Source organism: Micromys minutus, assembly GCF_963924665.1.
Source record: "Micromys minutus genome assembly, chromosome: 1".
In the NCBI taxonomy this organism is placed as follows: domain Eukaryota; kingdom Metazoa; phylum Chordata; class Mammalia; order Rodentia; family Muridae; genus Micromys; species Micromys minutus.
In genome coordinates, this window is record NC_137969.1 from 170,242,097 (window position 1) to 170,818,812 (window position 576,716).

A 576,716-nucleotide genomic window follows, 5' to 3' on the forward strand; every position below is an offset into this window, starting at 1 on the left:
CCATCTGAGTCTTGCTCTGGTTTGCTCTGCTCCATGTGTGTCCTCATGGCAAATGCTCCTGGTGTCTGCACATGGTCTGTCCATACCTTTCTTCCCTTTCTGTTCACTCTCTCTATGTGGGACCCTCTCACTGGAATCCAATGTCCTGCCTCTACTGTCCTCTTCTGCCCCATCATAGGCTGATTAGCTCTTCATTAACCAGTCAGAAATGATAGAGAACAATTTTTACATAACATTAAGACCAGAGATGCTTGACCATTTTATTGTTCGTACTGTAACCAGACAGGTGGGCACAAAATCAGCATCAGAATATACAGTACACAAGACCGAACCCCAACAACTGGATATAAGCCTGGGAGCCTACTAGGTGGGGGTGTAGGAGGAACATGTTTAGGAAGGCTCTTTAAGAACCCCAAAGGCTGATTCTGCACTGTTGGGGCTGAGGTGGGAAGCCCAGCACTTAGGAAAACAAGCAGCTCAGCAGGTTGGACTGGGTCCCCAGCTCACCCTCCACCTCCACCACAGAAGTTGCCAGAGCCAACTGTTATTCATCCCAGGGTTGGGCAGCTTCTGAGCACAAAGGCCTTCGATGCTGTCTTGCCGTCTCCCCTCTGGCCAGGTGCCGGAGAGTGGATGTGATTGGAGATGAATTAATTAACAATGATCGCGGTGGAAACAAAAGCCACAGTCGAGGCCAGATGCCCATGGCTCTGCTTCTGTGCCTTCCCAGTGACTGCTGCATGACCTTGCAGTTGGTGGGTAGGGTAGGGTTCCCATTCCTGAGCCCAGGCTGAGTCCCAAGTGGAGCTGCAAACTGGACTCTCCTATGAGTAACCTATGGTCCTAAATGCATTTACATGTTAGAATCTCCTAGATAGAAAAAAAAAAAAAGGTAGTTGGACCTGGAAATGAGACCTGGATTCAGACTTAATGAACAGACCCTGCATACAATACACGTGTGAGTGGACAGTGTGCATACATAGTATGTAGTATGTATGCAGCACACCACAGGCAGGTAAAACATTTATAAGATACATGTAGGTACTGTGCACACGGATGCATGTGGTATATGTGTGGGTGCTACAGTGCACATACACTTTTACTGATATCTGTCACAGGGCTGTGGCTGCCCTTGGTTCTGGAAGCTGTGTAAACAGCCTCTGTGAGGCTGCTATCTTCTTTTAGAATACAAAGATAAATAAATAACATTTATTTAGTGTGTAAGTGGGATGCACGAACATGCCAAACTCGAGTGTAGGGGTCAGAGTACAGTTTGCAGACATCAGTGTTTTCCTTATACCATGTGCGCTCTGGGATTGTTCAGATAGTCAAGTTTGGTTCTACGTGGCTTTACCCATTGAACCACCTGCCTGGCCCAAGTGTCCTCTTCTTTCTGTCTGGTGATGTCATTAGGATAGGTTGGGGGTAAATCTAATGCCAGGTAGGATTAGTAAGAATGATTTGGACCCCCATTGGCTGCTCTGAAAAGCCATCTTTACACCGTTCCCGGGTCGTGCTCCGTGCTCACCGCAGCCACTTTTGCCGCCCACCACCTCCTCCAACACGGACTCGGCAGCTTTCTCACCAGAGTCCTTGAACTCGACTAATCCCTTACTCCTGCATCGGACCACCAGCGTGCCCCACCATGTCAGACTCGGCAGTGGACACCAGCTCCTAGATCACCAAGGACTAGAAGAAGGAAGTTGTAGAAGAGGCAGAGAATGGAAGAGATGCATCTGCCGGTGGGAACGCTCAGAATGAGGAAAATGGCGAGCAGGAGACTGACAATGAGGCAGATGAAGAGGAAGAAGGTGGGGAAGAAGAGGATGGGACGATGATGAGGAAGCTGAGGCTGCTACGGGCGAGCGGTTAGCTGAGGATGATGAGGATGAGGATGTTGGCACCAAGAGGCAGAAGACTGATGAGGAAAAGCTGACCTTACTCACCGTGACCTATTCACCCTCCACTTCCCAGCTCAGAATTTAAATGTGGTCATCTCCCAGTAGAGAAGCAGGCCCCTCCCACCTACGGGGGGGGGCAGTGCCACCCACAGATGACGTGCTCTCCACCACCCCATCAAAACCACAAGATGAATTGGCAACATGGGAGGAAAAAAGAACTTCCCAGGCCCTACTTTTTTTCTTAAAAGTACTTTAAAAGGAAATTTGTTTGTATTTTTTATTCACATTTTATATCTTTGTACATATTGTTAGGGCCCAGCCATTTTTAATGATAAACAGGTGACCAAACCAGCCTTCAGGGCATTTTCTGTCCTACTTCAGACTTTAGTTGTGGTGTGACCGTGTTCATTATAATCTCAAAGGAGAAAACAACAACAACAAAAACAATCTTCTGTGTATGTACCTAGCTGTGCTATAAGTAGTTAGTTTGTATGAAATGGTTAAAAAGGCCAAAGATAAAAAGGGTTTTCTCTTTTCTTTTTGTCTATGAAATTGCTGTTTATTGTATTTTATTGGCCTGTTCGAAGTGTGAGACAATGTCCAACAATAAACCAGAATTTTATATTGCCAAGTTGTCCTAAACAGACAAACAAACAAAAAGAAAGATTTGGAGCCCTCAAGCAAGAGCCAGTTGATGGAAGTGAACTGGGAATGTGCCCTTAATCTTATGGCCCTGACCTTGGGGTGTGAGCTTCCTACAGAATCCTTGTTAAGCAGCATGCTTGATTCAGGATCCAGGAGAGGGGAATAGCTGATTACTGATCACCGACCCTCACATGAATCCCTCTCGGGAACACTGGGAAAAGTTTAGGCTGTCAACTTCAATAGCCAAAGCAGCTTTCTTAACTGAGGTGTAGGATAAGATATGGCTGAGCATTCACTGGCCTCCGTGGCTCTGGATGGTCCACAAGGCTAAAGGCATCAGTGAATTTCAGTATTCACTTTAGCCTCCTGACATGCTTTGTCTTGATGCAGAATATTTGCTCTCGGTGTGAACCCTGAGATTGTGTTATTTACTGGAAAACCCTGTTTCTAGTTGTGGTGTGGCTCAGCCTTAGCACACACCTCTAATCCCTCTGGCTAGAATACAGACATCCCTTGGTGCACACCTTTAATCCCAGTGAAGTTAAAGTTAGTTTGTAGAAGGAAGCACCCATGTTTGAAGGTGATGTTTAAGTGAGTGGAAGACAAAGTGACCAATCAGAGAAAGATTTTACAGAATAGGATATGCCCAACTCTCATGAGAAAAGAGAAGATAGGGAAGCTACTTGTGGGGCAGTGACGGGGAGGGAGGAAGAGAGAGAGAGAGAGAGAGAGAGAGAGAGAGAGAGAGAGAGAGAGACAGAGAGACAGAGAGACAGAGAGACAGAGACAGAGACAGAGACACAGAGAGACAGAGAGACAGAGAGAGACAGAGAGAGAGAGAGAAAGAGAGAGAGAGAGAGAAAGAGAGAGAGAGAGAGAGAGAGAGAGAGAAAGAGAGAGAGAGAGAGAGAGTTTTACTGGAACAATTATGCGGAGACAGGTTGCCAAGAAAGAACAAACTAGACACAGGTGAAGACAGAATGAGCCAGAGAACCAAAAGGAGCCAGGAGATTAGAACAGATCACCAAAGTTAGTATAAGGCTAAGCAGAGCAACTCGGGAAAACCTGAGAGAGAAGCCAGACTGAATCAGTCAGCTTGAAGAAGAGTTTGAGCCGAAACAACTGAGTTGACAATCCGGCCAGACTTCAGTTTATTCAGCAGCAATCTCAGAGGCTGAAAACATTCTAGACCTAGATACGATTGTATGGAGGCTAGAAGCTTCCAGGACTAGGCTTTGGTTAGCAGACAGAGGCAATAAGCCTCAGAGACTACAATTACATCACCCAAATGAGACTTGCCCTCCTACCCCTTGCTCTGCATACCTGGGTTTTTCCTGCTGTGCAAGTCCTCACTATTGCTTTTGAGTTGAGTGCCTTTTACTCTATGATGAGATGCTCTCATACCACGGTGTGCTCCCTTCACCTTCTGTCTCCTGTCCCAGAGCATTGGTTGCTAATCAGATCTCAGGTGTAGAGTGTAGGCTTTGTGGCCTTTTGTTTTGACAGCCTGGAAACTTCTTGCTGTGTTCCACTGAAGAGAGGTTGTGCGAGTGCCCTGTGGGAATGAGGCCACGTGGCAAGAGCAGACTCCGCAGGTTCCCGGGGGTCTGGTGATCAGCTCAGAGGCTGTGTGAACTGGAGTTTTAGAACGGGGCTAAGAGTATTCACTCTGCTGTAAAGGAAAAGTATGACCCTTTAGGTGTCCAACCCCAGTTGATATCATCTGTTCCTGTCCTGGCTTCTGCAGGTGCCAACAGAGGGCATGTAAGTCAACAAGCTGGGCCCCTCCACAAACCAATTAAACCAGTCTTTTAAAGTATGGTGGGCATGCCAGCAATCTTAATCTTTCCCCCCATCCCCCACCCCATAACTCCAATGCATGCCACTGGTTGGTGCCAAGGTTGCAGACACACTTCTGACGAAAAAGACAGGGAAGGTATGTCAGTCATTGAGAAACTGGTTTGGGCCTCCCACCAGCCTCTCTGTCTAGGTTTGATTATTTACTCAAGATTTAACTGAGTCTTTATCTCCCAGTTAATAAAAACACCACGGAAAATCTGACATCAGGGACAGGTGGCGGATCACACCTTCCCTGGCAAGCACAGATACACTGTGTCTATCAGGTGCTGGGCTACCTTGGGCAAGTCGCAACCTTGCCTGGGCATGTCAGGGGGGCTTTCGACTGAGGTATGATGATACCCTTCCAGCTTTGCCACTTCAGCTTGCTAGGCCAGAGACGGGAGGGGATAAGCAGAAAACCTCAGGCAGGGAGCAGGGTTGGCCCTGGATAAGCCTTGTCTGGCACTGTGTGTCTCTGAGCTGTGGACTCTGCCTCCCCATCTCAGACTGTTGGCCAAGGAAGCTCTGAGACTTGGGTGTTGGGGACCATCTGTCAACAGGAGGGAGGAGTAGGGCCTTGGGGTGCTCTGAGCAGCTGGACGGCTGGGGTGGGGCAATCCAGGAACCTCCAGCAATGCTAGAATATCCGAGTTATTCTTGTTTTTTTTTTTTCTTTTAAGATTTTTTTTTTTTTTTGTAAATGCACTGTCACTGTCTTCAGACACACCAGAAGAGGGCACTGGATCCCATTACAGATGGTTGTGGAAATTGAAGTCAGGTCCTCTGGAACAGCAGTCTATGCTCTTAACCACGGAGCCATCTTTCCAGCCCCCGAGTTATTCTTAAATAACTTGAAGTGGCCTGAATTGTGGTAGAGAAGCACGGTACTCCTTGAGCTTGGGTCTCCATTCAGCCCCAGAGACGGCTGCATCTGTTCAAAAATAATTCCCTAAAGGCCCATGTAGTCAAGGCTTGGTCACCAGCTTGTGTTGTTAAGAAGTGTTACAACTCTGAACTTTTCAAGTTTCGGACCTGACAGGATTTGGCATAACCTTTAAGGAGGCAGGGCCTGGTGGAAGGAAGTCTCCTGGTGTGTGTCCTTTGAGAGAATGTTAGAACTGCAGCCCCTTCTTTCTCTTTGCTTCCTGGCCACCATGAGTAAGTTTCTCCTAACACATACTTACTCCATGAAGTACCCCCTCACCACGGGCCCAAAGCAATAGGACCAAGTGACTATGGGTTGAAACCTATAAGCCGAGATAGACCTTTCTTCCTTGTGGGGTGATTCTCTCGGCCATTTTCTTACAGTCAGTGAAAGCTGACCAGCACAGTCTGTAACTCAAAGCCCAGGCCCTCCAGCATATGCTTCTCAGAGATTATTTCCCTCCACCCCATGCTGGCGTTTTAAGACTTCTAAATTCTGAATACACACCGCACATTTGGCTGTGACTTTTGTTTTCTACATCCCACACTAGAAATTCTACTGATTCAAGGCCAGCCATATGGATAGTAGAGCCTGGTTTGGGGACTTCTTTACTCACCCTCTTCCTTACATTAATTCACACACAGACCTCAGGACCCCAACTTACTTAACTAGGTGTCACTAGGTACCCTCTTCCTCCTCCCCTTCAGCTACACCCAACTAACTCACAGTCCCCACTTAGATCTAGGTGTAAGGAGAGAAGAAAGAAACTCTTGACCTTTAGATGGAGTGATGGAACATGGTACATGTTCAGATTGATCCTCCTGAGCCCAAAGAGAACAATGTCCGCAAACAATAGAAGTGTCTTTCAAGATGGAAGCAGTGTGGTTGAGCTCAGATGATCAGTTGCTTTGGGTGTGGGGAGTCAGAACACTGCTCTGTAATGATCCAATGGGGTCCGCCCGTTTCTGGAATTCTCCAGAAAAGCGCAAGGCTGTTGTTTTCAAAGCAGCATGAAACTGGCTCTCTTTAACATTGTTAAATGCTACTGCCATACACACTAAAAATATCTCTGGTCGGTGACATTGATCTGGTTGAATGCTTTCTAGTCCCCAAGTACATAATTAATTTTTTTATGTGAGTAGTGTTGCCAGCATCCCTAGTGTATGCAGTGGTGGTTCTGATTGGATAAGATGAGGTGTAGTATGTGTGTGTGTGTGTGTGTGTGTGTGTGTGTGTGTGTGTGTGTGTGGTGGGGACTCTTAGAAACTCTCAAAAAGTGAAAGCAAGCCTGTCTATTCCATGCAATCTTCTTGGCTTCTTGAGGTAGCCCAGAAAGTGATGATAAGTAAGAAAGAGAATCCTGGCTTCCTGGCTCTGGTGTCTTTTGCAAAGGTCCTATGGATACCTAGGCTATTTTTTTCTATAGTCTATTCCTGAGCCCTGGGCTCAGGCCCAGCCTTGTCCCTTGAATCAGACCTTATGGCTATGCAGCTGCCTCAATATGCAATGCTGTCCAGCCTTCTCAGCTGACAGGGTGTGTACCAGAACCAGCCTGTCCAAAGCAACAAGTGGAGTGATCAGCTCTGTGACATCACCCTGAATGTCCCTTCCCTCTTCTCCCTGTATTAATTTTTGTATTACTGTGACTAAGCACCTGATATGAACAACTTATGGAGTAAAGACTTATTCTAGCTCATGTTTCTGAGCCAAAACAGCTGCTTGGGCTATGTGGTTGGCCAGAGTGCCATGGGGAAGGAGCATCCACGGGGAGGGAGGCTGTTCGAATCCCAGCAGGCTGGAAGCAGAGAGAACGGCAGGCTAGCATTCTTTCTGCAGGTTTTCTCCTTTCCCTCCCTTCACTCGGCTTGCACTCCAGTCTGTGGTGGGTCTCACACCCTCAGTTAATCATCTCTGGAAACACTCCTGCAGACACACCCAGAGATGCGCCTGGCCAGTCCAGGCGGTTCTAAATCCAGTCATGGTGACAATCAAGATGAAGATTCCTGTCACCCATTTGAGAAAGAGTTGACAACAAGGAAAAATATAAAAGATGTGTGCCTGAGCCAGCCTGCTGCCCTCCCAGATGGAGGCTCAGGGACTGATGCTCTAGTTTCCACAGGGCTCTGTGGTAGGGCAGCTTCCTCCGAATCTGGAATGTTCCTTTCAAATGGGAGGGGGAGGCTCCTGAGACTCAGGAGGCAAACAACAGGTCACAGGTCTGAGAAGGTGGGATGTGCAAGATTCTCCAAGTTCCGTCCCCAGCTTTCTAGAAGCAGCAGCTGACTACAGGTGGAAGACACCAACTGGCCAAGCTATTGAGGTCTGTCTGACCTGTCCAGCTGCCTGCAAGCTGAGCTCCTGAAGCAAACTCAAGGGTTGCAGCTTTTGAGTGATCAGCTATGTTGGGTGGGCTGTGACTCATCCCTGCTCATTGTCCCTCACACATATTGCTCTTGTAAGCCCAATGAAAATTCAATGGTTTGTCAAACTGTACTTTGGTACAGCCGTTAACTTGGTCTATTGTGGATCCCCTTTTGGAGTGAGTAAACATGTGTGTGTGTGTGTGTGTGTGTGTGTCCCCAGGAAGAGTCTCTCTCACATGGCAGGTCTGATGGGGACACTACAGGAATTGAGCAGAGGTTACCACCCAGGTTTTAAGGGTGAAACTTCCCATAGCCACAAGTAGGAGACAGCTTGTAGGGACTGGCTGATGACTCTTGGTTCTCCACTTGAACTTTGCCTTTGGTCAGTTCCCACAAACAAACCTTAACATACCCTTGTTTCCAAAGGTCTTTCTCTGCAGGGTCTTCAAGCAGCTCAGGAAACAATGGGCTTGGTCTCTCCAGAGTCCTGTGATACTGGATTGGGGGCAGGTGAGCCTGACCCTATGGACTTTTGCCCATCCCCCACTCCACCACCTGCCCCTCCCTCAGATAGCACTTTCCATACCTATTAATTCTCTTTCAGATTGAAGGGGAAAAAATAACAAAAAGAATCCCAGAGGCTCTGAAAGGCTTTTATGGGCTCCTAGCAATTAGGAAGGCTGAGCTGAGGGAAGTGGAGGGAGCTCTGGGTTACTACTCCAGGAAGCAAAGTTGCAGGTGGAATTTTCCATGACACTCAACTCAGCTCATAGTGGGATGTGCCATGGGAGACAAGATCTCCGAAGACGTCCCAGGGGTATGGAGGTGATATCCCACAGAAGGGAGAAAGACTGGTGCCTAGCCAATACAGCTAACTTCCACTGTCTCACAATAATTTCAAAGCTACTCACATATGTCAGGCCCCCTTGGGGGAGCCCCCAACATAACAAGGACCTATCTGCAAGCCCCACTCACTTCCTGGTCAGGTGGAGATGATTAACCACACACCCAACGCTGCAGAGCCATGAAGAGGTCACTGTGTGCACTGTGCCAAATAGTCACATGCCTTGGAGGGTCTCCATCTTCCAGGGGCAATAGTCCCAAGGAGGTAATGACTTCACCCCCGGAGCCCTCAACCTCTTTCCCCAATGATGTCAGAGCACTGGTTATCACAATCCGACCACTGGTTATAGGGACCCAGCATAGAAACCTACAATCACACCAATGTACACTTACATCCACTCTGGGTACCCAACACAGTGGACAAGAGGAGGCAGAGAGAACTGAGGCCTTCAGAAAGTGCCTAAGGCTCGGAAGTACAGCAGGGATGGTCCCAAAGACTTTCTTAGGAAGTCTCATGAAGCTAGACTCAGAAGGCCTCATACATGTAGTATCCTTGTGTAAACACACACACACACACACACACACACACACACACACACCAGGGAAGCAGAGGGTGAGGCAGAGTCAGGATTTTCCAGGGAGGTTCAGGGAAAAAGGCAACTGAAAACCTGGGGTACCTTGGTCAGCATCTCCAGGGAGGGAACAGGACTAACACAGATGGGAGAGGAGGGTTCCAAAGAATACTGTTTGTTTCTTGTCCCTATTCCCTAGAAAGGAGCTGTGTGGAAGTCATGAAGCTGGAGGCCCCCTTAACAGGCCAATTTCTGCTAACCCCTGTTCTCTCACTTAACCTGGAGCACCCAATATGTCCAAGTTCAAGCTACTCGCATCAAGTCAGGAGAGAGAACATCACTGTGAGGCAATGCTGAGACGACCTCGGTGCTGAAGAACACCAGCCCCCTGCCTATGACCTGGGCCTTTAGCTCCTTGGGTCCCTCATCCTGGGAGCAGCGGTCTCCCTCCAAGATAGCACCAATACCTCAGAATAGCTGCTTCCCACAGGGCTGAGAGCCCAGTGCTCCCTCCATACTGTGAGATGCAAACCCCTCCAGATCCTGAGGCACATTCCTTTCCCAGTCTCTAGAGTGGCAAATGGTTCTCACCTGTGGGTTGTGACCCCTCTGTGATCGCATATCGGATAGCTACATTATAATCCACAAGAGTAGCAAAGTTACAGATACGAAGTAGCAATGAAATGGCTGGGGGAGTCATCACACCATGAGGAACTGCATTAAAGGGCTGCAGCATTGCGAAGGTTGAAAACCACTGCTCTAGAGCTACAGCCAAGATATGTCAGGGCAATGGCTTACAGATTAACTAGCACCAGCTAGCATAGCTTCTCTCTCAGTGCTCAGCAGCAAAGACCCTGCTACCTATAGTCAGGAGGGAAGGAGGTCCTGCCCACAGTGGTGGACAGGGGCTGGCAGATGCAGGGGCTGTCCACTCTGCTCGGTGGGGGTGGCGCAGGGCCATGGGGTACACTGATCTGCTGGGTCTAGCAGGCTGCTCACGGCCACAAAAGGTGCTGTGGAACAGGGTTGGAGTTTGGATGAGGTCAGCTAGTACACCAGTGTGGCTGGAAATGACACACAGCATTGAGTTTTCCTCATAGCAGCTAGAAAGCTGGGTGGGTCGCTTTGTAAAGCTAGAGCTCTTGGGGCTGGAGAGATGGCTCAGTGGTTAGAGCACTGACTGCTCTTCCAGAGGTTCTGAGTTCAAACCCCAGCAACCACATGGTGGCTCACAACCATTCTGTAATGAGACCTGACACCCTCTTCTGGTGTATCTGAAGATAGCTACAGTGCATATAAATAAATAAATCTTAAAAAGAAAAAAAAAGAAAAAAAAAAAACTAGAGCTCTTAATTCAGCCTTCCTCAGTCAGACCCCTAACCCTAACACCCAACCTGCCCCTTCCCTGTTTCTTTGCTTCTTGTCAAAGATTTCTTTTTGGTACAAAAAGTTCTTTGATTTTTCTTTCATTTAAAAAATTTCTTCTATCAGTATGGGTAGTTTGCCTTCATATATGTCTACACACCTTATGCATGCCTGGTGCTCACAGAGGCCATAAGAGGGCATCAGACCCCTCGGAATTGGAGTTACAGATGTTTGTGAGCCACCATGTGGGTGCTAGGAATCAAACCTGGATCCTGTGTAAAAGAGCAAATCTTCTTAACCTTCACAACTGGGCTTTCTTTCCATACATGACCCTCACCCCTGCCAAGTTGCTTTTGTTCAGTGTGTCTTACCACAGCAACAGAGTGAAACTGAAACAGGTAAGCTCAGCTTTTATCTGAGTCATGGCCTGCTCTCAGTGCCTCAGTATCCCCAAACTGAGAAAGTTCCAGCAGAGACAACTAAGGCTTCTGTTAGCTCTGGTTTCTCCCCAGTGCACTTGATTCCTCCCTGATGGATAGTCAGACAGACAGCAAGAAAGAAGACAGGCCCCCAGTGAGGATCCCACGTGGCAGGTCGTCCTTTTCCCCACTAGGGGTTCCCACTCTCAGCCCCCACCCTAAACCAGGCATGCCCCTTTCAGAAATAACATCCGATGCCCCTGTTCTCAGGAGGTGTATTAGCAAACGCCAACTGCCCCCTGAGAATCTGCGTTTGACCTTCGCTAAGATTAGTTCCAAGTCCCAAAGGGCAAAAGCGAAATGAGGAGGAAAATGAGAAAACAAATTGAGGGCGTTGAAGGATGTTAAAAATGTGTCTGTAGTAATGTAGGCGAGGAGGAAATGAGGGCGCCATAAGCCAGTGGAACCATTGTGTGACCGCCAACGTGTGAACGTGGGATCAGACCCACACAGCTCTGGACTCTCGGGAAACTGAGGCCCATGAAGAATCACAAAGCTCCAAGGCCTCCCACAGCGCAAACTGAAAGCCGGTCATGTGCATGGGCCAGCCACCCCAAGCATGAGCACAAAGTCCCCGTGGTCAAGCCTCTTATCATAGAGGAAACCCAACCTCAGGGACGCTCGGCTTCTTCCTGGCTGCCGTGAGCCCCTGGGAAGTAATCGTTGTCTTTATCTCAGGACCCGACGTATTATAGCTGGGTAATAAGCCTCGGTTATTGTTTTCATTATTAATATTGATCACTGGTGTGGAGTGACATGAGGACGGGGCATGTAGAAAATGATGTTTGCCTTTCTCCCCGAGTGACAGAGTCGGGAGAGAAGCATGAGGCAGACAAGTGTCTATGTTGTGATGGCTGAGCAGTACACGCCTTTCTCGAGCACTGCGAGGGGCTGGCCCTGGGCAGTCTGCCACCCTCCACAAGCCAGCCACCAGCCATGGCTTCTCAGAGGACTTACATTTTATAAATAGGACCCAGATCAAAATTTGCCTCCGCCTCTGATGGCCCGCCCCCGTGTGACCCTCCTAATGAGTGTGTGGCACAGGCAGGGCAGAGGTGAGTTACAGATTACAGTCACAGGTCACCCAGGCTGTGAGGAGGAAACAGAATCATAGCTGAAGCCACACCCTGGATCCAGCTCCTTTCACTGCCCACAGCCCATCGCCGGGTGAGCTGCATGATTCTCGAGAGCTTGTGAGGAGGTTTCATCAGGGAGCCGCATCTGCATGTCCTTGATTAAAGAAGGGCCTCAGGTGAGGGTACACTAAGCTTGCAGACTTGGGAAAAACACTTGTGGAGCACTGACAGAGAGAGGGACTTCATAACACTGGCAGGGTCAGCTAATTAACCCTGGCAACCAGTGGAGTGGCAGATGTCATGGCCAGGTTGCCCTTACATCCTGTAATATTTTTTTAATATAATCTATATACAAGCCCTTTATTAGATGCAAGACCGAGGGCCTTCCCCCCCCCCATTATATGAACTATCTTTGCTTTCTCTTTTCTTTCTTTCCTTCCTTCCTCTTTCTTTCTTTCTCTCGTTCTTCCTTCCTTCCTTCCTTCCTTTCTCTCTTTTTCTTTTCTTTTTCTATTTCTTTCTCTTTTTATTGGCAGGATCTCTATAATAGCCCTGGCTGACTTTGAACTTACTATGTAGTCCAGGATGGCCTGGAACTCACAGAGATCCCCCTGCCTCTGCCTCCTAAGTGCTAGGACTAAAGGAGCGAACTACTGTGCCCACTGGTCTTCACTTTCTCAATGGTACCCTCTGAAGCACAGATGACAGGAATTCTGCTTAATCCTAACTTATTAGTTCTTTCCTGTCACATGTGATTTGATAAACTATTGCCTAGTTTATGGCCATTATCAGTATCATCATCTCCTCCTCCTCCTCCTCCTCCTCCTCTTCCTCCTCCTCTTCCTCCTCTTCCTCCTCCTCCTCCTCTTCCTCCTCCTCCTCCTCCTCCTCCTCCTCCTCCTCCTCCTCCTCCTCCTCCTCCTCCTCTTCTTCTTCTTCTTCTTCTTCTTCTTCTTCTTCTTCTTCTTCTTCTTCTTCTTCTTCTTCTTCTCTCTCTCTCTCTTTCCTCGTCAACCATGATGTGAACACTTTCTGCTGCTATGAACAGAATGTTATGGCCTTTAAGGTCATGATGATTAAAAGACCCCCCCCCCACCCCAATGCCTGAGCTTTCTATCCTCGCTTCCATCTGGTATTGTGGTCACCAAGAGGTGAAGGGAATCAAATTCACTTGGAGGTTTTAATGCAAATGTTTATGTCAGTCCCTGAGGACAACACCCTCCCCCTCCTGACCCCTGTCAGGAATAATTCTGACCAGAAGGCTTCCTGTGTCACTAGGAGATTGTGGGAGTGGGTAGTCCCTAACATGTGGTTCTGACCTGATGATTAGTGTGTGGTTGGTGGTGGAAGGCTGGCTACATAGGCATGCTGGTCTAGAGCAACAGTGGGAGGTGAGTTCCCAAGCATGGTGTGACTCTGAGAGCCAGAGGCCTCAAAGAGCTAGAGGAGGTCTGGCTGCTGATGTTTTGAAGACAGATCATCTCTCCCTTGGTGAGCTGAAAACCAGTGTGTGATGAGGAGAAAGGGATGCTGGGAATATGCACTGGGAAGGCCTTGTCCCCAGCATAGCCAGCCCTGCCTAAGCAACCTCCAAGAGGAGATGCCACGGCTTCAGGCCAGCTTCTGGATTCTAAAGCCTTTCTATCAGAATGAATTCCTATCACAGCCTTCAGTCCAGCACACCTTAGGCTCTCACTCCAAACAGGGACATCACACTGGGGATAAGCTTCAGGGTTTGCTGTAGGATCTGTGTTTTTGCTGGACAATTGGAGTAAAATGCCGTGTGCCCCTCAGACAGCACTGGCTCACAGACATCCTCTAGGGACACAGCTTTTCTTGATAGGTCACTTGGGCCAGGCAGGGTGAAAGCATTCCTGTCTTCTCAGCTAAGTCACCTACACACCAGACCACTGGGGACAGAGAGGAAAATCAGTGAGGCAAATAGATGGCCCAGATTCTAGGACACTTGATGAAATCTGAGGTCCAGGGAAACACCAAATGGCAGTTCAGTGGGGATCCCCAAATGGAAGGGACTTCTCGTCTTTAATTTTCCAACTCTGACAGCTCTGTATGCAGGAGTCTGGCCAGAACATCAATTTTTTTGTGGTTTTTGTGTGCCAAGTGCTCTGCTGAGTCGACCTCTTTCAACTCTACTCTTTGATTTGTTAATAAGCCTGGCCAGGACACCTGCTCCATGCCAGGACCATTGCAGGAAGAGATGAAAATCCAGCAGGAAGCAAACCAGACACCACCCTGTCCTCTCCACACTCATGCTCCAGTGGAGGGGGATGGGGTGGGGGTGGAGGGGAGAGCTCAAGAATAAACAGACATCTGTGGTGTGCCCCTTTAATCCCTTTCTTAACAGCGATGGGGTAGGCTTGGAAGGCGTGCTCTAGGCAAAGGCTTGGGAGGAGCTGGCCATGAGCACAACTTGTGAAAGGCAAATGTGTTGAAGGCACAGTATGTGCAGAAGCCCTGAGGGTTTGTGGCACAGCAAGGTGAGGTCCTATGGGAAGGGTCTCTGTGGTGAATGGAGTCAGAGCAGGGACCACATGGTGTTGGACCTCTATGGCCACCGTAGAGAGTTTGAGTGAGGGATCCGAGGAAAATTCATGGCACAGGAACAACACTCTTGTTTATGTGAGGAGGTTCACAATAGGTCCTTTGGTACTTAAGCCCTTGGTTCTCACTACACTCTTTTCTGTACATCATAGGGAGCAAATATACTATACAGATGGCTCACCTGTCCTCCTGTCTTGCTGAGCTCCAGAGTCTGGTGAAGGGTAGGAAATGTAGGAGCTGGCTGCACCATTGGTTTTGTGTGTGTGTGTGTGTGTGTGTGTGTGTGTGTATTTGTGTATGTGTGTGTGTGTGTGTGTGTGTGTGTGCTCACATGAGTGCTTATCTGGAACTTTTTCTTTTGAGTGATAAAAATGCCATTGTCTACTGTCCTAAACACAAGGTGTCCACCCAGACAAGGAAGGACAGTCACTAAGTCAGGATCTAGACTCTGCATCTATCCAGTTCCCTCTCAGAGAGTATCACTCACTCTTCCTGCCTGTCTCCCCAGCCCTGAGCACCATCAGAAGTGAATGACTGAATTGATGTTTGATCTGCAAGGGCTTCAGGAAACAAAGGCTTAACACAAAGGCAATCATTGCTCATCGCCAACATTTCCAATATGCAGAGTGAAGTAAAACCTCAGACAAACATGACGGTCCCTCAGAACGACCCAACTCCCAAAACCATATTACTTCAGAATCAGACAAGAAGCCCTAAAGAGGAAGCCCCTGAGCCACACTTGGGAGTCCCTCTTCATATCTACCCTTCCTGCAGTTTTCCTGTCACCAATGGGCAAGAGCAGGAAAACAAGAGGGAAGGAATTCCTGCAGGGTGGCTTTGGAGACAGTGCAGGTCATGGGGTATGACTTAGTGACTCCTGTCACTGTGGCTGTGATGAGATATGGATCATGATCAAAGGAAGGACTAGGGGTACAGGCTCCAGAGGGAGGCCCTGGCTACTACCACACTGCACATTCCCTACCCGGGCTGTATAGACAGTTGCCTGGCAGGGACTAGCATTCATTCTGGTCTAAGATGGCAGAGTCCATACTAGCAGGCATGCACACACACACACACACACACACACATGCACATACATGCATACATATATGTACATACTGTATGCATATATAGAACATGAAAATCAGACCATATATATACATATCACATGTGTACAAACAAAACTACCCACATACAAACTACATATTCTCTATATCACACACACACACACACACAGGTACATATACACATAAACCTCATACATACATACCATACCCTCACCCACATGTGCATTTATATCGAGTATGCTAATCTACCTTGCAAAGCCCAGAAATTTCTTATGGAGAGCAAGGGATGTGGCGGCTGCTCACATCTTTGCTATGTCGCCCCCCCCCCCAGCTCATCCTATTCTAATACCTATTTCTGATACCCTTGGATCAGGCAAGGCTGCAAATGGAGGGGCTCAGCCAAGATGCAGCACTGTCTTCTATCTAGGAAAATCAGTGGGGGCCTGGGCTCAGCTGCTACAAGAGAATGTCTCCTACAGTTCCAGCCCAGTGTGGATACCCAGAAAGCTCTGAGACCTAATGACTGCTGAACCTCAGGACCTGGAAGTGACCTGGTGCTTAATGACTGCACCATTCATACATTCCCTTCTCAGCCCTACCAACCCCTGCACGCTTATGTCCCTATCTGCTTCCTGTTTTTTGCCTCTCTGCTACTGGCAATATACGATTATCTTTTTCATATGTCTGTGTCCTCCTGCAGAGTGCTCCAAATGTCACAGATTCTCAGAAAAACATCTGTGAGAAAAAGCCAAGCTGTGAGAAGCCTCTGGCCACCTGCCTACTGGGAAGGAGAAGTAGGAGGGCCTGTCTGCTCCCCATCCTTACTACTAGGGGTCTTTCCTGATAAGGAAAAAACCCCAGAGTCACAAGATGATGGGGCTGAAGACAGACTTGCAACAAGAATTGTCCTGTCCTAATGTTAGAAGCTAAAATTTGTCTAGATTCCTAAGAAGTGTCACTCTGTGGTGTGAGACTCCAGGACCTCAGGCTCTAGAGGGTGGGGTTGAGGTGAGTTCCCAAGTAGACAGAGATGTAGGTGACTCCAAAGTGCAGATAAATGTGCTAGCACCTGCTGTAGCCTCGGTAGGGGAGTTGGGCTAGCCTAGGATTGAGGAAGCTGGGAGACTGGACAGCATTAATGACCATGGCCCTAATGCCTGCCTCGTTTTCCCTTACCTCCTCAAAGCAGAGTCTGTTATTTAGTGACCCTTTGGGGTTTGCCCAAGCTAGCCACACCATCTCTGAGACCAAAAACTCTCTGGTATGTGGCCACACACTCTGAGAGCTGTATTCAGAGCCATTCAGATTTGACTCTGAAGATGGGTCCTTAGAGCCTTACCATGGAAATATACATCCAGCCAGCTCACCCAAGCATCCTCTTCCAGATGGACTGATAAACCTCTTGCCAAGAAAGGCATCCCAGAGCCCAGAACAACCACTGCCAGAGGGCGGCCACAGAAAATGAATGTTATAGGGTTTCTTTCCTATAAATGCAGGGAAAGCTTTGCAATGTTGGAGGGGGGAGCATCGGGGCTGCCAGGGTCCCTGAAAGAATGACTTCGGGGCTTGCTTTCCTGCAGGCCTGTACCTCCTCCTACACCCTGCACCCCCACAGCCATGAACACCAGGCTCAACAGCATCTGAAGCTATTTGCTCCCCATAGCAGTTGCTCTTCCTGGGGCTTTCTTTGTAACCATCAGCAACAACAGACAATGAGTGTAGTTTTTTTCATCGTTGTGTCGACTGAAGAGTACTCTATAAAAGCAACTTAAGGTGGGGAGGAGAGAGGGGAGGATAAATCTGGCTCACAGTCTGAGGGTACAATCTGTCACCGAGGGGAAGGTGTGGCAGCAGGATTGAGAGGCAGCTGGAGGCAGCTAGTAACATTGTATCTATTGTTCAGACATTGTATCTATTGTTCAGACATTGTATCTATTGTTCAGAAACAGAGTGATGGGTGCCTCTCACCTCTTTTGTTCTTATTCAGTCTGCCTGCCTCAGCCTATGGAATGGTGCCAATAGTACCATTTAGAGTGGTTCTTCCCACCTCAGTGACCCCAATCTAGATAATCCCCTACAGACATGCCCAGAGGTTTGTCTCTTAGATGATTCTTCAAGGTGACAGTCAACATTAGCCCTCGGAGAGAAGGACCTAGGAGTGCTGGAGGCGTCAGAGTGACAGAACCTCTGTAGTTGGGTGCAAAGAGTCATTAAAACTGTAGTAGACTTGTCACAGTGGGTGACACCTGCAATGCCAAGAGCAGCTCCAGGTATGACTCTAAGCCCTGTGAGCGCCTCCCCACTTTGGCACAGCCAACTCCCTCCTATGTAATATTTGCACTGTCCTTAGGTCAGCTGCTTAGGATGTCTTGCTTGAACCTCTTTCATAGTATGTATCAAATCTTGAGAGTATAGCCCCAACCAAAACCACCCAGGTCAGAACAGAAATACAACATCTAGTGACTTACCACATACCTGAAGCCTAAATGTCACTCACTCCCATGAAGACACCACAGGATGGCTGGCAGAGACAGGAAGTACAGAATAAGCCTGTCAACCTGTGGTATGATGTCAGGGAGGTGGTGGCATGTTCCCTGATGTCACCCCTGCCACGTGTAACTTCTTACTTTCACCTAGCCAGACCCTGGCACCAGCTTCCCCGTGGCTGCTAGTGGACACAGCCCACCAGTGGTAACAGACTCACTGACCCTCCTCCACAGTCCACTAAAGATTCTGAATATTCACTGGAGGATAGATTCCAACTATTTTTGGCCTCCTGCTGGCTAGACCTGACTTCTCACGATGCTGATTGGGGAGGGTAAGACCATCACTTGCCTGAGAGCCAGCGTGGGTGATGCTAGCAGTCATTACCCTGCTAGTTCACTGATTGCGTGACCCTTACAGTTCGCAGTGGGAAACAGTCTATGCAGAGAGTAGGGCTAGCTGTTCTGGGACTTCTTTTAGTTCCTAAACTGGGAGCAGCTGCTGGGTTTTAGATTCTGGGAGTCTCACAGTCAGTAAAGTGTTTGGGCTTCGCATTTGCAAGACCTAGGTTCTCCCATCTGATACCTCTGGAGTTCCAAGGAGCTTCTATGCTACAGAAGATAGCCTTTCCTCTGAGCTCATTTTTCACTCACCAACCCTCTGACAAAATGCTCCTGAGAATGTTTGAAGGATGTGTTCTTGCTTTTTTAAAGGGTATCTATAGCTCCAGGGCATGTAATACCCTCTTCTGGCTTTTGGCACATTTATAATTATACACATTACATCTAAACACACACAAACGCACATGCTCACACATGCACACACACACACTAAAATAAATCTTTAAAATATAAAATAAGTGTTTGTGGTGAATAGGGCCTTCCATGCCCCTGGAGCTAAACTGAGGAATGGGGCATAGTAAGGTCCTTTATGGCACACTCCTTTTTGGATGCTGGTTTTTAGCATCCCTGATGGACAAGGCAGAGACTCGGCAAGCCAGAGACTTTTGCCCGAGGTGACAGTCAGTAATGTAGGAGGCAGGATTCAAATAGGTTGTTCTTATCTGAGGCTGACCCAAAATCTTGGAGGGAGCTGGAAATGCTGGGGAAATCCCAAAAGGCTAGTGGGAGAGATGGAGGTCTCTCAGAACCACCCCTTCTACCTAAGCACAGTGGCCTTCAGTCCACCCATCCCAGGGATACCTGGGAACAATGGAAGTGAACCCTGATAGCTGCAGGGCATAACCGCTCCTGGAAAGGATGGTTAATGGCCAGGTTTTTTTTTTCTTGAGAACATTTTGACAGTTTGACACCCAGGGTTGGGGAGGCAGTGTGGGGAGGGGTGTCATTAAAGCTGTTATTGCTCTATTAAATTTCTCTAGGAGCATAAAGAGCTTTCATCTGCCTCAAGCCCTGTGATCACAGTGGAACAAATTATCACCTTTTAAACTGGATCTGTTTCCGTAAAGACCCGCATAATGTGTCCCTGTTGGTGAGGCACACCCACCTCTCTTCCATCACAAGGATTTCCTGTCCCCTCTTCCTATGGTCCTTTTTGACATTTTCTTTTCACAGCCCTCCAATTGCCTGGAGACGTTCTTGTTGATTTTGTAGTAAAATCTCCATGGCCTGCACTGGGCTGAGAATGCAGACTTGGGGTTTATTGATCAAAACCTGGAGTGCCTCAAAACGCAAGTGTGACGAAAGGGAGACAGGCCACTCCGGTCTGAGGCCACCACCCTCTTATTTCATTTTAGATTTTCCAAATAGAAATGTACTTCGGTGGTAGGATCCTGAAATTTCTCTGGTAAAATCAGACAACACTGGACATTTCTTTGTAATTGAACTCATTATGGAAAAACTGTATTTACGAAGCATTTACAGCCATAGTGAAAAAGTCAAGACAGCAGGAGAGGTCTCTCAACTTGCCTGCAGGACTCCTCAGGCAGAAAGAAAAGAGCAGTGAATGCATACCAGCTAGCTCGCTTCTTTTTATGCAGTCTAGATAGAACCCTAGCCCAGGGAATGGTGATACCCACAGTGGATGGGTCACACCTAATTAATCTAATCAAGATAATATCCCATAGGTATGCCCAGAAACCATCTCCCAGGTGATTCTACATCTCATGAAGTTGACAGTTGAGATTAACAATTAAAGATTACTCTTAAATTTCATTTTATTGTTTCCTTAAAGTATTAAGGATTGAACCCAGAGCTTTGTACATGATAGGCAAGCACTCTACCACTGAGCCTCATTCCCCTGCCTTTGTTTCTTGCATCTTGTGAGACTGTTTATTTAACAGGCATCCCAAATCGACCCATCAGAAAGAAGGGACCAGAAGGGATGGAGGAATAGAGGATGGTGTTTATGGTATACAGTCATTAAAGAACAATGAATCACTTCTGCCAAAGTTCCCTAAGCTCCTTTGGTCTCAGGTCCACACTGAACTGCAAGGAAGCCTGGAAAATGTAGTCCAGAGAGAAAAGTTAATATTAATGACTTTAGTAGTCAGCATCCAGTTTGGGCCATGCCAGGTCTTTGCTTCAAGAGAACCAAAATGGGGAAGAAACATGAAATTTGCAGAGGTAATGGGTGAGTGTGGAGGTGGTGGGTGAGTGTGGAGGTGATGGTGAATCTGTGGAGGTGATGGTGAGTGTGGAGGTGATGGTGAATCTGTGGAGGTGATGGGTGAGTGTGGAGGTGATGGTGAATCTGTGGAGGTGATGGGTGAGTGTGGAGGTGATGGGTGAGTGTGGAGGTGATGAATGAGTGTGGAGGTGATGGTGAGTCTGTGGAGGTGATGGGTGAGTGTGGAGGTGATGAGTGAGAGTGGAGATGATGGTGAGTCTGTGGAGGTGATGGTGAGTCTGTGGAGGTGATGGGTGAGTGTGGAGATGATGAGTGAGTGTGGAGGTGATGGATGAGTGTGGAGGTGATGGATGAGTGTGGAGGTGATGGGTGAGTGTGGAGATGATGGGTGAGTGTGGAGGTGATGGATGAGTGTAGAGGTGATGGTGAATCTGTGGAGGTGATGGGTGAGTGTGGAGGTGATGAGTGAGAGTGGAGATGATGGTGAATCTGTGGAGGTGATGGGTGAGTGTGGAGGTGATGAGTGAGAGTGGAGATGATGGTGAGTGTGGAGGTGATGGGTGAGTGTGGAGGTGATGAGTAAGAGTGGAGATGATGGTGAGTGTGGAGGTGATGGGTGAGTGTGGAGGTGATGGTGAGTGTGGAGGTGATGGTGAGTGTGGAGGTGATGGTGAATCTGTTGAGGTGATGGTGAGTCTGTGGAGGTGATGGATGAGTGTGGAGGTGATGGTGAGTCTATGGAGGTGTTAGGCAAGATTGTGGAGGTGATGTCTTCATGAATCTGAAGCCAGAGAGATTTGAGAACAGTGTTAAAAGCCTATGGGAAGAAGCCTTCTTTGGAGCCTTGAACAGAGAATGACAACCTCATTTGGAGCCTGAAAGTTCATGCCCAAGGCTTCAGGGAGTCATTAAAGGCTCTGAGCAAAGGAGTGAAGGAATAAAGCTTCTTTACAGATCCCTCTCTGGGCCACTGAAGCCATAAAACAGAAGTGTTTGGAAGTCCAGGTCAGTTTAAAGCCATGTCCCCGAGTCTAGGACATAGGAGGTGGGCATTTGACATTTTGTCATGAATGAAGATTATTCTTTCACTGAATCTATTTTTTCTTTGTGTTTGAATATGTGTTGCCTATATACATGTTCACATGTATGCACATGCACTTGTATGAGTGTGAGAGGAATTTGAGTTCAGGATTAGCTTTAACTGTAACTTCGCTATCATTTAAATTAGCTTTCATTGTAAATTTAGCACAGTGACTGACAGGAAAGCCTTAGTTGAGAAATTGCCTAGACCAGATTGACTTGTGGGGATTCACTTGATTACTAAATGATATAGAAGCCAGTCCACTGCGGGCAGTACCATCCCTAGGCAGGTAATGTTGGGTTGTATAAGAAAGCTACTTAAGCATGAATCCGAGTGAGCCAGCAAGTAGTGTTCCTCCACAGTTTCTGCAACAGATTCCTGGCCTGACTTCCCTCAGTTGTAGCCTGTGACCTGGAAGTCTAAAATGAGATGAGGGGCTGGGAAGATGGCTTAGAGGTTAAGAGCACTGGCTGCTCTTCCAGAGGTCCCGAGTTCAATTCCAAGCAATCACATGGTGGCTCATAACCATCTATAGTGAGATCTGGTGCCCCCTTCTGGCCTGGAGGCATAAATGCAGGCAGAATGCTGTATAAATAAATCTTAGAAAAGAAGAAAGAAAAAGAAAATGAGATGAACTCTTTCATCCCCAGTGGGAAGGAAACTAGGACAGGTACTTTCTTCTATGGTCTCTCCATCCTAATTTTTTGAGATAAGTTCTATCGTTGAACCTGGGTTTCTCTAATTTGGCTACAATGACTGGCCAGTGAACCCCAAGGGTCTGCCTGCCGCTGCCTCCCCAAAGCTGAGCTCACAGGCATGTACTCCCACACCAGGCCTTTCACTTCCTTGCTGGGATCCAGACTTAGGTGCTCATGATTTTGCAGCAAGAGCTTTACCCACTGAGCCCTTTAGGTCTCGCTGTATACACCTCTGAATGGCCTAGAATCTGCTATGTCAAGCAGGCTGGTCTTGAATTCACAGAGAACCGCCTTCCTCTGCCTCCCAAGTGCTGGGATTACACGCCCTATGTTTACTTCCTGATTACACACAAAGCTGCTGGCAGAATTCACGTGAGGTGTGAGCTCCTCACATTAGAACTGGGGAGGGCAGGGTTGGTCTGGACTCCAGTTCATCCATGTTTTCTGTTTCCTGTTTCCTCACCCATTCTAAGAAGCATGTGACTGCTGGTATTCAGCCCTTAGTAGGAAGGCTGAAAGCATCAAGAAGTTACTTGTCTAAGTGAGATTATCTAAGCCGCTCTGCCTTTTCTTCACACTGCCATTTGTTCTGCACGTCCTTCTATCTGCAGATTCTCTTGGTTCACAAACCCCGTCAGAAACCAGGTTCCTTCTCCCTAAATTTGGGTTTCATATATCCTCTCATGATTCTGTTTGGCCTTGTTTAGACCTCTGTCTGGTTACTGAAGGGCCACAAGACTAGGAAAAAGGTTGGAATGGAGGGGCTCTAACCCCAAGCCAGCTGAAGGAGGGTCAGTTGCAGATGGGTCTAATGTGACTCTACTCAGGTTCCAGGATCAGGCTAACCAGTGGCCTGAGGCTACCTTCAAAGTGCTTTGTGATCATGGGCCCTGGGGTTTGGGGGCGGGGGCATCAAGACACTGCTGGCCTTGAGTTCTGAGGAAGCCTAGGGAGATACTCTTGTTTCCCAAAGGTTTGAGCTTTCTGTGGTCAGCAGGAAGGGAGGGGTGCGAGGGGATGTCACCACTTGTGTTCTGCAGTTTGGGGGGGGTGTCTCTAGGGTTAGGACCTTCTCAGAAGGCTGACTGCTGTCATAGAACTTCAGAAGAATCAGGATGTCATACTCTCCAAATGAAGAAGATGCCCTCTCAGGCTCTGACATCATGAACTCTGGTCGCAGGGGTCAACGGGCTTGCCTTTCATGGATCTTCAACAGTCTCCTGCCTCCCGCTTGTCACCCATTTGTCCACTTTGCTGCTATGTTGCTGGGCTTGACAAAGGGGCCTGCACAGGAACTTTGGGGATGCAGTTAATCACTGTAGGGGGCACAAGTAGTGCATTTGTTTCTGTGGCTCTTGGAGCAAATCAGCATAAATATATTGGCTTAAAGCAACACATGTTTATTCTCTCATTCCTTGGAGATCAGAAGTCCAAATTTGGTTTCCTGGGGTGAAAACCAAGGCCATGCAAGATGCTCAGAGAAAGTGGTCCCCAGCCCTTTCTGTTCCCTAGCACCGCACCCCCTGATATCCTTGGCTCACAAGCTTCCACTGACCCCAAAGCCCATGTGAGCGTCTTCAAGTCTGTCCTTAATTCTTCACAGGGCCTTCTCTTTGGTACAGTCTTGTTCTCCCTCCTGAAGGTGCACACTTGTGATGGTGTTTGGGGCCGACCCCATAATCTCTCCATCACAGCATCCTTGATTTGGTCACATGGTTCACAGGCCCCAAGAATCTAGATGCAGATACTTTTGGTGGCTGCAACTCTTCTGCCAGAGGGAGGGAGGGAGCTGGGGTGCACAAAATACTTACAGAGGGTCAGGAACCCAGATCCCCTTCTGAGGACAAAAACATCCTGCCCTGCCCTTACCTCTAGTCCCATTCAAGTGCCTCAGACCTCTGAGCTCTGGCAGTTGACTTTGGAGCCAGAGCTAAAGGCGGGAGGAATTCAGGACAGTATAGTTTTTGGCAGGTAGGCTGCCTCTTAGAATTTTGAGAGCTTACAGGATGGGGCCAGTTCTTCACATTAGATATGGTCTGTTCTTGCCCAGGTCCTGGGGGATTCTCTGCCAAAGAAGTCTAGGTGGAGCAAGTAGGCGTAGGGCTAGCTGTGTTTCTTGAGATGGCTTTAACATATGCTGCGAGGCTGGGCTCTTTATCACTACCAGGCACAGCCAGTCCATCCACCTGGGTGTAACTGGACGGGCTCCAGCTTGATGGTGCACTTGGCGCTGATCTTGAATGGCTTACTAAAGTGTTTCTCTCATTTTCTCTCAGCAGCCCTGGTGGCAGAGAGTCCTGAGAGAATGGTGGTGGGTGGGAAGGGCTAGGGGGTTCCCTGTGGTCTGCCTGCCACCCACAAGTGTCCTTGATTCCTGCTTCAGTCGAACATACTACACTACTTTTTTGCGTCCATTTGCATGAGCCATCCATGTATGTTTGAACACAGAAATTGTGCTTGTTCTTCATTATCTGTTAGCAAAGGATGCTGGGGAAAAAGATGTCTATCTGGTGGCTTTACGTATTCCCTGTAGCCTGGGGCCCCTCTGCCTTGTTTCTCCAGATGCAATGTCTTTTGTAAAATAGATCTTCATAGAAAATCATAGATACAGGACTTTCAGAAACATGGCAGCTCACAGCTGTCTGTAACTCCAGTTCAGGGGATCCAGCCTCTTACAGACTACATACAAGCAAAACACCAATGCACAATAAATGAATCTTATTTTTTTAATTGCAGACAATACTAGTGGGAGGCTAGTGTACTCTGTCTGTATTCAAACCTTGCAGCGTCTCCTAACCCCGTTTCCCTCCACATAAGACAGTGCACACCTGTTGTCCCTGGTATTCAGGAGCCCAGGGCAGAAGGACCTTGTAAGTTCAGGACCTTGAAGTCAGCTGGTCAGTATGGGACAAAGTCTCAGCAAAAAAATTAACAGAAACACAATAGGCATATGCAGTTGTCGACAGGTGGTTGTAGTGATAGATTAGAAAAAATGTAAAACAATGAAGTCAATACGACACAATGGCATATACGGTATCTTTGTGCATTCGGAATATTCAGTTCTGGGGGCTGGTGAGATGGCTCAGGGAGAAAACCTGCAATCCCTGGGGCCCACGTGATAGGTGAGAACTGACCACCACAAGCTGTCCTCTGACCGACACACATGCACCATGGCACATGTATGCACACTCAAGCTCACACGCACACTCATGCTAACACACATGCACACACTGTCCAGGTGTGGTGGGATATGTGCTTAAGAGATAGAGGCAGAAGGATCTGGAGTTGAAGGTGAAGGTCTTTTTTTCTCTTTCTTTCTTTCTTTTTTTTTTTTTTTTTTTTTGCTACCTTGTGAGTTCGAGGCCAACCTAAGCTATCTGAGAGCCTGGGGTTTTGTTGTTGTTGTTTATTTTGTGTGTTTGTTTTAATCACTCATAAAACCCTTATCTTGCACTGAGTACTGTGCTGGGCTCTGGGCCAAGTGTCCCAGAGACAAGAACACCTCCCCCTCAATTTAACTACAACCCAGCAGGGAGTATGTCCCAGACCTGGACAACAATGGGCTTCCTCTCCTGGAGGCCTGGCTTTCCAGAAGCCCCTCCTACAGGACCGCCTCTTGTCTTCTAAGGCCGAGAAGCTGCCAAGGTTCTCTGTGTGTCAGGTTACACCCATGGCTGTGCCAAACAACAGCTGTCCTTCGAGAGGCTCTCCTGGTGCAGCCCTCCACCTGCTGTGAGGTAACCTTCTGAAACTCAAGTTTCCTTAGCTGTCCCCAGATCCCCGCCTGCCTTTCCTGTGTATCTGAGGCCTGGAGTGTTGCCAGGCTTATAAGGTTGGGCCTAAACCCTCTCTCCCTGGAGAGTCCTACAGCCAGGTGGAGAGACAGAGCTGCAAACAGTGCAACAGCTTGTTCTCGAGAGCTCACGGGTCCTGGAAGGGGAAATGGAACCTGCTAAGCAGAGGAGGAGGAGAGGGGGGAGGGGACAGGGCAGGCTGAAGAGGAGCCACAAGTGTAACTGGGATTGTGGGGAAGCCCTGCTCCTTGCAGGATGACACTTGCCTCTGTTTGGGTTCTGGCTCAAAGTCCCAAGGACCCTTGGAAGGAATGTAGCAGAGAAGCTCCAAGAGGCTCCTGTCTGGAGGACAAACCTGATACAGATGTCTGCTGTGATTATTGTAATAGTGTCTGACTTTAAGATACTATGTATCAAAAGATGGGCCAATCAGTGAGAACACAGGGGAGGAGCAATTTCAAATTACATTTAAAACGGGGCTGGAGAGATGGCTTAGCATTTAGAGCACACACTGCTCTTGTGGAAGACCTGCCTTCCGTTCCCAGCACCCACATCAGATGGTTCACAGCTGCCTGTAACTTCAGCTCTAGGTGACCCAACGTCCTGTTCTTACTTCTTGTGGCACCCCTGCATACATGCATGCAGACAGGCACATGTACATATGAACTAAAAAGATGCATGGAGATTTCACAAATACTGTGCTGGGTTTCGGGCAGGAATGTGAAGGATGTATCTTAGAGCCAGGGAGTCAGGGACTCACTCTGTAGGCAACACAAATGTATCACACAGTTCCATAAACTGGTCTCTCCAAGTACAGCCCCATAGCACCTCTGGGGAGATCCCTCTAAGACTATTTCAGGAAGTCTGCAAGCAAAAGCCATGACCAGGAATGAAAGTTGGTTTGGTAGGGTGTTTGCTAGACACACCGGAAGCCCTGAGTTCCATCTCCTCCACGTAGTTAGTTAGAAGTCAGGCTAGGGTACATGAGACCCTATCTAAAAACAAAATCTTTTTTCCTTTTTTCAAAAAAAAAATTCATTTATTTTAATTTTATGTTCATTGGTGGTTTGCATGCTACTGGGCCTGAGTGGAGGTGTTGGGTGCCCTGGAATTGGAGTTATAAACAGTTGTGAGCTGCCAGTGGGTGCTGGGAATTGAACTCTCTGCTCTTAACTGCTGAGCCGTCTCTCCATCTCCCCAAACCATTTCTGTAATGCTGCCTTACCAGTGTGAAATTCTCTTCTCACGGGTGCAGAAAGGTTTCCTAGGCCTGGGCTGTAATCAAATGCAGAAGCAACAGAGAGGTCCTCTCTCAAGCCAGCTTTTATAACTGTAGAACAGTGATGTGCGGTTCAGTGAACATGTTGGTTTGAGGAAAAATACAGCTGTTCTTTTTCCATCAAAACTGCGATTACAGTAATGTGTGGTGGATTTCTTCTTAACTGAACGAAGAGCTGTCTAATATCAATTAAGAGCAGTAATACAATAGCGGGACAGTGGGGGTGCACATTTTAATGCTAGCAATTGGAAGGCAGAGGCAGGTGAACTTCTATGATTTTGAGGTCAGCTTGGTCTACAGCATGAGTTCCAGGATAGCCAGGGCTATCCAGAGAAACCCTGTCTCAAAAAACCAAAAAAAAAAAGAGAAGAAGAAGAAGAAGAAGAAGAAGAAGAAGAAGAAGAAGAAGAAGAAGAAGAAGAAGAAGAAGAAGAAGAAGAAGAAACAAAAGAAAAGGAAGGAAGGAAAAATAAAATAAAATAAATACACTTCTGGGGAGGGGCAATAAATGGAGACATACGAAGGAGTCCTGGGAAAAGTCTTAAAAGTTGGTCTGCAGCAGCATCTCAACCCCCCCTTCCCCCCTCCCCCCCATGGAGCAGAGGGCTGTTGAAAATTCTTGTAGGAATGAACGAACCAGCCTTGATTTTGGAGCATGACAGGGGTTAGAATGGCTTCAGGCCTCCATAGTGTCTTCTGCACAAGGGACAGCAGCATACACTTTAGGGACACCCAGAGGACAGGCAGAGAATCATGACTTCTGAGCCATTGGTTTTGTGGCAAATAGAATGAAGTTCACTGCTTTCTGTCGGTACCAGGAACCCAAAGGAAGCCACGGTTAATAGTAGTGTTTTCTCCTACTTCCTACTGCCTGGACTTTGCCCCACCCCCAACACTGTATCTATCTCCCAACCCAGACCTGAGCAGGTCAGGGGCTTTCTGACTTGCCTTGGAACACAACACATGGTGTTATTCTGGAAACAGTCCCATGTACTCTGGACTCCCAATGAGCCTGGGCACACATAGGCGCAGAGGAGCACCAGGCTTGGAGCATGAACCTGGTACAAGGAGCTGGCAGGAGCCGTGGGCAGCTGGTGAACAGTAAACATGGGCATTCCTTTCCTTCCTCCTGAGCCTCCATCTGCCCAGATCCAGGATTCAGACTTCCTGAGAAACCTCACCTGGGTTTCCATGACTTCTTTCAGGAAGGTGTGCATAAACTGAACCCAGGATAGTTACTTGGCTCCACCTGGAAAATGGGACAAGGGTGTTAGCCAAAGCATTGAGCTCTGCCAGTTGGCACCATGTAGCCCTACCCTTCCTCCGCAGGCCAACACAGAAACCTAATCTGGCAGTCCTACCTGAATCTTCCAAACCTGGCAAGTTAGACTGTACGTGTGAGTGTGCAGCGCACACATGGACAATTGTATACCCTGCCTGTATTTATACAGAACTCCTCACAGATGTCAGAATGAGCCAAAGGCCTGCAGGCAGCTGGTTAGCTCCTGCCTCTGCGGCTCCTGTCTCTAAGAACCCTTGGGAAAAGGGCAGAAGGGAGAGACTTCCAGAGCTCAGGGATAGGAATGTTGTCTGGAGTTCCAAGTGCCAGCCCTGCATGGAGGAAGCTTGTGTTCTGAGGCCTGTGGCTGCCAAGGGCTGTGGTTGGGCTCCTGGATGAGAGGCCTGGACTCTTCACCTCAGTGGGTGCATGCTATTCATGTACATACCCTATGCAGGCATGTCTGTAGTATCTGATAAGTTATTCTCCAGCTTATTTTCCATAACGGTGAGATCAAGTTATAAAACATAGCCAGGACATTTGTTGCCAATAATGGATCATGCCTCATCCCCCACTTCCACTCCTGCCTGTATTTGCCTCCCACTACCTGGATATAAATACCACTCAGTAGAAAGAGGACCCTGGAACCTACTGATCACCATTGACTCATGCTTAGCTCTTACCCTGGGTGTCCTCTAAGGCCTTCATTCTGTCCAGCGGCTCTCCAGGTAAAAGATCCTTGGAGTTAGGCTTAGAGGGTAACCAGGGCTCAGGCTGGTGACCATATGGTGACCCTAATTCAGAAACAGGAGACTGAGACTTGGCAACTATATGGCCAGAGAGGCCTGACCAGCTTCTTCAGGTGACCACTTTTTGTTTGTTACTTGTACCTCAGTGTCCTATGTCCACTGTGAGGGTGCTCCTATCATGGCCTGTTAGTATCTCTAGGGACAGGGGCAGCTCAGACAGGAATAGGATGATGATGAAGGCTTTGCTCCTTCATCACGATGAATGGCAAAGCACTTTTAAATGTCTTACGTGAGGCAGGGCAGACAATTCCCAGTGAAGCGCTTGCCACACAAACAAGAAGCTCCAACTCCAATCCCAGAACCTCTATAAAAAGCTGATTGTAGTGGGCCATGGTTATAATCTCAGTGCTAGGGAGGTGGAGACATTGGGTCTTATGAGCTCACTGCAGCCAGCCTAACTTGGGCTCCCTCTGGTCCCTATGAGAAGCCCTGTCTCACAACAAAACAAGATGGTTCAGTGGGTGAGGGCACTCACTTGGGACCAAGCCCAGTGACATGAGTTTAATCCCTGGGACTCACACAGTGAAAAAAGAGAACTAACTCCCACAAGTTGTCCTCTGATCTTTACATGTGCTGGAGAACATCTGTGTGGGCTCTCTGTCTCTGTCTGTCTGTTTGTCTGTCTCTCTTTCTCTCTCTCTCTCACACACACACAGGAGGTGGGAGAGAAGAGAGAAATAGAGAAAGGATAAACAAACAAATAAGTGTAAATGGAACAATTTTTTTTCTAAAAATGGACAGCTCCTGAGGAGTAATGTCTTAGGCTGACCTTTAGCTCCAAATGCACCCAAATATAGGTGTACATAACCCTGCCCCCCACACACATACCTTCCCCCCACACCCTTCCCTGCTGGTGCACAGCAGACAACACAACACACCCTGCCTTGTTCTCCTTCCTTCAGACTTTCCTCTATCACTCCCGAGCTTGTGGTTGGGTTAGATTTTCTTTTTTTCTAACTTCCTTCTACTCTTTCCAGTTGATTTAACTTTCCATGCTCCAGGCCAAATTACCCACAAGCCACTCCTTCTCAGGCTTCTGCTTCGATTCTTCTTTATAGAGGTGGCACCTGCAGGAGACCCTGGAAAGGAGAGGCAGGCTGGGGGCAGGGACTTGGAACACCATCTAGCCAGGCAGGGTTTCTTCTTCCTGTCCCCCTGAACTGAGGGCTGTTACTGTCCCTCCTACACACAGAGAGCCCATTTGCTCCACCCCCTTGCTTTCCCAAGAATCCCATAGTTGGAGTGGGTGCCACCCCACTGGAACAAGTAAATTATGCCCCCTCAAATTCACAGGCTGAAGTCTAGCCCTTAGAACCTCAGGGTGTGACTGAATTGGAGACAGTGTCTGAAGGTCATGTGGGTAGGTCCCAGTCCAATAGGACCCGAGTCTTCATCAGTAGATCAGGACTCAGACACACCACCTGTGGGCTGTGAAGATGCAGAGATGAGGGGGCCATCTGCAAGCCAAGGAGAGAGAGGCCTCAGCAGAGAGCAATACTGATGTCACCTGGATCTCACACTTCATGCCTCCAGAGCTCAGAGATAATAAACTTATATCATTTAAGTAAGTCACCTCATCTGGGGCTTTTGCTCAGCAGCCAACACAGATCCAGCTACTCTCTTGGGCTCAGCACCCTACCTGTGCTGACATGTCAACCCCCCTAGAGGGCTCCAGAGCTACATGAGGTTACACTGGGCCCCATGAAGCTGAGGTCCCACAGTCTCCGATGAGGCCCCTGTGTTTGCTGTTTTCATCGGCTGGGCTTTCCCATCATGCCTGTATGCTTGGGCTGCCATGATCAACTGTGTCTTTGCTCTTGCCAGTGGATTTCGCTCCCAAATTACCCTTGTGAACTGTGCACAAAATGGTCTATCCGCCCCATAAACACGAGTGCAGTCATCTCTATGAACGCTTAACCAAATGATTCAAAAGTAATGTCTGAATGGTGGGTTGTTCCTCATCTGCTCTGTTGAGTTTCCACATGGTATGAAGCCCATCTCCAAGATAGTTCCGAGTTACTCTCCTCCTCTTGGAAATCATGCTGTTTCATAGTTCTCCGTGAGTGGGCAAGACTGTCAGGATAGTGTCTGGGGGTAGAGTGCTTGTGGTACAAGCATAGGACCTGAGTTCAGGTCCCCAGCACCCATACAAAGGGCCAATGTAGCAGTCGGCACCTGTAATCTTAGCTCTAGGGAGGCAGAAACAGGAGGATTCCCTGGGACTTGCTGGCAAACCTGCCCAGTTGAGTCAGTGGTTTCCCTGCTCCCTGAGAGACCCTGCCTTGAAACATATGATTAATGAAGACATATGACATTGACCTCTGACCTACACACACGCACACACATCTGTGTATACACTCATGTATACAAGCATACACATACATACATGCACACACAAACTATTGATAGAATATGGTGTGGTTCTGGGTCATCAGTACTAGGACATAGTGGGTTGAGAGCTGCAGCTTGGTTCTTTTGGGCCATTTGCTCTGGAGGACAGCTCTTTGTAGAGGCCTTACCAAAAAAGATCTGGGGCTGGGCAGTGGTGGCATACACCTTTAATTCCGGTACTCTAGAGGCAGAGAGACAGAAGGATCTCATCAAGTTTGGGGCCAATGTGGTCTACAAAGGGAGATCCAGGATGACCAAGGCTACACGGAGAAACCTTGTCTTGAAAAACAAAAGAAGAGGAAAGGGAGGAGAAGAGGGAGGAGGAAGAAGAGGGGGAAAGAGGAGGGGGAAAGAGGAGGGGGAGAGGGAGGGTGAAGGGGAAGAAGAGAAGAGGAGAGGGGGAAGAGGGAGGGGGAGAGGAGCAAGAGGAGGAGAAGGAGGAGCTAGGTGCTCTGGTGGCATCAGCCATGTGATCCCTCCAATGCAGCCCCTCCCACCCCCTACTCTGGTAGGCTTGAACATCATCTGAGCAGGCTCATTAGAAAACCTGAGTAGACTGGTGTGGTCCCATTGCTTCCAAGTTCCAGACTCTGCGAGAGAATTTAAGATGACTGCTGTGGGAGGAGCTACACGTGATGTGATTTGTTGTGAAGTGGTTTACAACAGGTGTGCATGGGAGAGTCACGGGGAAAGGGATTCTCAGAGGAGGCCATATCCTCTCTTTCTTCAGTGTTTGTTAGCTCTCACTGCCCCCTGAAGAAGTGGAAACTAAGGTGTGGTAGCACATGTCCTTAATCCCAGCACTCGGGAGGCAGAGGCAGGCAGATCTCATTCGAGGCCAGCCTGGTCCACAGAGTGGACAGGACAGGACAGTATAGCCAGGGCTACACCGAGAAACCCTGTCTCAAGAAAGAAACGTGACTACTGTCCTAGCTAGTGCACATTCCCACCAGCACCTGGACCCAGAAACTTTGTTACACCTAAATAAAAACCAGACTGATAAATGGACTTAATGTGTGTATTATGTTAGAAATGGGACTCTGGCTGGGCGTGGTGTGGTTGTGGGCACAGAGCTGGGTAGAGAGCTATGAGTGTAAGACCAGGTTGGTGTATATGAGTTCTAGTCTAGTTAGACTCCATCTCAAAAAAAGTTAATTGTTTATTTGAGCCATTTTTTTCTTAAACAAAACTAACGTCAGCTCAAAAATTGTGGCAAAAGACTGGGATTTTAGAACTACAAAAGGGTGATCCTTTGTCCAGGAATCCGGAAAGGTTATAGCAATCAAACTTTGTAACACGTGAGTTATGTCCCATTAAGTGGCCTTACTCAGAAAGACCATCACAAAGGCCTAATTTAGGAATGAGACATAAGGCATTGTCCATTGTCCAAGTGTTTGTCATAGTAGACAGACCCAAGTGAGACAGTTCCTGTCTAGAGGGGTTTTCTGCCTTGCCAATGTCTCTACATGCCTCTTGGGTGCTGCTCAGGGCTCAAAAAGAATCCTGGATTTCATTTTTTTTTTGTGTTTGCATGACTCGAGAAGGTAGAAAATGGCCAGTACCTCCTCTCCCAAGTCCACTTCCTTTCTGCTCTCCTGAGAGGCTAGAGGCTGACACAGATATCTGCTATGCCAGGCTTTGTCCTGGCATTGTCCTCACCTGAAGAAGCTCACACATGGTGGGTGAGCAAACACCACACCGAGGTTGTCCAGCGGATGAAGTTCTCAAACAACCATTTGACCAAGGAATCTTTACATTGGAACCTGAAGAAGAAGCAGGGGCAGGATAGGAGGAGAGCTGGGACCAGGGCCTTTTCAAAGGAATTGTGAGCCTCTGGGGATTCTTGGAGGCTAGTCCAGTTCACATGGGCACTTCCTTGTCAGAGCACAGGCGGGAAGAATAGGGTGGCTGGTGGTGATAGACTCCAAGAAAAGGCACATAATCTATTAAGTCGTAGGTGGGAGCAGGTGGCTCAACAGGACACTGAGGTCGACTGCTGAGGACTAAAGAGTTTAGCAGAAGAATTAATAACACATGGGCAGAAAGACAGGCAACAACATGGCAGAGTCTCTAAGGATGGTTCTAAAGAGAATGGGAGCCCGGGTGGCAGAAGAGTCTTCTCATGGGCCTTGGGGAACAAGGGAGGTCTCACAGCAGGAACCTGTAGCTAGGTTCTCTGACCCCCAGACAGGAAGCACAGAAGAGAATGAGGAGCAGGATGTGTGTTGTCCATACTCACTTTGATGTGGACTGACTTCCCCGGAAGAAGCTGTCTGTGTTAGTTAGGGACTCACAGACAACGTCCCCGCAGAGTGACTGTCTATCTCTGAGAGAGGAGACCTGAGCAGAGGCTGGATTCGAACACTGAGTTCTTAAACAGGTTATACACATCTCCAAGAACAGAAGGCTGGAGGGCTTTCAGTAGCAGGCAGCATGATGTCCAGTGACCTTAGATTTGGCCTGAATGGTTTCCAGAGCCAGGGAGAGGCTCTCACTCTGCTGAGTGAGAGAGGTTGGCAGTAACTATGCGAGTGGGCTGAATGTGGGGAGGTGACAGCGTTCGGATGGAAAGAGACAGCGTGAGCCAGGAACCATCGGAGTCCAGACACCAGGCATGCTGCCTCGGGTGTACTGTGGTGCTTGCTGTCAACCCAAGGATGACAGGGAAGTAATCTAGACGGGACAGCTGGGGCTGTAGTGATGTGAATGAAAAATGTTCCCCCATAGACTCATGCATTTGAAATTTTGGTCCTTGGTTGCTGTTTGGGGTGCTATGGAATGTTTCAGAACATGGAACCTTGCTGGAGGATCAGATCACCGGGGTCAGGCTTAGAGAGGTTATAGCCAACTCACTCTCCCTCTCTCTCCCTCTCACTGTCTTCCTCCCCCTCCCCTTTGTCTCCCCTTCTCCTTTTCCTCCCCTCCCCTTCCCCTCCCTTCCCCTCCCACTCCCTTAGTCCCCCTTCCCAAAACACATTCTGCATGTGTTGAAGGCATGCTCTCTCAGTTTCCTGTTCTGGCTTCTCCAGCAGTTATAGACTCTCCCTTTGGAACCATAAGCCCTAATAAACTCTTTATTCTGTAAGTTGTTTTTGGTCAAACTGAAAGTGACTGGGGACCTGAGAGGTGATTTATCAGAGCAACAGAAAAGCAAACGACACAGAAGAATATGTTGCTAGGGATGCCTGCTGGGTCTTGAGATGAAGGCTTTGAGTCCTTCATGAGAAGCTGGGTGGATATGGCTATACCAAGGAAACTGCTGGCCTATAACAGGTTACTGCAGCCAGCATTTCTGCAGAGCTGGGCAGGAGAACCTCTCCTGCAGGACCCAAGCTCTGGAGGAAGGCCAGATACTCCTAATGAACAGGCTTTCGTGACACCATCACTGGTTCTGAGGCTGCTGGATCTTGAATGGCAGTAACCCATTGAAAGGTTAAGGGATCTCATCCCAAGAACCAAACAGAGCAAGAGCCTCTGGGTTTCGAGAGGCAGGGAAAGGCTCTGTACCTCCCAGGCTCAAGGAAGAGATCACTTCAAGACAGAGCAGTGGACCAGAAGTCCTGGGGTGGCTTGCTGGACTAAGCCCTGTAGAATTCTGAGTTGGCTCTGAGCAGGGTGATTCTCCAAACGTGATGGGAATTATCACCAGGGAGTGATGCATAAAGACTACATCTCTTAAAGGTGTTCGGAAGATGGAAAGAATCCTCCTTGTCATTAGGTGTCCACTCCCTCCTTCTACCTTGCTCTCTTAGCAACCACTGCCTGCTTCCCACTGACCAGACCTTCTTCATCAGTCATCAGCCACTGCCCCGAATTTGCTGCTGGATATGAACAGACATGCGTGGACCCCCGGATACCTCTGCTGTGTCACACTGAAACATTCATGAGCAAGGCTAGCACTGCAGAGAAAGGAAAATGATTTTGGTATTAGATTTCTGGGGATCAGGAAGGGAGTGAGGAGACTTCCCAAGGCTGAGGCTCTAGCAGAAATACACTCCACTAACTCTTGTGGAGGTTGGGTTTGGGGCTGGGAGGGGGAGAAGGACATTTGGCTTTAGAGACAAGACAGAAGGAAGTAAAATTAGTTTTCACCTATTGTGTTCTATATCACAAAGAGACTCGGGAGCTCATCTGACCAGAATGAGGTGTACAAAAGAGACCGGAGGATTTCAGAGTCTGGAAGATATCAAATTCAAATTAAAAACAACGGGGAAGTGGGTAGAAGAGAGGAGGCTGTGGAGACAGAGTCTGAATATTCATGTGTGCAGTCTGACATGCTAGAAAGTGAGCTGTGTGGTGAGATCATGGGACGGTCCTCAGAGAAGGGTTCCAGAGAGGCCAGTGTATGGACTGGTAGGAGTGACAGCTGAGCAGCCGCCGAGAGAAGAGCAGGAGAGGGGTTGGCAAGATGGCTCAGTGGGTTAAGGCGCTGGCACCTAGGTTGACAACCCGAGTTTAATCCCCAGGACCCACGTGGTGGAAGAAGAGAACTGACTTCCACAAGTTGTCATGTGAGTCTCAGATGTGCACTGTGGCACACGTGCATGCGCACACAAATATATGTGCATGAACCCACAAAATAAATAAATGTTTTTAAAAAACCCAAATTTTGTTTAAAAGATGATGAGAGCTTGAGCTTGGGCAGGGAGTTCTGACATAGGGGGAGGGGAGCTGGTGACCAGGTCTGTACTGACCTTGGGGGGAGCTGGTGGCTGATGGATGAAGGTCACATGGCCGAGAGGAGCTGGGAAGCTGGAGAAGACAGCCCTGAATGGGCCATCCATGTACATACTTACTGCAGGACAGCGCAGGATGTCCTGGGAGAAGAGACTAAGAAAGGAAACAAACCACATCTTCCCAGATGTGCTCATCTGGGGGTCTCCTAAGGTTGACATGATAGCACAGTCGTCAATTAGCTGCTTAGCAACGCCGTCCTCTCTAAGCTGTCTCAGCTTTCCTTCCCTGATCCAGTTAGCCAGAGCCCGGAAGGCCACCTGCTTCTATCCCTGCGGCAGCTCAGAAACTCCCCAGTCCTTCATCTGTTGCATGAAGATGAACACCTACTCCTAGGCTGGCATTTGCCGTGTCTGGGACAGCAGGTTATACACTTGAGAGCATCGGAGACCAGTTCTAGAGCCTAACCTTACTAAATATTTGGCTTTACGTCACAGTCTCCTTCTCTGCGTGGTGGTGATGACCGAAGGACTCTCTGCAGGGAAGGTGGACTGCAAAAGTTTGCCTGGACAAGGCACTCATTTTTTTTCCTATTAGAATTAGTGCAGTCCCTCTGACCTCCCCTTACTCCGGCTCTCCCCTTCCCTCCCAAGTGCCCTTGCCTTTCTCTCAGAAAGCCCCACCCATCTTTACCTCTTCTCCTCCCGGTACCCACTGCCAATGCTTAACTCTCTCCGTTCGGTTGGCAGCAGGAGGACTGACTCCCGTTTAGGTCAGCTGTGCCTTGCTCTTGGACTCACACTGGATAATCCCTGCCCCTCCATCATGCCCTCTAAAAAGAATGGCATGACCTCTGACCCTTGAGGAGGGGCCTTTCCATTTCCTTCCGGAAGACTGGTGTCCTTCTGCACAAGCGTCCTGAGCTTTCCACAGTTGTCCAATCCCCTTCACAATGGTTTAGGGATTTTTTTGAGATAGGGTTTCACTATGGTAGCCTTAGCTTCTGTTGCGATCAGTACTCCTGACTTCCTGGTACAGTGCCTGGGCCCTTGGAGAAGAGATCCCCTCTGAAGCTTCCAAGAGGGCAGTTAGTGCCTGTGGGACACAGAGAAGCAGCGGCAGCCAGCGCTGGAGAGGGTCAAACAGATGCCTCCCAAGCCCTCTCAGCCCCAGCCCCTCCCTGCACATCTACAGTGAGAGGGTGAGGGAGGGGCTCTCCTAACTGCAGAGCATGCTCACACTCCCCCTCCCTAGCAACACCGATTTCCTCCTGAGAGACAGCGATGAGGTCAGCTTCTGTCCCACAAGGCTTGGTGTCAGTGACGGGGGCCAGAAGGCGTTTCTCTATTCTCAACCAGAGTTCCCTCTCTTTTACCCTTGCTTGGGAACCGTCTTTCCTGCCCAGATGCCATCTTCAAATTCCAGTGTCCTGAAGCCTCCGACAATGCTCCAGAGTGGTGGTTTCAAACTTCCTAACGCTGGAACCCTTCAATACAGTTTCTTATGTTGTGGTGACCCCCAACCATAAAATTATTTTTGTTGCTACTTCATAACTGTAATATGGCTACTGTTATGAATTGTAATGTATCTGTGCTTTCCAATGGTCTTAGATGATCCCCATGAAAGGGTTGTTCAACCCCCACAGGGACCCCATAGTTTGAGAACTGCTGCTCTGGACTAGGCCATGGCACCTTAAGGCTTAGGAACATGTTGGTGGTTGGTCTGAATAAATTCTCAGACCCAAGTCCGGATGGAATGCTTTGTAGATCATGGTTAGTTGAAGATGTAGCTAGGCCTGAGAGCTTTGCCTAGTTGTATTTCTTTTTGTTGTCCACCCTGAGACAGGGCAGGAAGCCTGGGCTCTATTCTTTAGTGGAGAAAGGAGAGAAGACTAATAATCATGGTGAGAGCAGTTGGTTAATCCACGGAGTATTTGTGGGGATGCTCTGCACAGAGATGACAAGTCTCTGATCCCAGAACTCACATTCTGGTGATAGAGACAGGTAAACACTGAAGTTTATAACAAAGCAATGGCACTTGGGAGTTCCCAGAAGCAGATGTGAGTCCTGGAGGGGAAGGGAAGGCTTTGCCAAACCCAACCATCAAGAGAAATTCTGCCTTAACATTCCTCAACTCTAAAGCAGTGTAAAAGTCCCCGTTGCAAAGTCTTACCATGTAAGCAGAGGCAAGCAGTTTATTCTGTGACCCTGTGACTTGTGCACAGTGACTGCCCCAGGAGGCTGGGGTGTGGTGTGGATGGCCAGGGCCAAAAGGCCATCCTCCATCTTAACCAGGGTTACCTCTCTTTCACCCCAACCTGGGAACCATCTCTCCTCCCTCCACCTCCCCTGCCTCAGATTTCATCTTCAGAATCCAGTGACCTGAAGCCTCCAAAAATGCAAGTCTTCCTATAAGAAAGGATGGAAAATGAATGAGCTTTTAGCTAGACTCTTTGTGGCTCTACATAAACTCAGGATCCTGTCCCAAGGCACTGGAGCTAGGTAGCTTAAAAATAGTCCAATGTGAATGTGGTTGAAATAAAATACAGGGTAAAAGGCCGGAGAGATGTTCAGCACTTAAGAACGCTTGTTGCTCTTGCAGAGGGCTGGAGTTTCATTCCCAGCACCCATAGTGGGCAGCTCACAATAGTCTATAACTCCATCTCCAGGAGATCTGACATCCTCTTTTGGCTTCTGAAGGCATCTGCACTCTTGCACATATACCCACACATAGTCACCACCATCGGGCCATTTGGATATGAAGCCCCTAGACAGGTTTACGGTAAGCCTGGATTGACAATGGCTCATATACAGAGTAGAAGATTTCCGGCTTTCTACGGCATCATGGATTTTGGCAGTAGGGCTTCTGTTTCCTGGTTGCCCCAAGAGATGTTTTGGAAGTCTATACCAAGCACATGATTTCTTACAGCCTTAGTCTCTGTCCAATGGATCTGGGCATAATGCTGGCTGCAGAAGAAGGGAAGGGGTTTCAGGAGAGGAGGGAAAGAGGACTCCTCGGTGAGGATGCACCCAGTGTGTAAAACATAGCACACAGCTGACCTGAGGGAAGATGTGGGAGAATGAAAGACAGCGTTTCATAATACCTTGTCTGAAAGCAATCACTCGGCTTGTTCACTAAAAGCATGTTTCCATGGTTTTCAATATCTTTCCAGTTACTCAGTTATCACCTCAACAAATTTTAGAACAGTTCATCAGCCCTAAAAGAAACACTATTCACACTAGAGCCACTCCAATTCCCTCTAAACCTAGCCGCTGCTGCCCTGCGGATTTAGGAAACCATGATCTATTATGATGTGGGTAGACACTGGATCTTTACGGATTCTAGACCTATGTTAACAAGATCAGCACCGAAAGTTCCGAGGCTTGGACCTCATTGGTCCATTTTTTTTCTTTTCCCTTCCTTCTTTCCTTCCTTCCTCCCCACCTCCACTCCTTTCTTGAAGATGGGGTCCCCGCCCTAGGACCTCAGATTGTTTGTAGTTTCTCTTCCTCTGCCTCCTGAGTGCTAGGGTTACAGGTGGGAGTCACCAGACCTGTCACTGAGACCATCTCCTAACACCTTCTCTTTTAGGCACAGACTGCCCAAGTTGGACATTCTGATCCAAAATGTTTTGCATCAGAAGTGTTCTGGAATTTGGAAATTTTTTTAGATTTGAGGAAAATCTGAACAATCTGCATATTCATTAATAACATTAGTCTGGATCAGGAGCACACCTTTAGTCTTTACTTTTGGGGTGTAGAGGCAGGCAGATCTCTGAGTTCAAGGCCAGCCTGGTCTACAGAGTGAGTTCCAAGACAGCCAGCTAGACAGAGAAACCCTGTCTTGAAAACAAACAAACAAACAAACCAACAACAACAATACCAACTATATATATCACTTGGATTTAGAAACCAAGTCTAAACCGAAGGCATTCACTTGTTTTTTTATATACCTAATGCATGTATCCTGAAGGTAATTTTACCCAGTATTGTTAGTAGGCTGTGTTTTGACTTAGCCTGTCCTGCCTGTTGCAGGCTTCGGTGTGGAGTTTTCTACTGTAGCATCATGTTGGTACACCAAGTTTTTGAGTTCTGGAGCATTTGGAGTTTTTTTACTTTTGAGTTATGGATAGACAACCTATATTTATTTTACTTTTCATATACTTTATTTGTTTTTTAGAGTAGTTTTTGTTATTTTGTATTTTATGTGCATGGGTGTTTTGCCTGTATGTCTGTGTACCATATGCATGCAATATCTTCAGAGGCCAGAAGAGGGCGTTGGGTCCCCTGGAACTGGGGATACAGATAGAGATGGCTGTGAATGATTCTCCATGAAGTTTGGGAATTAAACCCAGGTTTTCTAAAGAGCAGCTGGTGCTCTTAACCTCTAATCTGTCTCTCCAGCCCCTTATTTTATTAGTACTTGTTTATTTGTTTTTATATTTATTTTTTATTTATTTATTTAATTTGTATTCCTGTCCACCTGAGTGTCTGGGAGCTAAAAGTAATTATAAGCCACCACATGGGTGCTAGAAGCTAAACCCAAGCCCTCTGCAAGAACAAGTATTATTATCCATTGAGCCATCTCTCCAGCCCTGTCCTTTACCCCTATTTTACTTTTAAATGTGTGTGCACATGCATGTATCTGTGTGTCTGTATATGGTTATGTGCGTGTTGAGTGCACATGTCTTCAGAGGCCTGCAGATGGTGCCAGATCTCCTGGAGGTGGCATTATAGGCTGTCCTGACCTGCCTACTATGGGTGCTGGGGACAGAACTCTAGCCCTCGCAAGAACTCTTAAGAGCAAGCACTCTTAAGTGCTGAACATGTCTCCGGCCTTTCACCCTGCATTTTATTTCAACCACACTCACATTGGACTATTTCTAAGCTGCCTAGCTCCAATGCCCTGGGACAGGATCCTGAGTTTATGTAAACCCACAGAGTCTAGTTAAAAGTTCATTCATTTTCCATCCTTTCTTATAGAAAGACATAGCCATTCTTTCCCTGTCCCCCACCCAACTCCTCCTCCCTATGCTCTGGCTGACCTGGCTGTGTAGACCGTGCTTATAGAGATCTACCTGCTTTGGCCTGGGATTAAAGTGTGTGCTGCATGCTTTGCACTTACTATCTTTAGAAGGTAGATTAATCAGTTTTTACTTTTTCTTCTTTTTTTCTTATTCCAATGAGGATATAATGCCAGAGGTTTTGTAGCCATTCTGAGTCACGGCATAGCTTTGGAAATAAAAAAAAATATACCATTCAGAGAAACAAGGCACAAAAGACTGGGTCCTTGTCACCTAGAGATGACATTTTAATCCTAGGTTTTCTATCTTTGTAGGAAACGCAAGCTACTGTTGTTTTGTTTGCTTCTTTCTTTTTTACTTAAATTATAACAGAAAATGAAAATCGCCCATTAGCATATGTCTTTCTGCATGTATGTGTGTGTACACATACATGTAAAAGCTCAAGGTCAACTACATTGTCTTTGTTCCTCAAGAGCCTTACACCTTGTTGAGACCTGATCTCTTACTCACTGGAGCTCACCGATTATGTGACGGCCCAGCCAGCCCTAGGCATCTACTCCCTAGCACTGGGATAATAGACATACCACCATGCCTTGCTGCTTATGTGGGTTCTAGAGACCAAACTCAAGTCTTTACATGGGTGCTGTGTGCTCGCTGGATTTATGTCATCTTGACACAAGCTAGAGTCATTTGGGAAGAGGGAACTTCAATTGAGAATGCCCACAGCAGACTTGCCTTGATTCTTTTGATTGACTGATTTATGATTGATTGATTGATTGATTGATTGGTTGATTGATTGGATGATTGGTGTGGGAAGGCCAAGCCACTGCTAAGCATGATGTCACCCCTAGGCTGGTGATCCTGGAAGCTATAAGAAAGCAGACTGAGCAAGCCATGAAGAGCCACCCAATAAGAAACACTCTTCCGGTCCTCTTCTTCAGTTTCTGTTTAAAGCTTCCTGCCCTATTTGAGTTCCTGTACTGATGGGCTGTGATGTGGAAGTAAAGCCCAAACTAACCCTTTCCTCCTTGAGTTGCTGTTGGTCATGGCGTTTCACCACAGCAATAGAAACCCTAACTAAGATATACTACAAGCAACTTACCCATGGAGCCATCTTTCCAACTCTGAAAAGCACCTGTTCTAAGTGTATAGTTTAATAAAGTTTGATAGATGCTCATGCCCATATAACCAGTGTCTCAAGATACAGAATGTCGCTAGCATTCCCCAAATTTCCTAACATCCTTTGCAGTCATTTGATACTCCCAGTATACTTACCAACCCTAGATAACAACCATCAACCCACTTCCTGTCTTACAGATTCATTTCAACCTGAGCTGCCTTTAAAATATTTTATATTATTTTTATTATTCATGTACACATGTATGTACACACATGTATATGCACATATACACATGTACATATACACAGCATGCATGCATATACATTATACATATATGTATTATATATACATATGTATGTATGTATGTATGTATGTATGTATGCATAGGTGTGTACACATTTGAGTACAGAAGCCTGCAGAGTCCGGAAGAGATGATCAGATCCCTGGAAGCTGGAGTTTTGGGGATTGTGAACTGCCCAGTGTGGGTACTGGGAGCTGAACTCAGGTCCTCTACAAGAACTATCTGTACTTTTAGCTTCTGAGTCATCTTCACAGCCCCCTCCCCCAGCTACTTTTACATGAGGAAGAATTAGATGGCTACCTTGCTGAGGTCAACATTTTTCAGATCTCTTTTATTTATAGCCTACTGTTACCAGTCTGAATATAGATGTAGTCCACATAAGCATGCATGGTATTTTCTTAAATCCCCATGTTTTCTTGGAGACTCTTTAATTCTCCAGCCCCCATGCCCCATGCTTTAGGTTAGTTCCCTGAGGGGCAGATCTGGAGTAAAATTCACAGACAAGAAGGCTTGCTAGAGAGTTATCAATGTGTTAGGGGTTACAGGCTGGGACAGCTATGACAGAGGGTCTGCCCACTCACCCAGGGGGCTCTGGCTATTGGAGTGACCTTCATTGTTGTTCTGGGCAGGAATCTGGACCTTAATATCCCCAGATTGACCTGTCTCCAGATACAGGCTATCCTTAGGCTAAGTAGCCTTTTCCACTAGAGGATAGTTCCTAGGCTAGAGCCATAAGTCACCAAAGCTCAGAGTCGCTGAGAAAGTGAGTGTTGTGGCTATGGTGGGCATCCGGAGGATGGGGGTTCATTACAGCCACTGTGACGCAGGGTGTGTTGGAGTGCATCCTTGGGGATCGCTTGGATGTGTGGGAGCTGCGCACACCCATCAGCCATCGCTCCCCACTGTGCTCTACCCCAGCCTCTGGCAACCAAGCATCTGCTGAGCCTTCATGGACTTGTGAGTCATAACTCTGCTGTGTGCACCAAAGCCTGATGGGAGATGCCTGACACTCCGTAGGTCAGAGATCTGGGGACTGGGTCATCTGTCAATCAAAGCGGCTCTCCTTGGCTTATCTATGCCTTCTGTGTGCTCTTCCCTAACCCCTTCCCACATCACCCACACCTGAGATGCTAAGGGTTCTGATTTTTGTTTTCCTCTTCCTTTGTCTACTATGTTAGCCTCAGTCAAGCCTGAATGTCTTCAGTTATCATTTTTTACATCTTTACCATAAACGACTATCCTTGCCTCCTTACCTTGGTCCTTTCTTATTTAAAACATCATTCACAGAGTCTTCCCTGGTCCTAATTAAATGTCCTGTGACATTTTCCTTTCTTCTGAGTCACATTTCTCCAGCCACTGTGTCTAAGATTCTGCCTTACTTTCCCCGCTCTGCCTGAGGTTCAGCATTACTCAGAGTGTGGCCTTACAGGGATGCCAGCAGTGTCACCTCTGCCTGGGAGTAGGATGTCTCCCCAATGATTGCTCTCCCTTGACATTCAGATGACCTGGGTGTGGCCACATACCCAAATCCAGGCTTAATAATAAAGGAAAGCACATAGGAAAGTATTCGTGTTACTTTAAGAATTATTTTATTGTTTTATGTATATGTAGGTGTGCCTGCATGTATATATGTGTATGGCATGCATGCAGGATCCCCCAGAAGTGCAGATAAGGGATAGTGGCAGGCAGGCATGGTGGTAGAAACAGGAAGTTCGATGATCACATTTTCATCCACAGACAGAAAGTGGGGGAAGGGGGAAGAACAGGAAGTAGGGTGAAGCTATCTACCTTCAAATCTGTCCCTACTGGCATAACTCCTCCAGCAAAACTCCACCTCCTCCACAGCCTCCCCAAACATTGCCAGCAACTGGGGAGTAACAGTTACCTAAAGGGGACATTTCTCACTCAGACAAGCACAGGAACCTTTAATACAGTTGTAACAAAATGAATATACTCCGTATCATGATGTGCAAAGATAACTAGCAACACATTTCAGACTTGAGGCTGTCTTCCTCCATATTGTCTTTGAGATCTTCCCATAGGCGGTCACATTCATCGACTGATCTGAACTGCAGGCTCTAGAAGTCTGTGGTTTCAATGTAACCAGCTTCATTGCAACATAAGTTCCTTCAGGGGTGGAGCGACAGAGCAATGGGCTGTGGGGCTTTTGCAATTTTCCCCCTCAGATTCTCCAACTCGAAGTACAAATGAGGGACTGGCCTTTAAATCTCTCCTAGATGTGGCCAAGTGACTCTTGAATTCTTTTTACAACATGGAGTGTATCCTTGTACAGGTCCAACCCAGACTGTGTTGAGGGTGGAAATTCTACCTTATTATTACTTGCTTTGCTCTTTCCAGCCACAAATGAAGCTAAGAATCTCTTTTGTGGGAGAGGGGGGTTTTGTTGTTATTGTTGATGACAATATGTTGTTGCTTTTTGTTTGGGGTCTTTTGTTTGTTTTTGAGACAGGGCTTCACTGTGTAGTTCTGGTTGTCCTGGAACTCACCCTCAAAATCATAGAGATCCACCTGCCTCTACCTCTGGATTGCTAGGATTAAAGGCATGCACTATCACCATGCCAAGCTGAGCACCTCGAATATGTTTAGTAGCCATTTGAACTTTTGTTTTCTTCTGTGAAATTCCTTTTTTGTTTCATAAGAGGCTTTTCAAGTTGTATCCTGTGATACTTATGACAGTGGCTCCCCATAGGCCAAGCCAGGCAGGGGGAAATTTACTTAGATGTCTGCATTCCAGGGCCTACCTCCCACTTAACATTTATTATTTATGATTTGAGGTAAATGCCTTCCTCTCTGATGTTTCCAGCTTTATTCATTCCTGTAGCCCACAGTTCAGTAGGCTTTAGTGGATATACAATGTATGAACACCACCTGATTTGAGGAAGACACCGGTGCTCAATAGCACTTCCTCTCTCCTCTCCCATTGACCCCTGCAGACAGGAACCCTGTCAGTCTCTGTAGATTGTCTGTTTTTGAGCATTATGTAGAGATGGATTATATAGTACATGGGGGTTTTGTTTGTTTGTTTTTTGCCGTGTGTGTGTGTGTGTGTGTGTGTGGTTTTTGGAGACGGGGTTTCTCTGTGTAACCCTGGTTATCCTGGAACTCACTCTGTAGACCAGGCTGGCCTCAAAGATAGAGATTATTGTTATGGTAAAACTAAAATGGATTCCTGTGTGTTCTCACTTTGCTCATCCCAGCTGCTTCTCTGCCAGCCGCTTTCACACTGTCTGTCTCCTTGGAGGGTTGTTACCCTGACTGACACACATGGAGTTCCACAGGCCGCTCCAGCATGGTACCAGACCTCGCTAGCCCCAGGCATCCTCTAGCTGCCCTCTCCCGGCCATCTCTCTGCGCCGCTGCCGCCCCCCCCCCTTGAACTTTGCTCACATTCCCCACAGCCTGGTTAAAAAAAAAAAAAAAAAATCAAAGCTCTAGAAACTTATAATTTATCAATCAGACTTATATGTTAAATTCTCAGTCCACACAATAGACTCACAGCCAATTATTAAAGATATAGACCGCCCACCTAGATAAGATGAAATTGACCTAGACCACCTGGATCTGAATCACCCTGCTCTGTCTCCATCTTGATTCTCTCTCCTCTTCCTCCTCTCTTCCCCCTTACAAAAACATTGTCCCCGCCCCACTCTCTACCGTCCAATCATGTATCACCTTGACATCTTCAACCTACTGATTGTCCTGCCTCTGCCTCCTGAGTGCTGGGATTAAAGGCCTGTGCCCTCACGGCCTGGCTACATGGTCCTTTGTATCTGGCTGCTTTCACTTGTCTTAATGGTTTCAGGTCCAACATCTCAAAGCACGTAGCAGTACCTCATCTTTTTCTTTCTTGGTCACTTGATGGGCCTTTCTTTGTAGACAACACTCTGTTAACATGTTTGCTAGAGGATAGACTTGCCAATTTTTAGTGAGCCCTCTTCTGGATTTTATACATGTTCTGTTATTTCTGAATCCTGCCCCATACACAATGGACCTGCCCAGTAGTTTATGTTGTGACCTGTACACTTAATTTTTTGAACTGTCAGACTCTTCTGCACTACCAACCAATACTGTGTTGTATTGTCGTTGGCGATAGTTTCCAGTCTTCGTCTTCTTAGCCACCTAGGTCCTAGCTATCAGGATAGGCACAAAAAAATTTACCTTTATATTTTTTAAAGTTTTAAATTTTAAACTATTACTACTACTACTATTACTACTACTCCTACTACTACTTGTGTTTTGGCTTTCTTTTGTTTATTTTGAGACAAAGTCTTCTGTAGCTCAGGCTAGCCTCAAAATCCTTGTGTAGCCAAGGATGACCCAAAACTCCTAATTGTTCCTGCCTCAACCTCCTGGAGGTGGAGTCTCTGATTCATGTTTTCCGGATGTGCCAGGGTGTTGAAGTTTCTTTTCATTACTTATTGGTCATTTATATAATAAGAAATTATTGTTCAATCTAAAGTCATGAACACTTCACTTATATCTACTTCTAGGAGTTTTACAGGAGTTGATCCAGTTTGAGTTACTTTTGCATAGGGTATGAGGTAGGGGCCTAACTTTATTCTTTGTTTGTTTGCTTGCTTGCTAGATATACTTTTGAGACAGTTCTCATGTAGCTCAGGCTTGCCTACAATTTTCTGTGTAGCTGAGGATGACCTTGAACTTCTTCTGATTCACCTGCTTCTCCTCCTGAGTGCTGGGATCACAGGGGTGTGCCACCAAGCCCAGCTTCCAGCTTTATATATTTCTCTGGTCTTCCAGGTGTCCCAGCAGCATTTGTTGAAAACACTATTCTTCCTCCAGTCGAATTATCTTCATAGTCTTGACAAGAGTCACTTGACAATGTGTGAGGATTTGTTTCTGGACTTTCAGTTGTATTCCGTCCATCCAGATGGTGATTTTGATGCCAGGACCACACTGCCTTGATTATTGTAGCACCATTGTGATGACATTGCTCTTCCACATGGAAACTAGAAAGCACGTTTACCCATTGCCCTGGAGGAACAGTGACAAGAGGTTCTTAAAGTGTTGTCTCTACCTACAGCATCAGCATCATCTAGACTGGTGGTTCTCAACATGTGGGTCACGACCCCAAATGGGGGGTTATATATCAGATATCCTGTATATCAGATATGCAACATTACAATTCATAGTAGTAGCAAAATTATATCTATGAAATAGCTAGCAATGGAATAATTTTATATGAGGAACTGTAATAAAAGGTTGAGAATCCCTGATCTAGACACTTATCAGAAATGCAGTGCCTGAGACTCGCTTCACTAAAATCCCTGGGCCTGTGGCTCAGCGGTCAGCATTCTAACAGGCCCCTTTGGGATTCCGCTGGGAGCTGAAGCCTGGGTTTCATTGCACTGAATCTCCACTGTCTTGCTGTCCACTGTGACAACCACAAACACATGGTTATTGATTGACCACTGGGGTTGTGGTCAATGCAAATACACTTAATTTCAAAGTTAATATGGAAAGGGAATACAAAATACCCCGTTCGTGATTTTCACATTGATTTTCACATACACATAGGATTAAGTAAAATACAGCATTAACATTGATCTCAGGAGCTGGGGAGGTGGCTCAGTGCATAAAACAGTTACCAGACAAGCATGAAGACCTGAATTCAGATCCATAGAACTATGTGTCTTAATCTCTGTTCTCTGCTGCTGTGGTCAAATATTCTGACCAAAAGCACCTTAGGGAAGAGCCAAGCCAGCCAGGACTGCATAGTGAAATATTCTCTAAGAAAAACAAACAAACAAAAAAAAACCAACAAACAAACAAAAACAGGGAATGGAGGTACTTGCTGGAAATATGACTCTGGTTAGGAACACTGGCTACTCTTGCAGAAGGCCAAGGTTTGGTTCCCAATACCTACATAGTGGCTCATAATTGTCTATAATTTTAATCCCTAGGGACCCAACACCCTCTTCTGGCCTCCAAGGAGCACTTAGCATGCACATGGTGCACAGATATACATGTAGTCAAAACACCCATACACATAAAATAATAAAATAAGTTTTAAAACTGGAAGAAAAAAAAACTAATCCCTGTGCAAGGCGTGTACTGTAGAGTTAGTTTTTGGGACACCAGTAGAGAGCAAAGCTGGAAAGGTAAGCAGTCTTTCCCAGTTTACACTGATTTAAAACAGTGGTCAGGGCCATTGTTTGTATTTGGCTTTGGAATTTACCTTCTCCGTGAGGGATCTGCAATCACACAGAACCTAGGCAAACTCTCTCATTCTTCACAGACAAGAAAAATACATCCATGTGCTGTGCAGAGCCTCAGGCTGTGCTTCTGACTTGTGTGTATAGAACCCAACAGGCTGTGGTCTGTTCCTCCATCCAGCTGAGCCGATCTTCAGTAGCACAGACCTGTAACCCAGTTTGGTTGACTGTGGAGCGGGTCCTCCAAGAATGTCATTTGCAGTGGCTCAAGTACACTTCACAGTTTATTAAGCCACTTCCCACAACCTAGTGTGTTTGAACCTACCAGCCTCTGGTCACCTGATGTCAGCGTACCCTGAGAGACACACAGAGCGGTCAGAGTTTTGTTCTGTAACATTGACCAAACATGACACAGCTGTGACCAGCACCCAGGCTTTCTGACGTGGTGCTTTTTTATATATATGCTGCTTGTCCAACTCTGACAGAGAAGGGGAGAAAAAGAGGAGGAGGAAGAGGGCAATAAATGAGAGAAATGTGCTTATAATTTCCTGGGCTGTGGGTCTTTCGTATATATCAACTGTTTAAAATAATTAATATCAGGGCTGGAGAGATGGCTCAGAGGTTAAGAGCACTGGCTGCTCTTCCAAAGGTTCTGAGTTCAAGTCCCAGCAACCACATGGTGGCTCACAACCATCTATAATGAGATCTGATGCCCTCTTCTGGTGTGTCTGAAGACAGCGACAGTGTACTCATATACATGGAATGAATAAATAAATCTTTAAAAAAATTAATATCCACATCTTAGACAGTAAGAGCTAGAGAGCTGGAATGATATCACAGTGGGTAAAGGAGCTTTACTCAAACCTGATGATTCTGAGTTCAAACCCTAGAACCCACATGGTAAAATGAAAGAACAGATCCTGAAGCTGTCTTCTGACCTCCATACATGACCACCACGGCACATGTATGCCCTTACACACAAACAAATAAATTTTTAAAAGGAAGCTGGAAACCTGAATTATGCACCAGGGCTCAGTGACTATAGAGAATGCTCCAGACCTGCCAAAGGTAAAAAGTGGCTAAGAAGATATGAGATACGGTCTTTTTGGAGTCCTAAAAGACCCACGTCTTCATTCCTGGTGCCTCAGCATTCAAGGTAGGTTAGAAGGCCTCAGAAGATGCAGGATGAGGCCTCCTTAAAGCCACAGGCAGGGTTCTGGGACCCTAGCCTTGCAATCAAGGAGAGGTTAGGGGAAAAGCACCAGGAACGTGTCTCGTGTCTTCTGCTTACGTTGCTGAGACAAAATACCATAGACTAGTGCTGAAGAGATTGCTCAGGGATTAACAGCGCTGGCTGCTCTTGTGGAGGACCAGGGTTCACTTCCCAGCAGCCGTGTGGCAGCTCACAACCAGCTATATCTCCAGTTCTGGGGATCCAGCGCCCTTTTCTAGCTCACCTGTGTGAATACATGATGTACACCAACTTACATCCAGACAAATCACCTATACACATAAAATAGAAGTGATATTTGTTTAAAAGCCACATCCTAGATGACTCAAACAAATATTGCTCACAGCTCCAGAGTTAGGGTGCCCAAGATCAAGGTCCTGGCAGGTTCAGTGTTAAGCTTCCTTCCTAGCTTTTTGTCTTCTTGCTGGGTCTCCACAAAGCATTTTCTTGGTGCCTGTGCATGCAGAGAGAGATAGATTTCTCTCTTTTCAAAGGCCACCAATCCCGTTGGTTAGGGCCTAGCCTTCTGACACATTTGGCTTTAATCTAAAGACGATTTAGATCTAGAATGATCCCCAGAGATGTATGTGTTAAATTCTTGGTCCCCCAGACTGGTGTTATTGCGAAGGGGTAGAGACTTTAAGGCCTAGAACCTACTAGAAGTCTTTAAGTCACACTAGGGGTACCCCTTAAGGGGACTGTGGGACGCTGGCCTCCCCTTCACTTTCCTTAATAAGATGGTTTATTGCATCATCTCAGCTTCTGTCATGATGAGCTACTTGTCACTCATCCAGAGCGACTGGGCCCACCAGTTACAGAGCAGAACCTCTGAGATACATCTAACAAGCTTTTCTGTGTGTAGGTTCTAAAATCTTTGTCTCCAAATTCATAACACTAGGGGCTAGTGCCCTAATGTCCGAGGCAGGGACATATACACAAGCCAGCCTACAGCAGGTAGCAGCCCTAGGTCACTCTAGTTTATCTTAATCTCTTAGAACTTGCAAGGTTCTGTCTCTAAATCACAGTGCCTGCATGAGCCACATACATATTTCAAGAGAAGCCACGTACGTACATAGTGTGTTTCAGGGTTTAAAAAAAAAAAGGCGGGTGGGGGGGGAGGACTCTGTGATCTAAGATCTGTGATCTCTTTAGACCTGAGCCATCTAAGAATACGAGGGGGGAGACCTAGTAACTTTTCCATCTATCAGAACACAATCACCCCCAAAGTCTCCCCTTCTCAGCACCTCCTTGGGTGTCACCCCTGGTGCTGATAGAAAGTGCTCTGGCCATTTTCTCTGCCAGCTTCTGGAGACAACAGAACGGAGCCTCACCAACTCCTATCCTGGTGGTCGGTCTCTACTCTGGAACTGCAGATAAAAACACAATACAAACTGAAAAGGCTGTGGAGGCAAGTTGGCTTCCACATCCTTGAATAGCGAGAGACTATGCCCAGGAACTGTGTTGGTTTGAAAGTCTCCCAGGTAAGATCAGGTAAGATGCCGACCAAACTCACTCCCACCCCCTCCCCTTCTTTTTTTCAAGACAGGGTCTCATTATGTAGCTCTGGCCGACATAGAACTCACTACGATGACCAGTGCTGGGATTAAAAGTATGTGCTTCTACACCCACCTACCCTCAGAGTTCTTAAAGTACTAATAAGTAAGCTTTTATTTAATTAAAAAATTATATTTATTTGCTTAGTGTGTGTGTGTGTGTGTGTCCAAGCATCCAATAAAGCCATAATTTCCAAAGCTCCTTACAACCAAGTAGGTTCCTATGACTAATTCTGGACCATGAATGTGGGCAGAGATGACTCAGACTTCTTCCAGGCCGGGCTCCTAAAAGACCTCCCTGAGGTGCCACTTCTGCTATCTCAGGTTTATTTATTTATTTATTTATTTTATTTTAATGGATGCTAAGAACCAGTGGTGGCCTCCAAAGACCTAAGGTTCTGCTGAGGTCACTAGATAGAAGGCAGTGGGTTTCCGGGTATCTGAGTGAGGCCTCACTCTTTCAAGCTGAATGAGAATGAATAAGGAACCACAGTACTGACAGGATGTCTGGAGGCTTCTGCCTCAGCCATCCACTTTCTGGGAGCTTCCTACCTGTCACCCCAGATACCTGTGTGGCGGCGTGCTACAGAAAGGAGCAGACTAGCCTTTGAGAGGATCTTTACTAAGAAGGAAGCCATCATGGCTAGAGAGACCGCAAGGCTAGCCCTCTAAATCAGTAACTCTCACAGCTGTCCTTCCCTTGAGTCCTCTGGGTTCAGTTTTGCCTTTCTGTACCAGAGGCTGGGAGGAAGGGGGAAGGCCCCAGGGCTGCCCTCCACCTCCAAGTTGCTCCACTCCTGGTTCCCCTGGCAGCCTCCTGAGTAGTAGGAGTTCACTCACATGTTTTTGTGGAGGAGGATTTGAAGGAGAGATTTGAGTTTTTCCCTAGAGACGCCAGAGAGACAGTTTCATCTCCGCACAACAGGCTCGCCCAGCTCCTCATATAAGCGGTTTCTGTGGTTACCTGTCTTCTGGGATATTTGCAGTGGGTGGGCATGGCAGGTGCGATCTGCCAGAGTGTGCTGGGAGTCTGAAGGAAGCACCACTGGGACCCAGAAGGCCACATGTCCCCAATTATGGGAGATGTCAACCAAGCCCCCCTCCTCACCAGGAAACCGAAACCACACTGAATGTCAGAGAGGCTAAGACCCCCATGAAGGATCCTTCTCGTTGTCCAGTTTATATAGGTGGGGAAACTGAGGCTGAGGGAATCTAAGGGTTTTCTTGGCAAGATGGCTGGATGAGTTAGCAGAAGTTACTACAGCTGGAACGCAGGTCTTTCCGCCTCCAGGCCAAGCTCTTTCCTTAAACCAGACGCGGGAAAGTGGGTGATAGGTGCACACGGGACTGGTGTGGAGAGGGAGGAGAGCCTTGCAGGCATCCCAGAAGGTTCTGGGCTGCCTAGGGCTACTCAAGACTCTTTTCCACTTCCCTGGCCACTAGAACTGCACTTCCTTCAAAGTACGGCGGAGGGGGGTGGGGTGTGTGCTAGAGTAAGGCCGCCCCTCTGGACACCGCCTCTCGGCCCCTCCCGACTCGCAAGCCAGAGGCCAAGGGTTAGGGAGGTGGGACCAGTGCTCGGCCCCTCCCCTGCTCTCCTTCCCCCTCCCCCCATCCAGTCCCAGTGGCCTTAACACCCAGCCCGGCCTCCGCTGCGCTGAGAATCTGAAAGTGGCCAGGGTGATTTATGGACCAGAATTGGCGCACCGAGGGTCCAGCAGTGGGTGTGGCACAGGGCAGGGGCGTGACCAGGCTGCGGCCGAGGCGGGGCTAAGTGTGGGGGCGTGGTCGCAGTAGGGGGCGGGTCCGTTTGAAACTTGAGTGCCCGCCCTTGCGATGCGCCCCGCCCCGGCCTCCGCCTCCGGGTCCCGCCTTCTCTTCCCTTCCTTCCCGGGCTGGCGGCGGCTGCGGGTGGTGGACCTGCAGAGAGGCGGTCGCCCACACCTCGCTCTCTCCTGGGCCAGAGGATCCTTTTGTCTCTCCGAGCGGCGAAGGTCGCAGAGCAGGCGCGGCGGCTGCGGGCGCCCAGACGCCCGCGCTCTTGGTCACCTCCCCAGCCTCGGCCACCGCCGAACTTGGGCTTGAGAAGCCAACGGACTGCGTCCAGCTCCGGAGCCGGTAGGGAAGGGGAGGCTGCGGGACTGCGGGGCTGCGTGGAGGGAGCGTGTGTGACCTGCTCGCTGCGACCCGGCTGTGTGAGTGCGCGGCTGTGTGTGCGCCGGTACTGATGGTGCCTGTTTCTCTGCGTAGTGGGCTTGCAGCTGACCGCGGACGGTGGCGTGGCTCTAGAATGGCGTGTCCTCGTGGGGATCGTTGTGCTCGATGGGATGTGCACTTTTCAGACTACGTTTGTGGAATTGTGTGTCGGGGCACAGTTGCCGGTGGGGACTAGTGCTGGCGAGGGTCGAGGAGGAGCCGTTGTGCGCAGAGTGGGGGTGGCGTGGTGGGCGTGGGCGTTCTACCCTGGCAAGCTGAGCCCCGGTCTCTGTCGCTCTGTACAGTGCGTAGCTCAGGAACCTGAGGCTACGACTAAGACCCGATGGGCAAAGTGTCTGCCTAGTGGGCAGAGGGCGTTGACACCCCCCACGGGGGGGCAAGTCCACGTGGATAATTGTGATCTTCGAAGAGGGATGGGGACCCGCTTGGCAGTGATCAGCTCTGGAGCAATGGGAAAGACCAACCCAGCCCTGGCCTCGTCGTGACCCGCCCTGAGACCTGAGCCTGAGATAGGCCACCTTCTTGGGTCGCAGTTTGTGCCTGTATCAAATGAGGGCAGCCCCTCTGGGACTGTCTTGACAGTGTGAGTTCTTGACCCAGAGTCATGCACACAGTAGGTGCTGTCCATTGGATTTTCATCACACTTAAAAGAAATCTGTTTCGCCTTTATTGTGGATGACGCTCTCATTTCCTCTTGTACGGTGGTTTGTGCCTCCTTCCTGGATCTAACTTCACAGCGAACGCTTGGAGATTGAGAAAGTTTAGGCGGCTGGGTGCGATGCCTCCTCTCCGCACCTTCCTGGCTGCGTTACGCGGCCTTTGGGTGTGCGGGAGCCCGCAGCGCAGGGCGCTAGCCCGGAAGGCTCCTGCGCCCGGGCAGCGTTCCGGAAGGCTGCGACTACAGACTCGCGAGCCCTTTTGTTCAACAAGTGCCTGCAGGGTGTCGATATGGAATTAGAGTTGCGGTGAGAAAGTGGCGGTCTCTGTAGACATGCAGTCTGGGGTTACTGGAGCCTTTCTCCCGGCCTGGTCATCCAGGAAGCCACCCTCAGTTCTAACCACTAACAAGTCCACCCAGAAGAGGGTGTTCGCCAGGACTTAAATCCTGCTAGACACCCTCCACCCCCACCCCCAAGCCCCGCCTGCCTTGGCTCCTATGCAGTCAGCCTGATGCGGGAGGCTGAGGTCCGAGTGGCACCTTCCACACCTTCCAATTCCACTCCTTGATTAAAAAACAAACAAGCAAAAAAAAAAAAAAAAAAAAAAAAAAAAAAACAAAAAAAACAAAAAAAACCCAAAAAATATTTAGTATTGAAACCTGGTAAAACTGCACTGCCCTGAATATGCACACTGATCTTGGCAGATCAGCCTACCGCACGTGAGTATTTGCACTGCGCCAGCCAGAGGGGCGGCATGGAGCTGCTGCGGGGACCTGTGAGGTCCCTTGATTACTTCCCTTCCCCACCTTGTTGTTCTCAGGGTCCTTCCTAGTTTAAAAGCAGCCTTTAAGCAAGGTTCTCAAAATGGAGTAGTGGCGGGGATGCCTGCCACCTGCCTTTGCGTGGGATATGTTTCAGAGTCCTGCAAGCTCTGTGGTGCTCCCTGCTTGTGCTCTGTAAGAAGCTGGAAGGTCTAGCAGGTGTGACATTGAACAGAAGCCTCCAGTTTGGGTCCTTTGATTTGTCTCCCTGGGGTCTTTGAGATGATGGCCATCCAGGGATGTCATGAGCTGACTTTAATCCTGATGTCAGGGACTCACTTAAAAAGCCACCTGTTCTCAGTCTAATCAAATGATTTATATCCCAAAGAGAAAGGGGTTTTGATTGGAATTTTATCTTTCCCAAATCAGATTCAATAATCTTTTTTTTTTTTAATCAGTCTGGCTTTCTCAGCTCAGAAGACCGACCAAAAAGCTGTCTTTTTTTGTTTTGTTTTCCTAGTTAAAGCCAGCCCTTTGTCTCAAGCAAACCAGTATTTTGGCCTTCGATCTATTTTTGTTTCACTTTTGAAAGCGCCTGTAATTACCACGCTCTTGAGGTTTTATTGGATAATGTGCCAATGGTAAGGCGCCTGGGCTGTGCCTCTCCCTGTAGTGGGATGTAGTGCCACAGACTAGCCTCACCTGCTCCTTTGAGCCCTACTTTGATACTGTTCCTTAGGTAGAACATAGCTGTAAATGTGTCATAATGGGCCAGGAGCCATGAATTTGAGTGGATGTCTGGAAGGCTGTTGGCTTGTGGAGAGACTAGAGCAGGTGGACAACCCAGATGAACAGGGTTTGCCCAAACTCTGGCCAGATACTCACAACCAACAGTGTGCTGATAGGGGAGGAAGAGAGGGAGGGAAGCAGGAAGAAGGGAGGGAGGGAGAGAGACAGACAGACAGACAGAGACAGAGAGGGAGGGAGGGAGGGAGAGAGAGAGACAGACAGACAGACAGAGAAAGAGAGAGAGAATTGTTTTAGACTTTGGCTTAGCCACTCTTTCTGACCACAAGCCTCTGCAGGATTAGAAATCTCCACACAGGGAAAAGGAATAACTTCAGGGTCTCTTGCTGGGCCAGCTCCATTTTTTTAATAGAGGGTTGTGTTCTTCTGCTAGGTGGAACTCAGAATCCCAAGGGTTGCCTTCACATCCAGTTCCGAACTGACCAGACAGCAGGATACTTTCATATGCCTTCCTTTCAAACTCATTCTAAGATGCTAGATTGCCCCTAATAAATAGAGAATTTTGGGTTTACCCACAAGCCAGCGACAATCCCAGACCCTCACGGGGAGTCTAGCTTTTATTTGGGATTGAAGGTTAAACTATTTGGCAACTCTGTTCTTTATCTAGGTTGGGATCCAGTTTGTATTAGACCAGATGCATTCCAGCAAATCCCAAGCCATGCTTGTTTGATGTGTGAGAATGCTGGCCCAGGCTTGTTGGAGGATTATGCATGCTTTTTGAGTGTTTGTCAGGCCTGATGTTATTGTGCTTGGGAATGGAGGGCCCAAATGGAGTTAGGATGAGCTGACACTTTAAGATTTTAACTGTACTCTGCTTTGAGGCTCCCCGAGCTAACCTACAGTCTTTGGGGCTTCTTCGGGATAGCTGTGTATCTGCAAATCCCACAGAGTTCCTGTAGCTAGCTCTTTTTGGTTAGGTTCTTAATCTGTGGAGGATGTAATATATGGAGATATCAGGATGAGCTCCTTTAGTGCCCCTTGCTCTATGCAGGTGAAGAACAATATTCACTTCAAATCCCTTTTTACCAGAGAACAAAAATTGGTAGGCCGGGCTCTAGGTAATCAATATAGTTTGACAGGTGGGACATTTCTTAGGTGCTGTTGAGCAAATGTGAATCTAAAGAAATCTCCCTCCCTCTCTCTCTCTCTCTCTCTCTCTCTCTCTCTCTCTCTCTCACACACACACACACACACACACACACACACACACACACACACGAGAGCCCTGCCTTGACCACGAAGGTTCAAGTAAAAATAAATTTCCAACGCAAAGCTCTATACCGTACACCTCTGTATTTATGAGCCATGACTAACTGAAGCCTCCCTTCTCCCAGGCTCCCCAGTTCTTGCCACCCTGAGGGCAGGAGATAGGGCTTCTTAAAGCTCTTTTCCTTTACCCTAACAAACCCAACATGCCCTCACACTTGCTAACCTCATATGCTTTCCTGGTACTGTATCTGTTTCTTTGTGGTGTTTTAGGTACAGCCTAAGTTGGCAAGCAGCCAGGAGCCTGGGGGTGGAGGTGCCACTCAGCACCTCAGGTGGAGGACCTGTCCTCAGTCCACAGTGTTCTCCAGGAGCTGGCAATGGTTCTGTGACCACACCATGGTGAAGATCCTATGATCCCAAAGAAAGGAAGAAAAGGGTGGGGCTGTAGCTCTGTGTTAGCTCATTTGCCTGGCATTCATGAAGCTCTAGGCCCAACCCCCTAGGACTGCTGGTTAAATTTAAAATGGAAGCAGGTGGGGGAGGGGGCTCAACTTGCACAGCTTTCATGGATTTTGCCTCAGTATCTTTGGGTCTCCATTGAAATCATCCATTGCTCTAGGTCTGCTTCAGTCAACGATGAGTCCCTCAGTAGTAGTAGTCTGGGCAGTCTACGTGCCAGGTCCCCCATACTGTTGGTGACACACACCTGTCCTTGACTGCAGCCCTGGCCCCATGTTCTGGGATAAGATACAGGGTTCATGATACCCGTCCCAGCAGGTCCAAAACCATGTGTTGGCCACATCTTCTACCTGTCACGTCTAGACAACATCCTCCTCATGTGTGAAAACTCTGGGTCTCATTTTCTGCCCCTTATTGCACCTGGTGAATGTTCAAAGTGAGTCCGAAGCGCTGGCCTGTTCTCCTCAGTCAGAACCTCTTCTGCCCATGTAGCTTGGCTTCTAGTTCCTTCACTGCAGTGTGGCCACCAGTAACTCAGTGTAGAAGACGCTTGCTCCTCCTGACCCGGGTTTGGCCTCTCCCAGTGAGTGTTATTTCCCACTCCTCCTGTGAATATTTCCCAGTCGGGCTCTGGGCAAACTGGACCTGGGCTTTACTACTGCTGGTGCAAAATTTAAGGGCTTGAGCTGAGGATGGGGCAGGGAAATCATTAGAAAGACTTTGGAGCTCAAGGGACCTCTGTAGGGAAGCCCCTGTCCAGGATAGGAGCAAGGGGTCCTGGGGGACTCGCCCCCTTAGTGGATACTTGGGAGAGGGATGAAGAGTGGAAGGCTGGGTGGTTCCTACCTCTCTGTATCCTCTTCCTCCAGAACTTTGTAATTAACAAGATTCCTACCTCCGAAATGATATACTGTAACTCAGATAAAGTTATGCCTGCTTTAAGTGTACAAACAGTTCGATGGTTTTTGTTTCTGTCTTGTTAGTTCACAGTTACATAACCATGGCCATCATCTGGTGAGGGCTCCTTGAATCTTTCTGAATGATGCTTCACTTTATGCACAGTCACCCGCTGTCCCAAGCTCCATCCCACACAGCCACCTGTGGTCAACTTATATGACTTAACCTTTTCTCTCTCCTTCCCCTTCCTAGGTTTGAGTCAAGGGATACCTTCCTTGGATTCATCCTGGAGTCTACCAGGTAGAATTAACTTTTCACCTCCATGATGGTGGAAAGAACTGGGTACTTGATAATGTCACTTCCACATGGTGAGCTCTCCTACCGATTTCCCTGGCCTGTACCTGGCGTAGCGTTGGTACCCATGGTTTTGCTAGGCTAACCACAGTTGCTTTTGTCATGAATCTTTATATCTAACTATCCAGTACCTAGCAGAGTATTGGGATTGTATTTGTTTCTGGTGATGTTGGGGGCGGGGGGCTTGTTACGTGTGCCATCTTATTTCATGAAGAACTTGGGTACAGGATGTGTGTGCTTCAGGTAATGTGGGGGCCTTGTTACTTGTGCCATCTTACTTCCTGAAGAACTTGGGAAGCCACTGCTATCAAACCTGTCTTTTAGATGTACAAGCTGAGGAGGCCCGCGGCAAAATAAATAGCCTAAGACTATCTGCACTGGAAACCGAACCGCCAATAGCTGAACCAGGCCTTCCGACCAGCTTTGGTTGTCACTGGGTGCTTAGTATTGCCTGGCCCAGGCAGATGCTCGGTTTTTCCTCTACAAGACCCGTCATCATTTCCTAAACTAAGGTAGCACCTTTTAGGGCAAGAATGGTAGACGGCGTGTCTTCGTTTGCCTCCATGTCTGGTGCAGCTGGCAGAAGCAGCCGGTTTACCCACATGTAGAGAGTTCTCTTGGGAAGTCAGTGGTGAGGGTGGCTATCCTTGGGCAGAAGGGGTGGTTGAGAGTCAAGGTGTGCTTTGATGCTTTATGCATTGCACTTGTGGCTACTAAGGTGGCTAGCGGAGGCACAAAGTGGCCCACATACCCCATGCAGACAGTGCTCAGACTTCAGGTCTCCAGAACACAGGTTACAGGTTACTGTTCTCCCTGTGGTATAGGCAGCTCTCGTGGTAGACATGAGGATGTCTTGTTTCCTTCCATTTGCAAAGGAGCTTGGGAGAAGGTGAGGATGGGGGTTGTCATAGTCCATGCTCTCTGATGTATTATCTGAGAGGGTTCTGGGCCCACCTGGACCTTCAGAGGAAAGGTGACAAGTCTGTGATCACAGTCACTGGTTAAACCTCCTTGAATGGTAGCACCTCTTTGCCATTAGGTAATCCTTTTCAAACCTGGCTGAAGGGCCTGGCAGATATATGTATGAAGGCGCGGGAAGGGTCTGGGGTTGGAGTTCAGGAGACTATCATTTTGGGTCTTCCTGATCTCATGACTTCTGAGAGACACTTCTCAGGTTTCCTTATCACCCAGAAGGAACCCTAATATTGGGGGCTGCCAGATTGCTCTGCCTGGTGCTTCTCAGACTTGGTGAGACCAGACTTCCTGCCCCAGTATTTGGATGCTGGTGTGTTCTCAGGCTGAGGAGGACTACGGGGAATGTTCCCAGCCCCAGAGCACTCACGAACTGTGCACCATTCCTCCTCCAGCAAGGGAGCGCTCAGCTCTCCACTTTCTCTCTGCATCTAAAGGATGCTTCCTGGAGCAGAGCCGATGGCAAGCCTTTCCCCTCCCCGTTACTTCCACACTTTCCATTTGCTTCCCTGTGATTCTTTTTTTTTTTTTTTTTTTTTTTTTTTTCTTTTGAGGGAGCCGAGAACCTCTTAAAAACCAATCATTTCCAGGATGATGCAGGCTTGTTGTTGTTTTCTATTTACCATGGGGGATTGTTAGTAGATGCTCCTGGCCAACTAAGCGCTGTCCAGCCTGGGGTCCAAGCAGAACTTCCCCACACAACCCCTGCCCAAATGTAGCTGGGCAGAGATAACACTTTGTTAAGAACCCTTCCACAGTGTCCACATGGGTCCCATGTCTGGTGGCACAGTCTGGACAGTGGCCCTTTAGGCTTGGTATCTGACCTGTGGCTGCTGCCTGGGTTTCAGTGAAGTTAGAAACAAGCCTTTCTGGGACACGCCCACGTCAGAACTCTGGCCTGCCGGTGAGGATGCCACTGCCTTCCTCCTGAAGGGATGGATGAGGGGTTACTCCTCTTACCCCACCTGTGCCTGATGCCATTCTGTTGCTGAGTCTAAGGTAGTGTGGCCTGATGGTGGCTGAGGACTTGTGGTTTGGGAATGTTACTGAGACTGGGCCAGGGGCAGTGAAGCATGGGTGAGCAGTGCCAGGGAACCCCCAAGGCAATATAATGGGTTTCCTGTAGCCTGTAGCTCCTTCCCATAGCTTGTTTTGGGGAATTTACTGGGTCCCTGGGAAAACCATGTCACCAGGGTCACCGTCAATGTCAGTCATCAGCATAGCTTTCAGTCATCACTCGTCACCATCATCACCGCTGAGCATCATCTCCTGCTTGACCCTCCCTTACTGGCCTGGAGCCGGGGGTACAGTGGATACCCAGGTGTGTGCTGGAACACAGTGGATACCCAGGTGTGTGCTGGAACACAGTGAATACCCAGGTGTGAGCTGGAACACAATGGATACCCAGGTGTGTTCTGGAACACAATGGATACCCAGGTGTGTGCTGGAACACAGTGGATACCCAGGTGTGTGCTGGAACACAATGGATACCCAGGTGTGTGCTGGAACACAATGGATACCCAGGTGTGTGCTGGAACACAGTGGATACCCAGGTGTGTGCTGGGACACAGTGGATACCCAGGTGTGTGCTGGAACACAGTGAATACCCAGGTGTGAGCTGGAACACAATGGATACCCAGGTGTGTTCTGGAACACAGTGGATACCCAGGTGTGTGCTGGAACACAATGGATACCCAGGTATGTGCTGGAACACAGTGGATACCCAGGTGTGTGCTGGGACACAGTGGATACCCAGGTGTGTGCTGGAACACAGTGGATACCCAGGTGTGTGCTGGAACACAGTGGATACCCAGGTGTGTGCTGGGACACAGTGGATACCCAGGTGTGTGCTGGGACACAGTGGATACCCAGGTGTGTGCTGGAACAGTCCTCACTTGTTCAACTACGGGATGACGGTTGCATTGAATTATTTAAAATCTCTACAGCTTGCCTGAGGGCTTGCTCTGCAGGCTTTCGTAGTCAAGCCGATGTACTAGTGACATCTCCTTTGCATGTTGCTGATTGGTGTGCGCTTGTTTTGGGCATTTGTTAAAATAGTCACACAGTGGTTTGGGAGTCTTCAGGACATTACGGGCTGTTGGAATGACCTCTATCCTGCTAATGTCTGGCTTTGACTTGGCCTAGGGAAGGCTCTCTTTCTCGATTTCAGTCTCCTCATTTGTCAAATGGGACTTAGGGCTGGCTGACTTCCAAATTCTCTGTCAGTACCACAGATCAGGAAAAAAACGGTTAAAAAATGTAGACTTGTGTGGTATAACATATCCAGTGATTATCATACTGAGAAAATTCATATAGCTAGACTGACTGTAGGAGAAAAAAAGAGAAAAGAAAGAAAAAGAAATTCAAAAAGACCCTCTCTCAGAAAATACAGACACCTTGGCAACTGCTGTATTGAGAGGTGGCACTCAGAATTTCATACTAGGTGGGGACCCAAACCTGGAGTGCAGACAAGACAGAAGCAGAGGCAGGAGGGGTGAAACCCGGGCCACCATTCAGTCTTTGCTTTCAGCTCCTTGTTGTATGGAAGGTGGAGCTCCTGGGAAGGAAAGACCCTCACTCACACTGGGGGTCTTGCAGAGGTTGGTAGGTAAGCCCAGCCCTTGGTCTCTGGACTCGGTGCCTTATTTAGAAGCTGTTCTCACAGGGTGCTCTAGTGAGGAAAGCCAGAGGTGAGGATGCAGGCCTCGTTCCAGTGATGGGTTTGTGTTCTTGGGAGGTCTATGCTGATGACCTAGGAGACCAGGAGATGGTGCTTCTCAACTTCACAAATTGTAAACTAGGGAGGTGTCAGCTCTATGAAGTATTTCATAGGACAAGCAATCATATTTTTTTTTTCAGACCAGAGTCTATTTAGTGATGTAAAATACTGACCAAATTCTGTTTCAGATTGGCCTTGTGAGAGGATTCCTATGAGTTCTTTTAAAATTAGCACAGAGTTGGACGGTAGGAGTTAGTTCTTGGGGTTGGACACTGGAAGCTTCCTAAGTATGCGGTTGGGAACAAAAATATACAATGATACAGACAGCTTCATTTTACTTCATTTTGAGAGGGGAAAGTTAGAGGACAGCGAGAAGGAAGAGACTAAACTGCACAGGCCTGAACATGGTTGGGCACTGACGTCTCTTCCCTGCACCTTTGTGTTTCTGTGAGTTCTAAATTTTCCAATGGGCGTGTATGATTTTTGTAATTTGAAAGAAAAACAGGCTGGAGAGATGACTCGGCTGTGCAGAGTACCGATCTGAGTTCCGTTCTCAGCACCCACATGGGGGCTCACAACCATCTTTGACTTCAGTTCCAGGGCATCTCTTGCTCTCTTCTGACTCCAGGGGCACAGACACGCATGAAGGCAAACACAAAAGGAAAAGGAAGGAAGGTTGGTTGGCTTGTAGAGGAAGCCTGACCCGAGCGGTCCCTGCTAACCGTCTCTAGCGGACTCCCTTTAATTTCGTTAGCAGCTTCCCTTCTATCTCCAGACTGTCTGGAACCCACAGCTTCCATACTCGTGACTGTGTGAATTAGTGGCAATGTATCCTAAACACACCATTAGAACTTGTTAACCCAATCTAAACTCAATATTGAGAAAAATGCATTAGGCTGTATATAAGGGAAAAACGTCCAGAGTCCTCCAAGAAATCCGCTTGTCACTGTGGCGGAGGGCAGTTTGTCCCTCACCCACAGCACATTTCTGCTTGGTTTGTTTGAGTTTGGACAATCACTTGTCTCTTGATCTGAAGAAAGCTTCCTGGCTCCCGCTGCTTTCACTTGGAGTATTATTTTAAAACAAACCAAATCATTTAGTGTGTGCTGTGTATGCCCATGTGCACGTGTGCATTTGGGGGCCAGAGGACAACTCGCCAGGGTCGGTTCTTTCCTTCCACCATGTGAGTTCAAGGCACCAAACTCAGGTTGTTCAGCTTGGCAGCAGGTACCTTTATCTGCTGAGCCATTTTACCAGCATCACTTGGGGCCTTTTGAAGCCCAGGGGCCAGTGGTCTCTATTCTTATTGTCCTTCTTCAGGTACGATCTTCTGTCTGTCTGTCCATCTGGCTGGCTGATGTGTCCAGTTTCCCTTTGGAGAGTAACCTTTTATGTCCCTGTCCAGCCATTCCCTTATGACTTGGAGGTAGGACTTGTTAGCATTCCTCCTTGGGAACCAGAGAATTCCTGAGGAGAAGCCTTCATCTTCTCCTTTGAGTCAGATGCTGCGAGCTGATGTTGGCTGGACTGTATTTATCTGCTGGCTGGGAACGGGGCCATCTCAACCCTCGTTAGGGTCAGACCAGACTTTCGGTGGCGTTCCTCCAGAGGCTATTATTCCCTGTAGTTTTTCTGCTGGAGTCCAGGCTATTGAGTCAGCAATGGAGAGTTAGGAAGATGAGGCAGCCATCAGAGAAATGGGCTAACATCAAAGCTTAATCTTAGGGTGAATAAGGAGAGAGGCTCCGCGAGCTGGTCTACCTCCAGGCAAGTAGCATTGATGGGCCATGCGGGAAGCCCGTGGTTGCCTTTCCTACCAGTGGCTCAGTAGCTGCTTATTGTTCCTGGGATTAGATGTGTGTCGAAGCACAGCTTTATGCCACATTCTCTGTATTTATGATATGGAGAAAGAAACTTGCAGTTGTCAGCAAAATGCCATTGAGTCTGGTTTATAACTTTAAGGCTTTCACTGTAAGTGTAAGAACACCAAATTAAAAAGAAATAGAAAAAGAACAGGGCTCTGATGTTCAGACGTCATTCTTCCTGATGCTGGGTTCTCTGGCAATTCCAGGATCCAGCACCAAGGCAGGAAGCCTGCTTGCCTGTCACTGAGGACAGGTATGTTGCTATGGAGACCAGGTATATAATTGTGGTTTCCTGGGTACCCCAGTCATTCTGGAAGTGGAATAAGCCCCATCTTATGTGGTGTTTCTGAGGAATGCATTGTGAATTAACTTTCTCTAAGCAGAGGCCAGCTGTTTTATTTCACTCCTAGCAGGATTTCTGACGTCATTTGCCTTTAACCCTCTTCTGATTAATTATTGATATCCCCCTTCCCTGCCAGAAACACTTCAATGTATTGAGACCATCTATTAAAACAACAATGAACCTTTTTAACCTCTTATCAAAGCTAGGAAGTTCGTTTAGCAGGACTGATGAGTTCCCTGTAGAACTCAGCAAGTGAATTCAACCATTATGAGCTGTGGACCCAGCCTTGACCCAGGGTCCAGGACATGGTTAGAGTTGGACTGCTGAGTTTGTGTAATGGCCACAGTCATTACGTTCTCAGTGTTCAGTCACTAAATACCTGAGAGAAATAACTTAAAACCCAGGAGTGGTGGCACATACCTTTAAACCCAGCAAGTGGGAGGCAGAAACCAGTGGGTCTTTATTTAGTTCAAAGCTACCCTTGTCTACACAGTGAGTTTTAGGATGGTCAGGGCTACATCGTTTTAACCTGTCTCCAAACAAACAAGCGTGTGTGCGCACGTGTGCACACACACACACACACACACACACACACACACAGATAGAGATAAAACATTGGAAGGTTGAGAGAGGCCAGCCCATAAGAGAGATGGTTTAGCCCGTAAAGACAATTGCTACCAAGCCCAATAGCCTGAGTTTTATCCCTAGGCTCTGCTTGGTAGAAGGGGAGAGCCCATTCCCCAAAACTGCCTTCTGGCTACCCACAGGCAATAAAAATAAATAGATAAATGTAATATTAAAAATTAGAGGTAGCGAGGTTTATTTGGGTTCTCTTTCAGAGGCTTGTGTGACTGGTCACTTGGTCCCATGGTGTGTGACACAGGAATTGTTGCAATTGATGGGAAACAATTCGAGAGGAAGATGTCAGGGTCCCATTGTTCCATTCTGGACAGGCCCTTGATGACCCGATTCCCTTCCACTAGGTCCCACCTCTTGAGGGTTCACCAAAGCCTTCAGTCCTTATTGAATTTTGTCAATCCCACAGAAACCTAAGCAAGGCTGGGAAGAGGGAATCTTAACTGAGGAAACGCCTCCATCAGATGAGTCAGTCAGCATGTCTGTGGCTGCATTTCCTTGATTAATGATTGACACACAAGGGCCAATCCCACAGTGGGGTGTTCCACCTCTGGGCAGGTGGTCCTGGATTGCGTAAGAAAGCAAACTGAGCAAACCATGGAGAGCAAGTAAGGAAGCAGCACTCCTCTATGGTCTCTGCTTCAGTTCCTGCCTCTAGGTTCCTGCCCTGACTTCCCTCAGTGATGGAGTGTGATCTTAGCGTTCTAAAACGAGAGACACCCTTTCCTCCCCAAGTTGCTTTATGTCCTGGTGTTTTATCACAGCAATAGAAACCATAGTTATGATAGAAACTGGTACCAAGATAATGGGGTATTGCTACAATCAAACTGACCATGTGTTTAAGGACGGACTATGGAGATGTTTACAAGTTTGGGTTGGAAATGCCATTGAGTCCTCAGATTGTAATGGGGATTTGGAAGATAAAAATACCGAGAGTAGTGTAGATACTGGTACTGGAGACCTAGCTTGGGTACTTCCAGAGGAAATAAATAATATTAGAGCTGTATTTAGTCATATTTTGAATTAAGAGTTTGTGGTTCTGCTCAGGTGAGGCTGAAGGATTGGCTGTGAATTAACAAGAGACCAAGACCATTAAAGTGAAACCTTTGCTTCCTTGAGACAGTCACTGCTGGTCATCTGGAGCTGAAGAATCAGCCATAGTTGACCACTGAGGAGAAATCTTCTGAGAAGTGTTTCCTCAGAGTCAGCATGTAGAAGCTGTAGTTAAGATGAACCAAGGCTGTGCCTTGTGCTTGTAGCTGAACTTGGTAATATTTAAGTCTCTCACTGGTTTTGAAGGCATGAAGGGGTCATGATGAGCAGCTGAGGCTTGGCGCTGTGAGAGGCCATGGAAGGCCATTGGTACAGGTGCAGCCTCAGCTGCTGTAGAAGCTCCAGGATTGAGGAGATCATGGAGAAAAGTTGCTGCTTGGCACCATGTGGCAGGGTCAGAGTTCCTGAAGAGAGCCTATTGGGAAGACGCAGCCCAGTTGCAGTGGAAATACCAGTGTTGTGAAGTTGCCAGTACCGTGGGATGATCACCAAGGACAGCAGCAGCTAAGAGTGGAACCAGCTAAGCCTATGACATGAGATGTGTGTGCTATGGGTGGCAAAGCCAAAGAGGTGGAACAGCACAGGGCTACAAGATGGTGACTGAACCCCAGGTGTCCGACAGTCGACATTGTTTGAACTTCAGTTTTGCTTTGACTTGAATGTAACTGTTCTCTGGTTCTTCCTTGGGCTAAGAAATCATTTAACTTGTTTTGATTTTTACCAGAGAGACTTTGAACTTTTGAAAGAGACTTTGGGTGTTTTGAGGAAACTGAACTTTTGAAGTATTGGAATTTTAAAGACTCGTGGGACTTTTTAAAGTTACATTGTTTTTTGTATTGCTATATTAACATGATCTTGGGGACAAATGGGAAAGGAAAGGTTGTAGTTATAGTGAAGTATTTGTGTCGAGTTGACAAGGGGTCAATTGCCCTGGTTGATTTTTTTCAACTTGGTGCAAACCTAGACAGAGCTGAGAAGAAGGGCTTTTAATTGAGAAGATGCCTAAGAGTGTCCTGGAGGCCAGGATGTAGCACTTGGGAGTCAGAGACAGGCAGATCTCTGTGAGCCGGGGCCTAGCCTGATCTACAAAGTACCAGGAGTGAACAATGAGATCCTGTTTTAAAAAAGAAAATAAAATAAGAAGATGTGCCTATAGGCAAGTCTGTGGGTAGGGCATTTTCTTAATGATTGATATGAGAGGACCCAGGCTATTGTAGTCCTGGACTGTCTAATAAAGCAGGCTGAGCAAGCCCCGAAGACTAAGCCATTAAAGGGCATGTTCTCTGTGGCCTCTGCTTGAGTTCCTGACTTGGATCCCCCTGTTGATAGACTGTGTAACCTGTGAACTCTGCAAGTTGTCCTGGTGTTTAACCACAGCAATAGAAACCTAACTGAGACAATGGAAAACTAACTAAGCAGATGGGCCTTCAGGGGATACTTAATCCAAGCCATAGGCTTTATGAAGCCGGAAGGCTCTTGGCTCCCTGCTGACTTGAATGAGTGCATGCCCTGCCAGGATGGTCCAGCAGCTGTGTGGTGGGGTGGTTGTGAGTCACAGGCATCTCTTGTGTATTTTGTCTGCTTGCTTATGATTATTTTGCATACCTGGCAGTTTATGCCCACCCTGGGCCCCCCCTTCTCAATTTCTCCATAATCTTTTTTATTATAGTTTTTTTTTCTCTTTGTGTATGTGCGTGCATGTGTGCTATAGTGTGTGCAGGAAGTTCTCTCCTTCCACGATACGGGCTCTTGGGGTTGAACTCGATATGTTAGGTTTTTATTCGTGGGACCGTCTAGTCTCAACCCCCCCCCCCCCAACCCAGATTTCTAAATGCAAATACAAGCGATCAGCTGTAGACAGACTGCTCTTGGGGTGTCTAGGTCTCTTCAGACTGTGGTGTGTCCCTCCTTCCTTTCTTTTATCTAGCTGGGGCTCTGGCCTCCTCCAGTGCTCGGGGTCAATCCTTAGTCTGTGTGCTGGAACCTGAGGTGGGCGCCTCCTTCTGTTCACCCACTGCTCTCGGGCTTCTTGTGATTTGGGAACCACAGGCTACTATGGCCTCTTGCAGGTGGTCTTGTGGCTCATGCCTGGTTCTGGGCAGTGATCTTGAGGGTCTATGTCCATGACAATTATGAAGAGCAAGAAATGACCTTTTTTTTTTTTGTCCTCCTTCCCCTTGTCTTGTTAAGATAAAGACCACTTATGGTACCTGCTCGGTGTCCTTATATTCTGGAGGTGAAAGAGGAGAGGATTGAAAGTCTAAATAAAAAGAAAGAAAGAAAGAAAGAAAGAAAGAAAGAAAGAAAGGAAGAAAGAAAGAAAGAAATAGAGAGAGAAAGAAAGAAGGAAACAAAGAAAATAATTAAGGCATAATATACCACCAAAGTCATTGTTAATTTTTTTCTTGTCTTTTTCTTTTTTTGTAATTCTGTGGGGCTGGAGAGATGGCTCAACTGATAAGAGCACTTGTTGCTCTTACAGAGGACCTAGCTTTGATTCCCAGCACCCACATGGTGTCTCAGAACCATCAGCAACTCCCAGGACTCATTCAATAGTGCCTATTCAAACCCAGAGTCGTAATTTTAAAAAAAATGCACGATTCTGTCATTTTTAGTGTTCACACAAAGTTGAACACAAATGGCTACCATCAGATTTTACAACGACTCCATCATCCCAAGAAAGAACTCTCATAGGCACTACCACTCACTTCCCAGCCTCTCTAGCCCTAGGCCTGCAAACCGATTACATGTGTTTTGTTTCTATGGATTTGCCAACTTTGGACATTGCAGGTAAACCAAACCATCAAACGAGTCACCTTTTGTGTCTGGCTTCTTTTATTGAATATACTTTAGTGCAGTGTCACATACAGCTTCACACTGTGCCTTTACATGACACTGTAACATCTCACCTCAGGGGTTTGCTTCTCCCTCCCTCTCTCTTCCCCTCCCTTTTAGTTCCTTTGCCTAGTTATGAACATTTGGGTTGTTTTCACTTTGGGTTACTATGAATAACATTTGCTTACAAGTCTCTGCATGGACATAGGTTTCATTTCTCCCAGGCATGTACTGAAATTCTGTTTCATAGCGTGTGGTCCGGGAAGGCAGGCAGAAGGTGATCTTTGAGGGCGCTGGCTGCCTGGAAGTCTCAGTATGTGGGATTGCAAGTGTAGAAAGTCCTTCTACACAAGGCTAGGAAGCAAAGCCTGACCTCAGAGGTCCCCCCTCCCCCCAGCCAGGGAAGCCCATCCAGTTTAGCCAGGAGATGTTCAAGGTCAGTTAAATGGGCTCCTTGATTCAAAAGAAAGCACCCAAATCCCAAAGCTTTCAGAGCATCTTATCTTGCCTGGAAAGCTGATATAATTTCTGGAAGTAGGGCAGCTTTTTTGTGACCATGAGGCTGAAGTTCCTGGACCCAGGCCAGCAAAACAGATAAACAAACTAGGTCTTTGATGGCTTCTTAAACGCTGAGCCCTGGAGCCTTGGCCAGGTGTAACATAAAGAAAACCCTCTTTTGTCTAAGCCACTGTTTGTAACCAAATGTGTTCTTCATGGTCAAATGCCCAACACAGGATGAAGCTTTTCAAAGTCCCCCAGATAGATCACCTCGGGCTTGAGAGACTTTCTGGTCCCTTCACCCTGTTATTGTTCTTCACCCAGCAGGCACCAGGATGGGGGCTTCTCCCATAGACCTAAAGGATGTTGGAAATTACCATTTTGCTGTTCTGTGCCTTCATGCGTGCTGCTCTTTCTGCTAGGAACTTCATCCCTCACATGTGCTGAGAAATGGCTCAGAGGGCGAGAGTATTTGCTAAACCACAAGGACCTGAGTTTGAATTCCCAGAACCGCCACAAAAAGTCAGGCATGGTTGGGTGGTGGCACATGCCTTCAATCCCAGCACTTGGGAGGCAGAGGCAGGGGGATCTCTGCGAGTTTGAGGCCAGCCTGGTCTATAGGACTTCCAGGCCAGCTCAGTCTATTACACAGAGAAACCCTGTCTGCAAAAACAAACAACTAAAAATAAATAAATATGGGCAGACAGGAGGATCTCAGGAGCTAGGAGGCTGCCAGGTTCAGTGAGACCCTGACCCAAGAGACTAAGGCAGCGTGTAATAACAGAGCAGGACACTAGACCTCCGGCCTCTGTGTACACGGGTGCGTGCATCTGAACACACACATTAATATACACCGCACATACAGAGATGCACATGCACACAGATATAAATTTAATAAAAGCAAAGCAAACAGCACAGGAGGGGACACTTCCACTTCTTGCTGGGATGCCCTGTGCAGCTTGTAATCAACATGGCGGAGTGGCATTTTCAAAAGAAACTCGTTCTCCACAGTAGATGGAGTCCCCAGAGAGCAGGGCCCACACAGGCCCTATTCTTCTCTCTGTCTGGCATCTGGCCTGGCCCAAGCCTTCGATCCGTCCCTGGGATGGTGGATGGTAGCTGAGACTATTGCAGATGTTGGTGACAAGTGCTCTCCCCTCCGTGTGCCTCGTTCTGAAGTGCCTTGCTTATATCAGGCATGAGCTACAGCAGCGGTGATGGAGCCACTGTCTGAGCTTCATGCGCACTAGCCCAGGCAATAAATGATACTGTTCATTATACAAATAGGAGTATCCAGTGCATGCCTAGGTTCTTGCTAGGCCCTTGGGACACACCAGTGGGTAAGTGTCCCTCTCCTCACTGAGCTCCACTGTGGCTCCTTCAGAGGCACCATGGATGTTTGCCCCTTCCTTTTTTTTTTTTTTTTGTCTTTCATTTTACAGTAGGATCCAAGAACACGGTCTAAAGGATGGGGCTTCAAGGGCCAGTGGGATGGCTCTATGGGTAAAGAGGCCTGCTACCAAGCCTGGTGGTCTGAGTTCAAAACACAGGACCCACATGGTGAGAGGAGAGAGCTGACTCTTGCAAGTCATCCTTGAAGCACCACACATGTGCCATGGCCTGCATACAAGCAACATACATGCAATAGATAATTTAAAAAGAAAGAGGTGGACTTCAAACCAATGGCCTGTCATCTCAGGGAAAGGAAAGAATATTGAGCAAAATGAAGTTGAGGAAAGCCAGGGGAGAAATCCCATTGTGCATCATGGCCTTTGAGAAGGACCAGCTACATCTTGCTAGTTTGGGGGGGTCTGTGCTGAGAACTCACTGGCCAGGGGTTAAACCTAAAGATGTGGTTATGTAAAGGCCAATTAAAATAAATTAAATGCAAATACTGGTTCATTGTAATGTTAATTTTGAGCCCTGGATCAATCAGAGGCTGTGGAAATGCCAAAGTTGTTAAGGCTGTGGTTGTCATGGTGACCGTGCTGCCCGAAGAGGGGCCCTGTGCAAAGTCCTTCTGCGGGGTGGGGTGGGGGGGGTTGCTCGGTGCTGACCTCTACAGGGCAGGAGAGGGTTCTGTGATTCAGCCTGGGGGTCAGGAGACCTTAGGAACATTATCTCAAGCCTCTATTTAGAGCTACCTGTTGGTTCCTTGGGAGAGAAAGTCACTTCTCTTCTGCCTCAGTTTCTACCAAGGGGCCTACTGGCTTTTGGCTCCCAGTGCCCCTCACCGAGCATGAGTCCGATACCCAGAATCCATGCAATAAAGCTGGACATGGTAGCATGTGTATATAACCCCAGTACTGGGAGGCTGAGATGGGTGCATCCTCTGGGCTAGAAAGCAAGCCAGCTTAGCCACTTGTTGAGTTCCAGGCAGGCAAGAGACCCCGTCTCACAGAACAGAGAACCCACGCGCATACGGCACAAAACTGTTGAGATGCAAAAGGTGATGTATCTGTACTCCCTAGGCTTCATGGTGGCAATGCCAGGGTAGGCATGGGGGGGGGGGTCCCAGGCTTTATGGTCCCCTGTACTTGGGGCCTTTCCCAACACTCACTCCTGTATTGGCTGTTTAGAGTGGGTCTTCAAGGACTTTCAGCTTATTGTCACGTTGGTTGGCTTTGCATGGAACATGGCTGGGCCCAGAACTGTCTTGCTTTATTTGTTGGGGGGCAGGGTTGCTGCGGCCTCCTGCCATAGCCTGTAACTTTAAGACATGCTGCATGCTGAGGTGGACAGCTGCATGCTCATATTAAACACCTGCCTGAGGTGCACTTGGCTCCCAGCCCTTTATCAGAGCCCCGCTTTCTCCGCTTTCTCCGGCTCAACTGGGGCTAATTAGTGCCACTGCTGGCTAGCTTTGGGTCCACTTACTGGTTGTGTGGAACCAGCCTGGCCTTTCCCCGTGCTCTGTGAGGGTGGCTGGGAAATGAAGCAGCTGTTCGGGACTTTTAAATTATGTGGGAAGTAGACTGTTGTTCTGGTGTGTAGCCTGTTAAGTGCGGCTGACTTTCAGGCCCCCCCACCCTCGATACTAAAGGAGGGTGGTCACCAGAGGCCTGAGCTGTGTCCCCCACACACTGGACTGAATAAAACTGGGAGGCGGCAGGTTCCACGGCGAGTCTGGCTTGGGACTGCCAAAGTTGGTTAACATGCTGTAGCTGTATTTCTTTGAGTTTTCTCCTCCTCATAGGTGTATGTGTGGGGGGTCTTCCTACCCACTGGCGCTGGCCAAGAAGCTATAAATGGATGCCTACCAGCTTGCATGGTGAGGTGGGAGGCCGTTTCTGTGTATGTTGAAGAAGGCTGGCATGTTAACCTTGGGTTGTGACAGTAGATGGCAGAACCCTGTGAGTTTTGTTTTGATCTTGATGGCCCTTCTTTCGAGGATGGGTTAGGAACAAGACTGGGAATTAACCCCCAGGGTGTTATGCCTGCCTTTCTTCCATATCGGTGCCCTGAGTCTCTCCCCTTACCTGTGAAGGTAGGTGTGCTGGATAGTTTTATATCAACTTGACACAAGTTAACAGTCCTCTCAGAGAAGGGAACCTCAATTAAGAAAATGCCTCCAGAAGACAGGTTGTGGGCAAGCCTGTAGGACATTTTCTTAATTAGTGATTGATGGGGAAGGGCCCAGCCCATTGTGTGGAGCCATCCCTGGGCTGGTGGTCCTGGTTCTATGAGAAAGCAGACTAAGCAAGCCGGGAGAACCAAGCCAGAAAGCAGCATCCCTCCACAGTCTCTGCATCAGCTTCTGCCTCCAGGTTCCAGCCCTGTTTGAGTTCCTTTGCTGACTTCCTTTGATGATGAACTGTGAGGTGAAAGTGTGAGCTGAATAAACTCTTCTCAAGTTGCTTTGGTCATGGTGTTTCATCACAGCAAGGGTAACCCTGACTAAGACTGTCGGTGAATCCATCCTGGCCAGTGCTCCAGGATAGGGTAACAGAAAGCTTTTTTTTTCCCCTCTCTCTACAGCCTTAGTAAGGAATAATACTCCTGTGGTTTCTCCCGTCAGGCAGACTATAGACAGCATGCCACACCAAGCCTGCGCAGTAGAGTTGGCCAGCACTAGCTAACAGATGCCTGAGGTTCTTAGCATGGGCGGCTGGCCATCACAGCCTCTCCTCCATGTCCACCGTGTATCTCAAGAATTTGGGCTACTGCCATTTACCAGATATACACCCCTCCTTTCCAGCCCTCAGCTTTTGGTCATGCTCAATTCATGCTCTTCCTCACACAGAGAGAGGGCTTCTGCCTGCATGCTTCCTCCATTAACCTGTGGCTCCTACACTGGATGGACGGATGGAGGGAGGACAAGGACCTCTGTATCGTCTGTGATCTTCTTGTGACCTCACACTCTGTTCAATGTACAGCGCACTTGGAATCGAGCCTTGCCTGCCGTTCCTATGATTTACAGCCACAGCTGAGCTGGAGGAATTCTTTACCTTGTTCAGCTCGGCTAAATGATTCCAAACTCACATTCCACAGAGCATAGTCCTGCTAGGGCAGAATGGGTACTGTCAATCCTGGGGTCACGTGCTCGCACGGGTGACCTGTGGGAGACCAGGCACTCCTCTCTGTTCCTGCAGAGCATGCTGGATGGAGTTAGACCCTTTGCTTCCTGAGAGTTTCCAATCAACACACTTCTTTGAGCCTCAGTTTCCCCACATGTGAGTCGTACTGACTTGCTCAGACTGTTGTGGGGGATTCTATGAGCTTTTTCTTTTCTTGCTCATGTGAGTTCCTTATTTCAGTAACACTGGAGAGTGGTTGTTTTGTTTTTTTTTTTTTTAATTTTTATTTTTAAGCCCAGTTTGCCAGAGTCATCTGTGGGTGTTGGTAGCCTTACCTTCAGCAAGACTTGAATTTGGCCAAGAGCCCTGGCTTATTCCAGTGGAGAATGGAGTTATTTAGAGCCAAACTGTGGGGGGGGCTTAATTCTCTGGGAAGCATTCACTGCAGATGGTGCTAACGTTAATGACTTACTATATATGTCTTCATAAGTGGGTGATTTATGGCTAACACCAGACCCATAACTTCTCATTTCCAGAAGCTTCATTTGTAATGGCCTGCTAGATTTAGGAAGTGTGAAGGACTTGAGCTGAGGTCATTTATGTTCATGAGCTGTAGGTGGGAGGAACTGGGCCTGTGGGACACTGAGGGGCAGCCACAAGGGATACCACCATCTCTTCAGGAATGGTCCACAGTGGGCAGGTGATGGCCAGAACCCTATTTTATGGAGTAAGACACAGAGGCCCAGGGAGGTTAAGTGATTTGTCTGGGTTAGCAGCTCCCAGCAGACAGAACTGAGATGCCTCGGACCCTCAATCTGGAAGAGTGCTTCATGTAGGGTAGCTATGACATTTATTCACCAGCATGATGTGCCAGCCTGACTGGGCTAAGGGATGTCTAGGCAGCTAGTGAAATGTCACTTCTGCATGCTGCTGGAAGAGATTAACATGGGAGCCAGGAGAGAGAGAGCACAGGCTAGCTTTCAGATCAATAGGTTCTCCAGTGTGGGAGGATAGAGTATTGTATATACCCTGGGGGTCTGAGGAGATGTGCTAACCAAATGTATTGGTTATTTTTCTTCTTGCTGTAACAAAGCAAGTTTGAATGTACAAGTTCTCATGGTGGGAAGTTCAGGAATGTGAATTGGCTGGTCACATTGCATCCAGTCAGGAAGGAGAAAGAGAGACTGGGTGGTGGTGGGGTCTGTTGGTTTGTTTTGTGCTCAGCTTTGTCTTTAGATCTGCACTGTAGCCAGTGGGATGATGATGCTCGCAGTCAGGGTGGGGCTTCCTGTTTCAGTTAAACTTCTCTGGAAGTACCCTCAGAGATACACCCAGAGCATACAACCAGTCTCCATAGTGATTCTAAGCCAAGTCAACCTGACATGAAAACTAGTCATCACCCAGGAGGCAGAGTGGACATCATCTCTCCTCTTCAGTCACCAAGCTTCTGGTTCTTGAACCTTTGAACTTGGCCTTAGAACCACCCACCAACTGGTTTCCCTGAGCTCCATCTTACAGACAGCAGGTTGTGGGACATCTCAGCCTCCATAACACAGAGGACCAGTCCCTCATCATCTCTCTATAGGTCTCTTTGTATTTTTGCAGGTTGCCATTCCCTGGAGAACACTCAACACTATAGCAAGATTTGGGTTACCTTCCTACCCGAACATTCTATGGTGGGTCACAGGGGCAGTAAAGTGATTTTGGAGACCTGATTATGCAAATCCCCTTGATCCGTGCGTTTGGAGGAGCTCAGTTTAGCCTATGACACATGGAAGCATCATTCAGCATTAACTCTGAAGAAGGAAAGCCTTCTTGGGCTTCCTTTGGATACCTGTCTTGTTTTCTCTAAGACTTAGCTTCCTGCCTACCTTGTTGCCTCCTAAGCTACTGTTCTCCAAACACAGGACTGCCTGTCTGTGTGGAAATGCAGAGTCTTTAGCCTATGCCTGGCTTGGCCAGCCAGTGGCTGCCCATGGCTGATCTGTTTGCATGTTAAGTGTAGACTCTCAGCCCATCGCCTATTCTCGTGGGACAAGGACTGTCCCGTTTCCCTCCTGTCACCTCCAATGTGTTGTTTTCTAGCCCTGTGTGTGGCGAACAGTCTTTGGAGACTTGCCTGCCAAGTGCACTCACTACTCTGGGACCGGCTGGTATCCCTGTGCAGGACTTGGGCTTCTGGACACTTTCCCAGGAGTCCCTGATGGCATGCTCTTAGTGGAACATGCAGGCTCTCTGCCTCTGCAACCTTGCATCTGCTCTCTGATAATGGAGACACTTTTTCTTTTCCTCTTCTAATTTCATGCCCCATTCCTTCCTTCAGAGGAAAGGGTGTCAACTCCAAGCACAGGGTTGGATTGCTTCTTTAGCGTTTCTTTTTGACTTTCCAAACCTGGGGACCCTGAGAATTCTTGCTGGTAGGATAGAAGAGGGCAGTGGGGTTTTGGGGGTCGGAGATGCACTCTTGGTGGGGGGATGGGCAGTCACAGTCAGGCCCTAGTATGGCTCAGATGGTAATGGTCCTCTTTCCATGTGTGTATTAGCATGGGTACCCCACCTGTGTTCAGGGTGGTTTATTTGCCTCTTAGGGTTCCAGGGCATCTCTCAGCTCCCTCCTCCTAAAAAATTCTTTTTAGTTTTCTATGGACCAGGAAATGTGACCATGGGCAGGGTTATCACACTGACTCTCAGCCCCAGGTGAGCTGACTGTCCCTGTTGTGCTTTGGTAGGGAAGCCCCATGTCCCCAGTGTCATTTCACACTGTGGGATCTGCTTTGCACATCCCTGGGGCTCTGCTTTTACTCAGGCTTGCAGAGGCCTTCTAGAAGGAACTGCTGTTTCTCAGCTCTGAAGACGGGCTGCTAAGGCCACAGAGGACCAGAGTGGGCTCATTGGCTCTGTCCATCCTGCAAGCCTTAGTGCGCATTTTATTAACATTCTAGGAAGGTTTAATTATGCAGTCCTTAGCCCAGACTGGGGGTGTAAGCTGCTAGAAGGCTTGCCTGGCATGCATGAAGCCCTGCAGGTAATCTAAAGTGCCATATAAATGTAGCTGTGGTGGAGCATGTCTGTAGTCGCAGCCCAGCATTTAGAGGTGGAGGTGCAATGATCAGAAGTTCAAGGTCACCCCTGGTGCCATACAGAGTGCAAGGCTAACCTGAACTATATGAGCCCCGGTCACAAACAAGTAAAACTTTAGCTTAAGGGCGGAGAACACTAAGCCGGACAGCCTCTAGATCCTTCTACGTCTAACCCATTGTTCTTGAAACCTGAACCATTCTTTATAACTTTGGATGTGTTCAAGAATTCATAGGTCAGTCTGGGTGGCCTTGGGTCTGTGGCCTTGAAAGCCATTGGAGATATGATTGGCAAGCAAAGCACCTGGTATGTGGGAGGGACCAGGACCCATGACAGGGAGATGTCCCTAGTGTTGGCTTCCCCATGTCCCAGACACTCTGCTTTGAGGCACTGGCCAGGCTTTGGACTGACTTCTCACTGCAGTCTCATGGATAAGGGCTACACTAAGAGGGAACAGACAAGGCTTTGGGGAAGAGTAACACATGGGTTTACTTCAGGTTACATGGAGATAGCAGATCCTGGGAACAAGATGCTGCCATATTCCCTGGCATCAGGAAGGATACCAATAAGAAGCCTGCAATGCCTTCATCCTGCCCACAGGCCTGAAGGAAACTGAGCCTGATGCCAAGCAAGGAGCTTCCCCAACAGGGGGATTCTATTGAATCCCCTGGGAAAGGCTGGATTCAGCAGAGATGTAAGGGGTCTTACCTTGTGCTGCATTTGTCAGTACAAAGAACTGTCCTACTCTAAGAACAGGCGCAGGGTTCCTCAGCCAAAGATACTGAAGCAGAACTTACATTCCATGAACCTCATGCTGCGCCTGCTTATCAAACCCTGCCCTTCCTGCCTCATAGAAGATGACACAGTGGTTCCCAGAGGGGAAGTGGCTCTGCCGAGGTCACACTGAGTTAGGGTGGGGCCTCCAGTATCTGCCTGCTGTTCCTTACCCAGACTTTTTTTTCTTTTTCCTACCTCTCAGGAATGGACTGTTTCCTTCCATTTAAATTAGAAGTGGCCTCAGCCAGTGTCTACCCAAGAGGTGTCCTATGTTCCTGGGGCCTCTCTCAATTCTAGCTGTCACCCCATGCCTTGCCCTCGGTGTTTCTCAGCTGTGTTCCCCCACCCCAACTTTTCTTCACTAAGCTTCTGTCTAAAGGAGGTGGGAATTAAGGGTAAGGCTGGCCCTTGAACTCCTTTAAATCAGGGTGTTAGGATTTAAAAGAAAATATTCCTCATAGGTTCATAGGGAGTGTCACTCTTAGGAGGTGTGGCCTTGTTGGAGAAAGTGTGTCAGTGGGGATGAACTTTGAGGTCTCAGATATTAAAGCCCCACCCAGAGTGTCATTGTCACTTCCTGCTACCTGCTGATCTGTATGTGAAACTCTCAGTCACCTCTCCAACACTGTCTGCTTGCACACTGTCATCCTTCCCACCGTGGTGGCAATGGATTGAAGCTCTGAAACTGTAAGAAGCCCCAATTAAATGCTCTCCTTTAGAAGAGTTGCCGTAGTCATGGTATCTCTCCACAGCAGCAGAAACCCTAAGACACCAGGCTTTTGTGTAAAGGAAAAACAGTCTGATACTTGTTAACTAACACCTCAAGAGAGACAACTGCAGTAGTAGGGGTCATCTTCATTGTTCCAGAAAGGTGGGGGGGAGAGGGAAAGGGGAGGAAGAGGTATTAGTGTAACTCCTAATACAAGGAAGGTATGGTAGGGAAGGTGAAGGAGAGAGGGAATGAGAGACAGGGAAGAGAGATAAAGAAGTTATGTGGCAGTCTGTCTGTCTGTCTGTCTGTCTGTCTGTGTGTGTGTGTGTGTGTGTGTGTGTGTGTGTGTGTGTAGATACAAGTTGACTGAGGGAAGACATCAGGGTTAGAAGATTCAAACTCTCTACCCCTGGGGTGAGGGGTGAGAAACTTGAGTAAATGTCAACAGTAGGTCATCAGACTGAGTGGAGACTTGTTCAACTAATTCAGCAGGTTTCTTGCTAGCCCTAGGCTAGCAGGCCAGAGTGGGTGGAGTCGGACAGGTATGGCCCAGCCAATGAAGGCTCAGTGAAGCCTGGCATGGCCAAGGAAGGCATCTTGACTAGGCCTATGAGGAAGGTTGTAGAGTTACAGGCTGTGGGGTTCCTGGGACACTGGGTTAGCCTGAGCTCTGTTGCAAGATGTCCAGCCTGCTCTTGGCGTCTGTCCTTTGTCTTCCTCCAGCCTCTGAACACAGTGAATAACAGACATAATTTTCTCATTTTAAAACTGGCTGATTCCTCTGTGATGGAAATCATCAGGATAGAGGTTGAACCATAAGTCAGATGGTAGTACTGTGTCTCTCTGACCCCTGTTTCTAAGAGCTTTCTAGGGAGGGATAGTTAGCCTAGGTTGTGCGTAAAGGGAGCCAGCACTGGGGTCATAGCTTCTCACATCTGCCCGGGGTCTAGGTCAGGGACTTCCTGTTCATCACCTGGCCATAAGTCCAAAATGGGAGCTTCCTATGTTCAGTGTCTTTGCTACTCAAGGCCAAGGTTTTCACCTCTGCCCCAGCCCTCCTGTTGAGTTGGAGTCTCTTAGCACACACTCTCAAAGCCCATGTGTTCTGGTGGTCAACCTTGGCCATTTTGGTTTAGATTTGATTTGATTATTTTGACACTGAGTCTTACTGTTTAGCGCTCGCCAGCGGAATTTGCTATAGACCAGGCTAGCCTTGAGCTCACAGAGCTCTGTTCTGGAATTGACCCCCACCATGCATAGTCTTGGTTTTGATTTTTGAAGAAAAAATTTAATTCAGTTTTTACACAAACTGGCATCTTTTGGTAAGACTAGAAAATACAGAAAAGCAGTGCCACCCAAAGGGTACTTCTTCTCCATGGCCAACAAGATGGGTTAGCAAGTAAAGACACTTCCCTATGAGTATGACAACCTGAATTTGGTTTCTGGGCTGCACATGGTAGAAAGAAAGAACTAACTCTGACTCCCACACATGTCCTTCGGTGTGTACTCAAACACACATATATACATCTATACACAGACAAATACAGTTTTTCCAAATCCTCATCATCGTCCAACTCAACCCTATTAGCACGCCGAGGTGTCTCTCCCCATTTGTGTCCATCCATTTAAGGAGTTCTGCTATCTGGACACAGAGCACATAGACCAGTGTCCTCAAACTGCTCCTGGTAAAACCGTCCCATTGCTACCCAGCCTGTGTGGACACCTGAACATTATATAAATGTGTGTGCGTGTGCTTCAGCCCAAACCAGTGCCTCCTCCTCGGTTTATTCTTGTTGAGTGTACTGTGGAGACCAGTACTATCCAGCAGAGCAGGCTCCCTGCCTTACTCTCTCCTTCCCCAGCAAGCCTTGTGCCCAGGGAGGAGGGACATGTTAGTTTTTGTCTCCTTACCACACATGCAGAACCTCAAGGGAAACATAGTATCTGTATGTTCAATATACTTGTGTGCCACCATTCCATTTGTCTTTTTCCCCCATCAGTGCATTCAGTGTTTCTGTGTCTTGTCAGTGTTGATACTGTAGTGGAGGGTTCTGGGGGTGGTGAGGTGGTGAGGAGGGGCTGGGGTGGTGGATGGGAGTGGGGTGGTGGGGAGGGGCTGGGGGTGGGGATGGTAAGATAGGGTCGTGGAGAGATGGGGTGGGAGTGGGGGCTGGTAGGGTGGGGTTGTGGGGAGGTGAGGTGGGAGTGTGGGCTGGTAGGGTGCAATGGGGGTGGGGTGGTGACAGTGTGAGGTGGTGGTACATGCTGCTTTGCAAGCGTAATTCCCCCTTCTCCTTTTGTCATATGCAGCTGGGTCTGTTCTGTCACAGTGATGGACATCTGATTCTCATGCACGCAGAGGGGGCCTCCCTTTGCTTCCCTATGTCTGCAAGCCTTGTACAGTCCTCATCCTTGATGTGGCCTGGCCTCAGTGGTTTGAGTCCAGAAAATAAAATACAAGGGATAACAGGGTATCACTGACACCAGGGTCTAAGGCTGGGGCTTCCATGCTGGGTCTTTGCATTTTTCCCCCCCTCTCATCACCTTGCAACCCTTGGGTGGAGCCCAGGACTTCATGCAGGCTGGGCAAGGCCTCCCTAATGAAGTATGCCCCCAGCTCCTCTCATTCTTTTTGGGGTGACTTGCCCTGCTGTCAAATGACATGTAGAAGACAACTCATGAAGAGGCTATGCCTGTGGAAGGACTGAGCCTGCCCGGAAGCTTGGAGGCACATTGCTACCTAACAGAGGATAAAGACCTCAAAAGGCCTTAAAGATGCTATGATTTCAGGGTCTCCTAAAAGGCCCAAGTCAGGCAGATCCTAGCTGTGTCCTCATGGCACCTTGGGGTCTGCCCTCTGAGGACCAGTGGCTTGTAGCTGAGCAGCTTAATCTGTATTAAGGTATTGCTGATCATCACTGGGCCTGGGGAACAGATTTACTATTTTTAGCAAAAGTCAGGGAGTGTGATAAATCCTGTTAGTCCACACAACTGAAGAGTGGGTTGTTTATTATGAAGAGTGGCTTTTAAAAAAAATTAGTCATGACTGTTCTATAGGGCCATACCGTGTCACCCCGCTTATATGAGATATCCTGGGTAGACAGAAGTATACCAGTTGGGATGGTTTCTGTCTAAATGCTGAAATTCAACCCACTGAGTTAACTCATGTTCCCTGCCTGGACCCTGTGGAACTTCAAGTCTCTGGTTTCAGGACCAGCAGAGAAACTGAGGCAGGAATAACGTAGCTTGCACTTTCCTATGTAGGCTCATCTTTGTGATTCTCATCTCTAATGGACTATTCCTCCTACTTGCCTTACATGGTTGCTATGGCGAACTTTAGGGACATCATAGCAACACAGCATCAGCTTTAAACACTCTATGTGCCACCTCCAGGGTGGCTAGAACACAAACCAGACAATAACACGTGTCAGTGGAGACATGGGGATATTTGTGCCTTGCTGATAGGAGAAATGGTGCAGCTGCACCAGGAAATAGTTTGGTGGTTCCTCAAACAATTACATAAAGAACTGACAAGTGACCCCATGATTCCTCTTCCAGATATGTACCCCCAAACAGCAGAGAAGCTCCACACACAAGCCATGGATGCTCATGGCAGCATTATTCCTAATAGTCCCCAGAGTAGAAGCAGCTCAGAAGCTGTTCATTTGTTAAATGGGTAAACAAAATATAGATTCATACTGTAGAATATTACACAGCCATAAAAAAGGAATAGACATAATGCTGCCACATAAAGGAAACTTGACAATATTACCCTCAGTGAAAGAAGCGGGACACAGAAGATGGCATATTGTGTTACGTAGGTGAAGTTTCTAGAATAGGCAAATAAATCTAAGGAAACCCAAAATAAATTATATTAGGGATTTTCTGGGGGCAGGGAGGAAGGAACCAGAAATGTCTGCTGATCTTCTTTTTCAGGAGATTAAAAAAATGTTCTTAGAATTTAGATATTTGTGATAGCATGCCACCCTATGGAGGAGGACTCTGGATTTCAACTTTGAGCCTCCAGATATACATCACATATATATATATATATATATATATATATATATATATATATATATATATATATATATATACATACACACACACACACACACACACACACACACACACACACGGGGAGGGGGGAACAGACCACACAGACTACGCCACCACAACCATGTAAATATGAGCAGACAATATTTTGACAGGCTGTGGGGAGACACACAAGGGAACGAAGCGATTTTGAGAATATTATCCTGGCCGTGTTGAGTTAGCTTTAGGTTCCAGCACTCACATCTGTAAAGTGGGGTTTTATTTCATCCCACTTGGTAGGGATGAAGACTTGATGGGGTGACGTTTGTGTGTCTTCCTGCACTGGTAGGTCCCACAGAGTGGTGCCTGTGATGATCGTCCCCAGCACTAGATTGGGCACCAGGGCGTGCCTAGGAGGGTGAAGCAGTGCTCAGAGCCCACCTGTACCCAGAGTGCTTGGAGATGCGGTCACAGAACTTGTCTCATACTCCTGTGTCCCACCAGAAGCAGCGTTGTCAGTCAATGTTGTCTCTACTTGATAAAGAACCAGAAAGTGGCTCCACGGCAGAGGCAGCAGGGCAGGCGCCCTGTCAACAGGGAGGAGGTATTAGCTCATGTAATCGTCCAGGCAACTGTGGGACTTGCTGAAGCAGCAACCAGTGGAGTAATGGGATGCATGCGGGGGCACAAAGGAATTGAGGTTCACTGTGACCTGCATATAGGATTCTGGGTGCTAAAACCCATCTTCGTGCCTTTCTGTTTTATATCTTGAAATTTTTACAGGGAAAAATGTTTGTTTTGAGATAGAGTCTCACTGTGTACCCTGGCTGGCCTGCTCACTGTGTTAAAGCAGGCTACCCTCAGACTTACAGAGATTTGCTTCTGTCTCCCTAGTGGTGGGATTAAAGGTGTGCACCATAATGCCTGGTCAGAGCAAAGTTTTAGCATCCTCAACCAAATGAAGTGAGTGTGCTTCAAGGGAAGTGGAGGCCTAGAGGATTAGTCCTCAACCTTACTAATGCTGTGACCTTTTATACAGTTCTTCATGTCGTGATGACCCTCAACCATAAAGTTATTTTCATTGCTTATTTCATAACTGTAATGTTGCTACTGTTATGAATTATAATGTAAGTATCTGTGTTTTCCAGTGGTCTTAGGTGACCCCTGTGAGAGGGTTATTTGACCCTCAGGTTCAGAACTGCTGGCCTAGAGGAAGCCAGGTTACACAGCAGGCCTCAGAGTTGACTTGCTCACTCTGAACCTGTTTGGAGCTAGCTTAGCAACAGGCCCAGTGGAGTAGTCTCTAGGGCTCACAAGCCTCCCGAGGTGACTAAGTGTTGGTCCTCCTGCTGTTGAAGCATCTGAGGCCCTGAGACTTCTGCCAGGTTTTAGGATGGGGACAGTGTCCTCTGCCTCATGATGTGGCGTGTTCTTGGTTAGCCCAGATCCAAGACACTTGGATGATGTTCTTTTAAAGAGAAAAATTGTGTGTGTGTGTGTGTGTGTGTGTGTGTGTGTGTGTGTGTGTGTGTGTGTGTTAGGGGTGCTATTGCTGTGATGAAATGCCGTGACCTACAACAAGTTGGGGAGGAAAGGGTTTATTTAGCTTACATTTCCATATCACAGTTCATCACTGAAGGAAGTCATGGAAGGGACCCAGAGCTGGAACCTGGGGGCAGGAGCTGATGCAGAGACCATGGAGGGATGCTGCTTACTTGCATGCTGCTTACTTACTCCCCATGGCTTGCTCAGCCGGCTTTCTTATAGAACCCAGGACCACCAGCCCAGGGATGGTTCCATCCACAAACAGATGAGCACTCCCACATCAATCATTAAGAAACTACCCTGCAGAGTTGCCTAAGGCTAGGTCTTATGGAAACATTTTCTCAATTGAGGCTTCTTCCTTCACTCTGATGACTTTAGCTTGTGCCAAGTAGACATAAAACTAGCCAGCACTGTAGCACTGTGTGTGTGTGTGTGTGTGTGTGTGTGTGTGTTTTCCCAAGATAACATCCACCATCTTCCCTATGTGTCATATGTCTATGTGTCATAGACTTAGGAATAGTGTTTCTGGACTCTCTAGAAAATGCTCCAGTTGTTGATGTGCTTTCCATACTGAGTGACTCAGAACGTCCTTTACCATAGTAGAGGGTGAACTCAGAGGTCACTAGCAGCAGACACTGGCATACTCCAACCCCCTCCCAGAGGTAGTACCCCATGGGTATAGGTGGATAAGGCATGGAGGGGCCTGAAGTAAGTGCCCATTCTGGAGAGGACAGGGCAGGTCTAACACAGGCCTGAGCTCTGCTCCCACATGCTAACTTCCTATAGTCCTGGCCTCTCAGACTCTGGCTCACTTCTCAGGCCTGAGGAGGGGCCTGCAGTTTGCTGAAGCACCAGGACCCTGTCTCCGCACTCTGTGCCGGCCCCGTTCCCGGAAAAACCAGAGCTCTCCTGGTCACACCACCCATGTCGTCATATGAGCCTTGAACTCCTTCCCTCTGGGTTAAAACATTCCACTTCTTTCCCACCTCGTAGAACATCTGTTCTAAATTCTAGATTTTGCATTGATGTGTAATAGATTTGGAATAAATCACACAGCATGGTCCACCAAGCCAAACTCCACGTCATGCACCAGGGACTGGTTCTCTTAAAAGAACACACAGACACACACACACACACACACACACACACACATGCACGCACATGCTCACACACACACATGCATGCATACACACATACTTCAGACCAGCTGTTCTTCGTAGTGTCTCCAACAACTCCCAAGTCCGTATTTGTCACAGAAGTCACAGCACAGACTTACCACTGGGTTCCCTGGGGTCAGACTTGGCTATGATGAAAGTTGGGAGCTTTGGGAAGGGAGGGTTGTTATCTTCAGATAGAGACCCTCCCAAAGCCCCCAAGAGTGGAGTTCGAGGGTCCTTTATTGTAAAGAACCCCTGCCTATTGCAACTGTAAGGGGGTGTGTAGGATTGGAGACAGTTTATTAGTTGGTGAGAAACACTGGGAACTTGGCATTGATTGAGTCAGTGCTGGGTGGGGTGGAGTCCCATTTGGAGCCTCTGCATGGTCAGGGCAGGTCCAACCTGACATCAGTCAAGACTGGCCAGCCCTAGCTCCTGGACACAGCCCAAACAAGACTTAACCCATGACCTTCTTTGGTCAGCCAATGGGAGAATGTATGTGTAGATGACAAGGCCCTAGAACAAGAGTCACCAGCCTGGAGCATGGGAGAAGCCTTTCCCAGGGAAGCCTGAGTCTTGCTCTAGACCTCTCAAAATGTCTCGCTGCTGACGTGGGAGGGGCTCAGCTGAGTGTGTTCCAGGCACAAGGAACAGCATGTGCTAAGGTGCTTGGGCCTTGGGGTTGGATCAAGGCATGCCGTAAGTGCCTTTCTGGGAGCCCCATCAATCTCTACTTGGGTTTTGTTTGTCTCCCTCCCCAGTTTTCTGTGTGAAGGGAGGTACAGTCCGTTCCCAGCCTAGCATGTTCCCGTGGCCACGCAAAAGTCTCTCTGTCCTAAGGCTGGAATCCAAGGCTGTGGCCTGGACATGGCATTTATACCTCTTCTCTGGGGTCTTTTCCACCCCTTCTTAGGTGGAAGCGGGATGATGTGGGAGCGGGAACTTTAGAGATCGGCTGTCTTGCCTTTGAGCTGCCTTGGGGCTCGGTGTGGAAGTCGGTACCCTCCTACTGTGTAAAGAACTGCCCTCCAAGTAGCCATGAGTGTGGGAGTTTTTCCTGCCCCTGGCTCCTCGGGACTCTGGAGGCTGCTGAGACCACAGGTCTGTGTGGAGCCAGCCATACAGAAGCTGGTAGGATCAGCAAGGGCTCTGCTGTCTTGGTGTCAAAATGACTGTGGTAGTGGTTGCTAAACATCCCTGTGCATCTTTACTGGGGGCAGACTTCCCTGTGACCCACGTGATACACTGGACCGTGTGGGCTGTTAAGTTTCACTACTAGCCTCCTTACGGTAAATCTGCACACACAAGACTCTGCATGTGCACTTCCCCCATGCCTGCTGGGTGTGCTGTTCTGCTTAGCTCACCTCTGCTTTGCCCTCTGCAGTTTAGAAGTCTTGCTATCTTCAAAGGCAAGGGGCCCCAAGCATACAGAGGGCTGGGTTCTATAACTTGAGAACACTTCAAACTGACTTCAACTAAAGTCAGTTTAAAACCAGGTCTCTGATCTCCCTAGAATGTTACCCCCGGGATGGGAAACCCCACTAGGCAGGAGGACTGTGGTCCTGTGGAGATCAGAACAGGTGCCATCTTCAGTCAAGATGAGTTTTGGACAGGAGGAAGGAAGAAGTGAAATGGAAAAAGGAGGGGGTGGAGAGGAAGGGAGGAAGGAAAGAAAGGGGGAGAAAAAGGAGATAAGAAAGTGGGAGAGAGGGGAAGAGAAGAAGGGAAGGGGAGAAGAACCAGAGGAGAGCAGCAGGAGGAGGATGGAGAGGAGGAAGAGTAACCAGAGAGGGAGGAGGAACAGGAGGGAGAGAGAGTAGAGGGGGAGGGAGAAAGAGGGGGACATTTTCTTTCCTAAAAGAAGAACTGGAGTTTGAGCATTTTAAGATTTATTTTATTATTTTAATTTTGTGCCTGTCTGTGTGTGGGTATGCATCTGTGAGCGTAGGTGCCTGCAGAGGGGGCAGAGTCCTCCAGAATGGGCAGTTGTGAGCTGCCAGCTGAAGGAGTCAGGAATCAAACCAGGGTCCCCAGCAAGTGCAATGAGTGCTTCTAACTGCTGAGCCATCCCCCCGGCCCTATTTTGTTTCTAAATTATGTATGCATACATATGGGTATGAGTGTATGAGTGCAGTGCCCTCAGAGGCCAGAGCGGGACATAAGACCCTTGGAACCAGACTTACAGGCAGCTGCCCCGTGTGGGTTCTGAGAACCTGAATGGGGGCCTCTGCAGGAACAGCCAGTGCTCATAACTAGTAAGCTATTCTCTAGCTTATTGGGTCAACAACTTTAAAAAGGAGGAAATGTTGCTCCCTTGCAATATTCTTTGTCCCTCCCCTCCCTTTTGTGCCTTCCCTGCCAGAGACTCCCTTTCCCCTAAAGCACCCACTTTATGGGAAGAACCAAAAGCACCACTCATTACCTGCCCCAGGATGAACAGTGGGTTTAGTAGCTTTCCCTGCCGTTGGCCACAGACAGTGGGTTGCATGTGTCCAGTGCTGGGTTTGCAGGGTCCACCTGGGGCTGCATTGATCTAAAGTTGAAGGACAGAGGTAAACTCAGTTCTTGCAAGGGGACTTTTAGATGGTTATCTAGTGCCATCTAAAAGCCTCCTGCTATTCCTTGGTGGGCTGGGCTGAGAGAGGGGAGGGAGAACAGGAGGAAGAGGGGTCTTTGTGAAGGCAGGCTAAGCATATGGTTGGCTATGCTTTTCCTCAGTCATGGCTCCTTTGCACAACCCCCAACCCCCAGTCCTCTTGGAGACCTGCACTGCTCTGCTGATGGGGACACTGAGCTGGTTCTCCATAGGCATTCTACAGGGAGTGTCTGCATGGAGCATCCTACCGGGCATGTCTTCCTTGGAGAATCCTACATGGAGCTCAGAACCTGTTGTTTTCTAACCAGTTGAGCTGTATGGAAGCCAGGGCGGAAGCTTCCCCTGTTGAAAGCTAAACCAAACACAAACCAGGCAGCAAACCACGTGAACTCACCACCCTGAAGCTTTGATCTCTCAGGCTCCTGTTCCTGCACACAGCACCAGGGGACATCGCCTTTGATGTTGACTCTAGCACAGCCATCTTGGGACCAGCTAAGCTGTCTATCAGGGAGCGTTGGTGGTAGGTCTGAGCCAGAGCTAATTATATAATAGATCCTGGATCTCAGGCCCCACCTGGTCAGGCCATTTGACAGTAAGGGAACCTAAATGTCTTGGATTGGCACAGAGCCTGTTTGTTCAGGAAGTGAGAAAGGGCACACATCTGCTCAGTGGTGCAAAAGCAAGCCAAGTTCCTAAAGTCGCCCAGCCATTGTCTTGGTTGAATTGTGGAATAGCTTCTTGGATGTCACTCTTTCAGTCCCTGAAATGGAGCCCCATGCAAAGAAATGAGAATAATGACCCAGGCCTCCCAGCCCCCACAGTACCATCTGGTGGCTCAGAAATCTTTTATAATCAAATGAGTAAGGCGACTTCTCACACTTCACACCGTCTGTGTGTGAGTTTTTGCTCTGTCTCTCTCTCTCTCTCTCTTTCTCTCTCACATGCATGCGTGTTGCATGCACGCAGACTCTGAAGCAACAGCCACTGGGAACGTTGTGCTGTGTTTTGGAGGCTTTTCTGTGTAGCCTGGGTGGGTACACAGATGGTATGTTTAGCCAAAGCATGAGAGATGATTTGGAAATAAATGAAAGTTTGAGTCTGTGGACACATCTGATGGGTTTGTGTGCTCTGTGCGTGTATGTGTGTATTTCTGGGTTCATGTGACAGACAACCGAAGCTTGTATGTCTTGGGTTCCTTAGGCCTCTGGGTTGGAACATGGCTGACACTCACCTGGCTGTCTTTGACCCTCTTGGGGGGGGGGGAGGTAGGCCAGAAGGGTAGTGGTCGGTAATGAGGACACAATGGCCAACTTTAGATTACATGGGACATGGCAAAAGAAACTTTAACCCCAAGAAGAGATGGAAGGGGTCAGACCCAGCTCGCTTTAGGCTTTTTGAAGCCCACAAGCCTATTCAGGGCTGGCCTGGATCCCTGGGGAGGCAATCCTTCATCTCCAAATTTGAACATGTCTGCCTACTTCCACCTCCACCCCTAATTGGTGCCAATTCTGACCGCTTGGACATTTAAACAAAACAAACCTCCAAGCAGCTTGGAGCCGACCCTAATCAGGAGCCAGTCTGGGTGTGAACGGACTGTACCACTGGGCAGCCGGCTAGCCAGGTTATCAGCCTCAGACTGGGACTGGTAGTGTGTCTGTCCTTGTGCTAGCAAATGCTAGCGTGGCATACCCGGGACCTCACAGACTGGGTTTCTACCATGAGAAGGGATGAAAGCATCACTCAGTCTGTCTTCTCTCTCCCCCTCTTCCCTCCTGCTTCTCTGCATCTCATTCAGCTCCCCAGACAGCCTCTCCTTCCTTCCTCCTCTTTCTGGTGGGGCTCAGGACCTCTCAGAGATGGGAGAGTTTAAACACGTGTCCTCTCCCTCTCTGCACCCCACCCACCTTTGGCTCGCAGACTGCTGCAAGCTGTTTTCCTCCCCAGAAGAACACTGCAGCAGTAAGCAGTAAACACTCAGGAGTCTCCCAAACACTCCTCACCCGCTCATTCTGCTAGAGTGTCGCCGCTGCCGGTAGGCTGCTCAGGTGAGTTCAGCTTCTCGGGTGGTGCAGGTGCTACTGAGGGAACAGGAAGGTCTTTGAGTCTGGATGCTGGACGGATGCTCTTCTGGATCTGAGTATCTTCTGGTTCTTGCCTTGTCACATTGCTATGTGAGGGCCTGGTAAAACTTCCATAGGAATCCCATGGCGGTAATGGAATGGGGAAGGGTTTTTCCTGCACTGGTGAGTCACAAGAATTTCCTGGGTGAAGTATCTCTCCCTTTGCTTCACAGTGGTCCCTATAACATTATCCCCCAACACTGGGTCCCAAGTGTGAACCAAAGTGCTGTGCAAACGGGGGTGGGGAGAGGGAGGAGGAGACACAGTTTAAAAACTATGTCAAGGCTAGAGAGATGGCTCGGCAGTTAAAGGCTGGGCTCACAACCAAAACTACAAAGCCTCAGTGTCCACTGATCTTCCAACCCTTCTTTTGAAGTGCCTCCCATCACCCTGGGCTTCCAGGTCCTGATTTGGAAGAGTGGGGGATTGTCATCCCCAGTGAATACCTGCTCTTCTTTCAGGCTCCCCCAGACTTTCTGGAACCTTCTTCAAGCCCCTATCTTCTCAGATAGAGGTGCATCTCTGTCTCCTCCATGTATTCTGACTTCTTATTCTACCCTGGAGGCAGGGGCTCGTCTGGGAGCCCCCCAGGTCTCCTCTGTGGCATTGGACACCACTAGGTACCTGGCAGAGGACATTGGCACATCAGCTAGTCTCTAAGTTCTTCATCTTTGCCTCTCGGTTGGTTCACACAAGGCTCAGTGTAGCAGTCTGCTTCAAACATTAAAAATGTGATTATGGGGACAGAGGGGGAGGCGCAGTGTCAGGGCCACCTCAGAGTCCAGCTTAGGGGTGTCCTGACCAGTTCCCAAGTATATGTTCATTCATGTTTTCATCCACTTTTGAGGTGTCTGCTGTAAATCTAGCTTGTGCAGGGGATGGAAAGGGTAAGGCTAAGGATTAAGCGCCCGCGAGGCAGACGAGTATCCAGCAATTTTGTACACTCTAAGCAGCAGCACTGGGTTTCTTTTTAAAGCAGTCTGGATTCTGGCTGCCTCCCAGGAAATCCGGATGTGTGTGGCGTGATGTGGCTCATGCCTGTTTGGTCTAGTAGCCCAACTTCTTTGCCAAAAGCTCTCTGCGAAGCTCCCAGCAGCTGGGCCACAGAGGTACATGGAGGCCTATTCAAATTTCAGGCAAATGGAAGGATCTGTTTTATCACTGATATACTGATGACAGCAGTTACACCCTGGATGCCCAGTCGCTCTCTGATGTTGCTGTTTGCATCTTTCCTGTGTATTTTGCTATTACTGCACCCAGGAATTTTCTTGGCTCCTATGACGCAGCTGGCCACGGGCAGTGGATGTTTCTGAATTTCTTCCCATTATTACTGTGTCAGAATGGAATGCAAATCTTAAAAAAGAAATTCTATCATGGTTTTCCACTATTATAAAAGTAATAACAAGCCAGGCATGGTGACTCATGTCTATAATTCTGCTGCTCTAGAGGCTGAGACAGGAGGATTGCTATGCGTTCTAGGCCAGCCTGGCCTACAGTGTCTGACCTGTTTCCTTCAAAAGAGAAAAGCAGTACTTTGGGATACGGCTTAGTTGGTAGAGTGCTTGCCTAACATGCACAAGGCTCTGGATTCAAACCTCAGCCCCCCACGTTCCAGTCTTGGTGGCGTATCCCTGTAATCCCAGTGCTTGGGAGGTAGAGGCAGGAGAATCAGGAGTTCAAAGTCTGCATGAAAAAAGAATAAGGTCAGATTCCCATTCATCCTGTATAAAAGAATGAACTCAGAACATACCAAAACCCTACTTATAGTAGCTAAAACTAGAGTAGTCTTTGGAGCTAACTGAACAAAAGTCATGGCCTTGAACTAGGCCATCGCTTCTTAGATACGACTCAGAAAGAACAGACATGGTTGTCCTTCAAAGGACACCAGCAAGGACTTGAAAAGAAGCTGGAGAAGAGAAGAGCCGGACTGCAAGGCACATGCGTTCTAGACCCGTATCTGGAGTGTGTAAAGAGCTCTTACAACTCTGTAGCAAAAGCCCCTCACAGAAAACATCAGGCAAGGTTCTCTGGTTGGTGCTTTTCTCATTGCTCTGATATTCACCAGCGGAGAGAAGGAAGGACCGGGGCGGGAGCTTGAGGCATCTGGTCACACTGCTAAGGGTCAGGAAGGGGTGGGGCTGTCCTACTGCTCAGCTCTCTCTCTCTCTCTCTCTCTCTCTCTTTTATTTATGACAAAACCCTAGCCTACCGGATGGTGTTCCTCACAGTCAGGGTGGGTCTTCCCACCCTAGCTAACTCAATCTAGGGGTCTGTTTTCTAGGTGATTCTAGAACCCATCAAGTCGACAGTCAGTGTTAGCCATTTGTTAAACAGTTCATGCAGGGAGCTTGAGCACATGAGTGGCCAGAAGCATGTTGTGAGAGCCGCGCAATCCGAGACTGCCACAAAGGGCCCACCGTACCCACTAAGACTCTCAGGGCGACAGTGGATGTGGGGACATCGGAACCCTTGTCCACTGCTAAAAAAGATGCTAAGAGAAGGAAGCAATCACAGGAGATGGCATGCTGTCTGTACCATGCCACTTCCGTGAAATCTTCAGAGCAAGGAACTCCGTAGAGAGAGTGTGAGCATGCGTGGTTACCTGGGATAGAGGTCGGGGAAAATGGTAGTGTGTGTGTGTGTGTGTGTGTGTGTGTGTGTGTGTGTGTGTGTGTGTGTGTGTGTGTGAGACAAACGTATTCTAAAGTGGATTGTGGTGGTGACCACACACACCTCCGGAACAGCTGGGTTCCATGTGAAGTGCGTGCTGAGCGTGTTACTCCTCTGTGGAGGTGTGTGTTAGTCACACATTGCTGTGACGAGATACCTGACAAGAGGAGTTTCTAGAAGGAAGAGTTTATTCTGGCTCACAGTTTGAGGGCATCCAGTCCCATAGCCGTGGGGAAGCAGGAGGCAGCTGATCATGTTACATCCACAGTCAGGAAGCATGAAGATGAAAATTGCTACTCGGCTTCTCATTTGCTCTGGGGCTCCATCCAGGCCAGCGGTTCTCAGTCTGGGGGTCCAACAACTCTTTCACAGGGGTCACCTAAGACCATCAGGAATATATAGATATTCGCATTAGAATTTGTAACGCTAGCAACGAAAATAATTGTATGGTTGGGGGTCACCACACCATGAGAAGCTGCAGCGTTGGGGAGGATGAGAACCACTATCTGGACCATGGGATGGTGCAGCCCACATTCAGGGTGGGTCTTCCCTCCTTAGTAAATCTCTCTGGAAGCACCCTCATAGACACGCACCCAGGGCTGCTTGGCAGTGAGGATTGACCGACACAGGCTATTATTTTAAAACCCCAAGGACTTAACACAGGAGCTCTGCTTTGTGTCTCTCCCTTCTCGGCTGACATTTCAGTGGGAAGAGCCTTCCCTCGGTGTCCTCTCCTCAGCTTGTCTTGGACCTTCTTTTCTCCCCCTCGCCCAGTCCCAAGATACCCACTCAGAAGAAACCTTGCACCCCTACCAACCTGTCACTAAATCTGTTGGACTGCAGTCTTAGACCTCTTTGGCTTTCCTCGGGGGATGGTTTTCCAACAGAGCTTCTGTCTAGAGATGAACTGATTGTCCCAGAACCAGGTGACTGTGTCACCATTAGCTGTCACACATCAGAGGCTTTGCAAGCTGGGGCAGGATCCAGGCCCATCAATTCCCCCGTGGCCACAGCCATCCCAGAAGTTTGCCCTTTGTTTTCTGAGCACCAGGTGGGCAGGAAAACCCCAGAAAAGAGCCCAGAGTAGGAGTTGAAGGATGGAAGCCCAGATCCTGCTGCTTTTCTCATTGCAGGAGGAGGGGCCTCTGGAGTCTCAGGGTTGCTGTGGTCCTCTATCCAGACGTCATTCCTTACAGCCTTCTGTATATTGGAGCAAAGTAAAAGTAATCTCCTGTCCTTCTGGCTCACTAGATCTCTCTTTAATAGTGAATTCTGTTCCTCATCTGTGGAGTGGGTTGGATTCTTTAGTGATTTTTTTGATCTGCACTGCCCAACAAGAAAGCAAGCTTTGAAAGGGTATGCTGACTCTCTGAGAAAGCAAGTTGAGCTTTGGGCTAGGTTAAGAGGACAGCCCTCATCTGAGTTCCTACCGCAGGGTGACACTGACGACTCAATTTTAGCCCTGCTGTCCTAACGGGGACTTCGGAAGGGCCACCTCTGCCTTCTATACCCATCCCCTGATCTCTCAAATGGGAAGGATTTCTGTCCTGCCCATCTTGCGGCCAGAGAGCCCACAAGTGTTTCTGCGAGTTTATGTGAGCACAAGTCTTCTGACACTTGCTCCAGATGCCAAGGACTCTCTGAGATAGAAAGGCTGGCTTGCACTGGACTCCACAGAGATAGCCATGTTAACTAAATCAAGAATAGTCTCCGGGCATGCCAGGTGGGTGCTTCATCAGTGAGGTTGCCCCCCATCCCCTCAACAATTTTCTAGAGTTTGAGTGAGAGCCAAAATACAATTAGAGGAAAAGAAACAGAACAACATGAGTTTATAGGGCCGGAACAAACTCCAAAGGATGGCTTCATTGTAAATTCTTAAGGCCCCACAAGGCATCCTCAGGAGAGTCTTGGAAACCGGTCTTCCTTGTTCTTCTTTGGGGATGGGAGCCCCTGGCTAAGGTGGCACTGGGCCCCTCTTGGAGAATGTGTGTTCTTCCCATGAGTCACAACACAGTGATTTACCCCTAGACTGCACAGAGAGTGAGACGGTATTAATTCATGGGCCTTTAGGCAAAACTTTCTCCTAGCCAGTGAGAGAACTGGTGCAGATATTCTGGGCACAACTGAACCGAGAGGCCACAGATCAGGGCCTGCTCCTCCACTCTCTGAGTGTGTGGGAGAGTGAGCCAGGGACAGAGATGGGGAGGTGTGGGAGAGACACTGAAGAAGGAAGGAGAGGAGGGGAAGAAAGAGAGAGAAAGAGGATGGCAGAAGAGAAGGAGGTGGGGAGGAAAGAGGGGGAAGGGGAGGGGGAGGAGGACAGTCCCAGCTGCAGGGACACTAGCAGCAGCTCCCACTCTGGAAGTGGGTACTTGGCCTTTCTTTGCCCTTTGATAGGCAGTTTTGGTCTGGGTAGGCATTCTGAGTGTCTGAGGGTTTTCCTTTTTTTCTTTTTCTTTCTTTCTTTCTTTCTTTCTTTCTTTCTTTCTTTCTTTCTTTTTTTCTTTCTTTCTTTCTTTCTTTTTAGTCTTTCCCAGCCCCTAGCCCTTGTTATCCTGCATGGGCCTGTCCTCAAGCATTGTGAAATTGCACCAATGCAGTGCACTTGCTTTAGGCACACAGTCCTCTGGGCCATCCAGTACTAAAATATCTCAGGCCATCTGCAGCTCTGCCAGCCTTGGTGCTGTGAGACTCGTAGCATAGTCTCTGCTCTCTGGCAGAGCTTGTTAAGATCCTGGCTCCTTTCTTTCTTTCTTTCTTTCCTTTCTTTCTTTCTTTCTTTCTTTCATCTATCTATCTATCTATCTATCTATTTAATTGAACAACTTTATTTTAAAAAACAAAGATAAATAAATGTACAGATTTTAAGCATTTTTGCATAAAACTATACAAATACATTCTTGTCAGTACTTGATTTTTTTTAAGGTTTGGTAGTGTTCATTAAGATCTTACTAGTTACGATGAGCATAAAGTACATGTAAAACAAGATGTAACCTGAAGTTAGTCAAAGTTTTCTTGGTATGTAAGGATTAAGCATAATGATTTTTCTTTTTCTTTTTTTTTTCTTTTTTCTTTTCTTGAACTTCATATAGTCTGTGAGTTGTTTTGGGGTGTTCAGAGCTTTCTGGGGTTAGTATCCAATTATCAGTGACTGCATATTATACCTGTTCTTTTGTGACTGGGTTATCTCACTCAGGATGATATTCTCTAGATGCATCCATTTTCTTAAGAATTTCATAAAGTCATTGTTTCTGATAGCCGAGTAGTACTCCATTGTGCAAATATACCACAATTTTTGTATCCACTCATCTACTGAAGGACATCTGGGTTCTTTCCAACTTCTAGCTATTATAAATAGGGTTGCTGGCTCCTTTCTTTCTTAATTCCTTCCTCTGTAGAAGAAGTGGGCATTGCTCTCCGACTATGTGGACATTCCCTAAATGTATCACCCAACTGGCAATGGGCTCAAAGCTAACTAGTCACCAGCCTCTAAGTGATCACTACCATCTACAAGACTCATTCATTCATTCATTCATTCACTCACTCACTCACTCACTCACTCACTCACTCATTTGTTCTTTAGAGTCCAGGAACAACCCTCTGAGGCAGGTGTATCTTTCTTGTTTAATAAACAGATGGCCAGCAAGGTTAAGCAACTTGCTTATGGACACACAGCTCCTGAACTACTAAACCTCACACTTACCCAGAAGAGAAGTCAGGATCCATGTGTAGGGCTCTTGAGTCTAGCACAGAAATGTTAGAGGCCCCCAAGAAAGCCAGTCCCATAAGTAAAGGACCCACAGAGAAAGTCCTTGTGCTTAAAGGACCAGGGGCAATGACTGTGAAATAAGCCTTGAAGGCTAGGCAAGGCACAGTGAGAAGAAGATCTTGACGAAGGCTAGAACAGGCCACGATGATAGAGCACAAGTGTCCAGGAGGACCGCTGTGAGCTGGGCACCAGTGGGGTGTCACACACACTGCCCTCTCAGTCCTGCATCTCCTCTATAACGTGTGGCTTCCCTAATTTACTACTAAGGGTCCCCTAGGTCGAGGAATAGGAAGTATCTATCCAAGTATGAAAGCAGGATTTGCACCTCCCTGGTTTCATCAGGGCACTCTGTCTCCCCACCCCCATCTCACCAGTCTGGAGACTGGAAATAGCATTCCTCAGCATCGGTCTAGGAAGCACTTCCCTATAAGGGGTCCAGGCCCACCCACTCTTGTCCTGGGATTTCTCACACCTTACCTTGCAAACTTCATCCCATCTGACAGCATTGAAACCTGTACCCTCTCACCCTGGCCACCATCCCCCAAAGCCTGACTGCATGTCTTCAAAGGAGAATTAAAACAGTGGTGTCCCCCAGGAATGGCGATGTACTCCACCTGTGTAGAAGGCTGAGGCAGGAGGATTGTTTGAGGCCAGCTGGAGCACCTGTCTCAACCAATTATGGCAGAGAAGAGCCTACACTCCCAGCCCAGGAGTGACGTCCTTGTATTCAAGGTGGAATGAGGGGGAAACCAAACTAGGCCAGGATTTGCAGGTGACGGCCACCTGGCCAATTTCCCAAGCCCCTGGTTTTGTTTTTCCCCATGTGCATATTTCTCAATGTTTCCTTATCTTGCACCGTTTTCTGCCTTGGGAACTGTGTGACATGAAACCTGTGTGTCATATGGCCAGAAGGCTGCGGCAGATACCACTGAGCAGACCAGAGAGGATGCCAAGGGGAAGAACCCCTGAGGTTCAGCACCCTTGGAACCCTCTCTGGCTGATACATCTGTGATGATGTGTCTTTGAAAGCATGCTAGAAAGAGCACAAAAGCCTCTGTATCTTTATTAGATCACCCTGCATCGATTCGCAAGAAGCCAGCGTTCTTTTAAACATCACGATGCTTCCTCCATACCCCCCCCCCCGCCCTGCTTCCTCCTCACTCCCTCTGAGGTATCTGCAGAACAGTGTTATTTACCCCCATTTGTTTTCTCTACCTGCTGTTTAGAGAAAAAGAAATCAGGAGATAGTGTTTTCCCTCCCTTATCTCGTTCCCAACATCTCTAACAATGAGACTATCTTCCTATGAAACAGCAGCCTTCTCTGAGTGGAAAAGGGTGTCTTGGCAGGAGAGGGAGATTATGAAGGAACAGCTGGGAGGGATGGAGAGGCATAGGGGAAGGCTGTTCACCATTCAGGACCCTGGTTGTGACCTAGCCCTCTTTACCTCCTGAACTGACTCTGAAAGGTGCTAAAGCTTCACCCTGCCTGGGAGTTCCTTTCAGGTATATACTTGACCCACCTTGAATGCCCATCTTGAATGCCTACCTTGTGTACCTTGTGGCATAGCACCCCTGGAAAGGGCCTTTTTCCTATAGGAGGAGTAGATGCTGGAGATGAGGAGAGTGTGCAAGGCCCCGTTTCTAGCCAAAACTATGGCCACCATTGCTGAATGCCTCTGGCTCCACCTTGGCCAGCGAAGGGTGGGTGCAGAGTAGGGTGTTGAGACAGCCCTGCTTCTTAATGGAGAACAGGGGTAAATTGACAGTGATTCAGACTGTTCTTGGTGGGCTTGTGGTAGACAGCTGTGTGCAGGTGCTTGGGAAGTGGGTGGAGGCGTCAGGGCCCCCTGGATTCCTGTCGGGTAGTACTTGGTGGGGTCCAACAGGCGGCCAGTTCTTCCATAGAGACGGAGAAGGTGAAAGGCTCATGGGCTCTCTCTGCCTGTTTTCTCTCCGTCTATCTATGGACAGTCTTGACTGTCCTTGGCTTGCTCACCAGCAGTATAGGGCATCGGACACCTCGAGGATGCCAGGCTTTGTCTTTCATTGGTAGGCTCTCCACTGCAGCCTCATGCCACAGGCAGATGTGGGTTCTGCCACCGTGGAGCCTACCTAGCCTCTCAGCTTGGTAGCCTCCACTTCAGGCTACTACTTGGGACCAGAAAGATGACAGTGTGTGGGGGACTACCCCAGCATGGCACACTAACAATATGCTGGCTCCTGGCTTTCCATCAGTCCTTAAGGAGTAGCCAGCTCATAGGGGGGCCTTGGTTAGTATCTGTACAGAGGCTGGTCAGGAGATAGTGGGTCTAACATGGAAATCAAATGACTTTCACTCAGAGTCTACCACCTAGTGAGAAAGCCACCAAGGAGTGGAACCCACTCACTCCTCCTCTCCTTCCCTACCTTTGGCTTTGTTTTGTTTGTTTCTTGACAGGGTCTCATGTGGCCTTGAACCTCTGATCCACCTCCCTCTGCCTCTCTAGTGCTGGGAAGCGTACGCATGTATCGGCACACCTGGTTTATGCAACAGTGGTGGGCGGGAGGTTGAGCCACGAACACTCTACCTACTGAGGTACACGCCTAACCTTTTCCCAAAATTTCAATCTGTGATCCTAATGGTCTTCAAATAATTGGAAGGGAGGAATCCCAGAGAAGAGTCTAGAATATTCCATCATCTGAACCCATTCTGCCTTCAGTCTTGAATGAATGATTCTTCTGGTCAGTGCTAGGATCCTGACATTGGGAAGATCCATGACAAGTGTGGAACCAGTGTTCCAGGCCATCAACGGGGAAATCTGAGGATAAGGATAAATGCTGGGGTCCTGACTCCCCCAGGCCAAACTTCAAGTTTCTTACTGTTCTTTCCTATGGATACGCTCAGGATGGGCGAAGGGCTGGAGAAGGGGGAGGCATGGTGTTCAGTTGTCCCATGACTCCGGGACTTACCAGTCTTCCAGCTTTCATTGCTGGGAAAGTGGTGTGATGGGGGAGCCTGCTCTGGGTTCTGCCTGAACTTTGGCCACTCCACAGCCTGAGCAAAACCACCAGTCCCTGCACTTTTCAGCAGGGGCTAGCAGCTGTTGTCTGCATAATGGTTTGTTTACAGAGGGCTTCCAGCCCCCTCCCCAGCCCAGACTCTGAAGCCACTGCCTGCCGGACCTCTGGTGGCCAGAAGTACCAAGGGGTAAGGTCTTTGAGCCTTCAGTTGGTCATACAGTGGTCTGTATGAGTCAAGGACTCCTGAGCAGGGAAGGGTTTCAGGGCTGTGTGTGTGTGTGTGTGTGTGTGTGTGTGTGTGTGTGTGTGTGTGTGTGTCCATCTGTCCTTATTCTAAAGCACAGTATTTCTGAAGTGTGCTGTGGCATGTTGAGATTTTTATTTTTCCAACTGGAAGGCGGAGAGTGTTGGAGGTATGGACCCCTCTGTGGTCATGTGACATCCTGGCAAGGAAAGTATCTATGACTTGGAGAGATGTATGGATAGATGGACAGGGAAGAGTCTTGGGGTTGCCCTCTAAGCAGCCCTATCTCAGCTGCCCTGATGACTTTGGGAGCATATAGAATGGGTTCCTGAGGAACTGTCTGAAAGCTTTTCCACCTATGCCTTCTAAACACAGTTTTCTAGTGCAAAGCAAGCAGGGTACTGGGGGGAGGCAGGGTGCTGAGGAGCTGGGTGTGAAGTCCATCCTCCGAGACCTGCCTATGAAGTGTCCTGGTTAGAGCCAGAATCTTTATTTCAAAAAAATATTTTATTTTCGCTGACTTTAATCCCAGTACTCCAGAGGCCAGCCTGGTCTAAGAAAAAGAGAAAGAAAGAAAGAAAGAAAGAAAGAAAGAAAGAAAGAAAGAAAGAAAGAAAGAAAGAAAAAAAGAAAGAAAGAAAGAAAAGAGAAAAGAAAAGAAAAAGAAGTCCAGAAAAGCCAGGGCTACAGAGAGCAACCCTGTCTCAAAAAAAAAGAACGAAAGAATCACTTTGTTATTATTTTTTAAATTATGTGTATATGGGGGGGCATTGCACATACATATAGCACCCCCGTAGACTGGATCCCCTGGAGCTGGACTTACTAGGAATTGAACTTGGGTTCTCTTGAAGAGCAGAACCCATTCTCTTAACACTAAGCCATTGCTTCATCCCTAAGCATCTTCAGTTGGAAGGAACTCAGGTCAGCCCTGAGGTCAACGCAGCTTGAACAGCCTTGGCAAGGTCAAAGGTCTTGTTTACTCCCTCACTGACCCCCCAAGGCTGTGCAGAATGAATTGTTTCCTACCGCTGGACCTTGATCCTCTTGTCTGTTAAACAGGGTGTCACCCTTTCCTGTTTGCTGGCTGTGGGGGTCACCTAGAGTGTACGGAACATATAGTGCCCTGAGGCTGGCTCCCTGTGTGTGCGGTGTGAGAAGTGCCTATACTGGGCTTGTGGAGTGATGTGCAGAGCAGGGCAGGGTGATTCAGGGTGCCAGCGTGTGGGAAAATTTGCTGGGAGGATGCCAGGCCAGGACCACAGGGCGGGCCCTCTGGGGGACTGATGTGTTTGAGTAGGAAGGAAGAGATTGCATTAGAGCTCCAAGCCAGTCCAGGGATGGATCCTCCTACCCTTCCTGGGCACCGTGAAAAGTTCTCCTCCAAAGTCCTCTCCCCCTGATGCCACCTCATCTAAGTGTCTCCTCTTCCATTCACACCCCTTTCTCCTCTGAGAGGGACCAAGCCCCACCCCCCAACACCAGTTGTCTCCATTCCTGGGACCACAACTTGAAAAAGACCCAGGGATTTATCTGTCCTACCACCCTGATGTTCTGGAACTGGATCAGCCAGTTTGTCTACACAGGGACGAGTGAGGTCTCCAGGAGTGTGGGTCTGGTATGGGACCCTCAGACGTTAGAGCTCCTGGTCATCTCATTAAGTTCTGGGGTGGGGTCTGCTTGTAGCGATAGGGCTTGGCAGAGTCCAGGCGAGGGACAGACAGCAGAGCCCTCATAGGAGACTGGGATGGAGCCAACCCCATAGGCTCTTTCTGGAGGCTGAATTCAGGGTTGTTGACCCTTTACTGTCTTGGGATGCTTGCCTTTTGCTCTTAGCTGCTGATAGACCTGGGTTCTAACAGTAGTTACCCTTCCGTCCTCACTCGGACTCACCACCCTGGGCTGAGGTGGCCCTTCTGTGCTCTATTTATAAGCAAGGCTCAAGAACGTGTCTCATAGCGGGTGTACAGTTGCTCCACCCACCAGTTGAGGATCTCTACATTCTAAATTCATTTTTTTCCTTCACTGTCTCTGTGTATGTCTTCACTTGCTGGACATGTCTTGTATCCAGAGAGTATTTCATCAAGCTTAGGCTAGACTATATGTAGATCAGGATAGACATCATGTGACAGAGGCACCATTGCCTGTTTCTAGAACAAGTCTCACGATGGCTCGAAGATCTGCTTTCAAAGCCCTGGCTCACTAATAGCCGTGCCTAGTGGTCTCCACCTGATCTGACCATGCCTGGCCCTTGGTGATCTGACTGTTTCTCCCCACTGCCCGTCATTTGTCTTTGCCCCTTCCTGCCTCAGGAGCTCACTGTTCACTTTCAAACCATAGAAACTCCAGGTGCTCTACACCTCATACTCCAACAGCCCTGAGCACCTGCACCCTATGCTGTGACAACCCTGGCATCCCATATCCTGGATCTCACAATTCTGGGCACCCTGTATCCCAGCATCCCTGGGTATCCATAGTCTCAAACATCCTGCAACCAGGGTGCCCACAGCTCTGGGCTCTCACAGACCCAAACATTCTTACCCAGGGTACACATAGCCTGGATTCCCACAGCCCCATGTGTCAACAGCCCAGTTGTCCCAGGCCCCAGATATCTTGAACCTCATGTCTGAATAGCTTATGGCATCCTACTCCTTGATGCCCACAGCCCAGGATCCCACAATCCTAAGCACGTGGCAACAGGTATTCCAACATCACCAAGCATCTATAGCCACGAACATCCTGTTCCTACCCATAGCACCCACAACGCTAGTCTCCCACAGTTCCATGCCCTGGAAACTCAAGGTGTCCTCTGTCCCAGGCACCAACAGCCTTCACCTCCTAACAGCCCTTACACCCAGGGCCTTGGGCATCCTGCACCTCGTGTCCTGACAATCCTGGGTAACCTGACCTCAAGTGCCTACATCTCTAGGTTCCAAGAGCCCTGGACATCCTATCCCTATATCCCCACAGCCCTGGGCTCCTACACCCCCAGACTTGGCTCCCTGTGCCACATGATACCCTGACTTCTTGCTTCTTCACCACCCAGGTTGATGTGATTTTCTTCTATATTTTAGAGGAGAAGAAAAACACTCATAATTGGGGTGCCTGATTCAAAGTCAAGGCAGCCTCGATTTTATCTACATGGGCCCAGAGATTTCCTAGCAGAGGAGCAACGAGTGCTAGGTTGATGCTGAGTCCCTCAGTGAGGAAGGGTAAGGATGTTTGGTGGTGCTAAGAGAGGGTATAGGAACCACATAGTGATTGACAGAGCAGAGGAACCCAAGAGATGGATTGGATGATGCCCCTGGGGCACAGTAAGGAGGCATTTCTGAAGGAGAGTTCTAATTGCTTTTGTGGCGTGCTATCATCTAAGGGTAACTGTGGAAGCGCGCTGAGCTCCTGACGGTTAGATATGGAATTAGAGGATGTGAACCACTGGTGTGGGGTTCTGCAAAAGGCATTTTATTAGCATTTTTAGACTAAAATTTAAATATTCTTATTGTGGAAAGGCTCATAAATATCCAAAAGGAACCTGAAGAGTAAAATATTAATAACCACCACAAGCTCACGTGCATATTTAGATGTAGATGTTCAATTTTTTTTTTCCGGTCAAAATTGTCCTAAGTTCTAGACAAGTCCTTGAGCCTCCCGGTGCCCTGTCTGGTTCCCACTGAAAACCTTGGAACTGATATCAGAGTGAATTCTGTGGGGCAGGAGGGGCTGGCGAAAGCAGAGAAGTTATCACTGTGAACCAACAGTCCGATAAGCTGAGGTTTAACATTTATCTATGCCCCCCTTGGGAGACCTAGGCCCCCAAGCATGCCAAGTTCCTTTCCTGGAACTTGGGGAAGTTGGCTGGCATTCTTCTTTGGCACACCTCCTAAGCTGTGGCCAATATTTAGCCACCCTCCTTGAAGTCTCCGTCCTGTGCCAAGGGTTCCGTAGACCTCGTGGCCTTGGCCATCCATTCATAGCGTTCTGTGTAGCACAGGCTGGGGCTGAAGGTCAATGTGTGCAGAGGCCTCTCGACAGAAGCATGTTTACTGAGCTGCTGTGTTCCCTGCACCCGCGGCTCCCAAATGACATTTCAGGAATCGAATTACCTACATTTCAGTACTTGCAGAATCCAGGAATAGATTATTTGATTATATCTGTTGGAAGTCATCCCCGCAACCAGCTTTGCTTTCTCAGCCAACAGCTAAACCTACTGAGGAGCAGGAGACAGCAGGGGAAGGCCGTAATTACGTGGTTTTCCCAAAAGCACATCCCTCAAACTGGCAGCAGCTGGTGGCTTGTCCCTGGTCTGGGAAAGCCCTGGACTCTGGCACTGAGTCCCAACAGACACAATATCACCTGCTAGTGTGGGTCACACTTATGGACCTATGCAGACTAAAAATGTCATTTTTGTGGCTCCTGCTACAGCAGGAGGCACCTCCCTCCCTCCCACTCTGTAGGGACAGGAAGAAGTGGGCCATTTAGGTCTGCTGGGTAAAATCAGGTATCCATGGTCTGATTTCTGTAACAAGTCCTCTAGGGGTCGTTGGTATTGGGGTTCCAATTTTTAGGACTCAACAGCGGTTGAGGGAATCAGATTTTCCTTGGCCTCAAGTTATCTACAGAAGAGGTGAAGGTGTTTCCAGGTGTTTCCCAGCTCAGCAACAATGTCTCAAGGCTCAGCCACAATGTCTCCCTTTGGAACTTGCAACCTGCCTGGCCCAAGATGGGGAAGCATAGACACTTGGTGCTGCTGAGTTCAGGGACTGGCTTCTTCGTTGCTTCATAGCTGGAACCCATTGAGAGCCACTCCTAAGCACTTACCCGTGGGTCAAGAGCAAGTTTGTGCCGATCAGAAGAATGTGCCTCTCTTCCCAGGGTTCTCAGCACCCAGGCTGAGCTCCGACAGGAGCCAATGGCAGTCTAAGCACAGTGAGGAAAACTCTGTCTCTTTAAAAAACTGTCACCGTTTGCCTCTTAATCAAATAATAATTAATAGGTTGTGTTTAGCTCCACCAGGGAAAGCCAAAGTGAGCTCTAAGGAGACACAGGCTCAACCAGGCAAGAACTACTTAATTCAAAGGGAAAGGAAGGGCCTGGCCTCATTAGGCCACCCCAGTGTGTCCTTGAAATGTACTTCTCGGCGTCCTGGAAAAAACAACTCTCTTGTGCAGGCGCCTACCTGGACTACTTATCTCTAAGAAGGACAGGGTTAGGCCTCTGGTGTGGTTGGACTCAAATATAATGCTGGCATTCTGCCCACAAATATTTTTTTGTAGAGCCTGGAAGTCCAGGCCCCCTTTTCTATTTGTACCCCTTAACATCCTTTTCCTTTCATTCCTGAGGAACTGACTTCCTGGTTACCCAGCACCCCTGGTTTTAGCATCTTCATTTCTGGAGCGAGCAGGGCATCTTCATGGTGGAGGTAGGAACAGAGAGGCAGTGTGTCACAGGCGGGTGCCTAAGGGCAGGTGCGGAATGTGGCTGAGTGAGATTTGGGGATTTAGGTGTCTAGTTTGCCTTGACCCTGGGATGTTTAGTGACTTTGTCCTCACTCTGAAAGACCCCTGGCTCCTCAGAGTTTATCAGAAGAAATGCCAACCAACAGAGACAAGCATAGGCCAAGTTCCATTTTGTCTCAGGTTCCAGGGCTTGGCACCTCAGGACTGAATGGGACCTGTGGGCCAGCTTTTGTTCAAGGCTGCTCTGTGAAGTCTGGATACTCAGGACAGGCTCTAGACATTGAGGTGAATACAAGCTGTGACCTGAGGAACATGACTAGGGGCCATGATCCAAGGGATCACTGAAGCCTAGCACTGTTAAAAACTCCCAGCATGCTTTTCTGAGTTATGTGATGCCCTGCCCCTGGGAACCAGGTAGCAATGATGTTAGGCAAAACATGTGCTCTGTGCCTTCATCTCCTGCCTCAGTTTCTTCACCTATAAAGGGAAAGTGGTTGTCTATCTTAAGTCGTACAGAATGGAACCAGTCACTGGGCTGTCACTTTGCTGTGGATCCAAGGTAGACTATGCATTTCAGACTGCAGAGCCCAGGCAGAAGCTGGCATACAGGAGACTCCAGGAGGTCAGTGTATGGGCAGGAGAGTAAGTGATAAAAGCAAAGCCAGAGCAGTGGGAAGGGCCTGGTGGCTGACATGCACTTAGCGGATGGTGAGGTCCTGTGCTTGTGCTGGTGTGAGATGGTCATGTGAGTCTGGCGGGCTCTTCACTTGGAGGGAAGCTGGTCCGAGTGTACTTGGGAGTAGCCATAGCCCTTGAACCACACGGATAGTCCACCTGGTGTCTGCATCTGTCTTGCAATCTTAACCCAGTTTACAGTGCTTTTCTACCAAGTCATTTACCCTCTGCACTCAGCTTCAGGGCTCACAGGCCTGGGTAGCAGCTCACTTGGTTCTTGTACAAGAGGGAGACTTTCTGAGCTGCATAGCCCCATGTTGGGTGGATAACTTAAGGCGTGGTCTCACCTAAGGGCCCCAGCTGGAGTTTCCATGAAGTTAAGTCTAACTGCATTAAAGGATCAGTGGGCAGGGTGTGGGACTTCCACGTTCTCTCTGGGGCCGGGCAACATTGAAGGTTTGACCTAAGCACCCTTCCCCCAGACTTTTGTGTAATCTAATGCACACAGAGGACTTCTCTTCACAGTTTCTTCTCCCTCATCTCCTAGAGGGCTCACCTGAACAGATATGAGAACAAGCCCAGTGTGTCCTCGGCAGGCTCTCCCCTGGATGGCAGTGGTAAGGAGACAGGGCATGCACAGGCCCTTGTGGGCCAGAGTTTCTCCGCTGCTGGGCTGGCTCTGGTTTATAACCATTCAGATGATGTATGGCAGCAAGCCCACCTGCCTCTTCCAGAAGACATCTTCTTCAAGGATCAAAGAATGCACATGGGTGTTTCCTTGGCTCACAGTCACTCCTGGGAAACTTGTTGTCACTGTTACAGAGTGAGGGTCTAGTTGTTGTTTTGCTTTATATCTGATCAGTCTTCCGACGACGAGAGAAATCAAAACCATCCACTCCCTGTAGGCTGAGGCACAAGAGGGGAGCTGTGTAGTGCTTTGACTGTGTAGAGCTGACGTGGAGAAAAATCTACAAAAGACAGTCTACCAGCATGCGTTCACCACACACTGCATGCAGCCCTCCGGGAACTCAGCACATAGTCTGTCTCCATATTGTATCCGGGGTGCTGGGTGCTGGGAAGCAGATGATTGAGCAAATTTGTATGATCCAGGGGACCAAGCGCTGTCATGAAGGCAGGGCTCAGTAGTAAGTGCCGCGTGCTGTTCAGGACGCCTGCGCCTGGCAGCCTTCCTTCCCACATGTCTGGATCTCAGCATGGCTTCCATGCTCCTGAGCATCTGTGTTGCCCCTCAGGTGGCACCCACTTACAGTGGACACAAAGACAGCTCCCATTCCCCACCTAAGGACTGAAGTACAGGTGCATTCAGAGCCACTTGTCACAAGCTGTGTGACCCATCAGCTGTGGGTTCCTGTTCTTTCCTGGCTCAATCACACCAGTGACCCTAAGAGGGAGCAATCCGGTGCTGGAGAGCCTCCTTCCACAGGCCTCTGCCTGGTCTCCCCAGCTGGCCTGCTCTCAAACAGACAGGCTCTAAGGGACATGGTCAGTGACAGGTGAGATCATCAAGCCCCAGAAACAATAGGATGATCAGAAGCTATCCGTAGGTGCCTGGAAGGAGGATGGGGTGGGGTGGGGTGGGAAACTGAATCCAGGCATGCAGAGGGTGGAGCCAGACCCCTGGACTGGGATGAGGAGCTGATGGGGAAACTGAGGCATGAGGAAGGTGTGACACAAGGTTAGGCTCCAGCAGGCTTCTGCTTCTGACACCCATGCCTCCTCTCCATGAATAAAACATGGTGGGGGGGTGCTGTCATCATTATCTTCTGACTCCATAATAGAAAAATTAAAATTTAAAGTGATGGAAAGTGACGAGTGACAGAAATGTTCCTCGAAACTGGAGATTGTGCACTGAGTGGCTCTCGGTGAAGATGACATCAGACACCCGAGTCCCCAGGAGTGGGTTTTTAATGTTTCAGTATTTGAAGCTGAGGACACAGGAACCTTTGTTCTCTGGGCCCCTGGGGGCCCTCAGCTCTCACGCCAGCCCCAAGAAGCAACTGCATCTCACCGTGGTCCTATGCTTTGTGATACAGGCCTCCTCAGGGCCCCTGGCCAAACCTACCATGCCACGTATGGGTACTCATGTCATACTCATGCCAGAGGAAGCCCAGGCCATTTAAAAGCCAGGCCACTGCAAATTGTCTCTGAAGTTCTTAACCTGAATCCTCAGGGTCCTTAGACATTTTGACTACAGACTCACTTCCTTCCTGAGGTGGCGAGGGGTTGGCACTGTGATGGTTTTTGGCTACCAGCTCTGGTTGATACTAATTGTTTTTATGTCTTAAAACCAGGTCTCGCTACAAAGCCAAAGCGGCTTTAACTCTTGTTTTCCGGCCTCAGCCCAATCAGCATTGGGAGTGCAGGTGTGTGCCACTGTGTCCAGAATGAGGTCTGTTTTCCTACCCGGGCTCTAGGAAAATCTAAAATGTAGCCAAGTCCTTAGTCCCCACCTACTCCCAGGAGCTCAGAGCAACCTGGCTGGGCCTGCCCAGTTCCCCAGGGCAACCACTTGTCTTCCGCTGGCCCGCTGGGCTCCAAATGCTACTGGGTTCCTTCCTGAAGTGTGTTCCAAATCCTCCCCCCTGAGTCAAGCTGAGTCCTCAGGTCAGTGGGGCAGAATGCCAGAGCCCTAGGGACAACGGGCTGCACAAAACACTTACTTTAATTAGAAGAATTATGTAAAACAGATCATAAAGTTGGCAAAAAAAATAGGACGAAAAAGTCACTGAAGGCCACCTCCTGACCCAACCACTCATTTGCCCCACCCCCTGGTCCTTTCCTCACAGTATTGGCATGCACTGGAGAGGCCACATGTGGTCAGCCTTCTCAAGAAGTCTGAGGCTTACTGGGGACACCCTTTTTTCTCCAGGATGAGACACAGCTTGTCCGCCTAGACGGAGGCAGTAAGTGACCTCCCATCTGCAGACACGAATATCCTGAGTGCAGACTCAAAACATAACAAATACTAAAAGTCACAGTTGCAGAGGGGGTGGGAGCGAGTGGGACCGTGGAGGTGGCTTCTTGTGAGAAACAGGTTTGAGGTCCAGGGAGGAATTAGGAGAGAGGAGTTAGGCAGACATCTGGACCTGACGCACAGAATCTGTGCCTATCCACCTCCTTCCTGGCAACCATCCCCCTCCCCAAATTTGGACTCTTCTTGATGATTGGTCTGTAATCTGTACCACCCCCACCCCCACCCCTGCCCTCACACCCTCACCAGGAGAGCTGAAGTTCTGTGATTTCTGGGACTTCATGTGAAGATTAAACTATGGAGAGGAAAACAGCGGGAGTCATGTGGTGGATGGTTCCACAGGCCACAGGTCTGCCAGAGTTCTGGGATGGAGAGCTGCTAAGCCATCCCTCCCAATGAGCTGTTTATGGTGAACAAAGAATACTGGAAAATAGAGTGGGAATAGAGGGGAGGGAGAAAGAAGAAACCTCCTTGTCCCAGCAGAAGCTGGGGTCTGCCCTGTCCAAGGTCTCTCCAGTGTGGGTGCTTACTCCTGGAGACCTGTGACCTTATCCGTTATCTTTTGTTTAAAGCCTGCCTTTTCATCTAGTAACATTGTATCCCTCCACAGAGTTCACTAAGCAAGAGGTACTGGCTACAATCTGTACTGTCTCTACGCCTACACTCAGTTGGGAGGTTAAAGTAGATTCGAGGGTCCTTAGGGGGCTTTGCTCAGAGGCCAGAGCGGAGGAGTAGCAGTTGTCTGTGTGTGAGAAAGACAGAGGGCATGGGTCCAGCATTCACTCCCATCTCTTGCCCTTTGAGACACTCAAGGAAAAGCGGTTAAGAAAGAACATGAATTGTATAATGGCTTTTCTTTTCTTTTCTTTTTTTGGGTGGTGTGGTTGTTGGAACAGATACAGATACGAAAGTGGAAATCATACCTGGATGTCAGCCCCAGATCTTCCTCTTAGCAGCTGTCTGACCTTGGACAGTTATCCAATCTCCAGACTTTACGTTCTTCATAGTACTGGACAGGGTCACCCCCTCCCACTGAGTCAAAGGAACAGCAAGCTGCAATCACTCTGTACAATGCTATGAAGCACAAAGTCACCAAACCAGTTGTCTTCTGGTCTGCCATGTTTTATATCTTGGAGGGAAAAAGAGAGAGAGAGAGATAGAAACGGATGGAAAACCAGCAATTAATAAAATAAGTCAGGAGAGTAATTGGCAAGGTGATAAATATTCATATTTGCTAAACCACTTATTAGCATAAATTTAAAAGATTCCTTTCTCCTGCTAAAATTGTTTTGGGTAGTTAGAAAGCTGGTTAAATTTGTCAAAACTAAATGGATTATACAACCAGAAAGGATGAAATTTATTGTAAGTAAATTTAACTTTTGTTCTTAGCTGGGTATAGTAAAAAGGTGTGTGTGTGTGTGTGTGTGTGTGTGTGTGTGTGTGTGTGTGTGTGTACCTACCTATACCTTTTTAATGCAAGCAAAACATGTGAAATTGGCAAGGTCTAATTTAAGAGAATATATCTGATACTGATGAAGAAAAAAACATCTACTGTTTTTTTAATTGAGCGGCTGTGTATGAGAACAGGTGTGCCACACATGAGAATAGGTGTCCTTGGAAGCCAGAGGTGTCCGATCCTTTAGAACTGGAGTTCTAGGCAATTGTGGGCAACTCAGCATGGGTCCTAGAAGCAGAACTAGAACCTCTGCCATAGCAGTGTGTGTTCGTACCCACCGAGCCAACTGTCTAGCCCTGACATCTAAATAGTTTGCTCTGTTGACCAGGCTGTCCCTGACCTCACAGAGATCCACCTGCCTTTGCTTCCCAAGCACCGGAATCAAAGGCAAGAGCCACCATGCCCAGCTTTGCAAACAGAACTTCTGATGGCAAGTTTTTAAAATGTTTGGACTTGGACATGACTTAGTCCTTCCTAGTCCGTGAAAGGCCACCCTTTATACCTATCCCCAGAGCTACTGGTGCAGTGGTCACCACCCTGATTCTCCTTATGGGACCTTCACGGAGGCTGCAGTGTACAGACAGAAACAAACCCCGCCATTTCCCAGAGCTAACTGCGTCCTCCTCCTTCCTGTTCCTAAAGCAACTCATCTCATCACTGTGAAGACAAACAAAACGTGCTTCATGATAAAAGGGGCTCATAACGTTATGCACTGTCCTTGACCCCATAAAGTGAGGGACTTGTGGCGAGACCCTAGAGGGGTTGACAGACTCAAGGGACACACACTAAACTTCCCTCTGAGTTGTAGATGAAATACTTCAAATTCCACAAGGCAGCTGCTGCTCTTTGCTCAATGGCAGTTGAGCAGGGCTCAGTTAATGGCCTCGTAGTGAGTACTGCAACCCCACCTATCTCAGCTTCCTGTGCTAAATGCTAAGTGGACTGGATGTCCATTCACGGTGCCGGGTGGTTTTGCAATTTCAGCCTCTACCTCTATGGCATGGCGTACTACTTATCAGATTGGCTGGGAATAGGAGGAGGCTGGGGAGCTATTAAAATTCCAGAAGCATTGGTGGGTTGAGGAGATAAGACAGGAAGGAGAGGACTGCAGCCTTGAGCAGGAAGCCAAAGGCCCTGAAGCCGGGCCTCCCCAGAATAGCATGCCCTCCTCATTGTAAGGATGGACCTGTTGGCCCTGTCTACCTGGAGGACTAGACAGGAAGGATGCTCAGCTCAACCAACCCCTGTGTATTTTTCTCATTGCATAGTGCCACTGCCCCCAAAGAGCTGTTTATAAAGGCTGGCTGTGAGTCTACCTGTTCTGCCCCTTTTGCCACTGTAACTGTACTTTAAAAACCCCAGCTGTCACTCAGCAAGTGGCTTTGCTGGCTTTGGAGACACCCCAGCCCATACTCTGGAGGTGGGGGGAAGATGTGTAGGCAGACTGGTGAGAAAGCCACGTGGCTGTCCTGAGAACTCTCTGGCTTGTGGTCTGGCGTGAACAGGGAGATCCTGGTGGGACCAGGCAGGAAGCAAGTTTTGCTCTTTGAGTGTGTGAAGTGAGGAGTACCTGGGCTTTTCATCTAGCTAGTCCTGCTGAGAAAAGCCAGTAGGCACTGGGCCAGAGGCTACTACCAGCTGAGGTCTGTTTTAGCCCTGGAAGCTGAGTGCTGACCGCAGCCGCCCACTGTCTGCTGTGTATCACGAGCGCCAGCCTCCCCAGAGGATGAGCAGCCTCCTGGTTGACTGAAGTACTTCCTGGAAAGTTCCTGCCAGGATTGCACCCCACACCCAGCCCTCCCATGCTCATAGTCACTTGCTGATCTTACTAGAGGCTCTGTTCTATGTCACCTGCTCTGGAAAGCTCTCTTGGACTCTAGGCAAAGTTGGGGTTTCCTTTGTGGCTTCTTTTAGCTTCTATCACCTACCCAGGGCTCATACCATTTGTCCCAGAAACTCCTGTGGCCTTTTTGCTACATGCACCATGAACTCTTTGGAAGCAAGAATCACCCCTGTTCTGTGTTATATTACGGACACTTAGGACAGGGCCTGACACATGGTGGGAGCCCCCTTAAACGTGATGCATATGACTGAAATCACAAATGAGACTTCACCTCCTGCTCACAGACCATAACCCTGATGAAAGTTCAAATATGGTGGCGCCTTTGATTGGGTACACTGGGTTACTGCTTATGTGGAGCAGAAGCAGTCCCTATGGCCTTGAAGGAGCAGAAAAGATCCTCTGTGTTGGTTCTGGGTGAGCTTCCCCACCCTAATGCGTGGTGGTGCTTCCAGGATATATATGGAGCTGACACACCTGCCAGGTGCCATCTGAGGCTGAACACTGCCAGCCTGTCTGGGTCTCGTGCTTCTTTCCCATCGGAAGACTTGTGCAAGCAAGTCTCCTTCTTTACTGACTTTCCCACCAGTCTGCCCACACATCTTCCCCTCACCCCCAGAGCATAGGCTGGGGTGTCTCCAAAGATCTAACTCTGTGGAGACGTCAGGTGACACCTGAATGTTCATGTGGAGACGATGGCTCATTTTGCTTCGTGACCAGCCTGGTTGAGACTTAGGAGACTAGATAGTTGGTCTTGGGGTGTCCCACTTTGTCTGTGGCACCTCCTACACTGGTACCTTGTCACTGCAGTCCCAAGATAGTCTGGTCTACAGTAAAGATTGGTCTTAGGGTCGAATGTGATCAAAGCACAGTGTGTGAATGTGCAGTCCACAGTGGGGCCATCATGTGCAGTTAGCAGGCACCGAGGAAAGGGTGACACTGTCACACTATTACAGTGCGTCTTTGGTTTGGTTTTGCTTTGTTTTTAAAGACTAGTCCTGTATGAGCTAAAGGATGATATAACAGCGAGTGTCATTAAAGAACCGTAGATTAAAATGTGACCACTGGGAAGCCACTAGAATGGCCAGGGTCCAGAGCTTTCTGGAAAGCAGCTAAACACACTCACTCTAAGATCCAGTAGTCACCCTCCCTAACACTACCAAAGAGGTCCAAACATATGCCCACAAAAACTTACACACGAGGACCCCGTGCTCAACTGCTGTGACCCAAGTTGGCCTTTCCAACCACATGATCCCACTAGAACCCACCAAGTTGCCACAGGTCCTAAGTTGCAGGGCCAAGCGACTATAGGCGAAACTTCTGAATCTGTGGACTGAGCAAACCTTTTCTGCATTTAAGATGATTATCTTGGGTGTCTTTAGATGGGAAGTTGACTCAGACACAACTTTGCTGCTGGAATCTGCAGTCTGTCAGAAGGAAGAGGAGAGCAGCGGCAATTTACGGGGTCTAATTAGTGTGCCCCAGCATCTCAGCCGCAACACTGTGGATGTTTGGGGCTTCCTAGTTCTTAGGTGGGTGTAGACCGTTGTATATATGTACCCCATTCTCTTCACCCATTGCCACATGTTTCCCTCTGAGAGGAACAATGTTACTTTTACTGAGAGCTGCTAGAATTTAAAAATATATATTAAATATATGCATACTTATCCAAATGTGCATACATTTCCACCCACGCGTGTGTGTACTCACACAGACATAACACATGCCTTTTTAATGGATTGACATGTCTGTTTTATATCCAGAACCAGTTTCCTGAGATTTGCCCCAACCTGTAAAACACATTTCTTACTCACATGTGAGCCACAGACAACTGTGGACCTCCACTCTTGAGGGTGGGGCTGGCTGGAAGATCATTCCTTCAGTTACCCCTTTACACCGTGTCTCACACAAGGGGTGGGCATGAGGCTGGATGCCAACCAGTGTGACTGCTGCAAAAGATGCCTTGTGGGAGCTTAGGGACAGGGAGGCGGGATCTTCCTCCATGTGGATCAAGATGGGTACAGGCTCCTAACCCTGGGAGGTGCCCAGTTTCCTGTGGGGTGTCCTCTCATGCACCACCACCACAAGGCAGGAGTCTGATCTGTTCTGGGCAGGTGAAAAGTGCAGCCTTCAGATTTATAATCTCATTTGCTCTCTCTGTGCCCGGAGGTGTGCTGGGTGCCAGGCAGGCCCTGTCTTCCGCCTGCACTAGTACCTTGCTGCAGGGCTACAGTAGCTAGTCCTAGACAGTTAAGAGATGCCTCCGGTGCCACCAGCAGTAGAGTAACATGAGGGGAAAGTGAACCTCGTGCCACACTAGGAATGGGGTGGGGCAGCGGCTCTCAACCTGCAGGTCTTGACATGCTGGAAATACATGTTTTCTGATGGTTGCAACCTGCAGGTTGAGAACCACGAGAGTGGTGGGGATGGGTGCTTGGGACCTCCCTGGAGGGACCTGAAGGCTAATCTGAAGGAGAATAAAAAAGTTGGGAGGTGTTCTGGGCAGAGGAAATAGTCCCACAGCATGCCAGAGCTTAAAGATGGTCAGTCGTGGCTAAGGCATGAGAATTGTTTTGTGAATGAACTTCACTTCTTCCCACTACCCCTGGGGTCTTCCCAGGTCCCCCTGGAGTCCTGACCTAGGGCTGCCAGTGGTCTGTGGCTACTGCTGTGATTGCCAGGGGTGACCCCAAAACCCTTGCACCTCTGACAATGGCCTCAGCTCATGGGGTTGGGGATATGCTTGGGAACAAGCAGGGGGTTCTAGACTTCTTTCCTGGGGGGCAATTGTACATTCTCAGTAGGCTCTGGATGCAGCTGATTCCAGGGAGGTGTCACCTTCCACCGGGAAGCTACCCTGTGGCTTGAAGCTGACCTGAGTCTGGACTATATTAGCTAAGTCAGGCTGGTTTAATCTGTGATGCCGAACATACAGTGTGGACAGATCCTGGGGAGCTGTCAAGATGGCGATGTCCAAATCCTATGTCTACCCACGCCTGAATGGCTGAGCAGTGTCACTAACAGGATTCCTGTGTCTTTGGGGTGCCTGTGGTGAGGTGGTTGTTGTGGGAATATGAAGACTGCTCATTTGAGGGGAATGAATAATTTATTTCTGTTTTCGCATGGCTTATCCCTTCATCGAAGCTGAGCTCCCGTGCATCCTGCAGGCTCCTGATTAAGGGACTTCCGCAGCCTTAATCCCAGTCTTTGTGGTTTGTTTCCACATGGTTGTCTGACAGGCTACATTTCAAGAGTGCCTTTGCTTTGGTGCCCCCCCCCCCTTTTCTCTCTCTCTCTTCCTCCCTCTCCTTCCCTCTCTCTTTCTCTCTTTCTCCCTCCTTCCCTCTCTCTCCCTCCCTCCCTCTCTCTTTCTCTCTCTCTCCCTCCCTCCCTCTCTCTCTTTCTCTCTCTCCCTCCCCCTCTCTCTTTTCTCTCTGGAATATAGTCCCTCTTTCCTCTTTCACCTGTCCAGAGACTTTAATCCCAATAATTCTGCCTCACTGGTTGACTGTTTCTAGCGTTTGTGGCCAACTGAAAGCTACCTATGGCCACACTCACCCCAGATTATCTGATTGTTACAAGGACCAGCCTCAGCCTCTGCCTAGACTGCTCACCTGTCTCCTCTGAACTCCCTCTGGCAAAGGCCCTGTCATACTCCCGACATTCATCCTGCCCAGGTTACCATCCTGACTCTCCTCTGTCATTTGAGAATCCATGATGGCTCCCAACTGCCAAACAGTCTGAATTCTAATATTCAAAACTGCTCATGAAGTGCCCTGGTTCCTCCTTTGAGTTGCCTGCTGATTCTTCTTTCAAAGTTTAAGAAGGATCTTCTTTATCCAGGAGCTATTTGGGGCTTATAGACCCAGGACCAAGATCCCACCCTCTGACTACTCGACTCCAGGACAAGGTCATCAGCACAGAGATGATAGGCAGGCCTGTCGGATGGTCTAGCCCTGGGTAAGAACTGAGGTAGACCGCATGGAGTATGTCAGACTTTGGGCATAGCGTGTGCATGTGAATGTGCCCGACACATGGTCCTGTGCACAGCAGGGTGGTACTGCCAGCCTTTGTATAAATGCCCATGGGTTGAGAGGGTGTTTCTGTTTGAGTTCATCGCCCCATGTGGTGGTCTCATGGCTACCAAAGGACAGGGAGAAGAGATGGAGAAGGAAGCAGTTCCAGAAGGTGAGGTGACTGTCCAGTACCACCAAATGACAAACCAGAGTCCAGAATTAGCATACTTTAGATTCCTTCCATGTTGAAGAGTTCACCCTCAACTCACCCTTCACATTTCTGGTCCTCTGGGAACCTGCCGTCCTTCAGCCACCTGGGGTGGACTCAGGACAGCCACTTTTAGGGACACTGTGGCCATTGTGTTCTCTCTCAGGCCATAATGATGATTTGTTCCAAACTGAATACCTAATCTCTCTGTCCTCCAGTTTCATTACTAATAAAACTGTTGGAATGTGTATAACAGTGGCACTCACAGAGGCCTGTGGTTCTAGCTCATGTGACAAGTGATCACTGCATGACCACAGACGGTATCACAAGAACACTTGGAATCTTTTTGCCACTATCCAACAAATAAAAGAAAGCATCTGCCTCTCCCAGGAGTTTTGCTGCCACACCTGGCCACACTGGCCTCCCCTACCCACTTCTGGGTATATGACCTGGCCACACCTGGCCATACCTGCCTTACAGGGCCACTCCTAGCCATACACCTGATCACACCTAGTTCTGTGATTTAGCACCAAGACTCTTCCCTCTTGGGATCCTTTGCACAACTGTTAAATGGCAGGGCTGGACCAGTCGGGTGTTTTTTCTTCTCCTTTGCTTTACCCAGGGAAGCCTCAGCTAAATGTCTGTGCTCACAGATGTGGTCCCACAGTGGAAGGAACAACAGGCTACTTCTTCCTATCCTCATGGGACCTTAGGTCCCTTGAGCTGCAGAAGTCTGGTTCACCTCCTGGCTGAGACAGGAGGGTATCCCTTCCTACAGAAAGTGCCATTAGGTTAGGACACACACACACACACACACACACACACACACCTAGGCCCATCACTTTCTCTCACAGCACTGTTCTTGTGTTGGCAAAGGTTTTTCACCATCTCCTTCTGAAGCAGGAGACCCCTTGGCCACTTCCTGGGAAGAATGCCAGAATAGGTGTCTTATGGCCCCTGGTCCAGGGTCAGCAGCAGCAGGTAGTCATGGTGGGAGGAGACAGTGGTCCTAGCTAGGGAGGTCCCAGGGAGTCTGTTAGGAGAAATGGGCTGCCTTTATGCATACTCCGTGGTACCTAGTGAGACAAAGCTGGAAGATCGAGTCACTGCTGCTGTGGTGTCCACACCCCCTTTACTCTTTTTCTCTGGTGCCTGGTATTTTTGCAGTTTCTGGTTTTCAGAGTTTTTCTGCAACAGCATTGCTTAATATCTGAGTTCTTGGGCTGGTGAGATGGCTCAACAGGAAAGGGTTCCCACCACCAACCCCCAAGCCGAGCTCCATCCTCATGATTCACATGGTGGAAGGAGAGAACTGGCTCTTGAAAACTGCTGCTTTCCACATGCAGCCATAGCATGAGTGCTCTCTCGCCAAATACACACACACACACACACACACACACACACACACACACACACAGACACTATACACACACACACACTGACAGACACTATACACACACTAGACACATGATGCATAAACACATACACCACACATACCACACACAAACATACCCATACACACTACACACATGCATAAACACATACACACCACACACAAACACACCTAAATGAATAAACAATGACTTATTTTATTTTTTTAAATTAAAAGGAATGCCCATAGTGTTTAAGTCATTCTTGGTGTTCCTCAGACTTGATACATCAAGATGCTAAGTCACAATGGATGAGATTGGGAGGTGGGGGGGCTTTAGGAGGCAAATTACATCAGGAAAGTGGACCTCTCAAGATGGGATCAATTCCCTTATAAAAAGAGGAAGAGGACCTTCTTCCTACCACACAAGAAGGTGATGAACCAGAAGAAAGGCCTCACCAGAATCCACTCATACTGGCACCTTGACCTCAGATTTGCCCCAGAACTAGGAACTGAGTGTGTGTTAAGATGCTCACTTCGTGGGCAGTTTATTATAGCGGGCCCCAAGGCATGGAAGCTCTTGTGTCTGGCTTCTTCATTCACCATTGTGTGGTTAGGCATCTCCAAGGGGCATTCTGATGGCATTTTAGAATTCCTTTGTGTGAAGACACAAAACTTTCCTACTTGTGAAGTATAGGTGGACGTTTGGGTAGCTTATATAAACTGGTGCCAGCACATGCCCCCAGGTGCATGCATACCCCCCCCCCATCTCAGCACATCGAGGAGCTAGATCCCTGCTTCATAGAGGGTGTGAGTAGCAGATAACTCAGGCTTTCAAAGTGGGCACAGATGGCAGGCTTTGTTGTCTGTTTGCTTGTTTGTTCTTTAAGACAAGGTCTCATGTATCCCACGGTGGCCTCAAACATGCTGCGTAACTGAAGACAGCCTTAAATTTCTGATCCTCCTGCCTCGACCCAGTGAGTACTGGAATTACAGGTGTGCACACAGATCTATTCAACAAAAGGATTAAACCCAGTGCTTCATGAATAGCTCAGCCACCTTGCTTGTGGAAGCTGTAGTTAGGCACTGCATAGGCTTTGGAGTTAGGACTCTTTATGTGCCAAATTCTTGTGCTTCCAGACCAAGGCTGGTAGCACTGGGCACTGGCCATGACTGTGCCTGGCTCAGGGTTGGGTTCAGTTTCCTGTTAAGGCCAGCTGTCCCTCCACCTCCTCCGTGTTTTGTGAGGTGGGCAGCCTGAGTGGTCTCATCTAGATTTGGCTGCCATTGTGTGCTGTGGAATATGAGCCGGTAACATCTGCGGGACCCGTGGTTCTCTTTATGACTCCATTGCTTTATTGTTTATTATTAATATTACTATTGCTTTTTTTTTGTTTTTTGAGACAAGTCTTCCAACGGCGCTCAGACTGAGCCAGGAATTATAGAGCCTGAGTTATACGGTATAGCCTAAGCTGGCAGGAACTGACAACCCTCTCACCTTAGCTCTCCTACTCTGGGGTGACAGGTGTATGCCATCATACACAGCTCTAACTCGGTTTCCTGAGCTGTGCAGTGAAAGAAATGCCTCTGCAGAGAGAGGTCATTGTCTGGATTGTATTTGAGGATATTCTGTGGGCCTCTGTGCTTATTACCTGGGGACAGTGGTTGGATGAGTCATTTTTAAACCACAATCACTCAGGAGTAGTCATAATCCCAAACCATACATCTTGGGCTTCAGAGCCCACAATATTTTTTTTTTCTCCCTCAGGGACTCTGCTTCCTAATTAAGTTGAGCTTCAGAATATATTAAGACAATTTGTCATCTCTGGAGCACACATCCGGTCTGTGGGAGCGGACTGGAGAGGCCATTTCCGGGTTCTCTGCAGGTCTTGGGGATATAGTACCTGGACAGGAGCTGCGACTGGGGGTTGGAGGGAGATTTCTCAGGCTGAAGGCAGGTACCACAGACCCTCCAGGTCTAGGCCGTCAAGTGGCTCCTGCCACAGAAACAGCCAAGGACTCCAAAAAGTCTTAGGCTACAACTGCAGTGCTGTGTGTGCTGCCGGGCTGTTCATGTGAAGAGTGCCCAACAGCATGCCTGGCATCAGGCATGTATCCGAGTGAAACTACTGGGCTGTACACTTCCCACAAATGCACATGCTGGCCCTCAGCCTGGGTACCCAGCAGCTGGGGGACCAGCGGTACTGTACTGGCTCAGCCGATGGTTTGTCTTTGAGGCTCCGGCCTGGGTGTGAAGCTGCATCTTCCCTCTGGCAGTTAAATAACACCTGCTCTCGTTTTCCGGTCTGAGAAGGATAATGGTCCAGCACTAGGAAATCACATGGTTTACCTCATTCTTCCCATGACTCTGTTCTTTGTCCTTCTGCTCTCTAATGGAGAAATGCAGGAAGACGTTGGCTTTAATCCCTTTTTGGCTTTTGGTGGGTGTCTTAGTTAGGGATATTGTTGCTGTGATAGAACACCATGGCCAAAAGCAAAGTTGGGGAGGAAAGGCTTTATTATCTTCCATATCACAGTTCATCATCAAAGGAAGTCAAGGCAGGAACTCATCCAGGGAAGAAACATGGAGGCAGGAGCTGATGCAGAAGCCATGGAGGGGTGCTGCTTACTGGTTTGCATCTCATGGCTTGCTCAGCCTCCTTTCTTATAGAACCCAGGACCACCAGCCCAGGAATGGCCCCACCCACAAAGGGCTAATTTATTTAATTTATTAAGAAAATGCCCTACAGCTGGATGTTGTGGAGATGGTTTCTCAGTTGAGGTTCCCTTCTTCTAGATAACTCCAGCTTGTGTCAAGTTGACCTAAAACTAGCCAGCATGGTGGGTTTTAAAGATACACTTCATATACCCTAAAATGTACCATGTCATATACATAATGCAAAGTAAGTGTAACACATATAATTCAGTTGTCGGTGGACTTTTCACAAGTATTAGTTTTAGTTTCATCAGCCTAGGGTAGCTATTCTCAACCTGCATTCCCTTTGGGGGTCAATGACCCTTTCATAGGGGTCACCTAAGACCGTCAGGAAACACAGATGTTTATGATTCATAACAATAGCAAAATTACAGTTATGAAGTACCAGTGAAAATAATTTTATGGTTGGGGCTTCGCCACAACGTGAGGAACTGTATTTATGGATTGCAGCGTCAGGACGATCGAGAACCACTGCTCTAGAAGAAACCTCACGCTCCTAACTACACCCTTGTTTCCTCAGCTCCAAGAACCACTACCATGGGCAGGTAAGACAGCGTGGTGAGCAAAGGCTCTCTTCATCACACCTGAGCTTAATCCCTGGAACCTCCTCCTCCACCAGAACCAACTCCCAAAAAGTTGTCCTCTTGACTTACACACACACACACACACACACACACACACACACACACACACACAGCCCCAAATGTATGTGTTTATTTCTGGACTCTTAGCTCCATTTCATTGGTCTGTGTCTCTCCATGTGTGGGCACCATGCCTCCGTACTTTTAATGCCTTTTAAGTAAGCTTTACACATCGGAGGTGTGGTAGGTAGATGGCTATTTGCTGCACAAGTGTAAGGACCAGAGTTCCAATCCCAGAACCCACAAATGTCAGTTGTGTATGGTGGCCAAGACTCCAGTGCTCCGAAGGTCCAGATGGGATCCTGAGACAAGCTGGCTACCCAGAGCAGCAGCACCAGTGAGCTCTGTGTCCAGCTGAAAGCCCTATCAGTGAAGGAAGGTTCCTGATGTCAACCTCGGGCCTCACACCCATGTGCCTTTGCACATGCATGTGTGTGTCTGTATCTACAAACACTCTACACAGACAAAACACAAGGAAGATGGGGAGGTGTGAGTCCTACTCTTTTTCTGCTCTTTTATAACTATTTTTGGCTACTTCAGGTCCTTCGCCATCCCGTAGGAATTTTAAAATCAATTTTTCTACAGAGAAATAAAGCAGGGATTCGGACAGGAGTTGTGTTAAGTCTGTGGATCTGTTTGGGGAGCGTCCAGCTTAACGTTAAGTCTCATGGTTTGTAAATAGACAATGTTTCCCGAGTTATTTAGATCTTCCTTGACGCCTTTCAACAATATTTTTGCTTCCTCCAGGCAAGGTAATGAATGCCTATAATCCCAGAATGGTGGAGACTGAAGCCAGAGGACAGCTCCAAGTTTGAGGCCAGGCTGTACTACATAGCAGGTCCTAGGCTAGTGTGGCCTATATAGTGGACCTAGGTTTTTGTTTGTTTTAGTAATAGATAGTTAATTAATTAATTAATTAATAAAGCCACAACAATGTCTTCTTATTTCCAGAGCAGGAATTTTGCACTTCTTATTGAGTGTTATTTTCCCCTAGAGTTTATCCTTTTTTGATGCCATTTGTTTGGAATCATTTATTCTAATTGCTATTGTCATTGTCATCCTAACTTGATTTTTTTGAATTGCAAATTTCTACACGAAGTCATTTTTATCTATTGATCTTGCCTCAAGCAGCCTTGTTGAAAAATGTTATGAGCGCTAATTATCAAATTATAACAGCGGAAAGTAGAAGTGGTGTGCTCCTTCCATTCTCATAATAAATATATTTTCGTTTTTGCATTTTTTTTCTTGCTGTATCTCCCTGCTTAGAACCATATGATTTGGATAGACATGTCTGGGAGGTGTCTCGGTGGCTAAAGCACAAGGACCGGAGTTTGGATCCTCAGGACCCAAGTAAATGCCAAGTGGGCATCCTGGGCCCCTTGTAATGACAGCAAACAGAAAACAGAGACAGAGCAAGTTGGCTAGCAAGGCCAGCTAGACAGGTGTGGTGGTTTGAATATGCTTGGCCCAGGGAGTGGCACTGTTAGGAGGTGTGGCCTTGTTGGAAGAAGTGTGTTACTGTGGGTGTGGGCAATGAGACCCTCCTCTTAACCATGTGGGAGTCAGTCTTCTGACAGCAGCCTTCAAATGAAGATGTAGAGCTCTCAGCTTCTCCTGGACCACGCCTGCCTGGATGCTGCTGTGTTCTCACCATGGTACTAGACTGAACCACTGAACCTGTGAGCCAGCCCTAATTAAATGTTCTTTATAAGAGTTGCCTTGGTCATGGTGTCTGTTCACAGTAGCAAAACCCTAAGTAAGAAAAATGGTGAGTTCTGGGTTCAGTGAGAGATCCTGCCTCAATGAGTAAGGTGGAGAGTGAGAGAAGAAGACTCGGGGCATCACACACGTGTAAACGAGCACATGCATGCATGCATGCATGCACCACAACTGCATGACGAGAAAGAGAGAAATGGCAAAAATGAACAGGCATCCTTATCTGATCCATGCAAGGAGGCGTGCCACTGTTAAGTGCAGTGTTAGCTGTGACCTTTTGTTGTTCATAGATGCCCTTCATCCAGTGCTGAGGTTCTCTTTTGTCCCATTATCCACATGTAATGGTTTTCATTACGTAAGGGATCGGATATCGTCAAGTGCTTCTTCTAGAACTGTCTGGGTGAGCAGGTGACTTTGGCTTGTTATTAATATGATATACTACATCAGAATGTGTAGAGGTGCTTCAGACAGCCTTTGTCCCACGGTGCATGTATTGGGTGGGCACTGGGAAGTCTCAGGGCGCAACACATATGAGCCCGCCAGGAATACCTCAGATGGTATATGTTTGATTCTGGTTTAGTTTTTGGTCATTGCATTTGGTTGTTGAAATCTTCTGTTGCTAATTTTTTTTTCAACCTTATGGGGTTGTGGCATTCGGTTTAAGGAGCTGGTATTATAAGATGAGTTTACAAGATGGTTCTGTGGGTAAAAAGACACTTGCCACCAAGCCTGATAACCTGAGTTTGATCCCTGGGATCCACATGGTTGAACCAACTCCTCAGAGTTGTTTTCTGATCTCCACACATATATCTTGGCACACACATGCTTATATACATAGACACACAGAGACACAAATTTAATAACAACAGAAAAGAAACTGATCATTAGGTCAGTTGATTTTCAGATGGTAAATAAACTAAGCTTGCATTCCTGCGATAAACTTTACCTGGTGGTGGTGAAAGATCCTTTTATATGATGCCGTCTTTAACATGCTGTTTTCTGATGGATTTTTGATCAATATTCATAATAAGAATGGCTCAGGGCTTTTATTCTCCTATGGAGTATTCTCTGGTTCTGTGTCTCTGTGGTATCTCTTTGAATGTGTTGGGAGGCACACCCTTCTTTTCTGCCTCCTGGGGAATCAGTAAAGGACTTCACATCTTTACAGAGTTCTGCCGTGAAGCCACTTGGGTGTGGAGTTTTCATTGTGGGTAATTGTCTCTTTGCCTGTTCATCCTCTTCATTACTTGAGTCTTGTTTATACCTTTTCTTCTTAACAAATTATATTAGCTACTGTTCTCATTGCCCTGACCAAATAAATACCTGACCAGAAGCTACTGAGAGGAAAGATTTATTTGTGCTCACTGTTTGAAGGGATACAGTGTATCCTAGCAGTCGAGGCGCGGCAGCAAGAGTTCAGGAGCTTGCTCATCTGGAAAGATCAGGAAGTAGAGAGTGGGAGAGGCTCCAGGCTATAACCTCAAGGCCTGCGGGCAGCAAGAAAGACCTCACTCCTAAAACTCTGCGACCTCCCCAAATAGTTCAAACATGAGAGTGGGAGGGGAGAGAGCGTCCTGTCAGGATACTCCACCATCAAACCATGCTACAGTTCCTGTTTTGTAGCCTGAGCTGGCCATACTCAGTCTTGCCCCGAGTGCTGGGATGACAGGCCACCACACTTAGCTAAGAGTGTGCCTTTTCAGCTGGCTTAGAGTCTCCCTTGCCCTTCCAGAGTTGGCATCATTGAGTTCTTCCTATGTGCAGAGTTGGTTTGTTTGTTTGGTCAGTTGGTTTTGTTTTGTCTTTGTTTTATTTTTGGTGCACTAACTCATAATTTTAACAAAGTAGGAAGTGCTATTAGTTTTGTTCGTTTTACAAATATGTAAAGGGAAAAGGAGAAGTTGAATAAGAGGTTGGGGTCACCCACCAAGAACAGGACTTTGGCTGGCCAGAGGGCCATGCTGCCCTCTCTGCCTGTCCCCTTCCCTTCCGGCTGTCCTCACAGATAAATGGGTCAGGTGTGGCCACATCCTACCTTAGGTCTGACAGACAAAAAAAGCCCAGGCTCCAACAAAGAAGCAGCAGTTCCAGAAGCACCCTGCAGGAACCTGGGGCTCTGGTGCAGAGGCCCTGCCTAGGTCTGCCTTTTGTACCAGCCCAAAGGTTCTACACAAAGCAGTCCCCATCCCCACCCCCACCCCACGCCAGGATGCCTATGCATCCTTGGAGCAGCAAGACCTTCCTCTCCGGCTCTGTATGACTCACCCATCTCTCCTCCAGAGGAAGAGACAATCTGTAAGACAATCGCAGACAGAAATCAGGATCCACCAGACATAGCTCAACATAATTATTCCCGCCTAATGACTTCTGCTCCTCGACTCTGTCTCCAGCAATGACTGCAATCTTTATCTGCCTTTGGAAAGCTGGTAGCCAGGGAGCCCCTGCGGCAGGATGATAGGGCCGGGGAGAAATTTGCAATTCGTGCTAATGGAGTGTTCACAAGCAGCCTTGAGGGTCTCTGGAATGGAGGGCTCTCCTGCTAGGAAACCCAGGATCAGAGATGGCCGCTGGGGACGGGTGCATGCCTTCTTCAGGGGTTCATCTCGCTTCCTTGGGCATTTAATTATTCTGTAACCAAGATGCAGCCAGCCAAGCCCTGTGTCTTGAAATTTTCCCCTATCCTGTAGGGACCTCTGTTCAGGTACAGCCAGGTCTTTGATGTCCCCCCAGAAAAGAATTTCAGGACAGGGCAGTGTAGAAACAGACTTTGAGTTTATTAAAAGGAGTTTTCATCTTGTTTGTTTTCTTTTTGAGACAGGATCTACATCCCACACTGGCCCTGAATTTCTGATCTTCCTGCCTCCACTTGCCAAATGATGAGATTATGGGGGTGGGGCCGCCATGCCTGGTTTCATGCTGAAAAGCTAAGACCCAACCGTGCATGTTATATTAGGGAAGCCTGACAAGAGATTTTAAGCATAGATTTAACAACAAGAGTTAATAAAAGGAGAAGCAGGGCTGTGGGGTTAGCCCAGTGGGTAGAGGACCTGCTGGTAATCATGAAGGCTGAGTTTGAATTCCCAGCATCCGTATGAAAAGCTAGATGCAATCGTGAGCATGCGTGATTTTAGCGTTCCAACAAGGAGACAGGAGAGTCCCCAACACTCATTAGTCTGTGAGCCTGACCTAATGTGAAGATTCCACCTCAAATAAGATGGAAGGCAAGGACCACCACCTAAGGTTGTCCTCTGACCTCCACATGAACGCCATGGCACACACGTGTCCATAGTCACACATATGAATATGTACACATATGTAATGTGCTAAATATGCAAATTAGAAGGAGAAAGGCTCAGGGAAGAACAAAATACACCCTACAAGAATGTCCATTCCCTTAGCTTTGAAGAGTCTCCTCTATCATTTTAGTGGCCCTGAAATTAGGTCTTTAAGGGGATATTTAGGATCCTGAGGTATAGTAGACTAACTTACAGTCTGATCAGGTGACTAAGTTTACAGAGGTTACCTGAGCACTTAGGTTGTTCTCATTGTGTGTTAGTAATCGTTCAAGACAGGCTTTCTCTGTGTAGCTCTGGGTGTCCTGGTAATCACTTTGTAGACCAGGCTGGCTTTGAATTGATAGAAATCTGCCTGCCTCTGCCTCCAGAGTGCTAGGATTAAAGGTGCACGCCACCACGCCCAGCCTGGGAGTTAGTAATTTTGTTGGTGAGATTCCCAGAAGCTACCCAGAGAGGAGCCTGAGCCGTGCTCAGGGCCTTCGCCATGGTGCATGGCTGTTAGCGTTCTTACGGGAAACATCTCTATAGAAAAGAAATAGCCTCTCTCTGTCGGCACCCTCCACAGCAAGTGATCATCACCCTGGGATTCTTGATTCCCAGCAGGGCAGAGGCTTCATCTGGACTCAGGGAAGAAGTCCATTCCCTTCCCACAGCTCCATAGCCTTCTCTTCTTTCCATCCTCTGTGTTGCACATGGAGAACCTGACCATGGCTGAGGTCACAGGGCATGCCCAGGGTGTGCCCAAGGTCACTCAGCTGCTAGGCAAGCTTGAAACAAGAACTCACCCTAGGTCCTCCCCAGACCCAGCAGGTCCCCTTTAAACCTGGGAACCTTTCTAGGGGACAGGGATGGCTGATACTAAGTGCTTTCTTGGATTGGATGTACTCCCCTGGTGGTCATTAGAGCTGTCCCCAGAAGGCTACCATTGGGCTTTTGTAGCTGAAGACAAGGCACTTCCAGCTGGTTGAGGCAAGGCTCTGTGGAGAGCAGCAGTTCTCAAGCTTCCTAACGCTGCAGCCCTTTAAGACAGTTCTCATGCTGTGGTGCCCCTCCACCGTAAGATTCTTCTTGTTGCTACTTCATAATTATAACTTTGCTACTGTTATGAATTGTGATGTAAATTTCTGTGTTTTCCGGTGGTCTTAGGCAACCCTATGAAAGGGTCATTCAATCCCCAAAGGGTTTGCAACCCACAGGCTGAGAACCGCTGCTCTGGAGGGACAGAACAGTGGGATGAATGCATGTTACAAAGAGGATTTATTAGACTGTCTTACACAGTGTAGTCCAACGCTGCAGAGGCTGAGAACCCTGTTTGTTCAGTACACAAAGCTACATACCTCAGCAGTCTCTGTCTGGTGCCGAAGGTGTTGGAGGGTTCCTAGACAGTTACTGGTCTTGTGCCTGGGCTTTGACGAACCAGGCAACAAGCACTCACCAGCAAGGAGGGAAGGCAGGCAGCCATAAGCAGCCCTTGTATCTGCGCTGCCCACCCTCAGAGAGGGTCTTACTTCTTCAGCTAATCTTCCAGAAAATAACGCTTACAGACTCACCCAGCCCAAAGTGTGGTCCAGATCCAATCAATTTGACAACCAAGATTAGCATCACAGGCACCGATGGTGCATTGTCTTAGGCGCTGAGAGATGGCCGGCTGGTGCTTACCTGCTCAACTCAGGGATGGGTAGACACCCTGCTTCTCCTCCTCATCACCCCCCCCCGTGCATATTCACACCCCTAAAAAAAGGTGGGATGCTTGTTCACTGAACCCTTGGTAATTTTTTTCATTAAATCAGTGTTTTAAGATTAATTGTGTGTGTGTGTGTGTTAGTGTATGTTTGTATGTGTGATATGTGTGTGTGTGGTGTGTATGTATGTATGTATGTTTGTATGTGGTGTGTATATGTATTTATGGTGTATGTGTGGTGTGTATGTATGTGTGTGTATGTATTTATGGTGGGTGGGTGGTGTGTGTGTGTGTGTGTGTGTATGTTTGTATGAGGGGGTGATGGGCTAAGGGATTTACATTTTGGGTGTTCCACTTAGTTCAGAGTGACTTGGTATGTCCCCGAGCCTCTCACCCCTCAGTAAGCCCCTTGGAGTATGGCTCCTGGACAAGGTTGTGAGAAAGACAGGATGAGGAAGTCAGTGGCTGACATTTTATACCTACTTGCCTGGTGATTTCTGCTGCAACCACCATGTTGTGTGTTCTGATGACCTCCACCGGCTTCTATTCCTTTCCACCATCTGCCTGCACTTTGACCCCCTGAGTGTCAAATCAGAACTCCTGGAACCTATTGAGTCTGGGGGCTTTGAAATACCTTGAGAAAATCTGGACAAGGTGGAGTGTGAGATATCCCAGGTCAGTGAAGCTGGTCTGTATACAACGTTGTAGAAGACATGTGTCTGTGAACCCAGAATACACGGCTGTGTAGGCTGTGGGCCGGATGACAGATGTTCCATTCTGGTGTGGGGTGTTGGCCAGAGGGGCCCAGGGGATGTTTCTGTGCTTCTCTCTCAGTTTTTCTCTGGATCTAAAACTGCCCTAAAATAAAGTCCATTAAAAATACCTAGGAGGACTGTAGAGGTGGCTCGGTGCTTAAGAGTTCTTACTGTTCTTTGAGAGGACCCCAGTTCTTCCAGGCTGAGAGGCTCACAACCACTGGTGACTCCAGCTCGGGGGATCTGGTGCCCTCTTCTGGCCTCCACAGGTACCTGCACTAAGGTACATATTCCCTCACTAATGTGCACATGTCTGACGGTAGGACATGTTCTAGTCCAGATCTTGAATTTCTGGTCAGAGTCTAAATTCATGGGGATTCCTTTGTAAAGCACTGGGTGTTGTGTGCCTGCTTTGCATATGGCTCCTGGCTAGGCACTGGCTCAAGGTAATGAAATAATGTGTTCTTGACATTGTCTAATCAACTGAGCTGGGTGGGGGAAGGCAGACACACAGTCCCCACCGTTACCCCCATGGAGGGACTCTGCACTAGAAGGGGAAACTGAGGCAGTGCCGTAGCCTAGAAAGAGAAGTTGTGCTCAGGGGACATGACTTGCCTGTCATATCCCGACTGTCCCTTAGCTCTTGAGTCAGTCACCAAGCCTCCCTATAGGCCCCGTTTTCCCTGCCAAGGAAATGGAAGTAACACAAGGCCTCCCTCTTTGGTCTGTCCTGAGGGTCTCAGGGAACAATAACGTCTTTTAGTGAGGTGCAAGACTATTTAGGAACAGTCCCATAATACTATTCACTTGGAAGGGGCTACCAGTCCCCATGTGGAGAGCAGACAGGGAAGAAAGAGATGGTCTTCAGAGCTGGCTCTACAGGGGAGCTAAGGTACAGGGATTCAGGATGCTGACTGTTTCCTTGCCCAGACTGCTGAGGGCTTGTGTGCTATATGAGTTCGGGTGCATTGTTACTCAATGTGTATGTGCCACGCCCTGAGCCAGGGAGGCCTGGCTGGACAATATGGGCTTTGAGAAGGTCTGGGGTTAGCTCCAGTAAGGTCCAGAGCAGGACCTTAGGTGCTCCTTTGAGCCTTTCTATGCCAAGCCTGCTCCCCCAAGCTTCCTAATGACTAGAAGGGATAAAGAACAAGGAATCACACATAGCTGAGTTATAATTAATATTTTAGGCCTAGGGGCTGGAGAGATGGCTCAGTGGTTAAGAACACTGACTGTTCTTTCAGAGGTCTAAAGAGATCTCTCTCAAGAGTCTAAAGAGTCATGGCCATAACCAGCGCCCATCTTGGCTTTGTGATAGTGTAATCCCAGCTGAGGATGGCCAGTATCTTACCAGGCTTCTGTTAATAGGAGATCATAGGAATTATTTGCATATGCACACATACACACATGTGCACTTACACACACACACGGTACACACCCACTCAGCTTTGCTTGGGTGTTTGGGGCAAGTGAAGGGATGTTGTGAGCTCATCCACATGCCAGTGCCCCCCACATGACCTGTGGTCTTCTTTTCCAGGGGCATGGTCTAGCAGCTCAGTTAAACCTGTGCATCACCCCCAGCAATTCTGATCCCTGCTCCGCCTTGACCTCCACTTGGCCCTAGGTAAGTCACCCTGAGACCAGTGGGACTGCAGAGCATTAGGGCTGTGGATGGCAGGGATGGCTTTTGTAGGGACTATGGGGACAGTCACCTCAGTGATCTCAGGGGACAGACAGTTCAGGAAACTGAAGCTGAGAGGTAAGAACCCTGTAGGTTCCAAGTCTCTCTGAGAACAAATGTGCCTCTGTTTGTGCCTGTGGGCTTGTTCAGGGCGCAGAGTCAGGAGCTCAGTATCAAATCATGGTCATCTCTCTCCTGAGTTCCTTTTATCTTCCATGCCCTTTGCACCCCATGTTCCCTTCTCCCTTCTCATGCACCCCCTTTCTCCCTTGCCTTCCCCAAGGTCATACCTTGAAAGAGGGAACAGCATCCAGAGTGGAGGCATCAATGTGCCTTAAAGTTATCCCTAGGATGAGCCAGGCCTACTTAACCATACGGCCAGCATCACCACCATTATTTCAAACGTTGTGTGTGTGTCGTGGTTCTTGCTAATCCCGGTGGCTGATATACCTCAAGGGGTCTGCAAGATGCAGATCAAGTGTCAAGTGGTACTTCCATCTGTGACTTTGGTAAATGTCGCTAGCACCCTAGAGACTTAGACCAGCAGCTCCCAGCATACCTCGGTGTGGCTGGGTCCCCCACACACACCATACACCCATGCTCCTACAGCATTCAGAGAGGGATTTCCAGGGCACAAGGTGTCCTCGGAACTTCCTGTGGGTGGAGTACCTTTTCCTGCCTTCATCTTCAGGAGAGAGAGAGGATGTCTCCTACTGCCTTGCTCTTCACTTCCCAACACTCCCTGGACACTGTCCAGGTTGCCTGTGAATCCGACGGAAATGCCTGGAAAGGGGCCCTTGTTTTGGAAAACAGGATCTTTGGGTCCCCTCAAATGGCATATGGAGAGCATTGCTGGGACTAAAGAGAGAGCACCTCCTGAATCTACATGACTGAAAGTCACCTGCAAACATGCGTTCCAGCTTCAGGGTCCTCCACTCCAGCTGCCACAAATTCCCAAGTGCATGGTAGGGTCCAGCCACACCTGGAAACTGATGTCTGGAAGCTGGAACAGACAAAGAGGTCAAGGGAGTTGAAATTCAAGCCTATGGGGTATCTTCTCATCCTGAGGCCCTTGGATGCTTTGGTGTACACCCAGTGAAGCCTAGGTAGTCTCACACACACACACACACACACACACACACACACACACACACACACACACACACCCCTCGGCACTGAATGAGTAGAGTCTTGGTCAGATAGTTCTTTCTAATTTGGTGTCAGAATTTTGCCATGGGGTCAGAGGTCAGAGGTCAGGGGATGCTCAATAGAAAGACCCTTCTGATAATGGGACACCTCCTCCATTCCCATCCACCTGCCTGTGGATGAAAAGCATGTACAAGTGTGGGGCCCCCAGCTTTGCCACTAGCTGTCCACCCTGGCAGGCAGTATGGCTGTGCTCCACATATATTGAAGACATGCTCTGTCCCCAGTGAGCCTGAGGGCTCTGGCTTCTAATGGCAAAGAAAAGCTAAGTCCAGGTTGGGCCCCTGAACTCATTATAATATGGAGAAAAGGTAAAGGTAGAAAGAGGTTAGGCTGAGAAGGTTGCCTGTAGAGGCTGCCCTTTTGGATAAAGAATCCAGAAAGGCTAAGAGGTGTGAGTGAGGAAAGAGAACCTGAAGAAGGTGTGGGAGCAAAGGCCCAGGGACAGCCATAGGAATGGAGACAGAAGCAGTGAAGATCTGCATGGCTGGAGAAGATGGGAAGATGGGTCAGACTCATGGGGGTGGAGTCACAGACTCAGCAAGGAAAGCAGGCACAGCCCGCAGCTCCGAGCTCACTGTGGACTGCACGGTGGCTCTGGGTCTGTAGATTATGACCTCTGCTTGCAGGTCTCAAAGATCATCATTGCACAGACAGCATCTTCTAGAACAGTGGCTCTTAACCTGTGGATCACGACCCCCCATAAGGGTCACATGTCAGCTATCCTGCATATCAGATATCTACATGATGATTCATAACAGTAGCAAAATTGCGGTATGAAGCAGCAACGAAAATAATGTTATGGTTGGGGTCACCACAGCATGAGGAACTGGAGTAAATGGTCACAGCATTAGGAAGGGTGAGAGGCGCTGCTCTAGAAAATTTCACGTCGTAAAGCTAAGCTGACCCACTCTGTAACGATCCCTACCTAGAGATGAGCAGCTGGAAAAACCTACATCTCAAGCAACAGACCACCCTGGCTTTCCTGGAGTAGATTCCCACAGGGAACATCAGAGGGTAGGGTATGGGGCGGGAAATCTTTCCTGTGTTGAAAGTCGGGGCTTATTTTTAGGATAACAATGACTTGGCAGTATCAATGTCCTCTCTAACTTTATCTGGGGAAGTTGTGCCTGCCGAGCAGTGCTGACAGTTGTGAGAACACACACAATGATGGTGCACTTGGCTTTCTGGCCCACAGTGGAATTCTCAGAGGGATGGGAACCACTGTCTTCACCTGCTGCTGGGGGAACCTACCCCATCAGGTTTAGTGTGAGCTGATGCCCTGGGCCACTGGTAAGCAGAGCCAGCCTGGCTCTTGGCTAGTTGGGGAATAATTTAACTGCCAGTCACCTGGGTTCAGTGACCCTAACAGAACAGAGCAAGGGACTCCTTTGAGAGCTGGTCCATACCTGTGGGAAAGAGGGCTGGATTCTCTCAACCAGAGCTGAGCCAGTTCAGACACCTCATCGATCCCTTTCTTCCCTATCACCAAGCTCACCCTTGGTACAAGTTCCTGAGTTCCCGAGACATCCCAGGTTTCATATGTCTCTCTAGTTGACCTTTTGAACGGTTTTGGACTTCCCCGACCCAATGTGTCAACTTTCAGGCTAGAACACAGGAGACCCTTAACAAATGTTTGACTGTTGGCCATTGCTAGGGTCTCCAGGTCTCCAGAAAGCCTGCGCTTTGGCTGGAGTTAAGATGGCTTAGAAAGGATGGGCTAGAGGAGTGGGGGGGGGGGGGGGCACAGCTAAGTTGGTAGAGTGTTTGCCTTGCATTCATGAAGTTCTGGGTTCTATTCCTAGCATGAACTGGTGTACACACACACACACACACACACACACACACACACACACACACACACACACCTGTAATTCTAGCACTCAGGAGATGAAATTAGGAGGATCAAAAAGTCAAGATCAGCCTCAGCAGCATTGCAAGTTGGAGGCCTGTCTAGGAAAAGTGAGGCCCTGTTTTAAAAGGAGGAGGGGCAAGGGATGGAGAGCAGGCTGGACCAGATCCTACAGAGAGGTGCAGATGCATGGGCAAGGACCGTGCCTGTGGGCCGCAGAGTCACTGTCAATGCCTGGTCCTCAGGGATCTAAAGGAGTGCCCAGGCAGCCTGTTCCCTCCCTCCCTAACTTCCTTCCTCCCCGGGGGAAACAATCACTGTGGCCTTCCTGTGTATGTTAATTAGTCATGAGATCAGTCCCAGCTGTGCCCTGGGGAACTGGAATCCAGCCCTGTGTCCTGGGGCGGGGCAGTTGGCTCATCTTGAAAATCAACCTCTGTACACTCACCCTCTGCCCTCCACCTGCCTGGACACTGTGTTTGGCAGAATGGGAACAAGCACGTGCAGAAGGAAAGAGCCCAGGCCTCTCTTGTGCAGCCAACAGTGAGCATCTCACACAGATGTGTATGCCCCTTGCTTCGCTCTGGGGATTCATATAGTAGGTATTCCAGGTATTGCCTGTCACTGGGGCTTCACACAGTAGGTATTCAGGTATTGCCTGTCACTGGGGCTTCACATAGTAGGTATTCAGGTATTGCCTGTCACTGGAGCTTCACTCAGTAGGTATTCAGGTATTGCCTGTCACTAGGGCTTCACACAGTAGGTATTCGGGTATTGCCTGTCACTGGGGCTTCACATAGTAGGTATTCAGTTAATGCCTATCACGGGGACTTCATAGTAGGTTCCTGCATGGTTCCCGAGGCTTCATGCAGAACCTGTGGCTTCTGGCCCTGTGATAGCAAGATTCAAAGGTGGCTTTTCCGAGCTAGCCCACACCATTCCTCATAAATATGTTCCCGCCCAGACTCAAGACCAGACTATGGCCACCGAGGGGCCGTAGGCACATCTCATTCCCCTGCCTAGCATTCTCTGCAAGGATGGGAGGGAGCGACGATGGGTTAAGGAGCATGACTTACTGTTTTTATTTCTTCCTGAAGACATTAGCCATGAGTCAAATAGCTCGTGAGCAATTCTCTGGAGATTTTCTTCTGAGCTTTAAAAAAAAAAAAAAAACTAATTTGTGGAGTGGGTAGGGGAGCTATGCTTGCAGCCCACAAATCCACAAGCTTCACTGGGGACCACCTATCACAGGGATCCCTTGTCCCCTTGTCCTGGGGACAGAACCCTGTGTTAACACATAGCTACCTCATCAAACATTTAGGGTGACGTTTCTCTTGGTTGGCTTCTGCCCAAGGCGGATTATTAGATTGTGGCTGAGGCTCATTCATTGGGGGACACATGGATTCAGTTCCCTGAGGAGCCATTAGGTGGGAATCTAGACACCATTCAGTCAGGGACCTGGGAGAAATGTAGCTTTCTGCTGTCGATTGGGAGGGTGGGAAGAGAACAGTCAAGTCTAGGAAGGGAAAGAGCCTTCTTGTGAATCACAGAAGCCTGCCCAGTGGAGGACTCGCATCTTAGAGCTGGGGTCTGTCTGTGCAGGGTTGCACTGATCTGAAGGCTTTGGAGAAAGTGTGTGTGTGTCGGGAAGTATCCTTCCAGACAATTCCGAGACTGGCAATGATAGGAAACTCATGGGCTTGTGCAAGTGTTTCAATCCATCATTACAAATGGGTATAGGACCCAGGCCTTTAACTCTGTTGCTTCAGGTTTTTATTCTGGCTTTCACCCCAACTTGAACCAATCTCCTGGAAATGAATCTGAATTCCTTGGGTTTGATGGTCTTTATTTCCTATTCCCTCCTCGCCACACCCTGCATTCATCCGTTTATCCGTTCCTCTCATACTGTTCCTTACCATCCCAGACTCTTCCGAGTTGGTCTACTCCAGTCTACACTGTTCTGTAACATTATGGATTATGAGTCATTTACCGTCCCCCTCAGTGTGCCTGGAGAGGCAACAAACCCAAAGCTGGTAGCAGAAACAGACTTGCTGATGGTGGTCTCCCCTGAGCCTAGGAGCTCAGGAAACTTAGCAGCTGTGAGGGGCCCCTGAGTCTGGCCCCATGAACTGCCACCCCCGCCCCGCTCCGCCACCAGGTAGATGTACCCCGGGTAACACATGTTAGCGCCTCTCCTCTGAGCACACTGAGGCTCCCTCTGAGCATTCCTCTTCTGTGTTCACCGGTCAGCATCTTCTCTGTCTGCCCAAGTCTAGGGTCATTGGCCCAGCACATCTTCAGGCCAAATCCACACACACCAGGTAGAGGTTAAAACAGTGGTTGGGGGTTGGGGGGGGGCTGGGTAAATGAACAAATGACTTGTATTCTTATGTGTAAGGATAGCAAGCTCGTGTGTGTGTGTGTGTGTGTGTGTGTGTGTGTGTGTGTGTGTGTGTGTGTGTGTGTGTACAGCTATGCAACAAGTACGGCATGAAGGTCCCTATCCCTCACACTGCTATTCCCAAGCAGTAAGTATGGACTTCCCAGTATACATGCTTCCATGAGAGAAGGGGCCTCCCTCCTCCTGAAGCCCCACCCCTGTGTCAGCAAACCCTTGGTGCTTGAGCCCCTGTACTAGACCTGCCCCTCAGCCACATGAGCCTCTGCAGTCTCTGCCCTGATGTTTCCTTCCTTCCCTCCCCTCTTTTCCTCTTTGAAGTACAGGAGTTAGAACATCACTGGCCCCACCCCAGGGATGTGTCCAGATCACTGTGACCCCAGGCTCTCTGCCAGCACAGGACACGGTTTTTTCATGTCACTGCACTAGACATGACCTGCAAGACAAGCTTTCCAGGTCTGTGGCTTCCCGCCTCACCGGGTCAGTACTCTGATGAAGCTCATTGAGCAAGCCTGGGGTCTTCCATAGTAAAAGTCCCCCAATTTCACCACCAAGCATCTGCCTGGTGTTTCGGTTTGTCTCTGACTCCTCATAGCTTCTGCTTCCCTTCCTTTGATAGAAAGAATTATGTTGTAAACTCAACACACCAGGACCTTCACTCTCGGTTTACAGTGGGGGAGACAAGACTCAGAGAAGTTGAGCTAGCCAAAAGCTTATGACTAGAAAGGAAGGCTGTAGACAGGGATTAACCCAGGGACCACCAAATCTGCATGCCCCACTGCAGCCTGACACAATCAACTGCAGTTCCTTTTAGAGAGGGACCCACAGAAGCTCAGTCAGGAGCAATGAGAAATATTCTACCCTGCTTGATGCTAGGCCTGGCTCAGTACCCTGGGGTGACTGCTGGGCTCTCCCAGGAGTGTTGGGTGCTGGCTGCTAGTCAGGGCAGCTTGAGTCATTGACCATGTGGAGCCAGTCTTAGGGGGCCCATGCCATTCCCTTGTCTACTGGGGAATGGCTGTTACTGGCCTCTTAGCCTACAACATCAGAGCATAGTTGATATGAACCGTCATCCCACCCAGTCAGGAGCCCATGTGTGAGTCATTCCATAGCCCCGGGAGCCCCAGGGAACCTGCTGCATCAAGCCTGGAGCCAACGTGCCAGCTTGAGCCTGGTTACTGGGGAAGCAAGGCAGAGAAACTCCATCCCACCGGGACTGTAGGGGGGCCAGAGAAACACAATGGAGGTCTCTGCCCCTCTCCTGCTTATAGTAATGTCTTCCATACCCTTCAAAAGAGCCCATAAGGCATGCTGTGCTCCAGTAGTCTCAGCAGACTGAGGAGTGATTTGAGTTAAAGGCTGGCCTGGGCTGTATACAAAGACTGTCACAGGCAGGTGGTGGTGGGGCACACCTTTAATTCCAGTACTCAGGAGGCAGAGGTAGACAGAGCTCTGTGAGTTCAAGGCCACCCTGGTCTACAGAGCAAGTTCCAGGACAGCCAGGGCTACACAGAGAAATCTTGTTTCAAAAAAATAAAATAAAACACTTTGCCAGAAGAAAACGGGAGGGAGAGGAGGGAGGACAGGCTGGAGCCGGCCACGGCTATTGGTAGAATGCTTGCCTAAAGTTCACGAACTCTAAAGTCTGCCCCGAGTACTGCACAAAATGCATATAATGGTGCGTGGCTCTAATCCCAGTCCTTGGGAAATAGAGGCAGGAGGATCAGGAGTTCAAGATCATCATCCTTTACATAATGAGTTCAGTGTCCAGCCTGGGATACATGAGAGCCTGTCTCAGAAACGCAGAGTGCATACTCAGTCCACAGGAATAAGACTGTGTTTGTGTTACACTGGCTGTTTGTTCCTCTGGCTCAGCCTTGAGCTCCTACTGGGCATCTGAGCATCGACTGTGTCCTGGGATTTCTGACTAGCTGGTTCTCCAAGGTTTCCATAAAGCTGGAATGCCCTGCCTTTCATGTCTTTGTAGCTATCCTTGCCAGTTCCTAGTATGCTTGGGTTGGTCATCTTGGTCATGCTCCATGTTAGCTGGCCAGCCCTCTGTCCCTGTGGGATGCTCTCACTTCCTCATTGGGCCGCTGTTAATGTGCTGCAGGGCACTATGTTCTCACTGGCCCTGGCCCTGGCACTCACACACTGTTTTTGCCTTCCCCTCCTCCACTGCACGGAACTAACTGTCCAGATGTCCCACTGGTCCCATAGAGAAGCAGAGGTCTGTAAAAGGTCTGGTGATGCTTTACTGTGGCAGCCCAGCCATCACCCGGAGCATCTTTGATGATAACGACTTCTTGGGAAGGAACAGGAAGCCTTACTTGGGACCCCATAGCTGGGTTGCTATCCAAAAGGAAGGACATTAGCATCTGGCTAGCAGGCAGCCCCTAGTGTGACACGTTCCTGAGTGTCTACTCTGCTGTCACCGTTGTGCCAAAGTAGAGCTTTCTGGACGACTAAGCTGCCATCATCTCTCACATTCTTTCCTGAAGCCCTGACCCTGGAGGTCACAGAGCGTTAGAGCCCTCAGGAGTGTAGGAAGAGTCTCCTGGGCCTCACGCTGGACCTTTAAAATGTCATGCTGACCTAACTTGAAGTTATCAAACAGTACAAGTGCCCTGCCCTGTTTGGGGGCACTGAGGGGGTTCACGGTGGCAAACTAATGGGAGGTGGTTGTTAAATACAGAAAGAGTGCCTGAGAGTCAGAGGTGGAGTGTGTGTAAGCATAAGAACCTGGGTTCAGATCCCCAGCGCCCGTGTAAGGAGCCATCCATGTATGACCTGTAACCCCGGCACTGTGGGATAAAGACAGCAGGAATTGATCCCAGTGTCTGATGCCAGCTGGTCTAGACAAAAAGTTGAGTGGTACTCTCCAGGTTCAGAGACAGGCCCTGACTCAAACATATAAGGTGGAGCAGGAGAGAGGAAAAGACAAAACAGGAGGTAGAGAGTGGTTGGGGGCCATATCCTGAGGCCTGGAGAGCTTACTCTGGGCTTAAGAACCAGTCCTGCTCTTCCAGAGGAACTGAGTTCAGTTCCCAGCACCCACATCTGGCTCTGTGCGCCACCGGTAACTTCAGCTCCAGGTCTCAGACTCCTTCCCACCTCTCTAAGCATAATGGCCTACGTACACACAGACGTGCATGTGAAGAGAAATTTCAAAAGCAGATTCTTTTTAAAAAGAAAAAGACAGCTGGGCAGTGGTGGCACACACCTTCAATCCCAGCACCCGGGAAGCAGAGGCAGGTGGATCTCTGTGACACTGAAGCCAGCCTGGTCTACGGAGTTCCAGGATAGCCAGGGCTGCACAGAGAAACCCTGACTTGGGGGAAGGGCAGAGTAAAGAAAAGAAAAAAAAAAAGAAGAAAAAGACATTCTCTTGTCAACCTAAATATCCTGCACACACACACACACACACACACACAGGAAAAGAAAAGAAAAGAAAAGAAAAGGAAAGAAAAGAAAAGAAAAGGAAAGGAAAGGAAAGAAAAGGGAGTTCAGTGCCTGATCTGAGGAAGTGTTCTGAAAAAAACAGGATGAGAGTTTGAAGGTGGTTGTGACTTGATGCTAATCATAGAGGTCTCTCCTAAGAGGAAGTACAATACTGAAGGAATGACCCTCTCTGACACAGACAGGAAGAAGGGCAGAGAGGTGGAGGAGGATCTGCAGATGCAAAGGCCCTGGGGCTGAAACATGCTTACCAGAGTCCAATGAGGGGAAAACGAAAGTAATGACACTCTAAAAGTCTGTCTTAATAGATCAGAAGTGCCATCGAGATGCTGGAGACAGTGGCCATGGTGTCTGAGAAATTTGTCCTCCAGTGGGTGGCGGGATGTTTGTGTCTGAACAGGCTTGGGGGTGTGAGTGGGAGCTTCCCGGGTGACTGGAGTGGGTGTGACCCAGATGAGTTCAGCTTAAAGAAGAGCCACCCACGTGGCCCCCTTCCTGTTACAGTAGCAGTTTCCAGTAAGAAAGAAAGTTCTTGGGGATTTCCTGTCCTTTTCCTCCCGCCTCCTCTGGTTCCCCAACTCATGTGGGGCCTTTCAGCCTTGGGAGAGAGCAAAGGGAGAAGGGTCAGACGGCGCAGGGCAGGCTCTCCATACAGCCTTGCTAGCTGCCCTTCGGTCCTTTTTCCGTTACACTCTTACCTTGGTGCTTAAGTTTTACATGTATGGATTAGTTTGTGTGTGATGGGCAGGTGTCACAGTGTATGTATGGAGGACAAAACTGATGGGATTCTGTTCTCTCCTGGTGGTAAAGTGAGTTCCCAGGCTCTGGGGAGTTGGGAGTGTGAGCTCCTTGGGAGTGGCTTTGCCATGACATGGAATCTGTGGCTCAGATGGCAGGCTGACTTTGCATGTGGGTCCCCAGTAACTCCTGAGCCTTCCCCCCACCCCGACCCGTGGATCTCACTGGGGGCTGGCTGTTGTCCCACTCAGAAGAGGACCATCCATCTCTTCCTGTGGCCTTCTGCTACCCTTGCTGGGGTCAGGCTTCTCCAGAGAGGCCCAAGGTCGCCCTGCAGGTCTGTGGAACTGAGGACTTCAGGAACACGGCATTCTTCACTCATGGTGTCCGTGACTGAAGTGCACAGGGTACCACAGGGTGCTAACTGTGTTGAGTAGGATCCCCATTTGGTGGCCTGAGCTCCGGAGTCCTTGGTACTGCCCACCAGAAATATGATGACAGCTACGTGCATATATTATATGAGATTTTCCTACAACCACATGGAAAGATGAAAGAGAAACAGGGGTGAGCAATGCCCACGGCCTGTTGGATTTAACCCGTTGTATTCCAAAGGGGGACCCAAATCCTCTGTATTTTACACTAAGGACTTACTTAAGTTTAGGCCAGTGATTCTCAATCTTCCCAATGCTGTGACCCTTTAATACAGTTCTTCATATTGTGGTGACCTCCAATCATAAAATAATTTTCATTGCTACTTTATAACTGTAATTTTGTTGCTGTTACAAATTATAATGTAAACATATGTGTTTTCCCATAGTCTTAGACGATCCCCAAGGCATTGGGACCCATCCATTGTGAAGCTCTCTCTGGTTTAGACCTACTGTACTTTCTTGCCTAGTTTAGACATTGAAACAGGTGTCAGCAGAGGGTTAGGGAATCTGCTGGTCTGCGCCCTCTAGTGTCCATCCAGCCTCAGTGCAGCCCGTGTGATTCCAGATGCATCTCCTGCTACACTTCCCAAGGCCTTCCCTTCTGCAGGGGCTGCACTGAAGCTGAGCCTGAGGCTGCTTGAGTCTCACTTACACATTTGACGAAAAGCAGGACTCAGGTCCAAGTTGTTTTGGAAAATGCAGACACACGAACACACACACACACACACACACACACACACACCTCCAAGACAGGGTCTCAGCAGCAAAATGAACAATCTTTTGCTGGTCACCATAAGGAGAAACATAGTAGAGGCTGTTCAACCTGTCACCGTCTATTCTACCTGACATGGAACAGGCTCTCCTTAGACCAGGACTTCGTCAGGATTTGGTACCCATGTTCCCATCATCTTCCCTCCAGTATCTATGTCTAGCATCCCTGGAGGCTTGGCAGTCTGACTGATGGGACTGCTGAGTGGTGGGGTGAACTGTGTCGCTCATGTTCCTAGCCAGCGGTAAGCTGTGTGTTAATGGGACACTGGAGCGCTGGGCCTCTCTGAGCGACAACAGAACTGTGCTGTTCAAAGCTTTTTACTCGCTGTACCAAGCCTGGGTTAAATATTTTCACAGAGCTCCCCAGATACTTGTTTGCTTTTTGCTTTACAATTCTGCGTGTTAAGGACAATAAGAGCAGAACAGAGACCCAGGGAGAAGGCATAGGAGCTGTTAGCTCCCTCCCCCAATTCCCATTACCGTGAAGTCACATGTCCTCCATGCTCCAAGGCTGTTGTCTGTCTGATCTAAGCCCTGCTAGAATATGAAGCGTTTTAAGCCAAGTAGGAGGTGGCTGTGTTGTCCCTGGGGACCCTCGTTCCTCACCCCTTAAAAGATGAGAGTATGTCTGTCGGATCAATGAAGCCTGAGTTAGTCTGATGGCCAGAGGTCGGCTGGTGTTTCTTTTGGGGAACATGTGATTTTTTTTCTGTCCCTGCAAAAGCATTTGTGTTTTTTCAGGTGTTTTCCCAGACAGCTAAACATCAATAAGCCTGGCTCAGTTGCTTAATGAATAACAGGGGGGTCACGGGGTGCGCAGCACTGAGCCTATTTTGAATCCTTGCTGCTGTCTCGGTGCCTCCGGGAGAGCTAAAATGAGGTCTTTTATATTAAATATTTTATCTAGGTCTCTGTTAGGCGTCTACGGGAGAGTGCCGGAAAGCACGTGTGAGACCGCCAGCGTTTTCGGGCTCCACTTAGCAGTTCCATGAAAGTAAGCATTAAGAGGTCATCTTCTGACATGGCTTTGACAGCCACTTTACTGGCCAGGAGCTTCTTCTGTGGCTACAGCTAAGTACACTTTGCAAACTCATTGCCTCTCGGGATGTTCACAGGGAAGTGGCCCAGGACAGAGCACAACCCAAGAGACAGAGCCTAGCTCTAACCTGGATCTTCTCTTTCTCCATGGGACTATTCTACTAACTCCTCGCTGAGTCCAGTTCTCCCTGGAGGCTGTGTAACCTTCCATCATCCCCTCTTGGCCTTCAGTCTTGACTCTGAATGCCATCTTCCACATAGTAGAGCAAGGCCCTCAAGAATAGAGATCACAACCCAGTATGACTCAGCGTCTATATTCAAGAACCCAAGAGACTAGAAAACACTGGAACAGGTCCTGACCTCCAAGTGTCAGCCACCCTCCTAAGTTGTGGGGTGTGTCTGTAAGCCCAAGCTTCCATATGCTGAGAAGGAAGCTAAGGTGGGGAGCTCTCTGCTGTAGGAGCCGGCTTCCTTGCCCTCCCTGGTGGGCTAGCTTGCCCTAGGACTACTAATCCTCTGTCCCAAACCTTTGTACTGAATTCTTGTCGCCTTTGGAGATGAGTCACTGACTGTATTGAGCTGAGCGTTCCTATGGCTCAGAACAGGACATTGGACATGCGTGAACCTCAGCAGCACTTCGCATTATCCAGGTGTGTCCCTCATCCCGGTGTAGTGGGATGTGGCAGGGCGGAAGGACTACACCAGAGTCCCTCCAGGGCTTGGGCTTCTTTACATAGAAGCCTTCCTTACTGGAGTTTCAGAAAAGGACCAACCCTACTCTCTCTTCCTCCTTACCTCATACTGCTTCTGCCATCCATCCCAGGTTCTTAGGGTGACCAGACTCATTCCCATTGGCACCGCCCTTTTTATTTTATTTTATTCCAGACACACCAGAAGAGGACATGGTTGTGAGCCACCATGTGGTTGTTGGGATTTGAACTCAGGACCTCTGGGAGAACAGTCAGTGCTCCTAACCACTGAGCCATCTCTCCAGCCCAAGGCGCCACCCTTCCTTTGAATGCATTTGCATGCAGGAGCAGATCTTCAAGCCATTGCTCTTCTCAGAGCCAGGTCCCGAGGCCTAGACCCTTCCGTTTCCCTTTTCTGCATCTCATGAACCCTCAACGCCTCAGGGATAGCCCTGAACATGGTTTAAAGGCTCCCGGGCAGTCTTGATCCTCCTTTTGATGTGCTGGCTATGTTAAAGTTCTTTCTGCCTCCAAATTAGTGGATCCTGGGAGCAAGGGTGTGTGTGTGTGTGTGTGTGTGTGTGTGTGTGTGTGTGTGTGTGTGTGTGTACTGTAACCACACAGCAAGACTGTCCTAAACTAACAGAAAGCATGCATTCCATCTAGCCGCCTGACACCAGGGAGGAGGCAAAGGCCAGGCATAGGCACAGCTCTGCATTCTAGAGCTCCTGCCTCTGAGATACTTGGTAAGGAGCTGGGAAATCAAACATCTCCTCCCGCGACACCAAGGCTCTCTGCCCTGCAGCCTCCTCCCCGCAGATATCTGCAGAGCAGGCACTAGGAGTTTGGCATTTTGGTAGCATCTGTTAGACGATAAATCACAGACGCGGCAGCAATGTGTGTTCAGTGAGGTGAGTGGATGCTGCGCGCGTGAGCTGGGAACCAAGGGTCCGTGGCAAGGCTGTGGGCGCGGGGCTGTTGATCATGAAGAGGAGCCACAAGCACAGGGCTGGCTCTGGTGGCAATGGAGCTGTCACTGCCTTTCCCTCTCTGGGGCTATCCTACCCACACAGTCCCATAGCCAGGCAACCTGGAGTCATTAGGAGAGGTTCTGCAGCTCTCTGAGGAACAGTTTTCTAGTTAGCAAGGTATATCTGATATGGGAAGTTTCTAAAGGGACCCCAGTCGAGAGATTTATTGTGAACAGTTCAGTGGTGAGGCCTTGGACCTACTACCCAGCTCCACCGGTTCTAGGCCCTTCTTTCCCCAATACTAGTATTTGAGTAGGGGGACCCCACCCCCAGCTTGATCCAACCTGGCTTCTCTACCTCTCACCTCCTACCACCCAACCTCCGCCCTGTTTTCTAGGGTCCCCTGCCCACCTTGTTTCACACAGTTGTACCTCCAGCCTGAGGGCTTCCTGAAGGCCCACCACTGACAGTGACATCCTAGCAACCACCTTCCTAGTCCTCAGTGTCCCTTCCTCTAGGTACTCCAGTTCCCAACTCCCTCCCCCTCCCTCCTTTCCCCTCTCTTTCCTTCCTCTCTTCCTCCCTCCCTCCTTCCTTCTTTCCTCCCACCCCTTCCTTCCTTTCTTCCCTCCTTCCCCACCCATATTCCTAGAGTTCCCCCAGACATCTTTCTTTGCACCTCTTGTCCTGCTCAGCTTAGGGATTCTTTGGACCAACCATCACCAGGGGTTCCACCCTCCCACTGTTGGCTGCCCTGTTCTTACCTCCACTTCCATGTTCCCAGTGTGGCTTTGATTTTACATGTGTCTTGTTAATTGAGTTTCTAAACTGAATTGCCTACAGTAAATCAAGGGCATTTCTACCTCTTCCCAAGGAGTGCATGCTGGAGCGTGGACCAGAGCACCAGGTGGTAGGTCCCCGGAGAGCAGCTAGCTCTTCATCTATGTGCTTATCCTAGGCCTGTGGTGACCCCTCAACCACCAGCAGTCACTTTTGTCCTGTTAGAGTGGAGAAGTTGGCCTCATGGGCTCCTGTTCACAGCTGGATGTGGCTAGTTTTTGGAGGTACTTCCAGCCAGGGAGGGGTTGTCTGACTCATGGTTTAAGCCCAGGCTGTAGGTGAAGCAGAAAAAGGACTTGGTCGAAGCAAGGCTGTGAGTATAGCAAGAAAAAAGAGGCTCTGGCAGTCAGCCATCACGGGGGACTCAGGAGGGCCCACACCTCCCTATGCCAGTCCTCCAGTGCCTTTGCTTTGCCTTTTTTGGTTTTGTTTTTTGTTTTTCGAGACAGGGTTCTCTCTGTGTGTAGACCAAGCTGGCCTGGAACTCAGTTATCTATCTGCCTCTGCCTCTGCCTCTGAATGCTGGGTTAAAGCTGTGTACCACCACTGAGGCTCTGTCTCTACTTCCTGTTCCTGGAGCTCCTCCCAGACAGGGCTTAGCCTACATTGTCCTGTTCTATCAACTCGGAGGTTCTGAGACATGCCACCAGTCAAGAAATAGAGGCTGGGCCTCTATTTGGATATACTTATTCTTTGAGCAGAAGATAGAAACACGGGGACTGGGATCCTGAAGAGATGGCTCTTGCTGTTCTTGAAGAGGACTCCAGTTCAGTTCTGTTCCCTACACCCACACGGTGGCTCACAACTTCTGTAACTCGACTCCTAGGGGATCCGACGTCCTATCCCAGCCTCTGCAGGCATGGGGCACACACACAGTGCATTATATAACAAGTAAAACTCTGGTAACACACCATATAAGTAAATATCCTTAAAGCACTGAAGAAAAAGAAAAGAAAAGAACACGTGGACACATTTCAACAACTTAAAACTGCAAATGAAGCCAGGCATGGTGGCTTACACTTGTGACTGCTAGACAGTGGAGGCAGAAAGGTAAAGGATGCAGGATATCCTCAGCTACATAGTGATTAAAGCTAGCCTGGGCTACATGAGACCCTAGCTTTAAAAAAAATTAATAAACAAACAAATAAAATTACAGAGGGAGACACATCAAAGGGTCCTACAAGGTCCCTGTTCATCTAGCCATTTCTCCTCTTCAGCCAACTTTACTGTTTCCAGTAAGTTCTTCCAGAAGAGGCCTCTGCACAAAAACCCATCTGACGTGTTCTCACAAGCAATCACCTTGTGCATAACCTCCTTCCATTTGTAGATCTCTCTCTCTCTCTCTCTCTCTCTCTCTCTCTGTGTGTGTGTGTGTGTGTGTGTGTGTGTGTGTGTGTGTGTGTGTGTGTGTGTTTGAGATAGGGTTTCTCTATGTAGTCCTGGCTGTCCTAGAACTTTCTCTGTAGCCCAGGCTAGCCTTCTTTGAACTCCTATCTGTCTTCTCCTGCTACTGACTGAGTGCTGGGGTTAAAGGAATGCACCACTACTGGCCTGCTTGTTTTCTCTCTCTTTTAATATAATTTTTATTGAGGCAGGGTCTCATATAGCCCAGGCTGACCCTGAGCTTGCTGTGTAGTCAAGGGTGACCTTGAACCCCTGATCCTCCTGACTCCACCCTCCAGTTCCGGAATTACAGATGTGTGGTACCAGGGTAGCTGAGATGATGATTATTTCTGATCAGGATACTATGGGCATTTGAGTTGGTGGTTTGTGGGGCATGTGTGTATGTGTGGGGTGTTGATAAGTAAATGTGTGCTTTGAAGTGTGTATGTGGGGGGTATTGATAAGTAAATGTGTGCTTTGAAAGGCAATATCAAGCTTGCCATATGTCTGTGTTGGACAAGGAACTTAGAGTATCTCCCAGTCATGTGGATAAGTAAATAAAACCCATACATAGAAAGCTTACAGCCTGGGAAGGTGGTGAAGAAGATGGGGGGGGGGGTAACAAGTAATACTTAGCGCATATCTCGTCTTCCTTAACAGGATCCAACACCTAACACCTGGAATTCATAAGCTTCCAAGCAGTGAGTTCAGAGTGGTTTCCTTTGGGACTTGGGTAGAGAATAACCACCCACACTCATCCTCCAACAGTAGCTGAGCTATGCACTTGTGTTACTGTGAAAGAAAGAAAACAAAGCGAGGTAGTGACGTGACCGAGGATTAACATCCAGTGGCAGTCACTGCAGGGTCTCAGACATGGGCCTTGTGGGAGACTCCAGTGGGGTGTGCTTTCCAGTGGAGCACGGTATTGGATTTCCATGGCTGCCTGTGTCAGCTGTTAACACTCAGATTGACATTCACTGACAGATCCATGCTAATTCTCGGGACTCCCTTACAGGGCAGTGTCTCAGAGGTGTAAAAGAGCAGGGACTCCCTAAAGGAGGGAGGAAAGGGAGGTCTGGGGAGGCCGAAAGCCCCCTGCTTCAAAGCTTTGCTCATACCTGGGTCCCCATTAAACCCTCCTCTAGCCAGGTTGACCTAGAAATCTGGGTAGAAATGGGGCTGATGAACGTCATTTATAAAATTAGGCTTGCTGATGAATGAAGTTAAACTTTGAAAGGCTGAAGCCATGTTCCTGTTCTCCGTCATCATCCCTGAGTTCGCTCGGGATGGGTGTCAGTCTGCTTGTAAGTCTCACCAAGCTGTGTTAGGTAGGAAGGCGAACCACCAGCATCCGCCTGCCCAAGCATGGTTCATTCACTGTGCAGCATCAGCAAGTGCGTCTGTGACAGGAAAACAAGCAAGCAAACAAACAAACAAACACACCTGGTTCCCCAGGAGGAAAAAAAAAGAACTAGCCATTGAAAGCCAAGAGTCTGAATCAGGTCCATGAGACCCCTTTTCCCCAAGCTGATAAGCTGAGAGGTTTGTCTCAATCTTGTCTCTGGTCTAACTCTTACTGGACTTCTGACAATACTTCTTTCCTCTGATTGTAGCTTGCCTCTCCCCGTTCCCTTATTTCCATGGTTCTGCATGCATCCTCCAAGTAGACCATGTCTAGCTATAAAAAGATATTCTTTCTGTCTTTCTTCGAGTGTTCTGGGTTTTGCCACATTGTGTAGAACCATTTTGGGCCTCCTGACAAGAACGAAACAGGGACACGCTAGAAGTCAGAGTTTGCACTGGTCTTGAGTTCCTCTAGCCCAGCAGTTCTCAGCCTGTGTCACAACCCCTTCATGGGGGGGGGGGGGTCACCTAAGACCATCCTGCATATCGGATATTCACATTATGATCCATAACTGTAGCAAAATTACAATTGTGACGTAGCAACAGTAATAATGTTATGGTTGGGGTCACCACAGCAGGAGGGACTATATTAAAGGGTCACAGCATTAGGAAGGTTGAGGGCCACCGCTGTAGCAGATGGCACTGGACATACAGGGGACGTTGCTTAGCCATCTTGGTGGTAGGGTGGGATAGGAAGGCAGACCTTGGGTCCCGGGCACCTGCAGCTCACCTTGTGTCTTTGTCTTACAGGTTTAGTCTCCACTACCAGTTGCCATGGGCAAGCAGAACAGCAAGCTGCGGCCTGAGGTGCTGCAGGACCTGCGGGAACACACGGAGTTCACCGACCATGAGCTGCAGGAATGGTATAAAGGCTTCCTCAAGGACTGTCCCACCGGCCATTTGACAGTGGACGAATTCAAGAAGATCTACGCCAACTTCTTCCCCTATGGCGACGCCTCTAAGTTTGCCGAACACGTCTTCCGCACCTTTGACACCAACAGCGATGGCACCATCGACTTCCGGGAGTTCATCATCGCACTGAGCGTGACCTCTCGGGGCAAGCTGGAACAGAAGCTCAAGTGGGCCTTCAGCATGTACGACCTGGACGGCAATGGCTACATCAGCCGCAGTGAGATGCTGGAGATTGTGCAGGTACTGGCACTCAGCAGGGCCAGGAGCACAGGGAGCCAGGGAGCCAGAGGCATCAGGAACCCCGTGCCCAGCCCTGTACACCAGGTCATTCCTCGGCCCACTTGCTACCTGGTGTCCTAAAAGACTGCGGGTCTTTGCAAAGAATGATGGTAAAAGCCAAGCGTTTGTCGATTGCTTGGTAGACATCAGGCCCCAGCTAAGCTCATCCTTCAGGTTCATTCCCACAGTTCTATAAAATGGATCATTTTTTACTTTTAATGAGATCTGAGGCTCAGATAGGTGATTAAAGAATTACCAGAGCAAGAACCGGGGAAATGGCTCAGGGGGTAAGAGCACTTGAAGCACAAGCATGAGGACCCGAGTTCAGATCCCAACACTAACAGAAAAGCCAGGAGTGGCTGAGCATGCCTGAAACCCTAGAACTAGGGGACAAGCGAGTCCCAGAAGCTTGCTGGCCAGGCAGCCCAACTAAAATGGTGAGAAACAAAAGGAAGTGCTGTGGATACTGCATTCCTGTCTGGCCTCTGGACAGGTGTTCATCTGCACATATGTGCATAACATATACACACGTTAGCTGTCTATAGGGCCTCCTATAGAAATCAGACTGACTCGGTACAGGATGAGGCAGCAGCCAGTCCTTCATGGGAGTGATGCTTATATGCACCCTGCATTCCACCCCTCCATACTGTATTTGGGCCAGGGAGATGACTCTGTGGGTAAAGGTGCTTACTACCAAGCCTGGGAGCCTGAGTTTGATCGCTGAGACCCACATAGTAGGAAAAGAGAGCCAACTTCCACAAGTTGTCCTCTGAACGCCACATGAGATTGCCACCCCCAAAAATTAGATAGATAGGTAGATACATACATGCATGCAGGCATACATACATACATACATACATACATACATACATACATACATACATACATACATACAATTAGTAAAGTAGCTATATACAATGCCTAATGCAGTGGCTATTGGTGTTACTGATGCTTTGTATCATCTGGGAAAGGTCTGTGTACCTCCACTTTATTTTTTTAGATTTCCCAACTGAAGTTTGTTGAATCTGCAGATTCAGGACCCACAGGTGTATTTCTCCTTTGACCTCCCCGACCCCAGGCATTTCCAGCCCCCCACCAAAGATTCTTTGTATCTTTTGGACAAACACTATACCTGCTGGCCCCCACACTCCCAGCTCAGGATCCTCTGTTCTTCCTCTGCCCCAGCTGTATCCTGTGCACTTGAACGTCATTTAACCTTTCCTGGCTCCCTTCACCCAACATGGCAGGTTTGTTCTGATGAGAGAAGGGTCCTGGCACAGGCAGGGAGCACTCTCCTGTCCGTGCTCCTTGGTGGGCTAAGCGAGAGCCATCACCCATCCTCCCAAGCACACTCACAGATGCCCCTTTGCAGGCCATCTACAAGATGGTGTCCTCCGTGATGAAGATGCCTGAAGACGAGTCCACGCCAGAGAAGCGAACAGACAAGATCTTCAGGCAGATGGACACAAACAATGACGGTAGGAAGGAAGCTTTGTGGGGGTTCATGGCGGAGCAGGTGGGGGGCACAGATGCGTCTGTGAAACTGTCTGTGGCAAAGATGTGTTTGGGATACACCCTCTGTACTATGCAGTCCTGCCCCTTCCCACCCCCTTTGATTGAGCTCTGTTAAAGGAAGGGAGACTATAGAATTCAGGGTCAGGGACACCTAGCCTGCATTCTGCACCCTTCCTATGGCTTTACCATGGGTATGTCAATAGACCCTCTGAGCTGTATGCTTCAGACATGTTGTCTTAGTTAGGGTTACCATTGCTGTCATACATGTTGTCTTAGTTAGGGTTACCATTGCTGTCATACATGTTGTCTTAGTTAGGGTTACCATTACTGTCATACATGTTGTCTTAGTTAGGGTTACCATTACTGTCATACATGTTGTCTTAGTTAGGGTTACCATTGCTGTCATACATGTTGTCTTAGTTAGGATTACCATTGCTGTCATACATGTTGTCTTAGTTAGGATTACCATTGCTGTCATACATGTTGTCTTAGTTAGGGTTACCATTGCTGTCATACATGTTGTCTTAGTTAGGGTTACCATTGCTGTCATACATGTTATCTTAGTTAGGGTTACCATTGCTGTCATACATGTTGTCTTAGGGTTACCATTGCTGTCATACATATTGTCTTAGGGTTACCATTGCTGTCATACATGTTGTCTTAGTTAGGGTTACCATTGCTGTCATACATGTTGTCTTAGTTAGGGTTACCATTGCTGTCATACATGTTGTCTTAGGGTTACCATTGCTGTCATACATGTTGTCTTAGTTAGGGTTACCATTGCTGTCATACATGTTGTCTTAGTTAGGGTTACCATTGCTGTCATACATGTTGTCTTAGTTAGGATTACCATTGCTGTCATACATGTTGTCTTAGTTAGGGTTACCATTGCTGTCATACATGTTGTCTTAGTTAGGGTTATCATTACTGTGAAGAAATGCCATGACCACAAACAACTTGGGAAAAAAGGGTTTATTTACTCATAGTTTCCACATAACAGTTTATTATCAAAAACAGTGAGGGCAGGAACCTGGAGGCAGGAGCTGATGCAGAGACCGTGAAAGAGGTGCTGCTCACTGGCTTTCTTCCCCTGGCTTGCTCAGCCTGCTTTTGTATAGAACTCAGGACCACCAGCCCAGGGTTGTACCACCCAAAATCATTAATTACTCAATTAATCAATAATTTTAAAAATGCCCTTCTGGTCAGGCATGGTGGCACATGCTTTTAATCCCAGCACTTAGAAGACAGGAGGCTCTCTTTGAGTTCAAGACCAACCTGGTCTACAAAGTGAGTTCCAGGGCAGCCAGGGCTGTACACAGAGAAACCCTGTTTTGAAAAACAAAACAAAGGAAAAAGAGGAGGGAGAGAGGGAGTAAGGGAGGGAGGAAAGCAAAGGGAGGAAGGAATAAGAAAATGCCCTACAGGTTTTCATACAGGCATTTTATAGAGGCATTTTCTCAATGGAGGCTCCCTCCTCTCTGATAACTATAGCTTGTGTCAAGCTGACATAAAATTAGCCAGCACACATGTTGGTGGAGGGAGTGGTCTTACTATTTCCCCAAATCTATGGGGGGGGTGTACTGGTGGCCTGAGAGATGAGACTGTAAATCAAAGGGCTTTGAGTCTTGGGATTCTGCGAGGCTGGCCAGGCCATCATCCTGGGATGTGAGGATATGATCTCATGGGGCTCACCAAGCATAGAAGCCTCATCTGGTTATGGCCATCATAGCTGGACTCCAAGGTCCTACCACAGCTGCAAAAAGGCAGGTCTCAGGAGGAGGCGAGGTGGGGAGAAGTCACAAGGACATGCCTAGTGTCCTCCTGTGCCTTGGCTGAGTTTCTCAGAACCTCAGCAAGGGTGAGGTAGCTGCACCGTGAGTTGATTCGGCCTGTCTGTGGCTTTGTAGAGCCAAGACTGATTGGCTTTTGTTCCAACGAGAAATGCAGCATTAAGGAAAGAAAAGGCTCCCTGGGTTGCGCTGAGATTAAATGTACGCTAATGCACAAGAAAGTGCCGTGTGGAGCCTTGAGTGTTCCACGCAGGTGAGCTGAGGACGGAGCTCAGCAGGACTCAAGGTTCCTGTGGAACTGTAGACAGCAAAAAGCTTTCCAGACAGCAAGGAAATGCCGTTCAAAACATGTTCACACACAAAGCAAGACAACCTCTTGCCTAGCACTGCCTTTCAACCAATTTTGAAAGTGTTCTTTACTCTCTTGTGTATTGTGACATCGAGGCTCGGGTTCTGACAGACTGTACTGAGGCTTGGCCACTTCCTGGGCTTGGCTTTATTCTCCATGAAACGGGGATAAACCCACTTGCACGGGTGTGAGGCTAAAGTAGTACCATGCTGACGGCACACTTAACATGGAGGGCCATTGTTTCGGATTGTCAAGGCCAGAAGCCTCACCAGCTTCAGAGTAGAGTCTGCATCCCCACTGTGGGCTTACTGAGCACATAATCTGCCTTGTAAGCCAGTGGCCATTTACTAGCACTCAAGAAAGGAGAAGGTAGGGCACTCAGAGAGGCTGGAACAGACAGGATCGAGAATCAGAGGACAGCAATCATCCCCGGGAGCTGGCAAGCATCTGCACTAGGAGGCTCTGTGATCGGTTTAACTGTCAGCTTGACTCAGTTTAGAATTGCCTCAGAAGTCTCTTTTTCTTAAGATTTAGTATTTTATTTTGCATATGAGTGCTTGCCTGAATGTATATTTGTGTAATGTGTAAGAGGCCAGAGAAGGGCATTGGGTCCCCCTGGAACTGGAGTTACAAATGGTTGGGAACTGCCCGGTGGATGCTGGGAACTAAATCCAGGACCCAAGGACCCTCTGCAAAAGCAGCAACTGTCCTTAACTGCTGAACCATCTCTCCAGCCCTAGAAGAGAGGTTGGTTGGTTGGTTGGTTGGTTGGTTGGTTGGTTGGTTGGTTTTTGCTGTTGGTTTTTTAGAGACAGGGTTTCTCTGTGTGGCCCTGGCTGTCCTGGAACTTGCTGTTTAGGCCGTGTTGGCCTCAAACTCAGAGATCCACCTGCCTCTGCCTCCTGGGTACTGGGATGAAAGATGTGCACTACCACTGCTCAGCTCAGAAGAGTCTTAATGAAGAACCATCTGGATCAGTGGTTTTCAAACTATGGCTCCTGACCCCTTTGGGGAATCAAACAAGCTTTATCCAGGGGTTGCTTAAGACCACCTGAAAACACAGATACTTACATTCCAGTTCGTAACAGCAACATAATTACAGTTATGAAGCGGCAACAAAAATAGCCTTACATTTGGGGACCAGCACAAGCGAGGGGCTGTATCAAAGGGCCACAGCATTCGGAAGGCTGAGAACCATTAATCTAGATCATGGCAGCTTATGAGCATGCCTGTTGGGGGTTTTCTTGGTGGTTAATTGGTATGGGAATGCCTATTGCCGCTCTCTAGGCTGGGGGTGGGGTGCTGAACAGTATAATAAAGGAAAAAGCAGAATATCAGCAAACAGCCAAGCACCCATACATTTATCCCGTCTGCCCTGTGACCTTGACTCCCTGTAGTGATGGATTGAAACCCAGACCTAAACCAAAGACAACTTCCCCCTTTAAGTTGTTATTCGGAGGATTTTTATCACGGTAACAGAAATAGAAGTTGAACAGCGCCTCATAGTTTGTCCTATCTCCACAGCTGCCTCAGATCATGGTGACTCTCCAAGTCTCCAGGTGGGGCTGGCAGCTTGCTTCTAGCCACAGAATTCATTACCAAACCTCATGACTTGTGCTCAGTCCCTACAGCCTACACCAGCTCTTACAGGTTGTCCTCTGACCAAATACGTGCCCACGTACATACACACAGTAAATAAATGTGTGTACACTCATGTGTAAAAAGAATTGCAAATACCCTAGAAGGGAGTGGAGACTGGACATTGTCCACTTCCCAGAGGGTTCCAGACTTTAACCATGGCACTGGCTAAACCTCCTTCTACTGCTTTCATCCCTCAGGTAAACTGTCCCTGGAAGAATTCATCAAAGGTGCCAAGAGCGACCCGTCCATTGTCCGGTTGCTGCAGTGTGACCCCAGCAGTGCTAGTCAGTTCTGAGAGGAACGGGCTTTGGGACAGTTGTGAGAAACACAGGCTTGACCTGCCATCTTCAGCTTTGCTTGCGACAGTGGATTCCTCCGTGATCTCTCCTGCTCTCCCGGGACCTGGATCAGGCACACATCACGCCCACCTGGCCTGGCTGGCTGCGGCCCCCTCCTCTATCTGATCCGTTCCATATCCCTCCCCCTCCAGTACAGGCTGGTTCCTTCCAGGGGTTCAAGTGTTCTCAGCTGTAGGGCCCCTCTTTGCCCACAGAGAGCCCAGAAGCCTTTGAGGACAGCAGACAGGACTTTTCAGTGTCTTACCGAGACCAGCTGATTCATTCTATGATCCCAGGTGACTTTGTGGGGATGAAGAAGATGGAGAGTAGACAGGCAAGCCCTTCTTCCTGTGCATGGCTCCACCTCCCTCGTTCATTTTCTCTGACCAAAGCCGCTTGCACGTATATACTGTGGTTTCCTTACTTTTAATCCATGAGTCGTGTGTACGGTGAGGTGGACTGTAACGTTTAGTCCCTGTATTTAATGCCTCTGAAGCATGGTCCCCTGTGGCCTGTGATTCCTCCCACCCCCCCAAGTCTGGCTGTGCTGTGGTATTTATGCATTCGTGATTTGCCTGATTCCACGGGAGATACATGCATGCCCAGGGCTGTGGACATCCGCCCTCCGTGCTGCAAATACAGGTGTTTCTGTGTGCCCCGTCCTTCCTGTTGATTGGTCTGGCATATTAAAATGATCAAATAAACAAAGGTCTGTTGAGTTTCCTGTTTTGCTGTAAGCACCCCATTTATGGTTCAGCCTCTCCCCAATCCTTAGCACAAGCGGGTCCCTAGCACCCAGCTACTGTTGGTAAACACAGTCCCTGGGGTTCCCTTCTAACTGCCACTGTGTCTACACATATTCTTTGCCTGTTCTGCAATATCTGCCTAATGCCAAGAGAGACTTAAATAAAGGGTGACTGTTCTTGGCAGGTCTGACTGTGACATGCCGCCTCCCCACCTCTGTCCTGTCCCTCGGTGGTTTAATCAGCAAGGTAGCAGGAAAGCCACCTTCAAGAGAACAGGTGCAGAGTCGTCAGTGGTGAGGAGGCAGACCTGGGTTCTCATTGTCCTCTTCTGGTACCATCCCTATGTCAAGTCCCTAAAAGCGCCTCCGTCATGAAGTTGTTTGCCTCTTGTGCCCAGAAGTCATCAGGAACCAATCCGTTTCTCCTGCCTTCCACATCCCCCACTGTCTTAGCTACGCTTTCTATTGCCGGGACGAGACACCACGAGTAAAAGCGACTTGGGGAGGAAAGTATTTCCCTCACAGTTGAGGTAACAGTTCATCACCAGCGAGGGCAGGAGCTCTCAAGCAAGAGTAGTATGTTCTCTTAATTGCTGAGCCATCTCGCCATCCTGACTTGCTTTCTCACACGGCCCACGACCACTTGCCAAGGGGCGGCACCACCCACACAACTTGTCTACATGCCAATCTGATGAAGGCGTTTTCTCTGGCGTTTGTGTAGTTGGTTTTGAATTCTATTTTATTTTTTTCAAATAGGCCTTTACGGCTTGGATGGTTCAAAGGTCAATATGTAGATGAAGCTGCTTCAGATTCACAGAGATCTACCTATGGAGACTTTTCTCAACTGGGGTTCCCTCTTCCCAGATGACTCCAGGCTGTGTCAAACTGACAAAAAAAAAAAAAAAAAACAGTAGAGAGTTGACTCTTTGTCAACTTGACACAAATCATCACTATTAGACCATAAACTTCCCTTTTTTATTCCCAAGATCGTGTGTTGATATTAACATCACAATATAAAACACATCCCAACATTTAAAAGTTCCAATAATCTTTAAAACTTTAAACACTTAACTTTTTAATTACTTTATTTATTTTCTGTATTTGAGTACATTGTTGATCTCTTCAGACACACCAGAAGAGGACATCGGATCCCATTACATATGAGCCACCATGTGGTTGCTGGGATTTGAACTCAGGACCTCTGGAAGAGCAGTCAGTGCTCTTAACCACTGAGCCATCTCTCCAGCCCCTTTAAACACTTTAAATGTCCATGTTCGCTTTTTAAATCCCAAATTTGTAACCTGTAGGTTCTGATAAGTAAAAAACAAGTTAAATACTTTCTTACTCCAAGAGGGAAGGATCAGGCACCATCACAGTCCAAGCAAGGCAAAGCACAAGTCCTGCAGTGTAAACACCTCAATATCTAACATCTGGAACTCACAATTTTCTGGGCTCTTAAGGGCTTAGGCAGTGCCAGTCCTAGTTTTTCCCTCCACAGGATGCAAACAACTTCTCTCATGGGCTCAGGCTAGGTCCAGTCCATGTCTGCCTATCCTTGGCAGACATCCTACGGTCCAGTGTGTATCTCGATATGCTGCGATCGCCACTGCCACGAGGCTGCACCTTTTCCAATGGCCTCTCTTCAGACACTCTGATCCTGCTACTTGGTGCCAAGCCTCAGTTTCTCTTTATGACACCCCTGACTCTGCAGCTTCCATGCTGCCAAAACTACTTCATATGGGAAATACAAAACCGAGTTCCGCTGCCAGCAGGAGACGCAATCTTGCCCTGTCTGGACCCCAGCTGCTGCATGCTTGACCCTAGAGAAGTGTTTCTCAGAGGTCACCTCAACCAATGATGCTGCTCTCCTAAGTCACAGCTGACTTTTCTACCAGCATTGTCCCAGCAAAGCAAAAGTTTACTTCAGTGGTACTGGTCTCTTGTTAATCACAGCTGGTTCCTCAGTCCCCGCTGACCAGAACCAGAGGTTCTGAATACAAAGACGTGTCACACAAATGGCCTGATAGTTGTCGCTTCCCTCTAAAACTTCATAATCTGGGCCTCTATTGTTTACATTTCTCTCCACACACATGAACACAGCCCTACACATATATATATATATATGCATACAAGTGCACACACACTCAATGCACACAGCTAACTGATCAGTTTTTAAAAAGAAAATGTTGACCAGGCTGTGGTGCCATACTTTTAATCCCAGCACTCAGGAGACAAAGGCAGATGGATCTCTGTGAGTTCAAGGCCAACCTGATCTACAGAGAGTTCCAGGACAGCCAGGGCTACACAGAGAAACCTTTTCAAGAAAGAAGGGGTGTGGGGGGAGTCTGCACTGGGCTAGACCAGTAAGCAGTCATAGGTTGCACAGACAGTCCTGAGACAGAGACTTGAAGAACCCTGAACCTCTCCAGTGAGTGTAGAGATGAAGTGTAGAGGGAAGGGGTGGGCATGGAGTGAGGCCTTGGATGTATGGATGGCTAAGAATTCAGAGAAGAATCAGTGCCCGCCTTTCCCCACTCAGTGGGCTCCACACACAGCAGATGCCTTTGGTTCACTTGCTTTAAGTCACAGAGCTCCAGACGGAACAGTCTGATGTAGTTTGGGGAGCACCCACTGAACACCTGTTCTGGGTGAGCCCTGGAGACTCTGAGATTGGCCAGACACTGGCTTTTTGCTTCCATCTCACCTCAAGGAGAAAGGTGCTGCAGGCCCAGAAGGTGTTTTAGATATTGGACAGAAACAGTCCATCCGGACCAAACAGTGTGCCTTGGCTAAGGTCACACAGCAAGTTCAGGTTCACTTATCCAAATAATGAGGAATAAGATGGATGGATGGGTGGGTGGGTGGATGGATGGATGGATGGATGGGTGGGTGGGTGGGTGGGTGGCTGGGTGGGTGGATGGATGGATGGATGGATGGGTGGGTGGGTGGGTGGGTGGCTGGGTGGATGGATGGCTGGGTGGATGGATGGATGGATGGATGGATGGATGGATGGATGGGTGGGTGGGTGGATGAATGGGTAGGTGGGTGGGTGGGTGGGTGGGTGGGTGGGTGGGTGGATGGATGGATGAATGGACAGATGTGTCAGCACATTTAGGGAGACTTTCCAAATGGAAAACCCAAAGGAGAGTGCAGTGAGACACGGAAATGAGGAGGCTGAGGCAGGGAAGTCACGAGTTCTAGGACAACCTGGGCTCCATAGTGAGACCCTACCTCAGAATCCAAAAGCAGAGACCAAGTCTGACCTCATGGTGACAGGGAAGAACGGACTCCATAGTTGTCCTGTGACCTCCACCTGCACTTCCAGTCCCAGCTCTCAGGGGACCTGACAAGAAATTCAGGAGTTCACGGCCATTGCTAGCTACATATTGAGTTTGAGGCCAGCCAGGGATCCATAGCAAGACCCTGTCTCAAAAACAAAACCTGGCAATTGTCATAGGAAGGAATTGGGCTTGGCAGTTAAGGACAGTGGTGGCTCTTCCAGAGGTCCTGAGTTCAATTCCCAAGCACCCACATGACAGCTCACGACTGTCTGTAACTCCAGTTCCAGGGGGTCTGGTACCCTCACACACACACATATACATACAAGCAAAACACCAATGTCCATAAAATAAAATTAGATAAATCTTTAAAAAGAAAAGGAAGAATTAATTAAGGAAGAGGCTGTCTCATGGCCAAGCCCTTAGTTAACCTTCTCCATGGGACCCCAGAATATGCACACGATGGCTAGTTGGAAGTGAGGGTGCTAATCAGCTTTAGGTTTGGAGTGCTGTAGGGTTTGAATATGCTTGGCCTATGGGAAATGGCACTACTAGGAGGTGTGGCCTTGTTGGAGTAGGTGTGGCCTTGTTGGGGTGGGTGTGGCCTTGTTGGAGTGGGTGTGGCCTTGTTGGAGTGGGTGTGGCCTTGTCGAAGGAAGTGAGTCACTGTGGGAGTGGGCTTTGAGGTCCTGTGCTCAAACTTTGCCCAGTGCAGAAGAGAGCCTCCTCCTAGCTGCCTGCAGAAGACAGTCTCCTTCTGCTGCCTTCAGATCAAGATGTAGAACTCTCAGCTCTTCCAGCATCATGTCTGCCTGCATGCCACCATGCTTCCCACCATGACGATAATGAACTGAACCTCTAAAACTGTAAGCCAGCCCTAGTTAAATGTTTTCCTTGGTCATGGTATCTCTTCACAGCAATAAAAACCCTGCCTACAACAGGTGTCAAGGTTAGAGTCAGCCTATTTAGTCCCAGCTGGGCCCTGACCCATCTCAAGCTTAAGGGGAGACAGCCACACTGAGCCCGGAGCTACCAGGCTTGCCTAGAGATCAGCTCAGGGCCATAGGCCAGGCTGCTGCTTGTTACTTGAATTTAAATTAACACAATGAGTTCAAGAGGCCCAATTACTCCAGACACGGAAAATGAGATTAGTGAGCACAGGCCACTACAACTGCTTTCTAATCTGTCCCATCCCTCTCCCCCACAAAGCAGGTTAGAAGAGGGGGCTCTCGTTCCTCCCGTGGAAGAGAAGACAATATGTGGAGGGGCAGGGCTTGGCAAGATCTGACTGCCGTCTGCCAGGCCTTCGGAAGGTAGGCGGCAAGGGGCAGTCAGTGCAAGCTGGGGTGATGATCAGGACATGAGTTCAAATCCTAGCCAAACCACTTACAACCTTCACAAATACTAACCGTATGAAGGGGACAGAGCCAGTGGCGGTGTCTTGAAAGCCTTGAATCCCAGCACTCAGGAGGCAGAGGCAGAAGGACCTCTGTAAGTTCAGGGCTACTCTGGTCTTCAGAGTGAACTCCAACAGCCAGGGCTACATAGGGAACCCTGTCCTTAAAAAAAAGGAAGAGAAAGGAGAAGGGGGAAGAGGAGGTGGTTTTCCAATGCTGGCCCTCCAAAGAGGGCCAATGCTGACTGCTCTGTCTGTGTGGATTTCTGAGGCTTTCTCTCCACAACCTGCTGAGCTCTGTCCCTACCTAGTTATCATGGTGGGTGGGGGGAGAGATGAGTGCTTGGTGTGTCATTTGAGCCTGGGGTAGGCTGCTGTTACACAGATCTGTGCCTGCCTGCATCTGCTTCCTGAGTGCTTGGACCAAAGGTTGTGCCCAGCTTGATGTGTAGCCCAGGCTGGCCTTGAACTCACAGTCCTCCTGTTTCCACCTTCTGAGTTCTGGGATTGCACGTAGGACCCTGCCAGCGCTAGGGTTTCTCTTTTTCTAATATTGTATGTGGAGATGGGGTACACGTGTCAGTCTTCAGGTCCGATCTGCTTTCTGGCTAGAAAACCCCAAGGATCCCCCATTTCTGCTTCCTCAGTACTGGGATTCCAAGTGTGTGCCAACAAACCTGATTCTCACATAGCTTTTGAAGGATCTAACTCAGGTCCTTATACTTGCACAGTAAGTACCTCATGGACTAAACCCTATCTCCAGGTCCTAGGACTTGCTTCAGTAATGCTTCTATTTTAAAAAGGAAAAGAGAGAGAGAGAGAGAGAGAGAGAGAGAGAGAGAGAGAGAGAGAGAGAGAAGAAGAAGAAGAAGAAGAAGAAGAAGAAGAAGAAGAAGAAGAAGAAGAAGAAGACAAAGAAGAAGAAGAAGAAGAAGAAGAAGACGAAGAAGAAGAAGAAGAAGAAGAAGAAGAAGAAGAAGAAGAAGAAGAAGAAGAAGAAGAAGAAGAAGAAGAAGAAGAAGAAAAGAAAGAGAAAAGCAGCTGTCCCAGGTAAAACAGTGCTCTTCCCAGAATGCACTGCTCTTCCACTCGCTTGTCCAGTCAGCCCTTTCTGAACTCACTTCCTCTTCTATGAAAATAAACGAGTCAGCTGTAATGCTGAGATCCCAGCAAAGGCACTGAAAGTCCCATGAGTTCCATTAAAATTATCTACTGGAAGATAGAGGTCAGTGAAGGGAGTGCTTGCCCACCATACACAAAACCCCATAAACCAGATGTGGGTGTTATAATTCCAGCACTAGGAAGGTGAAAGTAAGAAGATCAAAAATTCAAGGTTCTTCTCAGTTATATAGAGAGTCTGAAGTCAGTCTAGGCTAAACACTCCCATCATCATCTTCAAGATAGATTGGATAGATGGATGAATGGATGGGTGGATGGATGGGTGAATGGATGAGTGGATGGCTGGATGGATAGATGGATGGGTGGATGGATGGGTGGATGGATGAGTGGATGGGTGGATGGATGGGTGGATGGGTAGATGGATGGGTGAATGGATGGGTGGATGGGTAGATGGGTGGGTGAATGGATAGATACATAGATAATAAATAGATGATAGGTAAGTAGATAGATACATAGATGATACATACATACATTTATACATATATACATGATAGATACATAGTTGATAGATTGATACATAGATGATAGTTCCATAGATACACAAATTATAGATAGGCACATAGTTACATAAATACAGAAATTATAGATAGATGATAGATATATACATATACATATGATAGGTACATAGGTGATAGAGTCATAGATGATAAATAAATGATACATAGATACATAATAAATAGATAGAAGAGAGATAGCAATAGATAGATGATAGTTACCTAAATATATAGATTATAGATAATATATAGATACATAGATGATAAATGCATATATATGTGATAAATATATAGATGATAAATAGATAAATCATAGATAGCAGATAGACAATAGATAGATGATAGACAATAAATAGGTGATAAATAGATAGATAGATAGACAGACAGACAGACAGATATGTCTGCAGTGCCTTTGCCTTCTACAAACTGAGTAGCTACAAGTCAGCATTGTCCCTGAGAATAAGACTGAGCCATCCTCTCCCTTTAAGAGGATTATTCATGAGTCTAAAAATAGAAATGCCACCGAAGTGGAGGGAGAGTAGGCAAAGCAACTGTGACCTATGCATGCAATGGAGCACTCTCAGCCTAAACAAAGACGCTCATTTCCGGCAACACTCAGCTCTTCACTGAGCCTCGCCTCTCGGGGATGAGTCCAAGAGCCCCAGCATGAAGTGCTGTGATGCCACTGTCTGAAGTTTAGGGACAAGTGAGGTTCATCTCTGCGGATGGGCATCTGAAGAGAGCGGGGTTACAGGTAGGAAGCGATGGCACAGGTTACCCTCTTGCGGTAGGGAACTGGCTTCCCAAGTGCACTTCCTGTGAGAAAAGAGTTGCACTATTAACACTCTCACGGTGCGTGTGCTTGTCTGACTTAGGATGCCTGTTTAAATCCTGTAATCCCAGCTGAGGAGAGAGCAAGTTCAAGGGTGACTGAGCTGCAGAAAACGTTCAAGACCAGCCCAGTGAGACCTTGTCTCTGCAAAAAAAAAAATAAAAGGATGGTTAGGAATGTACAGCTCAGGGGTAAAATGTTTGCTTAGTGTGCATGAGACTCTGGGCTCCAGTCCTCAGTACCGCACCCCCCCCCCAAAATAACAGCAACAAGGAAGAGGAGGGTTGAGGAAGGCCATGAAGAATCACCATGTAGGTACTGGGAATCAAACCCAGGTCTTCAGCAAAAGCAACAAGTGACCTTAACTGCTGAGCCATCTCCCTAGTCCCCTTATAGATCTTGACTCTCCCCTCTCTCTTCTCAGCATCCAGAAGGAATTCTAAGAAGGTCCCCAAACGCTTTCCCTGTGGTAAACCATTCTTCCCAAGCAGCCTTTCCAGCTTACTGGCTTGCTCCCCATGGCTTGCTCAGAACCCAGGATCACCAGTCCAGGGATGGCCCCACCCACAATGGGCTGGGCCCTCCCCCATCAATCGCTAATTAAGAAAATTCTCCACAGCCCAATCTTATGGAAATATTTTCTCAATTGAGGCTCCCTCCTCTCAGATGTCTCTAGTTTGTGTCGAGTTGACATAAGGCTAGCCAGGGCAGGGCCGGAGAGATGGCTCAGTGTCTGAGAGCTCTGACTGCTCTTCCAGAGGTATTGACTTCAATTCCCGGCAACCACATGGTGGCTCATGGTCTTCTGCAATGGGATCCGATGCCCTCTTCTGGTGTGTCTGAAGACAGTTACAGTGTACTCACATATATTAAATAAATAAATATTTTTTTTAAAAACCAGTCAGGGCAATAGTAATAACAATTTTGAAGGAAACCACATATGATCGGGACACATAAAAATGTGGAGTCTGACTCTGAAGCTACATGACTTTATTTCAGGGACCTGTATGTTAACACACACCTAGATACATTGCAACTGGTGCTGAAACTATCACAGAGCAAAAAGCAGTACAACAGAGACAGTCAGGTAAGACCACTGCTCCCACCCTGTTACCCATGGGGCTGGGTCTCTGGTCAGCCTTGTCCTTCTAGATGCTGAAGGCCCCAAGGGCAAGAACCAGGTTGACTTATCCCTGCTCCACACAGAACTCCAGCCAACATCCTGTAGCCGTCATATAGCATAGGCCTTAGGAAATGACTAGACACACAGACATTTAGGCTAACATCCTGCACCCTGCAGATAGCCTTAGGACATGGCTAGAGATATACACACATGTGTGAGCACATATACACACACACTCGCACACATGCATAGGACTGGCCCAGTTCCTTTAAAGATGCCTCCTTATCTCACACAGAGGAGAGCCCTGGAGGTGTGAATTCTCCTCACCAACTCCCTGGCTATATCATGACCCCAGTCAGAGTCACCATTAGCAAAAATCCAGGTCGGGGAGCATGTTGGAATAACTGGGATTCTTCAGGCTCTTCACAGTGGAAACCTCATCACCTTTGCGCCAGAACCGAACATGACCTGTCCCTTGCTGAGCTGATGATGACTGAAATTCCAGGGGCCCAAAGCAGCATCCACCCCTCGGCTGACCCCTCAGAAACCTCACTGCCGTGTCGGAACTAGCTATACTGAGTCAGCTTGCAGGGAAGACACACATTAGACAAAGCTTAGCACGGAGATGTAGAAACCAGAAACCACTTTCTCATTGCTATTGAGTAACTAAATAGAGATCAATACTGGCTGACTTTCTCCTTAACACTCGTCACCCTTTCTGGATAGTGTCCCAAGGCACCAGGTCCAGTGCCTCTGCATGGGACATGAGACTCCTCCTTGGTTCCTTGCAATGATGTGGGCTGTCTCAGTCCCATGGGTGAGACTCAGGGCACATCATCTGTCCCTGCTGCCCAGACACATCCTCTTGTCTCTTCCCTTCTGCTGTAGCCCCTTGTCCTGGGACTTTGGGAAAATCCAAAGCCAGATGAGCTAGTGAGCCCAGAGGCTGCTCCCTTTGACATGATCTATGTCCCAGCACGTGAAGCAGCCCTGCCCGCAAGGTCCAGGCTGAGAAAGAAGCAGATAAACCAGAAGCGCCTTGGTTCTCTTCTTGTGTGTGAACAGCAGGCCCTGGGGTGTCTTCCCCAGCCCCCCAGAAGACTCGCAGAGAACGCTGAAGTCCCTTCTCCCTTGCTCACAGAACCAATTCAGCACCTGCTGGCTCACCCAGGCCTAGAAATTGTTCTCTGTTTACAAAGACTGTTGGAATGGGGAACGGGGTCGGGGAGAATGTGGCTCAGCCTGTAGAGTGTGTGTGTATAATGCCGAAGCCCTGGGTCTAATTCCCACTGAATAAACGGGGTGTAATGGTGCAGGCTTGGAATCCCATCAGAAGTTCAAGGTCTTCCTTGGCTACACAGTGAGTTTGAAACTAGCCTGGGCTATATCAAAACCCCATCTCAGAAACAACAGGTAGACACAACCCCTCACAGACGACCACGGTGTCATGAAGCACATGACTGCTTAACTATTGACTTAGTTAGGAAACACCATGACCAAAAGCAAGTTGAGGAGGAAGCAGTTTATTCAGCTTACACCTCCACAGTAGAGTCTGTCACTGAAGGGAGTCGGGGCAGAAAAATGACAAGGCAGGAACCTGGAGGCCGGAGCTGATGTGGAGACCATAGGAGTGACTGGCTTGCTCATAGCTTGCTCAGCCTGCTTTCTTATAGAACCCAGAACCACCAACCTGGGGATGACACCGCCCACTATGGACTGGGCTCTCTCCCATAAATCACTAATTTAGAAAATACCCTACGGGCTATCCTACAGCCTGATCTTCAGGGGGTACTTTTTCAATTGAGGCTCCGTCCTCTGCTGACTCTAGCCTGTGTCAAGTTGACATAAAACTACCCAGTACACTTTAATACATATATTCATACAGTACTTTAGGCCTATACTAACTTTTCTGCACCTACATCTGTGTGTGTGTACTGCCATGCATGTACACATAGATAAATGCACTTACAGGAATGTAGGTATGCATGTGTGCACATCCATTTTACTAGTAGGTATGACATGTGTACGAACAAACTTGTGTGCATATATTTGGTGCTACATCCCTACTTGGGAGTAGGCATCCAAGCAGAATGGGTCTAGATGGACCCCACACCCTTCTAGTTCCAGTCCCTATTCTGCCTCATGCTGTCCTGAGTTTTTTAATCTGGTACAGGTAATGGCCCCACAGCGCCACCTGTTGACCACTTTGTTTCTAGAGGTGGAGACCGATACATGATAGATACATTGATAGACTGATACATAGATGATAGATACATACATACATACATACATACATACATACATACATACATACATACATAGATGATGGATACATACATACATACCACTATGCATCAGAGAGGAACATGCATCAGAGAAGCCAGGAGATAGGGACACTACCAACACAGCCCCTAAGATAGAAGTGTCCCCAGATGGTCCCACAGTCCATTTTCAAATCTACAGATGAACTTCCTGTCAGGAAGCCAGGGCCATCTAAGCACGTGGAGGAATCACCACCCAAAAGGTACAAAGCTTTGGTGAGCCTTACAGAATGTGGCTTTTGCACTTCTGTGGCTTGTGGGAGAAGCAGGTCCCAATCTACACCTCACCCTATACCAAACCTTGTAGCTAGCCAGTGTCAGAGACAGTGTAGTGGCCCTGGTAGCAGAGGTAGGGGATGCTCCAGGGACCCGGAGAGGGAGTGTCAGGCTGAGGGCTGGGAGGATGGAGGAGTTCTGAAAGCAAGATGGACTCTTGAGTCCTCCTGGAGGTTCCAGCCAAATTCCCATGATCTACTTCACTCAGCGGCTTTTAAAGATTTATTTTATTACTTCAATTGTGGGCGCGTGTGTGAGTAAGAGAGACTGCGTGCACGGGCATATATGCATGCAGGGGTCTGTGGAGGCCAGAGCAGGGCATTGGATCTCCGGAAGCTGGAGTTACAGGCAGTTGTAAGCCCTGGTACATGGATGCGGGGAACCAAACTCCAGTCCCAGGAGAAGTGGTAAGTGCTCTAACCACTGAGATATCGTCCCAGCCTCACTCACTTTAAGTTTAGACCAGACCAAAGCCAACGAAATGTCCTAAGTGCCATGTGACACTTCTTACTAAAATGTCTTTGTACACATGGTTCCTGCATCTGAACTGCCCTTCCCCCTTTGAATGGGAATCTCCTAAAAAACCTCATCTCTGCACAAATGGGCACAAATGTCCCATCTTTGCAGCCTTCCCTGTCTTCACACCTTCTATGTCTTACTAGCTATTAGTCAGTAATAACCATATTTACCTTCCTCTTGGTGGATCTATTGTGTTCCTCGTGGTTCACGTATTTTTAACGGCCATACTGGCCTAATTAGGGTCAGATCACTAGTCCTGTCTCCCACGATGTGTGAAAACGTGAGCTTCCAAAAGTTTAAGTAATCCAGTCATGATTATAAGTTCACCCTTATCATCCCAGCACTAGAGAAGCTAAGGCAGGAGAATCTCATATGTGAGGCCATCTTTGGCTCCCCAGGAAAACCCTGTCTCATAGAACAAATGAACATGCCTAAACAGCTTGTTCTAGGTCCAGTAACTGAGAAGGGACAGGCTCAGAACTCAAACTCTGTGCTGCCTAACCCAGAGTCCCTAGATACTGTTACCATTACTTGACTCTGTCCGCTTCCAAGGGGTGTGGAAGGCCTTGTCACCTTCATCTCAGGGACCTCTTGACCACTAGCTTCTGTACACTAAACTTCCTTAAGTCTGGGAGCCATTGAAGTTGATTAAATTGCTCCCATCGGACAAATTAACAAAGCTCAATTCCGAGATATTCAAGAGCCATCTTAGGGTGAACACTACAAGTGGCCAGTAGATGGCGCTGTTGCAGTGCTCCAGTTGCTGCTTCCGCAGGCTGCAGGACTTTTTTTCCACTGGGTGTGTCTGGGGCTTCGATTTTCAGCCTTCCAACGTCAGAGTTAATGGATGGAAGAATTCTTGTGCTAGTGAGTGAACCAAAATATGTGGGGCATAAAATTGATATCAAGGAGATAGGGCATTTCCCTCCCCCTTGCTTTCACCGGAGTTCACTTGCTAGGTTTCTCAGTAAAGAAAGACGCCTCAAAGTGTAGAATTTAGCCAAAAACCAGAAGCACCCCAATGGTGTCACCTGTGCACGAAGCTGTGCTTTAACCTCATGACACAGACTTCACGGTCACTCCAGGTTACTGTAGCTGTTAAGTGTTATCGACAAATCGTACCAGTATATTCTCTTTTACTCACACCACAGTTAACACAAGGTCCTGTAGCCTTTTCTGGTAAATGCAGCTTGGCCACTACTCAGTCGTCATTTCTAAGCTGGTTGTTTACGGATGGACCACGGGGGGAGGGGTACTCCAAAGTGAGCCTGAGGGGCTGGAGAGATGGCTCACTGCTTAAGAGCACTGACTGCTCTTCCAGAGGTTCTGAGTTCAAATCCCAGCAACCACGTGGTGGCTCACAACCATCTGTAATGGGATCTAATGCCCTCTTTTGGTGTCTGAAGACAGCCACGGTGTACTCAAATAAATAAATCTTTTTTTTTTAAAGGAAAGAAGGAAGGAAGGAAGGAAGGAAGGAAGGAAGGAAGGAAGTGAACCTGAGCGGAAAGCAGGGACAAAGGGTACAGAGCCAATAATGAGCAGGGAGGCTCATTATTAGGAGAACCTGGAGTCACCTCCCCACAGAAGCTTCTCTACCATTTTCTAACCACATTGACACAGGAAGAGCCATCAGTGATCTATCTACACATGGCCTGAAATGGCATCGAATACAGTGCACACAGTTCACGCACATGTGTGAGTGCGCATGGGGACACACGTGTGTGCACACACACACACACACACACACACACACACACACGCAGATACCCCTGACTTCTACAGGACAGAATCAGGGACTGAAACTGAAGGGCAGATTTGTGGACCCAGCTGTAGCTTCCCTTGGGTCTGTCATTACTCAAACACCAAAACTTATTTTTTTTAAAGGGGCTGTGGGGAGACCATGGCTTAGTGCACAAAACACTTGGTGTGTAGGCATGAAGACTGGAATTAAGATCCCTAGAACCACGCAAAAGTTGAGCAGCTATGGCAGTTACCTGTAAACATCCCAGCATCTGAGAGACCAGGCATCCTCAGGGCAAGCCTAGCTGGAATCAGCGAGCTCGGAGTTCAGAAGGAGGCCTGGCCTCAATAAATAAAGCGAAGACGCGCAGTGTCTACCTTAAGCTGCCCACACATGCACAGTGCATATGCATACACATGCAAAAACATTAAAATAAGAAACATAAGAAAGTCTGTAAGCCTGTGTGTCTGTGACCAGTTCGTTCTTCTGACCTCAAGCCGAGGCTTGTAAATCCAGCCCTGCCCTCTCTCAAACTAGTTGGCCTAAAGGAAACCCATCACTGCCCTTGGCCCTGAATCCCAGAGGAACTCCATGCTAAAAACTGGGGTCCTCCTTAACGTCTCCCTCTATATCCACCGAAACCAACCGGTCTCACCCTTCCTAATGCCACAACCTTTACTATAGTTCCTCATGGTGTGATGACCCCAACTATAAAATTATTTTCCTTGCTACTTCATAACTGTAATTTTGCTATTATGAATTCTAATGTATATATTTTTGGAGATAAAGAGGTCATGACCCTCAGGTTGAGAATTACTGATAAATCCATCTTGCTCCAGTTGGGGCTTGTTTCTCCATCTTGGCTCTCCATCTTGAGCAATTGTCACTGAGAATAGATCCAAAGTCCAGACAGCATCACCCTGGCCAGGAGCCTTTCTAGGCACAGAAGTCACCTGGTTTTTTGCCCTGTGGGCTGGGCACCTGCTTTCCAGAGTAACCCTACAGTGAACGCAGGGTTTGTCTCAGTAGGCAATGTCTTTTTCTTTTGTGGAAATTTTAGATAAACTTGGTGTCTGAAGCCAAAGACATGAAGGTTTTAGGAGAGTTTCAGGCTGAAAGACAAGCAGTCTCTAGATAGACCGGGTTCTAACCAGTCGGAACCAACTAGCCAAACCTGATCTTCTGGTTTCAGAGCCAGGGCTGGCTCCAAAAGTTTACTCAGCAATGCTAGGCACCAGACATGAGGCCTGGAGCAAGCTTCCAAGGGAGTTAGTGGCCGTATGATAGGGGAATTTGGAGTTTAAGGACATTTTGTATCTTAGCTGGTCCCCTATCCCCAACTAGGACCCATGAGACACATGTGAGAGCCTACAAGACACACAACTTCCCAAACCTCTGCTTCTTCCTTTGTAAAGTGAGAACAACACACGTGGTACTAAAATCCCTCCTCTTGGGGAGACAAAAAACAGTACTGTTCCCCCTTAAGTCCCAAGGTCAAACAGGAGCAAGATTTGCCAAAGTTTATTCTGTAAAACCATTGAGATCACTGAGCTCCCTTACAGGACATAGGTAAGGGGGTTGCTTGCAGAAGTATGGGTGCCCCTCCCCCAACAGGCTGTGCCAAGAAAGCCTTTACCCTGCAGGGACCAGTTCTTACCCATAGCCACATAGACAGAGCCCCACCCCTAGTCTTCCCAGCTGTCCTGGTTCATTTTATTTGACCAAGCTAGAGCCCTCTGAAGAGAGGAAACCTCAGTTGGGAAAAATGCCTTCATAAGAACCAGCTGTAAGCTATTTTCCTAATGAGCTATCAATGGAATAGGGCTCAGCCCATGGTAGGTGCTGCCATCCCTGGCCTGGGCTCAGTAAGAAAGCAGACTGAGCAAGCCAGGAGGAACAAGCCAGTAAGCAGCGCCCCTCTGTGGCCTCTGCATCAGCTTTTGCCTCCAGGTTCTTGCCCTGACTTTGTTCTACGATGACCAGTGATATTGAAGTATAAGCCAAATAAACCTTTTCCTCCACGAGTTGCTTTGGTCATGGTGTTTCATTACAGTACTAGGAACTCTGACTAGGGCACCAGCCTAGACACTCTTGCTTTCCCCAAGGCCAGCATCTTTTCATAGGACAGGTGGTAATGGAGTGGTTGGATACTCAGGTGGAAGTCTTGTTAACCTCCTCAATAAGCCCAAACAGGATGATCTGTTTGCAGGCAGACACAGCCAAACTGCCCAGGATGACGGAGAATGTCATTCACACTACGAGACTCAGGGATGGGAATGTAGGAGATTACATAGATAAAGTCGGTATGTGTTAGTGTAAAGGGTAATGTGGTTCAAGATGGCTGTATGACTTTGAGCAGGTCACCTGACCTCCTATGTCCCCCTTTTTCTCCCACTAATAAGATGCACACAATAAACCCACTTGTTCCTCAGGTGACAACTGTCAACTAAATTCTCTGTAGAGCCCTTAACCCTGTCCCTAGCCCACAGTGTCAGCTGTTGGTAAGTGCCACCAGCAGGTACCATGTTCATTGTAAAGTCTGAGAATGGCTGCAGGAGGAAAGCTGGGGGTTAGCTGCCTGGAGACAAGGAGCACAGAGCAATCAGGAGGTAGCCATCATGTGGGAGGAGCAGGAGGCGGAGACTGCAGAGATGAATGGCAGCCTAGCATAGGCTCTGAGCAGCTTGCTTGCTCTCTCGCTGACCTCAGCTGCTTCCAAGGAAGCACACTGACACTCTTCCGACCAAGAAGTGGGTTCTGGAATGAGGTGACTCACTCAGGACAAATGTGCATTTCTGATCTCCTCTTCGCTAGGAGAAAGGCCAAGTAAGCCTAGAGGACTGATGTGACCCTAAGACGGCAGGCCTAGGGAGTTGGGCAGGGTAAGAGGTTGGGATGGGATAGAGATAGGCTCACCTGAAACTGGAACTTATCCATGGCCTCCCATGACCCTCAGCACAAGCTCTATTGCCCTCAAAGTCTGACTTATCAACTCAAAGATGCGGGAAGGAAACCCATCCCTGCCCTTGGCCCTGAATCCTCAAGAAACTCCATGCTAGAAACTAGAGTCCCATTAGGCTGGCAGGGCAAGGCTACATGCTAGCCCACAGATGTGTACTTCTGTCAGAGTTTCATGGCCAGCTTCTATCCCTATTCTTTTCTCTCCATTACCTGTATCAATTCCTTCTGCTGGGCCTACAAAAAACAACAAAGAAACAAATAAACCCCACCATTCCATACTGTCCTTACTCTAGTCCAAGACTCCCGTGGCTTGTTTCCTGGTCCATACCTTAGTCACATATCCTCCCATACGCCCTGACTGTTGCGATGTAAAACCTGAGGTGTCTTCCTGTCACATAAGCCAACTTCATGTGGTTCCCAGTAGAAGGAAGAAATGCTAAGGTGGAGTCCTCACAGTCACTATTACTAAGTCTCTTGGGCCATCATTTAAGGAGGGGGCCATCTTGGAGGGTGGTTTTGAAGCCAGGATGGGGCAGTCTTCCTCAAACCCACAGATGTGCAGGCTGGGATGCAGGCGATGGAGAGCAAGCAGAGACCAACCATACCTTACTCTCTCTCTCATCTGTTTGCAGCTGTATATTCTGCAGTGTGCAGACATACCCGACAAGTGTGGGTTTCACTTGATTAGAGATGTAGTCAAGATGACTGACCAAGATCGGTCATCACGAGTAAGAGAGTCTGGGCAGCGCTTCCTTCACCGGGGCCAGTTGGATACTACCTAGGATGAATTGTGTTAAGCCTGGAACATTGCTAGCAGGGAAGAGGAGCACAGCAAGGGTTAACTGTGGCGAGGTCCCCAGGGAATAGACAATCGGTCTATTCAACAGACACTGTGCTCAGGGACCAGCCATGGCCAAAGCAGTGCCACAATGGCCGCTCTTGTCAGGAGTTTAGGCTCCACTGTGGACATGGACATTGGAGGTCCGCTGTGATGTGAAACTGTAGCCTGCAGGAATGTGGTCTCTGCTGGGGTCGAGCAAAGTCTTGAACAGTGTGCTTCGGGCTGGGCTCCTCGTTCTCATCCACACTCCAAAGCAATTCCACACACAGTCCTTCATTAAGCCATTTCCCATGTCCCCTAGGGCAGGTCTCTTTGAAGCCAGTTCTTCAGCTCAGGGTGGCTGAGCAACGCAGCCAGAGCTGGAAGGGTGTGCTGGTTTCTTCTCTGGTGTCTGTGACCAAATACCTCCAAAAAGCAACTTATGGGAGGAAGGATTTCTGGGGCGGCTTAGAAGGATGCAGCCTACCATGGCAGCAGGAAGTACAGACACATAAATCCTGGCACTCGGCCGGCTTTCTCCTGTTTCTGCTCTCTGGAACCCACTGGAGAACACTGTGCCCATATTTAAGGTAGGTGGCTCTTCCCGCTTCAATTAACCTAACAGGTAATCCCTTGAAGACATACCCTGAGTCCCAACTCTGCTGATTCTCAACCTATGGGTCTCATCCCCTTTGGGGAGGTCACATATCAGATATACCACATATCGGATATTCACATTACAATTCCTAACAGTAGGAACATGAAGTTGTGAAGTAGCAACAAATAACTTTATGGTTGGGGTCACCACAGCATGAGGAACTGTATTAAAGAGCCCCAGCATTAGGAAGGCTAAGAAACGCTGCTCTAGAGCCTCTCAAATGAACAATTATTAACCAACCAGAGAGGGCCAACCTCCAGTCTCTTCCAAAGGAACTCCATCCTCATCTGGCCCACTGAACCTCACTACGCTGATTCTTAGAATTGGGATAGAAGAAAGGTCGCCACCGACGTGTCTCCCCAGTGGGTACAGACTAATAAGAGGGAGATAGCTTTCCTGGTCCCCAGCAGCCACCGTGAGCATGCTTGTCAGGGCCCTTGGAGTGGGGAAGATCAGCAGCAGTCACTGTCACGCAGAGGACCAAAGGAGGAAGGACAATCCTACCGTGCCCAGGGCTACATGGAAAAGAAATGGAGCCACAGTCCAGAGATGCGATTACACCACATGAATACTTAGAACAGACTGTTCCCTATGCTTGTCTCCAGCCGTGAAAGGCAACTCTGTTAACAACAGAGCTCGTGCTCAAGGTGTGGTTAATCCATTATTCCTGCACGAGCTGTCGGAGCATGGCAGCTGAGGCCAGGACTGTGCAAGGCTTCCATTTAGAGTCTCAGCTGATACTGCCAACTGACAGCTCCCAGGCCCAGAAAGACAGGCACACTAGATAGCTATTAGGTGGCGTCCACGTTCCGGATGGTGGGACCTGGATAAGAGATGCCCAGTCTGACCTGGAATGTGCTTAGCCTGCAAGCAAGGGCAGCCTGGGGAAGAACAGGAAGCATAGAGAGAGGGCGAGTTGCTCCATGGGAGAGGGGAGGGGAAGGGAGGGGAGGAGAGGAGAGGGGAGGGGAGAAGGGCAAGGGAGAGGTGAGAAGAGGAGGGGAGAGGAGGGAAGGAGAGGGGGAGGGGAGAGGAGAGGAGGAGGAGAGAGGGGATAGGGGGAGGGGAGGGAGAGGAGGGGGAGGCGAGGCGAGGAGAGGAGAGGAGAGGAGAGGGGAGGGGAGAAGGGCAAGGGAGAGGTGAGAAGAGGAGGGGAGAGGAGGAAAGGAGAGGGGGAGGGGAGAGGAGAGGAGGAGAGAGGGGAGAGGGGGAGGGGAGGAGAGGAGGGGAGGAGAGGAGAGGGGGGAGGGGAGGAGAGGAGAGAGGGGGAGGGGAGGAGAGGAGAGAGGGGGAGGGGAGGAGAGGAGAGAGGGAGAGGGGAGGGAGAGAGGAGAGAGGGGAAGGGGAGGAGAGGAGAGAGGGAGAGGGGAGGGAAAGAGGAGAGGGGAGGGAAAGAAGAGAGGGAGAGGGAAAGAAGAGAGGGAGAGGGAGAGGGAAAGAGGAGAGGAGAGGAGAGGAGAGGAGAGGAGAGAAAACTACCTGGGCCTTGCTGGTGCTTGTTAAGCTGTGGGATGGGCCAGTGTGCAGGTTAGTTAGAGGTGAGAGAGAGGAAGGAAGGAGACTAGATTGACATCAAGACTTTCTCCCAGAGCCACTCAGACATGACTGACAAATGCTCACTAGAGCGTTCTATGTCATAAGAACCAAAGATCAATCCGGGGGGATGGAATGCAGTATGAAGAATGTGTGGCACGCATACATATTATACACAGTCATATGTCTAAATAGCCACATGAAAAACCTCCGCCTGCTCCTGTACAGGCACCAGGCAGTAGTACAGCATAGTGTTAATCCCAGCAGGAGGCAGCGGTTGCTGAATCTCTGAGTTTGAGGCTAGCCTGGTCTACAGAGTGAGTTCCAGAACAGCTCAGGCTACCCAGAGAAACCCTGTCTCAGAGAAGAAAAAAAAAAAAAAAAAAAAAAAAAAAGGAGAGAGATGGGAGGCAACCTCCTTAGGGGTCCCCAAGGGTCCTGACCTCAAGCCTCAGGCGACTTCTAAGATTTGGTATAAGACCGGCCCCTGAGTTGGCCTCTATCAGCCCAGTCCCCATGTGGAGGGGACCACCTGCCAGTGTAAGTTGCCTTAAAGAGAGGCACAGGTAGCAACAGCCATGGGAACCTGGGCCTGCCATCTGAAAACATGCAGAGAGAAAGCTGCCCTGGCTACAGCCCAGATCCTGGTCCTGCTGAGCCGCAGGAATGCTGGGAGATCAACGCTAAGAGTTGAAGGGGTAAGCATGGGAGGAATTCCACTGTCTGAAGGCACGCCTGGGATGGTGGGGAATATAACTGCTCCCTGAAAAGTCCTGGGCTGCTGACAGTCACTAAGAGCTGCTCAGCAGTCACAGATATCATTTAAAACAGAAAAAAAAAAAAAAAACCCAAAAAACAAAAAAAAAAAAAAAAAAAAAAAAAAAAACAGGCTGAGGAGATGGCTCAGAGACTCAGAGCACGGTCTACTTTTACAGACAACACCATTTGGTTCCCAGCACCCACACAGCAGCTCACAACTGTCAGTTATCCCAGTGACCCCCTCTTCTGGCCTTCAGAGGTACTGTACTCACATGGTGCACATACATACATACATACATACATACATACATACATACATACATGCATACACACATACATGCATGCAGACCAATGCTTACACACATAAAATAAAATGAATAGACCTTAAAAAAAACAAAGGCTATGCATAGTGGCATATACCTTTAATCCCAGCACTCAAAGACACAAGTGGATCTCTTTGGGTTCAAGGCCAGCCTGGTCTACATAGTAAGATCTAGGATGGCCAAAGCTACATTATGTAGAGACTCTGTCTCTGTTAAGAAAGGAAGGGAGGGAGGGAGGAAGGGAAGGAGAGAGGGAGGGAAGGAGTGAGGGAGGGAGGGAAGGAGAGAGGGAGGGAGGGAGGGAGGGAGGGAGGGAGGGAAGGAGAGAGGGAGGGAGGGAGGGAGGGAGGGAAGGAGTGAGGAAGGGAGGAAGGGAGGCAGGCAGGCAGGCAGGCGTTGGGCCTTTCTCTATATTGATTGGCTGAAGTAAGGAAATGACCCACTCCATCCCATCCCATCTGCTCCCCACAATGCCCAACGCTGCTCTCCAATACAGACTGGCCGGCAAGTAAGAGGGAGAATTAGTCCCAAGAGTTTCTCAAAACACAATGAGATAGGTGCTCGGTGCTCTCAGCATGCTCTCTCTCTCTCTCTCTCTCTCTCTCTCTCTCTCTCTCTCACACACACACACACACACACACACACACACCTCACTGCCTCCTCTGCCCACTTGCCTGTTCCACAGCTTTTAGTAAGGTGGACCTGCCTGTCTGAGAGTGGGGATCCGTAGAGGAAGCACAGCGATTGCCTGTTTGTGGGTTTTGTATGAGAATAGAGAAACTTTTGGTCTCCGAAAGGATGGCATTGCTGGGAGTACTGGAGGGTTTCCATCCTGGCAGGGACTATGAGGAAGTCACCTCCCCTGGGCTGGGAGAGGACCTTTAGGGAACTCACCTGGGACTGCAGTTGTCCCTCTGCTGTGTGCTCTGAGGTCCATTTGGAACCTAGAAGAGTCTAGCCCATAGTTTACCTGCTTTAAAAGATCTTCGGATTTGTCTGGAATATCTTTTCTCATGGCAAAATATAGTCCTAATTCATCCATATGAGTTAAACCATCTCTTTAGCAAGGGAGGGATGCTTAGAGGCCTCACAGAGGGGCCACACTGGTCCTGCTCTTCTCCATCCCAGACACCCTTGCCCCGCCTTGGTCCTCAGAGGCAGACCTTTAAGGAGTCCCATGTAGAAGGCTCTGTAGCAGTGACATTACATAAGACCATCCTATGGGACAATTGTTATCTCTTTGTGTAGACTCTCCCTGCCACCAAGACTGCTGTGCCCTGTCTCCAGAAGACAGCCTGGTAAGTCATACAGAAATATGAAGATTGTCCCCTGGGGGCAGCATCTCCATGCCTCCTTCTGGCCCCTGCAGCTTTACAGTTTCATCAGTACCAAGAGTGTGTTTTAATGAATGGACTTCCCACGGCAGTTCATCAGTTAGTTTAAGATTGCACCAGATGAACCCCACTCACACCTCGTGAGCTCAGCTGAGGTCACTTCTCCGGAAAGAGCGTTGGCTGTCCTCCCCCAGACTGTCCCCTCTGCTGGCAGTGGCTTGTCAGTGTGTAGAGGGAAACACAGCATCTAAAGTTAGGAAGAAGAAATGTCTTTCATGTCACAGACCTGCATTCTTTCCGTGTATTTGTTTTCATAGCACCAAATCAAATGCTTTAAAATGGAAACTAGAATTAACATGAAGCAGTTCCATCATCTGTTTCCCACGGTGCAATTGGCACCTCTGTATCAAGTCCTGAGCGTCCAGTCCTTTCTCCTTTGCCAGCTTCTGTTAGACATAGTTCTCTCTTTTGAGCTACTCTGTTGTCCATTGAAAAAGAACCTTTCTTCCATAGTAACGACCCAGAAGAGAATAATCCAAGACAGCAACATGTCCTTGTTGCAAACAAGACAAACAAACAAGAAAGAGCCAGGCTCCCTTCCACTGAACAAAGTGACACAGACCTAGGAAATTCCCAGTTCCCCATTTCCCCACAAAGCAAGCTCAGTGACATTTCCCAAGTGAGGAGGCAGGAGAGAAGCCACTGTCAGTATAGACTAGACTAGAGTAGGCTTTCTCAGCACACCCACAGCAGCATGTGGGAACACTGACTTGACTTGTGTTTGTTGACTTTACCCCAGAAGATACAAGTCCAACTAGGGCTCTTTCAACAGCCTAAGTACAACTAAGTACAAAGTAACTCTCCTTTTTGCTCACAGATAAAGCTCAGTTCTGGGAAGAACAAACATGCTCATGGGAATTAAGAAGGGAAGACTATTAGCAATGAGGTGGGTCCCATCCTTCCTGAGGGAGCTGGTGACAATATTTAGACAGGGCAACCTCTGAAGAACAAACATGTCATGCTTATGCAGCAAGGAGAGGCCTGGCCCTGATGGAGCAAAAGAGGAGTTTTTGGATTAGGATTTTGTTTGGGATTAGGAGAGGGGACAGAGAAGATCATCAAAAGACCTGAAGGTGGGAAATAACAGGAATACCAGCAGTTGATAGCAGTGGATACATCTTCCAGCAGTGGATATATCTTCCAGCAGTGGATACATCTTCCAGCAGTGGATACATCTTCCAGCAGTGGATACATCTTCCAGCAGTGGATACATCTTCCAGCAGTGGATACATCTTCCAGCAGTGGATACATCTTCCAGCAGTGGATACATCTTCCAGCAGTGGATACATCTTCCAGCAGTGGATAAGCAGCCAGGGCTTTCAGAGAAAGATGAGAGCAAAGAACAAGGACACAAGCCTACAAGCCTACGGTTCATGAACTACAGGCATCCTTGGGGTCTTTGAGGCTTCAGGTGACTCTGAGAAACCATGGGGCACCAACCCAGGTGGAGATGGAAAGCTGATAGGTAGAAATTTAGAAGTCCTTATTTGCAATAGAAGTTTCTGCCATCTCCCTACTCCTCAGCAGTCAGAAAACGGAGTTCTTCAGGCTCCAGCTTAGCAAGGATTAAGCAACTGTTACAAAGATGAAGAGGTTTATTTTTAAAGCAAAATCTCCCAAGTAGTTACAAAAATAAATTATATTTGGGCTGTGGATGTAGCAATGTTGGTCTAGGACTTATATAACTTTAATTTTTTTAAAAGAAGATTATTTATTTATGTATTTATTTATTTGTATAAATACACTCACTGTAGCTGTCTTCAGCCACACCAGAAGAGGGCATCGGATCCTATTACAGATGGTTGTGAGCTACCATGTGGTTGCTGGGAATTGAACTCAGGACCTCTGGAAGAGCAGTCAGTGCTCTTAACGGCTGAGCCATCTCTCCAGCTCCTTGTCTAACTTTTATAACACCCTGGGTGGGGTCATCGGTGCTACATAAAAGAGCATGGTTGCACACATTTATAATTCCAGCATTCAGAGGTTGAGGCAGGAGAATTATAAATTTAAGGTCATCGTTATCTATATAATAAATGTGAAGCCAGTTTGGGCTATATGAGACCCTGTCCTGAAAATAAATGAATGATACTTGCAAAAATTCAAATAAATGACTATAAAAATGAGAATTTAACCTTAGATTGAACACATCAAAAGTGACTAGCAGGATAGCAAGGAGGCTCAGGGTAAATGTCCTTGCCAAGGAAGACTTATGACCTGAATTTGGTCCCCCAAACCCACACAATGGAAGAACAGGTTCCTGAAAGCTGTCCTCTTGCCTCCACTTGCACACTTGTGGGTGAGGGTGTAGCTGTGTCTGTGGGTGAGGAGTGGGTATGGGCATGGCTGTGGGGGTGGCTGTGGGGGTGTGTTGCATTCTATACCTTTCTCTTCTTTTCACATATCTGCAGATGGATTCAGGACTCCACATGGTTCCAGCACCCACAGGAGGTGTCCATTTCCCTTTAAAAATCAAATATACCCCTCTTCCCCTGCCCCCTTCCTTCTCAGGATATTTTTTTTCACTCTGTAGGATTCCCTAGAGAGTCACTGAGGGAGCAGGGTGTTTGAGGCTTTGTCCCTCTGTGTGGCTAAGCTGCATTCCACAGCACTCATGCATGGCAGCTGATTTAGCAAGTCACCATTGAAGGATATCCTGATGGTTGCTTCTGGCCATCACACAATCATTGTGAACATTTACAAAAGAAGCGAACACAAGTTTCCATGTCTCCGGGATAACTGCCCGGGAGTGCAATGAATGGTTGGACCTCACCACAACTGTGTGCTCAGTGTTTTGTCTGTTTTAAACTTTTATCCATTTACTTATTTCCTGTGTGGGGTGCATGCGTGTGGAGGTCAAAGGACAACTTGCAGGAGTCTTTTCTCTTTTGCTATATTGGTCCCAGGTTTGGGCCCCAGGTTATCGAGTGTCTTTACCCGCTTAGCCATCTTACCAGCAGCCTGTGTGCTATGTTTTGTTTCGTACAGAACAGCTGCACTGTTTTCTAGGATGGTGTATTACGAGGCCAGAGCAGAGAGAGTGAATCTATAGAGACACAAAAGAGGCTTACAGGCTGTAGCCCAGTTAGTCCAACAATGGCTGTCTACTGGTCCAAGGATCCGGTAGGTTTTCAGCTCATGAAGATGGGCATCTCGGCTGGTCTTCAGTAGACGCTGGGATCGGGAAGTAGACTCCAGTGCCAGTGGAGGAATGGACTTGCCAGTGAGGGCAATGACAAGCAGGCAGAGAGCAAAAGCTTCCTTTCTGAATGTTCTTTAGGCTGCCACGAGAAGGCGTAGCCCAGATTAAAGGTAGGTCTTCCCACCTCAAATGATCTAGATTACTGGTCGGTCTTTCCAATTCGAAAAACCTGGTTTAAAAGTGGGTCTTCCGACTTCAAAAGAAAAAAAAAAAGATTCTCACAGATGTATCCAGCAGCTTGGGTTTTACTTAATTCCAGATGTAGTCGAGTTGACAACCAAAAGTAGCCATCACAGGTGGCTGGGGAATCTCACATTCCCACCCACAAATTATGAGAAACTCAGCCCTTGTGAACCTTTGCCCATGTTTGGTGTGGCCACTGTTTTTATTTTAACCATTTTGACAGATAAGTGAGATATTTCACTTTTATTTGATTTAAAAACAGAGAGAGAGGCTGGAGAGGTGGCTCAGTGGTTAAGAGCATTTAATGCTCTTCCAGAGGTCATGAGTTCGATTCCCAACACCCCCATCAGGCAGCTCCCAACCAATAGTAACCCCAGTTCCAGGGAACCAACCCTCTCTTTAGCTTCCATAGGCACTGTACTTATGCACACACACACACACACACACACACACACACACACACCTACATAATTAGAATATTTGGGAAATTTTAAATGAAACATTCACTAATATAAAAGGTACAGGGAAACAATCTTTATGCATTCATGCTACAGATGTGCAGCGCATGTATGTCTGGTGCCTGTGGAGGTCAGAAGAGAGCATAGGTCCCAACCTAGAGTTACCATGGTTGCAAACCACCATGCGGGTGCTGGGAATCAACCCTGGGTCCTCTACAAGAATAACAGGTACTTTGTTTGAGCCATCTCTCTTGCCCTGGAAATTTTCTTGGGTTTTGTTATGTTTGTATTTGTTGTTGTTGCTTTGTTTGTTTTGTTGTTGTTGTTGTCTGTTTGTTTAGTTGGTTGGGTTTTGTTTCTTCAAGACAGCATTTCGCCGTGTAGCCCTGGCTGTCTTGGAACTTGCCCCGTAGACCAGGCTGGCTGGGAGCTCAAAGATCTGCCTGCCTCTCCGCCCACTCCCCAAGTTCTGGGATTAAAGTGGAGAGCCACCACTATCACCACAGCCTGACTTTAATCTGCATGCTCAGATGCTAAGAACACCTTTCTTTAGTTCCTTTCATTTTCAGGTTAGATCTAACTTTCTGTCCTTAGGGCCTGCCAATTCAGGACATCTCTCAGTTGACTCATTATAAAACTGGACAATCTCTGTTTCTCCAAGAGTTGTGGCTGATCTCCCTGGAGACACTTTTAGCTTTAAGAGGTGAGGGAGGCATCTAGTTGCCTTGAGCTGGCATACTTGGGACACCCACATGGCCATGTGTGGATCTATGGAGGATAACCCCCCCCTCCAGTATTAACTGAACATGGTTCTTCATGGTTCCCAAATGCCAACAAAAGCAACTTTCTAACTCACTGACCCACTTTGCTTCATATTGCTGTGTTAAGCATTATGATCAGAAGCAACTTGGGGAGGAATGATTTTATTTCATTTGGCAGCTCACAGTCCATTATGAAGGAAAAGAAAGCAGAAACTCAAACAAGGAAGGAACCCAGAGGCAGGAACTGAAGCAGAGACTGAAGGAGGTGCAGCTTATAGTCTTGATCCTCAGGGCTTGCTTTTTTTTTTTTTTTTAAGATTTTTTTTTTAACATATTGATGTTCTGTTTGTGTCTAAGATGTGCATGCTATGTCCAACATCGCCACAAGAGGGCTCCAGATCCCCTGGAAGTGAACCGACGGAAGGTCCCAAGGCATCATGTGGATTGTGGAAGAGCAGAAGTTCTTACACTGTGTCGTCTCTCCATCTCCTCAGACAGCTTTTTTTATACAACCCAGGACCACTAGTCACAGTGGGCTGGGCCCTCCCACATCAATCATTAATCAGAATGTCTCATAGACTTGCCTACAGGTCTGATACAGGCGTTTTCTCAACTGAAGTTCTCTCTTCTCAGATGACTCTAACTTATGTTAAGTTGACAAGACCACTAACCAGCACACTCCCTTTCAAACATTAAGAGACTCCATCTTGTTTTACAGGTGAGCATGCTGGAATCATTACAGGGTGTTGCAACTCACACAGCATCTCACCACAACCAGAAGCCAATGGAAGTGGGAATCCTCAAATGTGTGTCTGTGGTGTGACTGACACATTCCGTCTGTCTAGTCTATCTGGTCACCACTTCTAAACTCCAGGTCACAGGTTTCTTCCAGGCTACAAGGACGCTCCGTGATCACTGATTTGAGTATCCAGACTGAACCTGTCTTCAGTCAAACAAGGAAAAACCTTTGGCTGTTCCCTGTGCCCGGGGATGTAGTAAACTCTGTATGCCCGGTCAGATCCAGTTACCTGCAGGGAATCTAAGTAGCTCTCCCTGGCTCCTGGTTGGACTTGGGGCTCAGGCAGAGGAAAGCAAGGATGGGCCCTGCCCGTTCCCCTTCTCAGGTGCCCTCCCTGGCTGTCTAACTCGGAAGCACTGCTCCCCGGTCCCTCACTACTCTGTGAACACCACCATCCTAGATTTTCACACTAAGACACGATGGTTCCCAGCCCCGATGCATGGTAAGATCAGTTGGGTAGAATGTTGGAAAACATTCATGTAGGCCTGACAAGAACATTCATGTTGCCTTAGTAGGCAACGGAGCTGGTTGACAAGCTTCAGTGACCAAAGTTTGGTCCTGTGGACAAATGTGGTAGAAAGAGAGATCCGACCTTAGCAAGGTGTCCTTTGACCATGCACACCACCCACGTATACAGATACATAATCAAAATGTTTAAAAAAAAGACATATTCATGGGCAGGGCCCAGCTCGCTGTCAAGGGAGGCAGCAGGGTTATTGATAGGCTTTCTTTTGGCCCTATAAAGTGGAAGTTTCTGTATCTATCTGCCCACCCGACTCTTCCTTTTGCTCTTAGAACTAAACATCCAGAGCTACTGTCCCAGCGTCCTTGCACAGCCCTGGGTCCTGGCCCTGGCCCTGAACTGGGATTTTATTTTGAAAAGGAAATATGAATCCTCTCTGGGGTGGCAGACATCAGCAGAAAGATCGGACAACCTCTCCCTACCATCATAGCATGTCTAGAAGCCACAGCTGGGCAGCAGGCTGAGAGGACAAATGCCACTGTACAGTTGACATGTGGGTCTGGTTGTATATTGCCTGACCTAGTCTATGCCCCTCCGGAGACCCTGGGGGTCACCCAGAGCTCACAAATGAACTCCCCTACTACTTCCATTAGCCAAATTAGGATCCTGCTTCCTTGGAATAAAGAGCCTGTTGGCTGTGAAGTCAGAGAAAGAAGCAAGAAAACAAAGCAAGACAAAAAAACAAAACAAAACAAAACAAAACAAAACAAAAAAACCATGTCCTTCTTGGGACCATCCAGTCTGAATAGTATGCTCAGATAGGTAGGGTTCTGGGTCTTCTTCAAGCTATCATCTGGCCTCTGAGGCTGGTCAGTCTTCAGCAGCAAGAGGGGCAACAATGTACCTGATGTTGGGTCTCCTGGAATGCAGGTCCTTGGGCCTGGCTCCAGACCAGTGGCATCACAGTACTGGGGTGTGGCACCTGGGTTCCTGCACCTCTCCTGAGGCAATGTCTTTGGGAGCTAAAGCTTGAGGGCCCTGGTTTTAGCCTTCAATGCAAGCCTGGAGCAGGTCCTTGAAAAGGTGGGGCTCTCCTGATGGAAGAGACTGAAGGTATCCCAACATAAAAAACTTAATTTTTCCATGAGAAAACTGAATCAGAGGAACCAAGTGATTTACTCAAGAGCCATCACTCATGAGGGTTGGGGTGGAGAATAGAGGGTTCTAGAAGACATGGAGCATTGTTCTGAAAAGGAGGAACTCATGGCCATTACTCTAGATTGTACCCCACTAGAAAAGCACACAGTTCATTGTGTAGATAAAACAGGCTAGAGATGCAAACTCCTGTGAGGCCATCAGCAGGAAGAAACTGTGACCATCCTGACAAGACTGAAGTTATTCTAAAGACACACTTGTGCCCTTCCCTTCAGCTATCTGAGGATTGTGACAATGGACCCCAAGAAACTGGAATTTCTAACAGAAATCTCACTCTAGAAAAAGGAAAGGGCTGGGACCCTGATACTAGCCAGAGCAGGAATCTATCTGCAATGCTGACAGCCTGCAGGACAGGCATGGGGAGCGGTTGTGTGTTGAGCAGAGACTAGGATGGGTCACCCATGTGCTGAACCTTGACCAAGACCTAAGCACATCTGTAGAGAGAGATGGATGCTGGTGCTTAGCCTGATTTCTTCTTTTTATTCAGACCAGAACCCCAACCTATGGACGGGTGCTACCGACACTCATGGTGAGTCTTTCCGTTTTGTATTGGTGCTCTCTAGAAACTCTCCTGCAGATGTGTCCATAGGTTTATCATCTAGGTGATTCTAGATTCCATCAGGTTGACAATCTGTATTCGCCATCACAGAGCCGTCAGTGAGTAGGTGTTGATCCACATTAGTGCTGAGCACTGGACTGAGAGTCAAGAGGCCTTGTTCTTACAATGGCCTCGCTGCTGATCATGCTTGTGGGAAACGGTGTTTTTACTGCTTAGCCTTGAGTTTCAGCACCATATAAAAATGGGTGTGGTGGTACATGCTAGTGATGCTAGTACTTGGAAGCAGTTTGTTATTGTTTGTTTTTTGAGATGGGGTTTTTCTGTGTAGCCCTGGCTGTCCTGGAACTCACTCTGTAGACCAAGCTGGCCTCAAATTCAGAGATCTGCCTGCCTCTGTCTCCTGAGTGCTGGGATTAAGTGCATCACCACCCGACACAGGATTATCTTTATCCTCAGGGTAGCCTGGGTTGCATGAGACTCTGTCCCCAAAGACAACAACAACAAACAAACAAATCCAAAACAGTGTATCCCATAACAGCAGTTAGTTTAAGATGACTGTATCATTCATCACTGTCTTCTTCACTTCCTGGGCTATTGTAGAAAAGGTTAACACTTAGGGTGACTCACCTGGAAAGTGACCGTCTTGGCATTCTAGATGCTAATGGCTGAGATCAAGGTGTTGAATTGGCTGGTTCCATGTGAGGTGGGAGGCCAAACTTTACCCAAGCCTCTCTTTGCTTGAGTGTAGCCATCTTCCATGTCTTCCTCCTTCGATCCATACTTGCCTGTGCCCAAATTTCCTTTCCTATGAAACAAACCAAGCAAACATCCTTGCAGGCTGGAGTGATGACACAGTGTATATGAGTTCTTGTGTGATCTTGAGAACCGGGATTCTTTTTCCAGTACCAGCATAAGAACTCAGGAGTAGCTGGCTACACGCCCTGAAAACTCAGCTCTGTGGTGGCTGTCTAAGACTCAACTAGAGCCCTAACTACCTGGGGACTTCCATGAACAAAATGAGAGATCGATGCAAAAGCAAGAGGTTTATTAGTCCAGTGCACTGGGGTGGCCTACATCCAGAGGAGAGGCAACCCCAGCTATCCATTAGTACAGTTTTTTATACACTTTGTAACAGGTGGGCTAGAGTGATGGTGACTAGGTATGCAAGCATTGGTGGGTTTAGATGACTTTTAAGTCAATTGGCTGTTGTCAACATGGGTTGATCTCAGAACCTATGCCCTACATTCCGGGGCTGCTCAGATTAGACACTTCTCCCAGTGAAGAAGTGCTGCTTGGCACCTGGGCCATATATCAAGGACCTTCCCTTACACTCTGGGCTAAGCACTCCTTCCTGGAGGGTGTGGAACCACACAGCCCTCAGGGGGAAAAGAGAACTGTAAGGAGAGTGTGGGACTGTAAAAGACCTTAGTGTCCCTAAGGTGGAGACAGGAGGATCACTGGGAGCACTGGCCACCTGCCTAGCAGCAAGTTTAGTGAGATATTTCCCTCAACACACACACACTAATTATTAGAAGTCCTGGATTGTAATCACTTTTAAACCAAACTAAAACTGAAAAAAGAAGAAAGGCAAACTTCTCTCTTCTTAGAAGGACACAGGTGCTATTGGAGCAGACGAACCATGCTCACTTCAGCTAAGATCTTTTTTCTAGATAAGGCCACACACTGCGGTACTAGGGCCTACTCCCACGTAGCTCTTCTCTGGGGAATACAGGATGTTAGATGACTTCCAGGTATAAGCATGGAGCCCAGTGTTACAGTGACAAGCCTAGGTTCTAAGTTTCAGCTCTGCACCATTTGAACAAACTGCTGACAACAGGGCTAGGACCTGCACTCACTAGTTGTTGGTCACTGTCCTCTCAGTTGAAGGTTTCCTAGAGTTTGGGCAGGAGGAGCAGGTAGCAGGCATAAGATGGCATGGGTTTGCTATCCCTAATTTATATATTTCTCAGTTTCTCTTCATTGAACTAAAGCTGTGCAAGAGGTACTTGGCAATTTTATTTGTCTGTCTGTTTACCTGTCTGTTATCTACCTTTATCTATGTCTGTCTATTTATCTCAATGTTTGCCTATTTCTCTCACTCATCTATCTATCTATCTATCTATCTATCTATCTATCTATCTATCTATCTATCTACTATCTATCTACCTATCTATCTATCTATGTCTGTCTGTCTGTCTATTTATCATCTATCTATCATCTATCTATCTATTTATCATCTATTTATCATCTATCTATCTACCTATCTATCTACCTATCAATCATCTGTTTGTCATCTATCTAGAGACAGGTGGATGTAACTCAGTCTGGCCTTAAAATCCCAGTGTACTCAAAGATGATCTTGACCTCCTGATCCTCCTATCTCTACCTTCTGAGTTTTAAGTTACGGTTATGTTCCACTATGCCCCGTTGCTGCAATGCTGAGGGTAGAGGTCAGGGCTTCGGGTACGCTTAGCATATTCTACATGAGCTACAACCTGACTTCCTAGCAATAATTGATTTTTTTCTCTTTCTGAGATAGGTTCTCTCTGTATAACTTTGACTAGCCTGGAACTTACTATGTAGGCTAGGCTGGCTCACAGAACTCTGTCTGCCTCTATTTCTCAAGTGCTGGGATCAAAAGCATGTACCACAAGAATTGAATTTAAAATATGTGGATGTTTTTATTATTATCAATAAGAAATAGCAAATGAGCATCCTCTTCCTACCTCTGAGTTTTCAAAGCCATTTAAAAATGTGTTTTACCACCATTAGTACATGTGTTTTCTTTGTACATGTGTGTGCACACATATGTGCACACGCATGTACTATGCACACTGAAGTTAAGAGGACAAATTTCAGGAACAGGTTCCCTTCTTCTACCATGTGAGTTATGAAGATGGGACTCAGGGTGTCAGGTTTGTGCAGCAAGTACCTTTATATCTGAGCCATCTCACGGGCTCTACAGGGCCACTTTTTTCCCTTAAGGCAAAACACAGAAACATCAAACAGGAAGAGACAACCCAGCTCCAGAGTTCTAGTGGGACAGCCATTTGAAACAGCAATGCCATATTATCCAAGCTCAATCTGTGAATGGTCCCAGCCCAAGGCTTCTCTGTCTTAGCACCAAGGATGTTCAAATACAACATACACACTGCCCTGACTAGTCTTTACGTGACTCTCAAACTTCCTCTAAAACTTCACAAGTCAAGCCAACATGGTCTGCTTTCAACATTCTCTCCCAAAATCCCGCAGAACAGCTCACTAAACCCCATAAAGTAGTACCCAGTGACTTTTCTAGTCTAGCGTTCCAAACTCCTTCCATAATCCCGGTGCCAGCTCTTAACTATACCCCGCTCCTGGTACCAATTTCTGTCTTAATTAATAAGACTAATAAAGTCTAATAAAACACTGACCAAAACCAATGTGAAGACAGTTTGTTTCAGCTTACAGTTTGTGGGCCATCTGAAAGGGAAGTCAGGCCACCAGCCCAAGTCAGGAACCTGGGGGTTTATTGGGGAAACACTGCTTCCTGCCTTACCCACCTCCCCTGGGTTGCTCAGCTTGCTTTTTTATATCCCCCAGAATCACATCAATTGTCAATCAAGAAAATGCTGGACACTCTTAACTAAAGGCAGTGCAACAGAGGCATATTTTCAATTGAGGTTCCCTATTCTCAGATGGCTCTAGCTTGTAGACCAAAAAAAAAAAAAAAAAAAAAAAAAAAAAAAAAAAAAAAAAACTCAAACCAAAAGAACAGCCAACCAAACAAACACAGCAGACAGGGATTCTGTCACACATCTGTATAAAAGTGTATTTTTAAAAAGCCATCGAGTAGTAGGGGACTTAGTGAGCTGTTCTGTGGGAGCTTGGAGAAGAGTATTGAGAGTAATGCAGATGATGGAGGCCTGGCTTGTGGAGTTTCAGAAAGAAGTTTGAGAATCCCTTAAAGACTTTACCAGGGCAGTTTGTATAATATATCAGAATTAAGAGTCTGCGGTTCAAGTCAATTGGAGTTAAAGAATCCACTGTGATTAATAAGAAACCACTACCACTAAACTGCTACCTTTGCTTTACTGGGAAAATAGAGAAGTGACCAAAACCAGCTGGAGCTGAGAAATCAGAAGAGACCAGCATCACTGAGATGAAGTCTGGGAGTGCTCCCTGAGAGTAAGCGCATCACTGAGGTGAAGTCTGGGAGTGCTCCCTGAGAGTAAGCGCATCACTGAGGTGAAGTCTGGGAGTGCTCCCTGAGAGTAAGTGCATCACTGAGGTGAAGTCTGGGAGTGCTCCCTGAGAGTAAGCGCATCACTGAGGTGAAGTCTGGGAGTGCTCCCTGAGAGTAAGCGCATCACTGAGGTGAAGTCTGGGAGTGCTCCCTGAGAGTAAGCGCATCACTGTGGTGAAGTCTGGGAGTGCTCCCTGAGAGTAAGCGCATCACTGAGGTGAAGTCTGGGAGTGCTCCCTGAGAGTAAGTGCATCACTGAGGTGAAGTCTGGGAGTGCTCCCTGAGAGTAAGTGCATCACTGAGGTGAAGTCTGGGAGTGCTCCCTGAGAGTAAGTGCATCACTGAGGTGAAGTCTGGGAGTGCTCCCTGAGAGTAAGTGCATCATTGAGGTGAAGTCTGGTCACTGAGGTGAAGTCTGGGAGTGCTCCCTGAGAGTAAGCGCATCACTGAGGTGAAGTCTGGGAGTGCTCCCTGAGAGTAAGTGCATCATTGAGGTGAAGTCTGGTCACTGAGGTGAAGTCTGGGAGTGCTCCCTGAGAGTAAGCACATCATTGAGATGAAGTCTGGGAGTGCTCCCTGAGAGTAAGCGCATCACTGAGGTGCAGTCTGGGAGTGCTCCCTGAGAGTAAGCGCATCACTGAGGTGCAGTCTGGGAGTGCTCCCTGAGAGTAAGCGCATCACTGAGGTGAAGTCTGGGAGTGCTCCCTGAGAGTAAGCGCATCACTGAGGTGAAGTCTGGGAGTGCTCCCTGAGAGTAAGCACATCACTGAGGTGAAGTCTGGGAGTGCTCCCTGAGAGTAAGCGCATCACTGAGGTGAAGTCTGGGAGTGCTCCCTGAGAGTAAGCGCATCACTGTGGTGAAGTCTGGGAGTGCTCCCTGAGAGTAAGCGCATCACTGAGGTGAAGTCTGGGAGTGCTCCCTGAGAGTAAGCGCATCACTGAGGTAAAGTCTGGGAGTGCTCCCTGAGAGTAAGCGCATCACTGAGGTGAAGTCTGGGAGTGCTCCCTGACAGTAAACGCATCACTGAGGTGAAGTCTGGGAGTGCTCCCTGAGAGTAAGCGCATCACTGAGGTGCAGTCTGGGAGTGCTCCCTGAGAGTAAGCGCACTAAAGCCGAGCCTACAGCTCGTGCTGGTACCAAATTTAGTAACTGAGAGTCTCTCACTTCTAACTGGTTTTGAAGACACAACGAGGTCACAGAGAACAACTGGAGCCTGATGCTCTGAGAGACCAGAAGAGATCATCAGTGGAAGTGTAACCCTAGCTGTGGAGGGAACCCCACTATTGAAGAGAGACAGGGAGGCTACATGAAGGTGCAGCCTGTGGAGTCCCCGGCATACTGGAGATGGCAGGATGGTAGGACCATTGCCAATGATAGCAGAGGTGTAGACTGGAGCTGGCCTGAGCCTCCGAGTCCAGGTGAACCGTGTGTTAGAAATGGCAGAGCCTGAGAAGAGCTGCGCAGGACCCCTGGAGCCCAGAAGATCACGAGTCCCAGGCACCGGGGACTGAGTTATTTGCATAGTTGGAGTTTGGTTTTGCTTTGTTCCGACTGTGACTATGCGCTGGCTCTTCCCTCGTGAAATGAGAAAATATTAACTTCTTTTTGTTTCGCAGGCATCCACAGTTTAGAGGCATTGAACTTTTTTAAAAGGCGTCGGATTTTTTAAAGAGACTTTGGACTAAAAGTCTTGCAAAATTTAAAGATGGTGGGACTTTTTAAGTTATTTACACTGTGATATCGATAATATTAATATGAAATATTGAGGATAAACAAGAAAGAAGTTCTGGCTTAATAGTAGCTCATTGTGTGTCAAGTTGACAAGGGCCAAATGTTCTCATTGACATAAGCTAGAGTTCCCTGGGAAGGGGGACCTCAGGCGAGACCATGCCCCCAACAGATTGCCTGTGGCAAGTGTGTATGGTGTTTTCTTGATCAGTGATTGATTGGAAGGCTCCACACAATGCCATCCCTAGACAGATGGCCATGGAGTACATAAGAAGTCAGAGTGCCACCAAAGGAAGAAAGCCAGTAAGCAGCATTCCTCCATGGTCTCCACTTCATTTTCTCCCCCAGGTTCCTGCCTTGAGTTTCTGCCCTGACCAACCTTCAAGATGGAGTATAAACTGTAGACTGAAAGAACCCTTTCCTCCCTAAGTTGATTTTGGTCCGCATTATCACAGCAATAGAAAAGTAACTGAGACATTGTCTTCTGAGATCATGACACCGTTTCCCCATTTGACATTCCAGTTGAAGACCACTTCCATTTCATCCCTGCAAAGGACTCTCCTATGCTGATGTCATCCAGACCCATCTCCGCAGATGCTTTCCTTTGACAAGTCTTCCTTTTAAAAAGGAAGAACTCTGAAGAATCATGTCACGATAATGACCCAAGCGGATATGACCATTTTTCAAAAATGGAAACTAATTAAAAACCTGTCATGGATAAATGGGACCTAGATCCATCTTGGGGCTCTTAATTCAGCATTGGGCAGGGTGGTCTTTAGAGCTGCAGCCATGCAGGTGCCCCAAGAGACATATGACTCATCAGTAGCCAAGTACTTCTCATCTTCTCTTGGCTAGGCCAGGCATGGCAGCTAGTTTGTATTTGGATACTGGTGGAGTCATGCTTTATTTCCTAGTCTGTTTCCTTTCTGCAAGACAGGGACACAAATATGAGCCAAACCTGCTAATTGTCTCTGCTTCTTTTCTTCTTCTTCTTCTTCTTCTTCTTCTTCTTCTTCTTCTTCTTCTTCTTCTTCTTCTTCTTCTTCTTCTTCTTCTTCTTCCTCCTCCTCCTCCTCCTCCTCCTCCTCCTTCTCCTCCTCCTCCTCATCTTCCTCTTTCTCCTCTTCTCCTCCTCCTCATTCTTCTTCTTCTTCTTGTCTTCTTCTTCCTCCTCCTCCTCTTCCTCTTTTCTTCCTCCTCCTCTTCTTCTTCTTTCTTCTTCTTTTTCCTCTTCCTCCTCTTCCTCTTCCTCCTCTCTTCCTCCTCCTTCCTCTTCTTTTTCTTCTTCTTCTACTTCTTCTTCTCCTCTCTCAAAAAAAGAAAGGAAGAGAGAGAGAGAGAGAGAGAGAGAGAGAGAGAGAGAGAGAGAGAGAGAAACCTTTAGGTGTCTGTGTGTTTTGCCTGCTGTGTGTGTGCCCCATGTGTGTGCCTGATACCTGTGGAGGCCATAAGAGCACATCTGATCCTCGGGGCTGGAATGGCAAACAGCTGAGAGCTGCCATGTGGATGTGAGAACTGAACTTGCCTCCTCCACAAGAGCAAAAAAAAAAATCTCACTGCTGAGCTATTTCTCCAGCCCTCTCTGCCTGTTCTTAAACATTAACTTTCACTTCAAATGTCTCCTCTCATTTGAGTCATCTGAAGTTGTCAGCATAGGAGAATCCCTTGTAGGGACGAAAAGGAAGTGTTTCTAGCTGTGAGCAATCTGGAGTGTCAAATGAGGAACCGGGACCGTGACCGCACGTGGGAAGAAGACAGTGCCTTAGTTACTTTGCTATTGCCATGATAATACACTGAGCAGATGAGTAAGTGTACATTTGGCGTTAAAATAAATGTCTAAGAACAGGCAGAGGTGGCTGGAGAGGGGGCTGGAGGGATGGCTGGGATGATCAGTGCTCAAAGGCAGCTGTCCACCTTCTTTCATTTACCGCAGTGGTTCTCAAACTGTGGGTCATGGCCTCCAATCAGATAACTTGCATATCAGACATTTACATCAAGATTCATAACGTAGCAGAATAACAATTATGAAGCAGCAACAAGGTAACTTTATGGCCGGGGGTCACCACAACGCGAGGAGCTGTGTTAATTTGCAGCACTGAGAACCACTGCTCTAAGGGGAAGTTGCTGCTTCTGCATAGCCCTGTTTACACCTCGGAGTTGACCGCATGCAGATGCATAATAAAGCTGTGAACTTAGAGTCACAAGCACGAGGATGTAAAGAGGATCAGAGTGAGCAGTGGCCCTTGGTGAGCACCATGCTTGGCTCTCAGGAGCTGAGTGACAGCAGCCTGGGGGACAGGACAGTTGCCAGAGGAAGAAGAAACCTTCTGCCACAGCACCCAAGGGGGAACAGCAAGCAGTTGCTATGTAAGCACTCACTTCACAGGACCCTTGATCCATGCTACAGAACAGGAAATTGAAATTCAAGCCCTTTTTGTCTTTTTGTGGTATCAGGGAATGAACGCATGGCCTCATGTGCACTAGGCAAATACACTGCCCCCAAGCTATACCTTCGTGCTTACTTATGTATCTTGAGACAAGCGCTCACTGCATTGCCTGGACTTAAACTTGCAATCCTCCTGCATCAGCTCCCCGCGTAGCTGGCAAGCATGCACTGGACTGGGGAAATGCCAGAATCTTAAGTATTTTGCTCCAAAGCACAGAGGAATGTGGTGGGCAGGGCTTCCAGGGCTCTTCTGTTAACTTTAGAGCCTATCCTCTTCTCTGGGCACTCCTGCTCTGCAGAGATGAAGGTAGACGAGCCACAGAGTTTGTGCAGTGTCTTGTCAATGCCAATAGATTCTCCAGGTTTCATCTTGTTCTTTTTGCTTGAGACAGAGTCTCACTCTCTAGCCCAGGCTAGGCTGGTGTGGACTTCCCCTTGTAGCCTAGGCTGACCTTGAACTTGTGACAATGCTCCTGCTTCAGGTTCCCAAGTGTTGAGACCGCAGGCGCAAGTCACTGCATCTAGCAGCAGCACTTTCCACTGCAGGCTGTTAAAGTGACCAGGGTCTTAGTTACGTTTCCACAACTGTGCCAAATATCATGACCAAGACAACAGAGGGTTAGAATCTATGCCAGTAGAGTGAAGGAATGGTAACCAGCCGTTGAGGCATCTCCTGAGAGATCACATCTCAGATTTGCAAGCAGGAGGCAGAGAAGAAACACTGGGAGTGGCAGGAGTCTTCTGAAACTCAGAGCCCACCCCCATAACACACCTCCTCCAACAAAGACCACATCTCCTAATCCTTCCCAAGCAATTCCACCAACTGGAGCCCCAGTATTCAAATACACGAGACCACATGAGCCATTCTTATTCAAACCACCACACTAGGGTTAACTGCAGATATGGAGAATCTTATCTCCAAAAATAGGTGATTCCAGAAGTCTCTTTCTCATCAGGACTTGTTCATTAAGACATCTGTGCCTAGGCTGCCTCACTACTGGATAGTTTGAATATCACACTGGTTTGCCTAACAACAAATTCCTAACAAACTGCATTTCTCAAGAGGAATCCAGAGAAATTAGCAAGAACTGAGTCCAAGGCTGGATTTAATTGCTCTTTAAAATTAGATTTAGCCAGAACAAACTGGATACCTGGCAGTGAACAAGCTTGGTGCCCCAGACCACTTAGCCACTGGGCCAGTAATTCCTGAGAACAGAACTATCCTTACAATGGCTTGTACAGCTCCCAGGATCAATCCAGACACCAGTGAGACAGTCCCTTCCCCCCAGGGATTTCACAGTCTGGTGGAGACAGACAAGGGACCGAGGAAAGCACGAGGAAGCAAGCAATGAAAGATTCTATAGTAGGCTGGGTGAGCTTCAGAGGACATGGACCATAGTGTGGATGAGGAAGCAAAGGCCAGTGAGGCTGGAGGGGCCAGCAAAAGTCAATAGGGGAGATGCTTGTGCCAAATAGAGAACACAGATGATAGTTCTTTAGCCCTTGAATGAGATATGGAAGACTAGGAAGTCAATAGGCATTCCAAGAACTGCAGACACTCTTTACGAGGTCCCTGGAATCCTGGCTCAGCCTCCATCCAGTTTGCTGGATTACCATCCTGGTCCCTCCATATCCCATCCTATTAAGAACAGGATATGCCACCTCAGCTCTAAGAGGCATACATAGGGACTTTCCATAGCTTTGTTTCCTTGGACTAACTTAGTGCCTGGAATACAGCAGTCTTGCTGCTGTGTTCTGTAGTGTTGTGAACAAATGCAGAAGTAAATGAAAGAATGAGCCAGTGGGCCAGAGAATAGACGGTATGGTAAGCTATGCACAGATGCTTGCGCTATTGTCCTGAGGGCTTTAGGGAGATAAGACCACAGATTGTCCTGGTTAGGGTCACGACCGCTATGATGAGACACCATGACCAAAAGCAACGTGAAAAGGAAAGGGTTTATGTGGCTTACACGTCCACATCACAGGACAGGAACTCAAACAGAGCTGGACCCTGAAGGCAGAGGCTGATGCAGAGGCCATGGAAGGATGCTGCTTACTGGCTTGCTCAGCCTGCTTTCTTATGGAGCCCCTGGAGATGCCACCACCCACAATGGACTGGGCCCTCCTTCATCAATCACTAATTAAGAAAATGGCTTTATGGAAGTGCTTTCTCAATGGAGGTGTTCCCCGGGCCCATAGATGACTCTAACTTGTGTCAAGTTGTCATAAGGTAACTAGCATACACATGAGTTTTGGGAGCAGAGAATGGGTTTGAATTGCTGAGAACAGGAGGAAGAAATTGGGTGCTGCTGGTGCTGGTGCTGCTGCTGGTGCTGCTGGTGCTGGTGGTGGTGGAGGCGGTGGTGGTGCTGCTGGGCTGGTGGCAGAGACAGCTAGGACAAAGCTTGCTCTCTTGAGAACAGCATGTAGCCTCTGTTCTGGGCTTATTCCGTATCGGATAAAGATCTGTACTTTCCATGAAACTGTGAAACAGGGTCTGATCACAAGGTCAGTGACGAAAACCGGGTCCCAGTTTGTGTTCTTGACATCTGGTCTCTCCCAGCTGATGCAGGATTGAAGGGGGTGTACAGGGGACCCACAACTGGAAGCCTGCTTGAGATACAGAGGGTAAAGGTATCAGAGACCCGGGGGACAGGCTGGAAGTTACTCTAACTCTCTTCTCAGTCCATTTGCCTTAGTGTCTTTGTTAATCTCTTGGGGATGGGGGGGGGGGGAAGAGTGGAGACCAGCCTGAGAGCCTGATTCTCTGGCAGCAAGCTTGCCTGGGGAAATGCATTGTGCCCACGACTGCTTCCCTGCCAGACAACATCTGTGAGTAAAGGATGCTGAGGGTTCTGTTGTCACCTGTGTGATGCTGTCAGGACAGCCACTGCTCTCAGGTGCTTCTGGGAATCTCCAGGGCATGTTTTCAAATCTTAAAAGATTCTGTGCACCCACACTGTTGAAGCTGAGTCCCCATGGAAGTCGCAGACTGAGACGTCTTTGTTCCTATTAAATGACTCATGGATGCCCTTTCAAAGAGAAGGAGACAGACGTGTTTTGAGGGGGGAAATACATGAAGAATGCAGTTGTTTTTTTTTTTTTCCCAAATAGCCATCAGCCCATCTAATTTAGGCCAATGAGGGGAAACGCACCAAAAGCTTCCAGCTGACCTTCCCCATGAGGATCTTGTGTCCTGGTCCTGGGCCCAGGGTGGGGGTGGAAGGGTAAAGAGCCTGGCCTGGGTGGGAAGGGAAACAACTTTCCCAGGGCTGTTTAGAAAAGATGCTGTGTCTACAGTCTGTTGTGTTTCTAGGCCAATCACTTTCTGTAGCGGTATAATGGATAAATCACGAGTCCTTTTATGGAACATGTACTGTATGTTCAACACAGTTCTGTTGTGTTGTACATTCAAGTTTCCTAGCCTCCAAAAGGAAGAACCAGGACTCAGAAAGTTAGTGACTTGCCAGAGTCGCATAGAGGATGTCTCTGTGGGGACAACCAGGCAGCTCGACGGAGTGTTTATCTGGAGTGTTGGGTCTCAACCTATGGGTCATAAACCCTTCGGCAAACCTCTATCTCCAAAAATATTTACATTCCGATTTGCAACAGTAGAAAAATCAGTAATGAAATAACAACAAACATAGCTGGGAGACACCAACACATAAAGAACTGTGTTTAAGGAAAGAACTGTATTTAAGGATCACAGCATTAGGAAGGCTGTGACCCCCCCTCCTGTAGACTATACCCAATCAACAAACATTTTCTTGAATTGTATTTATATTGTGTGGATGGGTGTTTTGTTTGCATGCACGGCTTTGCTCCACATGAATTCCTGCAGACCACTGGGGACAGAAGAAGGCATAGGATCCCCCTGGACCTGGAGTTACAGCTGGTTGTGAGGTGCTGTGCGGGTGCAGGGAATCAAACCTGCGTCCTTTCCACTGAGCCATCCCTCCAGCCCTCTGAGAGAGCATTTCTATGGAGTCAGAAAACCTGGGTTAGAACCTATGCTCCGATTTTTTTATAATCTGTATAACCTTTAAATAAAAGACTTGTTTGTTTTTTACGTATGTGTAGGAGTGTTTTGCCTGTATGTATGTATGTACATGTATCATGTGCATGTCTGCAGAAGTCACATAAGGACGTTGGATCCCCTGGAGCTGGAGTTACAGGGCAGTTATGAGCTGCCACACAGGTGCTAGGAATTGAACCCAGGTCCTCTGAACGAACAGCTAGTGTTCCTGACTGCTGAGCCTTCTTTCCAGCCCTTTGCTTAACCTTCCTAAGCCTTGGCTTCCTACTCGGCAGTAGGAGGTGGACAACGCTGTTATTGGAGGAGACAGTAAACTTGAGCTGATCTGGATCCTGGTGAGTCCTACATGTCTGCCCCAGGCCTTAATCCGACTCAGGCTTCCAGCCCTCCGTGTGCAATGGCTGGGTGGAGAAGCAGAGGAAGCAGCTAAGGTTTCTATGGGCCTCCAGCACATCCTGTTCTGTTGTTCTGAAAGTGGCCTGAATGAACAGTGATGGTAAACGTGTCCCTCCGTACACACACAGCCAACAGGAACCGCTCAGCTGTGAACTGCAGTACTCCCTGCCAGGCACAGACAATGCCAGCAGTAGCTCCTGTGGCTGTCAACCTTGGTTTCATCAACTTGTCCTGGGTTTTCAGGGGGTTTCCAGGAAGTGCAGCTGGTTTACATCAGCCTCTTTGAATGGGGGAAATCCCATGTTGGCAAAGGGGGAAACAGCAACAAATCACGGTGAAGGCCCAGGAAGTAGCTCTCTGGGTTTTGTGTTATGTTATCCAAGGCAGCTCTGGTCTTGGAGCTCGCTCCCTGGCTCCTTAACCGGAAGGAAATGATATCCACGTGGAGGACGGTGTCCTTGTAAATGACTTGCTCTAGGTGGGCATTCTTGACCACTTTACCTCCTCTCCTTGTTAGCAGTGTTTCCCTCTTTCCTCACCCTAACTAGGGATGTCCTAGAGAAAGCACTTAACACCGGCTAGGGGGTCACCCAAAAGGCATGTGTGACCAGATGCCATCAAAGCCAGAGCTCAGGACAGTCAGTGCCACCCCTCCCACCATTCTGCCTCTCCGACACTCTGGTGACAATGTACAACTTCCAGGTCTTGCCTCAGGAAGCCAGGCATGTGGTGGCCCCTCCGTGACTCTCCTGTCAACATTCCTTATGTTAGCTGGTAGGCATGAAAGCCAGTCGACGTTTGTTTCTTGATTAAGTCCCTTAGAATCGGGCTTTGATCTCTCGGAACAGAAAGAGCCCTGACTAATGCAGAGGGATCTTGTACAATATGAGGAATGCCAAGCTGAGCAGTGTGAACACTGATTTTGGTAGGAAGGGGAGAATCCTGGGAATGTCGGAGCATAAAGGGACACCTCCGATGTAGTCTGTCAGTCAGCACGTCTCCTGGACACTCCTATTACTGTGTCCCTGTATTGTGTTCCTGTTCCAAGTGTGGACCTTTCTAGGAATGTCCTCTAATCCTCAGTTATTGACTGCTGATTATGTGTAAGGCACTGTGTGAAGCCCTTATCCACATAAGGTGCTTACAGCAACACAGAGGCAAGACCTCTATTGTTAGAATAATCAAGCTGGTTGAACCAGCTTCACGAGTTCCAGAAGTCTGAACAGAGATATAAATGCCCCTCTGGGTGGCTCAGAGAGCCCAGCTGTGAGGCTGGAAGGTGACAGGAAGGACAGGCAGGGTGGCCTGGTGCCTCACTAAGCTCAGGAGAAAACCAGGGAGACCTACTAAGCATAAAGGAAGACGGGGGTCTGCTTAGGGACAACTTGATTGGCCAACCTGTCAACAGCAGTGTCATTGCAAGAGAGGCCCAGGACAAACGTTGAGGATAATGGGCAGGTAGCTTTGTCACATGACCTTGGAGCATTAGGGGAAATGCCTCCCTATGTGCTGAATTGAGCTGATGTGGTACACAGTGCCTAGGCAGTGCTTGAGAACCAGAAGATGAAGTCAAGTCCAGCTTTGCTCTAGGACAATGAATGAGTCGCTTCACCATTCTGAACTTCAGAGGGGTTATTAGTGCCACCTATTTTTGTCTACCTACAGGTGGCCCAGATTTTATATAAGTAATAGAAACCTGTAGACTGGAATGTTGGGGTCATTAAATTTTCTGGGAACGACTATAAAGACAGGTGGAATTTGGGGACTAAATGATAGAAATAACCTTGCAGGTCTAAGTTAGACCCCGGCCAGAGGACGGAAAGAGAGCTTGGGTGTGCTTTCCCTCCTGCATGCTGCTGTGGTCCCAAGACAAAGCCTGTCACTCAGGAAGTGTGGCACTGTAAAACTTCATCTGTCACGTATAAAAGTCAATTATCTCTTCCCAGACATTGCCTTCCCTGGGTGATAGATAGGAGCTATTAGTGTGCCCTTGGCAAAGACCTTCCATGTTTTAACACTGTCTTCCTGGTTGGACTGTCCCCGGCCTGAACCCTTCTGGGGACCCAAGTCTGGGATCTGCCAACTCTGTGGAAACTCCCCAAACTCACTCAGCCCCCCCCAAAGCCTCTGCTGTGGGCCGCGGAGAAACCTCAGTGCTCTCCACTCCTGTTACTCTCATACGTGGCGTTTGTTAAATCATCTGTGATTTAACAGTTTATACTGAGAACTTTTAACAGCAGGAGATGAGTCAGACACCTCCCTGATGTGGGCAGAACTCTGTGCTGGTCCCTTTTTTTTGCAGAGCAACCCTGGACATTTTCACCTTGTGACCATGAAGATGGAGCATGCCGGTGGCTGAGATGGATTTGAGATCACACTCTATTTTTGTTGGTTCAGGCAGGCAGCTGTGGATAGTCTCAGTGGGACTGACTGACCATCAGCTTCCACAGAGAAATCCTTAATGCTGACGCTAGGAAGAGGGGGATGGTCAGGCTGCAGGGCCATGCCCACACCTGACTTTTTCCCTGGAAGAAGTAACACTTTGGTAACAGTACCCTCCTGCTTGGTCAAATGATCAGGGTAGTAAGGAGGACTCTAAAGTACTATCTCTAAAGAGTAGGTAGGCTTCTGGAATGTTCCTCCCATGGACAAACCCAATACAGTCCGTCTCTTCTCCCATCAGATTTAGGAGGCTTGTTTTATTCCTTTGTTGAGGAAGGTGCAATGTGCAGCTAGCTAGGTCTTAAACCTAAAGGGACCTATTCCTTTAGCTTAGGCTATGCCACCTTCATATGGACCCTGATCCTTAGAGTCTGACCTATCTAGAACATTCACAGAAGGATGACTAGACAGCGGGGATGCTCGTGGGCTTTATGGATGGGCAAGCATCACTTTGAAGTGATGTTAGCTCAGAGCCAGCTGACTTGTTTGTGAGATGTGCATGGAGAGCCTACTTCACGGTTAGAATGGTGAAATACAACAGAATGCATGCCATGTCTCTCCTTTCTGTGGTGGTTAAAAACATGAGTATTCCCTACTGCAGTGGTTCTCAACCACCCTGATGTAGTTTTGCTACTGTAATGAATCATAGCGTAAACATCTCACATGCGACCCCTGGGAAAAGGTCTTTGGCTCCCCTTCCCCTGCAGGGGGTCGCGACCCACGGGTTGAGAACCACTGCCCGGTAGGCTCAAGGAATCCTCAGCTGATGGTGCTGTCAGAATTAGGGCAGGATTGAATGAAATGCCTGCAAGGAGACGCTAAGGATCCAGGGACTCCTTTTCTGAGGGAATGTCAGCGTTCTACAGGCTGCTTCTGATGGGTGCTTGAGAGCTCGCACCCCAGGCCGATCTGATAACGATCTGTCTGTTTTGGTCAGAGGACCTTGTTCTACAACAGCCACCAGCTAACAGGCCCTCGGGGCCAGCATTCCAGGATCGTAAATCCTGTTATTCAGTTTAGTCACTGGGACCCAGCCCTCTGGGTTAGGTCTAGAGATTAGCCCCATACCCAGTGGAGTAGCAACAACAGGTCTGGGACTGAATGACCCAGGTCTATCTTCTGCAGTGTCCTTTCTTCCATGTTTGAGTCTGGCACTTGGGCATCCTGAAGACAGAGGCTTGGACACCAGTGTTTTAGCACCAAAATATGTTCTCACCCAGCAATCCTGTCTTTTTTGTTGTTTTTTTCTGAGTATTTGTGTTCCAGACCTGGAAAACTTAGCATTACTCTACACGAGAACTGTTCCTTGTAAGAGGCTATTTATCATAAAGAAATAATCATCAGGCTACATACTATAATTATTGTATATATGCTAAACTCTATTCAAAAGATGACTATGAAATTATAAGCTTGAAAGCAATCCCATCTGCCAAGTTTTTTTTTTTTTTTTTTTTTTTTTTGAAAGCGTAATAAATTTGAATGGCAGCAAATCCCATAGACATGAGCATCATAGACTACACTAAAGCAACCCTAACAGTAGAGACCCTAGGGTAACAGGTTTCCTATAAAACTATAAGGATTAGGGTGTTTCCCAGGGGAGTTCTGGAATGTATGTAGATACGTACATTATTTGTTTTTTTTTATAATAATAGGATCTCAACGTAACTATGGATGACTTCCAATTTGCTACGCGGAGAAAAATGGCCTTGAACTTTGACCTTGCGCCCACCCTCGGAGGGCTGGCATGACAGAATGTACCACCACACCCATTTCATGCCTTGCTGGGACTTGAAGCCAGGGGCTGAGCAAGCACTCTACCCACTGAGCTATCACTACAGTCAGTCAGACATGCATTTGTTCGCTGAACAGATCTCGAAACAGTTTAAAAAAAAAAAAAAAAAAAAAAAAAAAAAAGGCCTGGATAACAAGCGCTCCCTCTACCATGAGCCTCACTGTTCTAACCACATTTCCTTTCACACCTACAGCCTGCTCCAGCTCCAGGGCCACAGTCTCTGTGGTAAGCAGAGCTATAATAACTGACATGCTATAAAACCCCAAAGAATTAGGGAAAGCCCACAGTCTGCCTTTCTCTTCGATGCCAAAGAATGTGCTTCACTTTTTATTGCCTAGGAAGATAAAATCGAACATGGCGTCTGATCTGGAGGTTACTCTGCTAATTTGAAGCCCTCCTACCTTGTGTGTGCTTGGGTGGCAAGCCTCTTAAACTGTGGATCACTGAGGCAAAGGCTGTGTTTCAAAGACAAGTGCCAAAGGTGGGGGGCGGGGCTTGCATAACTCAATTCCTCCACCCTTCTGTTTTCAACACCTCCTGGTGCTTGTCTCCTCCCAGGATGATGGAGCTGGAGAACAACCAGGGCTGCATGAGCTCACTTGCTTTGTGATCTCATCCTCTTCTCTGCATCTCCAAATTCTATCAATGCCAAGAAGCCGTCTCACATGCTGGCAGTCAGGAAGGCCCTTCCCGGAGCCAGGGAGATGATTCAATGATCAATGACAGATGACTCAGCAATTAAGATCTACTGCCCTTTCAGAAGATCTGGGTTCAGTTCCCAGCATTCCCATTTGGGGATCACAACCAGGGGATCGCACTCTCTCTTCTAGCTTCTATGGGAAAGTGTGCTCATGTGAACACACACACACACACACACACATACATAATAAAAAAGGTCATAGTGCATAGTGGCAAACACCTTTAATCCCAGCACTTTGGGAGGCAGAGGTAGGCAGAGTCTTGTGAGTTCAAGACCAGCCTCGTCTGTTTAGTGAGTTCTAGGACAGGACCTTCTGTACTAGGTTATTGGTATTTCTCCACATGCTTCAGTTCTTAAAGGGAGAATGTCCAGACTGAAGCCCTAAACTGAGCACACAGACTTAGCTTTGTAAGGAGCACAGTAGCAATTATAATAGATGCACTAAAAACACCTTGTGAAAATAAAATGGGCAGAGTCATTGCTAGGCACAAAAGTGATGTTTTTGGATCATGGCTCTGTAGGTAACAGTGTCTGCATGAAAGTCTGACATCTTGAGTTCAAATCCTGGAACCCAGAGTAGAAGGAGAAAACTGACTCTTGAAAGTGGTCCCCTGGGGGCTCAGTGGTTAAGAGCACTGTCTGCTCTTCCAGAGGTCCTGAGTTCAAATTCCAGCAACCACATGGTGGCTCACAACCACCTGTAATGGGATCCGATGCCTTCTTCAGGTGTGCAAGTGTACATGCAGGCAGAACTCTATACACAATAAATAAATCTTATAAAAAAAAAGTGATCCCCTGACCTTTGCATGCATACATATGTGCTCCATAAAAAGAATACTAATGATAAAAGTAATAATAAAATAATTTTTAAAATGTAAAATAAGGGCTGGAGAGATGGCTCAGCAGTTAAGAGCACTGGTTGCTCTTCCAGAGGTCCTGAGTTCAATTCCCAGCAGCCATCTGATGGCTCATAACCATCTGTGATAAGATCTAGTGACGTCTTCTGGCCTGCAGGCAGAACGCAGTATACATAAGCCATAAATAAATATTTTAAAAGTTAAGTAAAATAAAAATATTAGAAAAGTGGTCCTTCATGAACATGTGGAGTGGATAAATGAATGAATGAGTCTCAGTTTTCACACATAGAAATCAGTCTACCGTCTCAGCAAAGATGTTCGGTGTACTTCAAGTTTCAGAGTTCCAACATGCTTCTTCCTAAACTGGTTAATCCCAGCTGAAGACAGATAGAATGTACTCACAAATAACAAAACAGCCAACCTTCTCACCCCAATATTCCTTCTGTTTTCCAACCTCATAAGCTTTACTGCTTCTAGTCCATGTGGACTTGTTTGCATCATGGGAGAAAGTTCCTCTCATTTCCAATGTCACCCATAGGCCATGGAGCCCAGGAAATCTGTAGGCTGATCCTGCCAGAATGACAAGAAGACCCCACCCCTACCCCATAGCTCCCTGTCACACAGTCTGCATGGCCTTCTGCCCTGCTTTACTGAAGCCTATTGTGAGTTTACACCTCCTAGGCAAACCTGTGTCCAAGAGACTTCTATTCTAAATCATAGAATATTGGGAGAAAGCTCAAAAACCCACCTCCTTGGGCTGAGGAACAGCTCAACAGCAGAGTACTAGTCTTGCAAGCTTAAGACCCTGGGTTTGACTTTCCAGGACAACAACAACAAAAGCCAAAACAAAACAGAATAAACCCTCTTCCCTTTTCCTCTAGAAGCCTGTTTGTGGAAATGTGATGCATGAACAACAAACACACAGGGCCCATCCATTGCTTACAAGATGCCTGGGGTTTTGGATGGACAGGGTCCTCCAGTAGAAAAGACCGTGAATGAAGGCATTATCTATTATTCAAAGAAGGATCTTTCTGTACTCTGGGCACACACACACACACACACACACACACAGTATAAATGTATCCATTCAAAGGATACAATTAGAGCAAGTGCTGGGTTTTAGGGACATAAGGCTGAAAGGGTTATATACCTGATCTCTTGCAAACTCATCATCGAGTGACAAAGATAGACTTGTGAGTGGAAAGTGTTATATGACACTTTTACATCACTATGACAAAAATGAAAGAATCAACTTAGGAGTAAAGGGTTAGATTTTGGCTCATGGTTTCAGTTCCCTGGTTGCTTGGCCCTGTAGCTATGGGAATGTAGCAACTTAGTGCATCATGGTAGCAGTATGTAGCAGGTGTGCCTCATGGCAGAGAAGAGGGGGGAGGGGAAGGAGAGCAAGGTCCCAGCAGTCCCTCAAAGGCATGCTCCCAATGACCGTTCTTTCACAGGCAACACCTAGGGAGCAAGCCTTCAAAACATTTAGCAGACATTTCACATCAAACTACTGCATGTTATAACAGAACAAGATGCAATGGGAAGGTTAAGAGCACTGACTGCTCTTCCAGAGGTCCTGAGTTCAAGTCTCAGAAACCACATGATGGTTTATAGCTACCTGTATTGGGATCCAATGCCCTCTTCTGGTGTATCTGAAGAGAGCAACAGTGTACTCACATATATTTAATAAATAAATCTTTAATTAAAAAAAGAAAGATACTCTCAACTCAGCCAGGGAAGAAGGGGAGGAGTGCTCTTGAATTTTAAAGCTTGCAAGCTGCGTTTTGGAATGTGGGAATGAATTCACCAGGTAGATTGAGGTGAAAGGCAGCCCCACTGGATGAAAGGTTTATTGGCTTATGCTACGCACAGAAGACCATGTGGTAATTTGGGAAGCTATATGTGGTTCAAGGCATTCTTTTTTGTTTTTTGTTTTCCTGAGACAGAGTCTCACTGTGTAGCCGCGGCTGACCTGGAACTCACTATGGGGACCAGGGTGGCCTCAGACTCACAGAGATCTGCCTGCCTCTGCCTCCCAAGTGCTGGGATTAAAGGCATGTGCTACTATGCTCGGCTTTCAAAATGTCTTTTCATTTTCAACCAGGGAGATTCTTTGAAAGTGCAAATCTTCTTGAAGTGGTTTGGTGACTTTATGTGAGCAGACAACCTGAGTTTTGATCCCGTGACCCACATCGTGGAAAGAGAGAACCACCAATTTCTTTAAGTTGCCCTCTGACCTCATGCCAGGGCACATGCACACCCCCTTGCCTGTGTGCACACCCACCCCACCCTCAGTGTGCACTAATTGTGTAACGATAAATATAGCAGGAACCAAATGAGTGAATGCCTGAGTCAATAGACTGTGGTTCAATCTCTGGGTACAAGCAAGGTTAGAGAAGGAATTAGGGGGTACAGGCAGTCTGGGCTATGAAGGATCTCTGAGAGCATATTAAAGAATTTGGGGTTTGTTCCTAGTCTGTAGGGAGTCACTGAAAGACTCTGAGCCACTTAAAACTACATTTGCATTTTAGAAAGACCACTGTGGGAAAGATCCTGGTACCCAGTAAACAGGATGATTGGTGAGTTAACTAACACAGGGATGGGAAGATTTGTCATAAAGTAACATTTGCAGAAGAAGAGAGACCTAAATGGATAAGGGGCATGGTGGGAAATGAGGACTCAGGACCATAGTGCCTGTAAATAATAAATAAAAATGTCCAATCCAATGACAACTGGATTAGTGGGATGAGAAGAAGTCCCCAAAGTAGTGCTGAAACTTCTGCTTAGACAATTAGAGGAGAAAGAACAAAGACAATGAACAATGGACAAGAGAATCATCCATTCCCTGTGGGTTGGCATCCACTGGGACCTCCATGAAACCAAGCTGTGTTTCTACTACCCCAGGTGGTTAATCTGAGCATGGGACCTGTTGTAGTCAGGGTTACCATTGCTGTGATGAAGTACCATGACCAAAGCAACTCGGGGAGAAAAGGGTTTATTTGGCTTACACTTCTACCTCACAGTTCATCATCAAAGGAAGTCAGAACAGAAACTCAAACAGGGCAGGAACCTGAAAGCAGGAACCGATGCAAAGGCGATAGAGGAATGCTGCTTACTGGTCTGCTCCTCATGGCTTGTTCAGCCTGCTTTCTTATAGAACCCAGGACCACCATCCAGTGATGATCGCCAACAATTGCCTAAGGCCTCCCCCATCAATCACTAATTAAGAAATGCCTTACAGTTATGGAAGCATTTTCTCAATCTAGGTTTCCCCTCTCAGAGACTCTAGCTTGTGTCAAGTTGACATAAAACTAGCCAGGACAGGATCTGTAGGGTCTTTTGCTCTGTTATGACCAGACTGCAGAAAAGTGAGAACCCTGCTTTTGTGGGCCTTGAGTCCCCTGAGACTTGAAGGATGAAGGTTATTCCTGGCTTTATATCACTACACTGCCTTGGTTCATGGTGGTGAGCAATGTCTGGGGTTGCTGCTTGCTCCTAAAAGCTTCAGGCTGGATTGCTGTGTCATCTTTACTGGAGCAAGGCACAAAGGCTGCATTGATCAGATGGCAACCCTGCTGTCAAATCCCTTGGTCAAATCCCTTGCTGGGCTCCCTTCTCCAATTAATTACTCAGAGGGACTCAGCGTGCCTGCCCAACCAGCCATTTCTACAGGTCTGGCTCAGGCAGGGACCTCTTTGCCACACTCAGGGGTTCTGCCCAGGGGAGGAGTCAGGGCACGACCCTGGGGAGTCTGGGAGCTCCTAGGAAACTTGGACCAGGACAGGAGCTAGCTGCTGCCCCTGTTCACTTTTTGGCACTAGTAAGTGGGACTCACCAAAATGCAATGCAGAGTCAGCCAGTGAGGTCAGCATTGGCTGCGAACCCCAAACTGAGTGGGTGAGGCCAGGAGAGAGAGGAGAGGAGTGTTGGAACAAACAGAACCAGAATGTAACCCTGTTTTTTAAGCACTGACAGAAAAAGGGAACATTTTGGGGCAAAGTGCCTGGCTCCCCACTGCTGTCTGGTGGCCTGATGCCCTATCCTCAGGCTCCCAGAGGTGGTTTTCCAAGCAAATCAAAAAGCCTCAGGAAAACAACCTGTAAGCCCTTTGCAAAGAAAGACCCGCACACAGGATCAGATACTAGGAATTCCTCAGCACTGAGAAAAGTCTGTAGGGACTAGATCTGCTCTGTGATTTGGGCATTGCTTCCACTTACAGGCAATTCGGAATCCTAAAAGCCAATCCCTCTGTCCCAGACACGTACCAGGAGGGTGAAGGAGTGATCTAAGCACAGGTATGAGACACTTTCAGATCTACTGGGAACACTGTTGGTCTTAGAAACATGTCTTTACATTTGTGTGAGCATGCACTTAGGTGGAAACCAGAGGACTCTGCAGGAGTTGGTTCTCTCTTCTACCATGTTGAACTTGGGTCAATAGGCTTGGTAAAAAGTATTTTTTCTCACTTGTTGGCCTGTGTTGATTTTTGAATTATTATTTTGTAGAGGGATCCCCAGAGGTGGTTTGTGAGCTCTAAAATGGGCTTACTAATCACTTACCTCCAGGAATGACTTATAAAGAAATTCCCAACATTTTGGCTTTGAGTTTCTCCATCTAAATGCCACATGAAGCTGCAGAAATGTGTTTGATAGAAAATCGGGGAAGCACTATTCAGCATACAAGATACATGAGCCCATATCCTGAAGACTAACTTTATAGGTCTGAGTAAGGCCTCCCCAAATCTAAATTTTGAAAATAGGGCCTGGGGAGATGACTCAACACACAAGTGTACTTACCGTGCAAACATAAATTGAGTTCAAAACCTAGCACACATATGTAGAGGAATTTTAATCCAGCAATGTGGCAGCTCTGGCAAGGGATCAGATCCAAAAATATGATTGAGCCAGAATGCAGATATGCCCTGAATTACAGAATGATTTAACTGGAATACAGACACACCCTTAGTACACACCTTTAATCACTAACAATGATGGTAAAGGTAGTTTAGAGAAGGAAGCAGCCTTTTCTGGACTCTGGAGTACCTGCATGCTCATGTCTATATACTCATACACAGATTCACACATATACAGATAATTAAAAGTAAAATAAATCTAGAAAGTAAGACAGCAAAAGGGTCTCTGGAAGCTTGTGATTAGGGGAGAGCCACAGTACTTCTGAAATAATGGCTACCACAGGCCCAGTAGGTGAGACGAGATGCTGAGGACTGAGCCTTTAGGGATCAGGGAGTGGAGAGGCCTAGGCTGGCCACAGCATTCTGATCAGGTGGGGAGGTGAGGTTTTGCTTGACTCTTCTGTGTGTTGGAGTTTATAGCCCATCCCTGGATAATACTTTTAAAATAACATAGGGCTGCTGTCGATGGGATGATAAATCCTGAGGTGAGCACCCACGTGGCAGTTCACAGCTGTCTGTAACTCTAGCTCAAGGAGATCAAACATCCTAACACAGGCATCCATGCAGGTGAAACACCAGTACACTAAAATGAAAATAAATACTTTACTAAAAGAAAAAGAAGAAAAGTATTGTGGGGAAAAAAAAAAAGATGTGAGCTCTTAGCCATTTTCTTTTCTTCTTAGCAACAGGAAGTAACTAGTATATGGGTACATGTTACCATCAGAAGACATACCAGAAGAGGGCATCAGATCCCATTACAGGTGGTTGTGAGCCACCGTGTGGCTGCTGGGAATTGAACTCAGGACCTTTGAAAGAGCAGCCAGTGCTCTTAACTGTTGAGCCATCTTTCCAGCCCCTAGTCTTAGTGTTTCAAGACAAGCTTTCTCTGAATAGCCCTGCTGGTCCTAGAACTATTTAGATCAGGCTGGCCTTGAACTCACAGACATCTTACTGATTCTGCCCACTGAGTGCTGCAATTAAAGTCTCATGCTACTGTGCCTGGCTATATTTTATTTGTCTACTCTGTTGTCTATTTTATTATCTGTTCATCTACTTGTCATCTACCTTATTATCTATAGATATTATTTTATCTGTCATCCATCTCTTTTCTATTATCTCTTTATCACCTATATCATTATTTTCTATCATCTCTATCTATTCTCTTATTTATCATCTATTTATCGATCTAGTTATCTGTCTTCCATTATCTACCACTAACGTCTATAATTGATATCTGTCAACCATTATCTACCTACCTATTTTGTGACATTGAGGATAAATTTACTTACTTACTTACTTACTTACTTACTTATTTATCTCTTTTTGTGTGTGAACTTGACACAAGCTGGAATTGCCTAAGAAGAGGGAACAACAATTTTTAAGAAATGCCTCCATAAAATTGACCTGTAGGCAGTTTTGTAGGACATTTTCTTAATTAGTGTTTACTAGGGGCGGGCCCAACCCATTTGGACACCTCTGGGCGGGTGGTCCTGGAATGTATAAGCAGGCTGAGCAACTCATGAGGAACAAGCTGGTAAGCATCCCATCTCAATAGCCTCTGCTTTGGTACCTGCCTTGAGTTCCTGTCCCTACTTTCTTTGATGATGAACAGTGATAAGGAAGCAGAAGATAAAATCAACCCTTTCCTTCCCAAGTTGCTTTTGTTCTTTGGTGGTTTTGTTTTTGTTTTTTTTTTTTTTTTGTTTTGTTTTTTGGGGGGGTTTGTTTTTTGGTTGTTTTGTGTGTTTGTATTGAGACAGAAACCGATTTCTTCATGTAGTCCTGGCTGTCCCCAGAATTCCCTCTGTAGACAAGGCTGGCCTCAACCTCAGAGATCTGCTTGCCTCTGCCTCCCAAGTGCTAGATTAAAGGTATGCACCACCGCTGGCTTTGATCATGGTGTTTTATCTCAGCAACAGGAACCCTAAGACACAGGGCTTGTTGTATGCTAAATAGTCTACTGTTCCCACTGAACTCTGCTCTGAATTTTTAGTCATTCTTAATTTTTTAAGCTGTATCCCAACCCAGTTGATTTGTGATAATACTTGTAGATACATATACACACATACTCATATATATGTATATCTCCAGACATATATTTTCTAGGTCTCCAAATCATATACTTTATATGACCTGTAGGCAAGTTTATAGGGCATTTTCTTAATTAGTGAGTAATTAGTGATTAATAAATTAATTGGTGATTGACTGTGCCGGCTATTTTTCAGCAAAGTTTTTAGGAAGTCACAGATTGTTTTTGGAGGAGGCATATGATGAGAATTAAGAATCCAATGAAAAGTTAGTGCATGGTCAGTGGGGACTCTTCCAGAGCTCTGATGGGCTCTTAGAGTTCAGCATCCAACAAAAGCTCCTAATTCTCACATTCTTCCTGAACGGCCTTCTGGATGGGCCCTGTAGCCAATCACAATGCCCATCTCCATCTCTTGCTTAGCAGCAGGCAGTGAAGTCAGCACTGTCTAGACACCCCTTCATCTGGAGCCCACTGTGGCTCTCACCTTCACTTTCTTGATGTGTCCTGACGAAACACACAAGTGCTTAATTTGATAACCCTGTTATTTTGTACACATAGCATAAGCTAATTTCTTTAAAAGGTGGAAGTAATCCAACTTTCTATTACTAATTAGTGCCTTATCCATCTGTTCTGGCTCCACCCTTACCCCATGTAATTATTTCTCCACAAACAGCCAAAGGAGTGTGTGTGTGTGTGTGTGTGTGTGTGTGTGTGTGTAGTGTATGTGTGTGTGTTCATGGATGTATGAGTATCTGGAGACCAGAGTTGACATTGGATTATTGGATTCCCCTTCATGGCTCCCCCACCCTTTTGTTTTGTTCTGTCTAGACAGGGTCTCTTGCTCAGCCTGACGCTCACCAATTGGCTATAATGCTGGGCAGTGAGCCCTGGCCCCCTCCTGCCTCTGCTTACCAGCAGAGAGATGAAAAGCCCCAATAGCCAGCTTTGTGCCTAAGTGTAAGGGGTCCCCATGCTGGAGCTGTGATCACTTTACCTGCTGAGCCACCTCCCCTGAGTCCAGCTTTCTTTGTTTTTTAAAGTGAAGGGCCAGTTGTGTTAGCTGTGTACATAAAAAAAAGAACCACACTCTAAAAGATTCTAGGGCCCTGTGCAATCAATGCCAGCCCATGTCTGCAGAACCGGCTTTCTTTTCCTTTGGGCACAAGGCTCTAACCCATGTAAGGCCTTCTTTCTTACAGCTACCAAGTTCCCACCTCAGGGCCTTGGCTCTCATTCCTCAGTAGGACTTTCCCAGTCACGTAGGCTCAGTGATAGTGCTCCCCAAGCATGCACAAAACCCCGGGTTGCAACTCCCCACAACCCCAAACTCCACCCCCCACCTCACCCCCAAGTAAAAGAAAAAAACAGTGCATGGACTGAAATCTCACATTTAAGAGGAAGACAACCTGAGTGATATATGAGCCTACTAAACACACACACACACACACACACACACACACACACACACACACACACAGGCAAACCTGATTTTTTTTTTTAGATGAACTCACAGCAGTACAATAGAGTTCACATAGTTTGAAATAGCCTTCTGACAGGATAAGAAAACAAAGTTCTTGTTTTTGGTGTATCCTTTGTGAAAGCTAGAAGAAACATCTCCTGAAGGTGAAGTACGAACAAGTTTTAGCTAAGGCCTCCTTCGGTCTTGGCAGGAGTGAGTTCTGCATTTCTGCCAAGCTCCCAGGCCACTGCTGCTCTCCAGACCACAGTTTGAACACCACAGGAGTTCCTTTATTCATACGAAATTGGTTAATTGGTTCGTGGCTGCCATCTTTAGTCTTAGGTTCCCAACATGGAGGAGGAGGCTTGAAAGTTACTCTATCTAGGTGGGGGTGGGGTGGGGGAGGTGCAAGGTGGCTCGGTCCAATCACCACCCTCCCAGCCAGCAAGTTCAATCCCCTGTAAGTGTGTTTCCATACTACTTGAGCAGGTCACCTAACCTAACATGGGTGAAGACTCCATTCTGTCTTGGCAAATGGGAGACCAATGACGTTTCCAGTATGGACTTCACGCCACATCTAATTCTGCCTTCCGAAAGCTAAGGTGCCACGCACCTAGTTTTCTAGTAACATTTAGGGAGTAAGTGCATAGAAAGACCTAGTCTCAAAAAACAAACCAAATTTATGGAGGTCCTACTGTGTGTCTGCCCCGTTTTAGAGCTTCCCAGAAGCTGAGTGAAAGAGGTGAGCTGAAGACACAGACACTCTAGTGATAGATGCAAATTGTTCTATGATGGAAGCTTCTAGAACAGAGTGGCATTGGGATGTACCATAAACCTCCAAAAACAAAAAAACAGTCACTTCACGTGAGGATGAAGACAGGGAGAGAGAAAGGGCAACAGGTGTCTCACTGTGCACCAAGATCTTAGTGCTGTGCTCGGCTCTGTTTCTTTTCAGCAGCCTCACAAATTCTCTGTCTAATGCTTTGAGGAAGGAGAGTGGGCAAAACCACCAATTTTGCCCAGATGGGCCCAGAAATAATTGAAAAAGACCTTGGGGTTTGGGGTTGATTCTGAAAGATGACCAAGATGGTTCCCGAGCTGTCACGGAAAAGAAAGTGTTCCTGGCCAAGGATTTGGTGGGACAGTTTGAAGGTGTGTGAGGAAGCTCACAGAATGTTCCAGGATCAATGGCTAGCGCATCCTGCAGGAAGCCAATGGGGAGCAGAGGTGCACTCAGCGGAGGAACACAGAGCTGGGGGAAAGGGCAGGTTGAAGTCCCAAGGGTGTTGGCTGGAACTCTACTGAGGAGGTCTAGTATACTGCAAATGCTTTACCTGGGGCCCTTGGGTGAGTGTTACTTCTCAACTCTCTACAGGAGAGTGAATGGTGTGGTCATCAAAGTTTCTCAGTCAGTCACGGTCAAGTTACACAGAACCTGTCAAATCCTTCTTAGTGGAAGGCGGCTACAAACATAGGCGGGGTTTCGAGGTACTTAGAGGTCACTGTTCGCTGCTAACAGGCGTGGGGGGGGGTAGCTGGGAAAAGGCCGGTGGAAAGGGCTAGAATAGAACCAAGGAGCTTCACTTTCATTTCATAAGCAATAGGAAACCACTAGAGAAATTGCTACCCCATCTAAAGAAGTGGGAGAAGGAAATCCATGAATGTGCCCATACGCTGGAGGAACAGGGATTTGTTTTGTTTGTTTGTTTTGATTTCTAGAAATAGGATCTCACTATGTGTGCCTTCCAATTGGCTCTGACGCCCAGAATCTGTAGCTTCAAATTCCTAAGCTGCCCACTCCAGCCTCCCCAGTGCTGGGGTTATAGGCATGCACCCCGACACCCTGCCGTGAAGAGAGGAATGTGATCTAAGAAAAAAGAAAGTGTTCCAAGCACCCTTGAAACACTTTAGCAAACGCTATCTGCATATGGAGTGCTAATTAAACTCTCTCTCTCTCTCTCTCTCTCTCTCTCTCTCTCTCTCTTTTTTTTTTTTTTTTTTTTGGTTTGTTTTGCTTTCCCATGAAAACAAACCCCGCCCTCTGCTGGCACGTGTTTGAATTTTTCTAAGCTCTTGAAAACAACAAATGGCCTTTCCTTTAATTGCTGTAAGACAAGTAATATTTATTAACAAGAGTCGCCTTTGCTTGCATAATGCAATGTATCAGGGCTCTAATCCTATATGTATTTAATTCCAGGAGCGTGACTCAATGTTGGGAGGGCTACTGCTCTGCCTGTTGGCAGGGAGGGTAGAATTATATTCAAAGTGGGCTGGTAAATACTGCAAGCCTAATCTCTGAAAATAGATGCGTGTGTGTATATTCATAAATACACTTACTTACTTTATGTTTGCTGACTTAAAGGCTGGACAGCACACAGCCTGCAAAACATTCTCCACTATCTGCTCCTCTGTAATGAATCCTGTGTGGCTAATTGATTCTCATAGACGCTTCCATTGATTTTGGCCAAGTGCTTGCATCAATACCCAGTCTGTAGTTTAACCATGCCCGGGCAAAATAAGACATGGAAGAAATGCTTATCATCCAACTCAGTCAGCAAAGAAGTTGCTGCTGTCATTGACAGATGAGTCTAGTTCCAACGTCAATGCCAGTTGGCATTTGTTTATGTTAATGGACAAGCAAGGCTGGTAAAGATGTATGTTGTAACTTCATCTGCCCAGGACACTCGTGGTCTCCTTGCTACAACATAAAATATTGGCAGCATTTTTCCTCAGAGGTCTTTGCTACTCACAATGCAGTGGCTGCCGATGTGCCCACTCTGAGTATAAGCCTCAGCACATTCACAATGCTCCACTCCTTTGTTTGGCTTAGACAACCAACTAAGCAATAATTTCAATCATGACTAGCAGTTGCCCATTTCTCTGGTGTAAATTCTCCTATGAGGCAATTTCAAGCTGCCAGACTATAGCATTGGGAAGACGTGCACAGTAACACACCACCGTATAGTATTTCTACCAGATACAGAAATTTCCAAACCCATCATTCCTGACTGTGTGGCAGAAGCTCACCCGATTCACCCCCACAGACTCCAGTTTAAAGCTCCTTTACCTAGGACTGTCTCTTGTGTATCAACATGAAGAGTCTATAGACTTTATCAAGATGACGAAATGAACAGTCCTTGTGAGCCCTTCCATAAAATAAGCCGAGAATGAGTTTGCTTGTGATCCAGTCTCTAAAGCCAGTTGTAAAGGTGATCCAGAATATACCCAGTTTCAAATGTTTAGGCCTAAGCTGGGCATGGTTGCACATACTTTTAATCCCAGAACTCAGGAACGCAGAGGCAGGCAAATCTCTGTGAATTTGAGGCCAGCCTGGTCTACAAAAAAATTCCAGGCTGGCCAGGCTACAGAGTAGACTCTGTCTCAAAAAATAAAAACAAAGGCAAGTGTCTAGGCCCAAGGATGAACTTTCAAGCATTAACGTATCTCTTAGGGTATTTTTTTTTCTTTGTCGAAACAAACATGAAACATGGGTCATACCAGAGCAGACACGTGATGTAGAGATGGGCACATCTAGGGCATAGCTTAGTGGGAGAACACCTTCTAAAGGGGGGATAGTTCAGAGGTTAAGAGCAGGTTCAAGTCCCAGCACAGCAGTTTACAACCATCTGTAATTCCAGTTCAGGGGATGTGATGCCCTCTCTGGTCTCTGAGAGCACTACATGCATGTGGTGCACAGACATACAGGAAAGCAAGACAGGCACATACAATAATGACAAAAACTTAAAAAGTGCATGTGTGTATGTGTGCATGTGTGCACGTGTGCACATGTGTGTGTGCATGTGAGTGTGTTTTAAAGCTGGGGGTGGGGTGGAGGCTGAATAAATGATGACTCAGCAGTTAAAGCACTTGTCGCTCCTCCAGAGGAATGGGGTTCAGTTCCCAGAGCCCACATGGTGGCTTACAACTATCTATAACTCCAGTTCAAGGGGATTTGACACATATATATGGATTAATTGAAGCTCAAGGAAGCTGATTTACTCAGCAAAAAATTGACCCCAGATATAAATTTCCATTTGTGTTATAATTGTGCACTGCCAAATCCTCCCTTCCTCTGACCAAAAGCATAAACCACGAGGTGAGTGAACCATATCTGTGGCCATCTTTCCCCTTGCAGGGTGAACGGGTTACTCATGCCCGAGGTCATCTTTCCCCTTCGCCACAACATAACTTTGGGAACATGCTCTATGAGGTGGAAGAGAAAGTCCTAGTGACATTTCCCTGATCACAGCATGGGTCTCTGTGAATGTTCCTATTTCATTACGTCATTTACCACATAGTTCCTTCAAGGCTCAGATCTGTCCAGTCCAAGAGTAATCATTTACAAGTAAACTGAGAGTGTCTGTGTTAAACCAGCCAAGCCTCCAGAAAAATCCGGAGCTAAGAGCATTACTTTTTCCCTTGGCTGGACAGTGAAAAATCCCAGGTTCTTGAGAATTACTAGAGGCAGAACATTTCCTCTGGAAAATGGGCTGTTAGCCAATCTTAGTGGGTGCCAGGCAGGCATGTGCTTTTCTCTCCTTCTTCCTTTTGGTTTCCTGAGACGAATCAAGTTAAAGGATGAAGGCTTATGTTAGCTCACAGGATCAGAGGTTTCTGTGCTGTCCCTTGGCCCTGCTGGTTTGGGGCCTGTAGGTGAGGCAAGACATCCTGGTGGAAGAATGGAGGGGAGGGGAGATGCTTACAGCATGGCAGGGGAATCAGAGAGAGGATGGAAGACTCCTAATACTCTTTTCAAAAGCAAGCCTGCAGGGACCTAGAAATACTTCTGCTGACAAAGGCCTGTCTGCTGACTTCCATTACCTCCCAGAAGCACTGTCAAGAGGATGCTGGTGATGTCATCAGAGGCCTACATGTCTTTATCCAGAACTTTTTAACTCTTCAAAGTCTCAAAAAAGAATCGACTTGTTTCTGAGAGAGGGTCTCACTGTGTAGCCTGGGTTAGCCACAGCCTAAGAGAGATCTACCCGTTTCTTCCTTCAGAGTGCTAGGATTAAAGGGATGGCCACCACTCCTGGCAAGGATCTAGTTTTTAAAAATAACTCTCAGTGGTAGAACTGATCTGAAATGAACTCATATGAATTTTCACATATCCCAATTTCAGTGATAAGAAACCCTTTCTCCCTCTGCTACTGTTCTGATGTGGTTTGTCCTCTAATGATTCACATGTTGGAGCCTTGGCCTGGTGTTGTGAAGGGGCTGAGGTGGGGCCTAGGAGGAGTTAGGGTGCTGAGGTACTATCCTTGGAAACAACTAAGGTAGTTTTCTTGGGACCTTCATTAGTTCTCATTAAAGAAAGTTCTAAATAGAGTTTGATGTCTGTCTCTCTGGCTTCCAGCCTGTGACCCATCTTACACATAAACAATTTCAACATTATGTTACTACCTACCATGAAACCACATGGAAGGGGCTGCTTGTTCCTAGATAACACATCTCTGTCCTAGTTTGTTTTCCTTTGCTGTGATAAAACACTGATTAAAGATAACTTGAAGAAAAGGGTTTATCTGGGCTACAGGTTATAGACCATCATTTAGGAAACCCAAGGCAGGAACTGGAGGCAGGAGCTGAAGCAGAGACCATGGAGGAGTGATGCTTACTGGCTCACCTTCCTTGGTATGCTCAGCCCCTTTCTTACACAGCCTAGGCTCACCTGCCTGGGGATGGTGCCACCCACAGTGGACGGGGCCCACCTACATCAATTAATAGTCATGAAAATGTCTATAGACATGTCTGCATCCCAATCTGATGGAAACAATTCCTTGATTGAGATTCCCCTTCCAGTTATAACCAGGTTAGTGTTAACAAAACTATCCAGGGCAGACTCCAAAGCCACTAACTAAATCTCTCTCCCCTTCCCTCCTCCTCCTTGTTGTTCTTATTTCCTCCCAGTGTGAGAGCCGAACCCACAGATCTATAACTCCAGATAAGCACTAGTAATCTACTACTGGGCAACATCCCAGCCAACCTCCTGTTTTTCACAAAATTTCTTTTTTTGTAACCAACCTCAGGTATGTTATAGCAACAAAATAGACCAATACACCCAAGGTAAACAAATAGGATTCTAATCTTTCATATGAAAAATATAGGCTCAAATAATATGGATTCATAATTTCTCAGATTTTAAAATGTAACATAGTTTTACATGGTATACATTTTGAATCAACCGCTAGTAGGGTCTCGAACAATGCTGTATGATCAAATGTGTTTATATTTTACAATAAAACATAAATGTTTGTGTGGTATGCGATAAATAAGATTATATATTGCCTCAATTTAGTTTCAGGACAATTTTCTTATTAAGAATTATTACATATTTTTGAAACAGGGTTTCTCTGTGTAGAGCCCTGGCTTTCCTGGAACTCACTTTGTAGACCTGGCTGTCCTTGAACTCACAGAGATCCACCTGCCTCTGACTTCTGAGTGCTGAGGTTAAAGGTGTATGACACCATGCCCAGCAAGAATTATTTTTAAAAATAGATATTTTTAGGTATTTAAAAAAATAAACAGTGGCGTTCAGGCCTCTAAGGGTAATATCAGCATCTTCTTTTCTTGATGCATTACAAACACACAAATGAGAGCTGGTCAGTAGTTCACTGGTAGAGCACTTGATTCCAGGCCTTGGATTCAATCCTCAGTACCACACACAAAGGAGTGGGTAGTGTTTTCTTGGCTCATGTTCAACATTTAAATTTTAAATTATATTTGTGTGTGTGTGTGTGTGTGTGTGTGTGTGAAAGAGAGAGAGAGAGAGAGAGAGAGAGAGAGACAGACAGACAGACAGACACATAGACACATTGATTAGTCTGAACTAGTACCATATTAGATGCCAAAGAAAGACACTACTTTCTCTTAACGTCCCAAGGCATCACAGAGACCAGGCCTCCAAAAATAAAACCTTGAAAAGTTACAGGGAATATTCTCCAACATTCAGAGATGAACAAAAGGACTTCCAAATGGGAAGAGAGGCAGAGGGATCAGAAAATTGCCTCGTTCAGGACAGTGTCCACAACACTCCTGCGTTATACACACCGAGATAGGTGTGTTCCTCAGACACCAAATAGATGGAAGTTCACAACGGTAGAAGGTGGCAGAGAGATGTAGAGTGTTGGGATCGCAATTTATTGCCTAGCGCAGGAATAAAAGCTACCCACTGGCACAGCTATTTTTGAAGGCTGAACTTATTCACATGCAGTGCTAGTAAAATACCAGAAGCCATACATAATGTCTGACCCCAGCTGCCACCTCATACAGCAAATTTGTCCATGGGAGCCTTAAAAAGATTGACTGGTCTACTGTCCTATGGCAGCAGGAGACCACTTTTATCTCCCATGTTGGGTTTACAATGGCTCTCACACTCCCTCCTTTCCAGACACACAAAAGGTTTTTGTAAAGTTTCTCTAGGCTGTATTGTTGGCTGCAGCAGTAATCATGCCTCATGCCTCGAGGAGTTATAGGGTGTGATTTTTGACTAGTGTCTTCAGAACCTCTGGATTTTAAAATACAGCTGAGAATTTCTGTGTGAGATGTAGACGAAAATGTACTAATTCAGATGATTTACTGGCCCAGTCTTGTCTGCGATCGGCCAGCTGTGGGTTGGAGTTCTCTCTCTCTCTCTCTCTCTCTCTCTCTCTCTCTCTCTCCCTCCCTCCCTCCCTCCCCCCCAGAACCATCAGGTACAATAACACCCTTCTTCTCATGCTCTACCTCTGGTTCCTTTGGGTACCCCTCCCCCACGTCTGATAGCAATATCAGTGTGTTCTACGATTTTCTCAGGGTGAAGCCTGGCCTAGCACCCTAAAACTGTTTACAATAACTGGGGGTATCCCTACTTGTACAAGCTTAAGGAATATGATGTTTACTAGGGGGCTGGAAGTATTCTTCTAAATCGAAGGTCATGAGTTTGAGTTCCCATTCCACCTATACCATGTGATCTCTGATCAACCCCTTATGCAAAATACCCATATTTACCCCTGACTTCTTAAGGCTGTGAGGAGGTGGACAGAACCTGGTCCCTGTCATTGCATTCCAAACTGTCCCAGCGACTAGTCCCGCTAGGGTGCCCCGGATGATTTCACCGTCCTGTAGGGGGCGAGCTACCCACACTGTCTTCACTAGCCCTTCCCTGATGTTCTGGTGGGGAATCCAGGGGGTTGTTAGCCCAGGGGTGGAACTAGGAAGCAAAAGGGTGGGCTCCCGTCCATCCGGGAAGCCGGTGTCCCGGGTTCCAGTCCACGCCCACTGGGTAATGTGGCTAAGGCTCTTGGCGGGTGCGGGGTGGGGGCCGGGCACCGCAGCCGGGGATAGGGCGCGCCCTCGAACCCCTGCACGCCCCGAAGGCAGACACAATGCGGCGGCCCGCAGCGGCAGACCGGCCCGGAGCTCACACCGCCCTCCTTCCTGCGGCCTCGGCTTCCCGGCGGCGCGGTGGCGGCGAGCGCGCCGATTGGCGGCCCGGTCTGCGCCCCGCCCCGCCCCGCCGGCCACCGCCCCCTCCCGGGCCCGGACCCGCCCCTCTCCGCGGGAGGCGTCGGGGCCAGAGGCTGGGTGGCGGGCAGTTCCCGCCGGCTGTGCGCGCCCGCGTCTGGGCTCGCTCGGAGAGGACGCGGCGGCGGCTCCCGGAGCCCAGCGGGCAGAGCTGCGGGCTGTGCGTGCCCCTGCTCCCACCGGGCGTCCCGCAGTGGCTCCCGCGCCCTGCGGCGGCTCCCGCGCCCCGCGCTCCCCTTTGTCCGCGGCCCGGAGCGGCGGCGGCGGTGGGGTCGGAGCCCGCGCCCTGGGCGACTGAGGCGGCGGCGGTCCGCGCCCCGGCGCCGCGGCGATGCCGGACCAGATCTCCGTGTCGGAATTCGTGGCCGAGACCCATGAAGACTACAAGGCGCCCACGGCCTCTAGCTTCACCACGCGCACGGCCCAGTGCCGGAACACCGTGGCGGCCATCGAGGAGGTGAGCCGTAGCCTCGGCGGCGCGGGGCGGGAGGCTAGGGCCGTGGGGATCGCGCTGCGCTCTGGGGACCTGCTAGTCTTCCGCGCCTGGTGCCCGATGTCTAGTGCCCGCCGCCTACGTCCACACCCGGGAAAAGTTTCTGGTCCCCTAGAGCCGGACGCGGCTGGGCCAGCAGTGCCCGACACAGAAGCCCTTTGTTCCCTGAGAGGTGGCTCTGGGAAGAGGCTGCTTGGCCACCTTGGGCCTTTTTTTGGGAGCCCTCCTGTCTGCTCCCATTTCCCTCGTAGGGTTTCAGGTCCTTTGCTCCTATCCTCGGAGAGGTCAACTTCGGCTGCAGAGTCTGTGGCGGCTGCAAACCGGGGACCCCTGCGAGCTCTGCGGCCCCGGAGTGATGGGTCCCCCTTCGCGGACCTATCCAACTTGTTTTAGAAGTGGCCCGGCGGAGGCAGCTGTGCGTTCTGAGCCAACAAGCAGAGCAAATCCAGGGACCCCCCCCCCCCAAGCTGCTTAGGCAGGGGTGCCCATCCCAGCTTGGGAGGCCTGGCAGTTCCCACTGCGTGCCGCAGAGCAGCGCTGCCGAGGGATGTGGAGAACCAGCGCTTTGAGGTCCAAAAGGCCCTTGGTGGCCTCTCCTGGGCTACCTGTGTGGTGCCTGTTGACAGTTTGGTCAGCTCCTTTGCCCTTAACCTGGGAAAGGCCTGATTTTAGCAAGGGCTTTTTCAAGGTGCATAGTCATCGTATTGAGAGGCTAAGCAGCGAGCTCTCCAGATCCCGGGGAAGAGGGACTGCAAGAATGAAGCAGCTTGCGTTGAAAATTGAAGCAGGCTTGGAAGAGGCTGTGTGAGTCTAGGGGCCACGGCTGGCTGTGATTTGGGACAGCCTCACTTTCGTCATTTTCTTTACCTCCCAAACAGAATCTTGAGTTGCATGTTTTCAGCTCTGTAGGCTTTGTGTGTCCAGCTGCACTCACAATTGGTAGCTGGAGTCCTAGACACACACGTGTAGCAGTAGCGAACCAAGGAGTACATTTCCTTTGGCCAGAGTCTTAAGATCAAGGTAGATATTTTAAAATACCTGTGTCAGAGGGTGGGGGTGGGTTGGTCTTCAGAGAGCTTTTAAATTAAGCTATGTCATTACATCGGTTCCCTCTTGCTTGAACAAAGCACTCGCTAGTAAGCTTCGTTTGAAAAAACGAATCCGGACTATTTTTCTTTCTTGAAGAATCTGTTTCTTTGTAGACATACACAGTCAAGACCAGACTCAATGGAAAATACTAGGTTCAGTATCCTGCTATTGGAAGTCTAGCTAGCGTGCCCGCTCTTCTTCGGCCCCCACCCTTTCTTTTCACTCACCCCTCTTCCAAAAGCTCTGCTTGTAAATCTCTTGTGGTGAGTTCAGTGTGTACAGACTGCTTTAGTCTACTTTTGTCCGAGTGGCCTTTAGATGTCCGTGAGGCCTTTAGATGAGGCAGGTGGGGGGGGATGAGGTATGGAGAGCCCCTCCCCCACTGGTGCCAGTTGAAAAGCACTCCGGGAAATAGTCACAGTGTTTTGAAACTACACCATCCACGTTTATGAAAATGATTGCAGTTGAAAAGGCAGGGATCCTTCTGTGGGAAGGGCATTTCGTGTGTGATGTCCTTAGAAGAAAGCTTGTGTTTATAAAGTTGTGATGCCTCTCTCACGGGATTGAATCCGCTAAGTGTCATTAATACAGGCAGATGTTGGAAAGCCAGGCAAGTAGGAGTTGCAATTAAAGTTGGTGTAGCCTCGCTCTGATTAATGTTAGTTTATCGTGGATGAGCTCAAAGCTGCTTTAGCATGCCGTGCAGGAGTTTACCCAGGAGCTCAGTTACTGAGTAGATCCAAGGGAGACTGCATTTGGTCATTTTGTTAAATTGCAGGCTTGCTTTACTCGGCCTAAGCAGAAAATGGATTCGAGTTGGAAACGGGAAAATTGAAATCATTTCAGGCTTATCTCATTTTAAGTAAACCCAGCATCCACTCTGGGATAATAGTGTGTCTGACCTTAGAGTTGGAACTAATTTGGTTGAAAGGACTCACCGTGGATCACTTAAAATGATGCTTTCTTTTCCCCCTAGATTATCTAATGTTCACTTCCATCACAAGAAGTTGGTCTCTGTCTAATGTAATAACACACCATATTCAAAATACTTGGATTTTAAGCAAACATCTTTTTTTTTTTTTAATGGTGAGATGAGACATTAAAGTGGTTTTTTGTGACATACAAAAAGGTATACGTTTCATAGAAATATGACAAAAAATATAAGTCCCTGGCCTTCTACTTAAACGAGTTATGGGATTAGTAAACTTGTCTGATTAACTTTGGCAAACCTGTTTGCTTCCAATGGAGGAAGTGTCCGGCCATAGTCATTTTCTGATTGAAATAGGCTCTCATGGTTTTCGGACCGGTATCTGGAATGTCAGTAGCTAGCTAGGACCTGGTCTGTGCTACAGGTATCAGATCTTTGTGTTTAATCTCTGTCCCTGATTTGTAGATGAGGAATTGGAGACTAGATTAGTTCAGGTTGTAGATCCAGCAAGCAGAGTTTGAACTTGACTTGATGCTGCTTTTACCCACGGCATGGCTTTATCTGATGCTTTGCGATGGTGTGTTCTTGAAACTGCCCCTTGCTGGATCAGCCACCCCCAAGTCAGACTCCCTCACTTTCTAGTTGTATGAATTGGGATGAGATCCTCCTCCTACCCCCTTTTCCATTTTCAGTCCAGTTCACAGTCTAGATAATCATGTCTGTTGCTGGAGGTTCTGGTACAGTACCCAACAGACATCTGACTGATTAAATGCTAGCTGCTTTGCCAGATTTTACTGTAGTTAATATGTAGACTCTGGAAAGGGACTGGATCATGGGAGAAGGAAATGGATGAAGGCTTGTATATAAAAGGACACTGTTGTTCTTTCCCCTAGGCATTCATGTGTGTATGGGGGGGTGGTGGGAGTGGTGGTGGTGGTGGTGGTGTGTGTGTGTGATATGTGTGGTGTGTGTGATGTGTGTGTGTGTTGATGTGTGTGTGGTGTGATGTGTGTGGTGTGATGCGTGTGGTGTGATGTGTGTGGTGTGATGCGTGTGGTGTGTTGTGTGTGGTGCGTGTGCGTGTGTGTGTGTGTGTGTGTGTGTGTGTGTAATGACTCCTGTGCTAGAGGTTGATGTTGTGATTCGTTCCTGAATCAATTCTCCACCACCTTTCTTTCTCTGAGTAGGTTCACAAGCTTGTGTAGCAAGCACCATCTCCCCCCTAAGCTGTACTCCCAGACCCCACGAGTTCTCTCTAACGAGTTTATTGTCTTGGTAACAGGTGAGAGCGTAGATGGTTTGGAACTTTTCACTCTGTGATGACTTTTTCTCTGGGTGACGTAATCATTTTGCACAGTTTTAGCAGACCTTGCAAAGTGCGGAGCGCAACGGGTGTCAGTGTTGTGCTTTTGGAAATAAGGGGGGAAATAAGAAGCTGCGGCATAAATCTGAAAACTGAGCTGCCCCTCCAGCTTTGTTTTTGTATCTTAGTTTATTTGAGCCTCTGGTTACTTTAAAATACTCCGGAAATAGAGAAAAATTGTGTACATTCTTGGGATATGCGTGTTGTTAGTTAGGGCTTCTTCGTCGCTCCATTCATTATGCTTTGCTTATTTGCCATTGATGTAGTTTTAAAAATAAACTTGATATTGACTCTTATGTATTAAAATTTAATCTTCTTCCTTCCGGGGCCACGAGTCTCTTGTTCTGTTGTCCTTGGTTACCTTGGAAATCGCTTTGCTGTTCTAACTGCAGAAGGAGAATGAACATCTGGCCTGCACTGAGTCCCTGGGGGCTGCTGTTCATGGGGCTAGGCTCCGCCCTGCAGTTCCAGTGGGAACTGGCCTTGCATTTGATTCTGAGTTGTGGTCCTTTGTGACTTGTTTGTAAACCAGCGCCTTCAGAATACCAGACTTACAGAGTTTGGATCTATGGTCAGAAGGACGCCATCTCTTTCTCAGTGTATTTCTACCCTTGGAAGGGAACAGGTTAGCAGGTCATCATTTTATGCTGCCCTGAGATCTGAATTGGTGTGTCTGGAACGTTTTGAATCAGTTAGGGTGGAATTGGTTTTCCTCCAGTTGAATTCAGTTTCTCATTTAGGATGGGTATTGTAAGATGCCACCCCAGCTCTCGCTGGGATCTGTTCCTTGGGATCTGTTGCTGTGTGTTAGGTGGAGGGGTTAGAAGTCCCTTCTCTTTGAAAGAACCTGTGGTTCTCTGGGAAAAACGGATTCTCCAGGCAGATCAGTGCCCTTAGGTCTGTGAGAGCATCTATGGTGAAGATAGAGAAGAAAGACCAGGACAGCTTACATGTGGTCAGGGCCGTGGATGGAAGGGCCTTGAATGGAAACCTATCACACGAGGCTCCAAGGTAGCTTAATCTAGTCTTCCATATCTGTGCCCCTACCTTAGGGAAATATTTATTCACTCTTGAGCTGGTGACCAACTAGGCCTTTGGTGAGATTTTCATATCCATCCAGGCTATAAGAGGCTGCTTAGGCCAAGAATTTATAGAGGCTTTTCATGGCGGGGCACATACATTGCTGCGCTTTTGGCCAGTGTAGGAGTAGCCCAAGAATGACGTCAGCTTCTTACTAATATTACTCTGTCTCAGATGCTTGGTGGCCACATGGGTTGGTGGCCACTCTGTTGAATGATACAGATTCAGGGCTTCGTTCTACGTACTTGGAGGAAGTCCTGTTGCTGAGCACAGTTTTAGACCCTTGCAACTCCAAAATGCTTCACCAGCCAGCACCAGCCAGCATGCTGTGGAACTTGTGGAGCCCGATCCCATGGTAGAGCTGTGGGGCCAGAGTCTGCATTTTAACAGCACTCTCAGGAGCAGTGTGTGCACCCGGGTTTGAAAGTACCTTGTTGCCTGCACTGAGTCCTGGCTGCGTTTCAGAGTAGCTTGGTGGGGGAGGGAGTTTTTGTGGACTGGAAGAACCTGGTCTCACTCTGCTGAATTCTGATCTCATATGATTTGGGTGAAGCCTGAAGCGTCCACATTTTAAAAAGGCCTCTCCCTAGTTGATAATCACTGATAGGCAGGTGATTATGTAATGTGTGCAAGGTAGTGATAAGTCAAGGTTATGTATAATTTTGGGGATAGGATGTTGTTTTGGAGGGGAGGTGACCTTTGAGCAGTCAGGAATGTAGAGACTGACTACCTGCTTGCAAAGACGTGAGCATAGAGGAGTCCTGGAAAAGGCCAGAGATGTGTTAGGGCAGACAGAAGACCTGTGATCAGAAGTGAGGGAGAGAGGGCAGGGGCCTATGTGAAGGGGCCAGTTAGGGCCAGATCACATTGGGCCAGATCCCTTGGGGAGGGAATTTGCTCTTTTGCAGTGGAGGGGAACGGAGCTGTTAGAGGGCTTGGGCCCAGACTATCATGGTCTGATTTCCCCTTTAGGATTTACTTTGCTATTGATTTGTATCTGTATGTGACATGCATGTGCAGATGTCCTCAGAGACTAGAGCTTATGGAGCTGGAGTTACAGGCAGCTGCAAACTGCCTGGTTGTGGGTGCTGGGAATGAAACGTGCGTGGAACCCCTGGAAGAAGCAGGAAGTTCTCCTAGGCTAGGCCATTTCTCCAGACACCAGTTCGCATTTTAAAGATGGTTGTCTTAGGCCTGGGAGAAAAGTGGGAAGATCAGCAAAGGGGTAGGGGTTCGTTGCTGTCATTTGGGTGCTGAGGTGGTGGCAGTGCAGAAGGCCAAGTGTCCTTTGAACTGGGTGTGGGGCAAACGGCACAGCTCTTGCCCTGACACTTGAAGCATGGGCGCCATCAGCACCAGGGCAAAGCTGACCCTGTCCAGCACGCCTCAGTGGCAGAGACCAGGCCCACTGTGAAGATTGGCTGGCTAGAGGACTTACTGCAGATTCTGAGGTGTGGAGGGGGCTGAGGGGGCCTTAGCTGCTGCCGTGTTTTGGGGCAGATGCTAATGGGTGATGCTTGTTACTTTGCACACTCTCTCCTTTCCAGCCCCTCAAACTCTTTGTACTGAAATGAGATCAGCTCATTTAGACACGGTTCCCTAACTCGACTCCGTGACTGGGCCTTCAGAGTAGACCGCTTGCTGCTTTTCTGCCCGTGTGGGTTTGGCGTGTCTGTGACGCTGCAGGATCAAGGGGCCGCCGCTGGGAGCTGGAATGCTGAGCCTGTGTTTCTATGTGATACCTGTTCTTCCAAAGGGATTTGGTTGAGTTTTTCTCTTCATGTATATATTTAGGTTCCTGTCCTATAGTGTCACTATAGTGAAAGAGGATAGGCCTGTTGAGGACTGACCCTCGGGTTTTAGGTTTTTCCCCTTCTGTACCGTGTATCTCTCTGATGGCATACCTCTTTTTAGATGGACCATGTACTCTTTTTGTTCTTTCCTTGGGCTTACCATGTAGCCCAGGCTGGCCTGGGAGTATTACAGGTACCCTACAGAAAGAGGTTAACACGTAGAATAAAAATGTAAGATTTCAAATGGAACCAATTATACTAAATTCAGCTTGTAAAACATTAAAAAAGAAATATGCATACAGATATGTCATTTTTTAAAATGATGTCAGAATTTATTATTGGGCTAAATAAGTACTTCAGTTGTGGAGTACTATGAGTGTAAATAATGCTGTGTGACATTGCTAATAATTACAATGTGGAGTTGTGGCACCTTTTATCTGAGGCTCAGGTAACAGTAACACTAAATGGGATGTGTTGCTTTCATTCACAGTTGAAGAAAGGCTGGATTTCAGTTAGATGCCAATGATGTGTACACACATACATTTCTTTTCTCTCATCCAAGTAGTATATGGACCCCTTAAATTCAGACGAAGGATTCCAGGTTTGATGGGATGATGTCTCGAATTTGACTTTGGATGGCTGGTTCTTTGCAGACCGTGTAGCTATCATCAGTGTCATGAACTAGTTCTAGGAATCTTGCTGAGAACAGTCACACACTGAGCTACTGTTAGCTAGTGAGGTGGTAGGGGTGTATAGAAGAGCCCTGGGGGGTATGAGCTGCCTTACTTTGATGTCAACAGGGTAACCCTCGCAGCTCCATGGTGAGGTCTTGGGTGGTTTCTCTTGCTCTGAAGTATGCTTCTGAGTTTAGCAGGCCTACAGTTATACCCCAGAGTCTAGTAGTTAGGATCTGAACCTGGTGGCCTCTGCAGGCCAGCTCTACTGTTTGTCTAACATGTTATTATGTGCTGGCCTTGATGTAGTTCGAGCTTCACTGGGAAATGACAGTAGCTTCCTAGCCACCTTCCACCCAAGGGATCAAGGGAGCCTTGACGGACATTGTTCTTCCAGCAAGGTGTGTATGAGCTCACTGCGGCAGCAGAGCATGGATGTTGGGTTTTCCTTCCTGTCTTCCTGTATTTGTTGGGCATTATTAAGTACATCCCTCAGTATAACCTGGTCATTACTGAAGCCATAGAGAAGATTGGTCACCTTATCGACTTCACAGAGCTGGACTGAGATGGAGCCAGGATTTGGACCAAGATTTTTTCCCTCCATGTACATACGTATCCTATGTGTTCACTTGTGTGTGTAGAGGCCTGAGGTTGACATCAGGAGTCTTCTTTGATCATGTTCTACCATATTAATTGAGGAACAAATCACAATTGAATTTAGAGCTCACAGGTACAGGCTAGACTACTTACCCTGGGGTCTTCCATTTCTACCTCCCGAGCGCTGGATTACTGTCTGGCTGCCATGTCCACCCAACAGTTATATGGATTCTGAGATCTGGACTCTGTCCTCAGCTTTGCATGACAAGTGCTTTATCCACTGGGTCATCTACCCGGAACTCAGATCAAGCATTTGGCATCAGCATCTGCTGTTTCTGCAGACACCTGTTCTGTAGAGCTGGTGTCTAAGGAAACCTTTACTGCATTTGATGCCTTTGGTTCAAGGCCGTCTCTCTTGCTGCTGTTTTTAGTGAGCAGGCTCTGGTACTTTTCTTGAGTGGGGACTCCAGTAGATCCCTAGGGCTGCTCTGTTTCCTCCCTTCCTTTTCCTGTCCTGCCTAGTCCAGCTCTGCAGAGATGGGGGCCAACCATTGCTCACACTCTGGCAAAAGGCTGCTCTACCAAGGGTGTTATTAATGATGTCATCCTTCTACAGGATGCTGGTGATGGCTTTGCCGATAACATCAGGTAGTTGATGAAGACAGTGTCTTCACATGATGGGTTTCCTTGACATAGAATTTTAACAAACCAAGCAGACTTTTTAGGGCCCCTCTCCCTAATTTCTCAGGAGAAATTTTGTGGTTTTATTTTTAAAGACAATGACAATAACCGGTATTTTTATTTTGTGTTAAGAAATGTGCTTATGACAGTTGGTTACCTAAATCCAAATGGTCAGCACTGAAGCCATACCTATAAATAATAAACAGATTGAACAGGCTGTGTTTATGTATTTTGGAGTATACATATATGTATAGAATAACATCAAAAGAGGTTATGCATTTGAAAGAGAGCATGTGGGGATATGTGGGATGGTTTGGGGGTAGAAATGGGAGGTAGAATTTCAAAGAATAAAGAAAAATAATTGGAAGGCAAGAAAACACTAAATGGGCTTATTTAAGGTTATTCCTTTTTTTTTAAAAAAAGATTTATTTTATGTATGTGAGCACACTGTCACCATCTTCAGACATACCAGAAGAAGGCATCAGATCTCATTACAGATGGTTGTGAACCACCACGTGGTTGCTGGGATTTGAACTCAGGACCTCTGGAAGAGCTGCCAGTGCTCTTAACCACTGAGCCATCTCTCCAGCCCCAAAGTTATTATTTTTTTTTTTGAGAGAGGTCATATTTCTTTTTCATAGTTAAAGAAATTGAGGCACAGTGGAGCTTGTGACAGAACAGGAATCCCGACCACTTGAGAATTAGAGCCTTGTTGGTTCTTCAGTGTCCTTTCACTGTACAGAGGTGGGTTTCCTCACTGCAAGTCGGTGTTCACTGAGTCTCTGAGGGCCAGACTCCATTGTTGTCAACTTAGAGGAGACAGGATCGACACCTCCAGAGCCATGAAGTGCTAACTCCTGGGGATTAGCATCAGAGACCTTTTTTCTTGTTTATTTCTGAGGTAGGGTCTCTTGTATCTCAGGGTGGCCTTGAACTCTATATACCAAAAATGACCTTGGATTTCTGGTCCTCCTGCCTCAGTCTCTGAAGGCTGCAATTACAGCATGTGTCATCATGCCTGGTTTATATGGTGCCAGGGATCAAACCCTGGGCCTCTCGAATGCCAGGCAAGCATTCTACCAACTGAGCTGCCTCTGTAGCCTCTAGAGGCGTTAAACGAGAGGCCTTCGCTGCCGCACAGTGAGTTGTCAAATAATACACCTGCTCTCTATGGCTGTGAGTTCCAGAAAACAATCTGGGTTGGCCTCCTAGTGAACAGACTCAGAATGTGCCTTCCAGGCCAGCAGATCTGTGCGTGGTGAGGTGACCCTGAAGGATGTCTCAGGCATGTACAGGTCCAGGCAGAACCTGACATCCTGCTGTCTGTTAGGGGACTTTGGACAGATGTGTGCTATATTCCCCTTAAAGCTCCCCATCTGTTACTAAGAAGCTTTTGGGTTTGAACTGGTGACCACTGGCTCTGCCTGGAATGACGGAGGGCTGGGTGAAAATACACATTACTTTCGGTGACCCTCTTTTCTCCTACTTTTATCTATCAGTCGACTGTTTTGTAGTTGTACTTTTCGAGAGGTTGTTCCCCACTGTAAAGTCCCTCCCCAAATATCCACATACCTCTGCAGTCACCATGACAGTTGTCACATGATCTAGAGTTCTGTTGGGCTCAGTACTGGCTGACATTTGGGACAAGCAGGGCTGTGTTGCCTGTGGTCTTTTGCAGCCATGAACCACATGCATTGGTCTCTTGATTCTGCTTTGTTCTGTCTTTCTGGCAAAAGGCAGGCTGTATTGATGGTCACAAGGCTTTGTGCTCACTAGTGTGGGCGACTGGATGTTGCATGAATGTTGGCCTTTTCCCCTAAAGTTATTGATCGACTTACTTGCTTACTTATTGTATATATGTGTGAACCTGAGTGGGTGGAGGAGGCCAAAATAGGAATCAGATCTGGAACTGGGGTTTATCAGTGATTAGGAGGCCCCCGTGTGGGTCCTGGGAACTCCACATGGTTTCTTTGCAAGATCTGCCACTGCTCTTAACCCCTAGCCATCGGTCCAGCCCTCTGACTTTTGTATATTGAGGTTTTAAATGGAGGAGAGTGGTGTTCTACTCACGTAGCATCGATAAGCATGGTTCCTGGTTGTTTGTGTTTGACGGGATGATATTAGTAGCCAGAGAGTTAGGAGGGCTGAGGTCCAGTTTTGACTGGGCTTCTGTTCTACTGTGTGACTTTGAATTCCTCCCAGGAAGTCTCTCCTCTAACATTAGGGCTTTAGCTGATCTTTGGCCACCCTCTCCAGCCTGAAATGCCCATAGCTGTCTGTGTCATAGTATTGAATTTAGACGGGAATAAATACCAGTAAGAAATAGCTACTCTGGAGAGGTATTTAATCATCTATCTTCAAGTTTAATTATTTACACTGAGATCATTGCTTTGTCTTGTTATGGTACTCTTTATTTTTGCTTTAAGAAAAATCAAACTACAACACATGTATCATAAAATTGTTCAGGCATGGTAACACAGAATCCTGTTATTGAGGCTGGGTGGACGGGTCAAGTTTGAGGTCAGCATAGACTCTTAGTGAGTTCCAGGCCAGCTATGTCTACAGAGAAAGACTGTCTCCCTCTCATTACCCGCCATCCTTGTAAAGTACTGGTTCTCCACCTTCCTAATGCTGTGACCCTTTAATACAGCGCTTCATGTTGTGCCAATCCCCAACCATAACATTATTTTCATTGTAATTTTGCTACTGTTATGGATTGTAATACAAAAATTTTGGAGATAGAGGTTTACCAAAGGGGTTGAGACCCACGAGTTGAGAAGCATTGCTTTAAAATAGCCAACTCTGTGAGTTTAGTGTATTCCCAGAGTCTAGGCACCTCCACTATTCAATCCTAGACCTTTTTTTTCCCCCTTAAATAGGAAATGTCACGCCTGCTAGCAGTCTCTCTGTCCTCCCTTTTCCCCCTCATCCTGGGCCTGGATCTGCTTTTAGCCTCTGGATTTCCTTACTGTGGGCATCTCATATATGGGATCAGGTATTTTATGGCTTTTTGTGTTGACTTCTTTTGTGTAACTGACCTTTGCAAGGTTCATTCACATTGTAGCAAGAAACTGCACTTTGCCCCTTTTAATGGCTGAATAGTATTTCATTGTGTGTTGCAGTACATTTTGTTTGTCCACCACTTGATGGATATTTGAATTATTTCTTCTCTATTATGAATGATGCACTGAATTATTTTTTGTTTTCGTTTTTGGCAAGCTTTTGTGCAGACATACACTCTCACTTCTCTTGGAGCCGAATTCCCAAGTCATAGGGTGACTCTGTATTGAAGTTTTTGAGGAACGAGAAACTGTCAGACTTTAAAATGGATATATCATTTTGTATTCCCTCCAGCCATGTGTAAGTGTTCCAATTTCCCCACATTCTTGTCAACACTAATTATTGTCTGTCTTTTTTGATTATGTCCTTTCTCACGGGTGTGAAGTTGTATCTCACTCTGAGTTTATTTGATTTGCGTTTCCTTGATAGCTAGCTAGCTAATGAAGTCAAGCCATGTTTAATGTGCCTGTGGTGCTGTTCGTATGTGTTATTTTTGGAGGTCTAACTTTTCAAATTCTTTGCCCTTTTTTTTTATATTGGCTTGTATTTTTATTATAAATTGTATACACACATCATAATTCTGGATACTAGACAGTAATCTCTCCCCTTAAATGCTTTCATTTTTTGATTGTCATTTCATTCACATCATGGTATCCTTTGAAACAAAACATTTACATTTTTTATTTAAAATATTTAATTATGTGTGTATGTAAGTGTGACTGTGCATGTCTGAATGCAGTGCCCAGAATTCAGAAGAGAGCATCAGATCCCCTGGATTTGTAAACTGCCTGATTTGGGCACTGAGTTCTCTGTAAGAGCCACACACGCTCTGTGTACAGTTAGTTTCTTGTGAACTTGACACAGCCTAGAGTTGTCTGCGAAGAGGGAACCTCAGCTGAGGAATCACCTGTATCGGAATGGCCTGTAAGAAAGTCTGTGGGGCATATCCCTCATTAGTGGTTGATGCGGGAGGGCGCAGCTCACTGCAGCAGGGCTGGCCTTAGGTGGTCCTGGTTTAGATAAGAAAGCCACAGAGAGCAAGCCCGTAAGCTGGGTTCTTCCAGAGTCTCTGTTTCAGTTCCAGAGTCCAGTTCCTGCCTTGTTTTCCCTTGGAGATGGACCATGAGCTAGAAGACGAAGTCGCTTTTGGTCCTTGTGCAAGTCACAGTAATAAAAAGCAACGAGGGCCTGCTCTTAACTGCTGAGTCACCTCTGCAGTCCCGAGACATACATTTAAAAATGTCGATGAACATCTGTGGACTCTCCCTCTGTTCCATTGCCCTCTCTGTTTATCACACAGGCTAGTGTTCAAATGAGGAAGTACGAGTCTTAACTGTTCCTTTCTAAAGATCGCTTCAGCTCTTCTGGATCCCGGGGAGTTCCGTGGGATCATGTTCATCATCTGCAAATAAGCCAGCTAAGACTCATGGGGAGCTATATGGAATCCATAGATCAGTATAGACACCAGTAAACCGTCTTTGTATCTCTTTATCTCTGTACTTGGGTTGCTTTCCCATTGAAGTTTTTAAATTAATTTAGCAATGTTATGGTTTTTGCTATATTATATTTCTTTGCATTATTTTGTTTAAATTTGTTCTTAAATATTTTATTCTTCTGGATGTTATTGTGAATGGAATTTTTTTTAACCATCATTTCTAGGTTATCTTTAGTGTATAGAAATACAGTTGATATTTGTATACTAAATATAACCTGAACCTTGATTGATTTATTTACTGGTTCTTACTGTGTTGTGTATATTCTTAAGATTACCTGTAGCATGACATCATAGATAGAGATAGTTGTAAGGTGAGCTGCCTGCTGTCTTCCTTCCTTCCTTCCTTCCTTCCTTCCTTCCTTCCTTTCTTTCTTTCTTTCTTTCTTTCTTTCTTTCTTTCTTTCTTTCCCTAATTGCTGGACAAGTCTTAATCATTTAAAAATATCATTTGGTTTCCAGAATAATAATTTTCTGAATGACTGGCTTAAATATACTTTTTAAAGCTTATTTATTCATTGTATGTGTGTATGCACGCACACACACACACACACATGCATTGTGGTGTGCATCTCATACGTGTGTGTAGAGGTTATAGGACAATTCTGAGAAGTCTGTTTTTGTACTGGATGTGGTGGCACACACCTTTGGTTTTTAAATTAATCATTCTGTTCATTTACATCTCAAATGAGATCCAACTTTTCAGTTACCCCTCTACAAGCCCCCATTCCACAATCTCCCTCTACTCCCCTTTGCCTCTATGAGGGTGCTCTCTTACCCACCCACCCTCTCCCACCCCACCCTTCCAACATCCCCCTACACTGGGGCATCAAACTTCCACAAGACCAAGGGCCTCCCCTCCCACTGATGTCAAGCAATACATATCTGCTACCTGTGTATCTGGAGCCATGGATCCTTCCCTCTACACTCCTTGGTTGATGGTCTAGTTCCTGGGAGCACTGGGTGGTCTGGCCAGCTGATGTTGTTCTTCCTATGGGATTGCAATTCCCCTCTGCTCTTCCAGTCCTTCCGCCAGCTCCCCCTCTAGGGTCTCTGAGCTCAGTCTGATGGTTGGCTCCAAGTATCCACATCTGTATTGGTCAGTTGCTGACTGAGCTTCCCAAGGAGCTGTCAGTGGCACATACTTTTAATGCCAGCACTTGGGAGGCAGAAGGAGGTATATTTTTATGAGTTTGAGACCAGGTTGGTCTACACAGTGAGTTCTAGAACAGCCAAAGCTATGTAGAGAAACCCTTTTCCAAAACAAGTCGGTTCTCACCGTCATTATGTGAGGACTGAGCTGAGGTGGTCAGGCATGGCTGCAGGCACCTCTACTGACTGAGGCATCTTTCTAGCTCTGCCTTTAATATTAAAATAACTATTTTTTAATATGTGGCTGAAATTGCTTCTATATAATTGGATTCATCTTCCTTCTCATTTGTTTTTTTTTTTTTTTTTTTTTTTTTGGTGTGTGTGTGTGTGTATGTGTGTGTATGCTGAGAAACGGGGAAGGTTCAGAAACCTGGAGTTTGGTTGCAAAGGAAAATAGCAGGGAGGGCTCCGTCTGATTCCTAGGAGATGCCTGGTTTGGGCGTGGTGTTTGCCAGTCACCCAGGTCCTGGTTGAGTGGGAACAAGGGCCATACGCTTTCTGCAACATCCAATTCCATATCCCCCGTCCCCTTGTTAACGGGTCTGTCCTGCCGGGTCATCTTTCCAGGAGCATTTCCTTGACTTGTTCTTTCAGGGCAGCCACCCTTCTTCACTGAGGTCAAGGTTGCTGGTCCTTGTCACACCGTACGCTCTCCCATTTGTTCCTTTTGGGAACAAGTGATGCCGGTTTACGACTGCTGCAGTCTGGTTGTCGGAACCTGTGGCATTTGTTTGCCTCAGACACTGGCTGTGAACTGATTTTCCCTTCAGGATGCTCAGGATCCCTTTCCTGGTGTATTTGTAGATTCCCTGGACCATATGGGAGTCTGGGGTCAAACTGTAGCAGTAGCAGGGAACATGGCTTCCTTTCCTACTGCTCCTCCTCCTTACTACTGTCCAGAGCTGAAGCATATTCCTCTATCTTTTCAAATGATTTATTATTTTTGATAGCCATATTGGAGCTTAATTTTCAGAGTGCACAATTTCTTTATGGTCAAAGTAAGAGAGGGCTTGATTGATCCTAGGAACAAGATGGCTTTAGCCGTCGCTAATATAAAATCCCTCAAGGGCCCCTGTTTCATTTGCTCTTTTAATTTATGAGCCGTCTCAGATCCTTCATGCATCTATATACTAAGCAGTAAGGCCCCAGCCTGTCTCGTTCTGCACTTCATTTCTGCCTCAGACACAGCAAGGACTGCTGTACTCAGTGTGTAGCTGACAGTCTGTTAGATTTGGGGCTGAATTAAGTAGCAGTGCTAGCAGATGAATGAATATTTCAGACATTTGTTCACTGTTTTTCCAAAGGAAAATGCACTGTAAGCTGTCAGCCACAGAACATGCATGCGTGAGAGTTTGGGGGATGGACAGAGAGGAGACACAGTGATCTGGGAACAGCAGATCCCTCCATCCCCGTGTTCCCTTAGCAGAGGCCAGTGGGAAGGAGAAATGAGGGTTAGATGGGAACAGAAGGCAGGACTACTCCCCGCTCCACAGGTCCCAACGCAGTTCTCACTCTGAAAACTAAAACAACAGAAAAGCCAGGAGAGTCGGTCTCGGCGGGCTGAGAACCGTGTGATCCCTCAAGGAAAGTTGACATGAAAATAGTTTATAAAGTTTTGTTGTGAAGTCTGTGAGCTCATGTTCACTGAGAAAATTCATCTGTGTGAACAGCTTCTTCCTGCGGTGCTGACCCAAAGGCGTTTTCGGTGTCTCTTTGAGGGTGGCATTTGGTCAGTGGTGGGATGATACAGACATGGGTTTCTGTGGTATGGGAACAGGCTTTGACCCGTGGGGGCCCGTGTCAAGTATGAGGAGAGGAAGGCGTCCTGTGAGGGAGTGAGCCAGTGTGTGCCTCTGTCTCTGTTCTCACACCCAGGGTAAAGAGTGAGTTTTAGTGGTGTCCAGCCTGTGGCTCAGGGTGTTAGTGTTGGGTGCCCAGGCAGTCCCCCTTAAAAGGCTTGGTGTAGTTGTCATAGTCAAGGTTGGCATGGCACATTTTGAAACAATTAGAGAAACAGGGAAGTATTTCAAGACTTACGGAAGTCTCTGCTCCCGATAGTATTTCAATTAACGACTAATTTCTTCACTGAAAAATATTGATCTTCTCCCCTGTAACTATTCCTTAATCCGACCATCTATAAGAACCTTTTCTTCTCTTTTCTTCTTCCTTCCTTCCTTCCTTCCTTCTTTCCTGTTTGGTTTTTTGAGATAGGGTTTCTCTGTGTAGCCCTGGCTCTCTCTAGGTAGACCATTCTGGCCTCAGGCTCAGAGATCCTTCTGCCTCTGGGACTAAGGCGTGTGCCTCCACCCGGCTCTTCTCTGAACTCTGAAGGTGGTTATTCTTTGTATTTTTTTTTTTTTTTTTTGTCTCTTTTTGTCCATCCACCCATCTTGTCTCTTTGCTGTCATCCATGCAAGGTTCGATCATGGAGACCAACCTAAGATGTGTGTACTTAGAATCACGAAGTTTTGGGAGATGTGTGTGATACCCACACAGCTCCAGGAGTGTGTCCTGGCTTCTCTCCCTTGTAGCATGGGACTCTCAGAGGAGGAGATAGAGACAGCTTGAGTTGAGGTCTCACGCAGGCTGGTTTGGGACACCCAGACTACATCCTGAAGCTGTTTCCTATACGTGCCTGCAGTGTTCCAGGTCTCTCACCTCCCTTTCAGTATTTGCCTGCCGCAGTGACCAGGTGTCTAACTGATAGAAGCAGCCATGTCTACCCTTGGAAATTTACAGCTAATGAAAACAAGGGCTTTTGCCTGCCGCCTCTTAGATCATACATAAGCCTGGGGACAAGTGGACCAGAGCTGGGCTATGCAGGGCGGAGCGTGACCATTGGAAATGAATTCAGGAGGTTGTGGGGAGGAGATGAAGCAAGCTTCAGGGTCCTTGAAGCAGGACTCGCTTTGCTTCCGTTCACCCAAACGTGTCTTTCTGATCCCCTTGCATCAGAGAGGAGCTGAGAAGCTAGAGCAGGCTCGGCTGGCTGTATATGTAGAGATGAAGGCTGTATACTAGAAATCTGTGATGGTAGTAAGACTATTAAAATACCATCTTGTCCTCACACTTAAGGGACCTGTTTAAAAATCATTTATCAATACATCATTTATTTATATGAAGCTTGTTGTACCCTGGGGAGCAGGGTTTTCCCCTGAGGCTATAGTAGGGACCAGTCTGCATTTTTTTTTTTCCTTTTTTAAGTTCTTTTTTTCCCCAAATACCATGTTTCTGTTTCTTGATCTGAGACTCTTGGGCAGTGACTTTAAATGCACCTTCCAGCCTAGGGAATCTGTGTCTTGGCAAGTCCAGCTTCCCTGCTACTGATGCAGGCTCTGTAGAAAAGATAAGAGAGTGGAGTTGCTGGGCTGCATGCTGGCCCCTGCCCAAAGCTTATCCCTTGCTGCCACACATGGCCACTCCTTGTCACTTCTTCCTGTCTGGGCACAGGGATGTTTATGAATAGAAGACTCAGGGAGTTGGCCATAGGGTGCTTGGGAAGATAAACCATCCAGGGAAAGTGCCAGCAGGCCTTATGATTGACTCAGACCATCTTTAGCATCACTGGTACATGTAGGCTCTCACCAGGGAAAAGCAGTCCTTGGATACTGAGGAGTGGAAGCAGAGGTGTTCTAAGCCAGCCCCACCTTCCTGCTGTGTGGGAATTAGGGCTCCCCATGTGCTCTTGTGGGGGGGGGGCTGAGAGAGGACTATGAAAGGGGAGAGGGATGTGTATCAGCTAGGGTAGGGAGTGAGTCTGGATCTCCTCATTTTTCTCCCAGCATCCCCAGTCTTCCTGTATCTGAGATGTCTGTACTGTTTGTGAGCAGCTGTCATGTCCAGTAGCCTGCATTTTTAGGGTGTGTGACCCCGCTGTACCCGTCAGCCCCCAGCTGTAAGGGTAGATAGATGTTTTAAGTGGAAATACCACCATGTTCAGTAGTTCTGCCCAAGGGAACATTGTGGGCCCTCCCTGGGCATCCCTGAGTGGCTGTCTTCTTACAGAACGGCACCCACACCACTCACACTGCAGCCCGGCTTCCTGCATTTGTTCTAAGTTCCTGAAAGCAGCCACAGATTCCTGACACTGCATGCTCATTTTTCTTTTCTATGTAAAATAAGCTCTTGCTTTGACTTTGACTCTGCTATTTTCAAAGCACTGTTTGGTTAGAATAAACCCTTTGCAAGCTTTGCAGACAAGTGGATGCCCCTGATGGTCTTTCATGATTCATAAAGTAAGACACGGAGTCAGAGTTGTGTCAGAGTCTGGAGCTCGGACCTTATAGTGGGTCTTGTCCAGTGAATGACCACATTGTTTTCCAGAACCAACTGAGTGTCTGAGAGTCCTCAATAATGACTTTGTAGAGTTAGTGAGTGCACATGTACACACACACACACACACACACACACACACACACACACACACACACACACGTTACAGGCTCACACTCCTGGAATTACAAAGTTCTCTGAGAGGTAATACAGGAGGCTGATGAGGATCGCCATGAATTTCAGGTCAGTTAATTCTACAGAACAGAACAACAAAGCAAAAAGCCCCGGAAGCATAAAAAACAACAATAACAGAAATCACAACAGTGTTACTACCAAGTCAGTGTGTGGGCGTCCAGATGCTCCTCCTGTGCACGTCTCTGTCCAGGCTCTGAGAAGGGATTTCATGTGCAGTGTGTGCACTGATTGTTAGTGTTGGTTACTATTAATACCGGCCATATTAGCTGTTCCAGGAAGAGGTGCTGCTTATTCATAATACTCAGATAATTGCCGTAGACTGGGGAGAGCAGACCGTGCAGCGTTACTGAGCAGAAGAGTAATTACAACTTAAAGGCAATGGGGTGAATCTTTCAATGCGAGGTGTTAGGAACGCTAACAACTACGTGTAAGGGGCAGTGCGTGGCATGCATTTGATAAGAAGGCATGTTTAGCCACACAACCCCAAGGACGTCCTAATCTCGAGTTGTTTATCACTTGAGAGCGTCCCGAGAGCCCCTCATCCTGCCTCAGCATTAACAATATGCTCATGTCATCTGTCGTAGTGGATACTCATTCCCGTTCGATGTGTATTTCTGTCTTTGCTTCCTGCCCACTCACTCAGTGTTATTCTTGAGAAGAGAAAGGGATCCAAGATGAGAGCTAAGTGGTACCCAGTGTTTGAGGCTTTTGTGATGCCCTCCACCACTTTCACGTTCTCGCCTGTTTGCTCTGTTCTCATATTTGATCCCTGCCCTGTCTGAGGAGAGGGGTGAGTTGGGTGATTGATGAGGGAGTGCGTCTACTTGGGGCTGGTAGCAGGAATATCTGCATTCTTTGAAGAGGGTGACCGCACCCTGTGTGAGGTAGACAGAGTGGTCTCTGACTGTCACAGAGGTCAGAACTGGACTGCCCTTGGGACACTGAAGTTTTCAAATGCAGGCAACAGCATTTGTGTGTGTGTGTGTGTGTGTGTGTATTTGTGTGTGTATTTGTGTGTGTGTGTGTGTGTGTGTATGCCCTGGGCCACGCCAATGCAAATTCTTTCTGTTGCTACTGAATATATGCAAATTTATGCTGCTTAGTTGACAAATGACATTATGCAACATAAATGAAATTTCAGCCTTCTCCACCTTGGTGTTCAGGTGTGTTGGGAGTCCTGATTCTTGTGGAATTTTTTTGTGAAATTCCTGCAGCTCGGAGGCTGCTGACAGAGACACTGTGGCTGTGGAGGAGTCAGGTCAGCATCTGGATTGAGTGGTAATGCTTGGCTCCCCTTGGAAGGCTGTGATGGTCTTCACAGGACATAGGAGCCCTGCAAAAAGAGTAGGGGTGTGGTGCAGAGAGGGGAAGGCAACACCGTGGGAGGAAGGCAGTGTGCCCCGCCCACCCTCACCAGTTCATATCAGAGACAGAAACCAGCAGATTTGGAGACACAATAGGCTGTGGGCGAGGCTGTGTGTGCTGGAGGGTTCCATTCTGTCTATGTGGCTTCTAGTATGTGCTTCATTCTTGCTCTGGGAACTGGCCACTGGGTCGAGACAAGACTCAGTGTCTTCCATAGGGCAAGTATTGTTCTCACTTCTACGGCTCACACTCCCTGAGAGCTTTATTGTCGGAGCATGTATACCCAACAAACCCGTAATAATCTGGGCAGAAGGGGAGTCTTGAGGTATTTAGGAGATGTGCACCTAGCCCAGCGAGGCCCCGTGAGTCTAGAGCAAGATGGACTAGCATTGGGAAATGTGTCCAGGAGGAGCCTGCAGCTGTGTTACAGGGCCAGCAAAGATGATAAGATTGATAGGTAGTCCTGAGTCACCTGCACATAAAACCACTGGGGGCCACATGTGGAGTATACCGATTTCTAGGAAGGAACACGTTACATAGCTCAAGGCTGTGTGTTAGAGAAGAGATGGATTTTGTAGCAGTAGCAGCAAGGAAGGTGAGAAAGACACTGGTTGAGAACAGCTTCATAATTCTTGCAAAAGGGATTGTCATGTTGGTCTCCTAGTCCTTCATTGACAGCCTGTCTGTCCTTTCCAGGAACGAGACCGTTTACTAATGTGAATAGAGGCCAGGATTTCTGGGAGGTCACTTTCAGAATAAACAGACACATAAACCGATGATGACGGACCACAGGGGCAGTTGCTATGACAACAAGACATTCATCATAACAACCTATGGGAATGGACAGGGTCTGGTAGGAGATCTAGAGGACCAGTGATGGGGACGTGTGCAGACTGCCGTAGACCAGCACCAACACAGCTGGCATGTTTACCGAATAGAAGCGTGTCAGGAACTCTGAGCTGAGTGCAGGACCTGGGGTGGAGTTGGAACCTGCAGAACTCTTAAGCTCTCCCCCTAGAAGGCAAGCCCACAGCTATTCTTAGGTGGTGACTGGGAGGCAGGCCTCCTAAGGGAGCGCTGGAGGGAGAGAACTGTGTCCACACATGTATCAGGGCTCTGCTGCTGCTGGGAGTGGAGATGCTAAATATAGTGTTTGCATCTTCTGAGCTACCTGCATACATCAGTAAGGAAGGGAAGGCTGTCAGGAAGATGCCTGCCTTTCTAATCGGGAGGGTTCTGGCAAGGGCATTGAGGACAGCAGCAGTGGCAGCAAAGCCAGGTGCAGTGTCCACTCTGTCACCAAACATATGGGGGTGAGGCCTGTGACAGGAGGGCTGTCCTTGGCTTATTCCTTGGTGGATGTTGGGCCAGTTTGCTTCCTGGCAGCATGGTCTCTCCCTCCCCATAGCTCCCGCCCGGCATGGAGATGGCTGGTTTGTGGTTCTGTCGGTGACTTTCCTTGAGCCACTTCCTGAATGTGCAGAAGGAATTTCCTCTTCCCGCCAGCAGAATGGAAAGGAAGGGAAGGCAGCATTGCTCTTTTCTGTCTGCAGCTGAGAATCCTCTGCCAAACAAGGATTGCTTCTCTTCCAGGGCACAGGTGACATTTTCCTTCAGCTTCTCAGTGGGGCTTCTGGCTCTGCCTTCTCTGACCTTGGCCAAGAGGAGTCTGGTGTAGGACTTAATGTCAGGCCACTTTTCAATGTGCACCTGGTGTGGCGGGCCTGGGCTTGGTCCCGGTGTGGTTTTCTTAGCAAGATGCCAGAGAACACCTGTCACTGTGATGCACAGCCCTTCTCTACAGCTCCAGGTCAGGTCCTGGCTATTTCCCAGCCAGGCCTCACCGCCTTGATCCCAGCTTCTCCCTGGGCCTGCCTGGAGTTTGGGTGTCTCTGGCCTCCCCACTCTGTCTCCACACTCATGCTGTTGTTTGGAACATCTCTGCCCCCTCTTCTCCTGGAGGTGTGCCTTCCTTGGGGCTTTCCCTTGCTTCCTTTGGGGGACAGATGCCCTTCCTCCAGTAGGTAAGGGTTTCTTCCTTCCCTCAGTCCTAGCCGTTACTGCCCTTTCTGGAAGTGACATCTGTAGCCAGCACCTCTGGCCTGGTGTATCTCCTAGTCTGTGAATTACCTGCTGCTTTACTTTTCCTCGACCTGGTCCCCCGTTCTCTTCTGCAGCCCAGCTCACAGCCCTGCCATTATCAGCCAGACTATTCAATAGCCTCTGTCTCCACTGAAGTTCAAGACTTGACCTTTTTAATTGGAACCCGAGTCTGACCCCATCGCTCCTAAAACCCATCTGCTTTCTTTTCTCCTGCTCCTCTGAGATATTCAGCCCTTTCACCAGAAGGAAGTCACTGACTTCAGCCAGATTTTTTTTTTTCTGTCTCCCTTTACCTTATTAACTCATAAACTCTGTGGGGACAAGAATCTGCAATCATGTCCTCAGCACCCTGATTGTGCCCCGGGACATCACACATGCCTAAGAAATATTTGTGATTTGGTGTGGTAGCTCACCCTTGTGATTCCTGCACCCCAGGAACTGATGGGTGCTCGACAGAAACCAACAAGAGACAAGAGAGTATTTGTAAATACATAAAACTGACCAGCAAATCCAGCTTAGGTAGCCGGGTGGAGGACCCTGCCTGGGAGTTGTGGTGTTACTGTTTCTAGGAAAGAAGCTTGCAGTTTAAAAGTTGAATTTGGAGCTGGGTGTGGTGACACACGCCTTTAAACCTGGTGCTCGGGAGAAAGAGGTAGTCTATCTCTGGTAGTTTGAGGCCAGCCTGGTCTACAAAGAGAGTTCCAGGATAAAAATTTAAAAAATAAAATAAAATAAAAATTTAAAAAAGTTGAATTTGTTGAGTATGTATTCCTCAAAAAGCAAGGCACTGTTTGAGCCAGTTTTACCCTGTGCAGGAGGAAGAAATTCCAGGTTAAACACTCCCACCTGCAGTTTATTCCAGATCCACAGCTAGCAGAGCTCCAAATTGCTGCTCGAGAGGGCGGGAAAATGCCCGCCAGTCTGTGCTCTGGGTTTTTTTTTACTCAGTGGGACCAAGGCTGCTCTGTGTTAGGAGATTGAGAGATAGGGCTTTGAAAGGGTCTGATTCATCCAGTCATTGTTCGGGAGGACTGGGAGGTTAACTCTGGCGGTAGCTTCTGATAGGGATCAGCAGCTATGATGGAGACCTGTATTACGCTAGGGCTTTGAAGAGTCTGAGAGATGAGATGAGCCGGGGCACCGCCTGCACTCTCCCCTGCTCTTCTATCTTTTCTGTTGTCTTGCGCCAGTGAAGACCGCGGTACGGGTTACATCGACAGAGGCTTTTTACTAAACGATCCTTGTTTCTTTGTAGGTCTAGTAGCTGTTTAGTGTTCGAGGCTCCCCCCACCCCACCCAAAGAAGGGGCTTTTTAGTAAATTCTTCAGATTTTGCTCTGTAGAGATCCTTAGGAGTTTGGTGGGTTGGGATTACTGCGTTTTAAAGGAAAATCCAGAGAAGGGATACAGTTGGCCTGTCCTCTACAGAGTTCGTGTTCTGCCTTATCCTGAACAAGGATCACACATCTGTCATCTGCCCTGAGGCCCGCTGGACCTGAACTCAAGTCGCTGGCTTCACCTGCTGACACTTGTGGCCCCGGGAAAATGCCTCATTTACATGTTTAAGAAGCACTTATGTTGCACTTACTGCATACCTGGCATGGCGATGGTGCTCAGTGAGTGTTAAACACAGTCTGAGTGTGTTGTCATCCTGCCCGTGTTTAGAGGAGAAAGGATGAATCAGACCCCCAAGGGATGTTGAAAAGCCAGAGTTCCAGGCCAGCTCAGTCTTGGGTTCCCACTTTGTCCTGACCCTGTCTGCCCCATCTCTCAGGGTTTGAACTTGGAGTCTGTAAGAGAGACATTGGTAGCTTGGCTGCCCTGAACCAGGGCTGTTGTGGGGCCATGAGCAGCTCAGAATTACACGAGGAGCCGGAAGCTGTTGGGACATACTTGGGAAGCCATGTGGGGCTGGACCGGACACTCAGATCCTGACCAAAGTCTCCAAAGCAGGCTCTGCCCACGGTGTGAATCTAGGAGCTGGATCTCTCATTTCAAGGCCCCAGGGCAGGTAGAACTAAGGAGCTGGAAGGGAGACCTGCCTGGCACCAGATGACGGTGTTGTTGAGTTGGACACGTCTGGGGTAGTCTAGCATACAGGCTGATCAGCCAGCGGCTGTGGGGCTCTTTGCAAAGGCCCATCCGGCGTCCACTTCCGGCCCTGCAAATTCCTGATTAGCTTTCCATATTGTTTTTTTTTTTTTTTTTTGTTCATTCTCTTTTGAAATTCGCTCCCACACCTTCCTTCCATTGCATTTCTAGAAATACCCCGCTTTTCATGACTCACTGATTGAACATATCCTGTTTGGGGAAGTGTTCAGAGGAATTCAGAGTGGGCATGTTGACTGCCAGTGAGAAGTGGTGCAGACTGGAGCCCGAGAGGCTCTCCCAACCTCCCCCAAGGCCCCAGACAAGGAGTGTAGCTCCTGCTTTCACCTGACACACCCTTCAGGCTGTGAGTAGGGATCTGAGCGTGACTGATGGTCAGCTCAATCAAATCAGAATCAGAGATGGTGCCTGGAGTTTGAACCTGGCTGGGTGGGATGACCTTTAGAACCACACAGATGCCCTGTCTTCCTGGTCCCAGGATTATATCACGGAGCAGGGAGGGGCTGGGTCCCTGGAGGTACAGTCGCTCTCAGAGCCTCACGTATGAGGAGAGGCCAGGAAGCCTTGCGGGATGGCAGTATTGTGCTCGGAGCACGGAATGCCAGCCTTGTCTTTGGATGTTCTGGTTTTGCCCATAGCCTTGCTGTTATTTCACAAGCTAGAATGTTGCTCCCGGACTCCAAGGCTGGGTGTGTAACTCATGCCAAAGCCATTCTCTTTTGTATAGCCAAAGGCCCTTGGCAGTCTTACACTGTGGCAGGGAACAGGCAGTGAAGTAAGAGGAAGAAAAAGCCGGGGCAGTCTCAGGCACAGCGGAGGCCCTGATGTGCTGGAGGCATAGGTTGAGAAGAAGCTGGATGCTGAGATGTTGGTCCCGCTGAGTGGCAGTGTAGGCAGATAGACTGGGAGGATGGTGTTGAGGAAAAAGTCAGCCATTTTTGTAAGGTGCTTTGAATCCAAAGGTGCCTCAAGATGCAGAAAATGGCTGAAAGACAAGCTGTGGAGGTCTCCCCTCGAATGTTGAAGGTGGTGGGATGAGAGTGTGCAGCCGTGTCTGGTAGCAAGGTCTGGAGACATGTGTGAGGACTCAGGGCAAGGGGTGCTTCTGGCATCTAATGAGTAAAGCAGAAGGTAAACCAGATGTCCCAAAGTGCATGAGAATGCCTGGGACACAGAGGACACTACTGAGCTAAGTCCAAAGACCCTGAGCTGGGTGGTCCTAGATCCCTGGAGAAGAGAGGAGGGTCTTAGCAGATCTGAGTATATGTGTGTGTATGTGTCCATGTGTATTTGAGTGTGTGGTGTACACATGTCTATATGTTTGGTGTGTACATGTATGGAGGCCAGAGGCCTTCAAGGTGTCTTCCTCGATTGCATCCATATATATTATACATATATGATTATTATATATTATAAATTATATACTATAAATTGTGTATATAAAATAACGCCCATCTCTGCCTTCCCAGCATTTGCCACCAAACCTGGCATTTTATGTGGATGCTGGGGACCGAAACTCAGGTCCTGTGCTTTAGTGGTGAGCACTTCACCAACTGAGCATCTGTCCAGATCTGTATGAGCTGAAGTTTACAGGTAACTAAGCACCACGAGGAAAGACCATGTTTTCAGGACACTCGGTGACATTAAGTCTGCAGAGACCTTCAAAGAGATGGATTAAAATGATGATTCTCCTAGACTCTGACATAGCTCCATCTTATTTATGATTACATTTTATTTACTTGTGTGTGAACATGAACCTGTATCCACCGAGCTACCCTGCTCACTTCTATAGTCTCATCTTTATACTATTAATATCATTATTTTATCTTTTAAACTTAAAATGTGCCCAATACCAAATGTATTTTGGAGAGTGTGTTAAGAAGATTCATAAAACTAAGATGGTATAGACATTCTTAATTCAGTGTTTATTAACTAGGAGGACTTTATCAAAGAGCCAAGGAGAACTTAAAGATTGGTGGAATTGATTTAAAACATTAAAAGCCAGTACATGGTTGTATATGCCTGCCCCCCCCCTCTAAGATACAGTGCATTCTTCTGACTCCTCCTCCATTTCCTCTTCTTTGAGACAGGGTCTCTATAACCTATGTAGGTTTCAGATTCTCAACCTTCCTCCCCCAGCTAGAATCACAGACAGGCATCACCACACCTGGCCACATTTTATCATTATTTGCTTTCTTTTCTTAAAATTAAAGAGGGTTTTGCCTGCTTGTGTGTATGTGTACTGCTTTCTTTCTTGGAGCCCTCACAGGTCAAAAGAGGGTATCAGGAGCTCGGATGGTTGAGAACCAAACCAGGGTCCTCTGCAAGAGCAAGCAGCACCCCTAACCACCGGGCTATCTCTCCATCCCCCAAATTATTGTTTTTCTTTAGTCTCCTTTGCCTTTGCCAGGGAGCGGGTTTATTTGCTTCTAATTACATGCTGACTGCTACTGGTCTGCTTCTTCGTTAATGCTGTGTTAAACTGACAGAGTTTGGGCTGTGTCCTCTTCTGAAAGATGGGGAGGGCTTTTGAGTGTCAACAAGATCCCTCTGAGCCAGTGTGGGTGCAGATGGGGCTGGAGTGGGAGACGGGTTAGGTCTGGCCAGCGGGGAGGAAGGGAGGGACCTTGTGGACGGGAGGAACAGACTGACCTCAGGCTGTGGGGGCTGAGGAAGGGAAGGACTCCAGGAAAAACCCCTTTCTGGTTTGAGTGGGTGGACAATTTAGAATTAAGAAAGAGGAAAAAGTCTGTTTTCAGCATGCCTTGATAGTTAATGCTGCCCCGGGACTTTTGCTTTTCAAACAGTCAGTGAAAATGAGAAGTCTGAACAGGCTAGATTAGGACATTTCCCATTGATGTCAAATTTAAATGAAAACACACTTGATCCTTTTGGCCAATTGTGCTGGTTTCTAGACTCTAGGAAGCCTCAGCTTGGTCTCAGCTGTAGCTAGGTTCTACGATGAGTCCCTAGGAGTGAGGCCACTCTTGTTGCTGGCCTGGTATATATAATGCACCGCAGCCCACTCCGGCCTCTGTCTTTCTTCCTTTGATTGGCAGAGTAGCCATTTAAAGGTGCTCTATGTGTTCACTCACAGTGTGTGTCCATTCCAGAGCAGGAGTAGTGGGTATGGTAATGATGTTGAAGGTGAAGCACAGGGTCTAGCCTGCGGTTCCATGTGTGCATTTCTCCAAGCAGGCATGTGCTCCGGGTGCAGGATTCCTCCTTCCGCAGGAGTCACGCAGCTCTGCTGGGATCACGTGTGGGTCAGTTTGTTAGTTATGCATGTATATAAATTACAAATTCAAATTCTGTGCGGTTCTGTATTTGTTCCATCTCAACAGCCTCTCTCCGATCTTTGGCAGAAATTTATATGCTATGTTGGGCAAGAAGTTTTCTCTGCTGGAGCCTCAGTTTCCTTATCATGGCATCGCAGAGTAGACTTGGGGAAGCCCCTCAGTGTGTCCGTTCGGCTTCTGGCACTGCGTTTCTGTGTTTTTATTAGTGTTTATCCATACGGTTTTGCTTTTCACACTGGGTCTCACTCTTGACAGTCATGCGGCCTCAGCCTACATTGGTGCGTTGAGATTAGAGGCTTGAGAGACACTTGGAGACTCACGGCCGCAGTGCGCTGCTGCCATTCATTTCCTATGGCCTGTGTGGAGCCCCGGGAAGCTGGAAGCCTTACATCCCTTGTATTACTTCTAATGCCTTCCCCAGGACCTCTTCTGACTCACAGGTCCCCAATCAGGAAGCTGGCCTGCGTTGGGGGGAACTCCACTGCCTCCGGCTGCATTGCAGGAGTAAGGTCATGCTTCATTGCCTGAGGAAGACATCGGGGCTGCAGCCTGTGGGCTGTGGAGTAGTAAGACATTTGTTTCCTTCCTTACAACCCTTTATTTTGTGGTATAATTTATATGCATTAAAAGTCACCAGTTTTTGATCTGAGAGTGCTCTTTGGGAATCACTACCACAATTATGCTATAGACGTGTTCTTTAAGAGCCTTTAAGAGCCCTCTTGTTGGTTTGGTGGTTTCCATAGCGATTCGTAGACTGCTGGGTGTTTTCCATGTATATGATCAATGTCTTCCTTAGACATCATGTTTGACTCCTTCCTTTCCTATATGTTTGCTCTTTTTCTTTCCCTCTTTCTGCCCTGAATTTCTGGAGGACCTGGTATGGGGGAGGGGAGTGTTGCTACTGCTTTGGTTCTGTCTTTCACTGCTCCCCTGCCTGAACTTCAGGGATCCCTTGGCTGTGCCTCATCAGGTTCCTTTTCCTTGCTGGAGGACTGGGATTTTGTCATGAATGGGTGTTTCATTTTGTCAGATGCTACTTTTGCACCAGCTGAGCTGACCATATGGTTTTCCCTTTTTAGCTTGTTAGTGTGGTGAGCTGTATTTCTAGAAGCTACTGACTCTGTTTCACGGTGAAAGCCTTATGCGTAGGGTAAGCATGGAGTCCGGTGTCCTGTTGGTACCTGGGGATTTTTCAGCTCTGTAGCACGCAGAGTTACTGACGTCGGCTGAGCCACGGGAATATTCACCCGGGGGATCTGAGCTTTTGAATTATGACTGTTGCTGCTTTGCCTCTTCAGTGAATTTTAAGTAAAGTGATAGGTAGGTGTGTGTGTGTGTGTGTGTGTGTGTGTGTGTGTGTGTGTACAAATGAAGAAACTGAGGCCCTGTTCCTTGGAAGATTAGAGAATCCCATCTCCTCTACGGTAATTATGTACCATTCAACCACCAACCATTTTGACTTGTGTGAGTGGCACCCAAACCACCATTGACCGTGTCTTTATATTAGCAGAGTGAACTAACCAGAGGCTAACCTTCCCAGGCGTCAGAGCTGTGGACACACTCGGGTCTCCTGTTGCTGAGTTGTGTTCTTTGGTGGTCCTACTGCCACTGGTAGGGCTGTGGAAAAGAACCGAGTCAGGATAAGAAACAAACCAGATGGTCTCCTAGCATGATTCAGACAAGGTTTTCATAGTTAGTCCCTGTAGACTTATCTATCTATATTTATCATAAAAAAAGTGCAAAATTACATTCTAGAGTGAACTATTATGAGCTCACTTATTTATCTTTTAGGACAACAGTCTTAATTCAGTCATGTTCCAGAGGGACTGCCTCCATATCAGATAATGATATTGCAGAATTTTGGCTGGACGGCGTTGATCCTGTGGTTGCTTTGAGTGACGGGTTTTTTGCAGAGTGGTTCTCCAGGTGCTGCTTTGTGTGCCAGACAATGGGTAATTTCGAGATGCTTGTATGGAGTTAGAGTATATGCATCTATACCTGGAAGCAAAGTTGATTTGTTTAAGTTAATGTTTGTGCATAAAAACACTGTAAGTATCATGTTGTGGACACATGTATTTTCAACTCAGCCCACAGACAGTAGTAAGCACATAGGCTGGTCACTGCAGAATCTAGGCAGGAGGGGAGGCAGACAGAAAGGAATGGCATTTTGATGTAGACCACAGAGGACAGTCCTATGGGCAGAAAACAGGTGGAGGTACATCTCACTGGATGGATGTTTATGAATTTCAAATATATTTCTGCTGTTGGGTAGCTCTGTGCTCCTGGGCCAGGTGCCTCTTTTAGCTTGAATTTTCTCATAGGCACAGAGCTGAAGGTCTGTGTGTCCTTCAAAGGCATCTGGTGAGAATGTATTCCTGTTTCGGAAATGAGGCTGAAGGTCTGGGCTCTGTGCTGGAATGACACTTTCGTCCTGGCCAGATAGCAAGGTGGGTGGGTAGTGTTTGGACCGTGGCCTTCTGGGAACATAATTGGTGGTTCACAGATGGAGATCTGGCCTGAGCCCCAGGAGGCACAGGCTTGGGGCCTTCTGACTGTCAGCTCCCCTCTCTGTGCTTCACCCTTTGCTCACACGGTAGTAGTGTTTGGTCACAGTTTGTAGAACCCATGACAATCTTCTAGGGTCACACACTGGGGAACTGGGTGCTTGGGACCTTGAATAGAACCGGAATCCTGCAGCAGGGTGTCCAGTTGGATGGTGAAGCACCTGTGTGGTATTGGGACAGTGTGGTTCTCTGAGTCCTTACAGAAGCTGTAAGGGACGAGAGCTGGTGACCAGATGGCTCGTGTTAGACCCAAACTCAACACCTGTGGCCCCACTGAGTGCCAGATGAGGCCCTGGAGAGAATCTGTGGATGATAACCATTTTAATCACCTTTTCTGTTTCTTCTGCTCCAACTGTTTGTTTTCTCTCTCTCTTCGTTTATGGTGGGAATTTACACCCCTTGGGCAGCATGATGCTAAGAAGGTAGACTTTGGTTGCGTGAGTGCTCACAGAAGCTGTTAAATTGGTGTGGGACCATTGAGAGTATTAGCTCCTGCCTGAATACGTCAGACTCATAACAAGTATCGAAGAACATAATGTTGTTCTAAAAATAAAACAGGCCTCGAAACACAACTGTATGCATGTATAGAAATGTTTCCGCCGAAACCCACTAATTTGCACAATTAATATGATTGAATAATTGTAGTTTAGAAAGCAGGGAAGAAAAGGAGGCATATGTGGCCCGTGCGCCTGTTTCATCAGGGGCTGTCCTCCATGATGGCTGTAATATTGCTGAGAGAATACGTCTGCGGGTTGGTCCCATTACGTAATGATTAGTGCTCTGGACACACACACACACACACACACACACACACACACACTTAAGCACACACATCCATGGATAGGAATGCTTTGCCCTTAGTGAACTTTGGAGTTTGGGGGTAAGGCACAGATTACAATTGCTGTTGGTGTAGGGAACTCTGTTGGAAAGTGTGACTCAATCAGAGATGTAGCTGTTAAAAGCCATATTTTATTTAAAAAGTAGCTTCTTGCTGTATGTCATGATGCAGATGAACTTAATTAAAATATTTCCCAGCTCTAGGTTGGTAGAAGACCAAAGATGTAAATATGTCTTTGCAGGAGATGTGGGGAGTGAAGTTGACGCTTGTTTTGGCATTTTATAAGTAGGTCATTGGGGCTTGTATTCCTCATTCCCTCCCTTCCTTGTATGTTTGTTTATTCATGAGGCAGTCTATGACCCCAGCCACTCAAGATTCTGAATCTGTGTCCCCTAGTGCTCACATTCTAGTGCTGAGAGAGAAGCTGAAATAGCAAATAATTTGGAGAGCTTATTGGGAAGTTTGGCCTCCCCTACTCCTCCTCAGTGAGAAGCAAGGATGTGTGCTTTTATGAAGTAACTGTATGTAAACTTTTCTTTGGTGAATTGGTGGAAAATTACTTTTATAATATAAATTCCTTGTTGTAAAAATTGTAATACATTGAAATTTTACATACTGAGGACCATAATGACCCGTGAAGACAGGGATCCAGTTAAAAAGCTTGCCTTTGCAAGGCTAATAGTAATCTACACAGGGATAATAGGTTCTGTAAAATCCATGAATGAAATTCTAGGCTTTCCTGATGAATAGAAGACAGATAATTGGAGAAGGAAACACATGAACACACACACACACACACACACACACACACACACACACACGCTTAAGCACAGACATGCAGCCTGCAGAGCAGTTTGTAACAGTCAGTGCTCACAAGTGCCTAACATGACATAACACATTGAGTCAAGAATGTTCACAGGAGGAGGTGAGGTTCTGTGCAGGCCATGGTCATGGAACTCAGTGCCAAGTACCTCTTCAAGAAACTGCAACAGGACCTGGAGGCGGAGGACACTCTGAACCGTTGTCCAACCAGCTTCTGAGTCCTGGTAGTGTTGGCTGAGTTTAGGGGAAAGCCACTGCTTCAGAGACACTGGCTGGTGAACAAGTGCTTGGCTGAAGAGCTCCCAGACATCCATGCCTTGGAGCAGAAAACTCTGACCCCAGAGCAGTGGACCCGACAGTGGTGGGAGTGAGGGACCCAGGCCTGAACAGCCATACATCTTTTTTTCTCTCTTACAACTTTATTTAAAAAAAAGAGGGACACATATACAGATTTTTAAAGGCATTTTGGCATAACATTATATGAATATTTTTTGTCAGTACTTAATTCTTTTAGAGGTTTGATAGCATGCATTGAAATCCCACTAGTTACCATAAGCATAAAATACATGTAGGACAGAACGTAACATGCAAACAGTTTTTTTTGGTGAGTATAGATTAAGCATAATGATCTGTGAATACCAAAAATTGCCACAAGGCTATATTCTTAGCTCTTGGATTATTAATGATTTAAGGTCCAGGTGTACCACACTCTGAGAGGGTGCTATACATTTATGTTTTTCCTAAGAAGGACTGAGGCTTTCATTTTTTGGCCTTTGTTTTTCTTGAGCTTCATATGGCCTGTGAGTTGTTTCTGGGGTGTTCAGAGCTTTCTGGGGTTAGGATCCAATTATCAGTGACTGCATATTTTATCTGTTCTTTTGTGATTGGGTTACCTCACTCAGGATGATGTTTTATAGATGCATCCATTTTCCTAGGAATTTCATAAAGTCATTGTTTCTAATAGCTGAGTAGTACTCCATTGTGTAAATATACCACAATTTTTGTATCCATTCATCTACTGAAGGACATCTGGGTTCTTTCTAGCTTCTGGCTATTATAAATAGGGCTGCTATGAACATTGTGGTGCAGCCATTACATTTTAAACCTGGGGGAAAAAAAGAATGTTCACATGAAGCCCTTCTACAAGAACCAGGGTTTCTTGGTGTTTGGTATATCTGGGGACAGAATTGCTCACTTGAGTTGTCACTACAGTGAAAGCACAGTGCCAACAGTGCTTGTGACTGCCAGTTATTAGTAGGCAGAGTAGTCTGTGGGTTCATAGTGTAAAAATATGACATTAGGCTGGGTATGGGGCACACATCTTTAATCCTTTAATTCTCGATCTTGGGGGCAGAGGCAGGTGGGTCTCTGTGAGTTTGAGGCCAGTCTGGTCTACACAGTGTTCTAGAAGAAAACCTTTCCCCTAGGTTCTTCTAGGAGGCGTCATATAAAAAGCACGCTTGTATGCAATTCTTGTTTTACAGAGTACTTTATGTTACGTTTTACCAGTACAAATTGGACCCATACCAGGTTAGGAATGGTTCATGCTTCATGCAGCCCTCGGCCAGAGTGAGCTATCTGTGTCCTGATAGGGCAAGTCTCTTGACCACTCTGTTGGATTGAGAGGGAGTGGAATCTATGTAGTGGCATGTATGCAGCACCCAGTAGGCATTCGTGGAGGGTGTTAATGATGGCATTTCTAACAGGAGCTCAGCACACTGGGATCTGAGTTTCTCCTGGGCTTCTGGTCTGAGGAAGACTGGTCCTCGAGTTGCTGAGTACTGTGCTTTTCCGGGTCTGTGGGGTGATGGCGTGGAACTGTCATCACTGGGCTCTGGAGACTCTTGGGGTGAATTTGGACTCCCTGAAACAAGTCCAGCCTGCATAGCTTCATTCTTATCTGTGCTTCCTCAGGCTATTTACTGTGCTGGGTGTGGAGCTCTGCAAACAAACCCTAAACCCATTAGTCATATATTTATTTCTGGTTGTTAGTCAAAGTGATGACGATCCCCTCTGTAACCTAAACATACTTTCCAGGTCTTTTTTATTTCTTCTCCCGTGTGTCTGACTTAAATGTCACTTTCCTTCCACAGTAACATTTTCATTCATTCCTTGAGTCACCAAATGCCTTCTGGGTGCTGCTGTTAGCCCAGTGAACGGAGCCCCCAGAGCCTTCCTGGCAGGGTGGCCATCATCTGCCTTTGTCTCTCCCACCAGCCACTGTCCACCCTGTGGTTGTGGGTCCATGTCTCTCCACTGGAATGACACTTGTTGCACCCCGTGGGGCAGAGCTTTTGCTTTTTGTGCCTCAGATGCTGGCACCCCGAATAGTGCCTGCAGTGGAACTTTGTCACAGTGAATGTTTTGCTGTGGTGATGTTTGAGAGCTATGTGCAAGAAAACAGACCCCCCCCCCCCACCATGCTTGATTGTGTGATCACCAAATATGAAGTCTAAGGCTGGGGAAGGCTGGGCATCAAAAGGATAGAGAGGGGTGCGGCCTGAGATGAGGGGGGAGTCTGGGCAGAAGGTAACAGAGACCTGGTTTGGCTTTGTCCCTAGTAAAGCTGATTGATTTGGGGCAGGTTTTTACATTCACCCCTCTCCTCCAAGGTAGGATTAGTAAAGATCTCTTCAAAAAAGTCTGAGTTGACCTTTTAAAAAAAGATTTATTACTTTTATTATATGTGTAATGAGTGTTTTGTCTGCATGTATGTATGTGCACCACATGCATGTCTGGTGCTGGCGGAGCCCAGGAGAGAATGCTGTAACCCCTGAACTGGAAGTATGGGTGGTTGTAAGCTGCCGTGTGTGGTGATGGGAACCAAATCAAGGTCCTCTGCAGGATCAACAAGTGCTCTTATCTGAGCCATCTCTCCAGCCCCCATACTTGACTTTTAAAAAACCATCTTGTTTTCTGCTGTTGTTTCTAATGAGGTGCTGGGTCTAGAGCTTCCTGCCTGCTAGGACTAGAGTTGGTGTGCAATGTCAAAACAGTTTTTCTCCATGTTATTGTTTTTTTTTTTTTTTTTTTTTTTTTTTTTTGAGACATAGCCTCTCTCTTACCTATTGAATCAGCCTGGTTGTCTGGCAAGCCCTGGATATCTTCCTGTCTCTGCCTCCCCAGCACTGAGCTTACAGATGCGCATCACTGTGGCCATGTTTTAACATCAGCAGGGGGATGAAAATCAAGTCCTTATACTTGTGTGGAAAGCATTTTACTGGACCACATCTCCTGCTCCAAATAGGTATGCTGTACTACGCAGAGCTGGTGAACATACGTGCAGTTTTATTCATTCTGTTGCATGTAAGGTTTCATCCTGTCTCCAGAATAAAAAGAACGGTGGGAAGTCTTCAGCACCGCAGCCTTCCACACAACATAGCTTTCTTGTGTTTCTCTCCGAGATGCTCTTGATCCTGCTTGCATCCAGATTGCTCAGCCCGTTCTTGCTCCTCATGAGATGATTTCCACTCAAGGCTGCTTACCCTGGGTCTGTCAGCTCCAGATTTCAGAGGCACAGGCTGTACAGATCTGGTGCTGGGGTGGCAGCATGAACTCTGCACTTCAATTAAGGGGGCCGACTTGTCCTTCCCCAGAATGGCCGCCATCTTGGACTGATTTCAAGCCACCAGATGCTTTGGGAGTTTCAGATGGCGTGCACTCCTCATTTGCACAGGGCGGATCAGTTTAGCAATTTGCTTGCCTAATAGGATATTGGCCTTGAGACCCCATCGCCTCATGAGCTGTTTCCTGCCATAGCTTATAGCCTTTTGATTTGGAGGTTTTGTGGATATGCTGGCAGCTTCTGTTAGAATGGTCAGTGTTCTAACAGAAGGAACACGGATGCTCAGCACATCAGCCCCTGTGTCTGCACTTTACAGTTCCTCTGGTCCCCACATTCCTCATCTTGAGTTTGAGGATGCTACTAACTCCCAGGGTACTCAGTGCTCGGAGCAGTTTTCCCTTTTAGCTCCTCTGCACTTGCTAGCAGGTCTCTTAGATTTAAAATCCGGAATTCAGCTTGTTGGAACCAGGAAGCCGTCACTCTCTGGCCCTCATCCTCTCTTCTGCCCTCACCCCACTCTGATAACGTCTCTATAATGTGTGTCCTCCAAGCTCTTAGTCATAATTATGCTCCACTTATCCAGAGGTCAGACTTTTAGCAACCTCTGCCATCTGGAACGTGTCCATGAACCAGACAGAAAAGGCCTGTGAGCTCAGCTGCCCTGGAGTCGCACCCTGGCTGATGAGACGATATCCAGTTGGCATCAGTGAGAGGTGGCGGGGGTGAAGAAGGTGAACACCAGAATGGGCTGTTTGTGCACCCACAATCAGTGAGACCAAACCAATAGCCTTCCAAGTGAGAATCCTTGGTGCATTCAACTGTCCTGAGTGTTGAGATAGCATTAAAGTCTTCTATGGACACCAGACATCCATACAGCACACAGATATGCTTGCAGGCAAAATACCCATCCAAATACAATAGACAAATCTAAAAGAAGAAAGAAAGAAAACAGGGCTATAAATTTGACTTCTCTTGGATTTCCAATTATGTTTGTTTGTTTGTTTGTTTTTTTTAAAAAAACAAATCCATTAGTGGGGTTTAGAGATGGTCAGTGGGTAAAAGGATTTGTTGTGCAAGTCTGATAAATTGAGTTCGGATCCCCAGACCCCTCTTAACAAGCTGGATGCAGCAGCTTGCATCTTTGATCTCAGTCTCCGTTGATATGGGAAGTGGACACAAGAGGATTGCTCTGGAGTTCATGGGCTAGCCTGGAGCATACGTGATGCTGACGTGGCCAAAATGGTAAGAGAGACCCTGTCTCCAAAAGGTGGAGGAGGAGAATCAACTCCCCAGAGTTTACCTCTCACCTCCACGTGTGTGCCGTGCCCCCCCCCCCACCTCCACCGAAAAAGCCTTTGGCATTTTGCTATCACTTCATCTGGATAGTTAATGTCTGCGAAACTTCATTTTTCTAAGTTTGGGCAAAGATTGTAGGATGGAGGACAGGCGGGTGTGACAGACGCTTGACCTGCCGCTGCTGGTTAGCAGCCTGCTGAATGCTAGCCGTTTGGGCGTTGACTTTCCCATTTGGGTGCCCATTTCTGTGCTTCCTCCAGGACTGCTGGGTGGAAACTTTTAGGGGTGCAAGCCTCTCTGGCTCGGGAATCCCTTCTACTTCCCCCTCTTGCTCTGCTCATCACTTCCACTCATGTGTCCGGGTCAGATCCTTGAGAACTGTCTCAGTGCGGGCTTATAAATTAAACACAATGTTGAGTGACAGTAGGAAAGGCCTTTTCTGTACTTCCGTCACAGAGACTTCTCATGGCCCTGAGCCCGAAGGGACATGGTGTATGCTTGAGAGTACAATTCCACCTGTCCGCTGTGTCTCGAATGCCTAGAATTTTAGGTTTCTGGGTGATTCCGTTTTGTAGTCTTGTGGACAGATTGCGTGTTTCTGGCCCCTGTCAGGGCTGAGAGGTTGTCACTGAGAGGTATGCCGAGGTCATACAGGTGAACCCAGGCTGGTCCTTAGGGTTGGGGTCGGTTTTGCTAGAGTGCTTTTCTTTGCTCTGTGGACTAATGCAGTCTTTCTTTCTCTGCTGCAAAGCTTCAGTGTCGCCTGCTGAGGTCTTCTAAGTATAGAGTGAATTTAGAGTGGAGTTGATCTCATACTATAGCCTAGGCTTCAGCCCCGTCCTTAGCCTCCCTCCTCCCTCCTCCCTCTTCCTTCTGCCCTCACATCACCAAGAGAACAGCACTGCCATCCTTATATGGCAACTTTTATTTCTGTGATGGTGCTGTGTCTAATGGTTTCGTACTTACAAACGTGAATCACGCATCAGGGTTGAATCTTGTGTTCAGGTGGAGCGTGAGGCTGAGTCTGCCATAGACACTCCCGGAGAGCCAGGCAAACTGATTCTAGAGCAGTGGCTCTCTACCTGTGGGTCTAGACCCTCTCGGGGGTCAACGAAGACCATTAGAAAACACAGACATTTACATTATGATTCTCGACGGTAACAAAATCAGAGTTATGAAGTAGCAATGAAAAGAGGGTCAGCACATAAGGAACTCATTAAAGTAGAAAGGTTGAGAACCACTGCTCTAGAGGAAAGGCCTTGCAGGGGTCACAGATGGCTCCCTCAGGGGAAATGGCAGGTGGGCTCCCTGTCTGGATTGTCCAGGGTTGGGCAGTATAGGTAGCCTGCAAAGGAGAGGTCACAGGAATCGCCAGTGCCTAGCAGAGGCTTGTTTGTCCCTGCAGGCTTGTGATCTGGAACTAGCTGAGTAGCCCAGCTTGCACTGGCCCTTCCAACAGAGGGAAAGTGCAGTAGGCATTGTGCATGGGGTATGGCCAGGCAGGGGTCTATCCTGCAAACAGTGCTGTGTTCCTAGGTTTTGTAGGTTGGTCCTGCTTAGGACCAGTGAGGACTCAGGAATATTAGGCTGTTACCTGTGCCATCAAAAGACCGTGGGTCATGGCAGAGGACAGATGTCAAGATTTGACACCCAATATGTATTGACACCTATTAATAGGAAAGTTTACTAATATTTATTAGTATGTGTCTGTGTGTCTGTGTATGGGTGTGTGCACATGAGTGCAGGTGTCTGTGGAGGCTTGTGTTGTAAGGTAGTTGTGAGCTGCTCAGCCTGGGTGCTGGGAGCCTAGGTGTGGTCTTCTGCAAGAGCAGTCTGTGCCCTTAGCTGCTGAGCCATCTATCCAGACCTGCAAGCTTACTTATCTTGAGCCCCACTTTACCTCAAAAGTGAGAATCCTGATACAACTGCCTTTGTTACCATTTAACACCCAGCCCGACACACAAAGGGCACTTAATATTTTGTCTTTCTAAACTTTTTTTATTTTTACATATATGTTGTGTGTTCTTGAATTAGTTTTTGTGTGCAGAAGCCTGTGTAGGCCAAAACAGGGCACCCAACCCCTTAGAGCTGGAGTTACAGATAGCTGTGGACTGCCTTGTGTGTGCTGAGCGTTAAGCCTGTATCCTCTGTATAGAAGTCAGAGGACAATCTGGAGTTGGTTCCTTCCTTCTACCATCCAGGGCTTGGAGCTCAGGTAGTCAGGCTTGGAGGAGTGAATTTACTCACCGAGTCATCTTGCTGGCCCGTCCATCATTATCCTTTTGTAAGAAATTAGGTACCTTTTGGGAAGTTCTGCTAATGGGAAGGAGTCAGGGTGCAGCAGGAAGAACTACACAGGAGATTCAGGCTCCCTTAATGTTGAGAAACATGCCACATGTGTGCTGACAGATGTCCTGTGGAGAGACATCAGAAGGGCCAAACCAGGCCGCAGGTGTTGAGGGTCTCTGATATTGGAGCCACTTGACTGACCGAGGAGAGGTCCACTGAAGGAACTGTCATATCCGTGTATTCGGGGAACATTTTAAGAAGTCTTAGTAAGACGCCAAGAATTCAGGAACACATGTGGCTGGTGTATGCCGATCTTCGGCTCTGTGCCAAGTGCCTTGATTTTTACTAGTTCGTTTCTTCCTACCCTTCACCCCAGTTTGTCCCGAGGTGCCAAAGAAATCAAAGTGGTTTTTGAGAGTTAAAATAGAACGGCGTAACGGGGATGTGTTCTACGCACAATATAGCTTGTCTGCTTTTAAGTGTGCATTCACTGAACTTGCCTAAGTGTCTCGTGTAGCACCTCTACAGTGTATGTCATGCACACGTAAGCTACACTCATCCTGTGCATGACACACGTGCGGTTATCTCTGAACTTCCCCTCCTTATTTTGGAGTTTTATACAAGGAAACCATGGTATATAGTCTCTTCGGTGAGCTGGTTGCATTGTAGTCATGAACATCCGTTCATGCTGCCTGCCTTCTCCAGTCGCTCTGCCCGATTGCTGAGCGCGGTTACATGGGCACGCCATAATTTTAAAATCAGTTTTATTAGGTCACGAACTGTTGAGCTTTTTCCAGATTTTAGTTGTAATGAATAAGAGCACCTAGGAACACCCCAGCTCAAATCTTTGCACAAACAGATGTTTGTTCTTTTTTTGAGATAGGAGCTGGCCTTGAACTTGTGGTTGTCCTACCTTTTACTCCTGAGTTCTGGCCCACACGTGTCCACCGCCATGTCCAGAAGATGTTTTCTTGTTGACTTGGGTAAACATTTGGAGCAAGATTGGCATTAGTTGGTTTTGTGTCTGTGAGACTCTGCTGTTCTCTTTCTGGTACAGTTCAAGAGTCCCAATCACTCCATCTGTGCCTCAGCGGTTGGCATTGTCAGTCCGTTTTGTCATTTTAAGGGTATGCTGTGGAATCATGATTTAACTTACGTATCCCTGTAACCATGCTACCCAGCATGCCCTGTTTGTGGTGGCCTCTGGGCATTCTGTCTGATGTAGCTGTCTGAACTTACACCGTGCATATGGTTTCTTATGAAATGTGTCACAGGAGTGGAGCTGATAAGGTGCTGGATGTCTTTCACTGGATCGGACCCTCAAGAGAAAGTGGTTCACAACCTTCCTAATGCTGCGACCCTTTAACACGGTCCCTCATGGTGTGGTGACTCCCATAAAATCATTTGGTTGCTACTTCATAACTGAAAATTTGCTACTGTTATAAATCGTTATATAATTATCTGATATGCAGGATATCTGATGTGCAACCTCCACTGGGGTTGCAATCCATAGGTTGAGAACTACTGGTTTAAGTACTGATAGTCCATCCAAGACAAGCTTGTGAAAGATGAACTCTGCAAAAACAGTGCTGTGGGTGTTCTGTGAACTGGATTAAATCACCCTTACGAGAAAAATTTAGATGATTCATGAACTGTGATTTATTTGAAAAATATTTGGGGGGTTTGCAGAGATGGCTCAACAGTTAAAAAGCACTTGTTGTTCTTCCAGAGGGTTCAACTCCTAGCACCCACATAATCTCTCACAACTGTCTGTAACTCCACTTGCAGGGCACCTGACATTCTGCTCTGGTCTCTGCAGGCACTATGCATGTGTACAGACATGTATGCAGGCAGAACACCCACACACACAAACAATAAACATAAGGGAAAGAAGTTAAATCTCTCTGGCATTTTAAAAGAAACTCTGGGCCTGGAGAGGTAGCTCTCTTGTCTGTGAGCATTGCTGTGGGTTTGGCAGCTGGTTAGAGAACAGAGTCAGTGTGCAAGGGCTTGCCCGAGATTATGAAGGTAATTTAGTTATGACTAATGAGGCCTGAGATTCCCCAGAGGTTCCTGGGAGAAACTCTATAATTTTTAAAAACCTATAATATCTCTAATAGTTGCTTAAAACTCTTTAAATTTACATGTTAGAACTGGAGAGATGGCTCAGTGGTTAAGAGCAAGTGCTGCTCTTGCAGAGGACTTGAGTTCTGTGTCCAGCACCCACATTAGGTGGCTTACAACCTCCTGTAACTTAAGCTGCAGGGTGATCTGATGCCTCTGGCCTCCAAAGACACCTGCAGTCTCACATGCACATACACATCGATGCATACTCATAATGTAATTAGTAGCAATAATACATTTATAAGAGGGGGGCTGGAGAGATGACTCAGTGGTTAAGATCACCGACTGCTCTTCCAGAGGTCCTGAGTTCAATACCCAGCAACCACATGGTGGCTCACAACCATCTGTTATGGGATCTGATGCCCTCTTCTGGTGTGTCTGAAGACAGCTACAATGTACTCATTAAAACAAACAAACAAAAATACATTTATAAGAGAGATTTGCATGCCAAGGCATGCTTCCCCAGGCATTAGGGGCCACCACCTAAGCATTCTATCCTCCCCATAACCCATAGATGGAGGGGTGCAAGGACATCGGATTTATTTGTATGCCTGTTGGCACACAGCAGGTGTTGGGGACTTAGGAACCAGAGTTCATAGGTTGGAATTGCTCCAGTTTACACAGCTCTGCTGACTTAATGAAGGCGCGTGTGTAGACACGAAGTTGGAGAACATTCAACTGTAGTCATCCTAATCAATGACACATTCACAGATGCCGACCCTTCATAGAAGTTTGGGAGTAAAGCCATCCTAGAGACCCTTGCGAAGACAAATTATCCCACCAGCCCAATTAATTCATTGTTTATTGAGGACCAACTGCATGTATGATCCCTAGGATGGTGAAGACAAAACATTGGCACCGTGATGATTCTCTCTCTCTCTCTCTCTCTCTCTCTCTCTCTCTCTCTCTCTCTCTCTGTGTGTGTGTGTGTTGTGCACACACATGTTAAGGTCAGGGGTAATGTAGCACAGATAGCAGTAAACAGAGAAGTTAATAATTGTTATAATATATATAATATATTATATAATGTAACATTACATATATTACACACACACACATACTTGTTATATATGGCCCATAGCTCTGCCCAGCAGGGGTTTCTTGTCTAGTACATTTACCATAAGGATTCAGGGACATGCTACATTGCCACTCACTGACAAAGTTGCAAACAATTTTGTACCACTTCAGAACATCTCTTCTTCTTTTTAACAAAGGTTGTCTATGCCCATCTGTTTCTGTTTATTTGTGCAAACCTGTCTCGTATCTATCTTACGTAACTCGGAGTCTGCCGAAAGCGTCAGAGCCGCAGCAACGACTCTGTGTTCTCGCCGAGGCATCTTGGAAGGCAGGATGCCATACATTTGAACGATCTGTATTCTCGCAAGGCTGCCTCAGTCCACTGTAGAAAGAGGAAGTGGTCCTCTTTATCCCTCCATCCATCTCCAGCAGTGCTGGGAGGGGCTGGCACAGCCTCCCTGGTTCCATTCACAGAAACCATCCTGCCTGTTAACCACGTGTCACTTTTCCAGGATCTCTGCGTCATCGCTCTCCTTAGAGTCACTCACAGCAGTGTTAGGTACTAAGTACCGTACCGTCTGCCAAGGGACCCGACTCCCTGCCCTGGAAGACGCGCCTTGTCTTCCATGGCTCCGTGAAAAGATTCGATGGCCCCAGGAAGTCTTCCGGTTTCTGAAAGTAAGGTCTCTTTCAGGGCAACCTCAGGCCGTGATAGGAGCCCCTTGTCTGCCCAGTGAGCGTTGTAGAGTAATCTCACAGCCTTCAGAGGTTCCCACACCCCCTGAATTAAACACCTTTTCTCATGATTCGTTGTTCCCCGACATTTTCACAGTGGTTCACTGTGAGCAGACTAAGGGGATGGCATTGTATAAGAACAGGCAGGGTGGATACGGCTGAGTATTGGGACAAGAAGGGAGAATCCCAAGGGCTACTGTAGCTTATTTTTACCTCGGACAGACGGACAGACAGACAGATGACAGAACCTCAGCGTTACTGCCTGGGCTACCCACCGCCCCAGCTGTCCTGTCAAAGCCCTTTGTATTGTCATGCAGGTGTCATGTAGACAAAAGATGAGTTGCTGCCACTCACCTTGTGCTGTGTGGCTGATGCCGGGGCCCTGACTTTCAGGCAAGTGGGACTCCCATAGGTATTCTCTCTGTCCAAGCCAGAAAAATACAGCAGATGTTTTAGTTTAAAAAGTGCTTTCTGCTATTAATGGGCTTTAGTTTTACAGCCCCTTGCTCGTTGTAGTAATAACTAATCGCTGATATTTTTTTAAAAGGTCTCCCCCCACCCCAGGATAAACAACTCATTCCACCAACGATTTGAATGTAATTTTAATATTTTCTCCACGTGCACGTCACCGTGCGTATGTGGGGGTCAAAGGAGAACTTAGGGAATCAGTTCTCTTTGTCTACCGTGTGGGTCCTGGGCGTTGACTTCTGACTGGTTGTCTGTCTTGGAGGCATCAACGCTCTCTCTCTCTCTCTCTCTCTCTCTCTCTCTCTCTCTCTCTCTCTCTCTCTCTCATGTTGCCTGAGGTAGTGTGAGTTCTGTGCATGTTGGTTTTTACAACAGACCATATACTGGTTTGAGGAATACTTTAAACTGTGTCTGTCCGCCCATTCTTCCGTGTTGGTTCCCCACCCACCCTCCTGTGGCCCATCAAAGCAGACACAGCATCACTGTGTTTGGCCCCTGGAGCTGGTACATCGTTGTTCATTGTGCTTCTAACTGTGAGCTGGGGTTTGCCTGTCCTTGGGTACTGTCCATGGGGCCTGTGCTTTGGAATGGTGTTTGCAGTTTGCGTGAGGTGGGCAGGCCTTGTGTCCTGTAGTGTGTCAGGGGCCCTGGGCCTTTTTCCCTCTGTTATCAGTTTTCACAGATGCTCCTGGAGGCACGAAGGAGTCTGTTTGTGCCATTTGCGTGTAGAAGGCTCAGCCAGTGCTTCTCACTTTCCCTTTTCCAGGTTCCGCCCAACCCCCCAGAACTGAAAACAAAGTCAGGATAACTAATGGCCAGAGCCCTTCCTTGGGGAGGGACTTCATCCTCCAGTGGGGAAAATAAACTTCCTTGCTGCTGACCCTTGAAACACAGCCAGGAGCTGCCTCTGTCCTGCTGCTCTTCCTGTTTCTTTCTCAGTGACAGGGACCTAACCCAGCCTTACCTTTGCCTCATCCTGAGCTTGCTTGCCTGCCTTCCCGCTGCATCAGGCTCCTACTCGCCTAGCCCTGGCCACATTTCTCTTCTGTGTATGACCTCCACTCATTCTCTGTGCTGCAACCTTAGGGGTGGGGTGGGAGCTGCTATCTGAAGGCCTACTGGCTTTTGACCAAAAACTTCAGTAAATACATACATACATACATACATACATACATACATACATACATACATACATACGTGAACAGGTGACTGGAGAGATGGCTCAGCAATTTTAAACACGTGTTGCTCTTGCAGAGGTCAAGGGTTTGGTTCCCAGCCTGGCTACTCACAACAGTCTTAACTACACGTACAGGTGATCTAACTCCTTCTTCTGTTCTCTACAGACGGTCATACATGTGGTGCATAGAAACACATGCAGGCAAAATGCCATATACATAAGCAGAAAGTACATCTGGTTTGTTTGTTTTGTTTTTCAGGACAGGGTTTGTCTTTGTAGCCTTTTTAGGCTGTCCTGGAATTCACCTCAAACTCACAAAGATCCACCTGCCTCTGCCTCCCAAGTGCTGGAATTAAAGGCATGTATTCCCACTGCCTGGAAATACATCTTAAAAAAAAAAAAAGCAATTAGCAGGAGTTTCCACATCTCTTGGGGACCCCTAAACTCTGTCCACACCTTGTTTCTTATGGCTTTTAGGCCCCTGTACTTGTGACCAGGCCAAGGTTGGAAGTATGCCACCAGTATATGGCTCTCTTATGGTCTAGGATGGAGGAATGTGGTCCTGAGAGTGTTTTAGTAGCACCATCTCATCACCTGAAAACATTTGAGGCCCAACAGTGAAGCAGGCTCTGTTTTGAGTAACTAGAAAGTTCCATTCTCTCTTTACTCTATAATTTCTTATGGGGACCATGGAGGGACTAAACTGTCCTGGAGCTAAGTGGAGCAGAATTTGAGTCCTCTGTTTATATCTAGGAATAGCCCCTCAGTGTCCACCTTCTCCAGGGGATCCTAATCATAAAACAAGGGCCCAGGCAGGCGCACCTCCCTTTTAAGCAGCCACAGTCAAGTATCTTTGCTGCTTTGCTGTATTTTCAGGGTGGGGTGGTCCTTCTCTTAATCAGGACTCTGTCGCTCTCCAGCAATTCTATTTCAAGCGGATGCTGCTGTCCTGTTTTAGGAATATGGTGAGTGTGATCAGCAGATTAAATGATTGTTGTGTAGAGGTGTGGGGCCGGAAGTGTCGGTGGCTCTCGCAGGAAGTTTGGGTGTGAAGATGAAGAGAACAAGTTGATTGGAGCGGGAAGGGTACCCTGGTGGTTCTCGTGCATCCTCAGCCCTCCCTCAGTCTGTAGTTCCCCTACAGTAATAGCTGTACCGCATGGGTTACCGAGCAGCACAAGATTAGTGCTTGGATATGGCAGATGTGGTGTGGAAGCTGTGGAGGGAGGCTAGGCCAGTGCTCACCATCAGTCACTGTAAGGGCCCCAAGCACATCCTCCACCCTACCCAAGCACCTGAGGACTCATGTTCTGCTCCATTTAGATCTAGGCAGGTCCCTCCAGGGGCCCCAGAAGAAGGCACAGGGGAAGGACAGACCATCCCCAGTGTGGGAGAAATGGGAGAGGGCACAGGACCCTCAGTACCAAGGGCATTTTTGAAAAAATGATTCCTGTGGCAGACAGCTTGGGGGTGGAGGCAGCAGCTAGCCTGTGACATTCTCCTTAGCTTTCTTTACCCTTCACATTCCGGCTGTCCCTGGGTCTTCCACCACAGGGCCAAAGGGCCAGGTCCTTGGGGGTGGAAACAGAACCTTAGGAACCAAAGTCCAAGAAACCGACCAGAGGTAGCAGTGATCTATGATCTTCTCCCTTGAGAAGTCCAGTAGTAGATGTTGCCTTTTAGATACAGGCAAGTCTTGGCTCCTCCTAGTGCTGGGATCAAAGGCTTGCGCCACCACTACCTGGCGAGTGGAGAAGGTTTAAAGGAGGCGTGGGGGGCCCAGAAAAGGGTGCAACAGTGTTATTTCCCACAAGCACAGCAGCAAAAGTGAGGCAGTGGGGCTGCCTGTGGTCTCCCGGCTCTACAGTGTAGGGACACAGCTCTGGGAACTAGCCTTTGCCTTTCCCAAATTGGCAGTTGCTCTCCAAACCCTTTGATCGGTTCAAAGCCAAATAAACAGCCTGGGGCGAGTCTCTTAAAGTATCCGAGTCATTTTCTTCTGCTTTGAGTTGGGAAAATGAATGAGGATTTTGCAGGCTGACCTAAGAATTGTCTAAGATGATGGAGTTCAAGCTCTCAGTATCAGTTGCTCTATGGTACTTGAAGTTAAGCCCCTAACTGCCTTGTTAGAGTATAGTGGTAGTTACATTTAGTGTGTTTCCCTGATGCTTACAGAGTACCTGGGCGGTGTTGTAGCCGTGTGGTTCCCTCAGAAGGCTTTGGTGAGGCTAGGGCTTAGAGGACAGGGTAGGAGGGAACAGAGCATCATCGTTTCGGACTCTGACTTTGACCCTGGCTTTGACTGTACAGGGAGAGCTGGTGGGGAGCCCAGACTTGGCTGCATCCCCTTGCACTGGGAAGAGCTTGCTAGGAGTCTTATATCATAGTCAGTACTCCAACATAGAGACTCTGACTTGGGGGAGGGGGCTTCCTAGTGACCATCCTCCTCATCCCTGCACTTTATATGTTACTCATTTAACCCCAACTATTAAAGCTCAGAGGACAAGGGGCCTCCCTTCTACCAAGCTGGTTCAGGGCTCCCCTTGTTGCCTTTATGGGGATCCTGCAGAAAATGCCAGGAAATGTTCTGAAAACCTAAAATATGAATGAGAAAACAAAACAAAACAAAAAAAAACCCAAACATCTTACTGTTGGTTCTTAGAGGCAAGGCAATGGTCAGGAAGGTAGTGTGAGCAGGTCAGTAAGCTTTGTTGTTACTTATTTGTTATTAATTTATTCTTTGACAATTTCTTAATTGCACACAGTATATCATGATCATTTCCATTTCCCGTTCCTCCATCCCACCCCATCCCTTCTGAAACTTCAACTGTCATGTCTTCATTGTGTCTTCTTTTCCCCCTAATTTCCCCATTTCCCTCCCCTCTTCTCCTTTCCCTCCCCTCCTCTTCCCTCCTCTTCCCTCCCCTTCCCCTCCTCTTCCCCTTTTCTTCCCCTTCTTTTCCCCTCCTTTCCACACCACCATCACCACAGTCTACTAAGCCCACTTGGTGCTGTCTGATAGGATACTGACTGATCTGTTAGGCTTGATCTTGTGCACATAAATGGAACTGCACTGCACAGGGTGCAATGGCCGCATCATATCCAGAAGATGGTGTTTCACCAAATTTGTCTCTTCCTTCCTCTTCTTGATGCTCTTTGCACCCCATCTCCTGCCATGTTCCTGTGGGTGTTAGTTTTGGAGACTTCTTTCTCTGATCTGAGAAGAATGTGTCCTGATGATAAGGACAGTCCTAGGTGGAAGGTATGTCTCTTAACAGGTACCTTAATTGGCACGGTTTAGCTTGTGCCCCTCTGAGAAGCAGCAGACACCAGACTGGTGTGTCTGCTACTGTACCAGCTGCATGTGGAACACTAGCTGGTGACCCTCGCTGAGGATGCAGGCCTTGTCATTCTCAGTCTAGGAAGACCGTGAGTGCTCTTCAGAGGCCACAGATTTCTAGAGAATTCCCATTTCCCTGGAGCCCATTGTCTCTATAGTTTTGATAGTCAAGATGGAGAGACAAGTGTCTCTTTAGCACATCTTCAGTGCTGTTTGGTATGCTCTCTTCTCCAAAGACACCCAATACTGCTTTGCCCCACCGTTAGTATGTGTGTATTGCTTTAACCTTCTGGTCACGGTTACATGGTGTTCCCCCGAAGGAACACATAAAACACAAATATGACAGCTTGTGGACAACAGGAAGGCTCCATCCTGGCACGCCGGACAAGATGACAGAGTAGTGGTTAGAGCCATGGTGTATGCTATGTGTGAAGGTGTCCCCAGTCAGATCCCGTCACCACAGGAAGCAAAGCCCTCCTTAGTTTTGAAGGCTCGGCAGAGGGGAGGTGTGAGATCACCTGTTTATGTTGCCAAAGTGAAGTTTATGTGTCTTGCTTGAGCCTAGTTTCCTCAGGAAATCAGTCTGGTCTAGGATCCCATTGTCTTCTGGGCCTGGGAAGATACAGAGGCTGACCTCGACCACGAGCTAACGGTCACCTTCCCAGCCTCGGTGTCAGTCTCTGCAACAGCACAGCCAGCCTGCCTGCTGTGCCGTTCTCTCTTGACTTTATCCTCTGTGCGTTCAGTAATGGCTGGGCATATTCTGGGATATCCTCTGCTCTGTGCATGGTTCTTCTTCTGCAATGGCTCGTCCCTGACTCAGCTCTGTACTCCGCTTGCAGTCGGAGGGGCACCAAGTAGGATTGTCAATGACATAGGCATCAGGACTTTGGACCCTCTAGGGTCTCTTGTGGCTTGCTGGCGCCTTCCTGGGAAGGGCACCATGCAGGCCCTGCCAGCAGCCTCTGCATGCCACCTGTGCGTTGCCGCCATTGCTGCCGAGAGCGTGCTTTCCTCTCCTAGTCTCCTCAGGCGCCGTGTAGGCTTTTTGACAGTTTCAGTAATCAGTTGTGAAGTACCACAAAGCTCGGGTTTATGGGCCTCTGTTTCCTTTTCTCTAAATAGTGACTCGCATAGTCTAATTAGCAGCTGGGTGTGTCCCCATGGGTGTCTGCAGGGGACAGTATCCTGGGTAGTTGTTTTTGAAAGTTGATGAAGCTGAAGCTGCTCCTGGTGGAGCCACCACTTCTACCTGGGATGTGTGGGACCTCTGGGGACAGGTGTGTTCTCTCCCTTTACCTGTCCATGCCACATGGTTCCATTACCTTCGGTCACGGCAGACTGCTGCCTGGCGCCTAACGATTTCCGCATGGTTGATTCTGTTGGGTGATGACAGCTTTGGGTTCTCCTCTTTTTCTAAGAATGCCTTTGCAGAACCAGTTTGTGGGACAAGAGGGAAGTGGATTTCAGCCCTGGAATGGCAGGATAAACGTGAGACACTTTGCCCCCTTTTCCCCGTTATGGACCAAAGCCTTCTGCTGGGGTTTTCCTACCTTTTGCCTGACTTCTTCCATTGGTCAGTGTTTCCTGGCTGCCCTGGGCCTCCTGTGGTTTCATACTTCATAAGCCCCCAGCCCTGGTGGCCTCTGTGTCCACATCCAGAGAGCTTTGGGGTGAGGCTTCTACCCACAGGCTGGGTCAGCTCCCCCTCCTCTCCAGCCCACAGAACCGCTTTCACGTTAATCATGTATTTATCCTTAAATAAACGAATGCATAAGCACACCCTGGTAAATCGTTTATAAAGAGTGCCAAAAATTTAGTCTCTTGGCACCATTTTCTACCTCTCTCCGGAGCCACGTGATGGCTTCTAGTACCGCCCAAGCAAGGGTTCTCCGTGTTTATTTTTACATGTGGGAATATGTAGCTTTGCGTATTGCTGCTCCCTTCGTTTAATGTGTTTGTGGTCAAAGGGAAACAAACACGCAGTGGAAGGATAGAAAAGGAGACAGTGTTGGCCGTTGAATCCTTTTCATTTGTCTTTGTCTGAACCTCAAACCTAGCGAACGCGTCCAGGTTTTCTTCTTGCTTTCAGCTGTTCTCACACTCTAGCCCGTGCAAAAATGACAGCAATCCTTCTGCCTCAGCCTCCTGGGTGCTGGGATTTCAAGAGTGAGTTACCAAACCTGGCATGCTTTCAGTGTGCATGTGCGATTGTGTGGGCTTTGTTTTTTGGGGTGTGTGTGTGTGTGTGTGTGTGTGTGTGTGTGTGTAATTGGTTTGTGGTGAAGCTGGTCCATTCTCTGCTTTCCTGCGATGAGATTTTTTTTTTTTTAAATGTTATAATCTCATCTCCTGCACCACACAGTGGTTTGCTTCTTGGGTACGTTACTGTATGTACAGGGGAGAACCGTGCTGCTGGGTGAGCTGAGTCAGGGCACAGCCTGCCTTCCTACCCGTGCACAATGGTCAGTAAATTGGTATGGTGGTGTCCTGTGGTGGTGGCACCTTCCTCTGAAGGTGCGCTCACTGGCCGGGCTGCGGTAGGAACAGAGTCCTGCCTGTAGAAACCATGACTGGGACAAACATGGAGCCAGGGCTTGTTTTTCGTTGCCTGCACTGCAGTGTCGTGTGCCTGACTATCAGATTAAGTCCTTCAGTACAGTGTGTAGCGTGCCAGCCATGGCGCAGTGGCACGTGGAGCTTTGCCTTTTATTTGGGGTTTTTACCGGATAATATTGCGTGTGTTCTGTTTTTAGCATTTTTGTCAAAATCACGTGTATCTGAGTACACAAAGGCAGCTCTGTCCTTGCTCTGGAGCCCTCGTTGGTACAGATTCATGGAGATTTGTCTGGGCTGACCTCCGACACTTGAGGGTCTGTTCAGTTTGGGGCTGCTTTGAAGAGTGTTCTGTATATCCTTGTGTTTGACTCCTGTCATTAGAGAATAACCATGTGTCCCCCTTCTGGCTTGTCCGGAGGTGCACACATTTTACGCAGCTGCCATTTGGCGTGGGTATGAGTTTGATCTTAATTTTGAACGACACCTGCTCTTCTCCTGGACTTGCTTAATTCCCAGAGGGAGAGTAGGCCCATCATCGCCCTGCTTCATAGCGAGCTCGCAGCTGCCACATGGTCCTGAGCTTTCCCAGTGGCTTTCTGCAAATGTTTGCCATTGTCCTTTACATACCGTACTTTGCTCAAAGTCAAGTGTGTGATGAAACCAGGCTGCCATTAATGTTTGCATGACTGTCCTGGCAGAGCCACCCTGGGGTGTGCTTGGGTTTATTAGACAGGGTGGGCCAAGACTAGAGGACATAGGTGGTGTCAGCTCCAACAGAGATGCCTGTGGTCTGTAGGCCTCCTGTCCTTCAGACATTATCTTTGTGTTCTGGAAAGGTAGGTGCCCCCTTCCCTCTCATGTTGGCTCCATTTGAGATCCCAGAGTGTTGGACCAGCATGGTCCTGGACTGGTATGATCTAGTCCTTCTAGGCCAGGGCCGGAGGGACAGGCCTAGCTGATGCCATGGAAGGGATGAAGTGATGGTTTGTATATGGTTGGCCCAGGGAGTGGCACTATTAGGAGGTGTGGCCTTGTTAGAGTAGGTGTGTCACTGTGGGCGGGGCTTAATACCCTCACCCTAGCTACCTGGAAGTCACTAGAAGCCTTCAGATGAAGATGTAGAACTCTCAGCTCCTCCTGCACTATGCCTGCCTGGATGCTGCCCTGTTCCCAACTTTATGATAACGGTCTGACCCTCTGAACCTGTAAAGCCAGCCCCAATTAAATGTTGACCTTATAAGAGTTGCCTTGGCCATGGTGTCTGTTCACAGCAGTAAACCCTAAGACAGGATGCTTTGCATGGATCATCTAAGTCAGAGGCAGCAAACTTCTCCTGTATAGGGCCAGATGGTAATTAAATAAATCCCCACAAATATCTATTGTGAAATTCAAAACATACCTAATAGTCAAGGCCTGTGATTGAGGAAGGTGGGATTGTTCTGAGGACTGGGGTAATGTTTCCCTCAGCAGGGTGAGTCAGAGTAGGCCTTCCTTCATCCATTACCTCATTCACCTGACATGTCTACCCATCAAAACCGATAGGTTGTGCACAAACAAGGGTTTCCCACCCCTGAGCCAGGCCAGCTCCTTTGGCAGACTGTGGAGGCCACCCCTCCACTTAATCCACCATCAGGATGAAGGTACCTGCCTGCCAATGTTGTGGGGCCCAGAGGTGGACTGACCTACCCTGCACAGAGAAGGTGGTGCTTCTCTATGACTGGGGATGCTGGTACTAAGCTTTGGAACAAGGAGCACTAGGCTGCCTGGTAGTTTCCCTGGCCCTGGGACAGGCCCTCAGGTGCACAGAGGGACCTTCAGAGGCAGAGGAAGAAGAGCCTAGTGACATTCGGGAACCGTCAGGATGTCTATGTGGCTGAAGCTCTCTGTTGTGTGCAGGAGTGAACTGTCAGTGTTTTTCACTTAAATTCATTCTGCAGTTTGCAGCTATTGTGTGGGACAACCAGGTGTGAAAATGCAGTGAGCATGTGTGTGTGTGTGTGTGTGTGTGTGTGTGTGTGTGTGTGTGTAGTGGTGGGTTTGCTATGACCCATTTCCCACAGTCTCCACTCCTGCTCTTGGTTCACCAACTCCAATTACCACTCCAACAGTTGTTTGTTTTCCTTGGAAATATTTGAGACACATCCCTACAGTCTTATTTATGCAATAAATTAAATCTGTTAAGCTTGTTTTACAAACTAGAGGTCAGCTTGAGTCTAGTCTCTCCAAGTTTATAGGCTTTGGCTAGACATCAGCTGCGGCCAGGCCAGACATCTTTTATGTCCGTATTGACGTTTACAGTTCTGTATGCTTGGAGTTTGCCCACACGTCTTGGTGTAGGGTTGTCAGCTTTTTCCTTCCCAGTTTGAGTAGTTGTGGAAGAAGGTGTGGTGGGAGGTCACTGTTGAAAGTCTCAGCCACATTGCAGGTACCTTTGATTTCTGGAGACAACCAAAAGCCTTATTATTGTTCTTGGTTTAAGGTTTTGGCAAAGCTTTTTATAGCTCATAGATACAAGGCTTTTTGTCTTAATCATACTCGTTTCTCCTGCCTGGTTTAATCTGGATGGTCTATAAATACACGCCGTGATGGGGGTACATTTTTAGACGGGAGGAACCGCTTTTCCCTTGTGGGTTTTAATTATAATTACCTCTGCCACCAAGTGCCAGGCTCACCTTCACTTCACTCTCTGCAGAACAGACAGGGGAAAGCAGCAGCTAGTGTTTATCTTCACTCTTGAGGCCGGAAATAGCTTCCCTTCAACAAGAGGGGCAGGACTCAGATGGAGGCATGGTTTTATAAGACTTCTGTGCTGTTCTCGATGCGAGAGAGCTATGGTTTCCAAATCACGGTGTGGGCTGTCATCTGAGTTCCAGCTAGTTGCAGAGTGCCAGCCACTGGTACCTCAGTAACTCACCACCTCCAGCCCTTACTTTTGAGCAGGACTGAACGACACTCTACAGACACAGGTGTGCGCTGTGACCTGGGGTTACCAGTGGGCAAAGCAATTAAGTCTACTGGAGAGAAGCAGGAGCTTGCTAACTGATTACCCAGGAGTCCAACACACAGATGGAGCCTGATTGGTTTCCGAGCCAGCGTGGCAACAGCCAGTTCTTCCGTCTTTGGCCACTCCTGGAATCATTTCCTGCTTGCCTCTAGTGACCCTGAGTTACTACAGTGCACTCTCAGGGAGGCTTCATGGCTTGATAGAGTCCCATTCCTTGGCAGGCTCTCTGGTGCAAAAAGGGATGTATATGCTGCATGCACAGTAGCCCCTGGCCTTAGGGGAGGTCACTGGCGAAGGTCACAAGCAATAAAGGTGGTCTTATTAGTATTTCACAGGGCTCAGTGTGTTCAAGTGTTACTAGGTGCTCATAGAAGCCACAGCAGTGGTCAGCCCTGGTCACTGTACAAGGCAAGCCTTGGCTTTCTGCCCTTATCAGGTGTTGGACTTTTGCTGGATCCCTGTCTTGCTTTGCTCACCATTGCATCTCCACTAGCAGCTTTAGCGTCAGGCATGTACCGGGTGCTCAGTAAATCTCAACAAGCACTGACACCGTGGGCCACCCCCAGAGTGGTTAGCCCTTGCCGTGGAAGGACATCGGGTAGCTGGGTGTCAAGAGGTAGGAAGATACTCCAGGGAATTATCAGTGTTGGGAGGTGGAAGAAAACAGTAAGCTGGGCTAGTGTCAACCAGTTTACGGGGACAAGAGCTTCACCAGAAGGGAAGACAGTCCAGGGGCATGGATGGATGGGCAAGGAAAGCCCAGAGCGCAGGGAAAGTATACCGCTTACTTGAGTTGGGTATTACGAGTGCCGGAAGGAGTGTGATGTTTTCTCCCTTTATGCCTTGCACTCAAGCCTTTTCGGCAAGGGTTGCTGAGTGACTTCCAGAGAGCTCAGCCCAGCTACCGTGGGTATCCTCTGCTGTCTGTGAGGAGGATGGGAAGAGGGTGGCCCTTCCTGTTTAAATATAAGTCAGATAAGCTCTGGTCGATTGCAGAGACTAGCCAAGACTGATTCTTCCGCAGGAGTCGTGAACTGCATGTTTATCAGATGTGTTTCATAGCGAGGACCTGTCACATGGGAAGGGAACTGCCAGCTGTGACAGCACACTGACTCATGTCTGTATGTCAGGCTCTACCTCCCTGTCACACGGGCGGTGGCTCTTCAGGGACCAGTGTTTCTGATAGAGCCTGAACAAACACTGCTTGGAGGCTGGAGGACTGGGGAGGTTGTGAGGGACAGTTTAGTGCAGTGCTTTGTGGGTTAGCTACTGTTTCCCCTTGAGACAGAAAATGCCCTTTTCTATCTCAAGGTCCAGAGTGGGTTAGAGATGACTACCTAGGAATGTAAAGAGTTTACTTGGGGGATAGGGAGAGGACTCAATAGGTAAGTGAGTTTGCTATACAAGTGTGACACCCTCAGTTTAAAAAAAACAAGAAAACAACCCAGACCCCACACCATAAAAAAGCCAGGCATAGCCATAACCCCAGAGCTGGAAGGTGGGGGCAGGTGGATCTCCCAAAGACATAGTGTGAAAAGGGAAGAAGGAGGACATTAAGTGTCTCTTTCTGATTTCCACAAGTGTGCACACACACACACCCAGCACACACCATGGTCCCACATAAAAAGCCAGATATGGTAGCAGGTGTCTGTAACCCAGCATCGAGGTTGAGGCAAGAGGGTATCTCTGGGACACGTATACTACACTTAAAATCGTTCCCTGTACACGAAAAGCTAACTCATAAGAAATTTTGATGCAAGGCCAGCCTGAGTTATATAATATGGCAAGGCTGTCTTTAAAACCAAACCTGGGATATTTAAGCTCTATATTTGCCTAGGGCCAGGGTTTGATCTTGACATAACTAAGGGGTCACTCAGAGTACATCCTATTCGTTCAGACACATAGTAGTATAATAAGAAGGCGCCTCCCCCATTTTTTACTACATCTAGTGCCTTTTGATCCCTGTTCCATTTTAAATGGTCAATTTCAATCTCACTGGTCCTTTACCCCCCAGAAAATTGCCATTTTGGAATCAGACTGAGGACTTACAGAGGCCAGTGCTGGAAGCCCATTCAGCACTTTTAGATGACAGGTCACTTTAGTGTTTTGAATGGTCACCACTCTCACGGTCCCCAGTTGTATTCAGCCCCCGTCACAGCCACTTGGCGTCCTTTAATCTACTGAGCTGTTTAACTGAGTTGTGGCAGAGTGTTCGAGCTGTGTCTTTGGTGGAAGCTTGGCTGAAAATAAATCCCCAAGTTTTTATGAGTTGCTGGACCCATCGTTGAACACCTACTATGTGCAGATGTTGCAAGAGCCACTTACTGCTTCTCTATGAAGGGTGGCTCTGTAAATATTTGCTGAATATTAATCATGTGAGTGTTTAATCGTTCAGCCTTGCAAAGCTGGATTCTGGGAGAGAAATCTGAGGCTTGGGAGGATTAGGAACAAGCTTCCTAAACACTGCTGATAGCTTCACAAATGCAAAGCACCAGGCTGAGTTTGTGTGGGGCAGGTCTGGTTCTGTGACTTGCCTGCCTGTTCTTTAGAGCCTGCAGGGCAGGGCAGGGGAGGGGCACTTGGTATCCATAAGACTGCTCTTCCTATGTAGGTGAGAGGGGCAGACAGGGCTTAGGGACAACCCCGATGTGGTAGAGCCATCTGTCCAGATTCGATGTAAAGTGCTGTGTCCAGCAGATGATGTGGACAGAGGCAGCTTTTACGCTTCAGGTGCCTGAAACACATGAGTTGGCTTTTCTGTAAACCAACTGAACTGCTACTCTGTGCACTTAGAAAGACCAAACTGTGCAAAGACTCAGGCCATAGAAGCAGCCCCAGGGCCTTGCAGTAGGAACCCTAGAAACTGCTGCTGCCCGTAGTTACGGTCTGTATGTAAACGTGTTATTCATTCATGTATTCTCTGATATTACAGGCTTTGGACGTAGACCGGATGGTTCTCTACAAAATGAAGAAATCTGTGAAGGCAATCAATATCTCCGGGCTGGGTGAGTCCTCGCTCTTCCCTGGAGGCGGGTAGGGGGTGAAATCCTGACTTAAATCACCATTTGCCAATGAGTGTTGAGCCTCCTGCACTGAGCTTGCAGACCAGAGACACTGGGATACCTACTCCAGCAACTGGCTTTATTTCCCCGTAGTCTGGTTCAGGGGCAGTCCCCTGTCCTCTTGTCAGTCCTTGCATGGGCTCACTCCATCACACTGGATGGCAGACGCGCTGCTTGTGTTGGGATTTCTCTCTGTATTTCCCATCTCTCCTATTATTTCTTAATTTGGAATGAAAATGAGTAAACACACAAGCATAATCCACTACCTACCCAGTAATCTCTGATTGACTTATAAATGCACTGAAGAAAAACAATCACCTCAGAACTGGGGGAGCCCAGTTGCTCGTATTTGCTGAGCGCCCGTGGCATGTGTGTGATTCTAGCACAGGAAGTGGAAACAGAAGGACCAAAAGTTCAAGGGTATCCTCAGCTACATAGTAAGTTAGAGGCTAGCCCGGACTGCGTGAGATCCTGCCTCAAAACAAGAGTCCCTGGGAGCTTTTGGCTTTAAGTCAGCAAGCTGTGCAGATGGTAGGAAGGCTGCCCCACACAAATACTATTAATGATGGAAAATATTTCTGAAAAGTCACCAAATGTCTGTGTGGCCTCATTCAGAAGGAAGGTGTCAGTCTTCCGGAAGCAGAAATAGTGATGGTGGTAGAGGTTTGAGAGAGGCTGGTAGGAGTGGGGCAAGTGGGTGCTGCTCAGTGCAAACACCCTTGGTGGAGACGGTCTTTCAGATGCCCAACACTGAGGCTTGTGCAGTTAGTGCTGAGCATGAGCCAAGGGCACCTCCCATAGTGATGCTCACACTGAGTAGGGTTAGGGAGGATAAGAACTTCTAGACTGTGCCTTAGCCTGTGTCATCATCTTGTCCTCCTGTCCTATTACTACTCCGATTAAAAGGAGACACCTCAAGGTAAGGGGGTCACAGTACAGACACTCGGTGTCCTGAAGGCCCCTCTAGATCCACACACAGGCACCCAGACTCTTACACTTATCAGGGCTGCTCTCCCACAGGCTAGCTAGCCTTTTGCTCCTGGATCTACCTGTTGGGCCGTACGCCGGAAGAGTAAAAGTAGAACCAGGATGAGTAGGTTCCACAGGACTTGGGTCCAGGAAGAATGAACATATCTGACATAGGGCATTTGTAAGATTGAGTCACACATTACGGTCTGGGTGGACCAACGATGGCTGTCAGCACACCAGGGAGGTTGACGCTCAGTCCACCGCAGTCTGAAGTAGGAGGCTCAAGAAGCTGGGTTCTGGTGTTGGAAGGCGCAGAGTAGGTGTACTCACAGAGGGCAGGGTGGGAAAGCTAGCACCAGTCAGCTTGTCCCTCAGATCTCCTTTTGTGCAGACCCCTGCCAGAAGGTGCTGCCCACTCTTTGGGAGTCCTCCCTCTGTTTCTCTAGGAGCACTCTTCCAGATTTGCCCAGAGGTGCATCTCTGGGTTGATGTTGACTCCAGGACCAGTTGAGGCAGTAATCAGGGTTAACCTCCACCGTGTTCTCTTGAAGACGTAGAATTTACAGAAGTTATACAAGACCTCCACAGCGAGGCCCTCCGAGTGCAGCTGCAGAAACTTAGACACAACCCAAATAAGACATGAGGGACGGGAGGCTCAGTACGGCAAAGAGCCCAAGTTTCACCCTGGTCCCAGGCAGAACTAGCAGGAACAGCGAACAAGCGGATTTTTACACCTGTGTGGAGGGCTGGAAGGTGGTCCTCTGCCTTGGGCTCTGTCCTGCAGAAGGCAAGGGGACAATGATATCCTCTGAACACTCACTGTGGACCCTCAGTGGATTACTCTAATCAGACAGCAGGAGGGACCTGCGGATCAGAGCGGTTCCCAGCTGTGCTCTTTTTCTGCTGGCACAGGGCAGGGGCTGTTCAGTCACAAAGCCATTGCCCGGCTGCCTTCGGTCTGTCTCGAGTGAGTCTAGAACCTTGTTGCTTCTCAGGAGGCCAAGAACTCACTAAGGGACAGGATGTTCAGCTGTTGACAAACCCCAGGTTTCACAAAGCATCTCAGGAGAGTTTATTTTCATTTTTAAAATTTGGATTCACTTGTTTTTTTTTTTTTTTTTTGAGTTTATGATTTGGAGTATTGTATGCATTGGATAAAAGGGATACTGTATTTTGGTCATCAGATTGTTAAAAAAAGAGAGAGATTTTGTTATCAGAGATCAAAAGGAGATTATCTTTTTAAATGAGGTCAGTGTGGCTCCTATGCAGGCTGATACACATGTCCATCAGCCTTGATGCACCCACGTGTCCGTCATTCATTTGCCTTTCTGACCCATATTGCTGTGCGTGAACCATAAACCTCATTTCATTACATGTCTTCCTGGAAGCATTTTAGAAATAAAGACCGGAGGCACAGCTGTGTCTGCCTAAAGTCCAGCAGATTCCTCTTGCTCATACAAGTCAGTGAGCTCCGTTCAGAACATGGGAAAGAGGAGGGAGGCCTGTAGGAACAGTAGAAATGGGGGTGGAACATCAGTAGAAATAGGGGCAGAGCACCAGTGGACAGAATTCTTCCCGGAACTACCTGACAGTTTCAGTGTTCAGTTGTTAGGGGATGTTGCCTTGGTCTCTTCCATGTTCAAGCAGTCTTGAAGCCACAGCTGCCATATTTAGTGGACTCTGCAGGAACCAGATGAGGCGGCCTACCATCTGTCCCCTGGGCACAGGCCACACGGCAGACAGGTCCAGTCCCCATGTGCGGCGCGCTCCTTGACCAGCGAGGAAACACGACTACCACCAGAGGATTCTTCTCAGATCACGCTTTATTGTGGGAGCCTCTTGATTGAAGGGGAGAGCAGGAAGCGAGGGGCCCCGAACTACCCTAGCTGTCCGCTTATATAGGGAGAAGCGCATACAGGCTCGCCATGATTGGTTGTCACCAGTCTGCTGACACCAGAGGCCTCGGGATTGGCTGGAGATAGGTTATGTACTGCGCATGAGCAGGGTGCAGCGCCTTAGCTGACAAGAGCATTACTATATATGGAGTTGTTTACCTCAAACCGTGAGGGAGCCAGCGCCATCTTGTAATGGCGTCCGCATTCGGCTCCCCACACCCATGCCCACACACACATGTTCTATTACCTCACCGTTTCCTGACCTTCCCATGGTTTGGCCTCCCTCCCTCCCTGCACACTGTGTCGATCAAAATGCTGCTTCTCCTTGAGACCCCAGGAAGGAGCTTTGCTTACTGTCGAAAGCTCTTAACTGATAGGGCTCCACAGTTCTTGGGGACTGTGTCTAGGTTTGTATTGTTCCTGAGGTACCAGGCATGCAGCAAGCCGGCTTTGCACCTGATCTTGTAAGGGGACGCTTTCATTTTGTTATCTTGTATCCATCCATCAGTTCTGTTATGCCAAGTTTGAATTGTCATAAGGCTGTGAGTCTGATTTTTTTTTTTTTAAGTCCGAGTGCTATCTTGGAATCCTTATTTGAGAGTAAGTGTCCTATTTTGTGACTCGTTCTTTAGAATATATTTATTAAAATGAGTCTAAGGATAGTTTGAGTTGTTTTATACTAGTGATAAAATAAGTCAGAACACTGAGTGAGCACAGAACACTAATGCAACGGTCGGCTAGTGGCTTAGAGCCCGGACAGCTTTCACTCCAAAGGCTGTTCCCAAAGAGGACTCCCAGCGATTGATTCTAGTGTTCAGTGTCCCAGGATGGCTACTTATCCAGAAAGAGCAGACCTTTTGCTTATGTTTGAAACAACAGTGAGAACAGTTGAGCATTTATGCCTGGCCTGTGCTGTCTTTTCTGGTCTTAGCCTCCTAAGTCTATCCTGATTTGTCATGGACTGGCCCCATCTGACCTCTTGCCTGGCCCCAGTTTGTCTACTTCAACTTGGCTCTTTCCATTGCTTCCCGAGCATGTGGAGACTGTCTATGTCTTTCTCCACACTCCCTGGCTCTCATCGGGGTGTGACCTTCCCACCCCTCCTGTGTTTCAGGCTGAGACTTGAGGCTGGGTAAGCCTTCCCTGACTCCCATTTCCCTTTGTTTCTGTGGCATGTGTCTGTCTGCCCATTGGCTTCAGGGAGCACACGTTCTTCATTCAGATTTGCAGGTGGGAAGTGAAACATGGGTCTCACTGTGCTAAGATCAAAGCATCTTCAAGGTTCCGTCCCTTCCCCGATTCTTCTAGAGGCCAGCTGCACTCCTTGGCTCTCAGCCCTTGTGTCTTCAGAGCCAGCAAATGGCTACTGGAGTCTTCCCACGGGTCATGTCTGAGTCTCTGTGTTGTTAAAAGTCACAGGGCACCAATGTTGTTAGAAGATGATGTCCCGGCTTTCGGTTACCAATGTTAGGAAAAGGATGAAGAGAGTGTGTGTTGGGGGATATAGCCCATGGAGGTGTGGCGAGGTCTGGTGGTGAGGGGGATGCCTCTGGAAGGCCCATGTTGGGAATCCCTTCCCCCTGAGGGACCAGCCACATGACAGTATAGTACAGAATAATTTATTCAGGTCATGGGAGAGTTAAGAGGGTTTTAAAGGCAGAGAGAGAGAGAAGAGAGGAATAGAGAAATAGACAAGTAGAGGCCAGCTGTGAGCACGTGGAGGGAGAGGGGGGAACGGGAAGGAGAGGGGTAAAGGGGTGGAGAGCAAGGCTGCAAGAGACAAGAGAGAGAGGAGGGGGCAAGTAGCCCCTTTTATAGTATCAGGTCACTGGGGCGGAGCATACCTGGCTATTGCCAGGTAACTGAGGGGTGGAGTTTACAGAATCCCAACATTCCCCCATTTTTGTTTAATTAAAAAAAGAAAAATTAGAGGGGATGGTGGACCAGGAATAGGGTCATTGTGATCTCTGACTGCCTCACACTTGTTTTGGAGTGACATTTCTAGAGAGTCTAGAAAAGTGGGGGTAGGGATGTTTGTCTAGTCTTAAAAGTTGGCTGTTCCCTTGTTGTCTAGGGTCTGTGGAACCATCTGAGGATAGATCAGAAGTAACAGGTCCAGTGGAAGCGTCTGTGTCTTTGAGAGAAAGCTGAAGCATCTGTAGGTTGCTTCTCTGGAGCTGTTCTAGATGTAATAAGCACCTGGACTTGACAAGATGCTGGAACACACACATGTATGCATTATAGGTAGAGATTAAGTACATTTGGAAGAAAAATTTTGTAGGAGCGGTCCTAGTGCTGCCATTCCTCCCCTTTTCTTATCGTAAAAAGGAGAAAAAGGGGAGGGGGAGGCCGATGGTGAAAGAAGAATAGGGGCGCTGAGGATCTCATTGGATACTTCCTGCTGTCTTGGGGTGTTGTAGGGGTGCAGCTGGCTTTTACCATCGGGGTCTGCCTGGCAAATGTTCACATCAGGTTCCTCTATGGACAGTGGGTAGTAGTCCTGTAACAGGAACTAATTAATAGTTTGGTTAGAAATCTTTTGTATCTATCGTTGAAGGAATATAGAAATGAGATTGATAAGGCAGAAAGCAAATACAGAACATGTCCTGGATGTCTTAAAACAGTTTGTCATGCCATGAAGAGGGATGGAGGAAAGGTAAGGAGTCATGGCAACATTAGAGTCAGGGCAGCTGATAAAGGGTAAGGTTTAGGTTATTAGGCAACATCACTAGGGAAGCTGTAAGTGGCAATTGTGTGTTTGCTCCAGGGAGTACACATAGCCAGCAGTCTTTAAAGCAGCCAGGTTGGGTGACATCAATTGAGACATATTTTTTCTGAATGTTGAGAGTACTTAATGGGGACCCTGGTTGGTTTTTTTACGGTAGAGCTTACCAACAACTTCTATCTCCCACCTGGGATCTCATGGAGCTGTAGTCGTCTCAAGAATCACCTTAAAAGGGTCCTGGTAGGGTCTAGTAATTGGATGACAACAGAAGAATGATGTTTAGCAACAAACTTGGGGGTCTACCTGAGTAGCTGGTAAAGGAAACAGCATGTTTGTGTTAGTAGGTTGACTGGCTAGGAGGAGGAGCAGAGGGGTTGCTGACGAGCTTGGGTTTAGGCGAATGGGGGGAGCAAAGGAAATAGAGGCTCCCAACTTTGCTAGAAGGCCTTTTCCCAATAAAGGGATAAGACATGTTGGCACTACTAAAAAAGAATGGGTGAGAGGTACACCCCTAAAAATGCAACTAGGTGGTGGGGTCAGGTGAGGAAGGTAAGGTTGTCCTCCTACCCAACAATAGGAAAATGGGAAGGAGAAGTGGGTTCCCTAAACTCTGTCAGGACCGAGTAAGTGGCCCCAGTGTCCAAGAGGAAGGAGATGGGCTGCCCACATACCGTGATAGCTACCCATGGCTACCTGTTAGTGATGGCAGTGGTCAGGTCAAGGGAGCCTGGTCCTCTTCAATTGTCCATAGCCAAGCCTAGAAGGCTGGAGGGCTATTTGGGCGTGATGTCCCAATGTCTTGCGTGACACAGGGCAATCGACAGATGATGTCTCTCTGGATTGTACCTAGGACATGGCCCCTTTGGCTTGTGGGGGCTAGGGCTAGCTTTCGCCCAATGACCTATTGACCACATCCGTAGCAGGGGCCCGGCAGTGTAGCAGTAGCTGGGGCTGGTCGGGAAGCCTTTGCCAGCATATGGTATTTGTTTGTGAGCCTTTTTACCTTTTCCATGATACACTTGAAAGGCCAGCACCAAGACTTTTGCCTGTGGAGTTAGGGGTCCCCTCTCTAGGTTTTTAAGCTTGTCTCTTACATAGCTCTGCGAAAAGAAATAGGTCATTAGAAGTTGTTTACCTTCTGGGTTTTCAGGGTCTAAGTTAGTGTCTATCTGTTTAATGGAACTCGTCTGCATGCATTTTTTTTCTGCTCCTAAACTCGCAGGCTTTCCCCAGGAAGTAAATTATTAGTAAGAATCATATGTAAAGCATGGAATGCCAAACTATAAGATGTGGCACAGAAGAGGACAATAGAGGGAGGGAAGGGGCATCGGCAGCGGTGCTTGAGGCTCGCTAGAGGTTCCAGCCATGGGGTGGCACCACCCTGCCCCTTGCCCCTTGGTGGGCTGGGGAAGTACCTGTGCTGCCGCCATGGCGGGGACGGGGGGGGGGGGTTGGGGGGGTAGGGGGAGGAGGGCTTAGCTGCCTCCAGGAAGCCTGCCTACCTACAGGCTCTATTAACTCCAGACAGTTAGTTCTGGATTCCTGTAGCTGGCAAGGCACTGCTTCGCCCCTCAGTGAATGGGAATAGTGGTGGGGCCCAAACAACCAAAGCTCCTGCCCACCAGCTCCCAGCGGACAGAAAGTGTCTGGGACAGAGTTCGGGAAGGAGATAGCACATGTGGGATGGGAACCACTAGGTCTAGCAAACAGAGTCCCAAGCAAAGGCTAGGGAAGGGGCCAGACCTGCTCTTCACATAGCAAACTAGGCAACAGTCATCGGACCAGGGAATCTATACTCTGGATCGCTAAGCAAGGGAGTGCAGTTTATTGTTTTCTGTTTACTGAAATTAAACCAAAGCATCCCAGGAAACAGAGACAAAGAGCAACGAAGACAGGCCCATGGGCGAAGATACATATAGGCTGTATCAGCAATGGGGCTAAACTCGGAGGCTGTTGCTCCACAGAGGCAGTGCTCCTGAATGAGAGCGGCTCAGCCAGGCCCAACCTGGCATCAGTAAACAGTGCGCAGGGGTTTGGGGGGGGTCTTACCTAGGGCAAAAGTCCTAGAATGAGAGGCAGTAAAACATCCATCCTCAGGGGTAGCTAAAAGCTCAGGAACTCTTCCCTGGGACCTCATGGATGCTTACTCTGACCAATGAGGGGAGGGAGCTTACCAGGTCTCTGAAGCTTGGGCTAGTGAGTGTTGGGATGTGAACCTGCGTTTCTCAATCCAAGTCACTGCAGCAATGAAAGGAAAAAGAGATATCCAGTTGTGAGGAAATCTAATCTCCTCACACGGGGCATCAATATTGTTAAAAGTCACAGGGCACCAATGTTGTTAGAAGATGACGTCCCGGGTTTCCAAGGGAGATGCTTCTGGGAGGCCCATGTTGGGAATCCCTTCCCCCTGAGGGACCAGCCACACGACAACAGTATAGTACAGAATAGAGTTTATTCAGGTCATGGGAGAGTTAAGAGGGTAGTAGAGGCAGAGAGAGAGAGAGAGAGAGAGAGAGAGAGAGAGAGAGAGAGAGAGAGAGAGAGAGAGAGAGAGAGAAGTAGACAAGTAGAGGCTGGCCATGAGCATGCAGAGGGAGAGGGGGGAAGGGAAGGGGAAGAGGAAAGGTGGGGGGGGGAGCAAGGCTGCAAGAGACAAGAGAGAGAAGAGGGGGCAAGCAGCCCCTTTTATAGTGTCAGGTCACTGGGGCGGAGCTTACCTGGCTACTGCTGGGTAAATGAGGGGTGGAGCATACCTGGCTGTTGCCAAGTAACTGAGGGGTGGGGTTTACAGAATCCCAACAGTCTGTACTGAAGTTTGTCACAAAGTAATGCTATATAGTCATGCCTTGAACAACAGGAGCTTATTGTAGTTCTCGAAACAGGACCTTCCCATTAGGCTACCAAGGTCTTGGTTTATAGACAGTTTGCTTGTTCTGAGACCATAGCCCTGTAGCCCTGCCTGGCCTGGAACTTGCTATGTAGACCAAACTGACTGAAAATTCACAGACCTACCTCTACCTCCTATGTTCCACCACACATGGCCAACAGTTATTTTCTTGGGATACAGGAAGCAAGTCCTCTGGGGTCTCTGCTCAGAGGGGCATCAATGCCATGAGGACCTTGCCTTCCGAATTCATTTAAAGCTAATGGTTTCCTAGTAGCTCCATCTCTTGATATTAACACATTGAAGGTTTGAACTTCAGTATTAAACTTAGGGATACAGTGTTCAGTCCCACTACAGACACTGAATCTCCTGTCTCCCTCTTTCACATTTAAGCACCTTACATTTTAAAAGTTACGTGTATTAATTATTATTTAATGTGGGGTGAGGCAGGGGCTATGCGTAATAGAGTAACCTTCACAGCTTGATTTTCTCTTCCTTCCATGTTGGCCTCAGCAACGGAATTCAGGCTGCCAGGTTTGGTGGCAAGTGCTTTCACCTGCTGAGCACCCCATCGCCTAGAACAATCGAATCTCAAATTGGTTAGCAAGTTTAATTCATCTACTCTTATTTCTACAGTGTCAGGCAGCGCATTATACTCATGGGGTCCAGGGAAAACGGAGTGAGGGATGGGTCTCCTATATCGAGCCTCTGAACAGTTTTGAGGTTCACTTCAGACTCTTCTGGTGAGCCCCACATTAATGAGTTCCTAATATCCAGGTACTGTTAACAGCTGCATATAGGTGCCCAATAAATCCCCAGCTGACTTAGGTTTCCATTGCATGATCTTTAGACACCGCCTCCTCAGCGCAGAAGAAAAAGACAGGCTGAGAACTGTAGATCCAAGCAGTGTCTGTTAGGACAGACACCGTCTGTGAGGTTTGCTCTGTGAGGGCTTCTGTGGGTTTGTGTGGAAGGAACATGCCTGAGATGCTTTGGAGCAGGGTCAGGAGACCATGTCCAGCCACCATGTTTTAAGCTGGTGAGCTAATGGTGGTTTTTATTCTTTCATCTGATATGTACACAACAGCCTTGCCTCTCACCCTGTGGGCCGAAACCCCTTAGACAAACCTAGGTCTCCAAAAATATTTGCCTTACGATTCATAACGGTAGCAAAATGGCAGTTATGAAGTAACCGTGAGAACAATTTTTGGTTGGGGTCACCACAACTTGGGGAACTGTGTTAAAAGGTCTCAGCATTAGGAAGGTTGAGAACCACTGCTCCAGAGAGATCTGGTTAAAACCTCAGATGGAACCCCTATCTGTAGAGTCCCTGGTTCCACTGGTCTGGTTATAGCATCAGTGTTTGCTAATTAAACAGTGCCCTGAGGGTAGAGCTGGTCTTTGAGAAGTTCACCTTTGAAGTTGTCCTGGGTTAAGGTATCAGCACACCCCTCCCCTCTTTATCTCCTAAGCATTGATTTTCTTTTGTGACAGCAAGAGATTGTGCCCTCTGTTGGGGATGCCTTTTGTGGAATGTCTTGTGAACAGGTTTTTATGCTGTTAAACTGTTTCAGTAATTTTCTCCCAGTAGACTGCTACCTGAACTCTTACAAAACAAACAAAACCCCAAACCCTACTTTATATCTATTTTAAAACTCTTCTTAAAGTTTCTAAGCTCAGGGCTGGAGAGATGGCCTAGTGGTTAAGAGCACTGACTGCCCTTCTAGGGGTCCTGAATTCAGTTCCCAGAAACCACAAGGTGGCTCACAACCCTCTGTAAAGAGATCCAATGCCCCCTTCTGGTGTGTCAGACACACTAGCTTTAGTGTGTATAAAAATAAAATAAATAAATGCATCCTTCAAAAGAAAATGTCTAAGCTCTGTCTCAGCTGGGAAGTGGAAGGTAACGTTTTCATCTGTGTTTGGCATGTCAGCGGGTTGGAAATTCGTCTCCAATAAGGAGGAAGCAACGTGAGACTTTTGTTTCCATTTCTAGACATATTTCAGTGGATAGAGTGTTCTTAGGGAGAGCTACAGCCCCTCTCACTTGGAATCTGGAGGCCCCGGGGGAAACTGTCACATCCCCAAACCAAGACACAGAAGAAGAAATGCTAATTTTAGCTGCAACTTCTACTGTCTTATATCTACTGGGAAAAAAAAAATGAGTCTTCACAGCCTCTTCACCAGGTGTGTGTGTGTGTGTGTGTGTGTGTGTGTGTGTGTGTGTGTGTGTGTGTGAAAGAGAGAGAGAGAGTGCACACATACATGCACATATGTGTGCATACTTTTGCCCACATGAGCAGGAGGTTAGAGGACAACTTGTGGGAGTTTTCTTTTTTCCACTACTTGGCTTATAACAGGCATTTCAGCCTTCTGAGACACCTCGATGGCCCTATTTTTATTAATGAGAAGCCCATATTAGCTTAGGGATTGAAGTTTTAGTGCATATTAAGAAGACACCACATGTGGGCATGGTTTTCTAACTCGTACATGGAAAAATAAATCATAGCTGTTCTCAGAGTTGGGCAGGGATACTGGAAAGCTGGGATTCCACTCCATGGTTGAGGCATTAAAAATGGGCACGCAAAGTTTTCAGAAATGCCTAGGCGGGACGCATTACTAGTGTCCTACACACTAAAATCAAAATCTCTACGTGGAAGGATATTCTTGGACAAATACAGTCGCTGTTTTGTTGCCTTGCTTCTCATGCCGAAAAATCAACAGGATCTCCTGTGACAAAACCAGGATCGGCCGCTTGTGATGATGGGACTGTACATCAGGAAGGAGAACACTTATGAAATTCGGGCTACAGAATCTGTGCACACATTTCTGTTATTAAAAAGAAATAGTGCATCGTAACATCATGAAACGGCATATATACCATCAAGAACTTCATAAGCCTGATTGTTGAAGAGTCATAATGGCAAAAGTAGGACGTTTGAGTGTTTGCTGTAGGCCAGGCAGTCCGCTTACATAAATGCCATCCCTACAGCAATGCTGTGAGTTAGGTGCTGACCTTTGGCAGGCATGTGGCATGGTGAGGATGCACAGCAGAGGAAAACATCCTACAGGCAGCTCCTCCTGAGCCCTGCGGTCCTGCTGAGCAATCTGCAGGTTGTTTTGGCTGGCTGCCAGTTTATTGTGGAGCTGTACATGCCATTTGTGCTAGAGGTGACTCTCAGATGACCTCAGGGGAGTGTGAAGGTCATTGTCTTGTTGAGTTATAAAATCCTTGGAGCCTTAGAGTGGAGGATGCTCATCGTACAAGAATGCAGGGTGACGTGGGACTTGCTGTTTTAGAGGGGAGAGGAAACCTGTGAGACAGGGCTTCTCTGTGTTGTCCTGGAACTTGCTATGTAGATGAGACTAGCTCTAAACTCAGATATCCACCTGCCTATGCCTCCTGAGTGCTGGATTAAAGGTGTGCGGGTGCCACCCCCACCCAGTGGCTTGTTCTTGTCTAAGATGGTTTTCCAAGAGAAGGTTTTACTCAAGCTGGATGGAGAAGGTGACTGTGAGCTACTCCTTGGAAGGTTCTAGCAGCAGGTTGGAGAAAGGTGATGACAGGGGTTGAAGTCTGACAGTGTTCCAGGTCTAGGCTCTGGCTGCCAGCTCACTCTCTGGTGCTTAAGTACAATGACTGGAATGCAATCTGGCGGCTTCCAGAGGGAATCTTGTCAGCAGTGATTGGCATGTTAATCACGGGAACACCCAGCCTGTAAGCACTGGCCTGAGTCAGACTGGTGGGTATTGTTCTGACTGGTGGGACATTGAGACTCATCTGTGCATCCCCGGATAACGCAGCAGTTCTTAATCTGAGGGTCCCAAGCCCCCTGGGAAGTCGAACAACCCTTTCATAGGGGTAGCAGCAAAAATAATTCTATGGTTGGGGGTCACCACAGCATGAGGAACTCTTATCAAGGGGTCACATCCTTCGAAAGGTTGAGAACCATCGATGTAGAGTGTGAGGAATAATCTTGTGAACCTTCTTGGTGCCTCTGAGAGCTAGAAGATGAAGAATGGTTGGCGAACTGTCAGCCTCCCAGGTGGACACTGTCTTAATAAGTCGAGCACCACTGGACTTAATGTAATGCAGGATCACCTGGCAGAATCCGGACCTGTTTCCTCAGAGCTATCCCAAGATGACTGTTACTGTCCCTCATCAAACCCTAGAAGTCATCCTGGATCCTTGGCTCAAGGACTCAGGGTGGAATGGGAGGGCATCTTACCAAGTCTGTATGCCCAGGGTGATGAAATAAAATCAAAAGGAAAAGGCCAAAAGCAGCTTGGTTAGAGAACACATGTTACGTGCGCTATGCTGTGTGCGCTGTGGCTGATCGCATCATTTGGCCAACGTGAGGGCTTCCTCTGGCAAAGAATGCAATTGGATGTAACATTGGATGTGTTTCTAATTGCCTGGAGTTACTTCCTTTTGAGGGGCACCTGGGAATTAAATCCTGGAGAGAGTTGTCTACCGCACCCTTACCTGGGCTTAGAGCAGAGTGAGACACAGGCAGCTCTAACCAGGGAGAGGCCCTACCAGTGCCGGAGATTTTCCTCCTTCCTAGTGCTATGTGTGCCCCGTACGTTCGCTGTCACGGCGGGCTGTCTTAACACGTTTGTACTGGCTGCTTCAAGCTCAACTCATTGTGTTGTATCTAAGTCTACCTCACCTCCCATTTCTCCTCCTCAGCCTTCCATTTTTAAATTGATATGTGGGTCTCATTTCATAGCCCAGGTTTGCCTGGTATTCACTATGTTGCTCAGGTTGGCCCTCCTACCCACAGTGATCCTCTGTTAGAAGCCTTTCAGTGCTGGAGTTATAGGTATACACCGTGTGTGTGTGTGTGTGTGTGTGTGTGTGTGTGTGTGTGTGTGTGTGTGTGTGTATCTGTGTGTGTGTCTGTGTGTGTGTCTGTGTTGTGTGTTGTGTGTGTCATCAGTGTGCGTGTGGAGGCCAGCATGGTATCAGGTGTCTTCCTTTATTGCCTAGAGACAAGGTCTCTCACTAAACCTGAGGCTTGCCCTTTTTGGCTAGGTTGTCCAGCCAGCAAGTTTTTAGGGTCTTGGATCTACCTGCCTCTTCCTCCCAGTTGTGGGGCTGCATTGCTTACATGGCTATGCCTGGCTTTTTACAGGTGCTGGGCTTAACTCTTAACACACTGAGCCATCTCTCTAGACCCTACACACACACACACACACACACACACACACACACACACACATTCTGACCCCTCATCCATCTTCTTAATACAGATTTTATGATCCTTTAAATTACCTTCCAGTTTTTTCTATCACTTAGGGGAAGCACTTCATTATCTGGTCCCAGGGGCCCCTCCATCAGCTGCTGCCTCTGCCGAGGGTGTGCGTGTCCTAAGCCCATGACTTTCTGAGAGCCTTTCTGTCTGACAGAGGCTTGCTCCTTGAGGCCAAGGCCTGTTATAGGAATTCATTAGCATCATAGGCTGCCCACATGACTGGATTTTGTTCTCTTAGATGATAAGTGCTTAGGGAATACAGAATGAAAATACACAAGAGAGCTGATGTTTTCAGTACCCAGAGTAAAGAAACTAGCAACATGAAGGACAAGCATCTTTATCGGCACTGCATCCCCCGCTTGGCTTCCAGTGCATGGCGAGCAGCGCACGTTTGGGAAAAGTCGTTGTGGGTTGTGTTGAATGATTCACACTGCCTCTGAGCTGTCCCTGATAGTACAGGACCACTAAAGGCAGGATCAGAGGGTATTTAGATTATGCCTTGACCTGTGTTGACCACAGCCTGACTTGGTATGTGACATACCAGGGTGGAGTCTGTTGGGACCAGTGCCATTCATGGGAGTCTTGAAGTGGAAAGAACTATAGGTGTTAGAGAAAGCACAGGGTTGGGAAGGAGTGTCCCCCTGAAGCCAGCCTTGCCAGAGATGATACGCTACCTGCTTGCTCGTACTCTCTCTCTCTCTCTCTCTCTCTCTCTCTCTCTCTCTCTCTCTCTCTCTCTCTCAAGAATAACAGACTACAGTGATTTTATTCTTTTTCTTCCTCCTTCTCTCCCTCCCTTCCTCCCTTCCTCATTCCCTTCCTTCCTCCCTTCTTCCCTCCCTCTCTTCATGCATTCCTCCCTCCCTCTTTCTTTTTGTTTGTTTGTTTGTTTGTTTTTTGAGACAGGGTTTCTTTCAGTAGCCCTGGCTGATTTGGAACTCACTATGTAGACTAGGCTGGCCTTGAACTCACAGAGATCCTCCTGCCTCTGCCTCCTGAGTGTGGATTAAAGGCATATGCCACTGAAAAGACTAGTGATTTTTAAAAATTATTTTATGTTTATGGGCGTTTGCCTGAATGTATGTCTGCGCGCCATGTGTGTACAATGCCCACTAAAACCAGAAGAGGGCAACAGATTGCCCAAAATTGGAGTCAATGGACCTTTGTGAGCCTCCAGCATGGATGCTTGATGCTTGGGCAGGAACCCAGATCCTCTGGACGAATACCCTGTGCTCTTAACCACTAAGCCATCTCTCCAGCAGCAACTACAGTCACACAGGCATGGAGGGCTAAAATGGTGGAGCTCTTGCAGCCCATGGTGGCTTCTTTGTGCTGTTTTCTTACTATGAGGAGGCCTAAGTTTGGTTTAGGAAATTCAGTGTGAGCGCAACCAGCTTTCCTGGTATGCAGGAACAGAAGGAGCTTGGTGGACTGTCACTGTGGTTGGTTTATTTCCTCAGCTATAAGATAGCGTAAAGGAATATTCCAGAAAGTGTGGGGTCTGCTGCCTGGTTTGCAAAGACAATGGTTTGTTGAGTGCTTGTTATTTTTAACCATTATGCATTCTGATACATTTTCCTTCAGCCTCTGTTCTGTATCTTATATTTTATTAAATCAGGACTGAATGTCTAATTTTATATTCTGCCTTTTTCAAGTTGGGCCTCCTGTCCTCCATTCCATGAGATGACTTAACAAGCTGACTTTAGTGTTAGAGAAATGACCACAGCGGTTAAGAGTGCATACTGTTCTTGCAAAGGACTTGAGTTGGTTTCTAGTATCCACAACTAGGCCAGCTGCAAATACCTGCCCTCTTCTTGCCTCCATGTGAACACACACACACACACACACACACACACACACACACACACACAATCACACAGTTAAAATAAATCTTTAAAAGCCAACTTGTTGGCACTGTGTGCATTTCCTACTTCCAGTCTGCTAATCATCTTGCATACAAAGCTCTGCTAGCCTTGGCTTCTCTTCACACCAGCAGTTCAGAACCTCGGAAAACACACATTTCTGATGGTCTTAGGAAACCCCAGCCATCTCATTGCTGTTTCACAAATGTAATTTTACTACTGAGTGGTATCTCCGTTCTTAAGACCATCGGAAATATGTGTTTTTCCGATGATCAAGACCCACAGGTTAAGAACTGTTGCTTTGGATAGATTCCTGGAAGTGGAGTTCTCAGATGGCATGAGCATTTTAAAGACTTTATTACAGACCACTAAGTTGTCCGCTGGAAGGTTACTTTCAGTTTTTCATCTGGGCCTGACCCTAGAAATGAATTCTAAAACCAGCTTTCTCCTGGGACAGGAAATGACCCTGTGAAGTGGTGAGATCATCCCAGAGTTTACCTTATTCCTTTAGAAATTGTGTGCTTCAGGTTAAATCTGAAGGGCTATGATCACCTTTGGAGTATCTTTATGTGAACGTTTGAATGTCCATCATTTCATCTGGGGGAGTCTCACAGTGCTGCTCTCAAGGGGAATGAATGTCTCCTTAACTTGTTCCCTTCACTAGCTGTCCAGTAGCTCAAATGTGCCACCTCGGTGGATGCTTCTCGGCCAGAATCCAGGTGGCTATGATCTTGTTGGAGCAGGGGTTTGCAGCAGCCCTGGGGTGATGCAGAAGTTTGTGCCAGGCTGGTGCAGGAACTGCCCGCCTGGCTCTCTTCCTCATCGATGATGGCATTTTGAGCTGTCGGCTTGACTGGAAGGGTGTGACTTTTGTTTTAGCCTAGAGCAGAAGGGAGGGTTGTGAGTAAAGCAAATGTACCAGCAGTTCCTGCTGTAGAGGAAGAACACTGAGCCGAGAGTCAGGACGCCTTGATGCAGTTGCTGTCTTCCCCATGCCTGGGTTGCTGTCTGTGAAGAGAGGGCCAGGGCAGGTCTTCTCTCAGTACCGTTAGAACAGGACAGGGCAATGGATATGGATGGACAAGATGTATATACTGGCCGGATTTGGTTTCAGAGTTGAGAGCTGGATGCAGGCAGGAACTTTGAAAGAGATGTTGACAGCCATCGAATGCACAAGACTCTCTGGGGCTCACAGAGCTTTACGTCTTCTTGTTTCCCCTCGGTGGGTCATATCCACCCTTGGAACGTTTGTCCAAATGTTTCCTTGGTGCCTGGTATGGAGCAGTGATCAGTGAGGACATTGATATCTCTTTCCCTAGGCATGTATACCTGCTCCTGTGAACATACTTGTCCTTGGTCTCAGTCTAATGCACTGCCGTGCTCTTGCCGGGCTGAAAGTAATGAATGACACATCTGAATTGAAGATGGAGGAAGTTAAGACTGTGTCCCTGTGTTCTCCCCCCACCTTGCCCATCTTTTGTTGCTCTGTGCTGGTGGCTTGCACCCTTAGTGTAGTGTGCCACTTTGACTCACTAGCTTTATGTGTATGTGTCTCATTAAAGAGGAGCAAGGAGGGCTGGAGAGATGGCTCAGTGGTTAAGAGCACTCACTGGCTGTTCTTCCAGAGGTCCTGAGTTCAATTCCCAGCAACCATCTGTAATGGAACCTAGTGCCCTCTTCTGGTGTGTCTGAAGAGAGCAACTGTGTACTCACGTATATAAAATAAATCGAGGGAGGGAGAGAGAGAGAGAGAGAGAGCGAGAGCGGGGCGGGTGGGGCGCTGCCTTTTGCCATTTTAGATACAATAATTTTTTCCCTTAAATCACATTCTTTTGGGTCTGCTCCATGATACACATATTTAAAATGACAAAATCAGGTAAGCCAAAAAGCGCAAGATGGAACCTAACCCTTGGACTCTAACCTTCATGTCTGCTGCTGCTGCTTAAAGGATAAGTTCTTGGGTGGGGGTACCCTAGTTCATTCATCTCTTGAATAGATTGGATTTTGTGTGCTGAAGTGTGGGAGACGGGAACATATGCAGAGAAAACTCCAAAGGAATGGGGTCTCATCCTGGAGTGGGTCCTGCAGGTTCCTACTCCCCGAGTCTCCCAGAGGAGACAGTCTTGGCCTGGGATCCCCCAGATTAGAGCAGAAGATGCATTTGAAGCAGGGGAGGTGAGAGAGCGAGTGTCCCGTAAAACAGCTTTCAGTTCTGTAAATAAAAGCTGAGAGATTCATTTTGAGATCTTTCCAGAAACTTTATTCCCAGGCTATTTATTTTAGACTCCTATTTTAAGGTTTGTTTTTTTGGCAAAAGAATGATAAAGGCTCTCAGATTGCTCTCAGATCTTGGTAGGAAAATTTCCAACTCGGGGATGATCCGGAGCTATCAGTTACCGTGCTTATAGGCAAGTAGGTTGGCTGTTCTCACAGTGGGAACCCTGGGCATCCCAGGAAGACATAGAAATGTAGAGCATACAGGCTGGAGTGAGATGCTTCTACTCATTTGAGCTTTGAAGGAAGTTCCCTTACACAGACACACACTGCATACACACACACTGCACACACTGCACATCGCCATAACCAGGAAGTTTTCTTACACACACACACACACACACACACACACACACACACACACACACACACACACACACACACACGGCCAGTACCAGCTATGTGCTGTAGCCATCAGCTCTGGGCTAAAACCTCACTGGACCTTGCCTATGTTTTAACTTGGAAATAATTGTTTGTTTTTTTAATAGTATTTGGTGCAGAAGGCCTATTCTTTATAGTTCACCACATGTGCTAGACTTATACATGGAAATGGGCATTATTGATCTAACTGAAATGGAATTTAAGAATCTAAAAATTGAGTGCTTTCCGTTTTAGCAAGGTACACTAGTTTTGATTTTTAAAATGGGATTTATGATTATATGTGAGCACATGCACGCTACAGCACACACATATATATCAGAACATGACTTTGTGGATCCATTTTATCTTTCCACCTTTATGTGGGATCTGGGAATTGAACCCCATCTGTCTGGTTTGCATAGGAGGTACTTACCCCGCTGAGCTGTCTTGCTGGACCGAGGTAGGCTATTTTTAGATGTGAAACACCAGTATGCCAGAGAAGGGAGGAGCAGGCTGGAGAGTCACACATTCATGGCTGAAGCCCAGCTGTACCACTCTGGCTTGCCCGGGACTCCATATAGACATCTGATGTCGCTTCTACTGCTGTTTGTAGTGTCCTTACCCTACATTGACTCTTACTATATTCTGACACCAGAGGCCAGCAAGCCTCTGTCATTCACAAAACTGATAGAGTCAGTTTAGTGAAGGTTACCCTTACCTACCGGTCACACAAATGCCCCCTGGCAGCCACAGAAATGAAGCCCAGATCTCCTGAGGGCTTCTCTTGTGATACTAATGTGTGTGTGTGTGTGTGTGTGTGTGTGTGTGTGTGTGTGTGTGTGTGTTTTCATCTAGAATTCCTGAGCCTCTCTGGACGCCGCCCGCCCCCACCAGTGCTGAGAAATGACCCTCAGGGCTTTGTCCAGGCTAAATAAGCAATGCCACTGAGGACATCCCCAGCCCTGGGATATGCTTCTCAAAATAAAAAGACTGAGGCATTGAAATTTCACTTTCTCCAGTGTTTGCTAAGTCCACATTAGCGGCCCCACAAATACCAGGTGCCAATCGAGGTCAAGGACATGGTGCCTCCTGGCAGCGGGTGAGCAGGCCATTCATAGATCATAGGATTGGCTCAGGGTTTGGGACTGCCCTCAAAAGGGCTCAGTCCCTTTGTTACCAGGCCTTGGCGCTAATGAGCAATGGCTCTGTGTTTCTGAGAAAGGCGACTGCAGAGACGCCTTCAGGATCATTCCCTGAAGAGAAGCCAGAGTGTGTGGACCATTTCTGCCTGGCGATGTCTACACAAATTGTGCAGTGCACTTGCCTTGCCTGGCCTGGAAACTGGTTGTGTTTAGTTTCTAATTGAGACAAAAGTCTAGGAAGCAAGACCCATGGGAGTGGCAGTTCTGTTAGAGACTGGCTGGTTTCACTTGGAATGCCTGTCCTAGCAGAGAGGGAATTTGATCCCATCATGTTAACTTACTGAATTACTATGCTCCTTACCCTCGCTAGTTGGTAAACACCTGTGTATGACTTTTTTTATACTTTTTATTTGTTTGGATATGTTCTCATGTAGTCCAGACTTGCTATATAACCAAGGATGACCTTGAACTGATTGTCTTGCCCATACCTAAGTAATGCGATTACAGGCATGTGCCACAGTGCCTGGTTTGTGTGGTGCCGGGGATCTGACCCAGGATTTGGGGCATGCTAGGCAAGCACTCCACCAACCAAGCCACATTTTCTTCTGTGTATAATCTTGACGTTCTGGACCAGTGGAGCCACTGAGCTTAGGGACCCTAGGTTTTCTCCTCTTTAGTGTGTTGTCGTGAGTCTGATGGTAAGACGAGCAACAGAGTTTGTTCTTTCTGTGGCCTTCTGTTCATGATGTGGACAAGTACAGCTTGGTCCCTCACCTACGTACTTCCAATGGATGAGAACAGGCTAACATGATGGTTTCAGTGTGGCATGTCAGTGGAAGGAGAAGGGAGGTGGAAACCCAGGCACCTAAAGATTAGGACAAGTCTTTATAGAGTTCTGGGGAGAACGGGTAAGCGGATTGAGTGAGTAGGAGCTAGGGTGGGAGGGTCTGGGCAGAGGTGATCCAGAGCAGAGCCCATGAGAACCAAGCTGGCTCTTGTTGCTCAGCCAAGGCTTCAGAGAGCACCATAGTCTCTGTGTGAAGAGGTGACAGTGGCATGGATCTCTGACTGGATGTCCTGCGCTTTAGTAGAAGAAGAGTTGGCATCTGCTGCTACATTTCTAAGAGGGAGCTGGGACCCTCTCTTAGACCAGTGGCTAGTGTGGTAGTTGGGTTGAGGAGGAGACCCTGGGGTAATAGGATATCTCTGAGAGTCTCTGTTGTGCGGCTAGGGAACTTCTTAGGACATTTTTTGCATCACTAGCTGCTTCCTTGGGCACAATGGTTTCATTCTGGAATAATAACTGTATTTCTGCTCCTGCAACCTGACTTTTACTCAGTGTTTATTCTGAGGATGTTCTCCATGTTTAATTCTGGGCAATGTGTTTAGTCTTATTTGAGACAGAGAAGGACCTAGTGGTCCAGGACTTGATGCTTGGTAGGTACATTAACAGCCCCTCCGCTTGCTCTTGCAGCACACGTGGAGAACGAGGAACAGTACACCCAGGCTCTGGAGAAGTTCGGTGGCAACTGTGTATGCAGAGATGACCCAGACTTAGGAAGCGCATTTCTGAAGTTCTCTGTGTTCACCAAGGAGTTGACGGCACTCTTCAAAAACATGGTTAGTGCCCACTGGTGTTCAGACATGCTATGTGCAATGCCTTCCATGCTGCTGCTGAGAAAACAGCCTATCAGCTGGTCAGAATGACTTGTTCTCTGGCTCCGGTGGAGTCTAAAATAATTACACTTTATATATATTCACATTGGGTAAATTTGGAACAAAATTTACAGTTATAATTTTCCCCCTAATACAACTTAAATTTAACCTGGCATTTTAAATTCTCAGGTGCAGGATAGAATGGGTGAACTCATTCATCTTCTCAAGGGCCCCTGGCTTTAGTTTCTAGTAGTTTTAAAACTGTAGACTAGTGTTGTAATGATGCTTAGCATTTTTCTGTTGCTGTGAAGAGACTCCGTGGTCAAAGCAACTCATAGAAGAAAGAGTTCATTCTGGACTGGCTTACAGTCACAGAGGATTACAGCTCACAACTGTCATGACAGAGAGAAAGCACTAATTGGGAATGATATATGCTTTTGAAACTTCAAAGCTTACTCCCAGCAACACACCTCCTCCAGCAAGGACATGCCTCCTAATCCTTCCCAAACAGTTCTACCAACTGAGACCAAGCATTCAAATCTGAGTTTATGGGAGCCATTCTCATTCAAACCACCACACTATAGCAGGCATCCAGATTGACAATGTCTAATGAATATACTTCAGACTCATGAAGCAAGTTAACCGATACTCAAAAAAAAAAAAAAAAAACTTATACACAGATGTCACATGGATATTTAAAGGTCTTCAGGACCGAAAGACAAGCTTTGTGAGTGGGTAGAGACAGTGGAATGCTTGGCAGCACAGGTTGCAGGTGGGATGTGAATGGGGGTGAGGTAGGGGTTGTGTAGATCAGACATTTCTTGCACTTGGCCGTTCCATGCCTTCCCCTGCTATGGGAATGAGACTCTGAAGAAGCCGGACTGTTTGTGATCCTGCCCTGGTGGGTGGTTGTTTCCCCAAGTGGAACGGGCCCTGGAGATCTCCCTAGCATTTCCTTCCTGTTTTTCTCCCCAAGCTTCTCCTGAAGGCTGCAGAAGGCCAGGTCAGGACTCAGTCATGTTCTCTATGGAGGTCACAGGCAGCGAAGTGTTTTCATTTCTCCTCCCAGCTCATGACAAGTGAAGAAACTGCGCATCTTGGAGCTGGTTGTTGCTCTGTGGGGCTGTGTCAGTGGGTGGGGAGCACGGAATGTCGCCTATTAGTTTATTACAGGAAGGGCAGAGAGCAGGACCATTTAAGGCTGTTCCTCTCTCTCCCCATCTTCTTTTGAAAATATTTCCTTACAGACAAAAGGCTATCATTATCCTTAGTGTTTGTTTGTTTGCTTGTTTTAACTTGAATGAATTTGAAACCCCTTGGCATTCTGATAAAGTCTGGTTATTCTTTGTCCCTGTCCCAAAAAGTGGCAGGCTGCATGCTGCTTCACGGAACCTACTTCTTCCAGGATTGGGGCAGACATTCATGCATAGTGGGTGGTTCAAAAGGGGTGGGGGGGTCTTTGCATGACCCAGAGTAAAGCTCTCTCTAGATGTTGACGTGGTAGGGCTCCCTAGGGAAAAGTCACTGTGCTCCCTGAACTCCGAGCCCCTCGGTGCAGAGTGGTCATCAGCTTCTTAATGATTTGTTTGTGAGTACCAATGAGCATCCTGGAGAACAAGAGACCAAAGAAGTCTGGAAAAGAGCAAGGGCAAAGAGAGTGATCCAGAGGACAGAGGAGAGCATTATCGCAGCTGTGTGTTTAGTGTAAGCCCAGAGAAACCTGAGGAGATCTGCACGTGTATGGGGAAGGTGGGCGTATCTGGTTATTGGAGGAGTTGGGGGTGTGGGAGACCATTAGTGTAGGAGAGTACAAAATTAAAAATCTGAGGGCAGCTGGTCGGTGGTGGCTCGTGCCTTTAATCCCAGTACTCGGGAGATAGAGCAGGTGGATCTCTTGAGTTTGAGGACAGCCAGGATTCCACAGAGAAACTCTGTCTCAAGGAAACAAAACATAAAATTCTTGGGGCTGAGGAGATGGCTTAGTTGGTAGAACTTTTGCCTCCTAAGCACGAGGATGTGAGTTCGGATCCCCAGGATCCATAAAGCACACTTGTAAGTCTATTCATGACAAGATGGGACGCAAAGCCAGGTAGATCCCTGGAAGCCCGAAAACCAGCTAGTCTGGCCTCTGTGGGAAAAACGGTCAGTTAGAAAACAGAGGGGGCTGAACCCCCCAACCAGCCATCCTTGGGTGCAGCAGCACCACTGGAAACTTTAAGGTGTTAGCAATACCTTTAAATACTGAGAAGAACATGGCTCTGCCTGGCCTCAGGCCCAGCCCACCGAGATTGAGCATGGGGTTAAATATGCGTTCATGCTCCCAGGATCTCATGTATGATTTCTCCGGAACTCCTGCTGGAAGTGCTTTAGCAAACAAAAAGGGAAGCAGAAAAGGAGGACTTGGAGTTAGGGTGGGAAGGTGGGCGGTGCAGGCAACGGAGGAGGACCAGGCTGCTAGGCTCAGGTGGGGATGTGAGATGCAGGCCAGGAGGCTCTCACATACACTCTCTGAATCCCCCTGGACTTTCTCAGCTAGATCTTATGTAGACTCAAACCAGCCAGGTGCCTTCCCACTTCTTAGCTCATCTAATCCTTATACCATCCCCGTGAGTTGAGTCACTTTCACCCCGGATGTCTAGATCAGATTATGCCCTGATAGTGTAAGGAACTGAAATCTCTCTGCCTGGCCATGCCTGGCCACTCTGGAATGTGTGCTGCTAATAAAGAAAGGGCACCTTCGGAGTGCCACACGTCTGGGTCTGCAGTTCCTCCTGCAGGCGTTTGCGAAGCCAACTCAGAGTGGCTCTTCTCCCTGTCTTTTATTTTCCGTAAGAGCAGGGAGACCAGAGCAGGGTAGGACCTGGATGTTGGGTCTGGAACATTGCTCACCAAATACTGTGGCTTTGCCATTTTCAGTACTTGAAAAAAAATAAAAATCACTGCTGTCAGATTCTTCGCAGACTGGAAGTCTCAGAGAGCGGGACATAGTGAGTATCCACAGTGTGGATCCTGTTTCCTGAGACTTTATCCTACCCAGCTGCTGAACATGGGGTGCATAAGCTAAGTGATTTCTGGGGCCTTAGCTGCTGAGGGACTGAATTAGGATTCAAAATGAGGCCTTACAACCCAGACTCCCTGGGCTTTCCACCTTTGACACTCAACGCTGCTTGGTGGCATTTGGAGAGACAGAGGACAGAACTGAGAGAAAATGATATAGGGTAAAGTGGTCAGAGACAATGAGGGCTGGTTTTTCTGCTGGGGCAACAGCCTGCCTACAGCCTGCCTTGCACGGCCAGTGTGGAGGTGAGTTGAACACGTGAGAAAGAGAACTTGTAAAGTGCTACCCAACGCATCGGTGGTCTGTTGGAGTTGTCATGACCTGTGAACTTATACAACCCGGCTCTGGTAACTTTGAAGCCCCACATGGCTTGCTTTAAGATTTCACTTCGTGGAATGTGGACTGTTGGTCTTAGTTTCTGGCAAAGATAAAGACAGAGAAAAGTCTTCTTTGAGCCTAAATCGGCCCTCACCAAGCATGGTGTGGATGCTGACAGCCATAGGGCCACTGAGCCACAACTTATGAGCTGACTGGTAGAACTCATCTTTTTTTTTTTTTTTTGAGGGGGAGGTTATTTTCAAAGTCTTGTTTTTCCATCACACCTGTCCCATCTTATGTTTGTGTGTGGGGGGGCTTTTCTTTGATCTCCCACAGACATTTAAGAAGCAGTTCAGTATAGGTGTGCTTCTCAGCTCTGCCTCTTTCCAGAAAGAGTAATAATTACCACCTGCCTGTTAAGAGGCCCGGAAGGATGCTTCTGAAGCAGTTGGAACAGCTCCAGAGAAGACTGACTTAGTAGGAAATGAGGTTTTCTTCCGAACGGCTGAGACTCTCACTCTTAAAAAAAGCCTGAGCAGCCAAGCAGAATAAAGGGAGAGCCAGGCATCTTCAGACATCAACATCACATTAAACAGGTCATAAAGACAGCCTGGGTTCTTAGACTCGTCCTGGAGAAGGGGCTTTTAAATGACAAGCTTCAAACCAGGACTGACTTCTGCAAGGTCAGCTGCAGATAAACGTTCTCGTCTCTGACTGCAGAGAATTGGAAGAAGACAAGCCTTTGTAGTCATGGAACCTGCTCAAGTAAAGACCCAAGCAGAACAGGCGCCAGGGAGGTGGGGCTGAGGGCGGAGTTACAGTGTGTGAGCCACTGTGACCCTGAGCTGAGGAATTTCCACTCCTTCATACCAAAACAGGAACCGGGAGTTCCACCAGACATCTCCTTTATCACCATTGCTCTCAGGAGCTGCCTAGAGTAAGAAGACATCATAGCTTCCTGTGAAGCCAGCTAACAGGCTGGGCTTGGATGAGCAGCAGCAAGTAGCTTTAGTACATGCTGTGCCTGGTAGCCCCTGCTCCACCTCTTCTAGAAGAGAGGCTCCCTCTCACAGAGGTATTCCATAGTGCCTACCTTTGCCTCATAAACTGTGCACCACCGTGGCAGATGGGAACCATTTGTAGAAGGGTAGGCTACCTAGGCCCCTGGCAAAGGGAGGAGAGCAGAGACAAACCCCAGGAGCACAGTGGGCACTTGTGCACAAGCTGGTACTGTATTGGCCAGTGGGCTCCACGGTGCCTGTCTCTTATCAGCACCTACTGTGTGCTTTGCAGACCACTATCAGTTCCCAGGGTCCAGGTAGCCTTGCAAGCTGCCCCTCTCTTATTCTGGTTGTGAAAGCTGCCAACACAGCTTTTGGTAGCTGGCTTCGTTTTGGTCTTTTAGTTTGTGTTAAGGACTCAAGAGCAGAGTGGGCTTCTTCTTTTCTTTTTTAATTAAATAAACTTATCAAGATGACTTTTATGCTAGAGAGACAGGATAAAGGGCATCTGCCTACTAGGCTTCCCTAGAGCACCCCTAACTCTTCGTGTGTGTGTGTGTGTGTGTGTGTGTGTGTGTGTGTGTTAGAAAGACTAAGGCACCAGTATGCATTGTCCAGGGACAGTGTTCTTTATACTAAGAGCAGAAATGAGCCAGTTTTGTTTAGGAAGTTTCCTGGTGTCTGCTTATATGTGACACATGGACGATGACCACCTTGCATGTGAGGGTATGGATCGTAAGGAAGCGTGGTGGAGATGGTGCCAGCCTGGCTCCTTCCACATCAGATGGGAGTCCTCTTATATCGGAAGGACAGAGGTGCTTTGAACTGTTCTCAGTGTGAATCTATTTAAAAAACAACAACAACAACACCAAAACTCTCTGGCTTCACAGTGCCTGGCCTGGCCCTACCCATTCCTAGTTGTGTGATCTGGGGGACAAGGTGGCTGCCCTAACCCCCCATTTCCAACCCTCGTCAATGGGGATAGTAAGGCATACCTCTCAGGATGGTGTGATGGTTAAGTGAGATGAATGCCCTGTGCCATTTGGTAGTATATCTGAGCCATTTCTTCTCCAAAAGTTTTCTGCTTGGATGCCCGTTCTTTCAGACAAGCAGCTCTGAGAAGGAACACAGAGAACTATGCTTTGAGCCCGGCAGGCACACTCCTGCCCAGGGCCTTTGTGTTAGCCGTTCCCTCTGCCAAGAGTGTTCTTCTACCAGACTCTCATCGTCTTCTGTCTTGCATACTTCAAACTCTGCTCAAATATCACCTCGTAAGAAGGGCATCCTGGAAGCAGCCCCGCCCCAAACATGACCACACATCATGTGTGTTGTACTGATAGTCACACATCATCACGTATGGTATTGACAGCCATGCCTGTACTAGAAGCACCGTGACAGTCTCAGTAGCAGGATGAATGAATTGTGGTGTGTCTGTACCCTGGCCTAGACCCTAGCATTAAGGAGGGACGGACCATAGGCGATAGATCAGCATGAATGAATCCCAAGGAAATGATGCTGAAGGAACCAGATGGCAAAGAGTGCATAAGAAGAAATGCTGGAAGGCGGAGCTTTTCTTCGGTGTCAGGGGCAGGGGAAGAGTCCCCTGGAGACCAGGAGTGAACACTTGGCAGCTTTGGGAGATGATTGGTCTTGTGCATCGGATATTGGCACAGTTCCATGGCTATTATAACTTTCATTTCATTTCCTAACACATCTTTCAAGTGTGTGTGGTTTGTGGTATGAGTTACACCTCAGTAGACCTGCATAATAAATTTTCTACCATCGCTGGAAGCATTGGCATCCAGAGGAGCTTCTGCACTGAGAGAGATGGTTAGGCCACGAACCACAGGAAGAACTTACTCCCGACTTAATGCTCAGTTGTGCACATGTGGAGAGGCACAGGCGGTTGTCATCCCTTCTATAAGGGCTGACATCATGCCACCCCCTGGTGCCACATCACACATGAGTTCTAGATCTGGGGCCTGGAGAGACAGGTGGCATGGGGCAGGGAAGAGACTAGTGTGTGGGCCAAGGTTTGAGGAGGGCAGAGCTAGAGTTAAGGAGTTTTAAGGACAAAAAGTAAAAATAGTTAGGATGTATGTCTTAGTTAAGGTTTTATTGCTGTGAAAAGACATCATGACCAAGGCAACTTTTATAAAGGACAGCATTTAATTGGGGCTGGTTTACAGGTTCTGAGGTTCAGTCCATTATCATCGTGGCAGGGGGCATGGTGGTATCCAGGCAGTCACAGTCCTGGAGGAGCTGAGAGTTCTACATCTTGATTCAGAGGCAGCCAAGAGAAGGCTGACTTCCAGGCAGCTAGGAGGAGAATTTTAAAGCTCATGCCCACAGTGACACACTTCCTCCAACAAGGCCATACCTCCTAATAGTACCACTCTCTGGGCCAAGAATATTCAAACCACCACAATGGGCAGCTGGTAAAGGTAGTGTTTGCAGATACATTGCCACGCCCTTCTAGTTATTATCTGGTGTTACCATAATGGATGCTCTTGACCTCTCCCCACTTCGTGACCCTGCCTGGCTGGCCCAGCTATTTTATTTGTACTTATGAAATAGATTATAGACTTTTGCCTCTAGTTGACTCATCTTGTCCAAATGAACTCAAGAAAGATTGGAAGAGGGGAGGAAAAGGGGAGGGCTGTTATTTTAGAAGATTGTATATTAGCTCACAATGGTTATAGCCTCGATTAAGTGGTCACTGTATTCAGGAGTGCTTGCTGTTTGATTTACTTATTTATGTATATAAGTACACTGTAGCTGTTGTCAGACACACCAGAAGAGGGCATCAGATGGTTGTGAGCCACCATGTGGTTGCTGGGATTTGAACTCAGGAACTCTGGAAGAGCAGTCAGTGCTCTCAACCATTGAGCCATCTCTCCAGCCCCTTGCTTGCTGTTTGAAAGGCATTTTACAATACTGGTTTACAGCCGAGAAAAATGTTCTCAGACATTGCCCGAGGTAAAATTAATCCTTGCCTCAGTGTTTGGGCCAAGGTGTTCATCTCTGCCCAGAAAAATCTTGGCAGAAGTGTGTTTAACAGCTGCCTATGTTAGATCGGGGTTGATTGAGGCAACTTGAAAATATCAGAGAGAGGAGACAGCCCTGCACAGAAGCAGCTTGCCCTTTAAGGAGAATGAAAAAGGACCACGGTCTCTTAGGGGTAGAGGCTGTGTGCCCAAGGGGGTAGAGATGGTGTGCCCAAGCACATGGGGCTTGGGGTTATTACAAGGTAGAAGAAGGGACTTTGTGGGTGGAAGGTTTCATCTGCAGATCTATTCTCCTGCAGTCTCAAAGCTGTCAGTACCAGAGGAGGTTGGTCTGTTGGTCTTATCAAGGAGATCCCTGGATCCTAACATTCCCAAGAAAGATGTCATTGTGTTAGCTTTCCTGTCCAGGAGAGTTTCTGGGTTTCTAGCTCATTAGCTTGTGTTCATGCAGCAGAAGTTTTGAACATGTTGCCTTCCTGCAACAGAGGACCAGGTGGAGCATGGTGACTTCCCAGTGAAGACACCGATGGGGACACTGTTAAAGCTCTACATTTCTGTTTTGATTATTAAGGCCTATTTTAGTTGTGTGTGTGTATGTGTGTGTGTGTGTGTGTGTGTGCGCGCGCGAGAGAGAGAGAGAGAATGAGAGAGAGAGAGAGAGAGAGAGAGAGAGAGAGAGAGAGAGAGAGAGGCCAGGGAGTGGCTCCTTTTGGAGGGAGTTGCCTTCTGTGGGTTCTGGGCACTGAGATTAGGTCCTCTGCAAAAGCAGATTGTGGTGTTCCTAACTATCCCTCTAGCCCGGTTTGTTTCCTGCAGCAGGCAACATGAACAGCCTATTCAATAAGGTATATTTTCCATAGCATAAGAACTACCTATATAAATGAGTTAGTGCTTTCTGGAAACTTCCTAAAGCTGAGCCTCTTGCCATGCTCCAGTTTTAGGGAGACCCCCCACCCCGCTTTTACTCTGATAGTTAATCTTATCTCCCCAGCTCCAGCCAACACTTAACTGTTTTCTGCCTCTGTCATCATAACTCAGCTTTGTCTCAGTCAACTTGACTAACCCCAAGAAGCAAGCTTTGAGAGAAGAGTGGAGACCCCTCTAGCAGGCCTGACACCTGTGCTTCACCCTCCAGCAGCTAACTGGCAGCCTCCTTGCTGTGGCCGACCCACATACAGCAGCACCTCAGCCCACCCTCCGTGCCCTTCCATTCACCCCGGCACAGTGCTTTCTGGTCCTATAGGAAGACAGAACTCTTTCCTGTGTTTTAAAAATGGCTTCCCAGGTCATGCTAAACAAAAATGTCCCTAGTTTCCAGATAAAAATGACTTTGAGAAATCCCCTGGGGCTTCCCTTAGGGCTCAGAGAGGTTCTCCTCATAGCTGAGTGCAATTCCTGGGGCTCAGTCTGTCTCAGCTGTCTTCTCCAACCAGGCTGTGCCTCTGTCTCCCCCCGGCTATGTGTACCACCTGTGTACTGACTGGACTGCTCTGTTGTAATTCTTGAATGTTCCTTCACAGGGATAGTGTGCCTGTCCCCAATCCATAGAGGTCCCCTTTGGGTACCACTCTACCCTGGGACAGCAAGTCGAAGCAGGACTAAGCATCTCCTTTCCCCACTGAGGCCTCACCAATGAGTCCAGAGAAGGGGATCCAACGGCAGGCAACAGAGTCACAGACACCCCCTACGCACACACCCCAATTGTCAGGGAGCACACATGAAGACCAAGCTGCCTATCTGTCCCAAATGTGTTAGGGACCTAGGTCTAGCCGCTGCATCCTGCCTAAGACATTCTTAAATAAATGACGATAACAGCACACCAACAGAGTGCGTGTGGCTAGTTACGGTTGTTCACATTTCTCTGTATCCAAGAGACTTTGCCTACCTCTTCCTGTTTTTACCTTGATAAATCTATCAGCATCAACCTTCCTTTTTTCCTTCCTATTTGGTTTTGTTTGTTTGCTTTGGTTTGGTTGTTGTTTTTGAGACAGGACCTGGAACTTGGTATAGAGCAGCATGACCTTGAACTCTTCTTGATCCTCCTGCCTCCCCTAAATGCTAGAATTACAAGTGTGTGGAATTATGCCTGGTTTACGCAGTGTTGAGAATTGAGTCCAGGGCTTTGTACATGCTAGGCAAGCGCTCTACTAAAACAAATGGGCAGCTACATCCCCAGGTCTAGAGTATTTTATTCTCTTAGCCAGTTGTTTGCAGAGAAGACTCAAAAAACAAAAACACAACAAAACAAAACAAAAAAAAACTGATGGATGGACAGATGAGCTTACACACATTTGCTGTATTATAGTTGGCTAATTTTTTGTCGGTTGTTTTAAGGCGGAGTCTTGCTGACTAGCCCAGACTGGCTTTGAACTTGGGATCCTCCTGTCTCAGCCTCTAGTGTGCTGGGGTTACAGGCATAAGCACTACACCTACATTTGATTAAAAAGGAGCAGTGTAATTAATTCACTCTGTAACTGAAGCCTCATTTCTCTCTCTGATGTGAGCCCCCAGCACTGACTGTGCTGCTGTTCACTACAGGGGCGTGGGGGATGGGGGATGGGGGATGGGGGTGAGGGAGTGAGGATGGACCAGCCTGGGGCTGAGAGGTCTCAGGAGCTTCAGTGAGATAGCTCATTTTAATGGGGGAAGCAAAGTTATTTAAACCTTTGGGGGTTGGGTATGGACTATGGAATGAGTGTGCCTCATTGGCTGGGACCAGGGTGCTGGAGATGCCTCATTTGCATAAGGAGGGATTTCAGGTACTGGTGGTCTTGACCTTATAAGAGGAGAGGAAGTTTAACCTGTCTACTTTGCTACTTAACCTCCTGGGGTCAAAGGTCCTACTGCTGATCTCAGGATGAGATTTCAAGGGTTTGGACAAGCCTTGACCCCACTCTTGCTCCAGGCCTGCTCTCCCCACCCTTGGCTCCTCCATCTCACACTGCCCCACCAAGGGGGGTGTGTGGTACACACACGAGAGGTAGCATGGATATTTTCTACAACTTACCAGATGCAGGTAGGGTCTGCCAAGTGCTAGAAGAAATTCATAACAGGGAAAGCCTAGGGAGTGCCAGGAAAGGGAGGGGTTGCTCCCTTGCTGCTGGAAAAGGCAGCATTTAAGTTCTGCCGGGAGGGAGAATAGTTCCGGACAGTGAGGATGAGAGAGGACATCGCAGTCAGGGGACAGACTGAGGACAGGCACCGATCCAGGGAAACAGTTCAGGAGGCTGAGTGGTGGGAATGAAAGCGGCAGTGAGGTGCCCTGCGGGGAGGTCAGTTGCCTCATGCACAAGTCAGCATTTTAGAATCTCTCTTACCTACAGGGTCCTGGTTAGACCTGGGAGGACTGAAGAGGGCCTGGGGCAGCCAGAGTCTAGAAGCCTGTGGCAAGGAACTAGAGACATCTGTAAAGAGAAAGGGCACTGAAGCACCAGGTGGCCAGGACATGGTGTGGTTGTGGAAGTGCAAAGACTGCTTAGCTTAGCATGGCTGTGTGGTGCAGAGCAGAGTCACTGGGTCTTCCCATCAGCTCCCAATGAAACCCAAGTGTGATTGCTCATGCTCAGGTGTGATTGCTGTCAGGTATGATTGCTCACACTCAGGTGTGATTGCTCACACTCAGGTGTGATTGCTCATGCTCAGGTGTGATTGCTGTCAGGTGTGATTGCTGTCAGGTGTGATTGCTCATGCTCAGGTGTGATTGCTGTCAGGTGTGATTGATCATGCTCAGGTGTGATTGCTGTCAGGTGTGATTGATCATGCTCAGGTGTGATTGCTGTCAGGTGTGATTGCTCACACTCAGGTGTGATTGCTCACACTCAGGTGTGATTGCTCATGCTCAGGTGTGATTGCTGTCAGGTGTGATTGCTGTCAGGTGTGATTGCTCATGCTCAGGTGTGATTGCTGTCAGGTATGATTGCTCATGCTCAGGTGTGATTGCTGTCAGGTGTGATTGCTCACACTCAGGTGTGATTGCTGTCAGGTGTGATTGCTCATGCTCAGGTGTGATTGCTGTCAGGTGTGATTGCTCACACTCAGGTGTGATTGCTGTCAGGTGTGATTGCTCACACTCAGATGTGATTGCTGTCAGGTGTGATTGCTGTCAGGTGTGATTGCTCATGCTCAGGTGTGATTGCTGTCAGGTGTGATTGCTGTCAGGGATTACCCATAGGCAAAGATGGTTCTTTTTTTTTTAACTTTATTTTAAAAAACAAAGATAAAAGAAAAAAATTTTAACATGTTTGCATAAATGTATACAAATACAATTGTGTCAGTGCTTGGCTTTTTTTTTTTTTCTTTTTTTTTAAGGTTTGATACTCTGCATTAAGGTCTTACTAGTTACAATGAGCAAAAAGTACATGTAAAACAGGGTGTAACCTGGAATTAGTCAACGTTTTCTTGGTGTGCAAAGATTATTCTTATTGTCAGCTACAGCCCTCACTTTCAACAGAGCTTTATAGTACCTAAAAGTTGATCTATTAAGCTTAATTCTCACAAGTCACAGCCAGTTACAGTGTGCTTTGGACTGATCTGCCTTCCTCTCATTCCCATGATGGGAGCATGCTTGCTAGTCCCCCCACAGCATTTTCCTTTGCTACTGGGGTGTGAGAATGCCACTCAGGCTGACTAAATGCAGGGGCATGCTAGGCTTTATTCCAGCTTTGCTTGCGTGGCAGACATACCACTCGGAAGGTAAAACACAGCCTAAGATGGGGACTTCAGCTTGTGTCTCTCTGGGTGAAGAACAATGCCGACGTAGGCTGAGGCCGAGGCTGTGGTTCCCAAACTCTCAGACACCCAGATACTGCTGGAACCTTGAGGAGTTGGGGATGGAGGCTTCGGACCAACAATGGGGTGGGGGTACCTGAAGGAGGGGCCTTTGTGGGAGACTTAGGCAGCCTGGCTTAATAATGGCACTTTCACTCATTGGATTTTGATGAGAGAGATAGTTCTTGCTTGTCCAAACTCTTTATTAATGATTAAAATGGGTGCATACAACTTACTCAGGGTGGACCAGAGATTAAATATCTTTTGCGGAAAGGAATGTCCAGGAAGGAAAGATTATTGGCTAAACCCTTGGTGCTGGTCCGTCTATATACCTCATTAGCATGGAGAGCACTCTGGGCTCACGTCCTAATGTGGGGTGTCATGGTCAGGTGCTCCAGGACAGGAACCTGGTCTGGAACAAATTCGAAAGCCTACTGTTCTCAATTATGAAAATTGCAGGGGTTCCTTAATCCTTCCCAGCTTTTGGTGACACTGCTCCACTTGTCCCACACCTCAGCAGTGGTAGCAAGAGGCAGGTCGTCCCCTTTTGTTCCAGGCTTTTGACTGACTGATTCTCTTATTGATTGATGGTTCTTAGACAGGCTTAGGTTTTACTCACTGAAATACCTTTTTACAATGGAACAACAGAAGGTTCTTATTGTGGCAGCACACAGATCTGGGTCCTTGGTTAGCTGTGTGCTCACTTCTGAAACGCAATGTGCATGGGTGGGTAAGGCTACCACAGCATGCCAGCCAGGTTTGTGGAGGTGAGTTAGTATCAGTGTCCCTTCCCACACTCTAGTTATCTTTGCTTTGGATTAGCAAGGAGGTTGAATACCTTTTCTGTTTTCTCTCCCTTTTCAGATTCAGAACATGAACAACATCATCTCGTTCCCTTTGGACAGTTTGCTGAAAGGAGACCTGAAAGGAGTGAAAGGGGTAGGAGGAGCCGAGGCCCTGGTGCTCTGACCTCACGGGAATCACCCGACACATGAGGCCACAGGGATGGCATCTGCTTTGTTTCCTTTAATTTGACATTTTGATGCCACCTTCCAAAGGAATGGCGGTGCCTCTTGGCAATTGGGTTGTTCTGTTGCTGGTGCTCCAAGCTTGGCAAAGGGAGGACGAGCCGGTTGAGGTTCCCTCAGGGTGACAGGAGCAGGGGCAGGCAGTGAGTGGGGCCTGCTTTCCTAGATGCCATGTTGCTGATTTACTTCGAGGAAAGGATCCTAGTGAGGACAGAAAGTCTCCTAAGCACGAGCTAACTACGTGTCTGTCCTTCAGAGGATGCTGGCTGTTTGGACAGGCCTGAACATTTATATTAATGTCTTGTTGAACTTAGTGGAAGCTGGAGTTATTAGTCCGTGGGGCCGCAGGGATGTTTGGCTGGGTCTTAGAGAGATCCAGGCCTTTGTATGTTATTGTGATTTTTGAGTCTCCTTTTGGTATTATCTGGAAGCCTGTCTGACCCATGGTGGGGACCTCTACCTGGACCTCCTACTGTTTCCCCTGCAGAGCATGCAAAGACCACCAGGGACATTACTTGTTTTCCCTGTGGAGACCCTGAAATCAGGCTATCTGATTTATCATGAGAAAAAAACCCCAAAACCAAAAAACCAAGGGGTATGAGGTTGCCTTCTACAGAGGAAATACAGATCCCATAGTGGGTCTACTGTTAGGAGCAGGAGGGCAGTTTCACAAAAAACCTTCTGTGGCTGGTGGACATGCAAAGAATCTCATTGAAGAGAACAGACCTATGTGGGAATCTTTTTCATAGACTTGAAAGCCTCAGCGGGGTTTGTTAGTTTTGTTTTTTTGCTTTTGTTTTTTATAGCCAAGCCTTATTAAAGACCACGACTCTTCAGTTTCAAACAGAAAAGTGCAGAGGGGAAGTCCAGGGGAACGGAAGAGTAGGACGGGGATGGAAATCAAAATGGGTGATGGGCATGTTGTACGGGCTACTTCTCTGTGTGTGTGTTGTGTGTCTAACATAACGTGTGCTTTAAAGGGAGAAAGCAGGCTAAAAGCTGGCTGGCCACCCCACTCGCAGTGTATCAAAGGCACCTAGTTCTTATTATTTTTATAGGATCCCATGCATGATTTCTTCTGGGGCAGTCCTATGCAGAACCAGTCTAGAGATAGGAATGTTTGTCTTGCACAGAAGTTAATGATTAATTAAGCTTACTCACTGCTCCTCTGTTTACAGGATCTGAAAAAGCCCTTTGATAAAGCTTGGAAGGACTATGAAACGAAAATGTGAGTGATTTTATCTATTTATTTATTCTGAAGCATATGTAGGTAATTGGAGATTTCAGTGTTAAATCAGGTTTTTGTTGCTTGAAAGGACTCACTGAGTAAACTTAATCCAGGTAGGAATTTGCCTAAAGCCGTGTTACCATGGCTCATGGTAACAGGTGTGTTTCTATCTGTTGTCTGCATTTGGAAACGGTGGTTTCTTCTAGCAAGCTCTGCCGTGTCATGGTGGTTATAGACCGTGTTCACGCTAATGTTACCTGGTGGTTCATTAAACAGACCTCAGGAGCTGGGGAGAGGGCTCACTGGGCAAGCCACAGATCATGTAAATCTGAAGACCTGACTTTGAATCTCCAGAACCCGGATGAAAAGCCAGATGCAGTAGTGCATGTCTGTAATCACAGTGAAGTGGGAGGTAGAGACAGGAGAATTCCTGTGAGTTTGTGGGAAGATGTGTGGCCCATCATTATACAGTGGCAAAGGAGAGACTCTGCCTCAGACAAGGCAAAAACAGACAGACACCTGAGGTTGTCCTCTGACCTCCACATGCCTGCCAGGATACAGGAACACCAGTTTCACATGCAGACAGGCCCGTTGCCACACTCAAAGTTGCTTTGTTGCATGTGTTTCTGTCTTTCTGAAATACCAGCTCCATTGTTTTTAGCCCCTAGTATTTCAGTTTTACCTGCTTTCTTTGTTGCTAGGGAGGGATGTGGTGGTTGGGGCTCTGTGACTGAGACCTGAACTTCCAGGCTGCTCCAGGACAGTTAGGGGCAGTTAGAGCCGTTCTTATTAGTTTCTGATGCTAAAGGCATCGAGAAAAAGCTAGGGGGAGGGGCACTTAAAGCCTTCAATTATTTAAATACTGGAGAAACTGATAATTCTTTTAAATGCCTTATGCTTACTTTGTAATCTCTCTGGGGGCTGGAGGCGTTCCTGAATGGGAAGGAACTCTCAGTGAAACCATCTGGTGCAGTGAGGAGGGTTAGGAAGGGGGGAAAATCACTTCAGATGTGGCTCTAAGTATTTTAACTGGGCTGTTTTGTTTTTAAGCTGGCCTGGGCTTTTCTTCCATTAATGAAGTATATGACAGAGCTCAAATCCAGTGCCACCTCTTAGCACTCTTTCCAGCCGTGGAAGTAGTCTGCTCTGTCTGGAAACTGTCCAGGTCTGCATCCTCTGGATTCCACTGGCGGCATCCACTCAGATGCTCAGCAGGGGTGATGTGAAACTGGGGGACCTGGAAGGTCTGTTCAGCCCAAGGAGACTCTAACCATTGGCCCTGCCCACTTATCCCTTAACTGTGATAGGTTCTGTGACATCAGCAGGGATGGGCCTCGCTGAGGGCTGCCACTCATGACCTAGCAAGACGGTGTCAAGCTAGGCTCAGGAGTACTGTTGACCAACTTTTGTCCAGCTGTACCTGTGCCTGCTTCCTTCCCCCAAGAGCTTGCTTAGAGAACACGGTGGGAGAGAGGCCTCTGGCTATGAAGAGACAGACTGGGGAGACAGACTCACATTCTCTAAGATAAAGCTTTGTCTGCAAAGCATAGGACAGATTCACCTGCAGAGTTTCAGAGTCTGGTGTGGAAGAGGCAGAGCCTTTTAAACTCAAAGCAACCCTGAGGATATGTCATAAAGCTATTTTTTTAAACCCGCGATCATGAGTGATTCCTCTATCCCAAGAGGCCTTGCCACGTGTAATAACTAGGTTTAAGATGTCTTAAGGATTCTCGGCAGCAGCTCTGTACTGACTATTTAGATACATGGACAAGGAGTCGTCCAGAGGCTGTAGGACCCCGTGGTCCCAGCTCCACCCAGATGCCTGAATTCACTGAACAGTGTCCCTGCCAAATGGACTCTTAGTCCCTCAGGTTCTTTTCTCCTTCAGCTTGTTGGGTTTAACCAGTGTGCCAGACAAAAGACCAAAGGTCTGACGTTCCTGCCTCTTACACACACACACACACACACACACACACACACACACACATTCTACCTCATGTGACAGGAACCCCTCAAGTAACCTGTTTAATCATTAAACAGCTTTTAAAAGAAAATGCCAGAAAAATGTCTCCATGTGCCACCTGAGGCTCAGCAGGAGGTGCCTTTATGGGCTTTAGATCCAGAGCTTTCTGTGACTGGTGTGACTCTGTGACTCCCTTTCCCTTGGTGGTGGCTCTGGTGTGTGCCAGGCTTGTCAGTTTATACCCAAACTGTACTTATGATATTAAGATAATGTAGCTCAGCATGAAGTCACTGTGAAAAGGGTCCGAAGGACATGCTCAGCACAATGCTGTAGAGGAAAGTGCTGTGGAAGCCGAGTAGCATGTGACTTTACTAAATGTGGCAGGGAGGGTGCTAGCGGAGGTCACAAAGAGAGGCTGGTAGTCCTGGGCACGGAGCGTGTGGATTTTCCATCGGACATGGATTGGACCTAATGAGTGCTTAGGCAGGGTCTGTTCAGTAGGTAGCTGGAAGGCCAAGTCCGGCATGTTTTCATTAGACAACTTGCCTGCTCAAAAGAGCGTGGCAAGCATTTGTCTCTGCAGATGATTCTGAGGCTGTCCAGTGGGGAGTGCTGTGCCGAAAGGCCTCTTGATTAATCCTTGCTTTGTCTTCACACACAGAACCAAAATAGAAAAGGAGAAAAAGGAACATGCCAAGCTCCATGGGATGATTCGTACTGAAATAAGCGGGGCCGAGATTGCAGAGGAGATGGAAAAGGAAAGACGGTTCTTCCAGCTGCAGATGTGTGAGGTAAGGTGCGGTGAGAGGAAACCCACTGGGTGCAGGCCCGGCCACATGTGCACGCTTCCTCTCCACCAAGACCTGTGGCTCTGGTGACTGTACCGGCTAGGGTACCGGGCTGCAGTTCTGTACTAAAGGTTTGCTTTGTTAGAGGAGTGTTAGACAGCTTACTGCTGTGTGGGTTTAGGCCAATCTAACACCAACTTAGTAAAGGAAGAGGGGGGACTCGGAAGTTGAGAACACCAGCTGCTCAGCCCCGAGGACCTGACTGTGGATCCCTGCATCTAAGTCGGTCTACCAAATACCTGTAATTCTAGCTCCAAGGGATCTGACACCCTCTTCGGGCCTCCAGATAGACTTGCACGTATGAGAGTGTGTGCTTGTGCACACATATGCATATACACACAGACACAGATGAGAGTCCTTTTTCTGTTGTTTTTGTTTTTGTTTTGTTTTTGTTTTCTTAAGTAGAAGAGAGGACTTGAAGAATGTCCTCCTTGGCCTCCCATACTCTCTCACAGGAGTTGGCTAGAATACTTCTTTGATGTTTTTAAGATTTCTTAGTGCACCTGTGGACTTGGTGAAAGGGAGGAGTGAAGATTCAGCCAGAAAGCATTCGTGCAGCCCAGGACACCACAGCATCCTTGGTATCCAGTTCCCAGACATCCCCTGCCCTCAGGTTCTTGCTTCCCATGGCTTGCATCTTAGAGAAGGGCAGAAGGGGAGCTGACCCCAGCAGTCTTTACCAGGCTCACGGAGTACTGAGCACGAAGGCCTTTATGTTCCTGTGCTTCACTGTGAATGAAAATGGCCCCGTCTCTCCCTGGGCTCTGCACCAGCATCATCCCAGCCCATACCCTCTTCAACTGGGCATTGTTTTTAAAAAAAAAAAAGCCATTATAAACCCTCCTTTCTCTTCATCTCTGCACGATTTTCTGATGGTCTCTTAGAATAAGTTCCAGTAAGTAGAATTTCCGGGTCAAAGAGCATGCACATTTTAAGTCTTGGTTCATTGCCAAGCATTTTATTTAACAACTGTATCATTTTGGCCCATGACCAGACATCCAATCAACAGCAAATAACTATCAAGAAGGAAGGAGAAGGGGTACAGAGCTAAACAAAGAATTCTCAATTGAGGAATATCGAATGGCTGAGAAGCACCTAAGGAAATGCTTGACATCCCTAGTCATCAGGGAAATACAAATCAAAACAACCCTGAGATTCCACCTCACACCAGTCAGAATAGCTAAGATCAAAAACTCAGATGACAGCAGATGCTGGTGAGGATGCACACAGAAAGAAGAACACTCCTCCACTGTTGGTGGGGTTGTAAGCTGGCACAACCACTCTGGAAATCAATCTGGTACTTCCTCAGAAACTGGACATAGTACTGCCTGAAGACCCAGTTATTCCACTTTATACCCCAAAGATGTTCCAACATACAACAAAGACACATGCACCACCATGTTCATAGCAGCCTTATTTGTAATAGCCAGAAACTGGAAATAACCCAAATGTCCTTCAGTAGATGAATGGATACAGAAATTGTGGTATATTTACACAATAGAGTACTACTCAGCTATTAGAAACAATGACTTTATGAAATTCCTAGGAAAATGGATGTATCTAGGGAATATCATCCTGAATGAAGTAAGCCAGTCACAAAAGAACAGACATAATATGCAGTCACTGATACTAGCCCCAGAAAGCTCTGAATACCCAAGAAACAACTCACAGACCATATGAAACTCCAAAAAAAAAAAAAAAAAGAAAGGCCAAAAAGTGGAAGCCTCAGTTCTTCTTAGAAAAAAAAAAGAAGGAAGGATAAGAGAACACATAGGCAGGTTTTACAGAATTGGTCTTTATGGTCCAATTCTGGCTTCCTGTCCCCTCCCTGGCTTGCACAGCTGGTCTGGGAGAGTTCCTGGACTTGGGCTAATCCTGAGAGACAGCTCATGAGACCAGGTCAGGCTAGCAGGTCTTCCTAGGCCATCCTGGCTTAAAGATGAGGTACGCTCAGAATTCTTAGACCATAGCCTCACATGGGGCAAAGGGGTTTACAGAGCCCCTTTTCTATATACTTTTAGGAAGGGACAGGTGCATTTCATAATGCCTGCTAAGTGGCCCTTTCTTAGTGGATTCTCCAGGCTAGAAGTGACTTTGATACAATTTAATTTAAAACTCACCTTTTCAGCACGTGTATTTAAAAGAAGTGCATTGGGTTCAGCAACATGGTAATGAAGTCTCAGCTCCTGGACTGTAGAAGTTAGTATTGAATCAAAGAAAGGAACTTGAAGCTGGGAGAGGTGCCGTTGGTCTCAGGACAGCCAGGACTATACAGAAAGACAGTGCCTCAAATGAAACAAAAAGGGCCTGGGAAGAAGAGTGTGTGTGGGAAGATCCGAGCTAGTTAGAAACACCCATTTGTTCCAGGCATCCTCCCTCCACAAAACCAGAGTACGCCTATTTTGGCTGGATGTGGTAGAATATCCAGTTAGGGGATATAGTTCTTAAACACTGAAATACCTGGCTGTCATAACTATTGAGTCATGTATTCAGAAGGTAGCCAGCCTCGGACTACCATAAGCCCTAACTAGTCTACAAGTTGTTGAAGAAGTCAAGGGAGAGTAGGTCTGGAATGAAGGTACGGTGCAGTTGGTAGTGTGTTCTGCTCATAGTATACACGAGTCCCTGGGGTCAGGCTCCAGCCCCGAGTACGAGACAGGTGTGGTATTGCGGAATCAAGAAGATGAGAAAGTGAAGGCCCTCCTAGATTGTATGATGAACAAGTTCAAGGTTAGCCTAGGCTACTGGAGTTTCTGGTTCAAAAGACATCCCTGGTGTCTTCAGAAGCTCATGGTAAGCTCTGCCTGTTCTTCTCTCAACATCCTTTCCTTACCTCCCACAGTACCTGCTGAAGGTCAATGAAATCAAGGTGAAGAAGGGAGTGGACTTGCTTCAGAATCTGATCAAGTACTTCCACGCCCAGTGCAAGTAAGTGGCCCTTCTTTACGGAGTCTTTTCTACTGTTGCTCAACGGACAGCAGCTCTGAGGGTGTAAACATTCACTTGGAAATGACCATGGCATGGCTGAGGATAGAGCTCTTGGCTTAGCATGTGTGGGGCCCAAGCTCAATCCCCAGAACTGCAAAGAAAAGAGAAAGAAGAAATGATCACAGGTGGGGACTGGTAACATAGCTGTGTTTGTACAGTGCTTACCAGCATGTGGGGGTCGGGAGTGGATATGGTGGGGGCGGGGAGGTGTCTTGGGTTTAATTCTCACACTACATAAACCAATGTGATGGCACGCACCCATAGTCCAGGTGCTCTTAGGAGGTAGAGGCAGAGGTGGCAGAGGTTTAAGGTTATCCTTGACAATATAGAGACCAGCCTGGGCTACATGAGACCCTGTCAATGGATGAATGAATTTGGATGAATGAATGAATGAATGAATGAATGAATGAATGACCATTGAAGGAAAGAAGTGGTCAGGATGCAACATAGATGTACCTTGGCCTTGTAGAGGGATGGAAGTCAGAGACACAAGACCACATTGCATGACTTCATTTGCCAAGTCAGGGGCTAAAGCACATTTATAGAGAGAAAGCAGCTTAGCAGTTACCATAGAAAAGGAAGAGATGGGACCTGACTGTTCGTGGGTGCACATCTTTGCCTTTGGTGACAGAAACGTTCTGAAATTGTGCTGGTTGTTTGGCCCTGTCAGTATTCTGAGACTCACTGCCACTTTGAAAAGTAACCACTTTGAAAGAACCGTCTTATGGCTTGAGACTTGTGTCTCAATAAAAAATAAAAGCATTTATACAGTGTTTAAAAATTGACAGTAATTATCCTATACATTTTTTTCTTGATGACTTAAGATTTGTTGTTTTTGAAAGAGTAGAGAAATGGTGTTAATTTGATGTATTATATTATCATGTTAAGGCAGTATTTTCAGAAACTGCTGGATCTAGAAAGTCAATAGGAAAGAAATAAATACTTCATTTAGTTCTGGATACTTAGCTTTGCTCCCTGGATTCAGCCCTCCAGATGTTTCTGTTTCTGTCCTAGGCCCCTGAGCACTGGTGTAAGTACACATCCATGATGGAGTTCCTGCTGTGTTAGGCTTTATGCAAGGTGCTGAGCTGAAGGGATGCGGTTGGGGAGATGGACTTAGGAACTGAGTGTTTGCCAAATGTTCTGAAACCTAGAGAGATGGCTCAGCTGCTAAGAGTACTGGCTGCTCTTCCAGGGGACTCCGGTTGGACTGCTAGTGCCTACGTAACAGCTCACAACCATCTATAACTCCAGTTTCGGGGGATCCAACTCTTCTGACCTCCGAGGACTCCTGCAGGCGTGTGGTATACATACATACACTCGGGTACACACATGTACATATAAAGCTAAAAAGAGTAGCCTCAGACAGTGGACTGAAATGAAGTAGCCTGTCTGGATTAGTCACAGCTGGAGTGGAGCGTATGAAGTCTGAAGTTGCCACACCCATTTGTTTACCTCCCCCTGAATGGGCTTTGCCTGGGGCTGGTGTCACTGCCCATACCTTGTTTCTTTCCTAGAATGTCAGCAGAAGTCACTTGGTTTGTCCTGGGACTCAGTCCTGGCAGCAGCCCTCTGTGTACCTCGCAGATGGCTCTTCATTCATTCCCATGTCTAGGGGTGCTACATGGACCAGCCACATATGTGCAGCAGGCTTGTGCGCTCACCCCAGTCTGGCTGTGGTGACATCGCCTCCCTGCAGTTATGAAGGGGGGGATGTGCTGGGGAAGACTGGCCCAGAGTGAAGAGGACCTGGAATTTCTAGAATTTTGAAGGTGGTTTCCCTGACAGACTGAAAGAAATGAGTGCTGAGCTGCTGAGCAGATCCGCTGCTCTGCCCTCCCTGTAACCCGGCTGCCGGCAGGCTACGTAGGAAGTGGGTTGCTTCCTTGCCGGCTTTTTATTTTTAGGAAGAAGTTATTCTCAGATTTCCTTTTTCTTCTTTATTTTGCACAAACTATCAGTTGGGTAGCAACAGGCCACTTGTGGAAAGTGAATTACTTGGCCTTTTATGGCCAGGAGCTCAATAACGTTGTAAAATATGAATCTTTCTGCTTCCTCCTTGGATGAGTGCTAGTGTGTGGGAGTGCGGGGTGCCATGTCCTCACATTTGATAATTCATACTTGGGGAGGTAAACCAAAGCCCAAGTGGCTTGGCTCTCAGACCCTGTGAACCTGAGGCCGAATGTGCATTCCCTCTGCAGGTAGCCTGGTCCCTAGCCTCACAGCTTCCATACCACAGCTGTCTTGCGTGAGCGTGAGAAGCCTCTGTGTGGTATCCGGCTCCTCGGGACGACTTCCATGCGCCTTACTTAATTTTGCTTCTTAAATTCATTTTTGCTGGTTACATTTTTGTAGCAGCTCTTTGAAGTATTTAGAAGAAGACGTCGTGGCTTTTCATTTCGTGTAAAGATAGCACTTGCATCCCTGGAACAGCTGAAGGGGTAGGGTGCTGTTTTGTAATGGGATCTAGAAGTAGGGCAGCCTTTGAAACTGCTATAGAAGCAGTCACTCTCAGGTGGAAGGGTGTGTTAACTTGCCCTGCACTTTGAGTCCTTACTGCTCAGAGCCGTAATGGCCAGCTGTACGTGATGGAATTCAGAGATTGCATAGATGAGACTTGGGAACCGGAGCTCTGGAGGGGTTCACTTTTGTGCCAGGAAAGGTTGGGTGCTACAGGCAGATCCTCAACAGATGAGGTACCCCTCTGGGGTGATGGTAGTGTGAGCGTGAAAGGCTTGGTATACAGTGTGTAAGGTCCTGGAGAGGACCAAAGATTGCATCTAAATAGTTCTATCTCCAGGGCTTGAAAGTCTGGTTGAACCGGATAGAACGTGTCTAATAGGCCAGAGAACAAAGTCCAACTTGATCACACTGATGATAAAAAGCTCTCTGACCGGAGGAAAATGCTTGACTAGGAAGAACTCTAATAGGCTTTGGGGGAATATTCACAGGGACATGCACCTATGAGTATCCCGGTGACACAGAGGTCACCAAAGCGGCCAACCTGAGAGCCTCTGTACTTTGAAGGTGCTGTCCAGGCATGGCATCCTCCACTAAGGGATGGGAGTTCTGAAGAGGTGGGAGTGGGCATTATATCAAGGCTGTGACAAAGATGAGATCTACATTTTTAACCCAAGTTTTTATCACTCTCTGAGTGCACTCTCTGGGAAACGTGTATATGTGAGAGCCAGGTCCCTAAGCCCTTGGCTACACACTTGCTCTCTCCACCTACCTCAGGGAGAGTTGCCAAGCCCCAGAGGTACCTAGAGCTGTGCACCTGTTCCCTCCCCAGTCACTACTGCCTTCGTATGCAGTCAGACTTTCTGCTTTTTCTATATTTGCATTCTCTGTCTCTTTCTCTCTTATGGCCTAGCTACATTGCCAGAATTTAGAGGTGCTGAGGAAATCATTACATAAAGAAAAACTTTAACCACAGGGATCACATGAGTTCACAATGGGAGTAAACCCAGTTGTAACTGTAACTTCATAGTTCTTCAAGATTTCCTTGTCAATTTAGGGGGCCCAGAGAGGCAGGGGACCTGGCATTTTTGCCCTTACTCTGGCCACAAACACCTGGACAAATCCTACACTGACACAGGAACTGAATTGCTAATCCAGAAGTACAGTCTGTTTAAAAAAGAAATACCAGATAAATCAAGAATGTACAGTAACCTTGTGCATCTATCTAAGGAGTGAGGTAAGAACACTCTAGCAACCTCACATCAGTGTGTCCTGAGCTTGCTGTTGTAACCCATAGCCCACTTTGTATGTGTGTGTGTGTGTGTATGTGTGTGTGTGTATGCACGTATGTGTGTGCATATGTGCGTGTGTGTATGCATGTGTGTGCATGCTTGTGTGGGTATGAATGTGTGTATGTGTGTATGCATGTATGTGTGTATGTGTATGCATGTATGTATATATATGTATGTGTGTATGCATGTGTGTGGGTGTGTGTGTATCCCATCACTAAGTTGAGTTACAGGCTACATTGTTTTTTTCATGACCCTTTGTTTTGTGGCACACAGTATAAAAGATTGTCATGGGACCACTGGTGAATTTACAAGGAATAAAGAAAAATCACCCACGGGAATATTATATGTTAGACCCAGGTCATTTTCTTCTTAACCCAGAATTTTTGTCATTTATTCTTGAATTTATGTGTGTGTGTAGGTATGCGATGCATGCATGTCATAGGGTGACCCCGAGGTCAGAAGACCACTCTGGGAACCCACCCTCTCCTTCAGTAGTCTTTCTTTTTCTGCCACTGTGTGTTTTCTGGGCCAGTTTTCAGGGTCTTCACCTCTGTTCTCACAGTAGGAGCGCTGGGATTAGAATGCACATAATGTAAATGTGTAAGTTTCCCAGGAGTGATTGAGTTCTGGTTGTCCAGACTTATAAAACAACAGAATTTCCCCAAGCCCAGCAGGGTGTCTTACTTACCTTCCTTATGATAAAATAGCCCATAAAAGCCTGTTAAGGAAGAGAGGTTAAGGAAGGATGCTCCCAGTGTGTGTAGGTGTCCTACCAAAGGGGAGGTCACAGTAACCTGTGAAATAGCTGGTCACATCAGAAAACAGAGGAAGGAGTGCTGACCTTTGGCTTTCTGCCTCCTTTTTATTCAGTCTGGGACCCCAGCTCATGGGATGGTGTTCCCAGGGCTCACACTGGTCTTTCTTGCTTCCTCTCTGGAAATGCCCTTGCACACAAGACCCAGATGTGAGTCTCTTAGGTCCTAAATCCAATCAGGTTGATGTGAGAGCGACCAGAATGCTTTGGGGCTGTGCTGAAGACCAGCAGCTTTGCATCATTTCCTGAGTTCTTTGTCTAAGTGACCTTACAGCCATCGGCCCCTATCTTTAGGAGGTTTCTTTTACTTTCTCCTTTAAACTCCATCGTGTTTTCCCACTGTGCGGACAGAGCCTGGTCATTCATGTGTGTCAAAGTTGCCTGGTGTCTCTCCTGTACTCCTTCCCACCTAAGTGTTTCCTGTTGGGAAAAGTCTCTAGTACACACTCTTGTCTGTACCCCATGGCGTTTTGGCCTCAAAGCCCTCGCTGCCACTGTCAGGAGTCTAGTTTCCATTTATTAGCTGGAAAAATCAGGTCTCCCGTTATGTGGGTCAAAAAAAAAAAAAAAAAAAAAAAAAGTCACAAATGCTCAGGCTTAGAGTTTCTTTTCTGTTCATTTACAGTTTTGTCATTTTATTCTGGTTTTTCGGGATCGTTTCTATTCCTCCAGGGATCACTCCTGGCCAGCCGCCTTCCCTTGAGCAGTCTTGTCTCTAACAGCCTTTTCCCTGTGACATGCTGTGACATGCAGTCTCTGCTTTTTCTTTCCCCCCAGTTTTTTCCAGGACGGATTGAAAGCAGTAGAAAGCCTGAAGCCTTCCATCGAGACTCTCTCCACGGACCTCCACACTGTGAGTAGGCGCCTCTGTGCCGTTTAACCGCCCTGTCAGCCGGTAGCACACTCAGGCCCAGTTCGGCAACCTTGTGCATGCACGCGGCGCTGTCACGAACGACTGGTGGTCCCGGAGCGGTGCTGAGGGACGGTGTGAACAGGCCACCCTCATACATGCTCACATGTGGCAGCACCACAGTCTGCAACATCTAAGGTGCGCCCCACCCCCCCACCCCCGTTTTACTTTCCTCTGCTTTGCTTGCTTTTCAAAGATCAAACAAGCCCAGGACGAAGAGAGAAGGCAGCTGATACAACTTCGAGACATTTTGAAATCAGCATTGCAGGTTGAACAGAAAGAGGTGAGGGGATTTAAGATTGAAGGGTCAAAGTCTCCGCCCACCTAGCCTCCAACTCCCTCCCGCCTCCACCAATGCCTTAGAGGTTTCGGGCTGAGGGATATGACATCTGTATTTATCAGGGGCTCACAGGACCATGTCTGTCAGCCCTGAGATGTCTTTTGTGTTTTTAAATTTTGTAAGGGTGTCTGTTTTAAGGTAGTTATTTCTAGGGGCAGCAACTACTGTGGGCCTGAGTGGCCAGGTGTGGTGCTTTCTTGCTCTGTCAGTTCCTGGTAGTTTCGTTTATCTCATGTGTGCCCTGAGTTCTATCCCTAGACTCTGTGATCCCCCTGTTGCACTGTGTGTGAACTCTTCCCCCATGTGAACTTTACCTTGTGTGAACTCCATTGTGTGAACTTTCTCTGGTCTCTGGAGTAGGGACGGAACAGAGTCACTTAAAGCCCAAGAGTTCTATCTGTGAGGAATTAGGCTGGGCATAGGGCACATACTTGTTGTAATCCCAGCACTTGGAAGGCTGAGGCAAGAGGACCACCATGAGTTGGAGGCCAGCTGGTGTTGCGTAGTGACTTCCAGGCCAGAGTGAACTATATAATGATGTCTTGTATAAAAATGAAGGGAGGAAGAGAGCCAGGACGATGGCATAGAGGGCGAAGGTGCTCAGTGCACAAATCTGATACCTGAGTTCAGTTCCCAGATGCTGCCATGGAAGGAGAGAGCCAAGTCCTGCAGACACCTGTCACGCACTTGCACGGCCACTCTCACAGACACACGCATGCGCACACACACGCACACACACACACTAACAACAGTGCTCTTTTAAAGAGGAGAATGAACTGTGGCTCCACTGGAGACCATACATCTGTGGTTCTTCTTGGTTGTTCCTTTGGTATGGTGATATCTATGTGTCCTTCACTCGTCACCAAGGTATAACAATGTAGTTTTGGTATTAAAATGAATAGCGTTGTCTCTACTCCACTTAGCCCTCAACTGATAGGCTCAAATGATCCTCCTGCCTCAGCCTCTGAGTACTGGGATGTAATGACAATTTAACGTAAATCCTCTTCTCTCTCAGTAAATTTATGTCTCTACTTAACAAAACACAGTTCTTAGACTGTAACTGAATCTTGTTGTTTTTCTCCTAAATGCATTTACCTTTTGTGACCGAAGTCTAGGAGAGTAAGTACCCAGTATTTTCACAAATTTGCAGAGTTTTGCATGTTTTGTTCATAGCTGTTTCGCCATACATCTTAATGGCTGGTTCATTTCAGCTTTTAATGTCTCCACTTTCACTGCTGTAGATGATTTTACTGTAAGAATGCTAGAATTTGGATGCATAAGACAAGGGTAATGGGGGCTGGAGAGATGGCTCAGTGGTTAAGAGCACTGATTGCTCTCTCAAAGGCACTGAGTTCAAATCCCAGCAACCACATGGTAGCTTACAACCATCTGTAATGGGATCTGATGTCTTCTTCTGGTATCTGAAGACAGCTACAGTGTACTTATATATAATAAATAAATAAATCTTAAAAAGACAAGGGTAATGGAAAATTCCCAAATTTAGATTAGACTTCTACTGCCACACTTTTCTGAGAATGGAACCACTCAGCCCTCCCTGAAGAGCTGAATTCTGCAAGCCCTTTTAGTCCATCCCAAGCCCTGTCTCAGCAGGACTGCCTCTAAGCACCTTCTTCATAATGCTGCTTTGCTAGAGATTGCTCACAGCATGGTGACCTTGTCCTAGTTCAGAAAGTGCAAGTCTTGTGATTGGACCACAGCCTCACAAGAAATAGAAGAGGCAGGCCACATGTCATCGAGGTGGCTGCTCCTTAGAGCACCAGAGTGAAGGGTGGAGAGCTGTTTTTGTCTGAGGAGGCTCTAGCCCAGGAAGAAATGACGTAGTTTATGAGGCATGGCTGAGTTGGCAGCCACTGCGGCACAGAGACTGATGGGTCAGGCTGTGCAGAGTTTGAGGTCTGAGGAAATTGAAATTGGCTTCACTAGAGAGTGTTATTGACAGGGACTAATTCATTTCTTCAGCCATGGAACTTCTAGATAAAGTAGTGAACCAGAGAGGCCATGTCTGCGCTCAGCTATAATGAACAACTCCGCAGCTTTCCATCACTAATGCATCTTGCTACACTTCGGTCCTCCCTGCTTCAGTCCTCCCTGCTAGCCTCTTCTCTCCCCTATAACTTGTTTCTTCTTCTTAGAGAGAGAGAGAGAGAGAGAGAGAGAGAGAGAGAGAGAGAGAGAGAGAGAGAGAGAGAGAGAGAGAGAGAGAAGAAGCAATTTATTTATTTTATGTATGTAAGTACACTGTCACTGTCTTTAGACACACCAGAAGAGGGCATTGGATCCCATTATAGATGGTTGTGAGTCTGTGGTTTCTGGGAATTGAATCTAGAACTTCTGGAAGAGCAGTCAGTTCTCTTAACTGCTGAGGCATCTCTTGCTCAAGTCTGCCCTCTTATTATAGCCCCAGGACTCATGGGCTGTTTGGCTTCCCAGTCATAGGTCATACCTACATCACTTTTCCTCTACTAGCCCCACCTCCCTGCCCCAGTGTGAGCATTACAAGTGTGTACCACACCCAGCTCAAATGAGTCTTTGATGGGCTTAATTTTAGTCTCCCATAAAGAGTCTTGAGCAAGGCAGTATTTCTCCTTTCCCCTACACCGTGTTTATCCCTTACAGTGTAGAAAGCTAGGTTTGTTCTAGATATTCTGAGACTTTAAAGTACTTACTGTCCTTTAGGGGGAGTGTGAGACCTGAGGCTACCCCCCCCCCCCCGGAGGAGTATAAAGTTGGCACCCAGGCATTCATGGGTCTGGTATCAGGTCTACAGTATTACACATAAGCAGTAATGAATGAATGAGTAAATAATGAATCCCCAAAGTCATCCAGCAGTTCAGTAGCTCTGCATCAAAATCCCAGCTGCCTTTTTGCAGAAATTGACAAGCTGACTCTGAAATTTATATGGAGATGCAGAAGGATTCAGAATATCCAAAGCAATCATGAAAGAGCAAGGTTGGAAATCTCACATGTCCCGACATCAGTACTGACCACAAAGCTGTAGCAACTGCAGCGCTGTGGTGTGTTGGAATGTGGATGGGTGTGCAGAGGGATGACCATACGTTTATGGTCAGTCGACTCCACACCCGTGTTCCGGGACTGTGGGAAGAGAGAGACATCTGTGTCCATACCGGAAATGGAGGGAAGTTGAAACCCCGCCTCCCATCATAACCTTAAATTAACTCAAAGAGAGTTGTGAAACTCCCAAAAAGACTTATTTATAGCTGCGACCTTCGTGATCTTAAATTAGGTGGTGGTTTCTTGTATGTAAGTGTATGTGTGTATGACCCCTAAAGCACAAATTACAAAAATATTCCAGACTGGGAAGAGTCCACGAGGTTTGCTGTCGCTTGAAGCCAGTGGGCTACTATGAGTCCAGTAAGTTTCCTCTTCTACCTCCTGGCTCAGTGCACATCTCATCTTCCCTGAGTCAGTCCCACTCTGTTTTCTGACCCCCCCCCCCCCTTTGAATAGCTTTTTAAAAACAATAAAAACAAAACCTTTGAGAGATTATTCCAGGCTCTTCCTGCAGCATGCATTTTGGGTCCCTCAGTTCTTGGGTATTTTTAATTCCTTGTTGAGTTTGGGTTATGTTGACCGTCATATATCAGTTCCTTCATTGTCTAGCCACTGCCTTTGCTTTCTTGGGAATGATCTGCTGCTTGACACCTGGAAGCAGCTGGCCCTAGTCTCTGGTGACTTCCAGTGTGGCTTGATGGGAGGAGTGGTGGCAGCTGCCTAGCTGTGAGCTGTTAGACTCATCCAGGGCTCTGGAGAATTCTCATTGGTTCTCCCTCTGAGAAACTCAAGTACTAGAGTCTGTCATCGGGTGGATGCCCACTGTGCGTCTCAGCTGTGCCCATGGATGGCCTCTGTTCTTGAGGCAGGCTTGGTCAGTGTTGGAGCAATTAGGAGCAGTGCCACCCACCTCTCACATGGCTGTGTTCACACCATGAGGCTGATAGGGCAAGCAGGGGAATATTTGACCAGTGCTGTTACGTACCAAGTGTTTACATATGTGACGGTATCCATCCTTAGCACAGTTACAGCCTTATCGAGTGATTTCCTGTTGTCTAAGAAAGAAACTGAGGTAGAAAGGCCAGATAGCCTTCTTTTTCTTTTTGCCCATGTGGCACGCAGTGATCTTTCTCAGTACACCTCAGAACCTTCCTTCTCAAGGCTTCACCACCACAGGATCCCCCAGCCATTGTCAGGGTCCACATTAAAATCCAGTACTTCCAAGGTGGCCCATTGAAGCTAGTTTATAAGTACCGATGGTTTAGGAGGAAGGTGGAAATGCTGGGATGGAATTCAGGGTCGACCACATGTGAGGTAATATTCTAACACTCAGCTCTCCGACACCACACTAGGAATACTGGTTTTTGACATTTCCTTTTACAGCCTGATAAATGGTGTATATGGGGGGGTTAATAATAATAATAATAATAATGATAATTTAGGCTTATGTTTCTTTTTATGTAGTACTTTTTTTTTTTTAAATTGGGACTTAAACAAGACACATTAAAAAGCAGTTTCTTGACCACATTTCAGGACTCACAACTTCGCCAAAGTACAGCGTACAGCTTACATCAACCTCAGGGAAACAAGGAGCACGGGACAGAGAGGAACGGAAACCTCTACAAGAAGAGTGACGGGTAAGTGGCTCGCTGGCCATTTGCCGAGCTGGAAGGTGCAGTGGTTATCTCCTGAGTCCTATCTGTCTCCGGTGTTCTTGTCTGAACTCGCCCGGTCTCCCTCTTCTCCTTTAGGATCCGGAAAGTGTGGCAGAAGAGGAAGTGTTCCGTTAAAAATGGCTTCCTCACCATATCCCACGGCACTGTGAGTACCCTTTAATCAGCACTCTCGCCCGGGGGTGGTTGCTGAAGTCTGTTCTGTGCATGCTGCTCCAGTGAGGACCTCTGAAGGTGTTTCCCCGTTAAGAAGCTTGTGCCCTTTCCTGTGTGGGGAGCACCTGCACCCTGGGCATCTTGGTCACATGCAGCCCGGTCACTGTCCATGGCATCACCAAATCAGTCACTCAACCCACTTCTCTTTTGTAGCCTTTGACTTCCAGAAACTGCCAAGCCTGCTCCCCCAGCTAACTTTATCCTGGAAATCCTCCATAGTTACAGAGCCTTCTGCTGTCTCATTAAAGGAATAATCTTTCTAATCATCAGAGTTTGGGGAACCAAATCTAGAGGGAAAGGGAATTCTATATCTGTCTGTCTTATAGAAATTTCGTATACTGTGCCCAGCCTTAATTAAGTTTTCCTCCCTTTCTTCCTGTTTATTAAAGCTTGTTCCACATGGTAGAGCCCTGTCTGGGCTTATGTGAGCATCAGATCACTTTCCAGTTTACTTTTCAGAGATTGGGGACACTGTCACAGTCCTTTACTCCCCCACGGGGTGTGACTGGGGCTGGTTGGGATGGTCAAGGCCAAGTTGGCCGCCCCTTTGTTGAATGCAGATGTATAATGCATAATATATAATATATATGTATAATGTATAATGTATAATACAGTCTCATACTGCATAGGTATCTTGGTCATGAGGGTGGACAGTAATTTGAGCCTTTCTCTCAGACTTCCTTTCCCCATCCCATAGTCCCCTTAAGAGGCATAACTGGGCAGAAGCACAGATGGGTTTCTTGGACCCAGTAGAAAGGATGTCACTTAAGATAGGGTCCTAAGGTTGAAGGATCTGAAAGGGTCTGCAAACCCACCACAGCTCCCAGGGACTAAAACATCAACCAATGAGTTTGCATGGAGAGACCCATGGCCCAGGTGCATATGCAGCAGAGGACAGCATTCTCTGGCATCAATGGGCCTTTGGTCCAGTGAAAACTTGTTTTCCCAGTGTAGGGGAAACACCAAGGTTCAGAGGTGGGAGAGGGTGGTTGGGAGAGGGAGCACCTTCATGGAAGCAATGGGAGGGGGGCATGAAATTGGGGGAAGAGGATAACATCTGAAATGTAAATGCAGAGAATATCCAGTTTGTTCATGGAAACAAAGATGTTGCTGTGGGAGTTTAGGGACAATTGTCCCCTTCAATTTGACTATTCCATAGCAAGCATTGACAATGGAAGGATTGTCCCCTTCAATTTGATGATACGTAGCAAGCATTGACCTGGTCTCTGCCACCTCTACCCAGAGCACTGACTCGGGGGTGTGTAGATCATCCATCTTCCCATAACCCAACTGCTCCCCACTCTAAGCCTTCCACTGAGGATCCTGCTGTTCTCACCATACAGCAGATGCACAGGAATGACGGGGCATGACTGTGTCACACTAGGAGAGGTTTAACTATGTGTGCGTCCTCTAGATGCAGGCCTTCAGGCCAGGAAGACGGCTGGATTTCCCTGACAGGTCTCATGCTCTCTGGTGTGGTTTGTTTTAGCTCAGGCATGCACTGCCTCAGTGCAGTGGTCATTGTAAAGGAAAAGCCACGTTTCCTTTCTTGTAGATAGAACTCCCGTGTCACAAGGTATATCTGCTTTCTTGGGGTCCCTGAAGTGCAGGCCCTCCACTTACTTAAATCAGCAGCAGGGCTCTGATCCCTTGGACATGCCTGGGGACTCCTTGCTGGCGTTGTAAGTGGCTTCAAGTGCATTCCGGAGTTCCAGCTGGCTCTCCAAAGGCATAATAAAAAATGCTTTAAATTTTGATGAGTTGCCCCAGTTTTGGGGCAGACAGTAGTTATAATTATCTTCACCAGGTTGCTGATGGCTCTTCTTACACAGTGGCTATATATTTCTAAAAGCTATGTGCTGTGAGTTGAACCCTCTCAAGGAGCCTCCACTTGGCATCCTCTGGCTACTTCCGCCTCTACCTAACTGCCCCAGAGGAGCCTGTCTAGCTTGTTTTTCGGTTTCTCTTCAGTTACAAAGCGTTTTTTCTCTTACTGTGGGTTATTCTGCATGCCCTGGTAGTCTGGATTCCAAATGGCTCTCCATGTCCCTGTGCCATGCAAATGTATTGCACAAGTGAATGATCCAGGCTGGGAGTGAGGACTGGGGGTTCATTGTTTGAGTATGTGGGTTTTTATCTGGTTCCTGTGTAGCTTGCCCATTTGCTAGTAGTTCCTGACTCTGTTTCATTACCAGCAGGAAAAGGGGACAGATTTCCAGGAAGCAGGAAGAGCAGTTCCTGGCACACAGCTGGAATGGGGTCTGTGGGAAGTGTAAGCTCCTAGGGCATACTTGCACTGTGGGAAGACATACCCTTCAGGAAGTGAAATTGCTAGTTGGGAACTTGCTGCATAGACCAGGGTAGCCTTAAACTCACAGAGGTCCATCTGTTTCTGCATCTCCAGTGCTGGGATTAAAGGCTTGTGCCACCACACCTCTTTATTCCCACAGAGGAGTACAGGTACCATCTAGGATGGGTATAGGGAGAGCCTGCATAGATACTTCCACAATAGGTTTGTTTCTGGCATTGGGAAGGTCATTCTTGGGATGAGAGTTCTTATAGGGGTCTTCTTGACTGAATTCACAATATTGCCATCCTACAAAGACCTGAGTGTTGCATTGTGCTGGAACAGTTGCCTGCTGCTTAAGAGGGCCCAATATCTTAAATGTATGTATGTATGTATGTATGTATGTATGTATGTATATGTATTTCTAAGACAAGGTCTCACTATATAACTCTGGCTAGTTGGAAACTCAGTGTATAGATGAGGGTAGCCTTGAACTCACGGAGGTCCATCTGTTTCTGCATCTCGAGTGCTGGGATTAAAAGCTTGTGCCACCAGACCCGGCAAGCCCAACATTTTAAAGAGTAATTGTTATTCAGTTGGAAGGAAGAATACAAGTTTGTGTTTTAACTCGTTTTAAGGACTGGAGAGACTGGTAAGTGATAGGCTGCTGTCGTATGTGTATGGGGCCAGGGTTAAATCCCTATGGCTTCAATCAATTAGGCAATCAGTCAATCAATCAATCAATGCCTTTTAAAAGCCTGGGTGTTTATTACAAAGTAGAATGGCTCGATCAAGTCAGAGAATCACTAATAGCCTGTAACCCTCATGCTGCATGCTCTAAGTCTGGTAGCATCTTCCTGGTTGCTAGTTTCCTCCTAACCCCAGGCTGCCTTGGGAAGGAGACAGCACTGCTCTCTGGCTAAATTGAATAGTGACTTTTTCCCCCCGAAATGGCAGCAAGGAGGGGATTTGATAGGTAGAATGCTCTTTCATAAGTTTCCCTCACACCTTTGTTGGTAGCTAATAACACAAATGGGCAAAAAGCACATAGTTTTTAAAGTGGAACCTATAGAAGCTAGTGGTGTCTAAGATGCTCATGATGTGCTTCTGGGTTCTTCTTGGCTGCTGCCTTTAACATGTGGCTATATCCTTGGCCTTGAATCTCTAGTCCAGGTGAATCCCTGGTTCTTTCTCTGTGCTTGGCTTTCATTTGAGGGTAATTCAAGGTAGAGAGTGACAGTTGCTACAGTCAGGAAGGAAGGTGACAGACAGAGGTGAGGAGAGAGGAAATGTATAACCCAAATTGTGGTTCTTAAATGTATCCTGGTAGCAGTCATGGTTAGCTGCATCAGACCTGCAAATGAGCAAGCCAGCTACCATGCTTGCATGGATGGGTAGATCACCTCTAGGTCCTATCACATACTGAGCTGCTCATGACAGTCATAGCTGTTTGCAGAGGGGGACTCAATCTTTGTCGAAAGTGTAACCACTGGTTAGCTTCCTATGCTGCAGTGGATAACCCCGAACCCACGCACATGTGGGTAGCACTAACCGGACAACCAAAAGACATGAAGTTTGGAGGAGGAAAGGGAAGGTGGTCTGGGGGATAGATATGATCATATTCCATTGTGTACATATCTGACATTCTCCAAAACTTTAAAAATATAAGTGCAGATGAATGCCTATCTTCTCTGGAAACCATGTCAGACCCAGGGAAGATGACAGTGAATGTTCAGTGTGTGGAATCCTGCAGGTTTTTGGAGCCCTGCTCCCCAACTGCCCGGTGATTTCATTTGTTCATGTTATCTGGGTGCACACCTTTAATCCCAACACTTGGGAGGCAGAGGCAGGTGGATCTCTGAGTTTAAGGCCAGCCTGGTCTACATAGAGACTTCTGGGATAGCCAGTGCTACCAGAACTACATAAAGAAACCCTGTCTTAAACAAATAAAAATAACAAGATCAAAATGGCCACAAACCACAACAGTATTAAACAAACCTGTTGGTGTAGTTTGTATTTTCAGATTTCAGATCTTTCGTCCTTTATCAAATACAGATTTCACGAGTTGGAAGGACCTGACCCACTTTAATGGAGACTACTACACCCCACCCCCAGCCCAGTTAGTGGCAGGAATTCCCAGGTCTGGGAGTGCAAGAGCATCTGTCAGGCCTGCTGTGCTATAAGTACAGACATGTCTCTGGATTAATCCCCAAATCTAGGTCATGCGTTTTGAAGCATCTGGTGGCTAAGGAGAACAGAGAGTGAGAATAGTTTAAGACTTAGTGATTATTATTGTTTTATGTGTATGGGTGTTTTAACTGCGTGTATGTATGTCCCGAGTGTGTGCCTGGTACCCATAAACGCCAGAAGAGCCATCAGATTTTCTGGAGCTGGAGTAACAAGCCGAGCCACCCAAGTGAGTGATGGGAACCAATCTGAGTTCCTCTGTAATAGCAACAAGTGCTCTTCCTTGATGAGCCATCTCTCCAGTCCCCTGTTCTCTGCCGTGATCTTCTGAGTGACAGAGGTGGTTTGCATTTAGGATTGTGAATCGTCGCCTGCTCTCATTTTATACAGTTAAAACAAACAAGCAAATGACACGCCCTTTTATGTGCCTGTGCCGAATTACTTTTCCTGGAAGTAATGTTTCCACTGAGGGACAAACACTTTGAAAAGTGCAATGAAGCCGGGCGATTGCTCAAGCCACCTCAAGGTGCCAGAGCCCCATGTCTTAGTCTCTTAGCTCTAGAGCATTTTACCACCAGCCTCTACACTGGCTGGCCCTCGCCCTGTCAGATGGTTGTATAGATTGCTGTATGTGCTCTGGTAGACAGCTGCTGTGGCGCTGAGGACCCCTCCCCACCCCCAGCATTCCTGTGTGTCCTGCCCCGGGAAACCTGAAAACAGTAAGAGGTCTGCTCTTGAGGACCGTCTCACACTTCCCACTGTCCTGCATGTTTTCGTTTGTTTTTAAACAGGCCAACCGGCCACCAGCCAAGCTCAACTTGCTGACCTGTCAGGTGAAGACCAATCCCGAGGAGAAGAAATGCTTCGACCTCATATCACGTAAGTTCTTTGGCGTGAGCACTCAGAAGGCTGTTTTCAAGTGACCTGCCTCGTCTTTCTAGTGCTGATTGGTGGCTTGCTGGTCTTCAGGTTAGAACTGGCCTTTGAAGCCATTCCTGTTCCATCTGCTCTGTAAATTGAAAGCCGCCCTCTCCACTTGAGCCTCAGCTACTCCGTCGGTAAACAGATTGCTCTCAGCCCTAAAATCTTTTCACCTGCCTCCTACAAATGCCTGTTTGGCTGTGTGGAGCTTCTATAATTTATTTGTGAGATGTTTTAAATGAGATATCTGGGGTCAGTGAGGTGGTTTAGTGGGTTAATGTCCCTTGGCTGCCACGCCTGACAATCTGCGTTTTATTCCTGGATCCCATTTGATAGGAGGAACAAATCTATTCCTGCAGGTTGTCCCCTGACACCCTCTACACACACACACACACACACACACACACACACACACACACACACACCATGGTGCATGTAAGTGCCCTCCCTACACTTCCCCCAAAATAAATGTAATGAGGTTTTTGTAAAGCTCAAAACAAAAATGATTAGGTTTTTCAATATAGCCCTTTAACTTTGGGTTGTTTTTTTTTAAAGTTGTTTATTTTTCCCACTACAGAATTTGCATTTTTGCTCCTGTGTGTTTCTCTTCTTTGTGGTATTCACAAAGGAACTGCCATAACCAACAATTACAGAAAACATTTACTCAGAACCTTCCAGAAACAAGGAAGAGGCTCATGACATCTTAAGGAAAATATGATAAATACCTTTTGTCCCCGGTCATTGTGCGTGACATGATTATAGTTCAGGAAAGGGTGGGCCTGTCTTCCCTCTGAAGTGGTGTCCCCAGCAATTCAGCACAGCAGTTGAGCTTACACAGAGCACTAGCCTTCGGGACCTAGGCTGGTGGCATGTCCTTTCAACCCTAGCATGCCATCTCATGATCTGATTAATTCTTCTGAGCAGACATTGAGACCTCAGAGCCAGTGTGATGTGATTTAACACACACGGCCAATGGAGAGGTCTGGTCGAGCCATCTCCACCACCTCTGTGGCAAATACTCCTCACTGGGCTTCAGTCTGCAGACCCGCTGAACTGAGTGGCAGGCAGGGCTGAGCCAGGTGACAGGGGAGACGTCTGGGGACTGTTGGCCATTTATGCAGGGCTAGGGAGATTGCTCAGTGGGTTAAAGGAACAAGAGAGAGAGAGATTGAGAGATTGTGTAGCTCCTTGTCTTCTCAGTCTGGTAGGTTCCATGTGTAGCGAACCTTACTCTCAGAATCACATCTACAATGTACAATGCTAAGGCTTGACTGTATTTTAAAATGTGACCACTGCCAGGTCACCTGCCTCTAGACTGTAACCAAAGCTTGAGTTAGAGGGAGAAAATGTGATGGTGCCATTAGGTGTCTGCTGGTGGCTGGAGATTTTCAACCTTTCTTTTTTTTGTTTTTTTTTAAAAATAAATTAGTAAAGTAGCATGTTAAAATGATGTTACCCTGGGGCTGGAGAGATGGCTCAGTGGTTAAGAGCACTGGCTGCTCTTCCAGAGGTCCTGAGTTCAATTCCCAGCAACCACATGGTGCCTCATAACCATCCGTAAGGGAATCCGCCGCCCTCTTCAGGTGTGTCTGAAGACTGTGTGCTCATATACATTAAATAAATAAATAAATAATAAATCTTTATACACACATACTCATTCTTTTTTAAAAAGATGTTGCCCTGGGTGTAAGTTCCCCTGGGAACAGTACTTGGAAGCTCTCTGAGCCTGACTAAGCTTCAGGCACCATGCTGAGGTAGGTGCAGCACCTCCTCAGCCGTCCTTCAGAATGGCTAGTGGGTTCTCAGCAAGCACCACAGCTGCAGAAGCAGTCACCCCAGAGCCTTTCTCCTGCGTGTTCTCAGCTCATCAAGGCGGCGTGCACATAGGAAAGGCACACAGACGCCTGCGAGGTGTGAATCGTTGCATCCTGAGGATGAAATGACTATGTGTGAGTCTGGTTGTGCCCGAGGGCAGTCACGCGGATTCACCACCACCCCACTGTTGACTTTGTGGCAGCTTGAGGTGCTCCATGGCTCTTGGCTACAGCCACCGCTTGCTGTTTTGGCCATGTGGAACCCTCGTTATGCTGAAAACCTGTCTTACCCACTTCTGCTTGGTTGTCGAGGGGCAAAATTAATTCCAGTCCTACCCACTTTTCAACTCAAAGTGAGATTCTCAAAGATGATTCCTCTGGGAACGTCTGGTAGGAACGCTTTCTGCAGAGCTGCTAGGGCTTCTTGTAGGGAAACCTGAAGTTATCGGTGAAATGCACTGGCTAGAGAAAGCTCTTATGTGGCTGTTGTCCTGAGATGGCGAGAAGGCTTCGTGGACCTGGTTCCTTTAGTGCCCTATTCTTTCCTCTGGAGCGAATGCCATCCTTGAGCTTAATTAACATAGTTGAGTTACTGGAGAATCAAAGATGAACCAGGAGACATCAGGTCAGTGAGTCTAGCTGCACCCTAGGAGTCACCGTGCTGCCTTGAGCTACTTCCTGCAAGGCCCTCCCCCACTGTGATCTCCCACTCCCAAACAGGGGCTTCCATTCAGATCAAGAGGGAACATGCTCCTCTAGGGGAATCAGTCTGCAGTAAAGCTAGTCCTTTTGGGACCTCGTCCAGTCTTGTGCCCTCAGACTGACTCTTGAACCATTGTCTTTGAGCCACACAGGCATCCTAGAAGGACAGTGGTGGTTAAAATTATGAGATAACTTGGCCAGTCTCCCAGGCAGGATGGAGCTCAGAGGGCCTTGGTGGCATGCCTTTCTACAGCTCCAAATGCTTCTCTTGTGGCAGAAGCTCCTGAGTACTGCCCTGTTTTAGGTGGATTTCCAGAGAGCCTGCAGAGAGGGCATTCTTATTTGGACACTCTGTGCAGAATGTCCTCCCGTTTCTCCAGTGCCCAGTCAGATTACTGGCAAAATTAGTCAGCAGTCAACATAGCCACACCCAACCTGGCTGTCAAGTAGCTCAGTGTGTGCCCAGAACACTGACATGCCCTCCAGTCACAGCTTCCTGAGAACTCTGAGGTCCATTTGGCAAGTTCCCAGCTTGAACTGTGGACCGGCCCCTCTGGCTCTCTTCCTAGGAGGCTGGACGGGACTGTGAGGTGCCCGGGAGGAAAACGTGGTCATGCCTCGTTTCTCACTTCAGTCTGGTGCAGTCCAGTGTTTGTCTAACTTGAAATAGTTCTCTTTGCCTCTGTTCCTCTCTTCCGTGACTGATGGGGCATAGACAAGTGTTGCCTGACTCCCCCTGGTGTTAAGATTTTAAAGCAACAAAACCTCTGCTCTGAACTTCACTTGTGTCTACACTTGACCCCTCTTGATAGTTGGCCCCAACCAGACAGCTCATCAAGAGTCTTTCTAAGACAGGGAAAGAAAAATACTCCCTGTCTACTCATTATATTGTTAAGAGCATTTATTTATGTGTGTATGTGTTTGTTCATGTATGCATGTATGTGTGCCTATGTATGTGTGTGCATATGTGCATATGCATGTATTCCTTTGTTGTAAGTGTAAATATATCTGTACAATTTAGCCAGTATTTATTACTAGAGAAGTATGGTGCTGTGAAATGATACCCAGAATGCACCGGTTTTCCACTCCTGTCCTTGTCCTGGTGCTGTGATCCCCTCCAGGCCCCATGCTGCACTTAGATTATATTTAATCATGGCTCCTAGGGGTGCACTTTCTACTGTCTTCCCTTGTTCATGCTGACCTTTGTATGTTTTGAACACTGCTGCCCAGTGAAATGTCTGTCAAGTCAGGTTTCTCCTGTGTTAACTCCTACATCGAGGCTGTGCATTTTTGGCAAGAGTAGCACAGAAACTAAGCTGTCCCCTCATCCACCCCTCCTGGAACACAGCCCTTGAGAATGCTTATAAGACACTGCAAGCATCTGATGAACACTGTGACACTTCCCTTTTTCCCCCTTAAGGTCTGTTTTTTTGTTTATTTATTTATTTAATGTATATGAGTGCACTGTAACCATCTTCAGACACACCAGAAGAGGGCATCAAATCTTATTACAGATGATTGTGAGCCACCATGTAGTTACTGGGTTTTGAACTCAGGACCTCTGGAAGAGCAGTCAGTGCTCTTAACCATTGAGCCATCTCTCCAGCCCTAGAATTTCTGATACAGAATTAGTTCTTTCCCAAGGAAGCCAGAACACAGCTAAGATAATGTTTTCCAGAAAAGGCTCTTGTTCGCCCGGGAATTATCTGTGCCTTTAGTCCTATCACTCAGAAAGCAGAGACAGGCAAATCTCTTGTGAGTCCAAAGCTAGCTTGGCCTACATAGGGAGACACTGCCCCAAACAGTAAGACGGGGAAGGCTCTTATCAAACTTGAACAGTTCCTTTTGGGGGATGGCTCTGTAATGAGATTATAGAAATTTTCGGAAAACTGCATCTTTTAGACTAGAATGGGACAGGTTGATAAATTTGCATTACAAAGTCAGCACACACATGCAAGCAGGCAGAGGTGCAAGCACGCATGCACGAATGTACGTATGCACATGTACAGCCCCATTGCTTTATACGTTAATCTGGTAGAGAGCACATATTATTCCTGAGGTAATGAGCCACACAGTGATAAGTCTCCCTTGTTATACAGATGACAGGACGTACCACTTCCAAGCAGAAGACGAACAAGAATGTCAGATGTAAGTTCTGTGGGTGGGGCTGGGACCAGGGTGGGAGTGGGCGTGTTCACCCCCTCCCCGCTAACACTCCGCACTGCTGCTGTTTGCCCAGATGGATGTCTGTGCTTCAGAACAGCAAGGAAGAAGCTCTGAACAACGCGTTTAAGGGTGATGACAACACCGGAGAAAATAACATTGTGCAAGAGCTGACCAAGGAGATCATCTCGGAGGTGCAGAGGATGACGGGCAATGACGTTTGCTGCGACTGTGGGGCACCAGGTGACCCGGGAACCTAGCCCCAACCCCAGCTCTAGGGCATTCAGATTCCAGAGATGCCTGGAATCCACCCATTGATTTTTTTCTCCATTTCTCATTCCAAACATGAAATTGGTGCAACTCAGTCTGGGCTCAACCCATTACACAAATGTTTAATGAACTGTGCAGAGCGCAGTGGGTCACATTGGTGGGACGTCCCTGCCTGCTGGGCCCAGGGCAGGACCATGGGAAGACAACCTGGTGGAGATGAGAAGATTAAAGCCACAGCGTCTTTCGGGCAATGAAAACGGAAGGACGCAGGGGTAGGGAGGTGAGCTGAAGGTCACCAGTCTCACAGGCTCTGAGGGGCTGTGAAGACACAGTGGGACTTTTGCCTAGGATTTACATCAGCCTCTCTGTCCTACTTAGAGGACTGTTTAAAGTAACTTTCAGGTACAGTCTGACCCGGGAAAAGAGCTACAGACTGTCAAACAACGGAAATGAGCCACGGGTTCCCACCTGTCTGCCGCATCTTGTATTTGCATTTTGATAGAATTTTTCAGAGGGTTTGTGTTAATATACATAGTGTCTCTATGGATATTTGCAACTAGAACCTTAAAGATGGAGGAATTGACATTTCAGTTAAGATTGGAGAGGGCTAGGGAGTCAGGATCTACACGGTAGCTTTTCTGAATGCTTGTTTGCTGAGAAATGTCGCTTTCTGTTCTGTGACAGTCACCCCCACAGTGGAGTGGGTAGTTAAAGGTACTATTATGTTCCTCAGTTCCTGGTTTCTATTTGGTCTTAGATCTATTAGAAATGTCTTTGTGGAAGCTGGAGAGATGCTTCAGCAGTTAAGAACATCGACTGCTCTTCCAGAGGTCCTGAGTTCAATTCCCAGCAACCACATGGTGGCTCACAACCATCTGTAATGGGGATCTTATGCCCTCTTCTGGTGTGTCTGAACACGCCTACAATGTACTCATAGATACTTAAAATAACTAACTAATTAATTAATAACAATAAAAAAAGAAGTATCTTTGTGGTAGGCGCAGAGGCAGGGAGTAGAGTGCCCAAAAGGATAAAAACAGTGAAGCTTACTTACAACACCTTCATTAATCCCACCCCCAAAAAGAACTCTGCCAAGAAGAGGAAGAACAGGAGGAGGAGGAGGATGGAGGGGGAGGAAGACGATACACTGATACATTGCTGTAAAATGCTAAGAAAGCACAGATGGTGTGAAATCTGCTGTTATTTGAACGTGCACTGTTCCCCAGAGCAGGATGCACACAGATTAAGTGAAATACCTGTGAACGTGGTGCTAGTAAGATTTACTAATGTGGGTACAATTAGTGTGCAGGTGTGCATGTGTATGTGCGTACGTACGTGTACTGGGGATTAAATTTAGTGCTTTACGTGTGCTAAGCAAGCTCTGCACCTCTGAGCAAAAGTCCCAGTTCACAGTATGCTTTTAAAGATTTGTTTTTAGAGTTGAGTGTGTAGGCCTAAGTGAGTTTGTGCATACTGCACACGTGTAATGCCCAGAGAGGCCAGATTAGGGCATCAGATCCTTTGGAATTGGACTTACAGATGGTTCTAAATAGTCACACGGGTGCTAGGCATGGCACTCTAGTCCTGTGCAAGGTTAGCGCTAAGCCCTTGGAAGGGTGCTTAAATAAGGAAATGAACGAGCCATGTGGGGAAGGTGGAGCTTGAACTCGGGAGGATGCGGGGCGGCCATGCGCTCTGTACTTGCTAGCAGCACGCCCTGAGCATTCAGTGAGACGACAGTGTGTAAAAGTCCTCTCACTTCAGATGTTCACAGCGCAGTTGACTATTACCACAACCTGATCACAGCAAGGCACAAGCATGGGGTGTGTGTTCTGTCACTGTTGGCATCTAGAGATCTTATCTGTCCATTTGATGCTCTGCTTTGGAGAGTTCTGCTCCTCTGTTCTGCAGTGTGGCCGGGTGACATGCAGTCACTAGGGTTTGGAAGGATAGGAGTTGGAAAGAGAAGGGCATCTTGTCACTGCTTGTGGGTTTGGTGTGATTTTAGATGGCCGGGGTGCCAGCTGTGTCAGGGGTGCATTCAAGGCTCCATTTTCAGCAGCCTGACAGGGAGAGACTTCTGCCTCCTGACTGTCCTCTGATGGCAAGCTCATGATGTCCCCTTTCATTTGACAGACCCCACGTGGCTCTCTACCAACCTGGGCATCCTGACTTGCATCGAGTGCTCTGGGATCCACCGGGAGCTGGGGGTTCATTACTCCAGGATGCAGTCCCTGACCTTAGATGTACTGGGAACGTCTGAGCTTCTGGTAATTAGATTTAGAAACTCATTGGTAACTACTGACTTCCTGATACTAGTGATCAAGGGTGTGTCTTGTTACATGATATTGTTCCTCAGTGCAGAAAAGTGCAAATGATCACAGGCAAGGAGCACTAAGGCTGTGTAGGAGTCTTCTGAAACCTCCAAAATGATATCTGGGCCCCCCTCCACCCCTTCATTAACCAGGCATGGAACCCAAAGCCCAAGGTCAATAAATGGTTTACTGACCCCAAGTCATCAACCAGTTTCTGACAAAACTGTACCCATCTCTTGCTTCAAACCTCCATAGTCTTCCTGATCAGTACTGTTCCTCTCAGAAACACTGGCTTTGCTCTCACTTTTCTGGGTCACTGGTAACGTGGATGCTTCGTTACAGAGGGATCAGAAGATGGAAGCATGTTTGGAGAAATAGCTTTGGTACTTGACACCGCAGGCCATCTGAGTCACAAGCCCATTGTGTACTTGCGTGGGCTTTGGGAGACACTTCAGCGTTCATGGTTTCCGTTTGGAAAGCTGTGCTCAAAAGTCTTTCCTGAGAGGACTGGGGTGTTGGGTAGCAAGGAATACGTGGGTATTGATTGCCATTGATTTTAATGTCAAGAGCAATAATCATAATAGAACATCAATTCACACAGAGTCCCTCCCACGGGGCAGTAAATCTTCCTGACAACTCTGAATCCAGTGTCTGTATTCCTGATGCCTCTGACTATCTTGGGGGATGTTTCCCTGTCTTTCCAAGGCATTCCTTGTTCGATCTTGGAGGCCGAGAGTGAGGAATAGCTAACGTAGCTCCTGGCATCTCAGACTGCAGCGTCCTTGGTTACTCACAGCTTCAAAATGAAGCAGATTCAGCAGGTCCCCCGATTTGTTTTTGGTTATGTGCGTGGTTCCTGCTGCTGAGACACTGGCCTACATTTTTGAGGTGTACAGCATCTCTGGGGAAGCTGACTGCGGCTTAGTTTTTAAGTGGTCACATTAAATTCTCAAGGAAACAGTATCTCAGCAAACACTGCAGCAATTTCAGCCTTCCCTGGTCTGCTTGCAGACATGTCAAATGATGTGAGATGGTGGGTTATTTTGGAAGCCCTGTGTATGTGTCCGCTCATCCGATCTCTGACTCAACATCCATGGTGTATTATCCCAATGGAAAAGCTTTGCCTACAACACCCATTAATGTACCCCCGGTTCTGCACCCATTCAGGTGACACACTAAAAATGAGGCTCCCTTTAATCTGCCTTAGCTCATACTCAATTTTGAGGCTCCCGGGACACAAATTGGCATTTGCGGTGGCTTGTCTGGCCATGTGGGAAGTATGTGAGTCTCATCTGTCCCTCTCCAGAGCCCAACAAATATTCAGCAGCCAACTGTGAGGAGCAAAGAGCCCCCGATGAAAGCCTGCCTATCCCCCTGGTGTAAACACCTCTGTGGTAGCTGGCTGCAAGTTACTCTTAGGAATTCCTGACTGTGGAGATGGAAAGGGATGTTGAGTAACAGTGTTCCAGTACAGATCTGTCATATAAATATGATGCATGTAGGCAACTGCAGTCATGGGTAATAGTGAAATACAGTAAAATTTAGAAATGATGAGATTTGTCCTGGTTTGTTTTTCGGAACAGGGTCTCACTCTGTAGCCCAGGCAGTTCCTAAACTCAAATTCCTTCCTCCTTTTTCAGGTCCCTATGTGCTTAGAATTCAAGTGTCTGCCAACTGACATGCCCAGCAAGATAATGAGCCTTGAGTATTTAATATCATAGTTGTTGACATGATTTATCATGCGTTTACATAGTATAATTTTTAACGGTAGCAGTCTAACAGTTGTCTCAGAATCCCTAGACATCTAGTAATCAGCTTTCAAGAGCTAGTTAGAGCCCTGCTCCAACAATGACTACTTAAACATGTCTCAAAAAGTGGGCCTGGAGAGATGCTTCAGAAGAGGGCGTCAGATACACCCAGCTGGAGTTACAGGAAGTTCTGAGATACCGAACGTGGATGCTGGGGATAAGACTTGAGCCTTCTGTAAGAATGGTGGGTGCTCTTAATGGCCAAGCCATCTTTGCATCTTACTTTATTTTTACTTTTTAAAGAAACCTCTATAAATTCAGACCAACAGTGGATGTATTTCTTTTTTCCCATCCACCTCGAAGTTTCTGATATTGGTGTGAGGTGATGATTTTTGCTCCCATGTTGCTGCAGCTGGCACTGCTGGGCATTCGTCTTGTGCCCATTTGCTGTCTCGTGTGTTTGGGCCTCAGGACTGTGTTCCTTCTCTCAAGTTACTCGGGCTCGTTCCATAGCATGTGTTCTGTCCTTGAGACGGACCAGCATCTCCGTGTTGGTCTCATTCCATGCCCTGCCCCTTTGCTCTCTCGTTTATGCAGAGCAAGTCTGGTTTCCCAGCTTTGCTGTTGTTGGGGAGCCGAGAGTTTTGAAATGACCCGAAAGACACAGCCAGCCCAGGAGCAGGGCCTGAGTGTGCTTCCATTTTCTCTTGGGCGCCATGTTCCTGTCCTCCAACATGACTGCAGTGTTTTTCTCTCCAGAGGAGCTCTTTGCTCAGTCCTGTGGGTTGTCACCTGGGCTGCAGTTTCCCTGACGCTGTGCCCTGGTTGTTTCTCCACTTTAATGTGTTGTTGTTTCAAAGCATACTTCCCGTGTTGACGGGTCGGACCTGGGCAGCATCTTTGTAGGTGGCTGGTTAGTAATTGTTTCTACTTCCTGCTTTTAAAATAACTTCTCGTTCAGTGAAGTGGAACACGAGTGGGTGGAGGGTTTTTTAGGTTCTTTTGGGGAAGTTTGACACCCAACCCCTTTGGCATTACATACTCTAGTAGGCTTAGAGCAACCTGTGGGTGGTGACCTCTTTGGGGTTGTCAAATGACCCTTTCACAGGAGTTGCCTAAGACCATCTGCGTATCAGATACATACATTAGGATTCTAATGGTAGCAAAATTACAGTCATGAAATAGTAACTAAAATAATTTTAAGGTTGGGGGTGACTATACCATGAGGAGCTGTATTAAAAAGTCACAGCATTAGGAACTGTGAGAACCACCAGCTTCAGTAAACCTGGTTCCAGAAACCTGTGACAAGCCTAGATTTTAAAGAAATTCATTTTTCCCCTAATACTGAGGAACACTATAAGAAGCTTTTTTGAGGGTATGTGTGTGTGTGTGGGGGGGGTGTCATCTGGAAAACTATCTTACCTACTAGGGTTCTGGTATGTGATCCATTTCACTATCATAATTGGAAGTTAATAAAGAAAACCTCAGTGTTTTGAGGCTTAATTTAGAGAGAGATGTGGTGGTTCATACCTGTGATCTCAAAATTTGGAAGGCTAAAAACGAAGGTTGCTGCTACTTGACACTAGCCTGTGCTACCCAGTGGTCCCGGGGCTACCCTGGGCTGTAGAGTAAGACCCTGTCTGAACAGAATAAAAGGGGGGAAAAGCAATTGAGTTTTAAAGTCTTCCATCACATTGGAAGGATGTCAGGAAGCCCAGGGAGTTGGTTAGCTGACTCAGCTGTCTCTTAAGGCCTCTCTCTACTGCACTGTCAGACATCAGGGCTGGTCAGCCGCAGCCTCAAGCCCTGGGAACTGCTTCTCAGCACTGGCATTTCGCTGACATTCAGCTGAGCCACTCTGGGTAGTGACCGCAGTTGCTCATGGCTCTGAGAAGTTATAGTCAAATTATAGTCAGCTGCCATCCATGAATCATGTTTAGGCTCCAGGCATTAGCATGGCTGGTGTGTGTGTGTGTGAGTGTGTGTGTGTGTGTGTGTGTGCGTGTGTGTGCGTGCACCTTTTTCTCTGGCCTAAGTGAAACTCAAGAATCCAAAAAACTTGTTCGTGTAATGCACATGTTATAACTCCTTAAGATCCTTGGACACCACAGGCTGTGTGCAAACAGCACTGAGCTGTTTTGACCTACAAGTAAAACCAAATTCCCAAGCATCTGTGTATGTTGTCAGACACATTAGAGAAATGGCAAGGTCCACACAGATGTTAGGCTTGTGAACTCCCATCCCATCCACTAGATATTCATACCCCACCCTTGTTAATACCCCAGCATTTCTTGATTCTGCCTGAATAAGTCACTGTGTTTTCTGGACCCTCATGCACATGTGTGTCAAAGTGTATGACATGCCTTCAGGCCTTCCATTCCTACTGGAACAGAGCTGGGGGTAAACAGGGAGCAAGTTAAGGCAAACCAGAACAGATATAGACTACAGTCTAGCTGTCAGAGGCCCAGATGGCTATGTGGTGCCTGTGTGCAGAAACTGTCCCACCCCTGGGCAGCTTGAGGATACCAAGCCTAGAGGAGAAGCAGGTCTCAGGATACTGACTCAGTGACTCAGTGGGACCTGAGAGACTCAAGAGAAGTCTCGCTTCCCCCACTTCTGGTTTCTGTCCTCAAGTGAGGACAGAGAGGCAGGAAAAGTTGATAGCAAACAGGAAGTTTGCACCGGCCAGTCCCAAACTCTAAAACTAGTGTCTAGATAAAACCTCGGGCCTTGTGGCTTTATGCAGCTGCTAAAGTTTATAAAGGCTCCATTTCCCTGTTCTGGGCATACGTGTGATTTTCACAGAATCTTCTTGGCCATGAGCATGCCTGGACTTGGGGTCTTGCAGGGGTGAGTAGGAGCGTCTGTTGCCACACCCCCAACACTGTGACACTTTAAATTTATCTTTTCATGTTTTACTGTTTGTATATAAGCGTGTGTGCGCCACGGTGTGCATGTGGAGATTGCAGGGCAACTTTCAGGAGTCTTTATCTTCCATCCTTGAGAAACAAGGGTCGTTCTTGTTTCTGTCAATCTGTATATTCTAGCCCAGGCGGCGCGTGGTCTTCTGGGTAATTCTAATGTCTGCCCCTCCCATCTTGCCATAGGAGTGCTGAGATGACACCTCCAGCACCTCCAGCTTTGATGGGTTCCAGGGATCAGTGTCAGGTTGTCAGTTCGAAATTCAAATGCTTTCACTCACTGTGCCGTGTCCCTGGCCCACGATGCTATCCTCCCAACTCCCTACTCCCCCTTTCCTCCTTCTCTCTTCCTCCTCCTCCCCTCATCTTCCTCCTCCTCCCTCCTCTTCCCTCTTCTCCTCTCCTCTTTCTTTTTAACTTTGTTTGTTTATCAGTTTGTCTCTGTTGTTGGACTGATCCAGTAAAGAATAGTATGCGGTTCGTGCCCAATGCCCAAAACAGCTAAGGAGCTTAGTTACATGAAGGGCTCAATGTGTGTTTTTGAGGCAGCATGAAGAATTAAGGCTTCAGCTTCACTGCCTGAAGTGATATTGTTGGCCCTCCTCGTCAGTGGGTTTACAGTCTACAAATCCAACCAGCTGCAAGTCCAAGTTATTTAAAATGGGTGCTGGAGAGCTGGCTCAGTGCTGAAGAGCACTGGGACTTCTCTCAGGTACCCTGTGCCATGGAGAGCCTGTAGTTTTGGGTTTGTAGGACGGGCTCCTCCAGCACTCCAGCAGTTCATCGATGGGGTAGATATTGGGGTGGGCCAAGTCAAAGCCCTGATTCTGGGCCTGAGAGGTATCCGAGCTGTTCAGCCTGCCAGCTCTAGCTCTCACACCCATGGGCCGGATCACCAGCAAACCCCCCAAACCTGTCCCACGAGGCTAGGTGCAGTGCTCACTCCCCTGAGGGCTGTAGCCCGTGGGGGACATGGTTAATTGTCCCACTCTCAACACTGCCATGACACTGGGGCCAGCTCTCCTACCTAGGTGGTGAAGGATGGTGTGTGGGGAGAAGTGTGTCTCAGCCTGGTCTTTGATACTGCCCAGATGACGAGAGACAGGGCTGACTCTCCTGAGCTCACTGCACGAACCATGCCCAGGGCCAGCTCTACTCTGCTGCCCAGAAGTGCAGAGCCCATTCTCTTGAGTTCTGTAGCAGGTGAGGGACAGGGAACAGTCTCCTGCTCTCATGACCCCATCAGGACCAACTCTCCCTCCTGCCATTGGTGGTAAGGGAAAATGGGAGGGGAAGGGATTCCTCCCTGGCCTATGCAACCCCACCTCAAAGCAGACAAGAGTCAGGACCATCTCACCAGCAACCCCCTGCATCCAGAGCCAACTCCTGGTCATGGGTATCTCTGCAACATCACTCACAAGCTGGTGCAAAGAAGGCTATGGGTGAAAAAAATGTCTGCAGGGAAAGCAGGTGAGAATGTAGATCACCATGGGTCGAATTCCTGCTCCTCCAGGTCTGTGGTGACTGTCGTCCATTTTCCACAGGGTCCTCGGCAGGTCATCATGCCGTGCTGATACAGTGGGGCTTTGCGTCCTGTGCTTTTTCATTAAAAGCAAACCACTTTATCACGCTATTTCTTAGTGGCCATTAAATAAATCATCAGATTGTGAATAATGGACAGCAGTGGAGGATATTAATAATTGAGTGCTCTGAAATAGACTTCTGTTTTTGCAGCTTGCCAAGAATATTGGGAATGCAGGCTTTAATGAAATCATGGAGTGTTGCCTACCGTCTGAGGACCCAGTCAAGCCCAACCCAGGCAGTGACATGTGAGTATCAGGCTGGCTGTTCTCTTGCCCTTTGCCTGAGCCCTGTAAGCAGGGGAACAGGTCTGGGGGTGTTGTTGCTTCCTGCCACCTAAAACGGTTGTTTTCATCTTTAGTCATTTCTATGTGTCTAAACAGAAACGAGGCATGGCTGGTTTTGTTAGGAGTTGGATACAGAAGACAATAGGGTTATTAGCAACCACACTGCATGGGAGAAGGCATTACTGTGAGGCTGGCTCGCCGCTGCTATGGACCCCGGGCCCCCTTGGCACTGTTCTTCCTCTCTGTTCACTTTGCTAGCATGGTGAATTATGCCCGGCCCTCACAGACAGGCAGCCATGCACATTCTTTGGACCAGTGTCCTTCCAGATGTGCAACCTGTTGTCTCCCCCCAGAAAACCTCTACGTGTGTTTTACCGTTGCTACAAACTGTGTCTGAGTAGATGTTGTACTTCACTGGGATTCCAACTGGCCCATTGCTGGAGAGTATACATCAGGGATTCCTTGTCAGCTCTATCAAAGTTTTCTTTAACCACATTGGGCTTGAGGAGGTAGACAGGGAAGCGCATCCTGCCCCTCACACCTCATTCCTGAGTCTTTTCTTTTTTTTAAACATGTACGTGTATGCCTTTTTTTTTTTTTTCAAAAAAAAAGAAAAGAAAAAAAAAGGAACTAGAAGAGAAAAAATGTTTTGCAGTCTGTAGGCCAGACCACATTTCACTGGGCTAGGCCAAAGTTGAGTTAGTAGTTTGGGTTGCCCTAAAGGACACTGAGTGACAAGGGACAGGGTCTTTAAGATCAGTTTTACAGGTAGTGGTAGTGTACAGAGCTTGTGTAAAACAGAACACTTAAATTTTTGCAACTGTCCTCTTTGGGAAACTGAGGGAGCAGACATGCAGGACCTGTATTATCTTGTACTCTGATTCACTGTGGGCATGGAGACATTCTGGAGGGCAAGCAGGAAGGAGACTTATCAGCTGTTGACTCTCTTCTTGGGCATCGAGTGTCATAGACCAGCCAGTACAGGTCTTAGGTTATGTCAGTTTATGTATGCATCCTGTAGTAAGCAAGCATTTGTGGCGTAGGGTTTGCCTGAGACTGAATATCATGGTTATAAAGCATTGTCTTCCTTGTATGAAGTTGTTCATTTCAGATCTGACCCGGAGAGCCATTAGGATCCCACGTTCTAGGCCACAGGATGGGGCAGGTTCTTTGCCATCTGAATCTAAACCTCAGTTTCTATAATAAAAAGGGCAGGCAAGCTGACCACCTCAAAGAGGCACTGGGGAGCTTAGAAAAATGGTTTACACTCAGTCTTGAATGGTATTGGCAACAGTCTATGCAAGTGCCCTGACTGCCTTTGAGAAAAGAGGACCCCTTGTGATTTAGGCTTCTTTTGTGACCTACGGGTGCACAGTGCCTTTCTGGACAACTGGAGGACCCTATCTAGTGAAGGAAATGTCATGGTCCACTATGGCAAGCGAAGTGACAACTGTTGCTTGATGCTGGCTTCCTCTGGTGTTTGTCTCACTGTCTTCTGGAATACTACAATACCAGTCAACATTGAACAAAGAGTATAGTAAAATACATTTACGAACCAGGATTAGGGGCTGGAGAGATGGTACAGCTGCTAAGAGCACTTGTTGCTCTTGCAGAAGACCTGGGATCAGATCCCAGCACCTATGTGATGGCTTCAGCGATTTAGAACTCCAATGTTTGAGGACCTAATGCCTTCTTCTGGCCTCTGCAGGCATCAGGAATGTCTATGGTGCAAATACATATATGCAGACAAAATACTCAGACACATAAAAACAAATAAATCTTTTTTAAAAATGAGCAAGATTCCTTATGAAATTGGGCATCTGTTTGTTTGAGGGGCAATTGATTCTAAAAATGAATACCACCTCTCAACACCCGGGCTCAGTCAGCTCTGAGGCACACACACACACACACACACACACACACACACACACACACCTTGACACTTCTCACAAGGAAGTTTGCACTCTGTTTCTTCAGAAATGAAGGCAGGTGGCCATCACAGTGGTGAGAAGCCGCTCACCGCCATTCTTCAAGCGACATAAACTTCACGAGCAGGCATGGTGGCTTATGACTGTAATCCCTGCCATGGCAAGGTTGAGGCAGGAGGATTATGCATTTGGAGCTAGTCTGGACTACACAGTGAGTTCTAGGTTAAGCTGGGATACATAATGAGTTCAAGGCCAGCATGGGTGGCATAGGGACGCCCATAGTCTGGCTCCCCGCACACAAATGAAAGAAGAGAATTTATTGTATGGCTCTGTGCTTCCAGCAGCTGCCCCTTTCTTGTAACACTCCATCACACTTTCCAGTATACTTGGGTTTTCACATACCGTTCTACAAATTGCATTTCATTCATTCTCTGAATTTGCCCCCACAGCATGCTGCTTGCGGTGGTTCCGTAAATATTTAATGGCTCAACAAATCACATAAATAGCCCCAGCTCCACGCCTGCCTCATTCAGCGAACATTTTATTTCTAGATTTGATTGAATGAGCTGCTTGCAGCTTGGAGTAAGCACACACCATCTTTAACCATATGCTGAAGGGGGAAACCAAAGGCACCCTCTAATGGCCTGTGAACCCCCAGTTGAGAGTAGAGGCAGACAGCATGTGTGACTGGGCCACCCAGAGGCCAGATAGCATCTGCTCATAGAGGCAGACTGTCTCTGAAGAAGCAGCAGGAAGCCCCCACCCCCAACAGTGCCAGATGGATCAGTATGTGGTGTCACGTTGCTTTTCTCCACACATCTCAGTCTATACATTAAAAAAAAAAATGTGGAAAACACACTAAATGGCCCAGTCTTATCTCAGTCTATCTCAGAGCAACCAGAGTCAGAGTGGCTCACAGAGATTTGCCCATGTTTGGGTTAGAGCCACCTTCAAGGGACTCAGAGCCTAGGATAGATGAATACCCATTTAAAACAACAGCAACAAACCCACCCCCCCCCAAAAAAAAAAAAAAAACCAAAAACCAGAATAATTCCATCACTTTAGAAACTGAAGCTGAAGTATTGGGAATTTGAGGCCATCCTGGATTATATAGTGAGACTCATTAAATAAAAACAAAACAAAACAAACAAAAAAACAAAGCTTAGGGCTGGTGAGATGGCCCCATGGTTAAGCATGCATACTGCTCTTGAAGGTGACCTGAGTTGAGATCCCAGCACCCATGTAGTGGCTCCCGGGCTCGACTTTTAGTTCCAGGGCAGCCAAAGCTTTTGTCCCACCTTTTAGGCAGTAGGCATGCGTATGTGCAGGATAAACACCCAATACACATAAAACAAATAGGTCTTAAAAAGCAAGAGCCAAGGCGAGCGACGCACCCTTGTCTATTAGGGGTCACAGAGAGTGTCCCACATTAGTCACTGAAAGTACACCGAACTTGACAACTATCCTGTCACCAGAGCCCATGGAGTTTAAGGCTTCGAGTAAGTTCCTCATGAAGGCTATTTCACTATGGTCTGGTAATTCTTAAAAGTCCCACACCAGAAAAGATCTCCAGCTCTGAACTGGGCCGGCCAGGGCCTATGCCCATGGGCTCAGGAAGCTACCCATTTTTCTCTGACAGCCTCAGCATGCGTATCTGTACTGTAGGGATCAGTGAATCAGACTGTCTCCACGATGCTTAGTACCCCGTGGACAGATTGATGTGCTACATCAAGGCTTGAGTCTCAAAGCAGACCTGGAACTCTGTAGACTGGGACTACACGTGAACAGCATGGAGACTGATTGAAGTGACTGAGTGTGCCCTGCCCACACGCTGTGGCATGTTCTAGAGGATAAGCCAGGGACCTCCGTTCTGGGTTGACCGACTGTCTCCAGCCCCTCCCCCCCTGTTAAACCAGCTTCACCTCTGTGTGTTCTGCTCCCAGAGAGCTCAGGCAGGTTTAGGAGTCTTCAACTGCCACTGCAGGCAGGGTAGCTGGGGCGACGGGCAGAGAACCCGTGGGAACAAATCCTAGTTAGAGCAGTTAGAATTCAGATTGGTCAAGTGTGGGCCTGGGCAGTTCCCTCTCTGGTCCCTGTCCTCCTGGAGATTGGCTTGGTTAATCACTCGCCTCTTGATGGCAGCTTCTAGGAGTATGGCGGTCTGCATCTTACAGCGCCCATGTTGCAGGCCCTGGCTGAGAGAAATGCAATCTGCAGGCACCGGTGGGATGATAGGGAGCTGTCCCCATCCATTTTTCCCTAGAAGGAGAGAATGTCAGTATTGTGTGTCAAAACGCTAAATAGACCTCAACCCCTCACTCCTCCACCCCAATGTCTGCCCCTGCCGTTTGAGGGTTTGACATCTTTGTCACTTAATTTATTCTGATTCCTCGCCACACTGATGAGTGTGCACCTTTTAAGACACCCATGAAGACTACAAACAACAGGGTAGAGATATGGCTATCAGGTAAATCGGAAGGCAGACAAAGTGCTAGGGAGAGCTGGAACAGAGAGCAGGTCAGATGGTCAGCCTGTCTGAAGAGAGGCTGGGGACCTGCAGGAGGAATTCGGATGACAGCAGAGAAAGATCTGAGCATGTGGGTAGAGGGATGTGAGCAAGCCAGGCACATACATGGGTTTGGTGTGGGGTCTGCAGCTGAGAGAATGTAAAAAAGCCACACATCTGGCTTCTGTCCTTAAAACTGGGTGAGCTTTGGTACTTCTGATACTGGGAGCCAGACATGTCTCTGCTTAAGGAAGGCACCCACAGGGCCCCAAGAGGCCAGGCCAGGGTTGTGGCTGATGGATGGATGGACAGAGACCCTCAGCGTTTGACCCATCAGTTGTGTCTGGTTTCAGGATCGCAAGGAAAGACTACATCACGGCCAAGTACATGGAGAGGAGATACGCACGGAAAAAGCATGCAGACACGGCGGCGAAGCTCCACAGCCTTTGCGAGGCCGTCAAGACCAGAGACATTTTTGGGTTACTCCAAGCTTATGCTGATGGTGTGGACCTGACAGAGAAAATCCCACTGGCCAATGGGCATGTAAGAGGGGCTGCAAAGGATGGGAGATGCGGGAGGTGTGTGGCGAGTTATTCTCCGTGTCACTGCCGGGGAGGAAGAGGGGTGCATTTTCTTTTCATTCACTTAAATAAATGAGTGGGTTAAATGAACGTTGTCATAACTGCTTGAACCACGAGTGTTTTAATTTGGGGTGTTTTTTAGTTGTGGAAATACTTGACACGTGGTGAGAGCTTAGATGGGACACAGCTGGCTGCTGTTGCCGTTAGACCGTAAACATAGACGTGATTTTGTAGTTTCGTCATTGTGCCTCCATTTTATCTGTTAGCCGTCATCTGAGCTCAGGTGTGGAATTTTCCGCTTGTCAGAAAGTTTAGGGTTGTGCTGCGTTTTGTGTTTGTGACCTGCATCCAGGACGCCCAACCCGTTCATATGCAATGTTACTGTGATGTACAGCACAGCATTTTGATATATATTCACACTGCGGAATGACAGGTCATCTCATGTACTGAGCTTTTATCATGGACACATTTCGAATCTACTCAGCAATTCTGGATGTATGATTTAAATACATGATTAACTACAACCACTGTTATACAACAGTACCCATTCATTCCCCACCCACCTCATCCCCCCTTTTTTTGAAAGAGTCTCACTTTGCTAGCAATCCTCCTGCCTCAGCTTCCTGGGTACTAAGATTATTCTTGTATACCATTACACCTAGACTAATTCCTTTCAAACTGAACCTTTGTATCTTGGTTTGTTCTTTTTTTTTTTTTTTTTTAAGATTAATTTAATTTTGTGTGTATGCACTTGAGTATATATATATGCACCACATGCATGTGGGCATCCTCAGAGGCCACAAGAGGGTGTCAGATCCTTTAGAGCTGGAGTTACAGGTGGTGGCAAGCCTCCCAGTATGGATGCTAGGAACCAAACATGAGTCCCTATAAGAGCAGCAAGTCTTTTAACTGCTGAGCTGTCTCTTAGCCCCATTGGTTTCGTCTTAAGCCAGAAGTGTAATGCCAGGTTTTAAAGGAAAGCCCATCTGAGGTGGAAGGGAAGAAAGACATCCTCGGATGCCTGAAACCCTAAGAAGATTGTCCCTACCATAAACAGGTTTAGCCTCTCATTCGTGTGGGAAGGTAGTCCCAGAGCCTCTCTAAGGCCACGCTGAGGAGTGCTGTGGCAAGGACCATTTTGTAGTTCACACTCTGAGTGTCCTCCCAAGGGGATGGGTAAAACGCCTTCTCTGGTCTCCAGCTGTTGCTCTTGGGATCATGTCTGGGTTATACTGTTGGTACCTAAGGGGCTCTCTAGTCTCCTGGCCTTCCTGATTGAGTCCTGTGGGCACATAGTCTAGATCCAAAGAACCTCCTGGTCTTAGGATGGGGTTCATCATCATACATGGTGAGATGCTAGGTAGGGTATCATGTTTGCATCCAGAATTCTAAGCTACGCTAGATCCCTTGAGTGGGAACATCGTAAGGTGACACCAATTTCTTCTGGTGACACAGGCTATTCCTAAGTATTAGCCGGTGCCATTTCTATTCTCTCAGAAGAAAGCTCCAGCCCCATGTCTAGAGCAGCATGGACCCACTACCACCAGAGGACTGAGCAGGCAGGACCAGTGAAGAACGAGGCCACGGCCCTGTTCATGCCTTCTGCACTTTGACTGTTTACTTTCCCTCTGCTTTTTGACCCACCCACCCGGTGGTGATGTAGGGATGGGGGGACACGACTGAAATGGCTTAGACTTGAAAGCCCTGGCATTTCTCACTTCCTGTGAGTAGAGAGGGATAGGGAAGTTATGATGTCTCTGTTACTTTTCTATCTCTGTGATAAGCCAGGACTCCTTGTAGAAGAACGAGTTTATTTGAGGGTTATGGTTTTGGTGGGACAGAGCTCATGACCATCATAGCAGGGAGCATGGCAGCAGGTAGGCAGGCCTGGTGCTGGGGAGTGGCTGAGAGCTCACATCTTCAGACTCATCCTTAAGGCAGAGCTAGACAGACCGGCAGACAGGCAGGCAGGCAGACTGGAATGGGAATGTCAAAAATCTTCTTAAACCTCAAAGCCCACACCCAGTAACACACCTCCTCCACTAAAGCCACGCCTTCTCATGCCTCCACTAACTGGGTACCAAGTATTCAAACATATGAGCCCATGGAGGCCACTCTCATTCAAACCACCATTTATGCCTTTTGCTGTGGAGATTCAAAAGTGAGCACTCGTTATCATGGATAAATATTTTGGGGGGAAGGGTGGAAAGGCTTTTGGAAGGGACACATGCTATTTCACCTTGGTAGTCCAGGGGTTGAAAGATGCCACTGGAATTCCAAATGTCCTGGTTTGAATTTCAGGAGCCAGATGAGACAGCCCTCCATCTTGCAGTCAGATCTGTGGACCGGACTTCCCTTCACATTGTAGACTTCCTAGTCCAGAACAGGTGGGTGTCTCAAAAAAAAAAAAAAAAAAAAAAAAATCAGAGACCGTCATTCCGGTTCTCTTGGGCTTCCAAGGAGGGGAACAGATACTGTTTCCACAACTTGGGCTGTGTTGCCAAGATGCTCATATCTCAGACTTAAATATGAAATATAGGAATTTCCTAGAAAAACCCCAGAGTATGAGAATAGAAGGCCTTCATGATACCTGTAAGATCTAGCGTCTAGGAGAGACTCCAGGGAACTGTGGCTGCTCAGTTTCCAGCCTTGGATGTCAGAGCCATGATCTGTGACATGAGCATTTCTCTGGTTTGTCCTGTGGGTGGGTCTTTCCCATATCAGTCCCTATACAGCATCTCAAGAGCACAGAGATGTGAGGGGATAGAGATGCATCTGTCCTAAGCCAGGAATTTAAATCAGAACTCTGTGACGGCTGTTCCCTGTGGGGTGAAAGGCCATTTGTAATTATTGACTAGAAGCAGCCTTCTGAGTTGTGCACTGGGTGCTGCATCCATTTGCACACCTGTCTGGTGACAGCAAGCCACATGCTAAGAGCCTGATCATGGCTGGGGTTGGCTGTGTTGGAGCAGAGGAAGTTCTCGTGTGACCGCTGCAGGGGATGGATGGTTTGTATTTGTGGCCTCTGCCCTTCCCTCTCATTCCCGGGAAACGGAGGGAAGAAACACCTGGAAAGTAGGAGAGACTTGCAGAATGACATCCCTAAGACCTGCAGTTCCTTGTAAAGCCCAGGTTTACAGAACTCAGGGTTGAGTTGATTAGACGCTCTCCTCTGAGCCCAGCCCAGGGCCTGACGGGAAGATGCTGATTCCGTAGACATTTGAGGAGTAGCCGATTTGTATCCACACAAACTCTCCCAGGGCAGGAGCCTGATTGTCTTCTCCTAAGACAGAAGGCAGATATGATAGAGGATGCATCTGGTTAGGAAGTGGTTTGGGGTGCTCAGTGGTAAGCGCTTGCTTCATGCGCGTGGACTCCGACTTCCATCCTCTGCACTACACAAGCAAGGAAAAGAAGTGTAAAAAGAAAGTGGCTCTTTTTACATGGAGGCAGCCATTTCTTCCACTGGAAGCAGTGGGTACCAAACCAAGGGCACTTCTATTCCCATTTGTCTGCCTATGGATACAAAGCCCCTGTCCTTTATTGGCAGTGGTGTGACTGTTATTATATATGTGGAACACATGCACCCTTGGTCTTGGATAATCTAGTCTTGGTTTACGGTAGGAAAACATATGGAGTGTTCCCTTTACCTTCTTTCAGGAGGCTGTTCTAGGACCAGCAGGCTTGCAGGAACCTTGGGACACCAAACTGAACAGTAGCATTCCCTTCCTTGGTGGAAACAAATGAAGGGGGCTGGGGAGATGGCTCAGCTGTTAAGAGCACTGGGTGCTCTTCCATAGGTCCTGACTTGAGTTCTCTTACCAACATGGTGGCTCATAACTAGCTATTCCTCTAGTCCTAGGGAATACAATGCCTTCTTCTGGTTTCCGTTGGTACCAGGCATATATACAATACCCAGACATACACATGAATATATCTATACATATAAAATAAAATAATTTAAAAGAGAAAATGAAAAGTTTGCTTGTTTCCCCAGGGTGACAGACAGGGCCGGTTGTATAGAAAATGGTAACCTGGGGCTCTTGGTAACGCAGGGCAAGAGATTACAGAGCTACTAAGATTGCTCCAGGGTGTCTTCTCTAGCCTTCCTAGTGCTGTGACCCTTTAATACAGTTCCTCACGATGTGGTGACCCTCAACCATAAATGATTTTTGTTGCTACTTAATAACTGTAATTTTGCTACTGTTACGAACTGTAAATATATGTGTGTTTCTGATAGTGTCAGGTGATCCCCGTGAAAGGGTATTTTAACCACTAAAGGGTTACAAATCACTGCTCCTAACCCAAACTCGGCAATAATACAGCCACCATTGGTCTTCTCTGTCTTCCTTGCATTCTCTCAGTGGGGCTGCTCCCTGACTGCCTTCATGCTAGCTAGTCTGGTGCCCACTCACTGTGGGGATAAGTTAGGTAAATGGTTTGCTGCTAACTCACATGTCCTTCCACAGTCTGCAGTTCTCAGTCCTCTGACTTAGGACTCTGATTTCTCTCTCTTCCATTCGTGTTCTGAGCAGTGGGAACCTGGATAAGCAGACAGGCAAAGGCAGCACGGCCCTGCACTATTGCTGCCTGACCGACAACGCTGAGTGTCTCAAGCTCCTCCTTCGGGGAAAGGCCTCCATTGAGATAGGTAAGCCACAGGGTGTGCTGGTGCTCCTGGCTCCTGCTGGCCTCTGTCCCCTTTCCCAAGCTCTACACTTCTGTTGTTCGGAGCATTTCTCACACTAGAAGCGGGGCTTCTCCCTTCTCCCTGCAGAGTGGCTTGTTCTGGGTATCAAAAGCCTCCTCCTCCTGTCTGTCTTAGCCTTTGGCCTATCCTGCAGGCTTCAGGAAGGATGAGGCCAGGCACTGCAGCTGGGTGAATCTAGATCAGCTGTGTGGAGATTTTGGCTCACAGTTGATCCCAAGATCAGACAAGGCCTTTGAGTGCCTGCAGCAGATCCTAATCCTGCCTGGCCTTTGTTTCCCCTCAGTTGTGGGTCCTCCTCCCCAAGGCAGTTTAACCTGAGCCATCCAGGCTCGGTTGGAAAGACACATCCTGCTCAAAAGCCAGACTTATAAGAACTAATCAAGCCAGAGGCAGGGAATCACTGTGGTTTGAAGCCTGCTCAGTCTCTCCAGTGAGTTCCAGCAAACCAGAACTATTTAGTGATGCCCTGTCTGAAATTGAAGGAGGAAGAGGAGGAGGAGAAAGAAAGGCAACAGACAAACATTGTTGGCAGAGACTCACTGGGAAGAAAGGACCAGTTCAGATGTCTGGACTACAAAGTTCATTATCTTCTAGTATGGGGGCGGGGCACTAAATGTGCACATTCTTGCTCTGTTGATAACTCTAACTTAGGATGATGGTTGTTTGCCTTGACATTTCTTGGGTAGCTCAATCCTTTCTCTTAAAATCATAGCTTTTTTACTCTGCTGTATCCTGTACAACTAAGTAACAGCCGTCCCTGCCCAGGTTAACCTGACTATACGAATCCTGCTTAGTTTAATGAGGTGTGTATGTTTTAGTTAGGATTTCATTGCTGTGAAGAGACAACATGACCACAGCAACTCTTATAAAGGAGAGCATTTAATTGGAGCTTCTTACAGGTTCAGAGGTTTAGTCCATTATTGTCATGGTGGAAGCCTGGTGGCATTCAGGCAGACATGGTGCTAGGGAAGGAGCTGAGAGTTCTACATCTTGATCCACAGGAAGCAGGAGACAGTGTGTCACACTAGGCATAGTTTAAGCGTAAGAGACCTCAAAGCCCGCCCCCACCATGACACACTTCCTCCAACAAGGCCACACCTCCTAACAGTGCCATTCCTTCCTATGGGTCAACCATCCAGACACATGAGCCCATAGAGGCAATTCAGGACCCATTTACCTCTCAATACCACCATCAGCTGGCAAGTCACGCCTCCGGTATCAGACTCTCTAGGGATGTTTTATATGCAAACCATAAGGCCAAGTTTTGCTTTGTTTTCCCACCTTGACTTTCAGCCAATGAATCGGGAGAGACCCCGTTGGACATCGCTAAGCGGCTCAAGCATGAACACTGTGAGGAACTGGTGAGCATCCACCATGAGTAGATGGCCCGGGGTATAATGGAGTGGGGAGATGGAGTAGAGCCGGTCACCCTGGACAGCAACAGGGGCACACAGAGCACACATCCTGGGGCATACTAGGTATTGGCTGGCCTGGAGGAGCACTCTGGGAAATCTTTGCTGGGCAGGTGGCTACTCTCTTTCTGTCACACTTGTAACTCAGCACGTGATTATTGAACATGGTGGTAGTCCTTGGCTTCTTAGGTAGCTAGAGTAAAGGCAGGGCCTCCACATTATCTGGTACTCACGAGCACCTAGCTCTTCTTTTCCCACCGTCTCCATCTGCGGTTCCTACCTTTATCCTTAAACCCAGAGCACACAGGTCAGCGTGTTTTTCTTCTGTTCTGGAAGATGTGCTGTCCATGGTGGAAGGGTCATCAGTCCTCAGTCTGCAATGGGCTGTACCTCATTGCCACTTGGGGAATGCACCCCTAGGCTGGTGCCTCATTTGTGACTGTTGTTACACTCCTTTGCAAGGTTATCGTAAGAACTGTTGAAGTTTTCAAACAGGTACACACAGTAAGTGTGTATACAGAACTCTTAATCCTACACAACTAGGGGGTAACGGCTGCTCATCTCAGACCTTACCCATCACATTGTTCAATCTTTAGTTCCCGTTTTATAGATGAGGAAATAGGTACTGGAAAGTCAAGCGACTTACCCACAGTCACACAGCAACTGTCTGGCCCTCACGTAAAATTAACATCGAGCACAGATGATACATTGGCGTACGTCCTGTACGCTGGGGGATTAGCCAGCTACCTTCCCTGACAGAACTTAAGGAAAGGGTATCGTTTTCTGCAGGGCTCGGTTCTCTTAATTAACATGGGAAGGCTGATTTAGCAGCAAGCACGTTCCTTCTGAGGTCCAGTGGACCCCCATGCAGTGCTAATACCCGCGCACCGGCTCCCTTTTAGGTCCCCAAATCCCTCGCCTGTGCGGCACCCTGCACGTTTTACCGAAAGTCACTGACAGGGAGATTTGAGGGTCTGGGTTATCCTGTGAATCAGGTACAGGGACCTCCATAGAGACCCAGGTATTTAGATGGGCTGTCCTGGATCAGAGTGGAATCTCCTTGTGAGTACTTCCAAGACCCTGCTCCCTGGCCTGTCCGTTCTTGGTCTGGACTCCCCTGAGGGTCTCTCCTGGGGTTGAAAACAGGGGTGGCAGCACTAACTGCCCATCCTCCTCCCTAGCTCACTCAGGCCTTGTCAGGGCGGTTCAACTCCCACGTTCACGTCGAGTACGAATGGCGGCTGCTGCACGAGGACCTGGATGAGAGCGACGACGATGTGGACGAGAAGCTACAGGTCTGTGCCACACTGCGCAGCTGCGGAGGCGGGGCCTACCTGCTGTCTTGTGACTTCATTGGTCTGGGTGGGTTCCAGGCTTCTTCCTGTGTCTCTCCCAGCTCCAGCTGAGTGGGAACCACTCCACAGCCTTTGGGGTTCACTAGCTCCAACTCCTTTTACTGAATGGAGACTTTAGAGCCTCAAGAGGGTCTGACGGCTGTTCTCACACGGCCTTGGAATGAGCACAAGGCTCTAGCCCTGGTCCAGTCCCCTATTCACACACACAGCCGAGCATTCCTTTGGGTACCTCAGGATGATCCCACCTTCATGTAGGTCTCTGGATGCAGAGCCAAGTTCAAAGTTCAGGCAGCCTCCCTCCAGACATTTAGCCCTTGGCCATGACCCTTCTTAGCTCCTACCACAGCATACCTTCAGGTATGCCAGCATGCTCGTATTGAAATGACAGTCCTTGTTGGGCTGGAGAGATGGCTCAGCGGTTAAGAGCACTGACTGCTCTTCCAGAAGTCCTGAGTTCAAATCCCAGCAACCAGATGGTGGCTCACAACCATCTGTAATGAGATCTGATGCCCTCTTCTGGCCTGTCTGGAGACAGCTACAGTTTACTTATGTGTAAGAAATAAATATTTTTTTTAAAGAGAGAGTTCTTGTTGAACACATTTTTATGGTTTTAATATTTTTATAGGATCTTAGTATTCTAATATGAAGTATAAACAGAGATGACTAATAGATATAAATGGAAAAAAAGCATTTCTGAAGGCTGCTGGGCCGCCTGTGATGGAAAAGCATCAGTCAACATCTATACTTAGTATTTCTCTGTAGTACAGATATGGTAAATGATGGGAGGAAGTCATATCTCAATAGGTCTGCATTTATGAAAGCAGTAGGTGTTTCTGTCAGTCTCAGAGACCTGAGTTTGATTCCCAGGACTCATGGTGGAAGGAGAGAGCCCCATGGTTTCCTCTGGCCCCTTCAAATGCACTTATACACATACACAAAGAACAGCTATTTTCTTATTAAGCAAATGATATCCCAGAGGGTCAGGATGAGCCCCATGGTTTCCTCTGGCCCCTTCAAATGCACTTATACACATACACAAAGAACAGCTATTTTCTTATTAAGCAAATGATATCCCAGAGGGTCAGGATTTACTGACCCCTGAGTTCTTGGGATCTCAGCAGCTCAGTGGTTCAGAGTAATGTGGGAAGGGCTTGTCCCGCACTGAACGAAGCACGATGCTGGTGGAGATTGACCGCCACTCGCTGGCTGGAGCCGCTCTGTCACAGAACAAAGCGTGTTTGGAAAGGGGACCTCGAGGGCACAGAGCTAGGCTGCTTCGTAAGATAAAATAGCTGCTATCTGGAGTTCTTCACAGAGTTAAGAACTGTAATTATAAGCCATGGCTCTGAGGAGAGATGTGTGGTGTGTGTGTGTGTGTGTGTGTGTGTGTGTGTGTGTGTGTCTACACATACACTGTTGAGCTCCATCTCATGCCCTTTCCCTGCCATTCCTCCACAGCCTAGTCCCAACCGACGGGAAGACCGGCCTGTCAGCTTCTACCAGCTGGGGTCCAGCCAGTTTCAGCCCAATGCTGTGTCTTTGGCCAGAGATACTGCCAACCTCACCAAGGACAAGCAGAGGGGCTTTGGGCCCAGCATCTTGCAGAATGAGACCTATGGAGCCATCCTGAGTGGCAGCCCGCCCTCCTCCCAGTCAATACCCCCCAGCACCACCAGCGCACCCCCACTCCCACCTCGGAATGTTGGCAAAGGTATACAATTCTGAGTCCCCTGCAAATGCATATGGGCTTTGGCTTTGAGAAGTTATATGTATTGGTGTTTATTCCATAGCTGTTTTCTATCTGCTTCCCTAAGGAATTCCATTATTTTAGCATGCCAAACCCGTTGAGATTCTGCCTGGGTTCTTACTCGGGCAGAGGTGTGCAGGACTGGGTGGGCCTGCAGCTGGTCAGTCAGGGTGACCTGCTACCTTCCCGCTGTATCCTTTCTCCACTCGCTCCCCTCCTGGTGTCCTGGTTATTCCCTTTCTTCTTTCTTGGGGCTAGCTTAAAGCACTGTGGTGACTTAGTATCTCTCTAGAATACCTTTGAAATGAAGGGGTAAAAGGTAGTAATGTGGGGGACACTGCTCAGCCTAATTGTAAAATCACAGATGTGTGGGCCCTCCTGATGTCTTAAGTATGAAAAGCACCATGAACCTACCAAGTCTCTACATAGCAGATCCACTGGGCAGGTGATTCTTCTGTTTGCTTGGTTGCTTTTTTACAAATACAGAAACACGAACAGTTGTCTTATAGTGAAGACCAGCCAGCTAGTGTGCTCCATGAAGTGGCCAGCAAGCGGGCATCCTGGCTCTGCCAGGCTTGCCAACCTTAGGCTGTAGTCTTCAGGGGCTTCTAGGTCAAGGAAGGAGAGGCTTCCCTGGGAAGAATAGTAGCCTCTACTTGCTGTCTCTGGGCTGTGACTGCTATGCAGAAAGGCATTGTAAAGTGTCTCTTGCAGCAGCTGGGAAGGGGAGGGCACTATGGAATGGTACTGGGTATTGAGCAGCTGGAAGACCTACTGGACAGACCACATGTGTCACTCAGGGAGGCCTAAAGAGTTCGGTGAATCACTGAAGAGCAAAGGAGTAGAGAGCAGGCCCTGTATCCCCCACCTCCCCTACCCCACCCCCTCACACTCTTACCACCACATCCCAGGGAGCATTCATTCCTCCTTAAGGAGCACTCTGTCACCTCCTACAGCCTGTTCTGGGCAGTGCAGGTCCTTATGGGCATCTCACTGCTTCTTCGCCCCGGAGGGATGTGTTGATTCTGAAAGGCCCAGTGTCTCAGAGACTGAGCACCTGCATTCCCAGGAGAAGGTACTGGCTCTATGACAGAGGTCTCATTCAACCTGCCACTGGGTGGGGGGAAAGGATTGGTCAGCTCCTCATAATTTCTTGCAGTCCTAGATTAGCTCTTGTTTTTTTTGTTGTTTCTTAATTTCTTGTTTTCACATGAAGTAAATCGCGCCCCTGTCCCGCATCTCCCCTTTTCCCCTGCCCCAGAGTCTGCACTTGGTGTGAAGATGGTTCTCACCCCATGTCCCACACTGAGATACAAAAAGGGCAAATCTGAAGGCTCCATCCCAAGCCTGGGGCTGGCCTGTGAGGGTGTGTCTCCTCACTGCAAGGCCCAGCCCTCCCTTTAGGTACAGAAACACCCTTGTACATCTGAGTAAATGGTGCACGGTGAGAAAGATGGTGACCAGGGAAGTGTGGTCACTGTGTGGGGTCACCTGAAGCAACTGCATCCCTTTCGGTGATCTCCAGACATCTGTATTACTGGAGGCGGGGAGAGTTTGGAACACACCCTTCCTGCTGCCCACATTGGCTGGGATCCGTGCTCCACAGTGCGGGGGCGACAGAAGGGCAGAGATGAGCAGACATTCTGTAGATCCTGAATGCAATGCTCAGTAGGATTATGGTTATGTATTTCCTTCCTCGAACTATAATATCTTTAAATTTTCATCAAACTGGAAAGGCCGTCTCTGAACACTCCCTGGGGCACTCTATTATTATTATTTTTTTTTTTATTTTGGGGGGCCTCACTTTTTCTACTAGAGAAAAGAGTAAATCTCAGGGCTCACTTTTATGAGTGAGAGGATCAATAACGAAGTGTTTTGTTTCTGTTTTTGTTCCGTGTGTGTGTGTGTGTGCGCGTGTGTGAATGCGTGTGGGTTCAGTTCAGACAGCCACCTCGGCTAACACCCTGTGGAAGACAAACTCTGTAGGTGTGGACGGTATCAGCAGGCAGCGATCTTCGTCAGATCTGCCAGCTGTCCACCCACCGCTGCCCCCTCTTCGAGTGACATCTACCAGTACGTTTTTTTTTTCCTTTCTTGGCAGTGGGCCTTATGAATCTGGAAGACAGGGGCACCATTGGCAGCTGTGGACTGCACACCCATACATACCAGATGTTGCCCCCACGGCCCCAACCCTTGAAGCCTCTGCCCATTCGTTCCCTTGCTAACCCCTAAGATGGCTCACTCTTTATTCTGTCTCGCCAGGTATTCTAGCAGCCTCCACACTTGAGTTTCTTTGGCTGTGTAGTGGTTGGGGAGTGGTCATTTCAGTCATGATTGGGCACGATACTTCCAGTGTGGTTGGCAGTTCCCAATGCCAGGAGACAGGCAGTACGAAAGGGCCTTTCTCCTGCTGCAGAGCCAAACACCAGCCTTCTCTGCTCCCTGCCCTACCTTAGCCTAAGGAGCAGAGAGTCCTATATCTCTTGGTCTATTGCTTCCTAGACCTGGGGGGCGGGGCTTCCTAGACCATGGTGCCCAGTCTGTAGGCAGAAAGCAGTTCTAACCATTCTGCAGGAATTGCCAAGAGGGTAGATGCTGGCAGCAGTGGTAGCAGCAGGGGCAGTCCTGGATGCTGTGCAGAGGGATGTGAGGCGGGGTCCAGTTGCACACTCAGGTCCATCATCAAGAGGATTCTCAGTAAGGTGCTGTTGTGCTAATGCAAGACTTTTCCATTAAAATGGAAAAGGAAGGAAAGGGAGAGAGACCATAAAAATAGATCCTTTTTCCCCCTTCCCCATAGCCCTTATTGTTCTATATAAGTCTGTTCCCATCCTGAAGCAAGCCACTGACAAAGGCCTGGTGCTGTCTGAGAGATGGGTGGGTGGAGGAAGGCCCAGCACTTGACCTCACTCTGTTGTTAAACAGTTCTGCCCACTTTGTCACTATATTTTGCTTCTGTGCCTCAGCCTCTTGTCTATAAAATACAGGTAGTAATGGAAACCAACACCTCTCCACTCAGACTGGGAGCCCCATACTAGTTATGGTTTATCCTTAGAGCTTCCCCCACTACAGGCCAGTAGGGGGTGCACAAGGCTCTGCCCTTTTCTGGTGGGTGGGTCACTTGGTGCAAAAAAAAAAAAAAAGTCCTAGGCCAAGCATTGTGGGTATCTCAAGGCAGATGCCAGGCACAAACCTAACCTCAGACTCTGCCTGCTTGGCTGGTTTTGGGGCAGCTCAGCACAGAATCAAGGGCTGGCCCCTACATGGGTTTCTGACCAAACACACACAGGCCATAGCAAACATTCAGTGGTAGTCGAGGCTGCCTTTACTGGTCTGCCCCTCCTTGTAGTTTCCCAGATTAGACAAGCTGAGAAGCAGCCATAGGTGTACCCAGCAGAGCACTAGAGGAAGAAGCTTCCAGTAAGAGACTAGGTATGGGACCCAGGGACTCACTATCTCTCCCCCTCCCCCTTTTCTCTTTGCAGATCCTCTGACCACCACACCACCCCCTCCCGTGGCTAAGACATCAGGAACTCTAGAAGCCATGACCCAGCCAAGCAAGTCCTCCCAACCCGGGACCTCACAGAGCAAGCCCCCATCCCTGCCACCTCAGCCACCCAGCCGCCTGCCTCAGAAGAAGCCAGCTTCCGGGTAATTGTTGCCCCTACCGGGCCACTTTGTGCCTGGCCACATCAGCCATCACTGCCTCTCACATTCAGAAGGCTTCAATGGCACTGGCCTCATTTCTTCATTGGTTGGGATTTCTGTGGGAGCCCTAGAAATCTGTGTGTCTGCCATGCTAGGCTGAGAGGCCAAGTATGTAACTTACTGATCAGCTCTCTGGGATGTTAATGTTAATTCTTTGAGGAGGATTCCAGCTGTCCTACAAACTTAGATCTTAAATTGCATAATTGGCTTAGATTTTTGTGTATTAACACTGGGATTTTTGGAGTCAAGTCCTCAAAACTCAGGCTCCTGTTGGTTCTGTGTTTTGCTCCCTAGAAACAGTATCTTGATTGTATGGTTCCTCCACAGTGTCTGTTAGATGTTTCCTATAGACAAGGGCTTTCTCCTTTATGTGAACACTGCAAAGGGACCTGTGTTCTGCCTGCTTGTATATTTGTGTACTACGTACAGATCTGACGAGGCCAGAGGACGGTGTCAGATTCCTGAAACTGGAGTTAAAGATAGTTGTGAGCCACCATCACATGAGTGCTCAGAATCAAACCCATGTCTCCTGGAAGAGTAACCAGTGCTCTGAACCACTGAGCCATCTCTTTAGCAGCCCCCACCTCTAAATCTCTTACTATATTTCTTTTATAGTAAAAAGTGGATTTTGTTTGAGGGTCTTTGCTTTTGTGTCTAAGATTCGAGGTCTGAGTGGGAGGTAATGTAGTCAGAGAGAGAGAGAGAGAGAGAGAGAGAGAGAGTGCATGCGTGTTTGTATGGGAATGCACCTTTATCTCTTTCTGTATTCTGTAGCTTTCTCTGTTGGAACCCAGGAGTTCGTGTCAGTTTCACTCACATAGGTACAGGCAGTGCCAGCACTTAAGGTTTTGAGACACACCCATTAGCTGTGCACGTGCTTTACAAGTCCTGTACCAGGAGTGTTGTGGTAGAGGCTGGTGTTGTGGACTTGGTAGCTGTTGCTGCCTCAGCAATACCTCATCTGGGCTGCTGACCGCAGCATCCATATGCGCATATATGGTCTCTTCAGGTGGTTTGGCTTCCTCAGTGAGACATGAGGCCTGGACAACAAGCCAGACCCTGGGAACTAGCCTGTATGAGCGGTGCCTAGAGAGGGTTTCGTTGGGACACAGGACAGCCAGACTGTGCATTTTAATGCTGTTTTTCCCTTGCTCAGAGGTGAGAACCCTGCTCCCGTGCTCAGTGATGCAGCGCCTCTTTCTATGAGCACACTCCTGGCTCTGCCTCTGCCTGTCCTAGAGGCTGAAGCCTTCTTTCCCTGCTTGGACCAAGTCCAGTTCCAGTGGCCACACTTAGCCATGCAGCCTCTAGCCCCCATCCAGGCCAGGTGTCCCTGCTGTGTCATTGACTCCTTGTCTCAGGCCACTAGACCACTCAGTCCTACCCCCAGCCGGACCTTTGCCTTGCCTGGCTCTGACAAACCTCTGTCTGAATGCATTAAGCCCCACACCCTGTCACTTTCAATATAATCCCTACGTTTTGTCCGTCAGACCAGGTTGGCCTTTCCTTTAAACGTGCCATCTGACTTCTATCTAATAACACGACTGTTCCGACAGCTCCACCTAATCCTAGAGCTCGAATCCACATACATGTTCCCCATTGAACCCCAGCTCCAAGGCCCTGTGTCTTTCTGACTCTTTTCCCTGTTATCCTTTGGGTCAGTTTTGAGGATGGTGGTGGTGACAGCATGCTAACTTCTCATCTGGTTCACCAGAGCCAGCCTGGTGGCACTGCCACCTGGAGGCAGGGCTGGGAGCACAGTCCCCAGTTTGGCTCCACACTGTAGCCAGGGAGTCGGGTTTTCTCCCATCTTCCATTCCTGTGTCATTTCTGTGCCTGTTTTAAAAATATGCTTGCAGAGTTTTCTCGATTTTATCCTTTTCTTAAAATTCCGATTCTCATGGTAAATCAAACTCTTTTTATACCATCTGTGTTTTGTTCCATCTCTCATTTTGTAAGGACTGAATAATGTGGGAGAGAAGTGGGCTCTTTCTTTGCTGGCTTCTGGGGGTTTGGCCTCTGTGTAGTTGTGAAAATGCCCCTGCGCCCTCTCTTCCCGCCTCAGGTTAGACAGTTAACACTGCCTAGCAGACTACACTTGGCTCTTTCCTCGCTGTAACAAATAGCCAGGAGGAACAGTGAAAGAAGAAAGGTTTGTCTTGGTTCACAGTTCTTGCCACGGGCCATTTGGCTCCATTATAGTTGCCCTGTGGAAAGACGAGGACATCATGGCAGCGTGGGCAAAACTATTTACCTCACAGCTGCAGGAAGCAGAGTGGAGGATGGGCAGAGACATGCTAGGTCCTTGAAAGGCATGACCCTGGTGATTCTATATCCTGTTTGCTGTGCCCTTTAATAATGCTACCAGATTCTGACTTTATCAGTGGATAAACTCACTTCCCAAAAGCCCCTCCCTGGCAGCTGACATTTAAGCATGAGAACCTTCTGGGGAAACATTTCATATCCAGACTCTAACAATAGGTTTCCTAGAGGCTGTGGGGCTGGTTGTCTTTGGCACTGAGTCTGAGTGATCCTCTCTCCTCCTTGGACAACTCAGGTTCAGCCTAAAAGGTGTATGGATTCTGGTAGTCATATTAAAATTAATCTTATACTCAGTCCCTCTGCTTTGGAGTTGTCCCTGGTGTCCCTGGGTGAGACGTCCTGCCCTGTTTCCTCCTTGGAGTGGAAGCTGTCTTCAGTGTGCTAGGGAGGGTACCTGGGAGTCCAGGGATTTGTTAGCTCCTGATATAGCTTTGGGGGTCTTGTTGTCAATTATTCTTGGTGAATCCTTTTATTCACTGCACGGCCTTCCCTGTCTCCCACACCCAGAGGTCCTTAGCCTGACGATGATACTACTATGTACGGGGGACTATTCAGGACTTTCGTTACACTTGTGTAGGAGTCTCCTGCTTGGTCACCCGGGTTAGTTATAATTCATCCTGATGTTTCAGCTTCTAAAGTTCTTTCCAGTTCTTTGTATATTTGGTTTGACTTTTCATTTCTAATTCTTTTGCTTGGGAAATGTTTTTAATATGCTATTCCTCCTTCCTCCGTTCTTTCTCCCCCCTCACCCTTTTCCCTTTCTCGCTTCTCACATCCTACTTCCTTTATGAAACTGCGGATGGAACCCAGAGCTTTGCACCTTCTATGAATGCATTCCTCACCGAGCCATGGTCTGACATTTTGAAATCAGAATGTCGCATGTACTACTTTGCAAAGACATCCTTCCTTCCAGAGCCAAAAGTACATGTCCGCACCATACTATTTGGAAATGGTGACTTGAGTAAGGTTGGCTGCTAAGTTATGCTGTCATACATACTTCCCAAGCCCCTGTGCTAGACAGCCATGGCCTGTACCTCTCCTGGTCTGTGTTTCCTTCCTCTTCCTCTTGAAACGTTCTTGGGTTCTCTGGCTGCTAGATATTGCCTTTTAAGGTACCAGGTCATGTCTTAAAATTCTGGACAGGAAACAGCGAACTGCTGGTACTGTCCAGGCAGATGAGAACAGTGGTACTAGCCAGCAAGCACCAGCTCCCAGCATCCTCCTCCCATCCACTTCCCCAGGGCTCACAAAAGCCAAACTAGGACTGTGGATGAGTTTTCTATCCAGTACTGTCTCACTGGTTTTAATCCTACTGAAAGGGGAGGTATAGGGTGACAGATTTGGGTGAATGGGCCCAGGGTGCTACCACTGGTAGAATTCCATATGAAGGAAGGCATGGTGTATATTCTTTGTAAAGGAAATACCACCACCACCCCACTGCCAACTATTTTGAACATGATGTAAATCTGTCATTTCATATTTGTTCTTTTAGAGCAGAAGACAGCAAGAGCAGGTCTACAGGCAAGCTGCCACCACTGCTATGTCCATGAGTCGCAAGCTGTCAGTGGGTTTTGTACTTATATGTGGTGGGTAAAATTTTCAGATGAGAATCTTTCATGGCATGTGAAATTCCTGAGACTTAAGATTTTAGTACTTGCGTCTTAGATTCTCCTCTCTTGCTGTGAAGAGACACTGTGACCAAGACAACTTACAAAAGGAGTTTTCTGGGGCTCACAGTTCTAGAGTCAAGAGTCCATGATTATCAGGGTGGAGAGCGTGGCAGCAGGTAGGCAGGCATGGCCCTGGAGCAGTAGCTGAGAACTTACATCCTGATCCACTAGCACAAGGCAGAGAGAGAACTAACTGGGAATAGAATGGACTTTTGAAGCACCATAGCCTGCCAAAGGCCACACCTCCTAATCCTTCCTAAACAGTTCCACCAACTGGGGACCAAGTATTCAAATATATGAGCCTAACAGGGCCATTCTCATCCAGAACACCACACTTGTAAGTGAAGTTTCGATGGCATGGCACACTCTGAGTGATGATACACCATTCATGGTATCTTCCCACCTTGGTAGCAGACAGAACTGAATAATTGCCACAGAGACTAACTCACAAAAATCTATCATTTGGATTTTTACTTTTTTTGTATTAGCCTAGGTTGGTCTTGAACTTGTGACCCCTCTTCCTCCTAGGTGTTGGGTGCATTCTGTTTTACCTGGCCTTTGAGGACAAGGCTGGTTGACTATGGTTCTCTGCTAAGTATCTTGTGTGAGCACTTCATCTGAGATGACCACAAAGTAGGAGGTTGGCTATTCCACTTAATAACGTCTGCTAGGACATACATTCCCCGGAGGCAGTGGGAATCAAATTGAGCCTTGGTTCTTAAGGTTTTCAGCCTTTGGAAAAAAATAAGAATACAACCAAGTTCTTTTCCTCTTCATCCTGAGGCTGCAGACACCAGCACCCACTGGGGCTGCAGAGGAAGCGTCTGAAGGAAGTGACCTGCTGTGGAAAGAATCCCATCAGAGGCTGCCTCCCTGCTTCCTCTGCCCCTCCCAAGGCTTGCCTGCCCAGTTGTTTGTCTCACTTTCTGCTAGGTCCCACCAGCTCGGCTAGACAACTGAGAGAAAAGCATCTCTCTTAGCCCTTCACGGGCCCCGGTCCCTTTCCCTTCAGAGAATGAACAAATCGAGTGTCCCACCTTCTATAGGTGAAAAGCCACCTCTCTGCGCATCGACCAGTGGCAGGTCTGAACAGATAGAGCCCCCTCTGCCTACTGTGAGAAGTGTTTGTCTCTCTTGTGTGGAAATGCTGGACAAAAGAGTTCAACAGGCCTGTGCTCAGCCTCTTGACCACAACATTGGTTGCCAGGGCAGGCACCGGGAAGCTTAGAGGCATGGGTGGCACTGACTTGTGGCACTACACAGATGCTGGCAGAGCCACCCAGGCCTGAGGTTAAGCTTTAGCCCGTCCCTTTCACATGATGATGAAGGCCGGGGCTGGAGTATACAAAGATGAAGGGAGGAAGCGATGGCTTCTTTCTGCCCTGTGTTACGATCAGAGCCTAGCACTTGGCGCCGGACCTTTCCTTTGTCAAGAGTGGGCATGCGCAATGGGATACGACAAGCACAGCTTAAACACTGATGGCCTTGATGGCGGGCCCCTTATCGGGGGATTAAGGTCGGAGCAGGTGGCCTTGGTGACTAATAAGTCTGTATTTCTTTCCTTGTAGGACTGACAAGCCATCCGCACTGATCAACAAAGGACAGCCAAGAGGACCTGGTAATTATTTAACTTGGGACAGATTGATTCTGCAGGGGTGGGTTGGGGTGGGGTGGGGTTGGGGAGTGTGGATTTCTAGGTAGCTGGTCAGGTATAGAGGAGGGACGTTCTCTGCCTTGTGCAGGCCTTTTCTCTTAACACAACCAAACTTGTGGAGAGTCTTGTTTTCAGATATAACCCTGTGATTCTTACGGTTGTCTTACAGTTACAGTGGATGGGGTAGGGATGGGGTGCCTTATAAAGTTGTCTTGGCCCTAATGCAGTGGGTCTCTCTGAACAGAAGCTTCAGGTCTGTCCAACGCCGTGGCCCTGCAGCCCCCCGCACCCATGCCTAGGAAATCACAGGCGGTAAGTGCACAAGCCTGCTGTCCTGCCTATTGCACTGCTAGTTAGAGGGGTCTGAGGCAACCAGGCTTTCTGTTGCTCCTTTCTGGTGCTGTTTCATGATCTGGGGAGCTGGCCAGCTTGGTCCTCTGCTCATAGTCTCCATGAGCACCAGACCCCAAGTGTCTGATTTCCTGCCTCTGACAGCCCCACTTGCTTGGCCTCTGTGGGTTTCCAAGCCCAGGTACGAGGCTCATGAGGCAAGCAGAAGGCATGAGCTAAGAACCTGGCTTCCTACCACCTCATGCTTCCTCTTCTGATGTAGACCAAGTCAAAGCCCAAGCGAGTCAAAGCACTCTACAACTGCGTGGCTGACAACCCGGACGAGCTGACTTTCTCAGAGGGGGATGTGATCATTGTGGATGGGGAAGAAGATCAGGAGTGGTGGGTGAGTCATGGTGGGGCCATGGGGTACCTGTGCACAAGTCATGGTGGGGCCATGGGGTACCTGTGCATAAGTCAGGGTGGGGCCACGGGGCCTGTGAACATCTCAGCCTAAGCAGTCTGGATCTGGTGGTGCCACCAGACTCATGTACAGTACCTTCCCCATCCTCTGGTGTCTCCTGTGTGGGCACCTTCTCTGAGTGAGCCTGATTTGTCCCTCAGATGAACACCTCACTATTATGATGAGTAGTCCACTTAGGCTGCATTTTCAGAGCATGCTTGACCTGAACCAAGATCTTTGAGGCCCCAAATTTCCACATACAACCCTTCACCGCCAATTTATGGAGCAAGGCATCCAGGGAGCTGGGCTCCAGGGTGGAGTCCTCATATCACCATGACCCTGGCAAAAGCTGTATGCTACTCAGCATCCAGGTCGTATAAGAGTAGCACAGGCACAGGCACTGGCTTCTCCCAGAAGCCCTTGCAGCTCAGACTCAAGCACATACAAGCTGGGGACCTTGGCAGCAGGTGCTTGGATCCATAGACGTAGGTGACATCATTTCTACAAGAAAGTTGTCCACAGCACTGTGGCCAAGACGCGATGAGAAGCAGAAGCGATGAGATTGGTGGGAGGTTAGGAATAAACCCGTGGAATGAGGTATACACAGAAAGCACTTGCTGGGGCTGCCACCCAGTGGCCACTTATGGCCCTGCTGCATAGACAAAGCCCAGATTGAAACATTTCAAAAGGTACCTCAGGACTTGAGGACTTTGCTTGTCATTCACAAGGAGCTTGACCTGATTTATAACTGCCCCTCCTGTAAGCCCCCCTTCTGTAATCTGACCCCTTAAGTTCTCTGCCTCCAGTGAGTCTGGGGCTCAGCCTTGGAGCACTGCTGTTGGCTTGGTTACATTCATCTTTCTTAAAGCAACTGACAGAAGATGCCCATTCCCGTCAGCTTCCCTCAGCACAGGCCCATTAGGGGCTATAGCTACCAAACTCCCTCCTCTACATGCTGAAGATCTCCCGTGCGTGCCTGGGCCTGCTGACAGTCCAGCACTGTCTGAGAACCCAACCTTGCCCCTTCTCATAAACACCGACCAACACCCATCATTTGGAAGCAGACATGGAATCACACCATCTTACATACAACCATATGGATAAGACCCCAACCTGACACAGGCTTATCCATATGTAAAGTATCTATTTCCAAATGTATGGAAAATTGAGACAGGTACAAAAGAAGTAAATGTTATCCATAACTACAGACCTACAGTTCTTGGTGGCATTTTTTTTAAAAAGCAGCAGTATACTTTGGGAATTTTCCTTTAGAGTTTGCCAGTATCATAAACATGGTTGAAATTGTACATGCCTATAATTCTATTATTACCCAGACTGGGTGTTCTTAAGCCTTTCTACAAATGCCTGATAAAATATGAATGAAGCCACATCATACTTTTGCCAAGTTATATGACTTTGAGTACAGTTTCTTCATTCGTGTACTAAGTGGGGAGTAGGTCCAGATGGCTTCCCTGGTGCCTTCCATATTGCTGGGGTCCAGAGGCAACATCTGTGTTCACCTGTAGCCATCTGAGAGTGTATGAGGCTTATGGAAGGAGGCAGGGGCTCTAGCAGGCACAGACAGGAAGGAAAAAGGAAGGCACAGTGGCTTTTCTGTCATTCCTCTGAGCAAATACAGGTGTGATATTGCCCTCCGTGTTTGTGATGTTTGTGACACTTGCAACCCAAACTTGCTCATTTCAGATTGGCCACATCGATGGCGAGCCCAGCCGCAAAGGAGCATTTCCCGTATCGTTCGTGCACTTTATTGCTGACTAAACTGCCCCTGAGCAGAAGAAGCCTTTGTTTAACCGTCATGTTCCATTTTGTTACTGGTACCAGGGCTAGCCATAGCCAGTCCCATGGACCGTGTTGTACGGCAGCCCATCTTTTCATGATACTGTCCTGTTCTGAAAACTCAGAGGCGAGTTTTATATATAAGCAGGTTGTTTTGGTTTGTTTTATGTAAGTTGGGGTCTTCACGAAACATTGCTGTACTTTTACTAGGAAAATCGGAGTTTCCTAAAACGGGGGAGGGGTGGGATGAGAAGCTATTTAACTGTATACCCAGGATCCTGTATTTCCAGGAGTAGCTGAGCCTACAACCAGCTTAAACAAATTCGGGGGAATTCTTACGGCTTTCCTTAGCCTAATTCTGACGTTGGTTATATTGTTTAGCACAGTCAGTTTAGCAAGCCAGCCCCCTACTTCTTCCAAGTCTGTCGTCCTCCCCTGGACTTTATCCACAAATGTCACCCAATCACCTTTAAAGACGTGTGTATTCCTTTGAAACTCAGCCAGTGTCTGTTTAAAGCAACTTGGCGATTTATACCTTGTTAGCCTTGTACTTTTCTGGACCCCGCCTATAAGGTGGCAGCTGCCATGATTCCCTGCATGTATGTACGACCTGTTGTTGTGAACAATCATACCTAGCATACTACTGATGGGTTATTACAACATAGCTAACAGCAGTCTGTTCTGCACCAGGCGTTTTTAAACTGCAGTTCCTGAATTTGGTTAAAAACTAAGGATGATGGATTGCAAAGCGGCCCCTTAACCTAGCTTATGCCGTATGCCTGGGTGTTTTAGGATCTGCCTCGTTTGCCCCGTCATGCAGAAAGCAACCGTACAGGAGTAGAATGCATGGCGCAGGCCACAGTAAGAAGCCCATTCCTCCATGTCCTGGTGTGTCCCCTGCCTTCCCCTCCCAGCCCCCAAGGACACCTGCTCAGCTTAGTTCTTGTCTTTAATAGGATTCTCCAAAAGGAATGGTAGCTACACTGTTATGAAATTTAGCCTATCCAATTGTTTGTATTCAAGAGCATATCAGAAATCTGTAGATCTTGGGGAGCCCAGTACCCCCCAAACAACCCAGTTACACTATGTATGCCCATCACATCACTCCTAAACTTACGGTATGTGGGGTGGGGGAGGGGAACTAGGTTGTGTATGGTAAAAATCAAAACTCATTAGTTTCATGAACTTGACTGTCATACCTCTATGTAATAACTGCAGGCATAGTCCCAGTTGGGATATGGGAAATGAAAGAGGCAAGCATGGGGTTTGAACAAAAGCTGGAGTTTGAGCAAAAGGAATGGACTGAGGATTAAGCTTGACTGTGAGGCGACGCTGCTGCCCAGGTGGTACACTTGGTGGAAGCAGCCCCTTCTTCACTCACAAGCTCGGAGCCTCCCTTTGTGTCAAGGAAAACAGGACAAACTGGAGTGTCTTATGATGCTGTCGTGATTGCTTCCTGTCTTTCAGATTCTGGGTGAAAACATGTTAGATCTGTAACTAAAGTCTCTCTCTCCCCCAACACTGCATCTGTTTTTCACTACTTGTTAATTTTTGTCCTTTGAGCCCTGCTCCTAGTCACTTTTCTCGTAGACTTAAGAGCGTGAACAGATGCATCTTGCACATTGCACTTCCCAATACCTTCACAGTGCCTCCCACCCCACCCCCCTCCACTCGCATCTGTGTCATTGGTCTTTAATGACCTGGTGCCAGCTCTCTGAGGAATCTAGTTGATTTATGTCAACCTTTTAACTCCAGTCCAAACTAATCTATCAGGTTCACTGGTACATAAATACCTAGGAAATATTTTTCCACCCTCTAATTTGGTGGCACTATTGTGCGGTAATAAATAGTACTTTTTACCAGAAGAGAGATTCTATTGACTTCCCTCCTAAGTATCCTTTCTGTTACTTGCTCTTTGCAAATTGAAAAGAGAAAGCAACAGAAAGGAAAACATTGTAGATATCTATTTATATTTAAAGTTTACATTTCATGAGAGTCAGCTGCGGAATTCGGGCTTCTTTTCATGTTTTGTTTTGATTTCTTTGCCACTTTCCATCAGGTGTGACTTGGAGGGAAGATGACTCAGAATTAGGGTGCACAGACCGGTGTGATCTGCTGAGGGTGGAGAATGACCTGCAGCCTAGAATGCTATTTTGAGATGTATTTCAATTCAATTCATTTGCTTGATTACTTTGGTCTAGTTGCAGCGCAACTGTATATACTGTGTAACCTAGACGGGTTATCTCCATTGTCCTTAATGCAGTGATTTATAATTAGAGCATGTTTAATAAATTGACCTCCTGTTAACCAGTCATTTGACTGGGGAAAAAAATAAAGTACTTTTAAATGGACATGGTTCTCATCTGTAAAATATTAGCTACTGGCACCCAGCAGCTAGCAGGCGACTGACTGCCAAGGTTCTCTTAACTCTGTAATAAACGAAGTGGGCTGGGTATGAGCTTGACCACACCTTCCTGGTAGGGGGCCTTTCATCCTAGGCTGACACTGCAAATCTAAGGTAATGTGGAACAGAGGTTCCCCAGTCCAAACTTCTGCTTGTCTCTGTTCCAAACAAGTGATCCTGAGTCCCTGGGAAGCCACAGGGTGCAAGTCATTCAGAGCAAATTTGGATGATATGTCAGTATCAAGCTTATTTGCATTTTAAAAAAGGCAACAGAGGTTTCTTTATCTTTTAGATTTTATTTTTTAATGTGCATATGAGAGTGGCTGCATGTACGTACGTATGCAGACCACATGTATGCCTGGTACCCGAGGAAGCCAGAAGAGGAAGTCAGATCTCCTGGAACTAGAGTTCCAGGCAGTTTTGAGCCACCACATTGGTGCTGAGAACTGAACCCAGACCCCAAGGTTTCTGTTTAGTCCAGAAAGCAGGTAATTTATCGGAAGTTGACTTACTGTTAACGACACATTTTAGTATAAGATCAATATTTTAACACTTTAGAAAACTGGGTCAAGTTTACACCCTCTAACAGTCCACGGCTGCAGATGGATGTAGAACAGGTGAGTTCTCGGCAGGTCAGTTTCCACTTGCCCGCAGAGTTCAGGACTTGTCAGAGGTCAACACAGAGTCGAACGCTGTGGATAAGACCTTGCAGATTGCTTGGGCTTGCTCCTGCATGGTATGAAGAGACACGGTGTTGGTGGAGGGTGACATATGACCAACACACATTGTATAGAATTCTCAAGGAACTAGTGAAAAAACGTTTGTAGTCTATACATCTCTCTTTACCTGCCAATCTCACATTGCTTCCCCCAAACATCAGCACCTGCCTAGCTGGTAGGCACTCCACCAAACACAGCAGACAGTAATGGCTGGTGCTGAGTAAGCCTGAGACTAAGAAGATGGCAACTCAGGAGTAGCAGGGAGCTTTGACCCGGCCCAGCCAGGTCAGTGTCTCGAAGCAGAAGCAGTTCCCAGCCTGTCTGAACAGCTGCTGACCCTGGGTTTATTCATTCTGAGGATGGCCCTTGGGGAGAGAGAGCCTTTCCTCAGCCTTTAAACACTGTGGAAGAGCACAGTCTCCCCATTCCATCTACTGAATAGGAACGAACCACGGTGTCTCACCAGGCTGTTGCACTGGTACACCCACAGGCTGTACTCTTCATTGCTTGCATCTGTGGTCTTGAGTGCCAGCAAGCTCTTCCCGGCTCCTAAGCCGTCATCGTAACACACCATCCGGATGATCAGGTACAGCGCATGCCTATGCAGGACACCCTGTGGAAATCACAGGACCTTCAGGAAGCGGGGTCATGGCTGCCAATGTTTCTCAGCTCTCGGGAAACAATGATTTAGGAGGCTTAAAAAGGTAGGTCCACAGATCTGGGAGAAGAGAAACTCCTCAGTTTCTCAGCCCAAGGAACACTGATACCTAGTTATGGGGTGACTTGCTTTCAGGGTGACACACTTTCCTGTTTAAACCCAGAGAAATAGGAACAAGGTCATCTAAACTGTCCACATCGCTGCCCGGCCTCCACACCAACCTGCAGCTACTTTCAGATGACATGGGGGTCCTGAGATGAAACTCAGTGGGGCCTGCATGTATGTGGGAAATATAAAAGAAGCCCATGTTCATGCCCAGGAATGAGCAGGGTGTAACACCAGCAACCAGGCAACCACACCGGACACAGGAGTCCAGTGTGGCCTTTAAAGGCTGGGGCTCCCGATCGCATAGAATGTACTTACTGAGCACCGCACTTACATGCTGATCCGTGGTCGAGACTTTGATGCCGTACTTGGAAACACCCAGAATAAACTCCTCTTCCATGGGGACAAAAGGCAACTTCCCATCTTGCTTTAGAGTGAACATAAATTGCAGCAGACATTAAAACCACAAGATCATCTCAGGTTCAATTAGTTGTATTTGGAATCTATTATCACAGCCTTAGACCCTTTAGAATCCAGTCTACACAAATAAATATATCCCCCCCCCCCCCAGTAAATTCAGATCGATCCACTCCCTGGTACTGTTCTGTCCTTTTGTGGTGTACACACTAATGGAAAATGGAGATCCTAGCCACAGATCCCGGTAACATTACAATGTTTACATTATTAAGCAGGGTGTGTTGGTGCAAACTTTTAGTCCTCACAGTCTGAAGGTGGAGGCAGGCAGACCTCTGTGAGTTCCAGGACAGTAACCGTGTCTCGAAACAAAACTTAACACTACTTAGATTTTAAAATCCTCGAAGCTCATTTTCTAGTTAGGACAAGGAATGATTGAGAAGTTAGGTAGCAGGAACCATCTTTTCTCACAGTTTTCTTTATGACTGCTGGGTTACACCTTGCTAGTGACAGATCCTGGGAGGCCACTCACAAAACTGTCAATCACCAGTTTGAGCTGTTGGGTGATACCCGATCATACCCTGACCCCTAGCGGATCAGCTGGATCCATCTACCCAAGAATGCTGCCTAATTTGTCCTCTCAATAAAGATATCACTGGCAGACAGTAGATGTCCTGTGCTGTAAACGGTTTGTGGACTGATGAATTACAGTAAGTGAGCCATGTCCAGATGCTTCAGCTCTTGGCCCTCCCCTCCCAATATTAGAGTAATAATACCCTGTCAACCATTTCTCACAGATCTAAGATGACTACAAGGATTAAAATAGTGCTACTGTCAATGATGGCATTTTACCCTCCAAAAGCTCTGTGGTGGATGAATAACTTAGCCATCCTTACAGAATGAAGAGAGTGCTAATAGAGTTCTGAACATCTTTCCGCATAACAGTATTTGTCACTTACGCTCTCTTTGAATGACCATATTCCAAGCTAGATCTGGGATAACAGGTCCTACCAGAAGTTCTGCTAAACTGCAAGTTAGAGTAACTAATTTTCCATGTAATTCCTTAATATCCGTAACGATATGAGGTTCTTATGCTCCCAATCTCTATGACTTAAGGGACAGAAGGTTCTCTATGTTGTCCTGGCAGTCCTGGGGCTCTTGCTATATAGATCATGATGGGCTTGAACTCCTGACCTGTAAAGGTGAATGTATACATCTTATCATTTTATTTTATAAACAGTATGGCATCTCAATTTTTATACACATATTTTTTAAAGATTTTTTTAAATGTATATGGGTGTTTTGCCTGCCTATATGTGCGTGTGCCATGAGCATACAGCCTAAGGAGGCAGAGGAGAGGGTTGGTCCTCTGGAGCTGCAGTGATGATTGTGAGCCATCATCTGGGTCCTGGGGACAGAACCTGGGTCCTCTAGGGACAGCTGTGCTCTTAACCATCAAACTGCCTTTCTAGCCCTCCGAAGATCATCTTTTCTGACCTGAGTGTGTTTTCAAAGCCCCTCAGCTTAATTCTTGTTGGAAATGGAGCATAAGAAAGGAGATACACTGACAGTGGTGGCACAGGTCTTCAATCCCAGGACTCAGGCAGAAGGCAGGCAGATCATACACACACACACACAGAGGGACAAGGAGAGAGAGGGAGATGTTTTTGTTTGTTTTCTTTTGGCTTCGGGGTTTTTGTTTTTTGGGTTTTTTGTTTGCTTGTTTGTTTGGTCCTTGTCATGAGTTTTTTACATCATTTTAAACCAGATGGATGGGATAGGCTTTGAAATTTTATTTTAGAGAAAAATCTACAGAGTCTAAGCAGTCAGTGCCATCAGTTATTCAGTCAAGTAAGGACACCAGTCAACCCCATAAAGTAAAAAAAAAAAAAAAAAAAAAAAAACCGGTTTCTTCCTCCGAGTCTCCATCTCCAGGGCCCCTTGCACCATCTGTGACTCCATGCTGACTCGGGATGAGATCAGCGTTAGGCAAAGATGGTGAGTGCCCCAGAGTGAACCCAGGAGAAACATTTTCCTTCAAGGCTGCAAATAAGCAGCCAGAGGGTTCAGTTGGAACCCAGCTTTTTTCTGTCACTCACCTGGGCGACATCTATGTAATTTATCAGGTCTAGTGGTCCTTCGAGGCTCTTCCCCTCAGACACGGCCAGTTTCTCAATGGCACCAACATACTTTATTCGGAACTCAGCACATGTGTCTAAATTGCTGTTACTTTGTCCTATGATTACAATAGACATTGAAAAGTAATACCTACTTTACAGAACATTCTCTATCCTGTATATATATTTTGCTATATATATTATAGAATATATAAAATATATAAGTAATATAAAATTAAAATATATATTATAAAACAAGACTGTCTTAGAATATAATCCTAACTATAATGTTAGCTTTTGTTTTAAAGATTTGCTTTTATTTTACACATACAGGTGTTTTACCTATATCTACAGATATATATCATATGCAACCAATGCTTGAAAAGGCCAGAAAAAGGTGATGGATCCCCTGGAACTGCAGTTGCAGACAATTGTGAGCTTTCACAAGGTCCCTGGGAATCAAACGAGGGCCCATTGCAAGAGCAGCCAGTGCTCTTGACCTCTGAGCCATCCCCAGCCCCAGTTTCATTTCTGTGACAAAGTTTCCCTATGTTCACCAGGCTGGCTTAGTAGTCACTTTCTCAGCCTCCCACAGTGCTGGGATTAAAGGCAAACTCTACCACATCAGCTTTTCATTTTATTTTTTACTGGTTTTTGAGGCAGGGTCTTACTATCTAGTACCAGCTAGCTTAGAACTATGTAGACCAAGCTGGCCTCAAGCTCATAGAGAGCCACCTGCCTCTAAGTACTGGGATTAAAAGCAGGTGCTCCATGCCTGGTCCTACAACCTGCTTTTTAATTACAAGCTTCTAAGTGCAAGATGTTTCGATAATAATGAGGAGGAACCTAAATCTTTGTTAAGCTTTTTCTTCAGTGACTGCCTACACCAAATATATAAAAACCTCCACAATAGGGGAGGTTTTTATATATGACCTTCTTTTCAAAATAAGAGTTTAAAAGCCAATGATAGATAATGAATGGTACCGTTATAATACAGTTATGGTCACCTTACTTCTCACCCCTATCATTCTGCCAGAAACACCAGCTTCTTTTTTGTTTTAATTTATACAGAATAATGGAGGGATAGGATGTCCCTTGACAAGTGGCAATGAGATCTAGCCAGTGTAGAAACTTTAAGAAAGCACCGTGACACAGTGCTAAGGAAATACAGGGCAATTCTGGAGGTAAAGATGATGAAGTTTATGTGCCAATATTATTTTAGGTAAAATAAAAATGAATTCAGTTTATTTCCAATTACTAGGTAACTTTGGAGCTCAGCTGGGAGTCTCCTAATTCCTAGGAGCCACTAATTTGAGGTGACTGTATAAGTGTGCAGGTCTGAGACACACATCCTCACTTTCTGTGTCTGGTCATCTCATCTGGAGGCAGCCCTCGAGGTTAATGGTCCCTAAATCCTTCACCACTAACACATCTATCCTGTTCCTATAAACATTAAGCCCAAGCATAATTCAGTCCCTGCCACCCTACCTATTAAAAAGCTGTTTCGGAACTGCTAAGTCACTGCCACGAGATGTTTTCAAATGCTTGCTCTCAGACCCACTGAGAACAGTACCTAAGTGCCTACCACACAACACCTCCACCTATCTCACCAAACTGTGGTCCGTTTCTGAACGTCCCAAGAAGTGGCAGAGGGGAGGGAGGAAAACAGACAGGAGCCATCACTCTACCACACAGAACACCGGAGTAAATACATCAGTCACCAAGTCACCCGGCCCCTCCGCATACCTGAGCCTTTGGTGGAGTCTGTATCTAGGCTGGCGACAGTGCTGGATCTTGAAAGCCCTCCGAGGCTGGAATCTACAGACTGAGAAGAAAGACAGCAAGACACATGTCTTCTCTGATGCAAATTACTTATTAAGCTGAGCTGCCACAATATCTGGTCAATGATCCAAGCAGATTGACTGTAGCTAACGACATTTTTCACAACCATCTTCAAAAGCTATGTGACAGGTGACTGCTCTTGCAACCCCACAACACCGCTGCACGCGATGTCGGCATCTTCAGGCTGAGACTGAACGTTGGCTCCCCTCCCTCCCTCTGCCTTACACTGGAGCCTTCAGGGACGCCTCTTCTTGCTTCCTATTCCACGGAACCTCAAAAGAACCATGTGCAGAAAGACAGCCACTGAGCAACGTCTCTGTCTGAGAAGTAGAGAGAGACCAGGAGTCTCCCCATTCCTAATCGGGCCCTCTGCAGTTTCTTCCTCTTTCTGGCCCAGAGCAGGCTCGGGAATATTAGCAGATGGCATGGCCGTCAATGTGAACAGAACAAAACTGGTGACCAAGATTAAAACTACGTAACTAGCTCTCAGGGGTAAATGTGTCAGTCGTTTCCTTAGAAATGGCATTCGGTGAAAACCCTGACTCAGAAGGTGCGTATTTCATAAATCTGTTGGTACCACCAGGCAATGTTCAGAACATCGGGTAAGGAGAGCTTAAGCAATCTTGCTGTGCAGTTAATGCTGCTACAAACAACAGCAACAAACCCTAGACTCCGAGATATCTCACCCCTCAACCCCTGCAATATCTGTCATTTAAAAATAATATTTTATGTGCTGATGAAATGACGCAATTCTTCAAGAGGACCTGAATTCACTTCCCACCTTAGAACCCACCATAACTCCAGCTTCGGGGCTCCAGTGCCTTCTTTTAGACTTTGTAGGCAACCACATTCATCTACATATAATATCACTCACATATATGTACAGATAACTAAAAATAAAGTAAACCTTTAAAAATTAGTTAAATAAGAAAATCTGAACCCAAGCATGGTGACCATAGCACTTGGGAAGGGAAGAATCAGGGGATAAAAGTTATGTCCTGCTGTAAGAGACCTTGCTGTACATTAAGGCTATCCTGAGCTACCCGAAAACCTATCTGAAGAAGGAGAAAAGAGGCAGTGGGCAGTGGACCATGCCATCAGATAGAAAACTTGGTAAGGCCGAGTGGATCCAGAAACCCCGGTATCCTCATACCTGAGGACCAGAGGTGTTTCATTTACTCCTGATCAGGTTCATATCTAGAACATATGGCCATGACACCCCATGGAGTGTGACAATCAGACGCATAGGGTCACCCTCACTCCACATCAGGGGCATCCTTAATATCTAAGACCAAGCCACCCCAAAATGTATGTATATAAGACCCTGCTCATAAGGAATAAAACCCATGAGCATTATTTCATCAAAGACCTGAGAGTCTCTATCATACAGAGCTGTAACATTTTAGGGAAGAGAATTCTCTCCCGATGCTTTTACTGCTGAAAGCTGCTCCAACCTGCTGCAGTCACTCCCTGCTCAGTGGTCCCCACACCCTGCTGGTCTACAGAGTAGCTACACTGTACTGACTCCAGAGGCTGGAGGCAGAGACCTGACAGACAGAGATCTGGCAACTCACCTTGATCCCGCTCTCCCTCCCCTTTGGAGAGCATGACGATTTGGCCTCTTAGGCAGAGCCCCTCAGATCTCCACAGATAGTCCAGAACACAGAGTGCCAATATATGGGTCATTGAGATCCGTTTAACAGGAAAGAGTACTTGTTGCCCAAGTCCTACAACCTGAGTTCAATCCCCACTAATCACTGGTGGAAGCCTAGAACTAACCCCTGCCCGTTGTCCCTCTAACCTCCACACCACATAAAGTGCCTCAATCCCTCAAATAAATAAATGTTTTCTTAAAGGTTTTTTTTTTTTTTTTTTTTTTTTTTTTTTTTTATGTTAAATCAGAGCTGCAGAGATGTTAAAGAGCATTGTCTACTGTTCCAGAAATCCTGAGGTCAATTCCCAGCAACCATCTGGGATCTGGTGCCCTCTTCTGGAATGCAGGCATACATGCAGACAGAGCACTCATATACATAAAATAAAAATTTTTTAAATGTTAAATCAGTGTGTTTTAGTGGGACCACTCGTAGCTTTAGTCCCATTTAAAAATTTCAGAAATATACCAAAATAATAAAGTTAGAGCAAACACGGGGTGGCTATGTAGTGCAAAAACAAGCATTATAGACAGGCAGGGCGAGGCTCTGGAACCGGCCATGGCCTCTGAGGAGAGGTACCCTCAGTGTGGTGCTTCCGTCCCACCCTGGCCTCTTACCTTGCTCTTCGTACTGATTTCACTGCTCTGGGAACTGCTGCTGCTGTGTCTCTTCTTGCCTTTGCGAAACATCTTCCAGCATAGCTTGATCCAGAGAAGAAGCCCCAGGGGAACAAGTGTTTCCAGTACTGTCAAGAAAAGGAACCTCAGCTGAGTAGCGGCACACGCCTTTAATCCCAGGGCAGGAGAGTTGGTTGATTGGTTAAGAGCAGTTGCTCTTACTCAGGACCTGGGTTAGGTTCCCAGCACCTCACAGCAATCTATAACTCTAGTTCTAAGGGATCTGATGCCCTTTTTCTGGCCTCTGTAGGCACCAGACGCATACGTGACTCACATACACACATGCAAGCAAAACACAAAACATTAATTACTAATAAAAATAAGTAATTCTTTAAAAAATTCACAAGAACCCTATCATAGTAATAGGTGAAAGTCCTTTTCCTCAAACCAAAACCTGCTGCCCAGTTCTCAAAGATTCAGAGGCTATACTACTCAGGTGACTGAAGATTTGACTAAACCATGTGACATGTTATCAACCAAGACACAAAGATTCAGTTACTTCAGGCACTTGGTAGAGAGTCAGGGCTAAGGGGTGAGTACGAGCATTCACATCCCCATCTCTAATATTTTGAGACAGGTCTCTCTGGGCAGGTTGGACTTGAAACTTCTGATCCTCCCACCTCTGCTGAGATTATAGGCATGCAGCACCAAGCTCTCTTCCCCACCCCTTCAGACAGTATCTTCCTGCAAAGCTCAGGCTAGACTTAAACTCATGATCTTCCTGTCTGAGCTTCCCAAAGGCTGGGATAACAGGTAAGGACCACCATACCTGGTAACACGTGCATTTTCTTTTCATAGACAGAGACATTTAAGTAAAAATATGACATAAAAACACACCTAGGCATCAGCTCCTTGCAAAAGGAAAAAGCAGGCACTTAAGGAAGGTGAGGTAGTTTTGGGGACATCACCTTCGTAAGGACAGAATGACTGGTTCCTGCCCCTGTGAAAGGGCCAGCGGGCAGTCTCCACCTTTCCATAGCTGCTCCAGGCATAAGGCTTGTTTGTACAATAATGTATATATTCTCACATTCCTCCCAAGAATGTCCTCCTCACTAACGTTAAGGACTTCATGATAATCAGAGGCAGCATGGGTCCAGGAGGCAAAGGCGTGGCTGATGTCTTTAGCAAAATGGCAAACACTGGGACCTTCAGGACAGCCCTTAAGGCTTTGGAAAAGAACTCTAAAATCATGAGTTCAAAAATACATAATAATTTCTCAACTATGCAAAAAAAAAAACATAAGGGTGCGATATGGGTTTTATAAGTAGCTTCACAGATCTAAAGTAACAGGCAGCTTACTCTATGAGCCAGCTTGTCAGGAGACAAACTAGCAGATACAAATTCAGGTTCCTGAGTTCAAGGTCAGCCTGGGAAAAAGCAACTTTAGATCCAGGTGTGGTCAGGATGCTAATCTCTGGACAAGGCCCCACCCAGCTAAATTTACAAAGGCAGGTAGATCTCTGAATTCTTTGCAATGTTAAAAGGGTATGTTAAGGGCTGGAGTCACCGGATGCTGAATCATAGGATAATAAAAGGGAACCTGAAATAAACTGAATTGATATGTAAAGAAAAAAATGGGCTTGGGCTGGTATGAAATGAGCTAGTGGAAAGAGACAACAGTTCTTTTTAAAAATTTTTCTTTAGTGAGAGCTGAACATCTGAAGATCTCTGGAGAGAGAAAACAGCTCTTCAAGATTTTTTTCTAACAGGATTTCTGATTTTAGTTAGAAAATCCATAGAGAGCAAACACAGCTCTTTGAGAATTTTTGCTAAGAGGATTTCTGACCTTGGTTAGAAATAAATCCCAAGAATTACTTAGAGAACAGAATTGCTCTTTTAGTTTTTTGGGTTTTTTTTCTTTTGTTTGTTTGTTTTGGCTTTCTGCTTTTGATTGGAAACCCAAGAATAACTTTTAGAATATCTCTAGCAGGATTTCTACTTGGTTGGAAGATCCAAGAATTTTTAATAGCAGCTTTTCTGATTTTGGTCAGAAAACCCATGAGCTTTTAGAATTGTACTAGCAGAGAGCTGTCTGGAACAGAACGCTAGCTGTCTCAACCAGAGAGGTTTTAGAATAGCCGGAATAAGCTGACTAGAGCCATGCAGAACACACACACACACACACACACACACACACACACACTCACACACACGGGGAGGGGGGGGGGACAGAGACAGAGAGTGCAGTCTGGAAACCCATCTCAGTAGAATCTAGGCCGCCAGCCTGGATTCATGATTTGACTTCGAGTTGTTTGTTTTCACTGCTCCCAGACACCCCTTCTCTGAGGAACCCGGACCTAGCTGAGGCCGGTCCTTGGCACTCTACAGATCATGCTTATGCCAGAACCAAATACTCCTATTGCTCTCCAAGGTTCCACACACAACGTGCAGAGCAACTTCTGTCCCCCTGACTCACCCAGTCCTTTCCAGGCTGAACATGGGCCCTAGTGGAGGAAGAAAGTGAGTTAAATTGGTAGTGGGTAGGTGGCTAAAGCAAGCTCAGGGCCTCTGTGTGTTTACAGACCCCACCTTCTAGGCCATCTGCCATGGTGGCCTGAGCCTGACAGTTTAGTCAGCCTCTCACCCAAAATCCTTCTCAACGTGTACTTTATTTGTAGCATGAAGAACTGACTCACTCACTCAGTCCTGAATAGGCAGTAAGCACCTAGACACTGGGAGACTCATGGCACAAGGAGAGAATTGTCACATGGGTAAGTGTGTGTGTTTGTGTGTGTGCGCGCACATGAGGAAAAAATATTAGGGAACAGTCATTCCCATGAGGAAAACTAAAAGAGAAAGGCAGGAGCAGGAGGAGAGAAGGCCCATGGCCTGTGGGCCACAGGTAAGTATGGTTCGAACCTAGCAGAGTGTAGAGGTGTTTCCACAGCAAAGGGCAGGGCCAGATTTCTGCTTTATAGACCCTCACTGGGCATCAGACAGGGAGCTAACCCGAGGCACTGGCAAAGGAAGTTAAAGGTTATTTAAATACTGAGCAAAAGCTGCAAAGGATAAATCCACATCAAAAGAAGCTGTAGTGAGGGAGGGACAGGGGAGCCTTATTCCTGGGACTGTGGGAAAACTAGGCTAACCTAGCAGCGTGTTGGTGCCTTTAGCAGTTAAAGTGCTGGTGCATGATATACTTAAGCACATTATATTTTAGTGCAGACTTCTTGGGTTTTTCAGAGGATTGGTTCCATAACCGTACAAAGCCATATAACCTACTCATATCCTCCCATACGCTTTAAATCACTTCTGAACTATTCAGGGTAACTAAGCAAGCACCCTCCACTGAGCTGAACATTATATCTAACTTCCGGAAGAAATGGTTGTCATGAAAATAATGATGAGACGTCTCTGCTTGTTTGGGACAGTGGAATTTTGGTCTTAGTTTTACAACACAGCTTTAAAAATCTGGAGTCGTTTAAGTCTGAGCATGCATAACCCATTAGATGTGGAGAGATGACTACAAATTGAGATGCATACTTATATATTAATTTTTAAAGTTACTTAATAAAATGTGGTTCTGTGGTTAGTAGAATCTTAAAGCAGCCCCACAGATCTTTGGCAATGATTTCGATATCACTAAGGCCATCGAAACTTCTCAAAACTTGCTTTCCAGCATCAATCCAGGAACTTAGAGGGGAAAAGAACTGGTTAATCTTTGATATATACTTCTGCTCTGGATGCATGTAACTTAAGCAAATTGTTCTTGCTTCTAAATTATTCATGCATAAAAATGAGGTGTGGGGGGGGTGCTGCCTGCCAGCTGAATGTTACACAGATTCATCAAGTGCAAAAACTGCCAGAGGCTGATCATATCCCCCTCCCTCCAGACCTGCTCCTCCCTCATCTCTCCCCCTCAGGCAATTAAGCCATCACCAGTAGAGACCAGAAAACCATCAATCCCTCATGGTTCTTCAGCCTCCACATGCAATTAAGGACTAGGATCCCAGCATGCCAGCTTTTTTTTCTGCCACAGCTTTGTAACCAGCCCCACATCTTTGGGGGGGACTAATGGCATTTTTTGCACATGAATGTGATGAATCCTCAATCTATAGAAAATGCCCCTACTACACAGTTTGACACATTTAAAGAATCCACAAACCCACTGAAGAGACTTTCAGGATAAAAGCCTTTACTTTAAAAAAAAAAAAAAAAAAAAAAAAAAAAAGTGTGTGCAGGAGTAGAATAGAATACCTCTGGAACTGGTGTTGAGCCACAAGCACCAGAACTTGGATCCTCAATAAGAGAGGAGGTAGGTGCTCTTATCCACTGAGCCAACTCTGCCAGCGGGATCTAGTCCTACAGGACCTGCCTTATGGCTCTAAGTTGTGCCCTTGCATTTTAGCCAAACAAAAGATAACAATGTTTTCTTTCAAACACAGATCAGAGACCAGTTTAGGGCCAGCAGGAGCCAGGAAATCTTTGCTGGTGCCCCACAGTAATCAACTAAGGAAGGGCAAATCTCTCCAGCAAGACACCCAGAGCTCTCCAACCGCTCTTCTCTCTAGCTGTCTTCCACAACAGGATACACACTGAGTTCATCTCTCAGGAACGCAAAGCCACCTTAGTTCTCAGAGGCTCTAAGCTCCCTGTGTGTGTTCTTATGCTGTCCAAGTTTCCCTCCCACAGAACTCTCATATTGTAAGTTTCTTGGCAGCTACTTTCCTCGCACGACTTATTTCAGGCCTTTTCTAAGAAAGCCTTCCTTGGACTTCCAGGTTGAACTAAAAGGCATCAGATCGCAGCATTAAAATATGTCATCTTCTACTTAAAACTCTTACTCCCTCAATTAACTAGTGCAAGGCGAGATTGAGGTAGTGCTCGGTGTATAGGCAGCATAGCTGAGGAGGGCTCGCTACAGGGTTCTGAGAATTGCCTTGGGATACAACAAGCACTGAACTTTTAACATCGCCAAATGCAACACCAGGCGCTCCAGAAACCGCTAGCCCTCACTCCGGTCCATCTGGAGCAGCGGGTCCCTAGGGTCATCGGAGCCTTCCGAGCAGTGGGAACGCCCAGCTGCATTCACAGGAGCCAACCAAGCTAGAGATTCAATAACTTGCCCCCCATCACAAAGTTTACTTGGGGACCCCGACAAAATCAGGTTTCCAAAGCTCTGCACACATGCCTCGCACAAGTGAGGATGTAGACAGCTAATTCTAACCCCAGCGGTGCAGCAGCAATGAGAGGGAGGCCTCAGGCTCTTGCCGAGCCTGGTCCCCGGGGAGGCAAGCGGTAGACCTGTCACAGGAACGCGGGTTCCTCCCTGACTGGGCGCCGAGCTCCTCTTCCTTTCCCCGGTTTGCACTCAGTTCGTGCCTCAGCCTAGGGACGTGGGGGAAATGAGGGGAAACAGCGGGGGACCTCCCTTTCCGTGCCCTCTGGCCTGGCTGGGGCGAGGCCCGGTTCTCACCTCGCCTCCTCGGTTCGTCCCCAGGTCTCCCCCTCCTCGCCGGGTATGGGATGGTCCAGCAGAGGCGGCCGGGAGGCTACTCCAGTTCGTATTCCAGTTCCATCTTTGCCAGTTTTCCTGCCCTGCTCCTCTAGGCCACGCCCCTGGCATGCGCAAGCGCAGTCCTTAGGCCTCGCCTCCAGATTCTTAACGTCACCTCCGGGTAACTTAAGGAACCTCGTTCTCCGACCGGAAGTTGGAGGGGCGAATCTTGCTCCAAGAGCACTAGAGTGCCGGAAGTTATGTGCTGGTGGCCGGGGTTTTTTCTTCCTTAGTTTGTTGTGGCTGTGCTTTTAATTTAGAGACTGCGGTGACGTTTTCGTGGTCCGCGCTGCTCCTGAGACTGCCAGGATGTCTGCGATTCCTGCAGAGGAGAGTGACCAGCTGCTGATCCGACCCCTGTAAGGGACAAGCTAGAAAGGGAGCGAGGTTCCCGGATGTGTGAGAGCCTGGAGGGGTCCCCGCAGAGGCAGCTGCGGATCCAGCCTCTCAGGCCCAAGGGGTTTGGAGAATGTTGATTGAGGGGCCATATAGGTTGAATGTCATTTTTCTTTCAGTCTCGGGGAGGGTATGTTGGAGTTGAAAAAAAATTCAGGTCATTGGGCGTTTTCATAAAGAAAGGGTTGCCAATTAACACAAGTCCGGATCTCGTACATCTGGTCAAGCCTTGAGGAAACCGATAGGTAGAGGACAGTGTAAGGAAGAACTGCCTCTGTCTCCTTTCCAGGTCCTACACGTGCTCAAATGGGCGGGGAAATTAAAGACGTGGTGTGAGTGTACCTTCAGAGCTCAGACAGACTAGCAGAAGGTAGGAGGAAATAGAAGAGGGGAGAGTCCAAGTGTTATGCTGAGAAATTCAGAGCTAAATCCTCGTAAAAAGACTGGTTTTTGTGGAAATGGCTTTCGACATTCTGTAAAGTTTTGTAGAGAATTACCTCATACTTGTAAAGGTGCTGAACGAATTGGATAAGCGATGTGACTACACGCGATTGTTGCTTGGTATGAGACACTAGCCACCACATGAATGTGTACATTTTCAAAAGATGGAAACTATCTCCTTTACCCATTCATAAAGATTTACTGAGCACTTACCAATGAATATACCCAAGTGTTGCTCTCACCTCCCTATATACTCTAAGCAAATAACAAACAAACAAAATCACCAGGCATGAACTGAGTTCGTTGATTTCACTCCTTTGGTGAAACTGTGAAGTGGGGAGTGCTGGGCTGAGTTTGTGAAAATAGACAGCCACCTTGGAGTAAAACCTGAAACCCAGTCTTGCTGTTTAATATGGAAGTAGCCTTTGTGAACCCACTTCCTCATGTGGAAAAAAACCACTCATTGTAAGGAGTAATGCTCTTGGGCAGTGCTCAGTAAGTGACACCAATGACCATTCTCAGTGCTTATTTTGACATCTGTTTCAGGAGCACAGGACAGCACTGCTTTCGGACAGATCTCACACATCCTGGAAGTGTGATTGATGTTCTAGCTAAGGCTTAAAGAGTTGGTAAAAATTAAAAGACAGTGTGGGAACCATCATGTTCCAAGTGAACATGAGAGGTTCTAACTTATGGCCAGTCTTACTTTGGTTGCAGTTAACAGATTGGCAGATGGATTGAGACAGGCTATGAAGGACCTTGTATACATACTAGATCCTGAATGTTTATCACACCAGTTATAGTAAGCCAACAAAAGATTTGAAGCAACTATGTAATTCAGTGAGTGGAATTACATTTAAAATGTGTCTACTTCCCCTTTAAAAGCGTTCATTGTGCTAGTGACCCACTAGTGACCCACTGAACTGTTGGGAGAAGTGTTGTTTGCTTCAGTCAGTGTTGTGACAAGAAAAACAACAGCTACAGTGTGACAGATGAATGGAAATATGGATGAAGAGAATCTAGTGGGGTGGAGTCACATAGTCCAGTTCTGCATGATGAGAGCTGGTGACCAGTGAAGCAGGGGTGACAGAGTAGGAAGGAATGGGTTTGAGGAGTTCAGGAGTGAAGTCTTGAGGAATTTATAACTGATCAGATGTCATCTGAAGGGTTAGTGGTGGAACACAGAGTACATTCCAGGTCCCTTGGTTCTGCACAGGAGGGGCAGCAGGTGAAGACAGTTTGATATTGTTGTTTGGTGGGAGCTGTAAATATGTAACTCACCATACAGCTTAGAAAGCTGTGTGCTTCCGGAAGTATGTGCCTGTTTGCTTTGGAGTGTGTATGTGTCTAAGAGTTTTGTTTTCACACAGGATCTGGCTATGTCCCACACACTGGCCTGGAACAAACCCATGGCAGTTAGTTCTCTTGCCTCAGTTTCCCGAGTGTTAGGATTACAGGAGCACCATGATGAGCTCCCATGGTTTTTACTGTGTTTGAAGAATTATATAGCCTTTATTAAGATTGTAGTGCCCAATCCCAGAACTCTGCTTTACTCTTTTTTAAAAGCTCATTAGGAGTCACACTCAAGTCTCTCCACCATCTCCACCCCACCCCCCAAACCCTCAGCAACCACCAGTCTGTTTTCTTTCTCTTTGGATTTGCTTTTTTGAGGCATTTTCTATAAATAGAATTATATGGTATAGGCCCTTTGTGCCTGGTTTATTTCACCTAGCATAGCATTTTTTAAAGACACACACACACACACACACACACACACACACACACACATTATAGCTGTCTTCAGACACACCAGAAGAGGGAATTTGGTCTCTTTAAAGATGGTTGTGAGCCACCATGTGGTTGCTGGGATTTGAACTCAGGACCTCTGGAAGAGCGGTCAGTGCTCTTACCCACTGAGCCATCCGTAGCCCTAGCGTAGCATTTCTAAGGCTTCTGATTTGGGAGTTTTTATTCATTTGGCAGACATTTCAGACCCTATAGCAGTACCAGAGTGGACAAGATAGCCATGTTTCTTAATAGAGCTCCCATTTTAATGTGTGAGGTACACCATAAACGAATAGATTCATGTAGCTATGTCACACTTCAGTAATGGGGATGGCAGAGCAAGGCTTGCTGGAAAAGATTACTTAGGAGTTGGTAGTTGAGAAAGTGTGTGAGAAGATGAAACCTGAGCTGAGACCCAAATGATCTAAAGGAGCCGGTTGTGTCAGGAGCGGAGAACAGAACACTCCAGAAAGAAAGAGCCAGTCCAGGGGCTTGTGAAAACTAGCTTGGCGTATTAACCACCAAGTGCCTGGCAGCTATCCCAGCAAAGAAGCTGAAATGTCAGGTACATAGAACAGTCGGAGCTGCATAGACTGAATTCAATAGCATGTCGATGCATGAGTGTGGAAAGACCATGAAGTTGGGAAGAGAGCCTAGGAGAGACTCTGGGATATTAGCATTCAGAGGCCAGAGAGAGCCAAGTGAAGGGGTGGAAAAAGAAACCTGGGAAAACCAGCAAGACAGACCGGAGTGTGGGGTCAGAGAAGCCAAGAACTGTTTGAAGGAATACTTAAGCAAGGAATGTAATGGCTGCCAAGGGGACTGGTTGGATTAAGGACTAAGTAGAGCTGTTTGCACTTAGCAGTAAGAACAATCTCAGAGAAATAGCTGGGACTGGCTGGTGAATGGAGTGGGGGACTTTGGGGGATATGCAGACAGGCAACTTTGTGGGGATCTGGCTTAAGAACAAAATAGGAATCACGGAGATAAAAATCAAGGAATTTTAATTGAAGACAAAAAATGACCAAGGAATGAATTTATTTATTTATTTATCTGCTTATTTATTTATTTGAGAAAGTCTCACTATGTAGCCCTGGCTGTCGTTTTGCTCTCTGTAGGTCAGGCTGGCCCCTGATTCACAGAGTTCTGCCCACCAGACAACTTTATTCTCTATCCCCAAGTGCTGGGATTGCATCCCTGTTGTTTCTTACCCTCTTAGTCTGTGGCTAAGGATCTATCTCATTCCTGTTTGCTGCTAGATCACAAGGTCTTTAAGGTCCGATTGCTCTAAGACACACACATCCTAGGCAGTTAGTACCAAACTTAAGAGTTTGTTATGAGCTAGATTTGGGGGAAAATAGCCAAGAAGCTGTTATTTTTTAGCTTAAGGTGTTCGTTCCTGAAGGGGAAGGGCTGAAACCATAGTGACCGGGCTACCTGTAAGATAATCTCAAGGTAATACTGACTTGATGGCTTTGTTCTAGAAGTATTACTTGACTGCTTGTTTGTGTCTTAAACATCCCACAGCACCCGAGAAATGCTTTTCACCTGTTTCTACCCCAACAATCAAACTGTTCGAATCTCGAGAACTGTCCTCTGTCTTTGGCATTAAGTGATTACTGTTGTATCTTGGGCAGTTTAAGTTGTAAAAGAGTTTGGATTTCGTATGTTGGATGCTACTGGGGTGGAGTGAGACAGGCCGGACTGAACAGTGACTTATTTGCCATAGCCCCTACTGCTGCCGTTGTCAGCATGTACCTCCAAACCAAGTATGTGTCAGTATGGGCTGCGTGATTGCTTTTTAATCACTTCATTTCTCCCCTTGACTATTTGCAGTGGTGCTGGGCAAGAAGTAGGAAGATCATGCATTATTCTGGAGTTCAAAGGAAGGAAAATCATGGTAATTATTGTCGCTGTCACTGTTATTTGGCACTAGTTCGATAACTGTGGGCCATGTGCATGCCAAGCATGTCTTCTACCGCTGAATCTCACTCCTAGCCTAGGTAGTGATTATTTTATACCACCAAGAAAACAGTGTAGCTCTGTCTGTACTGGCTCTTAGGTCTGTCCTAAGTCAGTCATCTCTGTGGCCCTATCTGAGAGAGGTGTGTGTGTGTGTATGGAGCTAACACTGTATGCTGAAAGACTAACACACTTCACTTAGTAATGAAAAGCATTAAGTGACCTAAAAAGATATCTTGTAACACTGTAAAACTGCCAGCTAGATCTGCAAGGCTATTGTCTCTTCAAAGTCCTTGTCCATTCCCTTGTCTAGATAACCCGAGGACCCCACCCCTTTGGAAGACGTCAAGGAATTAATTGCCTTGAATGGGTGTCAACTTTGGCCACCCCACAAGTGGCACCAGGCCTGTTGGCTCTGTCAGGCTCATCTCTGAGAAGCTGAAGGGTCAGGAGCACTGGTTCCAATGGTCCCAGGAGAAGGGGACACTGGCTCTAGTTCCTTGATCCACCTTTCTGCTTGTCCTCTCGGTCTGGGTTTTTTTTTTTTTTTTTAAAGAATTTTTTAAAAGATTTATCTATTTAATAAATACACTGTAGCTGTTTTTAGACACACCAAAAGAGGACATCGGGTCCCAATGCAGATGTTTGTGAGGTACTATGTGAAATTGAGCTCAGGACCTCTGGAAGAGCAGTCAGTGCTCTCAACTGCTGAGCCCCTCGTTCTCTTAGTCTTAAAAAACCCCCATCTCTCATTTAAGCATTTGTTAACTTGGAAGTGAGACCTCAGAGAACAAATCCCCAGTCAGCAGCCCGTAGGAATGTGTTGATGGTGCTCTCCCTGCTGGGAGACTTGCTCCAGCCCTACAACCTTGTAAATGTCTGCGGACTTCTTAGCAGAGTACTGGAGGAAGAACTCATTCGTAGCGTGAATTCCAGCCAATCTGTGCTGCTTAATGTGAGCTGTGCCTAAAGAGATAGGAGCTGCTGCTGTGGCACATCCGGCTTTCGTGAGACTGCTCTGAATGCACATGAGTTTTCTTAGCTGTTGAACAGGTTGTCATCTGTTTCGTTTGTTTGGGTTTTTCCTCCCTCAGCTGGACTGTGGGATCCACCCTGGCCTGGAAGGAATGGATGCTCTTCCTTACATTGACCTCATCGACCCAGCTGAGATCGACCTGCTGTTGATCAGTCAGTAAGTTGCCCTTTAATGCTAACACCTCTCTTCAAGCCTTTGCTGTGAGGATGTCTTTCCTGGCTTTGGTGTGTGTGTGTGTCCAGCTATGTGCGTGAGCATTCACATGCCACAGTGTTCATGAGAATCAGACGACAACCTTGCTTGTCGGCAATCCCTTTATTCTCTGAATCATCTTGCTGGTCATTGTCTTTTTGGGTTTTTTTTTTTTTTTTTTTTTTGTTTTTTGTTTTTTGTTTTGTTTTGTTTTTAAGAAACCGGGACTGGTGTTACATGCCGTTAGTCCCAGCACTGGGAGCCAGAGACAGACATATCGTTGTGAGTTGAGTTTAAGGCCTGGTCTGTACAGTGAGCACCAGGTCAGTCAGAGCTGCATAGTGAGACTCTCTCAGAATAAAATGAAAATTTGAGAAGGATGAAATCAAATTTCTAAGTGTTACCCAGTGCCGCTCTGTCTTCCGGCTAGCAAAGTTAGTCAGGAAGCATCTGCGAGTGGCAGCGAGTGCCAGGGGACATCAGTCTGCTGTGGGTCTTCCTCAGGTGGCTTCTCTCACAGGAGGAGCTCCTTGCTATCTTGTCACATTCCTCAGTAAGAGCTTCACTTAAGGAGGATATGGTTGTGCACACCTGTTGTCCCAACGCTCAGAAGGCTGAGGCTGGAGGATTGCTGAATCTGAAGCCAGTACAGGTAGCTCAGCAAGCTGCACAGTGGTGGTACATACCTTTAATCCCAGCACTTGGGAGGCAGAAAGAGGCCGTCTCTGAGTTCGAGGACATCCAGGGTTACACAGAGAAACCCTGCCTTGAAAAACTGAAAAGGGGGAAAAAAAAAACACATGGTAATAAATTTCAAATTTATTTCCCTAAATTGTTATAATTCTGGCTGTCAATTGTAGATTTGGTTCACATTCTTTCCCTTCTAATTAGTCACTGGGGGTGGGCGGGGGGGGGGGGGAAGGAGCATCAAGAAGAACAGAGGATAAGGTACTAGCTGCCAAGCCTGACAGGAGTTTGACTCCCAGAGCCTGTGTCAGAGGAGAGAGCTGGCATGCTCTTCTCACAGCATCCTGGTGTACCAAGCACGGTGTTTGCTGCTGACCAGGAACTGAAGCGGTGCTGGCCTCTGGCATCTAAAGCCCTGATGGCCTTTTTTCTTTGTCAGTTTCCATTTAGATCACTGTGGAGCTCTGCCCTGGTTCCTTCAGAAGACAAGTTTCAAAGGACGGACGTTTATGACCCATGCCACAAAAGCTATTTATAGATGGCTCCTCTCAGACTATGTCAAAGTCAGGTAAGATACTTCACTGGGTTCCGTAGGCTCCACCAACACTTTCAGTTCAAGATGTAGACCCTGTCACGTTGGATGCCGAGATTCAACTCCAGGAAATGTCTTGTACATCAGCACATCTAACTTCAGTTTATTTATGGTTTATATCCTTTCAAACATAGAACCAAATCTAGAAACCAAAATGTCTGATAAGAACGCTCTGTATAGCACTTGAACCTTTTATTAATTTAAGACTGGCTACCTTAAGCAGTGATACATAGGGGATTCTTCGTTTTGACAGTCTGACCAGAGAATGCTGCCATAAGCAAAGCTGTCCTCTAGGGAAGCTGGCACCAGTTGTAAGAGAAATGTCCACTCTTATACCAAGGGTACCTCATACTGGTGACACCTACAGTGTGAGGTAGTAGCCTTTGGATGTTGGCTTTAACTTAGGGTATTTCAGAAGGTGTTTGTTATTCTTATGTAAATACAAAGGACTAGAGAGCTGTGTAACGCCTCAGTGTTCAGACCCTGTAACCCTCACCAACTCATGCCCGGTCTGCTGTGAGTCCCAGTTTACAGACAGTGCCAGTGAGACACAAAGAGGTTATTTGCCTAAAGTAGTAAGAGACATCTGACCTGTGAACCCATCCAATGCGGCTACAGAGTCTGTGAAGTTCGTTTATGTGATTTCCAGGTGATACGTTATACTTAACTTTGAGAGAGGTCTTTTTCCAGGGCCAGTGGAGAATCTCTGCTATGTATCCATGATTATGAATGTTATTGTTCCAGGAATGTGGGAGAAGAAGAAGTTGAGAAATACCAGACTAATGAATGATTTGTATAGCTGGGACTAGTAGCACAAGCCCATATCCCAGCTCAGGCTCATACAGGACGATTACAAGTTCAACGTGTGGTGGTATGAATAGGTTTGATACCCATAGACTCCTGTGTTTGAATTGGCCCGTAGGGAGTGGCCCACTTTGGAAGTGTGGCCTTGTTGGAGGAAGTGCATCACTGTGTGGGCGGGCTTTGAGGCTAATATATATGCTCAAGCCATGTTTAGTATGAAGCACAGTAGTCTCCTGACTGTCTTCTGATCAAGATGTAGCACTCTTGGCTCCTCCTGCACCGTGTCCGCCTGCACGATGCCCTGCTTCCTGCCATGATGATAATGGGCTAAACCTCTGAAACTATAAGCCAGCCCCAATTAAATGTTTTCCTTTATCAGAGTCGCCTTGGAAATTGTGTCTCTCCACAGCAATGGAAACCCTAACTGAGATACAAGGACAGCCTGAGCAACTTAGTTAACCCTATCTTCACAAAACAACAGAGGGAATACAGGCCAGGGGTGTAGCTCTGTGGTGCAGCACCTGCTTGGCGTCCATGCCTCAAAGTCCAGTCCCGAGTACTTGCAAATGATAAGTGGGCAGAATCCTTTGTCTTAGTGTGCTGAGATCTCCTTAAAGTCCGGGCAGCTTTGAGTCACTCTTAGCCCACAGTTAAGCTTTGCAACTGTGCACACTGTTGTATCATAATTAGAAAATACTAGAGATTCTAAACACTGGGGTTTGTTGTCACTTCTTTGTTTTCAGTATGGGAACTGAACCTAGAGCCTTGTGCATTGTGGCAAATGTTCTGTCCCTGACATCCCTGTGTACTGTGTACTGTGACATTAAATATTTTACCCACATGTCCTACAATTTCAGCAACATATCTGCAGACGACATGTTGTACACTGAGACAGACTTGGAAGAAAGCATGGATAAAATTGAAACCATCAATTTCCATGAAGTTAAGGAAGTTGCAGGAATCAAGTTCTGGTGTTACCATGCTGGCCACGTCCTGGGAGCAGCCATGTTTATGATAGAGATTGCTGGTGTGAAGGTACGTTCAAGCTTGGGCCCCTTCTCTTCAGGAGGAGTCAGTGCAGAGCTTCATGCCCCCAGGAGATATAGAAACTTGCCTAAGATTTGCAGAATGTCAGAACACTGAAATGGGTAAAGCTAAGTCAGTGTTGATTCTTTGAGGATATTCCTTCCCCATCATAACAGCAAATTCCCCCAACCCACCACAGGCTTGGTTCTGCTTTAGTGTCTGTTGGAAAAGTAGATAGGGGAAACCTTCTGCAACTGCTTCTGTTTAAAACTAAAATGTGGCAGGCAAGATCGTGTAAAGGTGTTTCTGTACAGGCCTGTGGACCTGAGCTCAGTTCCTAGAACCCACAGTAAAAGGAGACCAGCTTCCCAAAGTTGCCCTCCACCTCCCCACATGTGCCGTGCATGCACCCACCTACCCACCAGCACACACAACACACAAGTTAAAGTTAAGTTTCTAAATTGAAGCATGGTTTGTGTTTCTGTCCTTGATTTGGAAGGATTCAGATAAGCACAGTGGCTGTAGAAGTGAAGAGTTTGGTCAGCACAGAAGTCTGCAGCCATATTGAGGAAAGGGAGGTGGAAATGTCAGTGAAGTTGTGAAAACCTGAGCAAACTAAGGAATCTATATAGTTTATTAGTGTGGGGTGCATGTGGTTACACATGTGCATGCATGTCCAGGGGGTTGGGGCAGGAGACCGTGTTTGTGTGTAGTAGGAAGACAACTTGAAGGAGTTGGTTTCTTCAACCATTTGAGTTCTAGGGATTGACCTCAGGTCATCAGGTTGGCAGAAGGTGCTGTTATTGGCTGAGCCTTCCTGCTGGCCCTGGGATTCTAGACTCCAGGGCATCTGTCTACATTCTGGCTATACACCAGAATCAGCTAGGCAGCTTTTGCAGAATAGCCATTGAATGAGACCTAAGGGACAAGGCATGGCTTCTCTCTTGTAAGTTTTTAGTGATTATGCTTTAGAAATTGGAGAACATGGTTTACTGAAATACTGCAGCTGCCTGTCTGTGTGAAATGTCTGCATGCCTAGTCATACGATTGCTCATAGGTGTAGGCAGGTGAGTTTTCTTTTTTAAAATCCAGTTTTGACTTGAGGGTTCTACTGCTTACTAGTAAGAGGAGCCTTTTCCAAGTCTTGATATTTTAGTTCTGTGTTTTCACAGCTTTTGTATACAGGTGATTTCTCAAGACAAGAAGACAGACACCTAATGGCCGCTGAGATTCCTAATATTAAGCCAGACATCCTGATCATTGTAAGTATTAATGGACTGGATTACAGTTAGAATAATGTAAACCTGTTGCAGTAAAAGTAAAAATGAGGTAACCTTTTATCCTGAGTTAGTGCCGGCACCCTTAGGGCCACATGGCACTATGGGGTATCTTTATCTCAGTGGCTCCAAACTGCCCTCAAGCACTCTGACACAGGCGGTCTGCGAGCCACTCTCTCCCAGCTGTCTCCCTACCAGCCGGGAACTTTGCTCACATTCATGGCCCGGTAAAATCATGACTCAACAATCAGTAATTTAGCAACCATATTTATATGTTAAATTCTCAACCCACAATCCAGCCACACAATAAGCTTGCAACCAGTTGACAAAGATATAAACTGCCCACCTAAATAAAACAAGTCGACCTATAAAAACCCTTGAAAATATTTATATCTACCTATCGCCAAATAATCTCACCTGGTCTAAATCCTCTTTCGCAAGCCCCATCTTGATTCTCTTCCCTTCTCTCCTCCCTCCCTCCTAGACTTCTCCCCACTTACCCTTCCTTCTCATCCTGTGATAGGTTCAACCCACCTTGTTGCATAATGACATCATCCTACATAAACTTAAACTTTTTCTAGTGGGAAAAAAAAGTCATGGTATTATGGTCTTGACATCCTTGATGGGCATCTATGGCTCGTTCATGTGAGGATTTTCTTGGCTCTTTTTGTCCCTCCCTGCCACCTGTGTATGATTTTAGAGATGGTCCCACGGCCTTTGCCGTGCCGATGGCTTTGACCTTTTCTGTGAGATACTTGACACGTTCTGTTAGTTTGCAGGTCTTAAGAAAACAAAAGAGTGAACTGTCTTGAGAAGCAATTTTGAGGGGACTGATAGGTGACAGTGTTAGGAATGGTCGTCTTCTGGATGTGTCATACACACAGAACATCAAGCACCTTTGGTTCCCGTGGCTGTGGCTTGGACACGTAGCTGCCAAAGTATGAGGCGCCCTGCCTGTCTCTTTTACTCTGCAACATGCAGAGTGGGTTCCTTGTGGCCTGGCTGGGTGCTCAGCACAGGCTCCAGCCTTAAACTGGGGAAGATGATTTCTAACTCCTTCCGTGTGGCTTGTGCTATAGCGCAGAGCTTCCCTGGCCATGGCTTGTCTGGTGCTGCAGCGAGTGTGCTGGATTCTGCATGTCTGTTAGTACAGGAACTGCAGCAGCACTCCTGCATCGAGGCTCCAGGGCAGGTTCTTGAGAAACATTACCTACTGAGACTTTTAAGGCTTTGACTTCTCCATGGTAGGAGAAAAAAAGATGTAGCAAAGTTATCTTGAGGGAAGAAGAAACATTTTATACTGATCACTGACTTTATTTCTGTAACGTTCTTAGTAAGATTTAAATTCTGATGTTATTTACTGGTTTTTTTTCTAGCTACTACCATAACAACATATGCTCCTTGTTGCTGAAAAAATGAATCTCAGCCTCAGCTTTTCCTTAATGCTAAGGTTCTGAATTCTCCAGAGTGGCTGGGCTTAGACTTACATATCTAACCTATTATTTAGGAATCTACATATGGGACCCATATCCATGAGAAGCGTGAAGAGCGAGAAGCAAGATTCTGCAACACCGTGCACGACATTGTCAACAGAGGGGGCAGAGGGCTCATTCCTGTCTTTGCTCTCGGAAGAGCTCAGGAGCTGCTCCTGATTCTAGGTATTTGGGTGACTTTCTCTCACAGCTTCGGATACAAGCAACATTGTGTCTTTATTTAAAACTGCGATCTGGGGGCAGAAGGTGTAGCTTAGTGGCAGACTACCTGCTCAATATGCACAGACCCCAGGTCTACAGTCCCCAGTGCTACAGGGGGGCAACTTGGGGACCTGGTGCTGGTGAGAACTGGGGAAAAATAGCACCTCATGCCCACCATTGCTAGAACCAACCTGGCATGCCTTCCTGGTTCCCGTCAGTATGGGATTCCTTCAGCATGACCGGTACACAAGCTGTGACACTTCTAGGACGTGAGGAGAGCTGGAGGAGGCATTTGTCCTCTTGGTCCTTGATCGTTTGTTTTAGATCAGGTCTTGCTGTATGGCTCACATTAGCCCAGAATTTCTAAGTGCTGGGTCCCAGGCCTGAACTTTCATCATTGAAATATTCCAGGAAACACCATGTCAGTGAACATAAGACGTTGAGTTAGAGGACAGAGTGTGCATTTTTCAAACTATTAAGTATGTCAAAAGGAAAACGGGACTGAAAAGCCACCACCAGTCCTGTAGTGTGCTTAGGTAAAGACACAGACACAGGAGTGATGGAAGATAGTGACCTGCTTCTCTGTGTGTCTGCTGGGGACTCAGTCAGTGTGCAGAGCCTTGTACTGTGAGGGCTGTGAGTTTGTGCTCACTGATCCCCTGAGCCTGAACTGTCATGATTCTGTGAGGGACGCAGTGTAGACAGTCAGGGCCTGTGTTCACAAGCGCGCGTGTGTGAAGTAGCGGTGCCTGTCCTCGGTGTCAGTGTTTGCTACTCTGAGGTGGACAAGCAGCGTTTTTGTTACAGTGACTGGGAAGATAGGCTAACGCCTCTCAGGGCCACAGCAGTCTTTCCTTGAGGCCGAGCTTGTTCAGTTCCACCCTGATGGTGAGTCAAGCCAGTCCATTAAAATGGGGAGTTAAAAGCTGTCATAACAGCAAAGGGCAGGGGGGTGAAGACGGCTCTGTGCGGCCACAGATAAAAATGTCAGTCATCCAGGCACTTAATTGCAGAACAGCAGGGAATGGCATCGCGCCGTGACCTTCCCGTGCACCTCGTGTGCACTCCGGCTCCTCAGCCCTTTCTGACTGACAGACCTGGGCGGCATGTTGATCTAATTCTGGGACTTAATGAGGTTTTTACCTAAAAACAGAAAAAAACAGGCCTTCAAGTGAAAGTATTTTGTTCACAACTTTCATTAATTAGTAATAATCAGTTTATATAAAAGTTTAAGCAGTTGTTTGAAGTAATAATTACATGAAAACCTGTACAAGCAGTCAGGGGGCAGAGGCAGGTGGATTTCTGTGTGGTCCTGGCTAGCCTGATCTACATAGTGAGTTCCAGGACAGCCAGGGCTACACAGAGAAACCTGATTTTGAGAAACAAAAAAAAAAAAACGAAAAATACTAATCAGTATAAATATAAAATAAGGCATTTGTTGAAGATTCCATATTTTTGGTCTGTGATAACAACTTTGCTTTGTTTTTAGATTTTATATTGCTATTTAGATTAGTAGAATGCATTAGTAAGGAACAGGGCGGTTTTGATAACTCTAAGATACAGTTGTGTGGTACTTCATTTCTCAGTTCAGATGTTTAGAGTTAGTTGTTGTCATTGTTTGAATCATGACCATGGCCCGCAGATGAGTACTGGCAGAACCACCCCGAGCTGCATGACATTCCCATTTACTACGCGTCGTCTCTGGCCAAGAAGTGCATGGCCGTGTACCAGACCTACGTGAACGCCATGAACGACAAGATCCGGAAGCAGATCAACATCAACAACCCCTTTGTTTTCAAGCACATCAGCAACCTAAAGGTGATGCCCTTGGGGGGGGGGGGAGGCATGGGGGGTGGTGGGGAGGGGTGGGCACACTGCAGCCTACCCTGCTGGGACTCTCTGGAGTCAGCCTTGCCCCTGCTCGGGGGTCTCCACATTCCCTCAGTGCGCAGCAGTGAACCTGGATCTCTCCTGCCATAGGAAGGAAGGAAAAATATGGCAGGTTACAGGTTTAGATTCTGTTGTTCACATCTGATCTTTGATTAGCACTGCAAATTCCATGTAGGAACTTATAAAACTCCCATGTTTGCATCCCAAGATCAATTACCAGAATCAGATTTAATTTAAGGTATATTATGACTAAATACTTTTCAAATAACATGTTTTAATTTTGGTTTTGGTCAAATTTGAGTCAGGAGGTCTCCCCACATAACCCTGGCTGTCCTGGAACTCACTTTGTAGACCAGGTTAGCCTTGAACTCAGAATTGCCTGCCATTGCCTTCCAAATACTGATACTGAATGCATTCGCCACCATACCCAGCACATTTTAGTGTTGTAACTCGTCTTATGGTGGCCCACGCAGAAGTGGGATTACTTGAAGTGGAGACTGTGTGACCAGCCTGGTGGCTGTCATGCTTTAACCCATCCTTTGTCTCTCAGAGCATGGATCACTTTGACGACATTGGCCCCAGTGTTGTAATGGCCTCACCAGGCATGATTCAAAACGGCTTATCCAGAGAGCTGTTTGAAAGCTGGTGTACAGATAAGAGGAATGGTGTCATCATCGCAGGGTACTGTGTAGAAGGGACACTTGCCAAGGTGAGTGACCATCCTGGGGTGCGAGTTGATATTTCATCCAGAATGCTGGCAGAAGTCCTGCTTGGACTCTGAGCCTTGGACTCGGGAGTTATTTGCATAAGCTTTACCACTTGAGCTTCCCCAGACAGTTTTGCTCAAAACTATTAGATTTTGCAGACGAGGGGTCCCCAACTGTGACGTGGACTTTTACAGAGCTGTATAATGCACTGGGGCAGACTGCCATCTCTATTTTAATATGAAATGGCTATTCTTAGCATGTGGGATGTAGACATTGTAGAGTACACTACAAAACTTTAAAGACAATCAGTGGACATCTAGGCATCATGTTATGTTATCTTTTCTTCTTGCTGTGAACATCTGTTTTAATTTAAATATAGAATGTGGTTTCTTGCTCTGATCATTTTTCTCCTTTGCCACATTCCATGAAGTTGTTAGAGAGCCTGCTGGGCATTGCTGGGCATTTGCGTAGCTGGCTCCTGACTAGAGGTGTGTGTGTGTGTGTGTGTGTGTGTGTGTGTCCGTCCCGTGGGCTCTGCTTGAGAGCAGCTGCAGCAGCATAGCCGGTACAGTTTATTGACAGTCACAGACTTTCCTCCTGTGGATGCACCAGGTCCTACTTAATCATCTGACCTTCTGATTAAACATTTACTCAGTGAAAAGCATAAGCATCTGGTACTTGCTAAGTCAAGAACATCAGAACAGCATTCCTGGTACAGTTCCAAAGTTAGAGACTGTGACTGTGCGAGACATAACCAAAGCGTACCTTCTTCTGTCTGATTGCAAAGTCTGTTTTTCTTGTATTTGTTTCCAACAGCACATCATGTCTGAACCCGAAGAAATCACTACCATGTCTGGACAGAAGTTGCCACTGAAAATGTCGGTTGATTACATTTCTTTCTCTGCTCACACAGATTACCAGCAAACCAGTGAATTTATTCGTGCTCTGAAGCCGCCTCACGTGGTTAGTCTGTGAATTCCATGTGTAGTAATAAAGTTGCATGAAACACACGGGGCTCCCACAAACCCAGCTCTGTGTTCCTTTGTGAACAGAGCATTCTGCTTGCACTTGGGTTAACCTTTCTGTTCCCCTCTGAGTTAGGCCCTCTGCACTTGGGTTTTCTCAGTCTACAGACTCCTTCTCACTGACCAACCTATTCTAGTGCTCTCCCTGTTTTCTGCTACCTCAAGTAGCCTGAGTGCCCAACTTGAGCATATGACTTCTGACCTCGAACCCCTAACTCCTTCCTTTGCCTGCTGTGTATCTGGCAAGTTGTGGAGCCTCTTTGTGCTTTATGTAGATAAGGGTGCTAGCACTTTATAAGGTCATTATGCAGAAAGAATGAGAGTATGACAAGCTTGACACCGTGCCTGGCCCATAGTGCATGCTTTATATTGTTGTTAAATTGGCAGTGCAAACATGATTTTTAGTTTTAAGTGTCGTGAAACCAGTAATAATGAGCCCAGGGAGCTAGCTCTGGAAAAGTGGCTTGCCTCGAAAGCCCGAGTCTGGCCCTCAGCATGTGTGGGGGTAGAAAGAGAACCAACCAGAGCTGCCCAGACTTCCACGTGCATGCTGAGGCAGTGCACCCCCACATCATATACTCACGTAATGGTGATAATAATAAATAAAAATAAGGTGACAAAAGTTACAGTTTCATATTTCTATGGATTTAAAAGAGTTTTAAGCTGAAGATAATTAGGTGTCTTTAATTTGGGAATAGAACAAGTATCCATAAAATAGATCAGACCCACCCAGAAATCTGAAACTTTCGTAAAGGAAATGGACTTTTGTTGGTGTCTTTTGTTTCTTTATCAAATATTTTTACTGTGTTAAAAACATGCAGCTGCAGCTTTCACTATTTTTAAGTATGAGATTCAGTGGTATCATCTACACTGACGTCACAGCCACCCCCAGTCCAGGTTTCAGAACTTTCTGCTACCCAAGCATAAGCCTGTGGCCTGTTCTCCCTCCTGCGTGCCCCAGCTTCCCTCTCACTGCTTACTGTTTCTCTGAGTCTGGCAGTTCTCAGGGTTTCCTGTAACAGAATCATGTGTTTTCAGGGTTTATCCATATATCTTCCACTTACAGCTGAGTCCATTGTTTATCCATCAGGCTGTTGGTGCAGAGTCTGGCTAGTGTGAGCAACATCTAGTGGCTGGTAGTATCGTTAGCTTTGGAGCACTTTCCAGAAGACTGGTCCTCTTAGGTGTTTGCCCTCTGCACCTAAAGAACCGACTCTTCATGGAGACAGTCACTCCCCTCTTCAGCATCATGTATAATTTGAGCACAGGGTAGATCATACCACATGTTTCGTGTGTGTGTGTGTGTGTGTGTGTGTGTGTGTGTGTGTGTGTGTGTGTGTGTGTGTGTGTGTATTTCATGTGTTCTGGTGTGTGTGTATATTTCATGGATACCACCCTGTACTTTCAGGCCAGGTCAGGAAACTGCTTTCTCTGCTGCTGCTGCTGCTGCTGCTTTGCCTTGGTGCTGTCTGGTTCTGTCTGTGCTTTGGGTTGGTTCTTGCTGTTTACTCACTAACCGGCAGCACCATGGAATGGCTGCACATGAAATCGCAGTTGTAGTAGCAGTAGCCTACATTTGCTGCTTACAGAGAATCAGGACCACATGTGTCTTATGCGTGTGTCTGCTCAGTCTTCACACAGAATGCTGTTGTGGCACTGGGCAGCTGAGGTGTTGGGTAGCTTGGTCACGGTTATACAGTACACAGGAATGCTAAGGTTAGTGTTTAAGCAGCTCAGACTGAGCCTTTCACCCCAGTGAGACAAGACACAACCAGATAGAAGCTGTCTACGAGTGGTCTGTAGGCTGGGTGCTAGGTGCCTGCCACAGAAGGACAGACGCACTAAAGCAGAGACTGACAGCAAGTGGTAGACAGCCGCTTAAAACACTGCCTTTGGTTCTGAAGCATCTCATTTGCAGTTGCTCTAATAAACAAGAGACTGTCAGAAACCCGAGAACAAAATAAAATATGCACCTTAAGCTGGAAGGCCATGGTGGCAATCTGGATCCGCCTCTGATGTGGGAGCTAGAGATAACCAAGCTTGTGAGTCCAGTTAGTGCGTGGAGCAGTCTCCTCTCACTCATAAAGTAGGTGTGCCTAGGATCTACACAGAGGAGAGCATGCCACACACGGTTAAGACGTGAAGTCTGGTTCTTAAGATCAGGAAGCCGGGTCTGGAGAGATGGCTCAGTGTGGTTCAGAGAGCTTCCTGTCCTTCAGAGGAACGGTTTGTCTAAGAAGAAAGGACTGTTTGATCAGTAAAGGTCTCTATTTCATGAACTAACTAACGTCTTGAGGACAGTTCTCACCAGGCGCAGCGTTCCCTTATGCTGTCACATCCCACTCTGCAGATCTTAGTCCATGGGGAGCAGAATGAAATGGCCAGACTGAAAGCAGCACTGATCCGCGAATATGAAGATAACGATGAGGTTCACATCGAGGTTCACAACCCTCGGAACACAGAGGCCGTGACCCTGAACTTCAGGGGGGAGAAGCTGGCCAAGGTACAAGGCAGCAGGTGCTGACGTGACTGTGTGTGTTTGGGTGTAGGGTGGGGGTTGGAAGTGTCCTCTCAGTGTCTGATCCCATCCTTACTTAGTTCAGAAATGTCACCTCCTATCATATAACATACTCCACACCACACCTCCCACCCTGTGTGATGACAACCTGAGCCTCCGCTCTTCTCTCTTCACTAGGTCATGGGCTTTTTAGCAGACAAGAAACCAGAGCAGGGCCAGCGGGTCTCCGGAATTCTTGTTAAAAGAAACTTTAACTACCACATACTCTCTCCCTGTGACCTTTCCAGTAAGTACCCTATTTACGATGGCATGCAGTCTGAGCTTAACAGAAGGAAAGTGTGAAAAGGGCTCAGTCTGTGGTATGGGGAGGGGGGTTGTTGTGTGCTGCTTACCTGGAAGTGTTCTGTGAAGGAAAGGGGTCACAAGCATACTTACAAGTAATTGTACATTCTGGGTTTTGTTTTTCTTTCACTGACTCTTTTTAAAAAATTATTTTTAAAAGATTGATTTTTACTCTTTTTAATTGTGTGTGTGCACATGCTAGTGCCTTCAGAGGCCAGGGGTGTCAAATCCTAGTACAGTTGGAGTAACTGGCAATTGACCCAGCCTGGATGCTGGGAAACAAACTTGGGTCCTCTGCAAGAGCAGGGTGTACAGGGCTGGAGAAATGGCTCAGCGGTTAAGAGCACTAACAGCTCTTCCAGAGGCCTTGAGTTCAGATCCCAGCTGTAATGGAATCTGATGCCCTCTTCTGGCAGTGTACTCATATACATAAAATAAATAAATCTAAATTTATTTTTATAATATTTTTCTTATATTTATGTAATATTTATTTCTTAAGTCTTTATAAATAAATTTAATGGGAAAAAAAGGAGTAGTGTGTGCTCTGACCTACTGAGCTCTCCAGCCTCAGTGAACTCCAACTCTCCGGCAGTCTCTGAGCTGAAGCTGGACCCTAAAGAGTTACTAAATCCCAGGCATGGCCACCGATGTGCCAGTCCAGTGAGGCGCAGTGTTAGGGGCAGTGTCAGGAAGTGCTGGTCCTGGTGAGTTTCAGTCCACAGAGATAGTGAAGGAGAGACTAATGCCCTGCAGATAGGGAGGGTTACAAAGAGGCACTGGGCAGAAAGGACAGCAGCAGAGACAGTTGACAGGTTTCCCGTGTCAGACACATTAACTGGGGGCAGTGTGGAGTAAGTGTAGGAAGTAGACTGGGAAGCGCACAGCAGCTTGTCCGTTGTGGCACCCGTGGGATGGGTTCTGGAGCTGCTGCTCTTTCCCTAATCCTTGCTGTGCGTTTTGCAAGGTGTCTTTTGTGGTTCGGTTTCAGTTTTGAACCACTGTCTCACTTTGTAGCCACTCTGGCCCCAATTTCGAACTCCTTGCCTCTGACTCCTGCATGCTACCCAGCTGCTCAGTTTCTTAGAGTGTGTTTATTCTGATCTCCTCAGATTACACTGACCTGGCCATGAGCACTGTGAAGCAGACCCAAGCCATCCCGTACACTGGGCCCTTTTACCTGCTCTACTACCAGCTCCAGAAGTTGACAGGTGTGCTACTGAAATTTATCTAATTGCTTTTTTTAAGAAGTTTCTCTATCTAAGAAGCAGTGTTACTTCATTTTAATGATTGTCTCAGAATTCCATGTGCATACTGCATTTATCCCTAAAAGTTAAATCTTCAAAAATATTCTCATAAATTCTTTTTTAAAAATCGTATAATATCTTTGATCACTTACTGTTCTAAGAATATCTGTGGTTAACAATTCTAGGTAACTATACCTCACATTTTATTTATTGTGTTCTTTGTTCCTCCAGTCCTGGTACTTATTGGCTTGGAAAGGCCTCAGTAGGAGCCTTAGCCTGTGTCACCATTCTTGCCCGTTTAAATGAAAGGGTTCTGTCTTAACCTGACTGGAGAGTGTGGGCTCTCTGAGGAGGCAGGAACACCCCAGACTCTGATGCACTTGCTTCTGCTGAGCTCCTCACAGCCCCTGAAGCAAAGTGCTGCCCTGTAAGAAACAGGGAGGGGAAACCCCCCCATATCCCTGCATTGAGCTCATATAAGAACTATGGCCATATTGAAAACTCAAGAAATATGTTTAATCTGTCACTTGAGAACTAGTGAGTCCTCGGCACCTGAACTTCCCTGTGTGATGATCACACTCGGGGGTAGAGGTACTTGAAATGTCTGAGTAGGAGTTTATATGCTGCATTGTCTCCAGTTCTACAAGCAGTTAGCATAAAACACAGCCATGGAATGTTAATGGTTTTCCATTTGTGGCAACTCAACTTTTAACTACCTCTATAAAAACAAATGTCTCTTAAAGTCTGCAGGAAAAGCATACACGTCTTCTAACTTTTTTCAGGTGATGTAGAAGAATTAGAAATTCAAGAAAAGCCTGCTCTGAAGGTGTTCAAAAGCATCACTGTGGTACAGGAGCCAGGCATGGTGGTTTTGGAGGTGAGGCCAAGCGGCCGCCGTACAGAGGGGAGGGCTTCCGTAAGCATGTGTGTGATCATGGAGCACACTACTGATATTCCAGGATACCACTAGTTTAGAAAAGGGGTTCACAGGCCCAACCCTAGGTAAAAACTGCAGGCAACTAAAGCATTCTGGGAGCTGGAGAAATAGTCTTAACTGGGGAAAGTCCTCTGATTGGTTTTCCAATACCAGTGGTCAGCCCTGAAATCATACACATACAAATAACATTATACATGTTGAGCAGGTTTTATTTATATATCCAGGGGAAAAAATATAGCAACAAAGTTAGAGAGACCATAAATTTGAGAGAGAGGATAGGCGGTGGGGTGATTAACATGGGAGAGGCTGGCAGAAAGAAAGGGAAAAGAAGATAATTTAATTATAGTTTAATTATGAAAAAGTCATAAAAGTCTTGAGGAAAAATTGAATTCTGGGGCAGCACTGTAACTGAGTTGTCGGTACAGCCTCTCACACAGTGACGAAGGGTAGTGGCTATGTCATCAGAGCCCTGGACCAGCTCAAAGCACGACATAAAACTAGGTAATCCCACTACATGGGAGAGTCGGGGGAGGATCAGAAGTTCAAGATCATCCTTGACTACACAGATAGTTCAGAATCTTCCTGGACTGTATGCAACCCCATCTCAAAAATTATTGAATTCAAACAAACTAGTCTTGCTACCTTCCTTTAAAAAGTGGTATTTTCAGGCTGGAGAGATGGCTCAGAGATTAAGAGTACTGACTGCTTTTCCAAAGGTCCTGAGTTCAATTCCCAGCAACCACATAGTGTCTCACAACCATCTATAATGGGATCTAATGCCCTCTTCTGGTGTGTCTGAAGACAGCTACAGTGTACTCACATAAAAATTTTAAGTGTTATTTTTTGTTTCAAATAAACAATAAAGTAACCCAAATTCAGGGGAGTTAGACATAGTTAAATTGTGTGGAGACAAACATAAAAGCAGTTGGATTCTTTTCTTTAAAACAGACATTACCAGGGCTGGAAGGATGGGTCAGCAGTAAAGAACATGGACTGCTTTTCCAGACAACCTAGGTTTAATTCCGAGCACCCACGTGCCCACTCATAACTGTAACTTCAGTTCCAGAGCATCCAGACATACAGACTGACAAAGTAGTCATACCCATCTAGGGTGGGGTGGGGGTACACTGGTGAGACCCAAAACAAACAAAACGTTGACGTGCACGTATAGCCCATCTGGTCATGTTGTGCATGTTCTACTCTGTGCTGCTGGCACTAAGAGCTTCAGAATCTGAGCTTGACTCCAGCCCCGCAGTTATGTTCTAAGTTGTACTTTGGGGTCAGTTTTCTCTTTCATAAAGCAATTGGGGAAATTAAGTGGTAATGCATGGAAAACTTTTTGCCACAAAGATGGTAATTAGGTTTCTTTTTGCTGATTGAAAGGAAATTAAAGGAGTCTTCTGACAAAATCAGTTGTAGTCAAGGCTAGGAGCAGCAGCTCCCCTTGGCCTGGTGGCCTGGTGAGCAGAGCTCTCAGTGGCTGCCTTCATTCCTTCCTGATTCTGCCTTTCTCTGTAGTGGCTGGCGAACCCCTCTAACGACATGTATGCAGACACAGTGACCACGGTGATATTGGAAGTTCAGTCGAACCCGAAAATAAGGAAAGGTACAGATGCTCATACCTGTCCATCCCATTTCTTCCAGGTTTTTTTGAACTAGAACTCAGTGGAGCCCTGAGTAGAACTTAAGTTCTCCTGGTGTTTTAGTGTGTGGTTTTGATGCATGCACACAAGAGTGCAGATCATCCGGGTCTTATTTTCCATTCTGACTTATCCTGATGGTAGAAATCTGGTCATGATCCCACAAAGGTCACAGTATCCTAAAACACTATCTACAGGGATGCTAAAATATTGCTCACCTGAGCTGGCTTCTCCATCAGGAAGATTGCTGTCTTCATGTTCAAAGGAAGGTGCTGAGTAGAATAGGAGCCCCACACACAGGTTCTTGTTCCATGGTTGGCAGATTGGCCTGTGACTACAGTGTACTACAATGGACATCTCCAGATATGCCACCAAGCAAGGAGCCACCCTGATGTGTTCTGGGATATGCCTCCCTCAGTAGACCCTTCACATGATGTCAGAGCCTCTTCAGTATAGATTTGTTCCTGTCTCAGGGACATACAGTGTGAACAGGAAAGTGGAGCTGGTCCCTTCCTAAGCCTTCCTGTATTGGCCAAATGCTCTGTTACATGACTAAACAGGCCTGGTGTGTCCGAACCTTCACTTGAACCTCTGGTGAGCATTTGGGCCTAAGGAACAGCGATGTCAGTCTTTGCTGGTTGGCTCATCCTCGTCTTCAGCCCTGTGAGCAGCGCTGCTGTCTGTCGCTCTTGTGCGCTGTGTGGCTAATGTGCCTCAGTGCGGAGAGTGTGTGTTTGACAGGATTCTGCCAGGCATGGTGGATACCTGTCATCCCAGGACTTGACAGGAAGGGGAAGGAAGATGAGTTCAAGGCCAGCCTCAGCTACATTGCAAGTTTGGGGCCAGCCTGGAGTATACAAGAGACCCTGTCTCACAGAATCAAAAACAAAACAAAACAACAACAACAACAACAAAAACCATAAAAATAAGCTAGGTTGATGGCACATTCCTGTAATCTCCACAATTGAGAGGCAGAGAAAAGACATTTTTTTGCAAGTGTGAGGCCAGCCCCAGTCTTCACAATGAGACATCGCCTCAGGGGAAAAGGAGTTTTGTATGTGTTTGCACACTTCTCAGGTCCTAAGTAGGACAGGGGAAGATGTTAATTCTGTCCGTCCTCTGGGAAGCAAAGAACATGAATAGTGCTTTCTTGTGTAGCTGGTATTAGCCAAGGAGGTATATGGGTATGCCAGGGTGACCTAACTCTAGGTTAAAGATGACAAAACTTTTGATGACCAAGTTGTATATTTCTTGGGTATAAAAAAAAAAAAAAAAAATCAACTGGGGCTGGAGAAAGGACTGACTGCTTTTCCAGAGGTCCTGAGTTCAAATCCCAGCAACCACATGGTGACTCACAACCATCTGGAATGAGATCTGATACCCTCCTCTGGTATGTCTGAAGCTACAGTGTACTTATATATAATAAATAAATAAGTATTTAAAAAATCAACTAATATTAATAGGCAGATACCTTTAAGTCTGTATATTTTTAGTTCTGTGTATGTGTGCATGTGAGTGCAGGTGCAGGGACCAGAATGGTTAGATTCTCTGTAGCCAGAGTTGCAGGTCATTGTGAGCGGCCCCATGTGGGCGCTGAGAATTGAACTCTGCAAGAGCAAAATGTGCTCTTTGCCTCTGAGCTATCTCACCAGCCCTTGAAGTCTTGATTTTTATTAAAACATTCATAAGCAGATGATATGTCAAAGGATGTTAAATGAACATAACAGATACAAAAGAGATCTTTGAACTTAAATGGGTGCTCTGAAATTGTGGCTCACCTCTCCTCCAAATGGAAGTTTGAGAAATATGGGAGCAAAAGTGAACTGAAAGGTCAAAGGGCGAGAAATAACACAGTGCACATGAATGTGCCTTAGTGGACAAGGTGACATATCATGTTTTTACTGTGAAGTCTCCATGGTTACTTACGCCTCCGGAACCGTGCTCAGTGACCCGTGTACTGACCGTAAATGGGAACATGGAGGCTCATGTGTCTTGTCTTCCAGGTGCAGTACAGAAGGTCTCTAAGAAGCTAGAGATGCATGTTTACAGCAAGAGGCTGGAGGTCATGCTCCAGTAAGTAAAGGGCCAGGAGGGCAGCTGTGCAGGGGAGGGTTGGACTCACAGTGTGTCCCCAGGCTGCCCACATACCAAGTCATGTCCAGGTTCACACTATTAGTGCCAAGTGCCAGTGTCCTGCCTAACCGGCCTCCGGGAGCACTTAAGGAAGCTAGCAAAGCCGTCCACTGGGTGCTGATGTGTCAGCTCGGTGTCACTGTGCCTTTAAATGTTTGCTCAGGTGTGAATTACTTGGTACAGCAGGTATGCTAGACTCCTGTGTTTCTGAAGCTGCGTACCTTCTGTAGAAGTTCTTTAAGTCTCATTTAGGATGCTTTGCCAAGCACTCTTAGGAAACCTCTTAATAGCAGATAGCTAACTGCAATTTTAGCACCTAACAGTTACTTGTTGAATGAATGATTAACTTAGCTTTTCATTATAGACAGTTGCCTGAAAAAGACAGGGAATATATTTTGCCTTGTGGTTTCAGAGGGCTCTGCCATAGACAGGTAGCCTTGGCTTTGTCCTGATGTGGAGAGCGTCATGGTGGTGGGATTGTATAGCAGAGGAGGAAGCTTACCTATATATTCTGTGCTTCAGAGCCATGGGCCATATCCTAAAGAGTCACAGGCTGTACCCATCAGTCATGCTGCCAGTGACCAGATTCTTCACCTAGGCCTGGCATCCTCCTTCCGGTGAGGTTGTGGCAGTGCCGGCCGGCATGTTCTCAGTCTGTCAGGGTAGGGACCAGTGGACTAAGTCAGAGCCCATCAGCTGCTCACCAAGCCCGTGACATTGAGCCTCTGGGAGATGTTACAGGTTCAAACACTGACAAAGACTGCTTCTGCCTTCAGATCAAATTGGCCTAATTAGACATCTTAGTGTTCTGAAGGTTTTTGGGTTGTTTACGTTTTTCTAAAATTTCGTACTGAAATTTTAATACATTTTAATAATGGTTTTTTGTTGGGTTTTTGTTTTGTTTCATGTTTTAGAGATAACTTCACTGTATTGCCTAAGGTAGTTCCAGACTGGAGGATCACAGTGCAAGTGTATTATAGCTGCATAGAGGTTGGCAGCCATTCTAGGCAACTTAGTAAGACCCATCTCAGAATAGAGTGCGGGTGTGCCGTGTCTGCCTAGTGTGTGAAGGCCCCGAGCTTAATCCTCAGCATCCAATTAAAAACAAAAGAAAACCAGAGCTTGTTGAATGGAACAATGCAGCACTCTTGTGGGTAGCGCTGTCTTAGTAAATTGATAATCAAAGGAGCAGCATGTCTCCTGGGCAGCTAAAGCATGCTAACATGGATGAATTGGACTTCCCCAGTAATGCCAAGTTTCTGTTCACTTAAAGGGACATATTTGGAGAAGACTGTGTCAGTGTGAAAGATGACTCTGTCCTCAGTGTCACAGTGGATGGGAAAACAGCAAATATTAATTTGGAGACTCGGGTATGTAGCTGTCCATGTGTCTCAAGACCCTTGTCTCAAGACCAAGGATGAAGAGAGGGATGAGGCTGCACCCTGGCAGTCGGGTGCAACAGTTTAGTGGCTGGAGGAGTAGCTCAGATGGTACGGTGCCTTCTTAGCAGAAAGAAGCCTTGAGTCCCAGAAACATGTAGAGGTGGGCAATGTGGAAGTACATGCCTGTATTCCCAACACCCTGCTCCCTGGGTTTTTCTTGTTTTGTAAGATAGGTTCTTATCCTGCAGTCCACGCTGACCTAGAACTCTGTAGCCCAAGCTGGCCTGGAACTGTTTGTAGTTGAGCTGTAAGACTCGAGCTACTGTAAGAAATGGTGGGTGACATAATACATGTGTGTGAGCCACTGTTCAGGGAGCTGAGGCAGAAGATCCCCAGCCCCAGGTCAGCCTGAGCTAGAACAAGACTGAAGTCCGTCTGTGTAGTGAGACCAGTGGTCTTTAAAAAACCAGCAGCAGCAACAAGGGAGAGTAGCTGTTGGATGGCTAAAATCAAATTAGCACCAAATGGTGAACAGTTCACCACATACGCTGCTGACTAAGTAATTGGTGCTACGCAGACTAACTCTCCTGGCCATCGAGGACTGAATAGAGGTAAGCTTTGTCCCCAGTCACTGTGTTAACAGAGATGCTAGGGTGACAGGAGGATGACAGTGCCTCAAATCCTGGCAAACAACCTTCAGGTCCAGGGGATTGACTCTATGCTCAAGTCTGTGCCTTCACTTTCAGGCTGTAGAATGTGAGGAAGGGAGTGAGGACGATGAGTCCCTCCGAGAAATGGTGGAACTGGCCGCCCAGAGACTGTACGAGGCCCTCACGCCGGTGCACTGACAGCCTTGCCTCCCAACACTCCAACTTTTTTACACGCCTGGCTTTAACTTCTGTTCCGTCAAATAAAATACCTTAGTTTCTCTGGGGTGGCCTGTTTACTTTTGCCTCAGATGCCTTGACTACTGCTGGACTACCCGATAATTTGTCCATCATTCCCCAACTAATCCTCAAAGGAGCTACTTACTACTGAGCACGGATTCTGCCCAGACATTTATGGAGTGTGTGCTGGAATCTTCAGATCTAGCAGCTGAGTCAGAATTGGTCTTCCTGCGGTCTGTATTGGCAAATCTGTGTTTTGAGTTGAATGCCATTGTTGTGCCACACCTTGAAACCCCTGTTCTCTACCCCCTTACCCAATTCCTTGTTTATGTTTATAAAACCACCACTTTTAGGACTAATTTCTTTGTATGGGATCTATACGTTCAATTCAGAGATGGGTTTTTATGTCGCATATTTGTATCATTAGTCTGATTTTCTAAAGTACATAAAATTCAGACTTGGAAGTAACCAGATTGAGGGGAAAAAGGGGTAGATCTAAGGGTGAAATGAGCCAGTTCAAGCCAGATTTGAGTATATAAATGCAGGTTTGTTGGCCAGGCAAGTACATTGGTTCCAAGGATCAAGAATAGGGAAGTTGCCATGGGAGAGGGGAAGAGAGAGAGCACAGAGAGAATGGGGGGTTGGGTGGGAAAATTGAATTGCTACAGTAGAGCCTCTGGAGGAAGGGCAGCCCAGCCCCTGGGCTGGATAGTCCAGGGTTGGAGGCAGGGTATACCAGGTAGGGACTGAAGGATGTGAGAGAACCTGGAGGCCAGGTTTGCTATCGGTATGTAAAATGCACTTCGGTCCCTTGTAGGAATTGCTGCCTTTCTCAAGGGACTGCCTCACCTTCAGAGCACACTATCGAGCCAAAGACTACTCGCCCCTGTAGTCTGTCTTGTCTACTCTACTCTTAGGTGTGTGAATACACTCCCATGCTTTGCTAACAGTGTAAGTTAAAATGAAATTTCTATAAAAACAACCATGTTCCCATGTTTTTGGCCTATACCAAAAGCCTAAGCCCCCCCCCCCCCATATCATACAAAATTGATTACATAAAGCTAAACATTTCGTTTTAATTGCGGGGGGGGGCATGCTGTGGAAGTCAGGCGGTCTGCAGTGAGGGTCCTTGGACACCTCTGGCTTTTAAAGCTATGTCTGTCCTTACTGAGCCCATCAAGACCAGTAACCAAGGAGAGGACGTCCACCCACCGGGGCGTAGCCAGTGTTAGACAAGTGCTCCTAAAAAAACAGAAGTCTCCAGGACACCACAGCTATCTCCCGTCTCTGGGATTGGGGTGAGCGGGTCAAGGGAGCCCTAGTCTACGGACTCGGCCTGCAGCAGGAGACCAGAGAGCTAAACCGGTTGGTCCCGAGCTAGCTCCGCCCACTGTTAGCTCCGCCCACGGCGCGAGGACCCTTCACATCCGGCGTAGGCTTGCGGGTTCAGACCTGGCCACCATGTCGCTGTGTGAGCGAGCGGCCAGCGGGAGCTCCCTGCTCTGGCCTCGCGTGTTGCTCTTCGGGGACTCCATCACGCAGGTACCCGCCGCACCCTCGGCTGCGTCCGCGCGAGTCTGGCAGGCCAGGCGCGGTTCCTCTCGTGCTCTGCGGGCCGGGCACCTTCGCGAGCCGGTGCGGACGCCAGGCTGCCCTCCCGAGTCTGGGGCTTCTCAGCTGGACCTTGGATGGCCCGGTGCACGGGAGCTCAAAGGGCTCACGTTCGCTGCCTTGGGTTCTTACCCAAGCCACTTTGAACCGGCTAGTTCAGTCCTCGCTTCCTCCTGCGACTTAGGTCCAAGTGGTTTTTAAAAACAATGCGTTCAACAGTATGAAAAAGTAATCCCATCTGAGAACATTTAACTCTCAACTAAGGAAATTCTTCAAGATGCCTTTCTTCAGGAAGATTTTTTTAAAAAGTTTCTCTACGGTTTACTCACATACTCGGGCACAGCTTTCCCTAGTAATTGGCAACTTGAGTTTCAGATATCAGGCACTAAGGTTTTGTCCAGGTGGGCGTGATGCTGCTGGAGGGGGTTGCCTTGACTGTCGAGGAACTCAATAGAGCACAGGCTTCCTTAGTTTTCAGTTATGAAGAAATGGGATAACGTCATCTAACTCAACACAGTTAAGTTTGCTCCTGTTCAGATAACAAAAGTCTCAAATGTTAAGGCGCAGTAACATGTTAATGAGTGACTCCCATCCACTGATGAAGAAATTTCCAGAGAGTTACCAAGTAACGCCACAGTGACTCCCAAAATACCTTCCCAAGAGAGGAAGGCAAAAAGCCTGGGGGTGTCAAAACGGAAGTTCACATCTGATGGGCCAGGCCACACACCTTTGCCTTTGTGTATAGCCCTGTGAATAGTAACTGGCCTTTTTCTTCAGTTTTCTTTCCAGCAGGGTGGATGGGGCACGCTGCTGGCTGACAGACTGGTCAGGTAAGAACAGTTCCTAGATTGTACTTGGCTGCTTTCTTATAGTGGCTTATCTGTTAGCCCTTTTCCTCCTGGGCACATGTTAAAAGGAAGGAACACAAGGCAAGCACCCGGGTTCAACAAAATCAAGTTTGCCACCGCTTGAGATCCGGCAGCACTTGTGTTGTCCGGTCTCTGCCCTCCCTGTAGTCTTCCAAACCACTCAGTTTGTGCCTGGTAGAGGGTTCCTAGCATGCCATACTTGCTTGGTTTAACATCTATCAGAATGTTCATTTTAGATGTACCCTGAGTCACCACTAGAATGTCTAGAATTAGCCCCTTGTATGGAATTCATATCTCACTGAGGGACATGAGGCAGCTGGGCAGGGTGTGGGCTTTCTCATGAAGTCCGCAGAGCAGTTACTATGGACGGTTCCCAGGACTAGAAACAGCCCTTTGCTCATAACCTGTCTTTTTAACCAATTTATTTCAGAAAGTGTGACGTTCTGAATCGTGGATTTTCAGGTTACAACACCAGATGGGCCAAGATTATCCTTCCAAGACTGATCAGGAAAGGGGCCGCTGTGGAAACCCCGGTGGCAGTCACCATTTTCTTTGGTGCCAATGACTCTACTCTCAAAGGTAAGGACATCTCTAGATCATTCTTGGCTTCCCTGGACAAATACATGTTTCTAGACTTTTCCTCCCTGACTGCTTCTGTATCTCCCAGAAAAGCTTTCCAGAGAACTTTGCGTTCCTGGGGCTCTGTGTGGGTTTCTCTGTGCTCTGACATTTTCCACATGACCAACCCATTGACTCACCTCAAAGTACTTTTCTTATTTGTCCCTGCCCTCTGATGTCCTCAGCTGACACAGTTTTGTTTGTGGGGCATGCAGCCTCTGGTGAGAAAAAGTGTCCTTTTTTGTTAGGTTTTTGGTTTTTTTTGAGACTAGACCTCCTATAGCCCAGGCAGGCCTCAAACTCACTAGGTAGGTAGCTAAGGCTGGTTGGTCCTTCTGCTTCTACTGGGAGATAGGTGCATGACACACAACCTGGCCTATTTCTAGTTTTGTTTTTTGTTTTGTGCTAGCCAGCCTTCGAAGCCTGAGCTGTGACCTGTACAAATAGGGTAAAGAGGAGGGGGTCTTTTCTTTGTCTTGGAACTCAACAGTTCCTCAGTGACACTGCACATTTGCAAAAATACATTCCTGCCTGGGAGTGGCTGTCCATACTCAGGCCAGCCTGAGCCAAAATTAAGAGCTTGTCTCAAAATACAAAGGCCTGGGAATGGCACACAGTGGGTCGAGTGCTTGCCTAGCGTATTCAGGTACCTTCCCAGTGTGACATAAAACTAAAGCTGACTGTGAGTGAGCAGGGAGGGCAGGGCTAGGACAAGAGGATCTCTGTGAGTTCCAGGCCAGTTCCTGGTCTACATAGCAAGTTCCAAGCTATCTGGACTATATAGTGAGACCCTGTCTTGGCTGTATAGTGAATGTAGAATCTGTCTGGACTATTTGAAACTATCTCAAAAAGAAAAAAGGTATTTAAAAAAGAAACGAGACTATATTCATCATATTTGTCGTTGTTTCTAATAAACTGTTGAGACTGAGATATGCATGTCGTGAACAGATGAGAACCCCAAGCAGCATGTCCCCTTGGATGAGTACAGTGCGAATTTGAGGGACATGGTGCAGTACCTGAGGTCTGTGGACATCCCCAAGGAGCGAGTCATTCTTATCACACCACCCCCGCTCTGCGAAGCGGCCTGGGAGAAGGAATGCATCCTGAAGGGTGAGTAGTACAACACGGCCTATCAAAGCTGAATGTGGGCGCCCAGGGCTTCCACACGAGGGAGGGACCTGTCCACTTCCCATCAAGTCACAGTCACGTCTTGTTCTCCTAATGTCTCCTAATGTTGAGACCCTTTAGTACAGTCATGTTGTGATGACTGCCCAACCATAAAATTATTTCACTGCTACTTCATAACTGTGATTTTGCTACTGTTAACAAATCGCAGTGTAAACATTTTTGGATATAGAAGTTTGCCGAAGGGGTTGTGACCCACTGGTTGAGAACTGCTAGACTATTTGGGGGCAAATTTTTGACCTAAGTCAGGGTTGAGGTTCTGGTTATAAGACAGGAGGGCATTGATGACCTAGAACCTGCTGTCTGGATTTGCCAGACACCAAGACGCATACACAGCCCACTGCCAGCTGAAGCAGCTGGGCAGCCAGGTGCACACACGTAGCCCTCACCTGCAGCTGAGAGCTCTGCAGATGGCCCTTCTCCAGCTGCCAGCTGGAGCAGTGTGGTGGTAAAGTCCTTCCACTTTCCTTCCATGTACACGTCCTGTCCCTTCAGCACGGCAGCCCTCACGCTGACACACTTGACTGGGAAGGTGTGCTGAGAACTTTATCCAAACTGCTGGAAACTGGAGGACAGGTTTGACTGGTACACTTAATGGCTTTTCAGCACAGGTCTGCTGCCAAAACTGGGGAAGAGTCGTTCTTTGCCTCATACAGAGCAGGTCAACTTGGTTCCTGCTATACCCCAAATCCCTTCCCTAGCCTCTCCCAGAGATGAGAGATTTCCCCAGCCGGGCTTCCCCCACCCACCGGGTAATCTGCACCGGTAGACGAGGAGATAGGCAGCACGCACTTGGTTAAATCCATCCATTTGTACTGCATTAATGGGATAGGATGGCTGTCGCATAGACTAGAAAAGCCTCGGAATGGTTGAGCATGTTGTTCACAGCCCTGTAATAGTAGGCTCAGGAAATGACTGTAGTCTCCTGCAGCCTTTGCCCGCATTACTGTATTAGCTGTTGGCGCATGTTGACACTGGAGGTCTCAGTGGTAGTGTGTGTCTCTCATGATCTTGATATTTCTTTCTAGCCATGCCCTTCCGTGCCCTTTACCCAACTCACTGGGATCTACACTCTAGCTGCTCAGCCTCTGTACCCTGACCCTGGTGCCTTAGGAGCCTCTGGCTGCTCCAGCAGGCTGTTCCTCCCCATTGTGCACTTCCTACACTGTGTCAAGCAGTACCACTGTGGCAGCCCCCACACTGGCTTCGGTGGCACTTAGAAACTGAGCACTCAGTGTAGCCTTCAAAAGGACCAGCACTAAGTTTGCCACTGACCCTCTGCAGTTTTCACCTACAGGTTGCAAATTAAACCGCCTGAACTCAGCTGTAGGCGAATATGCTAATGCGTGCTTGCAAGTAGCCAGAGACTGTGGGACTGATGTCCTTGACCTGTGGACCCTGATGCAGAAGGACAACCAGGTACCATGGTTTTCTCAGCACTCTCAGGGTTGTTGGGATCACACAGGTACACAAGATGCGTACAGCTTTCCCAGAATAGCTCATTAGACCGAATGGTGGTGCATGTCTGTAGTCCCAAAACTTGTGAGCTGAGGGTATAAGGATCAGGAGTTCAAGGCTAGCCCTAGCTGCATAGGATGTTTGTGCCCAGCCTGGCATATAAAACCGTATCAAGAGACATGAATGTTAGCCATACTTTTCACCAGGAAAACTGGGCAGACAAAAGGTCCAGAGGAGCCGAAGCAGCTAATACACCCAGAACCTTAGCTACGGATTAGAGTACTGTAGAGTACTGTAAATGCCTTAAGTTTGGATATATAAAAGCAGGGCAGAGTTCATATAAAAGTGATGTATAATCACTGACAAATCTACTGCTAGAGTGTCATTCTAGTTGAATTATTTTGTCTTAAAGCTGGAAAACATGTATGTATATATGTATATACATGTTTTCAGTATATATGTGTGTATATACACACACACATGGAGAAAGCTACTTGTCATATGAAGGGCAGCAGCCCAGGAGAGCAGCCGGACAGTTGTGTGGTCACACATACACTGACAAAGGCTGCAGCCATCCACACTAGGCCCAAAGCTTGAAGCAGGAGTCCTGAGCAGTGATGACAGACCTCTGATAGAGAGCCCTCCAGTCGTGTGACATCAGACACGGCTGTAGTGACGGGGTGAGGACTGTTCTGCAGCACGAGGCAGAATCAGACACATCTGCTTCTCAGGCTCACATGTCCCAGGCTGGCCTGGAACCTGCTGTGTAGTTGAGGATGGCCTTGGATTCCTCAATGTCCCGTCCCACCTTGCCCCTGCAGGTGGAGTGCTGTGCACCACCACACTATTTGTGGGTGTTGGGGACTGAGTATGTGCTAAGCAAACCCTGCTGACTGGGCCCTGTCCCCAGGCCTACTTTTAACTCCAAGGTTAAATGCTCCCATGTCCTGTGGGAGCAAATGCAAGTTACTTATTGTGGATGCGGAGACCCAGGTAGGGAGCTGAGGGAGGAGGTGGTATCTGAAATGCTTGGGGAAAGGAGGACCCACTCTACCCCAATTCACAGTTTGGTTTTGCCATATACACAAAAGCACAACTCGATCCACAATCACTAAACCAGAAGATAATTCTCCCCTTCCCGATTCTAAACCCATCCCCTCCTCCATGGACCAGGAAGGGTATGACATTTGACAGTTTGTCTGTAAAGAAGGACATGGCACTGCTTCCTTACTGGAAGAATGTAGCAGGCAAAGCCTGGTTTAGCACTGGACCATCAGAGCATCTTCTACCACCGCACCCAGTCTTACTCAGTTGTCAAGGTTAACAGATTCTAGAGAACTTAGAATCTAGAAGATTCCCTAGAAGGGAATCCTTCCTTACAGATCACTAATCAAGAACCATCTACCCTGAGATTCCACCTCACACCAGTCAGATTGGCCAAGATCCAAAACTCAGATGACAACAGATGCTGGCGAGGTTGTGGAGAAAGAGGAACACTTCTCCACTGTTGGTGGGGTTGTAAAACTGGTACAGCCACTCTGGAAATCAGTCTGGCGATTCCTCAGAAAAATGGACATAGTCCTACCTGAAGATCCAGCTATTCCACGTCTGGGCATTTACCCCAGAGACACTCCAACATACAACAAAGATGCATGCACCACAATGTTCATTGCAGCTCTGTTTATAATAGCCAGAAGCTGGAAAAAACCCAGATGTCCTTCAGTAGATGAATGGATGCAAAAATTGTGGTACATTTACACAATGTAATTTACTCAGCTATCAGAAACAATGACTTTATGAAATTCTTAAGAAACTGGATGCTTCTAGAGAATAGCATCCTGAGTGAGGTAACCCAGTCACAAAAGAACAGACATAATATGCAGTCACTGATAATGGGATACTAACCCCAGAAAGCTCTGAACACCCCAAAAACAATTCACAGACTATGTGAAGTTCAACAACAACAAAAAAGAATATATTTTAATTAAAATAGAACTGTATCACATCCCCCTTTCCTCCCTACACCCCCTCCTAGTTTCTCTCCTATCCCCTCAAATTAATAGCCTCTTTTCCTATATTATTGTTACATATATACATGTGTATGTATATATACCCACAAATACTTAATTACAACCTTAAATGTATTCGTATACTTTTATGCAAAAATGCTGAAAATTTGTACATTTATCTTTGTTTTTTAAAATAAAAAAATAGATAAAAAAGAAGAACCATCTAGATGGGAAAGACCACTAGAACTGTAATTCTCAGCCTGTGAACAGTGTCATAGGGATTAGGCAAGTGCAGATTCCTCCTAGTCAGAATGGGCCTCTGAGTAAACCCTGGGTTTAGATAGAGGAGTGATGGCCTCAAGCAGCCTTCCTATTCAGGTCCAAGTTCCTATCACCCAACACTTGCCCACGCACTAAGGGGAGGACATCATAGAACCCTGAGCCCTCCTAACACTAGTCAGTCACAGGCACTTGTTAAGCCTCCCTCTGATAACATGTCATGACTCAGGAAGATCAGAATGACATCCTAGTTCAGACACATGACAAGCCATGATTTTGAGAGCTCGGGTCTGTTAGACACAGGAGGACAGGGCAGCAAAGGCCTTGTACTCCAAGCACCTGTGTATAAGCACACTGAGGCCTCTGGTCCCATCTGGTACACAAAACACAAGAGCTGCTGAGTGCTTCCAGCCAGCCTAAGGAGGGGCACAAGACACTAACATTACTCCTCTCCCTACAGGACTTCTCACGCTACTTATCAGATGGCCTGCATTTATCACCGATGGGGAATGAGTTTCTGTTCTTACACCTCTGGCCACTGCTGGACAAGAAGGTCTCCTCTCTGCCATGGCTACTTCCTTACTGGAAGGATGTGGAGGAGGCAAAGCCTGAGCTGAGTCTGCTGGGTGACGGAGACCATTAGCCTGGGAAACGTTCCCAAGAACAAGCGGCTCATGTCACTCACGGATACCGCCTCAAGCTGGTAATCACAAAATTCCATGAACATGTGCACAACTCTGTTAATAATTCACAAACATTAAGCAATTGATTAAATGGTTTCTTAACTTGTGTTCACGATTATTGATCAAGAAACCCTACTAACTTATTTTTCAGGGAAATGTTATATACAGTATTTATTGACTGAAAGTATCATCAATGCCACAGCTACAGAATGTACCCTGAGCATCTTATTCATTCTGTACATGGCAAAAAAAAATAATACAATTAAGACAATTTTGGTTTAAAAAGTCAAAATTTTATAAAAATGGTTTTCTTATAGTCTGCCTTTTCATTCACACATACACCCACACACCCCACTCACCTTACAGCAAATCCTCAAAGTGTAACTAAAATATAAGACTATCATGACTAGTAAAAAGAGCAAATACCACAAGGTATATGTTCAAGTATTAGTGTAACAGACATCCTCAGGAGAGACAAGGCACAGATTTGGTTAACTCAGAGTTTACAAGTTATCTTGGTTAAAATGTATCGGCTGGTGAGCACATTGCAATTCTTAGAAGAAAAAAGCTTTTATAAGTAGGACTTATAGAAATCAGAATTCAAGCTAATGGTATTTATTCCTCACACAATAAGTACAAAGCATCTAGGGTCCTGACGCACCAAAGCCAGAGGTCACGAGAGTCTACTTGCTGAGACTGAAGATCAGTTCTTCCAGGGCTGGGCCCCGGACGGCAGCACCACTCCCCTACCCACAACCCCTCTTCCTAGCCAGCTCAGTACATCCCAGCCTGTCCAGAAGTGATTCTGGTAAGAGTGCCTGCTTACCAGTCCAGCTCATATTGTACTATAGGTTTTGTGGATATTGCAACTTCTTACAGCACTTGGCTTTTTAAAATTTTTATGCATGTGAGTGTCTTGACTGCATGTTTGTCTGCACCAATTCATGCCTTGTGTCCTAGAGTCAGAAGATGTCATCTCACCTGGAATTGGAGTTACAGAGAGTTAAGAGCCACCATGTGGGTACTGGGAATGAAACCAAGTTCTCTTAACTGTGAGGCCAACTCTCCAGCCCAATATTGATTTTTTTTTTTTTTTTAAAGACAAACAATGTTAGAGATATGTGAAGACACTTTTCTAAAACGGAGAAACTGCCCAGTGAACCTGGGGCTGAACAGTTAATAGGCCATCTTGAAGTTCATGTAGCTGTTTCTATAGACTGTTCCAGAAGCTAGAGTCTTCATCTTGGAAGATTCCATCTACAAAGAGTTCAGTGCCAAGACAGGTTGCATTTGAAGACAACTTGTGTACAAGCAGGTTTCTCTTGCTCCTCTTTTACCTGAAGGTTACAAAAAATCCCCACAAAGTATGTCTGTGTTCCAGTTATCCTCACTGCTAAGTGCCTCACTGTAGTCATGCCCTTACAGAAAACAGACTGAAGACTTAAGTCAGCACTGTCACCAGGATCTTGATCCAGCCTTATCTTCCGCTTTTGCACCACAGGTCAAAGGAGATTTTAGATTATAAAAGAAAAACCCAAACCTGAAAGCCTTAAATAAGCCAAATTTACCTCACCTCTTCATAGGGCCTACATACACAGGATGCCTCATGAAGCATGTGCTAAGTTGCTTTCCTGATTCTCGGATCATTACAATCTATGATGTAGGTCAGCTCTATAGAACATCTGCAGGTATATGTCCTAGAGAAGGACACGGCTCTCCACTAGCACTCTGTCTCTTTGCTGTCAACTCGGCTCTGACGCTGCAGCTTGAATGAGGCCGCCTTTTCGCTCCGGGTGACTGGGTGGTCTGTGAGGTCCTCAAAGGACTTGGCAGCTGCACTGCTGTTGGGGAAGGGGTCCTTCTCAAAGCCATCATCATCTACATGTGAGTCTGTGCTGGGGTCTTCCTGGATGGTGTCCATTCTCTGGTGGTCCAGTTTTGGAGCTGCAGATACTGGCGGCAGCATGGCAGCCGGCTGCAGGACCTGCAGACGACCTGGAGTCTGGGGTGCAGGGAAGGGCTTGATAATGCGGACAGATGCCGAATCCATGCTGCTCAGCATCTCAATGTTCTGGAAAGGACGGGGAGAAATGAATCGAAGCTCATTACACTCTATAAGCTCAGCCACAGTAACACTGGGCTGTGCTCATGCTAAACCTAGTGCTAGGCAAGGTGCGAGCTCCCACCTGAGCAGGAGCTGCAGTGCTCTGACAACTTGTACACAAGAATCCAGTGCTGAGAGGCTAAGTCACCACCTGTGGTTATGGGAAACCAGGTTCCTCTCTGCTAGCTTCCCTCCCACACGACTAAGTCAAGTGGGCCACAGGCATTCTTGGGATCAGCCATATCCAGGCAGATCCTTTTAACTTCCACCAGCCCAGGAGGGAGGAGCTCTCGCTGAAGCCTTTGTTAATGTGGCTGAAGAACAGTTGTGGAGACTGTTCTGTTGTTTTACATGTGTACTTACACTGGGGTGAAACAGAGACAGGGATTCATACTGCTTGTCCAGTTTCTTATCCTAGAAAGCACAGGAAGTAAAAATGTCATTCTTATAAAATTAAAGGGAACCCAACTCTCACATGGTGAGTGCTTCCTGCTCACTACTCCTAAGGTTGAGTGAACTTGGACCTCAACTGCAGAGACGGCAGGATGTGACTCAGCACTGCAGCACTTGCCCAACTCACTTGAGCCTTGGGTCTGTCCGCCACCCCTCCAGCACTGCCAAGAAGAAACCCAAGGGACAGAGGTTCACTAGCTGAGAACACATTGATGCAGACACACACACACACACACACTACAGCAGCAGTGACTTGATATGAAAAGAAGGGTCTATGCGTAGGTTCAGCTCATGTCCACGCTTGCTCATGCACTGGGACAGTGCTGTACTGCAGGCAAAGGTGACAATTACAGCATCCCTGGGTCCTGACCTCACCATCCCACAGACACTGCATTTCTGGAGGAACTGATCTTAATCCTCATGTTGTGTCTATGCAGGAGGCGGAATGCTAACTGACAAAGGGAAAGGCAACACCAAGAACTGGGCCACACTGAATGCCTGGTGCCATGAAGGCATTCTGTGGCTAGAGACAAACCAGTCAGTGGCTTTGCTCTGAAATCAAGGATCAGCTTCATGGTCCATATGTACACATTCAATGTACACAACATCCACCCAACTCTGGCAGAAGCACTCAGGAGGGATGGTTCTGATGTCCTCATCTTCTAAAGCACAAGTGCCCAGAGCCTCCCTACCATGGGACAGAAGCCAGGAGGGCACCGTGACAGCTTCAGAGACCCTTTATCTGTAAGGTACCCACCCCTCACACACAGTAAAGTTTTAAAACTCTGAAAGTTTATAAAGATATGAACACTGTACACAATGTTAACAATCTACACAGTACATGGGGAATGTCTTAGAAATGTTGACACTTGTTCCTCTGTAACGAAGTCAGCCTAAAAGTGCTCTTGCTGAGAGACTTTACAAGTCACAAGCCCCAAGCAAGTCCAGCTAAACACTCTCCTGTGTTTAAAACATAAAGTTCCAAAATAAATAATTAAATAGCAAAATGCACATACAGAAATACTTTTAAAGCCTTCATTATGTTAGTTTGCATGTGAGTGTGCCATGGCCTACAAGCTGGGACGTGCATGGGGACAAGGGAGGACACCTTCGGGGAATCCATCCTCTCCTTCCACCACTTCAGTCCTAAGAAAAGAACTCAGGCAGTCGCTGTTACAGTGGGTGTCTACTGGCTATTGTGAGACAGAGCCTCCTGTGCCAAGGCTGCTCGATACGTACCTGAGCGCAGCTTTGAGCTCCTGGTCCTCCTGCCTCTGTTTCCTGAGTGCTAGGAGGAACACAGTCCTGTGCAAGCTAGGGACACCCTCTACCAGCTGAGCTAAGTGCCCAGCTGCCATTCTGTTCAGATCATCATGGGCTTCAGGAGAAGCTATCTTGAACACTGAGAATAGCACTGGCAACTTTTTTGTCAGTGTTTCAATTTGAAGTTGCTCGGTATTTTTGTAAAATGACTGACCATGTAAACTTTGGTGACTTACCACACAGTGGACAAGAATGCTGAACGGAATCCAAAGTATCAAGGAGAAAACCAGAACAGACCCAACAATGTTGTCTGCCAGAAACTTCCCTGTGAATAATCCAAACAGTAAAGGTCTCAACCACATTTCACAAGATCACTACAAAACACTCTTGAGTATCATGGCCAGGCTGTGCATGGAGATGAAGAGACTAGAGAGTAATGCTCACTTCCTGTGTGGACTGTCCCAGCAGACCAAGCACAGCATGCTTAGGAAGGCACTGTTTTGACTGCCTGAAAATTGTTTTTACAGCTAAACTCAATGGGGGTTTGCCTTCTGTAAATCTGAGAGCCACTGGTAAATAACTGAGATTAACCAGAGTCAAGGGACTACACAATGTTGAGGTGGACCACTTTCCTCTGAAAACTCATGTATGTAAGATGCACAGGAATGGACCTGTAATGAAGTCTTAGACAACAGAGTTGTTTAAAAATTGTTAACCGGTTTTTAAAATTGTTTTGTTTATATTCCAAATGTTGCCTCCCCTCTCAGTTCCCCCTCCTCTCTTGGTTCCCCACCCTTAACTTCCCTTTTTCTGTGTTCTGCATACACATATGTCTGTACCAAGTGAATGCAGTGCCCTTAGAGGCCAGAAACAAATGCTGGATTCCCTAAGGCTGGTGTTATGGGTAATTATGAGCCACCATGTGGGTGCTAGGAATTGAACCCAGGTCCTGTGGAAGGATAACCAATGCTCTTGACTTTAGCTATCTCTCCAGTCCCCATCAGAACTATTTCATAACAAGGGTGGGGAACACTTCATTCTTGTGCTGCAGGATCACAGCGCAAACCCTGAAACCATACCCACATCACCATGGGAATCAGCTCAGATCTTGGTAAATAATCCAGGAAATATTTCACTTACCCAAAGTGTTGATGCTCAGCTGGTCAATGAAATCCCAAAATCGCTCAATTACATCCTGTACTCGTTTCTCACATTTGCCCTATAGAGAGAAAAGATGCTTCACTATCCCCAACAGCATGTTTAGAACTAATGCAATCTCAGAAAAACAACAGGCATGTCAACAACTCTGTTTAGTGGTCTACCTGGACACAGGATGGTAATTCTGATATGAAGATACCCAGGAAAGGAGGTCCACTCTTTAACACTTTCACAATCCGTCCCTTAAAAACTGTCTGGTGGGGCTAGGTGTGTTCAGACAGGTGTCCTGTATATCTCAAAACTGGGCTTATCTGTCTGTTTCGTAATGGCCAAGAATACAGGATTGTATTGTCACACCCAGCACAGAAGTACATTTTTAGAATGACCAGGACAAAACTCAAGAAAACTATAACCCTAGGAATACCTTGCTCAGAATGACAGCAATTATATACACTGTGGACAGGAAGGGCGCTTTATCATATTAAATACTTGATTTTGCAAACAAAGGCAATCCAAACACAAACGCTACCTTTTAACCTTTCTAACCAGTGCTTGCTTTGAGGATGTACAGGGACTGCACAAGATGAAGTAGACAGGTGTCAGAGGAAGAAGACCTGGGGAGGAAGCTTACTTTTTGTCGTTTATTTTTTGAGATCAGATCTCACTAGCAACCCTGTCTGACCTGAAGTTCTGTGACAGCAGGCTGGGGCAGGGCTGTGTGGTAGGTAGTCTTTACTGGTTTCAGACACATGGAGAATGGACACAGACTGTGAAACTGTTGAAGCTGTGATTCTGAGGGCGGCACAGAGTGAGCAAGAAAGAACAAGGCTGTTCAGGTAGCCCAAGTCAGACCTTGTGCCTCTCTACAGATGCCTAAGTTCACAATAGGAGAGATACTTACATTCATGTCACAAAACCCAACTGTACAGGGCTTTCCTTTCCTCAAAAATAAGTTCTTTTGTTCTGCAGTCACGTAGGGCACACAGGGGCCAGAAAGGTTCCTGCAGCACACTTTGCACGAGTTGTCAGTGTCTGAAAGAGAAGCATGCCAGCTGACATGGAGTCCTCACCACAGGCTTCCTCAACATCTGGTTTGACCTCACTCCCAGATGTTAAAAACTGATACTATCCAGGGCTGAGGGTTCCACGCAGCGTGCCTGCATGGGGTATATGATGGCTTGGTTCCAGGTTCAGCACCACAAAAAGAAGATGGCCTAACGCTCCCAAACCAATATTCCTCAGGTCTTCAGATTAAACAACTATTAGCTGGGCGTGGTAGCACACACTTTTAATTCCAGCACTTGGGGATCAGAGATAGGCAGATCTCTATGATTACAAGGATGGTCTGGCCTACATAGTGAGTTCCAGGACAACCAAGGCACAAACTGAGATCCTGTCTCAGACACAGAAAACAAGGATTATCAACAGCAAACTGATAGATTAAGCCAAAGTATACTCCCCGTCTAACCTGCCTAATGTTCTTCATATGAGCCCTCTGGCCCAACATTATCACCCTGCCAGCTTCCATGCCTGACTTCTCAGTGTGAAGTCTGGCCTGGGCCACTGCAGGTGTGCAGAACTGTCTCCTGTGGTGTGAAACACAGTACCTGCCAGTAAGAAGAGCACCACAGCCTGGACTGGATAGCACTTCCCCAGAAGGAGCTCTCACACCATCTGAGGTAAAAGTCAGCCGTTGGCACCAGATGTGCAGACACTCAGAATTAAAACTTTCCCCTCCAGTGTAACTTGGGATAGTCTGAATTTGCTCTAGGAGGAAGCTAAGTTTACCTTCAGAAAAAAAGTCAAGTAGAACACAGAGCAAGCCAAATGTTTTTCATTACATTATCAGAGGCTTACTGTGACCTAGACTTTGTCTTTCCAAGGCACTGCAAGCCTGTGTCATTCACTCAGTCATTTACTGGCAGCTGTGTTGTCTTTGCTGCTCAATCACAGGTTCATGCATGCGTGCTAGGCAGATGCTTCCCTGCTGAACTGTACCCAGCACTTGCTGTTCTTACAGGGATCCATCCAGAGGTTTAACACTGATGTCTCTCTCTATACAGAAGAGAGAGCAGCCAGCAATCCACCAGCTCCACGGTGGAGTGGGGATGTGGAACGGAAATCTGGAGTGGAGCCAGGCCCCGAATGTCCTCAAGCCTCCCTTCAGACCTAGAGATTCCAAAAATAAGAGCATGGGAACTCAGGGAAAACTGAGGCTAGCTATAAAAGGCTGCTTTCCCAGGCTGCCCCAGCAGGATGACAGGGTGGCAGACACGGATGGCATCATCAAAATTCCCACCCAGAGAGCAAAGTGGGTAAAGGCACTGGCTGCCAAGCTTGAAAACCTGAGTTTGATTCCTGAGATCTACATGTTACTCGGTAAGAACTGACTCTCCTCAAGTGGTCCTTTGACTATATGTGCATGGAGGAAGGTCCATATGTAGGAATGCACGCACATATGTGTGCACATGAGCATACACACAAATGTAGTTTTGGAAATCCAATCTACAGGAAATGGCTTTGGTAATTCAAAGTGTTTTCTTCATATTGCTTTTATGCTTTACACTATGTGTGAGGAGGATGAGGACATCCTCCTCCTCAATGCCTCTGCATGTGTCCATGGAGCCTGTCTGCCACATGTCTGAAATGGAGTAGGAAATGAGTTCACAAGGTGGTGGGGAACAAGGATCTGGACACAGGCTCTGTCTCCAAACACTAGCTTGCCTTGCTGCCTTCCTCATCCCTTGCTTGGTTCTTCCCACTCTTGATGAGCGGCAGCAAGCAACAGACAAAAGTATGTGTTATGCAGCTGCAGGACTTAGAAACTACTCACCAGCACATGCACAGGACTCCAGCTCCTGCTCCCTCTTGCAGAAAGGGATGCATTTCCCAGCCTTGCACTTGCCAAGGTCCAAGCACACAGTGTCATCTTCAGCATCTCCAGGTGGGGGGCACTCACTGCTATTTCCTGGAGGCAAACACCAATTAAAACTCAGTCCAGGGCACAACAGTTCCCACACATTACTTCTCATAAGAATTTGGACCCAGCAAACAGCAAAGCCTCAAGGGCTGCTTTCACTTGAAGGAAGCTTGACCTTAGTTTTAAATACATGTTCACATGCCACAGGACACCAGAGAAGCAATGGAAACATACCTGTGCAGTAAGATACTCCTTTGCAAGTAGCATTAATAGCCTCCTGGCACTTCTTCTGGGCCGTCTCAAACTGACAATTTTTACAGCAAGGACTGTTCCTATCACTATGAAGAAAAGACAAACACCATTCAATTCCAATGACAGCCCAACATCAAACTCTATGGTTGTGTTAGTGACCTGAACACTGAAGACCCTAAGCCCAAGCCACTACTGCAGTCTGACTCCTCTGAAGTTATCTGCACCGTGTGTGTGTGTGTGTGTGTCCGTCCCTTAATGTGACAAGTAAGTAAACAGCAATCACCTTAATAGTAGCCTGGCATTCTTTACTTTCATTAACTAGTTAAGAGAAAGGCCAGACAGTGATGCTCACGCCTTTAACCCCTGCACTCAGAAGCAGAGGCAGGTAGGTCTCTGAGCCAGAGGCCACCCTGGTCTACAGAGTGAGTTCCAGGATAGCCAGGGCTACAAAGGGAAAGACTTGGGGGTATGGGGAGATGTGCCAGTGGGTAAAAAAACAAAGCAGCCTGGGTCCCACACCACTCCCAACAGAATCTACAAGTTAGAAGGTACAATGTATAGATGACTTATTCACCACTATTAGGGTACTTTAAAAAAAATGGAAATGTAGGTATCTTATAATTTGGAATTTGCTTCTTATCATTAAACACCACCTCCATATTATTCTAGTATATGGGTACACAATAACAATTTGTATTCTAAATGCACTACCTTTGATTATTCTAATATTTTGCTACTGTAATAGATGGAGCCATGAGTCAGCTTGTTAAATCAACTTTGTTTATTTTAAAAAGATTTTGGGTTTTCCATATAGAGTTTCACTGTGTAGCCTTGGCTGGCCTGGAGCTCACTTTGTACACCAGGCTGGATTCCAACTCACAAAGATCTGCTTCCCTCTTGCCTTTCAAAAACTCAGATTAAAGCACGGCCCACCAAGTCTGGCTTTTAAAAGATTTTTTAAAAACTCCAATGAGGCAGCGAGTAAAGACAGTCGTGCCACCAAGCCTGATTCTGAATAAAAATAAATCTTAAAAAAGGGGGGGGCCACACTGACTGCTCTTCCAGAGGTCCTGAGTTCAATTCCCAGTAACCACATGGTGACTCACGACCAAATGTAATGGGATCCATTGCCCTCTTCTGGTGTGTCTGAAGAAAGTGACAGTGTATTCATATAAATAAATAAATCTTTTTTTAAAAAAAAATCTTAAAGCACTAAGGAGGCAGAGGTAGATGGATCTCTAAGTTCCAGAGAAAGTTGCAAGTCAGCTAAATTGCCTGCATTTGCAATCTCCTGACTCTCCTGTTATCTGGACCCTCATTATCCCAATCCCCTGGCTCTGTGGAACACCTCTCACCTGCACTGTACACCTGGCTTCAGTGTGCAGTCACTATTGCAGCAGGTGTCGTTGTTCAGGTACATGATCCCGGGGTCACACTCTTCTCCTTCATCCACCCTGGAGTTACCACACACCTTGTTGCTGCGCTCCTGGAAGCACTCTTGAGCCTTACTTTCGATGGTCTTATAGATGGACTGTTTACTGCAGTTTGAAAACATCTTAGAAGAAAAAGAGGGCCATGAGAGTAGAAAGAACCAGATGAAATGCATTCCCAGGTGGTGCTACTCTACAAACCCTGACTGTAAAACCCCCACCAATGCCACTGAGCTATGTCAAGCAGACACCTGCAAACGCCACAGTAAGAAATTACTGAAATAGAGTAAGAAAGAAAACACCAATTATTAGACTTTGACTTACTGAGTGGTTCACTTAAAGCACTGCTTCTACCACCTACTGCCAAGCATGACCTCGCTTGCTGTCTGGAAGAGAACGACCTGGAGGGATGGCTGAAAGAATGGGCTGTGTAGACTGCCACCTACGCTTCTGTAAATCTTGCTTGCTTGCCCAGCCCACCCTGTGCTTTTAGAACAGTGGTTCTCAACCTGTGGGTTGTAACTTCTTTCAAACATCCTACATATTATTGATTCATAACTAGCAAAATTATAGTTATGAAGCTGCAATGAAAATAAGTTTATGGCTGGGGCCACCACACCATGAGGACTGTATGAAAGGACTGCACCATTAGGAATGTTGAGAACATTTGACTAGAATATAAAATGAAGAATTCAAACTGAACCCAGAGTAGAAACCTTCCAGGAGCTATCTGGCTTTGCTCCACCACTGCCAAAGTACTCATTTCAGAAAGATAGTCAATACAAAATGGCTAGGGTGTTTAATTTTTTTTTTTTTTAAGACAAGGATCTTAAAATAGCCTGACTTCTGTCCTGGAACTCTCTAGAACAGATTTGCCTTGAACTCAAGATCCACCGCCTCTGCCTCTCGGATACTGGGGTTAAAGGAGTGCACCTCTGTGTCCCACAGGTCAGCATGGTTAGAGTAACCTTAGATAAGGACCTAAACCACCACAGCCAGCAAGCATACCTCATCATTAGCAGTTACACTCTCAAACAATGGGTCTCTAGGAACTAGACCCTGCTGAGCACATTGTGGCCAATCTGTCACTGGCATTCTGACCACTGTCTCTAAATCCTAGTCGTCCCTTTATACCTTCGTCTACAGCCTTGCTTCCTTTCAGTGTCCTTCTCTAGGAGACCACAGCCCTCAGCATCCCTCCCTTTTCTTCCCACTAATATCAGTGTCCACAGCTCATGTAGCACCATAGGGTGGCAGCTTATTTGTCCATCTAGTAGCAAACAGAGCTATGTGTCCATGTGTCCAGGTGAAATGAAAGAACCACCTTTAATTAATAATAACCATCTTTAATTTCTAAATCCTATAGTCCTTTTCACCTAGTTAAAAAATGTTTAAGAAACTCATGAACTGGGCATGGTATTATACAATTAATCCCAGCACTCAGGACACAGAGGCAGGAAGACTTCTGTGAATTCAAGCCTGAGCTACACAGCAAGTTCCAGGACAGTCAGGACTATGTAGAAACCCTGTATCAAAAAAAAGAAAAAAGAAAAAAAAAAAAAAAAAAGAAGAAAAGAAAAAAATAAAGAAAACAAAACAAAACAAAAAAGACAGAAAGAAGGAAACAGAGGGAGGGAGGAATTTATGAAGGGTTTCTGCAGGTAAAAGGACCCGGCTGCCAAACCTGATGACCTGAGCACAATCCCCAGATCAAAGAAAAGACCCCGAAAAGCTGTCCTCTGAGCTCCACACATGTCATAGCATACACATGACCCCCACAAATAAATAAAATAGAAATAGAATTAAGATAGAAGACAAATAAAAAAACAGAAGATGAACAGTATTTTTTCCTAAGGGGAGATACCAGTTGGAAAACTAAACTGTTAGGAGAAAATGTGTACTAAATGTGATGGATGCAGGGCAAAACCAACTGTGCTTCACTGACAGCTCAGCATCCCCCAAAAAAACCAGTTCTACCCACGCTCCACTCCCACTAGCAGGTTCTCACAGGCCACGGGGATTTCCACAGAAGAGGAAGTAGCATCATGTGCTTTCCCTTGAGCAGAGTGCACAAAATTAAACAGTCCCCCAAGCTGGCAGTGCCCTTGTAACAGAACAATCCAGTACAGAAGCCACATGAGACTTTCTTCATTGGGTGTTTTAGTCTATTGCACAAGTGTCTAAGCATGCAGTAAACAGAAAACAGTCTCACTGAGGCTCTCGCCCCTCACCAGCTTCCTCTCAGCTTCAAGGTTTTCTTGTCCATTTTTATTGTTTGTTTTTAACAGTTTTATTAAGGCACACTTCATCCCTAGTGCACAGGGGAAGGAGGAAGAGGAAGGGCACTAGGAGGAAGGGCGGTGACGGCACACTGTAAAGTACTACTAAATTAAATGAGGGACAACTGTAAATAAACCTGTCAAGGTCATTTTTAAGGCTGAGCCAAGCACCTTCAAAATAGGACTTGGCCAAAATCACTACTGTACTTGTCATAAGGAACCCAGCTTCTATGTGATTAACAGAACTGTCCAAATGACAGCTGTGAGGACCCTTAAGATGGAACCATACACCAGGTTCCTACTGTATGTGACAGTTCCACCTCTGAGGAAACACCTAGGGATGGATACTTTCCCGAGCCCCATTTCTGTTAACATTGCATAGCCTTCTTCCCTACCACTAAACACAAGCAAAACACACATACCTTATTATTCTCATGGTCACCACTCACAGCTATAGGATACATAACATACTTTCCGCCTTGGTCCTCATTTGGGGCACATTCTGCTAGCCCATCAGGATCATGTTCTGCTCCAAAATTGTGTCCCAATTCATGAGTTGTAACCAGGTCAGCTTCCTTAAGAATCAGGCAAAGAAAGTATGTAATCAACAGCCATTTTTGCCAGTTGGGCCCCTGCTACATTTTTCATATCAAATGGAAGTAGAATTATTCCCATAAGCAGTTCATACCCATATCCACCTATCATACACACCCCACATAAAAAACTTTTTACACTCATGGGAGGGTGTGGCACAGTAAACGAGGTCAGAGTTGTTTTGTATAGTATCTACCTGTTAAGCCATCTCCCTGACCCCAATAAATACAATTTGGGGGTGGGGTGGAATATGACTCAGTGTTTAGAGTGTCTACTGCACTTACAACCACCTGTAACTCTAGTTCCAGAAGATCAAAAACTGTAGGTTGATGTCCAGGAGATACATGACTGGACAGTAGAGTGGGGCGGGGACAAGGTTTTCGTAAGGCGGGAGAGAAGGAGAAAGGAGATTAAAGAAGCAGCAGCATGGAGGCAGACGCAGACGTTCCTCTCTGCGCATCTCTATACTGGTACAGGTTGTTATGAATATTTATAAGGAATGGAATTGTACAGGCTGATCTGACTTTTCTAGGTGGGCAAATTATACCCTACCAATTGGATCAGAGTATTTTGGTGTGTTCTTTGAAGTGGTGACTTAATTGAGATCAAAAGAGGGTGTAGTGGCAGGACACACAAAGCCCTCCTCGGAGTTGGGATGTGTGTGTGCCAGGCATGGCAACAACACGCTAAGGGAAAGTGAGTGAAAACAGCATGCTGGGGTGGTCATGGACCACTCGGGTCAGAAGCAGCCAGGGTGGCAGAGTGGACCGCATGGTAGAGAAAAAGACCAGGCACCTGGCTCCACACTGAAGCGGCTCCTGAGTGAGACCGCACAGGACCGGTAGAAGCAGATTTTTAATATTTTTATTTTTAATATTTACTGCAACTAAAAATGAAGGTTCCTCTTTAACCATGAATTCATACGGGCACATATGTACATATATAAACAATATATTCATTTAGTTAAAAAACAAAAAGGGGGCTGGAGCGGTGGCTCAGTGGTTAAGAGCACTGACTACTCTTCCAGAGGCCCTCAAGAGTCAACATACCAGTGTACCATATACTAATTTTTTCTATCAATACATACCCTCCCCATTATAACTATACTTGGTTTTTTGAAACAAGGTCTCTACATAGATAGTCCTGGCTGTCATGGAACTCACTCTGCAGACCAGGCTGACCTCAAACTCAAAGAGACCCGCCTGCCTCTGTCTCCAGAGTGCTCAGATCAAAGTGTGCATCATCATGCCCAGCTCTGTCTATTTCTAAAGTGCCCCAATTCTATACTGGACAACAACACAGTCAGTAAAAACGGGTGCCTTCCTGCCCTGGTGCTATGGGCATTCATGTTGCCGACTAGCATCCCGGGAGGCATAACCAGTACCAATGGGTGAGGCTTGTAGAAAAGCTGTGGTAGAAGGACAGCCTACAGTAGCTCTAGTCTCTTTTCCTCCTTTCCTTAACAGAGCCGAGGCTGCAGCATGAGGACATGTTTACTGTATTTCCTATTATTTGTAACAAGATGTATCTAAGAAAACAGGTTTTTTTCTTTGTTTTGCTTTGTTTTTTGAGATAGGTCTCAAATATCCTCAGCTGGCCATGAACTTATTATGGAGCTGAGGACAATCTTGATATTGTTGATCCCCTGCCTCCACCCTCCCAAGGGCAGAGTTATAGGCATGTATCATTATCCCTGATTTTATATAGTACATGCTAGGCCAGCATTCATTCTATGAGCTGAGCTACATCTCTAGACCCCAAAACAAGATATAAAAATCTTTTAGAAAACCAAAGTCACAAAGACTAAAGACTCATATCCTGTTTAATAACACATAAACACCAGTAGACAACAGAGCAATGCTTTAAATGCTTAAGGTCAGAACACATTCAGCCACATTATCAGCCAAGTACACACTACATTTTACAAAGATACCAGTGCAAACACATAACTAAGATACTAATGTAATAGATCTTAAATCTGTCCTGTTTAAAAACAAAAGCAGAGGCTGGAGAGTTGGTTGAGTGGTTAAAAGCACTGCATGTTCAATCCCAGCACTGCTATCAGACAGCTCACAACCATCTACTCTAACTCCAGCCCCAACAATTCCAGCATCCTCTTCTGGTATCTGTAGGGACACATGCTTGTGTGCATGTGGTGTGCACACACACTATTTTTAATAAAAATAGAAAATCAAAAAACATACCTTTGTGAGAATGGTTTTACCATAATTTTTTGTACTAGTCAGACCACTATTCAAATAGATGTTCTTCTTCACACCTGGGTTGTAATACGCTAAAAAAAAAAAAAAAAAAAAAAAAAAAAGTAAACAGACAAAAACTGCCTCTTAAACTCAGAACTGAACCATAACCCACTCAGCTTGCTCATTCATCTCTCAGTGTCATGACAGTGCAATGAGAGACTTACCTTTTGGACAAACCCCTCCATGACTGTTTGCTCTGGGAGAACCAACATAAGCTAATCCAAGAGTTCCCATATCAAAATCTTGGTATGTGAAAAGATGAGCCAGGCAGACTTTAGATGCTTCTTCAGCTATATCAAAGCTAAATTGCTTTAAAAAGAGAAATTCTTCATTAGCTTGTCATCATGCCAGACTCAAGGGTACATCAACTGGTCATTACAGAACAGCTGTGGTTTGGCACTAGCACCCATAATCCCTCAAACACAAATGCTTTTCCCGGGGCAGGCAGGGAGCGCAGTGGTCACGGAGGTGGTGGGTAGCACTCAGGCACCCTCCATCTACTCAGAATGAAGTCACTGCTCTTCTACAGAGACCTCATCAGGACTAGAGCATCCCCATGCTACAGTATGCCAAAGTATTTCAAGAATTTAAGGGTGCTATGTAACGGTTATTTTTAATTATTTAGGCTGTGAAAGATTTTTGTTTGAATTTAAAAGTTTCTATAGTATAAGAGAGTTATAAATATAAGTTTATAAAAAAGCATACATTCTTATTATTATTATTATTATTATTAACAAGAAAAGGTTTTAAGACCTCCATTAGAAACTGTCAGTCTTTTAACAATACTCCAGAATAGAAGATGAGAAATGGGGATTAGGGAGTAACCACAAACTTAGCAGCATATAGTGCACAGATTTGGCTCATTAAACCCATTATTCCTAAAATTCACAGCAAAAAATGATGCTTGCTATAAGTGGTTTGTAAACCAGAGTGCTGTGGTTTCTGAATATTGTACACATCACAATCCTTAGATGTCCTGGGTTGTCTCTCAAGAGAAGTGTCAACCAGTGATTCCAACTGAACAAGAAATGCACACTTGGAAACCTTGTGATTGTGAGTAACATTTATACCTATCTTAGTGGGATCCAGAGAAATAACGCATTATGTATAATTAAAATGGAGAAATAATAGTTCCTCCAGGTGTAAATGTATATTTAAAAATTCAAAATAAATAATAGTTCTAAGGGAAGGTTGTCCTATATTTCAAAAAGTAATAATGCTGAAAAGTCCTTACGGTAGATTTTACATTTGCTTTCATTTTTATTGTTAAGTACAGCTATGAAAACCAAGTCACATAGGCTTAAAGCTTTCTTCCCAGTGTGGGGGAGCCACCGAGACAGCGAGGCCCAGGAAGGCATGATCTTAGATTTCTTGCTCTCTCCCAGTCCCAAGCACACTCTTCCCTGTTTCTTCCTGGCCCACCCTTTTCACTTAAGAGGTTTTAAAATCAAGACACAGTATAGTAAGGTCTCAAAATGACCCGTCACAAAACTAAGGCAGCTTCAGGCTGTAAAAAGATCAGCTCTTTGGCAGAAATTGTCCTCCATTCTTTCCTGCTCACCGTCTGTCAGGGGCTTCTTTACAGATCTGTCTTTTCTTCGTAAAGACACCAATATGCAGCCCGCTGGCTGTCCAGGTATGGCTTGCAGCCTAAATGAATGACGTTCTGAGCTAGTTGGAGTGTCTTCTGCACATCTCTGCAGATCTTGGAGAGGCAGTACTGGAACTCCTCATCACAGTCGTTCTTGCCTTTCCCGCAGGTCTCATAGCACCTGTCGTGCTGGTTGCAGCACTTGGTCAGGGAAGGGATGCCAATGTTCAGATGAACACCAAACAATGGAGAGCCATATCCGTTTGGTGGTGATGGTTTATATCCATAGCGTGGAACAGGCTTCGATCCCCCGCTGCACTTGTACTGGCAGAGTCCGTCCTCTCCGCCCAGCAGGTGCAGCGCGGCGTTGAGGTATGTGTCTATCCTGTGGATGCCATTGCGGATGGTCTTGAGGGTGGCCCTCCAGTCAGTGGTCTGGTCCTGCTCCTGGCCTCGCGCGGTGACCAGCGGGAGCAGGAGCGCAGGGCCCGGGTGCGGGCGGCGGATCGACCATCTGCAGGGCCGGGGCGGCCGGGCTGGGCAGTGGCGCGCGCTCCGGCTCAGGCCCCGGCCTCCTGGGCGCTGGTGAGCTCGTGCCCCGTCACTGAGCGGCGCTCGACCGGGGCCTGCCCGGGCACGCGCGCCGCTTCCCCGCATACATTCTTGATTTTATGGTAACAAAATAAAACATTTAAATCCACTTTATCCCCACAACCTCTTCTCCACCCCTGACTCCACGTGCCTTAATTTAGTTGCTTCTACTTTTGTACCTAACAATCCAAAAAACTCAACGTTTAAAAAAAAAAAAAGAAGACGACTTTTGAAAATGTTTAATGTCAGCACTTGGAAGGCAGAGGTAGAGGCAGGTAGAACTCTGTGAGTTCAAAGCCAACATGTGAAATCCTGACTTAGCATACATATGTACATTTTAAATGAAAGATAAGAAAATCTGATGTGCCGGCTGGGATCTTGATAGTCCCTTGGTAACGGGGTGAGTGAGGTGCTAAGACTTTTCTGGGATTGAAGGAAGAAAATGAAAGGAGCACTTCTGGGCCCACAGGAAGCAGTGATGTGGTGGGTTAGCTGTCTCAGCACTCAGGAGGTCGGGCTGCTCAGGTTTACCCTATGACTAACCCAGACAAGACATATATCACAGCTCATCCACTGATGTTCTGGCCCTGACAAACTTAGAACGCAGCTGTGTTTGGATACAGAGACTTTACCAAAGCAAGTAGGGTCATAGTCACAGGCCCTAATTAAGGGAGCTACTTTGGAGGAATGCTTGTTCATTTGTTTGTACTGCTAGGATCCAAATCCAGGGCCACATGAATGCAACCTCAAGGAAGTGCCACACTAAAACTGTGTTTTCAGCACTGCATATGTTCATGAGATCAGGACACGGACACACGTAAAGGAAGACATCAGCATGCTAAAGAGAGGCCTGAGGAGAAAGCGATCTTGCTATTGCTAGTACCTCAACCCTGTATTTCTGGCTTCCAGAGCTATGACAAAATAAGTGCCAGTGTTCCCCCCACACACACACACTGCGGTGCTGAAGCTGACAGACACATCTGCTGAGACTTATCTTAAAAGCAAAAGATACGAAGCCCTTTAATCCCAGCAATGGGAGGCAGAGGCAGGTGGATCTCTGAGTTCAAAGTCAGCCTGGTCTACAGAGCAAGTTCCAGGACAACCAGGGCTACACAGAGAAACCCTGTCTCAGAAAAACAAACATCACCTACAAAATAAAACAAAAAAGATACTATCTAAATCTCCCTCCTGGTAGCTGGCAGATCAAATTACATAAAACAGTGCTATATAAACACACCACATGATTTCAATGTGGGGGGGGGATGATAAAAGCCTTTAATTCCATTCAAGTTTCAAACTTAATCTTGTTCTTGTATGTGGTGCATAAGTAAGAAATTCACATAAGCTCACCTGGACTAAAACATTGAAAGTACAGATTAAAAAAAAAAAAAAAAAGTAAGGACAACAACAAACCCACTCAAATGTTTCAAGCTGCTAACTTTGTAGTCATTTGTTACAGCAGCACCAAGAAATCAGCATATATAGCAGTACAGTAAGCCAATTTGCAATAAAGTACAGACATTGGAATCCTGTAGCAGTACACTAAAGAAGGAATGAAGACAAAATGTTCTATAGATCTCAAGTGATATTTGTGCTGGCCAATACATGCTCACAGCTTCTTTGGTAAGTATTGCCCTGAAAGATTTGTGGTTAAGTTTCAGACATGGGGTACAAAACAGTATAAAAGTCTACATAATGATGATTCATGTTAGTTTCCAGAGAAAGGCCATTGTGCCTAATTAAATGCTCAAAGGCATTACAGTTTCTACCATGTTCCTTCACTAGTATAGATACATGTATGCATTAAAATTAAAAGAACCATGCAGAACATGACCTACCTCTAGCAACATCTTCACATCCCAAGCATCCTTTTCTTCATTTGGAAAACTTTTTGCCATATTGAAGTGTCTTTCTCCAGGTTTTACCTCTTGTGGAGACTTGAGAATTCGAATCTATACTTAAGAGAGAACATACTTAGAACAATTCCAAAACATCCTAAGACTGCATTATTTCATCATTTCAAAAAAAAAAAAAAAAAAAGCAAAATACAAAACAACAACAAAAACCAGCATCTGGCCAGGTGTGGTGGCACACACCTTCAGCCCAGAACTCCAAAGCCAGAAGCAGGTAGACCTGAATTTAAGGCTAGCCTGATGTATATAGTGTGTTCCAGGATGGCCAGGGAAGACTGGAGAGATCCTGCCTAAAAACCATCACCAAAACCAATACCAAAGCCCAGCATCTGAGAGCTCAAGAGATCTCAGCAGCTAGAAGCACCTGCTCCTACTTAGGACTCAGGTTTGCTTCTCCAGCATCCATTATGCAAGTTTATAACCTTCCATAACTCCATGTCTTTTTAAAAATTCAGCATTTATATAACCCTAGCACTTGGTAGGCAGAGACAGGACATCACTATTAGTTCAAGGCCAATCTGGGCTATATAACCAAAGCCTTATTTAAAAAATAAACATACAAGCTATTCACATGTGAATGCATGCTCTCTCTCTCTCTCTCTCTCTCTCTCTCTCTCTCTCATCTACTCCCATAAAAAATGTTTTGCAACTCAAATTCTTTAGCTCAAATATTTATTGTCCAAAACTAACTGAAAAACATATGGTATAGAAAACATGTCAATGAATTATTTATAAAGTTATAAATGTACTAAATTCTCACATCCTCCACATTATTAAAAAAAAAAAAAAAAAAAAAAAAAAAAAAAAAAAAAAAAAACCAAGAACTTGGATTGCATGAACCTAAGATATTTATTACAATTATAGCCAATAATTTAAAAATGAAGGGTTGGGATGAACACCACTTTTGTACCTAAGTATAGAAGACTATAAAAAGAATTGGAGCTTCTCCTTTCATGTGTATTTAAGACAAATAGACAAATTCCTATTAAACCCACTAAGAAGGAACAAAGGTTTCTGATCAGAGTCTTTGGGAAAAGGGTTAGGGCCTCCCTTCTGTCTGCACTGACATTACAGTAACCATAAGGGGAAGGTCAAGGTCAATTGTGGTAAGAAGCAAGTGGAAGCCCAATATGACTGCACACCTAAATTACATCCTCCAATTCATCTTCAATGGATTAAAGAAATTGGCATTTCTGTTTCCTATACTGCCACGTTCTTCAATTGTTTCCAAGTTCCTAAAACAAAAAGGAACTATTTACTAATCCGTAAAAACTTGAACATAGTAGTGATTTTAAAACCACTAAGTCTGCTTTACATTATCAATAGGAAATAATATCTAACATAACAAAATAAAAAGCCAAAGGGCCAAGAGTATACAGCATATTGCCAGAGTGTTAAATACAGACTTACATGCACATGCATAATGCACATCCATGACATATTATCTTTGGAGAGATAAATCCTGACTGATCTAGAGCTCACTTTGTAAACCAGGCTGCCTAGAACTTAAGAGATCCTCCTGACTCTGCCTGCCAAGAACTAGAATTATATGCATGACCAAGTCAGTGAGTTTTTTTGTAGTTTTCCTTTGTTTTTTAATCTAACAATTTTGCACAATATAACCTATAAGACTATGTTTTAATACAAATAACCCAAAAATTATATCAAAACATGTATTTTTCCAAAGCAATACTCAATTTCCAAACTACCAAAGTCAATTTTACCAAGAATAATTATGAGGTTCTAGTGTAGCACTAACAGCATGCTATATCAGCTAAGGAACAGAAGGAGAGAAGCCTCTCCATCTGCTGCTGTGTATAAACTCTTCCCCTGCATTGTATTCTTAAGTAAATTTCTATAGATTCAAAACTGTAGGATTCCATCAGAACCCCCTTTAGTTAGAATATCTTGCCATTGCTGGTTTATGTACTAGAATTCTAACCAAAGTCTGACATATGATCAGAAGAAAAAGAAAACACTACAGGAAATGAAAGATAATTAACAGACAAGAGGAATATAATAGCATTAAGAGGTTTCATTCCTAAAATAGCCCTCAAGACAGAAACTTTATCAACTAATATTAAATACCAAAACACAACACAATTTATCATCAAAAAAAAAAAAAAAAAATTCATGGGCTGGAGAGCTGGCTCAATGGTTAAGAGCACTGACTGCGCTTCCAGAGGTCCTGAGTTTAATCCACAGCAACCACATGGTGGCTCAGAACCACCATGGATCTGATCCGGTCAGTCTTCTGGTGTGTCTGAGGACAGTAATAGTGTACTCATATACATCAAACAAATAAATATATCTTTTTTAAAAATTTAGAAAATGAGGATGTTTATGATTAATGTTAAGGTAGGTTTTGGGTTTTGAAAGAAATATATTTACTATATATAAACTCATGGATCAGCACAAGGCTTACTATTGATGAATACCTGTTCTATCTGTATCCCATAACCTTTAAATCCTGCATTATCCCACGAGGTGTTCCGGTATATGTCATCAACTCGGTCAATTAGCTCTATCTGTGGATATAAAAGGTGAAGTTATACAGAATATACCACTGTTTTCAATGTAATAAAACCTACTAGACTAAATATCTAGTGGAGAAAAAAACAAGATTATGAAAACTGGCATTGAGAAATCAATCTTTATCACTGAGGGGTGTATCAAAAATTATCCCTAGAGCCAAGCTTAAAACACTGCCACAAGAAAGAATGTTACTGCCATCCCAGTCAACGATGAAAATAAAGTCACTGATTTACCAAAAACTCTAACATCAGAAAAATAAACTACTTATCAACAAAAATAACAACAAAAAATTAAACTATTTATCTTTTCTCAAAAAAGAGTATCTGTTTAAAAAAAAAATGGGTTAGCAGGCTTGTTCCAGCTATGAAGGACCAGTTCTTTGCTTTGAGTAGCAGTGAGAAATGCATTTTGAAAAAGTGAGCCTCACAGTATGTTCACACTCGTGGTATACAGTAAGAAGCAGAACATAAGGAGTCCTTTAATATAAACCCCAGATAAGGACCTTTTAAGAAAAACTCTCTTGGCGTATGAACAACAGTTACAATGATGCCCACTATTCTCCTAATAAATTCATCCATGACAGAAGGAAAGAAGGCTGAGGGAGAGTTGGAATAAAAAGGAGAGACTGGGTAAGGAGGCGATGAGAAAGCTGTCTTTGCTGCATCGGGCTGCTGCTCATGAATAGCTGCCTTCTCTTCTATTCCCTCAATGACAACATTTTAATCAGTGCCAAGTTACCAAGATGAATAGGGTCATACTGAGAGAAAAAACAATTCCAGGGAAAATCATTTCCTTGACTTTAAAATTTTTGTAGCAAATGCTAGAAGTTCCATGTCAAGCTGAGGATACAGCTCAGTGCAAGGCACTTGCTCACAGACATGAGGTCCTAGGGTGAGCCCCAGAACAGTATATAATGTCTTTAATCTTCCTATCTCTGCCCCCAGTTAACTGTGGCTATGAGTGTCTCACCTACTTCATATTCTATCCTAAGGTTACCTCTCAGTAACATGACAATAACAAACATCCGTGGGATAGATACAAGCAGAAAATACACACATGTTCTCACAAATATATATATTTTTTATTCTGAAGTATAGATCCATGCATGTGATACTAATGTTTATAAAGAGATCACTTGCATAAGGAAGATACATTATAAATGTTCCCCTAATTTATTATGTAGAAAAGTTTAATGTATAGAAAAATAGTCACTTTAAAGCAAAATGCTTTCTCATAATTTTGAAACTATAGTTTCTATATAGAAATGTAAGATCCTAGTAAACCCTCAGAATAACAGAAAATTAACAGTATCTGGAGCAGGCCTAGTTTAAGATGTAAATTACTGTAGCCTTCTCTTAACAGAATTAATTTACCACATAAATGACTTGCTAAGTTAACCTGTATATCATCAAATACTTACTAAGTAATTTGTAGTGGTGCTCTCTTCTCCCCGGCCCATGTATTTATAAAATCGATGATCTGCTACCACCAGTAATTTACAAGTATTCTTCAAGGGGTTAGGTTCAGCTCGTCTCTTCACTCGACGAACAAACTCTAATGTGAATTTGTATGCACTATTAAATTAAAATTCATCAAAACAAGGAGGGTTTTTTACAGTAACACTTAGTTCTAATCTTTTTCTGAAACAAACATTATTTAAGCTTAATATCATTAAAGGCATCTTTTTCTTTTTCAGGGGAAGGTTGGAGACAGGGTCTATTGCAGCCTTGGCTGATCTCAAATTCCCTATGCAGTCAAGAATGTCCTTCAGCTCTGACCCTACTGCCTCTACCTCTCAAGTATGAAGAAAATAGTCATACACCATAACATCTGTCCTAATGGTATTTTGAATAATATTAAGTTATAATAAATCTGGGAAAAGACAAAAAGTAAAAAATAATATAAGGTTTAAAATTGTTGAATCCAAAACCAATGCGACTTGGGATATGCAAGAGTCCAGTTCAAACCCACCACCACAAAGGAAAAGAAATTTTCATATGTGTTTAATATAGTAAAATAATCTTCACTAGACTGGTCATTTTCTTCTAGAATTCTATGAATTAATCAAAAATAAAGTTAAAAATAAAATTTTTAAAAGTTAATTGTACATTAAAAGTTAAGTAATACTGAGCCAAGTGTGATGGCACAGGTAACCAGCACTTAGGAAGCTGAGGAAAGAGGATGGAGAACCAAGGCCACTGTGCTGCAGAGCAGACCATTTTTAAAATAATCAAAATATAAGTAACCCAGGGTAACTGGAGGCATCTCTAAGATCATCTGTGTAGGGATGCAATCTTCTCAGCTCCTAGATACAAACAGGCTATTTAATGTTTACTTATAAGCAAATGTTCACTTACTCATAAGTGAAAATATGTTTATGGAGTATGTAGACATATACACATACACATCTAATACCTATAAGTAGGTATATATAGAAACACAGGCATAGACATACTCATATACATTGGGATAGCTACTCTGTCAACTTGACACAAGCTAGAAAATTATATGGGAAGAAGAAACTTCAACCGAAAAACTACTTCCATGAGACTGGCTTGTAGGCAAGTCTGTGGAACTTTTTTTCTTTAATTAACAATTTATATGGGAGGAGCCAGCCAACTGTGAGTGGTATCACCCCTACGAAGGTGGTCTTGGGTTGTATTAAAAACAAAAACAAAAACAGAAAACAGAGCTAAAGTCAGGCATGGTATCACATGCCTTCAATCCCAGCACTCAAGAAGCAGAGACAGGTGAATCCTGAGATTCAAAGTTAGTTTGGTCTACAGAGCAAGTTCTAGGACAGCCAGGGCTACACAGAGAAACCATATCTTGAACAACAAGCAAACAAGAGGACAAGCTGAGGGAGCCATGAGGAGCAAACCAGTAGGTAGCAATCTATCCTTAAGTTCATGGCCTGACTTTCCTTTCTAATGGACTGTAAGCTATAATGAGAAATAAAATCTTCTTACACAATTGCTTTTGATCTTGGTGTTTATCATACAATACTAAGATATTCATACTTGTCAGTCAAGGAGCCTCACTAAAGCAAGTAGAAGCAAAATCATCATTATTCCTTTTTAATAAATTGTGTACACACAGTGCTACAAACAAATGTATCCTTATAATAGAAAACTTAAAAGATTAGTCTTTGTTAACAAAATACTTATCAAATAATTTAATTATTTAAGAATACATTATCAATATCCTAAAATGTTAACAATGCTTTTCAATCTTCACAAATACTGACAACAAGCCTAACACAGTAGCATATGCCTGCAATCCCACCTACTCAAGAACTGGAGGAGGATGGCTGGAGCCAGGCAGTTCAAGCCAACCTGAGAACTTATCAAGGCCTTGCCTCTTTAAACCATGAAAAGGAAAATAAGGAAGACAGAAAAACACCATCCAACAGTTTGTTGTAAATGACCCCAAGTAGATCTGTCTATGACTGACAGCCTATGTGTATCAAACACCGCAGAGCTCTCTTGACACCTGACTAATCTCTTACAAGCTCTCAAGACCACTTTTCAGAAACAGCATTTGACTGTTTTTGAAGGTCTACGAAGTACAGATTCTCCTCAGGCCATGCCTCCCTCCTTGGTCTCTGGTAAGACAGTTAAACTGCACCTATCGATCTCTAGTTTTCAATTACTACTTAACAGAAAAAGAATTAAGAATTTCTGTAACAAAACTATATTTTCAGACCAAACGCTTGAGTTATTTAGTAATCATGCTATTTTTACCAATTAAGAAACACCCTCCGGAAGCAGTATGATGTGCTAATGTCATGCCTGAAATATATTTTTAAGTCTTACCTTCGGATGGCTCTCTGTCTATGAGCCCTTTTGGAAGCAACTCTTTACTATCTGCATCTAAATAACCACATACTTTTGGAGACTGCAAACGTGAAACATCCTTGATATCTTCAGACTTATACACCAGCATTCTTTTATCTTTAGTATCATTAACAAACCTCCAAAGTGGCTAAAAAGGAAAACAAAGATGATGAAATAATAAAAAACAAAAACAAAAAAACCAGAGAATTTCTAAACATTAAATAAAATTCTCAAAACATTCTTTGTTCTTAGATAATATTGTTTCTTAGAGAATAAATTACTTGTTTTATCTTACACAGCAAATATTTACAGTTATTCACTATTTTATGCATATTTCTGTACAAGCTTGTAAAGAAAAAGTCTATCCTTTTCCATAAACCCATTGAAAATGTTTCTGTAATTCCCACTCCAGTGTTGCGGCACGCTGCACTGACAGGCTGCAGTGCCAGCAGGTGATGTTCCTATGTATGTGGTGTGCACACCTCATCTCCCTTTAACATTCAGGCACTTTGACATGATAGGTTTTACATACAGCAAAAACTTTCTTTTATAAGAGATGATTGAAAACTCCTAACAATATGCCTAAACCTTGTATTGGTTTCCAAGAAAGCAGCCCTTTGTTTGCTCTAATCTGTGATGTCAACCCCCAGCACCACAGAGACAATGATGCATGTATAACATGGAGCCAGGTCACAGTAAACACAATCCATGTACTCCAAAGGGTACACAAGCCAAAGGGCTGTTTTCATTTTTACAAAGCCAAGTTTTCTGGAAGTATACTGGTCTCAGCTTTGAAGAATGTAAAAAAGGATTTTATACATAAGTTATGACAAAGAAAATGAGTAAGTCACCACTTTATGCCCATCAGGATGTGAGACCGTAGAGAAATGAACCCTCACACAAGCTGTTGAGGATGCTGAAGCCCTAACATAGACAAAATGGCCTCCTACAGAGCTACAGGAAGATTCAATCTCAAAAACAAAATGAAACAACGCAACAATAGAGACCCCCTAAGACTGGTTACCCCAACCAACCCAATTAAAACCATATTCACCCAGAAGTGTGCTCAACACTGTTCATCATCAACAAAGGACTGGCTAAACAATGGTCTACTAGAGAGCCTCCACTAAAGAAACTTTATTTAGATCTATATTTATTAACCTGATAAGATATGCATAATTATATTGATTTTTTAATTATTTTATTAGATACTCTTTGTATTTACATTTCAAATGTTATCACCTCCCCCGTCATAATTATATTGTTAATTGAAAAACATGATGACAAACTATGTACTTTCTGAACCTAGTTTTGTGGGAAGAACAGTATAGCTAGCAATACTTGGCATGCACAGCACCCAGTGTATGTCAAGCATTTAGTGAGCGTTAACAGTCCCTGGGCTCAATTACTAGCACTACAAAGAAGACAGAGTGGCATAGTTGCAGCATTTAGGATTAGGTTTCTTTTCTCTTTTCTATTTAAGATGATTTATTTATTTCATGTATGCGAGTACACTGTGGGTACTCTTAACCGCTGAGCCATCTCTCCAACCCTAGAATTAGGTTTCTTAAAGCACCTCAGGGTCTCTCTCTGAGCCCTTTGTTTGTTCTAATCTGTGATGTCAACCCCCAGCACTCTCAGAGAGGCATTAAGAGCACTGACTGCTTTTCCAGAGGTCCTGAGTTCAATTCCCAGTAACCACCATGGTGGCTCACAATCATCTGTAATGGGATCTGATGCCCTCTTCTGGTATGTCTGAGGACAGCGACAGTGTGCTTACATACATAAAATAAATATATCTTAGAGAGAGAGAGAGAGAGAGAGAGAGAGAGAGAGAGAGAGAACCGGACTCAGAGCTCACTATTATGTAACCCAAGTTGGCCTTTGCCTTCCTGGGTGCTAAGCAGAAAACTCAAGGCAATCTTCCTGCCTGAGCTTCCCAAGTAGGACTGCAGAGCTGGCCCACTGTACTTAACTAGCTTTAGCTTCTTAAAACAACCAAGAAGCTCTGAAACAACCATAGAGACAAACTTCTGAGAGAAATTCAACTCCAAAAGAAGGCAGACAAAGAGGCAAAAGATCTGTAGTTCAGGGCCAACCTTAGCTACACAGCCAGTTAGAGGCCAGCATGGGCTGTAAGAGACCCTCTCTCAAACTCATGACCCACAATACAACCCCCTTCCATGCAGACTTACCTCTATGTTATATTCTGCCCCGTCTGTGTTGATTCTTACTGTAACATCATCATCTCCTATGTGGGCTAGAACCCTAGAGTCAGGCTCACCTTGGGGGTGAAAAGGGGTGTTTTTATTATCAAAAATATTTGATTCAGGGCCAACAAAACGAATCAGCAGGCCTAAAGGCCCTTGTCACCAAGCCTCATGACTTGAACTATATTGCTGGGACCCACACATGGAGAGCACCAACTCCAATAGGTTATCTTCTGACCCCCATATGGGTATGGAATTCATACACACATTCCAATGCATAAATACTAAAGAGAGATTACTAAATAATATTACTAAATTACTAAATAACCTATTCATGGCTGATAATTAGAAAAAAAATCAGAGGGGCCCTGCATCAGCATAGCCTTTACCTTGTTAGACAGAGAGCACTGCAAACAAGAAACACAATCCTGAAAAGGCCCAGAACCTCAGTCTTCCCAAGAGGAGAACAGGTCAGGTAACATGACACTTACCCACTTTCCCTCTGCATAAATTTAACCTAAATTTATTTAGGAAAGAAGGAAGAGTCTACAATCTCTGCAGTAAGGCAACTGAGACAGGAGAACTATCATGAGTTGTGGGTCAGCCAACGCTACCTAGTAAGACCCTGTCTCACAAACAAAGACAAAAAACTAAGGAAAGTTAGCTGAGCATACACCTTAAGCCCATCACTCAGGAGGCAGGCAGAGCCCTGTGTTCTAGACCAACCTGTTCTACAGAATGAGTTCCAAGACAGCCAGGGCTACACAGAAAAACCCTATCTCAATAAAATAAAATGAAGTAAAATAAAATAAAAGGAAACACCATTTCCTTTTTCTTATTATAGGAAAAAAAGTAAAATCCAAACTTAGCCAGGTGCAGTACTTCACGTGGAATTCATGCAGGATGGAACAACAGTGCACTTGGGGCCAGTTTGGGTTACTTTAAGAGGAAGGAGAGAGGGAAGAAGAGAGGGAGGGAGACAGACAGGCTAGTTAAACAACATGCCACTTCCTATTAAAATGATTCTGCTCCCAAACTTACACAGCTCAAATAAATCTATGAAGCCTACTATGGCATCTCTTTCCTACACATCCACCAAAGTGGAAAAAAACAGACCATAATTAAGTTAAATGATGGTCTGAACCTAAAAATGCCTCCTAACTCCATCTAGGAACTGACCCACTGATGAATTCACCACTGAGTAGGCTAATGAGAGGTGGGATCTACTTAGAAAAAGTAGGTCATGGGGGCATGCCTTTGAAAGATGTGCCTTGTCCCTATACCTCTCTGTGTACTCCATGCTACCTGGTCTGTGAGGTGAGCTGCCTCCTCCATCACAGGCCTCTGCCACAGTTCATCACACCTCAGATCCAAAGCATCGTGAACCAAAGCCTCACAAACCATGCACTGATGTAAATCCTCTCTCCTTTGCTATGTCAGGTTTTCCATCATTGCAGAGTGACAAGATAAAACACATCAGTCCAGAAGCATCACAAAACACCATCTTCACACTCACCAACCACGTGTCCACTGAAGAAATCCTGCCACTTCACTCTGTACTCGCTTTCTTCTTTTCCATCCACCACCACGACTCTCAAGTTTTGTGAAAAGCGTTCAGTACTTGATGTCAAGTATAATTTAAAATGCCTGAATGAAGAATGCATTCACAGTTTAAAGATAAAATAGATGCCTAATTTTAATTTCACTCTTTAGAATCTACAAGAGAGGAGATGAATAATATCCACCCAAATTATAACCAGTAATTTTTTTCAAGATTTCACATACACTAAACTTAGAACTACAAAGAGAAGATTGGCAAGGACTTTGCACAGGATGGTATGCAAATCTGTGAAACACTCCATATTTTCTCTCAGGGAAAAAAAAAGTTTATTCCACTGCTCTGTGTGTGGGCATGGGGACACACAAGTAAGTGCCCAGAGAAGCCAGAAGAGTGTACTGGATCCCTTGAAGCCAGAGTTACAGGTTGCTGTAAGCTGTCCAACATGGGCACTAGAAAACTCCAGTCTCCTGCAAAAGCAGCAAGTACTTTAACCAAGCCATCTCTCCAGACCCACAGCAGCTAACAACTTACTAGGTACATACAGCATTATTCTTCCTGTAAAGACAAATGCACTAATTGGTTTAGCTATAAAAGCTTAGCAGAATTCATTTTAAAAAGCTTTAAAAGAGACATGGGGACTGGCAAGATAGCTCATAGGTAAAAATGCTCGCTCCCAAGCCTGACAACCTGAGTTTGATCTGTGGGACCTACAAAGAGAAATAATTCCCTCAAGTTGTCCTCTGACCTCCACCTATATGCCATGGCACATATGCTCACATAAAGAAACTACAAAGCACACTTCTGGCTACTTGAGAGTTCACCCAACTGTTTTTCTTGTAGTACCCGAGACCCACTTGGAAGAACTGACACAGGTTGATTTGTTTAGCACTGTGTGAACACAGGGACAGTTTTCAGGCAAGTGGTTTCTTTTACAGCATAGCTCTCTGGTGTCCCTGCCTCCATTCTGAAGGCTGCTTGAGCTTCAGGCACCTGCTACCTAAGTTTTAAAGAATAAGATTATTCCCTGCATTTCTGAGTACTATGTAATCTATTTTTGCAAAAAGTACTGTTATCTTAAGTGATTCTGTGTATCCTAGTTTAAACAATGTACTTAAAAAAAAAAAAAACCTTCATATTCGAGAGGGAATGAATGTGAGAAAGGAGTAGCAAGCTCATTAACTAGTGCTTAGGAATGAGGGTAAAAGCTTATGTGTTTATCTTTCCTGAAAACTGATTAATAAGGAAACACATGTGGACAGTTGAAGGCTGAGCTGGGTGTCCTGCTTATCTCAAAAGTTCACTGTTAAAGGCTATGTTGTGTGGCACTAATTACACTTACCTGCTCTAAAGATAATCTGAATCTGTGCATTGTCTCTACTTCATAAAACTAAAAGTGGAGGCTCAGAAGTTACACAGCTAGTAAACTGTGAAACTCAACAACAAACTGAGTGTTCAAAAATCTCAGGGATTTGTATCCCACTGTTTCTAGCAATCCACCTGATATCCTATGGAAGAACTCTCACTAGTGTATATAATGTTGCTGCTCTATTTTAAAGTGCCCATGGTTTTTTCCTCCTCAATAAAACCTACCTTGAAACAGTAATGCATAATCACTACTGAGGAAATAGATACAAAGTTTCTAAACACAGATATTAAAATATATACACAGTTCTTTATATGGCTTAACACTTTAAAGCATGTTCATTCTAAAATAAAAACTAGGGGTGGTGAGCCAGACTTAGTCAATATTTACAGAGACCTTTCAATGTTCCCACTAATGCTGAAGGCAAAGCAAGATATGATTCATCTCAGCCATAGGAACAAATATTGTCAGCTATGGTGTTGAAAATATGAAATGTTACTTCCCTGCGGGTCTGCATAAATCTTTAAACTGCCAGGAAGAAATCCAGACTGAGACTGTCTCCAGAGCAACAAGTATTTTTAACTTTTTGAGCATACAAGGTAATTTTAGTTTTGCTTAGGTATTTTTTGATGGTGAGAGAGAGACAGAATACATCATTTCATAAACTCTTGGCTCATTTCCTCTGCTATCCACACTCGGGTCCTCCTACACTAGGCATTAACGTTAATGTTCTTTCCGCTTTGGTTATAATGGAACTTTGAAAAGAAAAGCACCCCTGTTACAAATGCCCTATTCAGTATTAAAGCGCCCCATGAGCTGCAATAGTGTCTCTAATGTTCTTCCTAGGAAAGTCCCAGGAACTGCATTCTGGGTTTTCTACTTAAAGAATCTGCTGTTGGGACTGGGGAGACCGGCTCAGTGCATAGAGCACTTGTCATGCCAATGTGAGGACCAATTTTTTTAAAAACAGTGTCTGGTGAGGGCTGATGCCTAAGACTGTCCTTTGAGTTCCACATATCTGCAGCACCATGCATACATCAACATTCATACATATGAACAGACACAGTTTTTAAAAAAACAGATTTGTTAGATTTAAAAAAAAGCATTTTTGCAGCTTTTTTATTACTTTAGAATAGGCATTTATTTTTTTGTATCAACAGGGCAACAAAACTCAGAAGGCAAATTTAAGCAAGTTTCCTTTTTCATGATGTAATCCCTTCAGTACTCACTGCATGCTTTTCAGCCTCTAATAGTCACATCCAATTCTACTGAGTCTGCTTTGAATTCTTTTGTCTTCCACTGCTATTTGAAAATGAGAATCTCAGCCTGCAGTGGTGGTGCCTGCCTGTAACACCAGAGTGTAGCCCTGGTTGCCCTGGAATTCCCTGTGGAAACCATGATGGCCCCTACCTCACCCAGATCCTGTCTGCCTCTACCTCCAAGTGCTGGGATTAAGTGTGCATCACAACACCCAGCTTATATTAACATTCTCCTAATGAACTAATGTCATTTGTAAACACGAGACAAATACACAAACCCATAGAAGTACCTGCACCATCATAGGTAAGGACTCCACAAGCTGCCTCAAATTTATGTTAAGAGAGAAAACTAAATTTTCAGTTCTTGCTTTGTACCTCCTCCCTTGCTCCTACATACTAACAACTTTTTACTACACTTATTCATTTAATGTGTGCATATGTGTGGGCACACACCAGCCAGAGTGCACATGTGCTGGGAGTCTCTCTAACCATGAAGGTGCACAGAGTGGGTGGAGCTCAGGTTGTTCTATCTGCACGAACAGCTCTCTACTGTGGACATACTACCTAATTTCTATGAGCCATAGGCATGTGCCTTCAAATAGGAAACAACCATGAAGAGAATGGTGAGAACTAGAGATAAGTATGTCAAGTGCCTGGTAAACAATAAACTCAATTTTGAGGTTGGTTGGAAGTCAATATTATACTATCTATAAGCACTATTTTACTATCTACATATAAATTCTAAATGTTATTAAAATAACATGACATGGCAACTAAAAATACTATTAAAAAGTTCTTGCACAAAATATATATGCCAACAACTGACTAATTTTTTTTAAGACTTATTTATTATATACAAGTACACTGTAGCTGTCTTCAGACACACCAGAAGAGGGCATCAGATCTCATTACAGATGTTTCTGAGCCACCATGTGGTTACTGGGATTTGAACTCAGGACCTCTAGAAGTGCTCTTAACCGCTGAGTCATCTCTCCAGCCCAACTAATTTCTTAATGTCTTAAGCAATACTACAATTCAGTAGCCAAAAGGATAAACTCGAATAGAAAAAAAAATGTTGAAAGCCTGTGAAAGCAAAATTCACAGAAAACAAATGAAATTGTGTTCATTTGAAATGTAAATCAAACTCTGAAATATCTGCCCTTGGAGAAAATGAAAGCTATATGCTGGTTTAAAAAAATCTAGTGCACTAGGCTGTGGACACAGCACAGCTGGCAAGGGCCTGCCTGGCAGGCACAAGGCCCTGGGCTCCCCAGTACCACACAGAACCAGCTGCACAGGCACATGCTTGTAATCCCTATGCCTGAGAGGCAGAAGATTTCTGCAAGTTAAAGGCTAGTACGATGTACACAGTGAGTTCTAGCCCAGTGAGGGCTATACAGCAAGACCTTGTCTCAAAAATTAAAAAAAAAACAAAATCTGGTTAAATTTAAAACACTATTTTTTAGGAAGTAATAAGAACAAATTCTGTACATGTTCAGATCAGATGAATATTTTGCTACTGATTGAACTCATTAATATAGTGAGGGAATGCTAATTGATATATATTTTTTAAAGATTTATTTATTTATTATTTTTATGACTACACTATAGCCATCTGCAGACACACCAGAAGAGGTCATTGAATCCCATTACAGATGGTTGTGAGCCACCTTGTGGTTGCTGGGAATTGAACTCAGAACCTTGGGAAGAGCAGTCAGTGCTCTTAACTACTGAGCCATCTCTCCAGCCCATGTATATATATATTTTGTACCTGTGCAAAAACTATGCACTGAAGGAACATCAAGATGGTTCAGTAGGCTAGGTTCTTGCTGCCACGCCTAATGGCTGCAAGTTGACCTCTGGGACCCACGCAGTGGAAGGTAAGAACCAACACTTGTAAGTTGTTCTCTGATCTCAACACATGTGTTGGAAGTATCGCTGGAGCAGAAATGTCCCCACCACCAATAAACAGTTTAAACATATATTAATGCATTAAAAATAAAAATTTTTAAAAGTTTACAAACAAGAAACCTCTTTGAATCTGGAAAACACTGGAAATGAAAACTTAACTGTACTTCATTTCGATTTTATTGTTGTTTGGCTTGGTTTGTGTAGGTGTAGGGCAGGTACTAGGGATAAAACACAGGACCTTGTGTACTTTAGAAAGCACTCTACAAACTAAACTATATCCCTGTTTCTCTGTGACAATTTGATTTTTAAATCAGATGCATTTAAATATTAAATAAAGATACTAAAACAGGCACTGACGAATCTTTGCACTTCATGTGAGCCCATAAGTACTCTGTATTACCAAGAAAACAAAATCTCACAAGACAGATACCTACCTTCACCAGCCCAGATGAGAACAGTAATCCAGAAGGGTGAGGCTACATACACCCAGGCACCACCCAATAAGAATCAGAGTAATGACAACTGATAAGGACTTCTAAGGAGCCCCTCAATGAACAAGAACTGAGAGACCCACACCTTGACTAGGACTGATTAATCATGACTATCTCTTTCCTGTGACCCTATTTTCTTCTCTGCTTAGACTTAAACCTCATGCTGGAACCTAGAAGATGAACTTGAAGATCCCTGGACCCCTTCTTCCTAATGTGTGAGTCTCACCACTATCCGTTTAACTAGAGTACTAAGTGGATTGAGCCTAGAGCTGCTTGAGCAGGGGGTTTGCCCTAAAAAACACTGGTAACATTACTTGTATGTTTATTTTTATTTGAAAATAATCTCATCCACTAAATTTAAAAAAAAAAAAAGCCCATTTAAATTTTCCTGCTGCTTTGTTTTTCCTGAGACAGTTTTTCTGTGTACTCCTGGTTTTTGTCCTAGACCCAAGCTCTAACTCTGTAGACCAGGCTGGCCTCGAACTCAGAGATGCCTGTCTCTGCCTCCCAAGTACTAGGACTAAAGGAATGTGCCACTACCACCAAGCTACTCCTGCTGCTTTTCAAGTAAGATTTTATGTATTCTTTCTTACATATGTATATTTGCACCTGATGTGGCTGCTGAGAATCGGACTGGATGCCAAGCAAGAGCAGTCAGTGCTCTGAACCAGAGCCATCTCTCCAGTCCCATCTTACTACGTTTTTAACTGTCATGAGGACCAACTGTCAGTTCAGATCCAGCACCTACACTGAGTGGCTCACAGAACCTGTAACCCCAGCCCTAATGGATCACTCTTCTGGCTTCCTCAGGCACATACACTTCCTTCCCTAGCACACACCAATGCACATATACTCACACAGACACAAACATAAATAGTAAAAATAGAGACGAATTTAAAAAATTTTAAACAGGTGCTCGAGAGATAGCTCAGAAAGATAGCTGCTCTTCTACAGGATCCAGGTTGGATTCCCAGCATCAGCAAGCATCACAACTCACAAACCTCTGTAACTCCAGTCCCAGGGACTACAATGCCCTCTTCTGGCCTCTGAGGGCACTAAACACAGACATACATTCAGGCAAAACACTCATATATAAAATAATGAATGAAAAAACTTTAAAATATAAAGTAAGCATTCAATTCATAAAAGTTAGAATTTTATAAACATTGTTACTATCAGTAATGCTCTTGGGATATGCATTTCCTTTAAAATATTGATAAAAAAATAAAATGTTTTAAGGACTTTAAAATAGGCATTATACAATGTTACAATCTCACATAACATGTTATTACATCAAGTACAAATCTTTAAGAAGTTAATTTAAGATTTCTGTAAATACCCTTTTTTACTGCTTTTGCCAAAACAAAACCCACCCCCACATTGTTCCATATTATTCTATGTATAATTCTAATTACCTTTTCAGAGCTGAAAAAGTTAGTAGTGTTTCTAAGTGTGTCGCAGACTGTAGATCCCTCTTCCTTATGGAGTGCTGCTGGATATTAGATAAAGGGAGGATATCGTAGTCTGAGAGCAAAGAATCAAGCTTCTCTGAAATAAAGGTAAAAAAGTATTAGTGGCTGGATAAATAGCTCAGTCATTTAAGAGCATGTGCTGCTCAGTCATGAGGTCCTGAGTTCAAATCCCAGCACCCATATCAGACAGTTCAAAAATACCTATTAAATCCAGTTCCATGGGATTAAAGCCATCTTCTGGCCTCTGTGGGCACCCACATAAACAGCTTCTCTCTCCCTCCTTGCCTCCACCCCCCCCCCACACACACACACATATACAGGAGGGATTATAAAGGCTGAAGAGGTAGCTCAGCAGTGAAGAGACTCTCTGTTCTTCCAGAGGATCTGGGTTTAGATCCCAGCTCTCAGATGGCAGCCCACTATCATCTATAACTGCAATTCCAAGGAGGGGAATGCCTTCCTCTGACCTCCATGGGCACCAGGCATGTGCATGGTATATATACAGGTAAAACACTCATAGAATAAAAGTAAACAGATCTTTAATAAAGGCTGTCAGAGGCTGAAGAGCTCAATCAGCGCTTAAAACACTTGTTCTTACAGAGAAAGTGGACCTAGGTTCAGTTCCTAGCATCTACACGGCAGTTCACAACCAACCATAAATCTAGTTCCAAGAAATCTGACACCCTCTTCTGACTTCCACTGGCACAAAACACACACACACACACACACACACACACACACACACAGAGAGAGAGAGAGAGAGAGAGAGAGAGAGAGAGAAAATGTTCATATACATAAAAAGTAAGTAAACAAATCATTTTAAAGGTTAGTAGCACTTAAATCTAATAGCCAGACAATAGGTGAAGTGCTGAATTGCCCAGCACAACAATCATATATTGTTACAAAAGATCCGAACCTGAACTTTAATGGAGATGTAAGTTCAGATTCTAGGTGCATAAAAGGTTCAGATGCTGCCAAGTTAAATAACTAGTGAAGGAAGCATCAGCCACACCTAGAAAGTTAGATTCCTGTAGAACAAATGACCCAGTTTCTCCCGGAAGAAGGGAGGGGCAAGGAGTAACAGACTTAAGAATACAAAAATAGTTACACTGTAGAAATCACTCTGAATCATGGCAAACAAGCTAGCTGTGGGAACATACTTAAACATTCAGAGAATGGACTGAAGACACAATTTGGTGTCTCTAAAGACTACCATATACACTTAGACTTTAAAATAAAACACACTTTTAGTGTGCATGCTTACGGTGTCCAAAAGTAGCTGACCCAGCATTTTCATTGAAAAACTGAGCTAAATCAATCCCTTATCATAGACAGTTAGTAAGAAAGAGTGATGAATGTATATATCAACAGCCTTTGGTTTCTTAGAAACCAAAACCAGGAAAATAAAGCTTCAGTGCAAAGTCCCAAACCCAAACCTGAGTTCCAGACCAGTTTAGGCTTGTCAGCAAGACTCATCCTCCAAACCCAGAGCTAGGAGCAGCACTACTGCCACCACTGCCCCAATAGACACATCAGCACCCACCTGCTCCCTAGGTGCAGGCCTAGGGAACTGACTGATTCCTCAGAAGGAAACCCATACCAACCGCTTTACCAGACCAAGTCACCACACAAGAAAACAGACGCACTGCCCCCAGCTGAGAAAAAGCACACGAGATAAAACTAGACGACTATACTAAGTACACGTCCTAAGTACATAACTCTCCTGCTTCAACCAACAGACTCCCTGCCTCCTCCAAAATAAAAACTTTAAAAAATTTTTAAAGTTTTTACTTTAAAAGACTTTCTAGAGGACATATGGAGACTCTAGTCTCTTTTAAAATAGTCTATAAGGAGACAGGAGAGATGATTCAGTGCTTACAAGTGCTTACTGTTGTTGCAGAGGACCCAGGTTCTATACCCAGCACCCATATAATGACTCACAACAGTATGTCCCTCCAGTTCGAGGGGATCTGACACCCTCTCCTGGCTTCCAGGCACAGCAGGCACACATTTGATGTAATACATACATGCACTCATATACATAAAATAAAAATAAATAGCTACCTAAAATATGTGAGTTGATATTTTCCACTCGACAATCAAGAATATTCAAAGCATTCCAATGGACCTGGAATTCATCAGAACAGCAGCAGCCTAGACCAGTGCTTATTGCTACACAGTAAAACTTAAAAGAAATATCAAAACGTCCAATTATTTTATGTCAACCAAAAATTAAGAATAATTCTATTTGGGGCACAGGAGTTTACTATCTAGCTATTTTGCTCCAGGAACTCAAGCCTCCCAAGTGCTGGGATTATGGGCATTTTTGTTTGTTTGTTTACTTGGGTTTCTGAAACACAGACTCATTGTTGCCCAAAATTAGCCTCCAATTTTCAGCAATCCTCATGCCTCAGTCCTCCAAGTGCTGGGACTAAAAATATGAGCCATTACATACACCTTTTAAGAGAGATAGAGACAGAGTCTTCTGCAGTCCAGGGTAGACCCAATATTAAAAATGTATAGCCTAGCATGACCTTAGTCTCCTGATCCTACCTCACCTCCTGGGTACTAGGGTTACAGGCCTGCCTGTGCTATCACACTCAGCCTTAAAATATTTTTTTAGGGTTGAAGAGACAGTTCATCTCAAATTTAAATACAGAGTATCTAAGAGGGGGTGGGGAACAGATGAAAGGAGGGAGGGACGGAGGGACAGTGTGCGTGTTCAAAGGCTAAGTGTAACTGGTATTCTCATAGATTTCTAGGGGTTAGCTCCCAGTGTCCACTTGGTGGCTCACACCCATAACTCTAATTCCTTAGGACCTGGCACCCTCTTCTGACCTCCAAGGACACCAAACACACAAGTGGAGCATAAACATGCATGCAGGCATAGCAATTATACACATAATTTTTTTTAATTAGAAAAAGAACCAACCTAAATATTCCCAATCAATGTGTTCATCAACTCATTCACCTGCAGCTATGAGCCAGGCACTAGATGAAGTCCAGGAGCTGAAACACAACAGCAATGGAACTAAGTCCTTTCCCAACTTAACACTCATTTTAGACATAAAGAATCATAAGACACAGATATGTACAAGAAAAGGATCCCAAGCCAGGCCTGGGTCACACCTATAATCCAGGCAAGCCAAAGGCATGTGTTTAGGAGAGTGGAGGCTACGTAGCAAAGTCCAGCCAATGTGATACACTCACAAGGAAGAAGGGAATAAAGAGACATAATGGAGGGAGGGAAGGGAAAGAGAAGGAAGGAGGAAATGGAGAAGGAATAGAGGATAGTGTTGTGGAGAAAAGTACTGAGTAGTTTCTATAGGGAGGTCAGAGAGAACACCTTACTGCGGCAGAATAGGTAAACCTGAGGAAAGTAAGCGTGCAAGGCGTGCTGCTCCCAGATGAAAGTTAAAGTATGTTCATTCAAGGTTCTGATTCCACATGATCAGCATGATGATTTGATACTGCCATCATACAACTTAGCGGCACCAAAGCAAAACTTTCAAAAAACTTGCCCCTTGGTCAACCAAAGTGTTCAACAATTCCCAAGCTTTCTCTACTACACTATCTACACAGAGCATCCCAAGACTGTAACTTTCCTCCAAATGAAGACAAACAGGCTCAGAAAAAAACTAAGTAATGTGTCTACTATCACAAACCAACCCTGATGCCACTAGTGTGCCAAAGAACCAAAGGATGAAAGAAAATAAAGCTTAGTGCAACACAGCCCTGGGTTTTTTAGTTCCATCCAGACTGAAATCCTCAAGCTGTATTGCAATGATGCTTTGGAACACATGAGAAAATAGCCTCACCTCCTGGGATTGTCTACTCTTTGGTCTTTGACTTCCTAGCATTCCAAACAAACATGGCATTTCTTCCCATTGCATTTACAGCTCTCTGTATCTTTTTCTTGACACTTTTGCTTACAACATGTCTAACCACATAGATTAGGAAATGACCAAAAAGGAGCCAAGTTTTATTAATCACAGCATCTTTTTCTTGTGGCATTATTTCACAAGGCCTCGGGCTGGCCTTGAACTTCTGATCCTGAATCCACCTCCCAAGGGAAGGCCACCACACCTGGCTCAAATTATAGTATTTTACCACAAAATACCACCAGCATGGAAGCTTGACCCATCAGGCTCATGTTCACAAACTCCAAGAATTCTCAATCCTGAGATGCTAATACAATCCTTCAGCTGCCAACTGCCTTGATACAGGCTGGTACATGAACTCAGTTTCATTTAAGATCATAATCGCACCTACTGACTTAAAGGCCTAACTTCAATATTGTATTTTCATTGACAGTGACATGGACCAGGGCTTCTCAGAGTGTGCCCCCCACCCCTACACCAGCAGCATGAGCAGATGGGAGCTAGTTAGAAACACAAACATTCAGAAATCCTCAGTGTGGGGTCCAGCATTTTATATTGCCTTCCAGGTGGTTCTCATGTGAACCACTAGACAAGTTTGGGCTGTTTTTGCTGTGATTAATAAAACTTGGCTCCTTTTTGGTCATTTCCTAATCTGTGTGATAAGACATGTTGTAAGCAAAAGTGTCAAAAAGCATGAGGGCTCCTACCAGTAATCTTAGTCACTGAAAGCTGAGGCTAAAAAGAGGATGGCTGGAGTTCAGGGCCACCCTAGGAGAGAAAGAGAACCACTTGCCCTCAAAGGCCCCCTTGCCCCATACCATTAAGAGGGAAAAAAAGAGGAAGAGAAAACCACTTAAACTAAAGTAAGCAAACTGTTAAAAATAATAATGCTTCCTGCTAGAGACCAAGCAGCTAATACATAAGCAAACCTGTGGGGACACTCAACATAGGGTTCTTTTTGCACTCTACATAATTTATAGTAAGGCATAGTAGACTCCTGGCTCCTTTTTACAGCTAACACTCATGTTTAAGATCCAGCTCACTCCGCTCACTTTTCATTCAGCCTTGCAATGCTTTTAAAAACAAACAGAAACAAGGTAAGGGAAGCTGGAAAACAAATAAGCTGCGGAACGTCCAAAGGACTGGGGACACTACTCACCATTTAAAAATGGGGCTAGAAGGAAAATAAAAACAAGATATATATTGTCTATAATATGAGCCTTTTAAATGTAGCTTGCTACATTTTAAATAGCTTTAAAATAGCTACTGTGTTTCCATTGCAATTATCTTCTTCTAATAACTAGATATTACAAATTAGATGTCCTAGAGCCATTACAAACAACTCAATAAAAAACAGCTCCCTCTTGGGAGGCAAACTGGAGCCACCTACTGCTCCTAATACTGTCTGTCTTCTTAGCAGTGCCCCTCAGATCCTCAACTTCTCACTATGCTCACTTCCATAACTTTAACCCTTGGTGGTCACATTCTCCTACAAACTCTGCAACAGAACTTGTCTCTCATTCCTACCCAAAGCTCTCAATGAAAATATAGCTAAATGGAAACTGGTGTCTGACATGGAGATGTACTCCTTACTCCCAGCACTCTGGAGAATGTTCTCTAAGTCCTTACTGCCCTGATCTTCTCCACCAAGTGCTGTAACTATAGTTCCCCACCTGGCACTACCTAGTGGTATTCAGTTACTGCTTTTCTATTTTCTCCATCCTCCTACCTTTCCCTCAACTTTCCTGAATAAATATTCTACACATTTTTGCTCTTTTCAAACTAGGACTCATTTACTCAACTATATTAAGAACCTCTGGGGTTGGAGAGATGGCTCACTGGTTAAGAGCACTAACTGTTTGCTTTTCCAGAGGTCCTGAATTCAAATCCCAACAACCACATGGTAGCTCACCAGCCATCTGTAATGAGCTCTGATGCCCGCAGAGGACCTAGGTTTGATTCCCAAAACCCACATGGTTGCTTATAACTGACTGTAACTCCAGTTCTACAGGATCCTTTGATACATGTACATGGCACAGACATATACAGGCAAAACACAGAGAAAGTAAAAATGTTTTTGTAAAAAAGATGAGGTAACATCCAAGAGAAGGCATATCACATATTGCAGTAGATGTGAAAAGGCACCTCAGCTAAACTGTACTGTAAACATCACAGCAAGAATATGTATGAGGCCATGAAGCCAGCCAGCTATGGTGGCACAAGCCTTTAATTCTAGCACTCAAACCACAGAGGCAAGCAGAGCTCTGTGAGCATAGCCACGACTACATACTGAGAATGTCTCAAACAAAACCAAACAAAATATTTATGAGACTCTTGGAGAGGCAGATAAAGGTCAGTTGATGAACATGGAATGAAATATTAAGGACTTTGGGTAAAGGTACTAGTAAGTAAAAATCCCAGTGAACTTCAGCGTGTAAGAAACAAGATTGGGGGCTGGAGGAACGGCTCAGTGGTTAAGAGCACCGATTGCTTTTCCTAAGGTCCTGAGTTCAAATCGCAGCAACCACATGGTGGTTCACAACCATCTGTAATGGGATCTGATGCCCTCTTCTGGTGTGTCTGAAGACAGCTTCAGTGTAATAAAATATAATAAATAAATCTTTTTTTTAAAAAAAAAAAGAAAAAAAAAGAAACAAGACTGGAATCTGGGAAATCAGTAGGTAAATTGCTGCTGAACGAACAAAGTACCACTAAAAGACTCCTGGGATTCTGGCTTGGCTACCTATGTAGACATCCATATGTATGTATGCATGCATGCATGTATGTATGTATATACATATGCTTGCACATATGTGCGTGCTCTCACTCTCTCTCTGCTGATAAGCCAGACAACGATTATAGTTTGTTCCTTATACATTTCTCAAGGAAGAAGAGAAAGTTGGACCATTAAACCACAAACTGGTTCTCCTGGTGTGGATGTGGTGATGTCCATAGGAGACTTGATAAACTTTCCACCTCACCCTCCTCTTACACATGAATTGCTATCTCTCAGCAAGTTTTCACAGCCATTGAATTTAGTGAATTCTTCTCAAGTATAATCAAATTTCTCCCATCAAACTCACAGCATTTTTAAGCTACACCTAATTTTTAAAATTTTAAAATTATGGGCTGGAGAGATGGCTCAGTGGTTAAGAGTACTGAATGGTCTTCCAGACGTCCTGAGTTCAAATCCCAGCAACCATATGGTAGCTCACAACCACCCAAAATGAGATCTGATGTCCTTTTCTGGTGTGTCTGAAGACAGCTACAGTGTACTCAAATATAATAAATAAATAAATCTTAAAAAAAAAGTCTAAATTTGTGTGTATCTAGGAATATGTATGTACAAGTATAGTTACATATCATATATTCATGTATGTGGGGAAAGTATAAATAAAGTATTAGAAAGAAGGGTCTAAAAGTATCTATGGACCTTTTATTTCATTTTGTTTTTTTGTAAGAATTACATTTCCCTAGATTATAGTCTCTAAGTGTAAATGCAAGCCCCCGGCACGTGCCAGCCTGGGCTACAAAGTGATAACCTTTGTCCCAACAACAACAGAAATGGAAAAAAAAACAAAGCCTGGATTGGGCTACTGACTACTGTGTCCGTGCTGAAGATACACAGAGGGATGCAGTCTGGCCAGTCAGCTTGTGCAAGGGAGCCATGAAAGAAGGAAAGCAATGCTCTCTACTGGGCCTGGGAACTGAAACCTCACAACTAAAACTGTGACTTTATGGGTTTACACCAGTCAGCTGTTTCAACTAATTCTGTATATGGTGAGTGCTCACCGAAGCTGAAACTAATCTAGGTCAAGACTAGCAAGTTCCCTAACCAACAGCTTGCTCCTAAACGAGTCTACGAGTCCAGGTGAGCCCCTGAAGAAAGCCAGGGCCATGAGGCTCTGCAGTTCACTGGTGCAAACTCAAGCAAGACAATGGGGGTCAATGATCCCCAGCCCCCTCCCTAATCCAACTTCAACACTGGTTTCATGCTCACTCTTTTCTAGGGGGAACCGATGGGGGTTGAGATAGGGTTTCTCTGTGTGACCCTGGCTGTCTAAAATTCACTCTGTAGACCAGGCTGACCTGGAACTCAGAGATTCAGCTGCCTCCACCTGGGATTAAGAATGAGTCAGCCCCCAACCACAACTTCCAGTTTGTGCTCACTCTTCTAACCAAAAAATAAGTGACAAACACTTTTGGACACACTACACTAATGTGCTTTTGAACATGGAGGTGTGATCATCAGCTGGATAAAATGGGGCTTCAGAGAACAAGGCAAGATCAGAGATGCATATTTAGCCATGTTCCTCTACACAAAGAGCAAGTGAAGTCGGAGTAATGGCCGAGACTCTTCAGAGTCTATAATTCTTGTTTTTGAGACACAGACAAAGAGGAAGTTGGGGAAGATATGCCCGCTCTCTTAGCTGATGTTAAGGCAAAAAGGCAAAGTAGAAAGCTTCTTCCACTTCTCACCACAGTGAGGACTGCCTTGTTTCTCCCCTACCAACCGATTTCCTCTCTTCAATTACACTTCCACTTGTACACAGGTGCTATTTTCCACAACAACAAAAAAAAGGTGAAGAATCACAATCAATCACTCTCAGATGTGGAGGACTTTCACACATAACATTCTAGGACTCCTCCAATTTCCCCCATCACAGCTCTCCATTCTTCCTTGTATCAGAGAAACAGTTCATCTCTGACTACTGATGCAGAACAAAGTCACCTTAAACTTCCCTTGGAGCCGTTTGTGTGAAGTGTCCGGATTTTATAGGATTGCAGCTTATAAAAGGCAACTTTAGTACGAAGAGGCTAAGCCCCTAAATCCTGAGAGTAACAGTACTGATAATGAGCTGTGAAATGGGGCTCCAACTCAGAGCCTTGCGAGTAAATGCTAGACAAGCGCTGCACAGCATCACCAGGTCTTTCTAACTGGGTAGGAAAACATCGGTCTCAGAAGAGTTCAGTGAGTTGTCATGAGCATCAAGTGATGAACAGGCCTTGTGGACTTCTGAAGGACTCCTGTATTTTGGCAGTTCACGATATTGTTTGTTGCTTTACCCAACCCTACTACTAGACTTGGTCATTCAAGAACAACAGATAGTTTAAGAACCCGCAGGTTTTTGTGGTTTGGGCTTTGGTTTTCATGAACTTACTTGGTACTATACTTAGGCTATAAATGTACTAAAGATTGATTAGGTATATAATTTTCGAAAGGGCAAAAAGTACAGAATAAATAGAAACTTGGCTTTTAGGGTATTCTGTGGATCACCAAAAATGACTTCAGGAACTGTTATGAATTGCATAATTCAGGAAAGTTATGAGTCACATGAGCTTAGTCATGATATCATAGTGAAGCTGCAGCTGGGGTGTATAAGTCTCACTTTGATTTCAAAACTGTCTTTCTTTGTGTTACTTTTAATAAAAGAGGATGTGGTGGGTAGAAGGGGAAGAAAATAGGTCACAGTATTTGTATCTGAAACATTTTGAAATTTACCTTAAGGTTAACATACATACAACAGTATTTATTTAGGTTTCTGAATGAGTCTCTTTCCACTAAGTCATAAACCTTCAAAGATCAGTATTATTTCATCTTTGTATCTTTAATGCCAGGCTTAATTCCTGGCAGCCCCAATATGAGTTCTTCAAATCTTAGATCAAGAGATTATACCTGTGGGTTTGGTTTTTGTTTTCTGACACAGAATGTGCTACACTTTGCTACTAAAATTTAAAAAAGACAGAAAGCGATCTATCCACACATTCTGGAGGCAAAGGCAGATCAAAGAGTTCAAACTGCATAGCAAGTTTCAGAACAGCCAGACCTATCGAGTTAAGACTCTGTCTTTAAAAAATAAATAAAAATTTTTTAAATTCCTATGCTTTGCATACATTGCTGAGACTCAACCTAGGAATAATGTAGTTTTCCTATACACTGGTTTGAGTTCCTGGATTTCATGCTTTTCTTTCTACTCATGGAGAGGAAAATGGTAATAAGTTGTGTCAGAATGATTGAAAAAAAAAATCACTTTACTGTCACAAATGCAAGTTTATTCTTAACAACATCCTTACAGTGAAGCACTGAATGACTGAAGTGACAGAACAGCATTTTTACAGTGTATCTTATGCTTTGCTGTTTTTTTTTTTATCCTGAGGTTTTTTTATATTCAATTTGTATCAACTTAGGTTTCCAGCACTTTCCTTTGCCGATCTTTAAATGTATCACATTCATAATCCACTTTAAAATGCAAACACACACAAGGAAGCTATCTGTGTACGAACATAAAACACATTCAATGTCTGCTCCAGTCGACTCCAACCTCTGTTCAGTAAATAAGATGAAAATACGAGGTAAAAAAACTAACACAAGACGGGGAGTGATGGTGCAAGGTCTTTAATCCAGCTCTTGGGAGGCAGAGGCAGACAGATCTCTGTGAGTTTGAAACCAGCCTGGTCCACATAGGGAGTTCCAGGCCATACTATACATGCACCACTATGTAGAGATACATAGTGAGACCCGGTCTCAAAACAGACATTAAAAAAAAAAAAAACAAACCCACAGGGTTTCTATCTGAAAAATAAAATACTATAATGACATGATCCAAACAGCACACAATGGGGAATACTGTTTCACTTTGTTATTGATTAACTGAAATGCAAGAAGGCAACATTTGCAAACTAAAAGATCCTAATATACTTAGTAAGCTCCCTATCATCAAAACTGTTTCACATTTTGTTACTGATTAACTGAAATGTCTTAGACAGCCACTTTTACAAGCTATAGAATCCTAAGATAACCGGGCAAATTGCCTATCGCCAATTTCAATTCAAAATTTCTAATGCATGCCTTTCCTTATAATCCAATCTCTCTAAAAAAAAAAAAAAAAAAAAATCAAGTAGAAACCCTATAGTTTCTAAGCTATTTAAACGAGTTAGCACTGGTGATCTGTTAAAAATTGCAAGGAAAGCATTCATAGTGTCAAGCCAATTCAAGAGTTGGCTTGGAAGTTTGGGCCTCGCTCTCTCAGTCAAGCACCTCTCCAACAAGACAGTGCTGAGGATAATCTCGAAATCCAGTACAAGATTCCAAATCCAGTCGAAAATGCAAACGAAACTACGTCAGTCTCCACCTTCCAATCAAGTGCCGCATTAAGTACCTCCTACATAAATTCAAGTTAGCCTTTGAGTGCCAACAAGTGGTGTTGAACTTTGGGCCCGTCCTTTCTTCCAGGGTCTTGCTTTTGGCACAAACACCTAACACCTTGGATTCACTTGTTAGCAAGCAAAGGACTCCGACCATCTCTCACACTCCACAAACGAACCATCCACGTGTCAACCCCTCTTTTCTAAACATTCCAGAAATAAACCTAGGAGAACTTGCCCCTCCCAGACCCTCGGTCCCTAAGGGAGACCCCTCCAAGATTTCCAATCTCACCGAGAGACAAGCCCATCTCTTTTCTCTCGCTAGACAGCGAGTGCCACACCCCCCTGCCCACACTGAAAACTTCGGGAGGCACCACTGCAGCCCAAACTCCCGCCCCCAGCGCCCCGGCGCGTCCCTCCAAGCACTCTGAGGCCAGGTAAGTCAGTTTGCTCCCCAGGCTTTGCTCCCCGAGCTCTTACCAAGTCGCGGGTGGGAGCCAGAAGCTAGTTCCTCCGGAGGTCGGGGTGCCAGGACGAAAGGCACCAAAGTGGTCAGGAAGAGAAGACGCTGCCTCATGTTCCCGTCCACCACCTCTCTGGGCAACCTTCTAAAGAGCGTTCGGGAAACTGCTCACATTGGGAAGAGGAGGTGATCTTCCCAGCGCGGCCCTGCAAACTTTTCCCTCCCGCGCCGCCTACAGGGAAAACTCAAGAGCTAGGCTCAAGTCCCCGGAAATGCAGGCGGCGCTCGCAGGGAGCCTGTCAGCTCGCTTCCGGCCGCAGTCTCCGACGACTGCTCTGCCCACAGCCGGAAAAAGGGAGTCGCAAAGCATTGTGGGAGGCGTGGCTCGCCCCGCCCTGGCGCGGGCTCGACGCCATCTTGTGGGCTCTGTTCCTTCCTGGTCCCTCTGGGGTCTGGTTGGCGCCTTCCTGGCCTTCAGCTGGCGGCGTCCTGACTCGACCCAGCACGGTCTCGCCTCTGTCCCCGGGTGACCGCGGGGAAGGAAGGTGGGAGAGGATGGGCAGGCCCTCAGACGGGTGCAGTCTTCATCGTGATTAAAATCCCCTTTAGCGTCATTATTAAAGGGACTGTGAAGTCTGGCGTGGTGTCAGCTACCGACCGCTATTGCAGACGCTAGTGATAGGATGGGGGCGTGAGGCCTGCCCTAGGGATCCGCCCCATGCGGATCGGGTGTGCAGTTAGGCGTCTTGCTGCCGGAGACCAGGTCTCTATTATAGTCACTGAAAATGCTCAGGGAACTGTACATAGGCTTCTGAATGTACATTTTATTTGCTCTTTGGCTGCTCTAGGCAGAGTCTCCAGGAACCAGAATGCTATTTGCTCACTCAACCTGTGAACAGGAGCGACCATCTACCCCATAACTCTTGGTTTCCCTACTCGATCCCTTGTGGTTTTGCACTCTATTTATTTATTTTTAGTTCCGTGTTTACTGTTTGTCGTACTGAATATTAATAGCCCTAGTCAGATTTTTATCTTCCTGAAAAAAATAAACTGATTCAAATCTGTTCGTGGAATGTCTTGCATCGTTTTCAGCAGTTACTGACTTTGTACATTTTGGCATGTTAGCTAAACTTATCTCTATAGCCGAGGTATAAAACTCTTTCAGCCGGTACAAATTCATGGCATACCTAACCAAAAAGAAAAATCACCCCCCATAAATTAGGTGTCACAGCTGTGTGTATGGCTTTTTAATAATAGGTACGGTATTTCCTTGGAGTGTCCAGGCTTCCTGTCCCCAGGTTTAGTAGACTGTAGATTATATTTTTTGTGTCTCCCTAGCTTTGGTGCAGTTGAGCTATGTTTAGTAAATGCTATTTCAGTGGCCCTCAGTCTCCTTAGTGCTGCTGACCCTCTTAATACAGTTCCCCATGTGTGATGACCCTGAACCATAAAATTGCTTAGTTGTAACTTCATGACTAATTTTGCTATTGTTATGAACCCTAACGTAAGTATCTGAAATGCATGATACCTGATAATCCAAACCCCCAAAAGGGGGACTCTAAGCCACAGGTTGAGTACTGCTGTGCTAGTTTTTAAGAAGGTCCTGATCCACTTAATCATAACAAGTTTTCAGGATAAGTCCCAATTGCTGACATTCACAAGTCAGCATTCAAATTATGATTCCAATTTGAAGTTCATCTTTGATTTGACAATAGTCCATATCTTTAGGATAAAAGAGCTACACGGGGGGGCCGGGGGGGGGAGCCAAAGGAACATCTATGCTGGATAAAGGTCCATACAGCAGAACTGACACCTAAGCTCATGTGGTGGCCCATGCCTGCCATACCAGCACTAGGAGACTGACACAGAACAGCTTTGTAGAGAAACTCAGTGTTGCAAAACTGACATTCCAAGTCTGGCCTTCAAGGGTTTATTCTTTTGGGATTTGTTTGGTTGGGGAGGTGGGAGGGCAGGAGGGAAAAGTTTGGTGGGCTTTTTGAGCTGGGCTCATTTATTAACCCCGCCCAGGCTTTCCTGCCTCCGCCTCCCCTTGCTGGGATGACAAGGGCATGAGCAGTTATACTTGGCTCCAAGCTTTTATTTTATTCTCAAAGTATTTTTTTTTTTAGAAAAAAAAAAAAAAATCATCCCCATAAATATCTACCCACACAATGAGTTACCTTGAAAGTCCTACTTACTTGTCTTACCCTGTCATAGAGCCTTAATTTCGATGCTTGTCTTTCTGCTGCTGAATAAAGCTAGCCCTTCAAGAAATATTCATTCTCAAATCTCAAAAAAAAAAAAAAAAAAAATGCAGCTTTGTAGTGAGAATTTTGTTTTCTTTTAAAAACCATTTACGAGAGGCTGCTTCACAGGAGGTGATTGATTTGCCGCATGTACTATCAGTGCTGTGGTCTTCGCCAGCTGCAGAGAATTTAATTCTGGGGACTCTGAAGAAGGGTATGAAGTCCCTAGTGGGCCTGTGGTGGCTTCTGCTCCCCATTGCCTTTGTTATGGTTTGTCAAATGTCCCTGAGCAAAGAGAAGGAGGAAACGAGATATCCTGACAACCAGGATTGGATGGCCCCAAGAAACTCAGCATTTCTAACAAGCAGGAAGTAGCCTATAGAGATCTACACCCTCTTTGCCCTCTCACCTCCCTCTTTTACCTGGTAGGGGGAGGGAGTGGTGAAAGGGATCAGGGTAGAATAAGACTTGGAAGGGAGATAGAGGTATAAGAACCTAATAAAACAGTTTTTTTAAAAGGGTAGCAACACCATTTAAATATGACTATACAAAGTTCATATACCAAGAACTCATTTCCAAGGTTTCAGTTCAAACAGTTTATACAAAACCATTAAATACTTTTAGAAAAAAAATGGAAAAACAAACATGATACAAAAGTGTTCAATGAGCCTGGCTGATGAACACATTGTCCTTTTGAGACAGGGTTAGTTTTTCCTAGGCCAGCCCTGAACTTGTATCTGCCTCTACCTTCTGAGTAGTAGGATTCCAGGTGAGGATTCCACAGTGCCCTTTCTGTGACGTGGGGGTGAAAGGAGAGCTTCATGCATGCATGCTAGACAGGCTCTACCATGGAGCTACATCCCCAGCCTGGGAATTTTTTTAGTGGGCCAGTAACCCAGTCATGTTTCCCTTCAAGTTGGAAAAAAGAAAAATTTATGTCATTTCATTGAGAAATTAGTCCTAATATTATTTTGAAAAGATCCACTTCCAGAACTTTTAACTTTAAACCACCTCTGTTAGCATTGCCTGCGGTGGCTCTCCTGGATGTGTGCAAAAGTACCATACGACATATGTACTATGTGCACAAGGAACTGTGGAGCGTCTCTCCCTTCTGAAACACCTTTCTCCCTTGGGGGCTCAGAGTAACTGGAGCTCATAAGAAACTAAGCATGGAGTGAATGAGGAGAATGGATGGAAAGGAGCTTGATGGAGAAAATTAGTCTAAAGTGACCAAGTTCTGACTTGAATTGACTGGCCCCACAGAAGAGACTCGTCAATTCTCCAGTTTTACAGTGGCCACACACCTCAACTGAAAGCCCATTTCCAACATTCAAAATCTGGTAATAGAGAAGAGATCCACATCATACCTTTGCCCTCAAAACATTCATTCTGGTTTGTTCAGTAGCCCAGGCTAGTCTGGATCCCACTATGCAGTCAAAAGATGACCTTGAACTTCTGATCCTCCTGCTTCCACCTCCCCAGTGTGGGAATTACAAGTGTGTACCACTACACCTAGTGTACACGATGCTGATAGAACTCAGGGCTCCACATACAGTGGACAAGCGCACAGGTAGACTTCAGCCAGGTGAGCACAGTATTTACAGGCAGCTTTACAGTAGAAACAAAAACTAATGTAGAGATGGAGAGATGGCTCCTCTTGCAAAAATCCTGAGTTGGATTTCCAGCACCCAAAGTGCACAAACTGCCTGTTACTCCCCCTGCAGGGGATGTGATACCTGGTCTCTTCAGGGACTTGCACCAGTGCACATACCCACCCACCCACACACATATAATTAAAATTTTTAAAATTGAACACTAATGAAAGTGGCTTTTTTTTTTTTAAAGAAAACCAGGTTATGCATGTTTTTTCAGATTTTAAAACATACTTTCATTTTTGAATATTTGAATTCCTGCTTACTAGTTACCAGCATCCCTAGTGTGTGTGTGCAGCAATACATTTTGTAAAAACTAAGAAATTAGGGTTTGGAGAGATGGGTCCGAAGTTTAAAATACTAGTTCTTGCTGGAGTCAGATTCCCAACACACCCACTGACTAAATTCCATGGCATCTGACGCCCTCTTCTGGTCTCCAGCAGCATCAGTATTGTGGGGGATTTTGGGGCTCCACTTGGGGTTCAATGATAGACATCTGTATGGTATAAGGCTGTTTCCTGGCAGCGCCTCAGCTACCTATCTGGCTCCACCCAGCTCCCTGCCCTGTTCCTGTTCTGCTTCCTTCTTCTGTCCCTCTACCCCAGCTTAAGCCACCAGCTGTTTATCAAAGGCCACATTTTTCCTTTCTCCTATAAAAAAGCTATTAACATAGTGGGTTTTACACACACACACACATGACTATATATATATATATAGTTGAGTATATATATATGTGTGTGTGTGTATGTATATATATATATATATATATATATATATATATATATATATATATTATATAATTGGTTATAGCATGAGCTCCACAGCTTACTCATTCTCAGCCAGTCGGCAACAGGACTTACACCCAGTACATATCTTAGGGTTGCCTTTTGGCCAGATTGAAGGCAACGTGTCCTTCCATGACTTCCCCCACAGCGGTTTATTTTCTAGCATAATCTCAGAGAATGTTCTTTTGGGGTAGGTGTGAAGTGACAAACATATACACATACTGCCAGCATGCAAATTAACAATTGAGAACACAGGGACACACTTTCACAGGCAGTTGATACAATATGTATAGGGGTAAATTACCCTAACACACCAGGCACACTCAGTGTTTAAACATACATGTCTATGAAACATGTATGATAAAACAAAGCAAAATACTCATACACTTAGAGAAAAATATTCAGCAACAGCATAATGAATGGTGAAAGCCAGTTTTAAGCTCCTCCTCCCCCAACCCCATCCCCAGGGTGGTGGCAGTTATCGCAGCCCCAGGACAGAACACAAAGCCTAGTTTCCTCACATCCTCCAAGCCTTCTTTTATGTATATGCAGAAAAGCATATGCACAAGAGCAGAAGGGCAAATATTTGGTTTCAAAGTCATTCAGACAGGATAATGCCAGAAGACAGCATATTTCTCCCAATTTCAGAATGCTAGGGTTAAGTCTGGTGATTTAATTGTCCTTCCCCCACCCCCCCACCCCCCCACCCCACCCCCCACCCCGGTCTCATTTTTTCTTGAAGGAATACAATAAAATCCGTAAGTCCAATTGTTGCCCAGCAATTTAGCCTTCATTCTCTTGGTCCAAGGCTATTATCAAGTAGCTGTGTCTCTCTCTGTCCCTCTCATCCTGCCTATTGGCAGAAAGCCTTTCATAAATCATAAGGCACCACATGCTAGGAGACTGGAAAGACAATTAAAAAAAAGATAAGTTTTAGATAACAGGCCCTGAGAAAACAGGTCAGAATCTAGAAGTGACTTTTATCTTTAACAACAATCAGATGTCTTAAATGGATGTTGTTTTTGGTGGTGGCGATTATGAAATACAAACTGGTGCATAGAGGGTTATGTGGTGGGCCCATGCCAAGGTGCCTGAGACAGACCTGGTATAAGGGAGGCTTATTTGGGGAAAGGGGAGTGAGGACTTGGAGAAGGGGTAGAGGCAGACAGACAGAAATAGAGCCATGAGAACAAAGAAGGGACAGAGAAGGATAGACAGGAAAGAAAGGGGGAAAGTTAGGCTGGCAGGGAACAGAGATGGAGACCTGGGGTGGACAGTCTTTTATACACCTGGCAGCCTGCAGGTGAGGACGGTAAGCCGGTAAGCCGTTGCTAGATCCCTGGAATTAGCCTATCGGATTTGCCTGTAAGTAGACTAATGGTGTTCCTCCCTGTTTAATACTCAACACATTTATTAGAGTTTTGGCGTAGAAAGTCCTGGCTACTGGCAGGTAAGCCCATCCATCTTGTCGAGAACAGTTTATTCCTAACAACACAGGATCTGATGCTGTCGATTCCCTGGTTCAAACAGTGACCATTCACATTAACACTGCCATGGGAAATGTCACCAGAGCTGATTTACTCATGAAAACATTTAGGATCTAGACTAGGCAAAAGCACTCAATGTGTATTTAGATGATGCGTGTACCACAGAGAAAAGCCCACATAGTGGGGCTTGGGTGTTCCCTAATTCAGATTCTGTGTGATCCCTGTGCAATGTGCTGTGCTTTGGACCTACAAGTCAGTCACCCTGGATAGATATTCCCAGTTACTTTTTGGTTTAAAGGAGTACAGATCAGACACACTAAGTCGAATTAGAACATTGGCTCATTAGCTGTATAAGGCTGAGAGTCCTTCCTTGGTATTTGACTCTCTTTGTTGACCTTTTACTTATTCCAGAAAGAACTTAAAAAGCACGCATCCATTTAAACTTGTAATTGGATAGATGAGAGCTGGAGTGTTGGATATGGCTGCCATTTGATTGCTAGTTTCATGCCCCATATTCTATCTCCTTTTTATTTTCTAGTTGTGGCCACTCTTCAGCTCCAAAATAAGTTTTCCACGAAATATTAGTGCCAATTTGAACATAAAATATTCCTGAATTAGGACAGGAGAGATGGCTTAATGGCTAAGAACACTGTCTACAGGCTGGAGGGATGGCTCAGTGGTTAAGAGCACTGACTGCTCTTCCAGAGGTCCTGAGTTCAAATCCCAGCAACCACATGGTGGCTCACAACCATCAGTAATGAGATCTGGCGCCCTTCTCTGGTGTGTCTGAAAACAGCTATAGTGTACTTATATATAATAAATAAATCTTAAAAAAAAAAAACCACTACTTTTCCAGAAGAACCAGGCTCAATTTACAGCATCTGCATAGAGGCATCTATAAATCCTATTCCAGGGGATTCTGCACCCTCTTCAGATAACCAAGCAGACATGTTATGCAGACAAAACTCTCATATGCATAAATGAAGCTAAACATTTTGAAGATATTCCTGTATCATCTAGTAGCATCCTTTTGTTGATAGAAAGAGGCTAAGGTATTTAGGTTTATATGAAATGACAGTCCGAAGTTCCTAATGCAGGGCACACTGCCTGCATCTAGCTCCTGACAGTGGGCCCTAGCCAAGACGAGCTAGCTCTTGACTATCACCTGACTAGTGAAATGTGTGCATGCAGTTGGTAAAACCATCCTACCTAGCACAATACATTCTAAAAGAACAGCTGGAAAGCCAGTCATCCACCAATGTCACCTCTGCCACCTCAGGAACAGGCTATTCAAGTTGAGTACCTAATGCAGAACTCTAATGAGATCTATTTTGAGAGATGTGAGAGAAGCTAGGCTCTTCTAGTCAAGAGCTCTTAGGCAGGAGTGCGCCCTTGAGATGTTTTAAACAGAGAGGAGTTGGCCTAAGTTAGGTATGAAATGCCATCTGATTTGAAGGAGGAGGAATTCTCAGAGTGAGTCTCATTATCATGCGATTTTCAGGCTCTTTGGGGTTTGCTCCATGCAGGAAGTTGCACCACCCTCCCTCTAACTAAATGCAGTGTTACTATCATTGTCCCAAAGGCAGGTGAGCTTTCCTTGGAAGTCCAACAGAATTCATTTCCTCTTCCAGACTGCTCCCAGATTTCTTCCCAGAAATGGAAGGGACTGATGAAATAGATACTTTAGAAAGGCCCATGGCTGCCAGCCTACCTCCCTTCCAAATTGCTATTCATAAACTGAAAAGAAAACCTGTCAGATGGGCTGGGAAAATGGCTCAACACTTAAGAGCACTGACTGTGCTTCCCAAGAACCAGGGTTCATTTAGTTCCCAGCACCCACACTGCTGCTAAGAGTTGCCTAAAACTCGGGTTTTGGAGGATCTGATACCCTCTGCTAGCGTCCACGTGCAACGCAGGAACACTGCTGTACAGATGTACAAAAAAGCAAAATGCCCACACAGAGAAAATAAAAATTAAATCCTGTCCGGTTTTTATTGCCTATGTTGTTTGGAAAAAGTCTCTGATGAAACTTGGCAGTCTACAGAGTCTGGAAAATCTCTATTCTCTGACTGAAGCAGTTAAACTCATACGTTCTTCTCCATGCACTCCCTTCAGACAGGGATAACCAAGGTGTGTGGTAGAACCAGGCTGGCATTACCTTCACTCTCTTCTGCCTCCCAGCAGTGGGCATACAGGTGTGTGACACCACGCTCAGTATCTGTGAACTTTTAGCTAGTACCCAATACACTGTTGTGGAGAGCTTTTTGGCGCCACTGGACAGTTGGCGGTGGGAATTTTGACATCACCAGGACAAAAGTAAGTCAAGGCAGGAATCTGACTCTGGCCCAGTACTCAGGAAACTGGCCTCAATTAAGAACATTTACATTTGAGCTCAGGGCAGAACATTTAAGTTTATAGAAGGCTCAGTGGATGTAGGTGTGGCAGTCCCTTTGTCTCTTGGAAAACCCTTTTGTCTCTGGTCTCCCCATCTAGCCCCCAGAAAGATGTTTACAGGATTTTTGATTATTGATTTGCTTATTCCTTGACTCAGAACTAATGTTATCTTTCTGCATGTAATTAGAGTGGTTTAAAAGAGGACTGAATAAAAAGGCTTCGCTTCATTCTCAGAAGTCATGTTATTTGTCTGGGGGAACCTGTTCAGTTTGCTTTGTTTTTGTTTTTAATGGGGTAGCCAGTAACCCTGGAACTCTCTATATAAACCAGACTGGCCTGGAACTCACAGATACCCACCTACCTTTGCTTCCCAATATTAGAATTACAGCCATGTACCATCACATCCAGTCCAATATATATAACTCTTAAGACTTTGAACAGCATATTATAGCTCAAGATGTTATGGTCAGTAGTTACTATACGTTAGCATAGGCAGAATCAGGTCCTAAAGATACAAACTATATAGTCAAAAATTTATAAACTCATAAATGAAGGGAGCTAGAGAGATAGTTCAGCAGTTAAGATGGAGGCTCTTCCAGAGGACCAAAGTTCAATTCCTAGCACCCACATGGCAGAACACAACTGTAACTCTAGTTGCCAAGAGCTCTGACACCTTCACACAAGCATGAATGCAGGCAAAACACCAATGAACAGAAAGTTATATTCTTTAAAAACCCAGTGAGGAAGAGACTTGAAATTGTTTGCATTAGCAGTAACAGCTGCAGTAGTTAGTGCCTCTGGTCTGGAAAGGGTGGGTCTCTGTGAAGCCCAGCCTGAGCCTCCCAAGGGAAAGGGACTTAAGTGTGTGCTAATGTATCAGGTAAGAAAACACTTGACCAACAAGAAACAGAGACTTTTCTTCTCTGGGTCCTGATTTCTTTTCCAACTTATTTCAACAGAAAAACTTTCCCCTGCTGTATTCTAATTGTATCTAATTAGCAGCAAAATCACTGCTTAATAAACCTTTCATTCCCAAGTTAGTAATTTTCTTTTTGTGTCTGTGTCCTTGAAGATCTAGGGCAATAGGACTGCTTGGTACAGTTGACTGCTTTCACTTTATTAGCATCCTCTAGTTCTAAATTAGGCTGTCCTCCTGATGTACCCAGGACCTTTTATGCTAAGAAATCACTTTATCACTGCCAGCATACCTTTCATTTTGAGCAGGATCTTTTTTTTTTCTTTTTACAGGATGATTTTATGTAACCCAGGTTGACCTTGAACTTACTATGTGTAGTTAAGGATGGCCTCTGCCTCCAAAGTGCTGAGACTATAGATGTGTGCTAACATACATGGCTGAGAAAGGGTCTTTCTGCTTTGCTTGAGTAGCTGGGATTACTACCATGTAATCTAATGGTAGCTGAGTTTGTTACTATGCTCAGCCTAATACTCACAGCCCTCTACATTTAGAAATTCTTGTATGCAGTGGGGCTCACAGGCAGGTTAAATTGTGCACTTCAGCTAAGAAAGGTGAAACACTGATTTATGTAGCGGCTATGAAGTTTGGTGGGTCAAAGTTCTACCTAGCCCTAGAGCAGTCCTCCCCCCTCCCAACAAACCCTCTAATGAATACATATGGAAGCCAGAGGGCTTGGCTTTTAGGCTGGCCATCTATCAACTACTCAATCAAACCATTTTACACTCATCAAATCTAATTTCAAAAAGGGTTAAATTTATTTATTTATTTTCTTAGCTCTAAAGTTTGGTGTCCATAGGTCTCAGATTTACAAGTAAAATAAATATTACAAGATTCATGATGGGGTCCAGAAATCTGAGAGGAAAAAAAAAAAGAATCACAGATCATGGAGAACAGCTGAAACAGAGCCCGTGAAAAGACCCCAGGGATAACAGAGGAAGTTCAGCACTAACTCCAGATGGGGAAAAGGAAAAACAAAACCCTAGCAATGCCTGCAGAAACTGAGCAACATGCAGCCCGCTATCCTTGAAAAGTTCCTATTGCTGGGCAGAGGTGACTGGGTAGCATCGATTTTTGCAGACTTGGGGGAGGAAGGGAACATTACCTGTGGCACCAAACCACTTAACCTGTAGTGTTATAGTCCCCCCACATCCCTATCCCTCATTAAAAGATTTAAAGTGAACTCACTCAAATTACAGGAACTCGAAAGTCCTGTATCCTTTCTGGAAGTTTCAGTTAGCTACACACCAAGATGTCATAAAGCTCCAGTGCTATTCCACAAAGCAAAATACATAATTAACCCCCAAAGTTGTGTATAAGTGTTTGACTATGGTATATGTGCATGGCCTGTGCCTGTGGAGGCCAGAAAAGGTCAGAGCCATGGGAATGGAGCAATACACAGCCATGTAAGTTCTGGGAACCAAACCCAGGTTCTCTCTTAGGAGTAGCAAATAAATGCTCACATTCATGGTTCTACCGCTCCAGCTCCTAAATGCACCATTTTTTGGAATTTTTAGACAATTTCCTACTGTCACACACTATCAGCTAGCATGCATGGTGATGTTATATGCCTATGATCCCAGCACACCGGAGGATCAAAAATTTGAGGGCACTCTGGGCTGCACAGATGGTGTGTCACACAAAGACATCCTCAAGTTTAGGTCTGGTGATATGGCTTTATTAGAACATTTATCTAGAATATGTGAGTCCAAGTTTAAACCCTAACACAAGGGAAAGAAAACTCTCAATGACCTAACAGGAAAATCTAAATAATCTCACAGTGGGAAACTACTGTCCTCGGTAACAAATCCCAGGAAGAACAAAGCAAATATCTGCACTACCTCACCAAAGCCCAGTGTCTCAAACCTTCCAGAGTATGTAATAGTCTTGCCTTTGCTGGAACTATGTATGTAAGTCAAGCTAAAATAAAATTTGTGGTGAGCTTCCTGCTTCAGCCTCCTGTGTGCAAAAATTACCAGCATGAGTTACTCTGGCTACCTCAAACCAATTATACTGCAACTGCAGGTGAATTTTACTCATGTCTCACACTAGATTCAACCCCTTACTCCCACCCCACGATACTTGGTATCTCATAACTCAGTAATTAAGAGCACTTGCTGCTTCTCCAGAGGACCCAACTTCAATTCTCAGAAGACGCGCGCGCGCGCACACACACACACACACACAGAGTTTGTGTCTGAGGAGCTGGAGAGATAGCTCCGGTTAAGAGCACATCCTGCTCTTGCAGAGGTCCCAGATTAGGTTCCCAACACCGACATGGCTGCTTACCATCTGTAACTGCAGTTCTAAGGGGACCAATGCCCTCATCAGGCTCCACAGGGACAGTGTCACACACTGTCTCTCTGGCACTTGAACAAACCTTAAGTTTTGCCACTGCACCAGTCTGAATACAACAGACTGACATACTGTAGGAAAATGTTAGATTTAATAATTGCCATATAATCCTCTGAGAATGTTATTACTCTCAAGTCTTTTTAAAAAGATGCTCATTGCTTAGCACATTCTGCTATCATATCCACCATAAAATTCTCTGAAACTTAAAAAATTAAACCAACTGATTTCTAGTACTAGAATATGGAATTCAAGTCAACCTGGGAGAAAAGTCCTTTTAAAATCACTTGAAATAACCATTACTTCAACCCACTGTTCACATTCACATATAAGATAAAATTGGTATTACAAAATATTCTTTAACATGCTATGTATAGTTTCCTATTTAAAATGTAAAAGCTGGCTATTACCTGTTAACTTTCCATACCTACTAACTGGTCCTAACTGAATTTTAAAGAATTAAAAAGTACAACTAGCATCAGCCATGGTTACTTTTACATACTTTTAATCTCATTTCTCTAATGGCGGAGGCAGACAGTGGCTCTTTGAGTTCAAGACAAATTTATCTACATAGTGAATTCCAAGCCAGCCAAGACAATGCATGAGACCCTGTGCCAATAATCAGCAAATTAAAAAAATAACCTAGAATCCTAAATCCAAATTATTTCTTATATTATTTTAAAATGGCCTTCCCAAATTTCTTCACTACTGAAAAAACCATGAGTACATTCTGCTATCATGCTAGAGAAAAACCTGTTTTTTAACCTAGTCAAAGTTCAAATGTGTATTATATAGAAATACAATCTCTTCCTATTTAAATAATCATCTGAAAAGTTATTTTACACTTAAAAATCTAATTCAATCATATATATATATATAAATAAAATGAACTTTGAAGTTGCCTTAATTAAGATCTACAGTTGTACCAACTTCCCTGCAAATGATATTTTATTCTTTAAAGCTGGAAACATTCCCATTGTGCATACACACATTTCCCTTTATCCATTACTGATGTTGGACATCTAGTTAAGTTCCATCATTTGTCTATTGTGGATAGGCTACAACATTAATGTGCAAGTATCTCTCTGGTACACTGTCTTAGAAGTCCTGTAAAAAACTACAGGAATGGTACAGCAGAGCCGTATTAAAGACTTTTAGGTCTTTAACAAATCAGTGGCTGGACTAGTTTTATTCTTACCAGCAGTGAAAGGGGCTCCCTTCTGTCTACATCTTCACTAGCACAAAAAAAAAAAAAAGGGTGGGGGATGGAGATCAGAGAACTGAAGAGATGGCTCAGTGTTTAATACTGGCAGTTTTTGCAGAGGATCCAGGTTCAATTACTAATCCCAGCCCCAACATGGTAATCATCTTTAGCCCCAGTTCCAAAGGATGCAACACCCTCTTCTGGGGGCCCCAAGGCATGCATGTAGTGCAAAACTTCCATCCAGGGAAAACAACCATAAACACAATATAAAAAGTAAAAATTATGTGTTTCTATTTTGTGTGGGTGATTGTTTACCTGCATATATATATGCCACATGAATGCCTGGTTCCCCTGAAAACCAGAAGTCGTCACTGGTTCTCCTGGAGCTGAAGCAAAAAGTGACTATGAGCCACCACGTGGGTTCTTGGAACTGAACCTGCTGGGTGTTGGTGGTGCACAGCTTTAATCCCAGCACTCAGGAGGGTGTTTCTGAGTTCAAGGCCACCTTGGTGTGTGTACAGAACAAGTTCCATAATGGCCAGGACTACCCAGAGAAACCCTGTCTCAAAATAACAAGTACTAAGAAATCTAAAAATAACAAGTACTAAGAGCTGACCATCTCAGATCTTTTCTTAATGACTGCATTCTGATAGATAAAACCTACTGCCATTTTTAAAATGCAATTTTAAGTTCCAACAACAAATAGATGCGATACTGACAAATATGAGCTTTTGCAAAAGGAAAATCTGTTTTTTTCTTAAGGTCTAGCTCCATAGACTGGGTCGGCCTGGAACTCAAAAGAGATCCACCTGCCTCCCATGTTCTGGAATTAAAGGTGTGTTTTGCCACACACACTCTTAATCTTTTTCAAAAATTAAGAGATCAAGTGCCTAGTACCACAAGGTCCTGAGTGCAATCCCCAGAAATGAAATGACGTTTAGAGAAGCAAGCCCTCACTGTGACTTTAAAGCCCATCACACTAAACTCACAGTGTACTACGTATACACACACTTTGCCTGAAGACGTTCTTCCACCTAGTGCTAGAGGCCCATAAAGCACAGGCACAGACACACCAGAAATGTAGCTGTCAAGTCCTCCCAAAGGGAGAAGACACTCCTACTTTTCAGAGGTTATCTTTCAGTGGCCGAGGAAGCCAAGAACACTGGATCCCTAGAGTTGGAGTTACAGGTCCTGGAACCTAACCAGAGTCCTCTGAAAAAGCAACAAGCACTTTTACCTGCTGAGCTACCTTTTAAGCCCTGCAATTAGGATGTTAATGTGGGGCAGAGTACAGATACCAAAGCACACCTTAGAGGCTACTCTGCCAATTCCTCACTGACTTTTCTTTACTCACCATTTACTGGCTCTTAAGTTACAAGTCTCCCAATTCAAATTCACATCTTTTTTAAAATATTTGTAATCTAAAGTAGTCCTGCTAAATGTCTCTGGTTTTCTTCCTTTTGTGGAAGTTTTATGTTCAAATGAGCTTGTTTTGAAATCAGCTCTATTTAACCCTGGCCTCAAACTTAGCTGCCTGCCTCTACCTCCCCCACCTCCAGTGAGGGGGTTAAAAGCAAACACAACAATGACTGGCTACCACAATTTACACCCCACCCCAAGCTTATTAAAGTGGTTAAATTCTTTTGATTTCCTCAAAAACAAACAAACAAACAAAAAACAAATTACACGTGAAAGATGTTCTAGCAAGTACAAGGCTCTGGGGAAAGGGAAGCAAGAAAGCAAAGAGAAAAAAATGGAAGGGAGAAAAGTAGAAGCCAGAGAGCAAGCACAACTATAAATACAGTCCCAGACAATGTGCATGTTTTACAAGACAGACCTACAATGCTTTTTTTTTTTAAAAAAATCATGTTGCCTGTAAGATCATTTCTCAAGCTAATACTTAAGTTTAAAAACTGTTGATATAAAAACATCATTTTGAATGTAGACAGAATCCCCACTGTGGGCTATCTGAAAACTGGATACTCCTAATGCTCACATAACCGTAGCACAATTGTAGCACCAGCCAAGGCACTCATCACTACATCATTAGCTGTTCTAGTTTTCAAGTTTCCACTTTATTTCACATGACACCTAACCAGACTATTATTACATCTGAGAAAGATGACCCATGAGGCTATCTGGAGAAATATAGTCTAATGTTACAGTGCCAGGCACCCTAGACAAGTGTACCACAATGCAGAAATATGGATATCACCACTACGTGTTACATAAAGAGAAAGAGCAATAAATTTCAGAAAGTAATAGATTTGTCTGTTCCTTAAAATACGGGCATGCAACTGTTACAAAGCCGTAATAAATAGTTTTATAAAATGTAGTTTTATTTTATGTTACTCTGCTGTTACATAGGGCATAACATTTTCACAAGGCTTTTTTGGGACTACAAGTCAATGATCAGCAAACACAATATAGCGGTCCAACTCTCTAAAGAACAATCACTGGACAAACCGGATACCCCCTAACATGTGCACACATCTGCATGGGAAAGTACTAAAGTTTAGACTTGGACCTGTGCACTTTATTTCTCCTTTCTAGTGGATTAAGAAAGGACATGCATTTTAATTTGCCCAAAGCAATGCTTGTATTCTGGCAGCAACATGCTACTTCTATCACAAGGTAAAGTGAACACCAGAGCTACAAAGGCAGGAGGTGTAAGTGAATTTTATTGGGAAGGAAGTTGTCAACTTAAACAGCAGCAAATGAAGAATGCATAAGGAAACCCCGTTGTCACAGACATAAGTAACCTCCAGAATGTGACACAGGAGACATTTCAATCTGTGACCCCAAGCCCAGATGCATCAAGCACTTTCCCATTCAATCTAACACTTCTGGATTCCTACTAAAAAGGAATTTGTTGTAAGAGCATGGAAAAGCTGCTTCTGAAGGAAACCCCAAGAAGGTTCAGAAAAGGAATGTAGAAATCAAGAAGTTATTATTACAATCACTTTAAATTGTAATGCACTACATTTCCATATCTTCACAGTAATACAAAACACAGTCACTTGCAGAACTGGTTCAGATTACTTAAATACCAAATGTGCTGTCAGTCCTCTACACAAGTGTCTGGAAGTTACTCGTGTTTATATGAAATGAAGCTATTGATACTTTTCTACAGCAGTGACTGCACACCAGGAAGGCGGAGACAACACAAACCAAGGGATGGAGTTTTCCCAAAGCTGCAGTGTGAAAAGACTATAAACAGTTGATCCCATACACATGAATGAGCTTCCTTGCTAGAGGAAATCCAAGTGGAATAAGGAATGGAGATGTAAAAAGGTTTTCTTGAGGGGATGGAGGTTGGTGCCCTGGATGCCTTTAGTTCTCAGCTCCCTCCGCTGCATCACATTCTTCTCCTGCACTGTCTGATGTCCATAGCTACAGAAGAAAAAGAGAATCATAGTAAGTCATTACTTCCATCAAGACAGTAAGTCCCTTAAAGTGTCAATCCTTTAAGCAAGAAGATGATCACAACTGTCCTTTCTCAAAACTAAGAATTATCACCCCTTCAAAACAGAACCTAATAGACATTTACAAAGCCACACAAACACATACATTCATACATGTGTACTTTGGACAGTATCAACCATCTACAGGTTCCCCCTTCATATCCTGCTGACTTTCCTCAAGGATGGATTACAACATGTAAACCAAATACAACCTTCTTTACCCAAGTGGTTTTTGGTCATGGACTTGATCACAGCAATGGAAAGCAGACCAAGACAGTCACCAATACCATGCAAGTAATAAAACTATAATTAAAGAATACACAAAAGGAGTGCAGAGAATTTCATGTTCTTCATTCTCAATGGTGAAATACTTTCCTTGGAGCAGAATTTAAATATAATTTATGAGATTAATAAAGCAAGAACTATATAAGGAGAAATCATGGTCTTGGTAACTGTTTCCAAGTATATGAAAGGCTAACAAAAAAGCAACAGAATTACTCTGCACTGAGAAAAATTAAAATGGGAATGGGGGATGGGCGATAAAGGTTACAAAGATATAGCATGAATATGTGTACATTAACAATGCTAAAACTAGAGTCTTCCAAGATGTCTCTAGTTAAGAATGAAAAGAGGAAGTAAAAATACCAACACAATACAAACTGCAATCAGTTCAGAAAACAGAATCTATCAACACCAAAATGCTACTTGCAACTTAAAAAAACAAAAAACAAAAAAAAACCCCTAGGATTTTAGATCATCTTAAATCACTACTAAGATATAAAAGGCTAGTCCTGAGTGCATGGAAGGAGTCTACTACAATCAATAAGCAGTTGTGTGTGGATCTTTCTACCCCTTGTGGCTCAGGCTCTGCTGAATACATAGTGTTCCCCTAATTTTCTTTTCCACGAACTCATCTGCTCAGGAGAACTGAACAGATAAAGAACTTTAAAAACACATTCTTAGAGATGTTCCTGCCTCTGGCTCTAAGTGCTGAAATTAAAGGTGTGCAACACCACCATCCAGCTCCTGACTTCTCTCTATGGTGGAGTATAAAATCTAAACGGAAATAAATTCTTCTCTTCCCAATGCTTTAGGTCATCATTTTTTCACACTACAACAGAATGCAAACTAGGAAACTATCAAATGTGCAAACACAACAGACTCATTTTAAACCTTTTAAAGCACGGGCATGCTCCCTGCATACTATGTGTGTGCAGTGCCTATGGGGCCAGAAGAGGGTGTTGGGTCCCTTATGACTTGAGTCCATTGTGAACCACTATGTGGGCACTGAGACAAATCCAAGTCCTCTGAGAGAGCAACCGATGTTCCAAACCACTCAATCATCTAGCACCTCTCCCCCAAGTAAACTTTTAGTAAAATAAGGAGATTGCAATACATACAGAATCCCTAATTTGTTATACCTAATTTACCCAAAGAAAGGAAATATTAGAATTACACAAGCTCTCTATATTAACTGTTATCAACATGTTCAACCAAGTCAAATAGTAATAATACTGTGTTCCTACAGTACAATAACTTTCATAGAAAGGGCTGGTAAAATACCTTGTGCCACCATGAAGACATTTCTCCAAATTTTGTAAGAGACTATAGCTCTAATCATACAGTGGTAATACACACCTTTAACCCCAGCACTTGGGAAGCAGGGCAAGCGGTTCTCTTTTGAGTTTGAAGCCAGCCTGGTCCACAGAGTGATTTCTAGAACAGCCAAGGCTGCACAGAGAAACCCTGTCTCAAAAATAACAAGAGGCTATAGCTTTTCTATAGCCCCCCACCCCAGGCATGAAAATCAAAATGAAGTTACTGTTGTTTCTGAAAACACACATGTATAGTAAACAACTCACTGTTAAGTTGTCTCTAAGCAACTGCATGATTAGGGTGCTGTCTTTGTAGGAGTCTTCATTCAGTGTATCAAGCTCTGCTATGGCCTCATCAAAAGCCTGGTAAAGTTAACATTCACAGTTAGTAATACATTCAATTCACTTGGAGACCCAGTTTAGATTGTGAGGGCTTCTCACTTGAAGTTCCTCCCATTTGGGAGAGTTCTGGCCTTTCCTTACTAAAGCTATACTTTGCTCTGCTTTAAAATAAAATAAAAAACAAGTATCACCTGAAACTCACTAAGTACTTATATAAATGTTTGTTGGTTCTCTCACAAGATACACATTCTTACAAGAGCTAGTGTAGTTATGATGCCCTTCTGAGATATTGGGAGAGGGCAATACAGGTTTCTAATGCTCAAGCATGGCAGGCACTCCTTTCCAATCTTTGATGTTTCATTTCTAAAGTTACTTTTACTTCTTTGACCACTTTGCCTTCTAGGCTTTTTAGTCAGACATTACTATTAAAAAACCCAGTGAGAACTGTTTGGGGGCTAGGCTGGGGGTTGGAAACACCAATAAAAGAAACTGTCTAAAACACAAAAAAATGGCCTCCCTTGAGCACTCAAATACCTAAAAATATACTTAGATTCTTAAACACCCTCAGAAAGAGGAATGAACCCAACAGATCTTACCGTTTTAGCCAGTGTGCAGGCAAGCTCTGGATTATTAAGGATCTCATAGTAAAATACAGAAAAGTTGAGAGCCAGCCCCAGGCGGATTGGATGTGTAGGTTGCATCTCTTTCTTGCTTATATCAAATGCCTCTTGGTAGGCTCCTTGGGAATTTTCTATCGTTTCTGTGAGTTGAAGACAGAAAAAAAAGAAAAAATTAAGCACAATAGCAAAAGCATCCAATATATAGCATGTTAACAACTTTAACATAGATCTGTTGTTAAAAGTTACGGGGCATCAATGTTGTTAAAAGATGATGTCCCGTGTTTCAGCACCAATGTTAGAAAAAGGATTGGGGGGGGGGGAGATATGGCCCATGGGGGTTCGGTGAGGTCTGGGAGCAAGGGAGATGCCTCTGAGGGCCCATGTTGGGAATTCTTTCCCCCTGAGGGACCAGCAGAGGGTGAGAGGGAGGGAGGGAGGGAGGGAGAAAGAGACAGACAGAAAGAGATGGGGGGAGAAGGGAGGGGAGAGAAAAAAGAGCACATGGAGAGAGAGGGGGGAAAGGAAGGGGGAAAGAAAGGGGGAAAGGAAGGGGGAAAGGAAGGGGGAAAGGAGGGGTAAGGAGGGAGAGCAAGGCTGCAAGAGTGCAAGAGAACAAGAGAGGCAAGAGAGAGAGGAGGGAACAAGCAGCCCCTTTTATAGTGTCAGGTCACTGGGGCAGAGCATACCTGACTAATTGAGGGGTGGGGTATACCTGGCTGTTGCTAGGTAACTGGGGGGTGGGGTTTACAGAATCCCAACAGTATCTGCCTATGAGTCATTTTGAGTCACCATAGCTCTGATATATTTAAATAAAACCTATGAGGACCAGCAAGATAAAGCTTTCCACCAAGCTTGACAATACAAGTTTGATCCTTGGAACCCACATGGTAGATATCCTCTGATCTCCACATATATGCTATGAAATTTAGGCATACACATACTTAAAAAAAAAAGTATCATATATGAAGCCCTGGTTTCAAGCTCTAGCACATATACCTTACACAAATAACCTATACATCCTATTTCTATGTTCTATATGTAATTTTATAAGAAATATAGAAGTGTTATATAAAAAATTAGAGCTATAATTATAACAAACTCCCAAAGCATGAAAGATTAAAGCTGCTTGTCATATAAAAGTATAATTAGAGTTCAACCAGGAGCCCAATTTTGTTGAAGATACATATATTCAACTTTTTTTTTTAATTTTTGGAAGCAGAGTTTCATTATGTAGTCCAGGTTGCTCTGAAAAACAATCCTGCTTCAGCTTCATAGATACTGCTGTATTTTCATTTTCAGGTACACAAAGTAACATTCAATTCTCTTGATATAAAACACTTCTCTTTTCAGACAGGGTCTCTATCCTCTTCATAACCCAGGCTGGCCTTGAACTCAAGAGATCCACCTGCCCTGCCTCCCAAGTGCTAGGACCAAGGATGCGTGCACCACCACACAAGTGTTCATTTTAAAGATATTCTTTATTCTTTGATGTAGCTGGAAAAATAGCTCAGCAGTTAAGATACTGAGTAGTTAGTTAGTTCTTCCAGAGGACAGAGGTTCAATTCCAAGGACACAGAGCAGCTCAATCATCTGTAAACTCTAGTTCCAGGGCCTCTGAGGGCACCAGGCACCCATAGGTGTAGACAGACATGTAAGCAAAACAATGTCTTTTTTGTTGCTGTTGTAATTAATAAATACCCCTGTCTAATTAAGCAATGCCATATGGGCATAGGTGTAGAGCCATCCACTGGGACAAGACACATAATTTTTTAAGTTACAAAGAACCTGCAAACTACTCACAGACGATTATCCTAAATGCAGCCAATTATCCTGTTATGGTTTGAGTATGAAATGCTCTCTTAGGTACATATATTAAAGATGTGGTTGCAAGTTTGTGTAAATTTATATACTTGGGGTACTGAGCAGACCAATGGATCAGTCCTTTAATGGTGGCATTAGTGGGATGTGATGAAATCTAGGAAGGGGCTAGGAAGGGGCTAGTTAAGGCTAACAGATCAAAAAAGTATTTCCTGAAGATATACCTTGTTGTCTCTAGATCCCAACTTTCTTGCTTCTTGGCTGTAATTAAATGAGCAATTCTGCTCCATCTTATCACATCAAGTTCTGCCTATTTCAGGGTCCACATTAACAGAATTAGTGAACCATGGGCTGAATCCTCCAAAACCAAAGTAACTCTCTCCTTCTTTTAAGCTATTTTTCTGGGGTATTTTGTCACACTGACAAGTGACTACCCATTCCCACTTCTTTTTATATATTCTGGATTTATGTATGGGTCAAATATACTCACGTTTTCGATCATCGCCACAAGCTACTTCAGCAAGATACCGGAAATAATCTCCCTTCATTTTCAGATAGAAGACTTTACTCTCTGGATTAGTTGCATTGGCTATTAAATACTTATCCAACAATTCCTATAAAAAAAATAAAAAATAAATACTAGTAAAACACCATTTAGTCACAGACAAGAATGTATACTTCTGCCTATCATTCGAACCTGGACCCAAAACATGTTCTTACAACAGGGTTGTACTAGCTTCCCCAGTTCAGCCCATGGTTTATAGCAAAAAACTTTAACACCAAGTACTGTTTAAAAAGCTTGTCCATTCAGTAGTCCATTTACCCAATACTGACTGCACCTGCTGAGGTGCCATGAACCTGACAAGTAAATATATTAAAAAGTCCGAAACAAGATTCATGCTGCCCTAAAGAAGTGCTCAGTTGGCTAAACACACCATGCCATGGACCATATACCTATGTTTTGAAAGATGTATGAATGAGATGCTATAAAAGCTAGCTGGGGGGGGGGGGGGTTGGAGAGATGGCTCAGCGATTAAGAGCACTGACTGCTCTTCCAGAGGTCCTGAGTTCAAATCCCAGCAACCACATGGTGGCTCACAACCCTCTTCTGGTGTGTCTGAAGACAGCTACAGTGTACTCATATACATAAAATAAATAAATCTTTTTTTAAATTAAAAAAAAAGCTAGCCCTGAGACACCCTCTAGGTTAAGAAATGTGGCAGGGGGAGGTAATCTGAGGATAGGCAGTGAGTTTGAGAAAGAAGCAGGTAGGAGAGGGTCAAGCTGAAAGTGATATAAAGAAATCTAAAAATTGAGTTTGAAGAGGCACCTTGTATAAGATTTGACCCATAAATATCTTGTTATGGCTAGGGAAGGAATTTATGTGGCCTTATCCCTTTCTTAGGTTTTATAAGCAATTAACAATTGAAAGAGGGGCTCATAAGGCCCCAATGCCTAAGAATCTGTAGATAGTTAATAGCTACTTAGGGAAGAGATATTTTCTTCAGTGGTGTAGATACTGGTAAGGCATTCAAGCAACCCCATTGAAGCCCATTGGGTCAAAAAAAAAAAAAAACAAAAACAAACAAAACAAAAACAAAAACAAAAAACATAGTGGGGAAGGAACACTTGGAGGAATAGTGATGGCTCATCAGGCACACACACATTACTTTTGCAGGGAACTAGAATTCAGTTGCCAGCACCCACATCAGGCAGTTTAGAAAGAACTGTTTTCGATTCTACCTCCAGAGAAATTCAATGCCTCTGGACTTGAGGGGCACCTTCATTCACATGCACGTAGCTCTATATACAAACAATAATTTAAAAAAACTTAAAGGGGAGACTATTAGAAAGAAGGGAATGAATGGAAGGGGACAAGTGAGGGTGGTATGGGAGTATTATCAAAACACTTGGTGCACAAATATGAAAATGGTATAATTAAAGTAAATGAATATATGCTCCCCTCCCTTAAGGAAAGGATGCTAGGAAAAAGAGGACCTGAGTTAAACTGGACACGTCTGTCATACCAGTTCTTAGGCTACTAGGGAAGATTGCCTGGTCACAAAAGTCTGAAACCAGCCTATAGCCTATACAACACAGTAAGACACCCCACCTCAACTTAAAATACAGGGAATTGGGGACAAGAATGCACTAAGAAGACAAAGATATGGGGCTAAACAAAGGAGCAAACACAAGACATCAAATACGAGGGATAACAATATGGACAACACAGATAACTCTTCTCTATGTTTTTGGCGTATTCAGTATTCTTGGCAGACAAGTGTCTATCTAAAGAAAGATTAAGCACAGGATCTGCAGACTAGATTTAGAAATGCTTACGGCAATCTGAATGTGACTTTTACAACATTTACATCACCTAAATCTAAATTGAATAGTTGTATTAAAGTGGTGCTGGGGATCAAACTGGTGTACAACCTTGCATGTGTTCTATAGACAAGAGCTATTCTACTGGGCCACACAACCATCCGCTGACCAACCTAATTATTTTAAAATGTGGTTGTATTATTTACTCATCTATTTTTTATTTAGAGACACAACCCAGCCTTTCTCAGAACTTGTGCTCCTCATAGTCCCCAAGGGATTGTAGATGTATGTCACCACACCTGCTTTTATCTCATTTCACAGTGATGTCTGCACTTAAACCAGTGACCTACACAGAAATGTTTATGCAAAAATAGAAAGTCACAAAAGATTTGTACTTGATGTAAATTAATTTAAAATGTATTTCTTATGAAAATATTACGGTCTCAACACCTTCATAATTAGCAATATTTTGGGAATAAAACCAATTAAAAGTCAAAGCCTACCCAGAATAGTGTCACATGCTAAGAACTCAGAACACAGTAACTCCTCTGCCTCAGTTCATTTTGAGAAACTGAGCAAAGAACTGAAGCTCATGTTTGAATTCTTGAAGGGGAAAAAAAAAAAAAACCCAAATAGTAATCTGTGAACAAGCTATAAATAAAATCACAACTATGATACAAATTGGAAAGTCTGGAAAATAACCCAGAATAAGACTTTTAAACTCAAATAAATCTATTATTCAAGAAAAAGATTGGGGCTGGAGAGATGGCTCAGTGGTTAAGAGCACTCTGACTGCTCTTTCAGAGGTCCTGAGTTCAATTCCCAGGAACCATGTGGTGGCTCACAACCATCTGTAATAGGATTGATGCCCTCTTTTGTCTGGTGTGCACAAAGACAGCCACAGTGTACTCATAAAATAAATAAACAAATCTTAAAAAAAAAAATTACCAAAACTCAAATAACATGGGGGTGTGAGGTCTAATAAAAAATGCAACCACTGTATGTCAGTTTGATGGAAATAAGAGGAAAAGCATTTAAACTATTTAAATTCAAAAAAATTTATCATGAGGCAGTAGAGATGGCTCAGTGGTTGAGGACACTAGTTTTTGCAGAGAACTTGGATTCAATTCCCAGCACTCAAGTGGCGGTTTATAACCATTCAACCCAGGGGATCTAATGCCCTCTTCTGACCTCTGTAGTACCAGACACACACAGTACACTTACATACATGCAGAAAGAAAGGAAGGAACACAGGGTGGGGTGAGTTGAACTGCTTTTGTTGCTTTTATTTTGTGATAGAATTTTGGCAGAAGAGGCTAAGAGAAACTGATTTCCACTAAGGACTTGAGGTAAGTAAGGAGCTGGGGAGAAAGAAATGTTCATTCTAACATCAGTCCTTTCTGGACAATGCTCACGGATCTGCCAGGTCTATTATTACATACACCTTGAGGCACACTTGCCTTCCAAGATTCCAGGAACTACCAACCACCTACTGCCATTAGTTACCACACAGCCATTAAAAAACCAACTTTTCCTTTTTAAAAATTTATCACCTTTGACAGCTCTTCTGCATACTGCCATTACATGCCGTTTACAATGTTGGGCTTTTACAAATTGATTTATATGTTACTTCTAGAGTTTCAGCCAGGGAACACAGTTCTTTCAGCCCCACTAGCTTTTTGAGAAGGGAACAAAAGGTACAAGCAACTGTCTTCCCATACACGATCAGTAGTAGAAGCAAATATTCAAAGATTATGTTTCATTCCTTACTGAAATGATCAGGGCTGTACCTAATTATCGATACTAGATAGTAGCTATTAATACGAAATAGATAAGCTATAATTCCTTATGATATACACAGCACTCAGATTTCTGAGTTCAAGGGCAGCCTGGTCTACAGAGTGAGTTCTAGGACAGCCAGAGAAACCTCATCTTAAAAAACAAAAGAAATGAACAATAATAATAATAATCAACCTGATTGTGTAATAACTTGTAATAATTTCTAAATTATTTTTAACAACTTTATATAGGTGGGGTTTGGAGGGATTGCCAACTGGATCCTTGAAGAAAAATAAAAAATCTCTGGGTAAGAATACTAGTAAGAACTCAGAAGGGAAGAAGTAAATAATTTAGCATTTACAGCTAAAAGTTCTCTTATTACTAGTAGTAATTATTTTGGGAGATCCCCCTAACTAGATAATTCTGGCATTGGGTTCAGAATCCTCATGCCTAAGCCCTCAGACTTAATGATTACAGTCATGAGCCTCCATAACTATTCCATGAATCATTTTTATTGTAACTCATAGTTTTCAACAAGGATCTTGGGAGTTTGAACAACTCCCTCTGGTGCTGGCAGTGTTATGACTGAAGGGTGTAATGAGAAGGAGCTATAAGCTGTCACACTGCTCATTCCAAGATGATCTGATAACTGAGAACACTCTAGACCAGTCATTTTCAACCTCCTAACATTGCAACCCTTTACTACACCTCATGTTGTGCTGACCCCAACCATAAAATTTCTTTGCTACTTCATAACTAATTTTTCTGTTATGAATTGTAATGTAAATATGGGATACGCAGGATAACCGAAAAAGGTCAAAACACACAGACTGAGAACCACTGCTCTAGATCAAAGACAAAAAAAGCTCAAGGGAAAGGTATAAGCATCTTACACCCCAAAACGGGAGATGCAGCATCAACATTCTAAATCAAAGTATGCTGCTTGTGTTGGTGCTGATTTTACTTCAGCGCCCAAGGACTATTCAATATTTAAAACTTGTTCCATCATAGGGGTTGTGATGACAAAAGTGCTTGTTGCTCTTGCAGAAGACCCACATTCAGTGCTCCCCACCTATGTGGTGGCTCACAACTATCTTTAACTCTAGCTACAGTGACCTCATCTGGTAAGCTCCACATGCACTGCACACATATGCAGCACACATATAGACAACACACATAAATTTTTAAAAAGTGAAAAAAACATTTACACAAAAGGTACAAAAAGGCTTCTTACACCTCAAGAATCACATTTGATAGCATCTACTACCTAAGAATTATTTTTAAAAGGACTATTTATAGTGTGTGTGTGTGTTATGTACTGGAACCTTCAGAGGACAGAAGAGGGTGCCAGAACCACTGGAACAAGTTGTGAGCCTCCAAGCACCAGTGTAGAAAAGCCAACTCAACATCCCAGAAGAGTAACTTCTTAAATGCAGCCATCTCTCCAGCCCCTAAGAGGAGTTCTTTAATGTTTTTCAACTAAACGTCTTCAGTTCAGTAAACAGATGTTAACTGTAACAATCAACTGTATATATTAACTTCATCTATACCCCAAATAATGAGCACAACTTTAGTAGATACTTAATAGAAATTTCAGTTCAAAGTATCTTTGTTGCTTTCTTCCTTTTTCTATTTAGTTCTTTCAGAAAGCTAATACTAAGGCTTTCTTAACTATCTTAATAAACATTTATAGACAAAACAACATGAATTTCAGTATCTAAACTTTCATATTTCTAAACCATAAACAGTGTAATCAGATTTTAAGAATTTAGAATGGCTGGAGAGATGGCTTAGTGGTTAAGGGCTGCTTTTCCAAAGGTCCTGAGTTCAATTCCCAGCAATCACATGGTAGCTCATAATGATGCCCCTTTTGACACACAGGTATGCAAGATATAGTACTTAGACATAAAAATAAATAACTTTTTTAATTGCCAAAAAGCCCCCAGGCTTACACTCAAAAGAGAGTAACTAACTTATCATAGTAACAGACTTATCATAGGCATACAGTAGCTATACTCTAGTACCAGATACTCCAAACAACCTCATAAGAAGAGGCCTCAAACGGACTATGTAGCCAGGAATGACACTCCTGCTTCTACCTAGCACTGAGACTAGAGGTGTGAGCACCATAGCCAGTTTGGATGCTCGGGATCAAGCCCTAGGCTTCTATATACACTACAGACTATCAACTCAGCTACAACTACAACTTGTTTTCTAAAATTTTAACTTTCACACCCAATCTACCAACTTTTTTATTTACCAATAAAGAACACTCAGATGACTAGAAGGCTGGTGTTATTCTACCACTTCCTTTGGTTTTATTCCCCCTACCTTCTGTATAGTCACTGAAGCCCCAGAAGTAATTTTCTCCAGGAAGTCAAGATTGCACTTAAAAACCCAGACAAGGAAGCATAAGAACACCTGTAAACACCTATTTCCTCTCAAACCTATAAATCACTAGCTGCAAAAGATGTTATCTTGCCTAGACTTTATATGTGCATGTAAAATATGTAAATTCATAAGAACCAAAGACTTAAATGCAACCTGACTACATAAATTAAATTACATAAAACAGATTAACAATATAGATGAGTCTGTCAGAACAGTGGGAATCATAGAAAAACAAAAGGAACAGAGACACTTATTGTCCAGTATGACATGAATTATCATCAATGTACCAAACAAATCTGTAATGAGAATTCAATAATTTTGGTTTCTTTAAAAAACACAGAAGTACTGTAAGAATATGTTTTTGTTTTAATCCCAGATGTGGGGATAGGGAGCTGCTCCAGAGCACCTATGATTTGCCTCTCGATCTTGAAGAGGTGTGGTTTCACTACCTGCAGAGTTTCTCCAAATATGTGACATTTGGCATTCCGGGGACTTTTCAGGGGATATATAAATGCTAGAGCCCCATAGGTGGGGCTGTTGGTTGGTCAGTTTGCTGTCAGGTGAAAAGAAATGAGATTCGATATCCTGACACTGAAGATCAAACTTACCCCGAGGAACTTGAAGTCCCTAATCAGCTCAAAATCGTTTAATGATAATATGGCCCCTTTTCCAACCTCTAACCTCAAGGACTTCTTTCCTTTCCCCTCTTTTTTCTCTCTTATCTAATGTTAGGGGGTTGAAAGAGTGAGAAAAGGTGGAGAAGAGTGGAAGAATGAAGAACCCACAAAGCAGCAAAAGCCAACTACACAAATCCATCCCAGCTGTGGAGATGCTGGCCTTAAAAACATTCCGGAAGTAATGCTGGTTACTAAGCAACTTCTTTATTATAACTGGACCCAGTAAGTTTTATCTACCTTCTGACTAAAAACATACTAGCCATGTAAGCATCAGCACTGCATCTGTGCTTTTCTTCCATTTAAATGAGTAAAACTACTTTAGTCACATGCATATGATTACTTTGATCTACACTTGAAAGATATGTTTTCCTAGACGTTTAAGCTTCTAAAACTAAAAGCCAACATCATGTATTACTTTCTGTCATACTGTCTTGACTTCCCACTCATGTACACTCTAACTAGAGCACCTCCAGCAAAGCCTTACCTTAATCTGAAATAGGTAAGTACTTGAAAAAGTGTTATAGAGCATTTTAGTTCCCATCTGTTTATTAAAACTTAAAAAGATCTAAGGCATTCTAAAGCCTCTTTGGTGAAAATGAAATTAATGCCAGTATTTGGACAGACAGAACTTTTCACATAAAGTATTCAAACTTTTGGGATTTGATTCTAACAGTAACAAAAGACTAAAGCCTAATACTAGCTAGACTACTTGCTAAATTAGTGCCATGAATTGAGAGCTGTCATCCCAATATCAGAGACTTAATATGCTACTCAGGCCCAAGAGTATACACTACTCTAGCTACAGTGAAAAAGTTAATAGACCAGTCTGTACTCTCTTCCACAAATAGTTAAAAATGTTCAACTAGTTTCTGCTTTAATTACCAAGCTATTATGATTACAACAGTAGTGTTGAAGATATATAACAAGATGTGGTCTCTGGTAATGAGGCAATAAAGAAAAGACATGGAAAGTGCAATGTACTCAATAAAGAATTCATTCTTGTCCCTTTTACTGCAGCTGCAACAATTCCAGGTACTGTCAGAAAAAAAGTCCTATCTGTCTTCTGTATTCCCATGTTGACAGCTGAGTACTAAGTAGTTGTAACTGTCATGTAAAATACTACAGTCTCTCAAAGATTTCAAAGATAATACAGAAAAAAAAGTCCTTTTTATCAATTAAAAACTACTGCATACAACCAACACTTCTGGTGTGTGAGGAAAAACAAACACCAATACCTATACTTTTCCCTTCAGCCACAGAACTTCAAGGGAAAGGATACAATAAAGAGAAAAATCTTTAGTCCTAAGTAAACTAAATAGGTATTCTAATACACGATACAAAGAAAGTTCAATAAGGAAAACATCAAAATCCCTTGGTTAGCTTACTAAATATTAAGTTCCACTACAGCCTATAAGGCTACTAAAGACAGGAAATGATTTGCTTCCGCAAGGACACCAATGCACTTTCATTTGGCTTTTGTTACACTGAAGACAAATTAAAGCACTATGGAGCATGATTTGCACTCCATTATGTAATCTATGGCTATCCATTATTTATATCACATGTACTCTTGGAGCCAACTCTATCAGCTCTGTCTTGGGGCACCGTATGAAAAGGTGCATTAGCTTAGCTGTGTAAGTGCTGAGTATTGGTAACTATAATCTGCACAACCCACAGAACACTGGAACCCACTGACCAAGTTCTTCATGCCCCTTCCTTGCTTTCCCCAGATTACTAGTCCCATTTCCCATCAGTTTTACTTGTTTCACCATTTCTTAGTTAGAATTGCATACTATATTTTTTTCCCTGAAGTTTTTCATTCAGCAGTTTCTCAAATAATCCATTCTTCTTTATTGCTGAGATGTATACCATCACTAACATTACTGTATATTCATTTTTCCTAGTAGATTATTTACAATTTTCTGCTCTTAGAATAAATTTGCTACAGATATGTTTTTAAAGTTTTACAAGTTTGCATCATTGACTTTTGGACATCACAAAGGTGGTAGATGAGTATCACAAGATGTAAAAAGAAAATTTATAGTCATCCATTGCTACTTTAATTCTAGTCTGTAAGTTAAATTATTTCTTGAAGTGTTGCACTAAAATGGTAAATCGCACAGTGAGTTGTATTAGAAAGTGTCACTGAAGTAATCCAATTGCAGCTGGCTTTGGCAGAATTCTTGGCATTATTCTTCTAAATATTTTCAGTTGTACCACAATTTTAAAATGTGTGTAGGAAGCTGAGGATGTGATAGGATGACTGTCTAGTACACATAAACCCTGGTTTGACTCACAGTACCATATAAAATTGGGTATGACTGCACATCTGTAATGCCAGCACTACAGAGATGAAGGAAAAAGATTATAAATTGAAGGTTAACCTTTAACAACAACAACAACAACAAAGGCAGATTCACATTACCACCACCCCCAGGGAGTGAAAGCACAGAAATGTTCAATGGTAGAGCACTTGACTGGCAAGCTCAAGGACCCAGGTTCAAGTCCCAGAACTACAAAACATTAGCACCAGTAACAAAGAATAAAATGAAATTTCCCCCATGGGCCCAGTGTAAAGCACATGGGTTAGTTTATGGCCTAGGGATGGTTAGTGCTTGCCTTGTATACATTGGAAATAGTTCATTTCCAGTTCCATAGCGAGGCCGGCTTAGCTATATAAAATCCTCTCTCAAAATAAATGTATAAGTCCTCTTATTACCATGTAGCTCTGATACCATACTACTCAGATTCAGAAAAAAATAAAAACAGCAAGTTGATGATCCCTTTCAATTCATTTTATCAATGAAAAGACTAAAAATATAAGAAGAGGCCAGATATGGTATAGCTGTCCTATAGTAAAGGGCCAACCTGTTAAAATGTGCCCTGGGTGGGCTATGGTGACATACACCTTTAATCCCAGCATTTCAGAAGGCAGAGGCAGGCAGATCAAAGCCATCCTGGTCTAGATAGTGCATTCAAGGGCAGACAGGACTACACAGAAAAATCCCATCTCAAAATAACCCCCCCCCTAAAAAACAAAACAGAACTAAATAAAAACCTGCCCCAACACAAGATTCTACTTGAAAAAGTAGGTATCACCATTAATCCAAAAGCAGCACAAGATACAATACTGTAGGCTCCCCATAGATCACTGTGGCTTGTCGATGGGTCGGCCATGAATTTTTTATTTATATTTTTTACATTTTTATTTTTCAGAATGCAATAATTATACGTTTCTGCTCTCTTCTGGCATCTCTACCCTAGCCTGGGGTATTCTTACATTCTTTAACAAGATAAAGCCCCGTTGCTTCAGAATGGCCATTCTAACTGTATAGAACCTTATTGAGATACACATTTTTGGGCAAATGTTTCAAGTGGCTTCATTAGTAAAAAAAACATGAAACATGAAGGAACACTCCATGGGGTACAAGAAACCATGGGCCTCAAACACATTAACAGCATTTTCATGAAGAAGGATACCTGCAGTATGCATACTTTTCACTGCCCTCCTAGTAAGACGAAAACTAAGACTTTCTTCTGTGACAAGTTTGTGAAAAAGCAGATCAGAGAAATCATAAAATGGCTTTTGAAAGGCCCTGATAATTAAACTTCCTAGGTAATAGCCAGCAGTCTTGGGCATTGTATAATGCACCATCTATATATATGTACACCCCTCTCCCTTCCAGGTTTTGACAACCAAAAAAATGTCTCCAGGTGTTGCCACACCACAGAGAGGATAAAATACCCTGCTTGAGAAATATTGATCTAATTTATGCTAATATATTTTTTCTTTTCCCATTGCTGGGATAGAACTCAGATCAGAGCCTTGTTCATGCTAAGCAAGCACACACACTGATACACCCAGCCCTTTCCATTCATTCTTCAGTAAAACAAAACCCTTAGCATCAAGTAATTTACATAACCCAAAGGCAAAATACCAAGTCAAGACTACAATTTTGTTTTACCCATAAGTTCTATTCATTTTGTCCAAAGAACTGCCTTCTCCTTCCAATGTTCTAAAACTCTACATGTAATAAAGTGCCCAAATTTCCGTGTTTCATTTAATGTAGAAGCATACAACTTGGGTTCAAACCTTTATTCTATCTTTTACTCACTTTGTGGTCTTGACCAAGTTGCTAACTTTCTTACGCTTCAGTTTTCTCAACTATAAAATAGAAATATTAACAACTTATGGGAATAGAGAAAAGAGCAAATATACAAAATTTTAAGAGTAGAGAGAGTGCTTGCCTAGCATTCAAGAGAGCCTAGGCCCAATCACCAATTAACACACACACAGCTTAAATTGGACCCTATTAGAAAGACCATCAGAAATTCAAGGCCAACCTCAGCCACACTTCTCTCCCCACTTTACTCCCACACCCCAGCCCCTCAATGCACTTATTTCACTCACAAACCTGTAACAGTGAGCACTAACCTCAGTTTACAGATGAAGAAACACTGACCTGGCGGGACTCAAGGGCAGGAGCAGTGACTTAAAAGCTGCCGATCAGAGCCCATATTTTTTTACCAATTATATACAAAAAAACTGCATAAAGATCTACAATTACTAATCAAGAATGTATGTCTTAGGCCAGAATAATGACCAACACGAGCTATATTTTCATTAAGAGGTTAATTTAGAATATAACTAAATTTAAGATTGTCACTAAAATTGTTGTTAAAGAATCAGAGCTTTCTAAATTGTCTACAATTTTTAATTTATGTGACTTTTTTCATTTTATTATATTTTTTGCCCTCCGTTGAAATAGGAGAGGTTTAACTCCACAGCACAGATTGGCAGAGTAGATTCTGATGAAGACCCTCCTGACTCTCCCTCCTGAATACTGAGATTAAAGAAAGGTATGGAAACAGGGTTTCTCTGTATAATCCGGGTTATTCTGATACTCTTAATAATGTAGACCAGGCTGACTCAAACCTGGAGATCCCACCTGCCTCTGAAGTACTGAAACTTAATGTGTGTTGCCACAACATTCAACACATAATTCTTAACATTTTCTTTCTTCTCTTTTCTTTAAAGGATGGTTTTTGCTACTCCCAAAGCTGGTTTCAGACTTGCCTCTGGTTCTTTCTTCCTTCCTTTCTTTTTCTTTACTTATTTTAGAGACAGGGTGCCACAGAATTCTAGCAGGCCTCAAACTCACACAATATATAGCAGAGACTAATCCTGAATATCTAATCCTTCCACCTTCCAAATGCTGGAATTACAAACATATACTGAAATTCATTTACTCAAAGTCTAAGAGAGAGTATTAGCATGTCTGAGACATAGGATGCTGTCCCATATACACTTTAAGCTTCTAGCTCTTAGCCCAAGATTTGTGAATGATAGATTTTGTTCCCAAGTTCCAAGGGAGATGTTATGAATCCACCTGATTTCTTTGATCTGCTCATACTTTACACCAAGTTCTGAATTACTCTCAAACATTTTACACCTGTTATTTATCCACTGCTTGAGTTCTCAAACTTCGTTGTTGTCAATACTCAGATTGCTAATAACTTCTGTACCACTTCTTCACAAAGGCACTGATTTCCACCATTTCATTTATCTTTGACATGTGTCTCAACTCAAAAATTATGTTTAGAGGAATGTTTTACTTTACTATTGCTGTGATAAGACACTATGACCAAGACAACTTAAAAAGTGCTTATTTAAGGCTTATAGTTTCAGAGAGTTAGAGTCCATGGTTGTCATGGTAGAAAGCAAGCATCAGTCATACATGATGCTGGAACAATAGCTCAGAATTTACTTCTTGATCCAAAAGTAGGAGACAGAAAGAGCTAATGGAGAATAATGCCCATGAGTGGCACACTTCTCTTAGCAGAGCCACACCTCCTAACCCTTCCCAAACAGTTCCACCAACTGAGCATTCAAGCATTCAACCAAAGGAGCTGATGGGAACCATTCTCATTCAAACCACCACAAAGGTGGGAGTTAAAGTAGAAATGAAATGGCAAGCAAACAATTGTTATAACTACAACTAATTATAAAGTTCTTAGACCTCTATCTGCATAAATTATACCGAGAGGGAACCTGGTAAAGTCACTGACTTCTTAAAATTGCCATTAAAAGGCCAGTGTGCACCATTTTGGCTCTCTTAATTTCTTCTTTTCTTTATAATATTTATTTGAATTTTAATCCTTTTACTTGAGATAACCCCACACTTTAGGAACCTTTAGAACACCAGCTACAAAGGCTGTCCATCTATACTCTAGAAAATTGGTTAAAATTATTCATCCCCAATTTACTCTAAAAGGCAGTCAAAAATCTAGAAATTGTGAGTGGTGAGATTAAAGGGGTGCACCACCACCAGTTATCTAGCTGACTCATTTAAACCAAACCAATCTCACCAAATTCTCCTTTCTAATATACACACATATAACATTTTACTGTGTGCATGTTCAGAAACATAAGGCTTCACTTTTTCTTTGGATACCTTACTAAATTACTAATACAAAACAAAAAAAAAAAAAAAAAAAAAAAAAAGAGTATGGTTATGACTATAGTTCAGTGGTACAGCCCTTACCTAGCATAGTCAAGGCCCTGGGTTCCAGTTCTCAAAATTTGATTTGCTAATCTGTCAATCATCAGATTCTTGTTGACTAAGTTATCACTTCCTTGTCTGCATGTTCATATTATAAGCTTGTCAGCTCACACACCATTCTAGATGCAGCTACACCATTACAGACACCCACAGGTGGCTGAGGACATAGCTCAAATTGGCAGAACACGGGAACATTTGCAAGGTCTCCAATTCCCACATAAAAAAGAAAACAAAAAGCTAAAAACCAAACTTCAATCAAGCTGCTCCTTCTGACCCGACGAAATTATGGTTCCTACCAACAGACTACCCTTCAGTCACACAAAAAACCTTCCCTCAAGCTCTATCCCAAATTCTCCCAATGGCCCAGAATTATGAAATTGCTTCCAACACTGCACCCTCTATGTTCACCCTCAAACCTATTATCTCTTAAGTCTTTATCTGAGGTTTCTGTTTCCTTCTAACTATACTGCATTTTACTCATAAACACCTTATAAAAATTACCTAATTCTCTATAAATTACTTGAGGGGGAAAAAAAATCCCAAAGCCCAATGATCGTCAGTGTTGTTTGTGTTGTTCTTCCCTGCATTGTTTAACCTTTCAAAATACTTCAAGCTCTCCAGTATATTTGCCAACCTAAAGACATGCTTTCCCAGGATACTTTTTTCAGTTTGGTCATCAAGGCAAAATTCAGTTAATTTGTGCATCAGTGTACAAATTAGTCAACCTACCTACCTCTTCTATTTCTGTCTTGTGCAAGAAAAAAAGCACTGTCCTAATTTCAAGAGTTCTCTCTTATTAAAAGGATATGCATGAGAGGGATCTGATAAATGCCTGGTCACTCCCTCAAACCACATTCCAAAAAAAGGAAAACTCCCACCTTTATGCTACCATAAAACCCAAAATTTCGGGGGCTGGAGAAATGGTTTAGTGGTTACACTTGCTATTCTTGCAGTTGACCCCAGACCCCAGCTGAGTTCCCAGCACAAACATGGCAGCTAACAACTAAGGCCAATTCCAGGAGATATAACCCCCGACCCTTCTTCCATCCTCTTTGGACAATGCATCCCTATAGGTGGTATACAGGCAGAACACATTCTTTGTTAAGATAAGTGTGTGTGTGTAAGAGCTGTAAGATGGAATATTCCCTTGTTTCAGAATTAAACTGCTAGTTTACATGGAAAATCTGGTGATTCAGATCTGCATGGGTAAATAAACCACAAAGTGTTAACAATAGCCATCAATAGATGCTATTAAAGTCTGCTATTAATATCCAAGTAGACATCTCTTAAATGTAAAAAACTCAAACCAAAGAGCTGCCTCCCCAGTGCTACTAAGCAGGGCCTGGAACTTAAGAGCACATAGATGTTAACAAAATGGCATCTTTACAAAGCAACCTTCTGCACTTCACTACGAACTCTGATTGCTTATGATAATGAACATCTGTATCTATCAACCATGATTTTGCTCAGATAATCTCTCGTTTTAGAAAAACAGAAGGTTAAGTTTTACACAACAAGGAACAAAAATGCTAGGTTCCACTGGTTTGATGTGATGAGGAAATGAAGGCTAGAAGGAAAAAGTCTTTTTTTTCTTATGAAACCTGTGTGCTTGCCTTTTAAAAGGCACTTAACTAAATTTGGAGCAAACCTATTAGCTACCAGCTGCCTCTTATAAAGGTGGCTTGTAAATTGAGAGCCCAGCAGCTACTTCATACCAGTCTATAACTACCTATCAATGTAGAGTCACAGGAGTAACTGTAGCATTATTATTTGATACTCTATAGTATGCTATTTAAATTTTAAAAACTTGCTTAATTGAATAAGAGATCTGTGCAATGACCCAAACTTTAAGTGCTCCCTCTGACAAGGGTGAATCATAGAAGTTAACATCCCTGCTGGGACTGGAGAGTTCTAACCTGGAAAGCTTTCCTTGTCCATTCACACCAGAAATGCTTTCATTTCATTTCCACACACCAGACTTAAGAGGCAACAAATGAAATCTCACCAGGACATTGTATTCTTCAGATTATCTGTGATCTTTTCATTTAGTGAACTCTCCCTACACACACACACACACACACACACACACACACACCTTAACAAGGAAAGGTTCACCGTATTCTTATATGAAAAATAGGTATGTCTAGATTTTCCATTCCTAAATCTTGGGGGTGGAGGATATTAGCATCTTTATGGTAAAAGTCCCCATGCCTTCTATGACATGAAGCCCCAAAAGTGACCAATCGCCTGTAAAAAAAAAAGCTTACAAGCCACCCCTGGCACAAGGTTAAATAGATCTTTTTCAGTCTTGTGCAAGCCTACGCGGCTGTTCCCAAGTTTTTGTTACCCAGAGCATGGGAAAAGAGTTGCCCACCCCTGAGAAAGCTTTGAAACAGGTGTGAAGAAGCCTAGGGCTCATCTCACAAACTCTCCGCCCCACACAATAGGGTCTCGCGCCCGCCGCCGAACCACGACTCACCAGGACCGTGGTGCAGATGGACCTCAGCTCAGACTCCACTTTCTCCCGATAGTCCTTAATCAGCTGCAACTTCTTGTCGGAGGTGTCGGTCTTCTGCTCAATGCTCGAGATGACCCTCCAGGCGGACCTGCGGCCCCCGACCACGTTCTTGTAGGCCACCGACAGCAGGTTGCGCTCCTCGTTGGACAGCTCGGCGCCCTGCTCCGTCACGGCTTTCATGCAGGTGGCCATGTCGTCGTAACGCTCGGCCTGCTCGGCCAGCTTGGCCTTCTGGATCAGCTCGGTCTTCTCCATGGCGAGCGAGGGCGAGCGCCGAGCCGGATCCGGAGTCCTCCTGAGAGCCGCGAAGGGAGGGGCGGGGCGGCGCCGGCGAGGACAAAAAGGAGCGAGGGGAGAGCACGTCAGACAATGCTGCCGGACGCCCGCTTTGTCTCGGCGCACGAGGCCGCGTCCTCGGGCCTCTAGTGGGGCCGCCGCCTTCCTCTCGCGCCCTACGGCCCGCCCGCCGCGCGTCCCGGGGGCCGGAGCACGGGCCCCGCCCGGCCCAAGATGGAAGCGGCCGTTGGAGCCGCACCTTCCCGTCCCAGCCCGACCCTCAGGCACTCGGTAGCCCAGCAGTCCCGAGGACTGTGCTCCGCCAAACCCCGCCCCGGTCCCTCGCGGCGGCGGCTGCAGTGGCAACCCCAGACCTGTGTCCGCACTCACCTTCTAGTCTCCGCGGCCGCAACGCGAGTCCCACCACTTTGATCTGCTTTGGGCTTTAGCCGAGGACCCTCCCGTCTCAGCCTAGCGCGGAGCCGACGAGCTCGCCGCTGACCAATAGAACACTGCACCTCCCCAGGGAGTCCCGCCTCCAGCTTCTCCAATGGCCAATAAAGAGCGAGCGCGCGGAAGGGGGCCCAGGGGGCGGGGCGGGAAGCAAACCGGAGGCTCGGAGGGTGGGTCGGCTCGGGTAGGTTCGGTTGGCCCGCAGGCTGCGGCTTCGGCCACGGGGTTTCCTCCAATTAGATCCAGGGTGAATGGACGTCACTGTTGCCATGGCGATGCTTTCACCAACTCCCCTCATCCTCCCCGCCAGCCCGGCACTCCTGGGTGCGGCAAGGGACCGGAGGTGCATTCAGACTCCTAGGCTGCAGCCGCGTGTCCTGCAGCAGCGGCCACTGCAGGTGGAGTGTTGCAGCTCTCGGGCTGCTGCGGCCGCAGCTGGACTTCGCAGGGGTGAGATAATTGGCCGTTTGTTGCACAAGCGCCTTTCTTTCTTCCACCTTCCTATTCTTGACAAAGGTTTGGATCCGCAAGACTTTAAAACTCAACCCTTAGGATTTTCCTGTTTCGGCTGCAAATCAGAAATACCCGACCCCCATTCCCCCGATCCCCGCTAAAAAAGAATTTGTTCCCAGAGAAAGTGGCTTAATTCAGGTTTTCACACAGACACCCGAATTCCCTTATGGAAAGGTAGATTCAGGAGATCTGGGCAGGTCCGCGTGGCAGCCTCAAGTAAGCTTTTCTTTTAAACGGGAAATGACATTAAGCACGGTTTGGACAAACACAGCTGTGACTACCCGCTCCCCGGAAGCATTACTCTTAAACATTTCTACTTTTCCACATTAATGTCTAAATACACCCCGTCCCCAACACACACACCTTTGTACTCTGTAAAGCATGTATACATGCTTTTGTTTTTTTGTGTGTGGTGGTTTTGGGGTTTTGTTTTGTTTTGTTTTGTTTTTTGTTTTTTTCTTAATAGTTATGTGAAGATTTTTGTAAAGCCAAAATTCTCTCATATTGACTTTCTCGTGTTTTTCTCCGCATGATAAACACCCTTCCGAAATGAAAACCCTTGCCCCAGATGGTACGCATACAGGGTCACCGCTAACATTTTTCTCCTTTAAAATCAGCTTCCTTAACTCCTGACCCTTCAATTCAAGTCCAAGCTATCCTGCCGGATTTAAAGAATGAAATTGCCACCCTGGGCTCTACTGAGATTCCAGTTCCTCGAGGGTTCAAAGAACTTCAGTGACTGCCATGGGCAAAGTGGATTCAAAGTGGAACCAAGCAGACCTAAAGACTCCAGAATGGAAGGTCTGACAGTGAGCACAGATGGAAGGGAGGGAATGTGACCAAGCTTCCAGAAATTACGATTCCCTCTCTGCTGCCCCTCCCTACCCAACTTGTAAAGGTTGCTTTGTGCTTTGACCAGGAGAGGCCTGGTTGGAAAGTGACTCTGTCTTAATACAGAAATGCCTTACTATGCTCCAGTGCAACGGAGGACGGCCCAGTGTTATTTCTGGAATCCCCAAGGCCAGGCTGCAGACACACAAGCGTTTATGGTCCTGTGGGTTGGGGTGGAGCTGGACACACAGAAATTCCAACGGAAAGCATTTACATGTGGAAGGTCAGATAAAATGCCTTCTGTATAACCAGTGAATTTCAAGACTCCCAAAATTAGAGCAGCAAGCCTAGCACATAGAGAGGAGACAGTCATGGAGGTGATAGTCAAAGGGTTGTTTCAGAGATAACTACCCAGAAGGGGCACGTGCCAAATATTTATCACAGACAAGTTCATATAGTTATGATCATGTAAAATCAAAACTATTGACACATTATGAAATTGTAATGTCTGAGGGTCTCCACAGAATCTGCTTGTGTCTGAGAGAAAAATCTCGGCACTTCAAGTCCCAGAACACAGAAAAGCTGACATTTAGAGTAGTTTTATTTATTATTTTATTAATTAATTAATTTATTGATGGTCACACTAGACTTAAATCCTGCAAGAATTAACTCATTCTGTGTTCTTAATGCCACTAAAAGGGAAATGCTGTTATAAACAACATCTCCAATTTAAAAAAAAAAAAAAAAAAAAAAGGAAAACGAGGCAGCATGGTTGGACCAGTCACCCAGCTACTCTGCAGCAAAAAATTACATATATAGACACATGTGGTGTTTGTGTCATCCTTGAATCTTTTCCGTGGCTGGTTCCCCTAATCGTCTTGGGCTCTGATAGGGGTTGCAAGGATTCTAAGGCTCTGACATCTTTGTCTTCTTGGCGGTACATCCTAGTACATATGAGATGTATCACGTCAATCAATGTTCCCGACGTATTCTTAGGAAACAGCAAAGAAAGTGCTTTGTAGTTATCTTACTTTTCTCGACTCAGTACTGGCTGGTTTTGTGTCAACTTGACACTAGCTGGAGTTATCACAGAGAAAGGAGCCTCAGTTGAGGAAATGCCTCCATGAAATCCAGCTGTAAGGCATTTTCTCAACTAGTGATCAGGGGGAGGGTCCGGCCCATTGTGGGTGGTGCCATCCCTGGGCTGGTAGACCTGGGTTCTATAAGAAAGAAAGCCAGGAGAAGCAAGCCAGTAAGTTGGATCCCTCCATGGCCTCTGCATCAGCTCCTGCTTCCTGACCTGCTTGAGTTCCAGTCCTTACTTCCTCTGGTGATGAACAGCGGTATGGAAGTGTAAGCTGAATAAACCCTTTCCTCTCCAACTTGCTTCTTGGTCATAATGTTTGTGCAGGAACAGAAACCCTGACTAAAACACTCCCCCACTCAGAAGTCACTGGAACAGAACAAGACACATTCATTTTTGCAGTCTGATGATCCACAATCTAGTCCTTGATATTCATTTACAGTTTGACCTTGGGCATCTTGTTCCTCTTTGGATCTCATTTCCTACACCTATAACCTATAAAAACAGTTCCTAGCTCAAGAAAGTTAAGTCAGCTATTGCATAAGAAAATTTGGGGTATCTCACAAGTATCCAGTAAGCAGGTTTAGTTTTGCCCGGTTTCCTCCTTCCCTCTGCTTGGGGCTAGGGAAGGTGTCCTGCTACAAGTAGCTTTAGAGCCTTGTGAAATGTTAATGAAAACCTATCTCTTGAATCCTTGTTGTAATCAACACAGGTAAGAACCTGGATGGCTTCCTTTAATGTCAAATGTGATTCTGAGTGTTTCCATAAAGATTTTTTGGGCTGAACACTTACATTCATCTGTTTCCTGTCTACAGAGGTGGCATGGCCAGTGGCCTCAGGCTCTTCCCACCATACACTCAAACTGAGCTGAGATAAACCCTTCCTTTAGTTCCTTTGGTCGATTATTTTGGAACAGCATGGAAAAAAACGTAACTGATACATATATTCTCTATAATTTCACTAGAAAGCCCCACTAACACATTCAATAACTTTCCACTCAGCAAATGATATGGACATCTTTTTCATAGCTTTAAATATATACCCACAAGATGCCTGTCTTACCTCTTCCTAACCAGGCCCCAGGCTTTCTGAAGCCTGAGGAAGGAGTATGGAGGGGGTTCTTGGATGGTTGGCTGTTTTTCTGTCTTATTTCTCCAGTGCCCTCTAAACACCCCGTAGTCTCCTTGTTTCTGCTGATGCTCACACCAGTTCAATCACCTACCCAGTGGGTAAGCCTTAGAGTTAAGATTCAGCAACAGGACAGTCTGACTTCTCTCTTCTGCAACAGCCAGGACTCTGCAGTGGGGGAGAAGCCACCACTATTGGCTGGCGTGAGAACAATGTTTAGTTATGTGAGGCTGGTGGGTGGCTAAGTATATATGTACTAGTGAGTTGGCTGCTGCTGCTTTTATTTTCATATGGAAGCTCGGTCTCACTCTCAATGTATCTAGAGCAAGCAAGGCACCCTCTTATCCCTTGCTTATTCTCGTTGGTGGTTTCTGTGTTTCTTTCCCCAATTCCAACCTCCAGACTATACTATTCTAGTGGGCAAAATTAGATCTCACTCCCTCGTCCATGGTGCCTCCCCACCCCCACAAAGGCAGTCAGTGAAGGCTTGTTTTGTGAGTGGTTTCAGACCATCAAGAGACACATGTCCAGTCACATTGATAGTACTGTGTGCCCAGTGTATGTCCAACCACATATAAAGGCACTGAGCTACTTACCGTACAGAGAAGCAGTGAGCAGAGCTGTGTTCAGGAGTTGTACTGCCTCTGAGAGCTTACCATGCTCCGTGAAGCCAACACAAAAGGTCCTGGAGCTCTCAGAGAACATGATAAACATGAAGTATTAATGGACACGCTCGTCTGTCCAAGCTTTAACTCAATTTCTCATTACTCTGTTAAACAAACTTCTTAAGGGGCTACCATGTGCCAGATCCTAGGTGTTGGAGTTTTTGGAAAGACTTAAGATATTCTGTGCCTACAAAGAGCTTAGAAGAGAATAAAAGATAGGACACTTAACTTGGAGCTCAGTAAAGGGCAGAGGAAGCAAGCACCCCACAGAGCTCTGTGTGGCCCTACTGTACAGGATTATCCACTGAGCCAAACAACTACCATCCTCAAGAGTTCAGTTGTGTCCACTTGCAAAAAATCATTCCTGCTCGGCTAGTTGCCGATTATCATTCCCTAATAAAAAGGAGGGTCAGAGAGTGTCAAAGGACCCTCACCTGAGTACCCAGCTGCTCATTATCCCTTGTTGAAGCCAAGTCTTCCCTAATGGCATGCGATCTTGAGCAGGATATAGAGAGAGCTGGGAAAACTGGGTTTGTGGGACTCCACCTATGCAGCTTTAGGAAACCCTCATTCCTGCTGGAAAAGACCTTCTAGTGCAGCCCTTTGGGGGAGAGCACCTACCCTCCTGTGAGTGATCACTCATCTGTACTCCAAACTCCTTATTTTCCAAACTTCAGTGGAATCATACCTCAGTTTGTCATTGGAACCTTAGGAGAAAGGGAATACATAGTTTACATCTATCTCCCCTGGGAAAGGATTTTTAGCAGCAGGCCCCCCACTTGGTTTCCCCGGACCACAGTCATCCAGCTGTAGCTAATCGTAAAGTATGTATCAACTCTTTATCACCAGGTGGTTCTGACTGGAACTCGGGTTTGTTCCGGGGTGCCATGGGGTCCTGACACTTCTGTCAAAGCAATCATCTAATAAAAAGAGACGGCAAATTTAGGGAGAGCTAGTGAGAAAAACCGAAGACATCAGGGTACATGGCTCATATATATCATGGCCTAGATGCACAACAATAAACCTTAATAATCATACAAAAATGTTCATTATGTTTTCAACTTTGTCATATCAGGCATATACTATATATACATATATATATATATATATATATACATGTATGTATGTATGTATGTGTGTGTGTGTGTGTGTGTGTGTGTGTGTGTGTGTTTCTCCTCACTGCCTTACTTTTCTAGCTAATGACAAGGAAGTACACAAGGAGAGAATATGGATGGACAGAGAGAGCAGTAAGAGATGTGCTTTTTAATGCCCGAAGTACCAGGGCTTTAAAGTTCTTGTGCATAGAGCAACAAACCTTTAACCGTCACCCAAATTATGACTCATCCCCAGACAATTCGGGACAGCTGTATGGATGAGTGAACTCGAAACAGAACAATGCACACAGGAGCTGATTGTGTGCCTCACAATAAGTGCCATGGGAGTTGAGGGAAGGCAGAGACGAGTGTGGGCAGGAACGATGGCAGAGATTTCAGGCATTAGCAGGTTTCGGAGTGAATGGCACCATGATAGGAAGCCATGAGAGCTATAGAAACAAGAGTCTACACCTCTACGCTTCCTGCCCTAGTCGAGCCATCCCTGGGAAGGCCTCGTGCTGGATGTGGATGAAGCCAAACCCTCCCCACTACCAAATAGCTGTATTAGTTCCTTTCATTGCTCTGACAAAATTCTTCACAAAACTCAACAGCTCAGGGATGCAGGCTGTCATGTCAGGGAGATCAGAGAGGACTCGTGGGGTAGCTGGTCATAGCGAGTCCGGAAGCAGGAAGGGATTAACAGTGGTGTTCAGCTGGAGTTTTTATTAAACCCAGGACCTCAGCCCATGGAATAGTTCCACCCACAATTAGAATGGTCTTCTTACCTCAACCCAATGTAGAAACTCCCTTACACACATACCCAGAGTCTAAATCTTGTCAAGTTCAACCATTGTCAATCACCCAGTGACTTGGACACAATGTGAAAATGCAGATCACTCAGAGTCCTGGCTAGAGGGGGTGGGGTTCCCTCTGCCTTTGTCATTAGCCACAGCAACTTAGTCACCAAGCACAGGGAGATGTTAGCAAGCACAGGTTGTGCTGGAGAAACTGTCTACGCTCTCAGCATATGATCCCTGAGATGACCCATCCTGTGACAAACATGAGACCTTCCCATTTCTTTGCTGCATTAATTCACTCACCATGACTCAGTTGTAGCTCAGCATGTTGGGTGGACCGGGAAGTAAAGTGGCCTGGGTTCAAAGTAGGACTCCAACACTCTGCTGTTACAGTATTGTCCAAAGGGCACCTGACCACTGGCTGCCTCTGTTTCCCTATTAGTGAAGGTGGTGATAGCAATGGTTCCTTGCCTTCTGAAGATTTCTGAAGCAGTATCCTCACCTCAGTTCCTGTTCTGTCTTGGCTGCCCCCACTGCTGTGATTCAGCCTCTTCTAGACTTTGTTCCTTCTGTCCCCTGTACTCTGACATTTCCACGTACCTGGCTCCCTGCGCATCTCTCAGTTCTATCTGAGATGGCACTCCTTAGAGTTTTCCTCAACCCTCCCTGCCATCAGAGCTCTCAGCCTGTCCTGTAATTCCCGAGGAAGAAGTCACTTTGGGTCAGCTCTGGGCTGCTTGCCCACAGGTTGAAGGTACCTTAAGGCAAGGGCCCTGTTTATGCCATTTGCCTACATAGCATCAGTGTCTAGCTGAGCACCCAGTGAATACAATGGGTGCCAAGAAAGGGATGAATTAACAAAGGCAGGAAGGAGGAGCCCAGAGGACTGGGTGAGCTGAGCTACTGCTCAGGACGGCTTCAGGATTTGGCCTACACCCAGCCACAGCTGGAGACACCCGTGACTTTAACTGGGTGGGGGTGGGGTGGGTGGCGAAAGATCCGGGCAGCCCCTCCCACCCTCCTCCTTCCACTCACATCCAGCTCAATAACCAAATTCCCAAAAGCCCCTGAAGGTCTGACAACTAAGATCCCTAATTTAGCTGAACAATTTCTCTTCTGGGTTTCCTTAAGTCAAGATACTGAGACTTTCATACATCAAAATATGATACTCGGCACGTGACCCATCAGACGCTACCCTGGAAGAACAATGTCTCCACCCTGCTCGGCTGAACTGCTTGCTCTTTGCCTGGGGTAAGCGATTGATGCAATCGATATTAATGAGTAAGTGATTGTCAGCCATTCTCCCCGCTCCTAATCAGTCACCAGACTAAGGAAAACAGCCTCCCCCCCCCCCCCCCGAAGGATTCTCCAGTGGGTGAGCAGCTGGAATGTATTCAGATGAGATCCGGTGGGTAGCAGCAGCTGCTACAGTTGTTGCGCAAACTTCCGGGGAGGAAAAAAAAAGGGAAAGGCAGAAGCTTGTCCCTTCTTGAGCCAACAGATTTTAAATGTGAACCCAACTGAGAGCAATTCACACACACACACACACACACACACACACACACACACACACACACACAACACACACACACACACAGGGAGGGGGTCAGTGTAACAAGAACTTAGTAACCATGTTTGGGCCTCAACACAGGAAGTTGTAGCTTCTGCTCATGCAAGTCAAGGTTCATTTTGAAGCTTTGCGTGGTAGTGATAAGGTGAGGTCAGGGCCCTAACAGTAAATCTCAGAGGTCTAATCATTCCCTGATAGTGTCATCACAAAGGGGTCCTCAGACATTTTTGAACAACTAAGGGACATTTAAGTTCCTTAACTGGACTTTTACCTAATAAGTGCTCAGAGAATACATGTTTTATCTTAGATAGTTTTTCCGCCAACTTGATACAAGATAAAGTCATCTGAGAGGAGGGAGCCTCAATTGAGAAAAGTGCCTCCCCACATCCAGTAGTAGGGCATTTTCTTAACTGATGATAGAGGAGGGTCCAGCCCATTGTGGGTGAGGCCATTCCTGAGCTGGTGGTCCTGGATTCTGTAAGAAAGCAGGCTGAGTAAGCCAGAGAAGTAAGCCAGTAAGCAGCACCCCCTCTATGACCTCTGCATCAGTTCCTGCTTCCAGGTTCCTGTCTTGTTTGAGTTCCTGACTTCCTTCAATGATAGTCTATGGTGTAGAAGGTAAACTCAATAAACCGTTTGCTCCCCTAGTTTCTTTAGTCATGGTTTTTCATCACAGCAATAGTAACCCTGACTAAGACAAGTTTCCTTCCCCCTTTCTGCACAGGGACCCAGCATAGTCTATGCTAGTTCCTAAATTCCAAAAGATGGGTGTCGTGGTGGTAAAACATTTGCCTAGCACATGCAAGACTCTGGGTCTGAAAAACAAAAACAAAGCATCCACTACTATAAGTAATAACCCCCCTATTCCCCTTGACTTAAGTGTAATACTGTTAGTTCTTTGTCTTTTTCTTTTTTTCTGTGTAGCTTTGGCTGTCCTGGAACTCTGTAGACCAGGTTGCCCTCAAACTCAGAAACATGCCTGCCTCTGCCTTCTGAATGCTGGGATCAAGGGCATGTGTCCCCTCTCTGGCTAACTGTTAATGATGGTGAGAGAGTAATGAACCAAGTCTATGGAGCAAGGAGGACTAGTGATGGTGTCTGGCTAAGCTGTGGCCAGCATCATCCTGCAGACCTTGCCCAGAAAAGCTTTGTGGCTTCTGCCATTAGCCAGCTGATATCAAGACATACTGCCCTGACTCTCTAGGTTATGAGGTACCAGATCTTGGTTCCCATTCCCTGCTGTGGCACCATCCTTAATTGGAATCCATGATGTTAGCCCTAATGTTGCCCCTAAAAGACTTTCTCTACAACCCCTGCTCTTTAGGTGCCTCACTCCAGATACTAAATCTGGATATGACCACGCCTGAGTCACCTGCCAGGCCACACACTAAGATGCAAGGAGAATTCCTACACAGAAGGAAGGGTACCCTCTCTTCAGAGACTGGGTAACCTCCAAATAGCTCACAACTTCCACCATTATATCTAGCCTGAATGGCAGGAAAGGCAAAAGCTTTGGGGAGCCTGGGAGAGGCTCAACTTGGGCTCACCTTCCCCTCTCTGGAAAAAACCCGGGGAAACATGACTATTATCGAGGCCTTTACCTGGGAGCCTTTCCCCCAGCTCAATTTAACCTCTTCCATGACAGACAAATACCTCCCTCTTGCCAAAGGGGCTGTTCTACCTCTGGATTATATCACCCTTCTTTGAGATGAATTATGTCATTTTGATGAATTTTGTCAAGGTGCCTATAAGAGAAACAAAAAAGTTATTTGGTAAAGAGTTAACACATATTTATTACCTTCTGCTGGGCCTTGAAGAGTCAGAGGGGACAAAGGCATGCCTTTGTGTCTCAGAGCAGAAGGTCCTATCCAATGCCGGCTGTGTGGAGGTGGGAAGGTTTGCAGAGGTGTTTGAATGTTAAACGTCTCCAATAGTCTCAGGCATGTGAATGTTTGGTACCCAGTTAGTAGTGTTCTTTGGGTATGTTTAAGAGGTGTGGCCTTGCTAGAGAAAGTAAGTCATTGAGTGTGGGCTTTGAGAATTTAAAGACTCAAGCCATTTCTAGTTTGTTCTCTCTGTTTTGTGCTTGCAATTCATGATGTGAGCCTCCACCTTCCTGCCCACTCTGTCACTTTGGACTCTAACCCTCTAGAACCTAAGCCCAGATAAACTCTTTCTTCTTTAAGTTGCCTTGGTCTTAGTGTTTTTAATCACAGCAATAGAAAAAGAACTAACACAGGAGGTGAGTTTGGAGTTTGGTTTAAATCGACACGAATCTGTTCTTAGCCATTGAGAGGAAGAGGAGACCATTCCATAGAGGAGGGATGGAGATGAGGAACTGTAAGTGTATGAGTCATGTTTCTACTGCTGTGATACAACACCATGACTAGGCATCTTATAAAAGGAAGGATTTGGGTGGGTGGGTGGGTGGGGTCTTAAGGTTCCAGCTGGCTTAGGGTCATACTGCTGAGGGCAGCCTAGCAGCAGATAGCACAGCTGGCAGCTAGGGACAGCAGCTGAGCACTCACATCTTGAACCACAAAGGGGAAGCAGAGATAATGACTGGGAACCAGTGTGTGGCTTTTAAAACCTCAAAGCCTGTCCTCAGTAATATACTTTCTCCAGCAAGACCACACCTCTTAAACCTACCCAAATAGGGCCAACATCTGGTCATCAAGAATTCAGACCACCTCAGTGAGGAAACATGGTGGGTTGGGAACAGGGTAGTTAGAAGACAATGTGTGTGTGGTATGCATGAAGCCAATGATGAATTGCTGGTGAAAGTCTGAAGATCTTTGAACTTTACCTGAAGAATGGATGCTAAGGTCTTTAGGTATCACCATCTGAGTAATATACATAACAAAAGTTGTCATTTTAGCAATGGGTGATGTATGTATGAGTTTATGAGTGTGCATGAGGAAGTCAGAGGTAGGCATCAAGTGTCACATTCCACTACACACACACACACACACACACACACACACACACACATGTGGGGTCTCTATTGATCCTGGAGCTTACAGATTGGGTAGTCTGGCTTAGCTAGTGAGCACTGGGAGTTTGTACCCCTCCCCAACCACACACTGGGGTTAGAGAAGCAGGCTACCATGCCCCCCCCCCTTTTTATGGGTGTGCTGGGTCCTTATGGGTAAGCAATAAACACTTTACTCACTGAACCACCTTCTCAGCCCCATTGTTACTATTTTAAAATGTATCAGTTCAGTGCTTTACATGTGTGTTTGTGTGACATGTGTGACATATATATACATATACATATATGTCACACACATACATGTATATGTATATATGTCACACACATATGTATGTATGTATGTATGTGTGTGTGTATGTCACACCCTTTCATCTCCACAATCTTCTACGTTTCCCTCCCCAGCCTCTGGTAGCTGCCATCCAGAGTTACAGGAAGCAAGAGAAGCAAGTTGATGAGTTTTCCTAGAAGACTCTCTGACTGTATTATAAAGGGTGAGGTAAAGGTCCTGTGGTAGGAAGCAGGCTCAGAGAGCTGAAGAAGCAGGCTCAGTGAGAACAAGGAGGCGGTAGTGAGGCGCAGTGGCAAGAGAAGATATTTCAGAGTTGTCAGATACTGGAATTCAGAGACACCCATGAAATTAAAATGTCTTTTTTCTAATTCCTATCCACCATTTTGACCCCCACTTCTTGTGGGAAAAAGTAAAGAGATTATGACCTTATAAAATTGATTTTTAAATAATTCTCTGTCAGCTCACAATTATTTTAAAATTACAGGCCATTTGGTTAATGGTTTTCATCTTCAACATATGAATATAAATACATATTTATACAATAACATTTATTTCTCATTTATATATTATAAGTATATACATATATAAGATATGTATACATATATAAAATATGTATTAAATATATACTATATTATATTGATCTTGAAAGGTAGACAAAACTATCCATTCCCCGGTGTTTCAAAGCACATGTGCCACACCCCTTGTGAGCTCCCCACCCCAGCGTGCTCTGCCTCAGCCCTTTGCCAGCTTTCTTTCTTCTCTTCTCACTTGCTCTGGTCACGAGTGACCCTGCCTGGCCTTCCTTAGCAGCTGGATCTTCTCTCCCATCACAATGCCAAATCTTTCTGCCTGGGTTTGGTTTTGTGACCAAGACAGGAGAGATGGAATGAGCCTTCTCCAGAAGCACAGACACTCCCCATTTTCTTTACTCATGCCAGTCTCTTCTCAGAAACTGTCACACCTCCCAGACGCCCCACCCCCATCCCGTCCTTTCTGTAACTCAGGATGCTTTGGGAACTTTGTGAGACTCCTATGCTTGTGCAAGTAATCAAACATGGTTTCTCTCCTGTTACTCTGTCTTACATCAGTGTTAATTTGTATCTCAGCCAAAGAACCTAGAAGGATAGGGTGGGCGTGTCTTCCTCCCTCCTTTGCAAGTTTTTTGTTTTGCTTTGTAGGCAAATCTATCGGCTTGGACATGCATCTAATGGACTAATCGATTGGAGAATCAGATACTTGTCGAAGGTAAAAGCTTCGAAATGCTTTTAAAAACTTTCCCATTGGCATTAAGCATCATGCTCAATGAATGGACTCTGGTTGGGGTGGGCTCTATCACCTGCCATTACTGGTTATTTCTCAGTTCCTAACAACTTCCGCTGTCATTGAGAGGCAGACTGTTCACCAAACCCCATGGTGCTTCTCCAGCTTAAAAGTAATAACAGTGTTTGTGCCTGTTCCCACTCCTGATAGAGTGTTGGGTGTACAATAGCTACTCAGTAGCCACTAACATCAGGAATATGTAACAAAAATAAAGTAGTCCCTTAAGACCATCAGAAACCTCAACTAACAACTCTGCTTGTCTGACCCCTTGATAGGAAGAAGTGAGACCCCATTAGCAACTGTGCATCGATGGGCTCATTAGTGCTCAATTCCTGGGGCCGACAGTTGGCAGAGAGGAGGGTGGTCAACCAAATGGAGGGAAGGGAGCCTTGTCTCACATCATCTAATACAAGACTAGAACCAGACAGTGTGTGTGAAAAAAGCCAAGCCAGAAAGAAATGACAAGCTTCAGAGTTCTCTGATTGGTGGGAGTTTTGAGTACACTTGTGTTTGTTAGCAAGGAAGAATGCTTCTGAGTGGCACAGGCTCCTTTCAACCCTGTCTTTGTTTAGTTGGACTTGAACTCTCCTCACTGGAGTCCTCACTGCCCTGTTGCTAGAAGGTTCTTTCATAAGCATCCATTCCAGCCCTCTAGTAGTGGTTTGGAGACACACCTGTTTCCATAAGGAAATAATTGAGGAATAACATTTGAGCCCCCTAAATGTTCCCCTGTTGTTCCAGATGCTTCACTAGATACTCTGTATCTGGATCCACTTCTGCTCCTGTTGAGATCCTAACTGTTGGGTGGTTAAATGATTTGACTGACACTATTCCCATGTGCATGTACAAGTGCACTTGTGTATATACAGCTGTATATGTGGAGGTCAGAAAAGGGTATCATGTGTTTTGGGGCATTTGACTTCATAGGTAGATGCTGGGGTCTGAACTCTGGTCTTCATGATTGTATAACAAGTATTATTAACTACTGAGTCATCTCTCTAGTCTTTGGGTTGTTTTGTTGTTGAGACAAGGGCTCAATATATAGCCCTTGCTGGCATGGTACTCATTATGTAGACCATGCTAGTCTCAGACTCACAGTGACCTTGCCTGCCTCTGATTCTGACTCCCCTGTGCGGAGCTCAAAAGTGTGCAGCACCAAGCTGGCCTGTTTGTTATTGTTTGTTTGTTTTCTGTTATTGTTCTTAGATAAGGCCTCCCATAGCTCAGACAGGCCTTGAACTCACTGTGTAGCCCAAGATGACCCTGAGTTCCAGATTCTTATTGTTACCACCTCCCAAAAGCTGGAAATAACCAGGGTGTCCCACCGTACCCCTGCTCCCGGCTTTGCAGTAGTGAGTGAGGTGAGATGCTGCTGAAGGCTAATCTGTGGGATGTGGCCTCAGGAGGTCCAGAAACTTAAACAGCAACACACAGTGAAGCTTGAGATCCAGGCAGCTTCACCTTCAGAGAGCTGGGAGTTTGTGGCAGACTTTAGCAAGCATCTAGGAAAGAGAAGGAAGTGGTTGCCCCAGTTTTAAACCCTTTCCATGGCTTTTTTCTCTCCATGCAGGAGACACAAAGGCCTTGTCCAATTGTCTCTTTTCCTGGGGGGGGGGGATGGGAGATGGGGGTTCTTCTGTCCTCAGCCCCTCCCCTGGCCTCTCCCTCTCTGAGCTGTGCTTGGCTCCCTATCTACAACTTCCTTCCTTCTTTATTACCACCAAGGTTACCTCTTTGTAACCCTGCCTTTCCTTGATCATGGCTGCTCATGTCTGTCGTCCCAGCACTTGGGAGACTGAGCTCCCAGGATTGCTATGAATTTAGGACCAATCTGGACTATATAGTGACTTCAGTGCCATCCTGGACTGACTGGAGAGCTGAAAAGACCAGATAAACAGGGAACTAGAGAGCCCATAACAAGTTAGTGGCACAGCAGAGGGTTGAACCTGAATCTGCAATCTTCCCTGTACGGAGTCCTGCTCTAGTTCTTAACCGGTATATGTGATACAAACCCACTGGAAGAAGCCATCTTTTGGTCAGTTAAAACTGAAGTGGTTCCCAATACTCAGGACAAAGAATTCAAACTCTGATGAAATTCACAAAATCAGGGGTATCTGAGACGTGTTTTGCAGGTTCCTATTATGCAGACAGGTGGAATTCTCAAAGCAAACAATTTGCCTGTAGAACACTGGCCTTTCCCTGAAGTCAGTGTCAGGGAGTGAACTGTTTGGGGGAGGGGGCTTTTGTTCTCTTTCAAAGTCACCCTTGGATGCCATTGATCCCATCAACATTCTTGGCAGGCTGCAGCAGGGCTAGACTGCAGAGACAGCAATATTGGTAGGTTAAAGACTCTGCTCAGTGGGGACAGAAAAGGTGACTCTGTCTGGGCATAAAGTGTTTCCATGTAAAAATAGCCAATCAGGGCAGCACATATCTGTACTGCAGTATTGGACAGGAAGGCAGGTGGATCCCAGGAGCTAGTTGGCTAGATACTCTACCGAAACAGAGGGCTCTGTGTTCAATGAGAGACCCTCTGTCAAAAGAATAAGGTGGAAATAAATATCCAACATCAAAACATTGCCTGGTCTCTAAGTGTACACACACACACACACACACACACACACACACACACTGCACCCTAGGCTTTCTTGCAATGTTCTGGGCCCCGTGACTAGATGCAGTTTGCATGGTCTGATGTAAGGGCAGGTAGCTGAAGCTTGAGCAAGTGGTCTCCAGGTACCAGCTTCAGTACCAACATTGTGACTGTATCTTGTTATTCCATTCCTTTCCTATCACCCGAGGTACCATCTTTATAGTCAGGAACTGGAAGTCTACAGGCATCCTACTGTGTGGGATGCTTGGAATGAGACCCAGTCATGCATCCTGGTACCTGTACATGTGGTTCGTGGGCCTTGCCCAGGCTTGGGGTCAGACCAATAAGGCTCCCATCTCAACTCGGCCTGCTTCTGACTATATGATCTTTAGAAGGTCACTTGCCCTCTCTGAGCCTTTGGGAATGTTTTTTTTTTTTTTTTTTTTTGTTTTTTGTTTTTTGTTTTTTAGAATATCGCTGTGTAGTTCAGGCTAACCTTTTGGGTGAGAGCTTTTAGGTACAAGCTACTCTGTTTGGCTCTTGAGACTTTGAGGAATCACTGTAGATTTGTGCTGATAGCTATGGTATCCACCCATCCCACCACTGCACAACCCTGTGGGATGGGGACACACATGCTAGATTCCCAGAGTGCCTTGGAGGACAGGTGTTAGAGGCTTGCATAACTTTGGAATATCATTGCTGACCTTCCACACTCAGGGAGACGAGTTGGGCAAACACTGTGGATGGTTGTGCCCCGGTGGCATGTCCAGGGTCCCATAACCATGTGAGATGGAGAGTGGACTGCAGTGAGTGTGGGATTGAGCAGTTGCAGCCCTGACCCTGTCACGAACTTCACCCATAGCCCTGGGTGAGCTCAGCAGCTACTCCTTCCACACCTAAATGCCTCACCTGGAAAGCAGACTTGCCTCCCAGGGCTCCTGCCAAGAGAAAATGAGCTAACACCTTTGAGGTGTCTATTGTCCTGGAACTTGGCAAACACAGGGTAAATATTACCCATGGCTTGGCAGGGCCCAGGAGGGCTTTGTCCTCTCACATCCTCCCCAGATCTGAACAGCAGGAGAAGCCTCACTGTGAGTCCTTTCACCTGCTCCCCTACACCAAGTACCTGCTTTTTCATGTACTCAAGGGTTCTGGGCTTGGAAAGTGGTACCTGGCCAGGGATCCTTCTGCTGTATTTTGTGTTAAAGTTACTTTGGGAGTTGCTTAACTATTGGTGTGGTGGTTTGAGGCAGCAGAAAGGGCGACAATTACTGCTTGCTTTAGATCATGTCCTTAATGCAGGATGGATGGCTGTTAGCTAGGTCTCAGATACTCTGAGCAGGAAGTGGGATTAGAGCCCATTTGAATCTCTGGATTTCATACTTTTTAATAAAGAAACATCTCTCTGAGTTGGGGATTTAGCTCAGTGGTAGAGTGCTTACCTAGCAAGCACAAGGCCCTGGACCTGGGTTCTGTCCTCAGAACCCAGAGGAGGAGGAGTTTTGGGGAGAGACTCATTCCTCCCATCCCTCCATGTGAAGGTTCCAGGAAGATGCCTCAGTATAACTGTGCTGACTGAAAAAGCCCTCAGCTGCTCATCCTCTCAGTCTTAGTAATATCAGAGACCTGTAGCAATACCCACCAGAAATCAGCATCCCATTCCAGTAGCCAGTTGGAGACAGACTTGAACTATTTTGTTGCTTTTTTGAGACTGGGTTTCTCTGTGTAGCCCTAGAACTTACTCTGTAGACCAAGCTGGCTTTGAACTCAGAGATCTGCCTGCCTCTATCTTCCAAGTACTGGGTAAAGATGTGTGCCACCACTGCTAGGCTTATTTTTCTTTCTTTCCTTCCTTCCTTCTTTCCTTCCTTCCTTCCTTCCTTCCTTCCTTCCTTCCTTCCTTCCTTTCTTTCCTTCTTTTTAAGATTTATTTATTTTTATTTATATAAGTACACTGTAGCTGTCTTCAGACACACCAGAAGAGGGCATAAGATCCCATTACAGATGGTTGTGAGCCACCATGTGGATTTCCTGGGATTTGAACTCAGGACCTTTGGAAGAGCAGTCAGTGCTCTTAACCACTGAGCCATCTCTTGTGCCCCAGGCTTAGTTTTCATTACAAATTTAAGTCTTAGCTTCCTGTTTGCCTTTTAAGACACACAAACACACACAAAGATACAGAGAGGAAGATTGGCAGATGAGGCATGCACATAAATGAAAATGGCTTCTTCCTGGTCAGCTGCTCACCTGACTACATCCCTGGAGGATAGCCCTTCCTGAGTCACTGAGCTAGATTTTTAAGACTCAAAGTAAGACTCTAAGTTAGTCTTAACTACGGGGACAATCTCCCCTCTACCCCCCAGTGAGACACAAGAACAATGTTTGATACAAATGCAAGAGGTTTATTTTCCAGTGAGTTAGGGTCTACCCCCAATCAGTCACTCATGGTAAATGACTGGAAGGTGACCCCAAATGGCTATAACAAGCAGTTTTTATACTTTTCAGGGGTACAGGTTACATCATCAAGGTTACAATTTAAACTTATTGGCTAAGCATACTGACCTTTGAATCTATTGGCTAGCAAGGATGTAACACCTATCCAAACTCTATCTGGGACCAAGAGGGTCAGGTGACTATCAGTCAGTACATTCTGCAGTTTGTTCTTTTTTTTTTTCAAGAATGTTCCTCCCCCTACCCCATGAACTGTGGGTGGAGAATGGAACTTGGCCTAGTCTTGATCCCAGGCAATGGGTGTAAGGCTGGTGAAAGCCCCTAGGGTCTTTCATCATCACCCCCTGATCTACCAATGAGAAGTTTAGTGAAGAGAATTAAGCCAGAAGGGATTTAGGGTCAGGACACAAATTCTGCAATGGCTCCAACAGTTTCTCTCTGTGAGTATGTAAGGGTCGAGGACATGTCTCAGAAGTTCACAACCAAGCCTCTTTCAGGGATGAATGAAGTGGAGAGACCTCAACAGACCCCAGCTGAGCTACAGAAACAGCCACTCTCTAGTAGCCAGGGATGGCAGATGTGATTCTTCAAAGATGAGACTCAACCCCACCCTCAACAGCCTCTTCTGCAGCATTGAGAATGAGGCTGGGGAGATTTGCTCAAGATGGTAAAACCAGTTTGTGGAATTAGCTGTAAGGTGCATTGAAATTTGTTCTGTAGAATCATCTAGATGCCAGGCTGACCAAACCAGCTCAGTCAGTCAACAGATTCTCCAGCTCAGGAGTGAGGATTAAAAAGAAAAAAGAACAATTAGACAATCTTATAGCAAGACCCCAGCCAGTTCTGAGGCTGAGGAAGGTTTATTTTTTAACTAGTCTGCTTTTATACCATTTTAATTACATGCAAGTAATATCAGTTCTAGGTTAGGGGAACAAGCAAGATGATAAACACAAATAGTCAAGAAACAAGCAAGGCCATAGACAAAGTCCGGATTAATGTTTCTAAGGGCTTATCAGGTTGACCAAAATATCTGAGCTTACTTTTCTGTCCTAGCCCAAAGTCACGTTCTTGCCTGAAGCCTACTTCCCTGTCCTGGTCCAATGTCTTCCTGCCAAGCAGCTCCAAAAGCTTTCTACACCAGGCCCAGAAGAGGACTTCAAGGAGGCCCTTCCACTCTGGGAGCTTTTCTCCAGCACATAGTAGGTACTTAGTGAACTTACCTGATGATACATAGTAGTTACTCAGTGAACTGGGTTCACTTGCAGAGGAGGTGCACAAAATAGGAGATGCTGGGGCCAGTTTGTCTTCAAAACGTTATGGTATAGAACTGCAAAACTGCAGGGTGGAACACCAACTCTCCCCCCTCCCCTACCAGTGTATCTCTATGGTAACCATTATCAGCACCGGTCAAGGTCAAACATGGTCAACCAAACAGCAATACTTCAGAGACCAGCATAGCTACATTTCAGGTGAATACCACTGTATAGAGATCTTTTGTATTTCAGATCTACTTTTGTTATGGCACAAATGTGATTAAAAAAAGAAAAAACCTTGAATACATTCTTAAGAAAGACAAATAGCCTTGTTGCCTGGAACTGATTTTTCATTTCTCCCCCCAGTCCTCATCTCTGTGCTTAGCGATTTAACTTAGTGGTGATTACTGTGAACGTGTAATTTTGTATTCTGTTTGCAATGCCTCCCCCACCCCCTGCTTTTGCTTTTTAAAAATAAAGCATTTGTTCTTTCGTATAGATGTGGTGCTTCAGGCCGATCTTTGTTGGTCCATCAGTTTTCCGCTCAGCAGCTTAGCCAGGAAAAGACAATGGGAGATGTTTTCGTGGCTTCTATCAGGTGTCTGAGAAAGGCTTTGTGTTCCCCAGCTCTACAGACTGAGGAGTTAGCACCAGAACAGAACAGAATAGACTTTTCACACAGATTATTTGTATTGTTATCTAAGCAGGGCGTTCGGTTTGTAAGGGAGGAAAGCACCCTCAGAAATCAAGTTCACACAAGTGTCAGTGTTACGGCTGGAGTGAACAACCAATACTTGTATTTGGAGACTGTCATTTGCTATCCATGTGACCTCGGGCTGCTTAGCCAATTCTGTTTCTCAGTTTCCACCTCCTGGGGAGTGGTCAGGAGCATATGAGACAGTCTTTCTATGATTTTATTTAACTAACATAATGTTCTCGGTGTGGTATATTTTTAGAAGATTTTTATTTTTTGTGTATGGCTATTTTGCCTGCTTGTAAGCATGCGCACTGTGCATGCTTAGTGGCCTCAGAGGCCAAAAGAGGGTGTTGGATACCCTGCAACTAAAGTTATGGATAGTTTAAGAGCTACCATGTAGGTTTTGGGAATCAAATCTGGGTTCTGTAATATAATATGTCCCCATCTAAATCAACTAATATTTGTACCAATGAAGACATGAGAGGTGTAAACTAAGGTAAAAACCTGGAGCTCACTGAGGTAACTTTATTTCCTTAACTATATACAAAGTATCTATTTACAAACCTGATTCTACAAGTAATCTGCTAGCTCTTTAGAAATTTCTGTGTCATACCCCTTTATCATGAGCTCTTCCAAACCCGAGGGCTTCTTAGATCTCTTCTTACAATACTGTTTTACCTGTGTCCTGCTTCTCTGCTTCTGCAAACCCAAAGACAATCCCTATTTCCCACCTGGAACTCCTTCCATAAAGACTCTTTCTAGCCAAAAGAGAAAAGAATCTGTCAAAGGTCCAGTTGCTTATCAAAGTCTCTAGCTCCTCCACTACACCCTTGGCAGGCTGACCATGCCATCATGGAATAGGGGCTCCAAGTCAAGTCTGTAAGGGTCAAACCTTTTTACCTTTAGGGTGGGGGGTAGCTCAAGGTCATCCATCTGACTTTGCCTCGGGTTACACAGCAAAGACCACAGACCTATCTTAAGCAACTTCCCTTAAACTAGGCAGGAACTTGCCTCTGCTCTGCATTCTTATCTGTGGAAGCTTTTACAGGCACACCCAAACTGTCTCTTCTGGACACACCTAACGGTATCCGCTGTCTATTTAAGCCTTTATATTTTGCTAACAATTAGGTTTTCTATGCACAGTTATCAAATATCCTGTAACACTCTACAAAAGCAACCAATGCCATCTCTCCAGACCCCTTCATCATGGTGTCAGGATCGCCTTTGGGTGAGCCTCTTTGATCTTTAACTTGTATGCCAAACCAGGTGGGGTGTGTATTGGTTAAACCTCTCTCTCTCTCTCTCTCTCTCTCTCTCTCTCTCTCTCTCTACCTACCTACTATGTGGAGTGGGGCTGGAAAGCTGAACGCTCTCCAAGGCACACCTCTGCACTGCGGTCTCTGCCCAGGGGTCAGTTCCATGAAAACAGAAGCAGGTGCCTTCAGCTGAAGGCATTTCTGAGATCCAGACTTGGCCAGTCCAACCCAGCCCAGCCTTAGTTACAGTTTCTATTGCTGTGAAGAGGCACTGTGACTATAGTAACTCTTTTTTGTTGTTGTTCTCTGTTTGTTTGTTTGTTTATTTTGTTCTGTTTGGTGAGACAGGGTCCTCTGGGTAGCCCTAGCTATCCTAGAACTCACTCTGTAGACCAGGCTGGACTCAGACATCCTCCTGCCTCTGCCTCCCAAGTGCTGAGATTAAAGGTGAGGGTCACCAAAGCCCAGTGACCACAGCAACGCTTATACAAAACAACAACAACAAAACCCATCTAATCAGGGATGGTTTACAGTTTCCAAGGTCTAGTCTATTGTCATGGCCAGAATCATGGCAGCATGTAGGCAGACAGGATGCTGAAGAAGGAGCTGAGAGCTCTACATCCTGTTTAGTGAATGTCATACTGGACCTGGCTTTAGCACTTGATACCTGAAAGCCTGCCCCCTAGAGAGACACTTCCTCCAACAACACCAGACCAATTCCAATAAGGCCATCACTAATAGTTTCACTACCTATAAACCCGTGGGGACCTTTTCATTCAAACCACCACAGAGAGGCAAGTTAGCCACATAGCAACAGCTTTGCTAGACCTGAGCAGCCTTGTTAAATGGAAGTCATCTCTCTTCCCTTCCTCCTCTTCCCTCTTCTCCCCTTCCTCTGTCATTTCTTTTGCTCTTTTCCACAGTTCCACAATGCTTATTGCAACTCACATTTTAAGTATCCTACAACATCACTGAGATGTTCCTGCTCCCCTGAAAAATTGTGCTCTTCTACACACAGGTTTTCAAAACACATGCATAAGGACAGTGGGTGTCTTCAGATTTCCATTGCTGTGAAAAGACACCATGACCAAGGCAACTCTTCATAAAAGGAAAACATTTCATTGGGGCTGGCTTATAGTTTAATCCATTATCATCACAATGGGAAGTATGGCAGCATGCAGGCAGACATGGTGCTGGGGAAGGAGCTGAGAGCTCTATATCTTAATCTGCAGACAGTAGAAATGGGCTGTGTCTCACTGGGTATATATAGCCTGAACATACATAACTCAAGGCCCACCCCCACAGTGACACACTTACTCCAACAATGCCACACCTCCTAACAGTGCCACTCCTTATAGCCAAGCACCCAAACACATCAATCTGTGGGAGCCATAACTATTCAAACTACCACACCAGGGTTACTGAGGAGCTTTAAAATAGGCAGATGAAACACTTAAAACCGGTAGAGAAACCACACCATAGGGATGGGCAAAGTATTGTTAACTGGCTGAAGAGTCGTATGCTTTTCTTCAGCTGGAAGGCTAGGTAGAGAGACTGCATCTCAGTATGGAAGAGCTGATCCACGATGGAAGACACTCACCTAGAAGGTAGTGGCCCACTTGTTATTATGACACTCCCAGCCAGCCTGGACTACCTGGTGACCAGGATGCTGGGGAGGAGGTTCCAAGCTCCCAGTGGTGTGAGGGAAGTCAGACCTGATGACTCTTGGATTCTTACCTCTCTGACATAACTTTAAGTCTCTCATTTGAGACTTGAAGAAGAGGGGGTGTAACTGTCAGCCAAAGAGGCTGTGAGTCCAAACAGCTTAGGTTTTTATTCTGGCTTCCATCTCCAGTAACTGTTTGAATGGTAGAGAGAACTCAAAAACTCCTTGCTAGAATTTCTAGAAAGGTCTAGAATCAGAAAGAAAGGTTCCTGATCAGGATGTACTTCCCAGGCCCATTCCAGAAAACAAATGCTGAGCAGGATCTGTTTCTTGGCTCCTGGAGGGCTCTGGGTGTACTTGGACCCTTTGCCTGATGAGGCTGGCTGGCCTCAAACTAACAGCCTGAGCCTGTCTCTATCTCCTGAGTGCTGCGATTAAAGATGTGTGCTACTGCCCAGGGCTTTATTGTCCTTTAAAATGTTTTTTTTTTTTTTTTAAGCCACTCCTTCACGGAACCATTTTCCAAGAAACAACCTTGTTCTCTCTTGAAACCTGAGCTGGAATATCCTGGTTCAGTCCCCAGGCCTGGCTATTCCCAGATTCCTTCTTCTATTTGAGAAGTCGACTTTTTACATGGTATCGTGTATTTCTCCTCACATTTGGGGCTAGAACCCAACAGTGGCCATAGAAGCAGGCACCAACTTTATAAAACGCTTGGAAGCCTCTGGGAGCCGTGTATAGTGTGGAGGCTGTTTCGGAGGTAAGCATGTATTCATCCCTGGTACCCTTCAGCTACAGGTAGTGATGCTGCATGTTAGGCAAGGAGACTAGGGTTTGAGTCCCTTTCACTTTGCCACAGTTGCCAGGTGTGACTCATTTCCACCCAAGGGGGAACAGTTCAAGTCCATTTGGACAGGACACGGAGTGTTACAAAAATAGAAGCTCATCAGAGGTGTGCTTCTGCTTGGCTGGGTGGCTCTTAACCAATTCACAGGAGGCTTAGCGCCTTGTAATGGGAATGCAGAGAGAGAAAATTGGTTCTCTCTTCTCTCTCTCTGCATGCACACATGCATGTGGGGGGCATGCACACGGGTGTGTTCAAGATCTTTTTTCATTTTACCTGGCAGAAATGATTGTCACGATCTCTCCTTCCCCTGTTCTGACATTTTATTTCCAGTTAGTGCGCTGCCCCCCACCCCCTGCAGTGGAACAGTTAAGGTAGGTGGCAGCTCCAGGAGACACATTCATTTACTACGTTAAGCTGGGCCACTTGCTGAGCTGCTCTGGGCTCCACTTTTCTTAGTTTTAAGCTGGACGTGATGAACATGTGTAGGTTAAAATGCTTTAACAAGCCAAATGAGGGGCTGCATAATGAAAAGGGAATCTTTCAAGCAGTAAAACTTGTACAAAGAAAGCGTGTCTTTATGTCTCAGTGGAAATAGATTTTCAATTTTCTCTGGATGGCTTTTGATGGGAGTAGGAAATGAAGATCGAATCAGAAGGCATTCTTAGTCAGAAACAACGGAAAGAGACTTGAACTAATTGAAACCATGAGGAGATTTTTTGACAGCACATTGATGTGTCTTAGACTTGGAAACCTGCTGAGCCAGGTGTGCTAAGTTATCAAGAGCCAGGAGCTCTGGACAATGGTCACAGCTACAGCACAGAACCCAGGTGCTGCTGAAGGCACTTTATTTTATTTTATTTTAGGGTATTTTTTCAAGACAGCTCTAGTTGTCCTGGAACTTGTTTTGTAGAGTAGGTTGTCTTGCTCTTGAACTCACAGATATTCTCCTGCCTCTGCCTTCCAAGTTCTGAGATTAAAGGTGTACACCACTATGCCCAGTGGTGCCCTCTTTTTTTTTTTAATTTATTATATATAAGTACACTGTAGTTATCTTCAGACACACCAGAAGAGGACATCAGATCTCATTACAGATGGTTTTTGAGCCACCATGTAGATACTGGGATTTGAACTCAGGACCTCTGGAAGAGCAGTCAGTGCTCTTAACCACTGAGACATCTCTGTAGCCGCACAGTAGTACCCTCTTGAAGCCACTTTTTAACCCAAGAAAAATATTATGCCTCTGACGTTGCTGTGGCCCCTGCGACCTGCATGGTCCCAAGGCAGTGGTACGTAGAACTCCAGGTGGTCCCTCACCCTTTTTAAGCCAGCATCCCAGAGGCAGGGCCCATGTTACTCCCTGTACCCAACTTTAGGGAGGCTGGGACAATGGCCTCTGGGGCTTCCACTTATGCTGTGAGGAACAGGCTGGAGGAGGACACTTCATGTCAGCTGTAAAGGTTGTGGGCTGAGTGAGATGGGGTACTGTAGAAACCGTTGAAGGTTTTGGTTTGGAGCGTGGGGTGTGGGTGGGTAAAACGCTTGCTGTGCAGGTCTGAGGACTTGGGGTAGGATCCCAGAACCCAAGGAAAGCCATATATAATAGTGTAAGCTTGTAATCCAGGTGTTCCTGCAATGAGGCATCTCCCCGGAAGCTCATGGAACAGCTAGCTCGGTGTATGTGACCGAGACACCCTGTCTCAAAGTAGGTGTGGGCCAACAACCAAAGTTGTCATATGACCTCTGTTCCTACTCGTGCTGTGGCACCAACACACCTACATTTACTCATTCAAACACGCATGTACACCATGCATGCAGATATCTTTAAGGCCCAGGTAAATATTGACGCTGTCATTGTTCATGGATCAGCTACCAGACTTCCCAACAGAGATTTGGCGAGGTTTTATGGTGGTAAAATACTCCCAGTTGGTGCAGTCCAAACCCCTGACCACTGTCTTATGACTTTCCTTCATCTCAGAGGAGAAGGTGAAGACAGATTTGATTCCAGTTTGCCTACTGTGTTTTCTGGGACCCCAGATCTTCATCTTTCCCATCTCCTTTGGTGGTACAATCGGCAGGAAAGAGCTTTTTGCCTTGAACTTCAAAACATAAACTATGTATGTTATGTGTTGACATATGATCTAATCATTTGTTATTACTAAGCAACTTTATGAAAATGTGGACAAATGCTTCTGATATATTGTCAACAATATATTAAATGCTTATTTGTTATTTGATATCGTGAAAACAAAATGAGGGTATTGAGCTGCATGTATGCTTGGTTAAATGGCCATAAAAATAAGTATGGATATGGAAAGTAATGTGTAAAATGGAAAATGGCTCTTTGGGGTTAAATTGTGGCAATATGTGTACTTTTGATTTTTAAGTACCTTTTTCTTTAAGGCTGCTACCATGTAGCTATTTTATTGAAAAGAAATATGTCAGGTGCTAGTAGCTGTTTCTAAAGACAAATTAAAATCCTATTTTTGGAAGATATTTGCAATAATGCTGGAAACTTCAGTAGTGTCCTGTGCTATGCTTGGGATGAGTGAATAGAATGTTGAGAGAGAGAGAGAGAGAGAGAGAGAGAGAGAGAGAGAGAGAGGAGCACGAGAGAGTGTGTACTTTCAAGGCTTGCCTCTCGCCCTGTTTTCAGAAGAGCAGTTGGTTAATACCTAGACGGTAATGTGATGAGGTGGCCTGGGGCCTGTCTCATATCAACTGAGCCTGCTGCAATATTCTGTGGCAGCCAAAGCGACTGTAAAATGACCCTTCCTGCTACTGCTCTTCCAGCTGTCACAGCCTGAACTCCTGAATTTCCATTGTATGAATTTCCTCCATCTCTGAGGAGTAGCAGCAGGGAGGGGCTTTCCCCCAACTTGTCATTTCCTGTATTTTCTGGGAGCCTGACTCTCAACTCCTCCTGTCTTCTACCATAGAAGCCGACAACCTTGGCTTTGACTAGGATAGAAACAGGTGTTGCCTGTTCCACACTGGAGCTACAGTTTGCAAAAGGATTCTTGTGAAGAAGTTCCTGCCTTACTGACTTGTTTCTTTGAGGATGGAGGCTCATGTCATAGTGGTTAGTCTGAAGGATGGGGAGCTGAGTCTTGCAAGACACTAATAGATATGGGAACTCTGCCCATGTAATCAAACTTATATATGAGATGGAAAAACTGGTGTTTTAACAGCAGCTTCAGCAGAAACAAGAGAGGTGTGTAGGATCACCAAGTTCTGCAAGATTACTGGCTTTACTAGGTACAATTTGATGACATTTCCAATGTGTTGTTTACACTTTTCTGATCACTCTATGTCTGTGTGTCCGACCTGCAGCCTGTGGCCCACATTCATCCAGGGATAGCTCTGAATGCAGCCCAACACATTTGTAGATGACATCATATCACAATATCAAGAGGCTGCCCATTGCAAACTCTGTCTTCCTCTGATCTCTTCATTCCAATAGCTCCTGTCTCTTCCATTCGGTTAATACCTAAATCATAATGTGATCATTTTTGATCAAGGTAAAGTGTCACTCCCCAGCATTAATTTTTCATCACTAACATGACCTTCCTTTTGGGATTCCTTCCATCTCCACCTGTTGATTCACAGAGAAGGGGGGAAGTTTAATATTTCATCTTATTTAGACTTCTGATCTGTAGATGTCAATGACCTCTTTAGTAAACTCTTATTTGTGATGATGTTAAGTGTTTGAGACCTGAACCTCCTTTAACTCCAAGATGTCTGAAGGACAGTGTGTGTATGTGTGTAGGAGGACAAATGCCCTTTGACAGTAGTAGCAGCAAAAGCATGAAGTTTTCAGTGACAGCATTCTCTCCTCTGTACCTGCAGGAAGGGCTTGGTCTCACGGAATGTTTTCTATCCTGCGGATGTGAGGTGGGTGTGTGCACTGCCCCCAGTTGCAGTTTCCTGAGACACTGTTCTGTCCTGCACTTGGCTCTTTTACTTGCTTCTACCATGGCCACTTCATCCTGTCATGGTAGCCTCTCACCTTGAACAGTCTTGTGCACAGAGAACAGTGGACATCCCATACCCTTCTCCTTTGCCCGCCCCTTTCTCTACTTTTTCCTCCTCCAAACTCTCAGCCAGGGAAGCATGGACTTCTCTTTTCTTTCTTCCCATTTTACCTTCCTCCACCCTGTCTCCAGCAAAGCTTTAATGATGAGCCAGGCTCTATGCTATACACGGCAGGGAACTCTGCAGGCTGAGTTCTCCGAACTCCCATGCTGTTATGCCAAAAGAATAAAAAAAAAATGGGGAAAATTCCTTCTTCAGATAACAGTAAAGCTTGCTGAACAGTGTTCTGTGGCCTGGTGCTGTTGAGAATAAGAGTGTAATGGTTCTCTGTCTGTCTGTCTGTCTGTCTGTCCCAGAGGGACCAGAGTGGGAGGAGAGTAGAGAGGGACCAGGAGGAGAAGATGGTGTGGAGAAACCACATGGAGAGAACAGGAAGGTTCCCCAGGAGGTCATGATGAGAAACCAGTCATGTGCTCGCTTCGGTAGCACATGTACTAAAATTGGAATGATGCAGAGATACAGAGAGAATTAGCATGGCCCCTGTGCAAGGATGACACACAAATTGGTGCAGCATTCCATATTTTTGGGGAAAAGGAATAACATTTGAAATGTAAATACAGAGAATGTCCAAGGAGAGAGAGAGAGAGAGAGAGAGAGAGAGAGAGAGAGAGAGAGCGCAGCAATCCAGGGCAAGGCTCAGATGGCAAGTAACAGGGCATTTTTCTGGGTATTAACAGCCTCGTTGGGTTAGAATAGCTCAGAACCTGCCCAGCCCTAGCTTTGACTTTCAGCTTGTTAATAATTATACCCAGTCTCCCTGACATTTGCTTGGGAGTCAGAACAGGCTGAATGGTGCATAGAAACACTTGGTAGCAAAAGGGGGCAATGAAAACATTTCCAGTCTCCCGCTTTCCTAAAGTCCCACCTGACTGTATCATTGTCACTTTAAGCAATCTCTGGTGTCTTTATGTGAACACCTTCAGACCCACAACTCCTTGCCCTCCTCTTTTTAGCTTTCTCCTTAGAATATCAGGGTTTGCTTTCCTCTAACCCTCCACTTAAAAATCTCTCCCTCTACTTTCTGCCTTTTCAAACCCCGACACTTTCCAAAATGTGACACGAAACCCATCTAGTACATGACATTCTCTAGATCTTTACCTGTTTCTCCCCAGTATTAGTTGGACACTTAGCCCAGTCTGCTTTGTTGGGTCAATTACTACTCATCAAACTAGGGCTCTTTTGTTCTATTCTGAAACTGTGGCTAGGGCCTGGGGCAGTGGCTCAGTAGTTAAAGCACTTGGTATATAAGTGTGAGACCGAGGATGCCCAGAAATGCACATAGAACAGCAGGTGGATGAGACAGCCTCTAGTACCTGCTCTGGAAGGCAGACACAGAGTACCCCCAGAACAAGTTGACTAGGAAGTTAAGGAATATAGGTGAGCTCTATATTTGATTGAGACCCTAGCTCATCGAACAAGATGGAAGAATTGCTGAGATCAGTATTGGGTCTCCACACATGTGTGCATACACATACAGAGATGTGAGTATGAGCTTGCCCACACCACATACCAAAACACATGAGAATTTTTTAAAGAGGAAAAAAATGAGAAATTATGAGCAGGCAAGTTATTTTTCTGGTGTTGGCAAACCCCAATCCCTTGAATGCCAAGGGCTTATGACAGACTCAGAGGCTAATAGCTCCAAGAGAACCACTGGCTTATAAGGCAGGGTGGCTCTGGGCACTTAAGCTTGACTGCTTACAGCTCAGCAGTTCATGAGATCTGCAGCTCTTAGCTGCGGCTGGGAGTTAGCAGCCATCTCTGCCTTCTAGGTCTATGATGCCCAAGTGAAGGTCCTAACCATTATCAATGTCACAGCTCCAGAGCCTTGGGTATTAGGGCTTGTTCCTCGGGCAGTGACCATGTTGCAGCTATCGGGCCTTGGTCACCAGGATCTTTATTCCTTAGGGCTCTCCAGTTCCCCAGAACCTGTTTAGTAACTGGGGTCCCCAGTCCCTCATCTTTGACTCTTTACAGCCTTTTCTGTTTCTGCTATCTCTGTTCCCATCCATCTCTGACCTCCAGTGGCTCTCTGAAATGCCTCAGCTACCTTTAAAAATAAAAGTCGTCAATCTTGAGCATGACCTTGAATGTCTATGCAGTGCTCTGGCTGGAGCCCAGGGTTTTGTGCATGCTAGGATACCAGGCGAGCGCTCCACCAGCTCAGCTCCACTCCAGCTCCCAGCTACCCTTTTGATGTTATTACTATTGCTGCCGCCACTTGTCATTGCCACTGTTTCCTCTTTGTGTGACCATGTCAGCCTACTCTACCCATGATAAAGATCGCACACAAGCAAAGATCACCCAGGAGAAGCCTTTTATGTGGCCCAGTGTTACAAAACCACATGGTAGCATAGGAGGGTGTCTCCTGGCTGACTCAGAGAGAAAGACAAACTGGCTGGTTCTAAAGTCAGAAAGGGAATGTGACATTCAAATGAAAGATTGTTTTTGCATCATTCACAGCACAGCATTTAATTCCACCAGTCACAGGCCCCACATAAGGACCTATTACAAGTCCAGCATTATACCAATCACTAGGGACTCTTTCTTCTCTCCCCCCCTCTTCCTCCTCCTTCTGTAGGACAGAATGGCCTCAAACTTGTGACCTTCTGCTTCAGCCTCCCAAGTACATCTGTTACTGCACCTGCCTCTTCCCACAACCCATCTCCTGCGGGAATAGCTTCAGGGTCATCCAGCATTCAGAGACTTGTCTTGCTTGCAGTGTTGCCATAGTGACCATCTGACCAGTTACCATGAGAGGGGACACTCAGGTGACAGCTCCCTGTGGAGACAACCAGTCACAGTTAAGGATCAGATTGCTGTCAATCTTAGGACCCAAACCACCTGCTCCCAACAGCTTTGCTTATTTGAAACAGTAAAGGTTCAAAGTGTTTACAGTGAAGATGAATCACCAGGGCTTTGAGATGCCTCTGTGGGTAAAGGTTCCTGTTTCCTATAGATGCAAACCAGTCAGCTTGAATGTAATCTTCGGAAGCCATTAAAGAAAGAAGAAAGACTGAACTCTACAAGGTCATCCTATGGTGCAAATGCACACATAATTGCTGGCATTCCTGACAGTTTTTAACAGCAGTCAGCTTAACAAAATGCCCCTAGTGAGAGACCTTGTCTCAAAATAACCTGAAAGATAAGAGTCATTATCCTTTGGGCTTTTGCCTAAGTGAACGGCCACACACCCATATCATATGGACAGCATTAATTAGATTGAGGGGTGTTATTAATAACAAAGATATGAAGCTAGGAGAGTATCCTAGTTTGCCCTCTGTTCCTGTGATAAAATACTGACCAAAATCAACTTGAGGTGGAAAGGGTTTATTTGGGTTACTGGTTACATCATCATCAACACAGGAACTGAGGACAGGAGCTGGAAGCACAAACCATGAAGGAAGGGTTTACCAGCTTGTTTCCCTGCTCATGTTCATGCTTTCTTATAGAACCAGGACCATCTGTCCAGAGGTGGCTCCACTCACCGATCAAGACAATGCTCAACTGACATACATACCCATGGGCCGGTCAGATGGAGGCAATTCTTCAGTTGAGGTTCTCTCCTCTGAGACATATCAAGTTACCATCCAAGATTAGGCATCACAGAGGGTGGTGAGGTTTGGGGCACTAGGAAAATTGGAGGGAAGTACTGATGAAGATCTTTCTGTCTGTCTATCTAGCTATCATCTATCTATCTAAATATAAATGTATGGAACTTTCAAAGGAAAAAATGTATTAAAAACATAAGGTGACAAGAAATCCAGCCTATTTCATCTTCAAGGTGACAAAGATAGGTGTCCACAGACCAGATCAAGCTAGTTAAAGGAGTACACAGCAGAAAAAAGGAAGATATCTCCCATCAGAACAGGACTTCTTGGGGTGACCATAACCTATCAGAAATATCACAGCCATCTCAGCAAGAGTGATTGTAGTCTAAAGAGACATTTGTGCTCTCCCTTGGACTATCAGATATGAAACAAAGGGCCCAGGAAAATGGAATTTCCCCTGGAATTCATGCTGAAGGAAAAGGCTGAATCATAGTGTCAGCCAGAGGGAGAGCTTGTCTCCCCCAAGGAGATTTCACACCGCAGAGCCTGAACCTCATATGAAGACCTAACAGATGGGTCACTGGACCTCTTTGTTCTTCCCAACATGGCCACACAGAATAAATATCCTTTATCTGATTTTCACTGTTACCTAATTGTTTAATTGGTCTGTTGAGGATGTGTGATCACCATCTGCCTTGTTAAGGTGTGGTCAGGGTCTAGGCTCTGACTTAATTCCAGTAACAGAAAAAAGGGTTTTGTGTCGTGTTTGTTTGTGTGTATGTGAGTCATAGGCAATGTAGGTATCTTCCTCCATTACTCTTTATCTTAGACAAGGTCTGTCACTGAACTTGAAAGTTCTGATTAGGCTAGAGTGGCCCCATCTCTGCTTTCCTGGCTCTGGGATTACAGTTATGTGTTGTTTAACTTGGCTTTTTTTTTTTTTTTTCAACATAGTTTTTTGATTATATGTTTTCTTTAATGTGGATTCTGAGGAATTTAACTCAGATATTTAGTAAACACTTTACTGTAGCTCAACATGAAAAGTTAGTAGAGACAACGGAAGGCCAGAGGCCGGAGAGCCTTTGGTTCTGAGAAGCTATGTGGTGACTCTGACCCTAATTTTTGCAGGAAGCAAGCAGATGTGATGTCCTTGGGGTGTGTGACTCTCATCCCTCTCACTGGCCTTGCTGTCCAGAATCCCACCAGTCTCCTATTTGCCTTTGGCTTACATTCTTGTGACTCACCCATCAGCTTAGGTCACCTAAGAGACTGAGATGCTGCCGTACAGTGGCCACATCAATATCCTGGCCATGTCTTAGCTGCTGGGGTTTTGTGTAGACTGATCAGCTTTCCTGAGGAGTTCCAGCACAATATTCTTTGCGTTTTCCTGAGAGAGTGGAGGTCATACAGAGCAGGTGGTTTGCACGTGCCCTTTTATACTTCTGTCGCCTGTCATTACTCTCCTGCATTCAGTTACAGACAAACAACAAAAACTTGTAGCACTGTCTTAGAAGAGGTTCCTGAATAAAGAAAGCTGGAGGTATTCAAAAGCCCAAACTATAGCCTTTGGCACAGAGGCAAGTCTTTACTAAGGGAAAGAATAGAACTGGAATAAAGGTTATGTACTCTATGTGCAGGGACAGTAGATGGAGATGCTGGAGAGATCATCTTCAACAGTATTCGGTGGCCATACAGCACCCAAAGAGCAAGAAAAGTGAGCAGAATACAGTTTTGAGCCAGGTAGGCTTTAGAAACAAAGGAATGCAGCTGTCCATTCTAATGGTTTAGGACAGGCCCTGGGTTGAGGGCTTTCCCTTTGAGGTATTGGGCAGGTATAATACAAAGTATACCGGCAAGTTGTTATATACTGTTTGTGCTTCTTGAGAGCTAGTTCTGAGAACAAGAGATGGACCTCTTTACCTCAGATTCGAGCATGATTCATTTAAGTGTTCTTAAAAGCTCTCTCCTGGGTCAGGCTGGCCTCCTGCCTCTGAAATGGGGAGAAAGGAGAACAGCAAGCAGCTAAGAGCCTTAAAAACATCTCGCCCTTGAGAACAGCTAGAAGGTAAACTATTCCTAACCAAGGTTACTATTGTTTATCCAGTGGTATAAAAATGCCCGCAGCAGGAGCGAGAATACAACAGAGAGACCGTTCTGCTGTGCCCAAAAGTGTCTCGGTTGGGATCTCCAGCAAGATCATCTCCTCAGGCTTCTGTGGCCACTCTTCTGGGCCTGTTTCTCTCCCACTTGCTGTTTCTTCTTTTATGTTTACTTGCTGCATGCTTTATAAACTTCAAAATGTGGCTGTCACAGATTCATTTCTCTGGATAAAACTGTAGGTTATTTTGAGCTGTCTATGTCTCAGGCTGGAGGTGGCTGGTGGCAGCATCCCACAGGAGAACAACCCTTGGCTTTGGGGAGCAGGGGGATCAGGTATGTGTGTTCCCTTCTTTCCTCTAGATACTTGCTGTCTGTAAAGCCTATGCACTCAGACAAGCTGACTTCAACAACTAGATCCTGGTCTTGCTTCTAGTGTTACACGTGACTTTGCTTCTAAAAGTCATTTCCTCTTTGAAGCCATATGGTAGCAGAAAGGTATAATTCCCCAAACCTAAAATATAGAAGGATTAAGTTATTTGTATGACAAATTATATTTAAATCTAAAATCATAGGTTCAGGATTTGGGCTAGTTGTTAGGGATTTTTTGCTGTTGTTGTTTTTGTTTATTTGTTTGTTTGTTTTCAATTTGAGACAATGTAGAGTCATCTAGAAAGAAAGAATGCACATGAGGGAATGCTTCCATCAGATTGGCTTGTGGGTACATCTTAACTGATGGTAGATGGGGAAGGGACCAGCCTATGGGAGCCAGTGTCATCCCTTTCAGATGGTGCTGAGGTATACAAAAAGCAAACTGGGAAAACCAGTAAGTGAGCCCAGTAATCAGCATTCCTTCACAGTCGCAACTTCTGTTCCTGCTTCAAGATTCCTGCCCTACTCCAGTTCCTGCCTTGACTTCCTTCAGTGGGGTGGACCTTATCTGGAAGTGTAAACCAAGTAAACCCTTTCCTCCCCAGCTTGCTTTTGGTCCCAACCAGAGACAGCAAACTAGGACAGGGTTCCTGTGAAAATATCAACTTAGAAAAAGCATACATAATACATCTTTTTTTTTTTTTAGCAACTTTTTCTTATTCAGTAGAAACAGTTTATTTTTATGAAGAAAATAGGACTCAAAACATGTGGCTGAGGGCTTTGGAGTGTTGGGGCATCTTCCCCAAGGGGGACTTGACATCGGTTTCCGTGTCTTGCTGGACACCATTTGAGCTGCTCTGACAGGGGTAGATCCATTCAGCCTGGGTGTGACAGGTCCACCAGCAAGAATAAAAACCCCCCAGGAAGTAGAGAAAAAAACCCCAGGCCAGTTTATGGCTTTAACTGTTGTGAAACAGGAAACCCCAGAAGAAACCTGAGGGAGAGAACAGTCACCCTTTCAACTCTGGATTATATCTTTCCTTTGCTGGAAGCCAAGAAGGCCTAAGAAGAATCTTTCACTCCCTGCAGCTTGCAGCCATTTTCAGATCTTCCTATAATTGTTCTTGCTAGAGGTGGTATCCTGGATAATTTTATGTCTACTTGACACAAGTTAGAGTCATCCAAAAGGAGGGACTCTCAAGTGAGAAGGTGCCTTCATGAGATCCAGCTGTAGGGTATTTTCTTAATTAGTGATTGATGGGGGGAGGGACAGTCCATTGTGATGGTGCCATCCCTGGGCTGGTGGTCCTGGGTTCTGTAAGTAAGCAGGCTAAGCAAGCCACAAGGAGCAAGCCAGGAGCAGTACTCCTCCATGTCCTCTGCATCAACTCCTGTCTCCAGGTTCTTGCCCTGGCTTCTTTCAATGATAGACTACAATGTGGCAATGTGAGCCAAATAAACCGTTCCTTCCCATGTTGCTTTTGGCCATGGTGTCAATAGACGCCATCTGCAGATCCTGGAGTAACTGGACTATCTTTAGCACAGAACCCAGAGTGAGGTCTACCATTGTTACAATATGTTACAAATAGAAACAAGACACCTCAATAGTTATCAAAGAAACAATGTATCTCAATATCAAAGGCGACACTAACAGAGTTGTGTTGTTGTGGGCCACTTGATGCTAGAAATTGATCAGGGACAAAGAGAATGACGAGAAAAGTGCTTCTGGACCAGATTCCGAATAGATGATGCCAGGTGGGGACTTAAGCACTAACTGTTAGGGAATGTGTTGTTGGTTGCTAATGTTAGGCTGCAGTAGTGTCTTTAATGCTGGAGCAGGATGTGTGAATGCATGGCAAAGACTCATCCCCCAACTTCTATGTAGAGGTCAGAGAACAACTCTGGGTGTTGGGTATCTCTGTCCATCATGTAGGTGCTGGGCACCAAACTTAGGCTGTCAAGTTTGGTTGCAGGAGCCTTCTTCATTCATCAAGTCATCTTGCAGACCTACATTTTTAGACTGACCGACTGAGCTAGACTAGCTACCCCCTGACCTGTAGGGATCCTTCTGTCTCTGTCCCCTTGGCTTACAAGAATACAGAGATGACTCCAGCTTTTGTATGTGGGTACTGGGGATCTGAGTTCTGTCTTTATGTCTACATGGCGAGAACACTGGATCAACATAGCCATTTTTCTAGCCCCTGCAGTGATACTTTTCTTAACCATGCAAGTTGTATGGAAATATCTGGATTACATATTTTAAGACAGCATCACACGATATAGCCCAGGTTGAGCTCAAACTTGTCATGTTGCTCCCGTTGCCTTTGAACTAGCAACCATCATGCCTCAGCCTCCTGAGTGCTGGGATTGGAGATGTGTGCCACCACACAGGACTGTGTGGTCCTTTTTATTGTTACGTGCATTTCTGGGTTTAACTTTCTGCTAATAAAACTGAGATGTTAATGCCGAGTCTAAAGTATGAGGATCACTGGAGAATTCTTCAGGTGATTTTGTCTCTGGTAAAGGATGGGCTATGCTTTGACCCTGTGATAGACCTTCATGACGGACCTACACTCACATTTCTTGGGCTGGTGAGAGCCTGAGTCAGTGCCAGGTTTGGAGGCCGTGGTAGAGCCCCACACTTTGTGAGCTTCCACAGCAACCCCAGCTGGGCCACTTCTAGATCAGAGTGACTTGTGCCAAAGGGCAAAGCAGCAGTTTGCACTCTTGATTTAGAGATGTGAGGGTTAATAGATACCCTATGCTCTGCTGGCTTTTTCTCCAGGATATTGTGACTTACTCATGAGTCTAAATGGAAGTATTTGCTTTAAAAGCAAACAGTTTGAGGCAGCTGAGTAAGTGCTGGCGGGTCATTTTACACAATCATTCTATGGTTTAGATAGACTCCAAATGAACACTCTCTTGTTACGTGGGAACCACCAAGAGCTTCCATTCACTCAGGCAAGAGTGACTGAGGACTGATGGCTCAGTGGGTAGATGTACTTGCTGCCAAGCCTGATGACCTGAGTTTGAGCACCGTTCACACATGGTGGAAGAACCAACTCCTGAAATTGTCCTCTGACCTTCACGCATGCACCATGGTTTGCACAGAAGCACACATCTTTCAACCCTTTCAGTAAACAAATAAAAAAGTCTTAAAAGAATGAACGAAGTCATACATCTTGTGAGCTTCCTTGGGTGTTTTGGCTTCTGCTGTGCCTTTTTTTTTTTTTTTTTTTTTTTTTTTTGTGCACACCCTAATCCAAACTCACCCTGGACCCCTAAGTCCACATATAGGCCTTGGACTTCTAACTCTTCCTGAGACTGTCTCTCGGAGCCTCCTAGTCGGCACACGGAACTCAACGTTTAATTTCTTATTCTGGTAGATTCAAGACACTATAAGCCCTGAATTAAAATGACCCCCCTGAGACTCTTCAATCCTCTATAACTGGGCAGCTGTAGCTGTGGGCACAAAGCCATTGATTGTTCTCTGACCATGGCATAAAGTGACTGATGGATTGTTCATAGTCTCTGTCATTCTTTATGCCAAGGACCTAAAGACATCGCAGTACCCTGCCAACAGGAAACAACACCATGATACATACCTCTCTCTCTCTCCCCCTCCCCCTCTCTCTGCTAAATGTCACATTAAGTGCATGTAAATGTTCTGATTTATATAAAATATTTTGTTTATCTCTATGTATGTGGGTGTATCTGTGTAAGTATATGCCACACGTGGGTGGTCTCAGCAGAGACCAGAAGAGTGCCTCAGATCCCTGGAGCTGGAGTTACAGGTGTTGGTGAGTCTTCTGATCTGGGTGCGGGGAACATAACCCAGGTCCTCTGGGACAGCAGCGAGTGTTCTTAACCACTGAGCCATCTCTTCATCCCAAATGTGTTGGTTTTATGAGGTGAAGGTACTTGCTGCATATTGACCCTATACAGAAAAGGCTGTTCTTGAAGAGGCAAGGTAAGAGTGGGTTGAAGTGGCCTGTAGATGTCCCAAGTGACCATCATTTCTGCTCAGCAACACTCTCAAGGCCAGCAACTGCTATACCATCACTTACATTCCCCTTTAGAGATTAACACAACGTATTTATTTATGTATATGAGTGTTCTATGTGCATGTACACCTGCATGACAGAAGAGGGCATCACATCTTGTAGATGGTTGTGAGCCTCCATGTGGTTGTTGGGAGTTAAACTCAGGACCTCTGGATAAGCAGCCAGTGCTCTAACCACTGGGCCATCTCTCCAGCCATAGGGATTATTTTCAAGGTTTTAATTTTTTGTATGTATGGGTGTTTGGCATATATATATATATATATATATATATATATATATATATATATATATGTACACTATGTGAGACCAGAAGAGGGTATTAGATCCCATGGAACTAGAATTGCACTGGAATAGTTGTGAGATGCCATGTGGATGCTGGGAATTGAACCCAGGTCTTGTAAGAATATTAAGTGCTCTTAACCACTGAGACATGTCTCCAGCCCCACATGGATCTGGGGGCCATACTTGTGTGTTAAAGCCACTTCAGCATCCTTTGCACTCTCTGTTTTTTACTTCCCATGTCATTTACATATGTATGTATGTATATATGCATGTATGCATGTATTGGCAGGGGACGTGCATACATATGAAGGTCAGATGACTTGTGGAGTCAGTTCTCTCTTCTATGTGGGTTCTAAGGATGAATTGTCAGAATTGTTGTTAGGTTCCATGGCAATCTCTTTAACGGCTGTCCTTCTCCCTTATACTTTAAAGAGAAACTTCCAATTCATATTGTATATGCTACCTATACTGGTTCTTCTTTTAAACAGGTACTTACTAATATTTTTCTCGGAGCAAAGACTTTTCAATGAATATATTTCACAAATACACTGGAGAATCGTGAAATGCTTCCTGCACTGGATGCAGTCCTGGGCCCCAAGACTGCACACTCCTTTGCAACTGGACCTGTGACAGCAGAACCTTTCATCTCGCCTTTGTGGTTTACTGTGACCCCTGCATTATCTTCAAAATAGAGAAACACCCCATCTTTTCTCCGACGTGACTTTCGTTGTCGAATTCCCACCGCTCGTGCACCTTTTCTCTGAGCTCTGGTTCGCCTTTCTTAACCGTGCCCGTCACCATGTCACCCACACCAGCAGCAGGAAGTCTGTGCAGCTGTCCCTGTCCCTTGCTTCCCTCCACAGAGATTATAGACAAGGTTTTGGCTCCTGTGTTGTCAGCACAGCTGATCACAGCTCCTACCGGAAGACCCAGGGAAATTCGGAATTTTGCTCCCGGACCCACCACATCCTTGCTTTGATATCATGAGTGTCCAGAAAGAGTCAAAAAGGAAGTTAGTACAAGGGATCCTGGGATATCACACCTATTACTGAAAATGACCGGTAACATCATATGTATTTGTCGTGTTGCCGTGTCACTTAGCCTGGGCAGATACATGGATGTACCCGTCCACCCACATAGGGGAGATGCACACTAAAGATCAGATTCCATCAAACAATGAACCCACTCTCCCACGTGTGACCTCTCACAAACCCATGCCATGGCGTCCCCTACACAATTCCCAAGCACCCCATTACCTTCTTCTGCCTCCTGGCAAAGACAGATTGTTTCCAGAACCTCTGAGTTTTATGTTTTATGAGTTTTTAAAGTTTTTTTTTTTTTTTGTGACTTTCAAGAGCCCCATTAGCCTTTTTCTTCCTTCCATGTGGGAATATTTTAATTTAGTAACAACTATACACCACATTTAGCTATGGTCTCACACACACACACACACACACACACACACACACACACACACACACACACACACACACACAGGATTAGAATAGTAAATGTACCTGCAAACTACTAAAAATTGCACATACCTCTGTAGATAAGCATTGTGAAAGAGGCAGTAATTGAAGTTTATGTAAGATGTTTGCTCAATGAAAAGGAAGGTGAGTTTGGTACTGGACAGTGTACTTTGTTTTTTTAAGGACAGTTGCCTGTGTGGCTCTGTCTCGGAACTAGATATGTAAAGCAGACTGGCCTTACACAGACACTAGAGATATAGAGGAAACCTAATTATAAAATAGTGAATCTGTAAAGTCTGTATTTGTTACACCCTGACTTTGAACACTTGAAAAAAACAAAAAATATAGAGAGATGCTAAAAAGAAAAATAGCAGTGTTGCCAGGGAGGTGGGTGAGGGATGGATAGATAAAGCGGTACAGGAGATGCCAACCAAGCGAAACTACTGTGTATAACCCTACCACGGAGACCGCATGACATCATACACATGTCACTGTTTGTTTCTCAGTTGTGATGGCGTCACTCTATGGGGGGGGGTGGATAGAGGAGTCATGGAAACTGCACTTCCTGTTTAATTTTGCTGTGAATCTGAAACCACTCTAAAACTAAAGTACCTTTTAAGACATAGGTACTTCCTGTGGGATGTGGGTAGAGCACCAACATCCTTAAAGCACAGGAGCCTGAAAGTAGACTCTGAGACTAGGCATGGTGGCACACATCCTTAATCCCCAGTTCCACCATGCCTTTTTGTGACTCCTTAACTCTGGTTTTGTTTTGTCTCATTTTAAATACTGGATAAGTTCCCATTGTGTGGATGTGTTACAGGGACTTTTCAATTGCTTCCAAGTTTGGGAAATCACAAATTAAGCTGATAAACATTCTCACTTAGGTTTTTGTGTGCAGACAAAAGTGTTTGGTTTGCTTGGGTAAATTCCAAGGAGCAATTTGCTGAATCATATGGTAGGAGCCTAGTTAGTTTTGCAAAAATCTTTCAAACTGACCTTCTAAGGGGCAGTACTAGCAAGTGGGAGCTGCTTCCTACCATTGTCAGCATTTGGTGCTTGGCAAATGTTTTGAATGTGAGTTGTTTTCATGGGTATACAGTGGTGCCTCCTTACTGTTTTCAGTTAATATTTCCTGAGGCACACGGTATGGAACAACTTTTCCTATGCATATTGTCCATCTGTGTCTATTTGTTGGTGAAGCATCGGTCCACATTCTTTTCCTTCTGCTGAACTGGGTCACTGGTTATCTTATTAAGTGGTTCTGACACTCAGAAGGCAGGGGCTAGAGGAACACCACAAGTTGAAGACTGCCCTATCTCTACAGGAAGCTCCAGTCCAGCTTGAATCGCAGAGTATGTGGTCCTAGATATGTGGTTCAGTGATTACGAGTATGGCTGCCATCCCGTGGAACCCAGGTTCAGTTCCCAGCACTCTCATGACAGCTCACAGCTGCCTCTAACTCCAGTTCAAGGGGATTCCATGAATTCTAGCCTCTGGTGGCACTACATGCATGTGGTACACATACACACATGCAGGCAAAATAACTACATACATAAAATTAAATTAAATTAATTTAAAAACAGCTAATCTTATAAACTTAGTGGAATTGTAAATAAAATATATAGTTATAGATAATGTATACAACTAGTTATATAATAGTGTTAACATTTTAATTGTTAACATTTTGACTTCGTTTTTTTTTTCTTTTAATATTTTTTAATCAGCGTTACTACCCTGCTCTCTCACACTCCTTAAAAAATATGTCAGAACTCATGGGAACAGTCCCTTGTGGGAAAATCCTGCCTTTGGCAGCCGTGGTGACTTGGTTTGATGCTCAGTATCTGTGCTGGGTTGTAGCCTTTGGAATCCTGGTGCTGTCATGGTAGGATATTTGCACTGAGCATGCTCTTAAAGGTTACTGAATGCTGCCCCTCAACTCAGTACAGAAAGCTGAAAGCAGAAACAGCAGCAGCTGTTGCCCCCTCCACCTCATTTATCTGCCATTTATTAAGCTGCTACAAGGTTTCCAACATGTTGAGACAATGGGTCTCCTAAAGAGATAGTGGCTGAGCTGCAACTGCATTCAAGTCATTCTCTAGGCTCCCAGGACCACTTATCCCAGCACACTGAGGCCTCACTTGCCACTCCAGTCATATAGGTATGTCTGTTCTTGAGATCTATTTGAACTATAGATCCTAGCTGGTAAAATGAAGTCCTCAACAATAATGGAGGTCTTGGCTCAATGCTCTATTAGGTTTGGACTTGGGGAGTATTTGATAGGCTGGCACAGATCAAGTGCTCACTTCTGGCCCAATAATCTATGCCCTGACCAGATGATAATGGCACAGGACAATCTAGAAGCTTCTATCAGAATCTGATGGTCAGAGTCAGAGGAGGACCTGTCTTTCAAGAGAGTACTTGACCTTCAGAAGGAAGGAGTGACTGTCTGACAAAACACCTTTTTTCTTTTTCTAATTCTAATTCTAATTCGGACTTCATGCAGAAGGACAAGGGAATTTGAAGAGGACAAAGGTCCTGCCCTCCTGTTGAGCAAAGACAGGTTTGGTAGATAAGGTGCTTGAGATAGACAGTAAACAGAGAGGCTAGAAATCCTGCTCTGATGGAAGAGTGTTCGCATAGTATGCAGAAAGCTTTTGGTTCGAGGCCCAACACTGCATAAAGAAGGGTAGCAGTGTGTGCTTGTAATCCCTGAACTCCAGGCACGGAGGCAGGAGAATCAGAAGTTCCAGGTCATCTTTGAATACATGGCAAATTTGAGGCCAGCCTGGACTACAAGAGATTCTGTCTCAAAAACAAACTACAGGGCCAGGTGTGGTGGCGCACACTTCTGGTCCCAGCATTTGGGAAGCAGAAGCAGGTGGGTCTCTGAGTTCAAGGCCAGCCTGGTCTAGAGAGAGTGAGTCCCAGGCCAGCCAGGGCTACACAGAGAAACCCACTCTTGAAAAACCAAACCAATTAAACCAAACAAAGAAAGAAACAAACAAACTAACAACCACTGAGAATCAGAACTGCGCAGAGAAAGGAAACCAGTTTGCCCAAGGCCAAGGCTGGGAAAGCAAAAGCGAAAGCAAAGTGTGATGGTTGACCTTGACTGAAAAGAAAACATGAACAAATAAGGGAATGGTGAATCGGAATTAACTCTGGGAGGTGTCAATCCAATCGGGAACCAGATGCAAATGCTGTGAGTCGCAGTTAGTAGGGGTTACATTGCCAGGCAGAAAACAGGATGCCCAGTTAAGTCCAGGTTTCGGGAAAACAAAGGGCGTTCAGTGGCCATCTTTCTACTAAAGAGTCATTCATTGTGTAACCGAAATTTAAATATAACTGGGCAGAGTTCCCATTTGCTAAATCTGGTAATTTTTTAAATAGTTTGTTATTGTTGTTTTAAGGACAGGGTCTCACTGTATCCTGGCTAGCTTCAAATTCAATATGGCCAAGGATGACCTTAAACTTCTGACGATATTACCCAGGATTACAGGTGTGCCACTATGGCCAGTTAAGGCATAGTTGGGGGTGGAACCTAGAGCTTTGTGAATGCCAGGCAAGCACTGTACCAACTGAGATACACCCAGCACCCTGACGTCTTGGGCAAAATACCAAAGGCTCCATAGCTTGAGGCTGCTGATCTAAGGCAAGCCCCAGTACCTCTTGCACCTACAATCTAGGCAGTGAAAGCCTGCCTCCCAGGAGTCATGCTCAACGCCACTGGGCTTCTTTTCAGTTCCGCACAACATGATTCCCATTAAACTGTCAATGTGTTGACTGCAGTCTTTAAATGTCTTCATGCCTTGAACTCTGTCATAGGCATCTTTTGTTACTACGCCAAACTCGGTTGAAGCCCCAGAATTCAATTAACCAAATACCCGCTTCCCCTGAGACTAGCTCAGCCATCAAACCACTGGGCTTACTGATGTCATCCACAGTGCACTCTCTCGGTGAGTCACAAGTGGAGCAGAGATAGGAAGCAACCGTCAGGAATCCCAGATGTGCAAATGTGTTGCCTGCTTTCTGTCCATTCTTCTTCCTCTGCAGAGAGAATGCGGAGCTGGGCTTCAGGAAGGCACACACAGCTCTGGACTTCCTGGCTAGCTGTCAAGGAGTTCTGTGGGCTTCACAGCCAGGACCCTGAGGGAGCTATTAGGAGCACACTCAAAAGAAGGATCTCACAGCAATTTTCACTCAACTGAAGAGGCCCCTGGGGAAACACATCGTCTTCACAGCACTAGTTCAGATGGCCTGGTCTGGCTCTGCTCGTTTCTAGTTTTCACACTTGCTGTGTAGGGACGATTTTCAAAATGAGATGTAATTTGGCATCTTGCTCTAAAATCCTGTAAAGTACTAGAGGCAGCAAGGATCTTCTTTCCACTTCTAGAAGTTTCCATGTTGACTCCATTACACAAGGCTCTTCCTTAGGATTACTGCTGAAGCGGGGTAGGCAGCTGCCACCCCCTGCGGGGGTACCCACAGCCTGTGTATACTCAGTATGTCTTCAGCATGCCTCTCACAACATGACCACCATCACTACACTGGTCAGCTCTAGCAAACCACCCAGAGCTTCCTCCATTAGCACTGTTACAACAAATCCTGCCCCTATTCAAGGGTCTCTGGGACCTTGTGTTTATTTTCCCTTCAGCCTTGGGCCAATGTGGAGGTCTATCTAGCTAGATAGTTTGTTCTTTGCTTGTTTGGTTTAGGATCCTTTGAAGTGAAGCCTGGCCTTTAAATCATTATGTAACTAAGGGTGCCCCTGAACTCATGATCTCGCTACCCCTCCTCCCCAGGGCTGGGATAACAGACATGTGTTACCATGACTGACTTTCTGTGCTCAGTTCCTCCAAAAGATAGTGCTGGACTCAGACTCCATCAGTGCCCTGCATACTCCACCCCATTTCCTTTTATTTACTTGTATAATTGTAGATAATTATAGCAGACAGTTCACGTATAGGCAACACGCAGTGATCAGACCCATCAACTCAATCAGAAAAAAAATCTCTTTGTGTTAGAAACATTTAAAACTTTTCTACTAGATATTTTAACATCTGAAAGCTGGGCATAGTGGCCAGAGGTAGGAGTTTGAGCTCTGTCTCAAAAACAAACAAACAAACAAAAGAAAACCACAAATAAAGACACTGGAGAGATAATTCAGCTTTTAAGAGCGTTAGCTTCTCTTCCAGACAACCCAGGTTCAATTCCCAACACCCACATGGCAGCTCATGACTGTGTGTAATTCCAGTTCTAGGGGATCTGACATCCTCACGAGGACATAAATGCAGGTTAAAAAAAAAAACAAAAAACAAAAAAAACCAATCAATGCTTATAAAGTAAAATAAATAAATCATCAAAACCACCAAGAACAATAATAGTAATCAACAGTTGTTGAGTGGTTACCTTTCCTTGATATGTAGAATAGATGTTGATCCTTTGAGCCAATAAACCAGACTTGCTCCATCCCTCCCCCACCTTCCCAGCCCCTGTACCGCTATTCTACTCTCTGCATCTGCAAAGCTGTTACTCTTAACACATTGTCCCCAACCTGTCTGCTTGGAGAGCCCTTTCCTCATCATGTGGGGACTGCTCTAAGATTTTAGCCCTGACTGGCAGGGCTTTCTGTGACTCTTGACAGAGGATAGTTAATGATTACAGATTAAAAAAAAAATAATGACAATATCAAACCAATGAAGGAAACCAATAAAGGCTTCCTAATTTTTTGTTACATTTATTTACTTATTTGTGTGTATGTGTGTACTCTTGTGCCATGGCACAGACAAGGAGGTCAGAAGACAACTTTTAGACGGATTCACATCTTCCCTTCTAGCACGTGGCTTCTGGGAATTAAACCCAGCCAGTCGGCAGGGTCCATAGCAGGTGCCCATATCCTCTGAGCCACCTTGCCAGCCTTTCTGTCATGTGGTCATCCGTCCTTCCTTTCAGAGGCAGAAAGGAGCATCCTTGAAGATCTTGACTCTGCACATATGGTCACATAACATATGCGGCTCCACTCCGGGTCTTTTCCACTTAGGAACACATCTTCCAAAACTTCCCAAAAAGTATGGGCAGATCTCCACCCTCGCCCTTTCTTCTGTATTAGTCATGGTTCTCTAATTAGTCACAGACGTATGGAATGTCTTTTTATATTGAGGGAATTTATTATGATGACTTACACTCTGTAGTCCAACTCCCCAACAATGGTCAACTGTAAATTGAAAGTCGAAGAATCTAAGTTGCTCAGTCCCATAAGGTTAGTTGTTTCAGCTGGTCTTCTATAGAAGTAGATTCTAACAGATGTGTTGGAAGTAAATGCAAGCGGCAAAAAAGAGCGAATCTTCCTTCTTCCAATGTCCTTATGTAGATCTCTAGCAGAAGGTGTGCCCCAGATTAAAAGTGTGCACCAACATGCCTAGTTCTGGAACTTGTTTTGTCTCAGGCTAATCTTGAACTCAGAGATCTCCTTGCCTTAGTCTCTTGGGATTAAAGGTGCATACTACCTTTCCTGGGCCTAAGCTTTTCATAGCCACTGTGCCTCAAGATCTCCCTGCCAAGATCCAGGTCAGAAACTTGTGTCTTCCAGCCTCAATATCTGGGTCAGAGGTGAACCTTCCAATTCTAGATCGTAGTTCATTCCAGATATAGTCAAGTTGACAACCAGGAATAGTCATTACACTTTCTTTCTATTTTGATTTTTTGAGACAGGATTTCTCTGTGTAGCCCTAGCTATCCTGGAACTCCCTGTAGCTCAGGCTGGCCATAAACTCAGGCATCTGCTTGCTTATGTCTCCTGAGCGCTAGGATTAAAGGGATGTACCAGCACACCCAGTTTTGCTTCAGTATTTCTGTTCCCTGAGTAATAAGTCATAATGGCATGTAAAGATAATGTATCCATGAAAAGTAAAACTATTTTTTATTCCTTTCTTGAGCAATGCTATAGGTTGATGTCCAGGAGATACATGACTGGACAGTAGAGTGGGGCGGGGACAAGGTTTTCGTAAGGCGGGAGAGAAGGAGAAAGGAGATTCAAGAAGCAGCAGCATGGAGGCAGACGCAGACGTTCCTCTCTGCGCATCTCTATACTTGTACAGGTTGTTATGAATATTTATAAGGGATGGAATTGTACAGGCTGATCTGACTTTTCTAGGTGGGCAAATTATACCCTACCAATTGGATCAGAGTATTTTGGTGTGTTCTTTGAAGTGGTGACTTAATTGAGATCAAAAGAGGGTGTAGTGGCGGGACACACAAAGCCCTCCTCGGAGTTGGGATGTGTGTGTGCCAGGCATGGCAACAACACACTAAGGGAAAGTGAGTGAAAGCAGCAAGCTGGGATGGTCATGGACCACTCGGGTCAGAAGCAGCCAGGGTGGGGAGAGCAGACCACTTGGGTCAAAGGAAATCAGGGTCTGCTTGTGGCTCATGTCTCTGTACCATGCAGAGCCCTGTGGCTCTGCAGCTGACAAACCACTTGGGAAGGATTAGGAGGTGTGGCCTCGTTAGAGGAGGTATGTCACTAGGGTGGGCTGTGAAGTTTTAGAAACCCACAACACACTCTCTCTGTGCCTGCCTCTGCCTTTCTCTGTTTGTGGCAATTTTGTTGTACATGTTTTTATATGCTTGCGGATCAGATGTAACCTTTCAGCCATTGTTACAGTGCCTGTCTGTTTGCTACCATGCTCTGCACCATGGTGGTTATGAACTCTACTACCTCTGGAACCGTGAGTCCCCAATTAAATGCCTTTGTTTATAAATTGCCTTGGTCATGGTCCTTTATCATGTCAACTGAAAAAGTAGCTCAAAGACAGAGGCAGGTGGATCTCTGTGAGTTCAAGGTCAATAGTTTCATCCACATAGATGTGCTGCCAGGGCTGCACATCGAGACTCTGTCTTAGGGGTTAGGGGAGGGGAGAAAAAGGTGGCAATGAATAAACTTCCCACAATGTCTGAGTCTTTTGCCAGAAACTCTGGCCTAGCTGGTGTAGTTACTGTTATCATTTTACTAGCCTGGAAAATGTAACCTCATGTTATGACTGTAAGAAACTTGAATGACCCTCTGTCTTAAAAACACTTGTGGGGGGCGGGGGCTGGGGTTGTAGCTCGTTCTGTATACTGCTTGCCTGGCATGCACAAAACCCAGCACTATATAAACTGGATGTGGTGGTGCACTTCTGGAATCCCAGAACGTAAGTCACAAATTCAAGGATATTTTCAGCTACATAGTGAGTTAGAGATCAGATCTGGGGTATATGAGCCCCTGTCAAGAAAGGAGGGAAGAAAAGAAGAAGAAATGAATGGAAGGAAGAAAGGAAGGAAGAAAACAAAGCTATAAACAAACCCACAACATTAATCTGCACTGTGTTTCAGAATTCCTACTTTTCATATTATTAAATGCACAACAATATTGCCCTCTCACCTGTCTTGAAAGTGGAGCTGAGACTTGTCCTTTAGGTCTCACTAAAGGAGTCAGGAGACACTTGGCCCAGAGGCTGGGTTCTCTTTTATCCCTTTATTTTGCTTTAAATATTTGGTCATTGCATGAAACAGTGCATGGACATATTATGGCGACAAAAGATTCAAGCACCACAGACATTTATAATGAAAACTTGGATCAAGATTGTGCTGACTTTCACCCTAGTGGCACAGAAACCCAGTGAGTGACTTCCTAGTGCCTCGGCACTGCTGCCATGGTCACTGGGCCTTGTAACAACACAAAATAAAAAGAAATAAATTCGCTTAAGCATCTTGTTGGTGTAGAAGTTGCTACGATGTAGAAGTTACTGCAGTGTGAGATCTTGGCTCCTGAGCACCTGCTTCTTAGTATTCTACAAGAGTCTGAACAGGGATCAAAGGTCCTCATCACACCTACCCCTGCAGTGCCGCATTTGTCTGCGGGGGAACTAAAAGCTGACCTTGTCGCATCTCTCATTTCTGCTCAGAAAGGACATGTTGACTTACACATGGGTCCTCTTGACTTTGAAGGTTGGCAAACATTCCCATAAAAATAACTGAGTAGGTGAGTCACTTTAAGAAAGCTATTGACAGTATTTGCTGCCAGACCCACTTCTGATTTCCAATGGGAAAATAAGAATTTTACAAACGTCTCTTAAGTCCCTTTGCCATGTACAGCATCATTATCGCTCCCCACTCAAAGATGGATTTGCTGTGGGTAGAGGTTAGTGAGCATGGTTCTTAACACAGATATTTAATTCCCAAATATGTGTTTATTGTGTGTGTGTGCCATCTCACTGGCCCCTGGTACTTACATTATATGAGGAAATGTGTCAGCATTTAAGAGCTCTGTGTAATTTAGCAAACTGATATTTTCCAAACACTGAATGCATTATGTTACAAACTCACACATGGATAAAAGATTCATTCAAAGAACAAAAGGAAGAGTGGAGTTTTATATAACAGAGTGTTAAAAGTGTTAAAATTCGTATTGATTTGAATTCAGATTACACACTGCAACCTGCAATTAAGGAACTACCACTTACTGATGTTTTATGCAGCATCAAAGAACATCCACAATTATCTGGGAAAGGTTATTGAGAGTTCCTCTCTTTGAACTGCATATCTCTGGAATACAGTTATTCATTAATCAGTGCCATCAGACCAGCAGCGGTTCAATGGGCTGATGCAGACACAGGTCTGAGAGCTCAGCCGTGAACGAGACATAGCATTTCCATCCTTGTGAAGTTATTTTGTTTTGAAAGACACAATTACTTTTCAGAAAAATATATAGTTCGTGTTAATTTGCAGTGGATAATTTTTATCATTTTAAGTTCATGAATATGTACATTTAATTTTTATTGTTTATTATTATTTTATGTGTCTGAGTGCTTCACCTCCATGTAGTTATGTGTACCAACAGCATGTCTGGTATTCATGGAAGGGCATTAGATTCCCTGGAACTGTTGTGAGCTACCATGTGGGTGCTGGGAACTGAACAAAAGCTGGGTCCTCTGCAAAAGCCAATGCTCTGAACTGATAATTCCTCTAGGCACTGCAGAATTACTTTTGCTTGGAGATATACAATTATCTTTCGAAAAAAATTTGGCTTATGTTAACTTGCAGTGGGTTATTATTATTAAGTTCATTAATATAAAAACTTTTATTTTTGTATATGTATATGAATGTTTGTGCCAGCACACATGTGGAAGTCAGAATACAACCTGTTTATTTTCTTCCATCTTGTGGGTCCTGGAGATGAAGCTTAGGTCACTAATCTAACTGCTGGTGCTTTTACCTGCTGAGTGATCTCACCAGCACCAAATACATATTTTACAACATCTATCAGTGTTCATTTTCAACCTAGTAAGTATTGATAATTATAAGCTATATAATTAAAAACTTATTGAGGAATTCAATATTTTCATGTTTTAAAAAATCATTTATATTGTTTTGTTTATTGTTTGTTTGTTTGGCTTGTTGAGTCAAGGTTTCTTTGTGCAGCCCTGGCTACCCTGGAACTTGCTCTGTAAACCAGGCTGGCCTCAAACTCAGCTCTGCCTGCCTCTGTCTTGAGTGCTAGGATTAGAGGCACGTGCCACCCCAACCCGCTGAGGATTTAAATACTTGTTAAGAATATAAAGATGTGCTGAGATCAGGTCTGGAAGATGCTATAGTGAATGAGCTCCTCGCTTAGGAATGAAATTTCTATGCATGACTCTATTTTGGTCTAAACAAGCAGCTCAAGAGTCATTCCAGGACCAAAGATTCATGCATGCAATTTGTTCTTGTGCCTGTCTCTGGGAGAGCCTCTCAGTTCTCTCCCTCTCCCTCTCTAAGTAAGTAAAACGTAACTTAAAATTTTAAATTAAAATTTCTGTCTTCGTTGCTGTGAAGAGATACCACGATTACAACAACTCTGATAGAGGAAAACTTTGAACTGGATCTGGCTTACAGTTTAGAGGTCATGGTTGGAAGCATGACTGCATACAGGCAGAGAAGGAACTGAGAGTTCTGCTCTCGATCTGCAAGCAGCAGGACTGAAACATACTTCCTCCAACAAAGCTACACCTAGTATAGCAAGGCCATGCCTTCTAATTGTACCACTTCCTGTGAGTCTATGGGGGACATTTTCTTTCAAGCCACCACAATTGCTGAGCTGGGATGTCCCTCAGTTGAGAGAAGGTCTGCCTAGCATGCACAGAGACCGGGAACTGATCCCAGGCACTGTGCTAGATGTGGTAGTACTTGCCTGTAATTCTAGCATTTGAATGGTTGAGGCAGGCAAACCAAAAGTTCAAGGTTAGCCTCAGCTACATAGTGAGTTTGATGCAGTCCCACGATATGTAGCTCCATGTCTAAAAAAACATTTTTAAAGTAAATTAAATTACTACATTTTTATGTTTGGACACAGTCACATGACTTGCTGTAATCTGAGCTTCAGCTGTCAAAACCCTCCCTGGTGATGGCTCAGAGTATGGTCTCTTAAAACAAGTAAGGACTTGAGCTTTCTTTGCACTCTTTGAAGCCCTCAGCCCTCATACTGAGCCTCCTCCTTTACAGACCTAAGCATTGCATTTGGAAAACATGTCCAGGGATCACCTTTCCACTTCCTTCTTTTTTCTCTTTTTTATTTGAGGCATTGTTATTTCTGAAAACCCCGAGAACGTGCCTTTTAAGTTTCAACTGGTCTGAACCCTGCTGCAAAACCATGTAAGATGGTGGGTGGCTAAGAAAATGAGGTCATCACAGTTATCCTTCCTGCTGCTAGGAGCAGATCATCCTCAGAACCCTGCCCCAGGAAGAGTGAGTACCATGCAAACTAGTTCTGCTGGGAGAGAGGGCAGAGGGACTGGCTCCTGTTGAGATTCCTACAGAGTTTTAGAAACCTATTTCTGGGAATCTCTGAAGTTGAGGGGAGTTGAAGTCACCCTGTTATCTCCTTAGAATCTCTCCAAAATGCTCACCATTCTGATTAAAAAAAAAATGAGTAGCCCAAACCAACCAAGCAAATGCTTCAAGGTGGCCAAAGCAGAAGGCGGTAAAATGGGACGGGAATCCAGGACTTTCTATTTTGTTCATATTTTAAAATTTGTTTGCTTCTCTTGAAATGGGGTCTTTCTACATGACCCTGGTTATCCTGGTCCTCACTGTGTAGCCCAGGCTATCCTTGAACTAATAGCTAACTATCTGCTTTAGCCTCCTGAATATTGGACTCACATGTGCACAACCATGCAATGGCTTCTTATCTTTTTTTCTTAATTAAAAAAAATATTTTACTCTTTCACTGAATATAATTTAAGATAGCAGCAGCTAGGCAGTAACTAGTGGGCCACCTACAGCTTTCTTTTAGACTAATCTTTTAACTGACTTATAGTATTTATATTTCCATATGTGCACTCAACATACAACAATCTAACCAGGCTTTCATTGCCATGAACAGAGACCAAGACCAAGGCAACTCATATAAAGGCAGATATTCAATTGGGACTGGCTCACAGGTTCAGAGGTTCATTCCATTATCATGGCAGGAAGCATGGCAGTGTGCAGGCAGACCTGGTGCTGAAGGAGCCAAGAGGCAGACAGCTGAAGGGGACTGTCCTCTGCAGGCAGCTAGTAGGACAGAGCCTGAGCATAGGAGGAGACCTCAAAGTCCACCTTTACACTGACAGGTTTCCTCCAAGGCCACACCTCCTAATAGTGACACTCCCCATGGGCCAAGCATACAAATGCATGAGTCTATGGGGGCCCAACCTATTCAAACCACCACCCAAGAGTAATCAGCATTTCATCTCTTGAAAAGTTTCTGGATTAGAGTCTTCCAACTCTTCCCCTCTGGTGGTTTTCAAATTGTAATTAAATATCTTTAACAAGCCCGGGGCTTCCTAAGACCGGTAGCTGTCTTTCCTGTTCAGCCTTGGCTTCTGTGGGGAAAGATGTGATCAAGGGCCCCAGGGACTAGTAGGAAATTTCATCTCTACCTCTAATTTACAGGAAATAAGCCTTCTCTTAGCTTCAGTTTACCCATTTGTATAAGGAGGGGATTAGACACCGAAATGGCCAAGGTTCTGTCCAACTCTAACGTTTGTTAATTCAGTATATCCAATGGAGGCCCCGAGTCCCAGAACAAGTGAGAGAGGGGTAGGGAAAGGGAAGAAGGGATTGAGAAAATGAGGGAAGGGGAAAGAAAGGAGGGAAGAAAGGAAGGGAAGGGGTGGGGAGGGAGGGAAGGGAAGAGGATGGGGAAGGGGTGGGGAGGGAGGGGAGGGGAGAGAATGAGGGAAGGGGAGGGGATGAGAGGGAAGAGAAGTCCTTGTGTTTGCCCAGCACAGAGGCCAGGAGGCATCTGAAGGCTTTGGTTCCACTTATTTCAGGCGCATGAGTTCATCCTGAGGTCTATGCCAACCCCCTGTGGTTTTTCATATCCCCACCTCAGTCAACATGACAAAATGACTAAAAATACAGTGCACCCCACAGTCCAGCCACCCGGCCAACACCCTCCCTTGAACTGACTCATTTTCAGACTTAGGTGTGAGGTGGAAGAGAGCCAGGGCAGGCTGTATGCATGTGGAAGCTTTGATTCTCAGGCACTCCGTGAGGCTCAAGTCTGAGCCTCAGTCTCCTCCTATTGTGAGGATTATGTGAAATAAGTCTAGATGAGACATTGATCACAGACCGAGGGCTGGGCCCATATCAGTTCCTACTTCCCTGGCCCTTTCCTTCACTTGGGCCTTTCTGGAAGTTTCTGTCACCAAAGCTGAAGCCTGGCCTCATCAGTTTTAATAGGAGAAGCCTCCACTGAGGAATTGCCTTGATCAAATTATCCTGGGGTCATGTCTACGGGAGACTGTCTTGATTGTTAATGGATGTAGGAGGCCAGGCCCACTGTGGGCAGCACTATGCTTTGCCTGTGCAGTCGTGGGCTGTAAAAGAAGGCCAGCTAAGCACGGGCCAGTGAGTGGGCGAGCACATACCTTGTATACGTGGCTTGCGCTTTCTGTCTCAAGTTTCTGTTCCAACTTCCCTTCAATGCTGGACAGTAACTTGGAAGATGAAATCCTCCCTACGTTGCTTTTGGTCAGTGAGCCTGGCCTTTAGCAATAGCACGGGGAGATTTATCCCCAGAGCCCCACCATGCCCTAGGCATCTTTGCTTCGAGTGTCGCCATTAGTCCAGCTTCAGATATTTCTTCTGACATCTCAAGGTCCTCCTGGGAGGAGTCAGACTCTACCAGGCATCCTTCTGGAAGCAGTCTGACTCTGCAGGTAACTTCTGAGCTGCAGCTCCTGGGCAGGAGTTCAGGCCTCTTTCCCACACCTCCCCTTGCTTCATCTATGGCCCTCTAAGGGCTTCTTCCAGGTAGGGTTCCTGGTATTTTCTGCATTACCTGATTCCATGAAGTAGGTTGATCCTTTTTAAAGGCAGCTACCTTGTCTTGGGGTTTCTTCAAAGACTGTGAGCTTCTGAAGTCTTTATAGTCCTGGCCATGTTTTCGCTTTACCCTCACCCTGAACAGGAGAGACCTTTGCTCAGAGCTCACCTCTCTGCCCATTTAGAAGCTCTGGTTCTCCCAGATCCCAGCTCCGATGAGGTTCCATTGAAGATACTCCTCACAGTAGCCCTTGTAGCTTTAGAAGCGTGACCTCTGTCCCCTCTCTGGGAATTTGGAGAATGTTTGTCAGAATGTTCTGAAATGTACCAGTGTCCTGAGCTCTGGTGTGCTCTAACAAGTTTCATGTTTCTGTCTCCTCTCAGAGAGTGACAGGGATAGTAGTCTTGGCATTCACCATTCACAAATATTCTTAATCCTGTCTTTTCTGGTAAGGAAGAACACCCTGAACTGTGCCTCCAAACTTCAACCCAAGGAGCCACTTTTTACCTTCCTGATGTTGAACAAGAGCCTGCTAGTGACGAGTGGAGGGGACATAAGGAGCCTTCTACCTCTCCAGCTATGTTGAATGAACATATTTTCTTATTTTCATTGTGTGTGGAGGGGCAGGAAGGAAGTGGGGGACTGGGGAAGGGAGAGAGGAGAGAAAGAGAGATGGAGGTCAGAGGACAACTTTTGGGAGTCAGTTCCCTCCTACTGTATTGAAACAGTGTTGACAGTGTCTCTGGCTGTCTCTGTGGACTTCAGGCTATCTGGCTGCCTCTGCTTCCCATCTCATTGTAAGAGAGCTGGGATTACAGACAATGCCAGCATGTGCCACCTTTTGCATAGGCCCTGGGGACTGACTCAGGTCACCAGGCTTGCCTGGCAAGCACTTAATCATTGAGCTGAATCAACAACCCGCTATTGTCTCTGCTCCAGCAACCCTGTGACTCTGGTTCCAAAGGTCCCCAATAAAGGCTGAGCACCCTCTATCTGAAATGCTTGTGATCAGAGGTGTTAGGGATTTTGGGGGGTACTTTCTAGACACAATGAGATACCATGGGATGGGCTTCCAGTTTGAACACAGCTTATTTTCTGTGTGTATGTCATATGAGTGGTTGCAAGGTTGGAGGACAGAGATGAGAGAGAATCTGAGGGGAAGACAGTCTGATCAAGAAAAGCCATTGCTGTGCATCCCAGAGACACTCTGGGAGAAGAAGGCCATGTAGAGTCCACTGCCCCATCCTGGAATAGCCCAGGAACGTGGTGAGGGTGGCATGGGAGAGCAGAAGAGGGACTTGAGAACCCCATGGCTGCTGGGCGTACTACTTCTGAGCAAGGGACTGGATAGAGAACCCCACACTAAAAACAGAATGAGCCTCGCTCAAGGCTGAGGACAACACAGGCTGTTGGTAGCTCACAGATGTGGCAGTGTGAGGTCCCTGAAGTAACAGAGGATGTCTGGGAGAAAGGAGAAGAATCCACGGGTGACAGAGGCACAAAGTTGCCCGGGCTTGAGAACCAATGAGAAAATAGCTACTCCAAGTCTCCATCTTCGGGATGAGATCTGGACGCAGAGAGGGAGGAGCTTGTCCCAAGACTTCCAGTTAAGAAAAACAGTTATGCTTTTTAAGAAAAAAAGAAAAGAAAAAAAATAATGGGGCTGAAGAGATGGCTCAGTGGTTTAAAAAGAAAAGTAACTACAAGGTTTGGAGACATGGCTCAGTGGTTGAGAGTACTGGCTGTTCTTCTAGAGACCAGGGTTCAATTCGCAGTACACACAACCATCTTTAACTCCACTATCAGAGGATCCAATGCCTTCTTCTAACTCCTTTGAGCACCAGTCATGCATGCGGGGCACAGACATATATGTAGGCAAAACATTCCTACTCGTAAAATTGTAAAAAATTAATTACAGAGCCACTGTGGTAGTACATGTTCCAGGACCTGGCAAGTGTGCTGGCTAATTTTATGCCAACTTGACATAAAGGAATAAACAAGAAAGTCTCTATGAGATTTACAAAAGGGCATTTTTAAAGTTGGTGAATGATGGGGGAGGGTCCAGCCCACTGTAGGTACCATACTTGGGCTGGGGGTCCTGGGTTCCACTAAAACACAAGCTGAGCAAGCCAGTAAGCAGCACTCCTCTGTGGCCTCTGCATCAGCTCCTGCCTCCAGGTTCCTGCCCTGCTTGAGTTCCTGTCCTGACTTTCTCTGATGATGACTGGTGATGTCACTTGTAAGCCCAATAAGCCCTTTCCTTCCCAGTATGCTTTGTTCATGGTGTTTCCACAGCAATAGTAACCCTAACTGGGACAGAAGTCAGTATGAGGATAATGGGCCATTGCCATGACAGACCTCACCGTGTTGTTTTGGGGAAGGATTGTGGAAGGACTTTGGAATTTTGGGTGAGAAAAGCCTTTGAGTGTGCAAAGCTTGGTGAGCTATTCTGTGGGAACTTGGAAGATAAGAATCTTGAGAGAGATACAGGTGGCGGAGGCCTGGCTTGTGACGTTTCGGAGGGAAGTTTGAGGGCCTATCAGAGCCATTTGCTATTTTGAGCTACTCTGTGGTTCTGCTTAGCTATGGCTGAAAATGATCTGTGATTGAGAAGATACCAGAGTCACCCTTGTTTCACTGGGACAGATGATGCTGATTAGCGGGGGCTGAGAAACTAGCAGTGATTAAAAAGAGCATCGTAGAGGTGAAATCTAGGGAGTGCTTCCTCCGAGTCGGCACATACAAGCTCTGTTCCAGAGGTGGCCAAGGTTGTACTTTGGACTGATAGTGGTACTTATTAGTGTAAGGGTCATCCAGATGGTACAGGTTTTGAAGGTGTGAAGGAAAAGCTGTGTGTGCAGCAGAGAGCACAGCCGGAGAACTGACCCAAGCTCTACGGAGGACCCCAGAAGATCATTAGTAAACCTCAGACATTGGACATTGAGTTTTTTACACTGTTGGAGTTTGGCTTTGCCTTGATGGCGCTGTGCCCTGGTTCTTCCCTCTTGAAGTGAGAAAGCATTTGATTTATTTTTGATTTTACAGAAGCCCACAGCTGAGAGACTTTAAATTTTAAGACTTTGGATTTTGAAAGAGATTGGCTATTTTAAAGATTTATTTATTCATTCATTCATTCATTCATTCATTCATTTATATAAGTACACTGTAGCTGTCTTCAGACACACCAGAAGAAGGCATCGGATCTCATTACAGATGTTTGTGAGCTACCATATGGTTACCGGAATTTGAACTCAGGACCTCTGGAAGAGCAGTCAGTGCTCTTAACCACTGAGCCATCTCTCCAACCTGAGATAGGCTATTTTAAAGAGACTAAATTTTTAAGGGTTTGGATTTTTAAGTATTTGCTTTTAGTGCATTGTTGTTTTTTTACTTGTATGTATGTCTGTGTGAGGGTGTTGGGTCCCCTAGAATTAGAGTTTACAGACAGCTATGAGCTGCCATGTGGGTGCTGGGAGTTGAATCTGGGTCCTTAGGAGGAACAGCTAGTGTTCTTAACTGCTGAGCCATCTCTCCAACCTCCAGGGTTTGAATTTTTAAAGACTGTGGAACTTTTAAAATTTGGAATGTTTGTATCTTAATGTTGTCGTTAACATGTGGTATTGGAGAGGAACACATAGAAAAAGGTCATGGCCTAACAATGATGTGTTGTGTATCATGCTTACAAGGAGTCAGTTATGCTGACTGGTTTCATGTCAACTTGACACAAACTAGAGTTATCTGAAATTAGGGATGCTCAACTGAGATAATACTCCCCCAAAGATCCAGTTGTAAGACATTTTCTTAATTAGTGATTGATGTGGGGGGGCAGCCCATTGTGGGTGGTTCTGGGTTCTATGAGAAAGGAGGCTGAGCAAGCCAGGAAGCATCATTGCTCCATGGTCTCTGCATCAGTTCCTGCCTCCAGGTTCTTGCTGTAACTTGCTTCAGTGATGGTTTATAATGTGCAAATGTAAGACAAATTAATCATTTCCTCTCCAAGTTACTTTTGGTCACGGTGTTTTGCCATAGCAATAGAAACTCTAAGTTAGGAGGCAGACACTAAGAGGATGAGCTGGAGGCCATTGTCTTAGGGTTTTACTGTGGTGAACAGACATCATAACCAAGGTAACTATTTAAGGACAACAATACATTGGGGCTGGCTTACAGGTTTAGAGGTTCAGTTCATTAACATCAAGGTGGGAGCATGGCAGAGTCCAGGCAGGCATGGTGCAGGAGGAGCTGAGAATTCTACATTTTCATCCGAAGGTCACTAAGACTGTCTTCTAGGCAGCTAAGAGGAGTCTTAAAGACCACACCCACAGTGACACACTGACTTGTTGAAGGTTTGCCCACTCCTACAAGGCCACATCTCCTAATGGTACAATGCCCTGGGACAAGCACACACAAATCATTGTACTTCCCTAGCTCCCCAGCCACACCCTCTTCTGTGTTCTCTAGCACTCTGCCTGTTTCTCTTACAGCTCTGAAGATGTCTGCTTACAGCTTCAATAACCAACCCAGACTCCTTCATAGAAGAAGGAGGGCAGCTTATTCATTTGCACATCCTTAGGGATCCAGGTCTAGCTTGTGTGTGATGTGCAGTCATAACACCAGATGGTCACTGAATGCCTACTATGCTCCATCCACTCTCCTGTTGCAGACAAAGTAACCTCTGAGTCTTACTCTTCAGATCAGGACTCTTAGGAGAGTGGCATATTGCCCACATGAATCCCTAAGTATGCACCAGCTGAGCCCCACACAGTGTGTGTGTGTGTGTGTGTGTGTGTATGTATGAGAGAGAGAGAGAGACAGAGAGACAGAGAGACAGAGAGACAGAGAGAGACAGAGACAAAGAGGAGACACGGACAGATGGACAGAAAGATAGAGGGGGGAGAGAGAGAAAGACAGACAGACAGACACACACGGGGGGGGGGGGAGGACTACGCTGCTGCTGCTCTGTACATGGGTGGTAGGGAATGAAATGCTGGTCTCCATGCTTGGGCTGTCAGTGCAGCACATTTTTGTACAGTAAGCTTTCTCCCCAGGCTAAGACCTGGATCTATTTACTATTCATAATATTTGATTTTGGAACTAAATTATTCACATTTTCAGTTGACACCAGGGCACAGTAAACATTTCCCAAAGGAGAGAATTAACACTCAGAAGCAGACACATGTAGGGCAGCCTCTGGGAGAACACTATAGTATTATGAAGGTTGGACTTCTGGTAGACCTCAGTCTTTCTGGGAACCCTTGGTTGGTGTGTGCAGGCCAGTTTCTACTATGTTGTCAGGGAAACAAGGTACCCTGTCATAGCTGCTTACCACAGCAGGGTTGCCAACACTTACCACACCCAGCCTGCGAGCTACTCTGGGTTTGTTCTCCAGGGTGTGAGAAACTGCCTTGGTGAGCTCATCTTTACTGGTCTCTGAGTGCCACCCATGGATGTGCATTGGCACTGAGCTTTCACCACTGGCTCCAGGAGAGATCTAGAAGGTTGATGGTCCCCACCCTAGTGTCCTGGTTCTTGAGATCTCCATCCTAACGAGTCCTGTCTCCCACAAGTGTCATATATTCTTGACATCCAGGGAAACCATCAGATTTGAAAGTAGAAAGTTGACTCAGAGATGAAATGTTAAGAATTCCTCCCTAGCTGGCATAGTGGTGCATGTCTTTAATCCCAGCACTTGGGAGGCAGAAGCAGGTGGATCTTTGACTTCAAGGACAGCCTAGCCTACAAAGCGAGTTCTAGGACAGACAGGGATACACAGAGAAACCCTATCTCAAACAAAACAAAACAAACAGATAAATAAGAATTCCTCCTTGATACACCTTGGCTCAGCTCACCCCAACTTTTTGGGAAGTATCAGAGGCTTAGCAGTCAAATCTGAGGCAGCAGAAGGTAACAGACCTGAGAGCTCAGAGATTTGGGTCTGAATCCTGGCCAGTTGTTAACCAGTTTTCAAAAATTAAGTTCTGTTCTCTTGGTCATGAAATATTTATTTAGTGTTGGGCCCAGTGCTAGACTCTGGGGTCACCCAGATAAGAAACACTTTCTTTTCTTGCCCAGATCACAGTTTGAGGGGAATGTCAAGCATGTCCCCAGTATGACAGCAGTGGTAGCCCCCAGTAATGAAAGAGTCCCACTTAGCTCTTCACACTTAAGACTGTCCCCATCTTGAGCCCACAGAAGGCGAAGGCTTCTTAAGGAATGCACACTGCAAGTAGTATAGGTGGGCATGTAACCTGACTCTCACACTTCTTCAGCAAATGAGGCTACTGCAAGCTTCTTATTTACCATTTCTTCATCTGTGAAATGGGTTGATAGAGGCTGTACACATAGGCTTGGGTTTACCTCACTGAGTTCTGTGTATTTACCTGGAGAGTATACAAACTTTCCTAGAAGATTTGTCTTCCTTGAGCATCCCATTTTCACATGTGGATGGACCCTTTAGAGGGACCAGAAATTCTCCCACTACCCAGGGCATGATGGAGGGGGTGGCCAGGAACAAGGGGCGTGGCTTCAGAATGAGAGCTGTCGACTGTGCACCTACTGAAATTGCACACTCTTTACCACTGAGGACAATGTTTCTGTGAGGACGCATGTCATTGAAGGATGGCTTTGGAAAATAGCCACAAGGACATTGTAAAAGCTGTCCTTATTTGTGGCAGGAGCTCTGACCTTGGAACTCCAGGCTTCAGACTGGCAGGTTTCCCCTGGGTTCTTTTTTCTGACACCCTTTCCTGGAGCCTGAGCCTAGCACAGGGTGGGCTTCAAAGGGCACAACTTGAGACCTTGTGAGAGCCACTGTTGTGTGTAGATTCATAGCTGCAGCCACTAGCTCCTTTGGAAATGCTCAAAGACATAATCCTGAGTTACTCCTACATCTAGCACTGGTAGATTAGTTTAGAGCTCAAGATCTTTTCTGAGACCCAACATTTAGGTTAGTCTGAAATCTCATGGGACTTTTCATCCAAGAGAGATAAGGTGGTACCACTTGCTTTGTTAGCTCTAAGTTAAGGGTCCATTTTGCAGATAGAGGAATCCACGCTGCCAGAAGGCTAAAAGTCACAGGAATATTTAGAGATTCCTGATACTTCTGATGGGATGGGAGGATGACCACGCCAGTATGTTCTAAGATAAAATAGAATATAAAATTATGTAAGCAACATGATACCTATAAAAAAAACTACAAATTTCAGGAGAGTGTTCCTATGAGAAAAAGAGGTTTTGGGGATTGGAGAGATGGCTCAGCGATTAAGAGCACTGACTGCTCTTCCAAAGGTCCTGAGTTCAAATCCCAGCAACCACACGGTGGCTCACAACTATCTTTAATGAGATTTGATGCCCTCTTCTGATGTGTCTATATTTAAATATAATAAATAAATAAACAAAATCATTAAAAAAAAGAAAAAGAGGTTTTGATCTATCTCTGTGTGTAAGTTCATGAGTGTGTGTGATTTACACATGCATGTGTGTATAAGTATTTGCATGTGTGACTACATTTTGGAGGATACATGTACACATGTGTGTAAGCCTCAGGTTAACATTGGTGTCTTCCAAGATGGCTCTCTAACTTCTATATTAAGGAGTGTCTCACACTGAAGTTGGAGCTCACAATGATTGTGAATAGTCTGGCATGCCAGCTTACTCAAAAGACTTCCTGTCTCTGTTTCCCACATTCTGGGATGGCAGGCATGCCTCCATGCCCACCCAGCTTTCATGTGAGATTTGGGGTGGGGACTCTAGTGGTAAGTTCCCTCTCCACTGAACCATCTCCCATTCTCTACCTCTGAGCTCCACCCCCCCTTCTCTCCTTAAATGGAAGCTGGTCCCTGGGGGTCAGGGTTACCCAATTCCAGAGTGATCTTGTCTTCATCAATTGCATAAGCATTTGAACCCGTCTTCCAATAAAGCCACATTCTGGCTAGGACATTAATTTCAGGGAGACACTATTTTCCAATCCAGGGTACAGGGCAAGGATGGAAAATGCCTAGTCGTGTTTTACATAATGTATTGAAGCTTCAGCCCTCAGAGTCTGCCCATGCTCAGGAGGAAGTGGAAACAAGGGTGGGGCCAAGCCAGAGTTCTGTAAGCATTCCTGGGGACCCGCCAGGCAGTGTGACAAAGCAGAGCAGTTTGAGGGTCTGCTATTTGCTGTGGTCATCCACCAGGGCTTGGATGTGAGCTCACATCTATTGTCAAAGTACCTGCCCCTTCCACCTCAGGCTCAGTCCTGCAGAACTGCTATTTCTGGAAGGTATAAACCTGTAAGATGTCTCTAAGGCACAAGGTCATATATACACCACTGCATAACCCACAGCCTCCACACACCCCATACATTGTATGCATACATATATCCTACAAACCCACATCTTCCACAGACCCCACAAATCACACACATTGTTCATACACCCTCTCTTAGGATTTTATTGCTGTGAACAAACACTGTGACCAAGGCAACTCTTAAAAGAACAACAGTTAATTGGGGCTGGCTTACATTAAGGCAGGAATATGGTAACATCCAGGTAGGCATGGTACAGGAGGAGCTGAGGGTTCTGCATCTTCATCTGAAGGTTACTAACACAATACTGACTTCCAGGCAGCAAGGACAAGGGTCTTCAATTCATGCCCTCAGGGACACATTTATTCCAACAAAGCTAGACCTCCAAATAGTGCCACTCCCTGGACCAAGCATATTCAAACCATGATACACACCAAGCATCACACATATGCCATTTGTATATGCACCATACATACCCACATCTTCCACATGCCTTCACTGTCTCCCACTATATATACAACACATACATATACCATACATAGCCATGTCCTTCACACCTACATCAAATTCATATAAATACCATGCATATGTGTATCAACCATACATACCACTACTTACCCCAATATTACATGAACACACAATCTACACATACCACATACTGTTTATATCTAACATATACCATTCACAGCACCCCCAATACACATACACTTCATATGCATATGCTATCCTACCACACACCTACTATACTAATACAAACACTACAACATATACTACTCACATCCCATATCAAACAAGCCTACCCCATTAACACACAAATCTATACATTCCCACCCCATATGCAAATAGCACACCCAAACCTCACATGTGCCCAGAGTGCAGTCACCTTGTAGCTAAGCTTAGCACAGGCATTCAGGGCCAAACTTGTCCCAGCTTGGTTCTCATGCTTTCTTCCTGATGATCTCAGGAAATTGCCAAGTCACATGGTGCCTCAGTCTCCTCATGCATAAATGAGGTGCTAACAGGAATCTCTGGCTTTGGAAAGGATTAGAAATAATATTAAGCTCGCTCTTGACTTTGGTGCCTGCTTTCTTCCTACCTTAGTGTCTTGGTCAGTGTTCTAGTGCCTGACCACAGCAACTCTTTTAAAAGAAAGCATAAACTTACAGTTTTAGAGGTTTAATCTTTTACCATTGTTGCAGGGAACATGGCAGCAGGCTTAAAAGGTATGGTGCTGGAGAAGTAGCTGAGAGAGCTCCATCCTGATATGTAGGCAAAGACAGACAGACAGACAGACAGACAGACAGACAGACAGACAGAGAAAGACATTGGCTTTTGAAACCTCAAAGTCCGCCCACAATGACACACTTTTTCCAACAAGGCCACACCTTCCAATCCTTCTAATCCTTTCAAACAAACAGTTCTACTCCATGGTGACTAAGCATGCAAACACATAAGCCGATGGGGACTAATCTCACTCAACATTCATTTTCTCTGTTGGGGCCCAATAGCATCACCATGAGTTAAGGGGTTTGAGAGTCCAAGGTACAATGGCAGTTAGGGCTACAAGTGTCCTCAAGCTCCAGGAACTGACAGGAACTAACAGGAGTGAGGGTTTCATATCCTGGGACAGCAGTAGGGTGTTGTTTTACTGTGATTTATTACTCTGGAGATGATGTTCTTGAAAAAGAAATTAATTGGGAATGTACATGTATTTAAAGTAGGTCACTGTATTTAAAAGCATCCTAGTGTAGACTAGCCCCATCCTGGCTTCTCTGCTCTCTGCCAGCTGAGCTGGTCAGTTGTCTCCGTAAGTGACACTTCAGGCAGCCATCCCTGAGCAAACAAATGTCTTCTATTTACACAGCAGTTGCACACACACACACAAAAATCTCAGAGGGTGGCTGGCAAACATAGACACACACATATGTATATCGCACATACAGACACTCATTTAATATATATATGTGTACCCCATATACATAGATATATCACACAATCTCATACATAAACCACAGAATATATACACAAATCACACATACGTGCTCTCATATATACTATACACACAACACATATGGCATACCATATACAAACACATACACATACTGCATGTAACATAAACATATAAGGCATACACATGCGCTCACACATGCCCAAGATACTATACTTGCTAACTCACATACAGCACAAACACGTTAGATAACACACCCATTCACACACACACACACACACACACACACACACACACACACACACACGTCCACTCACATTGAAGAGGCAGGGTAAGGTCTATTCCAAAGACCGTAAAAGAGTTTATCTGTGTGTATGTGTCTGAACTGTATTAGTAAGAGACTTGAAAAATATTTTCAAATATGGTCTCCACATGACCTTTAATTCCTCTTCCAAGGCATTAAACTCACCCATCTTCTATTGCTATGTTTGTCAAATGAGGACAGGAGAATTGCTGTAAAGGCCTAACCTGGACATGACCATGCATACGAGGTCTCTGGCCCAGGTAGCAATAAGCAAATAATTGGCCTGTTAATCCTCCTTGGAGACATTTATCAGATATTAATCTTTTGGTTTGAGAATGTATTTTGGAAAATGTTGGTCTAAATACAGGTATCTTTCATCTGTCAGGAGTGAATTAGGAAAATATCACTCTAGTACCTACTCTCTGGTTGGTCGTGACCCCAGGAACCAGGAGGAAAAAGGAAAATGATCTTCTTACTTTTGGTGTGTTTAAGGTCTAGTGAGGGACAGGTACAGTGTGTGACGCCTCCAGTCCCACCCCTCTGTCAGTCCCCCACTGTCACAAATACACAGTGCAGGAACAGACCTCTTACACCCTGCAGGCTGAGTTCACACTGGGGCCGTCGAGGGCCTGAGGCCTGCACACTATGGTGAACCTGAACATTATTGTCTTTGGATAGCACATCAGTTACTGCACGGTCCATCCTTCTCTTGGCATCTTTCTGGTGGTTCTTTTTTTTTGACACGGCCTATATTTTGTTCATCTTGATTCCCATGGCAAAGTCATGGTCTGGAGTCAGGGCTCAATCAATTTGGTTGCACTGAATTATGTACAGTTTTCTTTTAAGGCAATGTTTTTTTAAAATTTATTTTAAATATTCCCTATTAGTCAATATTTTTAGAAAAAGAAACTGTTACTAGAACGGATGACCATCTACCCTGCTGAGAAGTGAGATAGTGGTGCGGGGGAGGAAGGTTGTCATCCTGGGCTGCCAGAGCCCAGTGCAAGCTGAGCCAGCTCCTGCTGTTCATCCTGCACCTTTCGAAACAAAACCATATACTGTATGTATGTATGTATGTATGTATCTCTGTGTTTCTGTATGTGGGTGCCACTGTGCTTTCATGTAGGTCAAAGGACAATTTTCAGGAGTTGGTTCTGTCCTCATACCATGTGGGTCCCAGAGATCACACTCAGGTTGCCGGATTTGGAGGCAGGTGATTTCAATCACTGAGCCATCTTGCTGGCCTGGCACCTTTGACTTCTAGCTCTCCTTTATGCATCTTGGTGCTCAGCTTTTTTTGGCAGGTCACTTTGGAAAGAAGAGGAAAACTTGTTTTTGAGAGTGTTTTGGGGAGTGATACTCCCAAAGGGCCTTGGGAAGCATGTGTACCACAGAGCTCTTGGGCATTTCCAACACACAGCTGTCAGAGCTGAGATTCTCCGAGCTGTCCACTGCCTTCTTGTAAAATAAAAAACAAAAGAAAACAAAACAACCCAAAGGAGTTTTAAGATTTATTTTATTTTCTGTGTATGAGTGTTTTGCCTGCATGTTTCAACATGTACCGTATTCGTGCCTGGTACCTATGGAGGTCAGAAGAGAGAGGGCATCAGATCCCCTGACACTGAAGTTGTAAATGGTTGCAAGCCATATAACATGTGGTGCTGGGAACTGAACCTGGGTCCTTCACAAAAGTAACAAGTGCTCTTAACCACCGAGCCACATTTCCAGTTCACAATCAAAAGCCTTTAATGAATAATAACATCAACCCCCCTCCCCAATAAACACAGTAAACCCGATATTGGCAGCCTGCGTGTACAGTGAATAAAAGATATGGGGATGATCTCAAACCTTCAAACCACATGGGTTGGATTCAGAACCAAATCTTCATGAGGAGATAAGGGAATTGCCAATGACACTCAAGGCAGGGACTGTGGCTTCTGACTCCTAAGTTCCTCTATGAAACCCCTTCTTTCTAATTAATACCTGAGACAGGCAGATACGAAAGGAGGCACT

At 46.2% G+C, this 576,716-nt stretch overlaps 8 protein-coding genes and 2 pseudogenes across 15 annotated transcripts; 5 read left to right on the plus strand and 5 right to left on the minus strand.

The window, feature by feature from the left end:
* Positions 1 to 54,043: 54,043 nt before the first annotated feature.
* On the plus strand, positions 54,044 to 155,242 carry HPCAL1 (hippocalcin like 1). Of its 2 annotated transcripts, XM_080919881.1 has the most exons (5): positions 54,044 to 54,255; positions 130,993 to 131,079; positions 149,067 to 149,468; positions 150,880 to 150,985; positions 155,000 to 155,242. In XM_080919881.1, the coding sequence occupies exons 3-5, from the start codon at positions 149,091 to 149,093 to the stop codon at positions 155,095 to 155,097; spliced, it is 582 nt and encodes a 193-aa protein (XP_080776007.1). In that variant the 5' UTR covers positions 54,044 to 54,255; positions 130,993 to 131,079; positions 149,067 to 149,090; the 3' UTR covers positions 155,098 to 155,242. The 2 variants fall into 2 exon arrangements, with proteins under 2 accessions (XP_080776007.1, XP_080776008.1); XM_080919882.1 differs by lacking the exon at positions 130,993 to 131,079.
* Positions 155,243 to 220,803: 65,561 nt separating this feature from the next.
* Positions 220,804 to 376,965, plus strand: ASAP2 (ArfGAP with SH3 domain, ankyrin repeat and PH domain 2). Of its 2 annotated transcripts, XM_080938356.1 has the most exons (28): positions 220,804 to 221,117; positions 277,135 to 277,207; positions 298,108 to 298,253; positions 311,306 to 311,380; positions 312,648 to 312,697; positions 315,322 to 315,451; positions 318,351 to 318,436; positions 323,840 to 323,915; positions 324,169 to 324,255; positions 328,879 to 328,982; positions 329,097 to 329,166; positions 334,500 to 334,587; positions 339,245 to 339,293; positions 339,385 to 339,551; positions 341,715 to 341,848; positions 348,297 to 348,391; positions 353,218 to 353,407; positions 355,747 to 355,832; positions 357,981 to 358,096; positions 359,450 to 359,517; positions 360,750 to 360,863; positions 362,382 to 362,634; positions 364,609 to 364,743; positions 366,156 to 366,321; positions 371,939 to 371,988; positions 372,269 to 372,336; positions 372,638 to 372,760; positions 374,522 to 376,965. In XM_080938356.1, the coding sequence occupies exons 1-28, from the start codon at positions 220,992 to 220,994 to the stop codon at positions 374,594 to 374,596; spliced, it is 3,000 nt and encodes a 999-aa protein (XP_080794482.1). In that variant the 5' UTR covers positions 220,804 to 220,991; the 3' UTR covers positions 374,597 to 376,965. The 2 variants fall into 2 exon arrangements, with proteins under 2 accessions (XP_080794482.1, XP_080794483.1); XM_080938357.1 differs by lacking the exon at positions 364,609 to 364,743.
* LOC308437281 (bolA-like protein 2) lies at positions 252,757 to 253,016 on the plus strand (annotated as a pseudogene). Its single transcript has one exon. The product of its transcript is annotated as a bolA-like protein 2 (transcript).
* A 366-nt stretch (positions 376,966 to 377,331) lies between the features above and the next one.
* On the minus strand, positions 377,332 to 390,746 carry ITGB1BP1 (integrin subunit beta 1 binding protein 1). Of its 2 annotated transcripts, XM_080921261.1 has the most exons (8): positions 390,619 to 390,727; positions 387,619 to 387,646; positions 385,143 to 385,270; positions 382,778 to 382,856; positions 381,014 to 381,150; positions 378,835 to 378,927; positions 378,201 to 378,350; positions 377,332 to 377,747 (listed from the first exon to the last, which is right to left on the minus strand). In XM_080921261.1, exons 3-8 carry the CDS (start codon positions 385,212 to 385,214, stop codon positions 377,676 to 377,678), a joined length of 603 nt encoding a protein of 200 aa, XP_080777387.1. In that variant the 5' UTR covers positions 385,215 to 385,270; positions 387,619 to 387,646; positions 390,619 to 390,727; the 3' UTR covers positions 377,332 to 377,675. The 2 variants fall into 2 exon arrangements, with proteins under 2 accessions (XP_080777387.1, XP_080777386.1); XM_080921260.1 differs by lacking the exon at positions 387,619 to 387,646 and having other exon boundaries at positions 390,619 to 390,746.
* Positions 390,747 to 390,873: 127 nt separating this feature from the next.
* Positions 390,874 to 417,640, plus strand: CPSF3 (cleavage and polyadenylation specific factor 3). The gene is made up of 18 exons (XM_080909834.1): positions 390,874 to 391,058; positions 395,158 to 395,221; positions 396,378 to 396,475; positions 397,638 to 397,766; positions 399,452 to 399,629; positions 400,793 to 400,882; positions 402,405 to 402,555; positions 404,234 to 404,409; positions 405,032 to 405,190; positions 406,005 to 406,151; positions 408,564 to 408,716; positions 408,909 to 409,017; positions 410,183 to 410,281; positions 411,100 to 411,194; positions 412,773 to 412,860; positions 414,898 to 414,967; positions 416,301 to 416,397; positions 417,156 to 417,640. The coding sequence occupies exons 1-18, from the start codon at positions 391,009 to 391,011 to the stop codon at positions 417,255 to 417,257; spliced, it is 2,055 nt and encodes a 684-aa protein (XP_080765960.1). The 5' UTR covers positions 390,874 to 391,008; the 3' UTR covers positions 417,258 to 417,640.
* An 845-nt stretch (positions 417,641 to 418,485) lies between these two features.
* IAH1 (isoamyl acetate hydrolyzing esterase 1 (putative)) lies at positions 418,486 to 426,115 on the plus strand. The gene is made up of 6 exons (XM_080916969.1): positions 418,486 to 418,838; positions 419,685 to 419,737; positions 420,207 to 420,355; positions 421,343 to 421,504; positions 422,877 to 422,998; positions 425,786 to 426,115. The coding sequence occupies exons 1-6, from the start codon at positions 418,758 to 418,760 to the stop codon at positions 425,966 to 425,968; spliced, it is 750 nt and encodes a 249-aa protein (XP_080773095.1). The 5' UTR covers positions 418,486 to 418,757; the 3' UTR covers positions 425,969 to 426,115.
* A 141-nt stretch (positions 426,116 to 426,256) lies between these two features.
* ADAM17 (ADAM metallopeptidase domain 17) lies at positions 426,257 to 473,177 on the minus strand. 3 transcript variants are annotated; one of them, XM_080916946.1, is made up of 19 exons: positions 472,963 to 473,177; positions 461,399 to 461,531; positions 454,915 to 455,045; positions 453,384 to 453,472; positions 451,168 to 451,336; positions 448,773 to 448,906; positions 447,256 to 447,345; positions 444,743 to 444,856; positions 440,887 to 441,031; positions 440,666 to 440,754; positions 438,290 to 438,442; positions 435,514 to 435,713; positions 434,141 to 434,244; positions 433,820 to 433,954; positions 431,888 to 432,018; positions 430,969 to 431,047; positions 430,065 to 430,153; positions 428,476 to 428,526; positions 426,257 to 428,079 (listed from the first exon to the last, which is right to left on the minus strand). In XM_080916946.1, exons 1-19 carry the CDS (start codon positions 473,057 to 473,059, stop codon positions 427,729 to 427,731), a joined length of 2,484 nt encoding a protein of 827 aa, XP_080773072.1. In that variant the 5' UTR covers positions 473,060 to 473,177; the 3' UTR covers positions 426,257 to 427,728. The 3 variants fall into 3 exon arrangements, with proteins under 3 accessions (XP_080773072.1, XP_080773073.1, XP_080773074.1); XM_080916947.1 differs by lacking the exons at positions 453,384 to 453,472; positions 454,915 to 455,045; positions 461,399 to 461,531; positions 472,963 to 473,177 and having other exon boundaries at positions 448,773 to 448,926; positions 451,168 to 451,294; XM_080916948.1 differs by lacking the exons at positions 448,773 to 448,906; positions 451,168 to 451,336; positions 453,384 to 453,472; ... (1 more) ...; positions 461,399 to 461,531; positions 472,963 to 473,177 and having other exon boundaries at positions 444,743 to 444,861; positions 447,256 to 447,303.
* LOC308436691 (group XIIA secretory phospholipase A2-like) lies at positions 442,302 to 442,970 on the minus strand (the record flags this gene model as incomplete). The annotated part of the gene is made up of 1 exon (XM_080937691.1): positions 442,302 to 442,970. One exon carries the CDS (start codon positions 442,968 to 442,970, stop codon positions 442,302 to 442,304), a length of 669 nt encoding a protein of 222 aa, XP_080793817.1.
* Positions 473,178 to 488,375: 15,198 nt separating the features above from the next.
* Positions 488,376 to 510,878, minus strand: YWHAQ (tyrosine 3-monooxygenase/tryptophan 5-monooxygenase activation protein theta). The gene is given in 8 exon segments (XM_080936060.1): positions 488,376 to 489,328; positions 489,331 to 489,385; positions 489,387 to 489,431; positions 491,365 to 491,460; positions 492,036 to 492,199; positions 494,368 to 494,491; positions 510,092 to 510,425; positions 510,797 to 510,878. Coding segments are annotated over 7 exon segments (858 nt in total). The 5' UTR covers positions 510,386 to 510,425; positions 510,797 to 510,878; the 3' UTR covers positions 488,376 to 489,248.
* A 38,008-nt stretch (positions 510,879 to 548,886) lies between these two features.
* LOC308416766 (large ribosomal subunit protein uL14-like) lies at positions 548,887 to 549,348 on the minus strand (annotated as a pseudogene). The gene has a single exon. The product of its transcript is annotated as a large ribosomal subunit protein uL14-like (transcript).
* Positions 549,349 to 576,716: the final 27,368 nt, after the last annotated feature.

What these genes read in the sequence shown, in the direction of transcription:
- ITGB1BP1 (XM_080921260.1), bottom strand. Translation starts at nt 385,214, where the DNA reads ATGTTTCGCAAAGGCAAGAAGAGACACAGCAGCAGCAGTTCCCAGAGC. An exon ending in ATTACATAGATGTCGCCCAG is followed by an intron (nt 378,928 to 381,013) that starts GTGAGTGACAGA and finishes TTCACTCTAAAG; the next exon opens with CAAGATGGGAAGTTGCCTTT. An exon ending in TGTACCAGTGCAACAGCCTG is followed by an intron (nt 377,748 to 378,200) that starts GTGAGACACCGT and finishes CATACCATGCAG; the next exon opens with GAGCAAGCCCAAGCAATCTG.
- ASAP2 (XM_080938356.1), top strand. Translation starts at nt 220,992, where the DNA reads ATGCCGGACCAGATCTCCGTGTCGGAATTCGTGGCCGAGACCCATGAA. An exon ending in TACTTCCACGCCCAGTGCAA is followed by an intron (nt 318,437 to 323,839) that starts GTAAGTGGCCCT and finishes CTTTCCCCCCAG; the next exon opens with TTTTTTCCAGGACGGATTGA. An exon ending in ATGAACACTGTGAGGAACTG is followed by an intron (nt 359,518 to 360,749) that starts GTGAGCATCCAC and finishes CCTCCTCCCTAG; the next exon opens with CTCACTCAGGCCTTGTCAGG.
- HPCAL1 (XM_080919881.1), top strand. Translation starts at nt 149,091, where the DNA reads ATGGGCAAGCAGAACAGCAAGCTGCGGCCTGAGGTGCTGCAGGACCTG. An exon ending in AGATGCTGGAGATTGTGCAG is followed by an intron (nt 149,469 to 150,879) that starts GTACTGGCACTC and finishes GCCCCTTTGCAG; the next exon opens with GCCATCTACAAGATGGTGTC. An exon ending in GATGGACACAAACAATGACG is followed by an intron (nt 150,986 to 154,999) that starts GTAGGAAGGAAG and finishes TTCATCCCTCAG; the next exon opens with GTAAACTGTCCCTGGAAGAA.
- ADAM17 (XM_080916946.1), bottom strand. Translation starts at nt 473,059, where the DNA reads ATGAGGCAGCGTCTTCTCTTCCTGACCACTTTGGTGCCTTTCGTCCTG. An exon ending in AGACAGAGAGCCATCCGAAG is followed by an intron (nt 448,907 to 451,167) that starts GTAAGACTTAAA and finishes AATTCACATTAG; the next exon opens with AGTTTGTTCGTCGAGTGAAG. An exon ending in ATGTGAAGATGTTGCTAGAG is followed by an intron (nt 441,032 to 444,742) that starts GTAGGTCATGTT and finishes CTCTTTTTAAAG; the next exon opens with CAATTTAGCTTTGATATAGC.
- CPSF3 (XM_080909834.1), top strand. Translation starts at nt 391,009, where the DNA reads ATGTCTGCGATTCCTGCAGAGGAGAGTGACCAGCTGCTGATCCGACCC. An exon ending in CAGCTGCTGATCCGACCCCT is followed by an intron (nt 391,059 to 395,157) that starts GTAAGGGACAAG and finishes GACTATTTGCAG; the next exon opens with TGGTGCTGGGCAAGAAGTAG. An exon ending in GGGGGGAGAAGCTGGCCAAG is followed by an intron (nt 408,717 to 408,908) that starts GTACAAGGCAGC and finishes TCTCTTCACTAG; the next exon opens with GTCATGGGCTTTTTAGCAGA.
- IAH1 (XM_080916969.1), top strand. Translation starts at nt 418,758, where the DNA reads ATGTCGCTGTGTGAGCGAGCGGCCAGCGGGAGCTCCCTGCTCTGGCCT. An exon ending in CTGGCTGACAGACTGGTCAG is followed by an intron (nt 419,738 to 420,206) that starts GTAAGAACAGTT and finishes AATTTATTTCAG; the next exon opens with AAAGTGTGACGTTCTGAATC. An exon ending in TGATGCAGAAGGACAACCAG is followed by an intron (nt 422,999 to 425,785) that starts GTACCATGGTTT and finishes CTCTCCCTACAG; the next exon opens with GACTTCTCACGCTACTTATC.